This window comes from Cydia amplana, chromosome 2 (assembly GCF_948474715.1).
Source record: "Cydia amplana chromosome 2, ilCydAmpl1.1, whole genome shotgun sequence".
Classification (NCBI taxonomy): Eukaryota; Metazoa; Arthropoda; class Insecta; order Lepidoptera; family Tortricidae; genus Cydia; species Cydia amplana.
The window spans coordinates 1,337,685-1,884,442 of record NC_086070.1 but is presented as its reverse complement, the minus strand read 5'-3'; the positions used below and the strand labels follow the sequence as shown (position 1 = coordinate 1,884,442).

At 38.8% G+C, this 546,758-nt stretch overlaps 23 protein-coding genes and 7 non-coding genes across 34 annotated transcripts; 11 read left to right on the top strand and 19 right to left on the bottom strand.

Moving 5' to 3' along the window:
* Positions 1-15,836: 15,836 nt before the first annotated feature.
* Positions 15,837-25,571, bottom strand: LOC134661970 (chorion peroxidase). 2 transcript variants are annotated; one of them, XM_063518213.1, is made up of 15 exons: positions 25,337-25,571; positions 24,795-24,968; positions 23,540-23,712; positions 22,226-22,364; positions 21,225-21,371; positions 20,696-20,869; positions 19,892-20,088; positions 19,410-19,596; positions 18,844-19,041; positions 18,323-18,467; positions 17,750-17,909; positions 17,080-17,238; positions 16,712-16,916; positions 16,167-16,281; positions 15,837-15,946 (listed from the first exon to the last, which is right to left on the bottom strand). In XM_063518213.1, the coding sequence occupies exons 1-15, from the start codon at positions 25,449-25,451 to the stop codon at positions 15,877-15,879; spliced, it is 2,358 nt and encodes a 785-aa protein (XP_063374283.1). In that variant the 5' UTR covers positions 25,452-25,571; the 3' UTR covers positions 15,837-15,876. The 2 variants fall into 2 exon arrangements, with proteins under 2 accessions (XP_063374283.1, XP_063374278.1); XM_063518208.1 differs by lacking the exons at positions 24,795-24,968; positions 25,337-25,571 and adding an exon at positions 24,309-24,380.
* A 1,043-nt stretch (positions 25,572-26,614) lies between these two features.
* Positions 26,615-32,360, bottom strand: LOC134662094 (synaptic vesicle glycoprotein 2B-like). Of its 2 annotated transcripts, XM_063518365.1 has the most exons (11): positions 32,237-32,360; positions 31,356-31,517; positions 30,698-30,860; positions 30,160-30,281; positions 29,582-29,826; positions 29,140-29,294; positions 28,607-28,751; positions 28,268-28,402; positions 27,832-27,977; positions 27,413-27,540; positions 26,615-26,791 (listed from the first exon to the last, which is right to left on the bottom strand). In XM_063518365.1, exons 1-11 carry the CDS (start codon positions 32,286-32,288, stop codon positions 26,712-26,714), a joined length of 1,533 nt encoding a protein of 510 aa, XP_063374435.1. In that variant the 5' UTR covers positions 32,289-32,360; the 3' UTR covers positions 26,615-26,711. The 2 variants fall into 2 exon arrangements, with proteins under 2 accessions (XP_063374435.1, XP_063374436.1); XM_063518366.1 differs by lacking the exons at positions 31,356-31,517; positions 32,237-32,360 and adding an exon at positions 31,232-31,340.
* Positions 32,361-37,007: 4,647 nt separating this feature from the next.
* On the bottom strand, positions 37,008-68,873 carry LOC134656832 (uncharacterized). Its single transcript, XM_063512362.1, has 10 exons — positions 68,721-68,873; positions 67,918-68,079; positions 67,074-67,233; positions 66,510-66,631; positions 65,851-66,092; positions 65,427-65,572; positions 65,134-65,272; positions 38,591-38,868; positions 38,030-38,157; positions 37,008-37,100 (listed from the first exon to the last, which is right to left on the bottom strand). The coding sequence occupies exons 1-10, from the start codon at positions 68,788-68,790 to the stop codon at positions 37,048-37,050; spliced, it is 1,500 nt and encodes a 499-aa protein (XP_063368432.1). The 5' UTR covers positions 68,791-68,873; the 3' UTR covers positions 37,008-37,047.
* Positions 62,038-62,145, bottom strand: LOC134662245 (U6 spliceosomal RNA). Its single transcript, XR_010098047.1, has one exon. It is a non-coding gene; the product is annotated as a U6 spliceosomal RNA (small nuclear RNA).
* Positions 68,874-70,107: 1,234 nt separating the features above from the next.
* Positions 70,108-80,509, bottom strand: LOC134655815 (synaptic vesicle 2-related protein-like). The gene is made up of 12 exons (XM_063511297.1): positions 80,449-80,509; positions 79,223-79,384; positions 78,183-78,345; positions 77,625-77,746; positions 76,927-77,172; positions 76,576-76,596; positions 75,814-75,928; positions 75,141-75,261; positions 72,086-72,181; positions 71,539-71,729; positions 70,910-71,037; positions 70,108-70,284 (listed from the first exon to the last, which is right to left on the bottom strand). The coding sequence occupies exons 1-12, from the start codon at positions 80,507-80,509 to the stop codon at positions 70,172-70,174; spliced, it is 1,539 nt and encodes a 512-aa protein (XP_063367367.1). The 3' UTR covers positions 70,108-70,171.
* Positions 80,510-89,045: 8,536 nt separating this feature from the next.
* LOC134662010 (synaptic vesicle glycoprotein 2C-like) lies at positions 89,046-103,143 on the bottom strand. The gene is made up of 11 exons (XM_063518250.1): positions 103,075-103,143; positions 98,753-98,825; positions 96,073-96,234; positions 94,044-94,206; positions 92,704-92,825; positions 92,077-92,321; positions 91,713-91,867; positions 91,115-91,256; positions 90,430-90,716; positions 89,456-89,583; positions 89,046-89,132 (listed from the first exon to the last, which is right to left on the bottom strand). Exons 2-11 carry the CDS (start codon positions 98,823-98,825, stop codon positions 89,056-89,058), a joined length of 1,554 nt encoding a protein of 517 aa, XP_063374320.1. The 5' UTR covers positions 103,075-103,143; the 3' UTR covers positions 89,046-89,055.
* A 17,494-nt stretch (positions 103,144-120,637) lies between these two features.
* Positions 120,638-137,928, top strand: LOC134662009 (uncharacterized). Its single transcript, XM_063518249.1, has 12 exons — positions 120,638-120,685; positions 121,195-121,295; positions 123,513-123,674; positions 124,128-124,290; positions 126,101-126,222; positions 126,522-126,751; positions 127,177-127,346; positions 127,560-127,668; positions 128,029-128,216; positions 129,034-129,132; positions 137,234-137,361; positions 137,808-137,928. Exons 1-12 carry the CDS (start codon positions 120,669-120,671, stop codon positions 137,885-137,887), a joined length of 1,569 nt encoding a protein of 522 aa, XP_063374319.1. The 5' UTR covers positions 120,638-120,668; the 3' UTR covers positions 137,888-137,928.
* Positions 137,929-144,853: 6,925 nt separating this feature from the next.
* Positions 144,854-157,592, top strand: LOC134662007 (uncharacterized). Its single transcript, XM_063518246.1, has 10 exons — positions 144,854-144,961; positions 149,583-149,744; positions 152,696-152,858; positions 153,309-153,430; positions 153,825-154,069; positions 154,580-154,743; positions 155,230-155,356; positions 155,671-155,954; positions 156,683-156,810; positions 157,415-157,592. Exons 1-10 carry the CDS (start codon positions 144,874-144,876, stop codon positions 157,516-157,518), a joined length of 1,587 nt encoding a protein of 528 aa, XP_063374316.1. The 5' UTR covers positions 144,854-144,873; the 3' UTR covers positions 157,519-157,592.
* A 5,874-nt stretch (positions 157,593-163,466) lies between these two features.
* On the top strand, positions 163,467-168,177 carry LOC134655805 (putative transporter svop-1). The gene is made up of 10 exons (XM_063511284.1): positions 163,467-163,544; positions 163,699-163,860; positions 164,578-164,740; positions 165,014-165,135; positions 165,510-165,748; positions 165,918-166,066; positions 166,400-166,517; positions 166,970-167,259; positions 167,663-167,790; positions 168,080-168,177. The coding sequence occupies exons 1-10, from the start codon at positions 163,478-163,480 to the stop codon at positions 168,175-168,177; spliced, it is 1,536 nt and encodes a 511-aa protein (XP_063367354.1). The 5' UTR covers positions 163,467-163,477.
* Positions 168,178-169,355: 1,178 nt separating this feature from the next.
* On the top strand, positions 169,356-196,769 carry LOC134662023 (uncharacterized). Its single transcript, XM_063518277.1, has 7 exons — positions 169,356-169,457; positions 169,643-169,816; positions 183,827-184,029; positions 184,866-185,016; positions 185,728-185,996; positions 190,523-190,735; positions 196,692-196,769. Exons 1-7 carry the CDS (start codon positions 169,406-169,408, stop codon positions 196,743-196,745), a joined length of 1,116 nt encoding a protein of 371 aa, XP_063374347.1. The 5' UTR covers positions 169,356-169,405; the 3' UTR covers positions 196,746-196,769.
* A 4,174-nt stretch (positions 196,770-200,943) lies between these two features.
* LOC134662244 (U2 spliceosomal RNA) lies at positions 200,944-201,136 on the bottom strand. The gene has a single exon (XR_010098046.1). It is a non-coding gene; the product is annotated as a U2 spliceosomal RNA (small nuclear RNA).
* Positions 201,137-204,800: 3,664 nt separating this feature from the next.
* LOC134662016 (FK506-binding protein 59) lies at positions 204,801-216,348 on the bottom strand. 2 transcript variants are annotated; one of them, XM_063518257.1, is made up of 10 exons: positions 216,067-216,348; positions 214,693-214,835; positions 214,009-214,129; positions 212,492-212,674; positions 210,907-210,953; positions 210,559-210,724; positions 209,174-209,346; positions 207,837-207,935; positions 206,540-206,650; positions 204,801-204,985 (listed from the first exon to the last, which is right to left on the bottom strand). In XM_063518257.1, the coding sequence occupies exons 1-10, from the start codon at positions 216,266-216,268 to the stop codon at positions 204,809-204,811; spliced, it is 1,422 nt and encodes a 473-aa protein (XP_063374327.1). In that variant the 5' UTR covers positions 216,269-216,348; the 3' UTR covers positions 204,801-204,808. The 2 variants fall into 2 exon arrangements, with proteins under 2 accessions (XP_063374327.1, XP_063374328.1); XM_063518258.1 differs by having other exon boundaries at positions 204,859-204,985; positions 206,533-206,650.
* Positions 216,349-219,182: 2,834 nt separating this feature from the next.
* LOC134662093 (uncharacterized) lies at positions 219,183-219,944 on the bottom strand. Its single transcript, XM_063518364.1, has one exon. It carries the CDS (start codon positions 219,824-219,826, stop codon positions 219,260-219,262), a length of 567 nt encoding a protein of 188 aa, XP_063374434.1. The 5' UTR covers positions 219,827-219,944; the 3' UTR covers positions 219,183-219,259.
* A 3,015-nt stretch (positions 219,945-222,959) lies between these two features.
* On the top strand, positions 222,960-223,152 carry LOC134662243 (U2 spliceosomal RNA). The gene has a single exon (XR_010098045.1). It is a non-coding gene; the product is annotated as a U2 spliceosomal RNA (small nuclear RNA).
* A 27,208-nt stretch (positions 223,153-250,360) lies between these two features.
* Positions 250,361-263,615, top strand: LOC134655801 (uncharacterized). The gene is made up of 11 exons (XM_063511270.1): positions 250,361-250,470; positions 251,441-251,569; positions 252,540-252,668; positions 253,640-253,768; positions 254,739-254,867; positions 256,310-256,427; positions 257,471-257,575; positions 258,454-258,542; positions 260,387-260,509; positions 262,397-262,475; positions 262,944-263,615. The coding sequence occupies exons 1-11, from the start codon at positions 250,361-250,363 to the stop codon at positions 263,007-263,009; spliced, it is 1,206 nt and encodes a 401-aa protein (XP_063367340.1). The 3' UTR covers positions 263,010-263,615.
* On the bottom strand, positions 256,580-256,772 carry LOC134662240 (U2 spliceosomal RNA). Its single transcript, XR_010098042.1, has one exon. It is a non-coding gene; the product is annotated as a U2 spliceosomal RNA (small nuclear RNA).
* A 1,436-nt stretch (positions 263,616-265,051) lies between the features above and the next one.
* On the top strand, positions 265,052-265,244 carry LOC134662242 (U2 spliceosomal RNA). The gene has a single exon (XR_010098044.1). It is a non-coding gene; the product is annotated as a U2 spliceosomal RNA (small nuclear RNA).
* An 8,893-nt stretch (positions 265,245-274,137) lies between these two features.
* Positions 274,138-287,737, bottom strand: LOC134655792 (zinc finger protein ZFP2-like). Its single transcript, XM_063511257.1, has 8 exons — positions 287,576-287,737; positions 286,936-287,324; positions 286,737-286,832; positions 285,012-285,494; positions 284,068-284,277; positions 282,921-283,155; positions 280,157-280,658; positions 274,138-274,379 (listed from the first exon to the last, which is right to left on the bottom strand). Exons 2-8 carry the CDS (start codon positions 287,196-287,198, stop codon positions 274,138-274,140), a joined length of 2,031 nt encoding a protein of 676 aa, XP_063367327.1. The 5' UTR covers positions 287,199-287,324; positions 287,576-287,737.
* Positions 287,738-292,527: 4,790 nt separating this feature from the next.
* LOC134662246 (U6 spliceosomal RNA) lies at positions 292,528-292,631 on the bottom strand. The gene has a single exon (XR_010098048.1). It is a non-coding gene; the product is annotated as a U6 spliceosomal RNA (small nuclear RNA).
* Positions 292,632-293,556: 925 nt separating this feature from the next.
* LOC134656816 (mitochondrial protein C2orf69 homolog) lies at positions 293,557-320,577 on the top strand. 2 transcript variants are annotated; one of them, XM_063512343.1, is made up of 11 exons: positions 293,557-293,701; positions 295,918-296,024; positions 296,792-296,887; positions 299,870-299,997; positions 300,100-300,204; positions 303,851-303,947; positions 305,242-305,312; positions 306,952-307,107; positions 308,780-308,886; positions 310,336-310,448; positions 320,437-320,577. In XM_063512343.1, the coding sequence occupies exons 2-11, from the start codon at positions 295,998-296,000 to the stop codon at positions 320,575-320,577; spliced, it is 1,041 nt and encodes a 346-aa protein (XP_063368413.1). In that variant the 5' UTR covers positions 293,557-293,701; positions 295,918-295,997. The 2 variants fall into 2 exon arrangements, with proteins under 2 accessions (XP_063368413.1, XP_063368422.1); XM_063512352.1 differs by lacking the exon at positions 295,918-296,024.
* LOC134662091 (TWiK family of potassium channels protein 7) lies at positions 293,760-295,239 on the top strand. Its single transcript, XM_063518363.1, has one exon. It carries the CDS (start codon positions 294,038-294,040, stop codon positions 295,103-295,105), a length of 1,068 nt encoding a protein of 355 aa, XP_063374433.1. The 5' UTR covers positions 293,760-294,037; the 3' UTR covers positions 295,106-295,239.
* Positions 320,578-323,730: 3,153 nt separating the features above from the next.
* LOC134662241 (U2 spliceosomal RNA) lies at positions 323,731-323,923 on the bottom strand. The gene has a single exon (XR_010098043.1). It is a non-coding gene; the product is annotated as a U2 spliceosomal RNA (small nuclear RNA).
* A 2,532-nt stretch (positions 323,924-326,455) lies between these two features.
* Positions 326,456-379,581, bottom strand: LOC134655781 (adenomatous polyposis coli protein-like). Its single transcript, XM_063511246.1, has 13 exons — positions 379,248-379,581; positions 353,337-353,609; positions 345,142-346,521; positions 342,786-344,727; positions 342,199-342,370; positions 341,114-341,211; positions 339,971-340,716; positions 337,230-337,347; positions 336,177-336,379; positions 334,109-334,174; positions 333,430-333,509; positions 332,315-332,433; positions 326,456-330,688 (listed from the first exon to the last, which is right to left on the bottom strand). Exons 2-13 carry the CDS (start codon positions 353,580-353,582, stop codon positions 326,640-326,642), a joined length of 9,219 nt encoding a protein of 3,072 aa, XP_063367316.1. The 5' UTR covers positions 353,583-353,609; positions 379,248-379,581; the 3' UTR covers positions 326,456-326,639.
* Positions 379,582-409,327: 29,746 nt separating this feature from the next.
* Positions 409,328-417,298, top strand: LOC134656806 (FAST kinase domain-containing protein 4). Its single transcript, XM_063512334.1, has 11 exons — positions 409,328-409,441; positions 409,646-409,814; positions 410,160-410,347; positions 411,099-411,326; positions 412,062-412,234; positions 412,385-412,610; positions 412,955-413,105; positions 414,207-414,434; positions 415,850-415,916; positions 416,041-416,146; positions 417,100-417,298. The coding sequence occupies exons 2-11, from the start codon at positions 409,646-409,648 to the stop codon at positions 417,217-417,219; spliced, it is 1,656 nt and encodes a 551-aa protein (XP_063368404.1). The 5' UTR covers positions 409,328-409,441; the 3' UTR covers positions 417,220-417,298.
* Positions 417,299-420,934: 3,636 nt separating this feature from the next.
* Positions 420,935-428,920, bottom strand: LOC134655143 (putative carbonic anhydrase 3). Its single transcript, XM_063510600.1, has 8 exons — positions 428,840-428,920; positions 426,718-426,873; positions 426,164-426,343; positions 425,649-425,775; positions 425,028-425,130; positions 424,458-424,582; positions 421,673-421,796; positions 420,935-421,105 (listed from the first exon to the last, which is right to left on the bottom strand). Exons 1-8 carry the CDS (start codon positions 428,871-428,873, stop codon positions 420,935-420,937), a joined length of 1,020 nt encoding a protein of 339 aa, XP_063366670.1. The 5' UTR covers positions 428,874-428,920.
* Positions 428,921-433,649: 4,729 nt separating this feature from the next.
* LOC134662090 (putative carbonic anhydrase 5) lies at positions 433,650-444,562 on the bottom strand. Its single transcript, XM_063518362.1, has 8 exons — positions 444,510-444,562; positions 439,786-439,818; positions 437,918-438,085; positions 437,390-437,513; positions 436,832-436,934; positions 436,439-436,554; positions 435,718-435,841; positions 433,650-433,925 (listed from the first exon to the last, which is right to left on the bottom strand). The coding sequence occupies exons 1-8, from the start codon at positions 444,541-444,543 to the stop codon at positions 433,665-433,667; spliced, it is 963 nt and encodes a 320-aa protein (XP_063374432.1). The 5' UTR covers positions 444,544-444,562; the 3' UTR covers positions 433,650-433,664.
* A 10,930-nt stretch (positions 444,563-455,492) lies between these two features.
* Positions 455,493-461,378, bottom strand: LOC134655771 (synaptic vesicle glycoprotein 2C-like). The gene is made up of 10 exons (XM_063511235.1): positions 461,236-461,378; positions 460,110-460,271; positions 459,782-459,944; positions 459,393-459,514; positions 459,091-459,323; positions 458,673-458,824; positions 458,192-458,312; positions 457,431-457,705; positions 455,973-456,100; positions 455,493-455,545 (listed from the first exon to the last, which is right to left on the bottom strand). The coding sequence occupies exons 1-10, from the start codon at positions 461,369-461,371 to the stop codon at positions 455,493-455,495; spliced, it is 1,545 nt and encodes a 514-aa protein (XP_063367305.1). The 5' UTR covers positions 461,372-461,378.
* A 928-nt stretch (positions 461,379-462,306) lies between these two features.
* Positions 462,307-467,942, bottom strand: LOC134662014 (arabinose-proton symporter-like). The gene is made up of 10 exons (XM_063518256.1): positions 467,835-467,942; positions 466,979-467,140; positions 466,602-466,764; positions 466,208-466,329; positions 465,182-465,414; positions 464,438-464,592; positions 463,943-464,069; positions 463,252-463,532; positions 462,727-462,854; positions 462,307-462,371 (listed from the first exon to the last, which is right to left on the bottom strand). Exons 1-10 carry the CDS (start codon positions 467,935-467,937, stop codon positions 462,319-462,321), a joined length of 1,527 nt encoding a protein of 508 aa, XP_063374326.1. The 5' UTR covers positions 467,938-467,942; the 3' UTR covers positions 462,307-462,318.
* A 2,380-nt stretch (positions 467,943-470,322) lies between these two features.
* On the bottom strand, positions 470,323-507,036 carry LOC134662008 (synaptic vesicle glycoprotein 2B-like). Its single transcript, XM_063518247.1, has 12 exons — positions 506,756-507,036; positions 492,383-492,436; positions 475,240-475,401; positions 474,840-474,984; positions 473,942-474,081; positions 473,197-473,441; positions 472,497-472,699; positions 472,289-472,409; positions 471,993-472,128; positions 471,678-471,837; positions 471,155-471,282; positions 470,323-470,419 (listed from the first exon to the last, which is right to left on the bottom strand). Exons 1-12 carry the CDS (start codon positions 506,769-506,771, stop codon positions 470,358-470,360), a joined length of 1,572 nt encoding a protein of 523 aa, XP_063374317.1. The 5' UTR covers positions 506,772-507,036; the 3' UTR covers positions 470,323-470,357.
* Positions 507,037-521,799: 14,763 nt separating this feature from the next.
* LOC134662070 (synaptic vesicle glycoprotein 2B) lies at positions 521,800-546,266 on the top strand. The gene is made up of 10 exons (XM_063518345.1): positions 521,800-522,002; positions 528,428-528,634; positions 530,592-530,754; positions 531,773-531,951; positions 532,417-532,601; positions 533,144-533,295; positions 533,680-533,898; positions 538,128-538,313; positions 538,916-539,043; positions 546,169-546,266. Exons 1-10 carry the CDS (start codon positions 521,891-521,893, stop codon positions 546,222-546,224), a joined length of 1,587 nt encoding a protein of 528 aa, XP_063374415.1. The 5' UTR covers positions 521,800-521,890; the 3' UTR covers positions 546,225-546,266.
* Positions 546,267-546,758: the final 492 nt, after the last annotated feature.

The following is a 546,758-nucleotide window of genomic DNA, read 5'->3' as shown; positions in this document are numbered from 1 at the left end:
GAGGTGTTCAAAATGATCTTGACGCGAAAGGGAATAAGAACATGTCAAGTCAAGGTAATTGTGAACACCTCGCCCGTTTAGCAACGTCTGCTGGTGACTGTACTACATACCTACAGACATAGACTAGGAATCCTCTAGACGGAGTTTAGAGCAATTATTTTATGAAACCGATGCTGCCAAAATACGGGGGTGCGGGGGGACGAGGTGAGCGAATCCCGTGCCCGTGCGTACGGGATTCTGACACTTTGACTCGAAAATGGAGTAAAACTACCGTATATAGTGGCAGAGGGGGTAGCGTTACTATATATGCTCAGTCTAGAGGATGTCTTGTCTGTGCCTACAGACTACAGATAATACCTATTTTACAATGGCATGCGTTCCCTGCATTTCTGTCTATGACCGTATCCCAAAATTTTCCATTAGCCAGTATATCATAGCTCGCCGGCGCTTCGAAAAGAAAAAAGCAACCTTCTTAGAACTCGGTTAGCGCCATAAAAGTTATTTGCTTATATACCTGAGGACCTACTGCGAACCAGGAACAAGGTTTTACCTCTTTGTCGCACTTACGTACGAATTCACAAGTGCAACAGAGAGGCAAAACGTGGGACTTCTGACACTGGCGCCTGCGCAACGTCTTTATTGTCTATGCACTATGTCTATGCCTTTATGGGCTAATTTTGATTGGCAAGGACAGCTACAAAGGCGGCTAACATACGGTAAAATAGAGGCAACACTTTTGTCGCTAATCGGTGAAAAGAACCTTTTGTAACTTTTTTGTTTGCGTCCAGGAATCGCGCCCATTCCGTTTTTAGGGTTCCGTAGCCAAATGGAAAAAAACGGAACCCTTATGGATTCGTCATGTCTATCTGTCTGTCTGTCTGTCTGTCTGTCCGTCCGTCCGTATGTCACAGCCACTTTTTTCCGAAACTATAAGAACCTATTGAAACTTGGTAAGTAGATGTATTCTGTGAACTGCATTAAGATTTTCACACAAAAATAGAAAAAAAAACAATAAATTTTGGGGGTTCCCCATACTTAGAACTGAAACTCAAAAACATTTTTTTCATCAAACCCATACGTGTGGGGTATCTACGTATGGATAGGTCTTCAAAAATGATATTGAGGTTTCTAATATCATTTTTTTCTAAACTGAATAGTTTGCGCGAGAGACACGTCCAAAGTGGTAAAATGTGTCCCCCCCCCCCTGTAACTTCTAAAATAAGAGAATGATAAAACTAAAAAAAAATATATGATGTACATTACCATGCAAACTTTCACCGAAAATTGGTTTGAACGTGATCTAGTAAGTAGTTTTTTTTTAATACGTCATAAATCCCCTAAATACGGAACCCTTCATGGGCGAGTCCGACTCGCACTTGGCCACTTTTTTATACATGTTTCTGTAATATTTATTGCCGAACGTTACAATTGAAATTCCCACGGGAATAGGGTATGGAGAATCATTGATTAATTTGTGTCAATCGTTTTTTTTGTTCCAATATTAGGCTTCAATCTTCAATTTGGATTGAATGAAGGCAGTACCTAGTCATCTATAAAAGAACCAAACTTTGATTTTCTTTAAAAGTTTTGATCAAAAATACATTTTTGATACACAAGCTGTCCTCACCGATTGGTCCTTAAATAATTGAAATTAGCCCCGGCTTGCCTATGGATATGTTTGACGCGCCGCCACTGATAGGTATTTTATTTTATAAATAGGTTAAGTACGGCTACCATCAGTTTGTCACTGACATAAACGCCATCGAGAACGTAATTTACTTTCTATGCATCTCGCTCGTACCCGCATATTAGGGCAAGCGAGATATATAGAAAGTAAATTACGTTCTCGAAAGCGTTTATGTCAGTTTTGACACTGTCAATGACTCATGGTACGGGCTAAGGTTTGGCATTTTAGGTTCGGTCACCATCATCAGCGTAACCTTTTTTTTCACCAACATTTTTAACAACAAGTTATCAAAATTTCTAATATTTACGTGGTTTATTTATTTAGAAAAAAATACAAGAACGGCGAACCCTAAAATGTATTTTTAGATTCAAATTGTGGTCAATTCGCGGAAATTTTTAACTAATTTTGACAGTCTATTTCGGATACTAGTAATTCGCAAAACAACGTTTTTTGCGTGTAGGTACTTTACATATACAAAAGTTTTATTTCACAAGCAGTTAGGGACATGAACCTACACAACATAAAAAAATTACACAAAGAGTAGGTATTGTACATGTTTTTTGTACTCCCGTACTTACTTGCTTGTTAAATTTACAATTTTATTTCAAAGTAAGTGCTTGGTCGTAGAAAAAGTATATTGTATGCAACGTTGTTTAACCGAGTCAAAAAATACTCGTAGCGTCTTTATTAACAATTTTCGGCTTCGCCTCAAATTGTTACTCACGCCACTCGCCTTTTTTGACCTCTCTTAAACAATGGTTGCATAAACTACTATTATAGATTAGATTAGATTAGATTTATTTATTTCACAATATATGATTACAGTACAAATTACATTCATGTCAATTTATAAGAATCTATATTGTGATCGTCAGAAATACATTTAAATAATAGAAAGATGCTTAATCCAATTAAATTCATAATATGAGAAAAAAAAAATCACCTGAGAAGGATCGTCAAATAATAACAATAATTAAACGAAAACAATGTCAAAAATAGGAACGCGATTATAAATTATACAGTTATGTCAAAAAATTCACTTATTGAATATAATGGGTTGTCCAGTAAAAAGTTTCTCAATCGACGCTTGAATGTTGTATCGGACGTTTCCACCCTTATTTCTGCAGGTAATCGCTCATAATAAGTATAGTATTATTTATTAAGCCAGTTAAATCGTTCGTCAAGACAAGTTCGTCGATGAAGTTATTTTCCACGTCTTTCTTTTTCGCGGTAATGATGGACATTATAATGTGTTCCTACCTATAAAATGGCGTAGGGCATTGCCCTTATCCGGTCCCGGCTATTTATAGAATAGCTTTCATCTAATCGAGGTAACTATTTAAAGGCTTATTTTCTACCTTACATGGAATTCTAAGAACTTTCAAAGCATACACTAAATATTTTTGTATAAATAAAACAGGGCCCGTAGACAACATCCCAATCGCTAACGCTCCCTAGCGGCAGGCGGCCTAGCCAAGGTGACAATCGCTATCGCTTCGCCATCGAATCGCTTGGTGTCTCTCTATCACTCTTTCATATTAGTGCGACAGTGACAGTTGCGTTTCAATCGCTACGGAGCGTAAGCGATTGGCATGTTGGCTACGCGGCCTGTTCCATTTACTGATAGAATCTATCTGATAACTCCTAAACCGTTTTGAGGACAAAACCTAAAGGTTTTGGCGGAAAGAAGCGGCGGATGTCTCTGGATATGACAAACTGCAGGGTACACTTTAAAACTTTTACGTTTTTGTAGGTTTTTCTACTCTACGAGTAAACAGCGGGTCTCTATTGTTTCCCAAATAGTTTTAAGTCATAATAATGTATTGTTTACCCGCATTTTCGTTAGAGCGGTTTCGTACTACGTCCGATCCGAATTCGATCCGAATCCGTGAAAATATGGCCCGAAGTAGCCGTAGAACTATTTCTATGGTAATTTACGCACTAGATCCGTCTGATTTCTTTCCGAAATTGGATGACGGAGATCGGATCTAGTGCGTAAATTACCATAGAAATAGTTCTACGCCTACTACGGACCATATTTTCACGGGTTCGGATCGGACGTAGTGCGAAACCGCTCTTAGTCATAATTTATTTGGTTCACAAACGCGTCACTTTTCAGGATTGCCATAAAACAAACCTATAGGATGACCTGACGAAAATCCTGAAAAGTTAACGGTTTCAGTTTTATGATAATATGGGAATTAAGCAAGACATTATGACTTAAAACTTTATGGGAAACAAAGGGCGTAAACAGCACAACCGATGTGAACCCACGATTTTTGACCACCACATACATGAATGAATGAATGATTTATTAAGTACCTATTTGAGGTAGAGGTTAAACGACATCTGAACTGACATCCATCGCGAGTATCGCGACTGTGCAATTAAGCATCGTGAGCAAAACCTAGCTAACTGTTGACGTGTTCCTGTTAGAACTTCTAAAGACTTGCTAATCCAGGACGAAACGGGTCTGGCTAAGATTACCGTTATTCAGCTCTGCGCTTAATGTGTAGAAATTACGAATGAATAGGTAGGTACTACTAAGGATTTGAGCTGGCAATTTGGAATTTAAGATTAAGAGAGAGATGGGCTGATGTTCCGATATAAAGGTCATACACATCAGTTAGGTTCGTCTCTCCTGAGAACATACTTACAGATGTAGTGTACCTTATTAATCGTTTTCCATCGTATTTTCTCGGAAACTTCGTATTTGTCATGCTACTTCAGTCAACCTCAATACTTTGTGTAGGTACCGAGACTGACTGAAATAGCAAGACGTATTACGAACGTACCTAGTTCGTTTCGTACGTTTCCGTAAAAATACGATGGAAAATAATTACCTAAATGCACTATATCTGTACACAAAATATTATTAAGGTAAATTTTCTGATTCAACTGAACTTATAGGTTCACTTCTTTTATTATACAGGTTGTAACAAAAATTGTGGGGGATCCATTCGGTATCGTGTTCTGATTAGGAAAAAGTAGAAGATTTTTTTTTTCAACGCGCTAGGATTTACGTAACGACAATAGTACATTATTGTCGAGGTTCGGAAGTAGCTACTTGCAGGCTGAGGATTCGTTTTAAACGGACGACCTTGGGAGTCCGTTTAATTGAATCCGAAGCCAGCAAGTAGCCTTCCAGCCGAGTCATATATAGTGCTTTTCTCAAAAATGGTGCAAGAAATAGAAATATTTTACAGAAGCAACGTTCTAATTTTCACAGATAAAAGTAAAACCATTAAAAAGATTTGCTTGCCTTAAAAAAAAAAGAAGTGTATTTTTCTGCTGAAAATACGCCAACATATGTGAGACACCTAAATAGTCGCGGTACCAACATTATAATAATAAGTGCTGATCATCTGTTTGGCTGTTTAATGGACCTATGCCTTCATTTGATATGGCCATTTAAAGTTTTAAAAAGTTTGGAACTCGTTAAATAATGGAATTTGTATGCAACATTGCAGTCCCGAAATCGAGACTGCAATGTTTTTAACTTTTTAATTTTTTGAATGACCATAAAACTACGCACTTCGCGACCTATTTTTTAACCGGCAACGTAGACTTTGCCGTCCATTTTTGAGAAAAGAAGCTTCCCTGATTCTACCACCAGAGGCTACGTAGTACATACCAACAAACAACTTTAAACTATATTCCCACAAACCAGACCGCAGGCATTCTATCCTAATAGGTCCATACATACGTACGTACATAGATACATACATACATAGCAAACGGGCAAAGAACCCGTCTCGTAAATCATACGCGGCCGAGCCTTGACTTTGAACCTGGACTGGCGCGCTCGAAAGTGAGAACTGGCTAATAACTAATAGACATAGAGATTTTTCTATCACGAACGAGGCAACGCTAGTGACTTCCTTTCGATATTTAGTTCATCGATACATATCTTATAAGTGTCATATACAAAGACCACATTTAAAAATAATTGAACAAGAATAACAAAACTCAAATTATTAATACGTTAGGTACATAATGTAACTCCGTATAAGATGAATACAGTCTAAGGAAAAAACGTGCCTCGGAAATTAAGAAAAAGTCATTTTCGATGGCATACACACCTTTAGCATATGTTCGGCTAGATGGCGTTGACGACACCGTTACATATTTAACAAATTTAACACATAGGTATCAGTGAAACAACATCGGTCGGGTCGAAATGATATAAAAATAATAATCCATATACATATAATTATACATTTTTTTGATAGTTTTATACATTTTCATTTTGAGTTTTAATCGTGCGTCGATATAGATGGGAGTAAATTTACTGTTATTACACAATTTACTATGGCGGGACCTTTATATACTATCTATTCTCTTTGGTATTAGTACCGTACATATAATACGTATTGTCACTTTGACAAAGAACACGTGGGTAGGTATACCATTAGAGCCCGTACCATGAGTCATTGACAGTGTCAAAACTGACATAAACGCTTTCGAGAACGTAATTTACTTTCTATACATCTCGCTTGCACTAATATGCTAATACGAGCGAGATGCATAGAATGTAAATTACGTTCTCGATGACGTTTATGTCAGTGCCATACTGGTGGTAGTGGCACAGGTATGTAAATAGTTTTGTAATAGTCGATCTGAACACTCGTCCACAACAGTACCCAGTTGGAAGCATTCGCGGAACGAAAGTCGTGAACAAACCAATTGGCGGACTGTACCTATATTTGTGCAGCCCGAAAATGATCGTATATTACTCGCCGTGTGTACATTGTGTACAGTTGGACGTATATGGACATTATGTACGGTTTAGATGGCCTATTGATTCATGAGTCCGCTCGTGATGTCTAATACCCATCGATAACTTCTATGAAATTTTGCTTCGAATGCTTACACTTTTGACTGAAACTGACAACTTTTGACAAAATTTACGATCTAATTTGGTTTTTAATATTTATGAGTGAGTTATGGGAGATATGTTATAAAATTCAGTCCAAAATCTATGGTCCAAAATAAAGGAAATCTTAAAGATCTTAAAACTGCATGCAAATTACTAACCTGCAAGATTAAGAAGCATTTATGTGGTAGAGTGAGAAAGTAATATAGTCAAGTATTACTGTCACAGTCTAGCAGATAGCTGTCTCCTTCTCTTTTAATACTGTATCTACTTAAGAAGTACCAGTACCACTCTTACGGAAGTAAAGGACGCCTTCTGTTATAAAATAGCAAACATTCGTTAATATGACTTGAACGTCAACAGTTTGGGGTCATCCATTAATTACATCACACGTTTAGGGGGAGGGAGGGGGTCAAGAAAATGTGACATATTGTGACATGGGGGAGGGGGGAGACACAAACTTTGTGACGTCACTTTAACTTAATCAGTAACCGAAATTTAAATTATTTTATTCGCTGTACATTTAAATAACAAGATTTTAAAACGATAATCGTTTTTATTCGTTTAATTTTCTTTCCTAAGCAGTTTTGGGTTATAAAATTACTAATAGTTATATCGTCAAAAATATTTTGATAAAATATTAATAATACTTAGGTACTTACTTAATTCGATTTGGCGATTTCGTAGAAAAAATGTGACGTCACACTAGGGGGGAGGGGTTTGCCAAATGTGACCAAGTGGGACAAGGAGGGGGGGAGGGATCAAAAAACCTAGAAATTCGTGTGACGTAATTAACGGATGACCCCTTTATGCCTACTTGCACCATTGCACTAACCCGGGGTTAACCGGTTAAACCTGGAGTTACCATGGTTACCAGTACAATTTGACACTAGGTTACTAATCCAGTGGGATGGTCCAAGTGGGCCTAAGTATTCAATTATTGCAGCGTACTCAACCCGGCGTCCCCGGCCCGCTAGGTGATCCTAGTATATATATGTACATGTCACCGTAAAATTGTAAACACTCGTCAGATTATAATCTCGCTAGTTACATTATAAACTGACGGTAGGGACATTATAATCTAACCTAACCTTACCTACGTTAGATTATAAACTAACGGGTTCACAATCTTACGGTGACATACATAAAGGATGACTCACGTTAGACCGGGCCGTGTCCGGGCCCGAGCTTCCGGAGCTTCGTTTTCTGTGGAAAGCATCACGCGATCACCGGTCATCTGTCATAGAAAAGTAAGCGCCGGAAGCTCCGGCCCAGACACAGCCCGGTCTAACGCGAGTCATCCTCTCACTCATCATTGACCATGCCATCCGAACGTCGCCTTTAATAATTTTTTTCTACTCCAGCACTTAAATGTGTCAATTAAATGACTGACAGTGATATCTAAAGCAATGTCATTTGAATGATTTGTCTATAGGCTCATAAGATGACTGCTAGCAGTCATCTTATGAGTATAATACAACTGCTTTATTTTTTTTAAAGATACAACTTCCGATCATCTTGATTAAAAGAGGTATGTTATCATTTACAATAATAACTCTTTTTTTTTTAATAATAACTCAAATTTTTTTAAATAATAACTCTTTTTTTTTAATAATAACTCTTTTTTTTTTGCTGCATTTGTCATAGAAAAAGTAATGTATGCAACAGCTCATAATTGGTTCTTAAAATTCTCGGGTCTTTTTTTACAAAACTCGACTACGTCTCGTTTTGTAACTTCGACCCTTGAATTTTAAGAACCCTTATTATATCACTGTTGCATAAACTACTATTTTCTTGCGGCCTATAGCAGAACTATTATAATATAATCTGTGCCTATAGCGAAGGTCTCCGTAAGTGGTTATATTCTCTTTAGTCCCCGTTCTGACTCTAAATAGGTATCGACTTATATTCTTATTTCCTGTAGACTATGTTTAATAATAAAACACCTTTAACCAGCAAATGTGATTTACAGTACATATGGTGCTACTTTCCCGAACTAGTGCGGAAAACAGCACTTTCCGTGCGTATGTCGAAAGTTTAAAGTGCCATATGTACTGTAAAACGTTGTACGATACACGTAGAAACATTGTACGATACACGCGTAAATAACTATTAAAAGACATCAAAATTATCATCATTACATTTTAATTATGATGATAATTACATACATTACAATTATGTGACACACATGTTAAATACATTTTAATTATGTGACATCTTAAACTCGTCACTTTCACTGCCACAATTGACACGCTACAGTTTTTACGATTTGATTAATTGAAATGTTTTGTGTCATTAGGTCGCTTTCACACTATGATTGAGACAGAGGCTGATTCTGATTTAACAATTTGTTACAACGTTGATATTGTTTTGATACGACCTTGCCGATCGCTCAATCTAATTACGATCGATGTGCACTGGAAGTCGTGTCATTGGACAACTCGCTCGTGATTAGTAGGGCCATTTTAACGCTCCGTAGCGAACGAAACGCAACTCTCTCTCTGTCGCACTAATATGGAAGAGTGATAGAGACAGATAACTTCGCTACGGAGCGTGAACGATTGGCATCTTGTCTACGCACGCAGATAGGTACGATCAAGGAATTTAAATTCATTAGGTACGTTTTCGTACTTTGTCACAGTTACAATGGTATGAGGTCCCTAGCGACTTTCACATTGATTGTCACTGTGACAAGGTATGTACAAAATGGTACTGAAATTACATTTTTTGATAGTACTTAACTTTTTTAGATTTGGAAATCACGAGCACTTTCGACTCTTACTAGGAGAAAAATAGTGTGAAGTTTTGGCAGCAAAAATCAAAAATACCAAAAAAAAGTGTACTTAGTGCAGGTAAAACTTTAAACAAAATTATACATTGGTGCATTGTGTGTGTGTGTGTGTAAGATATACTGTGAAGCGCCTCAAGGTTATAAGTCATATCAAGATCACAACCATAACAAATTTTTAAATCGGAATCGGCCCCCAATCCTTCAGCAAAAAGACATAATTTTTACTCGACCGGTTCGAGGAATCACAAACATAATATCTGCATGTAAGAGACGTGTACATTGTCACTGTTGCATGATGAACGGGTTTCTGGGAGATGGGAAGTGGGCTAGGGTTGGCACTGGCCTGAAATTAGCTTCATTTCTATTATAAACTAAAATAGATCATATATACGGAAAAAAAGGTGACCAATCCTTTTCCAACTGGGAATTGGGATCGAATTAACGTCATATTTGACATCTATTTTAACATCAGTTTATATTTTATATACCTAGCTGTTTTTCTACTTGAAATTAAATGAAAATAAATATTTTTATGAAATAAACTGTTTCACTTCGGTCATGAAAAATTGCAGAAGTACGCTGAAAAAATAAGATCGATCCCGTTATTTCGCTCAATTATTGACCGAGCGAGCACAAAGCACAAATGCCATACACACGTTCTGCCCTCCTAAGGTAAAAGGCCGTATTTTCAAAGAACACTATATGAAAATACGGCCTTTTACCTTAGGAGGGCAGCGTTTCAGCTGGACAAAAACGTTTTCGACTGGCTGTCTGGCTATTCTCCTATACAGGTCGCATTTGACGCAACTGATTTTCGTGAAATTTTGTGAATAGATTCGATTTTTTTGGCCGATTAAGTTTTAGTTTTTTTTTATGGAGCCATGGGCGTTCGCGAGATTTATAGCTCGCAGAGCCAATAGTAAAAATTATTTATTGCTTAAAACAGTACACACTTTTAACGAATGAATCTAAGTAATATTAAGAAACTTTTTATATTAATATTATATCTACAGCAAACTCTTTTTTTATCAGAAAATGTTTTCACTTTGCAAATTAATCACGAACCGCGACTGTGACAACCCTAAGCACATTTCTCGTGTTGCTGTTTTTTATTTGTTTTATACTTACGGTATTTTAATGAATATCAGTTATCTGTAATTGTTGCCATGCCGTGCTTAGTTGTCTTAAAAACCGGCCAAGTGCGAGTCGGACTCGCGCACGGAGGGTTCCGCACCATCAAGAAAAAATAGAGCAAAACAAGCAAAAAAAACAAGCAAAAAAACGGTCACCCATCCAAGTACTGACCCCGCCCGACGTTGCTTAACTTCGGTCAAAAATCACGTTTGTTGTATGGGAGCCCCACTTAAATCTTTATTTTATTCTGTTTTTAGTATTTGTTGTTATAGCGGCAACAGAAATACATCATCTGTGAAAATTTCAACTGTCTAGCTATCACGGTTCGTGAGATACAGCCTGGTGACAGACGGACGGACGGACGGACAGTGGAGTCTTAGTAATAGGGTCCCGTTTTTACCCTTTGGGTACGGAACCCTAAACATGACCAGGGGGCAGTATACTGGAACCCCGTATTTATTACCAAAGACTTTTTTATTATATAGGGGGCAATAGAGTGGACGAATGGGGTTGGCAACTGTCAAAGGTTTGTATACTTAGATGAGTTAGATGGCGTCAGTATATAGGCTTTCCGTCTCTAGTTTTGTTCTATAAGATTTGGCTTAAAAGGCTAGTATCCAGGCCCAGACCACAAAATTGTAAAATAAAAAAAGCGGCCAAGTGCGAGTCGGACTCGCCCATGAAGGGTTCCGTATTTAGGCGATTTATGACGTATAAAAAAAAACTACTTACTAGATCTCGTTCAAACCAATTTTCGGTGGAAGTTTACATGGTAATGTACATCATATATTTTTTTTAGTTTTATCATTCTCTTATTTTAGAAGTTACAGGGGGGGGACACATTTTACTACTTTGGAAGTGTCTCTCGCGCAAACTATTCAGTTTAGAAAAAAATGATATTAGAAACCTCAATATCATTTTTGAAGACCTATCCATAGATACCCCACACGTATGGGTTTGATGAAAAAATAATTTTTGAATTTCAGTTCAAAGTATGGGGAACCCCAAAAATTTATTGTTTTTTTTCTATTTTTGTGTGAAAATCTTAATGCGGTTCACAGAATACATCTACTTACCAAGTTTCAACAGTATAGTTCTTATAGTTTCGGAGAAAAGTGGCTGTGACATACGGACGGACAGACAGACGGACAGACAGACAGACAGACATGACGAATCTATAAGGGTTCCGTTTTTTGCCATTTGGCTACGGAACCCTAAAAACGACAGAAAAACCTATGCTGGCGCCATCTGTAAAATACTTCGACCGGCCAACCCCATTGCCTGATGGTAAGCAATCACCGTCTCCCATGGACACCTGCAACACCAGAGGGTTAACAAGTGCTTTGCCGGTTTTTAAGCTCCGCTCTGTTCTTGAATTTCTGTAATTTCAATTGTAGCTAAACTAAGTCCTAAGCGATGTCCATATGGGACATAGTCTAGGAATAGTCTATGACAGGGATGTTGCGGATGCCGATTTTTTGTCATCCGCGAACGCGGATGCGGATGCGGATTTTTAAAGGCTCACTCACATCCTCGGATGCGGATGTCAAGTTAGATACATAAAAAACGTCAAATAGGTAATGTCCATTTTAGTAATTTTTATTTCAAAAAACCGGCCAAGTGCGAGTCGGACTCGCGTTCCAAGGGTTCCGTACATTAAGTCCCACTCACGCTTGACTGCTCATTTCTAACGCTACGGCTTACGTAGGCGGACAACGCGCGAACGCGGCGCGGCACGGCGCGGCGAGGATGAAACAAACCGTTGATACGTATAGGTATGTCCTACTCGTACATGAGCGATTTAGACGCGAAGCGGCGCGGCGATCGCGCGTTGTTCGCCTACGTACGTAAGACGTAGCGTAATAGATTTTTTTGGCTTATGACTAAATTACCTAGCAGTCTAGCACTTACGCCGATGCTAAGACGTTCCTGTACCGACCTGCTCCACATCCGCATCCGCATTAAACTCCGCATCGATTTTATGCGGATGCGGATGCAGATGCGGATGTTGAAAATAATGCGGAGTTCCGCGGTTGCGGATGCGGATGCGGATATTCGCAACATCCCTGGTCTATGATATGGGACATCACGCTGTCACCTCGTGGTTTAAAGTGAGCTCCGGCTAATTGCTGCAGACAAACATGTCACCTCGCTGATGTGCACGTGGCTAATTGTAATAACGATATAATTAATTACTTTATCTTTTAACACGAAAGCAGAGGCAAGTTTTAAGACAGGTAGGGTACAGCGAAATGTCATCTCGCTAGAATCTAGAGAAGCCTAAATGGGGCAGAGCCTCTACCCTCAAGCAGGCGTGTCTCACTCCGCGATTTCGTCGCTTTGCTACAGGTAGCTAAAAGTACATCCGTTCGGCCCCAATTTTGGGGAAAGCCATAAGCCGCGCGTGGCGCTGTCGCCACCTAGCGGCCATATCTGTGCTGATCGTAACAGACGCGTTTTGTTAGAGAGTGAGTCTTCTGTACTTAGTAGGTACTATTATTTATTCTGTGCCTAAAGTAGACTACAGCCGCTCAACTACTTTACTACTTGTCTGCCTGCCTGTCTTAGGCCGACTTGCACCATTCCACTGACCTGGGGTTAACCGGTTAAACCTGGAGTTACCATGGTTACCGGTACAATTTGACACTGGGTTAACGGTTTAACCGCTTAACCCCGGGTTATTGGGATGGTACAAGTGGGCCTTACTCTATTGGAATGGATGCGCCGTGTTGGTTAAGAGTATGTGGGGACAACATAGTGAATCTTTGTGTTTGCAGGGTTGGCAACGACGGGAGTTGCAAACACCCATCTAGGCTACGTGAGCCGCACGCTTATTTGCCACCGTCGTGGTATAATAAACTATATTGATTTTTTCATAAAAAAACAACACAGCTAGAATCTATCCAAGCTAATTTTGAAACGATTTGGCTAGCGACGCGGATTGTATTTGTTTTCTCATGATTATATTATACTAATGATGTCCATCTAAAAATTATTGCCATTTATTAACTCACATTTATTTTTTTTATTTTTTTTTATTTAGTAATTAAAACTTAAATCTATCATTACAGGTTTTACCTAATGCGATAGATAAGCGACACACCAATAATCAAGAGTTATTGACAATATAAATAAAACTTTAAAATTAAAACTTAACTTAATATAAACATAGTGGCCTTAGTGAAGTCATTCAGGGAGCACGTAAATATGTCTAACCCCAACGCAACTTTATTGACAGTACGAATAGCCCTCGTTAGGGGAGCTTCCTTTAACAGTTTTGTGCGAGCAACGGGTACGGCCAGCAAAGGCGGCCGGCGGCGGCGCCACACGTGCCGGTCAGGCACGTACAGCGCGCCTATCGGGAGCGCTTATAGACGGTCTATCGCGAAATTTAATTTATTAGGTACCTTTATTTACCGACGTTTCGACACATATTTCACCTGGTCGTCGCGGCTAAATGATGTCCCAGCAAAATGTCAAAACAGAGATTTGTGCAAAAAATAAATAATAATAAAATAAATTTCGCGATAGACCCGTCTCTAAATGTGAGTTGATATGTGTTCAAAACAGGGATGTTGCCAACATCCGCATCCGCATCCGCAACCGCGGAACTTCCGCATTCTTTTCAACATCCGCATCCGCATTAAATCGATGCAGAGCTTATGCGGATGCGGATGTCAAACAAGTCGGTACAGGAACGTCTTAGCGGCGACGTAAGTGCTAGGTAATTTCGTCATTACCTATAATGAAATCGTCTAGATCCAGAAAAGTCGGCCAAGTTACAGTTTATTAAATATAACGCACCTATATTCTTGCTCAAATACTAAACGCTTCGTTTTTTTTTAAATAAAAAAAATACTAAAAATGTCATATTTGACGTTTTCTAAGTACCTAATCTTGACATCCGCATCCGCATCCGCATCCGCGGATGTGAGCCTTTAAATATCCGCATCCACATCCGCGTCCGCGGATGTCAAAAAATCTGCATCCGCAACATCCTCAAAACGGGAAAGTTTTAAATATTTTATTGGCATTTTTCTAAGAAGAGAAAAATATACAACCATGATGTGTACGTAAATTGATTGCTTTAATATTATCTTTATAAAATCAACAGTGTGGAGCTCCATTGCATTTACAAAATACCTATTCCATATAATACATTATTTACTAAACTGATTGATTAAATATACGTAGGTTTACAAATTAATAATCATATTTATAACTAGTATTGATGAAGTTTTAGTAGAAATTATAGAAAACTATATTATTTATACACAGCAATTTTCCAAATTCTAGTTTATTATAAATCAAATAACCTAACTTTATAATTACATTGTTAAATATGTATAATCTTAATTTACGAAAAATACACAGTTTATTTAGTATACCGCTTTTACACTATTTAAAAAAATCTTTACATTACATTAATACATTATTCTATACAACGATTGAAATTTATTTTTTACAAATTATACTCAATTCACTTAAAGACAAAACACATTTGTAATATTAATTTTCACCACTGCTCATGTACACCTATTATTTCGACTTTTTATGGGCTCAGTAGGCAGTGTAGGCACAAGCCACCTTTGCATGTAAAATGTATTCAGTATCATGCATCATGCACCTGTGACATAATCAGATTAATTAAAATATAATAGCACCTTAAAATCACATGTTTCCACAATTAATTTCTTCCTACATTCAAATCCACCAAACTCCCAATTCATGTATTTTTTCCGGAAAAAATCATTGAATCGGGTTCATCAACGTTCTAAAGAGAAAGACAGATAATAGACGAAGGACACTTGCTGGAGCCAAAGAATAATTAGTTATTGACACAATTCTAATATCGCTTTGTATATAAAACCCCACTGTCGGGCACCAGTGGGATTCTAGATTGGAAAGGAAAAAAGAACACAAAGCGATAGAAGCTTTGTGTCAGAACAAATCAACATAATAGATAAATCAATGTAATCAACAAACCTACAACATTTAACTATGTTTTAAAAGGTTGCATGCAAAATTTGTTAATTGTAATCGCTTTTAAAACACTGTTAAAGAGTTGTAAAGGAAAAAGAAGATGGTGAAACAGTCGAGGTTTGAGTCTAGCAAGTGCGAAAGGAAATAAAGAAGATTAAAGAAAGAGTGTAAGAGGATATTGAAAAACTCTCCGAAGAAACCAATCATGCCACGCCAAGAACATAGGAAGAAATTGATGCGTACTTTAATGATACAATTAATTTTATAGAAGTTCTATGAGTACATTTTACATCTAATAAATTCAGCACTGGAGACGCTCAACGTTTCAAACTGACATTTGTTTTAAAAATACTAATAGACATTGACATGAAACATTTGATGTTCCAGATCGCAAGAGCTTATTAACTAAATATCTCTAAATCTGCTGAGGTCCACTGTTGGAATGAGTGGGCTGTCGCAAGGCACCGGCTCGTTTCTGAAAATGTAATTTTAAAAAGGCTAGTGATAAACTTTGAGTCTGGCATTTTCAAGAACTATCTAAAGTTTAAAGGTTGTAGCGATAACCTGAAAGGTTTTTGAAAGGGCTGTAATAACAAAATAATTCAATGGACATTTTTACGACAATGGCATACTCCACAAATTAAATATTAAAAACTACCTAACCTGCAAAACAAACTTGAATTGGATTTACTTACCCAGGTAAATCTGCCCTTAAGAAAGCACTAGGAGGTTGTGAAAAGAGCTCAATTCCGTCTTTGTTGTCACAAATTATTCTGGACAGGGTAACCTTCTTTATTTCAGCTAATTGACCTGGAAATAACAGAGATTGTTTAAAAAACATAATATTAACCAATATTTACACTTTCTTGGACAACCCCATGCTGTAGTTTTTGTTCCTGACCGAGATAACAATATCATATCCGTATAATGTTTTACTTCTGTTAACGTGTTATAGCAGTCTTCGTTATGGGCTAAAGTATCGCTTCACTAATGAACATACAGAACTTTTCTGGATCGTCTCAATTTTTTTGGCACGACATTACTGGAAATAACTACACCACACCGAGGATATCAAACCCTAATACCATTATTTAGTTACCATCTGACAAATGGATCTAATGATTAGAGTACAAAAATATCCTGCTATCTTCTTCTTCATACAATTTCTTTTGGTGATTTAAAGTCTTTTGTATTTATGTACCTACACCTATTTGGGTTCAAAGTTTCCATGGCTACTTACCAGGAGTAAAAGCTCCAGGGTTCACGTCAGGCCCATGCTCGTAGAAGTAGCGGTCTCCTCTCTTCATCCTGGAGAACTGGTCAGCGATGATGTTGGCGAAGGTCGCTCCGACGATACCGCCGTCAACTGGCTCTTCTAGTAGACCACCGATCCAGAGGTCGATGTCGTCGGGGTTGGAGTAGACCGAGGACAGACGGTTTGCGGCCTGAATAGATAAATAAATATGTCGATGCAGTAAATATGCAGAGGACTTTTATTTTTACATAAAGTCACCCTCTAACGCTTTAGTTATGTGACCGCTAAGTATTTATTACTGCTCGGTCTTTCTTGAAAGAAGTACCTTAATTTTATAAGTTAAAAAAACTCACGCTAGGAGGAAACTGGTTGAAGTCACCATACGGCTTTAATCCAATGAGCTCGCGATAATTGTTGTATGATCTGACGCCGTAGTCACGTGCGCGCTGTATGTTGATGGCCGCCAGGTCTAAGCCGAAGGGGTTGCCTCCGTGGAACAGGTAACGGGTTAACTAGGAAGAAAAATATACCAGATATAATCAAAGAAACAGAATAAAAAACAGTCAAATTAAATAAGGTATACATTATAAAGCATACAAAAATGTCCACACGTTTATACAACTTAAAAAGCCGGCAAGTGCGAGTCAGACTCGCATTACGCAAAAACCGGCAAAAACAAAATCATGTTTGTTGTATGGGAGCCCCACTTAAATATTTATTTTATTTTGTTTTTAGTATTTGTTGTTAAGCGGCAATAGAAATACATCATCTGTGAAAATTTCAACTGTCTAGCTATCACGGTTCATAAGTTACAGCCTGGTGACAGACAAACAGACAGACGGACGGACAGCGGAGTTTTTGTAACAGGGTCCCGTTTTTACCCTTTGGGTACAGAACCCTAAAAAATAACACATGATAAAGGTGAAAAAAAAAATAGTTTCATAGTTCACTGAGCTGAGTGACGTTGATCAATCTGCCAATAGTGGTGCAACTGGCCCTAATAGAAACTCAATGAATACGTACAGATTCAGTGACAAAAGGATCGACGGATTGCATGGGTTGCCACGAGAGTCCTGTCAGTGCGCGGTCGAGAAAGGGTCGCAGGCGCAGGCGAGATGGCTGGAACATCACTTCTGGGAGCGAGATTGTCTCGTACACGGTGCCTTTCGCCGGGCTGGGGATTCTGTAAAACATTAATTCCATAATCAGGCCGATCATTCTCAAAAAATATATCTGCCATCTACTTAATTGCAGCGTCCAATACAAAAGGTATGAAAAGAGTCGGAGCAATTAGACGCAAACGCAGACAAAATCTCAGATAATGACCCAGGTGTGCACTGATGCGTATTTACCACAACTCACGAAGAGTGTATACTTTCTTTCCTTATTCATTACTAATATGCACTAAAGCCAAATGTTGTTACTTGTTATTAACGGACAAGTGATACTTTTTTCAAGTTCCTGTATCTAAGACCTCAGATGTACACTGGCCACTATCTATCAGAATAGACGACGATGTCGAGAGAGGCCTAGCCAAACGCTTAGAATAAACGGGACCCTGAAACGGGATTCAAATGCAATCACGTATACACTTACACCAGTTTCCCATCAACGACAGAGTGTCCGAATCTCATGGCCGCGGTAGAAAATTCCGTGGTAAGCGCTGGATTGATATGAGAGTCATACGACGTGGAATAGCCGCCAGCTGGGGACAGCCCGAACGCCTGGACTAAACGTGGACCTGAAATGGGAATAAATAACGGTTTCATTCAATGGTCAAATAACAGAAGATGATGTTTAATGACTTAAACATCATCTTCTGTTATTTGACCATTGAATGAAAAGAAACTCAAAACCCAAACCCAATGAATGAAAAGAATTGAATGAAAAGAAACCCAAAACCCAAACCCAATTTTCTTTTTGGGAACTCTCGTACAGACAAAAATACAATGATAAGTATATCCAGCCGTCGAATACGTCCCACTGTGAAACTGCGATACATACGATCTCACAAAATGGATTTACAGCCAATATAGAAAATATTGCAAATCGAGCAAAAAAAGAAGAAGAAGAAGTAGTAGATATTCAGGAGATGTTGAACAAAAATGCAAACCTACCTAACAGTAGCGGCAGCCATTCATTATAAATAATATGCTGGAACTCCGCCTGCAAGATGCGCCTGGCTTCCAAGAAGACTGTATCCTCGTCCCAGTCGGGATTGAACCTGGACAGGGCCTGGGCCACGCGGTTGTGCTCTCTGGTGAAGATGGTGTGGAGAAGGGTGAGGGAGATCACTTGGTTGCCGTGGTTGTCGCCTGGAACAAATAAGTTAATGTTGTCTTTTGTTTTTGCTTTCGCCGATCATGTTACACTGACTTAAATAGATTTGTCAATGGTTCTTAGATAGGTTACCGGGGTACCCACAACTCTGGAATTTTTTAACTCTTTTTTTCATGTAAGTATCAACCCTTCGAGAGCAATAAAATAGAGACAGATAATGGGTCATCCAATTTCGGTTTGAAAACGACATGAAATGAAAAACTGCTGTTTCGGATAGAAAATACCTAATTATTTTAGCTGCTGACGTGCTGATGTCTTTCATACAGGACGTGTAAGTAAATCGGGATTCTGTTCAAATACTTGTAAGTAAGGACCTACCATAACTAATCATATAGTATTTCACCTGATTCAAAACATGCCGCTCCTTGGTTGGTAGTCACGCACTCCCCTCTCCTAGTCAAAGGGGGTAGAGCCCTCCCGTAGTCGTTGAACGTGTTGAGGAAACCACCGGCCGCTCGGAGCTGCCCGGGTTTGGAACGAGAGTTTCCGTACAGCTGGGATAGGTCAGCGTAGTGGGTGGCACCGTTCATCTAGAAAAAAAAATGCTGCAATCGTTCAGTGGTTCCTTTGAGACACCCGGGTGTCCAAGTGAAGTATGATGGAGTTCATCTCCAAACCCTTAAAGTGGTAAGCAATCATCGTCGACCATGAACCGGCAACATCAGAAGATGCGTTGCCAAACATCGAGAACTCTTGAAATCCCATGTCATGGCGCAAAGGATCAATTAAGAGCTGAGGAACAACTCTATTGTTGGTCTTCAGGAAAAGGAACTTCTCCCTAAACCTAGCTGATGATCTAAATATTTGACTAATGTCGAAGGATACCTGTTTAGCATAGCCTACAGAGCAGTCGCTAGCCGGAGCCAGCTGGGCTCTGACGAAGTTGAGGCACGTCTGACGGAAGGTCCCGTAGAATGGATCATCAGGTGGGGTGTCGATAGGTGCGCAGCCCCAGTGCTGCTGGTCTTCAGGAAGTGGGACCTCGCCGTCGCCAGCGCAACAGGAGATCGCGCTTCCGTTTCCTGTGGATAGTGCAACTTTGAATAAAAGATTTAAAGGAACTAACTGGATGAATGAGGGTTGTAATTGTTGCTAGGGTGGTTCGCGTCGAGAAGCAAACTCTGACTAACTATTCGAGTACTAGGAAGAGAAAAACCCGTAGCCATCCAAGGGCCACTTGCACCATTCACAAACCCGGGTTTAACCGATTAAACCTGGAGTTACTACGGTTACCAGTACAATTTGACACTGGGTTAACGGTTTAACCGGTTAACCCCGGTTTAGTGGGATGGTGCAAGTGGCGCTAACTCTTATACTCTTATCTTAGCATTTATCACGGTTTCTCCATAGCTTTTGTCAGATCCTCAGCAGCTGCTTTGAGTTCTAGGGTCTTTTTCGAAATTTCTCCTCTATTTCGCACGTTTTTCAACATCCTCTCTTATAAGGCCATTGGCAAGTTGTATGCCATCCCTCGCAAGTCCAGGGGCCTTACCATGATGTCCTTATTGCGATTCAGTTTAGGTCGTAAACATAATCGCAATAAGGACAGCATGGTAAGGCCCTTGGTCCTGGTCATTCCCTTCTAATGAGCCCAGATGGAGACGGTAATAAAATATTATTATACATTACCGATAGTAAACACGACGCCGGCACTAACATCATGTGATATGAACTGCCCGAACTGCATGAACATGAGGTTGTGGGTGTTGCTTGGGCGGTTGGCGTCGATAAGCAAACTCTGGCTGACTACTCGAGCGCTGGGGAGGGGAAGACCCGTGGTAGAGGCTCGCATCGCCCAGATTCCTGTGGAAAATATGTGACGTCATTGATCTGCTGTTACCATTGCCAGTTTATGAAATAATTAATATCAACGCCAATAGGGTTAGGCTTTAATTAGTAAAAGAAAAGATTTTATTAGTTAAATCAGAAAATTTAATGAATTGGAACCCCTCTAATGTTGCTAGATTTTATGTAATTTACAATTTTCGTTTTAAATCTTGCTGCTATTAATCCGATCATGCTTTTTTTGGTGATAGTTTAGCAGTTTAGAGAAAATCCTCTATTATATCCTCACGTTGTTAAAAACAATTGTGGAAATCATAAAAAAACACTGATTGTCTTAATTTTTTTTTCAATTTCAGAAACTTTTAGTAGGTACCATCACTGTAGTCCGGTGGAAGAAGTCTCTCGTATTCAGTGTGAACGGCGCCTCTAGTGGGGAACTCTGGGTTGTTGCACTCCCCCTCGATACTGCGGTAGCGGCTGGGTGGGTTCGGGCATGATGGGGGCGGTGGACAAAATGGACCTGGAAACACAAGTACACGAAAGCATAACCAAACCAAAGTCTGATTTAAAATAATTTTACGGTTTAGACTCACGTATTTTTAGTCACGTATGTTTAGTCAGTTTTAATGTATGTATGTCTCACGACAGTTAAATTCGATGATTTAGGTTTGAGGTGAAATATGGCTCGGTGATACATCGTTACCCCCATGGGTGACTAATCGGTGCAAACTTTAGTCGGTCTTGAGTCTATACGCGTTCTTGTGGCTTTGAGAACGAAAATTTTTGGGTCCCAACCAGTATACGAGTAGGTACATATATATACCTATACCTATTTAAACCAGGTTGTTTAATCTGCCTCACGGTATCTCTGTCGCGTTATTTTAGCCAAATATGTACAAACTGATAATGTAATCACAATAAGTCTTTATTTACATAAGGTATTATACTACCTTTGTATTTATTCGATCTTTCAAATGACAGGGTAAATATGACTATTTAAACTAATTAAATCATTGTATAAACAAAGTCATTATTGCACGGTTATTGTGACACTTTAATTTAAATATAACCTAAGTAAAAACTGAACTAAGTTTTAATTAAAATAACGTAGGTGTCTATGTACTTAATGAATATGAATGAGGGCAGAATTAATTAGGACAAAAACAAAGTACTGAAAAAAATAGGAAAAATGACTGTTTTATAATAATAAAGGAATGAATAATGGCATTTTTTGTTGTAACTGTGGTGCATTGTTTAAAATTATAGTTTTTATTCTGGGGGAAGAGTCCGCTTACGACTCCTCAGAGCTCATGTATCATCAATGATACACTTGTTTTCTGGTCAAATGCATACTTTTAAAAAATCAAGGCTTACCATCAGTATTCCCAGTGAGCCCCAGCGCCAGGTCGTCATCAGAGAAGGCCTGCCGCGACTTCAACTCTTGGGCTGCAAACAGGTTCAGCAGCGCACCCAGACCCAGCTTTTCTGCTCGATCGTCATATGTCATCACAGACTGGAAAGTAACGTTTAATCATTAATAATAATATATAAATAAAGCTTTGCTCGGAAAATATATAAAAACTCAAAAAAAGCGACCAAGTGCGAGTCGGACTCGCCCATGAGGGGTTCCGTATTTAGGGGATTTATGACGTATAAAAAAAACTACTTACTAGATCTCGTTCAAACCAATTTTCGGTGGAAGTTTGCATGGTAATGTACATCATATATATTTTTTTAGTTTTATCATTCTCTTATTTTACATGTTACAGGGGGGACACACACATTTTACCACTTTGGAAGTGTCTCTCGCGCAAAGTATTCAGTTTAGAAAAAAAAAATTAGAAACCTCAATATTTCTATCATTTTTGAAGACCTATCCATAGATACCCCACACGTATGGGTTTGATGAAAAAAAAATTTTTGAGTTTTAGTTCTAAGTATGGGGAACCCCCAAAATTTTTTTTTTCTATTTTTGTGTGAAAATCGTAATGCGGTCCACAGAATACATCTACTTACCAAGTTTCAACAGTATAGTTCTTATAGTTTCGGAAAAAAGTGGCTGTGACATACGGACGGACAGACAGACGGACAGACAGACAGACATGACGAATCCATAAGGGTTCCGTTTTTTTCCATTTGGCTACGGAACCCTAAAAATGCGCGTTTTCCCAGAGACAAAACCTAGCTACATCGATTTTCACCCCCGAAAACCCCCATATATTAAATTTCATCGAAATCGTTAGAGCCGTCCCCGAGATCCCCGAAATATATATACATATAAATATATAAATAAATAAATATACAATAATTGCTCGTTTAAAGGTATTAGATAGATAAGTAAGAGTCCTCGGCTACATAATTCAACCAATAAAAGTTTTTTCTTGAAAGTAGCACAAGTGGCTTTCAAAGGGAAAACAATGTTCCAACTGCTTTCAAGTGAATCACTTTGCAAGAAGAGACGGAAATTCTAAAGTCATTAACTTAGCAGTTTTATTTTATAACTTACTAACTACCGTAAAATGGTGTGAGTAGGGTTCGCGGGGAGAGTTGGGTTATGAATGGGGACACCTTGGGGGCACCTTTGTATGAAAACCCAACCTTGCCTATCCTAGCCGGGCTATATACATCGTTACAGATCCTCTGGTCTACGCAGTTGCCCCTTTGTGCCGGAACATAAAAAAAGCTCACCAAGTGATGCGCGAAGCTTGGCGCAGTGCTATTAACCAGCACGTGCCTCTCTTTCAACAGCCTCATAGCCTTGCTGAGCCATTCTGCAAGCTTCTGCCGTGAAGCCGCGTGAGCTGTCTTCACATCTTCAGCTGGTACTGAAGTAGCCGCACGGGCTTTTAGATCAGCTTCGGCTGAAATCAAAATGGGCGTTTATTTGTAAGTACGAGGTCTGCTGCAAAGTTGTCCTTACTCCCGTTCACAATTAAATTTTTATCTCTTTTGAGGATTTATTTTACGTTACCAAGTGCCTATTATCTTACGTCGTCAACTATAGTTTGTGAAAGGACTGTCTCATTTCAAACAGAGAGAATCATACTATCTTACACTAGTACTAGCACCCAAAAGAAAAGGATGAGTATAGTTTTTTTGTTCTTATTTACTGACAAATTGGTTTAATCAACTATAGTATTCTGACATCCCTCAGTATTTCTATGATACTAGTATAAAAACTGGCATGAACGCGTTAAAAAAAGAGTGACGGCATGATTATTGATCACTATATACTCGTACAGTTTCCTCTATTTTTAAAGCTTTCAGATTGTTCCATACCAGCATGTAGGCTCCCAGTGAAGCAGCAAACTCCAAGTAGATCCCTCTGGCCCACTAGATGGCACAGCGGGTTGCCGGCTCCAGGTCTTCTGTGGGCTGGGCATCTTAGCCACGCAGCGACCGTGGGGGGACAGACGTCGCAGGGACGTTCGTGGGTCTAGTCGTGCCCTACACATACCAGCATGTAGGCTCCCAGTGAAACAGCAGACTCCAAGTAGATCCCTCTGGCCCGCTAGATGGCACATCTGTGGGCTGGGCACTGGATCTTAGGCACGCACCGTCCGTGGCGGGGACAGATATCTCAGGGACGTTCGTGGGTCTAGTCGTGCCCTACACATACCAGCATGTAGGCTCCCAGTGAAACAGCAGACTCCAAGTAGATCCCTCTGGCCCGCTAGATGGCACATCTGTGGGCTGGGCACTGGATCTTAGGCACGCACCGTCCGTGGCGGGGACAGATATCTCAGGGACGTTCGTGGGTCTAGTCGTGCCCTACACATACCAGCATGTAGGCTCCCAGTGAAACAGCAGACTCCAAGTAGATCCCTCTGGCCCGCTAGATGGCACATCTGTGGGCTGGGCACTGGATCTTAGGCACGCACCGTCCGTGGCGGGGACAGATATCTCAGGGACGTTCGTGGGTCTAGTCGTGCCCTACACATACCAGCATGTAGGCTACCAGTGAAACAGCAGACTCCAAGTAGATCCCTCTGGCCCGCTAGATGGCACAGCGGGTTGCTGGTTCCAGGTCTTCTGTGGGCTGGGCACTGGATCTTAGGCACGCACCGTCCGTGGCGGGGGCAGACATCGCAGGGACGTTCGTGGGTTTGGTCGTGCCCTGGATAAGTAAACATTTAAGCCACGTCACAGAATATAAAGTAAATAAGTATATATTTTGGATTATTTTGTTATAATAACAGTTTTGAATGTTTCACGGTTAGTTTCACTAGACTTATATCGACCGGGATATGAACCGTGATTACCTTTTGTATTGTTTTCGAGCTCCCGATATTTCGACGCAGTTACATGCATCTTGTTCACGGGTAACTGGAATCGGGTGTCGAAATATTGGGAGCTCGAAAACAATACAAAAGGTAATCACGGTTCATATCCCGGTCGATATCAATCTAGTATTTAGTTATAAATTGACTAAATCCTACAGTAAGCTCAAAAATTTGTAGAAACTTTAATAAATTATAACCTCACCTTTGTTACCATGTGGGACCAATGATGGTCTCCCATGTTCTTGACTCAATATCTCATTCGGACACACCACCACAATATAGAAATACACGTACAATACAAACTTGAACATATCCATACTGGCCACTAAAACTAACAATTTTATTATTCCAAATTCAAAAATACATTATGCGTTGCGCACCGTGTTGAGGCGATGGTGAAAATGAAAGAATAGTTTATACCGATATTTGAATTTAGAAATAAAAAACAAATGAGGGTAGATACTAATGTTACATGTCACTGATTGACTTGAGAAGACGCTTCTTGAGGATACCAAAGTGAGATTAAATTACTGAGTGTTAAGGTTTGTTTTTGAATAAGCCTTGACTCTCTAACTTGATAAAATAAGATGCGTTCTCAATTGTCGAGTTAATTTATTTCTGACCATCGATTAATAGTCGATTGACTACATAATATGTAGGTATTGATTAAGTTTAGGATTAGGAATGTAAGGAAAATCAACATTTAACTGTTATATATTACATAATCTATTGGGAAATCATCGAAGGTATGTTCAAAACTTCAAAACTGTGTCTAGTAGGTAGTAGGTATGTTAAGTATGACTTTATTACTACCTTTACGTAACATATTATAGTTTGTCAAAGGACTGTCTCATTTCAAACATAGACAGAGAGAATCGTACTATCTTTGTCTTACACTAGTACTACAAAACCCAAACCCAAAAGAAAAGGATGAGTATAGTTTTTTTTTTGCTCTTATTTACTGACAAATTAGTTTGACGAACTATAGATATTTACTGCCAAAAAAAAACTGAGAGAATAGGAACAATTTGTGCCAGAAATAAAAAATGCAATTATGTGAAAGCAAATAATTATAAATTTATTAACGCTAGAAAACTTCTAGGCCCAACGGTCCGTTTTTACATCATAAATTTAACTTTTCACAATCGAAATCAGAAAGAATGAACACCAGACTTAAATAAAAACACAGTCATAATTATCACAGGTTACTAATTTCAATGTTACGGAACAATTTTGCTGACAACATAATAATTAACAATGACAAATAAAGTTACAAAATCTGTCTCTCAAAAGCAACTAAGTCTGATAAGAATAAGGTAAACATACTTGTGTATGACAGCCTAATTCCAATGGTTGACACGCAAAATTTTTCGCCTCTCTAATATTACTTGGAATTAAGATTGAAGGTGTCAACCACGTGTCAACCATTGGAACAGTGTCCAGCACCAGCACTAGGACGTTTGCTTTATCTGATACCCCTAGAGAACGGTCACTCAAAGGTCACATTTCAAACTATTTGGCAATTAATACATGCACTCTTTCAACATGGATAGTTTATATTTATAATGACAGTCCTTTCAAGTTTCAGGGGCCTTATTTTCTTTTGGCTTGTGTTTGGGCTCATCGCCTGGCAAAAGAAATCCCAATATACCGCCCGCTGAAAAAATAAAATATTAAATTAGATATTTTTACTTAATCGAAAGTATTTGATATGTTTGTCGAGAACATGGCATCCGTGATAGAAATTATATTACGTTACATGTAGGTAGTCATTATTACAACAATGTATTATTTTATTTTTTGTAAGTAAGTACACCCTTGACGATCTTTTTGTGAATGTCTGCTATTTTTAAGGAAAAATAACATGTAATTTTTAAATGATTCCGATGTTTGTAACTTTGTACCACTCAACAATGTACCTAAATAATTATAATTTTTATTAATATCATATTTAATAGCACTAGTCCTAGTTTTAAGTTTTAACTGCCATACCCGTTCCGGGTCCATGAGATACGTTTTATGTTTTAACATCTTGTAATTAACCATGGTGCAATAAAGAAATAAAGAAATAATTTTCAATCAGAAATAAATATTACCTATCTAGGTGTCTATCTTATAGTAACTCTTGACTGATGAGAAATAATCTAGGTACTTATTTAGATACTTAAATAATTTTGTTTTCATTACCACCCCTTACAATAAGTTTGCCTTTGTATTTAAGTATTAAATACATTATTTGAACGTATGTATGTGTACGTATTTATTTATAAATATTTACCGATAGTCAATCCCCCGAACATATAGAAGGAGAGTTCGCAATCGCTGATCAGCAACTGCTTCAGTATGTTGATGCCGAAGAACGCGCAGGTTCGCCCCACCATCAGAGTCAAACACACGGCCATTGCTCTGGATTACATATCACAAATAAATTCAAACCAGTTTTAATTCCTACAACGATTTCCCGATTTCTCAACTATATGCCATCTTACTAAGACTAGGCATCTTTGACTATGCGCTTGCACCTCCTATACAAATTCCTTACGGAATTACGATATAGCGATGAAATAAATTAATAAAAAATAATCAAATAGGTAAGTAAAATAATGATGTAAAAATGTTGATAATTTAACCTACCAAAAACAGAAAAAAGAACTATCGTCTTTATCATGGAATAAATTTTCATATAAATAAACAAACTTGAGATATGTCGGAAAGATGTTGACGCTGAACGTAGTGAGGACTGCGAAGTTGAGGCAATTGGCGATGAAAGCCATGAAGATGACGGCCGTAACGGCCCAGGAGCTGCTGAAGTTAATGCATACGCCTGCTGTTCCGGTTATTATCTGAAAATTAAACAAGTACTTTCATAAGTGATTTCTATGAATTAAATATATAAAGAAATAAACAAAGAAATAATAAACAAGTTGTAATATCAATGTGATAAATTAAAAAGGACAGTCTTGTTCAGTTATGCATACACCGTTTATATGGACACGATTATTAAGATATTAATAAAGCTCAATTTATTAAGGACATAATCCATACAATCAAATGATGTATTAAACTGGAGATTTAGTATTTAATTAATTTAGTATTTAATTAAAATGAAGTTGTTAATTATAATGATACTTACTTGGACAGCAATAAGCAGCCGCTTTCTTCCGACGACATTGATCAGACCACTCATGACGAAATTCATCATCCCGAGAACACATCCATTGATGAGCACGATCATCATAGCAAAGTCATTTAGGGAACAGTCCTTCACCTGCAAATTACGTTAACTTTATTCAAAGTATTAAATAATAAGTAAAATCTAATAAATCTTAATAAACCACAGAAATTGTTGATATAATCTAGATTGGGAACATTTCATATTTTGTCTAGTAAACTTTAAAGGAAGACAGTGACTGTTCAAAATAATAAATAGAAACAAAATGAAATAAAGTCAAACATAAACAACATAACATACCTCTTCGATTACTCCTGAGATTTCATTTTGAGAAGCGTGCGCTGATCGCAGCATCTGGCAGATGGTGAGATCAGTCTCCCCTTTTTCAATTGATTTCATGAAGCCGTCAGCAATAAAGGGCAACCACACAATGTAAGGGTGTATGCTGCAAAGTTAAAAACAAATTTAGGATTGCTGATAATGACAAATAGAGAAATATAATAAGAAGAATTAGCTCAAATCAAAAAAATTAAGATGATATAAGAGTTAAAAGTACAAGTGAAAAGTGTACTGGTTGATAAGAACTCAAAACCAAACAATAAGAAATTAACCCATTAGCGAATAGAATTCGAATCAAACGCTATGGCGCAGAGTTATGACTCAGGTATACCCAAGCGGTACACTCAATGGATGCTCAATGCTAAAGCGGGTAAGGTAACAATTTGATATATAATTTAAAGTGAAAAAAAGGAAAGGGAAGTTAAAATGATTGGGTTGGTTGAAAAAGTCAAGAAACTAGAAAAGTTAAGTTCAAAACGAATAAAAGATCTTACCAGAAATAAATCAATGCAAACATGATCGAGAGCAGAATCGTATTTCGCACCAATGGTGGCTTTACTAAAGGCAATGTCTGTGCTTTCACTGATGACCATAGTGACTTGTATTGTGACTGAGAAGAAGCATCCTCGTTTAAAATGATTGATTTCACCTAAAAACGGAAATACATATTAAAAACATTGTACGCAAATACCATGATCTAACAAACAAATGAGTTTTTCAGAACTTATGTACTCGTACGATGTATCATTTGATATTTACCAGTCGCTTTTCGACTTTTGTGAAGAAACCAGGGCAATCCCTCCCCTCTGGGTAGGAAGGTCAGATGGTATGGTAGTCGCTTTCGTAAAAACTAGTACCTACGGAAATTCTTGGGATAACTTTCCGAGGGGACCCATGCTCCCATGAGCCATGGCAATAAATCACCTGATATCTCACCTGAAAATCTTCCGGGTCTTTCCCAGTATTTACGACATACATGCCCTTGATGACATTCAAAGCTTCTTCCGCTAAGCCCATAGTGAGGAGGTACTTGGGGCTCTCATCAACACGGGCTATGACTACTGCAGCTATTGCGCATGGCAAGCTGTAGATGATGTTCAGGAGTCTCCAGGAGTTGAAGTAGATACCAAGGTATGGGACGTAGTAGGAGAATGTGAGTGGAAGAACCGGGATGGTCAACACTGGAAAAAAGCGAAATTCTGCTGGTATTCAATGCCCAATCATGTAAATAAGGCTAATAACAGTTTGGTATAGATCAATTTTATCAAAACAAGATTGATATTTTCTACATACAACATGCAATGGTGATATATGACAACATTTTTTTTAATATCATCATTGCCTAACCTAATTCCAACAGTCATTTTCTACCAAACAGCTAATTCTATTCTATCGTTCTGTTATCAATGTTTCATTCATTCATTGTTCAATGTTCATTCAGAATTTTGAATTTTAGTAATGTATAGTAACGTAATGTATGTATGTTTGCGTTATTTGTCTAAAATTCAGCTCACCTGCCATGACTCCAGTGGAAAGGAGATAGATACTGCTCTCCATTAAGATCACCATATTACGTTTGGAGCGTGGAGTAGTCTCTCCCAGTAGCGTATAGGCGAGCGCAAATGTTCCTGAGACTCTAAAAACTCATAAAGGCCTTGAAATAGATAGGTAATGGAAAAGTTGGTACACTATAGGTATGAATTAAGAAATCACTATTTCTGTGAGGAGGCTTGTGTTAAAGGTTGAAAAACTTCCTACGAAAATTCCTTTCCTTTCCTTTATTCTTAGAGATTTCAGCAGGTAATCTCTGACATTGGCGGATTATAATGAACATATACAGAATCACACTCACAAATTTCTTTTTATAATTAGTGTCTTAGATTTTCTTCATTGTCATGTGACAATGAAGAAAAAGCCATTAGGACAAAAAAAACCACCCAATATATTCATCAAAAGTATGTACTTTTGATGAATATATTGGGTGGTTTTTTTTGTCCTAATGGAGTCTCACTTACCATATTCTGCACAAAAAAAACAGATTAAGCAACTCACGAAGTGCACGACAGGAACTTAAGAACGCAGAAGACAATCCAGTGAGGCGAGAGACCAGCAAGCGCGCCAGTTACGAACCCGAGCACAAGTGATAGCTGAAGAATCTTGCGGCGCCCGCGCATGTCAGCTAAGTACCCCCAAACGTGCGACGTGGCTAGGATCCCTGGAAAGGATTGTTAGAATGAAGTTGCATTCTCGTTTCTTAAAACCATTTTAAAAGCTAAATAAACACAAAAGCAACGTTCCCAATGATCTTCGTTACGGATTCTGGTAGTGCGGTGTTTCAAAAGTTTTCTGCGATTTTAACAAGATGTTTGTTCGCAATTGTTTAACATTTAAGTATCTGTTTTTACCGGCTATCATTGAAGAACGTTTCTACCCGTCGTCTATTGAGTTTTTAAAGCTGATAACAGTGATAATACAGGGGTATCTGTGTCGAAATTTGTTCTTTGCGAGCGCTAGCTGGTACCAAGCAACTGACAGACAAGTCAATGCTGACAAGTCCATACTCGTTGTCAGTGTAATGAATGTTACCTATAACGGGCACAACAGCCATGAAACCCTGATGCAGAGTAGTGGTCTCCACTTCACAAGCACTAGCTGGTACCAAGTAGCTGACGGACAGGCTCTCGATGGACATGGTGATCATGCACATTACCTATAACTGGCACAGCAGCCATGAGCCCCTGATGCAGAGTAGTGGTCTCCAGTTCACAAGCACTAGCTGGTACCAAGTAGCTGACCGATAGGCTCTCGAATGCCATAGCTATGAGCATGAGGCCGCATACTACGCCCATGAGCAAGTTGTATTTGCCGAAGCCTGAAAAGAAATAAAACGGGGGAGATTAAATTACTTAAGTAAAGATTGATTTAATTTTTATGTTTAAATATTCAGGCAGGTATTTTTTTACATGTGCTGATATCTAGTTTTTTTAAAGTTTCGGAAAATTAAGTAGATAGGTATATGAAACTACAATTTTTTTACCTCGCTACCGGATGGGAGGGCATGTACGTATTACACCATAGTGTCATAACTATACTTACCTACCCGATTCTGTACGGATATGATGGTCGTTCTTGTCTACGTGACAGCGTGATAAAACGGTGTCCGTCACTTTCTTTCCCACGGTGTTAAACAGTGACAGTTATTTTATCACGTGGATAAAGATGGATAAAGCTATCCATAATAGGCTGGCTGGTAATTCAATCGTTTTTTACCTTTTCGACGCCTTGTCAAACACAAAACCTGTCACGCTGACGCCACGTCACCGAAGTGTCAAAACTGAAATTGAACTTTATGCATATGCACATAGGTCTATGTTCCTCTGTGATATGTGACCGATTAATCGGTTGAAGCGTTGAACCTACGGTGCGGATATAACGGTCATTGGCGTCCAAAAGGTTAATGACCCTGGTGATATACCTATATGTACTTAGGTAATCTACATTCACAACCGACTTTAAGGTGGATCGCTTTCCCATACAAAATACAATCATTATGTTTTTGACTGAGTTTATAATTTAAACGTAGGTACCTACCTGTCATATCCAGGGCATCTTCAAAAGGAACTTTATGTAACTTTCTACTCATATTTAAAAATCAATTGTTCCTAAAATTCAAAATTCACAATACGTCCAACGCTTTTGGCTGTCCAAATTAAACTAGCCAAAAGTCACATAAGTTTTGTTATTCTCCATTTTTAATCACTACATATTACGACATAATGTTATCATTTAACTATTGTGTGCGAAATGTATTTGTCTCATGTCTTTCGCAAAACATGTACGGTCGAGTTCACAAACATCTTTATCATTTATCATTTAATCATTGCAATCATGTAAACTTAGTATAATGTAGTAGGTACCTATAAGGTCATAACTGTATTGTTTTTGCATGCTGCATAAAAGGTCATAAGAATCTAGTCATAGTTATAGGTACCTAATACTCAAAATTTCTAGGCCTATTCGTACAGGATGTGCTGTTCAAAAATTGTTTTATTACAACTTTATCGTAACTACCGCATTCTAGAAATATATAAAACATTGATTGATTGATCTTTACAAGCCAACGTTCCAAATATATATTTACACTACTTACACCACTTTATCATCAGTGGCTTAATAGAGGCGTGTGAATATAATATTTTTGACGTTTTCTTGAAAAGATGTTTGTGAACTCAATTGTACCATCCACATCCTCACTGTAAGTAAACTGATAAATAGTGAGCCTAACTTGAAACACAAAATGACGGAGATATGGAGTAACAAACATTAAAAAAAAAACATACAACCGAATTGATAACCTCCTCCTTTTGAGATTTGGAAGTTGGTTAAAAAGATACACTTATGGTCGAAAATGTAGCTGTGTGTGTATGTGTGTGTGCGCGTGTGTGTGTGTGTGTGTGTGTGTGTGTATGTGTGTGCGTGCGTGCGTGCGTGCGTGCGTGCGTGCGTGCATGCGTGCGTGCGTGCGTACGTGCGTGCGTGCGTGCGTGCGTGTGTGTCTGTGTGTTAAGGTTGAATGAAACTTTTCGTCGGTAAGTATGAATTACAATCATACAGACTGTTTGAACAATGCCAACAATGGGAAGCTAGAAAAAAACAGAAATGGAAAGATAAGTAGCTAAATTCTTCTTTCAAGGATTCAGTATGTGTTCCTTTTTGTTCGTCGATTCAATTCTTGTCCTTATTATCTCCATTGGAAAGAGGTGAAATATTTCAGATGATTGATAAAAACTATAAGTAGGTACTTCGTTTTTTTTAGGATTAGAAATTAGAAATAAGCTCGTTGTTTCAAATCGGGCCCTTTATGCGATAAAATTTTAAATTAAATTATAAGTATTGACCGCTAAGAGAGGTTTTGGAGATGTAACTGACAGACAGACAAACAGCATTTTTTAAATTTTATAATATTGTTCGAGTAGGGATTCGAATGACATAAACTTCCACATAATATTATCAAGTTATCTGTATGTGCATGAGTATAAATCATTTGAGATAACATAAATAATTATTTACTATAGGTATACAAATCTCGTCATTATACTTTATTTAAAGTAACTCACCATGACTCGACCATAGTTTCCGAGAACCTTAACGCTTTTATTTTATTTTTTTTCAAACAATTATCGCAAAATACCGACCGGTATAGACGTAACTACAAATAATTAAAGTTAGATACCTATAAAATTATTAAGGCGACTGGTAACCACAGCGACCTTGGCCATCGCTTCGCCATCGACGCTTGGAACATGAAGTTGTCGCTCGTATACACGACATTTGTCTATTTTTGTTCATAACGGCGTGACTACTTCATAAATTACGTCATGTATTTTTGACGATTTTTGACCCCCCCCCCCCCCCCTAAAATCATCTAAAATCATGCTTTTTTTTCCTTACGAATAATAAATCATTTATTTACAATCATTTATTTTCTACATTTTTAGATTTCATTTACACACTTTTCACTCCCTCCTTACAACAAGCTGACATACATACAGTTCACACTCCTCTTTCTTTCCTTTGCTTATGCTTAGTCCGTGTACCAAACTCTCATGGCGGAAATTACTCATACTCATACTCATATATTTTATTGCATTTCATGTGTACAGAGGATCTTAGGGCTAAGTACAGTTTCAACATGAACCCTGCGAGGGTATAGCAACATAACAGACTAACTAAAAACTAAACTAAACATCTAGATCTCACTTAAAAAATCTTGGATACAATAATATGCTTTGCTAATTAGATATCGCTTTAATTGCACTTTAAATCTATTTATGTTTGTTTCCACCTGTATTGACTTTGGAATTTTATTATATATATTGACTGACATGGCAAATGGACCAGAGTGGATCATTTTCATGTTTGAGTTAGGGCGGGCTAATCTTGTATTGGGTCGTAAGTTAGATGGACGAGAGTACTGCGGGAAAAGGGAAATGTTGTTTTTAACGAAAGTGCTTACTTCTAAAATGTACAACGACGGTAGAGTTAAGATATTATGTTGAATGAAGTACTCCTTACAGCTTGTCATAATACCTATGTTTGCAATAATTCGAAGGCACCGTTTTTGAAGTAAAAATAATTTTGATGCATCGCAACTATTTCCCCATAAGACTATGCCATACTGTAGCCATGCGTGTGCATATGCGTAATAGGCACACAGGGCTGTCTTTTCGTCGGTACATATTTTTAATTCGTATAAGGCATAAGTAAATCGGCTCAACTTCATAGATATCGTATTTATGTGCTCTTTCCAATTAATTGTAGAATCAATGTGTATGCCTAGCAGTGGGAAAGTTTCGACGCGTTCTAATGTAGTGTTTTGAAATGAGAAATCTATATCTATGCTACGTTTCTGATAGGGTCTAAATTGCATGAGTTTTGTTTTACTAAAGTTAAGCTTTAAGTTATGATCATTTAACCAGGTGACAATATTAACAAGGGTTGAATCTAGGGTTGTATTTAAATGTAATTGATTTTGGCAAGGTATTATTAAAGATATATCGTCAGCAAAAAGGGTGCAGAATTTATCTATAGCTTTGGGCAGGTCATTTATATATATTAAAAATAAAATACAGCCGAGAACGCTGCCTTGAGGTATAGATCGAGTAATATTAGTTTTATCTGATTTAAGTGTTTGTATGTTACCCGTTATATAGTTATGGTATTCTACTTCTACACATTGTGTCCGACCTGTAAGATATGAAATGAACCAATTGTGAGCTGAACCTCTAATACCTATTCCAAATAACTTTTCTAATAAAATATCATGCAAAACACAGTCATAAGCTTTGCTCATGTCTAGCAGCAAACCAATAGCATATTTTTTATCGTTTATTATGTTTAATACTTCATTTATATATTTAAAAACTGTTGACGTTGTTGATCGGCCTTTTCGGAAACCATTTTGTGAATCGTTAAATATTTTAAACTTCTCACAAAAAGAATATAAACGGTTCGACATTGCAGTCTCAAAAATTTTTGAAAATGTAGGTAGAAGGGCTATGGGACGGTAATTACTACAATCATTTTGGTTGCCTTTTTTGTAAATTGGTTTAATAACGGACATCTTAAGTAGATCTGGGAATATTCCTTCAGTAAATGACTGGTTAATAAGCAGCGTTAATGGAGGCGTTAGCTCCTCGGCACATTTTCTTATTAGATATGGTGGTAACTCGTCCTGGCCATAGCTTCTTTTATTTTTTAAACCTATAATTAATTTAAAAACTTCTTGTGGGGTGACGGCGCTAAGAAACATTGAGTTTTGTGACGGTGAGATAACAGGTCGCCCCCGCGGAGGCTCAGAATTTGAGCTCGTTTGGCCTACGGAAGTGAAAAAATTATTAAATGAGTTTGCCACTGTTATGGGATTTTCCGTTACTTTACCGTCAATATTTAACTTAATATTATTTATGTTCTTTTGTGAGAGTTTATTTGTTTGTTCTTTAACTATATTCCACATTGTTTTAACTATATTATCTGTTTTTTTTATACGTTTAATATTTTGAAGTTTTTTTGACACTATAACTGTTTTTTTTAATAATTTCTCGTACTGCTTGTAATGTTCATTTAGTACATGGTTATCAACTTGGGATGCTAGTGCTTTTAGAAGTCGTTTATGTCTACAGGATATTTTTATGCCTGTTGTTAACCATGTCTTTTTGGTAGTTATTTTTATTTTTACATTCGATTTTGGTATACACAAGTTCAATATATTTATTAATACTCTATTTAAAGCATTATAGTTTTCATTTATATTGTTATTTTTATTTATTATACTACAAAGGTCTATTTTATTTAATTCTGACTTGAAACGTTGGATATTTTCGTCACTGAATTGCCTCTTTGACATAATCCAGGTATTTCGTGTGTTTATTTTTTTGGTTGGAATATTGATAAGCACTCCTCTGTGGTCCGAAAAGCCATACTCATTTACATTTACAATAAAGTTTTTACAAGGGAAATTTGTGAAAACCAGATCTATACAGGTAGCGCTATTTTTGGTTATGCGAGTAGGTGTTTTAACATGTTGTTTGTAATTATAACTAGTCATTAAGTTAAGTAATTTCCTTGTGCATATTGTTTTATCTAGTACATTAACGTTGAAATCTCCCCCAATTATGACGTCTCTGTTATTATACTTTTTTTGTATGTATTTCAAAAGGAGCTCCATCGACTCGAAAAAACTATCAGGCATTCGTTTTCTGTCTGGCCAATATACATTCACTACAATCTTATTTAGTTCCGGAGTTTCCATAGCACACACTTCGATCACTAAGATGGACTTTAATACAATAAAACAAGAGCGTCATCAAATGTACAACAATGTTTATTTGATTAATTGTTTCTCATCCGTTAATTGTTTTGTCTGAAGGTAGAAGCAAGGTTACAGCAACGCCACCTGTAAAGAAAACACATGTTAACCCTTTGAACGCCATCGTGTGTGGTGCGTCATTGTGAACCTTGTCGGAAAGCACGAAGGTTGATATTAGGCTGTATCCGCGTGGGTAGGTAATGATATATAAATTATAATGTAACTTTTATACCTTACAAGTATTTTGCAAAAGGGACGGGGCATCGGGCATCAAACAAATCCAAGTTGAATGTAATTAAGAGTAATAGTTATTTGTACAACAAGAGATCAAAGTTTGATATTTCTTCGAGTGCTTATTTTGAGTCCCGTGCAAGCGAAAGATTCTATAATAGATTCGCGAGCGTAGCGAGTGAATCTAATTTAGAATCTTGAGCGTAGTAAGGGACTCAAAAGCGCACGAGATGTAAATAACTTTGATCTCGTGTAGTACACAATATTTTTCACCTCAGCAGTGAGAACATATTAGAGAACCCGAAAAATGTATTCCTTCTTCATCACTTACCTCTATTCACTCATGTTTTCTTAAGATATACCAACAATTAAATTTTCACCTCAGCAGCTCGAACAAGGGTACTTTGCTACTTAAAAACAGTGAGCAAAATCGCATTTTGCTCACTGAGTGAGCAAAATCGCATTTTGCTCATTTTGACTCGCTCAGTGCGCAAAATGCTATTTTGCTCACTGTTTTTAAGTAGCAAAGTACCCTTGTTCGAGCTGCTGAGGTGAAAAGTACTTTTCTTTCAAGTACCTAAAGAGTATTAAATCAAATCAAAATGTCAAAATAGACAAGTAGGTACCTAACCTATGTAGAAATCAAGTTCTATAGGGGTCAAAAGTTCAAACCCCGATTTGTCATGTTTTTACTATTAAGGCGCGGTGAGTTCTGGTTTTTCTCTCACTCTCACTGAGCGTGAGCATGAGCGAGAGATATCAGTGTTTTCCCTAGGACAACTCACTGAACACTAAAGCAGCGCAGCAGTAGAAAGTCATCTCGCAGTTAGTGGCCATGGCGTGTCCCATGATGTTGATGCCGGACAGAGAGCCCAGCCGAGCTGTCATCAGAGCGAGGCTTGTCACGAGGGCCCTGGACAAGATTGGTTTGGTTGAGGAAGTTGAGGTACTTTCAGATGAAGGAACGGAAGTCCAGTCACTCTTTATTGGCTGTTATAAATAGGCTTCTAACTATGTGATTCGAGTTTCGCGCGAGATAAAGTTGCCACTAAATGATGTGCAGTAGGCCTAGCACAGGAGGGGCGCGACAGTATTAAAGAGGGACGGGCAGTCTATCTTGCGGGCGAGATACGTCGGGCCAATCATGTCCTAGCCCGGCTGATGTGACGTGCAGTCAGCTTTTCGGCCGGATGGCAGAAAACACATTTTATGACACTTTTTTATCGTGTCAATTAGAAGAACTCAAATATTACAGAAGGAGAAGGCAATTATTAAGAGATTGTGTTATAATGCCACCTTGTAGATGCAAAGAATATATATTTTGAAGCGAGAGTCGATTAACTCACCTATATGAGGTCGGATACAGATCCACAAAATACGACGCCACAACCCCAATACCCATAGCCGTTCCCTGAACAAGAGCGAACATGATCAAACTGACAATAGGCTCCTTTACAACATTGATCAAGACCATGCAGATGCCAGGGATTAAGTAGATAGTGAGTAAAACGCTACGGCGCCACTTTGCGAGCTTGGAGACAGAGAGGGTCAATCCGGTGTAGAAGAAGCCGGTGATGATGCCGGTGTAGAGGGTGCCGGGGGTGATGGTGTCGTTGCAGGACCACTGAAAGAATTAAAAAAGAAAATACATTAATTTTACGTAACAATTAACATACATAAAAAGGAGCCAAGGATCTCGAGCATAATGCCGCGGCAATCCGTGGCGCTGGTTTTCAGGGGAACTGGAAGATAGATAGATCAATAGAAACAAAAGAGAAAAAATCCAGACATCTGACATTCTTTAAGTAAAACCTTTTAAATATGTAGGTGGGGTTTGTGGGTGTCCAATTACTATGTGGCCACTACATAGTAGTTGGCCACTCCTTAATAATAAGAGTTCTTTTGGCTTATTTCAGAAATTTCACAAGAATATTCCTATTTTTTATTGTTTAGTTTGTATTTTTATGTCCCAATAAAAAAATATTTATTTTTTAAACAATGTATAATGTATTTATATAATTACACAAACGGGTTTACCGCGATATAATTTCATTGTTTTTACCTTTAATTTCGACGTTTCAGCTGAGTTATACCAGCTTGAGTGTTGAGTATTGTGTTAAGTTGAGTCTTTCCGTGACCACAGCTGTGGGCTTAGCACGGTAGCAGTTATCACGCAATATGGTATAAAATATGTGAATAAAACGTTAGTTACCGACGATTTTATCATGCATACTATGGTAGCAGACGATATATGGAGTTATCCACATTTGACAGCGGTAGATGACAGAAGACAATTTGCATAACATGGGGGTTGGATAATTTGACATATTATCCCATTTTGACAGTTCAACTTAGTTAATTTTATCTAAGTGCTTCTTAGGTGACGATAAGCCTTGTCGTGAAAGCAAAACTAGTGAATAAACCTATTACAAATACAAATTACAGGTAAATATCCGTTTTTCTATGATTATATTGAGAGTTATTAGTTACAATGTTCCGCTTTATATAATATAGTCAATATTTTATTTGCAGGGAAGTCAAATTTTATTATTCCTACTCGCGGCTGCTGTTGAAGAAACAAAGCGTCGAAAAATCTCGTGCATAGCTTTAAGAAACGCTTGCAACCCGTTTGATATGCCAGACGAAGAGTTTCGGCATATTTACAGAGTGTAAGGAGTGTGCAGTGCATTTATGTGCCGAACTTAACGCAGAGTCTCAAAACGGTGATGGATTACCAAAACACCTTAAAGGTAAAGCTTAATAAAATTGTAGTGTTTCTTTAAAGTTAATATGTATTCCATGTAAGACAGGCGTCTCAATGACAATGCTACTAAACTCTTAAATACTATCTCATATTATAATTGTAAAAATTAGTATGTTAAGATATTCTGTTGCACAATCTTATACTTATGCTACTAACTTACTAACAGAGGTTACTTATTTAAGCCACTTTTTACCTCAACATTCATATCCTAACCTAAAGGGGAAAGTCTACTTACCTAGGTACTTGAAAATATTACATCTATGTTCTTATTTGTTTTAGGTTTTAACAGTATTAGTTGTAATACTGGTAGCTGATGGCAACTACCAACGCGGGACTAGTCAAGATGATGGCTTGTCCATTGGCCAGACTACTGTAAGTCAATACCTTTCTCGAGCAACTTGCACACAGAAGGTAAGTTCTTTTGAGCACTGAATTAAGTACTTACTAGACATAAAAATCTGTGACGTTCCACTAGGCGTGTCTTAGTAACTTTTTTAAATAAGTATGAGTGTGGCTGTATTGTGCAATGAGATAGGTAACTATTGTTTGATAGTTATGTTAAGTAGTTACTGGGTCTAGGATACATACTGTTATTCTTCATATTCAATTATTCATTATGTGAAAAAAACTGACAATCACAATATAAATTCCTGAAAATCTACCATGTGTAATTTTAAGTGAAATTGTATATTGTGAGATAAATAAATCATATCATATCATATCATAATCTGGGAATGCATTTAAGGTTTAACTAAGGCATCCAGTTCTAGTTCTAATGTGCTGCATTGTTGACAAACATACTTAGTCATATTTTTATTCAAAAAAAATAATACAGGCCTATTGCTTGATGACTAGCGGAATGCGCAGCAAGCAGCAACCTCGAGTCTAGGACAAAACTTAACTTTCATATTTTTGGTGTGCATCAGTAAGCGTTCATATTGCTCTTCACGAGACTCCAATGGATAATACATATATATAAAAACTAGCGGATAATATATATAAAAACCAATGGATATTATTCCCCGAAATGGTCGTTCCCGTCGATTAGTTACTAGTAGCTATATTTTGGGTGCAAATAGCCTGCACTCATGTGAAAATATTTCATTCATAGCTGCCACATGAACCTGCTGTTACTTATTTCCTTATTTTTCTTCCAGAAAACTTCTCGTGGATACAGGGGGAAATTAAGGAAGGCGCTCCCCGAGGACTTCCTAAGCATCATGCACAAAACCGGCTGTTGTTAAGAGCCCATCAACCTGCACACTAGCGCCACTGCTAAGTAATCGTGATTATTTCAATTTAACGAAATATATTTAAAAAAGGGGGCCGCTACGCATTGTATCTTGTATTAAAGTACCTTTTGAATACTCGTACATCAAACTAGTTTCTATGTTGCTGGATTCATCAATCTATGCGTCCAAGTTAAAACGGCCGTTTTTGTTTTGAGTTTATAGATTGACGAATTCAGCAACATAGAAACTAGTTTGATATATTCACAAGGTACTTTAATACAAGATACAGTACGTAGCGGCCCCCTTTTTTTAAATATCTTTCGTTAAATTGAAATAATCATGATTATTTAGCAGTGGCGCTAGTGTGCACGTTGATGGGCTCTTGAGAATGTGCGCGTGCGAGCCAGCTTAATAAATACTTATTTCGCCTATAACCAACTATGTTTTACTATCACACAAATACCTACCTAATCTATTTACCTATTTTTCTATGGTCAATCTTCATACAAAACAGCATTCCCCGCATGTAGGTGTCGCTTATTCTTATTTTTCATTTTAGCGTACAAAATCTGTCACTGTTACTACTTATAGCTTCTAAACGTATTTAATCCGACTTTCATATATATACACTATAGTATAATTAAAGCATTTTAAGCACGTTCTTATTTAAAGACGCATCTAGTTAGTCTGTGGCGGTCAAAAGGTTAAATAAGAATATTCCTAAATGCTCTATTATGCTATAAGTCTACCTACTTTAGTAACTGTAAGGTTTGTAGGTTCTTTTCACGGTGAAAAAATAGCCAAAATTATGGAAACTACTTATATTTTTAAGAGGGCGGTACATCCACAAAATACTAGCGTTAAGGGACGTGCGGAGAGTGCAACAGCTTATATCGACTGGTTTAATTTTGCTCTAGTGAGGTAAACTATCAGGGCCGCTCCCGCGCACTCCGCCTTCCCCGTGCGTCCCCTAGCTTTGACAAACGTAAAACTGGTATTTAAAAACTTAAATCTAATTGCGTCGCGCACATGCCCCACCCCAGTGCTGCCCTAGCAGCACTCTTCTCCTATAGGTATTCGAGCGACGCGTGCGGCGGAACGGGTTAAGACACCCGTCTTCGTCCTTATTCGAACCATTCTGGTTCGTCCGTCTCGTCCAGGTAAAGTCTGTTCGATAATGCCTCGTGGCCAGATGTTACGAGGCCCATCAGGGTCGACAATAAGGACTAGGTCTCCCACTTGCAAGGGCCTCTGCTCCTTATTCCATTTTGGTCGCGGCAACAAATCGGGTAACACTTCTCTGACCCAACGTTTCCAATATAGATCGGCAAGCCTCTGTGCAATTCGCCATTGTTTTCTAAGGAAAAACTCAGAGTTATCGAAAACGCCCATTTGAGGTAAGTTTGACGATGAGCCCAAAAGAAAATGGTTTGGTGTCAAGGTCACTTCACTTCCGGCTTCTACAGAGACGTGTGTAAGAGGTCGACTATTAACCATATTTTCCACCTCAGCGAGTAACGTGTTATATGTCTCTTCCCTGGGTGCACGTTCTTTCAGGACGATTTTCAGCGAGCTCTTTACGCTTTTTATAAGGCGCTCCCATGCCCCACCCCAGTGTGGGCTAGCGGCGGGAATGAACGTCCATTTGGTCCCATTATTTATGGCAACGTTGCGAATCTCGTCATTATTTTTCAGTTCCTGAAGTGCCCTTTTCAGCTCGACGTCGGCGCCACGAAGATTCGTACCGTTGTCAGAAAATATTTGTTGAGGCCATCCCCTCCTCGCGGCCATACGGCGGAGGGCCATAATTAAGGCATCAGTCGTCAAGAAAGCAACGGTTTCCAAATGAATAGCCCTAACGGTCAGGCATGTGAAAATCACCCCGTATCTCTTCTCTCGTCTTCTCCCAATGGCCACTTCTTGTGGACCGAACAGGTCTATTCCGCAGAAGGTGAACGGTCGCTGGTGATGAGCCATCCGTGCTTCAGGTAAGTTACCCATTCTGGGGATCTCAGGTCGGCTTTTCTTTATTCTGCAGACCATACATTTAGATGCAATATTTTTAACCGTCGGGCGAAGTTTAATAACCCAATATTTTTGTTTAAGGTTATTCACCACAGTCTCTTGATTCTGATGAGCGGCGCTAACATGGTAAGACTTTACAATCAATCTAGTTATGTAATCTTTTCCATCTAGGATTATTGGTCTTTTTGTTTCAGGTGACACATCGGCAGCAGCATCAATTCGGCCCCCGACGCGCAGGACTCCGTGCTCATCAAGGTAAGGAGATAAGGTAAGTAGCTTACTACTTTTTTCTATGTATTTTCCTTGTTTCAGGATTTTAATTTCGTCGCTAAACGATTGGGCCTGTGATTGTCTAATCAGCAGGCGCTCGGCTTCCTCCATTGCTCCGTAATTATTATTATCGGTAAGTTTTCGACATATTTTTATAAACTTCAAAACAGCGTGAGTACTTCGAAGCAGGCGCAACCAAGATGAAAATCGCGTAGGCTCAGGTACAGGTAAGTCCTTATACTCATTATTTACCATTTGTACAATGTTAACACACTCTAATTCATTGTCATTTATTGCAGGTTGTAAACAATCCGTCGGCCAAGTGCGCTCATTGTCGTATAAGTAAACCGGTCCGTGTAGCCATTGATTTTGCAGAATAGATACATCATACGCCTCTCTTGTGCCTACGTCCGCTACATTAAGGTGCGTAGGGACGTACCTCCACTCGTCACTGCAGGTAAGTTCGTCTATTTCGCCTAAGCGATTAGCTATGTACGGCTTATAGGTGCGACAATTGTTTCTGATCCAGTGTAAAGTCGTAGACGAGTCACTCCAGAATATTTTGCGATTAGGTTTTATTTTATGCTCCTTTATTATAGTTTCAGCCAGTCTAGCAGCTAGGACAGCAGAATTCAGTTCAAGTCGCGGGATTGACGTTGTTTTATTTGGCGAAATTCGGCATTTACTTGCCACAAATGCCATGTACACATGAGCGTTGCTTTCCCAGCGCCAGTACGCGACGGCACACATAGCTTTGCCAGACGCATCGCAAAACAAGTGCAATTGTAAATTCGTATAGCATGCACCGGGCGATGGTGCTAAGTTCAGTAGCGGTTGCACCGGCGCGGGCGCGCCATCCTTGTCTCGCTCACTAGCTGTGCCGGCCGCCGCCGCGATCGAGTCTGTCTCCTTCACTCCCGTAGCTCCCATATGCGCTGCGTTATGGTAAAATCTCGGTAGCCGTATGTTACGTAATGACTGTAAACAACTTATCCAATTGCACCATTTTTCATATATTTTGTTAGGTATTTCCGTATCCCAATCTATGTTTTCTTGCCAACATAATTGTAGAATCATTTTTCCATTAACAGTAAACGGCGATAAAAATCCATAGACGTCAAATATGGACATCACAACTCGTAAAATGTCCCGTTTTGTCGGTCTTTGTGTTCCGTTGATAATATTTTCAGGAATCTTCTTAAATGAAACGTCAAAACCCAGTACATCTTCATGTGGAAACCAAATTAAGCCGAGAGTTCGTTCGCTTTCATATTGTTCTCCGGTTTTAAACTTTACAGCCGCTTCGCCGAGAGTTGATTTTGGCATGGACTCGAGAACTTGTTTACTATTAGACGTCCAGTTACGTAATTCGAAGCCACCTTGCTGATGAATGGATTTTATATCTCTTATCAACTCAATAGCGGTTTTCTCATCTGGTAGGCTGTCTATATAATCGTCCACGTAGTGTTGGTTGTATATAGCTTCGCAGGCAGGTAACATCGTCGGCTCGAAACGCTGAGCGTTCTTGTTTTTTATATATTGGGCTACGAACGGGCTACAGTTAGCACCGAATATTAGCGAAGTCATGACATAGGTTTTCACTGGTCCCTTGGGGTCGCTTCGGTATAAAAACCGTAGTGCATTTTGGTCCTCTTCTCTGATTTTGACGCGTAAGAACATATCTTTTATGTCGGCAGTTACACCAATCCTTTGCTCTCGGAACCGCAACATTATTCCAAACAGTGACCTCAGTAGGTCGGGACCCTTAAGTAGGTAATGGTTTAGCGACAATCCTTTCGTTTCAGCGGCGCAGTCAAAAACAAGCCGGAGGCGCTTTTTATTTTTATTATCCACTCCAAAATGTGGTAGGTACCATGTCTTGCTAGTTACTGTGGTATCCTTTAACTCTTGTGCGTAGTCATTGTCAAACAGGTGTTGGACGCGCTCGTTGTATCTCTCTCTATAGCCATCACATTTTTCCATCTTGCGTTCCACTCCCTTAAGGCGCGACATCGCGTGAGGGAAAGAGTCAGGTAACTCACACTGTTCATTCTTCCAGGGGAGTCCAACGTGCCACCGCCCATCAACAAGTTTAGAAGTTTTGTCCAGTTTTTCTACGGCGCATACGTCGTTATAGTTCTCACGGGGTTTACTAGTTACGCCCAGTGAGTCATACGTGAAAGAACGACGTACTTCTTCATGTAGGTCTTGCAGCAGTCGTTTGTTCTCAGTCGCGTCTTCGGTGACGTTATTATTGGAGATAAACAGAGTTGAGTGCTGCACAGCTGACGACGTACGAGCGGGAGCTCTTCCGTGTATGCACCAACCAAGAGGTGTGCGAGTGGCGCAGGGCTCGTCAGGACTACCAACAACGATTTCCAATGGTAACTGCAGGTGGTAGTTGTCTTGGCCTATCAGTATTTCTGGTTTTAAGTTTTCATCACAGAAATTATTTTTGAGTCCTTGTAAATGAGTAAATTCATCACAGTTCACTAAGTTCATGTTATTATAGTTCGGTAGGTCAAGGTCATTAACACTTTGCGCGGTAAGCGTAAACTTTTGTCCATTTTTGTTAGATATAGTTATATCCACGAGATAAGATTCGCACACTAGCTCCGAGTCCTTCCACGCGCCACGCACACGCATGCACTCGCGACGGCCGCGCGCCCCCACCCGTTTGGCAAGGTTTGCGCTTATCATACTGACTGAGCTGCAGTCGTCAAGCAAACAGCTGGTTCTGATCACACCGCAGGGTCCATGGATAGTTATAGGCACTGCTTTTATTAAGCCCTTTGGAGTAGAAGAGGAGTTCACGTGCGACACTATTTCCGTTTTAGGCTCCGCTTCAATCTCGGTTACTTGCACTGTACTATTATTGACCTCATTTTGTTTCTCATTAGGTACAAAATGCAATAACCGATGATGCGCTAATCCACAGTTGTTTACATCGCAGGCGGCTGCGGGACAAGTATTTCGGTCGTGATGCGATAACAAACACTTGTAACATAAACCGCGGCGTTTAACGTATTGCCAGCGATCTTTGCGTAAAGATTTTTTAAACTTTTTACACTGCGGCAAGTCATGTGTAGCTATTTTACAGTAACGGCACATATTATTAAGTTCATTATGTCCACTTTGCACTAATACAGTCTGATGCGCGTTAAAGTCATTCTTATCGTGATATTTATTACGTTTAAAATTGTCCGGACGTGTGTTTAGTAATGTAGCACTGCATGTAGACACTTTGAGCGCTTCTTCGTGAAGAAAATTAGCTAATAAGTCGAATCTAGAAGTAGTTCCTTCGGTGATGCGTTGATAACTATAGTCGGCCCATTTTGATAACAATATGGTAGGCAGCTTTGACAACACAATAGTGACAAGACTCATTCCTTGTAGGTATTCTTCACGTTTTAGGGCACGTACGGCAGCGACGTAATTTCTTATTTTATTCGAAAACACGATGATTTCTTTGTGGTAATCAGGGGCCATTGTGCCTAATCGTTTGATCTCGTAGACGATTCGGGATAATATGACGTCAGGGTTCCCGAATTGTAACTCTAAGGTTGACATCAGTATTTCTGGAGATGTGGTACTGATAAGTAGGGCATTCACTGCGTCCTTGGCGGATCCACGAAGGCATTTCCTTAGGCGCCATAGGTTCTCGCTATCGCTAAATTTGCAGACTCGGGTAGACTCGTCGAATGCAGATTTAAATTGAAGCCACTCCATAGGGTCTCCAGAAAATATTGGTAACTCTTTAGGTGTGCTGATGCGGCTTAGCAAATTAGAATTGTTGTTTTGGTTGCAAACAGAAGTGGACACCATATCCTTAAGTACACAGGCTAACTGTTGAATTGGACCTTCGGTGCCGGAATCCATGACGGCCGGCGGGTGCAGCAAGCCTGAAGATTGACCTTGATTAGCGGCGTGCTGCGATTCCAACTCTAAATTACTGCGTTCTACCCACTTAGCAACTTCACTTCGATTATCGGTTTCCGACGGGGGACTGTATTCTTCTTCTAATTCGGCAAGTTCCGCTTCTAAGCGTTTATCGATAAGCTGCATTTCTATTCGTGCTTTCTTCTCGGCCGCTTCCAGTTCTAACTTCTTTTTACGAGCCTCGATAGTAGATGAAGACGATTTCCGGGACAAAGACTTATGGGAGCCGGGCATTTCGGACTTTGTACTTCGGGCTTTTACCACTATTGTTTTGTCAGGTTGCACTGTTTGTGATTTCTTCTCGACTGACTCCAATTCTAGCTTTCTGCGAGCCTCCATAGAAGTTGTAAAAGATTTCTCAGACACAGGTTTATGGGAGCAGCCGGGCATCACTTCAACTTTAAACATCTCGGATTTCACACTTCGTACTTCCAATAATTTGTCCGGTTGTACTTGAGCTTCATCATTTTTAGCTGCACTCGTACTCGGCTCACTTTGAACGGCTTCATAAGCTTCTTTTCTCTCCTGTTCTCTTCTTACAGTTCCACGAGTTTTGACCATTATTTTAGACGGCGGCGTGAAGAACATCAAGATCCGGCTCGAAGACCACTTTGTAAGGTTTGTAGGTTCTTTTCACGGTGAAAAAATAGCCAAAATTATGGAAACTACTTATATTTTTAAGAGGGCGGTACATCCACAAAATACTAGCGTTAAGGGACGTGCGGAGAGTGCAACAGCTTATATCGACTGGTTTAATTTTGCTCTAGTGAGGTAAACTATCAGGGCCGCTCCCGCGCACTCCGCCTTCCCCGTGCGTCCCCTAGCTTTGACAAACGTAAAACTGGTATTTAAAAACTTAAATCTAATTGCGTCGCGCACAGTAACTATAACTACGGTCAGACAGAGTTTAATACTCTAATAATTAATGTTAAATTTTAAAAAACTTTGTTAAATCCATTAACAACAATGTCAATATTCTCGCGGCGTTGGCACTGTTGTCAGTCTTCTATGTTTACTAGGTAAGTTAAGAGCCCGTCAACGTGCACACTAGCGCCACTGCTAAATAATCGTGATAATTTAAATTTAACGAAAGATTTTTTTAACGGGGGCCGCTACGTATTGTATCTACATAGTATTAAAGTAACTTTTGAATACATCAAACTAGTTTTATGTTGCTGGATTCGCCGATCTATGAACTTAAAACAAAAACGGCCGTTTTAACTTTGGACGCATAGATTGAAGAATCCAGCAACATAAAAACTAGTTTGATGTATTCAAGAGGTACTTAAATGTGACGGAATCTATGAAAAGGGACCTTATTGTCGATGGCGCTTACGTCATTATTAAAGATGCTCCGATATAAATATAATGCCGCGCGATGTAAGCGCCATCGACAATAAGGTCCCTTTTCATAGATAATGCTCCAAATACAAAATACAGTACGTAGCGGCCCCCTTTTTTTAATACCTGACGTTAAATTTAAATAATCACGATTATTTAGCAGTGGCGCTAGTGTGCACATTGATGGGCTCTTAACAATATCGGCTCTGTGCTGCTGGAGAGAATATTATAAATGGGTAAATAACACAACTATTGCCAAAAAGATAAACCAAGTTTATTTTCACATTAAATTATGGTATACAAACAAATCATTAATTGTCGTCCCCGGTGCGAAAGTGCCCATGATGCTAGCAACTTTTCAACGCTGGATTACTATGGGCAGCTTTTGCACCAGGAACGGCTCGGAGCGAGGGCCGTAATGTATAGGTATACATAGTAATGACCTGAAAAGGGAAAAAGTGTTTTGGTCTCAGACACACTCAGAGTACTCAGACAACGATATAACCGGAGAGTTAGCCACGGAAATAGGTACTTATGCAATTTATAGAGCAACGTAATCCCTCTAGTTAGTGTGCCATACTATCATTATTAATTAATCCGGTCGCCTGGCAGCAGTTCAGCGGTGGGTGTGAGAGTGGTTGGGCAACAACGGAGTTGTAAAATCAATTGAAGGTGTGCAATTTATAGAGCTCTGTGTTTGGTGTGATATTATAGCTAATTATGTATTTAATTCAAATATAACAATGCCAGGCGTTTTTGCTTTACGTATATAATCCACTCGTACTTTTCGCAATCGTACTTTTTGTACTCTGTCACAGAATAAATAATAGTACTACTCTGTTCGATTACGCCTAGGTATGTGTTAAGAAAAAGTAGAAGACATATATAACTATGCGTGAAGCAGTTGTGAGTCAGGTGCAATTTGCTCATGGTCTTCCTGCAGGCGCTCAAGTGGTTTGTGTACTTTCATCACCTGACACTACTATTCCCCCAAATAAAACGCCTGGCATTGTTATATTTGAATTAAATATATAATTAGCTATGATATCATTTTACAACCCCTTTGTTGCCCATCCACTCACACACCCACCGCTGAACTGCTGCCATGCTGGATTAATTAATAATGATAGTATGGCCCACTAACTAGAGGGATTTCGTTGCTCTATAAATTGCATAAGTACCTATTTCCGTGGCTAGCTCTTAGACTAATATATATAATATACAAATACTTAAATACATAGAAAACATCCATGACTCGGGAACAAATATCTGTGCTCATCACACAAATTAATGCCCTTACCGGGATTCGAACCAGGACCGCGGCTTCACAGGCAGGGTGACTACCCATTAGACCAGACCGGTCGTCAAAACATATATATGTACTTACATAAGAGAATTTGGGACGTTAGCCGCGTACCCTGCCTCGTTTCCAGCCTTGGCCACCGGTGGACTTGATCACTTTATCTTTAGTGTATGACATCTATTTCAATTTATAAGAACTGAAACAAACTACTAATGATGTCGCGGGGTAAACTATAAAAATACTAACGCGTTGGCCACATTGCGCGACTGGCTCCGGCTAAGGCAGGGAAGGCTAGATGGGAACGAAAGGTCCGATCGCTGTGTCTCGCTACAACCTATGGTTGTCGCCTTAGCCGAAGCCAGTCGAGCAATGTCATGGCCAAGCCGTAAGGCTAAAGGCTTCGTCACACAGGCGCGTTTTCCGGGCGGGGCGTTAGCGGGGCGCGCCGCTTTTACATATAAAACGCTCACGCCCCGCCCGGGAAACGCGCCTGTGTGACGGAAACTTAAGCGTATGCTGAGACGCAGGCGACGTAGGTCACGCAGCGCAGCACAGAGCGATTTTTGTAAAGTATAGAACGTCCTTTAGGTACGCACACTCCAGAGTAAGGACGTTCCATACTTTACAAAATCTGCTCTGTGCTGCGCTGCATGAACTGCGTCGCCTGCGTCTCATAATACGCTTAGCCTAGTGGCATTATTCATAAAAGTGTTACTGCCCTGAATTAGCTATGAATCGTTTGTCTTTATTTGTCATTTTGACTTAGATAAAGATAAGATAAAAGATAGTTTATTCAAGTAGGCATAATTACAATGCGCTTATGAACGTCAAATAAAGCTAGTAGTGGAGTCAATATAAAGTTAAAGTTACATTAATTGCACAGTCAAATGTTTCTACACGGGTGAATTATATATCATATTGACTACCCGGCTGCGAATTAACAACTTGATATCTGTTCCCGTTTTTGAGAAATAACATTTTTTTTATTTTATATTTTATACTACCTAAACAGTAATTTCACACTAGAGATTTTTTGAAGAATGGGCTATGAAGCTTACACGACTACACGGTCAGAATTTCTCCCGACAATAATATTAATTATAGATTTAATGAAAAAAACAATAACTTTGTAAGTTTTTCATGACCGAGAATATCCCACACTGAGAGAAAAGTTTACTATTGTGGTTAATAGTATTTGTTTCGATCATGTTTAATTTATCTGCCTGAGGAACTGCTATATTCGCAGAATAGCAGCATGATATTGGAAACAAACAGCTAATAATGTTCTACACAATTAATGGACATTTCTAGTTTTTTGACAGTAACTGTACAAGTTATTGAAGAATAACATACTTATTTTTCTCGCAATTATTAAATCAATTTCCAGCATAAAAAGTCAATGAAGTATGCTGTATTTCCAGGCTTCCACAGAGGCCAAGTCAAACTTTGTTTAAGATGTCAAAAAGATATCATTTTGTTATCATTCGCCCAACCGTCTCGCTCGCACCAATACATATTTCATCTAGTACGAGTGAAATACACGCGCGAATTATATAAAATGACATCTTTTATAACAAAGTTCGAATTAGCATCAAGGTATATTAGGAAAATATACCTTATGACTTATGTCATTGCGTTAAGGTTTAATAATTCAATGCATAAAGTGTCTGTGTTTATGTGAAAAATGATAGGTGTCAATTTTTATATCTATTCACAAAACGTTTAGAATACAGGATGCACAGTCAGATATAAATAGACCCTTGAAGTCTTACAACTATCTATGATACTGGATCTCAAGCTTATTTGGTTAGTAAGTACCGTCCACCAAGTTATACTTCGAATAGCCACCCGGACAAATTCCAAAGCTAATTTCGAATTTTAAAATTTGACAATTCACGAGAAGAGTAACGTAACGTCAAAGGATATGTTTGTCCCTTTTCAACGATCCTGTCATCCGATGCTTGAGTAGAGTGAAACTAAAAGAAGCAAATGTCAGCAATTCGTAACGCTTAGTTTTTGTTAGCGTTAGCGCATCGCGACATGAGAACTAGTATGAGCCTGGCCCTCAATTACGTATAATTGCAAGGAAACGTGGGATCAAGTTATCTTAGTCAATTTAGAGCAGTTGGAATTCAACTCATTGTGAAATTTTTGAACGTTTTCAAATAGTTTGTTGGATTAAGTAGTAAAAGTGTTACAGTGTGTTATATATTTGTGATCTACTCACAAGGCCCTTTCATTTGGTACCCCACATGGTATGTTTAAAAGAAAAATGGTAAAAACTTTGCGTCATAGCAACTACCCTCACCACTTTCGCGCTTGTCATCTCATATATTTGTGTTCAGGATATTATACTGAATGCACTGATACCAAATATACTCATATCCGAGACGACATGAGCGTAAATTTTTCTAGAAGACTTTTCGAGAAAAGGCCAGGCTACAATATCTTTACAGGTTGATTGATACTGAGTGTATTAACACCATGTTCACCCATATCCAAGACGATATGAACGAAAAGTAACCTAAAGCCACCCTACCAACATTTTCGTAACAATGAGAGATTATTTCTTGGAAATAATGTTGTAATATAAACTCCTTGTAGAGCACCTACCTGCGAAGAGATCGTGCTGTCAAAGTTGTTAATGATTTAATATAATATTGTTAATTAACTAAAGTTTTATTAATGCATCATTTCATTTTATACACCGCGGGATTTAATAACCCGAAAGATTTAAACCACGTATTTTTGACGACAGTACGAGTAAATAATGTTATATCAACATGGGTCCAATTATATATTTTAATTAAACTACTATTTCAGTACAAATTAAATCATATTAATTTACCGCTTCTTTGTGAACAAACCTTTATTCAGAGAGTGAGCGAGTTTAATTAATCTCAAGTAGAGAAACAGAGAGCGAGCATGACATTTCATGAATCACTCCGATATCATACGATGCACGGCGAATGCAGTGACATGTGTTCCATGACAAGAATTGTCAAGTTATGTCTAGGATCATGTTTACGTTGAAATTATTTCAATTGATTGGCACCTCAAAATACCACAAATTGTATCAAAACTTTATTAATTACTACAACAGTAGGTACAGTGCAGTTATTATTGTTGAAACTTTGCGATAAAATCTTTTCCTTTGAGTGAGGTAACCAAAGCCATTAACCATGATTATATCCGAAAGAAATCATGCCTCTTATTGTTTTAACTCATACTACAGCTGGAAAGGGATGATTACTTGAATGACCTTTTATTAAAATATCGATCATGCTTATCAGTACGTATTTTAAATTCTCGATGTGTTGATTTATACCGAGTAAAGTAAAATAAACAACTATGTTAAACAATTACGCTTTTTTATTAATTTAATGAATTAGGTTTTCGAACTGTGTACCACCGTTTTCAGCACAAAGATTTAATTTTAAATGGATTTCATTATTTAGGTTTACAAAAGTGTTCTTTATTTCTTCGGAAGCCGTTCGAATTTTTATTAATAATTCTTCTCCAGAGTTCACTGGTATTGAGTATTCCTTCCTTATCTTTCAGAGTTCCCCATAGAAAAAACCAATGGCGTTAAGTCGGGTGACCGGGCGGGCCAGGTTAGAACGTTGCTTCCACGGCCAATCCACCTCTCAGGGTATTGTTCGTCTAGCCAATTTACGAACTTCTAGGCTGAAGTGGGTCCGTCGTGCCGGAAGCACATAGTTCTTCGGGTTTCCAAATCCGTACACAAAGTGAATATCCGCTAAATGAATTTTATTTATTACAGTCAATCAAATTTAAAGATGTTATCTTGCGCATATCTTGTGTGACATATGAAATATGTCATTTTATTGACATCAATTTCGTCATTTTCGTCAAACTATCAGCCAGTTATCGTAAAGGTAAATAGTTTGTACTCTCGTGATTGAGAACAGAACAAAATTTCGGTAGTGAAACCTTTTTGTAGGATATCAAACTTAATTAAGTGAAACTGGCTAATAACCATGTAGTTAGTGCGTCTGCGTGTAAAATTAGTTGGTGGCTACGTCACGCATAAGGGTGTGTTAGAATTGAGATTTTTTTACTTGTGATTTGTTTTAAATAATTAATATCTCTTAAATTAAGGGTTTTTGGACTATGTGTTATATAACTTTATATACTCTAATTAGGCTCTAAAATCGTTGGTTTAAATCTTTCGGGTTATTAAATCCCGCGGTGTATATAACCCTATTACCCTTTGAATGACCTTTTTCACGTTTTCTACAGCAATGCAGTCGACTGCAGCAATTTTGAAGCGCGACATTGCTACCGACTGCATTACTGTGGTAAATGTCAAAATCGAAGTTCCTGTCTGGATTTTGGCGTCCATTAAAAATAAATAATCAAAGGAGGTCATCGATCAAATGGGCCGGAGGACAAGCCATCGTTAACTGGTAGAGAATGCCTTATGGCATTAAGTCCGCCTCTTGTACTATAAGGTTTTTATTTTGTGCAATAAAGATTAACCACTTTATTCATAAACTTTACGGGCCTGATTTAGTTCAATTATGTTTATCCCTTACTTACAAATACATAAGTTAAAGTGACAGATAAGGACAAACGATTATTACTATTATTAGCTAATTGAGGTTTGTAGCGCGTTTATGAATAACGGGGGTTAAAGAAATAAAATAAATACAGATGTTGACAGTAATTATATACGCATTTTATTACGGAAAAAGATTTAATATTGGGTGTAAATGAAACGGGAATTGGAAATATAAAATAAAATGATATTATATTATTCATTTCCGTAAGTCAAACCATCATCTTTATTAGCATTGACATAACGCTCAACTTCGCACAAACCGTATGGTTTTTCACTAAGGAGTGATATATTCTCTTTACGCTAAACTTTATGGTGGGTAGACAAGTCTGTATACTTGTTTGGAACTAACTGCCACAGTCTGTCATAGCCATGTCATAGCCTCATAGCTGACATATGTGACGTATAGGAGATACCGCAATGCATGCATGCATTGCGCGTTTTATAGGAGCTTGGCCTGAGGTGTGTTAAGTAAGCGCGCAACGCATACCGATGAAACTGGGTAAGATAGTCATGGGAAAATTAACGGTCGACCGGATCGCGAACTCTCGGCTGTTGAAGCGGAACAATCGTCTGCCGCGAACATTGAAGTGAGACGGAGATATGGAAGTCGATAAAACGTTCTCTACAGTGAATCAGTATCCGCCATTTAGGGTAATTTAAATAGCTTGGATGATTTAATAATGGTTTTATTCCATACAATATTACATATACGTGGGAGATTTTTTGTTGTTACACTAACATGAGAAAGAGATTTGAGAAAGTGAAAAACAAACCCACTGTCCATTTTCTCGAAGCAACGAAAACATTTTCAAAACAAAAATGGTTAATAGTAATTAAATGGATTAATTTACGTGAGAGATTTTTTTGTAGGATATAGTAAATATACAGAGCTTAATTAACATGTAATTGTTATGTACACATAGTTGTTATTTTTATATAAAAAAATATTTTTAATAAAGAAAATTATTGGGAGCTGGTTTTGGTGTCAAGCTGGGAGAAAATATAAATACATAATGAGTATATGTTTGAGAACTGCATATTAAAAAATCTCGAGTGTCGGATTCATGTTTTGATATATTTTTTCTATTTTAATAATAGTTTGGATTTATTAAAACCATGTGACATATTTTGTGGAGATTTTTTTAAAAATATAGTATTTGCAACATAGGTTATCACATCTCAAAAAATCTCTAGTGTGAGAATTCATGTAGAGCTCTCATACATTATGAACTGTGCTGACCCGCCTATAGGTAGACCGGCTCCCTTATGTATTTGAAAGAAAGGGATAAAAAATTATTTAACTAAATCAGGTCCGTAAAGTTTTATGAATAAGGTGGTAAGTACATATCTTGTCAAATAAAAATGATATTTTTGATCAAAGTTTTTATTGCCGACTATAAAGGCCCCTGTACACAATGGGCCATCGCCGGCCAAACCAAGGGACGCAGCCATGCGGTAGAATGAGATAGCAATATCACTTGCTCCCTCTAACGCATAAATGCGTCCCCCAGAATGGCGCATTGTGTACTGGGGCCTTAACAGGCAATTAATACCTACTCATAAAAACAATTTCTAAGAAACCCAAACACAAATTAGGTTGCTTTATATATATCAAAGAGTTTCTTTGACCACATCCTGCGTCCATCATCAGATATTCGGTGGTACCATAATATTGCGTTATCAGTTATCACCCAACTTAAATAATGTATATTAAGTTTTAGCTCAATCGAATAAAGAGACGTGGGGTCTAATTTATCTTGTAATATGTACTTGATACATACATTGCAACTTAAAGGTTTGTTAGAAAAAACCTTTTAAATACCACTGTAATAGTTTCACCTACATATGCTTAACAAATAAACACTTTTACTATTGACTTCGAAATGCATGGACGTGCCTGCTGAGAAGTGTGTTCCAGGCAGAAAGTCAGAACTTTTTTTGCCGCACTCTCTCGTTCTATAGCTAAATATTATGACTATCCCTTTTCTAAATAAGTCATTAAATAATTGAGGCTGCAGATTTTAGTTAATTTCTATCGTGTCCTCGATAACTTGAGTGTCCTCCAATATGTTATGACTGAAACAGAAACAAATAGATTAGATGAGGTCATGATTCTATAGTGGCGCAGGCTAGTACAGAGGTTCATTTGCAAATTATAAGAAATTAATGTCATTTTTAGAAAGCTGTCGTTTTTAAGTCAGGGGGATTTTATAGTTTCATTGGTCCGATTTCGTTTCGACTGAAAATAAATTAAATTTTGTTCCAGTAACTATTAATCCGTTATTTAAAGCATTTTTGTTATTATTATTTTATTAAAGAGTACCTATTATGTATTAAAGTGTAGTCTATGCCACCTGCGGCATAAAAACATACCAATGAACATCTTATTCAACAATATTTGTCTCAGTAGTTAAGCTTTTATGCTAGGGTAATACACGACACAAACATACCCACACACATACATACATACCTACATACATAGGCTGCTAAAATCATAATTCTTCCCATTGTCACGTATACAATCAAACCACTTAGGGTATTGCAAATGAAAACATTTAAAATAAGAGTACCTACTTAAATCTTTCAATTAAACTGCTGGCAATACACACTAGGCTATGCCTGCGCAGTTTAGCATGTACACTGTACAGTTCAACTGCACAGGTAAAGCCGGTTTGGAAACTGCAGTCGAATGCCTTTTTACCTGTGCAGTTAGACTAGGGTTGCCAACCGTACTATATTATATAGTATTGTACTATATTTTGGCTCTCTGTACTATATACTTTTGGAAAAATATATAGTACGCTATAATACTATATGACAGCGTTTTACACAAAAATAAAACGCTAATTAAATAACTTACCATATTCGGAACCTAAAGTAATATATTGAGAGTGGCAACACTGTAGTTAGTCGTATTGTCCTTTTCTAGCATATACGTCCATCTCTCTCTCACACCCCCACCACTTCAGGCAGTTGCGTTTGACACTTTTGACAGTTACAAACAACCGCAAATTTCGTCATTGTCTCAAAATTATACATATTTACCCCAGGCAGGATTAAAACTTTAGGTTCCGAATATGGTAAGTTATTTAATTAGCGTTTTATTTTTGTGTAAAACGCTGTCATTAAACAACTGTACCGATATTCGGAACCTAAAGTAATATATTGAGACGTGTTTGTTATCGCCTGGTGGTGGGAAGACGCCAAGCCAATGTGATTATACTGATTATACATGTACTTACATATTATGTATATATGATATTATTATATTATGAGTGATTAATTAATTAATTAATTATGTAGTACACCCTTTATTTTAACACCTGTGAGGAGAGAGGTATTTAGTAAAGCATACAATTTTATATACCATTATATTATGATACTAACTTTACATTTTATATACGTACTTAATGTAGGTACTTATAAATTTTCAACGAAAATAAGTGAGTCACCACAAGGGTGCTATAGTACTTAATTATATGTATGTGAAACTATGAAAAAGAAGATAAGATAAGTCAGTCTACTCTTCAGGGAGCATACAACATCTGTAATATGGAGTGATGTAATTCAAATATGAAAAGATAAAAATCATAAAGTACTCGAGTAGTTTTTATTTATAACTCCCAATTATTGACAAATTTGATAATAATTATCTAGTAAGGTAAGCAGTTGCAGGATATAACAAGGACAAGACCTTTCTTATTTCCAGAATCCCTCTGGATTAAGTAGACGAATATTTTAAATATTCTTTATATCACTATCACTACCCACAAAGTTAATATTGGGTAGGTACTTAATAAAATGTCATAGGGAATACTTTTAATGATTTTACTGTATTCTTTTAATGACTGTGAGCCAGTGTGAGCTATATACTTGGTTATATCTATAAAATGCATTTAATCGTTTGTACGCTTTACTAACGCGAACGCGAGCTAATGGACCTAAACAAACCTTACTTAAGATTGTGAAGGTTATTTTGAGAGCTTAAGCCATATCATAATACTCATGTGGGCACTAGTTACGACGCTTTTTGGTGCTCTTAGCGTTCAAATGGTAAATGTAGAATTGCCACAGAGTTTTATCAATTATATTTGTATAGGTGCAGCTCATTCTGCTTATATTCATGTTTAGCTATCATCAAGTGACCTTAATTGTACTCATTAATGTCTATATATGCAGTATGAGTAGTTTACCTTATCTGGTGCCTACTAGTAGACATAAACTTGATTGTTTCTGAACGCTAAAGTGGCTTAATTTATGTAAACCATTCATAGACATAGCTTAATTCTGAATATTCAGTTTTCTCTTTCCAGATTAAGAATAAGGTACTTAATTCGAAATCTTAGCTCATCGCATATGTGTTTTTAACCAAAATGCAAATTTGTGTGTTTATTTTGTGATTTTACATTATTTGCAATAACTGTGCGGAACCATGGGATCCCCGACCTTTTGCCGGGCACCCGTGGGCCCAAAGCCAACAGCGCAGAGGCCGTTTAAGAGGAACCTATTTCATCCAATGCTAGAGTCGACACTTTGTCGAATCTGTTTGATATTTATGTATATTTATCCTCCTTATGACCTAAGGGTAGGTAATTGTAACTTTTTGATATCAAATATACGCAGGTTTGTCAATTATTTTGTATTCTGAAATGCATATAATATTACTGGATTTGGGCCAGTGTGCTTTTGTATACTATATCTCTGGCCTACTATATAGGCTAGTCTATTAACATCCCGCCCCCTGGAAGGCAGTATACGGACTTCTTAGATATATTCACGGTAGCGCTAAGAGTGTGGACCTGGTTTTCCGACACATGACTGCATGAGATTATTTTTCAGGTCTCGAGCAAGAAGGGTGCCTAGATAGGTTGAGGTCCTCAACTTGTGGATTTGGTAGGAGCAAGACACAGACGGGGTGTAAATTAGTTAATCCACCATGTTTCAAGAGATTCATGTGCATTGATGCCTTCAGGTTACACTGTAGAGACAGACTAACACTTTGGCAGAGTTTTGCTAACATATAATAAATGATTGCATTTGTTTGGGTGTACAATTACATTTTCCACACCAAAAACATAATTATTTATATATTTCAATGTATTTTTGAAGGGTTTGCGTTTCAAAATAGCTGCGCCTTTTCGCAAGGCGTGCTCCTGTCTCCCTATTTTATTGTGCAAAGCGAACAGTATCACAATGCTATAATTTTGTATAAATTGAGAACTAGAGGGTCATGCCCTAGACGTGACCGCCCAAAAACTGTGCTAGAACCGTTCGTGCAAACCATTCAGTCACTATTTTTAAAAACCTTTTTGTAGTGGGTACATTCCACGGTCTTAAATTTATTAAACGTGTAGTATCAAACTATGACAAGTCATGATAAGTGAAATAAGTGATAACAGTATCTGGTCCGTGCATAGAAGCACTTGCCCTTGAGGTTAGGGCATGGATAGTTTATTATAAACTTAATCCGTGCATAGGAGCACTTACGATACAGGTGGTTTAAAACTTCCAGGGTCACAATACAGACACAAGGGTGTAAAACACATAATTCATAAACGCCCGTTAGGCCAGTTTTGTATATTTTATTTCAAACATGCTTGTGCAGCACCGCCAGCACATGATAATTTTCCTAATATACCATGCCAGTCAGGGATATAATAATTATGTAAAAAAAGGTAGGTAACCTTGGTCATGTCGTGTACATAGGTAGGTACTCGTAAACATGTTAACTGAAAGACAAGTGCTCTCCAGCCAAATATAATTTATGCAACTGTGAGCTGCTCTTACATTGGGATCATATGTATTTATTTCTAGTCTGCCATAGCAGGCCTAGACTTCAAAGGTTTTTAGATATTTATAGGGCCGTTAAACGGACCCTTTGTACACCTTGAGTAGGCTGTTTGTTTCACACCATGGGTAATATATATTGTAAACATAGCTTATTTCAGAATGAAATCGTAAGCTCTGTCGTGTCGTGAGCTTACCGAGCCTGATTTAATTAGAGTCCACAGATTATCTGGACCTAGGAGGATTGACCACTCCTTATTCTAATTATCAATATTCTGCCTGGGCTTATAGTCGAAATTAGGTGACTAGATCTCTTAGTATTATCAATGCCGCCCAAGTTATGAGGCTTAGCGTCTCCAGACCACAATTTTGTATTAGGGTGCAAAGATTTTTTTTTTTTTCATCTTTAAAATAAAAATGAGTCGAGATAGGCCTGGAATCTTAGGTTTATATTTTACCTATTATAATTTTAGAAATGTTATGTAAATGGAAAGCAGTTTTCACTTTTACCACAGTTAATTAGCCCAATTTTGGGTCTAGCCAATAGGGTGTTCGGGACCCTTGAAATAGATTGGTAAACAAAAATGAAAACTCTAATAACGAAGCCTTGCCTATTTCGACTGATTTTTACCCAAAACATTATTTTAAACCCTTTTTACTTTCTCTAAAAAGAGATATTTACAACTTAATCTTTGTAATATTTTTGTGATTGTGGTCTACTCGCACGCCTGTGTTATGATCATATCATTTATATTTCTGTGAGTATGTCTGACATACCTTGCGCAGGCTTACATAGGTTATAATATCATCATCAATAACTTGACGTCAGTTTGTGAACGAATCAAAGATTCTTTTGGCACACCTTACGCAGGTGGAAACATGGCAGCCTTGCGCAGGCTTAGATAGGTACATAATATATTGGTTTCATCACAAATAACTTGACGTTAGTTTGTGAACGAATAAAAGATTCTCTTAGGCGCACCTTAGCAGGTGGAACCATAACAGACGTAAGTTTAAGAATAAGTATCATTCAAATCAAATACCCTGAGTTTATGGGTAATATTCCCTAAGTTGCGGGTTCCTTGCTCGACAAGGTGAAAGGCTTTACGCAGGCTTTAACAGGCACTTTTAGAAAGTGTCATTCACGGTGACGCTCAGATTTGCCAAAACTAAACTTAAAGTTAACTAATATAATTTGACAATATGAACCAAACCATGCGTCTTCGTCAATGAATCAATCTAAAGATTCCCGTATCGTTAATGCCCTTCCATGTCACAGGCTTCCGATTTTATTTGAAACGTTTACAAGTGTACTATTTATGTAGGTAGGTAGGTAGGCTTAAGAATTGACCATCTTGTATGTAGTTACGTATAGAATTAATAATCAAGTTATTCAAATTCAAAATAACACAAGCACATATAGCACCTACATGCAAGAGTTCTTTTCCTTAACCTTTTAAGCTGTAAGTACCTGCTAAGTTATATATTGGAGTAGGTACCTACCTACATAAATCAAAGATCTAGTTGGAGAGATATAAGCTGGTAGATACAGAGTGAAATACTTCACGAATTCGCATGTCATTCTTGCGCAGAGCCATGCTAATCTCTCCTCTGTATCGTTCCAATTTTAGTATATGTACTGCCGAAGCAAGTACTGCGATGTAGGTTTGTTCGTTACCTTGTGTCCCTTAGAGCGGAAGCTCGCTTCGCGGGGCTTCGTCGACTCCTAATCGGGTACACGTTATTTATCAGCAAGTTTATTACCAAAAACTTAATTTTGCAATATTATATTAACCCGGAACGGGATAAAAAGATAAATTGCTGATAGATACTTGGACAGATAAAAAACCTACACGTCTATAAGCTTCTACCTTAAACCTTAATACGTAGGTTCTACGTAACACGTATTAACTATCCGATCCATTCGTATTCGAAAACACAAATCACTTGAAGGGTATACCTCCACACATCACCATTTAAGTATTATATAATTTCAACCGTTATTATACACACACAAAGATTTAAACTAACAAGACTCGGAAGAGACTTAATAAAGTTAAATTAAAATGGTGACACGTGCACGCTTTACCATCTCTATGTGTTTTCTACCATGTGTTTTAGTATTTTCATTGGCATAGCCACGGTGCGCGCAGGCAGCCTTTGAAAACACTTTCACATCACTATTCCGGATCATTTTTATTTGCTAGATAGTTTAACGGACAACTAAATTTAAATATTTATTTCGAACGGCAAAAGCCGTTAGAAACTGTTTTTCAATATAGTCAGCTAAACTGGGGTACAAATTCAAAAACTCACCAGCAGTTTAGCTTCACGACCTTCCAGATGGAAAAACAGCAAGCCAATGACGAAATTTGCGGTTGTTTGTAACTGTCAAAAGTGTCAAACGCAACTGCCTGAAGTGGTGGGGGTGTGAGAGAGAGATGGACGTATATGCTAGAAAAGGACAATACGACTAACTACAGTGTTGCCACTCTCAATATATTACTTTAGGTTCCGAATATCGGTACAGTTGTTTAATTTCCGATTAAACGTATGTTACACTTATGTTTAGTATTTTATCTAAAAGTACCATATTTTTTTGAAATGTACTATATTTTTGATGCCCTATTCTGGAAAATACTATATTCTACCAAAAAATAGTTGGCAACCCTAAGTTAGACTGTACATAAAAATTAAATATTAATAATATTTTATCCTTATGTCTTAGATTCATGGCACAAAGTGTGGTGGTGTTTTTCTTTCTTGAATTCTTACATACAAAACCAGCTTCTACAATATTCAGACAGGGTAAAAAAAAACAATTTTGAAAGTGAGGTCTACGGGTTCCAAAGTTTTTAATTGTTGTTACAATCATTATGACCTTTTTCTGCAGTGTGAAAAAAATGTCAATTGGTAGTTTAGTAGTGTATCTTTCAATGTTGTTAACTCTAGTTTACCAAAAACAAGTATAACAAACTAGAACTTTCTAGTTAGGTAATTAATCTACAGTTGGATCAACTTTTACAACATCCATTGTTGCCATGACAACTTCATGCAATTATAGTAGTCATAGAACAGTTTTTAACAAACTTTTGTCACTTAGTAGAACATAGTCATAGTAGAAGATCAGTGTCAATAGTTTTAAATGGCACAATAAGCTCTTCATGATTTTAGTTTAAGAAAGGTGTACTTACATCTCCAATCCTTGATTCTTCTGGATCCATTTTAGACAAGCCAGTTCTCCCGGTAATTGGTTGAGTTACCGCTCACTGCTAGCGGAGCCTGGGTTGCTGCCACATTGATTTTTCTAACTTTGCAGCTCAATTAACGACAAGTCTGACAATAAAAATAGAATTTATAGATAATTGACACATTTAACAGCTAAATTGTATTCAGTGATGACTTGATGACCCTACCTGCAACGGTAGTTAGAAACTGGATTTGGGCTAATATCAACAAGATAAACAACAAACATTAACACATTAACTGCCAGCGACTCACTAGGGGAGTTCACTGTTCGTAGGCGCTTTTTGCTACATACGGTTTTTCCCGTGTTATCGGCTACACTCGTAGCGCGTAGCTCGCGCTGGCACTGAATGTTTTAAGTAATGCTAAGTTATGGATGTTTCTTGTGTCCATACTACAAACTTTGCTTAGTTTGAGATGAGGTTGATCTGTATTAATTATTAGCATAGTACTTACCGACTTCCATGCCTGCTGCCACTGATGCCACTGATCTGTACGGATCGTGCTCTCATAGAACTTGTATGCAGCACTGCACTTATCTCTGGCTTCCGAGAGGCTCATGGTCCTCCCTGTACTCCCTGTAGGCGAACAGGGGATGCTGAGTTATATATTTTGCTAGCATTTTCTTCTGCGTCAAAGCATCGACTGAAAAACATATTCATGACAAAATCAGTTATGATCAAACGAATTATAACTTTTTCTGTAAATAAATTATTGGTTTTTAGAGAAACTTACATTATGCGTGGCATTTTCTTTAGATTTCACAGCAAATCAGTATTTTTCTTCAACTTGGTTTGTATTCTGATATTTTCACTGATCACGCGCGTACGCGATGCTTGTCAATGTCAAATTATTGTCAATTGACTCAATTGTCAAACACGATTATCCGTGCATGTTATAATGTAGGTCAATTTGTATAAAGCTGTCACTCATTTAAACACTTTTCAATTTGGAAGTGTAGTAATAAAATTGACTATTCATGTTCAAACTATGTCCGACACACGTCCGAAATATGAATAAGGGCAGCCATTGAATAGATTTTTCATAAGCTCTACGCATAGACAGTCGTGGTCACTATCGTATGATAGTCGATAACTTTATTCAATATCGACGTGGTAGGCTTATCGTAGCTCGGGGCCATGCTCAGCGATATGACAAATTTACCAATAACGTTAGAAGACAACGTATCATACCACGTGCAATATGATACGCCCGTGCTAAGCCCGCTGGTGCAACTCAGCTGAAACGTCGGAATTAAAGGTAAAAACAATGAAATTATATCGCGGTAGACCCGTTTGTGTAATTAAATATGTGTACAAAACGCGAGAGTTTAAAGTGTTATAATGTATAATGTAACACTAAATGAAAACATCTTTCTTACATACAACTATACTCACATCGCCAGTGTCGCTAGGATCAGTAGTCAGGTTACTGACGAACCGATCGCAGAAGCTTTTCTCCTCCACCACACCATATGAGAGGGATGTGAAGAAAGAGTTGACGATAGTGGGGTACCACATCACGAATATGTTGTTACTGAAACATGGAAAAGAGGAACATTAAAAATGTGCTGCAGCTGTAGAATTGACTGAAACGAATGTCTACCTTAGGTATAAGGTACCTAATGATACTGATGATTGCAATTTGAACGGGATTTGAAGATTTATCTTTTTAGATCAGTATCACTTACATGGCACAGCAGAGCATCATCAAATAGAAGAGTTGTATTGTCCTCCACAAGAGAGGCGGCTTGAAGATTGGGACCGTCTGCTGTACGATCAACTGCCAAAATGGCTCTTTGTTTTGCGTTTCCATAGTTTTAGAAATACTTCTCACCTGAAATCAAAAGAAATTCTCAATTACTTATAATATTAAGTCGGTAGGATTGTTAAGGTTTCAGTACGTTGTCTCAAATGTGGTCCTTATTACCTCTCTAGAGAACAATACTTGGTTTATAAGTAATTTAGATATTCTTCAGACATATTTTTTTCTTCCGTTAATTTCATATCCCATCATTATTTTTAATAGGCTAGAAAGGCATACCCATCCTGAGAGTTAATGAATCAAAAGCTTAGGTAGAATTTAAAGCCACCAAACCAGTACGTTTAAATTACCTGATACTCATCTTTCCTCCCTCCGTTGACCTCAAAGATTTTCCTCAGCACCTCCAACGCAGTATCATTGTACCCTCTGTTGGCCAGGAACTTGGGGCTCTCGTGCAGGGACCACATCATGACCGCGCCGGCTCCAAGGGGAATGGCCAGGATGAGAGTCAAGAGTCTCCAGGGGCGGTAGGTGATTCCCAGCCATGGGATGGGGGTGTTGAAGGTTAGGGGTAGTATGACGAGGGCTAGCACTGAAAAAAGAACACAAAATAGCACCTTCTTTATCCTCGCCTCTTTCCGTTGCACAGCATCAATTTCATTAATCTAGAGATTCTATAAGTATACTGCGCCGATAAGTACCTATCGTCACTAGACAAGCCTAACTTCCTCATGTCCCTATGGTATTTTGCAGTTTGCATTTTGTTATTGGTTCCATCGATTAACTGGTCGATATTATTATCTTATCTTAAAATAGTATCTTATCTAGTTTTCATTATCTAGATGCATTGTTAACTTAAAAAGATAACCTCTTGCCGCCCAGACATCTAAAATTGCCAAGACAAATGCAATGTTAATTTCTCTAAATAAAGATTCAATTTAGAATGGAACGGGAGACCATTTTATAGGCCTCTGAGCGGCTAGAGGATAGGGCAGGTGAATAGTCTTACTGAACGTGACAGCTTCGGAGAAAAGGTTGATGCTGTTCATGATGAACATGTATTGGCTTCTGTGCTTGTTTCCCGTGCACTCGCCTAAGTACGTCATAGTTAGGCTGTACGATGCCGTTGAACTGAAACATGTTTGCCAGATTTAGTTGTTTACAGTAATATGTGCGTTTTCAATTATTTAAGGTCGAAATGCTCCTGCTGTGAGTCAAAAACATATACTTACAAGATAATTATATACATATACACAGCTGCAAAAGTTACCCACTTTATGAATGCAATTAACTTATATTAAAGAGATCCGGGTGTGCGTTCAAATTTAAGACATCCGGCTCAAAGGACCGCAATGTGTAGTTATATAGTTTGTCAAAAGACTGTCATTTCAAACATATACAGAGAGAATTTAATCATACTATCTTTGTCTTACACTAGTACTAGCACCCAAAAGAAAAGGATGAGTATAGTTTTCCTGGTTCTAACTGACTGACAAATTGGTTTGACCAACTATCTATACCTATCTATTTTTTTAATCTATCTAAAAAGGTTAGTCTAATTAAGAATACCTACAAACTGCAGCCGACCAGCTTCACGACCAGCAGCGTCTGCCAGTTCGGGGACAGGCTCCCGACGGCGGCCATGATGAAGCCGACAGAGCAGGACAGCAGCAGCGCCCGTCTCCGTCCGCAGATGTCGGCGTAGTAGCCCCATGGGAATGCGAAGAGGAGACCTGAAAGCACGTCATGTCGGCTGTACACACACTCGTCGAGCGCCTCTCGCCAAGAGTCTCGGCACCGCTCCTATCCAATCGGAGAAGCGCGAGAGATGTATACACTCGTTCTCAGCCTGTCTCGGGGTCTCCTGACGAGTGTGTACAACCCGCTACACGTAGAGATGTCAACAGACGCACCCAGCTTCTGCCCAACATCGACCTATGTGCATTCCGACATAAGTGTTAATGTCAGCATTAGAACGACGCTTTCAGCATTTATTGCTAATTTACTGAATTTGTGGAGGTATAACTGTTATAAGTGTTATCGGTGACAGCTTGAAGAGTTCAAGACATCTGCTTTGCACCCCTTAATAAGCGGACTTATGCTACATAGGACTCCTGTAAGGATAGATGTATCACATCTATCACATCTTATTACAACTTTAGTCAGGCGTGGCTCACTCCGCGATTTCGTCGCGTCGATACAAGTACATGAGGCCCTCACCAATTTTGGTGTATAGTAGTTGCCGCACACCGCTACGGAACGGACGCCTGCTCGCGCTTGCGCCACCTAGCGGTCATATCTGTCGTAATAGACACGTTTTGTTAGAGAGTGTATCTTCTGTACTATAATCATAATAATCATCATATATTCTATTATTTATTCTGTGCTTTAGTAAAGTTGCTTTACAGTTTACTCACCAGCGAATGGTATAGAACCAAGCAGGCCAATATGACCGATGCCTAACTGGAGGTCGCACGAGGCCGTGGCCAGGATCAGGCCGAAGGCAAACATGTCCAGGGCCACGGCATTGCTGGTGACACTGCACGCGACCAGGACCAGGTGATTGTATCGGCCATGGCCTGAAAAGGTAAATACCCCTTATCATGACTAACCATATCCGGACAGGACAGGTGAATAGGCAGCTGTCATACTAGCATTTACTATGGGGCCAACCAAAGTCGTAAAAAATCTGCTATTGTTTTGAGCTTGAAATTAGGCACTAATTAAGTTTTTCTTTAGCAAGCTAACTAACTCACTCCATAACTCACCGTCGACCTTCCACGGCCTCCTTGGAATAAATGTCCTAGGTCCTTATGGCCATTAGGTACCTACTATTTTTGTCCATCTGTTTATCCATGATATGTCAATTTTCCTTTAGCGTTATAATCAACTGTTTTACAGTAGGTACAATTTCAATTTTGAATTGATAGTGAATGATCCGTACTTATTTATATGTATGACAACTTTTGAGGTACCTAACACACAAAACAATTGTTACGTACGTGGCCAGAACTAGAAACGTTTGGCAGCTATTTTCAGACGTCTATTTTAGAAATAATGCTACACCTAATCAGCTAATGTTACATATGTGTCACAGTGTTTAATAAAAACATGGCGGGCAAAGCTAAGGCTAACATCCGACCAGCTGTTTATGTTAAGTACGCAAATATTAAAAACAAGAATTAAATATGTAATTTTAAGAAACAAACTAAGCGCTTACCAGCTAGTTCCACTGCCTCATCATAAGTATATTCTACTTCTTTCGCCTCCACACATTTCTCTTGCAACATTTTACACCGAAATCACCACAGAACATGTAACTAGAATGCTATTTACATTCGTATCTCTACCAGTCATGTTATCTTCAAAACTAATTCTATATTTTCTTAGTTTCACTGAGCAAATTAGTTCAAAATGATATCAGGTCATAATACCGTATGTTCACCTCAATTCATGTATTGTCTTTAAATGAATGTCTGTCAAATAATACAGATTTGCTATTGCAAGTAGATGATATATTTGCAGGTTACTATGTAGTTTAAAATCGATTTAAAATTATATTTTAGAATCTAAACAGGTTAATCTGTACGTTAATATAATCAAACGTATACCTATCCACAGTGTTCAATTCAGCTACAGAGCTCACAGAACGAAATAACAGTATGCTCATCAATTATAAGCAATTTGTTTTTGTTTGATTGATCTAAATGTCGTAAAATGTAAGAAGTTAACTATAGGTAACAAATACTTAACGAAATAGAAAAAAAAATATGTTAACGTAGCATGATGATTCGTAGGGCTATTTTTATTGCCTGACTATAGTCTAATTTATTAAGTCAGTACCTATACTCTCGCTCTCGCTACTCTCGCCGGCGGTTAGCGAGCATTTTAGGACTGATATTGCTTACATATCGACCGGTCAGCGTCGATGCTCAGCGTGACAAGTTGTCAATATCAATAACCTCTGGGGTTACGGTACTGACTTATTAAATAACATACTATATCTTAATACGTATTTAGGACATTATCACACAAATTGAATAAATCCCACAGTAAGCTCAATAAGGTTTGTGTTTTGGGTAAATCATAAATAATTATCTTGGTAGTTCCTACTCCGTAACTGGTAATTAGACACTAAATGGGAACAAATATTTATACCTACTTTGTTACGTTACAGAAAAAAACTGAAAAGAATCGCAGATCTTTATTCATAGCTTTTTCTTTTAATTAACACAGCTGTTAAAAAGTAAGAAAATTCATGTAAATACTAAGTTATGTTGCATAAAAATATTCATATTACAAGTAGAATTTTATTGTTATTTTGCTACGTCTAACTCCGAAATAAATAAAACATGATAAGAACTTCCTTAACAATTCGATTTGATGATGATATCACTGAAGAACTACTAATTAAGGTCGTCAACATATACAGAGAGAATTTAATCATACTATCTTTGTCTTACACTAGTACTAGCACCCAAAAAAAAAGGATGAGTATAGTTACACACACACATCGGGGCACATTGCTTATTGAAACTGACCCAGTTCAACTGATTGCCAATTTGCAACTGGGGTAAGGTTGTGGTGGTGACTGTTCCTCAGAGAATCCTTTGTCTAACTATGACCGTCATTGGACTGACATGATGACGAGTAAGATCATAAAGCTGTACGTTAAAAAGATGTCCTCTGCTCGTGTTGCTCTTCCAAAATTTCCGGATCGGGCTGTTTCGGCGGCGCGAGCAGCCGGCGGTCGTCTGGTAATAGGGCCAATATCAACGCTGAAGCTGCAGACAAAATAATCAACATTATAAAAAATATATATCAAATTCTAAGGAAATAATAGAAGGCAAAATAGAGGACAAAAGAAGTAGAGGAAGAAGCAAGCTAGCCTTGATGGATAATATTAAAAGCTGGACTCGTATTAATTAATGATGCTGCCAACCTGAGCAGAATGGCACAGGATAGGAATAAGTTCCCAGAGTTGGTCGCCGACGTCCGATGAGGACAAGGCACAACAAGAAGAAGAGATGAAAAAAATACCAAATTGTAGCAGAATGTTGTAAAGATGTAGAAACCGACAAATACATCGGTATTCGGTAATCAAGTACGTCGAAATATGAGATCACTGATTAACAAAAGTGTAACATACTTAAAGAAGATTTTTCAAATACATTTAAGAGTTTATACATATATATGTATTTGTAAAACACTAAAGCGAAAGTGAACTGGGGAGTGAAGTGAACTGAATCGCTAAAGGACGGAGCTATGCGACTTATATAGCTCCGTCCTTTAGCGATTCAGTTTAAGTCCTAAACAGAATCGCAATAAGACATCATGGTAAGACCCCTGGAGATATGAGCCTAGACTGAAAAGCAGATGGAGTAGCAAAGTAAATGATATAGGACTTACAGGCGAACAGAGCTGAGAAGAGGTAGAAGCCCAGCTCGCAAGAACTAACCAGGAGGTAGTTGATGATCTGGATGAAGACGACGCTCATCAGTCGTGCGCCAATCATTGAAATGGCCATAGCCATGGTCCTGAAAACAACACATTAGTTATATTACCCACTTATACTAAATCCCCACAAGATGACCTGATCGCAGAGATGTAATGGTTGACTTGCCTTTTTGGGCTTATAGGTATTTAATGGCAAAACCTGTAGTGCTAGAATGGTGGAAAATGCGTCTTTCTAGGATCTGTCCTATTTTTAAACCAACACCTACAGTGTGTAATATATACACACTTGCTATACATAATAAACCGCTTTGAATCGATTATTTGCGAATGACCTAGAGCTAGTTGGAATTAAAATAGTCCAGTTTCTTTATTAGGTACTTACTGGGTGTTAGTAGCGCCCGCAGTAGCGTGTGTGGGTGGTAGGGAAAATAATTATATGCTAATGTTTTCCCCGTGTCGATTTGAAAAACCTGCGCCTATTTTTACATTAGGTTGCCGACCAAATCTTAGGCGCCATTTGTAAGCCGTGGAAAAACTCCACGAAATGGCTGTTCATGATGATCCATCAAAGAGACACAAACCTCAGTCTTGTGGGGAACAGTGTAACAGCGATGGCGGTGTAAAAGCCCATCGAGACGGCGCCCAGAGAAAAGACTACGAACAGCACAGCCGTGCCCACGGCGTTGGACACCAAGTTGACCAGCACGCCGGATAAGCCGCACAGGGTGGCGACCACCATGGCGGTGTTGCGGCGGCCTGCTTTGTCCACTATCTGTGGATCATGAGTTATGTATCAATTCATTCTTGGTACGCTGCCAGACTGCACCCAGTTAAATTATGACTAGGTACATGCGGATTGGGGATTTCCGGTTTCATTTCAAAATGGCGAAGTTCATTTACCTAAGCCTCTCTCTCACCTATGCCCCAACATAACTACAATGGGGCTTGGAAACAAATTTCCTTGAGAATCTGTTGTTTACGGTGGCCTCGGTGTACCTCTTACATCTCTTTAAAGTGCCAAAACCATAACTCATGTATTTAAGTGTGGGCGTCACCTTCGCGTACGCGATTTCTAGTAGACTATTGATCCGTAATAATGGGTAAAGATATATCTAGTAATACACAAACCAGGCTGAGTATGGTATTGAAGACAGACTGCAGCGAACACATGGCGAGGAGCAGCAGCATAGCGGTACTGTTGATGGAACAGGGTGCTGCATCAGGCTGGAAGATAAATACAGTCTGGATTAAAGGATGACTCACGCTAGACCGGGCCGGGGCCGGGCCGGAGCTTCCGGCGCTTCGTCTTCTATGGAAAACACCGCGTGATCACCGATCAGCCGACATAGAAAATGACATGTTGGACGCCTGGGCTGGGCCTGGTCTAGCGTGAGACATCCTTAACTTGACGGAATAGAAAACCAATGATGTATTGAAACTTGTCGGTGAATTTTACAGGAAGGAAAATACATATTTTATTGATTAATCTATGACTAACTTATTGATAACAGATTTATCGATGTTTCATTATCTCAAACACTCGTTTTTGCCACGTAAAGTTATTTCGGTCTGTGACACGGGTCGACAATTTATTTTAGTATTTGTACTTATTAATGTAATGGACCCTATAATGGACGTGGAACCGGTAATGGGACATAAAACCACAAATCCTCTAAAATAAGTATCTAAAAGTAGTTTATGAACACTGGCAATATTTTACCATAAATAAGAGTCATAGAGCTGTTTAAGTTTGAATTTTTATTAATTTCGGTTACTTTTTAAGAAATTGGCGTCAACCCAAAAGTTGTCGTGTCACCGAAAAATATAACTAGTAAGAATTCTTAACAACTTCGCTAAGAGAGGTAAGTTCATATATTAAATTGTAATTAATTATAACTTGGTGTAAACTAGAATGTGTTTTGTTAATTGCATTTACCATGAAATAAGGTATACAACACACTATTTTGTGTCTCTAGAGATGTATAAAAAATAATGGTATTTTGCCCAATCCCATTATAGGAGCTCTAAAACTGCATACCTCCTATGATGGGATGACTTACAATTTACATAATGATGCTTGCCATGGCGTAATTTCATGTTTAAATAATACAGAAGTAGGTATAATGTAGTTACGAACTATGTCAGGAAGTCTTCTCGGACTTCGGATATAGTATTTTATGCAACCGTTGTTTAAGAGGGGTCAAAAAAGGCGAGTGGCGTGAAGCCGAAAATTGTTAATAAAGACGCCACGAGTATTTTTTGACTCAGTTAAACAACGTTGCATACAATACTTTTTCTACGACCAAGCACTTACTTTGAAATGCAATGAAATAATAATAAGAATAGATGATGATGATTGTTTAATGTCCTAATGTGATAGGTTGTTCAGTGCGTGGGATTCTTAAGGGGAACGAAAATTTTATTATTTTTGCGCCACGACGCACGGTTTAGGAGATACAGCCTTATAAATATATATATATTTTTTTTGTTTTTTTAATATTAATTAGGGGTTTCTTACAGAGGAATGAACATTTTATTATTTTTGCGCTACGACGCACGGTTTAGGAGATGTAACCCATAAACATTTTTCTTTCTTTTTTTTTTTTTTTTGTTTTGTTTTTCGTGTTTTTTTAAATATTACTTTGGGGTTTCAAAGGGAAACGAAAATTTGATTATTTTTGCGCTACGACGCACGGTTTAGGAGATACAGTATTATAAAGTTTTGTTTTGTTTTTTTTATTTTTTTTTATAATATTAATTAGGGGTTTCTTACAGAGGACTGAACATTTTATTATTTTTGCGCTACGACGCACGGTTTAGGAGATACAGCATTATAAAGTTTTTTTTTGTTTTTTATTTATTTCTCTTTTGTGTTTTTTTTAAATATTAATTAGGAGTTTCTTACAGAGGAATGAACATTTTATTATTTTTGCGCTACGACGCACGGTTTAGGAGATACAGCATTATAATTTTTTTTTGTTTTTTTTTTTATTATTTCTCTTTTGTGTTTTTTTATATTAATTAGGGGCTTCTTACAGAGGAATGAACATTTTAATATTTTTGCGCTACTACGCACGGTTTAGGAGATACAACCCATAAACATTTTTCTTTCTTTTTTATATATTTTTTTTTGTTTTTCGTGTTTTTTAAATATTACTTACGGGATTCTAAGGGGAACGAAAATTTGATTATTTTTGCGCTACGACGCACGGTTTAGGAGATACAGCCCTATAAAGATGAAAACTGATGATGATGATGATGATGTGACCAAAACATGTCTATGGTTCACTCATCTGGCAGAAATGACAATTAAAGTTAGGTTGGCAACAAGGTATTCCATACAATATTTTTTAAGTGGTGATTACACGAAGTATCGTAAAAGTGCCAAAAAGATACTGCGTGTATGCACAAATACTTTTTTGGGGAATAGACTAAAGACTTGTCTTGACAACTATAAGAGAGGGGTTTAAAGGTGTGTGCACGACCCTTTAAATGACAAATAAAAGTACGGGAGTAGAAAAAATTAATATCGTTTTTACAAAATTTTATTTAACATGCCTGTTAGTTAGTGTGGTTCAAATCTTGGAAGTTGAATTTGAGCCACTTTCGGATTTCCGATTGAGTTGAAATTTTGGATACGTAAGCAAATCGGATGACAATGCAATATTATGATAACATGGACCTGATCTCATGATGGAGACAGGAGGTGGCCATGGGAACTCTGTAATAAACGCAACCTTATTGTGTTTGGGTTTGTTAGAATTGTCTTGATGAGTATTAGTTGGCTGTGAAAAGAAAAATACATTCTTACATAAAAGCTTATACCAAATATGACTAATAACTAGTTTTTTGCCAAAAATTTATTCCCTGTTCCAATATCTTATACTGATAGGGTATGTCCATTATAGGGGGCCCATTACTGGATCCACGTCCATTACCGGGGTACCATTACTGGAGCTTTGGTGTCCATGACTGGAGAAAAAAGGCATAGTTTTAATTTGTAAATTATGTGGAAACTAATTGCAGTATCTTTGATATAACACGCCTGAAACATAAAAGATGGATAGGATTTTCATCTTTAAACACGCTAAGCGGTAGAACTTTTGCCGGTATCAGGGAAATATCACAAATACTCCAAATTTCCTCTTAAATGTCCCATGACTGGTGCTGTTACTATACTTACATGAACGTCAACTTCAGTAGCGATGATCTGGCAGAGCGTGAGGTCTGAGCCCTCGCCTGTCTCCAGCAGCTTCATCAGCTGATTGGCGATGCTCGGTGCCCACACCAAGAAGGCTACTATACTGGTTAACAAACAATGTTGGTTAATTTGCTGCATATAAACATACAATACCTACAATACAAATACCTACTCTTTATTACACACTCAAAAAAAAAACAATATAAAAGAAAACAGAAACACAAGCAGAGGTAAACAACAGGCGGTCCTATTGCTAAAAAGCGATCTCTTCCAGACAACCTTTGGGTCGCGGAAATTAATAATTTCTTTAAGTATTTCTTCTTTATTCTTTGTTTCTTTAAAATATATATTTTTTTCAATTGTTTGTCGATAAACGCTTATTAATTTGGCTACTGCTACAGATTGTGCCCAGGCGTTGATTTAGTTTATGCATTACGACACCTTTAATAGTGTTGCACAAATGATAAGCATTACAACTCTTAGGGCCGCGGTCTGGACGCCAAAGGCAATGGGATGACCGGTGGTTTAAAATTCTAATATCAAGTTCAATTTATAAATGCCCACTCGTCGCTCCGCTGCCTACTGACATGCAAACCGTGGCCCAAATGTTTCGAACCATAAAATGCAGATTCTCATGTGCCGCCATGGAACTTACATTTGGAACAATATGAAAAGACTGGCCATAATCAACGTGCTCTTCAAATATGGTTTCTTGAACAGCGGCACTATTTGCTCCTTCACATTTGACTTCTTCTCTGTAGCATCTGTCTCTTGAAGCAGCTCTTTTACCTTCAAGTAAGTACCGTAAAATGGGGTGAGTAGGGTTCGCGGGGAGAGTTGGGTTATGAATGGGGAGAGAAGGGATGAAAGGGGGTTGAGATGGATTTTTAAGGCTACTACACAAAAATAATGTATTCCAATTAAAAATGGAGCTATAGTAATACTCATAATAAAAAAAAATCGATCCAACAACCTTCCAAAATCACCTTTGTATGAAAACCCAACTCACCCCAAATACCAGGGACTACGGGGTGAGGAGGGATTTCCTGTTTATCATCAAAGTTATAAAATGGAACTACACAAAATAAAATAAAAACCAAAATAACCACGTCCGGAACATTTATTATTCAGTCAGTCACAGTTTGCATATGTAAAAATAAAATGTTATCCAGGTTTGAATGTCAGTTTTGCCCCTACTCACCCCATTTTACGGTAAATAAACTTTAACGAGAAAAGAACCGACTACACGAAACAGTATTCAGGTCTTCATCAGCAGTTCCATTTCACCAAAATCACTTTTGGAGAGAAAATGAACTATCTAGTTATTGTAAAAAGTATCCAAATAACTAAAAGTATAAAGTATAACTATAATATTCGAGTAAGTATTTTAATTTCTCCTAGATCATCAAATCTTGACCTGCACGGATTATATGGTTGTCTCTTTCAAACACGTGGTGTTAAAAAGTGACACTTATTTTATCACGTGGATAAAGTCATCCAGAATTTGTTTGCTGATGACGACAACTGTAATGTTTACCCAAACTATCCAGCCCATCCAAACAAGATATAATATCGATTAAAATATGAATATCCCACAAAATAAGGATTTTTGAAATCTATTTCGATTCGATGTATGTAGTTTCGATTTTACGTCAGTAAAAAATATGGTAAAAGCAAAATGAAATTGAAGAATCATAGAAAACAACCGTGTTAAGATAAAAAATATTATATATTTTTGGATTTGTTTAGTTATAACAATGCAACAAACATACTTGTAATTCTGCCTCACTGCCATTATTCAACCTGTGGATAGTCCTCAAGATCTTCAGTGCCTCGTCCTCATTTCCACTAGCCAGTTCGTACTTGGGGCTCTCCTGCATGAAAACCCAGAACACCGCGCAGATAACACACGGCAGTGAGTACACCACCTGCAGCGTACGCCAGGAGTTCCAGTAGATACCAAGCGCCTCCAGGTGGTAAGAGAACGTCAACGAGATGATGGGTATAGATATTACTAAAATATTTGGAAGTCATTTGTAATAACAACTTGGTGAACTGTGTACTTATTTTCATTTAGAAAGTGATTACTACAGTAGGGCTCATTTAGACGGTGCGAGAATTCATTACATTGCGTTATTTGATCGGTCGGCTGAATTGTTGTAACCTCAATGGTCCGAAATGTAACTAAAATCGCATGCGAGTTCGCGCGCCGTCTAAATGAGCCCTTAAGACAAAATTCTAAATATGTTAAATTTAATTCTACAATAAAAAATCTTATCTCAAGGGGTAACTTGACTTAGGTAAGGCGATATTTGTAACAATACGTCGATTCGTTAGCAGTACTTGGCACGTGCTAACGCGCGAGCTAGCGGGTTTGCGATAATAGAGACAATGGCCTTTGTTTGAAAGATTATGGTTCGAAGCGAAAAGTTCACCTCAGAAGAGCCATACTATAATTGTTTGTACCTGATTTAATGCCTTGTGCGAGTAGAAAGATGCTGGAAACCAGAACCATGGCGACGTTACGTTTCTGTAGTGGTACGCTCTCGCTGAGCAGAGCCATTGACAGCACGTATATGCCTGAACCCCTGCAAACACAACCAAGATTTCTGTAATGTGTATTTTTTTATGGCAACTGCTTGGTTTTTCTACACGACAAATGGAGCTCGCAATATGGACAGAAGAAAAAAAGTTTAACCAGTCAAATACTATGTGTCTGCAGACATCTGTCTAGGTCTACCCACATCTGTGCTTGATTCTCGCCATACATTAATAGATTTGTCCACCAGATCTGTACATTTATCCCTCGTTTTTTAATTAGTTGTGTGGTATCTTCATTAGTAAATCATTAGTTTCAACTTTCAATGTGCTTTCCACTTTTATATCTTACGTAACTACAGCTACTGCTAATTTTTGACGTGATGTAGTCAAGAACAAGAAGAAATATGTTCTACAAAACAGCAGAGGTAAAAAGATCTTAAGGAACTGCCCTTAGCAATAACCAACATTGATTCAACAACTTACAATGTGACGGTGCACAACTGGACGATCATCAGCATGAGCCAGTTGACAGAGATGCTGGCCAGCGCGTTGGAGACAGCGCCCAGCGCCAGCGATACCAGCAGCATGCTGCGGCGGCCGCGTGTGTCACCCAAGTAGCCCCATAGTAGGGAGCCTATCACTGCCCCTGTCGAAAAGTCGCAGTCTCAGTAAGTATACACCAACAATATATAGTCTACACCCATCAACAGCGCATCTTCTACGACCATGATCAAAATTCTCCAACGCAAGATTTAAACACGAAATCATCTGCCATAGTCTCCAAATAACTTTATAGTCTCCAGGACCTCACTAGCAGAGAAAGCCATAATCAATGCCTAAAAAACTTCAACGGCACATAGGTAAGTAGGTACATCTCATTTATTCCACCCATTCTCCAGAACATCTCCACATTCATCACCATCATCATCATAATACAAGCTTTCATGAGCTTACCGTGGGGCTTAGTCAATTTGTGTAATAATGTCCTATAAATTCCTATAATGTCCTATAATACAACATCGTATCAGTATCAAAATCGTACAGACTTTATGAATCCAGCCGCCGATAAACTTCGCGAGGACTGAACCCAAATTTTAAAAAGCATAAACAAATAGTTACTGAAGGTATAAATATGCCAGGAAACAGGGTTGCTTGAAATTTACGTGGCCACATTTTGTTGAGTAAAAGTTGGATGGAGGTGACCTAATATAATTAAATCCCTTCCCTATACTTCGTTTTTTTTAGCATTAGAAATAAGGTAAACAATCTTGATGTGTCTTTTAATTGAAAAACTCATTTTAAAAATAAGTTACGGTAAATATGTAACAATTATGAATCTAATACGATCTTTTATAGTCTTCTGCTTTGATAAGTAATAGTTATTGATTTTTAAAAAGTGTTTTTCAATTAAAAGACATGTCAAAATCGCTTACCTTCTTTCAAGTTCTTTCTAATGCTAAAAAAACGAACTATAGTATCCCTACATGTCAACAGAGGGTAAAGAGAAGGTCACTCAGGCTTACCTGCGACAGGCACCCCTACCACCAGCCCCTGCTGCGCGCTGGTGGTTTCCAGCTCACACGCGCTCGCTGGCACGATGATGCTGCTTCCGTACAATAACGTCACGAAGGCGATGGTGGACGCTCCCGCTACCGCTATTACCAGGTAACTGTACAAACCATAACCTGGAAAACAAAGGAAAAAATTAAAATTTAAAAAACCCCCCGACTATAGATGAACATGGCTAAGAACACTCGGAATAAAATTATCTATGACACAAAAAAAAAACTAAACGAAAATCGGTTCATCCGTTTGGGAGTTACGATACCACAGACAGACACGTTAAGTTAAACTTATAACACCCCTCTCTTTGCGTCGGGGGTTAAAAAATATTATATAAGATGGTAAGAAATTCGGTAACAGTAAAGAAGCGAGGAACCTAAAAGGCATGAGCCTAAAGGACGCTTTTATATATATAAGATGTAATTCAATACATTACGAGTATAATATTGTGAACGATACTCTGCTACTGTCAACGGTAAAATAAGAGCAGCAGAGCTAAATACAATCTCAATACATCTGATTCCCGTGCTTTATCGTAACAATAAATCGTGTCGTTACCATGGTCCGTGGTCAACCACGGTAAAGTATTATAATAATATGTATGGTCGCTTCACCTGTAATACCATGGATTGCGATTAAATGATTATGATTATGATTATGATAATCTTGAATGAAAAAAGCCGACTGCACACAACTTTATGGGTCCCCACTTTCACATTAAGTACCCGATTATTTTGTACACACATTAAGCTTGAGATATTACTAATATAAAATATCCTATGATCTATACCTATTACCTAGAACCTATAACGGTATACGTATTACCTATAACGTTGGAAGAATTATCTCGATTTTCTCCAGGGTGTTAAAAATATTATTTTAAATAGATATCTGACTGATAATATGCTACGGGTGGCCAGAGGGCCGGTTACTTCCTTGCCCAACGAATCGGCATCGCCATTCAGCGCGGCAACGCCACTAGCCTTCTGGGCACCCTACCATCCGGCGCCGAGCTAACTCCCATTTTTTTATTTGTAAATACGTGTATATAGGTAGATATTTTTAATTAATTTAGGAGGTATTATTTCTATTTTTACGTTTTTATGTTTATCAATAAAGAATTAACCTATTTTATTAAAAAAAAAATTTTGTATCGGCCATATTCGTAGAAAAACAGTAAACTTACCCGTTTTTGCGAGCGCTTCTTCAAAAGGTACTTTTCCATCTTTTGGTTTGATAGAATACATCTTTCAGATCAGATCAGACAAATATTTGGTAGTAAATACTGGTTGACTATATATTATATATTATACAAATGCACCATCGCGCGATATTGTCGGGGTGTAGCTGTAGAAATGGAAGTACCTAACTTAACCGTAACCCACTATTATTCATTTCTTTTTCATATTTTTTTATTCATGAAATGGTAATAAGTCGAACTATCAATACAGAAGTCTAACAAATATCATTAAATTTCATAGTCGCCTACGTTTAAGATAACAATAGATTGCCATTTTAAAAATATTTAAAAGATTAGGTATGATTAGATAACACTATTATTCTGTTATTCGCATCGATTAGAGATAATAAGTAATAATGTGTCATAGGATCAACAATGTCAACATTCCAAAGTTCATCGTTTTTACCAGGGATGTTGCGAATATCCGCATCCGCATCCGCAACCGCGGAACTTCCGCATTATTTCCGGCGTAAGTGCTAGACTACTAGGTAATTTAGTCATTAACCAAAAAAAACTATTAGAAATGAGCAGTCAAGCGTGAGTGGGACTTAATGTACGGAACCCTTGGAACGCGAGTCCGACTCGCACTTGGCCGGTTTTTTGTAAATAAAATTACTAAAATGTAATATTTGACGTTTTTTATGCATCAGGTACCATCCGCATCCGAATCCGCGGATGGCATCATCTTCCTCGCGTTGTCCCGGCATTTTGCCACGGCTCATGGGAGCCTGGGGTCCGCTTGGCAACTAATCCCAGTAATTGGCGTGGGCACTAGTTTTTACGAAAGCGACTGCCATCTGACCTTCCAACCCAGAGGGTAAACTAGGCCCGTATTGGGATTAGTCCGGTTTCCTCACGATGTTTTCCTTCACCGAAAAGCGACTGGTAAATATCAAATGATATTTCGTACATAAGTTCCGAAAAACTCATTGGTACGAGCCGGGGTTCGAACCCGCGACCTCCGGATTGCAAGTCGCACGCTCTTACCGCTAGGCCACCAGCGCTTTTTTTTTTTTAGAGTAGAGTAGAGTCATAAAAAGTTAAAAACCCTCTGCCCTTAGGGCATTAGTTTTCTATTGGCTCTCGTTAATAATTTTGACCCCGTTTTGACCACAAACTATTCAGGCAATAACATTGTGCAATAAGGCGTATTGCACAATGTAATATTAGTACATTATTGTCGAGGGTCGGAACTTCGGAAGTAGCTACTTGCTGGCTGAGGATTCGTTTAGGCTGGCAAAATTGTTCATTGTCGCGCGTCATCTGTGATCTCTGTACAATGTACATCGGCTAGGGCGCGGACACGTGTTGGTTTTTATTTTAAGTCGTATTTAAATAATACGCATTTAAAAAAAAAACACTGCACGGTGTCTCTGCTACTATCGATATATTGGAAACTCGCCAAAACAATTACCTTACATGGTAGATTTTCCGTTTTCAGTAGTATTTATAATATGATAGCTGTTCACAAAAGGGCTCAGTGGATATAGGTAATGAAGGTTATCTCATGAAATTTATTGATCTCATAAAATTCATGAATATTAAAATATTATGAATATCGTTTTTTGCGTATAAATTAAAGGTACTGTAAGGGTAAAAACACCAGAGCACCATTTTAAACAATATTTATTAGGGAATCACAATAATAATCAGAGTTTTGGACTTAGGTAAGACGCGACGCCGATCATGCGCAAAAACCGATCTCTAGATGACAGACGTCAAAGTGTTGCCCCACTCCCGGCTCTCGCAGTGATGTCAAGACCGCTGTTTGACGATGCCGCCTTTTAGCTCGGCCATCGCCTGACCCGACCAGCGCCCCGCAGGTCACTGTCATCAGTGCAGCCACTGAAGTCTGCCACAGCCAACGCAGTCGCAGCAAGCTGGGTCTTCACCAGGTGGATGTAGCCTCCACCAGTTCAATATTCTGCGAATTGAACAAGCACCTTTTACGCTCAGCCGATATACAAGCCTTGGTCCTTTTGAGTAATTCGACTCGATTCCGTTCGGTTCCGTTGAAACGGTCTATTTCGTTATTGTCAACTTACACCAAGATATTCAGTTCTATTTCAGTCGAATTGGAGTAAGGGCTTAAGCCGACTGAACCAAATGTAAGAAAGCATGACCAGGCTAGGTACCAAATAATCCGTGGTATGAGAGGTGTTAGGATATGCAAGTCTGCTCAGCACTTGCTTGAAATACACAAAAGGCTTAATTCACGTGCATATGACACCAAGAGGATATAACTACCAATTAATTAATTATGCAAAATAATAAAATATTGCGATGAGCGTGACATCTAGCGGCAGGTAGATAAACCACCCCCTTTTTTTTTTAACACCATCTAACATAAATTATTTTCTTGTGAATAACGTCATATAACTTTGAAGGATTTATTAGATTTTGATAAATTTCTAGCATGTATACCCATGCAGCTAACCCAAACCTTCCATTGAGCGGTGCGTTCATACTGACCGCTTAACGTAACAATGACTATTTGTGTCGTTTTAAAAGCAAAGACTTGGAACAAACTCACAATTGGCTTCTCCGTTGTAGGATGTAAGACTCCCTCGCATGCACGCACAAAAATGCGTACATCTCGTGAGAGCATGTGCGGAGCTGCCTAGGCTAGGACACCACTGCCCTTGTAGGCGCAACGACCGTAGAAGTCAGCCCTTCACGATAAGGTTTTCACGGAGCCCGGTGCACGCACTCGCTCCAACTGGGTATTTCGAACAGGCACTCCCTCCAACTCTACTGGATCCGGTACTTCGCCAGCGATCCCTAGAAGGTATAAGTGCAAGCAACCCTTTCAAGGTAACCTTGAGATCATCAGTGTTAAGGTCATTAAAATATCCTTTTGTAAACAAGGTCTCAAGCCAACCTCTCAAGGTCAACAACAAATAGTACGATACGATATAGATAAAACATTTATCGGTAGTAGAAATAATGGTCCTCTTAAGGATAATATCATATCGCATGCAATGGTCCGCCTCTTAAAGCCTGCACTGCAGATACCAGGAACAAACTAGCCTGTTAAAGATAGTCTTGTATCACATGCAATGGTCCGCCTCTTAAGGCCTGCACTGCAGATATACCAGTAACAAAATTAGCCTATTAAGGATAATCTAAGCTCACATGCAACGGTCCGCCTTTTAAGGCCTGCATTGCAGCAAATACCAGTAACAACCATCCTCTTAAGGATAGTCTTATATCACATGCAATGGTCCACCTCTTAAGGCCTACACTGCAAATACCAGTAACAACCATCCTCTTAAGGAAAGTCTTATATCACATGCAATGGTCCGCCTCTTAAGGCCCACACTGCAAACACCAGTAACAACGATCCTCTTAAGGAAAGTCTTATATGACATGCAATGGTCCGCCTCTTAAAGCCTACACTGCAAATACCAGTAACAACCATCCTCTTAAGGATAGTCTTATATCACATGCAATGGTCCGCTTCTTAAAGCCTACACTGCAAATATCAGCAACAACCACCCTCTCAAGGATAGTGACAAGCAACAGGCCGCTCCTTAAAGCCTCTGTTGCGATTACCGGCGCCAGGAAGTAGCCTATTAAGGATAGCATCCCTTGCCAAGACTAAAGTAACAGCCCTTCTTAAAGAGCACATAATAATTAAAGCTCTATAGCAGACATTGAAGAGAGTAAGTAATATAAATAAAATAATCACTCAGTTCTCAATCCGAGTGTCTAATAAAATTAATCAAGCACAATGTGTTTATTTTAGTCGGCAAACCCGTTAACAAAACACATAAGTATGACAACAGTAACCCAGTTCTAAATCTGGGATAAAACAAAATCACAACTCGATTCCAAACTCGAGAGTAAGTAATATAAATAAAATAATCACTCAGTTCTCAATCCGAGTGTCTAATAAAATTAATCAAGCACAGTGTGTTTATTTTAGTCGGCAAACCTGTTAACAAAACACATAAGTATGACAACAGTAACCCAGTTCTAACTCTGGGATAAAACAAAATCACAACTCGATTCCGAACTCGAGAGTAAGTAATATAAATAAAATAATCACTCAGTTCTCAATCCGAGTGTCTCATAAAATTATATCTCAGTTCCTAATCTGAGAATATACTCGTAGTCAGTTCTTAATCTGAAAACGGTACCTGAAATAACAGCATTTGCCCTTAACATGGGAAATATAAAATAATAAGCAGTTGCTACTATGCAACCAATTGTAAATGATCATGTGCAACTTGGCTTGCCTCTTCCGTGCCCCTAAATAAAGGCAACACTCTTACTATACCAACATTGAACTACAGTAGAGCCTGAACAGAAGTTCATGTTATCGAGGTTCCTCTCTTACCCAGGTTCGCCTTATCGAGGTTTCACAAATTGTATTTTTCAACCATCATGAAGTGTATATTGATAATGACCAATCAGTCAAATCATGGCACATATGCTTAAACCATAAAGCTTCCAATCCCAAGACACACATTGTTGATTTTCTCCAGCTGTGCATGTGCATTTTATGTGTAGATAACTCAACACATCATCATCCAGGTTAACTTATACCTGCACAAAACTAAATAATTTTGTTAAATGCCATGCAAGCACACATTGTAAGATAAATGAGTTCATAACATAATAAACCACAATTTATGCATTTTTCAAAACAATGAAATAGGTACATACTTAGTGAACCCACAAAATTTGTGAAACATATTATTATTTATAACTTCTGATTTATGAAACCCAGAAGTAATAAAAGTGTACTGTTTATTAATGCAAACGGTACCATAACACACTACAAGTTCAGACGAAAACCGTCAATAACTTCAAACAGTAGCTCGTGACATGATATTCTTCGGTCAATGTTCATTAGCAGTGAATGGTTAAAATAGTTATTTGGAAAGCTTTAACCAAGCTATTTACCTTCGTTTAATATTCACCCATAAAACACTTATCGGACTGGAACGTTTAGAGTCCAGTCGCACTTGTATGTAAAAGACATGTATCATGTAGACCGTCAATATCCATATTGACTCCTGAAAGTATTTACCTCGCTTACCATTAGCAACAACCTGCTTTACCAGTGTCATACTCAGCTCAGTAAATATCTTGTTCAATATGTCCATCTCTTTGACAAGATTTTAACCTTGGAAATTCATCAAACTTCATCAGTAATAAAGTTTTGTTATAATGAAATGCATCTGAAACATACTGTTAGAACACAAATGATTATCATTGTCAATAACTCAAACACTTGACAATGTCATGCCAATAAAACTTTCATTAGTTTGGTAAGTCTGTTTAAATATATGTCTTTGGTTCATTTTATAATATGACATTTTGTGAAAAATATTTGCAATGCAAACTTTAACCAACATCCCAATGAACAAAACAACAACCACAACATACTATAAGCTGTATGCAATTAATTTGTATAAACATTCATAAGATTTTTCATACATAGAACCAATCAATAATATGTACAGACAGAAATTTTCTCAACATCTCAAATGATTTACTGCCTTATTTATCAGTATGTCTGCAGCTTAATGTTAATTGCAAAGATGCAGGAGGTTATATGTGATATGAACTGTCTTTTAAAATATTCAGTCCGAGGAGGCTCCGGAAACATGGAGCAACTACATTTGTCACAGACAATACTAACCAGCTACAAATAAATGTCACCTTTCGCTTATTCATAAAGCGCACTTTACTAACCACACACAGTCAATGTAACACATACTGACCGTTAGTATACATGTAGAACATGAACAAACATTTTATTTCTAAATAAATACCTCATTTTCCATGACATCGGAGTATAGCCACTTATCAACATATTTTCTCCATATATGAATTATGAGCACTAGGACATAATATACCTGGCATCCATAACCAATTAACAAATATTACCCATGTCCATTTGGGTTCATTATAGAGGCCTGACCCGATAGTCAAGAATCATTGCTGTTAAATTTCTGGAAATTACACAAACCAAAAACACACCAACAAAGCATTATTTCAGTTGCAATAAGCATGTGTAATATCACACACACACACATATGAAACAACAAGTAATTTCTCCTTATCGTTGTTGTAACCAATATTCCAGTGTTTTTGAAACCATGAAATCTATTTTAATTTGTCTTAAAGGATAAAGTATTAAATAGCACTCATTGTTAATCATGAAAGCATATTACCACCATACATATAGCATCAATCAAGGCTACATTACCAAACTTGTTTTATATGCTTTTTACTTGAATGTAAATTTCACCACGACACAGACTTTAGAAAATGTTCATAGCATTTTGTTAATATGTCATGTAGACATACTTAATCACATTATGTTATGTATCTGAAAGCACATAGATTACAAAAATAACACAACATATAAGTGAGGCAGTGAATATTTACCACTATGGCCCCGGAGCACTGTTAGGTGTTGGATCGACAGACTTCTTACCTGAGTTAACTTTTACCTGAGTTACTCTATAATCCCAAGGATTTATTTCATTCATACCAATATCAAAATTCAATTGTACCTAATGGTATCTGTCAGCTTATGTCTTGTGATCTTCTGCTGTGAATATTGTAATACATACATGCCAGCAGCTTTATTACACTGTCAATATGTTTTATTTTTGACAGTCATGATCATTGATGTACATAAACTGAAATAGGTATCTGAAATCAAACACAAAACACACAAAACACACGGCAAAGGTACGATACGCCAGCCAATAGCCGGCACAGGTTAGTTTTTAGGTTATTCTTGTAGGTATGATTTTGACACCAATCTTGGACTTTGTATATTTAAAAGTCCCTAACTGATGAGTGGTGTTGGTGCATTTACTCATTACAATCAGATTAACGATCAGAACAATGAAACAAGGAAGGACTACGCGCGGTAAATTTCGTAATGTCAATTTCGACAAATTATATCGTAGTAGGCGGGAATCCACTATCGCACTTCTGAAGCTGTAAGGGTAAAAACACCAGAGCACCATTTTAAACAATATTTATTAGGGAATCACAATAATAATCAGAGTTTTGGACTTAGGTAAGACGCGACGCCGATCATGCGCAAAAACCGATCTCTAGATGACAGACGTCAAAGTGTTGCCCCACTCCCGGCTCTCGCAGTGATGTCAAGACCGCTGTTTGACGATGCCGCCTTTTAGTACCTAGGTAATAAGAACACATATGATTAAAAATCTATTTATTCAGTTCAAGTACTTAAACAAATACTACAAGCTAGGATTAACTTAAAATAAGGAGATTGGATCTTTGCTTATAACTCAGTTATCTCAAAGAATAAGTTTAATTTTACAATCTTTATGAACGAAATTGATCTACTTTAGGCTATTAAAGTAAAAATTTAACCAAAGCCCCTTTTGTATGTAGTAGTGAAGTTTTGAATAGCAATTTCACATTTAACAAAAATATATAAGTAAGGTGTGAAGACTCATTATTAACATCGCTAAGAAGTTGGATTATATTATAATATGTATATCCACTTATATGCTTAATATTTTTCAGGAAGATTAAATAGGAGTAGGTAGTATAGATGTTAGCTACACACAAATGGGGATTTAAAGTATTTGGCTATACAAAAATATGTATGTAGTCTAATTGCCACGACTTCATACATATACAATTTCATAAATACCTACATAGTTGCGGTAATTGCTAACCGCAGACACGTTTTATAAGAATAGTCTACTAAAATAATATTAATTAATGCATACTTTTGGTCAACTTATTAAACTATCAGTTTAAGTTCAGGTACACATATTTACAATCAGTACACAGTTAAATGGGAGGCCTGCTCCTCAGGGTTACATCATAAACTATTTCAGTCATATTACACTAAAATAAATAAAATACGTTTACCTGCGTCTCAAAAAAGTACAAAGATAAACAAGTAATAACCTTCTCCCGAAGATATAATTTTAAAATGTAGATATATCTTAGAGGTAGACGTTATAATTTTATACAGGCTGATTACAAGAATGATTTTTAAACCGAAACCGAGATAAACTAGTAAATATTTGGTCATGTTTTTTTGAAGAATAATTATAAGAGATGAGCGTCTGAAAAATATTCTCTATGCTACGTCCATTGAATCGCCCTGTATAATTTCAAAATCAAATAAACTATAATGTAAATGTAATCTTGTAGATTGAAAATATGCATTTGTCTATTGGAACAATATTAAACACGGACGGTAACCGCGCAAGGAATTTATCAGTGATTACAATATAGGATATTCAAAGTAATGCATCTGACTAAGGAACGCATTGACTCAACCATAAAATATTCTCTCTCTTACATCCTTATCTTAACCTATGAGTAAGAAAGTTACACAATTTCAGTACTTTAAAAGTTTAAAAGCATCTTTAAAAGCATTTTTTCGACAAGTATGATCATTTTTTCAAACCCCCATCCTCACAGTATCGACGCTTTCTTCCACATTTGCTAAAAGAAGCTAAAAGTGTAATATTATCTCAAAGCACTTTTCTTCATACATAAAGCTGTCATTGCCTTCATCACTGCTTCTCTCTACAATTTGGTTTGTTCAACATCACGTCCTTTTACGGCTTTGTCCTTTGGTAGAAGCCACGCAAATACAATTGCACCTGTGGAACAAAAAAAATACACATGAAACAACATTAAACATGTTTCGATGTGTTTTATCTATCTATAGAGGACTGAGAAAGAATATCAGCGTACATTTTGACGAAACAAACAATGGAACCTAAATAATGGTACTTAGGAACTAGTCAAAAGGCAGGACGAAGCACACTCAGTGATTCCAATCCTCATAAATTGTTACCCTTTTCAACAGTCACTAAGTGAGGCTGCCTGCAATGTCCGGTGCACAAAGATGGCGAGACAGTTTTGTCAGTTACCTATCTATACAGCTAGCCAGAAGAACCACATAATCGGAAATTTAACTTACTTAGTAATAAAACGGCCCAGACATAGAAAGTAGCCTCGCAGCTAATTTGAAGCAGCGCTCCAATGGCGTTCACTCCTAAGAACGCGCTGGACCGCCCCAGCATCACCGACAGGCATGACGCCATACCCCTGCAACAACACACACAGTTGTTAATTTTTTCTTCCTTTCAATTCAAGATTTTGTTTTAATAATAAATCAAAAGGACAGTTAAATTCATGCACTTAAAATGGCTACGTATGGTACTCGAACTCGTATCATGGTAAAAGCCTACGTATTATCATTTCTCTGCTGTAGAAAATAGTTATTTGTACAACAAGAGATCAAAGTTTGATATTTCTTCGAGTGCTTATTTTGAGTCCCGTGCAAGCGAAAGATTCTATAATAGATTCACGAGCGTAGCGAGTGAATCTAATTTAGAATCTTGAGCGTAGTAAGGGACTCAAAAGCGCACGAGATGTAAATAACTTTGATCTCGTGTAGTTCACAAAACTTTTCACCTCAGCAGTGAGAACATATTAGAGAACCCGAAAAATGTATTCCTTCTTCATCACTTACCTCTATTCACTCATGTTTTCTTAAGATATACCAACAATTAAATTTTCACCTCAGCATCTCGAACAAGGGTACTTTGCTACTTAAAAACAGTGAGCAAAATCGCATTTTGCTCACCGAGTGAGCAAAATCGCATTTTGCTCATTTAGTCTCACTCAGTGAGCAAAATCGCATGAAAAATATTATGTCTAATGTTTATGAATGAGTGTTTTATCAGCTACATAATGTACTGAGACAATTTTTAAGCCTCATAATTAACTTTAGCTATTCTTACTTTTGGCAGTCCTGCTAAATGCTAATGCTGATGTCGTAAGGTTTTCCTATCATAGTTATTTGATTCTAAGTCTAGGAAGAGCAACAGGTTGACAGGAGTTGGTAACTAAGAGATCTCTTGACTTGTTGTTGAAGATGCAAATGCTCACCTCACTGAAGTCGGATACAGCTCCACAAAATAAACACTCAAAATCCCCATCGAGAGCGCACACATGAGGAACATGAAGAAGAACACCCCTCCAGCAATAGGCACGCGCACTACGTTCAGCAGCACTGCAGCTGAAGCCGACATGGCCAGGATCCCCATCATGGCCACCCGCTTCCTCGCCTCGCAGGTGAGGGAGAGAAGGAGGTTGGCAGAGGCAGCAAAGGCGCCGTACGTCATGGCTGAGAGCAGGGTTGTCTCTTGGATGGTGTCGTTGCAGACTGCAATTGACTGAAGAATTTTTTTGGTTAGAATTTGTCATTGGTCATCTTTTGATACCGTAATACCAGCCAACATTAGTCCACAAGTTTAGTACCTAAGTAATACCAGTGTTCTTTTTGGTTTTTCCTGAGACCTCTCTAATTTAATCACGGAAATCGAGATGCTGTAATACAGGGGTCACCAATTAGTTTCCTCAGGGGTCTGGTTTTTAAAATAATATGGACCATCGCAACCGTTTCTAATTGAGTTTATTAAATAAGTGAAAAAATAATATAGGTCGGCGGGCCAGATCTGGACCGCGGTCCGCCATTTGGTGACCCCTGCTGTACTACATATAATGTTAGGGGGAAAAGCTCTAACTCACTTCCATTTAAATCATAATATTAGGGGAGTAGTCAGGTAGTTACCGTGGAATTATCAGCAACGAGGAGACTGTTGCTGCCATGTCGGATGATGGTGCAGAGGTTCATCCCAGATCCACCACCATTCTCCATTACTGAGAACAAATTGTTCATGATGTACGGCAGCCACAGCACGAAGCCGCTACCACTGAAATCAAACGGTATACTGAGTTGAGGATATGTAAGGAACATAAGCGAAATTCAGAAATGGAATACCTTTAAAAGACCAGCTTATAAAACGTTTTCAAAACAACATGTATTTTTTTAATAGCCTATTTATACTTGGTCAACCAGATCTTGACAGTAGAAAAAGGCGGCATATTTGAAAAATGTAGGCGCGAAGGGATATCGTCCCATAGAAAATTTGAATTTCGCGCCTTTTTTTACTGACAAGATATGGTTGACCAGCTATACCAAACCACCTAGCCGTGATGAGTGGCGGAAGAAAGGGGAGGCCTTTGCCCAGCAGCAGTGGGATACAAGATAAGCTGTTTAAAAAAAGCCTATTTACTTCTTTCGAATTAGAACGACTAATTACTTCTTTCTATGACTGTACACATTTAGGATGCAGGAAAAATAAAGGATCACCGCAATAGACACTCACGTCATGTAAATAACGATGATCAAGTAGAATAGTTTAAGTGTGTTCTTCAGAAGGGGCGGACGGAAGAGCTGGACGGTCTGGTGCCACAGAGCCTTGAAGAAGGTCTCCTGACTCAGTGACGATGCGTCTTCTTCGTCTTCCACTAGTTTCTTCACCTGCAAAGACGTATAATTAAAGAATTAAAATTTGTAAATGGGTCACCGAAAGTTTTCGTCTACGTTCCCTCAAAATGTATTTTTCTTTTCTCTCTAAGATTGGTACAATAGTTTTAGGCCGTCTTCAGCAATGTGCTTCTTGGGAGGAGCGGGCTCTATGCCACGAGCTATTTACCCGGAAGTTAACTACACAGTTAAAAAAATCTTACCGGAAAATCGTCAGCACTCTTCCCAGTATTGCAAGCATAAATTTTCTTTAGCACCTCCAAAGCTTCTTCATACCGGGAACTGGTCACCAGAAACTTGGGGCTCTCATGGAACAGCTGCAGCAAGATGGCCGTGGCCAAACAAGGGAGGGACAGGGCAAAGGCCAGGAGACGCCAGGGGCGGTAGCTGATGCCAAGGAACTCGATGGGGTAAGAGAAGGAGAGGGGGAGGATGGGGTAAGCGAATACTGTGGACAAAATGTAAAGGTTGGTTAATCTCCGCTAGCTAAATGGTGTGGCAAATATTAACTTTAAGGTCGCATGCTGATAATCTCTTTTTATATTTTATGTTTTAAACAGTTTCGTTTGTTTCTGAGGTACCTACGCATGCTGTTTTGTACTTGCGTTGAATTTAGTTATGTTATTTTATTACATTACAATTTTAATCCGCTGTCGATCTCCGAAATAACATATATTGAATTTTTAAGAATTAAAGGCAGGAACATCGAACCAAAAGTTTATCCATGTTAAGGATTTCCATGTTAAAATTGACTTTAACAATTAAATTTAATCCCATGTTAGGTTCCGACTGTCAATCTGTATTAGCATGTTATAGTAAGATAGTAATACCTGCAGCAACAGCTTGAGAACACATCAGGGCGCATGTGCAAAGCAGCATGGCGCGGCCCCGCGCACGCGCGCTGCAGCTCTCTCCTAACAACGTGTATGCGCTTGAGTTGCTTGCTGACGTACTGTAACAATAAAACAGTTATTCAGAAACCTTAAGTTTTTTGTTACCTAATGTATAAACTAGTGGCTCTATGAGCTGACGTTGCGAATCGCTCCACCATTTTTTAGAAAATAATCGAAGAACGTAATCGACAAAAACCTGTAAATATAGTTTCTACCCATTATTACAATAATTGAAATAAATTAATTTTCTGCTATAGATAAAGTTATCGAAATGGCTCACGAAATTGCGCGAGAATTGGATGAGAAATTGCGACCGGTAGCATTTTTACCGAAGCTGAAATGATAACACCAAGACAAATAGGTACGAATATTATGTCAACGATAAACAGCTTCTGACAACAAAGTGTTTTTTGCAAAACAATTAGGATATTGCTTGCTTATCATGCAGTGGAAATAAAACTTTATAGTGATGCTATCGCCTTCCCCGCGAAAATTGGTAACAAATAAAGTGTATTGTCTCTAAGATAAGATAGTGGGGAAATTTCTTGTAAACATAGAGTGACGATATTTAACCACCTTTGACGTCATAATTGTCTATTTATAGGGACAGTACAGCATGCGAATTTTATTTTCTATTTGCATACTTCTTAAAAAGTGGTGTGACTTCTGTTGACAAACGAATTATGCAGATGACAAAATAGTACTTTCGTATAATTATTACTAGTAATTCATTGTACCTATACCTATATTATATTTTAATACAGTATTTTAATATGACTATAGTAGGGAGTTAAGTAGTACACGTTACTCTAAATAAGCCACAAGATTTAGAATACGTCAGAGTGTGTGCCTTTAAATGCAAGTTTAATTTTATATCACTTTAAATAAAATTGTGAACATTAATTACATTTTCATAAATAGTAATAAATATCTTCGGTTGCCTTTAATTTCTGCTACCCTTATAAAGACAATTTTAAGCATGTTTTCAATTGAAAATTCTATCGAGAAAATAATGAGCCTTCGTGTTTTTGACAAGCAAAGTAGTTCAAAGACTGAAGTTATACATAGGTACTAGAAAATAATGCATGAAATCCTTGTAAAAGTCTGTAAATATCGTCTCAAAATAGCGCATTTTACTATACACCGCGCCTTGACCTTTCTTATAAAAACGTTGGCTCAAACTGCGGGTCTGCTGTATAGAGCAGAACAAATATAAAACCAAATAACAAAGCATAAAATTCGGTTATCATGCACAGACTACGAGTTAAAATACTTACAAAGTGGCAGACAGTAGTTTCAGCACCATCATAGTTTTCCAGTCTGGCGACAGACTGCTCAGGGCGGCGAAGACGAAGCCTATGGACATTGACAGCGACAGCGTCAGCCGCCGGCCCTTTGTGTCCGCTATGTAACCCCACAAGTGCGCTCCGGCCACCACGCCTGAAATAAGGACATTGGTTTTTTAAGTGAAAGCTTCCTTAGCGGCGCTGTGCACTTTTTGTGATGGGGAAAAAATGTTAAACTCGCGACAGGTCACGTGACCGACAGATTCGACAGATTGAAAATTCGTAACACGGACACGTGACCTGATCGAAAAACTGTTATAATGTCATTGAGTTTTCACTTCTGCCGGCACTCCCGGAGTGCAACCCGTTGTTTTTTTAAACATGACGGTTGATGCTAGCATTGGTTGGTGAAATATCTGTACGGGTCAGCGAGCGTAAGGCCCAAGATACCTACACTTGTAAGTTTTACCATAGAGAAAAAAATACAAAGAGTGCTCACTCTAATTTTAGTTATTATAAGATAGATATATGTATCACAATTTCTTTTTCTTGAACTCCCCATCGGCACACAAACCTCCTCAAGGTTTTGCCCACGATGGGTCCTGTAATATTAACATGCATGTAACTTGTATTATTCAATAAATAAAAAATAAAAATTAAAAAACTCCATACATCAGTTTTAGTACCAAAAAGACTATTAGCGTCTAGCATCGAGTAGCGGAGCTATCAGTACTGCTACTTAACAATAGATGTAGCACCGACCGGAAAGTCTTATGCTGTTGAGATAAGACTTTCCGGTCGGTGCTACATCTATTGTCATTATTGTCAAGTAATAGTACTGATAGTTCCGCTACTCGATGCTAGATGTAGACACTGAAATTAATAGTACTGATGTATGGAGTGAGCACTCTTGTCTTATTATATTTCTCTATGGTTTTACTTACTTAAAGTAGGGGCACAGCTATACTACAGAATGAGAGATGAATATCGTTATATCATTTTATTTATTTTATTTATTTATTTATTTATTTATTTACTCAGTGAGCCGGTGTCGGCAGGGAGCCGGTTTAATTCCTTGGCATCAAATAATTCAGACAGGTATGTTGAAGTTGAAGCGTATTTTAAGCAAATCCTTAGAGAAATTTTGAGAGCGCGATTTATGAAATGAAATGAAATGAAAATATTTATTTTAAGAGATTTACGGACCACAACACAATAAACGTGTACCGGTACACAGTGTAGGCTGAACGCCATCTAGCATGCAATACACAAACTAAATAAAATTAATGAATCTGGGATCAGTATCCAATATCAACCAGTATATCAACCAATTTATCAACTAGCAAAAAGATGCATAGTAACAAAACAATAAATAAAACATTTAAAACTGAAGATTAGCGACTTAATTAGGTATACTCATACTTATTACCACGTTAGCCTTTTTTGCCATCTTCTAGTAATAAACAATGTACTAAATATACCTAATACCTTTTAATTACGAATTTACGTTTTACAAAAACGCGATGATTATAGAATCATCGATGATTGAGTAATAAATTAACACAATTATTTTTAGTTGAAGAATCCAACGTCAATCGCGTCTTAATCACTTAGCGCCAACGATAAAGTCTATAACCCTATAATAACCAAGTAAATGAGAAAAGTAATTAAACGTTACTATTATAATCTTAATGGAGATATTGTGCTAGGAGATAACTGCCTAGTAATTTCCATAGTATTACCAAAAGGGTTAAAAGGGTACACTTGACTGATAATATATGCTGTTCTCGATCCTTGGCATTCACCGTGCCATACATTTAAGCCAAAATCTGAAAGGAGTGGAAATTTTTAACATTATACATATAGTCGAGCTACTCTACTTATATGCTTCATGACGTAACTGCTAATTCCTTTCCCATATAAGAATTTACGTGTGATGAAATGAATCAAGAAACAATTTAGATGCTTTATAGGTGGTTTGTTAAGAAGGGACATTGTTATGTCAGATGCTGTCTCTTACCTGCTAAAGGCGTGGCGGTGAGCAGCGCCCTCTTCTGCATATCTAGGTCCAGGTCACAAACGGCAGCTGCCACCACGAAGCTGGTACCGAACAAGTCCATCCCCATCGCCTGCAGCGTCCAGCTGCATATCAGCAGCAGACCGAAGTTGTACTTGCCGAAACCTGGAGATATTATTATTAGTATATTTTTTTTTATTATGTATAATTACAGTAAGAGCCGCAACGCAATAACTGGGCATGTCATAAAGAAAACTATAATGTCGCAGTGTCCAACGCGACGCAACGCAAAGCACCAGTAGGGGAGGTCTAAACCAATTGAAGAATAGGTACGGCTGGTTGCGTCAAATACAATTGACGGACTGATCAACAATTCAACACTACACAGCAAAGTACTTATGAAACTTCCCATACAATTAACCTTTTAACCGCCATAGAATACGTCATCGAGCGTGCTCGTGTCGCCGGGGGTACGAAGTTACACGAAGTTTTGTCTTATTTATCAGACAGCGGCGAAATGAGCCCGATTTTGTATGTCTTATATATCAGTCTACGCCAGTTAAAAGGTTAAAAGCGAACTTTTAATGGTGACTGACGGTTTGGTGCAACCGACTCTAAGCGCCACTTGCACCACCCAATAACCCGGGGTTAACCGGTTAAACCTAACCCAGTGTCAAATTGTACTGGTAACCTGATGGTTATTAGTATTGGTTAACCGGTAAACCCCGGGTTAGTGAATGGTGCTAGTAACTACTCACTAGGTATATCACTACTGCGGTGGTGGAACGCCATCAAGGAAAGCCAGGAAGTTCATGACAGAGCTAATTCTACAAATTATCCGATAATAGAACCAAACGGCACTGCGTCACCAGTATACAATTGTAACATACTTATTATTAATAGTTGATATAGTTATTTACTACCTATTGTATTCATATTAAAGTGTACCATTTCATACATAAACCTACACCAATAACTGGCCATGATCAAGCGTAAATTGGTCATCAATTGATTAATTTGGAATGTTACAATTGGTTAGCAGTTGCTCGATCATTTGATGCACTCTCGGCCAACAGCCCTGTGTTAACATTCACTCATTAATATTACACGCCATTATACTGTAGGTAATATTATTATGAAATGTAATATTGTTTCAGAAGATTTTCTTCTTAAAGGATGACTCACGCTAGACCGGGCCGTGGCCGGGCCGGATCTTCCGGAGCTTCGTTTTTTATGGAAAGCATTACGTCATCACCGGGGCCCGGGAGTGGCACGATGCGGGCCCGGGCCGGTCACGCTATGTGCAAAGCCCTGACGTCCCGGAACCTCCTGACATCCCGGTGACTCATTTTTCTCTAGCGTAAGTCATCCTTAATCCACCGCATACTTACTAACTTTAAACAACCAAGTTTAAAGGAATGAAATAATTAGACTTGTCACACTTACTTTAAGTGGACCTGTATGAATTCGATACGTGCAATTAAGTACTGATCTAATGTAGTAAATACTGATATGTGGCATGTTTAAATGTAAACAGACGCACTCGCGAATTTTCATAGGCCGCTGCCTCGCGTTGCAACGACCATTTAGAACAAGTGTCAGATAGATAGCACTGTTTTAACTATGTTAAAACAGTCCAAGGAAGCCGTCTGTAGTTTATGTTACTATGGGCTACTAAAGGATGACTCACGTTAGACCGGGCCGTGCCCGGACCGGAACTTCCGGCGCTTCGTTTTCTATAGAAAGCGTCACGTGATCACCTGTCATCTGTCATAGAAAAGTACCTAAGCGCCGGACGCTCCGGCCCCACACGGCGCAGTCGACCCGGTCTAACGTAACGTGAGTTATCCTTTATTCGTTTATAATTCTATTCGTTTATATATATAAATATCCATATTGGCACGTTCTGCGCTTATTTTATCTTGATTAAGCTAAATAAACAAAAGAAATTGTTGCATTATCTATGAAAAGGGACCTTATTGTCGATGGCGCTTACGCCTCACAGCGTCGCGCGGCATTGTATTTATATCGGAGCATCGTTAATTAATGGCGTTAAGCGCCATCGAAAATAAGGTCCCTTTTCATAGATAACGTCACAATTGACTAATCGTTACATTTGAAACGAGAAGACAGACGTATTTTACAAAAAATAGTATTTATCCCAATAAAAACATTTTCACGTAAAATGTTGCCAAGACGAGACCACATGGCTCGCACTGTCAAAAAGTTATCAGATCTCAAGTTGGTGATCTGTGAGTGGGAGGACTCCTTTTTTTGGGCCCCCCGAAACACCGATAAACAAATATGATCTTAGTCAAAATATGTGGCTTGCCCATTTCGTAAATACAAGAAACTATATATAGTATAACAGTATCAATTTTTCACCATACGCCCATGTGCCAGTATACATATAACTAAACTAAGTTCGTTAAGTGACATACAGGGTTATATATTATTTGGACTGTTAGCCATATTGTGCGAGGTGATTAGGTAGGCCATACTGAACAACTTTTTCTATTGGACCAACTCCGAAATCACAAAAAATTTTTTGGCCGTTTCATACATTCTGGTCGAGTGGATGTCGACGTTTTCTATGGGAAGGCCAAATTTTTTTTTGGGATTTCGGGGGCGATATGGCTAATGGTCCAAATATAACCCTGTATTATTGGTGGATTGGACTGACCTGTATAGCTAAGTGCCTCTTCGACCGATGTCGCCAGCCCAGGGCTTTTCTGGTTGTTGTTTTTCTTGTCCATCTGCAATAATCGTTTCCAGGGGTGTTACATAATTGATAAGTTGATAACTATTTAATTTGTCACTGATCGAAATGAAAAACAAAACATTAGGGCTCATTTAGACGATGCGAGTTTCATTACATTGCGGGTTTTGATCGGTCGGTTGAATAAGACGTAACCAACAGTCCGCAATGTAACTAAAATCGCATGCGAGTTCGCGCGCCGTGTAAATCAGGTGTTAGTGACACACTGTTGTTGTTATTATGACGACATTGTTGTATTTATGTGTACGAGTTTAGAAAAAGGTCCCACTTTGTTGATTCTAGTTACCGAATTACGAGCAGTTTAATAAAAACTGGCATTTAAGTTATGGAAATGTGGCTAAAAAAAACAAATGCGATGTACCTAATGCTAAAATAACCTTTGTCTCAAAGTGTAATATTATTTACTAAAACAGTTGAATTACTTAGATAGGTACCTACTGAAGACGCACAACCTAAACTGTCTACAGAACCTTTAAATTTGAAAACATAATTATATTTTTCGACCGGGCTTAACAGTTAAAGAAGCGGGCGAAGGATAATAGGTATAAATAAATAATAAAAACTTATACAAAAAAAAGAAAACCGACTTCAAAAAGGATAAAATAAAATATTATCCGTTTTTCAGTATATGCGTTACCAACTGATATGTTTGAAGTCGGTGCCAAGCCAAATTTGAAGCATACCATGATTTTAGGGCGATTCGATAAGAATGTGGGTCTATGAATGTACGTTGGATTGCCTCTTACACGACAGCAATGATCATACTTTACTGTAGATACCTAAGAACACACTGTCTATCCACCTTGGCGCAGTCCGTACCATGTTTGTAGGTACTAGTATAAAACCAATGCGATTGCCGACATGTTTTTAAAGAGCAATTTTTACTAATTCTTATCTAATCGCCCTAAAATCATGGTATGCTTCAAATTTGGCTTTGCACCGACTTCAAACATATCAGTTGGTAACGCATATACTGAAAAACGGATAATATTTTATTTTATCCTTTTTGAAGTCGGTTTTCTCTTTTTGTAAACGTTTTTATTTTTCCATTTTTAGTTTTAAGGCACTGTTAAAAGCTTATCAGTGACGGGTGACGCATGAATAAAAAGCGTAATAATGCGTATCACTAAATTCGAAATATTTCCTGTCACTACACAAACACAAAATCCATCCTCCGACCCGCCACTGACCCAATCCCTCAACCCCCCGATCACTCAACCTCACAGCACATCAACCCCAGATCACGGAACGCCTCGACCCTGAATCCTGAACCACCAACCCTTCAACCGCCATTTCTCGACTCCTCAGTAGCCTTACCATAAGTCTAACACTGACATTCGCTAGCGGGGTAAGTAATAGAACGTATACAAACCTATAATATATTGCTCAGAATATATACATTCAATTAGTATAATTTTGAATGACATAACGTGCAATAAGTATAACGTGTGATACGTATAACAATGAATTCTATAATTGTATAATGTATAACGAACTTTACATATAATATCGTTTATGATAAGTATAAAAAGGTATAACGTTGAAATAATATAATATACAAAACAAATACACCGCAATAAACCTAACCTTTTATTTTTCTGGGGGTAACAGTTCTAACCTAACCTAATCTACTTTTTTGGTAGCAGTTTCTTTCTCTGAGGGGTCACAGTTCTAACCTAACCTAACCTACTTTTCTGGTAGCAGTTTTTTTCTGTGGGGGGTCACAGTTCTAACCTAACCTAACCTATTTTTATGGTAGCAGTTTCTTTTTCTGTGGGGTAACAATTCTAACCTAACCTAACCTACTTTTCTGGTAGCAGTTTCTTTCTCTTAGGGGTCACAGTTCTAACCTAACCTACTTTTCTGGTAGCAGTTTCTTTCTCTGAGGGGTCACAGTTCTAACCTAACCTAACCTACTTTTCTGGTAGCAGTTTCTTTTTCTGGGGAGTCACAGTTCTAACCTAACCTAACCTACTTTTCTGACAGTAATTACTTTCGATGCCCTGTGAAATACTGAGCTATCCAAATAATTTTACTGATGTTTTGTTCAGATATTTATATGAGATGTTATTCATTATTTTTTTTTTATATGCATAATGAATGTTATATTAAATGTAATTAGTTTATTTGTATGTTATACCAAACAGCGGTATGTATATTGTATGTTATATTATTTTTATGTTATACTTATTGAAAATATAGATTTAGTGCATTATACATAAGATTAGTATACGTTTTGAACGTTTGTAAACTGAAATTATACCAAAAGTGCGTATTCATTATGATATGCGTGTGCTTAACTTACTTTCTATGCGCCTCGCTCGTATTGGCATTCTATTAGTTAGACGTTAGCGAATATGTAGTGTCAAACTCGTGGTGAGGCTACAGTTGTACTTCATCAAATTGGTGATTTTCGGGAGGAAATGCTTGATTTGCTTAAGACAATACCCAAATCCCCATACATGTGCCTTTAAAAATTGAGGAGTTCCCTCAGTTCTTCATTGATCCCATCATCAGAACAGCACCAGATTAATGTGGGACGCCCTTGGAGGCAGTTGCCTTCATACAATTGCTCAAATCGGACCACGGGTCTCGGAGTAATCGCTGAACGTCCTACATTTTAAGAAGTCGTCCTGATTATCATCAAAACAATCATCATCATCAGGTTTCTAGGTCACTTCGTCGAATTTGTGGTTTTCGAGAGAAAATGCTCGAGTTGCTTAAGAAAACACCCAAATCACCATACATGTGCATTTAAAAATTGAGGGGTTCCCTCAATTCCTCATGATCATGGATTAATGTGGGACCACCTTGGAAGTACCTTCTTTTGAACAAAAAAAGAATTACTTAAATCGGCCCACGGGTCTCGGAGCTCGGAGTAATCGGTGAACATACATAAAAAAAGAACATAGCCACAACCGAATACAGAACCTATTCCTTCTATGAAATTGAAGTAGGTTAAAAATAAAAAAGCCTTTTATTTCTTACATCAATTTTAAAAATGAAGTACAGGATAGTATACAAACATGCAAACAACAGACCTGCGGCACCCTGCGGACAGAGTAGCGCCACAATGGTTGCGTTTCACCTTTTTGGTACGGAACCCTAAAAACCAATCTGAAATCAGCGTGGGAAAACTACGTCCTATTATCAAAACGTAGAAGATAAGCCGTTACTAAGAGCTGATAACACTTAAATTAGATCATTGGGTTTGTTTTACTTTAGTGTCATCCGTCTACGTGTGCATTTACCTGGATTGACGCTTGGAGAGCCTATTCACCTCCAAATCTTGTTAGTAATTTCCTATGATTTTGGAGACCTTTTACATCTCCAAATTAAATGTATAATTTACGATAGAGACTTATACATCTCTTTTTTTTCATTGATTTGAGTGCCAGTTTTATTGGTTATTTTATAATATCACCATTTATCTCTCTTATATTGTAGTAGGTATTAGTTATTTATTATAAGATTATTTTCATTAATGGTATAAGTACCTAATGTTTCCCGAGGTAGCTATTGGCTGTTGTATTATGTATTTATAAATGCTGCCATATATAATTGTAATATAACTGTAAATATTGTATTAACTTGTAAAAGATTCAATAAATCGCCGAAATTGTAATCCAACTTTTTTTAAATTTCTTTAGTGTTATAACAAAAGAAAACTATTTTAATGTGTGGAAATTTTCTTTTTCCTAGCTAATACAGTTCCGGAAATTCAGTTCACTGATAGACTGACAGAACGACAAAAGATGCTTAATAATAAATAGGTTTCGACCCACCCCAACCACCCTAAAACAAAATTACTATCCTGTTTTCGAAAATTAAGGATTAGCATTTGGTACCCTATTTTTGGTCATAGAGCGTTTTGATATAGGTACCTATGCAGATTTCACCTACTTAAAATAGCAAAGCTGTGGATTGTAAATGCTCCTAGATCCTTAGCGAGGTACCCCAAGGCGAAATTCGTAGTATTAAAAAAAAAAAGATTTAACTAGACACTGTAGTAGAAGGTCTTAGTATTGTATAGCCTCAAGGATTTAGGAGAATCTACAATAAGGTAGATCTAGGCTGTATGGAAATTTCCATACAAAGTGACCCGTTTTTGTTGTTCTTAAGTGTATATTGTTTTTTTTACTAAGGTCAAATATGATCTCAGATCCGTATATCAAAAATCCTTTATATCCCAAAAAATCCCAATTTAATACTCTGTTCAGACTTACATTTAAAAAAAGAATGTGTCGTTATGTTATACTTGTCCTTCTTCTAGTGAGAGCTACAGCCACTGGGTGCCTTATCAATGAGGTGGCGAGATGATGTTCGCTTATATATATACAAGCAGTGCGCACTGCGTGTGCGCACCGGTTCGTGCCACTGCGCGCCCAACTCGTTAGCTTTGGGTTTTACCAGTGGACGGATTTAATTTTAAAGGTCCAGGTAAAAGAGAAGTTGAATTAAACTATTCAGTTACTTAACTAAATATAATTTACTCACATGTATGTGTTAGAAAAATATGGTAAACTAGCGACCCGACCCGGCTTCGCACGGGTTAACAAATTATACATAAACCTTCCTCTTGAATCACTCTATCTATTTAAATAAACCGCATCAAAATCCGTTGCGTAGTTTTAAAGATTTAATTAAGCATACATAGGGACATACAGACAGCGGGAAGCGACTTTGTTTTATACTATGTAGTGATTAATTACTGTGTAACGAAATAAAACGACAGCTTATATGATAAGCCAAATTGATGCGAATCTGTGCAAAAAAACCTTATTAATGTATCTCAATCTCTGAGTAACTTTGAGCTCAACCCAAAAATGCATGTCAATGTGGCTAATTCCGCCATAGGGACTATTCCATCCACGAGTGTATAATGATTTCTTTGATTTTGAATCGTAAGAAAAAACCTACTTACATATTTTTGATTACTGAAACTAAAAGCAATCGCTGCTTTGTCGATGAATATATCAATTTTGTTCGTAGTTCGAGAAAAACGCTAATGGACGGAATAGTGACCTACCCTATGACGGAACTAGCTACATTGACCTTACAGAATTATTATTTCACTAGTTTACAGACCGCTGGATTTCACTAAAGTGCAAACATACATATTTACTATATTTAAAGAGTAGAGTGTGGTTATCGAGACACATTGGCGGAAGCACCGTCGCAAGTATGTAAGTGTGAAAGTGATGGGCATAGTGACAGGCGATAAAAATGGAACCATGCTGCGCCCGCTGGCGGTCTAGCATGAGTTGCGTTCTCGCGCGCTTGAAGTCGCGCTAGATGTATGGAGTCGCGCGCGAGAACGCAACTCATGCTAACAGGTCTGAGGGCCCGATTCGGATTTTGTAATAGATATCTATTAGATATCTTTTAGACATCGCCAAGATACGATAACGATATATGTTTAAGATCTAACCTGAGGTCAAATTTGGAATTTCCGCGATTCTGGAGATACTCTTGAACGATTTCCACAAGATATTACTTAGAGATCTAATTCACATCTAATAGGTAGATATCTAACACGATCTATCGTAAAAGTGACATTGGTTGCCCGAATTGCGCTGCAAAAGAGAACTAGATGAAATCTAAACTATCGTATCTAGAATGGATCTAGTACGTGTCGTTTCTTGTAAATATCTTGAAGTTCGAATACGGCAGTGAGAGTGTATTAAATTGGATCCAAGAGGATAGTAATAATTACGATCGTCACGGCTGGTAAGCGAAAATCGTAACGTTATTTGTCTCGCCGTTAGTTTAATATCTTTATTTGCCAACAAGTTCTAGAAATAAACTATCAAGCCTTGTACACATTTCATGTAAGACTCAGTCAACATGGCCGCTTGAAAATATGTACATAAGTAGGACAATCGACGAAATTAGTACATAAGTCGCACGTACTAACTTAAATAGGGTATTTGACTACTATAGTCATACCTATTAGTTTCTTTTTTCGAACTGTCAAAACGATTTAGCTACTATAATATATGGAATTTATATGAAACATTAGCATGTGACGTCACAACAAATTACCTACTCTTTATAGTTTTATACGGGTTCTAAAATAGAAATTGTGGCTAAAAATAACTGCTGTCTACGTTTTTCTATTAATCTTCTGGTGCTCTATTTCATGCATGGTGTTAAATAATTTATTTAATATACAGTCAAATACCCTACAATGAAGAATGAGGTCCGATACCGATACTAGCTCTGTGGCAAGGGGAGTGCGCTCAAAACGAGGTGACAAAACTTAAATCGCAAGCTTTTTTTGGGTATTTTTTTTTATTGTATCACTTGTGTGAGTCAATCGGTCCTCGCTAGAAATACGGGCGGCCGGTTGCTCTTTGTCGGATAGAGGATATATGTGATGTGTCTAGTAGTAGGTGCATATTGCTGGCTTTTTTTGGGTAAGCGCGAAACCTGTATCCTTGTAGGGTTAAAACGGACGGATAATCGTTAGTTCTCTCATCCATCATATTTGTTAGAAAGGGGAAATAAACTTAGTTTTATGAATAAGGAGGTAAAATCTGAAGACCACTCATACATTATTGTTTTCCCAAAATAATAATCGTTGGTTATCTCACTCGTACCCAGTAAGTATACCCAGCACTGTAAATAAAATGTATCACCTCTATCGGAGCGGTTTGTAAAAACCTACACGCGCGTTTAATGCAAACAAATGTATTTATACTTTGTAAATGGCGATTAAATTGTACAATTGTGTATTAATAATAACAATTATTATGTCACATCGGACTTACTAGCGTTAACTTACAAGCATCTGTCATAAACAGTTACCCCCTTATACATAAACGCGCTACAAACCTCAATTAGCTAATAATCGTTTGTCCTTATCTGTCATTTTGACATATTTGTTTGTAAGAAAGGGATAAAACATAATTTAACTAAATCAGGCCCGTAAAGTTTTATGAATATCGGGGTTAGAATAGAATTTCCTGAAATGCTCTGGTATAAACCTATAGGTAGGTATATTCCTAGTATACTCTATAGACTCATTCAGATTCGAATATTCCGCTATGCCCTCTGTAGTCAGATAAGTCGGAGCGATTGACTGCCGTATTCGAACTTCAAGATATTCACAAGAGACGACACGTACTAGATCCATTCTAGATACGTTATGGTTTAGATTTCAACTAGTTCTCTTTTGCAGTGCAATTCGGGCAACCAATGTCACTTTTACGATAGATCGTGTTAGATATCTATTAGATGTGAATTAGATCTCTAAGTAATATCTTGTCTTGTGGAAATCGTTCAAGAGTATCTCCAGAATCGCGGAAATGTCAAAGACAGGTTAGATCTTAAACATATCGTTATCGTATCTTGGCGATGTCTAAAAGATATCTAATAGATGTCTATTACAAAATCCGAATCGGGTCCTGAGGTACTCGCAAATATCTGAACATGTCTTTAGGCGGTTATCACACTGCTACTACCTAAATAAATAGAAACAAATAGAAAGGAGATAGAAACCAGATGTTCAATGAAATTGCGCTATCAAATATCGATTTTGTTAAACTTACCTTTACCTACTGTCTAATACTCGTACACATGTAGTGCATTAATTATTTTCCATCGTTATTTCACGGAAACGTACGAACGTGTCTTGCTATTTCAGTCAGTCTCGGTAGAAAAGGTACTGAGGTTGACCGAAGTAGCATGACAAATACTAACGTTTCCGAGAAAATACGATGGAAAACAATACCTGTACCATTAGCATACATCGGAGTTTTCGGTGCGAGAATGATTTCGTGTATTTGAGCGTTTTCCAAAAAAAGTGTACATGTCATTCATGTCTTCAAAATATTGACTTCTTGGGCTCATTTTACTCAGAATCATTTGTACATTCACGCCTCATACATGAAAAAATGTGTCCCAAAATTTTGTATGAAAAAAATTTTTTCCAGTGCGTCACGTTCATACAAATAAAAAAAAATCATATAAGAATGTGACGATCAGGAAAGGAAATTTTTGGACACATTTTTTTATGTATGAGGCGTGAATGTACAAATGATTCTGAGTAAAATAAGCCCAAGAAGTCAATATTTTGAAGACATGAATGAAATGTGCACTTTTTTTGGAAAACGCTCATTTATAACTTTGTTTATTATAAAATAATTACCAAACTATAAATTAAACGTAGGTAGTAAGGTCCAAATGTGCTTAGAAATGTTAAATTAGTATCGTTTTTTACAGTTTTTACCTGTTATTTGGCTAGTGTAAAACATTCCGGCACCGAAAACTCCGATGTATGACCATTAGGTACCTGTTTTTTTTTTCTGTTCTGTGGTTTAGCAGCATACTTATATCGCAGCTGTCTTTTTGTGTCCGTATAGTTTCATCTTGACAAAACGCAGTCTTAAGTTCTTAACCATTATTGGACATTATGTCTTATGCAATAGGGTTTACAAATCGTACGTTATCGATGCACGATGGTACTGTCTGGAAGATTCTTAATTATCAGATATCAAAGCAATATAAAACATTAGTGCACAAGGCAGCTTTGTCAATGAGAACTGATTTATTGTATTTACATGGTCTAGAGAGAAAATAAGGAGTGCTATTGATTGGATCAAAGTCTCGTGTAACCTATACTTAACCTATAACGGAAACGTTTGATTCTCAAAAGCTGGCGCGGATTTTTGACAGAGCGTTAGCGAACGGCGAAGGTCTCCGTTTCGGATTGGGCAAAAATGCTTTCATATATCCGGATGTTCTCTCCTCCCTCCACAGGTCGCAATTATCGACAGATTTTCGTTAAATTTTGTGAGTTGACTCAGAGACTTTCAGTTGACTCTGCAGTTTTGAGAAAAAAGCGCTCTGACACGAACCAATCGTCAAATATTACCCAACAATAATATGTGTCATATGTACAAGAGTTACTCGGAGGGCCGAAGTTCCATTGATGAGGTTTTAGGCCCTCAGGAGCCTGAAATTCGTGCTCGACATTACATACTTTAAAAGCTATAAAATAACATAATTTACATAATCATCTAATGATTGTGTGTCTGAGAAACTGATATTGGACATTAGGTACCATACATTTTTTTTTTTGACCATATTAAACAAATATTTTTATTTGGCGCGCGTGGGGCCCCCTAGCCGAGGCGGGGCCCATAGGCAGTTGCCTACTCTGCCTTAGGGTGAATCCAGCCCTGCACCCCACATCTAGCGTCTTTCGAGCGTCGGCGTCGGTCAGCGCTAAATGACGTCGCTGCGCAGTTGCGTCGACGTTGCGTCGAGCAGGGCCATAGAGTTGTAGACTCCGACGAGACGCCGACGCTCGAAAGACGCTAGATGTGGGATGGCCCTAAGTGTGTAAAGGACAACTCACGGCCGTGTCCGGGCCGGAGCTTCCGGAGCTTCGTTTTCTATGGAAAGCATCACGTAATCACCTGTCATAGAAAAGTAAGCGCCGGAAACTCCGGCCCGGACACGGCCCGGTCTAATGTGAGTCATCCTTAAGGGCGTAAGTTTCGCCAATCTACCATTTCAACTGAAAACTATACAAACACAACATTCATACATTCGTTGTATAACTATACAAACATATTACCTACCCAAAAAATTCCATAGCTTTCTAGATAAGGAACAAGTACCTACGTATATTACGAGTATTTGCCACCTACCACCTACGTCGGTTCTAGACTGCCTGCAGGGGGCCTGATAGCAGCTGGTAAGCTCTGCAAATTTATACGCGAAGATAATGTACTTACTTATATCACAAGATAAGGCGATCAAATGGTCTTACGTAGCCGGTTTGTTCAACTGGCACGAGAAAATAAGGACAAATTAAAATGCGATTGTTTTTTTGTTATTCTGTATTGACTAATAATCAGAAGTCGGCGGGTGAGAGAGCTATTTTCCTTATAATACGAGTATGACGTAAGACTTGTCAAATTTTAAGGAAAATAGCTCAACCCTCCCTCCAGCCAAGATATAGTTGGTCTAATAAAAAAATTCTTAAGATTTTTCACAGCTGATGTTATGACCTTATGAGAATACAAGATATTTCAAAACGCATACATTCTACGACTTTTCTCTTTCCGCACAGACTCTAGTTATTACGTTCACAAACATCTTTACAAGCCAATATGATATGATTAATATTACTTACTATTTATCCTCTTAACTTAGTGCTAGGTCAAAGGGGACGTACCCGGAAGCATCTAATGGATATTACGACGATTAAAAAATAATATATGTGGCAATTAGCTTTATAATTGTATTCACTTTGAAGTTTTTTGAAGTGAAAACTTCTTTAGCGGCGCTGGGCACTTTTTGAAGTGGAGAAAAAATGATAATCTCGAGACCGCGTAAGGCGATCACGTGACCGTAAGGGGCGTAAGGCGATCACGTGACCGTAAGCCCCGTAAGGTGGCCTCATAATTTAAATGTCATTTAAATCAATAAAGAAAAACTCAATCGGAAGGCCGTGCTAATCGAAGGTTATTTGACATTTATGTTGCGTACTCCTTTTCAAGACTTTTTACCTATGTTCAAATAATTTGACGTTGTCATGGCAGTATGTAAATAAACATGTCAATGAAAAAGTGTGATCTTATTTGAGAATTATAATAATATATAATAAATAAATAGAATACCTCCGCTAAACGTAGGTATGTATCGTGTTACCGGGCGTCGGTAACATAGTGAGGTGAGTTTTCACTTCTATCGGCACTCCCGGAGTGCAACCGTTGTTGCTTATTTTATCGGTGGCAAATAAGCATACGGCCCGCCTGATGGTAAGCAGTCACCGTAGCCTATGGACGCCTGCAACTCCAGAGGTGTGACATGCGCGTGACATGCATTTTTAGGGTTCCATACCTCAAAAGGAAAAAACGGAACCCTTACAAGATCACTCGTGCGTCTGTATGTCTGTCCAACCATTCCCCCATCCCACTTTATCTTCGAAACTACTGAATCTAAAATTTTGAAAAAAATACACATAGTTCTTTACCTATAGATGACTGGAAAACCTATTAGAAATGTACAGTCAAGCGTGAGTTGGACTTCATGTACGGAAGCCTTGGAACGCGAGTCCGACTCGCACTTGGTCGATTTTTTTAATAACCCTACTGCAGATCCTCGGGACAACCTCGGAAGGGAGCTCATTCCACAGCCCGAGCGTCCGCGGGAGGAAATTCCTCTGAAACCGCACAGTACGCGACCAATCAAAATATAAACCTGTTTGAAATATTTACCTGCAACTTGGGAAGTTTTCGAGCAGCATTTTAATTTCCTCTACATTTAGGGACTGGATATTCCAAAGAAATAATATAATGACAATAAAGGTCTACCGGACGCCCCAATGGTGGAGGATCTGCGTGAGCTTCGAGACAACAGTTGGTCGCATTTTTAACAAGCTTTTATTAGGTCGACCTGTATGTAACTATATAACTATGTAATGGAATCTAAGGTAACTAATTTAACCATCTTCCAAGGATCGTAGCGCCATGAAAATTGGCAGCTGTATGTAGTTCTGATGACAATACAATAATATGGTACTATCGAACTGATCGGATGATGGAGACAGGAGGTGGCCATAGGAACTCCGTGATGAAACAACGCAACCTAATTGTGTTAGGGGTTTTTAGAATTGTCTCGATAAGTATTAGTTGTCTGTCGTAAGAAAAGTACAGTCAGCGATAAAAGCTTGTACCAAAAATTAAATTTTTGCCAAAAACTTTTATCACCTGTCATGCTATCCGTCACTTCATATTTGTTACATATTTGTTAGAACGTGACAGCCATGGTGGCAAATGATAAAGAGCCCGCCATCTTAGCCCTACAAGACCGAGAAAAGTGGCGCTGTTTTGTGTCGTTTTGGGTCGCTGAGCCAACGGAGTAGCAGCCATATTCGAACTTTAAGATACGTCAAATATTAGATATAGAAACGATATGGATTGGATATGTCAGTGTCAAACAAGTGTCAAAAGTGACGTTTTTGTTTTGGTATGTCTAATAGATCTAGTTCAAAATCCGAATCGGGCCCTTAAATTGTAAGTATAAGTAAACTCTCGGACTGCAGCAAGTGCCACATGTCAAAAAAAAAGCGGCCAAGTGTGAGTCGGACTCGCCCATGAAGGGTTCCGTAATTTTTGACGTATTAAAAAAACGACTTACTAGATCTCATTCAAACCAATTTTCGGTGGAAATTTGCATGGTAATGTACATCATGTATTTTTTTTAGTTTTATCATTCTCTTATTTTAGAAGTTACAGGGGGAAGTGTCTCTCGCGCAAACTATTCAGTTTAGAAAAAAATGATATTAGAGACCTCAATATCATTTTTGAAGACCTATCCATAGATACCCCACACGTATGGATTTGATGAAAATTTTTTTTTGAGTTTCAGTTCTAAGTATGGGGAACCCCCAAAATTTATTGTTTCTTTTTCTATTTTTGTGTGAAAATCTTAATGCGGTTCACAGAATACATCTACTTACCAAGTTTCAACAGTATAGTTCTTATAGTTTCGGAAAAAAGTGGCTGTGACTTATGGACGGACAGACAGACATGACGAATCCATAAGGGTTCCGTTTTTTGCCATTTGGCTACGGAACCCTAATTACGGCAGCGACATCGACAATATTTGAGGAAGTATTGCAGTCGGTAAGTAAGTTAGTAACATCGCGCTGCAATACTGCTGCAGTCGACTGCATAACTGCAGGAAACGTGAAAAGGGTAATTTCATCGAGAAATTTATTTTAAAATTGACGCTTCCTGCAGTATTGAAGCCACAGACAAGACATCCTCTAGACTAAGCATAGTAACGCTACCCCCTCTGCCACTATATACGGTAGTTTTACTCCATCTTCGAGTCAAAGTGTCAAAATCCCGTGCCGTGATTGGTCCGTGTCTTTGAACGGACCAATCACGGCACGGGATTCGCTCACCTCGTCTCCCGTACCCCCGTATTTTTGGCAGCATCGGTTTCATGAAATAATTGCTCTAAACTCCGTCTAGAGGATTCCTAGTCTATGATTGAAGCCGATCATTAGCGGAATGTCGATATTAGTATAGTTCGTAAACCTTATTCCAAAAGGTATAAGGTTCACCGATGGACAGTTAAGAGTGTTGCTGTTTGATAGCTACTATATTTTATAACCCATCTGAACATTATATAAACAAGGCACGTGGTTTTTACAAATTTATTATTTGAGGCAAAACTTTTATTTACATTATGATCCCTGACAACATGAAAAATATATTATTGTTTGCTCTTAGAATATTCGTCGTGCTATTCGGCGTTGATAAGTTATCATTAGTTACTAAATGCTCCACCAGAAACGCAGCAAATATCTTTTTCCTTTTTGGCGTCTGTAGCTCAAAAGGAAAAAAACGGAACCCTTATAGGAGCACTCGTGCGTCTGTTTGTCTGTCCGTCACAGCCTATTTTCTCCGAAAACTACTGGACCAATTAAGATGAAACTTGGTACACATACCTACTTAAAATGTAAGTTTGTGACCCAAAGGCGGACATGTAACGTAAACAAATGATTTTTAAACATGGATGCTACTTTTGGGGGGCCACTTTTACCTATAGATGACAGGAAAACCATTAGAAATGTGCAGTCATGCGTGAGTCGGACTTAATTACTTAGTTTTTGATTTTGTAAAAAATTGTGTAATGTAGCCTTGAAACGCGAGTTTTTTTATGTGTACGGTCAATGAATATGATTTTTATATCACTTAGTATCCTTTTTTACGGTAGATACCAAACTTCGTAAGAACTATTATATAATCTGCGACCAAACCAAAGTAATCATTATGGTATGTTTTGGAGTCCAAGGTCTGCTTTTGGACCCTATTTTTCTCCCCTTCGCTTCTCGGCTCCTTATTTTGTAAGACGATTGGCTCTCATGTTATCCGTCGTACGTAACTTCCAACCAGTATGCATACATGTACGTATGTACTCGTATAAAAGAAACATTGCAATTATCTCCACACTAGGCGCTGCTTGTAAGTATCGTCGGTAAAATAATGAAGATAGAATTACCGCGGCGCGCTCTTTCTTTCTTCCATGGAATTACCTGAGGCGAAAAATAGGAAATTACAGTCAACTCGTGTCTATTTAATTTAAAACACTCGCCTTTGGTTGTGTCTTAATTTATCGCCACTCGTTGCGAATTACCTATTCGCACATGTATCGTACACCGCTTTACAAACATATTGTTTCTATTACCTACACAAAAAATAATAGAAAGATATAAACCTATTAAAACTTAAGTCAATTTTACTCTAATTTATTTCCTTTGATTTATAATATTTATAGATTCCAGATTCATTTAATTGTGTTAAAAATTCTTTATCTACATCTATTCTGTACTAAACAGCTTCTGGTAAAAAAAAGCTCGCAGAAATCTAAATTTCTTGATCGTAAATAGATGCCAAACTGTTCCCATATCATTACCATCTTATTGTACCATATTTTTAGCAAATAAAGAATATTTATTTATTTTATTTATTTATTTGTATAAAAAAAAAACAAATGGCCAACAATACACTCCTTTTTTTGGGCAGTCGTGTAAAAAGAACACTAGTTTAGTAAAAGAAAGTACATGGGGCCAAGAATACATTCGTACATCGACAACCGGGGTGACAAATGCTATTTCCATACATTATTTATAGTTTGTCAAAGGAGTGTCTCATTTCAAACATAGACAGAGAGAATCATACTATCTTTGTCTTACACTAGTACTAGCACCCAAAAGAAAAGGATGAGTACCTATAGTTTTTATGGTCTTACTTACTGACAAATTTGGTTGACCAACAATAAGTTTTGATTGGCGTTTCCTATTCCTATTGTCATCTTAGCTTAACTCCGCTGAAATTTTCCACAATACAGTCGAAGCGGCTAAAAAATTTCAGCCCGGCCCGTGCACTATCTATTACCTTGAAAGGATAACAAACGTCTAATTTCACAAGCTGCTTATAAACTAGTGTTAACTTATCTATGTATACTCTAGTTAAATAAATAGGTAGTTTTACGAACATTTTTCTTGTCTTTGTTAAGGTAACATTCCATTTCCAACCGCAGCTGCACTACTGCCCCGACACTACTGCAGCGGCCTGAACGCGTCGGTCTTATTCTCAAACACACACAGACACACACATACACAGACATTTTAAAGACACAGGCTATTTATTTCAGTTTTGTAACGCTAATCCGATTTAGATGACAGTTGGCGCCTTACCATGATGATTGATGTCCTTATTGCGATTCGCAATAAGGACATCATAGTAAGGCCCTTGGTATAGCCTGACCAGGAATATATGATAATCGTCAAGAGGGCGCTGTTATTCTCATGTATAGGGTGACAATTCAGTGTAGTATGAAAAAATTAGTTCCAGTGAAATTCCGCAACATGGCGCACCCTCAATAGATCCTGGTTCACCTATACATAGAGATAGTTTGAGATAACATCAATCATCATCATGCGACGCAGACAAAGCTAATTATCCAATAAACCTCCAAGACACGCCATTTCCATATTTCGTTAGTTTTATTTGTTTTTATGTACCTACCACAAAACTTGTATTTTATTTACTTACTTAATCACAGCCTTTGTCGGTAACTAATTATTCACTGTGCCTCATTTTTATCGCCTATTCGGAATTTAAATCAATCAAACTGAGTAGATGCACATAAAACTAATATAACCGGTCAGCTTACTTAACTAACATATATTTTAACCAAACCTTCTACAAACTAACAAAATATTTTAACCGAGTAACACGTGAAAATAGCTGTGATATTAAGGACGAGTGTACTTAATCTTTTAACTTGTTGATTCAGAACTATTTCTTTCAGTAAACAATTATATCGCTTTAATTCTATTTGTGTTCAAGGGAAAATAAATGTTATTACATTGGCGTTTTAGTGAAAGTTAATTATATACCATATTTGAAAAGTTGAGGTGGTAAGTTTTAATTAAAGTTGGCGCAAATTAAAGAAGCGACGATGGATAACGTCGATTTACGAGTAAGTTTCTTAAATAATTTACACAGATGGTAACTACTTGAAAGCTAGTTTATTATATACTTAATTTATTATTCTGTGGAGTTAATAAATAATATTCTTTTTTTAAATGTGCGCCCTCCTACAGCGCTTTTTGTAGTGCGGATAACGTCTATGGAATTACTTTAGCCATAGAGAAAAAAATACATAGATTGCTCACTCCATACATCAGGTTTAGTACCAAAAAGACTATTAGCATCTAGCATCGAATAGCGGAACTATCAGTACTGCTACTTGACAATAGATGTAGCACCGACCGGAAAGTCTTATGCTGTTGAGATAAGACTTTCCGGTCGGTGCTCCATCTATTGTCAAGTAGCAGTACTGATAGTTCCGCTACTCGATGCTAGTTGTAGACACTGAAATTAATAGTCTAACTGATGTATGGAGTGAGCACTCTTGTCTTATTATATTTCTCTATGCTTTAGCGTACTATTTAGTAGATACTCTTAGTGCATCAAATGTAATATATTGGAGATAGCTTGTGTCCTGGGCAATAAGGATGAGATCTTAGGTTTTATTTTACGCAGACAAGATCGTGAGAAGATCAAGAAGCTAGTATTTAATGGAATACTGTGTTTAACTAGCACGATTTATTAAATTATATAACGGGTGTTAATCGCGTATCTAAGTTTTAAGATTTACCTCCGACGTTTCGAGGACGGCGTTGTCCCCGTGGTCTCGGAGAGGACTGGCTAAAGTTGACATCGACATCTTCGCGAGTTTTTCTAACTACCCGCACTTGGATACGCGAAAAAACTTAGATACGCTATTAAGTCCCGTTGTACAATTTAATAATGTGTAAAAGTCGTGAAAGTTTAAATTAATGTGTAGCACGATTTAGTCAATATTCAGATCTTAGCACACTATTACAACTCAACAGCCACTCTACGTATTGAAATTAAAGCCTTATGCCTTATATCCTACAGTACAATTTTCAAAATTCATTTAACTGTACTGTACGTCGGGGTGGTCTACTTGTCGTACCTACACTCGTCGCACACTACGCTGAACCTAAAGTGAGTTGAGTTGGTGCTGGTGGTTGCCATGGTGTGGAATGACACGCTAGAACCTAAATGGTCGCGCACTGTATGGTTTAAGAGGAATTTCCTCCCGTGGACGCTCCAGCTGCGGAATGGTCTTCCTGCCGAATAGGTTTTTCCAAGGGTCTACAGCAGGGGTCACCAAATGGTGGACCGCGGTCCGGATCTAGACCGTCGACCTACATTATTTTTTTAAACAAATAGAAACGGAGCGCTATGGTCATGTTATTTTAAAAACCGGTCCCCTGAAGAAACTAATTGGTGACCCCTTGGCTACAGTATGGGGTTCTTCAAAAAGGACTGTAGGTACAGGTTTTTAAAGGGTCGGCAACGCGCATGTAACACATCTGGAGTTGCAGGCGTCCATAGGCTACGGCGACTGCTTAATATGTGTGTGTAAAAAAAGTGTGCGAAGACCTTTCAACTGGCAACAGAGCGGGTCTCTTCAAACCCAGGGACAACACTTAACTACAAGGATCAGAAGTCAAACTAAAGTTAGACCGCGAATATTTAACGTCTATCTCATATATTTATACTACCTATGTATTTAACTGGATTCTGTTTGACGTAAATAATGTATTTTCTTTCTTTCTTTCTATTTATATGCGTAGAACACTGTTCTATAGATCCTGCATACCGATTATTTATCACTAGTTAGTGACAGTTAACTACTTAGTGCGTGTGGTCATGTCTTGGAATGGGTGAGCGTCATTATGATTACAATATTATTGGACAAATAGTCATAACTAGGTACATACTACATAGTTTACATACATATTAATAGTTCTTACTCAGAAGCCCCATTTGGAGGACGGTTTAAGAAACTTGCATGCAATTTTCGTTTGCGGTGTTTGGTCAATCAACTGAATTCATTGTACTCTGTAGTTAGCAATGTATAGAACACAGATATAGGAAGGAAGGAGATCGGGCATGCCCGGCGATTTGTATTGAATACGCCTGTCGCAAGTTCTCGAACACACACAAAGCACCAGTAATTATAAAGACATCGCACGCACTCACCTAAAGTACGCACACTTGTAGATGGACGCTCCTATTGCACAATACACGCGCATCATTTCAATGTCTGTGTACATGCGAACGACCAGCGAGTCGTGTCATAACGCACGCACACAACGATAATTACGGGAACTGAGCCGGGACACCGTGATATCGATATTTGATCGACTGTCGGAAAAGACTGTGTGTCGATAACTTCATGAACACTATTCAAATATAAATATTCGGAATCATTGTTCTTAATTGCCTATTTATGGAATAAATTTCCTTGTTAAAACAAGACATTTGATTTAAGTAGATATTAGTAGTTTATCAAAAAATAAGGAATGTACAGTTACATAAACTTTACGTAACTGTAAATTATTATGCTTAAATTGCTTAATAATGTACAGTTGCATATATTACTTTATCTACACACATATTAAAAAATGTCATATGATGTGTTCAGAAAAAAGCCATTCGAAATTTGATTGCAATAATAACATCGAATTTTTGATTATTAATTTGTTATAGAGCAATAAAAAACAATAATTTTCTTATCTGTGTTTCTTAAATGCACGTATATTACGTTTAATATTTATAGTCAATTACTGCCCAGTAAAATGAACCCGAGACCTCGTGCACAGTAGGCAGACACTGTAGCAATCTGTGGCATCACTCAAGGAGAGGCTTAAAAAATTGTGGCTTTCCGATACATAAGTAATTCGGTTTTCCTCGATTAGTACTTCTTTAGTTTCCTTTACTTTTCTGGTTCGAGCTCATATCTATTTATTTATGATATATATTGAGTATTTATTTATTTTATTTAGGTTATATTTATATATACTTATACGCTTTATTTTATTTATTTAAGTATTTCTATTTATGTTTATATATATTATTTGTAGCAATGTGTATTCAAAACTTGCATTTCATTAATTTTAGTGATTGTACACTATTGTTTTTGTTTGTCATTCATCGTTACTTTTGTTTATTCGTTTCCTCAAAGGTTAACTGGAAGAGACCCCATACAGGGATAAGTTCGCCTTTGTTGTATTTAATTTACTCTGTAACTATGTTTCTCGTTTTTATTTCCATGTGCAATAAAGTATATACATACATACATACATACATACCATTAGGTAACCAATTACACAAAATTTATACTAAATAATATTATAATAATATATTATATTAAAGACAGTAACCTTGTAAAAGTAATCTTGAAATTTTTAAATTATTTTTAGCGTCAACTAACCCTGGGCTGGTTTTATCGATACGTGTTATAGGTACCGCACAGCACTATCCAAGCGGAGCACATCGCTGCTGCACTATGAGAAAATTTCTCATTGAGTGAATCGTTTTGTACCCAGTTCATTGCGGCGTAAACACTGTACTTTGCAATCATGTTACTTGTACAGCAGCAATGTATAATGAAACATATTAAATGACAAGCAAGTGTAAGCTTACATGGATACAAGTCGGAATATTACGTTGAATTCGTGGTTTTATTTGAAATAAGTAGTGAAACCTGTGAAAAGTGATCCCATTGGTCTGGAAATTAATCAAATCACTGCGATGTTTACAAGTAATTATTGCACAACTCGGCATTTTGGTAAAAAACAGAAGTTTTTCGGTGAACAGCGCGCGTGCATACTCGGTAACAACGGACGGCGAACTGGCGGCACTGTATGCTCAATGAGCTAACAACTGCGACACGGCCGCCGGCGGCTTGTCCGCTCTCTAGTATTATATGCTCTGAGGTATAGAATATAGCATGCAAGTTCTAGTGCCGTCTAAATGATGTTTGTTTGTCTGTCCTTTCCACGGCTAAATAATTGAAATTATAAAGAAATTGGACATGTAGAATGTGGAATGGTCAAAGGACTCAAGTCTTAATCAACACTATACAATTTTAAGGGTAACCTGGTCATCATCCTGGATGACTCAGGCTAGACCGGACTGGGGCCGGACCGGAGGTTCCAGAGCTTCCATTTTCTATGGAAGGCATACTGTGGTCACCGCTTAGCCGTAATAGAAAATGACATGTCGAACGCCCCGGCCCGGGCACGGCCCGGTCTAGCGCGAGTCATCCTAAAACCGATACATTTTATACGTGTTTTAAGACAGGGCATGCTCAACGTGACATGACCTACTTATTTAAACAATAAATACCTTATCTTGATTTCTAGAACCCGATTACGCGTGATTAAGTCCATTTTTTTTAATCCCTACGCCTAATAGGCTTCAGGGTATATTACAGGTAAGGTTAGTATGAAAACGCGCTTGCTTGAAAACAAACGGTTTTATGAGTAGTGGCTATGTGCGAAATGTGTGGTGAGGGAAATATATGTGCTGAAAGTTGTGGCAATTGGTAATGTAAATTTTCTTGATCTCAAATATTCATAAATTACATGGTTATCAGTGTTATCACACTAGTGCAGGTCGGTACGCCGCTCTGGTGTTAAAGCAAGACAGTATTAGACACGTATAGTGAAGTCTCGCTCGCACACCGCGGTGGCTTGCGGATCCGCATCCAATGTCGAGACATATACAAACGGGCGTTTCGTCCTCATTTTAAAACTACATGTTGGATTGTAATGAAACTTTGCACATACAAATAATACAATGACATGAGGTATATCTATTTACCTATGCCTATAATTAATTTATATAGCTCCAGCTTAATAAGCTTATATAGAGCAAAAACAAGTTTCGTATGAAAAACCATAGAGAAATACTTATGGAAAAACTTAAAGTCGCTAGAACCTTAAACTAAAAGTGGGTCAGCGCCTCAAACACAATTGCGTGTAATACTTACGAGTAGGTAATACCGAAACCAAATACCTAGCCATTTCTTAATTGTAGACGAGTTGTACATAAGGATCTAAGAAATCGCTCTTCGAAAATGACCGACTGTACAGCTCCGTATATAATATACATCAGCTACCACATAACATGTAGCGTTCAGCGCCATCTACTCCAGCTGTCCAACTAGGGGGCACGTTTTTCTCTTATACATTACAATTTTTCTAAAAACCATAACTTTTTACATAAACATATTATATAGGTACACTTACTTATACTTAGGGATTCAAGATGACGATAGGGAATATACTTTTTTACTGCTTTTATTTTGTTCCTTTGTCGTTAAAATCATGCTTTACATTAGTTCTAAATCGAAATAAAAACCCGCGAATGTTTATACATGCCAAGGAAATTATTTAACCAAACACCTAAAATGATTATCAAAACTATACACAGACAAGTTACTGCCAATGATCCGAATATTACGTAATTACACTACGTATGGAAAATAAATTAAGTAACCCTTATCTTAGCTAAAGCAAGTCGAAATAGTCACAAGTCAGTATTAAACACATTACACACTTTGGAATTAGTGTTTGTGAGATTTCCACTAAAAATGTACCACATTGTCGGTGGTTGATAAGGTTCATTTTAGATTGAAGCTTTACGGAAATAGCGCCATATTGACTACCGACAAGAAACCTTTTGGCATATTTAATATAATATTTATCAAACAAATCGTAAGCATCTCGTTACCCGGTTGAAGTCGGTTGTTTACTCCCGTCTGCAATAAATATAGAATTGCACTATCTAGTCTCTGACATAATTGTGTTTATTGCGAGTAGAGCATTAATTTTATTATAAATTATTTTGTAATGATAAATATAATGTTCGGAAGAAAAACAATAGCGTATTTGAGAATGGGATTCACAGAAAGGTATAAACTAATGATGCTATAAACATGTGTCGTGTGTTTTAAAATGTTTATCGTAACTATTTTGACACCATGATTTGAATACTTTAATAAACTTTTTCGTACCTACTCTTCAAGTCATTTGAACTACTAATTTGCAACCTAATATGCTTATAATAATTTAATTTTGTAGTAAACATTAATCATTTGCTAATGAATTATAAAACACTGAGTCAAACGTGCATTTAAGTATCGAATCGAAAACTACAGTTACATTTTATAAAGTTGAGTTATATGATACATTGCTTTATTCGTGTTTCAAATATAACTAATAGTGCTAATAATGTTTTACGTGAAACCAAGTGATCGTCTTAAAATATACTAATAATTACTTGCTGTCTTATCGTCATAAAACGTGACAAAATGTGCAGAATCTTAAAATCTACTCATGTTTTGATAAAAAATACTGCGCTAAATCTTACTTCCTTTCATTATTATATTTTATGATAGCTAATAGTGAATGTTGTTGTCAGTGAAATGAAGATGAAGAAATCGGTGCTTCTAAATAAATTGACACCTCCGAAAGAGAAAACCAGGATGGAAGTGAGTCTGGAAGATGCACTGGATTTAGCAGGTAAGTCTAGTAACTCCCTATAAACTTTAAACCGCTGCCGGTATAGGCTGTAAAGACAAAGATTTGCATAAACTACCGGTGGTTGGTTTTTTAATAAATACGTAGTGCCAATTTTAATTATAAAACTCCCGTAAGCCTAAAAAACTTCTTTTTGATAACAATTAAATCTTGTGATAACTCGTAAGTTTTGTCTTGAAACAGGCCAGGGGACCGATTTTTGAAATTCGACCGCTCGATTTCGTGTATTTCGGTCAGTAATATCTCCACTACTAGGCCTGTAAATTCTACTAATAGAATTGAAAACTAGTGGTCAATACCAATAGATTCCCAATTTCTATTACTCGTATTTCAAAAGTCTGCATTTCGCCGTTTTCCACAGATTTTCGAGTGACGAAATCGAGCGATCGAAATTCAAAAAGCGGCCAAGTGCGAGTCGGACTCGCCCATGAAGGGTTCCGTATTTAGGCGATTTAACACGTATTAAAAAAAAACTACTTGCTAGATCTCGTTCAAACCAATTTTCGGTGGAAGTTTACATGGTAATGTATATCATATATTTTTTTTAGTTTTATCATTCTCTTATTTTAGAAGTTAGGGGGGGGGGGGACACACATTTTACCACTTTGGAAGTGTCTCTCGCGCAAACTATTCAGTTTAGAAAAAAATGATATTAGGAACCTCAATATCATTTTTGAAGACCTATCCATAGATACCCCACACGTATGGGTTTGATGAAAAAAAAAATTTTGAGTTTCAGTTCGAAGTATGGGGAACCCCAAAAATTAATTGTTTTTTTTCTATTTTTGTGTGAAAATCTTAATGCGGTTCACAGAATACATCTACTTACCAAGTTTCAACAGTATAGTTCTTATAGTTTCGGAGAAAAGTGGCTGTGACATACGGACGGACAGACACACGGACAGACAGACGGACAGACAGACATGACGAATCTATAAGGGTTCCGTTTTTTGCCATTTGGCTACGGAACCCTAAAAATCGGCCCCCAGGCGTATTCATGATAATTTCCTCACAAACATCTAGTTACAAAAGCGGCCAAGTGCGAGTCGGACTCGCCCATGAAGGGTTCCGTATTTAGGGGATTTATGGCGTATTAAAAAAACTACTTACTAGATCTCGTTCAAACCAATTTTCGGTGGAAGTTTGCATGGTAATGTACATCATATATTTTTTTTAGTTTTATTATTCTCTTATTTTAGAAGTTACATGGGGGGAGGGACACACATTTTACCACTTTGGAAGTGTCTCTCGCGCAAACTATTCAGTTTAGAAAAAAATGATAATTATTACAAACCTCAATAATTATCATTTTTGAAGACCTATCCATTTTTTTGAGTTTCAGTTCTAAGTATGGGGAACCCTCAAAATTTATTGTTTTTTTTTTTTATATTTTTGTGTGAAAATCTTAATGCGGTTCACAGAATACATCTACTTACTAAGTTTCAACAGTATAGTTCTTATAGTTTCGGAAAAAAGTTGCTGTGACATACGGACGGACAGACAGACGGACAGACGGAACAGACGGACAGACAGACAGACATGACGAATCCATAAGGGTTCCGTTTTTGTCATTTGGCTACGGAACCCTAAAAAGTAGGTATTGTACGTGAAACTACAATAAATATTTCAAACTCTATTTTAGAAACCGTCCAAGAACAAAGGCTTTGCTATTAAAATTTGTCAGGCGCTAGAGTTAGACCAAGAATAAAACTGAAGCGATTTTGATAGCGCAGACTGTGCAAGTGTTGTTTTAAAGATCCAACTTCTATGAAATTATGACATATAAGTAACACTTGCACAGTCTATGCTATCTAAATCGCTGCTTTGTCTAACTCTATTTCTCTACCATATATTCCTTATTTTTCAAAGCGCTGGTGGCCTAGCGGTAAGAGCGTGCGACTTGCAATCCGGTGGTCGCGGGTTCGAACACCGGCTCGTACCAATGAGTTTTTCGGAACTTATGTACGAAATATAATTTGATATTTACCAGTCGCTTTTCGGTGAAGGAAAATATCGTGAGGAAACCGGACTAATCCCAATAAGGGCCTAGTTCACCCTCTGGGTTGGAAGGTCAGATGGCAGTCGCTTTCGTAAAAACTAGTGCCCACGCCAATTACTGGGATTAGTTGCCAAGCGGACCCCAGGCTCCCATGAGCCGTGGACAACGCGAGGAAGATGATGATATTCCTTATTTTTCAGGCGCTGGTAAATACCAAGTGTTCCACTGCGCCCTGATGCTTACAACTCTGTCGTCGGCCGTCATAGAGATGATCGGCAATGCGTTCATCCTGCCCGCGGCTGCCTGCGATCTCGAGCTGCCGGACACGCTCAAAGGAATTCTTATTTCCATGCCTAACATAGGTAAAAAGATAAAAGATAGTCTATTCAAGTAGGCATATACAGTGTGGAAAAATAAGTCGGGCCCTGGATCCCTCCACTACCTTAAATCTTTAAGTTGGCTCATTTTACTTAAAGGAGACATTCCTTTATTTTAAAAACTAATTATATCCAAATTGAAACTAATACAGTATGATACCTATGGTGCTTTACGCACCCAACGTCCCCTCCCCTCCCCTGACACAACCCCCCTTTTAGCATGAAATATATCCTTAGGTAAACTTCTTTATTAAAAGAAACTACCTACGGTAATACAAACACAAACCTTGATGATGAGTTTGAGTTCCTTCACTTGTTCAAATTGTCTTAATTATTATTGATGGGGTATTTAATACCTACAGTAGGCGATAAAAGCATAATTAGAGGTAAGTATCTATATCAATATTTTTTTGCTAATGAATATTTTTTGGCTTTCAGGTGTGATCCTAACCGCTCCATTCTGGGGCCGCGCAGCCGATAATTTCGGCCGGAAGCCTGTGCTGCTTGGTTCGGCAGCGGCCTCGGGCGCCATCGGCTTCGCCGCTGCCTTCATGCCAAACCTGATTACATTCGCGCTCTGCAAATTTGCTGCGTCACTGTTGTAAGTTGTAAACTTGACAACCCTAAAGAGACAAGAAATCTTGCTTTTTTGCATGCCCAAATCACTTGACCAATGCCGTTTTAAATTATATTTAAACTAACGACCCGTGCAAAGATGAGGCGGGTCGCTTGTTATACATAAACCTTCCTCTTGAATCACTCCATCTATTAAAAAGTTTTAAAAATCTAAGCATACATATAGGGACAGTCAGACAGCGGGAAGCGACTTTGTTTTATACTATGTAGTGATTGACTATATATTATGAAGTATACTAATTACTTTTTTTTTTCTTGCTGCATAATGCTCTATGCTATATGGTACGGTTACGCCCAGACTGCCAAGTGCCGCAAATACGCATTTCTGAAAACTAATTACGAATTTGCGGCACTTGCGGTCGAGACTTTTGGGCCTTGGTCGTCAGACATCAAGACATTAATAAAGGATATTTCCCGAAAACTTGTTGGGGTGTCTGGCGTAGGGTTTGCTCCCGGGAAATACCGGTACCGAAAGTACCGGGAATTCCCGGGATTTAGAGCCAAGCAACAAACCGGGATTTCAAAATTAAAATCCCGGTACTCCCGGGATTTTCGGGACTAAAATTTCCGGTACAATATTTGACTGCTTTCTGTTACTTAGCATGAAATATCATGTTTTATAAAGAAAATAAATATATTTTATCAATCTAAGGCTGATGGTAATACTTTTACGGCTGACCACTACATTAAAATAAATTTAAAGAAAAAGTCAATGGGTTTGACAATGCCGACAATATAAAATTGCGTAATTTGATACTTTAAGGCAGCGGTCGGCAACCTTTTACTAGCCAAGGGCCACATAGTAGTTAACGAAGTTGACGCGGGCCGCACTTTGTTAATATCTATGACTTTATCAGACATTGTCGTTTGTCAATATTACATGAGGCTCGCGGGCCGCAAGTGACAGGTTCACGGGCCGCGGGTTACCGACCGCTGCTTTAAGGGCATAAATGTTTGTACGATAAATAATTTTATACGAACAATTAGTTATTTCATATTTGTATACTAACTAGAAGCAAAAATAGAGACAATTTTGTAATTAATAAAATACTACTTTTATTTTAATTCAAATTCAATCACGGTACTTATAAGAAACTCACGTATGATGATGATATTTTAAATGAATTAATAATTCTGGCTGAATAATTTCTTGATTTGTCGTATTGATAGTTCTGTTATTATATGTTCGAAGGTCCACAGCCCATTTTGAACGCATGCGAAAATTATCATTTTTTTTATCCTTTTTACAAAACGTCTTACATATAAAAAAAAATGATGATATTACTGAGCCACAATTCAGTTTTTGCCAATCAACAAAGATAGTAAAAATATCATGTAGTTTAGGAAAAAAAAATTATATTAATGATTGTGTGACTTAAAGACACATATTATGGTACAAAAGAAGTGTGTACCTTCACTGTGCTAGTTTTTTATTGTTTTAAGAAAGATTCGTGGTCGTTTTACGCTTTTTTTTACTGAAAATTTATGTGAAAACTGATTTTTGAAGGCAGTCCCGAAAGTACCGAAAATACCGGGAAATCCCGGTTCCATTTTTGCCCGGTACCGAAAATCCCGGTTCTTTTAAACAGTACCGGTTCTGCAATCCCTAGTCTGGCGACCTACGAGCAGGGTCATATTTTGCCCAAAGACTAAGTTTAACCATACAGCGGGGAAATGCGTTCAGTGTCCTGGGGACTATGCCCCAGGTGACATTAGGTTTTGTATAAAATTAATGTAATACCTTTGTAAATATACTAATTACTATTTATTTCCAGTCTTGCCTGTCCATCATCTCTAGGCTGGGCGTACGCCAGTGAGCTCGTGCCTTGTCGCCGCAGAGACCTCGCCCTGCTCGTCATTAATGGCTTCCTCACCACGTCCTCGACACTTAGTCCATGTGAGTACCTAAGTGCCAGTTGCACCATCCGCACTTGACACTCTTGACAGACTGATCAACATCACCCGGCGCGCCGCGGCGGTTTACTATGAAACTTTCCATGACAAACAGTTTGGTGCAATCGACACTAAGCCATCGTCGTTTTACCAATTTACTGGAATAGGTATACACCTAGGGTTTTCTTTGTCAAACTAAGTACTATTAGTTAACTAGTAACTTTCATTAACAACAAAAAAACTGTGATGTCTTCAAAAATAGTCAAGTAATTTAACTTTTATATAAATTCCAAACAATTTCAGTGCTTGCCTGGGGCATCCTTCCCCTGAACCTGCCTGCCGCAGTCAACATCCGACCCTGGCGCCTTCTCACAGCCGCCTACGCGTTCCCCCTACTCCTCGTGGCTCTGTGGCTGACCCTGGCCAAGGAGAGCCCTAAGTTCCTGATGACCAAAGGCCGGCAGGAACAGGCCTTGGCTGTGCTCAGCCACGTCTACTCCGTGAATACTGGGGCGCCATCTGATATGTATCCGGTAAGAATGTACTTTCCCCTCATCATTCTATTTCTTTCTAATTACCTAAGTAAGATCGGGCTCCGCTTTTAGCAACCTAATTTAGCACAGGCAGATTTTTACATAAGCTACTACCATCTGATCATCCAAAGCAGAAGAGAAACTAGTCCTAGTACGAGTATTATGATCACGATGCTTTTCTTCACCGTAGAGGGATATCAAGTGATATTTCGTAAATACGCACGACTCCCACCAGCCTACGCATTCTAACTATTTCTGATGGCTCTGTGGCTCACCCTGGCACAGGAGAATCTCAAGTTGGTGATTCCTTCCAACCTAAAGAAGAAACTACCAAAATTAGGCCTATCAAATTTTCCACACAATGTAGTCTAGAACTCCTAATTCATACCTCTACTTGTTAACTGACGCATGACTTGTCATTTCAGGTAACATCCATCAAAAAGTGCGGTCACAGAAAGGACTCGTCATCAGAAGAAGGCTCCAGTTGTGAGCTGGCACCGACGCCAAATAATACGACAGTCTGGGCCTTGCTGCGGCCTCCTCATCTCAAGTGGCTGGCTCTGTCTGGGTTCCTCATGTTCGGCCTCTTCTCATTGTAAGATTTAAAATATTATTTGTGGATTCTTGGAATGTGTATTCGCTGTGCTGACATCTACGTACTAAAACTTATCCCCATCGTTAGTTCAACTAGCCCTTATGAGTTATATGATCTCAACATTGACAATATCTTCAGAGATTTAACGATCATCAGTTTATCTGTGCGTAGCCGTAGTGCAAACCAGCCTAAGACGACAAACATTTATTCCAGGTTAAACGGGCTGTTCTTGTTCGCCCCAGACACCATCAACAAAGTTATGCAAGGTGCTGCCGAAGAAGAAGGTACCCTGTGCCTGCTGATGAACCAGTCTGACAATCAGGTGACTACAACTTTCTCAGTACGTAAAACCATTTCTTTCTTGATAGGAAATTTCCTCACTGATTGATTTCTACTTAATTATTCTCTGTATGGATTTTTTTGTATTTTCTAACTTAGAATTTTCTTAGACATTCCTAACAATAGTTAATAATGTGTTGTGAGGTGTATATGTAACTCAATAAGCTAGAATATGTATAAAAAATAACGTAACAAAATGCTTTTACTGGTATTCAATCAAACCCTTTCATTTATGGCAGTCAGGAACCCTTCCACATTCCGGCCTCAGCCACTTGGTCACTTTTTTCTTCAGTTTATAACACTCGGGAATTTACAAGATGAAGATATTTTCTTTTACTTCCAGACATCATCCTTGACCTGCGTGGACAGCATATCTGAAAACACCTTCATCATAATGGCGGTGACCACCGCTGTCTACGGCGCTGCCGTGATGGCGGTGAGCCTGCTGCCAATATCCAAGAAGAATCTCTTGGTCGGCATGTTTTTGTGCGTGGGAGTTACGTGTATGTTGGCGGGACTGTTGAAGAATAGGTAAGACATTTTACCTATGAGGTACTTCGAGCCGTCTTCTAAATGAGAACTGCAGCAGCAACTGTTATAAATGCTTATTCCTCAATTAGCAGTGACTTGGAGGCGGTCTTTTATTTATAAGGCGTTTATTTTAAGTTTATTTATAGATAGTTTGTATTATTATTTTTATGCTTAAATTATTTACTTTCCTCAATTAATAATGTTGTAAGTTTCCTATTTATCTTAAAAGTACACTCATAAAAATCCAGAGCCGTTTGTGTATGCACTGTGCATATCTAGGTACTTAAGACAAAATTGTCACTATTTCTGATCAAACGACCTACTTCAAAACATTCTCAGCATAATTTGTAGCTTTTAAACCAGTTTTCACATCAGGGCGGCAGACGTGTTGACATCGGCCCCTCAGATCATTGCCCTTGCCATTGACTTTTAACTATATATGACGTCACATAATCTACCCATTCTAGTGACGCCATGTCACCTTATATACCTCTCCTACTCCCTAAATGCGTGTCGTTGTGATAGATCATAATATTGTGGCTCAACAAAATTTAGCTTGAATAAAAGGTCTCTATACTTATGTGTTGAAAGTCACTGGTAGCTTAGTAGGAGGAACGGGTCGATTTCCAATCTGGAGTTGCGGGTTCAAACCCCGGCTCGTACCAATTAATCATTAGAGTAACGTATGATATTATGAGCCCATTGGGTCCCACTACCGGACAAACGCCTCCCTCCTATTTTCCCATTTGTCACAAGACAGATATATCATAATTCCCAATTTTTCCAACGGTGATTCTAATGAACCATTATTCCACAGGACGGCAGCAGGGGTGTTGATGTCGGCTCTTCAGATCACTGCCCTTGGCATTGGTCCCCTGACGGCATATGCAGTGCAATTGTTCCCGACTAGTTTGAGGTAAAGGGCTATTTACTATTAAACCAGTTTCGACAGAAGACGGTGGCAGGAGTGTTCATGTCAGTCATGAGGTCACTGCCCTTAGCAATATAGCGTCCTCTGACGGCATATGAGCTCTAGATTATTGGCCTTGGCATTGGCCTGCGCAAGACCTGTGCAGTTCAACTCTTTCCAACCTGTTTGATGTGTACAGCCTTTCATAACGTACTAGCGACCCGCACCGGCTTCGCACGGGTTAACAAATTATACATAAACCTCTTCCTCTTGAATCACTCTATTAAAAATAAAACCGGCCAAGTGCGAGTCGGACTCGCGTTCCAAGGGTTCCGTACATTAAGTCCGACTCACGCTTGACTGTTTTTCCTGTCATCTACAGGTAAAGAGCTATTTTGTGTATTTTTTTCAAAATTTTAGACCCACTAGTTTCGGAGATAAGGAGGGGGGAATGGTCATTTTTTGCCTATTTTCTTGAATAACTGCTAAACTATTTATCCTAAAATTATAAAAAAATATATATTTGAGATTCTTACAATGAGCTCTTTCATTTGATATGTAACACGATATAGTTTCAAAAACTTTCTTTTTTAATTTTCTCATTTACCCCCCAAAAATGGTCTCCTTATTTAAAATTCATTTATTTCCGTTACACGTCCATCTTTGGGTCACAAACACATATGTGTGCCAAATTTCAACTTAATTGGTCCAGTAGTTTCGGAGAAAATAGGCTGTGACAGACGAACGGACAGACAGACGCACGAGTGATCCTATTAGGGTTCCGTTTTTTCCTTTTGAGGTACGGAACCCTAAAAACCTTTCCGTGTGCCCAAGGACCGTTGCAATTGAGAGCTCGCTCGAATTGTTTTGGTTTCAAGGGTTATTGCCTGGTTGTATCCTGGTGTACCTTGCTTACATTATTTATTTCCACGAGCTACCCCGTTTTGAGAGGAAATCATCATTTTGAAAACTTAAAGCATATAAGAGTCGCAATAACACTTATCTGATTTAGCTCTCTTAATGTGTTATTTATATTTTTCCTTTCTTTTTATTTTATTTCTTTCATTATATTTATTTTATAGCTACTCGTATAATACCTAAATTTTGCTTTTATCATCACATTACGTGTTGTAAATAATTTCTAGTTTAATTTTTTTTTTTGAATGCGTCAAATGTATATTTTTTTATTGTGGTTATTTATTTTTCTTGTTTCTATGTACTCGAAATTTTAGATGACATAGCATATGTTGCATGTGCTTCCGTATTGGGTGACGTGTGACGAGCACGCGTGACGCGGCCTTCACAAGTCTGGTGCATTCCATTAAGGCCGTGCATCGAAAAATAACAGGATCTTAGAAACGTGGCAGTGGCTAGCCCCGGAAACAAACAGTAGTGATTTTCGGATATATGTTTCTTGACTATATGATAAGTGATTTCGTAGTAGTCGAAACACGAATGCTTAAAATTTTCTCGATAGAAAATAAATCCAAACTTACGTGTTCATTTTTCGGTTTTAGTTTCGTGCAACTAGAAAACACATCCCTAACCAGCACAATCCACCTTACAGCAAAGGTTTTCATCTCGTCTTAACTTTCAAAGAACTAAATATTAACTTATTATCCTTTACCGATGGATTTATTATCGATTTTTGATTTCATGAATTCAACAGCAAACGCCCATTTTACGCAGTTCGGTTTCTCTTTCTGTCATGCGTCAAAGTCATAAATGCATCCTTTATGCCAGTAATGTTAGATGGCCGTCGTGCCTCAAAGAGGTAAGACCTATGTCACTTCGCGCAGCGCTCCGAATTACGTAAAATTTTAATATCCAATAAACGTTGAGTCGTAACTCCATTGAGTAGTAACGGAATCGGAGGTAAACCTATGATGGTGCCTTCTTACAGGCCTATATGTTACGCATGTGTGCGTGTTTGCTTAGCTACGTCATGCTACGTCGAAATCTATACTCTTTGTCAGTTACAACGGGTTAGGAAATTTCGACAGATATTGAAATGTATCGGTAGCTGTTTGGTATATAGCCATCAGAATCTAACCGTAACTTTTTGCTTTATTTTTGTTTGAAAATAAAATATCTATAAGAATATATTTTTTGCTTTTTTTCTATTGTAATGATAAAAATAAATCTAGTATGTTTCATGCTCAAATAATTTAAAATAATTGAATAAATATTATAAACTAATTGATATTATTCGTTTTAATTATTATATTATTAAGTTTGTTTGAATAAAATATTTTATTTCAATAATACGAAAAGTTATTATATTTAAGTACCACTAAAAAAAGTCCCTACTTACAAAAACTCACTTGCACGGGCCGGGGTTCGAACCCGTGACCTCCGGTTTGAAAGTCGCACGCCACTACAATTTCACATAAGTAATTTACAATGACATGATACCGTGGAAAAAGTGAATATTACAATGTACTGTGTTACTATCATTTTATAGTTTATTTTGGCTTGACAAGGAGGAATGAGAAAAACGTGCAGAGCGAGAGGATTAAATCTCTCTGTCCCTTTCTTAAAGTAGCCAATCCTAATTATGACATCTGTTTTGATATTAATTCTTTGAACATAATTTGTCGATGTTCTTTTTTATATCATCGAGAAAGATTTTTATTAAAAAAATGTGTTGAATTTATATGTTTTATTTATGTTTTTTTGGCATAAATTTCATTACTTTTGACAAATTTTGATTGTGATGACAAACGATTTGATGTGATGTGTGAAACGAACCATGTGATCAACGATTTATCTAATAAAACTTCATTTAGTCGAAAAAAATAGTTGTCTACTACCGGGTGGAAAAAAATTATGGGCCCTGGAGGGAAAGTGCCTTAAAACCTTAAGTTTGCTCATTTTACTTAAATGAAACATTATTGTTTTTTAAAGAAACAACTGCATTCAAAGATTTTTGAAGTGAAAACTTCTTTAGCGGCGCTAGGCACTTTTTGAGGTGGGGAAAAAATGATAAACTCGAGACAGTGTAAGGCGATCATGTGACCGTAAGGTTTAGATGGCATTTAAATCAATAAAGAAAAACTCAATGACATTACATGAAAAAGGTTATAATCTTGTACGGGCTGAAATACGAGGATCTCACAGTATTATAACTTTATATCACTCAAATATAATTCAATAAAGCTACATCTTGATGAAATCGCTAATAAAAGTGAACTCTAGTACTGGTGAATAAAACTCAAAATATCATGACCAAATATATTTAGATGCGAGGTCTGCAAGGTAACTTTACAATTTCTATTCGAATTTTAAACAATTAACGCTATAAATTTGAATTTCGAATTTTAAACAAGCTCACTGACCAGCAATTTCGGAACCAAAAGTTTTCAATAGAAAGGAGGATGGGTCATTTATACATAGTGCTGCAGACATTTTGGACTAGTCATTGAGTTTTCACTTCTGTCGGCACTCCCGGAATGCAACACGTTGTTTTTTTTTTTAAATTCGCTTAGTCGCGCCCGGGAATCGAACCTACTTTTTCCACACTGTATAAAAGAACACAAATGCTTTTCTTCTGGTAACTTAAATGTTCTATCTATCTTGGTGATATGTCAATGCAATCAAATAATCTGAAAAAATAATAATAACCCAATTTATGAATTCCGTTCCTTCAGAAAAATGCGAAATGTACGTACAATTTTTAGGGATATCGTACTTTTCCCAGAGACAAATTTAGTTGGCTAAGACACATTTTCACTGATTTGGGGTCTGTACTAAAAATCTAACATAATATGATAAGGACTTAATCGTTTTAAGCTCAAGAGTGAGTTTTCCTAAAGCTTTTTCTAAAAATTATGTCTTTATTAACGTTAGGAGTGCACTGCAGCATGTCAAATGTATGCCAAAATGTCAAGGGAGAGAACAATAAATTAAGTTTAAATTCCACTTCCACTCATCAGCAAAGTGATATAAGTATATCAGCAGTTTAAAGTTATTTTAGATTACAAAATTAGCGCATCAAAAAAATCAAAGTGCATAGAAAAAAAGTCTTCAGGAGACTTTTTTTCTCATAATCAGTCATAATAAAATTGATGTCTCTTGGGTCACCAGAAAAGTCACCAGGGAGAACGATGACCCAAATCACATTTAAAAGAAAATGTAAATTTTGTGTACTACCTACGAACATTTTTCAAAAAACTATGTTTTTATAACATATTAGACCCAGGATAGATCTAATACCTCTTTTCGTACCCCGGATAAAATGGTCGGCGACTAAAAAAGTAACTGAAACGTTACGTTATTAGGTTCACGATGCCGCGTTGTACCCTTGCCTTCGTTGCGATATGTTTGGTAAGTCAGGAGACTTAAAAAATGAGCCATGATTTTGGGACATATTAACAAATATTTTTTTGAATATATATTAATTTTAGCGGACTTTAATAATTTACCAGTTAAATTAGATGTAAATACCTTTTTAGTTAATCGTTAATATGATATATTAGTAGCAGTAAAACACTTTATTGTACAAAAAGACACATAAAACATGAAAAAACACACATCCTTCGTATATGGTAGAATATATTTTTCACACTTATAAGTAAAAACCAAAACCGATACGCGATTGGGATACGCTCTTTTTGTATGGGATAAAAAAAATTCTCCTGGGTCACCAAGAAAAATCGACATATTAAAATAATTCAGTTCGTTTTTAAGTTCTAGTCAGATTGACTTTTTGGTTATTTGAGATAAATTACAATAACGCTTAGATTTGAAAAACATGATTTTCTATTTTGTTGCGATCGACCCGGGTAATAAAAATACGGCGAAGTTGTACTTTTGTTTGTTGTCGTTGTAAAATGTATTAAAAAATAATGTAGGCTCCCCTGACAATTGAAATTCAAAATTATCCAGAAAAAGCGGCCAAGTGCGAGTCGGACTCGCCCATGAAGGGTTCCGTATTTAGGGGATTTATGACGTATTAAAAAAAAACTACTTACTAGATCTTGTTCAAACCAATTTTCGGTGGAAGTTTGCATGGTAATGTACATCATATATTTTTTTTAGTTTTATCATTCTCTTATTTTAGAAGTTACAGGGGGGGGGGGGACACACATTTTACCACTTTGGAAGTGTCTCTCGCGCAAACTATTCAGTTTAGAAAAAAAATATGTTAGAAACCTCAATATCATTTTTGAAGACCTATCCATAGATACCCCACACGTATGGGTTAGATGAAAAAAAATTTTTTGAGTTTCAGTTGTTCTAAGTATGGGGAACCCCAAAAAAAATTTTTTTTTTCTATTTTTGTGTGAAAATATAATGCGGTTCACAGAATACATCTACTTACCAAGTTTCAACAGTATAGTTCTTATAGTTTCGGAAAAAAGTGGCTGTGACATACGGACGGACAGACGGACAGACAGACAGACAGACATGACGAATCTATAAGGGTTCCGTATTTTGCCATTTGGCTACGGAACCCTAAAAATGAGTGTTTCAAAAAGGCACCCTGTATTCCTTACATAACTAAATAATCTCTTATTCAATAAAACATAATTACTAAACACTGTGATTTATTTCAAATAAATGCAAATCGATCGGATAAAAGATATTAATACCTACCTATACAACAATGAATACGAGTACAGTCAGCTGCAATAATATGTTACACACCGAAGGCCGTTTTGCGGTAGATCATGTTAGATCTTATTTGTAGAGCCATAAGAGCGTGTCACATATTTTTGCGGCCGTCGAAGAGTAACATATTATTGCAGGTGACTGTACCTATGAAAAATTCGAGGGTTAAAAAGTATTTCAACCAAAGCATTTATAATAATAACGACTATGGACGCCTGCAACCCCAGGGGTATTGTAACCCCATAACAATAAGGTTGAAATTTGCATTTAGTGACCGCAAAGTCAGGTGAGCGTAATCAAGTAAATCTGTTTTCATCATATTTTATCAAAAATAATCTCTTTTCTGTTCTTGTGCTATTTTCTTATTATCAATACTCTTAACTTATATGCTATATACGCTGCTGCTTCTATGCTGTTAACGTCTTCCAAAACAACAATAAATATGCAGGTTTATGAATTAATTATTTTATTGTTTGCTATTATGAACAAGTAACAACGCCATCTGTTTCAATTTTTTCCGAATTTAAGTTTCTGGCCGACCGCAGCGACCGCGTATAATGGTAGTTAACTTCTGTAACGTTAGATGGTGCTAAAAGGTCACACAAACTTCACGTGGGGCGCGAAGCGTTTCCATGTGTGCGTGTTAGCGGGGAGGGAAGAACTAGCGGGCGTGGTTTACGAAGCGCCAGACGCGGCTGCAGTAGGCCCTTAATCATATGTTTAAGTTGATTAGTAGTTAGTGTTGATATGTTTGTGTTACTTTGTATGTTTTGTTGTTGTTGTTTACCAATAGGTAATTTGTTGGAATATTTAAACGTGCTTATCTTACGTTGTGCCGTGTGTCGGAAGAGATAAAATTACAGAATAAATATCAAAATAATTATTAGCCTGCATTCAAATGTTGACAACATCAATGTTGTCTCTCAGTAAATATGTGCCCAGTTGAACTTACATGCAGTAACCTTAATTTTGCTAAATTCTCATAGACGTTTACTTGAGATGAGTGAGATATGGGTTTAGGTCTTTCAGGGAGGGTCGTGCACATTAATAATAAAGGATGAAAGCCTCACGCAAGAACGGTCCGGGCCCGGGCCGCGGCTTCCGACGCTTCGTTTTCTATGACGGGTAGTCGGTGATCGCGTAGCGTAATGCTTTCTATAGAAAACTGAAGTGTTAGGCGCCTCGGCCCGGGTCGACCGTTCTAGCGTGAGTTATATATCCCAGTGTCAAATTGTACTGATAACCATGGTAACTCTAGGTTTAACCGGTTTACCCCGGGTTAGTGAATGGTGCAAGAGGCCCTAAGCGTATCTGCTGGCTAACTGTCCAGTCGGACTTGCTGAAAAATACTTTTTCACCTCAGCAGCTCGAACAAGGGTACTTTGCTACTTAAAAACAGTGAGCAAAATCGCATTTTGCTCACTGAGTGAGACAAAATGACATTCAAGTGACCTTAACATTCAAATGTCATTTCAACATGCGGGGTCTAATACAAGTTCGAAATACTTGGATTTTATTATCTCTGTCCCTTTCACGTCGTTAGCAAAAAGAAAGAGACAAAAAAATTTTCAAACGACATTCAACGGTATATTGACGGTTTATAATAGACCCCCGAAAACCGTCAGAACGCATCGTTCCAAAACACATGCAAGTATGAATTCTTAATATGTAATTAATGAAAATAAAGTTTCAGATTTGATAAAAACTGATAAAAACACTATATTTTACGTAATTTATTGTACTATTAAAATAATGAACTCAAAAAATACACAGTATATCACGTAAAATAAATAATTATACTTTTAAGAATCTCTACAATAGTTTACAAATAGTAAGTATCCGTAATTCGGACCGTATCTTACAATGTTTTTTTTTTTACAAAAAAAAAGTTGCCGATTCAAATGTCAATCAATTGATGGTCGTTGTTTTCATATATTACCTATTTTACTGAAATTTACTACGTTTGTTTGTTTGTTTTTGTGTTTGATTGCGGTAATTATACTTAATTGTTAGTATATCTTAAGAAACATGACTAAATAGGTAAGTGATGAAGAAGGATTACATTTTTCGGGTTGTCTAAATGTTCTTACTGCTGAGGTGAAAAGTTTTATGAACTACACGAGATCAAAGTTATTTACATCTCGTGCGCTTTTGAGTCCCTTACTACGCTCAAGATTCTAAATTAGATTCACTCGCTACGCTCGTGAATCTACTATAGAATCTTTCGCTTGCACGGGACTCAAAATAAGCACTCGAAGAAATATCAAACTTTGATCTCTTGTTGTACAAATAACTATTTTATATTTACGATTGTCATATTATCATTTGTGATTGGACGTAATGTACGTGACAAAGATAAACTATACACGGTGGGCCCGAAGAACAAAAAGTCCGAGCTTCATCCATATGTAGATCCCGATACTGAATTGCAGTAAAACATTACGCAAACTCATAGTCAGAGTTTTTTCAATGTTCTGTAATGTTTTGACCTCAGGGGCACAGCGGTAGGGGCAGTCCTGATGTGCGGGCGGCTCGGCTCGGTGATCGGCGCCAGCGCGGCCGGTGCGCTACTTGCAGCAGCATGCGCAGCCACCTTCCACGGATTCACTGCCTTACTCTTCCGTAAGTTACATCCAATGACATGTTGGAGGCAATATTGAGGGGAATAGTAGGAAAGGTTGACCTGTACGGATATGATGACTTGTCTACGTGACAGCGTGATACAACGTCTCCTTCACTTTCTGCCCCGCGGTGTTAAAAAGTGACAGTTATTTCATCACGTGGATAAAGCCATCCATAATACGCCCGCTGGACTCATTGGGAATTGCAGTAGATATTGAACTATGTGTATTTTTCCACGGACACGAGCGTATAGTTTTTAAATAACTCATAATGTCTTCACTGTTTCTGCTGACGTGGGGCTTAATACTCAAAGCCCTATGTGAATAGCCAAGCTTACGTCATTTTAATGTGTTAGATATTTGTCCCGGTATATCCCGGTCGCAATAAGTCTCTACTCGTTGTTGTGATTTATACACACACCTGCATTTGTCACATCTCTTTTTCAGTGTGTGCAGCTCTAAGCCTCCTCCTACCAGGTGCGCAAAAATCTCCCCCCAGTGCCGCCCAGTCTGAAGCCGAAGGTTGACCGTCGCGACATCTAGAGTGGATGTTAAAAATACTTCACAGTAGTGCTTCTTTAAAAAGAACTTTTTTCAAAAACGAGTTCACTGACAACGACGCTTAATGCTAGACAATCGAAATATTAGAAAATACTTAGAGTCTATGCGGAAAGAGAAGAGACGTGAAATGTATGGGGCCCAATACATTCCACGATTCTTCTCTTTCCGAACAGACTCTAACATTTTGAACCTTTTGTGCATCAAAGAAAGGGACTTCATTCAGCTTAGAGATTGGGTATTTTTGAGGTCCTTGCCGTAAGTCTTCAGTAGAAAACTTTCTCTAGACATGTTGACCGATGAGATGTCGAAGATGTATCATAAGTTTTATTTAGACTGGTACCACAACCTATAATCCTCATTTCCCTTATAGTTGACATTTTAAAAGGCCTTCCGGACTCGGTCAGTTTCCAAGTCACTGTAGTTAGCCTAGAGCCCTAGATGGACTTTAAATATTAGGTATATAGGAATGACGATATAACGGTGGTTTAAAATGTAAAGTAATACCTACGCAATAATTCTATGTCATGACATTATTCTGGATATAATGATATAAATAGCGAACTCTCGCTATCTATATGAGTGCTTAGCAATAGATAATCAATTAATAATGCTACACTGCTCTCTAGTAATAAAATCATCAATATAAATAGTCTCACTTTATATCAAAACTAAAAACGAATAAAACAGTAGGTAAAAGGAACAATCGGGAAACCAAAATTAAGTAATTAATATAAAATTGGATTCTTATTTTTTCAATTGTAGATAAGAAAATGTTTTATCATAAGAATCTAGACACATATCATCAAACGAATAACATAAATACCTATAATTAGTTATTAAGTTTTAACTATAACCTAGGAAAGCAAAGGCTTCATACTTTTTGACTCTACTATATGTATCTCTAGTGTGTTGCCATGGTAACTAACCTATACGACTTGATAGTTCGTGGACTAACAATTAGTCTAATACCATTCCAGAAATGGGCCCCAGGATGGCCCCAGGTTGGGACCACACTCTACAAAGTATACCTAATTATAGAGTATAATTAGAGTAAACTAAATAAGTTGCCAAAACCTATGTTGATATAATATCATAATTATCATTATATATGTCACCGTAAAATTGTAAACACTCGTCATATTATAATCTCGCTAGTTACATTATAAACTGACGGTAGGAAGATTATAATCTAACCTAACCTAACCTACGTTAGATTATAAACTAACGGGTTCACAATCTTACGGTGTCATATATACCTTGCCCTGAGTATGTAGTCTCAGCCATCTCAGGAATAGTAAGTTAGTAGGGTACCTTAATTAAGATTAAGAACGTACAGGGGCCCGTTTCTCAAAAGCTTGTGAGTTGTAATACAAGCGAATGTCACTTTTTGACAGCTTTTGTTACAAAGGGACTTCCACTTTTATTACAAGTTACAAGCTTTTGAGAAACGGGCCCCAGGAGGCCAATGCGAACGTACACTTTGATATCTAATAGATGTCATTTTTTCATAATTTTACGCGGGCGCAAGATATTGATAGTAAAATGGTATCAATTAGATATCACAGGTAGGTAGGTACGTTAGAATCGGCTATCAGGTTATACCCACACTGTAAATTCAAATTGACAAACATTTTGTTTAAAGTAATTCTAGTTATTAAGACTGTTTTCTAGGTATAACTAATAGAAAATGAGATCGTCCGTTGTTATTAAGTGTTATCAAGTTTCTAGTCCTATAAATTAGAATAAGCAATAAATATAATTATGTGATAAAATTAATCATCTATTTTTGTGTTCCAAAAACACCTATTTAAATAAAATAAATAAATAAAAATAAAATGTTATTTATTAAGGTATCAACCCAATAATCCGAGAAACTGGAATTTTGTTAATTGTGGTTTAATATCAATTGATTTTTTATCAAATTTTAACTCAAACGGATGTCACCGTGGTACATTATTCCGTAAAATAATTTATATATTTCGTGTTTTTTAATAAATAATCTAAATAATACGTGTAATTACTTATTATGTGTCAAGACATCCCAAAGATTGTTCCACTACAATGTTGTGACAAAATAAAATCCTAATAGGGAGGCCCATTTCGTAAATCAGTGGAAAAGATGACATTATTATCTTCACTTCGTCTGCGTGGAACTTCGATCAACACGGAAGGGATGCGGCATTCGCACTATTTCCCCTCTGCCTAGGTAAGTACAAGATCAACTGATCTAGCGCGGGTAATACCTAAAACTAGTTGCGCTCGGATTTCTAGACCGAGTCCTGCAGTCGCGCGAGTGTTCACTCACTCAGCAGCAGAAAAAATTCCTAATAGCTCGGTTTTTTGTTGTAAAAAGAGGTCGGGGACATCAAATTTACAAAAAGAAGGTGTTACATTTCACATATTTTTTTTACATATCATACGTTTAATTACATTTAAACACAATTATTATATTTTAGTCTCGTGTAATTGTTGGATTTATCGATTTTGCTCGCCCAGTATAAATTGCGGATCGGTCGAGCGACAAATCCGACTTCTCATCTCTCAGAAAACAATAAAAATCTTTGACGAAAATGTGTTAGTGTGCGAGTTGTGACACTTGTGACTCGTCCGTACACAAAAACAGATCGAGGTGTGCAAGATTTGTCTGTGTAGGGTGTCATTTTCTATGTATTTGTGTCGTCATTACAGATTGGATTTTGTATGTAAGTCTGTGAGAAGTGCGACTGTGTGCACCTTTCCCCCCGCAAAAAATGGCAGAAAGATTTGTACGGTAAGATATCGCTTGGGCCCCTCCCTTCCGACGTGTCGGAACTCGGAAGCCGGTGTTGCTCGAAGGCATGGAATGATAAAAACTATCCAATTTCCCTCCACGGGTCAGTAACACAGATAGGTACAAAGTAAGCGTAAGTGCCGTAAACGTCTTTGTTAGAACCATCCATGTACACACGGCGTAACTGATAAAAATTACCTATTATGTAGTTAATTTACACACATGCGTAATTGAGAAAGTTACTTAATTTAAGCTCAGGGATGCACCCCTTTAAAATTAAAAGGCTAAAAAAACACTGTGTATATGGCATTACAAACCTAACCTAAGGATTTTTTGTTTCAAACCCAAGTCAAACTCAGGATTAACTTAGATACCTTACGTAATTAATAATTAATAATAAAACCACCAAATCCCGAATCCAACATATTTTATCCGCAAGATAGGCAGCGGTAGCGAAACTAAATATGATAAAATCTTTCATCAGATTCACGTCATCTTTATATTAGTTATCTCTATAAAACAACGTTAAGTCTACCACATAAACAAGTCTAGTGCCATGATCGCGCTGAATCTTTTTTACACCCATCTATACCGCGTTATCTCGGCATAAGAATTTGTGACCTTTCAGGCACTAGTCGCCTATAACTGCTGCGTTCTACGAGACGACATCAGTCCATTGGGAGCGCTCGAAAGTGCCGCGACAAAACGCGGGAATAGAATACAGTTTTTTAAGGTTTGATTATGCTTTTTGTTTTTTTATTTTACAGCGCGCGAAAAACGCATTTTCGAATAAAAGTTTGTGTTGTGCCTGTTTTTGCTTTAAGTGCTCTATAATCGTTGAAAGCCTTCATTCAGTGATCCATTTTGAAACGTGGTTCAAAATTATTTTGATTTTTAATTAGTAATTATTTGGCCAGTGTATCTTAAAAGTATTAATAAATATTAAACTAAAGGAATATATATAATTTTAAAATAGGTATAACAATAATCAATTTAATTAATCAGGTAAATCAATTATTTTTTTACTGCCAACCAAAAAAACCCTAAAGAACTTGTTATATTTAAATGTATGAATATTAAATAAAAAGAGTTCTAGATTGCTTTATTTAGTAAAAATAGTTCTTGCTTGCAAGTTGCATATTTTGTACGCTGTTTACGACCAATATTCATACATTTATAACAAGTTCTTTAGGGAAATTATTTATTAAATAAAAAGAGTTCTTGCTTGCATGTAACCAGTTACACTTTCACCTATTAATATTAACTCAAACCTTACAATGGAAATGCAGTATGATCAACATGCAACACAATTTCAAAAAATAAAAACATATTTCTTGCAGGATTTATTGTTATTTATTACCGCATTTAACACGATTTTCTGAATCAGGCTTAATATTTAAGATAACAAGAAGTAACTAAGTATTTTTATACATATGTACATTGTATGTTACGTCATATGATATAAATATATCTGTATCACATTAAAGTATAGATCTATAGTTGACCCGTTCCGCTGAATCATTAAGTACTTGGAAACTTTATTGAACAACAAAAGTTCGTAATATTAAATGTAGATAATTACTAATAATAGAGCACAGTTATCGTCGCAGTAAATATTCATGAATTATACAGTTCAGGCAGTTAAAATAGAACGAAATCGATTATCTTGAGAGTACAGTCGGCAGCAATAGTTACTAAGCGCGCGGGGTGTTCAAAATGATCTTGACGCGACTCTATTGTTAAGAGAATAAGAGCGCGTCGAGGTAATTTTGAACACCTCGCCCGCTTAGCAACTTCTGCTGCTGACTGGTACTTATATCTAATTTTCATAAAGCCCTCTACCGGCATGAACTTAAACTCTTGGTTGTACATCTTTTAATATTTTGTTGTTGTTAAGTTTGCTCATCGTTTGATAAAATTATTCAATAGATAATTAAATGTATTAATTTTTTTTCTCGGGTCATAATTGGATTAGCGCTCGACATACAATTTTCAAATTACAAGGAATAATAAAATACAAATGACAAACATGTGACAAACAAATGGGATCTTAAAACATTGTATGTATAGTCATTTTTTCAAAAATTATATGTTTTGTATGATCTCGTGGCTTTTCTAAGAACTTTCAGTGTATGTTGCCTATGTGCTCATACATAAAGATAAAGATAAGATAAGATAAAATATAGTTTATTCAAGTAGGCATATTACAATGCGCTTATGAACGTCAAATAAAGCTACACCGCGCGAATAAATCATGCAGCAAAGAAAGCGAGGTAAAACATAGCTTGATTAGAAGGTGCTAATATATTGGTTTATAATTTAGGTACTCTTTATTCCAGTGAGTAACGAAAACGATGCTGTAACGATATTTAAAGGGATTAATCTAAATTTAACGAAACAATCAAGAATGCTAAAAATGATCTCATCCGGGTAAAGAAACCCGATTTAGATGTAACAATTCGTTATGGCTTTAAACTGGTTTTGATACATTTGACAATCGTCTTGATAATTAGGGCGCATCTCACGTACGACTTTTACTTCATTTCATGTCACATGCACCAATCAATGTGCAGAACGATCTTCAACGTCTTATCAAAACCAGTACATAACCATAATAAATTGTTAGATCTGAATCCGACCCCAGGGGCCCAGCCCATTTCTCTAACGGAGTCTAACGATATTAGTCTAATATTATTAGTGTGTTGCCATGATAACCCATACGATTTGACAGTTCATGGACTAATAATATTAGTCTAATGCCGTTCGAGAAATGGGGCCCTGTTCGAGAAATGGGCCCCAGTTCTACAACTATTTTTGTCAACTTTTTCAGCTGCCATGCCAGTATTTCTTGAATGGTCCTTAAGAGGCGGAAACATTTACAAGACAACTAACTGTTCCTATTTTATCACGATGCATAAAGTTTCCGAAAAGTTGAAAAAGTTTTTGGATATTTTAGGACAATTTCACAGGAAACAAAAGAAGGAAAAATCTCGATACCCATACAAAAATATGAGAAGTGCCTTGCCGAAATTATTCCATATGGAAATTTAGCAATTTCACATCAGTAGTTCCGTCTAAAAATAGAATGGTTATTACTTATAAAACATCACGCAATAATTGTCGATTATTTATAGTCTCTTAGAGCTATGGCTGATTTGATACAATTGCAGCTAATGGGTTGTCTGGGTTGGTAACAATTGCTTCAATTAACTACACAATGTAAGCAATGTCAACGTTGACACATCTTAATCGGCATGACTGCAGAGTTTACAATTATGATTTCATTTCTCATGCTGTAAAAGAGGGTCATTGTTGTTCTAAAAGGGGTGCAGAAAGTGATACGTTTCTGCACTAGATCATTTAACTTTCCAAGTAGGTACGTTTTTTATTTTTTGGTAATTGTAAGCTGTTATATTTTTTGCAATAAAATATGATTAATTAAATTTAAATCACTCAATCATATGCATATTAATATTTTTAATTTAATAGTTATTAAATAATTCGTTCCCCAGCTAGTGACAAAGACTCTTGAATAATAAATAACTATAATTCCCTGCAACAGCGGGGATTATGTTTTGAGTAGCAACACTAGCAACTGATATCATCGAGTTGAATGATCAAATAATTTTCACTGTAGGTATAAAATTGTTTCATTAATAAATTGTAATCTTTCTTTGTTGCTGTGTTGTTTTAGTGACACAGCAAATTATGACGAATTAACGTTTTAACGCAATCTCACGTTTACTACGTTTATTTAAATATTTTTCTGTTAGTTTCTACAATATAACTTATGATATAAAAACAGGGCGGGGAACAAAATAACACAAATCATACATTTGTCATTTTTCGGAACTTTTTACCTAGGTACTTTACTAGGTAGGTACCATAAAATGTATAATTTATAAATATACTTTTTTAAATTATACAAAACGTTTATTTCTTTGATATAGATAAAAAAAGAAGAAAAGATAAAAATTAGAACTAAAATTACAACAAACAATTTATAGAAATAAACTGCTTTCTAATATTCGTGGTGAAAAGGTGCTCATCATTTCCACGCTGAAATACTATTGACAGCCTATGCAAAATGAACATCTTGAACTTAAATAAAAAACATCTTAGCATTAAAAATATTTAAATGACTAAAACGGTGTACATAACCTTTTCAGATAGTTCACAAAAATGGTGGCAAACGGGAGAATGGAGAAGAGGCCGTCTACGAAAAAGATACCTACGACCGCAACGCTGGACGAGGCCATGCTGGAGGCTGGTAAGTCATCATTAGGCGTATTTACCTCATTTTTGAAGTCGGTAAAACTAATCGCAAGAAATATACGAAAGAGAAAGTGACCAAGTTCTCCGTAGCGTTACTATATAGTGCCCATTTAATCTCTTTGCGACAATCGAGATCACGACCCCATAACCATCACAGGAAGTATGCTTCCAAGGAATGTTATCAAAATGTTGCCAACACATATTTATCATTTTTAAAACACTCCAAAAACAAAAAAACGTCATCGCTAGATTGCGCAATATTGCTGCACCGGCCGACGTCAAAGACTTGTAGTTTATTTGCACTTTACTCCATTGTAGGCATTGTAATAAGACGTGTACATATCTATGACGTCGACTTCACAAGCGACCCGTGAAGTTAGCCGTCACAATAATTGAGATAAGAACATTGGACCCCACGGAGGGCGATAACACTCTTTATTACTAGTTTGTATTGTCTGTAATAAAATAATAAGTTCTCGAAAGCTTTTACACCTTATAATAAGGACACTGATAAGTTATTATGAGTTGTCCACGTCTTCACAATTTCTAAAGATGGCATTAGCGTTAGCGTTAGCATTAGGAATGGCGTTCTAGAGTCCATAAGAAAGTAGATCAATTTGAGCAGCAGTGTCTGAAAGACCTAGATGCTAAGCGACATATCCGAAAGACCCGACCTAAGCCCTCTCCTACATAATATTCCCCACAACTCGACTGGGACAACTCCATTGCGCATCGTGTGCCCGCATCTTCAAGACTAAGTTTGGTTTTGCGAGCCACATTAGAGCGTTTCATAATCCGGACAAGAACTGTTAATGGAGTCGCCAGTGCCAAATACGACCAAAAAGGACTGACTATCGCTACATTCGCTACAGCGGTTGTAGTACAACGTCACGGCAGCCGAGAAATTGGAGATGTTACTGTCAATATCCTTGACAAATGCCTGCTGTTTCTGCCTTAGTGTCACGATTGAAACGTTCAATCCCCTGGAAGGAAGGAATACTGGAAGGATACCCACCGAACACACACGCTAGGTTTTCCCAAGCAAACACTGGGAAATTTAAAACTAAGCCCAGATAAATCTTACGTAGAACAAATATTTGACGACACACGATATAGTTTATGAGTTTAGTTGCACGGATAAATAAACTAGAAGCTGATGTAATGAAAGTACCTATTAAGAGTTATCACGTCGATATCTTCTTTATCGAGGCAAATTAATTGAATCGAGTGTCTATCGAGTTTCATATAATTTTAGGATATATAGGTATTACAAGACTAAGTGTAAGTAAGCTTAATTAGAATATAGAAATGATAATCCCACCAAAAACATTTTCATGTAAAATGTAGCAATGGTCTCGACGACCATAGCTCGCACTGTCAAAAAGTTATCAAATCTCATGTAGAGCCAAGCTTCTTACTCTGGTTCACAAAGTCTACACCTTAGGACCCGCCTTAGGTATGTGTCGTGGCGGTTTCGTTACTACAAGAACTATTATATAAGATAACAGAAAAGTAATGAACAGTGAATACATTTTTCACCTTACGCCCATGTGACGGTAGCGAAACGGCCAAGCCACATATTTTGACTAAGGTGTACCTAGAGCCGCGGTTTGGCTCCAAAAGGTTAGGTATTAAGTAGGAGTAGGTAACTGAATAATATATGTACCTACCTAAAATGTATTCCCACTGCAAATCGTACTGAAATACCGAACGACCCTCGAAAACGTCTCCGCTACATACAAAAACAAAGATTTTTACCCATGCTAAGTATAATTTAAATAACCACTAATACCTCTTCATTTACACAATCTCCTCAAAAATTGGTATCCCTAACCTGATGTTTTCAAAACACGTAAATGTATTTTTTAATGGTTAAGAAAATGTTGTGGGAGTGAAGTAATTGCTAATTGGGGAATATCGTTTCACAAGGAAGCCACAATTATTACATTTTACAATAAAAATACAAGACAAGATTGTCAAACTCAATTTTCCTTTGTTCCCCAGTTGTTTATCTTTAGATCAGAATGATCATAGCTTGCAATCCGGATTCCAATTTAAAGACCACAACTTATTATAGAATGACGCAATACATATATAATTAGTTTCTGCATACACAAGCCTTCCCGTAATAATAGCGTTGTTGTGCTTTATTGACTTATGCTATGCGTAATGATGCGTATGACAGTTTATGTGCAATAAAGTGATATAACATACATAAATACAGTTGGCAATTCGACGCAAAAGATAACGTTGTTATCTCATTATCATAATGTCCCTGCCTTCAAAGCCTAGTTTAATACTAGGCCAGTATTATATGTATGTAGTAGGTATTAAGCGCACATTTAGTTATTGCTGAATCATGCACAATGAGCGAAATTTTATTCAAATCGCTATTTGCAAAAAAATACACCCCCGCTAAACAAATTGTAAGGCAGTAAAGAAGGAAAGTTCCCCCTCAAAGCAAAGGCTTATCCCTTGTCAATAAAACTAACTTTATAGCTGCTTTAACCACTAAATAAGTTATATGATAAACTCACTAAGCTTACGTAAAGAAACTATTTACTCAATCATAAAGTTTTGCAAAACAGAACGCAATGGGAAATACCCCTCACAAACAAATGATAACGCAATTAGATCGCATGTCAACACCAATGTGTTTGTGTAGTTATGTATTCCACTTATCTGTGAGCTTCAAATAGAGATGATTATTGACGTTTTATTTCGAATAAACATAATAAAAAGGTCATGTGCTAAATCATGACTTGATAATATTCCATAGTTGATACTCACAAATAAGTGATACCTATAAAGAATCCGTAGTTTTATGTCAACACATAAAAACTATGATCAGAACCAATTCAAAACCAATATTTCCTAATGTCAACCGCATTCTAAAAGCCCAAGTCCCAGGCATAGCCTAGTTTGGGATCCACCTGTGTTCATGTGTCCATAAGATTAATTTCTATAATCAATAAATTATTCTTATTCTTAATTTTGTCGGCAATTGTATGGAAAAGACCTGATACTTTTCAAACTGCTGGATGGATTTTTATACAAACATAGCTAAGAACCATGGCAAGAATAATGCTTTCACGTAAAAAAATGCATCGTAATCGATCCATCCGTTGGACAGCTATGATGCCACAGACAGACATTGGTGTCAAACTTATAACACCCCTCTTTTTGCGTCGGGGAGTTAATAAAACTCACTCCTACGCATTAAAGTCAGTAGGAGAGAGAGCAGTGCCGGATTAACCAATAAGCAAAACAAGCACGTGCTTAGGGCACCACGTCTAGGGGGGCACCAAAAACGTAGGCAGAAAAACGCACAGGCTGCATTAGCAAATTAGCATTGCAGTCTTAGTGGAGTATGTACCTACAATATGAAACTTTTTGTACGTGTAGAAGTACCCATCTAATAACGAAAGGTCGTAGGAGTAAGAGAGTGAGAGCACGTAAGAATGTCTTCATCGTAGGCATTTGATTTGACCATACAAGCTCCTCAAGCTCATGGCCAAAAAATCTTGCCGTCGGGCTTGCGGCCAGCCGATTTTTTCGACATAGATTACCGATTATATAGCGAATTTTGCTCTCTTGCACGCCAGATTTGTCGGCCAGGCCAAGTTGCTGCATATATAGCCGCGATCCTATGACCTAATTGTCAAAGTGTTATAAGGGGCCCCGCCGAAGCCGAAAACTGTCCTATCAAGTCGCGCTTTCGAGTGATGCCAAAAAGAGCAAGCACTAGGAGAGTCGTGATTACATAGATTATAGATTCGTTTTCAAGCCACTCTTTTGCAGTTCGGCGTTATGTCTTATGCGAGGCCTTCCACCTTACGCCAAAGTCGATTTTCTGCCTCAATTACACTTGGGCTAGATCCAAATCCAAGCTTTTCTCTCTAGCAGCTGGGCTTTCTGCCTAGCTCACACTTCGCCATTGGGTGTACCTAAGTATGATAACGTGCCGCGGTCGGACGCTCGGGACGTCCAGCCTTATGCGGAGCTAGGGCTTCGGCCTTGTCCAGTAAAAATGTACAATTGTCTATCGAATTACATTTTTTCTATCGAAAAAATTTCGCGCTCGCTACGCTCGGATTTTCATTATCATTTTAAAGGTTACTAGCGACCCGCCCCGGATTCGCACGAGTTAACAAATATACATAAACCTTCCTCTTGTCTCCCTCCATCAAAATCCGTTGCGTAGTTTTAAAGATCTAAGCATACATAGGGACAGACAGACAGCGGGAAGCTATTTTGCTTTAATACTAATATGTAGTGCAGCCAACTTTGAGAGGGGTGACATTCGGATGGCGACTGCAGCAGCATTCCTGTTGCAAAGTTACTGCTGCAGCACTATCAATTTCCGTGATAAAATGATGTGACGGATTGAAAATGACCGTCACTCAATTTACCAAGAAAATTCAATGTAATCTCGATGATCCTAGGGAGAGGGGGCACCATAGTCTAAAAATGCTTAGGGCACCAAAATACCTTAATCCGGCACTGAGAGAGAGTCTGTAACATCAAGGAGTTCTGACCAAATCAGTTCTGAGCGTACATTACCTTGAGTTGAATTTATTTTATAGCTAAACACTAAAGAATCGTTTTCCCAACAGGTCTGGGCTTGTTCAACATCGCGCACATGCTCATGAGTGGCATCATCCTGATGGGGGTGATCATGCAGACCCTGAACCTTGGCTATGTGATCCCAGCCGCTCAGTGCGACCTCAACCTTAGCATGGGGATCAAAGGATGGCTCGCAGCCATCCCTTTCACTTGTAAGTAAAATTCTGTGTTAACTTTTCTAGTTAGTAAAAGTTTTAGACAAGCTACGTGAGGCCTGAGTGGACGCTCGAAGCGGAGCGTTCGGCGGGGCGTGCAGCGTGGCGTGCAGCGTGGCGTCGGGCTCACAAGTGATTTGAGCAGCATGCACTAAGGCCGCTCCTATACATTTGCATTTGTTTAACATGCACGCCGCACGCCCCGCCCCGCTGCACGCCCAACTCGAGCGTCCACTCAGGCCTTACACTAAGTCGTCTCAATTATCAGCAAAACCCATCTACTGCTAAACCATCTAAACCATTATTTATGTTTGAGTTATAATTCTCAATATGTAATAGCGTACTCTTAAGTTCACTAGTCCAGCGGATCGTACGGTCAACCACGATAAGCTAAACTCATGCTCCAATCGAGTTTCGCGGGTTGTTGATTGAATGTTGGCTGCTGTTTTATCATGAATTCATGATAGAGTTATCCTGGGGCCCTAGCCAAGAAGATAATTATATTTGATAGAAAACGCCAATTAAAAACTTAAATAATTATGGAAACAGACACGTGGTTTTTCGACTTTCAGGCCACCTGGCAATTCGAACAGTACGGTTCGCCTGTTAATTCATCTACTTATTTACATTTTTTACTTATTTTCTCGTAATGCATGTTAATTATAAGATGTAATTTTTTTTTGAAAAGATGTGTCCCGCCGAGTTTGTTGCCGGTCCCATATTGGGATACCCTCCTCCAATTGAGGGGGTATTTAAATCTTCTCGGGGCAGAGGTGTAGGGTTGGAGCCGGTCTACCTAGCTTTATTTGACGTTCATAAGCGCATTGTAATTATGCCTACTTGAATAAACTATTTTTTATCTTTATCTTTATCATAACCAGTGCAATATTGACTAATAAATGCTTGCTGTCGATTCTTCATGCTGATCTTGTTTGTCATACAGAGGGCAAGATTATAAGCAGAGGCAGGTATCGATTTTAGTCGCAAAAATGTAAAATTGATAGATTTAGTCGATGAAATTACTGTACACCTTTTGTTACGTAATAGAAATAACAAGTACTGGTATCTATTAGCACGTTTTCTCATCTTGCCGTTTAATAGATCAAATTTTTGAAGACAGACTCACTAAATTAGTAATGATTTTTTTTCTGATGGACGTTTAGGTTAGGTTAGGTTAGTAAAGCACTGATTTTGTAAATATCGTAAAGATGGACTGCTCAAAATGCTAATTTTGTATTACACATATCCTGTACTCCACAATAGACTACATTTTTGTTATTATGACTTTGAAGTAGTGTACCTAAATAAAATAAATAAATAAATTTTTTCCAGAAATTATTTCAAAACAAGTGACAATGTCTCTGAAAATCGAATTAATTTCAACGTAATTTTGATTCTTAAACAATCTACAACATTTCCTGAAACTGTTCTTATACATTCATTTTGTATAATTTACCACCATAATTTTTTGATAATTTTTTTAAAAACTGCCCCTTCTCGTTATATATTACCGGTGAGGCACACTCGCGATCTCATTATTAAAAGGCAAGATGAGAAGACATGCTAATAGAAACAAATACTTGTTATTTCGATATTACGTAACAAAGGGTGTACAATTTCAACGACTAAATCTATCAATTTTACATTTCTGCTCTAAAATCGTTACCGGCCTCTTAACATTTCTGCCACGACTTTTTATCTTGTCACGTGGTAAAGTTGACTATCATTGCTTATTTTCAGTCTCAAATGCCCTTAAGTCACTAATTACAAACTCCTGTCAGTAGCAGCCCATTCTATGTATTCATTATTATGAAAACTGACCTAATTTATCAAGTAAGGCGATACAAATTTCCAGAGAAACTATGTCTTCCGGCTGTAATCTTCCACGCTCATGTTTTTTGTAATTGCTAAGTTAAAGTTCATTGCTCAGTCGTCGATAATATTTTGTTAATGTGAACAACATGAGGTTATCGCGGCTTTATCGTTGAGCAACTGCACGAACTGTTGCGTTTTTAGTATCTAAGTACGGGGGGCGTGATAAGTGAATGCTAATTGGCGACTTCTGACTCAATAAAGATAAATATCGTCAACAATTTCTACATTAAGACTAGTGGACTTATAGAAATTCTCGGGTCTTGACATAGAATTACCCAGAATTACCACGTATTCTTCAAAAAGTTATACACGGTGTTTTATAAGTACCCCACTGAAAACCTAAAATAAAAACAGATTGTTCAGAATCGACAGGAGAATCGATTGCACTATATTTTAATGGGGGTAATTTTTTATTATTTTTTAATTATTTCCACATGCCCAGTCTATAAATTCGTAATCAACAATATCAGTAACTACCATTTGACACGTTGTTTGTCAATTGGCAACGCCCCAATAGCCATATAGAATTAGAATTCATAAGATCTTCTAACAGGAAATACGCGGAAAAAATAGCGGCTTGTTTTGTGGCCAGTTATCTCAGATTGCAATAAGTTAAGGAAAATATGTTGAACCGATTTTATTTATAGATATGTTTATAAGTACCTATACTCGTGATCTAAAATCGTGAATGTGTAAATTAGTGTGTTGTGACTGACAAAAAAGTTATTTAAACAAACAAGGGACAGAAATAATTTACAAATGAGGAAACAATTTAGGGAAAATTGCAATATTTAACGAATAGAAAAGTATCGCATAGGTATGTACCTATAGTCCTGACTAGTAAGGAATCATTAACAAGCGAATTTAAAAAAGGAAATGAATAAATCCTATTTTGGTTAAATAGGCCTCGCAAGCAATTGTAAATCCCACAACTGTGTTAAATCTTATAACATCATTGTACCTTATCCTTTATCCTAAAAAATATATAAATACCTCCATTCATACGCTCTTAAATACTCTCCTTCACCAGTCGGGTAAAAATTTCTTCTAAATATCGTTACATTTATTTCCAGCTATGATCCTGACATCTCACATGTGGGGCTACTTGGCGGACACGCGCGGCCGCCGGCCGGTGATGATAGTCTCCATGCTGGTTTCCGTGCTCCTCAGCATACTGGCCAGCTTCGCACCCAACCTGCCAGTGTTCGCTGTTCTCACGTTCTTCTCGGCTGTGTTGTAAGTATATGATCATCTAATCTAAAACAAGGAATTTATATGTACTCCCTCAATACACAAATCTCAATTCAATAAATGTTTACACAGTTCAAGCACAGGTTCAAATTCAAACACTTGAAGAGAAAGGGGCTAACTCGGGCTAAGTACAGGAGCATTTTTCAGATCGGATTGCAGTACATGTCATTTTAATATGATTATACACAGAACAATTTGTCAATTTCATCGACTAAATCTTACATTTTTGCGACTAAAATCGATACCGGCCTCTTAATTGGGACTGTTTTGACTTCCTTGTCTGTGTTGCAAGCTTTTGTTGGTAGTAGTAGTAAATCAAGTCATGTTATGTGAAGTCTATAACCAATTAACAGGACAGATGATCGCTGGTTCAAAAAATAAAATTTGTAGTTACCTTTTAAATTGCAATGTTCTATTATTCTTATCGATTTGTAGCATGTCGGGCCCTTCAGCAGTCGTCTACACATACCTGGGCGAGTTCAACAACCTCCAGCACAGGGACAAGATGGTGGCCTTCGGAGCCTCGTTCGTGGGGATCGGGACCGTGTTATTGCCTGGTACATTTACCTCGGATATCATAATTCCCTTTATTGCAGTAAAATATATCGAGTTAGAATGATTTATGTGGTGCAACAAACTAGAGTGGGTAAAAACATAATAAAACCCATACATTACAAAACGTATAAATAAAAATTTGTTATTGGTTGAGATCGAGTTCCTGAAGAAATAAAAAGGTCCACTTACTTTGGCCTAGTGCGCGTCAGATAGTAATTACTATGTAGTGGCCTTGTAGTGGCCAATAACTATAGCAGTCACCCTAGTAGTGATCAGGGTTAAATGGAGAACGCTTGTGTTTTTGTGTCTTATAACATATTTGTAAAGTGTGTTTCTTTAAACTTCATAATTCTGTATATTTCACATAAATAAATCTATACTAATTCTATTTTCCAGGTGTCTCCTGGCTCGTCCTCCCACAGGACTTCGCCTGGCCAATCTCCTGGCTGGGCATCGACTACCGCCACTGGCGCCTTCTCGTGATCGCTGCAGCTCTACCCTACACCCTGGGCGCTCTGCTTCTGTTCTTGGCTCCCGAGAGCCCCAAGTTCCTTAACGCGCAAGGCAGATATGATGAGTGCTTGGCTACTGTGAAGAAAATCTATGCAGTCAATAAGTGGACTGACCCGGAGACGTTCCCGGTGAGTAATAGCTGCGCAATTTCAAACTCAAAAGCTTTAAGTTGCAGTTTGCGTCCTTCGTATGTTTGGACTGATCTCTGATGTAAAGCGTTCATCCTCACATCCTAGCACTGTAACAGTCAAGCACAGTGTGGTTTCAGAATTAGATAATCGAGCTTGCCCTTAGGTGTTAGAATACGCACAACATTTATTGATTTATTTATATGAGCTTAGAGTGTCCCACTGATGGGCAAAGGCCTCCCTCCTCCCTTTCCACGTATCCCGGTCTTGACCCGTCTCCCACCAGCTCCTGTCAAAGGCATCGAGGTCATCTCGCCAACGCCGTCGAGGTTGGCCGCGACCTCGAGTAAGATTTTGTGGGGCCCAATTGGTGGTTGATTTAGCCCACAAGTCATCTGGCATACGGTAAACGTGCCCTGTCCAGTCCCACTTCAGCTTGGCGGCTGTTTCAGCCACGTCAGCTATTCGGGTTTCGGAGTGTTTATTGATATTAATACTTTATGTTTTCAGATCAAGTCATTGGTAGTGGATCCGAGTGCAGTGACAGCTAGCAGCGGCAAGGGCATCGCGGCAGTTTTGAGTTCCATGTGGGACCAGACAGCGCCCCTGTTCAAAGGGAAACTCCTCAAATGGACCTGCCTCACTTGCTTCGTGCAATACGGGATATTCTCAGCGTAAGTGTAGAAACTATGTACTTATAAGTATGCTGAACCAGTTTGTCACATTGTTCTTATTTTCATAATAAGATAATTTTTCATAGCGCCGCAATAATATTGGAGCTGCGTTAATAATAGCGTAAGCGCCAACCGCCAAAAGGTACCTTTTCTCGTGGGTCGTCACATTTTTCCATTCCATTCAGTTTATCGTGTTTTACTGAGCTGAGCTCATTACTGTTTTCTTCATTTCATTATATTCTAATCATAATTTGCAACCTAACTAATAGTAAAACATCTAGTCTAGGTACTAGTTAGAAGTAAATAAAAATGACTACCATATTGACCTTTCAATCCAGAAGAGAGAATTCCAACGCAGATTGCATTATTTGCATTGCATGACTCACTGAGGTTAGTCCGGATTGCTCACTATTTTTTTACCTACATCATCTACATCCAAAAACCGGCAAACAAATTGAAAATGAAAATGAAAATTATTACTTCCAGGTGTAACGGATTCTACGTATGGTTCCCGACCATCCTCAACTCGCTGGCCAACCACAACGGCGTCGGAAACGCCAGGATCTGCGAGATTCTAGATGCAAGTCAGCAGGCTGCCGTGAATGCTACTGATGTACGTTTATTTTTTAGAACGCCTTAACCGATATATGCCCTTTAGGTCTTTTTCGATGAAAAAAACATGCTTGTAGGTAAAAAAAAAAGGAAAAATAGCCTGTCAGCAGGAGTTCCTATTTTTTTAACCAGATAAGTTCCTGGAATCACTAGTAAGATCAATGGAAAAGTACATCCTTACAATCAAGAAAAAAAATCCACAGCTTTAGGAATCCTCGGAAAATCATGAAGCATACAAAATCGATCCTTTAAACTTACTAACTAAAGGCCATTATGATTCTCCACTGTACCCTCTGACTTTTCCTTTTTATCCAGACGGTCTGCGACGACACCATGAACACCGAGACCTTCGAGCGTTCCATCTACATCGGCCTCGTGTTCTGCTCCATGTACATCGTGGTCGGCTTCCTCGTGGACTTCGTGGGCAAGAAGCTGATCCTCCTCACGATCCTGGGTGCTTCTGGCTTGTGCGGCATCAGCGCTCACCTGGCCTCGAACCAGCAGACGGCGGTGGTTCTCTTCGCGGTGTTCCAGATGAGTGGAGCGTGTATTGGCATGATGAACGCTGTGGCTGTGGAATTGTTCCCGACTAAATACAGGTTTGTGTTCTCCCGGAATTATATAGCCCCCTGGTAATTGTAGTGCTCAAGTTTATGCTTTTGTTATATTTTCTTGCTCTTGATCTCATACAGCCTTTGACTTTGTGGTACGTTTGGTTCAGACCAGGCAGTCTATGATTATTTTTTTGACTCTTCTCTAATAAATATGTACAGAAAAAACCTTAAACACAAACAACACCTATGCTTAGTCGGTTTTTTGTTGTGTGCTAAATTGCTAATATTATCCTGAGCAAAGCCCAGAAGAGGGACACTAAGAGTGCCATATGCCATCATCACTGAACCTTTTGTATAACCGCATTTATTATGATCCTTGTATTTTTTGGACCGTATATCTTTTATTTCATAGGCTGAATTCGGATTCCATTCCAGGCTGGATTCGGAAAGGGGATTGCTGGTCGGCCAGCAAGCCCCTTTTATACGCCGCATTAAAGAAGCGGAAAAGCTGATTGTCTGAGCTTGGCTCGTGCCAAAAGGTGCCATGTCTACTCCTCTTAACCTTTTCGACGCCGTGTCAAACACAAAAGCTGTCACGCTGACGCCACGTCACCGAAGTGTCAAAAGTGAAATTGAACTTTATGCATATGCACGTAGGTCTATGTTGCTTTGTGGTCTGTGACCGATTAATCGGTTTTTGGCGTTGAACCTACGGTGCGGATATATCGGTCATTGGCGTCCAAAAGGTTAAAATTATTATTTTTTAATTACAGGGCTATGGCCGTGTGCCTGTCCATGATGATGGGCCGTCTCGGTTCTGTGGTGAGCTCCAACCTCATCGGCGTATTCATGAGGGTCAACTGCGGCATCAGCTTCTATCTCTTCGGAGGACTGTTGCTCAGTAAGTACCATGATGCTTTTTTAATCCAGAAATACCGGTCTTATAACCTGATCGATAGAGTTCAGTGGAAAATATAAAGCGAGGTTGAGAAGCGTCTTGAAAAAGTCAAAAACATAACTTAAAATTACACTCTTTCTCTCTCAATGGTCTGTAACAGCAGTATTACTTCGCCAAAATGGTGATTTCTGAAATCAAGTCCTAATTACAAAAAATAAACACCACAAGTGTGCTTAAAATAGATATTTTAATTGTTACCTCGAACCAACTGTGTAACAACATGTTTTATACTCTTTCAAACAAACAAAAAAACAATATTCCAATTCGATCCAGCTGCTTTCGGGAAATCAGGGCTCTAACCGCGAAAATCGAGATTCACAAATTGCGGACATTTTTCTCTGTCACTCTATAATTACGCCTTCCTTGGCGTAAAATAGATCTTGGAGAAAGATCCCCGCAATTTGCGAAATTCGGTTTTCGCTCCTCAGGGAACAATAATTAGAACGTTTTCCTTCGAATTGTGAAGTCTAATAGTTTTTGCCCAAAGTTGTCACACCGGTCGCACGGTATACCTTTACTCACTAACATTTTAATTTCTCTCTTTCAGCGTGCTGCGCAGTCTGTCTCACTCTTCCAGGCAAGAAGAAACGAGTAAAACACACAACGAAGAGCGTAGAACCGGCTCAAAATGAAACCCATGAACCAGTATGAAGCGGTTCGTAACTTAACTACGAAGCACTTTCGTCCGATCGTCTATTTGCCTCTCTATCGCTCGCATGAATAAGCGACAGGGAAGCAAATAACGAAATTATGATTTTCGATGTTCGCGGTGGATCTAACCTGGATTTTAGGAGGCTGTTGTATATAGGCGTTGGTATAGAGATCGAGCAAAAGTTGACTTGGCATCTTTTGATAGCACGATGAAAGGAATTTCTGTGGGAAAATGTTGAAATGTAGCAAACACCCTAATAGTATGACAACTGAGTACCTAAGTGTCTATTTTTACAGAATTTAGTGACGGTAGGTACACTATATTTTTAACTTCAATTAAATTTCTTATCACTATATGCTTAGATCTTTAAAAATACGCAACGGATTTTGATGCGGTATTTTTAATAGATAGAGTGATTCAAGAGGAAGGTTTATGTATAATTTGTTAACCCGTGCGAAGCCGGGGCGGGTGTATTATATACTTATAACGTAGATAACGCAATGTTCGGTGTATGCCACCTATACATTTTTAAACCCGGAAAAGTGACTTGCGAAGTAAGTTATGTATAATGACTGAAGAGATGTCAGTTGGCAAAGACGACTTTAGAAACTAGTGATATTGAAAAGCCCAACTTACTCAACTAACTAACACATTAGGGTTATGCATCCTGAAATAATTACATAAGTAATTAGTAAAAAATCCAGGTCACTAATATCATTATTATCATAAATAAAAAATAACCATGGGGTCATTTGACGCCACGCATATGAGGGGGCCATTATTGAGGGTTGACGCACGCGTCGACCCTTGCTCCGTTATCGATTACGCTGACCCTAAAATCTTGAAGATGCAAGTAAAAAGTTTGTAAAATAGCTAAAACCTTAATACGCTTAAAAGTGAAAATAGTACTTAAACTTGGGCTACCTATTAAAAAGTTTAACGATACACACATTTTTTGGGCAGTCGTGGTAAAAAAGGTAATAGAAAAATATAACTTAAAACGTTTTAAGATACCCATTTAAAAATGGTGCCTGCCTGTGAAATTAGCACCTACTTGTATACACTTTACAATTTATGAAAATTTTTTCATATTTTTATTATGCCACAGATATTATGATATATGAATATATCAGTTTTTTTTTTCGATTATTTAAATTTTATAAACCAGGTGCAGCGTAAGTCACTAAGCAACTTTGTTGATAAATAAATAAGACAGTTTATGGATCATTTTCAACGCCTTGGCCGCTTAGCTATTTTCGCTGCTTACTGGTCCATAAATGCATTTATTTTATTAAAACTGTATTTATGTAACAAATTATTAAACCAATAAATTGTAAGTGCCCACCAATTACTAGTAGGTAGCGTATAGTAAATTGAATTAGAAATAAATACACTTAGAATTATATACTCGTACTTATAAGTAGATATTTTAGTAGGAAAACAATTAAAAGGGTACTTTTTATGTCAGGGCATATGGCAAGTTTGTATCTGACACCTAGTGTATTAAAAAAACTACTTTGTGCCATTTACTTAACGTTCAATTTCTATTGTTAGACTGCCAATAAATATTATTATGATATTTTTACACCTGGCAATTAATGTTCTGTGATGTATTTGTACTTAGAAATGTAAGTACTTAATATATTAGTGTAATTAGTGTAATCGTAATTACTATAGCTAGGTATGTTCTAATTCTAATTTATAGTAATAAGCATTATACACGCACTTGTTATTTGTTCACATCAAGCATTGTAATAGTTAATTATAACATATTTAAGTAGGCACAAATGTTAATAAAGAATTTCAACTATTAGATATGATTTTTATTTACTTTTATAATAGAATAAAAATACTTGCCTCAAAACTACTTTCGGCGAACATTTCAATGGGGGGGGGGGGGGGGGTCAAATCCCTTGCTCTTATTTTCCTCTATCGTATATAATCGCCTTCGCTTAATCCATTCTGAACCAAACAGAATAAGTCAGTACTGAACGTGAAACTGCATAAATGTATCGTCATTCAAAGTTATTAATCTAATAAAACTAGCTTTAAAAAAACCGGTTTCAAAATGGATAAAAGGTCCCTTTTATAAAGGCTAGCACTAGAAACTGATATGTTGATTTAAACTAACACTATTTTCACTCATAATTTTAAAACTAAGAAAAAACGGTTAAATAGTTAGGTCATTCAGGCACTACACACTCGGTGCAAATTTTTTTTAACCGTCGTGCTTTGAAAACCTCGTACCGCTCAAGATTCCATTTTTTGAACAAATTTCAATTTTGGAATATTTCGCTTGCTCGGCTATCAATATTAGCACGAAAGGTTAAACAACAACTTTTCGCCCTTGTAAAACACAAAATTTTTCACCTAACCAACCTGTAAAAAATATTAACTAAGATATCAAAAAAAAAGCGGCCAAGTGCGAGTCGGACTCGCCCATGAAGGGTTCCGTATTTAGGCGATTTATGACGTATTAAAAAAAAACTACTTACTAGATCTCGTTCAAACCAATTTTCGGTGGAAGTTTACATGGTAATGTACATCGTATATTTTTTTTAGTTTTATCATTCTCTTATTTTAGAAGTTACAGGGGGGGGGACACACATTTTACCACTTTGGAAGTGTCTCTCGCGCAAACTATTCAGTTTAGAAAAAAATGATATTAGAAACCTCAATATCATTTTTGAAGACCTATCCATAGATACCCCACACGTATGGGTTTGATGAAAAAAAAATTTTTGAGTTTCAGTTCGAAGTATGGGGAACCCCAAAAAATTATTGTTTTTTTTTTTATTTTTGTGTGAAAATCTTAATGCGGTTCACAGAATACATCTACTTACCAAGTTTCAACAGTATAGTTCTTATAGTTTCGGAGAAAAGTGGCTGTGACATACGGACGGACAGACAGACAGACATGACGAATCTATAAGGGTTCCGTTTTTTGCCATTTGGCTACGGAACCCTAAAAATCAAAATCAAATGAACGTCATTAATTAAATACTTATCATTCAAAATCATCATTTAAAACTCAATTCTACCAGCTAACACAAGGAAACAACTCAAAATTGGCATCTGATTACTTCGCCCCATATGTGGATAAAATGCCACTTTCTCATCAGTAGCCTTTACCAGGTGGTGTGTCACCGGTGGAAAAACACAATGTTGAAACAATTCATGACGCACCACGTGTTTCACCGCGTGCCTTTAACGAAACAAAACAAAACACCGTTGAATGAAGGAGCCCATTCAAGACACTTGTTGCTCTGCGCACTGAGAATGCGCACTCGCGACAACCTGAAAACCAAACAATCTGAAACCCAGGAAACTCCAGACCGCCCTACAGAACGGAAGTCGAAGGTCTACATCCGGGAAAACCTGGAGGAGGGCAGGAAATTTTCAGATATTGTGGGCGGTGGTACCAGGAGCACATGTCGTTGAAGAGATAGCGTAGCTAAGCTTTGCACGCATGCGTTGGCGTATTGATTTTCACACCCCTAGGGGTTAGAAATGGAGATACGAATCACGTGGGCGATAGGGTATTTTTTTTAACTATTTTATTAAATGTCGTTATGTTTTAATATTATTGCTTTAATTTCGTGGTATTCTACTTTTAAAGAAAATTAAATAGTATAATTATAGTTTTCTTAGCGCCACTTGCACCATTCCACTAACCTGGAGTTAACCGGTTAAACCTGGAGTTACCATGGTTACCAGTACGATTTGACGACGATTTGGTTAACGGTTTAACCGCTTAACCCCAGGTTAGTGGGATGGTGCAAGTGGCCCTTAGAAGCGTATAAGATGTCTTATGCAAGTTATGCATTAGAACTGCCGTATCATAAGAACAGATTTTCTTTCGCGACTCCTCGTAAAAGAATGCGGCAAGCCTCTCGAGTATCATATGGCCCTGGTACCCCAGATGTCGTGGAAACTTGTCTGAACAGATCTCAAACTGTTTTCCATTTGGAAATCTTAATGGTAGAAGGTTCAAGAACGTTAATTCAAGGAAATATCAAAAGAAAATGTTGCTTTTCTCATTTCTTTCATGTTTCTTCATAGACCCTTTTTTGCTGTAGTGTGTTCTAAGGAAATGTAAAAGGTCCTTGATATTTCAAGAGGGTCTTTTCCCGCCAAAATAAATGGTTCTAATCGAATCTTCAAGTGTCTATTATTTGGGGTTTTGAAAGCAAAGGAGTTGTGACGGATCCGCCATTTTAGTCAGAATTACCAGGGTACGAGGAACAAGTAGGAGGCTATCGATTTTCCGAGGGCGTGGAAATGAGACGGCTATAGTTCGTCGCTGCCGCCCTGAGCAACCCCTAAATAAAGTTACGAGTTTTGGATTAGTTTTGTTGACTAAAGAAAAAGTTCGTATTTAATGTTACAAGTTTTCCTGTAATGTATTTCGGCTTTTACCTAAGCAGATAAAATCTGAAAGTATATGAAACAAAAGCTAAAAATAAAATTAAAATAATACTTATGCTCTAACTTATTCAACTCCACGGCAGGGCAGTTGCACATTAGACGGTTTCAGTAGGTACATGCTGCATGCTGCTTGCATGCTTAAAAATATATGGTTAAGTTGATATTTAATGATAGCTATGGTAGAATTCGTAGTTTAAATGAAAGAGTTATCTAACTAAATTAATCAGAACTCCTATCAATTCCTACTTCACATTTTCCCTACTCCAACTTCCAGTACCTAGTACTTCGATCTCAAGTATCTGATTAGTTACCACTTGAGATAACAACAAGTGACTTGTGTAGGTATATTTGTTTCCTGGCGACATAGAGTAGAGCTCCAGAGAGACCTGAGACATCTCTAACTAGCCAAAACAGCTACTCTTTATAAAACGTCAAAGGGATTCGTTATGGGTCAATGTCGGGAAGAACGTCTACAACTCTACATTCTACAAGTTCTTTAAAGTGTCATTCTATGGAACTTGCTAACTATGTAAACAAACCGCCATCTTAAAATTGTCTCTAAATGTCAATTTACTAGTGACTTTTGTTTACATAGTTAACAAGTTCCATAGAATGACACTTTAGTCACTTGCGTTTGTACAAATACTCCACTTGCAGAAGTGACACCAATTTCGGGTCATTCTACAGCTATCTCATTCCCCTGGCTATACCTATTCGTAAATTCCCAGGAGATTCCACTCAGCAGTTACGGTTGTAGATGGAACTTGGCACGGGTTGCACGATCACCAAAAATGAGATAGAGTCGTAGAATGTATTGGATCCCATACATTTCACGACTCTTCTCTTTCCGCACAGACACTCTACCACTCTCGCACTCTACCAATAAAGCAGCATCTCCTGAGAATTTGTGAATATGTATGTCCAGGGGAATGAGATTTTTTTAGAATGACTCTTTTACATTCTACATTCTATTCTATTTTATCTTTATCAGGGAGAGTGAATAGGAATAATGGAGTATTTAGCTGAAGTCACGCTTGTATGTTTGTTAGTACCTACGTAGATAATTCGACACCTAGTTCAGTAAACACCTTTTCAGTGGTTACAGTGCATTGAATTCAATGCGGTATATAAAGAAAGTATGGTGTTGTTTTCTTAACAGTTGTAATGTGTTCATTAGATTAATATTTAGTTTTAAATTACGACTAAGTAATTAATCAATTACTACATTAATTATTAAGCCCATTCGGCTGTAAAGTGTGCAAAAAATAGACATACCTACTACCGTCAAACTTTTGGACAAAAACTTTCCAATTTTCTTTATCAATATTTTATATTATGTTAAAATGTTATATTAGCTGAAGTGTTAATGAATTTCGGCAGTATCTAATAAAAGAATTCGAAAAAAATGTAATGGTAGAGAACGAAAAAGATTTAAATGTTTATGGCGGACATGTACACAACTAAAAGTTAAAATATATACATGAAAGAAAAGAAAAGAAAGTGTATTAAATACGTGTAGTTTTGTTCAATATGGATAACAATAACACGAGAGTTTCCAGTCGAAAATGTAGTTTCGATGCGGCTTTAGAGTTAACCGGTAAGTTTAATTACTTATTTAACTAAAATAGTTTCTGTAGATGTCGAAGATACGAAAAGTTTCCAAAAAGTTAATAAAGTAGGAACCTTGGAAATTTATAAGCATAAAATTTCCGCTCTTTCCAACATTAACCTTAACCGACTTAATGTTGCAGGCTTCGGGAAATACAACATAGCAATGCTCAGCTCGTGTTGCCTCCTAATCCTAGCCATGTACCTGGACATATTCGGCTTCTCGGTGATACTGCCAGCGGCGGCGTGTGACCTGGCGCTCTCTACCAGTCAGCAGGGTTTGCTGTCTGCCGTGCCTCTCATAGGTCGGTTCTTATCATAAACAAACACAAGTCCCATTACTTATTATTATCTTTGTCTTTTGTATTGTTGTATGTTTTAATTTTGTTGTTTTGACCGGATGGTCTCATCCGAAGATCAGCGCTGGAAGTCGCCAGTAACGTGCTGAGGTGAGACCAATTTTTTGCTGTGGGCTACCGTTTACGAGTTATTTACGAACGCAACGACAACGCTACGACGAGGGTCGGCAACGCTTAAGTGGCTCCTGTGATGCTGCTTATGTCCATGGGCGATGATGACCGCTTCCCATCAGGCGGCTCGTCTGCTCGTTTGCTGACTATTACATAAAAAAAAACCAACCTTAGAACAAATTATACGTGACTTTCCCACTTTAATATATTTTAAAATATTGATCCTAGCGAAAAAGTGTACTGAATGTTTTTTGTAGAAAATTTTATGTAGATTGCTTATGTCATAGAACATTTTTTGCTACGGGGCACCGTTTAAGATTTATTTACGAAAAACTATAAAAAGGGACCTTTAAACCCCTAAAACAACACCCTAAGCCAACAACACAGATTTATTTTTAAACTTAGGTCTGGTATCTTTCCGCCCGTATGGTTAGCTTCCGCGGATCGAGCTACTCCCTTCGCCCCTGGCGCTGGTGATCGGCGCTAACGATCGATGGTGGAGGTCCCGGGAAACGAGTCACATCCAGTGTTCTTACGTGCCATACTTCTCAGGTGTAATGGTGTCTTCATACGCATGGGGCTTATGCGCGGACACTCGCGGCCGCCGCTGGACCCTGCTACTGGCGATGCCCATTGGAGCAGTTCTCAATCTGGCTGCAAGCATGGCTCCTGGTTACCGGAGTCTGGCGATACTGAAGTTCCTCTCTGCTGGATTGTAAGTAATTAAGTATTTCTCAAGAACTTTACAAGTGATGGCTCTGTTTTATGCATTGGATGTTATCAACTGGCTATACCCATAGGAGCAGTTCTTAACCTGGTTGTAAGTATGTGGCTGGTTACCAGCGCCTAGTGGTGTTGAAGTTCTTGTGGTAGTAGCTGCTCCAGTATGAAGCATGACTTCTGATAACTCTGAAGAAGGTTCTATTAGCCATGAAGAACATCAAATAATGTAATTATTACCTGTTTTGTGACGAAATAATTGTTTCAGTACATCTTCAGCGAATGCAGCAGCCTTTGTTCTGGTTGGTGAGACCACACCCGCGAGACATCGAAGTCGCTTTATGTTCCTCATGGCCAGTGCCACCATGCTGGTGCAGTTCATCATTTGTGGTGAGCGCTGATCCCATTACAGCACGCCGTCGACGAAAGACATAGTTTTTGTGGATAGGTTCACGCACTTACCACATTTTGAGAACATTTGAGGTTTATGATCCTTAAGTGTTTACTCAGTACTTCGACTAAATAGAATTGTAATTACTCATTCTCATTCGTATTCATGGTATTATATCCTGTTGCTTTCTCGAGGGTCCGATGGGGCCTATAGCGACGTTCACTCCCACTCAACTCAGACTTGACTAATTATATCTGCCCCTGAGTGAATACTGCCGGGCACTGTTCATATCCTGGTTTCATGATTTACCTTTTTACCTCTCAACATTATTAACAACCTCATTCTTAAAAATATTCTTGCTTTTCCCCAACAGTATTTGCGATCCCAGTCTTCAGCCTGACCTTCCGCTACCCCATCTCCTGGCTCTCCCTGGACTACCGGCCCTGGCGGCTGCTGATGCAGATCATCAGCGTCCCCGGCATCATCGGCTGCCTGGGCATGCTGGTGCTGCTGGAGAGCCCCAAGTTCCTGCTCAGCAAGGACCGGGAGCAGGAGGCGGTAGAGGTGCTGAGGAGCATGCATGCGTGGAATGAGACTGGGAAGAAGTTTGCTGTAAGGGTGATAACTACTATAAGCGGTTTGAATTAGAATCCGCACACCGCTCCAGTATGCAAGTGGGACGTCGCGTCGTTATATCCATGTTACCTACATATCTATAATGCTGGATCACTCCGAAGCATCTGATCCATATCATTGTGATAACCATAACCTTTGTCTCCAGATGGACGTGGTGTACATGGAAGAGTCCATCCAAACGGAAGCTTCATCATTTTTCCGTCGAATGTGGCAGCAGACGGCGCCACTGTTCAAGCCGCCACTGCTCAGGAACAACTTGAAACTGTACTACATTCTACTGTGCGCGTATATGACGTACGAATTTTAAGTTTATTTACCATCTACCAGAAAAAGTTAGTTTAATTTGATTAAGTAACTAAATTAAAAAAAAAACCGGCCAAGTTGAGTCAGACTCGCGTTCCAAGGGTATATTAAGTCCGATTCATGCTTGACTGCACATTTCTAATAGGTTTTTCTGTCATCTATAAGTAAAGAATTTTGTATTTTTCCAAAATTTTAGACCCAGTCGTTTCGGAGATAAAGGGGGAGGAATGGTCGGACAGACAGACAGACAGACGCACGAGTGATCCTATAAGGGTTCCGTTTTTTCGTTTTGAGATTCCTTACTGGATATCGAAATATTTTCAGGTCCACGGGCTACACGATGTGGGTGCCAACAATGACGAACGCGTACTTCAACGGTGACGACAGCTCTGGGCAGGCCTTCTGCACTGTGGCGAGTAAGGCCGCTTCGTCTTCTGCCTCCGTATGTAAACTAACGCCTAGATGGGGGGCTAGTCAAGACGGCAATCGTTGATAGAAAACGGCAATCGAAACTAAAATGAAGTAGGTATATACTTATGGAAACAGTCACTAGATGGCCGGTACATTTTTCGTTTGGCTTCTGTCGATTTACCTACGATTGTCACCTTGGCTAGACCCCCAGGGTTCACGAACGTGTTCTCGAACAGAGTTCTCGAAAACTGAACGAACTTTTAATATGTTGTGGCCTTGGTGCAAGTTTCCTTAGGCAAGTTTCCTATATTCCTGGGAAACAGGATTCTAACTCGCGGGATCCAGGCGCCCATCTCAAACTAGGTACCTTGGCTTTAGCCTGGCGTTCCTCTTGTTACGAAAAGTTAGAATTGCACCCAAACTGTGTACCCTATTTGCAAATCTACAAGCAAAGCCGATCATTTACTGATTTTTTTTTTTCAGGAATCAACAGACTGCGATAATGTAATTCAATCTCTCACTCTCTACGCCGTGATGTGTTACTCCGGAGCATCAGGAACTCTCAATGTCCTGCTCTCGTTCGTGGTTGGTCCGCTTGGAAAGAAAAGGACGACTCTATTAGTTTTTGTCATCTCTGCAGTAGCAGGAGTCACCCTGCTGTTTGTGAAAATTCCACTTTTGAGCATTGCCTTGTTCTATATATTTTTGTATGTGGCACTGATATTGGGCAATGTTAATACTTACTTGGTGGAGTTGAATCCCACATACTTAAGGTTTGTACCTATATTTAACTAAACCATAACATAACATGTAACGAATTTAAAGTCAAGATTGAATTATGTTTTGACTGTTTTGAATAAATCTAATTTGCCGCTGTCATTAATGGCATTCTTTGTAAACGCGTAATACACTTTGAGATTTGAAAGAAATAATTATATTTTGCTTTAATCGATTACATCCAGTATAAAAAATAAAATTGTCACATTTTATGTATTTATAATCTAGTATATTTTTTTTATTAAAAATAATATTTTATAGAATTTTGAATTGAAATTTATACTCATAGTAGTAACAACCGCTATAAACGCTTACAGACAAGGGTGACCAGCGCTCCAAATTGAAACCCGCCAATTATTTTGCAATACATTGATTAAATTCTTGTAACTTTGTTTTCAGGGGTATGGCAACTTGTTTATCGGTGGTTGTAGCGCGAGGGTTCGGCTTCTTCAGTGTGCAGCTCATCGCCCAGCTACTAGCAGACTACTGTACTCCTATGATAAGTGGTTACGTAGTGCTGGTTGCAAGTAAATATACGAATGCTTTCTCTCTTTTGACGTACTTATATGATGTATAAAGTATAAAATTAAAGGTTTTACCTCAGAATGAGAGACAATAAGCTGGAAACTCGCATAAGTACACCTGCATTATTATATACGTCGACTTTTCAGGAAACCTGTAGAACGCCACAATGAAGGCCAAATTTTCAGCTAAACATATCTGATTTCGAGGTTGATACTCTTTTTCTTAACTTAGATGAATGGGCAAGTAGTATCTTATTGCGTTTCTATTAATGCAATTTTTTAATTGTTCCAGGTGGTCTAGTCGTTGCATTTTTCCTCCCTGCAGATGTGAAAAAGAAAGATCACAAAATAATGGAAAGTCCGATAGAGGAAGAGAAAACCAAATTGTAGTGTACGGGTCGTACATCTGAGTTGATATGATTCTTGATGGTTGATTGCAATCTTGATGGAAACACTGATTTCGGTATATGTATTTATTGATAACCAAGGTATATAAGTAAGTACTAGCTAGGAGCACGTATAAACGTAAACTAATTCATAAATCGATGTATGGCGTAATCGCAAATACAGCAATTATTATAAAGTCATTGTATTTAATGCTGACGCGAGAAATGTGCGATGCTTGCATTGTACATATTCCTTGCATTATACAAGATTATGAAAATAGATATATATATATTTATTTTCATAATCTTAACAATTAAGATGTAATTAAGTAGTGCTAAGACATGTCTAAATATATTATTAAAATGAAAGTTATTATTATTTTTATTTCACATTCCTTTTCTTTTAAGAAACATCGATAAATATCAATTTAATTAAACTACATATTAAATTCTGTCTAGTTATGTTAAAGCTACGCTCATTATCTTCTAGCCTTTCTTTGGAAAAACAGTTTTGGTCTTTAAATCTTTCGAATTGTAAATTACATGTTAGAGTCAGAACACGCTACGCTAAGTCTGTATACTAAGTAGGTACTGCGTCAAGTACTCGTATACAGTAGTGGAGCTTATATGCATTATGGATAATATGTATGCATTCCTACTGCGAAGTCTTTGCAAAGTTAGCGTGATCAGAGTCTAAGATATACAGTGTGTAAGTCAAATACGGGCAATAAATTAAACCAGATATAGAATTTACCCGTCTTATCATTAATTAAGATGTTTTTTTAAGTTACACTTAATTATGACCCCGTGATTAATTTTTTCCACATGTACCGAGCAGCAATGTACTGTAAACATTAAGAAACAAGATGATAATGACATTACGAGATACGAGCTTTTCATAGTAACTGCCAACAAGCGTTGACAGTTACTTTAAAAAGCTCGTATCCCGTAACGTGTGTGGTGTATTACATTGCGGGCCGAATTATTTTGTATGGTTATAATTTTCAATGCATTTCTAAGTAAAATCTATCTCAATATCTTTTTAGGTCCTATGCTAACCACTGTTTAAATATTCGCCCGTATTGGATTTACACACTGTATAGTTTGTCATGGGAATTTTGTAGAGGTTCTAACTTAGTCTAAGCCCCTAATTATTGGTAAAAACTTTATTACCTTGCAACACTACCGCTCACTTGTCAAACTGTCATTCACTTCGTGCAACCGCTAGCGAAATGTCTGAATTTGCCGGTGATAATTCAAAACCACGAGTTCTTGTGTTAGGAGGTAAATAAACCCCTTTAAACTTATCCAATAACTTGAGAAAATATCTACGTATCCAACCGTCCCATAATGTAATCAACTGGTTCTATAGTTTTGTTCTTTTTTTTCAATTTCCGTAACGGTCTTGCAGTGTATTAGTCATCAATGACCTAAGAGTTTTTTGGTTTAATCGTGCTGGAATTCGGCAGGCTGCGGCTTCATCGGTCGGAATCTGGTGGATTATTTGATATCGAATGATTTGGTGAGCGGTCTGCGCGCTGTGGACAAGACGCCGCCTCAGCTGGCGTTTTTAAATCCGTCTCATACGAAAATTTTTGAGGACCCCCGCGTCGAATACAAAAGTGCCAACTTAATTAACCCAAGTAAGTAATTATTTAACTTAATGATCTGTTTTAGCCTGTTAATTAGATTAAGACGGAAGACTTGCAAAGTGAAGTGTACATGTAAGCAAATAACTTAATAATGAATAATTTTCTGGAAGAGTGAGCAGAGAATTTGTTCTACATTCGGTATTTCGTAAAATTATTAATGTTTGTTGGTAATCTTACCGTAATGTAGTTGTTATGCCTTTTAATATGTTCATTATGAATTCTATAACTTTTAATTCCATAGTCAAATAAAAATCTAATTATAATATAAGCATTTAGCTTCATGTGTTTTCCGTCCGTCTTTGTTCAATCAGGCGATAGTTTAAAGCAGCCTTTAACTGACGGCTGAGAGATTTCCATGCAAGTTTTGTGTGGCTTAAGTAGTTTTTGTAGACGGATGACTGACAAGTAACTTTTTTTATGAATATTTGACAAAACTACTTCGTTACAGCCTTAATTCCCAATCCCATCCCCAATCAATCAATATGCAGCAAATTAAAGATAGGGACAATTCCACACTCCTCGAAGCGTAGGCCTCCCCTAATGACCCATGCATGGTGAGATTATAATCATTGACCGAGCATTAGGTAAGGTCTATGTTTCAGCTTGGGCTAAAATCCTTTGGTACATCCGGATGTTCTCCTCTACAGGTTGCAATTCTCAATGGAATTTTGTGAAATTTTGTGAGCAGGTTTAATAATAAAATAGTTTTTTGTCTATTTAGTTTTAATCTATGCTTGCGAGGTCTACAACTCTCAAAGCCACTAGTATTTTTTATTAATTAGAACTGCAAGTTATTATATTATATTATCTGCTATTTCTATAAATAATTTAATTCTTCATGTGTATATTTTGTTGATCTTAATATGTATTCACCTTTATATTCAATTGTAATAAAAACATGTAATATTTATTGAGAAATAAATAAATCTAAATCTATTCATGCAACCTATACTTAAAAATAATGTAGTGGTGTAAGTAATGTTACACTACTACATTATTACTTGATCTCACTACAGGGGTGACATAGTCACTGTGTGACAAAACCCCTTTAAAAATTAAGATAAAAAAAAATCTATTCATATGAATCCGTAAGTCAGCGTCTGGCTGGCCGTCACACATTTCCTGTTCAGTTAATGCTGTTGACTCCGCTCAGATAACTTATCACTGACTCGCACTATACTGTTATTATGTTTAATAAGTGTCTCATCCGATGCAACATATGCAAGGATACATTATCTGCAGTTACATTGTTTTTACCATGCATAAGCATATTATTTAACATAATAAACCATATATAACTGTTTGTGGTACTAGAAATGGTCAAAATATTAAACATTTACATATAGCTGCCTGTGCATTCATATATAATCACTACATAGTATAAAACAAAGTCGCTTCCCGCTGTCTGTCTGTATGTATGCTTAGATCTTTAAAACTACGCGACGGATTTTGATGCGGTTTTTAATAGATAGAGTCACAGATCATATAATACTAGTACAGATACCCAATCCCATACTAAAAACGCGCACCGTCCTAAGTAGCAAATACTTGTAGGCAATTTTTTAGTTCACAGTAACAAACTAGATGGCGCACGGAGCCCCACGGAGCTAATAAAACTCTTACGACAAACATGCGTTGAAATGGCGTCAAAACACCTCTCGCGCGACATCTGTTGTAGCTTTCACGCACTAAACCTACACATCACATTCATTTTTAAGGTCAATCATTACTAGAGGGCGTTTCAGCCATCGGCGACAAAATTGAAATTTATTTATTTTTATTATTTTTTTTGAAATAATTTACGATTATGAAATCAATTTGACTTTTTAATTTTTTGTTATATTTTTTGTATTGTAAATATTCTTGTCGTATTCTTATCGCTTACCTTGCTTCGGCAAATCGGCACGACAAGCGTTCGGGTAAACCAGCATAACTGTGACTTTGAGATACACAATAATAATGCATAATCAAAGAGGACTCTTATGCTGGTTTGAAGGTATCTACTACTAGCACGTACCTATGCTTCACATTAGGGCAGAAAGAACACGGCATTGCGGTATGATCTGTTTTAATAAAATAATTCTTGGAGCTAAGCGTTGCATTGCCGCGTGCCGTCCACATGGCCTTGAGAGGCCCAAAGCCCAAGGTCGCGCCGACGAAACAATCTATTTTTAACGTCCGTTAAATAAAATCGAAAGTATTAACTTGAAAAAATATGCGCATATTAAAATCTAAATTTATATGTGACGTTATCTATGAAAATGGATCTTATTGTCGATGGCGCTTACGCCATTATTGACGATGTTCAGATATAAATAAAAGGCCACGCGACGCCGTGCGGCGTAAGCGCCATCGACAATAAGGTCCCTTTTCATAGATAATGCCCCATATTAGTACCTAGAGATATAGATATAATACTACGCGGTATTTTCTTAGATTTATTATGAAATAAAAAACCGGCCAAGTGCGAGTCGGACTCGCGCACGGAGGGTTCCGCACCATAAACAAATATCGAGTCGAGCCAAAACAAGCAAAAAAACGGTCACCCATCCAAGTACTGACCCCGCCCGACGTTGCTTAACTTCGGTCAAAAATCACGTTTGTTGTATGGGAGCCCCACTTAAATCTTTATTTTATTCTATTTTTAGTATTTGTTGTTAAGTTGTTATAGCGGCAACAGAAATACATCATCTGTTAAAATTTCAACTGTCTAGCTATCACGGTTCGTGAGATACAGCCTGGTGACACGGTGACAGACGGACGGACGGACGGACGGACGGACAGCGGAGTCTTAGTAATAGGGTCCCGTTTTTACCCTTTGGGTACGGAACCCTAAAAAGACCATGTATATAGGAAAGGAAGGAGTAGGTATTTTGTAAGGATCACAGATCATATGTGACGTTATCCATGAAAAGGGACCTTATTGTCGATGGCGCCTACATCGTTATCAACGATGCTCCGGTTTCCGGTATAAATACAATGCCGCGCCACGCCGTGCGTCGTAAGCGCCATCGACAATAAGGTCCCTTTTCATAGATAATGCCCCATAAAATACTAGTACATACATAATTACATAGTACATGCAGATACCCAATCCGCCAATCCCATACTAAAAAAGCGCACCGCCCTAAGTAGCATATGTGACGTTATCTATGAAAAGGGACCTTATTGTCGATGGCGCTTACGCCGTTATTAACGATGCTCTGATATAAATACAATGCCGCGCGACGCTGTGCGGCGTAAGCGCCATCGACAATAAGGTCCCTTTTCATAGATAATGCCCCATATATGTACGTTGCTTTGCGTGTTTTACATTCTATTTCGTAATATTGCAATAAAAAATGTGTGTAACGTTTTTTTTTTGCCATGCTTTTAAATTAATAAATAAACTAATTGTATTTCCGATTTATTCATTTTTTTATTTAGCTACTAAAAGTTTTGTAGCTTATTCGCTACGGCTATCATGAGTTGGCATTTGACGTTTAGGTACGCTAGCGACTGCATGAAGTCGATCGCAGTCTATCTCGCTCGCACTCGCATTGATGTATTGGTGCGATCGAATTCACGCAGTCGAGTCGGTGGCGTAAAAGTCAAATGTCAATTAATGGTAGCCGTACTTGTCCTATCATGTACAGTCAGCAGCAATAGTTGCTAAGCGGGCGAGGTGTTCAAAATAATCTTGACGCGACTTTATTGTTAAGTGAATAAGAGCGCGTCAAGGTAATTATGAACGCCTCGCCCGCTTAGCAACTTCTGCTGCTGACTGTACCTAAGAAAACATATATACAAAACGGATTAGTTATTAAAAATGTTACTCGAGCGCGCCAGCTATTGATAGTGTCAGTCGCGCACCAAGTCTCGGAAATAAAAAAGAGGAGGGAAAATAATAAGGGTATGCCGGTTTCCATGGTCAGGGTGTTTAACCCGTAAGTAGCAGGTCCACAACGTTACAAAAAAAGTGACCTTGAATTACCTACTCGATCGATTTTTTTATATTGAAAATAAAGTGTAATTTATTTATATAATGAGACAGATATTTGTTCTTGAGTAATGGATATTTTCTATGTATTTAAGTATTAATTGTATATTACACATTTGTATCGTTAGTCAATTTGTGTAAGAATGTCCCTATAATATTTATTTATTTATTAAACATTTATTTCATGTTAAAAATGTACATTCTCGTACAAACGGCAGTAACACGATTTATTTTGTAGTATTTTAAAATACAAAAAGGAAATATTTGCACTAAAAACAAATATTTACAGCCGGGCTAGCCCATGATAGGCACGACAGTATCTCGCGGCGAGATATATTGCCCGTCCCTCTTTTATTAACATGGTTAGAACTGTTAGAAGTTTCAAACCGTGCATGCTGTCCCTGTCGCTCCTATTAGAAAGAAGAAGAAGAAGATGTACCTAGTTGTATGGTAGTTTTTGTAAGCACACAGACGCACCTTACAATTAGTACTTAATCCGAGTGTGCGTGTGCACGTCGCTGTGCGGCCTTGAGACGCTGGAGCGATTGAGAACATAAGTACTCGTATTAAATTAAAAATAAATACAAACCTATAGATATAACACACCGTATTGTCAATTCAAGTTTGCAAACGCGCACTGTGTTCAGTTTAGAAACGAAACATCGACTTTTGACCAGTCATGGCGGTCATGACCTTGCATTGGAAATACGAACACCTAGGTAGCATTTTTTTCAAGGGTAACTCGCATGTCACACCGTGGCCAGTCCATGACCAAATCATGACCACCCCCATACTTCCCGTCGTAGTCATGAGTGCAGTCATTGTCGGAGTTTGTCCGTCAACAAAAATTCGACTAGGCAGGCCCCGCGACCCGCGAACACCGAATATTGCAAATTTTGGGCTCTTTTACTAACATTAAGTTGTAATTCGAGTGACAGAGATAGTTGCATGAGTCATACCAAGCATATTTTATTAGTGTTATTTTAAACATCAAACTTCTATTAGATTATGTAATTAAAAGAACACTTGCATAGTCTGTGTTATCAAAATCGCTGTCAATTTAGTTTGTTCTACCTCATGAAGTTTGCAAACTTCGATTTTCGCGGTTTAAGCCGATCGTCGTTTACAACAAGGAAATTAATAAACTGTAGACCTCGCGAGCATAGCTTAAAACTGAATAAAAAATATATGGGTACGCCGTTTAGAATTATTTAGGAAAACTAAATTAACAAAAAGTTTAATAAAAGATTGGAAAAATGAAACGAATACGTTTAACCCGTGCTTTGCACAAATAATAATACAATAATATAAGTGTAAAAATTTACAAAAAGTTAGCAGCGCACTTTACTGGGGTTCGAACTTGGAACCTCCATGCATCAAAGCAACTGTTTGCAAACTGCGCCATGATAGCACTTAGCCAATTTGACGAAATTTGGCTACTTATTTTCGAGTAAAAACCTACATACATATCTAAATACCGCCTATACCATTACAACATTTCTACATTTTTGCCAAGCACTGTAAATATATCTCAAAAAGAAAAGAAATGCTCTTATAATATTGATACGACTACATATTTGTTTCCGCAATTTTGAAATAATCACATTGAAAAAAAAAACTATTTTATCCTAGAATCTGGTCACAAAATTTGATGAGAATCGGTTGAGAATTAAACCGAGGAGAACGTTCTCCTCAAACGAAATTTGGCCCGAGTTAAAACGGAGACCTTCGCAAACGCGTCGGTCAATAAAGGAGTAAAATGTGCGTTTGACTTGGACATCAAGCGAAATAAAAACTTGCATTGTATTTAAAAACAAAGCATTCATTTCTTTTGAAAAACATCGGCTTACGAGTTTTTTAAATTTATATTTTAACGTCAGGCCTACTTTAAAAAAAATAGGTACTCATTTAGAGTAGGCATGTTTATCGACCGATCTATTTTTTTTACATTATGTACTAAATTTCGTAATTCATAAGTTTCATAACTCAAACACAGATCATATAAACTCAAATGTAATTATTCTAAATCAAACTCCACATATTAGAACCGTGGTGGCTCCATCTAGTGACAATATTCAATATTACTTCGACAGCTCCACATAACTGTCCTGCGCTGTTGTTCATAACGTAGTCAGTCGCGATATAATTGTGATTTCAAATTTTGAAAATGAATGCATTGAATTCGTGTTGTTATTAATGTTTGTATTTCATTTATAATGTTTTTAATTTATGACACTTTAAATGTCTCTTAATACATCTTAATCTGTAAGATAAAAATTTCGTTATCGCCGATTGTGACATATAGCGCCATCTATGATATCGATTTAAAAAGAATTATACGGCCTTCGGAATGGGAGGGCATGATAGAGTGATTCAAGAGGAAGGTTTATGTATAATTTGTTAACCCGTGCGAAGCCAAGGCGGGTCGCTAGTATAATCTAAAGTGAAACCCACCCTCAAAAATATTATGGTTTCCACAGAAACAGATCGGAGTGCCTGAGTTGCTCAAAAATATCTGAACACGCATTCTAACGCCTTGACAATAGAGGCGTGTTCAGATATTTGTGAGCAGTTTTACATCCTGTATATTAAAGAGTTTAAGATAATTGATCCATAATTTGCTTTTCAGTACATGTGTTCGTTTGTCTGTCATTTTCATTTGTCTACTCTCATCTCAATTGCTCAAAGGTTGACTGGAAGAGATCCCTTATAGGGATAAGTTCGCCTTTGTACATTGTATACTTTCTTTTAATTGTATCTTAACCTGTCTTATGTACAATAAAGTGTTTACATACATTACATATAGGTACATACATACAAGTTTTTTTTTTTGCTCATAAGTGTAGGAGCCGTTAGCCCTTACACTTGCTTGATGTGGTTGGCTGCTTTGGTGGCGGAGGTAGTAATAACACACGGAAGATTGGATGGTTACTGAACGATTTATTGATGGAAATCAGGGTTTATATAGTGGCTAGCTAAGTGCATGGCATTTAGGTAACCTTTAACAATATTTCTAATAATTATAATTTTCTTAGGTGAATCATGCTCTTGACATTTATTGTGCTATTAATTAAATTATTTTCTATTTTCTAAATGTCACGTGACGTATATGCCTACGTGAGCTTACGCTATGGTTGATTGCAACGTAGACGGCAGATGTACAGTAATAAGACTGTACAATAAGTATTATCAAAAATGTAAAATTTTATAAAACATAAATAGAAATTAACAACAGCAAGAACATGGCGCTAGTAATAACATAAGACTATTCTTATGTTATTACTCTTTGGCCTGAATAAATGTAGGTTTCTAGTAATTGGGTGAATCAACTTTTAGAACACTGACTTCGTGTCCCTAGACTCACTAGCAAAGAAAAATCGATTTTTTAATAAACATGTTGATTTTTATACTTTTTTGTTTACGCGGGCATTATTAGATACGTAAATAATTAATTAACACAATAAATTAACAACTTGATCAGATAAAATTTACATTTTGTAGGGTAACGCAGTAGAAAAAGGCAAAAATGGTGTGTCCCTGATTTTTGTATGGGAGATAACTTTTTTCCTGCATTACCGTACAAAATGTCACTTATCTGATCAAGTTGTTAATTTTAACGTGTTCTTAAATACTCATGGATCTAATTATGCCCGTGTAAACAAAAAAGTAAAAATATCAACATGGTTTTTGATATATAAATTTTTCTTTGGTAGGGAGTCTAGGGACACAAAATGAAGTGTTCTAAAAGTTGATTCACCCAATTAATAAAGTACGAGTAAACACGTTCATCATTAGCTAATGCTTATTATTAATAATTATTTCCTTATTCTCGGTCTGTCCAAGGATAACTATAATTTATTATTGTCACTGAGGCCACTTTCCTTCCTTTATATAAATTCTTTACACTTTTATATCACTCATGACAACACAAAATTACATATAAATAAACACTATATGATTATAATTTGAATCGGGAAAATACACCTTACTTGAATGCACATAGGTTGCTATTTCCTTGCACTTTACACAACATCAACATACATCCTTATTACTGTGTACCTTTGAATCTGGTTAATTTATAAGCAAGTTAAATGAGTTGTTTATAGCACAGTCAGAGACAATTAGGTAGTCAAGACTGTTGTTGGCTATAGATTTGCAAGGTGCCTATTTTTTATTGAGCTTAAATATCATATTTTATAAATTAAATTTTGTTAAACAAGAATATATCAATCATGTCTGAATTAAATAAATTGATTGATTGGTATAATACTTACAGGAATGTTGTCTGACCCTAAATCATTAAAGGTTCCGTCACTCAGGCGCGTTTTCCGGACGGGGCGTGAGCGAGGCGCGCCGCTTTTACATATAAAACGCTCACGCTCCGCCCGGAAAACGCGCCTGTGTGACGGAACCTTAAAATTTTGCAAAGTCAATCAATTGTAGGAAAAAAGTTAGTATAAACCAATACAGTAATAAATTTACTATGTACCACCCCTACCAGGTAGGGCCTCCCTACAACTTTTTAAATTTGTTTACATCCACTGGCGTTGAATGTGCCATTTATTATAATTATTTTAATGAATTCACTAGTTCTCAAATTGTTACGTGGAGGACAATGCATCAAACATAGCCGCGCGGCGACATCGACATAAAACAATGATCATAAATGCTACCATATACTGGTTGAAAGTCTTTAAATTTATGTATCTCTGACCCAGTTAAGATTTCGGACAGGGTGACTAACAGTGTCATGCTGAATTGCTAGTTCTATCCTTGTGTTTATAATATTCATACATCTCATGCATTATCAGACATGAAAGGAGATAGCGTTTAGATAATATTTACCTACCTCGTAATAATATGAGTGTGTAATCTATATTCAGAAAACCTTATGTTCTACACTTCTACAGCACACAGCTTCTGATAGCACAGAATACATAATACACAAAATAAATAATAGTACTAAGTACTAAGTACAGAAGACTCTCTCTCTAACAAAACGCGTCTGTTACGATCAGCACAGATATGGCCGCTAGGTGGCGACAGCGCCACGCGCGGCTTATGGCTTTCCTTAAAATTGGGGCCGAACGGATGTACTTTTAGCTACCTGTAGCAAAGCGACGAAATCGCGGAGTGAGACACGCCTGCTGATAGTAAGGTTAACAGAGATTAGGATACTGTGTAGGTTGACAGAAAACCGCAGACAAATACCTAACACTAGAAGACCCTACTCAAAGTGTTGTGTTCCTGCCGGTGAGTAAGGTTGCCAGAGCTCAACGAGGGTGCGGAGTGTTAGAGTCGGCAACGCGCATGTAACACCACTGGAGACTGCTTCCCATCAGGCGGGCCGCATGCTTGTTTGCCACCGACGCAAATGACGCAATACAGGGTGTCCCAAGAAGTAGTGATATACTGAAGCTGGGAGGTAGAGGACCTAGAGGGCTATCTGAATCACCCCCATGTATGTTCCGCGATTTTTCGTATTTTCGGAGTTATGATTTTTTTTTTTAATTTTTCACCTATCGCCGAGTACGATGAGATTTTTATTTACGGTGACGTGAATTATTGCGGTAGATGCTTGATTTTTTTTGTGTGCTATGCTGATAGATAGGCCAATTTAGTATGGTAACATTTACTATCGTTAGATCTTTGAATGGAATTTAAAAAAAATTTAATGCCAAGAAAGATAAAATTACCCAGTATGTTCACAACTTCAAGGGTGCTTAAAAAAATAAAATCACATAAAAAAAAATTACCGTTTGGCTTTTAAAAACTTGCTCTATCTATCAGGTACCCTGAAAATTTCATTTTATTATTCATAAGGCTTCAATCAAAAAATTTAAATCTAAATGTGGTAAGTGCAAAATTTTAATTTACATGATGATTAATGCAAACAAAGTAAAACCAATTACAAGGTGTTTAATTACAAGAAATTTTCAAAATGGCCCCCCTGTTGCTCAATGCAAGTGCGACATCGCCGGAAAAAATTGTCTTTTAAACGTCTGAATGCAATTCTATTATTTTTAATGGTTTCTTCTGCTACTCTCAATTTCCGGGTTAACTCGTCCAAATTGCGGCATTCTCTCGAGTAGACGAGGTCTTTGTAGTATCCCCATACAAAAAAATCAATAGGGTTTAGGTCGGGGGACCGTGGAGGCCAGGCTATAAGGCAGGCGTCACCCCGGCCGCAACGACCAATCCATCTTTCAGGGTATCTTTGATTTAAATAGTTTCTCACGTCCAAGGCAAAATGGCATGGTGCACCATCACACTGCAGTACTATGCTTCTGCGTGTCTCAAAGTCCACATCTTCTAACAGCGGGGGTAGATCGACGCGTAGAAAATTTAAAAAGTGATTGCCGCCCAAGCGGTCTGGCAGCTGAAAGGGCCCGATTAGCTGACCGTTAAGTATGCCAGTCCAAAGGTTAACACTAAAGTGTTCTTGGAATGTCGATTCCCTTTTTGAATTCGGATTTTCAATTGCCCATGAGTGAAAATTGTGTATATTAAAAATCCCATTTCGTCTTAAGTGGGATTCATCCGTCCACAAGATTTGGTTAAAAAAAAATTCGTTTTCAGCTTGTCTCCTCAGCATTTCCTGACAGAATTCAATTCGCCGATTGTAATCTTCCGGTTTCAACTGTTGCACTTTTCTAATGTGAAACGGATGATATCCTACGCTCTGTAGTGTACGGTGTACCTGAGATTTAGAAATTCCGGTACGACGTTCCATAACTCTCACACTGGTCGACGGGTCTCTTTCTACTTCTTCAACAACTGCATCTACTACATCAGGATCCGGCATAGTGACCATACGGCCTGATCTGGTACCCGGTATGTGACCTTCCAAATACGCATTATGTACTCTTAAGATCATGCGATAGTCAGGAAACGTTTCAGGTTGAGGCCCGCCTCTTCGTTCCACATGTTCCCGGTACAGCCTTGAAGCTTCCGCCGCATTCCCCCTAGCATAACCGTAATAGTAATGCATTTCTGCGTAGTCACGTGAAGTAAACATGATCACTTACACGCAAACTCAAGTCCAGTTAAATAATGCCAAGTCGTCGATTCCAGGTAATAACACTAATCCAAATCGTAATGCAAGTCAAAGTCCATATGAATAGCCAAAATGATTAGGGAAACGAACAATTAGCAGAATTAAAACACAATTTTTAAATTATTGAAAAATAACAACGATGACCAAACAACGTGAAAATTTTCTCATGCGTCAACCGTCTTTTGTTTTTTGTTCTTTTTCTATTGATGGCCAGTGCGTGATTTAGAACGAAATTAGAGAGGTTTTGCTTTGCTTGCATTAATCATCATGTAAATTAAAATTTTGCACTTACCACATTTAGATTTAATTTTTTTGATTGAAGCCTTATGAATAATAAAATGAAATTTACAGTACATATGGGGCTACTTTTCCGCACTAGTGCGTAAAATAGCACTTTTCGTGCGTATGTCGAAACTTTAAAGTGCCATATGTACTGTAAAACGTTGTTCGATACACGTGCGAATAGGTAATTCGCAACTCGTGTCGATTTAAAACACTCCCTTCGGTCGTGTTTTAATTTATCGCCACTCGTTTCGAATTTCCTCTTTTTCGCACTTGAATCGAAAATAACTATTTCAGGGTAGCTACCTGATAGATAGAGCAAGTTTTTAAAAGCCAAACGGTATTTTTTTTTAATGTGATTTTATTTTTTTAAGCGCTCTTGAAGTTGTGAACATACTGGGTAATTTTATCTTTCTTGGCATTAATTTTTTTTTTAATTCCATTCAAAGATCTAACGATAGTAAATGTTACCATACTAAATTGGCCTATCTATCAGCTTAGCACACAAAAAAAATCAAGTATCTACCGCAATAATTCACGTCACCGTAAATAAAAATCTCATCGTACTCGGCGATAGGTGAAAAATTAAAAAAAAATCATAACTCCGAAAATACGAAAAATCGCGGAACATACATGGGGGTGATTCAGATAGCCCTCTAGGTCCTCTACCTCCCAGCTTCAGTATATCACTACTTCTTGGGACACCCTGTATAAAAAAAATCGTTGCATTCAACTCTCAAACCCCACCTTGTGGACATATTAAACGGAACATACACTCCAAACATTGGGAAGGATTAGCACACAATGACTGCATATATAATAACAGCTATTGTTTGGTCCTGGATGCCAAAACTATAAGGTTCTCACGTGACAGCAGACACATACACAAGAACAATGCGCACTGGTCACTTTGTAAATGAATCTTCATACATCGTGACCCGTTTTTAGTGTTCTCTAGTGTAGGTGCAGTCATGCACTTAACTACTTCTCAATTGATGACTCAGTGACTTGGCAGTTGATACGAGTATCTCAGTTTGTTGAAAGATAAATCACTGAATCCAATATAATTTAATTTTGTGTTAATCAGAAACTTGTATTAACGATACTACAATGTTTTCAAACGCGCCAAAGAAATGGACATACATACATACGCTCGAAAAATATTACCCTCCTTCTGCAGGGCTTCTGCAGACGGATAATAATAAATAGTGTAATCATTTATACTTAAAACAGCGCGAGCCACAACTCATTCCATGTGGCAACGGAGAGAAAATCTCGGGTACATTTGGAGGAGGCATATATGTATCTAGAAACGGGTAAACTACGAGTATACGAAGGCTGTTTGATAAGTACCCGTTTTCCAAATGTATTAATATCACGGGCCGAAAATATGTATACAATCGTTTTAAGCCATTTATCAGAGGTGGGATTTTTTTAAAAAAAACAGCATTATTTTGTTTTTTTCTCATTTGACAGTGATTCAGTGAAAGCGTGAACTTAAAATTGTGAAAATGGGGAAAGAGCAGTATCGGTCTGTAATTAGATTCTTGTTTTTGGAAGGAAAAACATGTGATGAAATAAAAGTAAGAATGCAAGCGGTTTACCATGAATGTGCTCCTTCTATGACAACCGCCAGATACTGGTTTAACGAATTTAAGCGGGGGAGAACAACCGTCTTTGATGAGGATCGCCCAGGCCGCCCAATTGAGGTGACTACAGACGATATGGTTAAGAAAATTGAAAATATCGTTTTAGCCGACCGCCGAATTGAACTTCGAGAAATCGTTGATGCTGTAAATGTTCCAATCGAGCGGGTACAAAACATATTAGAAGAAAAATTGGGTATGAAGACAGTATCGGCGAGGTGGGTGCCGCGTTTACTCACGGAGGAGCAAAAACGGAACCGACTGACTACTTCGGAGCAGTGTTTGGCCGTGTTCAAACGTAACCCGAAGGAGTTTCTGCGTCGTTTTGTGACCGTAGACGAAACGTGGGTCACCACTACACCCCGGAAATGAAAGGGCAGTCGAAGCAGTGGATTTTACCGGGTGAACCTACGCGAAAGTTAGCAAAAATCGTCCCATCGGCTGGATAGGTCATGGCGACCGTTTTTTGGGATTCGCAGGGTATTATACATATTGAGTTCTTAGAAAAGGGGAAAACGATAACAGGACAGTACTATGCCAATTTATTGGATGAATTTGACGCTGTGTTGAAGGACAAAGCACTGTTTCATCACGACAACGCACCAGCTCATTCGTCTAGAGTTGTGATGGCTAAATTAACACAATTACGCTACGCCCTATTGCTTCACCCCCCGTATTCTCCAGATTTGACCCCATGCGATTTATTTTTGTTTCCCAACCTGAAAAAATGGCTCGGTGGTAAGCCATTTGGATCAAATGACGAAGTCATTGCCGCCACAGAGGCCTATTTTAATGACTTTCCGAAATCATACTTTTTGGATGGTTTATTGAAGCTTGAATATAGGTGGAACAAGTGTATAGAGTTAAAAGGAGACTATGAAGAAAAATAAATGCATATAAACAAAAACAACTGATTATTTTTTTCATAAACGGGTACTTATCAAACAGCCCTCGTATATACTTACATATGTAGAATACGACAATAGGTAGATAGAATAATTTTAATATTTTAGCTAATTTTTAACTCTTGTCTTCAGCATCATGCGCCGCAGCGTTAGACCCCGGCGATGCTCCCTGGGCCATAGTCTTCAACTGTGCAGGAGAAACCCGCATGGGCCAAACCGAGGCGGTCTACGCCGAGGGCATATGCACGCTCAGCAGCAACGTGGCCAAGCAGTGCGACCAGCTGGGCGTCAGGCTGGTCGAGATATCCAGTGGCACCATGTGTAGCACTGAGAAGGTTTGTGAATTGTGTATAGAAAAAATAATAATGGTCCAAGTAAACTACCCTGTGGAACACCAGAAATGATTTACAGGAATAATAATGGTCCAAGTATATTGCCCCGTAGGATCCCGTTAGTGACGTATAGGAGGAATAATGTCCTAGTAATGGCCCTGTGGAACCTCAGTAACGCGCTCTTAATTATAGTGTTGAACTGCACTGGGGAAACCCGCATGGGTCAAACCGAAGCCGTCTACGCCGAGGTTAAGTCTAGGTTTTAAATCACATACTGTACTCTTATTATCTTATTAACAAGCTTTTATTAGGTCGACCTGTATGTAACTAAGGAATGTAGGAATCTAAGGTAACTAATTTAACCATCTTCCAAGGATCGTAGCGTCATGAAAATTGGCAGCTGTATGTAGGTAGTTCTGATGACAATACAATAATATGGTACTGTCGAACTGATCTGATGATGGAGACAGGAGGTGTCCATAGGAACTCTGTGATGAAACAACGCAACCTAATTGTGTTAGGGGTTTTTAGAATTGCCTCGATGAGTATTAGTTGTCTGTCGTAAGAAAAGTACAGTCAGCGGTAAAAGCTTGTACCAAAAATGAAATTTTTGCCAAAAACTTATTTATTTAGTTATAAATTCAGTTTTTGCAGACTTTACGTACTTGCCAAATACTTTTAAGGTGAAATGGGGGTAAGAGAACATTGAGGCAAGAGTAACGCTTGTGGGAACCTCACATTGTTTCCCTTGCCCCAAGCAAAATAGACTTCGTTTCTCTTACGAAACCTGACCTTATTACTTTTAGTTTTATCAAAAGCGTTTGACTTGTTGGTAACAGCCGCACAAAGAAGACGGTCCGGTGGACCCTTGGACGACGGAAGGCCGCATGAAGAACAGGGTGGAACAAGAGTTAAAGAGCATGGATACGCTCAACTATACCATCATTCGGCCTGCTATAGTATATGGAATTGGAGACAGGAGGAGTTTGAGTAAGTGACATATTTTTACCTTTAGGTTTCCATGTTTTTAATTGAATTAGTATTTAAGACTACCATATTTTGTGTGCGTTAGTCTTTGAGGCATTTTCCTTAAATGGGCGTTTAAATACTCAGAAAATAAATTATTTATCAAATAAGTAACACAGCTTTACAGTATAAAACTAAGGCACTGTGAAACTACAAAATAAAAGAAAATATCAGTTGACAAAGAAAAACAATAGGTACACAAAGTAAATAAACTAAACATTCGGTTTGAGCGACGACGTGACAGCGTGGCTTCGTAGCTATTATAGCTAAATTGATTTAATTATGGTCTATTAGACCCTTTTTGGTGCATACTAAATGACATAATTATCCATTATGGTTCCGCTTGTTGCAACCTATTCCCGAGGATTGACACAGGCACAAAAGCAACTGCATTCTGATCTTCCAACTCAAAAAAGTTAGGTCTTGTTTGGATTATTCCGGTTTCCTTACCATTTTTTATTTCACATTTGTTGCCTTATATTGTTGTATCAAGCGACAAACTCGACCATATTTAAAGTATGTATTTATGTATAAAAGTATATACATCGTTGCCTAGTACCCATACTACAAATGTTGCTTAATTTGAGGCCAAGTCCATCTGTGTAAAATTTTCCCCATATATTTATTTATTTTACTTATATATTCTGATTAATACAACAACTACACCATTTCCAGCCCCTCGCCTCCTCCTAGGTGCCATCTACAAACACCTAAACGAAACCATGAAACTCCTCTGGACAGCCGATCTCAAGATGAACACCGTTCATGTATCCGACGTCTGCCGAGCCATGTGGGCTTTAGGCAATAAACCAGAGGCGAATAAGCAAGTGTATAATATCGTGGATGAGGCTAATAGTACGCAGGGAAGCTTGGCGGAGCTGGTGTCGGATATATTCAAGATTAATCATGATTATTATGGGACTGCTATCTCAACTTTAGCTAAGGTAAGATTTTGTTAGTTAGAAAATGCCGTCCAAGTATCAGACGTCTGCCGAGCCATGTGGGCTTTAGGCAATAAACCAGAGGCGAATAAGCAAGTGTATAATATCGTGGATGAGGCTAATAGTACGCAGGGAAGCTTGGCGGAGCTGGTGTCGGATATATTCAAGATTAATCACGATTATTATGGGACTGCTATCTCAACTTTAGCTAAGGTAAGATTTTGTTAGTTAGAAAATGCCGTCCAAGTATCAGACGTCTGCCGAGCCATGTGGGCTTTAGGCAATAAACCAGAGGCGAATAAGCAAGTGTATAATATCGTGGATGAGGCTAATAGTACGCAGGGAAGCTTGGCGGAGCTGGTGTCGGATATATTCAAGATTAATCATGATTACTATGGGACTGCTATCTCAACTTTAGCTAAGGTAAGATTTTGTTAGTTAGAAAATGCCGTCCAAGTATCAGACGTCTGCCGAGCCATGTGGGCTTTAGGCAATAAACCAGAGGCGAATAAGCAAGTGTATAATATCGTGGATGAAGCTAATAGTACGCAGGGAAGCTTGGCGGAGCTGGTGTCTGATATATTCAAGATTAATCACGATTATTATGGGACTGCTATCTCAACTTTAGCTAAGGTAAGATTTTGTTAGTTAGAAAATGCCGTCCAAGTATCAGACGTCTGCCGAGCCATGTGGGCTTTAGGAAATAAACCAGAGGCGAATAAACAAGTGTATAATATCGTGGACGAAGCTAATAGTACGCAGGGAAGCTTGGCGGAGCTGGTGTCGGATATATTCAAGATTAATCATGATTACTATGGGACTGCTATCTCAACTTTAGCTAAGGTAAGATTTTGTTACTTAGAAAATGCCGTCCAAGTATCAGACGTCTGCCGAGCCATGTGGGCTTTAGGCAATAAACCAGAGGCGAATAAGCAAGTGTATAACATCGTGGATGAGGCTAATAGTACGCAGGGAAGCTTGGCGGAGCTGGTGTCGGATATATTCAAGATTAATCACGATTATTATGGGACTGCTATCTCAACTTTAGCTAAGGTAAGAAATATTTTTTTAGTTCACACGGTCTACGAGTCTGGCATCGGCTGAGCCCACAGCTTTAGTCAATAAGCCAGAGTATAATAAGCAAGGTAAGATTGTGTTAGGCAGAAAATGCGTTCCAAGTATCAGACGTCTGCTGACTTGCTGAGCCATGTGGGCTAGGCAATAAGAATAAGCAACTGTATAATATGTTATGTATGCGTTACCATGTGCGTGTGTGGGCGGATGTGAAGTGTTAGCCTAGACAGTTCGTACCCAACCTCGGTCGTCCCCGCTCGCATTTGTCGGGACGAGTTGTAATTCAAATAAATAAAAACGTGTAACCAAGAAAGCAAGTTTTTTTGAACATTCAACGTGTAACAAAGAACTATAAGTGGCGCAGGCTTAAAGTAACTAGTGCTTTTCTACTTCAAAAGCCTAGTCACCGGGCCTCCGTAGCCTTAAATGAAACAAAGAAAAATGCTGATATTTATGTAAGTCCAGCCAATTCCTTACTTAGACGTCCTCCTTTATTATATTTATTTACTTGTGTTATCTACTGATGTACTTACTGACAACGATCGCCGTTGACTTATATTCCGATAAACTTGTTAATCTGTCTTTAGTATTAGGTTAACCTTGAGTTGAACTATATGTATAGTTCTGATTTAATTGTAAGATGATAATTCCGTAAATTTATTTAAAATAGCTTTAGATATTATTCCTGCTTATGACGGAAACCCAGACCAATTACATCGGTTTATTCTTACTAGTGAAGTGATCTTAAATCATCGAATTTAAACTGTTGTTATGTAAGACATACTAACATTGGTTTGCTGCAAATAATTTAATGTTGAATCCAAAAAAAACGAAATGTTTGAAATTCTCTTTGGTTAATGGTTCTAATCAAAATTTAGTTTCTAACATCAAACTTAATGGTCAGTCTGTTGACTTTGTAGAATCAACGATGTTTTTAGGAATAACACTTGACTCAAAACTGCAGTGGGGAGCCCATGTAACTACACTAGCCAGTAGGTTGAGTTCAGCTGCTTTTGCAGTCAGAAAAATGAGACAGATAACTAATGTAGAGACGGCACGATTGGTTTACTTCGCCTACTTTAATAGCCTAATGTCATACGGTATTGTACTGTGGGGTTCTGCTGCCGATATAGAAACAATATTTGTACTGCAAAAACGAGCAATAAGAGCAATATATAACTTAAGGGCGCGGGAGTCACTGAGAGATTTTTTTAAGAAAATTGACATTTTAACGCTGCCCTCCCTATATATCTTTGAGGTAATAATGTATGTCAGAAGAAATTTGTACAATTTTCCAACAAACGTTGATAAACCAAAGGTTACCAGAAATTCGGGTAAGCTTAAAGTTTCTTCCTATAGACTTGTAAAAACAAAAAAGACCTTCTTGGGAAATTGTACAAAGTTCTACAACAAAATACCTTTAGAAATTTGTGAGCTCACGGATGCAAAATTTAAAACCGTTGTAAAACGAGCACTCATTGCTAGGGCATATTATAAAGTTACGGACTACATCACAGATCGAGATGTATGGAAAATGTACTTAAGTGACAAATCAAGTAAGGGTTAAATAATTGGCTTTTTTAATGGCTATGTACTTAATGTATGTTTTAGATTAATTGAAATATTTAATTTGTTAAATAATTGAAATTGATTTTATTTATAATTCTTTATTTTGTAAGTACAATGTATACCAATAACGTTATGTGTTCCTAATGGCTATGTATTTAATGTATGTTGTGATTTTTTGTAATGTTTAATTTGAATTCTGTACAACTGTACTTTTTTGACATTCATAAGTGCATTATATTAATGCCTAAATTGAAAAATAAAGAATTGAATTGAACAATGAATAATTTTTCGCGCTTTTTTAAAACAACTTTTTTATTTATTAACATGTCGCGCGAGTGACTTAAAACCGTAAAATTATTCAATGATCTTAAATCAATACTACCAAGTAGCAGATCCCGACAATTTTCAAAATAAGGTTGTTTTGCAAAATATATTAGCTAAGTTGAAAGGAAAAGCTGAAAATGTCGTTACTATAGCTGGTCAACCAAATCTTGTCAGTAAAAAAAGGCGCGAAATTCAAATTTTCTATGGGACGATATCCCTTCGCGCCTACATTTTTCAAATTTGCCGCCTTTTTCTACTGTCAAGATCTGGTTGACCAAGTATATAAATGGTGTCACATGGCATGAGATAAAACAGGTTTTATTTAATAAATTCGCTGACCAACGGGACGAAAACTATCTTAATAGGGACTTATAATACAATACAAATCCTCTTTATTGCACAACCTCATAATAAATGTACATGGAAACACAATAATACATGAAGACAGAGGTAAACAACAATAATAATAATCAAGCAAGGTATAATTTGCGTCAAGGAATTTTATAACCGCTGCATGCAATTGTTTTATTATATATATGTCCAATTATTAATTACGCTAATCTGCTAAATCGCTGCACAAACAAAATAAAACCGTTAGCACTTGCAAGCGTCTACTAGTCAAATCAGTTTCTTTTTTCGAAATGTCAAAACGATTTTGTGACTATGGAATTTATATGAAACACTAGCATGTGACGTCACAATCAAATTACCTACTCTTTATAGTTTTATACGGGTTTTAAAATAGGAATTGTGTCTAAAAATAACTGCTAACTATGTTTCTCTATTAGTCTTTTGGACGCCAATGACCGATATATCCGCACCGTAGGTTCAACGCCAAAGACCGATTAATCGGTCACAGACCACAGAGCAACATAGACCTACGTGCATATGCATAAAGTTCAATTACAGTTTTGACACTTCGGTGACGTGGCGTCAGCGTGACAGCTTTTGTGTTTGACACGGCGTCGAAAAGGTTAATCTTCTGGTGCTTTATTTCATGCATGGTGTAAAATAATTTATTTTAAATACCTATGCAATTTTTCATCAATGTTTTCTTATGACGTTATCACGCATAAAATCGTCCGTAAACCGACTTTACAGACAACCATTTTTTTTTTCCTAGCCAATTTTGACGTGTGAGCGGGGGGCGGCTAGATGTTAAAGCGGAAAGTCCTAAGTGTCTCATCAAGCTTTCCAAAAAAACATGAACTTCACCATAGAGAAAAAAATACATAGATTGCTCACTCCAGACATCAGTTTTGGTACCAAAAAGACTATTATTTTCATAGTTGAAATCTAGCATCGAGTAGCGGAATTATTAGTACTGCTATTTTACTTGACTATAGATGTAGCACCGACCGGAAAGTCTTGTTATTGAGCATTAGACTTTCCGGTCGGTGCTACATCTATTGTCAAGTAGCAGTACTGATAATTCCGCTACTCGATGCTAGACGTCGACTATGAAAATAATAGTCTTTTTGGTACCAAAACTAATGTGAGTGATCACTCTTGTCTTACTATATTTCCTATGACTTCACTGAACTCGATTTTTTTAATTTCAGAGCGACATAGCCTCCGTAGCCGAACAAGCGAACGACAAGCACCTCAGCGCGTGGGCCGACATCTGTCGCCAGCACTGTCTCGCTCACACACCTCTAGAGCCCGGTGCTGGGGCCGAACTGCTGTTGAACAAGCATTTGTGCTTAGATGGGAGCAAATACAGGGCTATGCAGGCGCCAGAGGTCCCTAAGCCTACTGCTGAGAAGTTATCTCAGGTAATATATGACTACATAAGTATCTAAATAAAATGATGATACATCTGTCGCCAACTCTCGCTCACACACGTCTAGAGCCGAACAAGCATTTATGTCTCTATGGGAGCAAATATGCAGGCGCTATAGGTCCCGAAGCCTACTGCTGAGAAGTTACCTACCTCAGGTAATACTGGCCTAGTCTTCTTTAGTCTTTGTGACTAGTGAAAAACTAAACTTCACCCAGAAAATCACTACGATTTCCGGCGACTTTAAAATGGTAAGATCATTTCTTTATTATGTTTATTTTTTGTATTACTAGTATCACTGGTTTATTTCACTGACAGCGCTTCGAAACTGAAAATAATAAAAAGTAATAGACCCGATCCGCTCGTGTGAAAGTAAGGGCTCATTTAGACGATGCGAAAACTCGCATGCGATTTTCTTTACATTGCGGGTTTTGATCGGTCTGTTGAATTGAACGTAACTAAATGTAACTAAAATCGCATGCGAGTTCGCGCGCCATCTAAATCAGCCCTAACTCACTGATTCAAGTGTTGGGTTCTGTGATTTTTTGTTTATCTTGTATACTTTTTTGTGAGGGCATAGTACAAACCGTTGAAAAGTTAGGATCTATTCTGATATTCCAACTTGTCGAACCGCGCGTTAGGAGTGCGACGAGTTGTGCACGGGTCTCCGCCACTTGTGCCTGTCGCGCTGCGTTCACGCGACGGACACGCTGCGTGTGCCGAGACCGACGCCTAAGCGGTTACTACAGGTTAGCGGGCACCGGCCACGGGGCTTGCTGGTCTTACCAAAGTTCATTGCTTGTATAAAGGGGCCCACTGATTATAGTTTGTAGCTTTCTAATAGAGCCCGAAGGCTAATCCTATTGTCTATTGTTAAGTAAAACCGCTCGTGCCACAACCACCTGCATAAAAAATCGGTACTTCGGTTACTGAGTGCCGGCGAGTCGAACGCTACAGAACCAGTCTAAAATGTGTCATCGAGACGCGTAACAAAGGCGCGTTATCGGAGAGCGCACCTACACTGGTTTTTTGAGCGTTGGACTAGCCCGCGCTCAGGTGCCAAATAGAATAATTAGGACCCTTTTTTGCAGGTAAGTAGCACGTGCGGTTTTACTGAACAATAGACAATAGGATAAGCCTTCGGGCTCTACTAGAAAGCTACAAACTATACCAGTCCGCCGGACAATATCGGCCTGTCAGTTGTTCGGAACTGTCAACTTTTTGTTCTAACTGACAGGCCGATATCGTCCGGCGGACTGTTAATCAGTGGGCCCCTTAACATGTGTGAAGTCTGAACAAAAGTAGGAGGCACGATTTTGACAGCTAAAGATGGCATACGGCCCCATGTTTTTTGATAAGATCGACCGGGATAAATGCAACCATGGGGTAATTGCGTCTATTCGTTATTTCTATTATTAAATAACTCAAATAGACCTTAGTTACCGAATTATCAAACATTAACTTTTAACAACTGTCTCTTCCAAACCGATTTCTTTAATTTCCTAAGATCACCTGTCTTCCTTAATGATAAGTGTCAATTTTGATTAGCAAAAAAACAGTAATCATCCATGTTCTATACTAATCCCCGACGAACCCGTCCGTATGGAGCCATATACATAATAGCTGTCAAAAATTACGAAATACGACTTCAACTTTACACATGTAATACATTCAATGAATATTTGCTTTGGGAGTACTGTTGGTGTCTGACGTAACGCTGCTTTCAAATATTACGTTTAACTAGTAAATAATATGTGACGTTATCTATGAAAAGGGACCTTATTGTCGATGGCGGTTACGCCATTATTAACGATGCTCGGATATAAATACAATGCCGCGCGATGCTGTGCGGCGTAAGCGCCATCGACAATAAGGTCCCTTTTCATAGATAATGCCCCATATTTAACTTCCAAGACTAATAAAAATAAATTCAAAACAAGTTAAATAACATCTGAAGTCATTTAATCGTAATCACTAATCATTTTGCTAAAACATAGATGGCGCCACTAGTACCTATGCTTAAACATGACATTCAATGTCGGTGTCGGTTAACGTACAGTTTAAATCTGCAAAACTACAAATCCTCGTACAGAAATCTAAGCTTCGATATAAACCTGGTTCATTAACACATTCACTGCCAGACAAAAACGGCGCACTACCCCAGAAACCGGTCGTCTATAGCTGCGTATAAAACAACCCGCCCAGCGGGTTGTCCGGCATCTGAGCAAAGTTCACGAGCGCCCACCAGGTGGGTTCCTGGCAGTGAATGTGTTAATTCAGTTTTATTTTTCTTAATTCGGGCATGCCCTTCTGAAGACTACTTCAGAAAAACGCGCACAGATCAACACAATGAAATCGTTTAAGTTTCAGTTCCGGGTTTAGAATTAGAACTAGAAAGAAAATAGTCCAATTTCTAGTTTCAAAACCCTTACAAATTTGCAAATTGGGTTTATTTATTTAATCTTTATTGCACAAAAGAAAAACCTTAGGGCTGATATAGACGGCGCGCGAACTCGTATGCGATTTTAGTTACATAGCGGACTGTCCGTCTAAATGAGCCCTTATAATAATAATAATAAATAAATAATAAATATTATGGGACAATCTTACACAAATCGACCTAGTCCCACGGTAAGCTCATAAGGCTCGTAAGGTGTTGTGGGTACTAGACGACGATATATATAATATATAGATACATATAAGTACTTAAATACATAGAAAACATCCATAACTAAGGAACAAATATTTGTGATGAACACACAAATAAATGCCCTTACTGGGATTCGAACCCGGGACCTCCAGCTTCGTAGGCAGGGTCACTACCAACTAGGCTACGGAGGCCGTTATAGTACAAAAGGCGGACTTACCTGTATTATTATCATTATTTATTGTCAAAAAAACCGTTTACTTCAACTTACATAAGAATATGAACTAGCAGCGTTATGTAGGGCCCACAGACTCCGCTGACAAATCGCCTCTCTCACTGCTGAATGCCTCCCACGCCCGCTCGGCTCCGGGACACCTACAGAATTCTGACTTATAATCAAACAGTTATTGAAATTGAAATTGAAATCGTTTATTTCAGGCATATAACCCATAGTGTTAGTACAAAATATACAATTTAACTACCTATATCTATGTTAGTGTACAATATGTAAAAGAATAAATACCTAAAACTACTTAATACTATTTATTTTGATGACTATTTATTTATATTGATCTTAGCCTCAATGTTGCATGGCCACTTTATGAATGAATTCACACATAATGTGTCCATGCTATTTTGCAGCTCGATGTACAAGGGTTGTAAAGTTTAAGAAAATATCGTCACCACTAAATTAGATGATATGGCACGGTGCATTTTTTGGTGGTTACCAAACTTCCACTTACATTTTAGTATAACCTCGTGCCGCCCAATGTACATTAGGATGTACACTCAGTTTCGATGGAAGTCAACCTTAATTAAAAACAAACTAGATAGCATTTCATTTGTCTCGTAAAAATTTCGAACAAATGAAATTGAACCTAATTGAAAACACAACAAGCTTCTAACTTCCTTGGCTATCATTTTGTATGATGGGCGGCACGACGCTAAGACAAGCTGAGGTTAACCACATATTGACCATATTGTACGGAGCAGTACAACGCCATACATATAAAGCAGTTATTAACTTACGAAGTATTAGATTTCTTAGACACCAATAATCCAACATCAATAACTATTTGATTATAACTTTGCTCTGACCTATTCTAACGGCGCACCAATCTTACAGACTTTCCAAAAACGAAACTACTCCCCGCAAGATGGCGCTACTGGTCTTTACGATGTTATTAAAAATGTTGGAATTAACTGGAAAATATCCTTTTACAAATACATATTGACATTTTTATAACTTGAGTTATCTCACACATCATATACAATTATAATTTATTAACAAAATAATCAACAATTTTCTTAGCATCGTAGTACAACCAGTGGATCACAGATGGCACTAGTAATACTAATTTTCTTGGCAGGCTCTTCGACTGGCATGCTTCGTTAACAAGCGAATATACTTTACAGTACATATGGGGCTACTTTTCCGCACTAGTGCGTAAAATAGCACTTTTCGTGCGTATGTCGAAACTTTAAAGTGCCATATGTACTGTAAAACGTTGTTCGATACATGTGCGAATAGGTAATTCGCAACTCGTGTCGATTTAAAACACTCCCTTCGGTCGTGTTTTAATTTATCGCCACTCGTTTCGAATTTCCTCTTTTTCGCACTTGTATCGAAAATAACTATTGTATACAATTACCCAACTTTTTCAAAATAAGTTATTTTATAGCTGAGAGAGATAGAGATGATGGCAGATTTTTAGGTATAGAAGTATTAAAGATTAATTTATTTCTTAAAAATCTGTATGGTTTACTACTTATGTCGGATTTGTTTGTTTACTTTTGGTTTACTTTACATTTAACTATAGAAGAAACCGAATAATGCTTTTTATTTAAACAAACATACAAAACTGTCCATTAGCACAGAATAAATAATAGTATACTGGGTACAGAAGGTTCACTCTCTAACAAAACGCGTCTATTACGACAGATATGACCGCTAGGTGGCGTAAGCGCGAGCAGACGTCCGTTCCCTAGCGGTGCGCGGCAACTACTATGGCTAGACACCAAAATTGGTGTGGACCGCATGTACTTGTAGCGACGCGACGAAATCGCGGATTGAGCCACGCCTGCCATTCGTTTAAAAATTAAACTGTTAAGCTTTGGATTCCTCCGAAAACGGTGCCGTCATATTACGGCCGCTATATAGCGTTGACTGACGTCACTAGAACGTTGCCTATGTAAACAAGATGGCGCGGTTTCCTAGACGGCGTTACGTTACGTTGATTGTCAACGTAACGTAAGATGACGGCCGTCATGACGGTGTCGATAGTTTCGTGAACGTTTTATTAGATAGCGGTGACGCCATTTTGAATAAATGACACGAGATTTGAATAAATGATTCCGTACTACGATTATTTTCCTCTTCTGATGATATTTCATCCTCCAAGTAAATTATAGATGATCATGAAAAGCAAATCTTGTCAGTAGGAAAAGACGCGAAATTCAAATTTTCTATGGGACGTTATCCCATCGCGCCTACATTTTTCAAATTTGCCGCTTTGACCTTGGTGGATGAGGGTGTGTTATGACGCCGTGGTACTTTCCACATGTCGCCACCGTAAAGACTGCCGTCTTTTGCTGCCGCTATATGACGGCCGTCATATGACGGCACCGTTTTCGGAGGAATCCAAAGCTTTATGTATATGTTTCTGGTATAAACTACAAAGTATGTCGCATCACACATGCTAGTAAGATTCACTGCTAACTCTTCGCCTGCCGACTGTGTATGAAAAATGCATATTGTAAAACTTGAATGTTGAATACTCACCACAAATAGTTGGTCGATACCTTGTCACGTCAGTGAAACTACTCTCCACTATATGCTATTATGAGTATAACCAATTGTGGCCTTCCAACAGAGAATGGTCCCTATGCTTCATGTGTGTTAGGTTATTTGATTTAATAAACAACTTGAGCGTACAGTCAGCAGCAGAAGTTGCTAAGCGAGCGAGGTGTTCAAAATTACCTTGACGCGATCTTACTCTCTTAACAATAAAGTCGCGTCAAGATCATCTTGAACACCTCGCCCGCTTAGCAACTATTGTTGCTGACTGTACCGTTTATTTTCTAGAAATAAGTGAAATTTGAAGACGCGACAAGCAACGCCGCTACTTGTGCTATACCTTAGGCCCGTTTCACAAAAGCTTGTAACTTGTAATACAAGTGGAAGTCCCTTTCTAACAAAAGCTGTCAAAAAGTGACTTCCGCTTGTATTACAAGTTACAAGCTATTGAGAAACGGGCCCCTTGTCTTATTTAAAGTGACTAAAACTTTATTTTATCCATTCCAGGTGCTAGAAGACTACGCTTCCATGAATCTCTTCCCGAAGGAACTTCTGCTATGACCGCACTGACTTCATAAACACGAACACGAACTGAACCGACAATGATCAAAACAGCACGGCTACCACGAGTTGGCATTTGAGATTTACGTTAGCGATTGCGTGGACTCGATAGCACTCCCTCTCTCTACCAATATATCAGTGAGAAAATGGACTGCGATCGAGTTTACAGTCGCTAACGTAATCGTCAAGTGTCAACTCGTTGTACAGCTACTGGAATCCGTCTGATGAATCCTTTGTTATAATATTACTTGTAGATTTTGAATCATAGCCTAGAACATGAGTTACTAGCGCCACCTAGTGGCGAGTAGAGAAGACTAACAGCGAAGGTAAACAGTTGAGGTAAATATATTCTTACGCATTTAATTGGTAATTAAGATAAAGCATTCCATTCTGTCTGACACCCCTAAAGTTGAAAAGGCATATGATTATCTCGTTTTTAAACGACCATTATACAAACATTCAGTTTTAAGGTCAACCACCAGTATACTAGCGTCATCTAGTGTCGAATAGGAGGAAACAACTAGCGTTACTGATATTTCATTATCATGTCAAAACATTATCACAAAAGTTTAGGTGTACGTTCAAAGACTATAATTTATGTACCATTTCGTACCTTGTCACAATGACAATAATATGAGATCACACGGTACGGTCGAAAGTATTAATTTATGACCCATATCGTAGGTACCTTGTCACAGTGACAATCAATATGAAAGTCGCTAGGAACCTCATACTATGATGACGTGTCTTCCTATTTCAATCAGTCTCGGTACAAAAATAACTAAGGTCGACTGAAATAGCATGTCATACGAATACTTGAACTTTCGAATCTATTTCAGACATAGACTAGGAATCCTCTAGACTGAGCATAGTAACGCTACCCCCTCTGCCACTTATACGGTAGTTTTACTCCATCTTCGAGTCAATCCCGTGCCGTGATTGGTCCGTGTCTTTGAACGGACCAATCACGGCACGGGATCCGCTCACCTCGTCCCCCCGCACCCCCGTATTTTTGGCAGCATCGGTTTCATGAAATAATTGCTCTAAACTCAGTCTAGAGGATTCTTAGTCTATGATTTTAGACTAGCAATAATCAACGAGAATTAGTCCTTAAGCTCACCATAAAAGTTGGATTGATGAAGGATCCATAGATTTAGTAATATTTGTAGGTGCTGTGATAGATTGAAGTGAGATTGATCGTTGATCCTAACGCTTTCTTGGTATAGTATCGTATATTGCACTTATGAGCAGTAGAGGAACTAGTAGGTACCCTAAAATTAACTATAATATTCAATTTTTCCTGAGGATTTTGGAAGTGCTGAGTTCTAGAGTTCTATGTGGCTAAGTGTAAGGCCTGAGTGGACGCTCGAAGCGGAGCGTTCGGCGGGGCGTGCAGCGTGGCGTCGGGCTCACGCGTGATTTGATTTGAGCAGCGTGAAATAAAGCTTTGGATTCCTCCGAAAACGGTGCCGTCATATTACGGCCGCTATATAGCGTAGACTGACGTCACTAGAACGTTGTCTATGTAAACAAGATGGCGCGGTTTCCTAGACGGCGTTACGTTACGTTGATTGTCAACGTAACGTAAGATGACGGCCGTCATGACGGTTTCGATAGTTTCGTGAACGTTTTATTAGATAGCGGTGACGCCATTTTGAATAAATGACACGAGATTTGAATAAATGATTCCGTACTACGATTATTTTCCTCTTCTGATGATATTTCATCCTCCAAGTAAATTATAGATGATCAAGCAAATCTTGTCAGTAGGAAAAGGCGCGAAATTCAAATTTTCTATGGGACGTTATCCCATCGCGGCTACATTTTTCAAATTTGCCGCTTTGACCTTGGTGGCTGACGGTGTGTTATGACGCCGTGGTACTTTCCACATGTCGCCACCGTAAAGGCGGCCGTCTTTTGCGGCCGCTATATGACGGCCGTCATATGACGGCACCGTTTTCGGAGGAATCCAAAGCTTAAGGCCGCTCCTATACGCTCGCATTTGTTTAACATGCACGCCGCACGCCCCGCCCCGCTGCACGTCCAACCCGAGCGTCCACTCAGGCCTTACACTAAGAGTTAGATGAAATACTCTTGTTAATTTACGTATATTTTATATATGTATATATACTTTTTGGTGATTTTTTTCCAGTCGTGTATTTATTATTTAATCAAGTAAAATGTGAAATAAGGAGGTGCGTGGGAGTGTGATTCCACTCCTTTTTCTTTTTTAAATTACAATTTGTTTATTTTTCCTGGTCTAAGTACCTATATTAAACGAGTTTTCTTATATCTGAGTGTCTGACCTTATGAGTTGGTTGGTTTATATGATGTAAAATTGGATAGTACTTTAATACCATAAGCAAAATACTTGCAAAATCCAAATATTTCTCAGGAGAATTCTACACTGTTATGGAATTTCTAAGACAATAATATACTAACTAATAAGAAAAAGACTGCGACGACCAAAAAGCGATGTAATATGCTTTTATTGACTAAGATATCGAAATTACGTCTGTCTTCAGTCCATCCAAAAGTGTATGAAATGTAAGACATTTGAAACTCTTTGTATGAGATTAAATTCGAGAAAAAATTTGGAGTTAAGCTTTTTTGGCGAAATTATAAAATTAGGAATAGGTACTTAGTATTAGAAATTGTAATCGTAATACGTAACTATTGATAACGAATACTTTTTGAAATTGTAGTTTTAACCTTTTGATCGTCAATGTGTCATTCTCAACCAAAAGGATACTTATTGTCGGTTGTCAGTAAGACGCTATTTCCGTGGTACGTTTAGGTTGAAAACGTTACATATTTCTATAGTTAACTTGATTTTCTAGTAAAGTAGTATGATCTCGTAGTATGGAGTTTTGCTAGATTTTACATGGCTCAAAAGGTTTTAACTTGTTCTTATGAGAGAAAATCAGTTGTGTACTTTTTGTATCGTAATACATCACAATTGCATGTTACCTAGAGTAGATTATATATTATGTATAATCATGTGCTATACTGCTGTGACAAATAGTATTGAAAATACTCTTATTATTAGTGATGTACCGACTATTGATTTGGCCGACTAGCCGACTAATCGGCGCTCGGATGGCCGATTAGTCGGCCAGATCATTAGTTTGGTCTAAGTTCGGTTAAAATGCACTAAAAAACTATCGTTTTATCCTTTCGTCGCGGTATTATTTATCATATAAGTAGTAACGCTAACTTGTATTACAATTGTTCCGTTAAAGTCTGCACAGTTAGCTTAGGCGAACTCCAGGATTAATCAAACTTAAAAGCGGATTCCGAAAGATTTTTCAAGGGCCTTTTTTATCCTGGACATTTTATTTTCTAAGAATGAACGTCAACTAGGATCGGCACCGTGTTTGCTGATGAAAAAGGTTACCGGTCCCTTGGGCCCGTTTCTCAAAAGCTTGTAACTTGTAATACAAGCGGATGTCACTTTTTGACAGCTTTTGCTTGAAAGGGACTTCCACTTGTATTACAAGTTACAAGCTTTTGCGTAGTAACCTATTATTTTCGGTGCAGTGGTCCGCATTTTATAGCTGTTTTAGATGTAGCGCTTCCATTTTATATTATATTAGGGCCAAATATTAAAAACGATCTTAGAATTTTATTTCGAATAACTTAAATTTACGGTTATATTTTATGCTCATGTTAGTTACGTAGAAAGGCTCTGTATTCGGTTTTGTATTTGTGAGACCACTTATACATAGGTATATGGATATGTATGATGAAATTACGTATTGTTTTAAAAGTATAATGTTATAATCGCTAGTGAAACTTGTGTTGCGATTGGCGTTGATATTGCGAAATAAATATTTTTATTTGCATATTTTGTTCTTTTTTTTATAATCCCCCCGTAACTTACATAGGAAAATAAATAGTTGAGAGTTAAAATTATGTAGTGTTAAGTACTACATACTTACTATCCATAGGTCATTATGTCATTAATGTATAATTCAACTAAAACATGTAGTGTTAGGACGAGTCTATGTATCATGTTTCCTTTGAGGATGGTATACCACCACCTGTCCAATTTCTTTGCCCAATGTTTGCGTCTCACTCTCTCATTAAGCAAAATGTGAGACGCAATACACATGATGGACAGATATTGGCGTCATAATATGACACATTACCTCCCTCTTTATACATGAAGCTCTTAGACTATTGCGAATTTTATAGTATTATGTGGGCCAATCCCGGCGGCACTGCAATGCCGGGCCGACCCGTGACGGGAGTGGAGCGAGCCCCGAACATCCCGTCGGTTTACAAAAATCAGTTTAATATACTGGTCCCTCAGTGAGGGAACTTTCAGATATTAAGCTGAAAAGAACAGATACTACACTTTGATCTTAGCCAAAAGGCCGAGAAGCGATACCTGCTATTTACAAGACGAGAGACGCCATTGATTCAGGAAAAATCTTAACACCGCGATGTAGCTTTACTATGGCGACGGTACAGCGACATCTAGCGGTGAATTCGGAAACTCAACACCGCACAAAGATTTTTTCAACACCCATTACGAACTCTAGTAAGTATGAAATGAAAGTAGAAATGTGATCTATTCGTAGTCTCAACGAACTACGAGAATTAAAATATTCTTATGTGTATAGCGGAAGGGTATATTCCACATGTCCACATGTTTCTTTGTCCAATGTGTATTTTGTCTCACATTTTTCTTAATGAGAGAGTGAGACACAATGACATTGGACAGGTGGAATACCAGCCTTAGGAACGTCCAACGTCAACAACACTGCCTTGATATAGAAATATAAGAGATATAATTTAAAACTTAAATTTTCGCCCCTGGGGGGCACTAAATGTAATGACTTTATATCAAGCCAATGTAGCGATAATGTTATAGTATTTTATGCAACCGTTGTTTAAGAGAGGTCAAAAAAGGCGAGTGGCATGAGTAACAATTTGAGGCGAAGCCGAAAATTGTTAATAAAGACGCCACGAGTATTTTTTGACTCAGTTAAACAACGTTGTATACAATACTTTTTCTACGACCAAGCACTTACTTTGAAATAAAATTGTAAATTTAACAAATATTTTTAATTCAAGAAGTAGCAAAAATGGAGGGTACGGGCGGGAAAAGAATGAATTAATGTACGATATTAAAAAAAAACATGTCTATGGTTCACTTATTTGTCAAAGATGACATTTAAAATAAGGTTGGCAACACTGTATTTCATTCAATATTTTTTAAGTGGTCATTACACGAAGTATCGTAAAATCGCCAAAAAGATACTGCGTGCACAAATTCTTTTTTGGGGAATAGACTAAAGCCTTGTCTTGACAACTATAAGGTATGGTTTTAAAGGTGTGTGCACGACCCTTTAAATGACAAATAAAAGTACGGGAGTAGAAAAAATACATTACTAAATACAGAAACACAGTTAACTTATTGAACACTTTATTAACGTAAATTCGATCCACGAAAATATACAATTAGCAATGTACAATACAACTAAACCTGATGACAGGTTTACAGGGGCCTCCGTCCGTTGGCTACGCAACAAAATGATACAACATTACATAATTCTGAAAGCATTTCAGCGATCGATGGTATTTATTGTAAAAATCGGCAATGTAACGAAACTCGCATGCGCGATCTCGCGCCGTCTAGCTGAGCCTTTACCACAGAATAAGTAATTGTACTGCAGAAAGGACACTTCCTACAAAACCGAACTTGACAGCGATTCAGGGTCGAATCATATCTCTTTCTAACTTATGGCTCCATCCCTTTCGGCTATCTAGGGTTGTCAAAATTCAAGCCATTATCTTATCTGTGGTCGTGCACGCAAAGGGACGTCAAGTTGTGTCAACCCTAATTGCTTGGAGCAATGCTGAGCCATAGAGAAATAAAGACAAGAGTGCTCACTCCATACATCAGTTAGACTATTAATTTTTAGTGTCTACATCTAGCATCGAGTAGCGGAACTATCAGTACTGCTACTTGACAATAGATGTAGCACCCACCGGAAAGTCTTATCTCAACAGCATAAGACTTTCCGGTCGGTGCTACATCTATTGTCAAGTAGCAGTACTGATAGTTCCGCTACTCGATGCTAATAGTCTTTTTGGTACTAAAACTGATGTATGGAGTGAGCACTCTATGTATTTTTTTCTCTATGGCTGAGCCGAGCGGGGCCGAGTTTGCTCGAAGTCAGGAGTGTCTCCCCACTGCCTTTACACACACGCGTGAGCCTATACCAGGCGTGGCTCACTCCGCGATTTCGTCGCTTTGCTACAGGTAGCTAAAAGTACATCCGTTCCACACCAATTTTGGTGGCTAGCCATAAGCCGCGCGTGACGCTGTCGCCACCTAGCGACCATATCTGTGCTGATCGTAACAGACGCGTTTTGTTAAAGAATGAGTCTTCTGTACCTAGTACTATTATTTATTCTGTGCCTATGGCTATACCCAATTCGTTACATAGCCTAATCTATCAGGTTACGTAGCCAATGGATGAGACCTAGTTTAAACACCAAAAACCCTAGCGAGTGGAACACACCAACACTCAGGAATGATCCAAACTACTGAAGACACCTATTTTATTATAGTACACAAATAACCTTTTGGTGCAGAGATCAAAAAGCGAGATTGAGAAATAACAAACACATTTTTACAGATGATTAGGCATTTCACACACTGCCTGCTATTTGGATTTAGTGAAGTATCTGTTATTTCTGTACCCATGCTCGTGGTAAACGGTGGTGCTATACTTATAAAGAACCTTATATAAACACGCACATTGCTTCCGTACCCCCTATCAGCTAGTTTAGAAAAGTGAGTCTTATCGACATACATATAAAGTTGCTTTTAAAACCAGATAATACGAGGTTAAGGGAAACTGCGAGGAATATTATTGGTGATTCGAGATATACAGCCATATTCGAACTTTAAGATATGTTAAATATTAGATATAGAAACGAGATGGGTCTGATATGTTAGTGCCAAAAGTGACGTTTCTTTAAATAAAAACGTCACTTTGGACGCTGACATATTCGATCCATATCGTTTCTATATCTAATATTTGACGTATGTTAAAGTTCGAATATGGCTGCCAGTCTCGGTGCTCTTATAGCACAAGATTTAAAAGATAGATTCACCAATCGGTTATATTATTATAGCCATATCACCATATTTGACTTAAAATATTAAACGGGCGGGTCACACATAGTTTTTTTTAAGTAGAGGAAAGCTCTATGGCTCTATTCAATCTGAATTAGAAGTGCTCGGTAGAGTAAGAAATCTGTCTTTTATGTCTTACGTTATTATTGGACGGTCAGACTCTCGTTTCAATGATCTCTGGAGCCGCATAAGGCTTTTCAGACGCGTAAATTAAATATGTAGGACAGTCAGCCGCAGAGAAAAGGTACCACCCCCGCATACAAATTTCTACGTAGCGGGGGTACCTTTTTCTACAGCCGACTGTCCCAAAGCGTTCAGGAACAAAATGAAAGTATAGCGACCCTCGTGTGACCCTTAAGCTTTGGATTCCTCCGAAAACGGTGCCGTCATATGACGGCCGTCATATAGCGGCCGCAAAAGACGGCCGTCTTTACGGTGGCGACATGTGGAAAGTACCACGGCGTCATAACACACCGTCAGCCACCAAGCTCAAAGCGGCAAATTTGAAAAATGTAGGCGCGATGGGATAACGTCCCATAGAAAATTTGAATTTCGCGCCTTTTCCTACTGACAAGATTTGCTTCATCATCTATAATTTACTTGGAGGATTAAATATCATCAGAAGAGGAAAATAATCGTAGTACGGAATCATTTATTCAAATCTCGTGTCATTTATTCAAAATGGCGTCACCGCTATCTAATAAAACGTTCACGAAACTATCGACACCGTCATGACGGCCGTCATCTTACGTTACGTTGACAATCAACGTAACGTAACGCCGTCTAGGTAACCGCGCCATCGTGTTTACATAGACAACGTTCTAGTGACGTCAGTCAACGCTATCTAGCGGCCGTAATATGACGGCGCCGTTTTCGGAGGAATCCAAAGCTTTATGCCACGTGGAGTCTACATGTTCTGGAACTGTCCGTCCTTGTCTAGCATGAGTATGTTGGGGTTCTCTCGCTCGAAGTGTGTGGGCGCGCGCGCGCGCAGCCCCGCCGCCCACTCCCCCTCCCCCGCGCCCCACTCGCCCACCGCGTCCCCGATCACGTCCACCTCCGCTTTAGCTCTTATCTTCTCCAGCTGAAACGCACACAAAAAAACAATTTTCACCTCAGCAGCTCGAACAAGGGTACTTTGCTACTTAAAAACAGTGAGCAAAATCGCATTTTGCTCACTGAGTGAGACAAAATGAGCAAAATCGCATTTTGCTCACTGTTTTTAAGTAGCAAAGTACCCTTGTTCGAGCTGCTGAGGTGAAAACTAAATTGTTGGTATCTTAAGAAAACATGAGTGAATAGGTAAGTGATGAAGATGGAATACATTTTTCGGGTTCTCTAATATGTTCTCACTGCTGAGGTGAAAAGTGTTGTGAACCACACGAGATCAAAGTTATTTACATCTCGTGCGCTTTTGAGTCCCTTACTACGCTCAAGATTCTAAATTAGATTCACTCGCTACGCTCGTGAATCTAGTATAGAATCTTTCGCTTGCACGGGACTCAAAATAAGCACTCGAAGAAATATCAAACTTTGATCTCTTGTTGTACAAATAACTATTTCAAAATCTGTCCAGTAGTGACGGAGATATGAAGTAACAAACATTCTAAAAAAAAACATACAACCGAATTGATAACCTCCTCCTTTTGAGATTTGGAAGTCGGTTTAAAATACAGAGAAACGTGACAAATCACACTAAAATAATAACGAAACTAGAGTTTAAGCTACTTTAAGAACTTAGACGTCCCCATTTTCAAGTTTCAAGATTGATTGAAAATTTGTCATTACCGAAGCCTTGTACAAAGTTAACTTTGTCCGACTCTGATAATTAAAAACATCATGAAAGTAGGGTCCTACTAGCGCCACCTAGCGACGAGCGGCGGAACTGTAGTAGTACAATCTTATAACAACAGATGTCGCTAGTGGTACCTGTACCTGAATCTTATCCTAAACCCCATAACTGGTACCTAAAACTAAATTTAAGCACAGATCCAGATCATAATTTACAAACGTCGCTTTTTTTATTTTCAGGGAACATTTCTTAAACTATTAGTACATTTCTTAACCCAATGTCAATAATCGTGATGATAATAAATTACAATTAATTTACACAAAAAAAACGTGCCTCCGAAAACAAGAAAAAAATATGGTCAAAAGATGGCGCCATACCTTTGGCCTATACTCGTGTAGATGGCGACACCGTTTGATATTTAACAATTTTACGACATATCAGTGAAATAACAAGGATCAAAGTCAAATCATAGAGAAATATAGTAAGTATGCTCAACAACATAAGACTTTCCGGTAGGTGCTACAACTATTGTCAAGTAGCAGTACTGATAGTTCCGCTACTCGATGCTAGATGTAGACACTGAAATTAATAGTCTTTTTGGTACCAAAACTGATGTATGGAGTGAGCAATCTATTTTTTTCTCTATGGTCAAATGGCGTTCTAAAAGTTTTAATCCTGTGTCGAAAGATGGCAGTAAATTTACGGTTACTGAAAAATTTACTTTGACAATCGCCTCTATACTAAATTATCTTTGGTGATAGTGAAATGATACGTGAAGTGTAATAGATGGCGGATGATTATTGTAACTATAACTATTGTAAGTCAGTAAGAGCGCGGACCTGTTACCTCCGTGTCGTGCTTGGCGAACTTGTCGAACATGTTGGCGTACAGTGTCTTCTCTTTCTGTTTCTGCTTCTGTATCGCCTGCTTGCACACCACTATCTGGTTGGCGGCGGCCTGCAATCAAAAATAATATACATATAGTACATTACTGCAGACGCCGGGAAAGAAGGGCTTGCCGGGTGAGTAGGTATAGCCGGATAGTGATACGAAGCCGGCAAGACCTTTTCATGGCTAGGCATGTATAGTGCTTTTCTCAAACATGCAATGAAATAAAAAAATACACCACTAAAAAAAACAAATTTATAATCTTTATAATAAAAATCCAACTTCACAACAAAAGTTTTTTTAATTTTCCTTCCAATCTCGCCATAATTGTATTTTTTACGGAAGTCGTTCGTATTTCGCGTGTGTAGTGTTCGAATAGACCTTATTAGGGCCATTATACACAATCTGATAATAAGAATCTCAATTTCTATAAACAAAATAAATGCAGAGAATTTTAAATATTGTCTATGGTCTCTGGTGACTTACGTATAGACAAAATTTTAAATTTATTCATCAACACATTGAATCATACAGATTCGTATTCTTAATATCAGAACGTTCGTGTATAACAGGCGTTAACACGGATATTTTGGTCCGATAACCATTCATTCAATAAAAAAAATATATATAATTCTGCTGTTTAGCCTGTTCATGGACACAGACCCCATGTTTACATTAGAATTTTAAAAAAAATTACTTCCCGGCCTAGGCCTTCAATTTCGTATGAAATTCCTTTACAGTTCTCTGGAGTTGCTCCGCCCTAAACGTGATACTTCGAAGCCTGATATAACGCCCGGAGCGACGACATTTCATTGCATGTTTGAGAAAAATAAATTTTTGGCAAAAATTAAATTTTTGATACAAGCTTTTATTGCCGACTGTACTTTTCTTTCCACAGGCAACTAATACTCATCGAGCCAATTCTAAAAGCCCCAAACACAGATTGCGTTGTTTTATCACAGAGTTCCTATGGCCACCTCCTGTCTCCATCATCAGATCAGCTCGATGGCACCATAATATTGCATTGTCACCCGACTTAATATGCATGCAAATTTTGCTTCATTGGAGACCGGGAAGTGGGTCAAATTTAACTTGCAAGATTTGACCCGTACAAACATAGTTACATACTGCTGCAGAGATAACTGACCCCCCCCCCCATCACCCCTACATAGAAATTTATTTGCGGGGAGGGTCAACTGTCTCTGCAGCTGGCTGACTGTTGGAAACGCTTCAAAAAGCGAAGTCTGTAACATACCTTGTTCTGCGGCTCGGCTTCTACAACTTTCTGGAAGTCTTGGAGCGCCTGCTCGGCCTCGCCCAGCCCCAGCAGCGCCTGCCCCCTCCGGAACAGACCCTACACACATCCAAACTAATTATTAGCCTCCTAAGGCCCAGCCATACAAACGAAAAATCCAAAATTTGCCACTGAAATTTGAACCTAAACTGTAGGAAATAAGAGTTGATTTTGCGTTGTTTGAAAATTGAACTAAACAAAGCAAAAGCGACTCTGTTCCAACTGAACATGGTTTAAATTACATCGAACTGAAAAGGTACTATAGGTAGCACCTTGAACCTTATAGGTTAGTAGGTATAAAAATATGACTTTCGAAGACTTGAAAAACTCGAGACATTAATGGACCCTCATTAACAATCCCCTTCTTACCGCCCTTAAGGCACAATGTACTATTGTCCTACAATGGGGCAAAGTTATTGTTAAACCCGTCATGCTAATACCCGAGCAAGCGAAAGATTCCAAAATGTCGATAGGTTCACAAAGTGTAGAATTTGGAATGAGTTGCGTTCTGAGGTATTTCCTTTGCACTACGACATGGGATTCTTCAAAAAGCGGGTATTTAGGGTCCTCAAGGGTCGGCAACGCTTAAGTAGCTCCTGTGATGTTGCTTATATCCATGGGCAACGATGACCGCTTCCCATCAGGCAGCTCGTCTGCTCGTTTACTGACTATCACATAAAAAAGCGGCCAAGTGCGAGTCGGACTCGCCCATGAAGGGTTCCGTATTTAGGCGATTTATGACGTATTAAAAAAAAACTACTTACTAGATCTCGTTCAAACCAATTTTCGGTGGAAGTTTACACGGTAATGTACATCATATATTTTTTTTATTTTTATCATTCTGTTATTTTAGAAGTTACAGGCGGGGGGGGACACATTTTACCACTTTGGAAGTGTCTCTCGCGCAAACTATTCAGTTTAGAAAAAAATGATATTAGAAACCTCAATATCATTTTTGAAGACCTATCCATAGATACCCCACACGTATAGGTTTGATGAAAAAAAAAATTTTGAGTTTCAGTTGTAAGTATAGGGAACCCCAAAAATTTATTGTTTTTTTTCTATTTTTGTGTGAAAATCTTAATGCGGTTCACAGAATACATCTACTTACCAAGTTTCAACAGTATAGTTCTTATAGTTTCGGAGAAAAGTGACTGTGACATACACGGACAGACAGACAGACAGACAGACATGATGAATCTATAAGGGTTCCGTTTTTTGCCATTTGGCTACGGAACCCTAAAAAAGGTTCAAGTTGGAAAATAATCTTGAGGGTTGTGAAGGTACTATTTACTCACCTTGACGTTGCTTGTGTCGAAGGTCAGCGCCTTGGTGGCGTGGTCTCTGCTCTCGAAGTGGTGCGGCGGAGACACCTTCAGGTACACCAGCGCTAGGTTCAGGTGGGAGGAGAGCAGGAGATCTTTGGCTAGCTCCTTGTCTTTGTCTTCCACGCTGTTGTCTTCGGGGACGTCTGAAAGTGTAATACAGACTTTGAAATATGATGGCTTTTTGGTGGGTGACTCGGCCTGATATCTTGGTTGCATGTTACATTTAAGTTTTAATATTCGGAAGATTGCGGGTCACTTCTGGATGAGATTGGCTCAGGACCGGGATAAGTGGCGTACTCGAAGAGAGGCCTATGCTCAGCAGTGGGCGATAAAAGGCTGATATGATGATGATGATATTACTTTTAGACTATCAGGCATAAAGTGAAGACAAAAAATCTACACAGAACGGACTACCTTGTGAGGGTGGGCCAAGCGGGTGTGTAAATGTGTAATACATCAGTGTGTGTATTTGCCTCGGCGTAGACACGCAGAAATTAGTGTCATATACTAAGAAAAAGTGACCCAGACCTCCAGTGCCCCAGGCTGGAAACGAACCAGCGTCCTCTGCTATCGCGGCAGGTGCCTGTTGCCACCGGGTTTTCAAGCACACGCACTTCTGACTGAAGACTTATGGCGCCCCCTGGCCACCACTATTTCTATTTAAATTAAATTATTTTCTGAAAATAATTTAATTTGTTGTAATACGTGTAGACACGCAGGCTAAGGTGCTTGGCGCGACAATATTCTGGCAGTGCTCATACATGACTAAACATACATGTACATCTTAATAGCCAGCTGGTGCTTGCCCGCCTTGAAGTAGTTGGTTCCCTTCTCCTTGTATAGTTAGTTTTTTTAGCATTAGAAAAAGACTGCGCTATCTTGACGCGTCTTTTAATTGAAAAACGCTCTTTAAAAATCGGTAACTATTATTTTTGAAAGCAAAAGAATTTAAAGAATGTAAATAATCGTATATGATTCATAATTGTTACATAGAGTCTTTGCTATTGGGCCCCATACATTCCATGACTCTTCTCTTTCCGCACAGAGTCTATTTGCCGTGACTTATTTTTCAAAAGTGTTTTTCAGTAAATAGACACGTCAAGATTGTTTAATTTCAGCGTGCCGCCGACACGCTGCTCGAGGCCTAACTTCGGCAACGCCGTCACTGCGAGGAATCATAAGTTAGTCATAACTCATAATCATAACTGCGAGGAATCGCTAGTTGATTTGTGAGTCTTATAATTATATACTACATGGACGAATGAACGTTTCACGTTTTATTCGAGCCTCTCCATCTGGATCAGGATTCCTTGGCTTTCTCAAAGTTGATCAACTTTATCTATAACTATACTCACCATCTAGTAACGAGACCACCCTCTTGTACATCTTGATAGCCAGCTGGTGCTTGCCCGCCTTGAAGTAGTTGGTTCCCTTCTCCTTGTAGATCTTGGCTTGCTCGAGCTTCTCCGCTCCGTCCATGGACCATGACTCCTTGGCTTTCTCGAAGTTGATCAACTTTATCTATAACTATACTCACCATCTAGTAACGAGATCACCCTCTTGTACATCTTGATAGCCAGCTGGTGCTTGCCCGCCTTGAAGTAGTTGGTTCCCTTCTCCTTGTAGATCTTGGCTTGCTCGAGCTTCTCCGCTCCGTCCATGGACCATGACTCCTTGGATTTCTCGAAGTTGGTCAGCTTTACGACGTATTCTACGGCAGTGTTGGCTGGCACGCCTAGTTCAGTGTTGCCTGGAAACAAAACTTTGGTGGTCAGAAATCAACAATATTTGGTCTGTATGGTGAGCCGGGACCTCTCTCCCTTCAGAAACTTCCCCAGCGCCCCTGGATGCCTTCACCCTGGCTGTACTAGTCTTCTAATCTATACATACCTCTGAAGGTATCCTCTGAAGGTCGCCTTCAAGTCTGAACTTTTTTTTTTATACCACATAGGTGGCCAAACAAGCATACGGGCCGCCTGATGGTAAGCAGTCACCGTAGCCTATGGACGCCTGCAACTCCAGAGGTGTTACATGCGCGTTGCCGACCTTTTTTTAAAAACCTGTACACTCCTTTTTTGAAAACCTCGGAAGGGAGCTCATTCCACAGCCGGAGCGTCCGCGGGAGGAAATTCCTCTTAAACCGCACAGTACGCGACCATTTAGGTTCTAGGGTGTGTGGATGAACACCCTGCCGATGGCGAGCGGTGCGGTTAGGTTAGGTAGAAAGCTGCCGTTGGCATCATGTCAAACAATTCTTCAGAGCACAGCCCATTGTACAAGCGGTAGAACACACATAAGGAGGCAAGGTCTCTCCTCAGACTTAAAGGTTCAATACCGCTTGTGAGTTTGGGATCATCGACGATTCGTACAGCGCGCCTACTTGAAAACATATTAAACTTGAAGGCATATTTAGGCTGTATGGTGAGCCTGGACTTCTCTCCAGGAACATCCCCAACGCCCCTGGATGCCCACATCCTGGCTGTCCTAGAGTCTTCTCTATACATACCTTCAGACTTGAAGGCGTATTTAGGCTGTATACTGAGCTGGGACTTCTCTCCAGGAACATCCCCAACGCCCCTGGATGCCCTTATCCTGGCTGACCTAATCTTCTAATCTATACATACCCTCAGACTTGAAGGCGTATTTAGGCTGTATACTGAGCTGGGACTTCTCTCCAGGAACATCCCCAACGCCCCTGGATGCCCTTATCCTGGCTGACCTAGTCTTCTAATCTATACATACCCTTGAAGGCTTGAAGACTTGAAGGCGTATTTAGGCTGTATGGTGAGCCTGGATCTATCTCCCTTCAGGAACTTACCCAACGCCCCTAAATGCCTTCACCCTGGCTGTCCTAGTCTTCTTTTATACATACCAGGGATGTTGCGGATGCAGATTTTTTGACATCCGCGGATGCGGATATTTAAAGGCTCACATCCGCGGATGCGGATGTCAAGATTAGGTACTTAGAAAACGTCAAAGATTACATTTTTAGTATTTTTTATTTAAAAAAAACGAAACGTTTAGTATTTGAGCAAGAATATGGGTGCGTTACATTTTATAAACAGTAACTTGGCCGACTTTTCTGGATCTCGACGATTTCGTTATAGGTAATGACGAAATTACCTAGCACTTACGCCGCCGCTAAGACGTTCCTGTACCGACTTGTCCGACATCCGCATCCGCATAAGCTCCGCATCTATTTAATGCGGATGCAGATGTGGATGTTAAAAATAATGCGGAAGTTCCGCGGTTGCGGATGCGGATGTTCGCAACATCCCTGATACATACCTTCAGACTTGAAGGCGTATTTAGGCTGTATGGTGATCCTGGATTTCTCTCCCTTCAGGAACTTCTCCAGCGCCCTCTCGACGCCCTCGCAGACGTTGCTGTCAGCGCCCTCTCCCAGCGGGAACGTGAGTGTGCGTGTGTCGAACACTTTGCCGTCGGGAAGTAGCTTGCCTTCGAGCTCAACTGGAATGGTAATGTTTGTTAAACATCTTGAGTCAAACGAATAAGATATAATTATTTTTGAAAAGATGTGTCCCGCCGAGTTTGTTGCCGGTCCCATAATGGGATACCCTCCTCCAATTGAGGGGGGATTTAAATCTTCTCGGGGCAGAGGTGTAGGGTTGGAGCCGGTCTACCTAGCTTTATTTGACGTTCATAAGCGCATTGTAATTATGCCTACTTGAATAAACTATCTTTTATCTTATCTTTATCTTTATCTTAATGCGGTACAAAGGAGGTATTCATATAAACCTATTATGCGGTAGGAATAATAGGATGTTGTCAAGCACTAACTACTAACATTTTATATTTGGGGTGTTCCATGCCTAAAGGGTCCTTATGCTGAATGCTCCATGTGCGTGTATTTTATCAAAAATATGTCAAGTTGAGAATCTGAATACATCTAAAATGCAACATGTAATAAAATAATCGTAGAGACGTTTTATGCTTCTGAATTACATTCTAAAGTAACGTAATACGTGGGAGTAGATATCATGTTTCCGTCACATGACACTGAAACATTGTTAGAAGTTACAATGAAATGGGAGCATTGTCCTAAGAAAGAGAAAGTGTGATTTTAAACATAAATTGTATTAAATTAAAATTTGCAATACAAATACACCCCGGACCGGACCGGCATGGCCTAGTGGGTTGTGTTTGTGACCCTGCCTGTGAAATAAAATTTAGCAACTCTTTAACTAAACTCTTTAACGATCACGTCGATGACAAACTGTTCAGTGCTGCAATATGGTCGACTTTGGTGATAAAATGACTGATTATGGTTTCATTATCAATGAGAACTATACATATCGATAGAACCACTGAAACCGCATGATGTGCGTGTTCGGAACATTGAGAACCAAGTTTTTACCCTTAATTTTCAAATAGGCATTATTTCATCGATCTTATGAGCATATGGAGCATTGTAACATTTTGGGACTTTTTAATTTAAATTTTATTAAAATAAATAAATGCCCTTACCGGGATTCGAACCCAGGACCGCGGCTTCAGTCGTCAAATACAAATAGCATTTTTACTTTTAAGGTTAAGTTACCTGCATAGACTAGGAATCCTCTAAACGAAGTTTAGAGCAATTATTTCATGAAACCGATGCTGCCAAAAATACTGGGGTTCGGGGGACGAGGTGAGCGAGTCCCGTGTCGTGATTGGTCCGTTCAAAGACACGGACGTCACACAAAGACACTTCGACTCGAAAATGGAGTAAAACTACTGTATATTTGTGGCAGAGGAGGTAGCGCTACTATGCTCAGTCTGGAGGATGTCTTGTCTGTGGTTACCTGTGACCAGGGCTCCGTCATTAGGGTTGTCGAAGCCTTCGCCCTGCTCGATGATGTGGCGCAGAATGCCCTTGTTCTTGTTGGGGCTCAGGTCCTCCACTTTCCAATCGATCATTTCAATCTGAAATGTGTCGAATTATAGTTTGTCAAAGGACTGTCTCATTTCAAACATAGACAGAGAGAATCATACTATCTTTGTCTTACACGCCCCAGGATTGTAGAAACTTTGAGAAACACGGTAAAACAGGGTTTTATTTACCCGAGAACCCCTAATCAATTTCTCAGATAAATTCGAACCACAGGGAGTAAAATATTTAACAAAGTCTGCCGGGCTAGCACATGATTGGCGCGACAGTATCTCGCGGCGATATAAGACTACCGTCCCTCTTTTATTAACATAGTTAGAAAAAGACGGGTAGTCTATCTCGCCACGAGATACTGTCGCGCCAATCATGTGCTAGGGGTGCTGGTTATAGATACTTGTCACCTATGAAACCGCTTTATGATCCCGGAATCCCTGGGGGTTTATGTACAGTCGCCATCATATATATCGGAGCGGCCAAGGTGCTCACAAAATATCTGAATACGCCTCTATTGTCACGGCGTTAGAGTGCGTGTTCAGATTTTGTGAACACCTTTGCCACTCCGATATATCCACTTTTAGAACGCCTGCCATAAATTCACCTCAAATTGTAGAGTAGCATTAGGTGGGATCTTGGGCGGGCTGCCGGAGGCTCCGTAGGCATACTCCGGAGCGCAGGTCAGCACACACACCTCCCCCTTTTTCATTGTGGCCACGCCTATGTCCCATGCCTTTATAACCTGGCCTGTTGACCAAAAATAATGCAAATGTAACATTTAAAATAAATAAGTTTTTGGCAAAAATTTCAGTATTGCTGACTGTACTTTTCTTTCTACCAACTTTCAACAATAAGCATCGAGACAGTTCTAAAAACCCCAAACACAATTCGGTTGCGTTGTTTTATCAGTTACATTAGAACTATATAATTTATTGACCTTTTTTAACCTTTTTTGACAGTTTTTGGTACAAAAATAAAATAAAACTATAGTATAGTATGAATTATCTCAGATGATTTTTTCGGGCTGGAGCACTAATCTGTTAAACAAAAGCCTTTGTTTCTTTTAAGAGCGGTCTTCAGCACGTGCCAAAGTAACCATGTCGTTTAAAAAGCAACTATCGTGATAGTATTAAGGTTCAAATTTATGTGACAGCTCATTCTGAGAACATTCAGGGTGGTCTTTTCTTTGGAGATAAGAAAACGTGGGTTTGGTGTGGGCTCCAAATGGGTTGTTTCATGAATTTGAACCATATAAATAGAATGATAAATTTGCTTTTTAAACGGGTTTGTTTTTGTTCCCGTGTAGGGTCTATTAGCAGTAAACAGGTGTAAGCACTGCATAAAGGAAACAATACTTTTTGTTTAATAGACTAGGGCCCGAGCCCGAAAAAATCATCTCGGATAATTCATACTATACTTTATTACCTGTTTCTATTATAATTACGTTTAGCTTGACAAAGAAATAATAATAATATTATTATAAGTAATACTTGCTTTGATTCAATCCATGTTGCAATATCTCCGAATGCAAAATAATCTACATTATCTACATAACATCCTATTCATGTATTGTCTACCGTATTGCCTTTGACTATAATACCCCAGCTACAAAATAAATGGGTTTTGAGATGTAAATGTTGACTTGCTGACCCAATGTTCCATATTCAATCCATTTTCAGGGTCATTAGCATAAAAATATCAGTGCACACTTCAATGGAGAATAAATTACACATAATAAATTCATGACAATCATGACAATAATCAAAATCATTTGGGAACTATGATTTTATAACATTTGAGTGATATGCCTGGCTTTAAATGTAAAATAGTTATTAAAGCTAGTCAAAATCAATTTTGAAATTAATAGATACTGAACTGTGAGGTAAAAGCGTTATTCTTGCGTTTTAATTCGAATGTTGACTTGATAACGCCAGTTATTTCACGTGGTGGTGAACTTGATCAAAGAGTGATATTTTACCTTTCCCCAGCTGGAACTCGAAGGGATCGTTCCTGTCCTTGCTGGAATCGAACTTGGTGCCGTCTAGAAGCGTCCCGGTGTAGTGGACAGTGACCTGACAACCCGCGTTGGGTGTATCAGTGCCTTGGCCCTCCTGAATTATCCTCTTCAGAACACCGCGGTCGCCCGCCTTGCTGATGTCTACTCCTTCGTCTACAGTCATGATTGGTGTATATTTAATTATTTATATAGAAGTTAAAGCAAAGAACGCTCTTAGCGCCGAATCACAACCGGAATACAAGCAAAGCAATGCGCGCAGCACGCCGGTCGAATCTATATGAATTATGAACTGAACTGTCAAAAGTAGACAGAATTTTCTAGACGTCATTGATTATGGCTATCTCTTTCTAAGCGCAGATATCGCGTGTAAGAGAGAGAGAAAGAAAATTCGTCTGTAATACGTTCCGTTTTAGGCAGAGCTGCATGGAATTCAAATGCAAAGAATAAAAAAAAAATATTCACGAACATATTTTACATTAATTAGAATCTATTATACAGTGTGGACAGCCAAATTGAAAGTTGTGTAGGTAAAGCTTTGGATTCCTCCGAAAACGGTGCCGTCATATTACGGCCGCTATATAGCGTTGACTGACGTCACTAAAGTCAGACCAAGAAAAGTCTGCAGCGGATTTGATAGCCCACGCAGTGCAAGTGTTATTTACACGTCATAATTTCATAGTAGTTTGACGTTTAAAATAACACTGGCACTGCGAGGGCTGTCAAATCCGCTGCAGACTTTTCTTGGTCTGACTCTAGAACGTTGTCTATGTAAACAAGATGGCGCGGTTTCCTAGACGGCGTTACGTTACGTTGATTGTCAACGTAACGTAAGATGACGGCCGTCATGACCTTGTCGATAGTTTCGTGAACGTTTTATTAGATAGCGGTGACGCCATTTTGAATAAATGACACGAGATTTGAATAAATGATTCCGTACTACGATTATTTTCCTCTTCTGATGATATTTCATCCTCCAAGTAGGAAATTATAGATGATCAAGCAAATCTTGTCAGTAGGAAAAGGCGCGAAATTCAAATTTTCTATGGGACGTTATCCCATCGCGCCTACATTTTTCAAATTTGCCGCTTTGACCTTGGTGGATAACGGTGTGTTATGACGCCGTGGTACTTTCCACATGTCGCCACCGTAAAGACGGCCGTCTTTTGCTGCCGCTATATGATGGCCGTCATATGACGGCACCGTTTTCGGAGGAATCCAAAGCTTAATCAAGACAAAAGTTTTTGGGGTTTTTGCTCTCTTCAGGCCTCTTGCTTGTACCCTCATTTTATCACATAAGTACTGGGTGTATGCATTGGTCATCATTACAACTACTTACATAGGATAGGAGTAAAACAATTGAAAAATTCAAAATTGTGTATTAACTAAATATTACACTTCAGTCTTTTAATATCTTACTGTTGAAAAAATATTGAAACAAAAAGTAAAAATCCCAAAAAATTAATTAAAATGTAAACTTTTGGAAAAGAGATCAAATCCACTTCAATTTACTAAGGAACTCAATTATTATGCAACAAAATATGATAGTTACAGTAAAAAGTAAAACTCTCTAGGTACTTATAATTATGAACAAGATTAAGCACAAATTTTACTGTAAGGATGTAGTAAGTATTTTTTATCTATGATTGATGATAATAGATCAAGATAGTACATCAATTCAGAGTTCTTTCATTTTAAGATATTTTACAAACAATGAAACAAAGGTACAAATTCTTTTAAATGACCATCTTTAGAAAAATGTCTGCATTTACTTTTGTCATTACTCCATAAAAAAAGTATAAGAAACAGGACAAAGCCACAGACATATTCTGAGAACAGCAAAATAAATGGGTGAATTAATTTTTAAGATACATACTTATTTTCTTTAACAATACCAAAACTTTCCAGACAATTTTTGGTTCATATCAGGGATGTTGCGGATGCAGATTTTTTGACATCCGCGGATGCGGATGCGGATGCGGATTTTTAAAGGCTCACATCCGCGGATGCGGATGCGGATGCGGATGTCAAGATTAGGTACTTAGAAAACGTCAAATATTAAATTTTTAGTATTTTTTTATTAAAAATAACCAAACGTTTAGTATTTGAGCAAGAATATAGGTGCGTTATATTTAATAAACAGTAACTTCGCCGGCTTTTCTGGATCTAGACGATTTCGTTATAGGTAATGACGAAATTACCTAGCACTTACGCTGCCGCTAAGACGTTCCTGTACCGACTTGTTCGACATCCGCATCCGCATAAGCTCCGCATCGATTTTATGCGGATGCGGATGCGGATGTTGAAAATAATGCGGATGTTCCGCGGTTGCGGATGCGGATGCGGATGTTCGCAACATCCCTGGTTCATATACATGTGGACTTTTAAATTAATCTATCTCAGATATTAAACACATGATATCTGATCCTACATTCTAAATAAAAACATTTACACCCAAGAAAATGTAAATTTTACATACAAAAAGTGCAAACAATGTTGTCTGCTGCATAAGTGCATAAAATAAAAACTTTTACAAATGGTATTTTTTGTAAAATTAATGTAAGATTGTAAAAGTGTTGGCTTGCTTGTCTGAAGTAACAAACACACAGGCAACATTCTAAACAATTTACATATTAGTATTTATTATACTTGATATCTAGTGAACATGGAGTATCTTAAATGATAATTCATCCAAATACAAATACAATTTATTGACAATATTGACATAGCATGACCATGTATAGTTTACATTATGTATAATGGGCAGACGACAGATGCAATATACGTCAAAATCATGTTGTCTTATTTAAACCAAATTTAATTACATTCGTTTGACATGATTTTGACGTATATTGCATCCGTCGTCCGCCCATTAATTATGTACTAATACTTAACTTGCATTATTCTTTTAATGCTACAATAACTTTCCTGTGCATGCAACACTAAACTCAAAATACACCAATCCTCAAATACTACCAATATTTAAAAAAATATTGTCATAACGAATGAAACACAATAAACTAAAAGAATCTCAAAAAGTATCTATGAAAATCAAATACCTAACCTAACTGTCATATTATTGGAATAGCTGACATATAGAGGCTTCAGTTGTACAAAGCTAAAAACGAAATATACACAAACATAAGTAGTTAAGTAATCAACATTGATTAAGGCATTTGCTGCCATAATATCTGTAATGTCTTTTATTGGCTTGACTAAGTAATTTGACATCGTTTTCCCGTAACCACTCATCTGAGCCATCACAGCAGTCGCAAATTCCGTCGTTCACTTTACTGGAAGGGACAGTATTAGGAGCAACCCTCTTATTACTGCTCTGGCTATCACAGTAAAATGTCCCATTTACGCAGGCATTAGTACTAGGTTCATCACTGGAGTCTTCACAGTCACAGTAGTCATCATTCACTTGCTCAAATGGAATATACTCATCTGATTTCAAACATTTAAACTCCCCTTTCGCATCGGGCCTATACTGCGGCATTGTGTAGTAAAGCACGCCTTTTATGACTCCATGGTCATTTATGTATTTATCAGATTCTGCCCGCACGTGCACTACGTTTTCTATGTCCGCGACGTGAACTGGAATCACTCTGTCACCACTACCAGCCGAAGTAATGGATAGAAAGAAATATAGTTGGTAAAGAATAAAACTAATTACCATACAAATTGTTAAGGTAATTATGTTCTTTTTCTTCCTTAAACCCATGATTACGTACACTTTATGGTTTTATTATTGGCGAAGGAACCAGTAACATGTTCTTGCTAAGCAAATATGTGGATTTTATTGTAAATTTTTAGTGTAATTAAAATAATAAATATCCCGGCTTTACTTGCTATGCCAGTGTCAAATCAAGTGTCAAACAAATCAGAAAAAATAAAAAATCAAAACGTGATAAGATAATGCGTTTCGTTCACTTCACTCCACGTAAATAATGATGCCGATGACGGTATTTACGATTATAATATATGATGATGATAACGTTCGTTTTTTAACAATAAGCTACTTTGAAAATTTAATATAGTAAATTATTTTTAAAGTATTTAAATTTCCAGATTTCATATTGTTTTGTATTGTTTGAAAATTTTTGTACCATGTACCATTGCCTTGCCTTGCCAATAAAAAAAAACATTGAGGTGTTTTTATATGTGCTTAAATATATCTGAGACTCACAAAAAGGCGAAATTCTGTTTAATTTTGTTAAATACAGAGTCTGTTCAGAAAGAGAAGAGTCGTGGAATATATGGGGCTCAATACATTTCACGACTCTTCCCTTTCCGCATAAACTCTATCTATCACGATAGAATCTTCAATCTTTCTTATTGTTGTTTGGAACTGAAGCAATACATGCTTGCAGTTATGTATATTTTTAAGAACGCCTTAGCATTGACATTTCATGACATTTGTTTGAGCTGAGCTGAGCTGAATTATTCCATAAATTAAATCCTAAATGATTACAGTGAAAGGAGATCAAAATTTTAACAATTTCATGATATAGTGCGAAAGCCAAAATGAGTTTCCTCACAGTGGACCGCCAGAACCCGTCCACGAGCGCGGAAAAAGAGTCTGAAGAAAGTGAGAAGAATGAAGATCTCGAGGTAATTTTATGTTTCTCAATGTAAGTTGATTACAGCATCTGAGGTATCTAATGGTTGTTTCAAAATACAGTTTCCCTAATGCTATTTCCTTTAAATACTCGTAAATGAAAACATTTGGTTACGTTAATTACATTTTACGTTTCATAGATAGCTTATCTGTGTTGTTAGTCGTATATCTAGATATACTGGGACAACCAAATCTTGTCAGTAAATAGGAACAAAAAAAAACTATACTCATCCTTTTCTTTTGGGTGCTAGTACTAGTGTTAGACAAAGATAGTATGATTCTCTTTGTCTATGTTTGAAATCAAACAGACCTTTGACACACTATATGTAATCCGTTTCTTATTATCATTCTCTGAAAATATTAAGGATATAGATAGATTATATCAACAATAGCAACATATTTCCTCTCTATAAAAATGGTCTTTAATTTAGTTGATTAAAAACTTAATATATTTTAATTTAACAATACTGCCCATTTCTGCTTGGATGATTTTACACAAAGATGCAATGCATATAGTTGCCATCACCTATAGCAGTGGTGGGCAAACTTTCTTCATAGGGGGCCAGAAAGTATAGGAAATTTAAGTGGAGGGACAAAATTGTAGCCAAAATTTATTTTGTTTTGCGATTTATTTTTGAATCGTGGGCCAATGCCATATATTAATTATTTCATAGGACCGGCGGCGGGCCGGATAAAATCCATTCGCGGGCCGGAGCTGTCCCGCGGGCCATACTTTGCCTACCACTGACCTATAGCATAAAAACTTGACAGAAACAAATGCAATGTTTCAAAAATAATAATGGAAATTACTGATTGCTACAAATTAAGTATCCAGATTCTACACCCCATTTCCCAACGCCAAACAAAACTTTGGAATAGACCCAAAACCATATCAAAAATATATTTTTTTAAACTTGATTATATAAAAACCCATTTTTCCAGGTGGACAATTCTTCCAGCGTGCTGCTCAAGATTGCGACCCTGTATGCCGAGCAGCTGATGAGCGACCTGGTGCTGGAGGTTGGAGGAGTAGCTTACCCAGCACACCGGCTCATACTCTGCGCCAGCAGTGAGGTGTTCCAGGTATGTAGCCAATGGGGTTGGCCGGTCGAAGTGTTTAGCAGATGGCGCCATCATAGCTTGCCCTGTCAATCCATAGAATTGTGTCAAATTTTTGTTTTATTAATGCTCTGGATGCCCTGTAAGTCAAATCTCATAGAAAAAGGGGCAAGCTATGATGGCGCCATCTATGCAACCCTTTAACTGTTGCCAACCGTATTTGTCCAGCTCCTGATAGCGACCCTGTATGCTAAGCAGCTGATGAGCAACCTGATGCTGGTTGGTGGGCGCACCAGTGACCTGCGAATTGGATGCAGTGTGCAATGTGCCATAGCACAGAATAAATAATAGTACTAGGTACAGAAGGTTCACTCTAACAAAACGCGTCTATTACGACAGATAAGACCGCTAGGTGGCGCAAGCGCGAGCAGGCGTCTGTTCCGTAGCGGTGCGCGGCGGCAACTACTATGGCTAGACACCAAAATTGGTGTCGGCCGCATGTACTTGTAGTCGAAAACGTAATTTTATTGCATGGTCAATGCACCAGCATCCAAACCAACATATTTTACAAAAATATATTTACAAAACTTCTTGGCTTGTAAAGATGTATTGAACTTGATTGTACCTACACATTTACACCTGATATATAAATAAGCAAATAATTAAAACATAGATTGTACTCCTTAAACAATAAAATGTTTGTTCAAAAACTTTTAAAAATGCTGAAGTCTTTAGGGTTTCTCTTTTTCATACAAATGTAGTGTCTGTCATGAAGTGTCAAATCCTTGTTCCTCTCAGACTTGTCTGCAGCTGACTTCATTGTTAATGGTTCCAGGTGATGCTGATGAACCGCGAGTGGAGCGAGTGGCGTGAGAGTCGCATAGTGCTTCAGGAGACACCTCAGGCCTCGGCCGTCTTTCCACACTTTCTTAAGTAAGTTTTTCTGAATAATTATATTTCTAGAAATATACATGGACATATTTATTAGTAGTTATTATTATTGAGCAGCTGCGGCGTTTACTATAATGGGGTGAAGATATCGCGAGTACTACGCTGCGCATAAGTTGTTTTCAAATTCCCCGATAGATGTCGCTGTACCGGCGCCATAGTAAAGCTACATCGCGGTGTTAAGATTTTTCCTGAATCAATGCGGTCTCTTGGTTTGTAAATAGCAGGTATCGCTTCTCGGCCTTTTGGCTAAGATCAAAGTGTAGTATCTGTTCTTTTCAGCTTAATATCTGAAAGTTCCCTCACTGAGGGACCAGTATATTAAACTGATTTTTGTAAACCGACGGGATGTTCGGGGCTCGCTCCACTCCCGTCACGGGTCGGCCCGGCATTGCAGTGCCGCCGGGATTGGCCCACATAATACTATTAAAATGCTGATTATGAGGTATAATACAGGGTGCTTCCTGTAACAGGAGCAATAAATTAAACTAAAGGCTGTATTCCTCAAATTGACCAACATTTGTTCAGCTACTTTTAAAAATTATGAATTCTTTAGACTTCCTCTTTTTCATACAAAATAAATATTGCCTTCAATGTATGCTGACATCAGTGTGTTTGACGTTGCTTGTCACGCTTTAAACATAACAAAATTTGCAATACATTGCGTCTTAGAATAAACTTTAAAGTGTAATAAAAATCAAAACATGAGTTATTTTCAAAGGTTGCTGAACAAATGTTGGTCAGTTTGAGGAGTACAGCCTACAGTTTAATTTATTGCTCCTGTTACAGGAAGCTCCCTGTATAATGTATGTACTTAATTGATGATTATTATTTTAGAATTTAGAGATTTACTTATAGAAGACCCCTTTGCGGAGAAAATTAGCATTTGAATTTGAGTAACTTCCCCACAAATGTTGTGAACGTAATTGCTGTGTATGTTTCTCTAAATGTAATATGTTGTTGCAGGTATTTCTACACAGGCCAGATCCGTATTTCACATACCACTGTGCTCCCCGTACTGTCTCTCGCTGACAAATACAATGTCAAGGTACGCTCTTACTTTAACATACTTACCAGCGAAATAGGGTATTTGACTACTAGTCAAATCAGTTTCTCTTTCAAAACGATGCTAGTATGTAATTTATATGAAAGACTAGCATATGACGTCACAATCAAATTACCTACTCTTTATAGTTTTATATGAGTTTTAAAATATAAACGTTTCTATATTAATCTTCTGGTGCTTTATTTCATGCAAGGTGTAAAATAATTTATTTTACATAAATACGCCTTTCTCCCGGAGGGGTAGGCAGAGACCACGGATTTCCACTTGTTACGATCCTGACATACCTCTTTCGCTTCCGTTACTTTCATAACATTCCTCATACACGCTCGCCGGTATAGGGTGCTCTTGGGTTGGTCTCGGACTGTCTAGAACACAAAATGACTAGTGTAATATTTTGCCTATATCCCTTTTAGTCTACATCGCAAACGGTCTAGAACACAAAATGACTAATTATTTAGACCTTTATTTACCTACATTTCGTCGGTTTATCTTTACGTTAGCGATGTCGACGACTATTTCTGTGCGGTTTGGCCCTCGGCCATTTGAAGATACCTAACGAACCTAACCTACCTATATGTGGTCATTTTGTGTTCTAGACCGTTTGCGATGTAGACTAAAAGAGATATAGGCAAAATAATATTACACTAGTCATTTTGTGTTCTAGACAGTCCGAGATCAAAGCGTGCTCTTGACCTGGCCTTTCTTCAGGAATTAATTTATTTTAAATACAGTCAAGCGGAGTTTAAAAAGACAATGCTTTTAGGATCTGGTGTCACTCTGCCTTCGCTACATGGGGTCGCACGTGGCGCAGGCGGCCAAGCGCGGCCGGCTGGTGGGCTGGATGCAGTACACCATGGCCTGCGGACACGCGCCGGTCGCCAAGGTAACCACATCCACTGGCCAAGGATTGTCTGACGGATTAAGATCACGAAAAAATCACGACAGATCACGTTGGGGGAGGGGGGGCTTGTATAAGGAGACCTCACGTCTATTTTTCTACAGTGAACGAAACTAAGAAAATACCTACCACATGAGTAGGTAGATACTTTTTCTCGGTTTCGTTAAACATACCTAAATCTTCACTCCGCACTTCAGAATAGCGTCTATTTAACGAAAATACAAAAATAAACAAGATTAACTATACACCATAGGTTCCCAAACTTATAAAAGCGGATTTAACGTATTTTTAATCCACGGAATAACCATATGAATGTCTACCGATACTTATTTATTACGCGGTTTGATGCCAGGGGCACGTTCGAATTGGCCTGAAAGACTTACAACGAAGACATAATTTAATAACTTTTTCAACTTGTAAAGACTGATATTTAGGCCAATTAAATTAGAATTTTACATAATACGAATAGATGTATCCTAAGCATACGGTTTATTTGTGTTTCCTACTAAAAAAGCATTTCGTGGAATTAATTCCCAGCAAGCTGGATCCCATTTTAAAACATTCATTTGGTCCTAAATGCGTGTAATCCGAGTTTGCTCAATCCCAGGAGGTGTGCATACAATTCTAGCTCATTTTCAGTTTTTTGCTTGTAGCTCAAAAAGAGTGGTGCTACTATTTTCCAAATATCGTTTTTTCCTAGTTGCGATTTCTGCCATTCGCAAATTTTACCACTTTTTAATTTTTCGCCAGTATCTGTTCCACAAAATCTTGCTGGTAGTGACATTGTAGGTAATTGATGATTCCTTCTACATCGAGTGGTTTGGAAATCCAATGAAAAATTGAACTTCCAAGGCTCACTAAATTTATGCACACCTCCTGGAATTGAGCAAATTCTGATTACCTACATGCATTTATTTTAGGACCAAATGAAGGTATGTATTACCTAAAACGATTTCCAGCTTGCTGAGAATTAATTCCTCAAAATGCTGTTTTAGGTAGGAAACACAAATAAACCGTATACTCAGGTATAAATTTCTTTGTATTATCTAATATTTTAGTTTTTTTTTTCTCTTGCGGAAGCGCCCCCCTGGGCAGCATGAACGCCCCCCAATCGCTTCTGAGGCCTCTACCGCCCCCCTGAAACTCTTCAGCTCCCACTGGGGGGCGGTATTGCCCACTTTGGGAAACTATGCTATACACAATACTATTTATCTTAAAATTAGGTCGAATGGAATCGAGAAAAAAAATACACGTGAGGTTATGTGGGGGAGGGGGTAGCCATAAAAAAGTAGCCGAAAACACCTCGCCTGATTTGTGCACAACCCCTTTCTACTTTTACTCTTTTTTTGTTGGTAGGCGTGTCAAAACTTCGTGAAATGGAACGTGGAGTGGGTGTGGTCGGAGCAGGAGCTGGCTGAGCTCGAGGGCGAGGCGCTGCTGCACCTGCTGCAGCAGTCGGACCTCGTGCTGCACAACGAGATGACGCTCTATCGGTGAGTCACGTTTGTTGGTAGGCGTGTCGGAACTTCGTGAAATGGAACGTGGAGTGGGTGTGGTCGGAGCAGGAGCTCGCGGAGCTCGAGGGCGAGGCGCTGCTGCACCTGCTGCAGCAGTCCGACCTCGTGCTGCACAACGAGATGACGCTCTATCGGTGAGTCACGTTTGTTGGTAGGCGTGTCGGAACTTCGTTAAATGGAACGTGCAGTGGGTGTGGTCGGAGCAGGAGCTGGCGGAGCTCGAGGGCGAGGCGCTGCTGCACCTGCTGCAGCAGTCGGACCTCGTGCTGCACAACGAGATGACGCTCTATCGGTGAGTCACGTTTGTTGGTAGGCGTGTCGGAACTTCGTGAAATGGAACGTGGAGTGGGTGTGGTCGGAGCAGGAGCTCGCGGAGCTCGAGGGCGAGGCGCTGCTGCACCTGCTGCAGCAGTCCGACCTCGTGCTGCACAACGAGATGACGCTCTATCGGTGAGTCACGTTTGTTGGTAGGCGTGTCGGAACTTCGTGAAATGGAACGTGGAGTGGGTGTGGTCGGAGCGGGAGCTGGCCGAGCTCGAGGGCGAGGCGCTGCTGCACCTGCTGCAGCAGTCGGACCTCGTGCTGCACAACGAGATGACGCTCTATCGGTGAGTCACGTTTGTTGGTAGGCGTGTCGGAACTTCGTGAAATGGAACGTGCAGTGGGTGTGGTCGGAGCAGGAGCTGGCCGAGCTCGAGGGCGAGGCGCTGCTGCACCTGCTGCAGCAGTCGGACCTCGTGCTGCACAACGAGATGACGCTCTATCGGTGAGTCACGTTTGTTGGTAGGCGTGTCGGAACTTCGTGAAATGGAACGTGGAGTGGGTGTGGTCGGAGCGGGAGCTGGCCGAGCTCGAGGGCGAGGCGCTGCTGCACCTGCTGCAGCAGTCGGACCTCGTGCTGCACAACGAGATGACGCTCTATCGGTGAGTCACGTTTGTTGGTAGGCGTGTCGGAACTTCGTGAAATGGAACGTGGAGTGGGTGTGGTCGGAGCAGGAGCTCGCGGAGCTCGAGGGCGAGGCGCTGCTGCACCTGCTGCAGCAGTCCGACCTCGTGCTGCACAACGAGATGACGCTCTATCGGTGAGTCACGTTTGTTGGTAGGCGTGTCGGAACTTCGTGAAATGGAACGTGGAGTGGGTGTGGTCGGAGCGGGAGCTGGCCGAGCTCGAGGGCGAGGCGCTGCTGCACCTGCTGCAGCAGTCGGACCTCGTGCTGCACAACGAGATGACGCTCTATCGGTGAGTCACGTTTGTTGGTAGGCGTGTCGGAACTTCGTGAAATGGAACGTGGAGTGGGTGTGGTCGGAGCGGGAGCTGGCGGAGCTCGAGGGCGAGGCGCTGCTGCACCTGCTGCAGCAGTCGGACCTCGTGCTGCACAACGAGATGACGCTCTATCGGTGAGTCACGTTTGTTGGTAGGCGTGTCGGAACTTCGTGAAATGGAACGTGGAGTGGGTGTGGTCGGAGCAGGAGCTGGCGGAGCTCGAGGGCGAGGCGCTGCTGCACCTGCTGCAGCAGTCGGACCTCGTGCTGCACAACGAGATGACGCTCTATCGGTGAGTCACGTTTGTTGGTAGGCGTGTCGGAACTTCGTGAAATGGAACGTGGAGTGGGTGTGGTCGGAGCAGGAGCTGGCGGAGCTCGAGGGCGAGGCGCTGCTGCACCTGCTGCAGCAGTCGGACCTCGTGCTGCACAACGAGATGACGCTCTATCGGTGAGTCACGTTTGTTGGTAGGCGTGTCGGAACTTCGTGAAATGGAACATGGAGTGGGTGTGGTCGGAGCAGGAGCTGGCCGAGCTCGAGGGCGAGGCGCTGCTGCACCTGCTGCAGCAGTCGGACCTCGTGCTGCACAACGAGATGACGCTCTATCGGTGAGTCACGTTTGTTGGTAGGCGTGTCGGAACTTCGTGAAATGGAACGTGGAGTGGGTGTGGTCGGAGCAGGAGCTGGCCGAGCTCGAGGGCGAGGCGCTGCTGCACCTGCTGCAGCAGTCGGACCTCGTGCTGCACAACGAGATGACGCTCTATCGGTGAGTCACGTTTGTTGGTAGGCGTGTCGGAACTTCGTGAAATGGAACGTGGAGTGGGTGTGGTCGGAGCGGGAGCTGGCGGAGCTCGAGGGCGAGGCGCTGCTGCACCTGCTGCAGCAGTCGGACCTCGTGCTGCACAACGAGATGACGCTCTATCGGTGAGTCACGTTTGTTGGTAGGCGTGTCGGAACTTCGTGAAATGGAACGTGGAGTGGGTGTGGTCGGAGCAGGAGCTCGCGGAGCTCGAGGGCGAGGCGCTGCTGCACAACGAGACCTCGGACCTCGGAGTCGGACCTCGTGCTGCACAACGAGATGACGCTCTATCGGTGAGTCACGTTCTTATGGAGAATCTGCGATCTGATGCAATACTTTTTGTTAGTTTGCATTTATGGCTTTGAAATAATATATAATCTGACGACCAACAACCTTGGGGAGTGGATGTCCATGGCGGCTTGCAAAAAGGAAATACTGGATGAAGGGTCTATGAGAGCTGCGAGTAGTTCTTAACTACTTCTTTTACCTACGTAAACATCAGTAAAATAACTTGTATTGATGCTTTTTGTCATCTTAGAGCTTTGATTAGACTTATTTTTGAATAGTATTATTAAATTTGTTTTGATCTGATGTTGATGTTACAAATGAACATAAAATCGACAATAAATCTGAAACTAAGTACTATCATAGAGAAATAAAGACAAGAGTGCTCACTCCATACATCAGTTCAGACTATTAATTTCAGTGTCTACATCTAGCATGTAGTAGCGGAACTATCAGTACTGCTACTTGACAATAGATGTAGCACCGACCGACCGGAAAGTCTTATCTCAACAGCATAAGACTTTCCGGTCGGTGCTACATCTATTGTCAAGTAGCAGTACTGATAGTTCCGCTACTCGATGCTAGATGCTAATAGTCTTTATGTTACTAAAACTGATGTATGGAGTGAGCACTCTATGTATTTTTTTCTCTATGGTACTATCAGGGACATTACCGGTGAACCACCTTAAGGGCACAAATCGTTTAAACGCGACGCAGACGGTCAGGCGATATCATAAAAGTGATTACCAATAGCATGACCAATATATGTTTATATATATGTATATTTTATATATATATATTTTATATTTATTATATATAACGTAGGTATTCTTTATATTTGAAATATTGTTACTTCTAATTTTTATCTTATATTATTTATTTTCGCCCTCTTTTATAATTTTATTGACTTTCCTCTAGTCTATTGTACTCAGTGCTATATTTGTCTACCGTTCTTCATCAATTCTCATTTACTCAAAGGTTAACTGGAAGAAATCCCTTAAAGGGATAAGTTCGCCTTTGTACTGCCTATCCTGTGCCATAAATTTGTGTTTTGTACAATAAAGAGTTTATACATACATACATATGTCTTTTGTATATCGGGAGCTCGCAAAAACTATAATATGTTTCAGGTTCGTAGTGCGATGGCTGGAGTGTCAGCGGGAACGTCTCAACACTAGCGACCTCTCGGAGGCGGAGAAAAAGGCTCACTGGCAGTCGCTCGTGCCGGCCGTGTTCTCACACGTCAGGTAAGATAAGATAAGATAGCTCTTTATTGTACAACCGTGTTACAGAAGTTATGTAATACATTTTTTTTTTTTTTTATAAATATTATAGGACATTATTACACAAATTGACTAAGCCCCACGGTAAGCTCAAGAAAGCTTGTGTTATGGGTACTCAGACAACGATATATATAATATACAAATACTTAAATACATAGAAAACAACCATGACTCAGGAACAAATATCTGTGCTCATCACACAAATAAATGCCCTTACTGGGATTCGAACCCAGGACCGCGGCTTCACAGGCAGGGTCACTACCCACTAGGCCAGACCGGTCGGTCAAAAAATACATGTGAGTTTCAACTTTCAACGGTAACCCATTTCGGCGGGTATACGATGGACACCTAAAACTAACTTAAAACTAAGAAACACATAACTATTATACACATAATAGCATATCTATCTGTACAGAGTCATGAAGAATATAATTCAAAGAAATCCTTTAGAGAATATAATTCATTCTTAAACTACGCATAAATTCTATGTCATCTAACATTTTTAATTCATCTGGAAGCTGATTAAAGACGCGAATGGCTGTAATATAAGTCCAAGCACCGGTTTTCGGAGTCCAAAGGTATGGTGCAATCTTTTCGAAAGAATAAGGGTCACAGTCAAATGGCGTGTTAACAGTTTTAATCTGCTGTCGAAAGCAAACAAACTCTGCTCAACAAGGAAAAAAATATGATCATGTTTTCAGATTCCCCATGATGTGTCCGAACCAGTTGGCGAAATTACTTCTATGTCCGCTGACCCAAGAGCACAAGGACTTCTTTATGGAGCGTATGGCGATCGCCATGAGCTACCAGTCAGGTAACTTTGACTAATTCAAGTTCACCGCTCGCTTTTTAGATGTCACAGAACAGTTGTGAATATAACGATATCTTGAAAATATTCGCTAAAGGCGGGCTAGTTTCGGTAGCTTAGTAGTCAGAGCGGGTTACTGGTACCCATGAATCTAGTACACCTGGATCAGGCATGAGGGGTGGGGGGAAATGACTGAACGGGATGGCGTAGCAGTGAAAAGGCTATTATTGTTTGTCCTTGTCACAGTCTCTCATTTTTTTCTTCCCCACTATAATTTAGTCTGGATTATGGTAGGCAACAAATAAGTTTTTGGCAAAAATTTCATTTTTGGTACAAGCTTTTATCGCTGACTGTACTTTTCTTACGACAGACAACTAATACTCATTGAGACAATTCTAAAAACCCCTAACACAATTAGGTTGCGTTGTTTCATCACAGAGTTCCTATGGCCACCTCCTGTCTCCATCATCAGATCAGCTCGATGGTACCATAATATTGCATTGTCACCCGACTTACATGTGTATGCAAAATTTCAGCTCAATCGGAAACTGGGAAGTGGATCAAATTTAACTTGCAAGATTCCATTACATAGTTACATACAGGTCGACCTAATAAAAGCGTGTTAATAAATTCGGCCAATCATAGTGTCGCATTGCGTATGTTTTGTCCATCACGGACGCACGCGTATACCACATCTATAGGATCCTACCATCTATGCTGTGTATACCAGTGCTACCTAATAGCGGGTTCGACTTCAGTTCAAGGCACTTATTTTTCCGATTCATCTTTGTTTCACACATGTTTATTGTATTTCCAGGTCAATACGAGCGCGTGGCAGAAATCCAGCAAACGGAGGCGGGCCGCATGTTGTTCACGCCGCGGCTGTATACGGAAGACACGTGGGGTTCGGTTCTCGGCGTGGACAACTTCCACTCGCTGCCCTGCTACCACACCAGGACCTTCATCTTCTCCAGGTTAGCACAGAATAGATATATATATATATATATATATAGTCCTCCTCATCGTTTTCGATGACGGCGACCCTAAATAAACATCATGGACGTTGTCTAGCGTGAGCCCTTATGTGGCTGGCCAGGCCGAACTTGGTCTTAATAGTAGTTTATGCAACAGTGATATAATAAGGGTTCTTAAAATTCAAGGGTCGAAGTTACAAAACGAGACGTAGTCGAGTTTTGTAAAAAAAGACCCGAGAATTTTAAGAACCAATTATGAGCTGTTGCATACATTACTTTTTCTATGACAGCTGCAGCAAAAAAATAGAGTTATTATTAAAAAAAAAGAGTTATTATTTAAAAAAAATTGAGTTATTATTTAAAAAAAAAAGATTTATTATTGTAAATGAAAACATACCTCTTTCAATCAAGATGATCGGAACTTGTATCTTTAAAAAAAATAAAGCAGTTGTATTATACTCATAAGATGACTGCTAGCAGTCATCTTATGAGCCTATAGACAAATCATTCAAATGACATTGCTTTAGATATCACTGTCAGTCATTTAATTGACACATTTAAGTGCTGGAGTAGAAAAATACTCTATTGCACGTGTGACAATAAAGTTGGCCAGCTGCGTTGGGCGTATACACGTAGGAAGGCTTAGGTCTCTCTTTCCGTGACTGGCGTTTTGTGTCTAGGCTTGTGAGGCGGTTATCCTCAAACATTTTGACACCGTTATGGATGGTAGAACGCCAAGATGACCTTCCAGCAAGCTCCTCCCAACGCTCAGGGTCGATGGCGCAAGCGCTCAGATGCCGTTTGAGGACGTCCTTGTAGCGCAGGTGCTGACCACCGTGCTTCCGCTTACCCACTGCCAACTCAGAGTAGAGGATAGCCTTAGGCAAGCGGTGGTCATCCATTCGAAGGACGTGCCCACACACAGAATAGAACGGAAGATGTGACTCGCTATAGGGTATTTGACTACTAGTCAAACGGAGGCGGGCCGCATGTTGTTCACGCCGCGGCTGTATACGGAAGACACGTGGGGTTCGGTTCTCGGCGTGGACAACTTCCACTCGCTGCCCTGCTACCACACCAGGACCTTCATCTTCTCCAGGTTAGCACAGAATAGATATATATATATATATATATATATAGTCCTCCTCATCGTTTTCGATGACGGCGACCCTAAATAAACATCATGGACGTTGTCTAGCGTGAGCCCTTATGTGGCTGGCCAGGCCGAACTTGGTCTTAATAGTAGTTTATGCAACAGTGATATAATAAGGGTTCTTAAAATTCAAGGGTCGAAGTTACAAAACGAGACGTAGTCGAGTTTTGTAAAAAAAGACCCGAGAATTTTAAGAACCAATTATGAGCTGTTGCATACATTACTTTTTCTATGACAGCTGCAGCAAAAAAATAGAGTTATTATTAAAAAAAAAGAGTTATTATTTAAAAAAAATTGAGTTATTATTTAAAAAAAAAAGATTTATTATTGTAAATGAAAACATACCTCTTTCAATCAAGATGATCGGAACTTGTATCTTTAAAAAAAATAAAGCAGTTGTATTATACTCATAAGATGACTGCTAGCAGTCATCTTATGAGCCTATAGACAAATCATTCAAATGACATTGCTTTAGATATCACTGTCAGTCATTTAATTGACACATTTAAGTGCTGGAGTAGAAAAATACTCTATTGCACGTGTGACAATAAAGTTGGCCAGCTGCGTTGGGCGTATACACGTAGGAAGGCTTAGGTCTCTCTTTCCGTGACTGGCGTTTTGTGTCTAGGCTTGTGAGGCGGTTATCCTCAAACATTTTGACACCGTTATGGATGGTAGAACGCCAAGATGACCTTCCAGCAAGCTCCTCCCAACGCTCAGGGTCGATGGCGCAAGCGCTCAGATGCCGTTTGAGGACGTCCTTGTAGCGCAGGTGCTGACCACCGTGCTTCCGCTTACCCACTGCCAACTCAGAGTAGAGGATAGCCTTAGGCAAGCGGTGGTCATCCATTCGAAGGACGTGCCCACACACAGAATAGAACGGAAGATGTGACTCGCTATAGGGTATTTGACTACTAGTCAAACGGAGGCGGGCCGCATGTTGTTCACGCCGCGGCTGTATACGGAAGACACGTGGGGTTCGGTTCTCGGCGTGGACAACTTCCACTCGCTGCCCTGCTACCACACCAGGACCTTCATCTTCTCCAGGTTAGCACAGAATAGATATATATATATATATATATATAGTCCTCCTCATCGTTTTCGATGACGGCGACCCTAAATAAACATCATGGACGTTGTCTAGCGTGAGCCCTTATGTGGCTGGCCAGGCCGAACTTGGTCTTAATAGTAGTTTATGCAACAGTGATATAATAAGGGTTCTTAAAATTCAAGGGTCGAAGTTACAAAACGAGACGTAGTCGAGTTTTGTAAAAAAAGACCCGAGAATTTTAAGAACCAATTATGAGCTGTTGCATACATTACTTTTTCTATGACAGCTGCAGCAAAAAAATAGAGTTATTATTAAAAAAAAAGAGTTATTATTTAAAAAAAATTGAGTTATTATTTAAAAAAAAAAGATTTATTATTGTAAATGAAAACATACCTCTTTCAATCAAGATGATCGGAACTTGTATCTTTAAAAAAAATAAAGCAGTTGTATTATACTCATAAGATGACTGCTAGCAGTCATCTTATGAGCCTATAGACAAATCATTCAAATGACATTGCTTTAGATATCACTGTCAGTCATTTAATTGACACATTTAAGTGCTGGAGTAGAAAAATACTCTATTGCACGTGTGACAATAAAGTTGGCCAGCTGCGTTGGGCGTATACACGTAGGAAGGCTTAGGTCTCTCTTTCCGTGACTGGCGTTTTGTGTCTAGGCTTGTGAGGCGGTTATCCTCAAACATTTTGACACCGTTATGGATGGTAGAACGCCAAGATGACCTTCCAGCAAGCTCCTCCCAACGCTCAGGGTCGATGGCGCAAGCGCTCAGATGCCGTTTGAGGACGTCCTTGTAGCGCAGGTGCTGACCACCGTGCTTCCGCTTACCCACTGCCAACTCAGAGTAGAGGATAGCCTTAGGCAAGCGGTGGTCATCCATTCGAAGGACGTGCCCACACACAGAATAGAACGGAAGATGTGACTCGCTATAGGGTATTTGACTACTAGTCAAACGGAGGCGGGCCGCATGTTGTTCACGCCGCGGCTGTATACGGAAGACACGTGGGGTTCGGTTCTCGGCGTGGACAACTTCCACTCGCTGCCCTGCTACCACACCAGGACCTTCATCTTCTCCAGGTTAGCACAGAATAGATATATATATATATATATATATAGTCCTCCTCATCGTTTTCGATGACGGCGACCCTAAATAAACATCATGGACGTTGTCTAGCGTGAGCCCTTATGTGGCTGGCCAGGCCGAACTTGGTCTTAATAGTAGTTTATGCAACAGTGATATAATAAGGGTTCTTAAAATTCAAGGGTCGAAGTTACAAAACGAGACGTAGTCGAGTTTTGTAAAAAAAGACCCGAGAATTTTAAGAACCAATTATGAGCTGTTGCATACATTACTTTTTCTATGACAGCTGCAGCAAAAAAATAGAGTTATTATTAAAAAAAAAGAGTTATTATTTAAAAAAAATTGAGTTATTATTTAAAAAAAAAAGATTTATTATTGTAAATGAAAACATACCTCTTTCAATCAAGATGATCGGAACTTGTATCTTTAAAAAAAATAAAGCAGTTGTATTATACTCATAAGATGACTGCTAGCAGTCATCTTATGAGCCTATAGACAAATCATTCAAATGACATTGCTTTAGATATCACTGTCAGTCATTTAATTGACACATTTAAGTGCTGGAGTAGAAAAATACTCTATTGCACGTGTGACAATAAAGTTGGCCAGCTGCGTTGGGCGTATACACGTAGGAAGGCTTAGGTCTCTCTTTCCGTGACTGGCGTTTTGTGTCTAGGCTTGTGAGGCGGTTATCCTCAAACATTTTGACACCGTTATGGATGGTAGAACGCCAAGATGACCTTCCAGCAAGCTCCTCCCAACGCTCAGGGTCGATGGCGCAAGCGCTCAGATGCCGTTTGAGGACGTCCTTGTAGCGCAGGTGCTGACCACCGTGCTTCCGCTTACCCACTGCCAACTCAGAGTAGAGGATAGCCTTAGGCAAGCGGTGGTCATCCATTCGAAGGACGTGCCCACACACAGAATAGAACGGAAGATGTGACTCGCTATAGGGTATTTGACTACTAGTCAAACGGAGGCGGGCCGCATGTTGTTCACGCCGCGGCTGTATACGGAAGACACGTGGGGTTCGGTTCTCGGCGTGGACAACTTCCACTCGCTGCCCTGCTACCACACCAGGACCTTCATCTTCTCCAGGTTAGCACAGAATAGATATATATATATATATATATATATAGTCCTCCTCATCGTTTTCGATGACGGCGACCCTAAATAAACATCATGGACGTTGTCTAGCGTGAGCCCTTATGTGGCTGGCCAGGCCGAACTTGGTCTTAATAGTAGTTTATGCAACAGTGATATAATAAGGGTTCTTAAAATTCAAGGGTCGAAGTTACAAAACGAGACGTAGTCGAGTTTTGTAAAAAAAGACCCGAGAATTTTAAGAACCAATTATGAGCTGTTGCATACATTACTTTTTCTATGACAGCTGCAGCAAAAAAATAGAGTTATTATTAAAAAAAAAGAGTTATTATTTAAAAAAAATTGAGTTATTATTTAAAAAAAAAAGATTTATTATTGTAAATGAAAACATACCTCTTTCAATCAAGATGATCGGAACTTGTATCTTTAAAAAAAATAAAGCAGTTGTATTATACTCATAAGATGACTGCTAGCAGTCATCTTATGAGCCTATAGACAAATCATTCAAATGACATTGCTTTAGATATCACTGTCAGTCATTTAATTGACACATTTAAGTGCTGGAGTAGAAAAATACTCTATTGCACGTGTGACAATAAAGTTGGCCAGCTGCGTTGGGCGTATACACGTAGGAAGGCTTAGGTCTCTCTTTCCGTGACTGGCGTTTTGTGTCTAGGCTTGTGAGGCGGTTATCCTCAAACATTTTGACACCGTTATGGATGGTAGAACGCCAAGATGACCTTCCAGCAAGCTCCTCCCAACGCTCAGGGTCGATGGCGCAAGCGCTCAGATGCCGTTTGAGGACGTCCTTGTAGCGCAGGTGCTGACCACCGTGCTTCCGCTTACCCACTGCCAACTCAGAGTAGAGGATAGCCTTAGGCAAGCGGTGGTCATCCATTCGAAGGACGTGCCCACACACAGAATAGAACGGAAGATGTGACTCGCTATAGGGTATTTGACTACTAGTCAAACGGAGGCGGGCCGCATGTTGTTCACGCCGCGGCTGTATACGGAAGACACGTGGGGTTCGGTTCTCGGCGTGGACAACTTCCACTCGCTGCCCTGCTACCACACCAGGACCTTCATCTTCTCCAGGTTAGCACAGAATAGATATATATATATATATATATATAGTCCTCCTCATCGTTTTCGATGACGGCGACCCTAAATAAACATCATGGACGTTGTCTAGCGTGAGCCCTTATGTGGCTGGCCAGGCCGAACTTGGTCTTAATAGTAGTTTATGCAACAGTGATATAATAAGGGTTCTTAAAATTCAAGGGTCGAAGTTACAAAACGAGACGTAGTCGAGTTTTGTAAAAAAAGACCCGAGAATTTTAAGAACCAATTATGAGCTGTTGCATACATTACTTTTTCTATGACAGCTGCAGCAAAAAAATAGAGTTATTATTAAAAAAAAAGAGTTATTATTTAAAAAAAATTGAGTTATTATTTAAAAAAAAAAGATTTATTATTGTAAATGAAAACATACCTCTTTCAATCAAGATGATCGGAACTTGTATCTTTAAAAAAAATAAAGCAGTTGTATTATACTCATAAGATGACTGCTAGCAGTCATCTTATGAGCCTATAGACAAATCATTCAAATGACATTGCTTTAGATATCACTGTCAGTCATTTAATTGACACATTTAAGTGCTGGAGTAGAAAAATACTCTATTGCACGTGTGACAATAAAGTTGGCCAGCTGCGTTGGGCGTATACACGTAGGAAGGCTTAGGTCTCTCTTTCCGTGACTGGCGTTTTGTGTCTAGGCTTGTGAGGCGGTTATCCTCAAACATTTTGACACCGTTATGGATGGTAGAACGCCAAGATGACCTTCCAGCAAGCTCCTCCCAACGCTCAGGGTCGATGGCGCAAGCGCTCAGATGCCGTTTGAGGACGTCCTTGTAGCGCAGGTGCTGACCACCGTGCTTCCGCTTACCCACTGCCAACTCAGAGTAGAGGATAGCCTTAGGCAAGCGGTGGTCATCCATTCGAAGGACGTGCCCACACACAGAATAGAACGGAAGATGTGACTCGCTATAGGGTATTTGACTACTAGTCAAACGGAGGCGGGCCGCATGTTGTTCACGCCGCGGCTGTATACGGAAGACACGTGGGGTTCGGTTCTCGGCGTGGACAACTTCCACTCGCTGCCCTGCTACCACACCAGGACCTTCATCTTCTCCAGGTTAGCACAGAATAGATATATATATATATATATATATAGTCCTCCTCATCGTTTTCGATGACGGCGACCCTAAATAAACATCATGGACGTTGTCTAGCGTGAGCCCTTATGTGGCTGGCCAGGCCGAACTTGGTCTTAATAGTAGTTTATGCAACAGTGATATAATAAGGGTTCTTAAAATTCAAGGGTCGAAGTTACAAAACGAGACGTAGTCGAGTTTTGTAAAAAAAGACCCGAGAATTTTAAGAACCAATTATGAGCTGTTGCATACATTACTTTTTCTATGACAGCTGCAGCAAAAAAATAGAGTTATTATTAAAAAAAAAGAGTTATTATTTAAAAAAAATTGAGTTATTATTTAAAAAAAAAAGATTTATTATTGTAAATGAAAACATACCTCTTTCAATCAAGATGATCGGAACTTGTATCTTTAAAAAAAATAAAGCAGTTGTATTATACTCATAAGATGACTGCTAGCAGTCATCTTATGAGCCTATAGACAAATCATTCAAATGACATTGCTTTAGATATCACTGTCAGTCATTTAATTGACACATTTAAGTGCTGGAGTAGAAAAATACTCTATTGCACGTGTGACAATAAAGTTGGCCAGCTGCGTTGGGCGTATACACGTAGGAAGGCTTAGGTCTCTCTTTCCGTGACTGGCGTTTTGTGTCTAGGCTTGTGAGGCGGTTATCCTCAAACATTTTGACACCGTTATGGATGGTAGAACGCCAAGATGACCTTCCAGCAAGCTCCTCCCAACGCTCAGGGTCGATGGCGCAAGCGCTCAGATGCCGTTTGAGGACGTCCTTGTAGCGCAGGTGCTGACCACCGTGCTTCCGCTTACCCACTGCCAACTCAGAGTAGAGGATAGCCTTAGGCAAGCGGTGGTCATCCATTCGAAGGACGTGCCCACACACAGAATAGAACGGAAGATGTGACTCGCTATAGGGTATTTGACTACTAGTCAAACGGAGGCGGGCCGCATGTTGTTCACGCCGCGGCTGTATACGGAAGACACGTGGGGTTCGGTTCTCGGCGTGGACAACTTCCACTCGCTGCCCTGCTACCACACCAGGACCTTCATCTTCTCCAGGTTAGCACAGAATAGATATATATATATATATATATATAGTCCTCCTCATCGTTTTCGATGACGGCGACCCTAAATAAACATCATGGACGTTGTCTAGCGTGAGCCCTTATGTGGCTGGCCAGGCCGAACTTGGTCTTAATAGTAGTTTATGCAACAGTGATATAATAAGGGTTCTTAAAATTCAAGGGTCGAAGTTACAAAACGAGACGTAGTCGAGTTTTGTAAAAAAAGACCCGAGAATTTTAAGAACCAATTATGAGCTGTTGCATACATTACTTTTTCTATGACAGCTGCAGCAAAAAAATAGAGTTATTATTAAAAAAAAAGAGTTATTATTTAAAAAAAATTGAGTTATTATTTAAAAAAAAAAGATTTATTATTGTAAATGAAAACATACCTCTTTCAATCAAGATGATCGGAACTTGTATCTTTAAAAAAAATAAAGCAGTTGTATTATACTCATAAGATGACTGCTAGCAGTCATCTTATGAGCCTATAGACAAATCATTCAAATGACATTGCTTTAGATATCACTGTCAGTCATTTAATTGACACATTTAAGTGCTGGAGTAGAAAAATACTCTATTGCACGTGTGACAATAAAGTTGGCCAGCTGCGTTGGGCGTATACACGTAGGAAGGCTTAGGTCTCTCTTTCCGTGACTGGCGTTTTGTGTCTAGGCTTGTGAGGCGGTTATCCTCAAACATTTTGACACCGTTATGGATGGTAGAACGCCAAGATGACCTTCCAGCAAGCTCCTCCCAACGCTCAGGGTCGATGGCGCAAGCGCTCAGATGCCGTTTGAGGACGTCCTTGTAGCGCAGGTGCTGACCACCGTGCTTCCGCTTACCCACTGCCAACTCAGAGTAGAGGATAGCCTTAGGCAAGCGGTGGTCATCCATTCGAAGGACGTGCCCACACACAGAATAGAACGGAAGATGTGACTCGCTATAGGGTATTTGACTACTAGTCAAACGGAGGCGGGCCGCATGTTGTTCACGCCGCGGCTGTATACGGAAGACACGTGGGGTTCGGTTCTCGGCGTGGACAACTTCCACTCGCTGCCCTGCTACCACACCAGGACCTTCATCTTCTCCAGGTTAGCACAGAATAGATATATATATATATATATATATAGTCCTCCTCATCGTTTTCGATGACGGCGACCCTAAATAAACATCATGGACGTTGTCTAGCGTGAGCCCTTATGTGGCTGGCCAGGCCGAACTTGGTCTTAATAGTAGTTTATGCAACAGTGATATAATAAGGGTTCTTAAAATTCAAGGGTCGAAGTTACAAAACGAGACGTAGTCGAGTTTTGTAAAAAAAGACCCGAGAATTTTAAGAACCAATTATGAGCTGTTGCATACATTACTTTTTCTATGACAGCTGCAGCAAAAAAATAGAGTTATTATTAAAAAAAAAGAGTTATTATTTAAAAAAAATTGAGTTATTATTTAAAAAAAAAAGAGTTATTATTGTAAATGAAAACATACCTCTTTCAATCAAGATGATCGGAACTTGTATCTTTAAAAAAAATAAAGCAGTTGTATTATACTCATAAGATGACTGCTAGCAGTCATCTTATGAGCCTATAGACAAATCATTCAAATGACATTGCTTTAGATATCACTGTCAGTCATTTAATTGACACATTTAAGTGCTGGAGTAGAAAAATACTCTATTGCACGTGTGACAATAAAGTTGGCCAGCTGCGTTGGGCGTATACACGTAGGAAGGCTTAGGTCTCTCTTTCCGTGACTGGCGTTTTGTGTCTAGGCTTGTGAGGCGGTTATCCTCAAACATTTTGACACCGTTATGGATGGTAGAACGCCAAGATGACCTTCCAGCAAGCTCCTCCCAACGCTCAGGGTCGATGGCGCAAGCGCTCAGATGCCGTTTGAGGACGTCCTTGTAGCGCAGGTGCTGACCACCGTGCTTCCGCTTACCCACTGCCAACTCAGAGTAGAGGATAGCCTTAGGCAAGCGGTGGTCATCCATTCGAAGGACGTGCCCACACACAGAATAGAACGGAAGATGTGACTCGCTATAGGGTATTTGACTACTAGTCAAACGGAGGCGGGCCGCATGTTGTTCACGCCGCGGCTGTATACGGAAGACACGTGGGGTTCGGTTCTCGGCGTGGACAACTTCCACTCGCTGCCCTGCTACCACACCAGGACCTTCATCTTCTCCAGGTTAGCACAGAATAGATATATATATATATATATATATAGTCCTCCTCATCGTTTTCGATGACGGCGACCCTAAATAAACATCATGGACGTTGTCTAGCGTGAGCCCTTATGTGGCTGGCCAGGCCGAACTTGGTCTTAATAGTAGTTTATGCAACAGTGATATAATAAGGGTTCTTAAAATTCAAGGGTCGAAGTTACAAAACGAGACGTAGTCGAGTTTTGTAAAAAAAGACCCGAGAATTTTAAGAACCAATTATGAGCTGTTGCATACATTACTTTTTCTATGACAGCTGCAGCAAAAAAATAGAGTTATTATTAAAAAAAAAGAGTTATTATTTAAAAAAAATTGAGTTATTATTTAAAAAAAAAAGATTTATTATTGTAAATGAAAACATACCTCTTTCAATCAAGATGATCGGAACTTGTATCTTTAAAAAAAATAAAGCAGTTGTATTATACTCATAAGATGACTGCTAGCAGTCATCTTATGAGCCTATAGACAAATCATTCAAATGACATTGCTTTAGATATCACTGTCAGTCATTTAATTGACACATTTAAGTGCTGGAGTAGAAAAATACTCTATTGCACGTGTGACAATAAAGTTGGCCAGCTGCGTTGGGCGTATACACGTAGGAAGGCTTAGGTCTCTCTTTCCGTGACTGGCGTTTTGTGTCTAGGCTTGTGAGGCGGTTATCCTCAAACATTTTGACACCGTTATGGATGGTAGAACGCCAAGATGACCTTCCAGCAAGCTCCTCCCAACGCTCAGGGTCGATGGCGCAAGCGCTCAGATGCCGTTTGAGGACGTCCTTGTAGCGCAGGTGCTGACCACCGTGCTTCCGCTTACCCACTGCCAACTCAGAGTAGAGGATAGCCTTAGGCAAGCGGTGGTCATCCATTCGAAGGACGTGCCCACACACAGAATAGAACGGAAGATGTGACTCGCTATAGGGTATTTGACTACTAGTCAAACGGAGGCGGGCCGCATGTTGTTCACGCCGCGGCTGTATACGGAAGACACGTGGGGTTCGGTTCTCGGCGTGGACAACTTCCACTCGCTGCCCTGCTACCACACCAGGACCTTCATCTTCTCCAGGTTAGCACAGAATAGATATATATATATATATATATGTTCAATTATGCCGTTCATATTACAATGTATTTTTCGCATTCACTGTGGCAACACCTTGTCACAGTTAAAATTCAAATATTTAAAAAATAAACTGTTGCTCTGTCATACAGTTGACAGAGCCAGTGTATCAAAAACCTACCACCAGTTCACATCCCCTTTCGTTGCTCTCGTCTATTTTCGCACCTTTTATTTAAAGCACTACTATACTAAGTACCTTAGTACATTATTAAGATCAGTGTTGTGTACCGGAGGACGCCGAACTCATCCGTGGCGGGGAAAATCTGAGGTCTAAGTTGGCCGACTGCAGGTAACGATTTTACGCTTCCTCTAGCTTGCGACAGAAAGCCAGAATCACCACCAGCGGTCTCCAACGGTGACCAACGATTTGGTTCCCACTGTCTCCGGATCAAAGGTAACTTCGCTTACACCTATACACACTTTAGTTTCAATTTCCATATTATTTATCCCCGATTTATCCCAACTTTCTTGCTCCATCGGCCCTAAATTTCACTCTCTCTTTCGCCCCTTTTTCGCTAAATACAGTCCACCTTTGCTATCGAACATTTTGGCCTTCGATCCGCATATTTTGATAAAGCACCTATGGTTTGTCGTTTCTCGTTTTAGTATTCATAGTTGCTTATCGAATTTGTGTTGTCATCTTTTACATTTAAAATTTAGGGTAGACTTATAAAAGTTCGAGGGTAAGCAAGAAAGTTGGTCGTGTAGTGGTGCTTTAATAAAATCATTCGGTCACCTTGTTAATATCACTGGCAACATTTTTCATAATTGTCAAGTGTCAACTGTCAGCTGCCAGCCAGTCATTGAACTCATTGAAATTGTGGAAGGTGAATTGCAGTTTGTTTTGAACATTTTTTTGTGTAATTACTGCAATTGTTGTGGAGTTTTGTGTTTATTAATATGGCAGGCGGTGATAAATCTGTCGAGAAAGAGGATGCTGGTGTAGATACGGTGATGATTGCTCGTGACTATCAGGTAATGAGAATTGAGTATTTGCAAATGTTGTCGGATGCTGAATTAGCGTTGTGTGACGAGAGTGAGTTGTGTACAATTGCGAAGAACTTTCATGAAGCTCAAATAAAGCTTCTAAGTACTGCTCCGCGAAGCGAACACCGCGAGATTTGTTCCCATACCGCGATGTTCGACTCTAAGGTTAGGGCAGTGAGATCGCGTTTGCAAAATAGAAAGCAGGCTTTCGCTGGGGCTTCCGGAGTGTCGGGGACGCCGCAGCCGGTCTTGCCGAAGTTGCCGAAGTTGCAAATTAAAGCTTTCGATGGGAAAATTGACAACTGGGTAACATTTATACAATTATTCAACTCATTAGTACATAAGCGAACAGACATTGCCCCGGTTGAAAAGTTACATTATTTGTTATCGAGCGTTCAAAATGAGGCATATGACCTTATTAAAAATTATCCTGTCACCGATGACAATTACAAGGTAGCATATGAGGCGCTGTACAAGCAATATAATAAAATTAGATTAATTGCTACAACTTATTATGACAAGCTTGTTCAGTGTGAACCTGTAAAGGCGTCCCGGGCTAGTGACCTACAGCGGGTTCATCGGGTTTTCACTGAGAATCTGTCTATCCTGAAAGGTTTCGAATTGCCGGACAAGAATTTCTTGCTTATTCAATTATTGTGGTCAAAGCTGGATAGGAGCACAAAGGAGCAGTTTGAGTTAGAGCACAACTCGGATGATATCCCGGAGTTTGGGAAATTGCAGGATTTCATTGAAAAAAGACATCGGGCACTAGATGCTGCAGGGTCAATGGGGTTTGTCGCTAGTACTCCTCAGCCTAGTAGTAGTAAGCCTTCTAGTAAGCCAAAAATGGCCTTGGTGGTCACCGCTCCAACGTGTGTAGTTTGTAAACAGGCTCATAGCCTCGTATCCTGTCCAACCTTTTTAGAATATGACCCCGCTGATCGGTTTAAATGCGTGAAAGAAAACAAGTTGTGTATTCTATGTTTGTCGGGATCTCATTCTGTCAAGTCCTGCAAGTCAAAACAGCGGTGTGAGCAGTGTCGTTTCTCCCACCATACGCTGTTGCATTTTAATAATGTAAATGTGCCTGTCTCCCCGGCAGTGGTTGTAAATAGTTCGAAACATCCACCTGACACATCAAATCCACTGGCAATGGTGGCAAGTAATGTTGCGGCCTCTTCTTTGTTTGCAACTGCCAAGGTTTTGGTGAAGAATGCCCAAGGCGATTTGGTAGCGGTAAGGGCTTTGCTTGACTGTGCCAGTGCTTGCAACTTTGTAAGCGAGGCATGTGCAAAGAAGCTTGGTCTCCGGGCAGAATATGGGAAGCATGCCGTGACTGGTATCGGTGAAGTGGTGTCTAGGCCTGGTGGCACATTGTCATGTACCGTCTCGTCCAGCCTTGGAAATTCTGATACTGCTATTTCGGTAGAGGCTTATTTGTTGCCAAAAATCTGTCCGGAAATGCCAACGGATCACGTTGATGTCTCATCATGGCGACATATCAGGGGCTTAGAGTTGGCTGACCCTCATTGGCACATTCCAGGACCTGTTGACTTGCTCCTGAACGTTAACATTCTCGCTTCTTCGTTGCGCCCTGGTTTAATCCATGGGGCCCCTGGCCAGGCGACTGCCCTCAACACCATTTTCGGGTGGATTCTGATGGGTGACGCTGGCGACTGTGCTACGGACATCTGTCGTTCTCGGTTCCGTGGTAACAGTTGCCAACTGGTCGTGGGCAAGTTATCGATTGACGACTCTATTAAGAGGTTCTGGGAGTTGGAAGATGTCAGCTCTCCGAACACCGTCATCTTGTCGAAGGAGGATCAGCTGTGCGAGGAATATTTTCTCGCTAACTTTCGTCGCACAGAAGAAGGTAGATTTGTCGTTCCTCTACCTTTCGCTGACCATTCCAATAAACCCACCTTCTCGGGCTCTCGAGCCATCGCTCTTAAGAGATTTTCGTCGCTGGAGCGGAAGTTATTGAGTAACTCCGACTTCTACAAAAACTATGTAGCCTTTATGAAGGACTACGAAAGCTGTCGCCACCTCGAGGAGTGTGACCCTCCGAGGGTGGATGTGGGGAAGTTCTTCTACATTCCCCACCACGGAGTATTGAGGCCTTCGTCAACCAGTACTCCTCTCCGGGTCGTGTTTGACGCCAGTGCCAAGGACAACCGAGGCATCTCGCTAAATGACGCGCTACTACCAGGGCAGAAGCTGCAAAACAACATCTTCCACTTACTCCTTCGTTTTCGGTGGCATAATGTTGTTTTCACGGCCGACGTCAAGCAAATGTATAGGCAAATTTTAGTGTCCCCGGAAGATGCTGAATATCAGCGTATCCTATGGCGTCCGTCTGTCAATGAGCCTGTCCGGGACTATCGGCTGCTGACCGTTACTTACGGAGTTTCGTCCGCTCCTTACCAAGCTCTCCGCACCATTGCTCAATTGGCGAGGGAATCGGGGGAAGAATACCCTTCTGGTTCAGCAGTTTTAGACCGCGACATCTATGTCGACGATGTGGTGTCTGGAGCTCATTCTGTCGAAGAAGCACGGAAGCTTCGTTCGGAGTTGTCGACGATATTAGCTTCTGGTGGCTTCCATTTGCGGAAGTGGACGTCGAACCACCAGGAGTTCTTCGACGGTGTCCCCTCCTCAGACTTGTATTCTGAAGACTTTCGGGAGTTCAACTCCATTGGGGACATCTCTCTAAAAATTCTTGGCCTCTCGTGGTTACCTCAGGCGGACGACTTCACCTTTCGAGTGGCTGTCGAAGATCGTCGGTGCACTAAACGTACCATCCTCTCGGAAATTGCTCGAATTTTTGACCCTCTGGGCCTGCTCTCACCTGTGACGTTCTTCGCGAAGTACCTCATGCAGTTGCTCTGGGTCTCAGGTGTCTCATGGGATGACGACGCGCCAGAGAACATTGTATCCGAATGGCGTGAGTTCAAAGCGCAGCTGCCCTCGTTGAAGTCCGTCTCTGTTCCGCGTCGTATGGTCAAAGATTTCGTTTCGCTCGAAGTCCACGGGTTCTGCGATGCCTCAGAGCGAGGGTTTTGCGCGGTGGTTTACGTTCGAACGTCAGGCGAGGACGGAACGCAGTATGTCCAGTTGGTCTGTGGTAAATCGAGGGTGGCACCCCTGCGTAAGTTGTCTATACCACGTCTGGAGTTGCTGGCCGCGGTACTGCTTGCCGACCTGGTGGAGTCGGTCGCAACAGCTCTGGAGCCTCTCCACAAAATCGATAAGGTACAGGCGTGGTCCGATTCTAGCGTTGCGCTTACTTGGATAAAGTCTTGCCCTTCCAAGTGGAAAACTTTCGTGGCTAACCGCGTGAGCCACATCCAGGAGATTATTCCTCCCGATTGTTGGCGACACGTGAGGACTGGCGACAACCCAGCCGACTGCGGGTCGCGGGGGCTCTTGCCGGATGACCTGGTCCACCATAGTAACTGGTGGAAGGGTCCATCTTGGCTCGTGCTGGACAAACCTGACTGGCCTAAGTCAACGTTGTCAGTCGACGTGGATGTCCTACACGAAGAGCGCAAGGTGACTGTCCTCACTGTCTCAGTACAGGAAACGTGGACAGACAACCTAATGAACAAGTTCTCGGCACTGAGGACACTCCAACGTGTCCTCGCATATTGTTTTCGTTTCGCGCACAACGTAAGAAACCAAAAGACGTCCAACAACCTGTTGGACGGTCCTTTAACACCCCTGGAGATTAAACAGGCGCTTATGTTCCTCGTGCGTTCTGTTCAACAACACCACTTTGCCTCGGAGATCGAGAAAGTTAAAAACAATCTGTCGAACTCTCTCCCGAAGGCATTTAAGAAGTTGTCTCTATTCCTCGATGACGCGGGTCTCTTGAGGGTGGGCGGACGCCTGTCGCGAGCTTCTCTCGAATTCGATGTTAAACATCCCCTGTTGTTACCCCGCGACGATCGTCTTACCTCCCTCTTGATCGACGAGTACCATAAGCGTTTCATGCACCCAGGCGTGCAAACGCTTCATAATTTGCTAGCGCAGCATTTCTGGATACTGTCCCCAAAACGAGCTATCCACTCAGTCACGTCGAAATGCATGAAATGCTTCCGTGTTCGACCACTCGGTGCTCCTGCGCCGTTCATGGGCGACTTGCCGTCTTATCGGGTAGCCCAGCTCAAAGCGTTCCTGAGTGCTGCTGTCGACTTCGGAGGACCTTTTGACATAGCTCTGGGTCGCGGGCGAGGCAACAAGACCTACAAGGCTTACATTTGCGTCTTCGTGTGCACTTCGACTAAGGCTGTACACACGGAGCTCGTCACTGAGCTGTCCTCAGACGCATTTCTCGCCGCGCTTCGCCGCTTCGTCGCGCGTCGTGGTCGGTGTAATCGGTTGGTTTCCGACCAGGGCAAGAATTTTGTCGGCGCGAGCAATGTTCTGCAACGTCTCGTAGGAAATGCTGCTACGAATAGCGAGATTAAATTCGAATTTAATCCGCCAGGCAGCCCTCACTTCTCAGGTCTGGCTGAGGCCGGAATCAAGGCTGTCAAAACACATTTGGCTCGAGTCATCGGTAGCCAGAGGTTGACGTACGAGGAGTTTCTGACAGTCTCGACTCAGGTTGAAGCTCTCCTTAATTCAAGACCTCTTACTCCTCTCAGTACCGATCCTAATGACTTATCGGCCCTCACTCCGGGCCATTTTCTCACAACGGAGCCCTTATCTGTCGTGCCCGAGGAAGATCTCTCGGATGTTCGGGTAGGGCCACTTCAACGGTGGAAGTTGCTGCAGAAAATGCACCAAGACTTTTGGAACAAGTGGTCAAAAGAATACATGCATACTCTGCAGCAGCGAATGAAGTGGCACGACCGGCAAACCGACGTCCAAATCGGTGCTCTCGTGCTCGTGGTTAACGAGCAGACAGGCCCCATGAAGTGGCCTCTGGGTCGCATCGTCGACACTCATCCCGGGTCCGACGGGATTTGTCGTGTGGTGACCGTGCGCACGGCTACGGGATTGTACAAACGGCCCGTGGTCAAGCTGTGCCCTTTACCCGTCTAATCGCTCGTTGAGCGCTACTATCGTGTCGTCTATTCTGTGTATAGTATTAGTATTATCGTTCTAACTTTACTTGTATCGTCTTTCTTTTTGTCTAGTCAAAATACTAGTGTATTTTGGTGGGCGGAAATGTTCAATTATGCCGTTCATATTACAATGTATTTTTCGCATTCACTGTGGCAACACCTTGTCACAGTTAAAATTCAAATATTTAAAAAATAAACTGTTGCTCTGTCATACAGTTGACAGAGCCAGTGTATCAAAAACCTACCACCAGTTCACATCCCCTTTCGTTGCTCTCGTCTATTTTCGCACCTTTTATTTAAAGCACTACTATACTAAGTACCTTAGTACATTATTAAGATCAGTGTTGTGTACCGGAGGACGCCGAACTCATCCGTGGCGGGGAAAATCTGAGGTCTAAGTTGGCCGACTGCAGGTAACGATTTTACGCTTCCTCTAGCTTGCGACAGAAAGCCAGAATCACCACCAGCGGTCTCCAACGGTGACCAACGATTTGGTTCCCACTGTCTCCGGATCAAAGGTAACTTCGCTTACACCTATACACACTTTAGTTTCAATTTCCATATTATTTATCCCCGATTTATCCCAACTTTCTTGCTCCATCGGCCCTAAATTTCACTCTCTCTTTCGCCCCTTTTTCGCTAAATACAGTCCACCTTTGCTATCGAACAATATATATAGTCCTCCTCATCGTTTTCGATGACGGCGACCCTAAATAAACATCATGGACGTTGTCTAGCGTGAGCCCTTATGTGGCTGGCCAGGCCGAACTTGGTCTTAATAGTAGTTTATGCAACAGTGATATAATAAGGGTTCTTAAAATTCAAGGGTCGAAGTTACAAAACGAGACGTAGTCGAGTTTTGTAAAAAAAGACCCGAGAATTTTAAGAACCAATTATGAGCTGTTGCATACATTACTTTTTCTATGACAGCTGCAGCAAAAAAATAGAGTTATTATTAAAAAAAAAGAGTTATTATTTAAAAAAAATTGAGTTATTATTTAAAAAAAAAAGATTTATTATTGTAAATGAAAACATACCTCTTTCAATCAAGATGATCGGAACTTGTATCTTTAAAAAAAATAAAGCAGTTGTATTATACTCATAAGATGACTGCTAGCAGTCATCTTATGAGCCTATAGACAAATCATTCAAATGACATTGCTTTAGATATCACTGTCAGTCATTTAATTGACACATTTAAGTGCTGGAGTAGAAAAATACTCTATTGCACGTGTGACAATAAAGTTGGCCAGCTGCGTTGGGCGTATACACGTAGGAAGGCTTAGGTCTCTCTTTCCGTGACTGGCGTTTTGTGTCTAGGCTTGTGAGGCGGTTATCCTCAAACATTTTGACACCGTTATGGATGGTAGAACGCCAAGATGACCTTCCAGCAAGCTCCTCCCAACGCTCAGGGTCGATGGCGCAAGCGCTCAGATGCCGTTTGAGGACGTCCTTGTAGCGCAGGTGCTGACCACCGTGCTTCCGCTTACCCACTGCCAACTCAGAGTAGAGGATAGCCTTAGGCAAGCGGTGGTCATCCATTCGAAGGACGTGCCCACACACAGAATAGAACGGAAGATGTGACTCGCTATAGGGTATTTGACTACTAGTCAAACGGAGGCGGGCCGCATGTTGTTCACGCCGCGGCTGTATACGGAAGACACGTGGGGTTCGGTTCTCGGCGTGGACAACTTCCACTCGCTGCCCTGCTACCACACCAGGACCTTCATCTTCTCCAGGTTAGCACAGAATAGATATATATATATATATATATATAGTCCTCCTCATCGTTTTCGATGACGGCGACCCTAAATAAACATCATGGACGTTGTCTAGCGTGAGCCCTTATGTGGCTGGCCAGGCCGAACTTGGTCTTAATAGTAGTTTATGCAACAGTGATATAATAAGGGTTCTTAAAATTCAAGGGTCGAAGTTACAAAACGAGACGTAGTCGAGTTTTGTAAAAAAAGACCCGAGAATTTTAAGAACCAATTATGAGCTGTTGCATACATTACTTTTTCTATGACAGCTGCAGCAAAAAAATAGAGTTATTATTAAAAAAAAAGAGTTATTATTTAAAAAAAATTGAGTTATTATTTAAAAAAAAAAGATTTATTATTGTAAATGAAAACATACCTCTTTCAATCAAGATGATCGGAACTTGTATCTTTAAAAAAAATAAAGCAGTTGTATTATACTCATAAGATGACTGCTAGCAGTCATCTTATGAGCCTATAGACAAATCATTCAAATGACATTGCTTTAGATATCACTGTCAGTCATTTAATTGACACATTTAAGTGCTGGAGTAGAAAAATACTCTATTGCACGTGTGACAATAAAGTTGGCCAGCTGCGTTGGGCGTATACACGTAGGAAGGCTTAGGTCTCTCTTTCCGTGACTGGCGTTTTGTGTCTAGGCTTGTGAGGCGGTTATCCTCAAACATTTTGACACCGTTATGGATGGTAGAACGCCAAGATGACCTTCCAGCAAGCTCCTCCCAACGCTCAGGGTCGATGGCGCAAGCGCTCAGATGCCGTTTGAGGACGTCCTTGTAGCGCAGGTGCTGACCACCGTGCTTCCGCTTACCCACTGCCAACTCAGAGTAGAGGATAGCCTTAGGCAAGCGGTGGTCATCCATTCGAAGGACGTGCCCACACACAGAATAGAACGGAAGATGTGACTCGCTATAGGGTATTTGACTACTAGTCAAACGGAGGCGGGCCGCATGTTGTTCACGCCGCGGCTGTATACGGAAGACACGTGGGGTTCGGTTCTCGGCGTGGACAACTTCCACTCGCTGCCCTGCTACCACACCAGGACCTTCATCTTCTCCAGGTTAGCACAGAATAGATATATATATATATATATATATAGTCCTCCTCATCGTTTTCGATGACGGCGACCCTAAATAAACATCATGGACGTTGTCTAGCGTGAGCCCTTATGTGGCTGGCCAGGCCGAACTTGGTCTTAATAGTAGTTTATGCAACAGTGATATAATAAGGGTTCTTAAAATTCAAGGGTCGAAGTTACAAAACGAGACGTAGTCGAGTTTTGTAAAAAAAGACCCGAGAATTTTAAGAACCAATTATGAGCTGTTGCATACATTACTTTTTCTATGACAGCTGCAGCAAAAAAATAGAGTTATTATTAAAAAAAAAGAGTTATTATTTAAAAAAAATTGAGTTATTATTTAAAAAAAAAAGAGTTATTATTGTAAATGAAAACATACCTCTTTCAATCAAGATGATCGGAACTTGTATCTTTAAAAAAAATAAAGCAGTTGTATTATACTCATAAGATGACTGCTAGCAGTCATCTTATGAGCCTATAGACAAATCATTCAAATGACATTGCTTTAGATATCACTGTCAGTCATTTAATTGACACATTTAAGTGCTGGAGTAGAAAAATACTCTATTGCACGTGTGACAATAAAGTTGGCCAGCTGCGTTGAGCGTATACACGTAGGAAGGCTTAGGTCTCTCTTTCCGTGACTGGCGTTTTGTGTCTAGGCTTGTGAGGCGGTTATCCTCAAACATTTTGACACCGTTATGGATGGTAGAACGCCAAGATGACCTTCCAGCAAGCTCCTCCCAACGCTCAGGGTCGATGGCGCAAGCGCTCAGATGCCGTTTGAGGACGTCCTTGTAGCGCAGGTGCTGACCACCGTGCTTCCGCTTACCCACTGCCAACTCAGTGTAGAGGATAGCCTTAGGCAAGCGGTGGTCATCCATTCGAAGGACGTGCCCACACACAGAATAGAACGGAAGATGTGACTCGCTATAAGGTATTTGACTACTAGTCAAACGGAGGCGGGCCGCATGTTGTTCACGCCGCGGCTGTATACGGAAGACACGTGGGGTTCGGTTCTCGGCGTGGACAACTTCCACTCGCTGCCCTGCTACCACACCAGGACCTTCATCTTCTCCAGGTTAGCACAGAATAGATATATATATATATATATATATAGTCCTCCTCATCGTTTTCGATGACGGCGACCCTAAATAAACATCATGGGCGTTGTCTAGCGTGAGCCCTTATGTGGCTGGCCAGGCCGAACTTGGTCTTAATAGTAGTTTATGCAACAGTGATATAATAAGGGTTCTTAAAATTCAAGGGTCGAAGTTACAAAACGAGACGTAGTCGAGTTTTGTAAAAAAAGACCCGAGAATTTTAAGAACCAATTATGAGCTGTTGCATACATTACTTTTTCTATGACAGCTGCAGCAAAAAAAAAGAGTTATTATTAAAAAAAAAGAGTTATTATTTAAAAAAAATTGAGTTATTATTTAAAAAAAAAAAGAGTTATTATTGTAAATGAAAACATACCTCTTTCAATCAAGATGATCGGAACTTGTATCTTTAAAAAAAATAAAGCAGTTGTATTATACTCATAAGATGACTGCTAGCAGTCATCTTATGAGCCTATAGACAAATCATTCAAATGACATTGCTTTAGATATCACTGTCAGTCATTTAATTGACACATTTAAGTGCTGGAGTAGAAAAATACTCTATTGCACGTGTGACAATAAAGTTGGCCAGCTGCGTTGGGCGTATACACGTAGGAAGGCTTAGGTCTCTCTTTCCGTGACTGGCGTTTTGTGTCTAGGCTTGTGAGGCGGTTATCCTCAAACATTTTGACACCGTTATGGATGGTAGAACGCCAAGATGACCTTCCAGCAAGCTCCTCCCAACGCTCAGGGTCGATGGCGCAAGCGCTCAGATGCCGTTTGAGGACGTCCTTGTAGCGCAGGTGCTGACCACCGTGCTTCCGCTTACCCACTGCCAACTCAGAGTAGAGGATAGCCTTAGGCAAGCGGTGGTCATCCATTCGAAGGACGTGCCCACACACAGAATAGAACGGAAGATGTGACTCGCTATAGGGTATTTGACTACTAGTCAAACGGAGGCGGGCCGCATGTTGTTCACGCCGCGGCTGTATACGGAAGACACGTGGGGTTCGGTTCTCGGCGTGGACAACTTCCACTCGCTGCCCTGCTACCACACCAGGACCTTCATCTTCTCCAGGTTAGCACAGAATAGATATATATATATATATATATATAGTCCTCCTCATCGTTTTCGATGACGGCGACCCTAAATAAACATCATGGACGTTGTCTAGCGTGAGCCCTTATGTGGCTGGCCAGGCCGAACTTGGTCTTAATAGTAGTTTATGCAACAGTGATATAATAAGGGTTCTTAAAATTCAAGGGTCGAAGTTACAAAACGAGACGTAGTCGAGTTTTGTAAAAAAAGACCCGAGAATTTTAAGAACCAATTATGAGCTGTTGCATACATTACTTTTTCTATGACAGCTGCAGCAAAAAAATAGAGTTATTATTAAAAAAAAAGAGTTATTATTTAAAAAAAATTGAGTTATTATTTAAAAAAAAAAGAGTTATTATTGTAAATGAAAACATACCTCTTTCAATCAAGATGATCGGAACTTGTATCTTTAAAAAAAATAAAGCAGTTGTATTATACTCATAAGATGACTGCTAGCAGTCATCTTATGAGCCTATAGACAAATCATTCAAATGACATTGCTTTAGATATCACTGTCAGTCATTTAATTGACACATTTAAGTGCTGGAGTAGAAAAATACTCTATTGCACGTGTGACAATAAAGTTGGCCAGCTGCGTTGAGCGTATACACGTAGGAAGGCTTAGGTCTCTCTTTCCGTGACTGGCGTTTTGTGTCTAGGCTTGTGAGGCGGTTATCCTCAAACATTTTGACACCGTTATGGATGGTAGAACGCCAAGATGACCTTCCAGCAAGCTCCTCCCAACGCTCAGGGTCGATGGCGCAAGCGCTCAGATGCCGTTTGAGGACGTCCTTGTAGCGCAGGTGCTGACCACCGTGCTTCCGCTTACCCACTGCCAACTCAGTGTAGAGGATAGCCTTAGGCAAGCGGTGGTCATCCATTCGAAGGACGTGCCCACACACAGAATAGAACGGAAGATGTGACTCGCTATAAGGTATTTGACTACTAGTCAAACGGAGGCGGGCCGCATGTTGTTCACGCCGCGGCTGTATACGGAAGACACGTGGGGTTCGGTTCTCGGCGTGGACAACTTCCACTCGCTGCCCTGCTACCACACCAGGACCTTCATCTTCTCCAGGTTAGCACAGAATAGAACGGAAGATGTGACTCGCTATAAGGTATTTGACTCTAGTCAAATCAGTTCCTTTTTTCCAACTGTCGGTGTCGAAACGATTTTTCTACTATGGAATTTATATGAAACACTAGCATGTGACGTCACAATCAAATTATCTACTCTTTATAGTTTTATACGGGTTTAAAAATAGCCAGTCCTGTCTGATTTTAAATGCCTCAATGTATTTCCCAACTGAGGCGAAATTAACTCAAAATCGAGGTACCTTATAATATACACCCCTCACTCCATCCATAGTGGCAACTAAATGAAACAAAATAGTGTTTTTTTCTACTCCAGCACTTAAATGTGTCAATTAAATGACTGACAGTGATATCTAAAGCAATGTCATTTGAATGCTTTGTCTATAGGCTCATAAGATGACTGCTAGCAGTCATCTTATGAGTATAATACAACTGCTTTATTTTTTTTAAAGATACAAGTTCCGATCATCTTGATTGAAAGAGGTATGTTTTCATTTACAATAATAACTCTTTTTTTTTTAAATAATAACTCATTTTTTTTTAAATAATAACTCAATTTTTTTAATAATAACTCTTGCTGCAGCTGTCATAGAAAAAGTAATGTATGCAACAGCTCATAATTGGTTCTTAAAATTCTCGGGTCTTTTTTTACAAAACTCGACTACGTCTCGTTTTGTAACTTCGACCCTTGAATTTTAAGAACCCTTATTATATCACTGTTGCATAAACTACTATTTTAGGTCTCTATTGTTTCCCAAAAAGTTTTAAGTCATAATGTATTGTTTGCCCACATTTTCGTTAGTCATAATTCATTTGGTTCAGAAACGCGTCACTTTTCAGGATTGCCATAAAACAAACCTAACCTATCTATAGGATAACCTTACGAAAATCCTGAAAAGTTAACCGTTTCAGTTTAATGACTAATGATAAGATGACAAACGATACATTATGACTTAAAATTTTATGGGAAACAAAGGGACCCCGTTATAATAGTACCTTTTCTATTTGCCCTCGTAAAGTAACGACTGGTGAAATATGTAGCTGACGAATACTTATAAATTAAGGGTGGTATTTCACTTGTCCAATGTGCATTGCGTCTTACTCCCGCACTAAGCAAAATGTGAGATGCAAATACACAATGGACAGATGGAATACCACCCCACTGACAATCCAACCTCTAGACTGAGCTTAGGTCAATTCTTTAATGAAACCGATGCTGCCATAAATACGGGGGTGCGGGACGAGGTGAGCGAATCCCGTGCCGTGATTGATCCGTTCAAAGACACGGACCAATCACGGCACGGGATGGACTCGAAGATGGAGTAACGCTACCGTATGTGTGGCAGAGGGGGTAGCGCGACTATGCTATGTCTAGAGGTTGGATTGTCTGTGTACCACCCTAACTGGTGAATGTATAATTTTCAGTAAGTCAAGCATGGGTGCGTCGTCGAGCGACCGGCTCACGGAGTGGACGGTGGACCTGTACCCGAAGGGCGTCTGGTTCAAGAAGAGCATGCTCATCGTGTGGTCCGGGACGTTTGATGTAAGTACATTGATTTAGAATATAATGCATTGGATTCATTATTAACATTTCAATCACCCACTGTGTCCGATGCCGCGTCACTTGGTCACTGTAAATAAGGATATTTAGATTCCCAAGTGCTCCTAATAGTTTCAAAATGCGTTTTGATTGTATTATGGTGGGCCAATCCCGGCGGCACTGCAATGCCGGGCCGACCCGTGACGGGAGTGGAGCGAGCCCCGAACATCCCGTCGGTTTACAAAAATCAGTTTAATATACTGGTCCCTCAGTGAGGGAACTTTCAGATATTAAGCTGAAAAGAACAGATACTACACTTTGATCTTAGCCAAAAGGCCGAGAAGCGATACCTGCTCTGAACAAACCGAGAGACGCCATTGATTCAGGAAAAATCTTAACACCGCAATGTAGCTTTACTGTGGCGCCGGTACAGCGACATCTAGCGGGGAATTGGGCAAACTCCTACACCCACCGGTTGAAGACCACATAAAACGGCAACGCCGTAGGTCTCGAGCAGGGATGTTGCGGATGCCGATTTTTTGACATCCGCGGATGCGGATGCGGATGCGGATTTTTAAAGGCTCACATCCGCGGATGCGGATGCGGATGTCAAGATAGATACATAAAAAACGTTAAATATTACATTTTAGTAATTTTTATTTCAAAAAACCGGCCAAGTGCGAGTCGGACTCGCGTTCCAAAGGTTCCGTATATTAAGTCCCACTCACGCTTGACTGCTCATTTCTAATAGGTTTTTTTGGCTAATGACTAAATTACCTAGCAGTCTAGCACTTACACCGATGCTAAGACGTTCCTGTACCGACCTGTTCCACATCCGCATTCGCATTAAATCCGCATTATGCAGATGCGGATGTTGAAAATAATGCGGAAGTTCCGCGGTTGCGGATACGGATGCGTATATTCGCAACATCCCTGGTCTCGAGAGTAGAACTGCTGCACTGCCACTTAAATATGGACCATAACTACCGCATACAACGTGCATATTCCATTGACGCGCCTATTTAACGCTGAGTGATTTGTCCCAGGTGCCCGAAGTGGTGCTCCGCACAGTGCGCGTGTCCATCACGTGCCAGAACCCGCCAGACGCGCCCGACTACGATGACCAGCAAGAACCCGACGTGCGGGTCAAGGTGAGTACAATTAGTATATGGGAGATGGCCAAAGTATTCCAAAATACCCGTACCAGTGTTGGCCGAACATTAATTGCAATTGACCATTAACCAGTGCAAATTGAACCGTAAACCGTAACGGACGGTTACAGTTTACGATTCAATTTGTAATGGTTATTGGGCAAGAGTTTCTTTTTAATCCCTAGAACTGTGTCAAAATCTTTTTTTTTATTTAATTTTATGGCCCAGCCGTTTCAGCCAAATCTCATAGAACAAAACTAGAGATAAGTAAACCTGGCGCCATCTATGCAACCCAATGACAGTTGCCAACATGCCAACCTCATGATAGCTAGACAGATGAAATGTTCACAGATGATGTACTTCTGTTGCCGCTATAACAACAAATATTTAACTTGGGCTCCCATACAACAAACGTGATTTGCCGTTTTCTGCGTAATGGTACGGAACCCTTCGTGCCCGAGTCCTACTCGCACTTGACCGGTTTTTAGGGTTCCGTACCCAAAGGGTAAAAACGGGACCCTATTACTAAGACTCCGCTGTCCGTCCGTCCGTCCGTCCGTCCGTCTGTCACCAGGCTGTATCTCACGAACCGTGATAGCTAGACAGTTGAAATTTTCACAAATGATGTATTTCTGTTGCCGCTATAACAACAAATACTAAAAACAGAATAAAATAAAGATTTAAGTGGGGCTTCCATACAACAAACGTGATTTTTGACCGAAGTTAAGCAACGTCGGGCGGGGTCAGTACTTGGATGGGTGACCGTTTTTTTACTTGTTTTGCTCTATTTTTTGTTGATGGTGCGGAACCCTCCGTGCGTGAGTCCGACTCGCACTTGACCGATTTTTATCTTTACGCGTAATTTCTTTCCTTGACAGATCGGGCTCCTAGTTTGGGGCGTACAGAAGGGTGTGGAGCATATCGCTTCTGTGGTTGAGAGGGTACACAGGTTCTCTGCTCAAAATAGGTGAGTATTAAAGGCTATTCCCAAATTGTGGGGTTCTTTCTCTTTTACTTCAATGAAGGCGTGATTAGAGTAACAGAGAAAAATGCCCGCAATTTGCGAACTTCGATTTTCGCGGTTATAGTCCAGAGCACGCCGGCTGCGTGTTCGTAGACTTGCGCTAAAATGTTTGAGCCGCGCGGTGTGCCGTCTCTCATAAGGATAAGTATATTACAACGTGCACGTCATACGCACCCGGTGTGCACAGGCCAAGTTTCAACAAATTATAAGCACGAAAAATATGCGAATCCGTTTAATAAACTTCGCTGCCGTGATTAGATAAATCATAATATTTATTTTTATTGATGTGTGAAAGAACCTTTGATTTCAGTCACAGAATAACGCTTCAATTTTGAAATAAAACTATGGAAACGGATTATATCGCGTATTATGAATATATCTATACTATATATCTTGACGTTTCGAACCCTTCGCAGCATTCGTGGTCAATCCGATATTCCGATGTTTGACGACTGGTCTGGCCTAATAGTGGGTAGTGACCCTGCCTGTTAAGCCGCGGTCCTGGGTTCAAATCCTGGTAAGGCCATTTATTTGTATGATTAACACAGATATTTGTTCCTGAGTCTTGGTTGTTTTCTATGTATTTATGTATTTGTATAAGTATTATACAGGATGGATTTTCTTTTCGGGTCAGTGAGAGCAGCTACCAGATCCCGTGCTGCTACGAGAAAACGGTCTTAGAAGACCTTCCCTCGACTTCAAATTAATGAAGATTGGCTTTTACAGATTTTGGAAAAAACATACAGGGTGCGAGAAAAAGGTCATTTTTGACAAACTTTTTTTTTGATACCAATCGATCCCATTCCTATTGAGGATCAAAAGCTTGTATGGAATTAAAAAAAAAATTCCGGCTAGAAAAGCCACAAATCGAGGAAAACTTTTCCCATACAATTTGTATGAAAATGAAAACTTTTATTTTTCACATGCTATTTTTGTATGCCAATCGATTCCATTCCTATCCAGTATCAATAGTTTCCTAGGGGTCAACTTACGGTAATGTACTAAAAAGCCACAAATTAATAAAAACTGTCTCCATACATTTACTATGGAGAAAATGTGAAATTTTATTCACAATTTTCTACCTCGCCCATTAGTCCTACAGCAATGTCTTCATACAGTATTATGGTTCTTAAATGTAAGAGGACTGATTGGCCAGATAGAAAACTGTGAATTAAATTTCACGTTTTCTCCATAGTAAATGTATGGAAAAAGTTTTCTTTAATTTGTGGCTTTTTAGTACATTACCGTAAGTTGACCCCTAGGAAACTATCGATACTGGATAGGAATGGAATCGATTGGCATACAAAAATAGCATGAGAAAAATAAAAGTTTTCATTTTCATACAAATTGTATGGGAAAAGTTTTCCTCGTATTGTGGCTTTTCTAGCCGGATTTTTTTTTTTTGCTTCCATACAATCTTTTGATCCTTAATAGGAATGGGATCGTATGGCATCAAAAAAAAGTTTGTCAAAAATGACCTTTTTCTTGCACCCTGTATGTTTCTTCCAAAATCTGTAAAAGCCAATCTTCATTAATTTGAAATCGAAGGAAGGTCTTCTAAGACCGTTTTGTCGTAGCAGCACGGGATCTGGTAGCTGCCCTCACTGACCTAAAAAGAAAATCCACCCTGTATATAACGTTGTCTGAGTACCCACAACACAAGCCTTCTTGAGCTTACTGTGGGACTTAGTCAATCTGTGTAAGAATGTCCTATAATATTTATTTATCTATTTATGAGTAACTATAACGGTAACCGAAGCCAATATGTATTGATGTTGAATTTACAGGGTGCTAAACATAGATGGCGCGCTGGACTTCGACTCGCTGAACACGCCGCTGTACTCCCCCGCGTGCCGCCCCGCCTGCAGCCAGCCCGCGCAGGCCTCCGCCTCCTCGCAGCCGCACAAGGAGTATGTACATCGGCCCCTTTTTAATTATAGTGCGTCAAGCAAATCTTGTCAGTAGCAATGTACTGCAAATTAAAGTAGGGTAACACCATGTAACACTCAAAGAGCAGAATTGCGCTAAGAAAAGCAGCAATGTACATCGAATCAAAACGTGTTTATTTTTCCGCACTTCATATGTCAGTTCGAGTGAATTATCATAACCTCAAATTTTAGTAATGTTTACCGTCAACGAGCATGATTGTACATTGTAGGCACCTTAGCTTTTGAGGTCATGCATAATCTTAGTATTTAATGGTGACAGCAGAGATTTCTCTTGAAATAGAAACGATTCAGAATGTAAACAATAAGATGATGGCTGTCATTCACGATCCACATTCCACAGATAACACACAGATGACACGCGATTTTGGAATTATTCGAACACAGTGTTGCTAACCCGCGATTTTTCAAATTTGCCGCCTTTTACTACTGACAAGATTTGGTTGATCCAGTATAACATTCCACAACATTTTTTTTTTTAGAAAACAAACAGCCTTTTACAAACAAGTCTTACAAAAATGACTAAAAATAGGCCTAAAGTTTCATACGTTACTAAGTTGACTATTACAATGAAAAGTAAATAGGTTACTTAATTAGCAAGCCCGCGCAGGCCTCCGCCTCCTCGCAGCCCCACAAGGAGTAAGTGCATCGGCCCCTTTTTAGGGTTCCGTACCCAAAGGGTAAAAACGGGACCCTATTATAGTACGGCCCTTCTGAGGTGAACTTTCCGCTTCAAACCTTAATCTTTCAAACAAAGGCCATTGTCTCTATTATCGCAAAACCGCTAGCTCCAGACTTAGCACGTGCCAGTACAACATTCATATTGAAAAACAACCGGTATCGTCATAGTATTAAGGTTCAAATTTAATGTCACTGATATTCTAGATATTACGTTTTGGTAGTGTAGGACGATTATACTAAGACTCCGCTGTCCGTCCGTCCGTCCGTCCGTCTGTCACCAGGCTGTATCTCACGAACCGTGATAGCTAGACAGTTGAAATTTTCACAGATGATGTATTTCTGTTGCCGCTATAACAACAAATACTAAAAACAGAATAAAATAAAGATTTAAGTGGGGCTCCCATACAACAAACGTGACTTTTGACCGAAGTTAAGCAACGTCGGGCGGGGTCAGTACTTGGATGGGTGACCGTTTTTTTGCTTGTTTTGCTCTATTTTTTGTTGATGGTGCGGAACCCTCCGTGCGCGAGTCCGACTCGCACTTGGCCGGTTTTTAATTAACATTCCACAACATTTAACACATTCAGGCCGGACGACCCGATAGTCGGGATCGTGGTACTAAAATGTCAATCAATAGAACTTGCTAACTATGTAAACAAATGTTACTAGTAAATTGACATTTAGTGTCTATTTTAGTATGGCGGTTTGTTTACATAGTTAGCAAGTTCTATTGAATGACATTTTACAGCTTTATATAACGAAACTGTTGTGGCCTGGCGCGGGTGTCTTGTTTGGCTGGGTGGCAATGAATGTGTTAACAAATGCTGTGATTCAGCAGAAAGCATGGGGACTTTTAAGCCGGATGCAATTCAGGGTGTACGAACTAATGTATTCTGTAAGGTTTAATATTGATGCAATAACGACAAAAACTTTGTGCTTACTTAAAGTTGTAACTAAAAAATAAGTCATATTTATGTCAAAAGTGGGGAACGTCCATACGAAAATATGAGAAATTTCCGAAACTTTCCAATGCGGAGATATCGCATTTTTTCTGAAACTTTCCGACGGCACACTACTAGATGTCGCTAGTGATCCCAAGCAAACCGAAATAAATAAGAAATTATGAACGTTTATCAAATTGTTATAATTTTACAACTTTATATTTTTCAGGAGTTGTCCGAAATGCAGCGAAAGGTGCGACAATCCGGAGCCAAAGCATCTATTGGGTCCCAACAGGGACCAACTTAGAGTAAGCTAACTTTGACAGTTATCTTTAGAATAACACTATAACTGACTTTTCATTCGCATCTGTAATCCCGATTTTTTTTAAGTAAGGTGTTTAATATATTTATATAATCTATCTATTACTAGCGACCCGCCCCGGCTTCGCACGGGTTAACAAATTATACATAAACCTTCCTGTTAAATCACTGTATCTATTTAAAAAAACCGCATCAAAATCCGTTACGTAGTTTTAGAGATCTAAGCATACATACAGACAGACAGACAGCGGGAAGCGACTTTGTTTTATACAATGTAGTGATATATATCGTCTATAAGCATTGTTATAAAATAAGTACTCAAGGTTCTCAAGGGTCGGCAATGCTTAAGTGGCTCTTCCGATGTTGGTTGTGTCCATGAGCGACGATGGCCGCTTACCATGAGGCAGCCGTCTGCTCGTTGCTGACTGTCACATAAAGAAGGTTTTTTTTTTCAGATCCAAGTAGTAATCGTGCCGCTAACGGACTACTGCCACGTCGGCATTCCCGACACGGTCACATGACCTACCGTCCTCATCAGACCGAGCCGGCCTCGCACCAGACCGAGGCAATACCGCTTCAGCTTCAACAGGGCTTGCACTATGGACTTCGAGAACATTTCCTGGCTGTTTGGAAACCGACCGTAGTGGCAACAAACCTACTTATATACCTTTATCAAATAAATTGATTGTGTAAGATTATACTCCCACGTGGCACTCCTGACACGGCCACATGACCTGCCGTCCTCATCAGACCGAGTCGGCCTCGCACCAGACCGAGGCAATACCGCTTCAGCTTCAACAGGGCTTGCACTATCGACTTCGACAACGTGTCCTGGCTGTTTGGAAACCGACAGTAGTGGCAACAAACCTACTTATATACCTTTATCAAATATATTGATTGTGTAAGATTATACTCCGACGTGGCACTCCTGACACGGCCACATGACCTGCCGTCCTCATCAGACCGAGCCGGCCTCGCACCAGACCGAGGCAATACCGCTTCAGCTTCAACAGGGCTTGCACTATGGACTTCGACAACATTTCCTGGCTGTTTGGAAACCGACAGTAGTGGCAACAAACCTACTTATTTACCTTTGTCTAAGATATTGATTGTATAAGATTATACTCCCACGTGGCACTCCTGACACGGCCACATGACCTGCCGTCATCAGACCGAGCCGGCCTCGCACCAGACCGAGGCAATACCACTTCAGCTAACTATAGACTGCGACAATATAACCTGGAAGTTTGGAAACCGACCATAATCAACTTTTGGAAACAAATCTAATTATTTTTATCAACAATTTGGTTTGTGTTATTTAAGTAGTCACACTAAATATAAATTATAAACTGAAATAGATGTAATATATTAATATACAGCACATACTGCTCGGCCTTAGAGTTGGTCAAAGACGCCTAGTCTTTCTATGATGGTGTATAATCGGGAAATTGGGACAAGTTATACAAAAATCACATCTGCACACGCTCTTACTCCTAATGTCCGCTTTTGAAATCCGTGCAAGTTCCAGAGTCATTTCTGCAGTTTTGAATTAGGAACCTTATTATATTCCATTATAGTTCAATATTCAATCTGATATCGTCCTTGTAAAAGGACATCGGGACTTAGCTCGCTTGCGTGCAAACTTGTACATACAATTTACGAATGTCAGTGGACCAGACAACAGTAAAGTTGTGCTCAGATAATTTTGAACACTTCGGCTGCTAATTGTACTAATACTAGTGATTAGTGATAATACGGGTGATTATACAATCACGGTTATAAAATAGTATGAACATGGTATGTTTTTGCTGAGGTCGGACTATCTATTGTAATATTATTTGTATATATTCATTGTAATGCTTAAGTTAAGTGACTGACTTCACGTAATGTTTAGTTTATGTGAAAATTGTTGATTTATTGTGTAATGTATAATGTTTAATGGATGTGATTATTCAGATTATATTAAATAATTATGAAACATTTGTTTTAATTTAATAAACCTAATATCTGGGAGACCGAGCTTTGCTCGGAAAACATATAAAAACTCCAATATGCGCGTTTTCCCAGAGATAAAACCTAGCTAGATCGATTTTTCACCCCCGAAAACCATATAGCAAATTTCATCGAAATCGTTAGAGCCGTTCCCGAGATCCCTGAAATATATATACATATAAATATATAAATAAGCAAGAATTGCTCGTTTAAAGGTATTAGATAGATTAGATTAGACTAGATTTGTAACGGCTCCATAGCCTATGTGTTCTCTTAGTAAAGTTTTTAGAGCTATATAAACATTCACTTCCAAGAATACGCTAGGTGTGTTCAATTTGTATTGGAAATGGGGCGTCTGAAACTGAAACGTTAATTATTATAAAAATTAATGATCACGATCCACCTTGAAATATAGGGAGCTCTGCGCCAAGCACCCACGTCGTTATAGTATGGGGTTTTAGTTACCCAATATCCCGCTAGATGTCGCTGTACCGGCGCCATAGTAAAGCTACATCGCGGTGTTAAGATTTTTCCTGAATCAATGGCGTCTCTCGGTTTGCAAATAGCAGGTATCGCTTCTCGGCCTTTTGGCTAAGATCAAAGTGTAGTATCTGTTCTTTTCAGCTTAATATCTGAAAGTTCCCTCACTGAGGGACCAGTATATTAAACTGATTTTTGTAAACCGACGGGATGTTCGGGGCTCGCTCCACTCCCGTCACGGGTCGGCCCGGCATTGCAGTGCCGCCGGGATTGGCCCACATAATACTATTAAAAGTTTCATCTATTAATCATATTGATAAAATTATGACTATTCATTTTTAGGCGGACCCCACCTTCATGAACTGAATCATCGAAATCTCTACGGCCGGCCAGAGAATAGACAACTAATCTAATGTCATTGGGCAACCCTTTACCGCATACTTTTGTCCATATACGGCAGTTAATATTAAATTTTATTGATAGCCATTAATTGAAAACAAATATTTTTTGTGACATGCATAAGTGGTTAGGTGATTCCGGTGCCTAATTTTAGGCTTTTTGGGATACGTCCCAGTGTTGGCCGAAACGTTAATACAATTGACTATTTTTGACCTAACCATTATAAATTGAACCCTAAAATTCGTCCGTTACGGTTTACGGTTCAATTTGTACTGGTTAATGGTCAATTGCAATTAACGTTCGGCCAACACTGGTACGTCCCGTGTAGGGAATGCAATCTCGATCTCGCACGTATTTGCGAGATTCAATCTCGTTGATAGGGAATCTCGATTTAAGTAATCTTGGTCGAGATCTCGATTAAAATTTTCGAGATCTCGAACGAGATTGAAAGATTGATCTCTGTGAATTACTTTGTTTTGAGTAATCTTTTTACCTTAGATTCATGTTGTTCAGGCAGTACTATTGTGTGTAGCCAGCTTTAGCCGACGATAATAGCACTGTGCGGAATACCTATATGCAGAATAATGAGTGAGCTTTTTCTGATGTTGGCCTTTTTGCAACAAACAGGTGCCGCTTGACCGACAATACCTTGAGCACCCTGTGGTTTTTACGAAATCATTTTCAAAATGCATAGTGAAATAAAATGCTGAAGTCAAACACGTTACAATTATGTATAATTATAAATAATAATTACCACTTTTCTTACTAACATGGTTACGTGCTACTTAGAGCTAAATAAGACTTATCTTGTTTTAATAAAAGTAGTTTTTTTGTTAAATGTTGATTAAATTTGTTGTTTTTATTTTCAATACATAACATGGTGATGGTGTACCCTAAATAAGTACCTAGTGTTTACAGAATTCTTAAGAGTTTTTTGACCAGATTAGGGCATTTTTAATTACTTTGTATAATCTAGATCTCGAAAGTCTGACGGTCGAGATCTCGAAACACCCTATGTCGATTCAGATTTTTCGTGCGAGATCTCGAATCACCAATCTTGGTGCGAGATTGCATTCCCTAGTCCCGTGCCTATGGTTGTCCGTATTTATTTATTAAGCTACAGAAAGGATTAAAAAATAAAACCACCACGTGTGATCTAGTCAGATTGTTTATTATGTTTAAGGATCAATATAATTTCCATTCAGATGAAGTGGCTCCTACTTTAGAACAAAACAACATGCACACATTTTTTAATTCTCAATTATCTGACAGTACTATATGTAAAACCTATGTCCCTTAAAATTTATGAATCGGTATTACAAACATACAAAATAGATTAAGTTGTAATATATTGAATGTGTAAAATGTAATATAATAACAAAAGCTATATAACCTACTGAAGTAGAGGCATGCAGAGGTAGTTCGGTATGTAGTATGTATATTATATCCACTATTATAATAAAATACAGAACTATAGTCATAAAAACTTCGTAAACGTTAAAAATCCAGCACTGTACTATATAATAAGATTTATAAGAACAGCGATTTTATTTCTATTTACAAATAGCATTTCACGCACAAAATATATCGGTCCTCTACACCGAGCAAGCCGTCTCCCTCACACACCTTAGCCATGGGTTCCATTGTAAGAAAGATACATGTTTTTTTTTTCAACAGCTTATGAAAGTCATCAGTAGTACAGTAGTTTGACACTTGAAAGGTCATTAGGGTCAACAATGGTCGTGCCAGCAATACTGACAACCATACATATAGCTGTCAAAGCTACTGATCTGTTTTCGAGTTTCATGTGTCATCTAACCTCCTAAGGCCCAAGGTCCTACCTATTCTGTTCGGTGTAATTTTAACCGTGTTAAATTGGAACAGTCGCTTTTGCTTTGTTTCGTTCAATTTTCAAACAACGCAAAATCAACTTTATTTCCTACAATTTAGGTTCAAATTTCAGTGGCAAATTTTTGATGTTTCGTTTGTATGGCTGGGGTCTTAGGAGGCTAACTAATGTAAAATACATGGACACAGAATACGTTCTTGAGTTAAGAGCGGGGCCTCCAGTTTTTTTACTACGTTGGTGGTTAATAACCGTATGATCCGCCTGTTGGTAAGCGGTCTCGGATACGCCCATGTACGCTTGAAACAGGACGCTATTCTTAGGGTATAAGATTATTAAATCTACAAACTCAAATTTCCAGTTCTTTACTTACAATGGACCCCATTCGTATACATAGACATGGTATTTAACACTGCAATAAATGCTTATGGTACGAGCCCTTGGGGGCTGTAGAACATGTATATTATGTACAGACCAGGGATGTTGCGGATGCAGATTTTTTGACATCCGCGGATGCGGATGCGGATGCGGATTTTTAAAGGCTCACATCCGCGGATGCGGATGCGGATGCGGATGTCAGGATTAGGTACTTAGAAAACGTCAAATATTACATTTTTAGTATTTTTTTATTTAAAAAAACCAAACGTTTAGTATTTGAGCAAGAATATAGGTGCGTTATATTTAATAAACAGTAACTTCGCCGACTTTTCTGGATCTAGACGATTTCGTTATAGGTAATGACGAAATTACCTAGCACTTACGCCGCCGCTAAGACGTTCCTGTACCGACTTGTTCGACATCCGCATCCGCATAAGCTCCGCATCGATTTTATGCGGATGCGGATGCGGATGTTGAAAATAATGCGGATGTTCCGCGGTTGCGGATGCGGATGCGGATGTTCGCAACATCCCTGGTACAGACTTCCGTTAGCGTATCTAGGGGTGTTGACAAGATATACTGGTTTGATCGAACACAGTAATGTTTTAACCTAAGCAAGGGAGCTATTCAATTTAAAGTTTATAGAAACGACAATCGTAAAATATAGAATTTGAAAGGAACAGTTGCGGACCCCGGACCAGATTAGAACGGAACCCTTATAGGATCACTCGTGCGTCTGTCTGTATGTCTGTCCGACCATTCCCCCGTTTGACGTGCCCCTCCGGTGCAATAACCGGCAGACTGTTTTGTATAGAAAATGACAGACAAGGCGTCTCCAGTTACTAAATGCTAGACTATACGATCACGTTCCAAAATATATAAATTAGACACCAAAATATATAAATTACAAACCAAAATATAGTCAGATTCAGAAATTTCTTCCACCCCCAGTTACGCCTCAAATTTTCACACTCAATACCAAATACAACATCAGATAACATAAATGCTAGTTTAACTTATGCAACTTTCGAAGCCCTTACAGAAACTTTGATCAAAGAGATTTAGCTTACTACGAAATAGACCGGGCTAATGGTACATAGATGTCTTCATTCACAAGCTAAAAGCATTCATCCCTGTCGCACAACGCAACTTAGACAAGGAGAAATGCTGTTAACACGAACAAAGTTAGTTATATCTACATTCCATTCTAATTTTTTATTGATTAAAAACTTAATAATGAATTATCTGTATTATATTATATCCTATCATGACTTATATGTAATCCAAAATGTTTCGCTTAAATTAACACAGATTAAAATAGCTGACCCGGTCTACATCCAGTTCAGAATCAAGCCAGATGAAAAAGCAATAATAAAACAAAACAAAAATTGTAAAAACCACGAAATACTTTTAAGCTAAAAAAATTAAAAAAAACCCAAAAATGTAAAAAATTGGTAGAAAACTCTTTCCATAATTCAATATTTTTGGAAATTAAGAATTCATAAAATCACGTCGTTCTAATGAACACGAAAATAATTCCTTGTATAACCATGGATTGGGCTAGTACCTAAGCACTAAGATATGGCGACCAAATATTGATCAACGCCAAATATAGGATTAGTTAGTGCAATTCAAGCACTATTTCCATGGTTGTACAATACGTAAAATAATTTACATCCAAGAAGTGTCCGCCTTGACTCTGAACGTGGCTCGAAATCCTCTTACTATTAATTTTAAAGACAGATTTGGAAACTATTTTGTACACAGATCGGGTATTGGGGTAGTATTATGCAACCGCCTGATTTGCTGGGTGCCTATCTCTTACTTATCATATCGATTTATCATTAACACGTCCATAAAATAGAACCACAATACCCTGTGCTCATTTCTATCCTAACAACTATAAGCTAGGGACAAAAAGGTCGCAAAGATCACAACGGGTGCTTATTCTTATAATGATTCCTCATGCTAGGCCGTATAAAACATTACGGCTCGATCACACTATAGCTACAGACCGCGTCTGATATAAACTTCAGTAGTCGAATTATGTCAAATATCACAATTGTCACCTTTGCAACGAAAATTACATCAAAATGGAATATGTTTCGATTATTACATGGATATAGAAGTTTGAATAAGTACATATATTGTGTATGAAAGCCTCTGCAGAGGTACGCGGCTGATGCCGCTCGATTCAGGCAAGTTAATGCTTTATTTGCAGCGCATTAGAGTTCAATCTCTGGCCACGTGGCTGTGCGATTGCGCTCGCGTGCGCTATTGGTTTGACTGCCTCAAGCATGGAGTGCTGAGAGCATTTCGTGGTACGGCGGCCGCTTGGGCGCCGCGCGTATCCAAAAGGGGAACCAATTTAGCACATGTCACCACATCCCCCGTCCGTCTGTCCTTAAACGTCCGGCTCGAGGGGGACGCGGTCGTTTTTTTATAATTTCGAAAGCATGGGGGTTATTCCCACTAGTTACCACCAAGTTGTTACCAGTGGTAACTACTGGGATTTTTTTTCCCACCTTTTACCACTGGTAACTACTGGGAAAAATTATTCCCAGTAGTTACCACTCGTTACTCGGTTTGGTGGTAACTACTGGGAATTTTTATTCCCAGTAGTTACCACCAAAATTTTGTTAGAGTTAAATACTAATAAAAACAGTATAAAATAGTATAGTATAAATATAGTGATTTTGAATTACCGAATAAAATCACTTAAAAATAATCTAAATGGATTATTTAATTTATCGTTGCATATATTATAGTTTTTGTACTAGTACCGGTTAAACTGTTTCAATATTTTTTAGTCACTTTTAAGGCAGTTTACTAAAACACTAATCGACTTAATAATGATTTATTAAATCACTCTATATTTATTTTTTATTTTTTTATACTGTTTTTATTAGTATTTAACTCTAACAAAATTTTGGTGGTAACTACTGGGAATAAAAAATCCCACTAGTTACCACCAAACCGAGTTGGTGGTAACTACTGGGAATTATTTTTCCCAGTAGTTACCAGTGGTAAAAGGTGGGAAAAAAATTCCCAGTAGTTACCACTGGTAACAACTTGGTGGTAACTAGTGGGAATAACCCAAGCATGGCGTCTAGCCGCGCATGCCGCTCGCCGTGTCCGGCCCTGTCGCATTACTGCCTTCTACTCTCTACCCCCTGTAGATGACTGGGACGCCATTTGCAATTTTGTCACTGTTCAGTTTCTTGTCGAAGCCTATGATTTTCAATAGCTGTAACGATTATTTCACATATCTGACTCTTTTTCGGATATATCCCTGACTCCCTATAAGTCGAATTCAAGTTCAACGAACTTATAATACCTAACAGTCTTTGGATACGTTTATCACTAAGACTCCTCCCCAACTTGTAAATAATTCTCTCCAAAATATATTTCGGAGCATATTTTTTTTTCTTTTTTATACTTTATATCAACATTTTCAATTCAGAATCTTGTTTCAATAAGTAAATTTGTCGAGATTTTATCTTTGTGGATTTACACCGATGATGTCAATTTTGTCGTTTTCTTTATTTTCGAATGTGTAAATTTTAATTTTTGCACAGACAGGGGGCACGGGCATGATTGGTCTACAGAAAGTTGGATTCACAAGACATCCAGGACAATGACCAAATAATTAAATTTTAAGGAAAATTGTTGTCTATGTTCCTGTCATAGACTTTATTTTCCTTTGCCCGCGCCCGCCGCCCTCGCCCTGCTTATATTTCGTACCGAATGTTTTCTTAATTCTTTATCGTTTCCGAATCGCCGCCGTCTCCGGCCCACCCGAGGTCCCATCGCGGGACCCCAAACGATTAACAAAATACGAAATTTATCACCTGCCTAACTAACACGGGCAAGACAATCGAATTGTCAAATTGATAGTACAATAAACTTTGTACTAGTTCACTTATCTATAAATTCGACACGCCGATCCGACGGTAACACCTCGTGTCGTCGCGTAAACTTTACAAACATCATTTATTTCTTGATAAATAACATTTATCTTTGTACTCACTCGTTACAGTCATACTCTAAGCTTAAGACTAAATATAGATAAAAATATCACAGCACTATCGATTCACTTACGCTAGGCCCGGGCGCTTGGCGCTGGGCTCTCCACGGTAGGTATAATGTAACGGGAATCGAAACGAAACAGAGGGCCTACCGCGAACCACGTCGACGTGTTGCCTCTCTGTCGCGCTTGTAAATTCGTACGTAAGTGTGACAGGGAGGCACCACGTCTAACGTGGTTCGCGGTAGGCCCTCAGAACGCCACCACCACACCGGGCCGCGCCGCTGACAACTCCACATTCTTATATAGTGACGCGATTTATAATTGGACTAGCTTTTGCCCGCAGCTTCGCACGCGCAGGAGTTTTTTTAAATTTGTTTTTTTTTTTTATGAATTTTGAAAGATCCTTTCTTAGTGGACCCCTAGACCTTATAAGGAACCTACTTGCCAAATTTGGACTTTCTAGTCCCAGCGGTTTGGGCTGTGCGTTGATTTAAGTCAGTCAGTCAGGTCTTTCACGTTTATATATATTGATTTTTAATCTTTTAACTAACTGTGAGTGGTCAAAGGTTAGTGATCGGACTAAAAACGTAAACAATCGTAGTTAAATATTAGACGTAAGTATGCGGGCATCATAAAAGGTGTATTGTAATGAATCCGTAAACAAGAAAAAGAAGTTTGCTATGGTTACTGTGTACCTATCTTTAATTTTTCAGTTTTTATTTCATATTCCAAATTCACTCGAAACATTTGAACAGTAATATTAAATAAAGTATCTATTCATAAGAATATTTTGGCGACGGACAAATCAGCCACTGATATTATAAAACTGCTTTTGAACACGACGATAATAAAAGCCAACAATGTATTCTCCGATGACCAAATAACTTATTTAGATAGCTTAATGTAATTTAATTACTAAATGAATGACGACATATTTATAATTGTAATCTTTTGTCGTATGTAAAGTGTGCTAAACAGAAACTGTTAAATGACGTGTAACGATATGTGTAACAATAAACGATTGATTGATGTATAGGATAACTTTAAATTCCGTCAGCGGCCGGTGGTGGCGTAAAATCAAGCATAATAGTAAAAAAGTGCCGCAAAAATAACCGAATATTTACAAAGCTTTTGTTCACCAATGTTAGCCTAAGACTTTGGAGCGCGAACAAAACACACAGTTTTGTTCGGCTAGCGAGGTTTTCCGCACGCTTTCTTAGTTAATGTACTTATAGAAGTAGGCTATAATATAAAATAGAGACTGCCACAAAAAGTTTACGCTTAAAATAGAATAGAAGCGTGCTCACGCTTGGTATGTACGACGAAATGGCACAAATGTACTAAACAATACATATTGTATTTATCCGTGATTTCGCTTTTTTTCCATTTTATTATAGACATACAAAAGAAAAACTTAACTTAAATGAGGTAGCATTATTATGAATATGATTTTAACCTCTAGCCGCCCCGGGGCCCATAAAAAGATACGTTTCATTGAAATTTTAATCTTTAATTCGACGAAATAAAATTGCATTTGTCTTGGCAAGTTTTTATTCGTGGGCGGCTAAGGGATAAAAGTTTAATCTAGCGTTTGGTGGGACAAAGTTTATAAACGTATATATCAACAGTTACATTAAAATATTCTTATGGGTTACTGAGGTATATAGTCGTTTCCGGTTGAGGTAGCTGATTGGTCGAATGGGCCGCGGCCATAGCGAGTGCAATTCGACCATTACTAACATGTAATAATTCTATTATCGGATATAACTATGTAGTTATGAAAAGCTTTAAAACCGTATAGAAGCCCATATACTTATATACATTTAATAATCATAATAAAGAGAAAAAAAAACAAAAAAGAATCGAAGCGGTGTACGGTTAAAAACCCATATTATAAACGGTTCCAAAAGTCAGGAAAATATGTCAACTATTGTTTGTTTCCTTGAATTTGGCATTTCTACTGTTTTTTTGCGCGTTCCATATTATTGTGTGTTAAAAAAAATCAGCAAACATTTCTATACTGGATCAACCAAATCTTGTCAGTAGTAAAAGGCGGCAAATTTGAAAAATCGCGGGTTAGCAACACTGTGTTCGAATAATTCCAAAATCGCGTGTCATCTGTGTGTTATCTGTGGAATGTGGATCGTGAATGACAGCCATCATCTTATTGTTTACATTCTGAATCGTTTCTATTTCAAGAGAAATTTCTGCTGTCACCATTAAATACCAAGATTATGCATGACCTCAAGCAAAGCTAAGGTGCCTACAATGTACAATCATGCTCGTTGACGGTAAACATTACTAAAATTTGAGGATATGATAATTCATTCGAACTATGATTCGAACTGACGTATGAAGGGCAGAAAAATAAACACGTATTGGTTCGATGTACATTGCTGCTTTTCTTAGCGCAATTCTGCTCTTTGAGTGTTACATGGTGTTACCCTACTTTAATTTGCAGTAAATTGCTACTGACAAGATTTGCTTGACGCACTATATATACGCTTCTATACGTTTTACCGTTTTAATATATGTCTGTGTTGGCCCGCCCCTGGTACTTGGTCACAATGAAGGGCTCCCACTTGTCTCGGGGCCCGTAGGGGTCGATGTGGGGCAGCAGGGGGTCGATGTGGGGCAGCAGGGGGTCGATGTGGGGCAGCATGTGGTCGTCGAGGTGGAGCAGGTCGGCGCCCTCGGTCACAGTGAAGTCGGGGCCGTACTCGCGGGGCATAGCGGGGGCGGGGGCAGGGGCGGGGGGCATTGCGCCTGGGTACAAATAGGTATTCTTTAATCACTACATAGTATTATCCACTTGACCGTCCGGCCCGCGAGACTGTTTTCCTCTCAACCGTCCGGGTTTTTTTAGCGTCGCACGCCCCGCGCTGCGCATCCACAACTATCTACAAAACCCTAGCGTACACTGCCATCTATATTTTTTTAGAGCTAACTATTTAGTTAGGCTACGTTGTTGCATCAAGAGAATTAGTAAATAATGCCGAAATATTCCGTTAGATGGCTCTGAAATCAATTCTTTCTTCCACCCCTTTGGATAGTAAGGTTCCCGCGGACGGTTAAGAGCATATTTTTTTCGGATACTATGCTATCGTCGGACGGTCAAGTGGATAAAACAACGTCGCTTACCGCTGTCTGTCTGTCCCTATGTATGCTTAGATCTTTAAAACTACGCAACGGATTTTGATGCGATTTTTTTAATAGATTTAGTGATTCAAGAGGAAGGTTTATATATAGTTTGCAACCCGTGCGAAGCCCGGGCGGGGCGCTAGTAATCAATAAATTTATCGGTATAATTAGCGACGGAATAAATATAGACTAAACTCTCAAAAAGAAGTGGATAAACGACATCTCCTCCGTCGCAGGAAAAGACTGGCTCCAAAAAGCCCAAGACAGGGATGAGTGGAGAAAAAAAACCGGCCAAGTGCGAGTCGGACTCGCGCACGGAGGGTTCCGCACCATCAACAAAAAAATAGAGCAAAACAAGCAAAAAAACAAGCAAAAAAACGGTCACCCATCCAAGTACTGACCCCGCCCGACGTTGCTTAACTTCGGTCAAAAATCACGTTTGTTGTATGGGAGCCCCACTTAAATCTTTATTTTATTCTGTTTTTAGTATTTGTTGTTATAGCGGCAACAGAAATACATCTGTGAAAATTTCAACTGTCTAGCTATCACGGTTCGTGAGATACAGCCTGGTGACAGACGGACGGACGGACGGACAGCGGAGTCTTAGTAATCCCTATTACTAAGACTCCGCTGTCCGTCCGTCCGTCCGTCTGTCACCAGGCTCCGTACCCAAAGGGTAAAAACGGGACCCTTCCCGTTTTTACCCTTTGGGTACGGAACCCTAAAAAGTGAGGAGGCTTCACCCAGCAGATGGGATCTGCAGTCAGCCCCAAAACAAAGTTAAAAAAATAAAATAAAATAACAATCCTGACTGTAGAACAAATGAAGCTTAAATAAATAAATATAAACTCTCAATACATTTTAGACTGGAAAACGGTAACATATAGACAGGTGGAAATCGGCCTGTTTCGAGAAAAGTCGTCGACATCTCTTCTAAATACCTAAAACTGGTATGGATGTGTTCCTCGTGATCTCTAGAATACGAAATGACCGGTTTTAGTTTATGGAGTGGGGGACGGGTCGAAAAAAAGGGGGGCAAAGATGGCGGCCGACCATTATTGATATTTGTTCACATCTTGAGTCCTATGGGACCGATCGGTTCGTGTGAGGTGTCGTTTGAAAGAGTATTAAACGTGCTATTATTGTTTCATAATAACCGTAGTCATAACTGTAGTCGTTTACAAAATATTTTAAAATATTTGATTTTATACCGTGCATGGATGGCATAAGTACTGATTAAATATGCGCCTAACTCAATAAATTACAACAATACCGCAATTATTTTATTACAAAATATACGAGACATTTCATTAGCTTACCAAAAACATAAGTTTTATTGGCGTATGATATTATATAACCAATTAATAACGAATTTTGTTCAGCATGGGTCACTACGCACCGTCACGTAAATGGCGGGCGACCGACGTAAACTTTTCATTATTTCTCGGGTTCTATTTTATTGATCAATTGCTGATAGGTACCATTTGAAAGGTTATTAAACGTACAATAAATGGTTTCTAATAGCCGTAGTCATAACTTTAGTAATTTACAAAATATTTTAAAATATTTGATTTTTTTACCGTGCATGGATGGCATAAGTACTGATAAAATATGCGTCTAACTCAATAAATTATAACTTTACTCCAATAATATTCTTACAAAATGTACGTGAAATTTCATTAGCTTTCCAAAAATATAAGTTTTATTGGTGTATGATATTATATAACCAAGTAATTACGAATTTTGTTCAACATGGGTCACTAAGCGCCGTCACGTAAATGGCAGGAGATCGGTGTCAACTTTTCATTATTTCTCGGGTTTTATTTTATTGATCAGTTCGTGATAGATACCATTTGAAAGAATATTAAACGTACTATAATTGGTTTTCAATAACTGTAGTCATAACTTTAGTCATTTTCAAAATAATTGAAAACATGATTTTTTACCGTGCATGCACATAAGTACTGCTAAAACATGGTTCTAACTTAATAAATTATAACTTTATCGCAATTAATGTATTTACAAAATATACGAGACATTTCATTATCTTTCCAAAAACATAAGATTTATTGGTGTAAGATATTATATAACCAAGTAATAATGAATTTTGTTCAGCATGGGTCACTGCGCACCGTCATATAAATCCCAACAAACAATTAGGCGACACTTAGCACCTATTTTCTTACCTAAAGACAGCCTGGCTCTAGAATAGCTACATCTATAGTCTTAGTTTACAGTTTACAGGCTCTGGTGAGATAAAAGTGTTTAAAAGGTTCATCTAAAGATTTAAGATCTACAGTAGCTGTTTTGGGCGCTATATTGCATGTTAAGCTGCTAGTATTATAGCTTATAGCTCAAAGTGAATTGAACAACCTTAACATCTATATGAGTAATAATCTGCAATTTGCACTTAAGGTTCTAAACGCGTGATAAAGCCTTCTACTTATAGCTTTTTATATCGCAATCGCTACTTAACTCTCTTGTATGACTTACAGTCGAACAGAGAAGTTATGAGTCGCTATTATAGATCTAAGATCATGTAGTTACAGACGAGCGTTATTTAAATACCGTAGTACATCTTATAACTGTCAATAGAGTCATACTTACAAGCTAAAACTACAATGCCAAACGCCAATGAATCAATAGGTAAGCAAAAACTATAAATTAGACCGTAAAATAAAATAGTAAATAAATATAATATAGATAGTTTACTCAATATTGACCTTATCTTACTATTACTATACTTAAAACCGGACTTCACGGATAGTTATTATGTGGACATACGCTGCTACTCAAATAGTAGTCACTTATTTTGCATCCTGGAGCGTGCGGCGACAAATATCTCTTTAACGCCACAAGCCTCAGATCTCACTAAAAAGGTGATTTTAAATTATTAACTACGGAGTGGGTTTGAAAACGTTTTACGTGTAGACGCGTGAGTCAAATAACAACACAGATATTAAGTACTTCATATGCAGTGGTTTTGCAATCATGAAAGCTACGAACTTAACGATGTTATGAACCTAGAACTGGGCTTTTGTCAAAAGAGTCAAACTATACTTAAGTTTCCTGTGATAAAAAAACAAAACAAACAAACCATCATTTATATCGATATTTTATCATTTTGGATACCTACATTATAAAATTTACTGTCAAACAATAATAGAATGCTGCTGGTCTACCAGGCGCTCGCCGCGCCGTGTGTTTGCTTGCTTGGCGAAATTGGTCCTGGCATACCTACATATATGTTTATAGTTGTACGGTAACTAAACAATATTTTTGGAAAGTTAATAAATAGTTTGCTCATTTTACTCTAAAAATTTCACGCTATATTTACTACATTATCTCTTTCTCAAATTATTTCAGTCACTAAGCAAACCTCTAAGGTAAAAATTAAACATTTTCTTTAATATTTTTAAAATGGTTATTTTGGGCCTCAGATTTCAAACAATCGAGTATTCACAGAAAATTTAATATGCTTGCAAATGGTATCCACCATGTATCAGAAAAATAGAACCTGAAATATAATGAAAACTCAACGATGGCCGGGCTCCATTTACGTGACGGTGCACAGTACCCATGCTGAACAAAATTCATGATTACTTAGTTATACAACATTATAAAGCAATAAAACTTATATTTTTGGATAGCTCATAAAATTTCCCGTATATTTTGAAAATATTTATTGCGGTAATGTTATAATCTATTGAGTTAGAAGCATGTTTTACCAGTACTTATGTCCATGCACGGTAAAAATCATATATTTTCAATTATTTTGTAAATGACTACAGTTATGACTACGGTTATTAGAAACCAATTATTGTACATTTAACATTCTTTCTAATGGTATCCATCACCAATTGATCAGTAAAATAGAACCCGAGAAACAATGAACAGTTGTGGTCGGTCGCCCGCCATTTACGTGACGGTGCGTAGTGACCCATGCTGAAAAAATTCATCATTACATGGTTATATAATACCATACACCAATAAACCTTATGTTTTTAGAAAGCTAATGAAATTTCTCGTATATTTTGTAATAACATTAATTGCGCTAAAGTTATAATTTATTGAGTTAGACGCATGTTTTGTCAGTACTTATGCCATCCATGCACGGTAAAAAATCATATATTTTAAAATATTTTCTAAACGACTACAGTTATGACTACAGTTATTATGAAGCAATAATAGCACGTTTAATACTCTTTCAAACGACACCTGAAACGAACCGATCGGTCCCATAGGACTCAAGATGTGAACAAATATCAATGCTGGTCGGCCGCCCACATTCCCCCCCTTTTTATCGACACGTCCCCCACTCCATAAACTAAAACCGGTCAATTCGTATTCTAGAGACCACGAGGAACACATCCATACCAGTTTTAGGTATTTAGAAGAGATGTCTACGAAAATCGTGAAGGAGACGACTTGTGTTTAATTTAACGCCAGACTAATATGACTGACACGTATCCCTGAAGGTGTGTCCCTAAATGTGCCTCACCCGCAGCTTTGAATATTACCCGATACACAAATTCTCACTATTAAAACAAATTGTGATCGGTCAGTTCAAATTTTGATTGGCTAAAATAAAATTCTAAGTGCCTTATCGGTGTGCGCGGAGTAAATCCTCCTCGGCATAGAGAAAAAAATACATAGATTGCTCACTCCATACATCAGTTTTAGTACCAAAAAGACTATAGCATCTAGCATCGAGTAGCGGAACTATCAGTACTGCTACTTGACAATAGATGTAGCAGTACTGATAGTTCCGCTACTCGATGCTAGATGTAGACACTGAAATTAATAGTCTAACTGATGTATGGAGTGAGCACTCGTCTTACTATATTTCTCTGTCCTCGGTAATGTGCGCTGCGCTCCGGCAGTTAGCGCAGACACAAAACAGATACAGTACAGAAATCAATCTACATACAAAGTGCGCTCGAGCAACGCACACATAGACACGATATCTCGGACCGGTTGGGACCAGTCCGAGCGCGAGTGTCAACCGCTTGAGACACGCGCCTGTGAACTTTTTTGTGCAATAATGGAGAAACAAAAAAGATGTTATTATAACTGTTCAATGGACGGTTGTTTAAATTCAACAATAAACGGTGAATTGTCGTTTTTTAAACTACCAGTGGTTTCAGAGAGGTAAGTAGGTGTCTGCTTGTATTTCGATGGTTTGTTTTAACGTTAAACAGAACAGGTAGGTAGGTAAGCACCCCGCCCCGGCCACTACTAGATACGAGTGCCACTACCACGATAGTTTTTTGTGCATAAATCATAGTTGACAACCCTAGAGCGACCGCCGAGCGTAGGTATGAAAAGTGAAGTACATACATGTGATTGACTTCTGTACTGTATCTGTTTTGTGCCTAAAGGGGGTTAGTTGTGTGAGTTACCTGCGACGAAGGTGGCGAACTCGGCCACAGTCCCCGGCGCGATGGACGGGTTGATGCTGTCCAGGTCCACCGCCTCAGTCCCCGGCTCCAGGAACAGGTAGCTCTCCTTCATCCCGCTCCCACCCATCAGCCCGTCCCCTTCCAACTCCCGCATGTCTATGTTCACACTCAAAGATTCCATATCCATCAAATCGTTCTGAACACTGTTCTGTTTAGCGACATTTTCTTTCTCAACGTTGAATACGGGTTTCTTCACAGTTTTGGGGTCGATCTTGTGTATTTTGCTCAGGTGCTTGTACCAGTTGGAGTAGTTGTTGAAGTCTTTGGTGCAGACAGTGCACCGGTATGGGCGGATGTTGGTGTGCATGTTTTGGTGCTGCTTGAGCTTGTATATGGAGGTGAAGCCCTTGGCGCAGAACGAGCACTTGTAATTCTTGACGTTAGCGTGCGTTTTGGAGTGCTGGATGAGACGGTTCTTGGCGTTGTAGAGTTTGCCGCACACCTTGATTGGGATAAAACGTTTATTTGGTTGCAAACACACACAATTTATAAATACATTAACGAACCGAAGAAAAAATTAAAATACATAATTTAACTATTAGAAAATAGCATTGTAACAAAAACAAAAGGATTCCGACTCAGCTATATGTCTTTCGAGCAAAGCACTGATATTCTGCCGGAACACATATCAAGTAACAAGTTACAGTTAAAGTGGTGGTAAAAGTTATGTAAAAAGCCTGGATGAAGTGGTGTACATACTGTACATAGTATAAAACAAAGTCGCTTCCCGCTGTCTGTCTGTCCCTATGTATGCTACGCAACGGATTTTGATGCGGTTTTTTTTAATAGATAAGAGTGACTAAAGAGGAAGATGTATAATTTGTTAACCCGTGCGAAGCCGGGGCGGGTCGCTAGTTTCTAAATAAAATAATAACATAAAATAAAAACCAAATGCACAGGTTAGGTTCAGTTCAGTATGTCCTAGAAATCCTCCATCATACCGATTAGGTTCTGAAATCCGTGTGGTATACTTAAGGCTGGCGTCCACTAGATAGATAGATATATAGATAAAATCTTTATTCAACCACAATTCACATGTTTTGTGACACAATAAATAAATAACAAGAGGCAAAAAGAAAGTTGACAAGAGACAAAAAGAAGAAAGCAACATACAATTTGACACTAATAGCAGTAATAGCAATTTACATATTTATTTTACCTAAGTAGAGGGTCATGTGTTGTGGTAAAGAATAGGCGCTGACTCAGCATAGGTACTGCGGAGACCGCAGCGCTGATCTAGCGTCAGAACCTTAAATAAACCTACAGTAATGAACGACCAGTGCAGCGCCAGTCGATGTATGTATGAAATACGTATATATTTATATATATGTATTTGTAGATACTATAAATATTTGAAGAAATAGAATTTACTTACATAATATATGTCGCGTAACGGTGTGGGTACAAACAAAGTATGACGCATAAGTTAGTACTTACTTGTTAATAATTTAATATTATAAGATTTACTAGACTCGCCGAGTCGAGTCGAAACGCGTAGCCGCAGAAATTCGCCTGACGAGCAATACTTAATTCGTCAATTCTTAATTCGTTTTCATGTATAAATTTTTGTATTCTGTTTTCTTAATTACTTCTTCTGTGTATCTTTTTTTTTTTTTTTTTTTTTTTTTTAAGTCTAATCTGCAATCGGCTGTTCTAGCCATAATCAGATGGTTTGTTTATCTGTGTATCTTTTGCAAATGTTTTATTTATTTATTTATTTAAACTTTATTGCACAAAATATATACAACAATGTACAAATGGCGGACTTAATGCCAAATGGCATTCTTTACCAGTCAACCATAGGGCCAAACAGAGATACCTTCAATTGGTGCAGAGAGAGAGAAAATATATTGAGTGAGTTAAAAAAGCAAACTATACTTATAAATTACATAAATAAATAAAATATATATAAACTACCACATATTTATAAAATACATACTATAAATATAATAATGATGGATATTATTCGAACTCTTGCTTTAGCAAATGCTTACGTAACATCCGCTTGAAAGAAAACAATATGTATGTGTATATATGTGTGTGTGTATGTATGTGTTTTAATATGTATCTTTTTGTGTTATCTGTCGTGGCATCACCGAATGGGCCCTACGGAAGATCAGCGCTGGCTTTATAGCTAGCATTATGCTGAGTTGGGTCCATTTCGTGATGCACACTTGTTCTCTTCTGTTCTTGCTGTTGTTGTCTGTACATGTTCGTACATGTTTTGTGAACGTCACGAATAAAAATCTTTTATCTTTTTTATCTTATCAATGGACGCCGTTGCATAGAAAATATAGGAGGCGAATTATTGCGATTCGATTCGATTCGCCTTTATGCTGATGGATAAGTTTAGATTTTTCTAGGTAAATTTAGTTTTATTATAATTTAAGATAGTTTCACAAGATTTGTTTTTTTAATTTAATTTATTGCAAAAATGTAAGAGTAATTTCTGTTAGCATTTCCTCTTCCCTGGCTTTAAGTTTCAATTGTATAAACTCTCTTGAGTCTGGGTTACCTACGAGACAGGCTGAGCCTAGTGTAGGAACCAGAGCAACCTGACACAATATATTTTTTAGCTGAGGTACCTACACTTTGTCAATTGTACATAATTAGGATAATCTTTGCACCCCTGTAAATGCTTTTGTGTATTACCTACAATAAATAAACTAAAAAAAAAAAAAAAAAAAAAAAATGTGAAGCGTACCTTGCACATGTGGATGACGGTCTCGAAGTGCTGCGGCACGTGCTTCATGAGCAGGTACTTCTCGCCGTACTTGCGCGCGCACACGGGGCACGAGAAGGTCTTCTTCCGGTGCACGTCCAGATGGCGCTCCGCCGTGGCGCGCGACGAAAACTGCAGCCCGCACAGCCGACACCAGAGGTCGCTGGGGAGGCTGTGCCGCTTCTGGTGCAGGACCAGCTCTTTCGGCGTTTCGAAGCTGTGAGCATACGTTATCTGTCATTGCACTGTGTTATAGTTTGTAGCTTTCTAGTAGACCCCGAAGGCTTATCCTATTGTCTATTGTTCAGTAAAATCGCACAGTATTGTTCAGTATTTAGATATTTAGTTTAAACTTGAGAATGAGTAGCTAAATTTCGTCAGCTTTAGTAAGAACTATAATGGCGTATTTTGCAAACGTTAGCTTTTTTTGTTTGCATCGGGAGGTCCCTGGTTCCATCCCCAATAATTGTATACTGCTACATAACTTTTTGTATTTTTTTTTATACTTAAATTTCGTATAGTTGTTTTTTATTTTATTTTATTATTTTGAAAAAAAAAATGAAAATTTTTGTATTTTTTATTTACCAAGCGCGGGTTAAGCGTATTCGTTTAATTTTTGTTTGTAGCTTTATGTAGTTTTTAATTTTTTGTTTATATTACATGTACTATACCTATATTTTAATAAATATTTTTGCCATACATTTATTCAGTTTTAAGCTCTGCTCGCGAGGTCTACAGCTCACAGAGCCACTAGTGATAGTAGTGGTGACTCACATCTCCCCGCCTAAAAATACCTAGTCTCTGCTGCCTACTATTCGTTGAATGAATTCTTCATTCAGGAATGGCACATGAGGGCTGCACGTAATATTAATTTATAATAAATAATGTACCTAGTGTAATATTGATAATTAAATGTAAATATAGTAATGTAATTTAAATATAGAATAGTAATTTAGTAATTATTTATGACGTGTAAAATTGTATTTTATTAATAAATATTTGAATTGAATTGAATTTGAACTATACCTATATTTTAATAAATATTTTTGCCATACATTTATTCAGTTTTAAGCTCTGCTCGCGAGGTCTACAGCTCACAGAGCCACTAGTGATAGTAGCGGTGACTCACATCTCCCCGCAGCCAGGCTGGCTGCACATGATGACGCAGATGTCGTGCTCTAGTCTCTGGTGCTCCCGGAAGCGGAACTCGCTGGCGAACTGCTGCGGGCAGTGCTGGCAGCTGAGCGGCTTGCTGCTGCCGTCGCCGCGCGCGTGAAACGCCTCCGTGTGCGTCACCAGGCGCGCCAGCCGGCTGAATGACTTCTCGCAGGACTCGCATCTGATTTAAAAAAAAAAAAAAAAAAAAAAAAAAAAGCGGCCAAGTGCGAGTCGGACTCGCGCACGGACGGTTCCGCACCATCAACAAAAAATAGAGCAAAACAAGCAAAACACGGTCCATCCAAGTACTGACCCCGCCCGACGTTGCTTAACTTCGGTCAAAAATCACGTTTGTTGTATGGGAGCCCCGCTTGAATCTTTATTTTATTCTGTTTTTAGTATTTGTTGTTATAGCGGCAACAGAAATACATCATCTGTGAAAATTTCAACTGTCTAGCTATCACGGTTCGTGAGATACAGTCTGGTGACAGACGGACGGACGGACAGCGGAGTCTTAGTAATAGGGTCCCGTTTTTACCCTTTGGGTACGGAACCCTAAAAAAACGACGTCGGACGGGAGATTTCTGAGCTTAACGCCCTTGAGTCCTACGGATCTTAAATTGTCAGCCAAAAAATTGAGGTCTTATTAGTTCGTTTTTTTTAGAATTAGAAGGTAAACAATCTTGGCGTGTTTTTTATTAAAATATATTGAAAAACGCTTTAAAAAATTAGTTTATATTACTTATGTATGATAGAAAAAAATGTAAAAGATCCTATATAAGTAACTTATTAAATGATGACATTTTAAAAATGTGTGCACTTTATAATCATTTTAAATTTTTCCTTCTGTCTAATCCTATCTGGAATGTAGTATAGACTAGCCTGCCACACATTAGTGCAGGCTTCTAAACTTACTTGTATCTATTTTTGCTGATGTGCTCATAGCAATGTTGTCCGAACTGTGTATACTTCTCGAAGTCCTTGCCGCAGATGTTACACCCATACACCACGCTCATCTCCGGGTGCTCCTGACTGAAGTGCAGGTCTATCTCTGATCGGTTCTTATGGATTTCACTGCAGACGGAACAGAGAATGCCACCGAGCAAATCAATTGAACTGTCTTCTGGTTTGTCATTGTCATGTTCGGAATCTGAATCGCTGTCATTTGAATTAAGTACGTTGCCAAAATGTATAGCGAGGTGATCGACGCCTGCCGCTTTGCTGTCAATCTTCTCGCTGCAGATGGGGCAAGAGTAGAGAGAGACGGAGTGCTTGTCGATGTGCTGCTCGCACGCATCAATGCAGTCAACTTTCTCGTTGCAAGTATGGCAGTTGAACGGAGGTTTGTCATTCATGTGGATTATTTTATGCAGCTGCATTTCTTTTTTAGTTGGGAATCTGGAGAAAGAAAAAATCCTAAGGAATTGTATCTTACAACTAATTTGCGCGTAAATATTAACGTGGAAATTATATTATGCAAATCATTAGTGTTTTAGTAATTCAAAAATGGCATAGCACAAAATGCACAAAAAAAAAATATATAATTGAAATTTTCGCATGGCAGCACATATGTACAAATAGGTAATGTAGCAATAAGTAGTTTTATCATCACCCCTTTATTTTTTTTGTGTTGACGTAATAATACTAATTAGCCAACAAATTAAAAAACAATTAAGGCAGGAATTATAAGAATGCAAATCATTTAGAAACACAGTCATTACAGTCAACATCCCTATTCACTAAGAACAGCACCTTTTATGGAGCCAGCCAGTTCTCACTATCTCTCACTATATTTCAAATCAGAAATAAATATTCCCAATATAGTAAAGGTAGAAATATGCTAGAAGTCAGGCTAATAGCCCATAAACGAGCAGAGGACATAAGATCTATCACAAAGGTAGAAGACATACTTAAGAAAGTAAGGCAGCTAAAATGGCGATGGACAGGACATATGACAAGCGAAAGCAGAATAAAATGTACAAGAATTATAACAGCATGGTTTCTACAAGATGGAAAAGGAAGCAAGGTGGCCAATTTATAAGACGGGGAGACAACATTAGTAAAATTGGAGGAACAGAATGGCCCAAAAAAGCTAACGACTGAGAGGAATGGAAGAAGCTGGAAGAGGCCTTTGTGTCACAGGACACTAAATCAAAAACGGTGCATGAAAAAATTGATAAATAATGATGTATAATTTTAATTTTTAACAAGCAGAAACATCTGCGATCGATGCTATTAAGCAATGATGCTGTTATTATTACGGTAGATGTCACTCGGGTCCCCTTGACCCATATGGTGGAAAGATTTACTGGCTATGGATGAGGTCTTGGTGGCTCAGATGGCAGAGTGCTGGAGTATCAATCCATCAAGTCCCAATCAATCCAGAGTTCAAGTCTCACCCAAAACAGTAATTTTTCCACTTTTAAATATACTCTAAACTTTATGATGTATAGTTTAGTTTCCAGCAATAAAGGCTATAATAATAATTTCGGAGTCTTCTGTCACAAGTATTTACAATACTTACTAGGAGATTCCATGCATAACTAATTGTGAATTGTGAAATGTTGTAATCCAAAATAAACAATTTTTCATTTTTTTCATTTTCAATTTTTCATAATAATAATAAAAAGGCAGACTTACTCTCTCTTGCAGCATGAGCATTCAAATTTGTGTAGAGATGCGATGTGGTCCTTTAGGGCTCCTGATTTAGAAAACAGCTTGTTGCAATGCTCGCATCTGCAAAATTACAAGTTAATAATGACATGATTCAGAGATCTCCCAACTGTGACGAGAGGGTAGAGTCTGACAGTTTAAAATACAAATGCTGTGGAATACTAACTTGAATCTTTCCTTGATGACATGTGAGGTATAGCAGTGTCCGCGGAAACTCGGGTAGCCCGCAATATCTTTAAGACAAACCACACATGTATAGACGATTTCGTCTCCACCAAGATTATGCTGGAAATAGTGCAAGTCGTAATCTTTTTTATTTTTAAATGTTAAGCGGCAAATGCTACAGAGGATGCCGCCGACTAAATCGATCGTGGTCAGTTTGGTGGTCAGTTTGAGGGCCAGCGGGCCGGGCTCGGTCTCGGGCGCCATGCTGACGTCTGCTCTCTATGTGTGGTCCATCTGTATCTGTATGTGTTAAATGGGTGTCGGCGGCGCTATTGGAAACATCTTCACAACCTTTCTGAGCAGCTACATGATCCTTGCGTTGTTTAATATCTGCAAACACAAAAAAGTCAAAAAACATTTTAACCGCTCGACCTTGAAACAATCCAAATGCCGCGAATCAAATAATTTAAAAACCAAAATGCAGTTACATCCATTTAGATTTTCATTCACCATAGATTTGATTTTACATATACACAAGCCGCCGGGGCCGCCGCCGATGCCAAGCGATAGAGATAAGAGTGCTCGCTTCAGCCATTATAATAACCATATGCCTATTTTACGAAATATGAAAGATTACTCACAAAACCAGACAGGAACTTATAAATGAACATCGGACAAGAGTCCCACAGAAAGCTTTACATGATAACAGCCGAAATAAAAGTTAAACTCTATAAAAATGTAACACCGGATAGCACACAACGCCAAGAAAACGTGTGGATTTTGACAGTTGTGATTGTTACGAGAGTTGTAAAAATCGATAAAAAGGAAACTATTGCTATCAAAGGATATCTACAAGGATAAGCTTTTAAAACGATGCTTCGAATAGTTTACCTTTTTTTTTTTATTATTTGTGCTGTAAACTGTAAACAAAACGCAATTCGCTTCATAAATAGAGCATCAACTTTCTTGATTGCGTTTAGTTTTTAGTCTGAGCTCGCATCAACAAATTGACAGCGTTTTACACAAAAATAAAACGCTAATTAAATAACTTACCATATTCGGAACCTAAAGTAATATATTGAGAGTGGCAACACTGTAGTTAGTCGTATTGTCCTTTTCTAGCATATACGTCCATCTCTCTCCCACACCCCCACCACTTCAGGCAGTTGCGTTTGACAATTTTGACAGAAATAAACGCAAATTACCTCATTGTCTCAAAATTATACATATTTACACCAGGCAGGATTAAAACTTTAGGTTCCGAATATGGTAAGTTATTTAATTAGCGTTTTATTTTTGTGTAAAACGCTGTCATTAAACAACTGTACCGATATTCGGAACCTAAAGTAATATATTGAGACGTGTTTGTTATCGCCTGGTGGTGGGAAGACGCCAAGCCAATGTGATTATACATGTACTTACATATTATGTATATGTAATATTATTATATTAGGAGTGTTTAATTAATTAATTAATTATGTAGTACACCCTTTATTTTAATACATGTGAGGAGAGAGGTATTTAGTAAAGCATACAATTTTATATACCATTATATTATGATACTAACTTTCCATTTTATATACGTATTTAATGTAGGTACTTATAAATTTTCAACGAAAATAAGTGAGTCACCACAAGGGTGCTATAGTACTTAATTATATGTATGTGAGACTATGTAAAAGAAGATAAGTCAGTCTACTCTTCAGGGAGCATACAACATCTGTGATATGGAGTGATGTAATTAAAATATGAAAAGATAAAAATCATAAAGTACTCGAGTAGTTTTTATTTATAACTCCCAATTATTGACAAATTTGATAATAATTATCTAGTAAGGTAAGCAGTTGCAGGATATAACAAGGACAAGACCTTTCTTATTTCCAGAATCCCTCAGGATTAAGTAGACGAATATTTTAAATATTCGTTATATCACTATCACTACCCACAAAGTTAATATTGGGTAGGTACTTAATAAAATGTCATAGGGAATACTTTTAATGATTTTACTGAATTCTTTTAATGACTGTGAGCCAGTGTGAGCTATTTATTTGGTTATAGCTATAAAATGCATTTAATCGTTTGTACGCTTTACTAACGCGAACGCGAGCTAATGGACCTAAACAAACCTTACTTAAAATTGTGAAGGTTACTTTGAGAGCTTAAGCCATATCATAATACTCATGTGGGCACTAGTTACGACGCTTTTTGGTGCTCTTGGCGTTCAAATGGTAAATGTAGAATTGCCACAGAGCTTTATCAATGATATTTGTATAGGTGCAGCTCATTCTGCTTATATTCATGTTTAGCTATCATCAAGTGACCTTAATTGTACTCATTATTGTCTATATATGCAGTATGAGTAGTTTACCTTACCTGGTGCCTACTAGTAGACATAAACTTGATTGTTTCTGAACGCTAAAGTGGCTTAATTTATGTAAACCATTCATAGACATAGCTTAATTCTGAATATTCAGTCTTCTCTTTCCAGATTAAGAATAAGGTACTTAATTCGAAACCTTAGCTCATCGCATATGTGTTTTTAACCAAAATGAAAATTTGTGTTTATTTTGTGATTTTACATTATTTGCAATAACTGTGCGGAACCATGGGGTCCCCGACCTTTTGCCGGGCACCCGTGGGCCCAAAGCCAACAGCGCAGATGCCGTTTAAGAGGAACCTATTTTATCCAATGCTAGGGTCAACACTTTGTCGAATATATTTGATATTTATGTATATTTATCCTCCTTATGACCTAAGGGTAGGTAATTGTAACTTTTTGATATCAAATATACGCAGAATAGTCAATTATTTTGTATTCTGAAGTGCATATAATATTACTGGATTTGGGCCAGTGTGCTTTTGTATACTATATCTCTGGCCTACTATATAGGCTAGTCTATTAACATCCCGCCTCCTGGAAGGCAGTATACAGACTTCTTAGATATATTCACGGTAGTGCTAAGAGTGTGGACCTGGTTTTCCCACACTTGACTGCATGAGATTATTTTTTCAGGTCTCGAGCAAGAAGGGTGCCTAGATAGGTTGAGGTCCTCAACTTGTGGATTTGGTAGGAGCAAGACACAGACGGGGTGTAAATTAGTTAATCCACCATGTTTCAAGAGATTCATGTGCATTCATGCCTTCAGGTTACACTGTAGAGACAGACTAACACTTTGGCAGAGTTTTGCTAACATATAATAAATGATTGCATTTGTTTGGGTGTACAATTACATGTTCCACACCAAAAACATAATTATTTATATATTTCAATCTATTTTTGAAAGGTTTGCGTTTCAAAATAGCTTCGCCTTTTCGCAAGGCGTGCTCCTGTTCCCCTATTTTATTGTGCAAAGCGAACAGTATCACAATGCTATAATTTTGTATAAATTGAGAACTAGAGGGTCATGCCCTAGACGTGACCGCCCAGAAACTGTGCTAGAACCGTTCGTGCAAACCATTCAGTCACTATTTTTAAAAACCTTTTGTAGTGGGTACATTCCACGGTCTTAAATTTATTAAACGTGTAGTATCAAACTATGACAAGTCATGATAAGTGAAATAAGTGATAACAGTATCTGGTCCGTGCATAGAAGCACTTGCCCTTGAGGTTAGGGCATGGGTAGTTTATTATAAACTTAATCCGTGCATAGGAGCACTTACGATACAGGTGGTTTAAAACTTCCAGGGTCACAATACAGACACAAGGGTGTAAAATACATAATTCATAAACGCCCGTTAGGCCAGTTTTGTATATTTTATTTCAAACATGCTTGTGCAGCACCGCCAGCACATGATAATTTTCCTAATATACCATGGCAGTCAGGGATATAATAATTATGTAAAAAGGTAGGTAACCTTGGTCATGTCGTGTACATAGGTAGGTACTCGTAAACATGTTAACTGAAAGACAAGTGCTCTCCAGCCAAATGTAATTTATGCAACTGTGAGCTGCTCTTACATTGGGATCATATGTATTTATTTCTAGTCTGTCATATTGTAGCAGGCCTAGACTTCAAAGGTTTGTAGATGTTTATAGGGCCGTTAAACGGACCCTTTGTACACCTTGAGCAGGCTGTTTGTTTCACACCATGGGTAATATATATTGTAAACATAGCTTATTTCAGAATGGAATCGTAAGCTCTGTCGTGTCGTGAGCTTACCGAGCCTGATTTAATTAGAGTCCACAGATTGTATGGACCTTGGAGGATTGACCACTCCTTATTCTAATTATCAATATTCTGCCTGGGCTTATAGTCGAAATTAGGTGACTAAATCTCTTAGTATTATCTATGCCACCCAAGTTATGAGGCTTAGCGTCTCTAAACCACAATTTTATATTAGGGTGCAAAGATTTTTTTTCATCTTTAAAATAAAAATGAGTCGAGATAGGCCTGGAATCTTAGGTTTTTATTTTACCTATTATAATTTTAGAAATGTTATGTAAATGGAAAGCAGTTTTCACTTTTACCACAGTTAATTAGCCCAATTTCGGGTTTAGCCAATAGGGTGTTCGGGACCCTTGAAATAGATTGGTAAACAAAAATGAAAACTCTAATAACGAAGCCTTGCCTATTTCGACTGATTTTTACCCAAAACATTATTTTAATCTTTGTAATATTTTTGTGATTGTGGTCTACTCGCACGCCTGTATTATGACCATATCATTTATATTTCTGTGAATATGTCTGACGTGCCTTGCGCAGGCTTACATAGGTTATAATATCATCATCAATAACTTGACGTCAGTTTGTGAACGAATCAAAGATTCTTTTGGCACACCTTACGCAGGTGTAAACATGGCAGCCTTGCGCAGGTTTAGATAGGTACATAATATATTGGTTTCCTCACAAATAACTTGACGTTAGTTTGTGAACGAATCAAAGATTCTTTTGGCACACCTTACGCAGGTGTAAACATGGCAGCCTTGCGCAGGTTTAGATAGGTACATAATATATTGGTTTCATCACAAATAACTTGACGTTAGTTTGTGAACGAATAAAAGATTCTCTTAGGCGCACCTTAGCAGGTGGAACCATAACAAACGTAAGTTTAAGAATAAGTATCATTCAAATCAAATACCCTGAGTTTATGGGTAATATTCCCTAAGTTGCGGGTTCCTTGCTCGACAAGGTGAAAGGCTTTACGCAGGCTTTAACAGGCACTTTTAGAAAGTGTCATTCACGGTGACGTGCAGATTTGCCAAAACTAAACTTTAACTCTACAGTTAACTAATATAATTTGACAATATGAACCAAACCATGCGTCTTCGTCAATGAATCAATCTAAAGATTCCCGTATCGTTAATGCCCTTCCATGTCACAGGCTTCCGATTTTATTTGAAACGTTTAATTTAAGTGTACTATTTATGTAGGTAGGTAAGTAGGCTTAAGAATTGACCCTCTTGTATGTAGTTACGTATAGAATTAATAATCAAGTTATTCAAATTCAAAATAACACAAGCACATATAGCACCTACATGCAAGAGTTCTTTTCCTTAACCTTTAAAGCTGTAAGTACCTGCTAAGTTATATATTTAAGTAGGTACCTACCTACATAAATCAAAGATCTAGTTGGAGAGATATAAGTTGATAGATACAGAGTGAAATACTTCACGAATTCGCATGTCATTCTTGCGCAGAGCCATGCTAATCTCTCTCTATGTCTAGTCAGATTTAAGTTTATGTACTGCCGAAGTACTCACTTTCCACAAAAATAAATGCAATGTTTGCGATGTAGGTTTGTTCGTTACCTTGTGTCCCTTAGAGCGGAAATATCGTCGACTCCTATTCGGGTACACGTTATTTATCAGCAAGTTTATTACCAAAAAATTAATTTTGCAATATTATATTAACCCGGAACGGGATAAAAAGATAAATTGCTGATAGATACTTGGACAGATAAAAACCCTACACGTCTATAAGCTTCTACCTTAATACGTAGGTTCTACGTAACACGTATTAACTATCCGATCCATTCGTATTCGAAAACACAAATCACTTGAAAGGGTATACCTCCACACATCACCATTTAAGTATTATATAATTTCAACCGTTATTATACACACACAAAGATTTAAACTAACAAGACTCGGAAGAGACTTAATAAAATTAAATTATAATGGTGACACGTGCACGCTTTACCAGCTCGATGTGTTTTCTACCATGTGATTTTAGTATTTTCATTGGCATAGCCACGGTGCGCGCAGGCAGCCTTTGAAAACACTTGCACATCACTATTCCGGATCATTTTTATTTGCTAGATAGTTTAACGGACAACTAAATTTAAATATTTATTTCGAACGGCAAAAGCCGTTAGAAACTGTTTTTCAATATAGTCAGCTAAACTGGGGTACAAATTCCAAAACTCACCAGCAGTTTAGCTTCACGACCTTCCAGATGGAAAAACAGCAAGCCAATGAGGTAATTTGCGTTTATTTCTGTCAAAATTGTCAAACGCAACTGCCTGAAGTGGTGGGGGTGTGGGAGAGAGATGGACGTATATGCTAGAAAAGGACAATACGACTAACTACAGTGTTGCCACTCTCAATATATTACTTTAGGTTCCGAATATCGGTACAGTTGTTTAATGACATATCATATGATCTTTTTCTCTTCATTATAAATCAAAATAAAATTCTGTCTTATTCGTTTATCATATAGTTAAATTGTAACTGCAGCTGCTGTTATTATTCTTTTTCGAGTAATTGGTTTTTCACTGTATTAATACATACAATCAAGACAGAAAAGCACGGTTTACAAGCGGTAGCGGTAAGTGGGCTTATTTTTTTAGTTTGTACACACATCAGTTTGTTTTAATGCATAAGGAAAATTCAATAAATAGGGATCACAATAATCGGTAGAACCAGTGATTACGTCCCTCAATTATCCCTTTACTTCATTGTTTCGAATCTTTGCGTTCTATATTACGGCAAATGAAGTTTCATACTCAAATCAAAACAAACTGTTTTATAATAACATTAGTCTGGCGGCTTGCCAATTATTCTCCCGAAATAGTGGGCGTGCGAGGGCAGGCGCTCACGTACTACTACTCGCGCCAGTGCCGCTGGATTACTCCAGTTTCGTAATTTATATGAGATCGCAATCATGGAGCGGCAGAACACGGCGTACTCGAGTTTTCATGGCTCCATGCGCAGCAGAGACTCGTCGTCCACCACCGGCAGCGACGCCAGGGAGAAAATAAAGGATTGCTTAAGGAAATTCATAGCATTCATGTTTACACAAGTGGGAGTTGGCGCGCTAGTGGTGTGCTACGCGATGCTCGGCGCCGCCAGCTTCATACACATCGAGAGGAACAGCCCCGACCGGCAGCTCGAGGACGTGCGCCAGTGGCGGCTCAACACGACGCAGCAGCTCTGGACAATAGTACAGAAAAACAACATATTTGATGAAACCGCCTTCAAAACTGGAGCAGATGAAATCCTAAGAGTATACCAGAATAATATATCACAAGCCATACATAAAGGCTACAGTGGACACTCGCCTGAAGATATCTGGTCGTTCCCAGCCGCCCTAATGTACAGTTTATCTGTCTTCACTATGATTGGATATGGCAATATTGTACCAAAAACAGTTTGGGGCAAAATTCTAACTATTGCATATGCCTTTTTCGGCATACCAATTTATATTTTATACTTCTGCAACATGGGTAAGGTGTTGGCGAAAACCTTTAAATGGTTGTATATAACGGCTCACGAGTGCAGCAGACGTGAGGACCAGATGTTTGAAGATGGGGAGCCAATAAAGAGGAAGATCACAGTTCCGTCCACTGCTTGCCTATGGGTTATATCATTTTACATCCTGTCCGGCACTATTATGTTCGGAGCTTGGGAGAAATGGAACTATCTAGATTCCACATACTTCTGTGTTATAAGCTTGTGTAAAATTGGTTTTGGAGACTTTGTTCCTGGAGCTAACATAGCCGATTCAGCCGGAGGCTCTCATGTGAAACTCGTCATAAACTTTGTTTATGTGCTGCTGGGTATGGGCCTAGTGGCCATGTGCTACAACCTAATGTGTGAAGATGTGAGGTTCAAGGTCCGGGAGCTCCGAGAGGATCTCAAGAACTGTTTGGACGACATCACTCTGAAGATAACAGTTTGCATGAATGATACTAAATATTATCACCAGAAAGCTAATAGACAAGTGAAGTGACAACAAGAAAGTTTCTAGTCCAATGTTCCAAAATGAATGATTGAGAAATAAATGAATGAATGAACTGAACTTTTGTACTTTCAATCTGACTTCTGGAATTGAGTTTTGGAGTATACAAGCTAAATAATTTGCCAAGAATTATTTTAGACATATGCCATTTGTTGGTTATTTTTTAAACTTGTATTTTGTACTTTCTTTATTTTAGTAATAATTAAATAAAAAAATATTGATTTTCATATTGTGTTTTTTTGTGTGTATTGACTCAAGTCTATTATTAAATCACTGATGGGCCTTACCAAAGTTACGAGTATAATATAATAGAGTTATAACAGTTTGTCTTAAAGTAAACTTAACTGAATAACTCAATAAAGAAAATCCCTAAATTGTTTTTGGTTTTTGCAAGTGTACGAGCATACCAAATTGGTTAAATTTTACTGAGTCTTGAATTGTAGAGAAAATGTAATAGTAAAACTGTTTAGAAATTCAACGTAAAATATTCACTTTCATGTTCCGTACCCAAAGGGTAAAAACGGGACCCTATTACTATAAGACTCCACTGTTCATCTGTCTGTCACCACTAGGCTGTATCTCATGAACCGTGATAGCTATAGGCATTTGAAATTTTCAGAGATGATATATTTCTGTTGCCGCTATAATAAATACTAAAATAAATATTTAAGTGGGGCTCCCAAACGTGATTTTTTTGCCGTTTTTTGTGTAGGTAATGGTACGGAACCCTTCGCGCGCTTGTAAGACTCGCACACTGTGGGCCTAACGGCCTATATGACAGGAATGTTCTGTTTGCTGTCCAGGTTGAGATCCCCAGCATCCGTCCCGCACTGAGGCTCGCAGCGACGCGTCGCCACCCCGTAGACATGGCTCCGTGAAGCGGATGGTGGTGCGACTCAGTCGCGTCAAGGTTCGACTCTAAAATATTCTACAAGGCCTCCAGGGCTATAACCGCGAAAATCGAAGTTCGTCAATTGCGGACAGTTTTCTCTGTCACTCTAATTACGTGTAAGAGAACAAAAGAAAGATGGCAGCACTTTCTTTGGCTATACATGTTTATGTTTCCGAGTCAGGCCACGAGATGGCGGACCCTCGAACGCGCACGGTCCCTATACCATCCAAACATATTCCCGCCAATAACCGTCTTCTTTTACCTTATTTAATGAAGGAAATTATGGAGATTAATTGCACTAATCCGCGAAAAATTAAATGTTGGTCAAAACAAATCAATCACTATCACTACATAGTATAACAGATACCAGTGTGAGAACAGTTGCGCTCAGTTTGTAATTTTTTGCAATCGTTATATTCATTATGCTGTTTACTTATTAGATGTGTTTTTAAGTGCCTATTGTATATTTCATTATTTAAGTACTGCGGAATGGAGTATCGAGAGTGAGACAAACCACTCTGGTTTAACGATGCTTTTGGATCTGAATATTATGTAATTGTGATTTATCTCTAATAAATAATATATAAAAAAAAAACAAAGTCGCTTCCCGCTGTCTGTCTGTCCCTATGTATGCTTAGATATTTAAAACTACGCAACGGATTTTGATGCGGTTATTTTTAATAGATAGAGTGATTCAAGAGGAAGGTTTATGTATAATGTGTTAACCCGTGCGAAGCTAGTTTATTAATAAAATCTGGTTGATGATGTATTTGACTGTGTTACAGGGGTTAGAGGGGCGCCGCAATGACGTGCTGTTCACGCCGTGCGCGCGCCGCGTGCCAGCGCCGCCCGCTCTCGTGTTCTGGGGCGGCGACGTGCAGGTACCGTGTCTACCTATTAGATATATATAATAGGGATGTTGATATGAATCGCGAACATATAACATGTTATGTTTTTACCATAGCAGGGAATATTAGAACGCGGAAAATCATATTTTGCAAGTGTAAATATGCGTAATAAATTAATTAAAAATAATCAAAAGTATTTAAAATAATGCCCAGTATCACGTGACTGCAAACGCCAATCGGAGCGCGTGACGTAATCACAGTGGAATCACGAAAGACAAGTTATAAAACCTGCCTAAGTGTCTACAGATTATCGTACCGAAACGCGATCTTGGTGCGGTGCGGCGCACGAATCGATAGTGTGTAAGGTGGTGCGTTAAGGACGCAGCTATAAGTTAGAGCGAGAAAGAAGGTCGCTGTCCGATGCGGGCTTTAAAAACAATTTGTCAGTTGCCATATAAAGAATTTAAAAAAATGACTGACAGCAGTTTGTTTAAAACGCCGTTACGTCATCAAGGTCACGTGACAGTTGGAGCGTTTAGGCGCGAAATTTAAACACGAAACTTATTATAATTTTTTTTTTATTCAAAATTAATGAATATATTTTTTTAATATTTTTTTCTGTAATTATTACGTGTCTATCTACAAAATGAAACCAGTTCCAAAAAATTGTCAACATCCCTATTCCGATCTTCGCTTCTTCTCAGTCGGATACTCTTGTCAGAGCAGTCGTGGTCATTGGGGTCGTTGTACGGCTTTTTTCGTTATTTCCCTCCATGCTTCTCTATTTCTGCATTCCGCACGCACAGATTTAAAGGTGATCCGGTGAGATTTTTAACTTGGTCGGTCCATCGCATTGAGGGCCGCAATCTGGGTCTTGTGCCGCCCACTCTGCCCTGAACACTGACAATCCAACTTCTAGACTGAGCTTAGGCCAATTCTTTCATGAAACCGATGCTGCCAAAAATACGGGGGTGCGGGGGGACGAGGTGAGCGAATCCCGTGCCGTGATTGGTCCGTTCAAAGACACGGACCAATCACGGCACGGGATTGACTCGAAGATGGAGTAACGCTACCGTATGTGTGGCAGAGGGGGTAGCGCGACTATGCTATGTCTAGAGGTTGGATTGTCTGTGGCCCTGAACAACAAGCCTTTCCATGGCGTTGTCTTCCCTGCGCGTAACATGACCGAAGTAGCTAATAATTCCGATACTCGACGCTAGATGTCGACTGCGAAAATAATAGTCGTTTAGGTATCAAAACTGATGTATGGAGTGAGCACTCTATTATTACTATATTTCTCTATGGTCGGGGCCAAACGTGAGCGAAATCATGATGTGTGAGTTGTGACACAACATTGAAATAAATATAGAGACACAGCAATGAAATAAACAACTGGAAATAGTAGTTTGTGTTACAAGCGATCAAATGATAATATTTCCGTCAAGGCCGTACATTGAATCCTGAGCGTAATGAGGGATTCAAGTGTTAACGCCCAAGACGAAATAATTTTGATACCGTGTGACACATACTGCTTTTCACATCAACTATGAGGAAAATAAAAAAATCTTAGTGTTGACACAATCTGATGCTTAAACAGATTATTTAAGCTAAAAAAATAATGTTCAATAAAATTTAAAAATAGTGTGCTTGAACAGAAAACTGTTACTTTGATCCCTCCTAGCAGGGAGGAAAAGTGCCACTTTGATCCCTCCTAGCAGGGAAGAATAAGCTCTTTTCCGAATAGGAGGTGTGAAAAGTAATATAATAATAGAGCACAATGAATCTCTAAAATATATATAAAATAAGAGAATAACGATAAATCAAAAATATCTCAACACGGACTCTTAACGATATTTGTGATACTGTTCAGATATTTGTGAGCACCTTGACCGCTCCGATATATCTGAGGGCGACTGTACCGGATATTTCATACTACACTTTCACTGCACTTTGTTGTTGAGGAATCTGCCAAAGGCCAAATGTAGTTGGTGCAACATGCCTTAAAAATCTATAGTTTACCCAATGTAGCAACAGATGGCGCCACCGGCGAGATAGAACGCGCTATCGTTTGTTCAACGTAAATTGTACTTAACCCACGCTATTGCTCGGGTTCATTGACAATGCAATATTATTGTATGACGATTTTTGTACTGGATTGGCATGTTAATTGCATGGGTAAATCCAAATTGAGAAAATAAGCTTATTAAAAAATACTATATTAAGCATGTGCCTGCTCGTTCACTACAGAGAGCGCTCCGCTCTCGTTCAATCGGTCGAACGGACTAGTTCGCTCTTTAGTTCCTTTATTTCAGTTCGGTCGTTGAACTTGTTGAGAGCCGGGAATGAATAGGAATCGGTTTTACACTTGATTTTGTCCCAATCTTTGGTAGGTAACTAAATATAATTCAATTTGTACGATATGATTAGGTCGATATTAAACATTAAAACACGTTAATACAATAAAAAAAAAATATAGAGAAAAATATTTGATTTTCCTTCAAACTTTTCGGGATTTGGCGTGTCACGTGATTCTTTCATCTCGTTCGCACTTGTGCCAATGACATTGTGAACCGTTTCGTTCCGTCCGTTTTCCGTTTCACTCAGTCAAGCGCTCTCCAATCCCACTGAACTAAAGGACCTAAAGAGCGCGCAAAAAGATTTAGTTCCTTTCGGTCTTTCACGGGATTTCATTCTCAACAGTTCTTAGTTCGCGACCGACACAAGCCTAAAATAAACTTATTTAAAAATACTAAATACTATATTGGTTATAACTTGGATTTATACGGTCATTAGAATCATTAGTGTCGTCTAGCACTCACTACACAAGCCCTATTAAGTATTCCACATGTCCAATTTCTTTGTTAAATGTCATTGCGTCTCACTCTCTTATTAAGCAAAATGTGAAACGCAATACACACTGGACAAAGAAATTGGATAGGTATTCACCACCCCCCAGTATATTGGTGTAAGATTGTCTCATTATTAACCGAAAATATGACTTACATAATCTTGCAGGACTATCCGGAGATCATGCAGGCGCACCGCGACAATAGGAACTATATCAAGTGGAACCTCGAAAACACGGCTCGCATCCTCAGTCAAAACTTCCCCACCTACCACATTGTAGTCGTTCGGCCCTCCAGGTAAGCCGACGTGAGACCTGACCTAGGGGTCCCGTTGTTGTTAATTTACTCATTCCTACAGGTTCTAATAAAAAAATTTAATAGCACGATGATTTTTTTCAGGATAGAATACAAGAGTTTCAGTTGCTATGACAACTTCGTGCCGAGCAACAACGCCGGCGTGCCCGAGCACACGCCCACGCACAGCGCGCTGCTGCACCTGCAGAGGTACTCTACTTGCAGGCTCCCCTACTACAGCTCCGCCTACTCCACCTGCGAGTAGAGCAACCACCCCGGCGTGCCCGAGCACACGCCCACGCACAGCGCGCTTAGCAAGAGATCTTAGGTCCACCACCTTGCATTTTGGAGACAAAGCAAACCGCTTGGAACAGGTGTTCCTGGGGGTGATCTGAGCTGGTTTCGCCCGGTTGCCGAGAGGTCCCCCCCAGCAGGTCGGCAGGGGAGGGGGGCGAAAAGTGCCTCCGGCGCGCCTCACTCTTAATTTTATATCTGCATACATCTAGCAACTATATCAAGTTTGGTGTCTTTTTCGTGTAATTCGAGAATAAGGAATTCATTTCTGTGACTAAATTTTCACTCATCCATACAAAAAATACGAGAAATTCAAAATTCAGAAAAAATCTTTACACTTTTTTTTTCGAAAATCCTCTACAGAATTAAAAGTATGAGGATTTGCTCTAGAAATACCTGTGAATAGCCCAGTTATTCTACTATATATAATAGTAAACTTGTCAAACATTTTTCGTTTATAACCCTGTTGAAAAAAATGTTTTGTGTCGCGCGGCGTACCTGCATTGTAAGAGCGGTAAGCAGCTTTTAGGATTTTTAAGTATGTTTAGATGATTTGTGATAAGTTTGTTATGCTTCTGGTTGTAGATAACATTAATAAATTACTTCTGGACTTGATATATATACACATACAATTTAATTTTTTTTTAAGAAGCAGAAATGTTTACGAACGATGCTATTATGCTCAGAATAAATTAAAAATTGGAAAAAATACTAAAAAATACGCCGTGAGTTCAAGTCTCACCAAAGACAGTAATTTTTCCACTTTTAAATTCATATAAATAAAGATGTTGGGAACACTTTCGCCAGTAGAGTTATTATAATTGTGATAAAATTAACATATTTAGTTAGGATATGTCTGACATAGGTCCGTGCAAATGTGCAGTCAAGCGGGAGTCGGACTTAATGGACGGAACCCTTGGAACGCGAGTCCGACTCGCACTTGGCCTGTTTTTTAATGCAGTTGCACCTCCCTGTGCATTTTGTTTTGCAGCGGGAACGAATAAGCTCTAAACAAGCAGCAGCCGCCGCAGGTAGGCTTGTCCATATGGGCTCTCAAATACTCTCAATATTTAACCATTTTGTTTGGACGAGCCCCAGTCAGCAGGGCATGGTAGCTGTTACTGATGGGCTATCATCTGTCCCCAAAAATAGCATCTTTGGTAAACTGCACGGAGAATATGTTTACGTAGCGCATCTTCCGTTGGAGACAGATTTTCTTACTGGAGATTTCTTTTTGTAAAAAGTACTTAACGGCACTCATTTACACTTATACCTGATCTGAAATCAGTAACAAAATGCATAGTGTTAAAATAATGTCTAGAGACCAATTCACACCTCGTAATTCAAATCTGTTCAGACTAATATTGTAAGACTCTTACTTACCATTATTGGCAACGCCTGCTCAATATTGCCTTGTTTGCTGTATTTAAATACCTCAGTTACAGCAGGATATGCGTTCCAAGCTTGAAATACGCTTTTTTCCCCTTTCCATGCAAAAAAAAACAGTGTCATAACCTGAAAAGGCGAGGAAGAATGGCATGACTTCTGTCCTTTTTGGTCCTTTAAAATAAATTACATATATATCTATGGAGGAACTACATAAGTTACCCAAAGAAGCTGCAATAGCATGGTACGGGAGGAACTGGTGATTCTTTCCTGTACCAATATGTACCCATAACTCCTGGAGCTCCGGCAATTGTGATATACATGTAATGCAACTGCGAGAACAACGACATCAGTATCCACTGTGCGTAACAAATTTTTTGTGTGACCTTGGGCTACAGCATCAGCGACATGGACCATCATGCGCATGTCTGCTTCCTTATGGCTACATGGATCTCGTTTTTGTTTATCTCTGCTACTGTTGATTACATGTTTATCACAATTGCCGGAGCTCCAGGAGTTATGGGTACATATTGGCACAGGAAAGAATCGCCAGTTCCTCTTGTACCATGCTATTGCAGCTTCTTTAGGTAGGTAACTTTTGTAGTTCCTCCAATAATTGTAAATAAAATAAATATGTTACCGCAGTACGAGACAGGTCATCTGGGAAACTTTCTTTAAATATAATATGATTTTATTTGTAACTCATAGATAGGTATCTATAATATATTATAATAATATAATACCCTTAAACGAGCAATTTGTGTTTATTTATATATGTATATGTATATTTAATTATATATATATTTCGGGGATCTCGGAAACGGCTCTAACGATTTCGATGAAATTGGCTATATGGGGGTTTTCGGGGGCGATAAATCGATCTAGCTAGGTCTTATCTCTGTGAAAACGCGCATTTTTGAGTTTTTTTGTTTTCCGAGCAAAGCTCGGTCTCCTAGATATTATAATTAATTTTACAGGACCAGAAAGGACAGAAGTTTTGCCATTCTTCCACGCCTTTTCAGGTTGCGACACTGTTTCTTTTTTGTGTGGAAAGGGAAAAAAATTGTATTTCAAGCTTGGAGCGCATATCCTGCTGTAACGGAGGGATTTAAATACGGCAAACAAGGAAATATTGAGCAGGCGTTGCCAATATTGTCTCTGTTTAGCCCAATGGTTGACTGGTAGAGAATGCCTCAAGACGTTAAGTCCGCCATTTGTACTTTTTTGTGTAAATTTGTGCAATAAAGTTTAAAAAAATCTCCAAGGTAACTAAAAATATGTAAAAATTTTATCACATTTATAATAACTCTACGGGCGAAAGTTTTCCCAACATCTTTATTTATATATTTAATTTATCACGTCCAAAAGTAATTTATTAATTTAATCTACAACCAGAACAATAACAACTTATCAGAAATCATCTAAACATGCTTAAAAATCTTAAAGCTGCATACCGCTCTTACAATGCAGGTACGCCGCGCGACACAAAACATTTATTTTAACGAGAGTTATAAAAGAAAAATGTCTGACAAGTTTATTATTCTATATAGAAGGATAACTGGGCTATTCACAGGTATTTTTTTTCTAGAGCAAATCCTCATACGTTTAATTCTGTAGAGGATTTACGAAAAAAAAAGTGTAAAGATTTTTTTAGAATTTTTAATTTCTCGTATTTTTTGTATGGGTGAGTGAAAATTTAGTCACAGAAATGAATTCCTTATCCTCGAATTACACGAAAAAGACACCAAACTTGATATAGTTGCTAGATGTATGCAGATATAAAATTTAGAGTGAGGTGCGCCGGAGGCACTTTCCCCCCCCCCCTCCCCTGCCCACCTGCTAGGGGGGACCTCTCGGCAACCGGGCGAAATCCGCTCAGATCACCCCCAGGAACACCTGTTCCAAGCGGTTTGCTTTGTCTCCAAAATGCAAGGTCCCCTTAGAAAACGGGATCTTAGATCTGGTACTAGCTGCTGCACCTGCAGAGGTACTCTACTTGCAGGCTCCCCTACTACAGCTCCGCCTACTCCACCTGCGAGTAGAGCAACCACCCCGGCGTGCCCGAGCACACGCCCACGGAGGTACTCTACTTGCAGGCTCCACTATTACAGCTGCGGGTACTTAATAAAATACAAATATATTTAGAAAGTTTAAATTAGTGTATTTATTTATGCAGGTTACTGCAAGAAGTGAGTAGTCAAGTGAAGAAGATCCCCGAACAGGAGCTGCTGGCGGGCCTGGAGACCGCGTCCGAGGACACTGAAGATTTCCACGTAAGATGACGCACGAATACATGAACGGCCTCATAGCCTAGTCGGCAGTATAGGGATAGGGACCGCCCGCGTTTTATTTATTTATTTGTTAATTGTTACACTAAAAAAGCGGCCAAGTGCGAGTCGGACTCGCCCATGAAGGGTTCCGTATTTAGGCGATTTATGACGTATAAAAGAAAAACTACTTACTAGATCTCGTTCAAACCAATTTTCGGTGGAAGTTTACATGGTAATGTACATCATATATTTTTTTTAGTTTTATCATTCTCTTATTTTAGAAGTTACAGGGGGGGGGGGGGACACACATTTTACCACTTTGGAAGTGTCTCTCGCGCAAACTATTCAGTTTAGAAAAAAATGATATTAGAAACCTCAATATCATTTTTGAAGACCTATCCATAGATACCCCACACGTATGGGTTTGATGAAAAAAAAAAATTTGAGTTTCAGTTCGAAGTATGGGGAACCCCAAAAATTTATTGTTTTTTTTCTATTTTTGTGTGAAAATCTTAATGCGGTTCACAGAATACATCTACTTACCAAGTTTCAACAGTATAGTTCTTATAGTTTCGGAGAAAAGTGGCTGTGACATACGGACGGACAGACGGACAGACAGACAGACATGACGAATCTATAAGGGTTCCGTTTTTTGCCATTTGGCTACGGAACCCTAAAAAACGAGGGATAAAGTTTAGCTATTTAAATATTTTAAATGTAGACCATAATAATTTTAGGTATATATATTCTGTCAAGCTGGATATGTCAGTATTAATGTAAAGCAAACTAAAGTATGGTATCCCTAGGAAACGAACTAAAAGCAGCAAGGTACATCGATGAAATGTAAACAAAACTGTTCCACAGATAGGATTTAATGACACCCGCGATTTTTCAAATTTGCCGCCTTTTTACAAGCTTTTATTTAAATTGCAATGCACCTATGTAAGTATGTATGTAACTATGTTTGTACGGGTCAAATCTTCCAAGTTAAATTTGACCCACTTCCCGACTTCCAATGAAGCTGAAAATTTGCATACATATGTAAGTCAGGTGACCATGCAATTATAGTACCATCAAACTGATCTGATAATGGAGACAGGAGGTGGCCATAGGAACTCTGTGATTAAACAACGCAACCTAGTTGTGTTTGGGGTTTATAGAATTGTCTCGATGAATGTTAGTTGCCTGTGTAAAGAAAAGTACAGTCAGCGATAAAAGCTTGTACCAAAAATGAAATTTTTGCCAAAAACTTATTCTACTGACAAGATTTGCTTGACCAAGTATAACACTGTTACAGACTACTTCGCCACAGGAAGGTAGCTCGAACGGCGCCGCGAGTCCAGCGCCGGCGCCGGGGACACTCGAGCCGTGAGTAGGTTTAGTTCCAATGGATGTCGTCTGCGGTTTATAAATTAACAGTTTTTTCTCAAAAATGGACGGCAAAGTCGACGTTGCCGGTTAAAAAATAGGTCGCGAAGTGCGTAGTTTATGGTCAAACAAAAAATTAAAAAGTTAAAAACATTGCAGTCTCGATTTCGGGACTGCAATGTTGCATACAAATCCCATTATTTAACGAGTTCCAAACTTTTTAAAACTTTAAATGGCCATATCAAATGAAGGCATAGGTCCATTAAACAGCCAAACAGATATTATTAGAATGTTGGTACCGCGACTATTTAGGTGTCTCAAATAGGTTGGCGTATTTTCAGCAGAAAAATACACTTTGTTTTTTTTTTTAAAGGCGGCAAAGCAAATCTTTTTAATGTTTTTATTTTTTCTTTTCTGTGTAAATTAGAACGCTGCTTCTGTAAAAAATTTCTATTTCTTGCACCATTTTTCCCCCCAACTCCCAAGGTCGTCCGTTTAAAACGAATCCTCAGCCAGCAAGTAGCTACTTCCGAGCCTCGACAATAATGTACTATTAATCGCCAACAACCCTAAGTTGTCAGAGATGACGCTCGCAATAGGGTATTATACTGTAGGTATTTAAAATAAATTATTTTACACCACGCATGCATGCATAAGCACCAGATAATTATTAGAAAAACACAGATAGGAGGTTTTTTTATACACAAGTTCTATTTAATAAATCGGATAGAAATATAAAAAGTAGGTGAGTTGACCGTGCCGTCAAGATGTAATGTTTCATATAAATTCCATATTAGCAAATCGTTTTGACAGTTCTAACAAAGTAACTGATTTGACTAGTAGGAAAATACCCTATTGTCAAAGGTTTGTATAGATGGCGCCAGCATAGCTTTTACCTGCTTCTAATTTTTCAGGACTATTTTGATGACTCGATGGGTAAACTGACAGGTGTCATTTCAATACAATTTTGCGAGAATTGGCCTTTTTAGGTTACAAATTATATGGAGATATGACGACATTGAGTTTGATACTATAGCATCCAGCCAGGCAAGTTCCAAAAAAGGAACGAGAGTTTGACACTAGGTATTCCATAGGATTCCTAGGTATTCAATAGGATTTACAGGTAAAGCTAACGCTGACGCCATCTGTAAAAAACTACGCGCCAATCTTAAGGTACTATTCCACCTATCCAATTTCTTTGTCCAATGTGTATTGCGTCTGTCTATATAAATAGTCTTTAAATGGTATCATGGATTATAGTTCGTTTTTTTAGCATTAGAAATAAGGTAAACAATCTTGATGTGTCTTTTAATTGAAAAACACATTTTAAAAATAAGTTACGGCAAATATGTAACAATTATGAATCTAATACGATCATTTATATTCTTCTGCTTTCATAAGTAATAGTTTTTGATTTTTAAAAAGCGTTTTTCAATTAAAAGACATGTCAAGATCGCTTACCTTCTTGCAAGTTCTTTCTAATGCTAAAAAAACGAACTATAGTCTATAGTCTAGGCAATTTTAAAAATTCAAACATTATAGGTGGCTTTTTAAATTCTCTGTCTATTTTTGCTTTTTCTAGTTGTTTTTGCGATTTTTTTCCATCACTGCAATATTTTTAATGACTGTTTGTTGTCAGGCCGACGGGCCGTCTGTGGTGGCGACCGAGCTTAGCGCTGCAGGACTCGGAGCTGGCGCTGGTGGGGTTCAGCAAGGGCTGCGTGGTGCTCAACCAGCTGCTGTACGAGTTCCACTACACGCACACACTCACGCCGGCAGACACGCACGCCACAAGGTACAAATCATCATCATCTTCCTCGCGTTGTCCCGGCCACAGTGTCATGGGAGCCTGGGGTCCGCTTGACAACTAATCCCAGTAATTGGCGTGGGCACTAGTTTTTACGAAAGCGACTGTCATCTGACCTTCCAACCCCGAGGGTAAACTAGGCCCTTATTGGGATTAGTCCGGTTTCCTCACGATGTTTTCCTTCACCGAAAAGCGACTGGTAAATATCAAATGATATTTCGTACATAAGTTCCGAAAAACTCATTGGTACGAGCCGGGGTTCGAACCCGCGACCTCCGGATTGCAAGTCGCACGCTCATACCGCTAGGCCACCAGCGCCACAAGGTACAAATATCATTAATTATCGGGAGAAGATGCGATTTCATTTCGTATTTACGAGTATGCCGCCCAGAATGAGAAGCTGAAAATAACGATGATTGATGCTGACATATTACATACTAGCTTTTGCCCACGACTTCGTCTGTGGAGTTAGTAATTTGGGTAACTTATTTTTACCCAATCTGCTTTTTAACGATTCCGCATACAAACCCTTTTCACCCCCTTAAAGGGAGATTTTTACCCTACCCTTCCTCGGGACTCAAAGGGTTATTCCCACTAGTTACCACCAAGTTCTTACCAGTGGTAACTACTGGGAATTTTTTTCCCACCTTTTACCACTGGTAACTACTGGGAAAAATAATTCCCAGTAGTTACCACCAACTCGGTTTGGTGGTAACTAGTGGGAATTTTTATTCCCAGTAGTTACCACCAAAGTTTTGTTAGAGTTAAATACTAATAAAAACAGTATAAAAAATAAAAAATAAATATAGAGTGATAATAAATCATTATTAAGTCGATTAGTGTTTTAGTAAACTGCCTTAAAAGTGACGAAAAAATATTGAAACAGTTTAACCGGTACTAGTACAAAAACTATAATATATGCAAAGATAAATTAAATAATCCATTTAGATTATTTTTAAGTGATTTTATTCGGTAATTCAAAATCACTCTATATTTATATTATACTATTTTATACTGTTTTTATTAGTATTGAACTCTAACAAAATTTTGGTGGTAACTACTGGGAATAAAAATTCCCAGTAGTTACCACCAAACCGAGTTGGTGGTAACTACTGGGAATAATTTTCCCAGTAGTTACCAGTGGTAAAAGGTGGGAAAAAAAAATCCCAGTAGTTACCACTGGTAACAACTTGGTGGTAACTAGTGGGAATAACCCGACTCAAACTATCTCCATACCAAATTTCAACTAAATCGGTTCAGCGGTTTAAGCGTGAAGAGGTAACAGACAGACAGACAGACATACACACTTTCGCATTTATAATATTAGTATGGATTTAGATGTAACTAAAAACCGGCCAAGTGCAAGTTGGACTCGCCCACCGAGGGTTCCGTACAAATTTATAGTTTTCGCATTTTTCCCTATAAATTTTGATTCCCTTGAAAGTGTCGAACCATTCAGCCAAGTAATTAAAAATTAAAATACTTTTTTGGTGAAATATCGTATTATAGTTTGTCAAAGTTGTTTCTCTTTTCAAACATAAACAAAGAGAAAAATACTATCTTTGTCCACTAGTACTAGCACCCAAAAGAAAAGGATGAGTACAGTTTTCCTGTTTGTTACTGACTGACAAATAGGTTTGACCGACTATATGTGTTGCAGGTTCATTGCGCGCATCTCGGCGATGTACTGGCTGGACGGCGGGCACGCTGGCAGCCGCAACACGTGGCTCGCCTCCCGCTGTCTACTAGAAACCCTCGTCAGGCTCAGTTAGTATTTTATATGTGTATAGTTTGTAGCTTTCTAGTAGAGCCCGAAGGCTTATCCTATTCTCTATTGTTCAGTAAAACCGCACGTGCTAGTTACCTGCAAAAAAGGGTCCTAATTATTCTATTTGGCACCTGAGCGCGGGCTAGTCCAACGCTCAAAAAACCAGTGTAGGTGCGCTCTCCGATAACGCGCCTTTGTTACGCATCTCGATGACACATTTTAGACTGGTTCTGTAGCGTTCGACTCGCCGGCACTCAGTAACCGAAGTACCGATTTTTTATGCAGGTGGTTGTGGCACGTGGCACGAGCGGTTTTACTTAACAATAGACAATAGGATTAGCCTTCGGGCTCTATTAGAAAGCTACAAACTATACACTGAATGGATGTCCATTTTAGGGTGGTAATTGCACCTGTCCAATGTCATTGCGTCTCACTCTCTCATCAAGCAAATTGTGACGCCATACACATTAAACGATAAGATATTAAAATATGGCGGCTAAACTCACGTATTTGAAGTCGAACTCACTCAGTCGAGGCTACTAGGAATGATTTTTGGTCGTCCAGTATATCAATCAATCAATATACAGAGTGACATTTAAGTCGTGACGTGAGTAATATGTGTTTCTAACTCCATAAACAACGGGCATTTTAATGCCCCTACTCTTACTAAAATCAGACAAGATTTTTTTTATTTTTTTGTTTATTTTTTGTCATATATTTTACTTTTTTAAAGAATTAATAATAATAATTCCTCACTCTGCCGTCCTGACCCCTGGCGGCACAGCGGCACTCTAGGTTAGGTGTGTATTTATATAAGGTTTTATATATTTTTGTAAGTGTTTTTATACTGTACTTTTATACTCACATTGTAAAACCCTAACCTAAGACCCAAGTGAAGTAATAGTATTTTATGCAACCGTTGTTTTGAGAGAGGTCCAAAAAGTCGAATGGCGTGAGTATCAATTTGAGGCGAAGCCGAAAATAGTTAATAAAGACGCCACGAGTATTTTTTTGACTCAGTTAAACAACGTTACTTTTTTCTACGACCAAGCACTTACTTTGAAATAAAATTGTAAATCTAACAAATATTTTTCATTCAAGAAGTAGCAAAGAATGGAGGGTACGGGCGGGAAAAGAATGCATGAAATAAAAAAAAAACATGTCTTTATGGCTCACGCATCTGTCAGAGATGACAATTAAAATTAGGTTGGCAACAATGTATTTCATACAATATTTTTTAAGTGGTGATTACAGGAAGTATCCTAAAAGTGCCAAAAAGATACTGCGTGTATTGTATGCACAAATACTTTTTTGGGGAATAGACTAAAGACTTGTCTTGACAACTATAAGGTAGGGTTTTAAAGGTGTGTGCACGACCCTTTAAATGACAAATAAAAGTATGGGAGTAGAAAAAGGTAATACAAGTATAGTGTGTATTGTTTGTACAGATGTGGAGATATTTGTGCACGTGAGCCCGTACCAGGTGTGCGACGAGGCGCGGCCGTGGATCGGCAAGGAAGAGCGCGCCTTCACCGCCATGCTCCGGAAGCTAGGCGCCAACGTAACTATCACTCTCTTTACTCATTTACTGTCGTAGGCTAAGTTTTTTAGGGTTCCGTACCCAAAGGGTAAAAACGGGACCCTATTACTAAGACTCCGCTGTCCGTCCGTCCGTCTGTCACCAGGCTGTATCTCACGAACCGTGATAGATAGACAGTTGAAATTTTCACAGATGATGTATTTCTGTTGCCGCTATAACAACAAATACTAAAAACAGAATAAAATAAAGATTTAAGTGGGGCTCCCATACAACAAACGTGATTTTTGACCGAAGTTAAGCAACGTCGGGCGGGGTCAGTACTTGGATGGGTGACCGTTTTTTTGCTTGTTTTGCTCTATTTTTTGTTGATGGTGCGGAACCCTCCGTGCGCGAGTCCGACTCGCACTTGGCCGGTTTTTTTTTCAATCACTACACCTTATTAAGAGCCCATCAACGTGCCCACTGCTAAATAATTGTGATTATTTAAATTTAACGATAGATATTTAAAAAACTCACATACATATATACATACAAACATGAACGCTGAAAACAATACACTCTTTTTGTTTTGGGCAGTCGTGTAAAAAGGGGGCCACTATGTACTGTATTTTTTATTTAAGTGCCCTTTATAATAGTTATAAGCATTGTAATAGTTTTTAGGTTGCTGGCTTCGTCAATCTATGCGTCCAAAGTTAAAACGGCCGTTTTTGTTTTGAGTTCATAGATTGACGAATCCAGCAACATAAAAACTAGTTTGATGTACCTATTCAAAGGTATTGCATCATACCTTTGGCCTACTGTCGGGTAGATGGCGTTAATTTCAATATGTAACAAATTAACACATACGTATCAGTGAAAGAATAAGGGTCAAAGTCAAATGGCGTTCTAACAGTTTTAATTTTTTGTCAAAAGATGGCACTGAATTTACTGTGGCTACATTATTTACTTTGACAATCCACCTCTATTTCAAATTCTCCTTGATTGGGAGCATTCGACATACAGAGGGGCTACCGCAAAAACCGAAATTCGCAAATTGCGGGGATCTTTCTCTTTTACTCCAATGAAGGCGTAATTATAGTGACAGAGAAAAATGCCCGCAATTTGCGAACTTCGATTTTCGCGGTTATAGCTCAGATCTACTTTGTTGGGAACGTGCTTACTTGTTACTCAATGATGTGGGTAGTATAATTAGTGTCCGACCGAAACATGTTTTTTTGTCGAAACCGAAACCGAAGGTTCGGCTTTGGCTCTAGTTTCGGCCGAAACCGAAACTATGCAGATTTATTAAAATCGTTGAATAAATGAAATTAAACCGCTTTTATACATATATTAAGACTGCGTCGACCGTCCAGTGGCGCCATCATTAGGGGAATTGTGTTTTCTAATAAACCAATTAATTTCTGTATACATAAATGTTGTTGTCCTACTTGCTCCCCAACTTTTGCTCTTTGTCACATAGTTTAGTGTCATAGTACGAAGTACTATTTCGTATGTTTCGGCCCGGCCGAAAGGTTCGGCCGTTTATTGGCCGAAACTGGCCGAAACCGAATTTTCGGTCGGACACTAAGTAAGTAGTAGTAGTGTATGTATTTTATTTTATTTTTATTACTTGTTTTATTTTCGCGCCACCCGTTAACTTGAATCTGTTTCGCCGTCTCACTATCTGAAGGTTGTCTGGAAGAGATCGCTATTTAGCGATAAGGCCGCCTGTTGTTACCTACATTTTTGTACCTGTTCATACTTTTGTACTATTTCTTTTGTAGTGTGCAATAAAGCATTTTATTATTATTATTAATATCTGGGCGACCGCATACAAAAAAATCAAAAATGCGCGTTTTCCCAGGGATAAAACCTAGTGTTTAGGAATATATTATTTCTTCTAGCAACATTGTACTTCAAATTTACATTCTTTCATTTTACCGGATATCCGTCATTCGAAACTACATTCAGTCATTTTAGATTTAAAAAAAAAAAACACTTCGACAATGGCGGTAATATGGCCGACACCGCGTCCACTTAGTGTTAATTTCGATTAAAGTAAAATATCAGTCCTTGTGCATTTTCTGCCTTCTGCATCCTATTTCTTTTATAACTAGACAGTGACAGACTTAATTTGTGAGAAAGAAGACAAGAAGATCATAGAAGTTCAGCGGGCCCGCTCTCCGCGGGATTGCCAAGTAATTTTCTCTCACTGACCAGGTACTGTTTTCTAAATCCCTTTTAATCTTCGCGCCCATTTCATTCTATCCTTATTCTGTTCCTAACATAAAATTTGGTCCATTCGAGCAGGATATTTAAAAATCTATTTAGTAGAACCGGACATATTCATTCGAAATAATTTCATTTCATACGGTCGGCCATTAATTGTCAAGTCAAATTTGTCCAACTAAAGTTAACTGTCTGCAAGATTGCATTTGTCGTAATTAATTTACTGTCTGTACTCGGTACATTTATGCCTGCAAGTTTGCATTTGTCGTACTTTTAAACACTTAAAAGTAATTGTCTGTCCTCGGTTCGTGGATATTTTATCAAAAGTGACTGCATGTGTTGCATTATTCTTACGAAAGTAATTAGTTTTCTTGTCTACGTGTAACGTATTATATGTATATCATACTTTGTCTTAAACGTTAAAAGAAATACGTCATTATACGTTTAATTGTCTGCTTTGCATTTTAGAGTCGTACGTTTTAAAAAAATTGAAGGTGGAATCACATTTCTTTTTCGTTAGTGGTGGTAGCAAGATAAGGCTAGTGTTCACGTTCACAATCAGTTTGAGCGTTTTTAAAAGTCATTCCCATTCCGTTCAGTTCGAGTACAGTGCAAACATACCTTATTTTTAGTCTATGCTCGTGAACGACTTGAACGAAGTGAAGTGTCATTCGATTCCTGTCCTGTCAGTGTCACGTTAATTTTTGAGGTTAGAATTAAACTTATTCGAGTTGTTTATTGCTTTAGTTTGCATAACAAAGCCCGCAGCTTTGTTACTTTGTGGTTTGTTATAGTGTTTTGAAGGAGTACGTGGTGTTGTGAAAAATGAGTGCAGAAATACGTTACAAATTGGCCAAACTTCAAATAGATTTGTTATACAGTGCCGCGGAATCTGCTGGAGAAGATAATACAAAACTTCTTGAATTCAAAACGAGATGCAGCGATCTCATTCAAACAAAAAACGAGTTTAAAGACGCTTATGTGTCGGTGGAAGCGGCGAAGCGTGCAGGTTTCGATCCTGACAAGCACCTCGAAGAGTTTTTGGCTTATGACGCGAAATTGAACAGTGTAAGTGTTATTTATACACAATTATTTCCGGCGAATACGTCGACGTCTGCGAACGTAGGTAACTCACAGTTTTGCACACCTGATATACCTCTGCCGCGTATTTCGCTTCCATCATTTACAGGCGATGTCACGAAATGGTCAAATTTCATAAATATATTCAAAAGTATAATTGACGAGAGTGCTACCATCAAACCTGTGAGAAAATTACATTATCTGATATCATGTTTATCAGGTGAACCTCTTGATTTAGTCAAGCACTTGCCGCTTACTGATCAAAACTATGGTGTTGCTTTGACATTATTGGAGAACCGATTTTCCAATATACGACTTATTGCCGATACGCATTTAGAAGCTATTATGTCGCTTCCTGCCATTGTGAATTTAAGGTCTGACTTGAGATCTTTCTTGAACACTTTCAATGAACACTTAGCCGCTCTTCGAGCCTTGAAATTTAAAACTGATGAGTGGTCCTTTATACTACTCCATGTCCTATTGAAAAAATTGCCTATGGAGATGCGCAGTAAATTTGAATTAAGTTTGTCTGGATCGGATATTCCTAAATATTCTGAACTTATTGCTTTCTTGGAATATCAATGTAAGGCATTAGAAATGTCTATTGCTTTGAAGGCAACAGTTAGCGGGTCACCTAAACAACCTGTTGTCAAGACACCGCCTCATCGCAATACTAAACTGGTAATGCATGTCCAAGAGGGCAATAAGGAAATAAATTGTCGATATTGTAATTTGGATCATTACATGTATATGTGCAATAAATTTAAGGCTTTGAATATTGATCAGCGTAGAGATTTTCTGAAATCTAAAAATTTGTGTTTTAATTGTTTTGGTACACACAAATATCATGAGTGTAGTTCATTACATAAATGTAAGTTGTGTAGGGCTAAACACCACACTTTGATCTGTCCGTCTTCAACACTACCTGATAGCACTCCACCTGTGGTGAAGTCAGCTGTTGTCGTGGCTGAAATGGTTGAGCCTTCATATCCAGAAGGTGAACAAGAACCTAATAGCATTACCAGTGTTAATAATGCTACAATGAAGTCTTTCATGGTAAAGGATACTAAGCCTAAGTTGCCAAATGTACTGTTAGCTACGGCCATGGGCCTTGCTGGGAATGGCGATGGACATTTCCAACCTGTTCGCTTGTTTATTGATCCAGGCGCTGAATGTTCGATAATCTCTGAGGAGTGTGTTCAAAGACTCCAACTCAAACATAACCATCAACCTGTGTCTATCTATGGTGTAGGGCCGAGTGTGCCTCATCGGTCTCATGGAATGACCAATGTGTTTTTAAAGTCCATGACTTCTGACAAGCCATTGCTTACTGTTTCGGCTGTCATTTTAAAGTATGCTACTGGCGACTTGCCCAGTGTCTCTCTGTCTGCGGACATAAAGTCAAATTATCAAGGCCTGCAATTGGCTGATAATGATTTTTTCCTGTCTAGGCCAATAGACATTTTATTAGGCAGTGATGTCTACAATGACATTTTCTGTGGTGAGAAGGTGTGGCCTTCCACTGACTTACCGGCGGCTTACCGAACCATTTTTGGTTGGGTAATAATCGGTAAATCCTTACCGACTACCAATTCGGTTCCTCATCTGTCATCTCATCATGTGGCGTTAGATGATTGTCTGACTAGATTCTGGGAGATTGAACAAATTCCCGAATCTGTACTTCCTGATCCCGATGATCAAATTATTGAGGATCATTTTTTAAATAATGTATCGCGGGATAATGAAAATCGTTTTATTGTCCGTTTACCCTTCAAGGGAAATCAAAGTGAGTTGGGTGATAGTCGTGAATTGGCCGCTCGGAGACTTTTAAGTCTTGAGAGGAGATTTAAAAGAGATCCTAAACTCAAGGCAGACTATAGTGAGGTGTTTCAAGAATATCTGGACGAGAATCATATGGAGCCTGTCTTTGACCCTCCGGGTAGTGGTAAATATTACCTTAGCCATCATGCTGTGATAAAAGAGTCTTCATCAACTACAAAATGTAGGCCAGTCTTTGATGCGTCTATGCCCTCTTCTACGGGCGTGTCTTTGAACAACGTTCTGCATGTTGGTCCCAAACTTCAGCGTAACATAGTAGACGTACTTACACGTTTTCGTCTTCAGCCTGTCGCATTCACTTGTGACATCAAGGGTATGTACAGACAAGTACTTGTGCACCCGGACGATCGTGACTATCAAAGAGTTCTCTGGCGTCAACACCCTGATGACCCCATTAAAGAATTTCGTTTGAGGACGGTCACGTTCGGAGTCTCCTCAAGTCCGTTTCTCGCTATGAGGTGTATCTTGAGATTGGCAGAGGAGGCCAAGACCTCACACCCTGTCGCTAGTCAAATTTTGTCTGATCAAATTTTTGTTGATGACATAGTGACAGGAGCTCCTGATCCTGACACAGCTCGAAAGGTTCGAGCTGAACTGATCGACCTCCTAAGTCAAGGGTGTTTCGAATTGCGAAAGTGGTCGAGCAATAGTGATGAATTTCTATCTGATTTGCCTGACGACGTCCGTGAAGGACCATTGTCATTTGATCCTCAAAATGAAGGGTCTGTCAAGGTACTCGGTGTAAAGTGGAACCCTACATCTGATGTGTTCATGTATCATAGTAGAATTTCTAACACAGGAATGACTAAACGTGCCGTGCTTGCTAACATAGCTTGCATATATGACCCTTGTGGCTGGTTGATGCCAATTGTATTCATGGCCAAGGCTTTCATGCAACGGTTGTGGCTTTTAGGGATTGGCTGGGATGACCCCTTACCTGATGATGAACAGGCTCAGTGGCTTTCTTTTATAGGGGAGTTCTCTAGCTTATCAAACATTAAATTACGCAGATTTGTCTTGCCTACTGATGGCAATAAATTTTCTCTTCACGCATTTTCAGATGCGTCCCTTAAAGGTTACGCTGCAGTGGTCTACCTTCGTGTCGAGAGGATCAACGGTGAAGTGGAGGTCCACCTGCTCTTATCGAAGAGTAAAGTTTCGCCGTTACAGACAAAAATGACAATTCCGAGGCTGGAGCTGTGTGGAGCCCTGCTAGCGTCTAAACTTACCAAACATTCTTCAGAACTGATTAATGTTGCCCACGACATTGTAATCTGGTGTGACTCGAGCATTACATTGTCATGGATTCGCACACCCGTTTATCAGCTCAAAATGTTTGAGGGAAACCGAGTTTCTCAAATATTAGCGAACTCGTCTCCTTCTCTCTGGAGACATGTACCATCTTCAATGAATCCTGCAGATGCTGCCTCCCGAGGTTTGATGCCCTCGGAGCTTGGCTCACATCCTCTTTGGTGGGGTCCACCTTGGCTTAAGCAAGCGCCAGATACCTGGCCATCCGAAGATACCGTTGCGCGAAAAACGGTTTCTCCGGATCCTGAGAGGGAGGTAGTATCTACTGCCCACGTGAGCAAGGTCTCTTGTGAGGTAGATGTGACTGAATTCATGTTAAAATATAGTTCCCTTCACAAGCTCGTGAAGGTCCACGGATACTGTCTTCGATTTGTTCATAATTTGAAGAACCCTACTTTAAAACGAGTGGGTCCATTGACTTGCGTCGAATGGCGTAACGCCCTATACTCGTTAATAAAAATTGTCCAGGGTTCAGTTTTCGCCACTGAAATAAAATTAGTGCAACGTGGGTTACCTCACCGAACTAACTTTCGAAAACTGACTCCTTTCCTTGACTCAGAGGGTTTCCTGCGAGTGTTAGGAAGACTGAAGTATACAAACTTGTCCTCACAACGGAAACACCCAGTCATCCTTCCGAAATCACATCATTTAACAACTTTGTTGATAAACTATTATCACGAATTGTACTTGCATGTGGGAGTGCCCGTGCTACTGTCATTATTGCGTAAGCAATTCTGGATTTTATCGGCTCGGACTGTCATTAAACGACTAATACGTAAATGTCACAAATGCTTTAAGGCTAATCCTAAACCTGCCGATTATTTAATGGCTGATTTACCTCCATCAAGAGTCACGCCTTGTAGACCATTCTCAAAAGTTCAAAAAACCGAGTTTCTCAAATATTAGCGAACTCGTCTCCTTCTCTCTGGAGACATGTACCATCTTCAATGAATCCTGCAGATGCTGCCTCCCGAGGTTTGATGCCCTCGGAGCTTGGCTCACATCCTCTTTGGTGGGGTCCACCTTGGCTTAAGCAAGCGCCAAATACCTGGCCATCCGAAGATACCGTTGCGCGAAAAACGGTTTCTCCGGATCCTGAGAGGGAGGTAGTATCTACTGCCCACGTGAGCAAGGTCTCTTGTGAGGTAGATGTGACTGAATTCATGTTAAAATATAGTTCCCTTCACAAGCTCGTGAAGGTCCACGGATACTGTCTTCGATTTGTTCATAATTTGAAGAACCCTACTTTAAAACGAGTGGGTCCATTGACTTGCGTCGAATGGCGTAACGCCCTATACTCGTTAATAAAAATTGTCCAGGGTTCAGTTTTCGCCACTGAAATAAAATTAGTGCAACGTGGGTTACCTCACCGAACTAACTTTCGAAAACTGACTCCTTTCCTTGACTCAGAGGGTTTCCTGCGAGTGTTAGGAAGACTGAAGTATACAAACTTGTCCTCACAACGGAAACACCCAGTCATCCTTCCGAAATCACATCATTTAACAACTTTGTTGATAAACTATTATCACGAATTGTACTTGCATGTGGGAGTGCCCGTGCTACTGTCATTATTGCGTAAGCAATTCTGGATTTTATCGGCTCGGACTGTCATTAAACGACTAATACGTAAATGTCACAAATGCTTTAAGGCTAATCCTAAACCTGCCGATTATTTAATGGCTGATTTACCTCCATCAAGAGTCACGCCTTGTAGACCATTCTCAAAAGTTGGAGTAGACTATGCAGGTCCTTTCTTAATAAAAACGTCTAAGTTAAAACGTGCTCCAGTCACGAAAGCTTATTTGTGTATATTTGTCTGCATGGTCACGAAGGCGTGCCATTTGGAATTAGTATCGGATCTCTCTACAGATTGTTTCTTGGCCTGTCTTACTCGGTTTATTAGTAGACGAGGATGGTGCTCTGATGTCTTCTCTGATTGTGGCACCAATTTCGTTGGAGCAAACAATCATCTAAAAGAACTTTATTCCTTTCTGAAGCGGTGCACCGTGGATTCTGACGTGCAAAACTACTTTCTCAAACATCAACTTACGTGGCATTTCAATCCCCCTTCTGCTCCGAGTATGGGAGGACTTTGGGAATCGACCGTAAGATCGTCTAAATTACTATTAAGACGTATTCTGGGTGAAACTGTTCTTACCTTCGAGGAATTAAGCAGTGTATTTTGTAAACTGGAGTCGATTTTGAATTCTAGACCTTTATGTCCGATTTCTGACGACGTTGATGAGATTGACGTATTAACACCAGCCCATTTTCTCATAGGAGATAACATGGTTTCATTACCGGAATATGACTTACATACTGAAAAACTGAATAGATTATCTCGGTGGCAACTTCTTCAAAATTTAACTCAACAGTTCTGGCGTCGGTTCAATGTAGAATATTTGCATCATTTGCAAGGTCGTAATAAGTGGTTCAAACCATCTGAAAACTTAAAGGTGAATGACATCGTACTTATTGTGAACGAGAACACGACTCCTTACTGTTGGAAGTTAGCTCGCATAGTCTCTTTGTCGCCAGGACGAGATGGCATAGCACGCGTAGCTACTTTAAAGACTAGTACTGGCAATAATTTAGTTCGCCCTGTATCTAAACTTTGCCCTCTTCCTTACCAGCACTGATTGAAACATAGTAAAATAAATTTCATATCTAGTTTTAAGGAATAACGTACTTCTCTTTTAAGTTCTAGCAGATAATTTGTACTCATGTTTTAAGAAATCTTAGAGATTTCTTCCCGGGCAGTATGTTTAGGAATATATTATTTCTTCTAGCAACATTGTACTTCAAATTTACATTCTTTCATTTTACCGGATATCCGTCATTCGAAACTACATTCAGTCATTTTAGATTAAAAAAAAAAAACACTTCGACAATGGCGGTAATATGGCCGACACCGCGTCCACTTAGTGTTAATTTCGATTAAAGTAAAATATCAGTCCTTGTGCATTTTCTGCCTTCTGCATCCTATTTCTTTTATAACTAGACAGTGACAGACTTAATTTGTGAGAAAGAAGACAAGAAGATCATAGAAGTTCAGCGGGCCCGCTCTCCGCGGGATTGCCAAGTAATTTTCTCTCACTGACCAGGTACTGTTTTCTAAATCCCTTTTAATCTTCGCGCCCATTTCATTCTATCCTTATTCTGTTCCTAACACCTAGCTAGATCGATTTTTCGCACCCCAAAACCCCCATATAGCAAATTTCATTAAAATCGTTAGAGCCGTTTCCGAGATCCCCGAAATATATATACATATAAATAAATAAATAAATAAACAAGAATTGCTCGTTTAAAGGTATAAATATCTGGGTAACTGAGCTTCGCTCGGAAAACATACAAAAAATCCAAAATGCGCGTTTTCCCAGAGATAAAACCTAGCTAGATCGATTTTTCGCACCCCAAAACCCCCATATAGCAAATTTCATTAAAATCGTTAGAGCCGTTTCCGAGATCCCCGAAATATATATACATATAAATAAATAAATAAATAAACAAGAATTGCTCGTTTAAAGGTATAAATATTATTATTATAATAAAACGCACTTGTTTCGTTCAGATCCACCGCTACCTGCACTCGGCCGCGGCGCCGGTGACGCTGCTGACGCACTTCAACGTGCTCAGCCACTTCCGCGGCCTCCAGGACTCCGGGGCTCCCGGCGCGCCACCCGAGTCCGACACCGACGAGACCACCAAATAAAACCTACGTGCTTACATATCTTGTTGGGTTATTCCCACTAAGTTACCACCAAGTTGTTACCAGTGGTAACTACTGGGAATTTTTATTCCCAGTAGTTACCACCAAAATTTTGTTAGAGGTAAATTAAAACAGTATAAAATAGTATAGTATAAATATAGTGTATTTGAATTACCGAATAAAATCACTTAAAAATAATCTAAATGGATTATTAAATTTATCCTTGCATATATTATAGTTTTTGTACTAGTACCGGTTAAACTGTTTCAATATTTTTTCGTCACTTTTAAGGCAGTTTGCTAAAACACTAATCGACTTAATAATGATTTATTAAATCACTCTATATTTTTTTTATTTTTTTTTATACTGTTTTTATTAGTATTTAACTCTAACAAAATTTTGGTGGTAACTACTGGGAATAAAAATTCCCACTAGTTACCACCAAGCCGAGTTGGTGGTAACTACTGGGAATTATTTTTCCCAGTAGTTACCAGTGGTAAAAGGTGGGAAAAAAATTCCCAGTAGTTACCACTGGTAAGAACTTGGTGGTAACTAGTGGGAATAACCCATCTTGTTTGTTTGCCGACGCGTGTAACTCGACTATCCGCTAGGTGCACGATTGGTGCTGCCCTCATTTTGTAGAATATCTTCGTTAAATCTTATGATATAAAATTAATTTAAACGGCTGCCGCTAGCATTAATGTTCGACATTCCATAAAACCCATAAGAGTACGTGTGTACTGTGTTTGTGACAATCAGCGCACGCATGCTTGACACCGGCGTGGTAATAATTTTTTTTTGTGGAATAAGTACGCGATTTTCGTTGCTCTTTCCCGTTTCTGACCCTGTACCTAAAGAAGAATGAAAAAAAATGACGGTCCTTTTTTTTTAAATTAGTACACAGTTTGGTCGAAATTGTGACCAGCGACTGCTTTTGTTAGAAGATTGGTGACGTGGCCGGAAGGACCATTTGCAGCAAACCAATAACGCTATTAGGTACAGAATGTAATGACGGTCCTGCTTAGTACAAAATGTTTATCTCTATCTGAATTGCTGTTATTTTATTTTAATATTATAAAATATAAGGAATGCTTGTATTTGAAATGACTAAAACCGCCTAAAAGGAACATCTATTAGATTAACATTTGTATAACATTTAATTTTACGATACATTCCTACTTGTACAAAAGCAGATTAATTAAATTATTTTTATATAACTATTGTTATTGAAGCGTCGGTAGGTAATGACGTTTATTATAACGGCGCACGCGCCGACCGCGATAAGTTTGTGACAGGTTCGATAAAAATAATATATAACTATCTCAATATTACCGATTCCCATTCGATCTTCAATATAAATAATATACTTATAACACTAAGATTTAACGAAACTTGTCAAGTTATGAATTAAGATCAGTTAACTCATCTATGTATGTACCTAATAATTAATGTTTTTAGTTATTATTATTAGCAAAGTAATTGATAATTTCGTTAAAATTATTTGCAGTGCTTTAATGTCCACGACGCATCCGTCGCTTTTCATCTGCACGGTAAAGATCGGTTTTCCTAGGATAGCGGTGCCGTCATATAGCGGCCGTCTCCATACTAAATAATACGGCTAAATATGGATGTCGTAGTACAAATACTACTGGAGACGGCCGCTATATGACGGCACCGCTTTCGGAGGAAACCAAAGCTTAAGCGTTAATAATCCTGTAGTTCGTTTTTTTAGCTTTAGAATTTAAACAATGTTGACGTGTCTTTTTATTGTAAAACACTTGAAAAATAAGTCACGGCAAATATGTAACAATTATGAAGCATATACGATTATTTACATTCTTTTGCTTTCATAAGTAATATAGGTAGTTACTGATCTGATTTTTAAAATGCGTTTTTCAATTAAAACTTTTAAAAGACACTTTATGATCACGCAGTCTTGCTAAAAAAGAAACGAAATATATAGAGAAGGTTTTGCGACACGTTGTAAATATGATTTATGTATTAATTGATCTCACCAAGTACTAAATCAAATGTATTTTCATTGTGAATAAAAGTAATATTTTCATTCATAGAAGTTTTTTTTCTAGACCAGCACATCAATTTGCCATTTAAATGACTGCCAGTGATATCTAAATCAACTAGAACTGAACTTTTAGGCAAAGATCACATACCTCTAAATCCAGTTAGTACTTTGATTGTATCTATCATTTTTCAGGTTTTTGCTGCTGTCTTCGAAAAAATAATGTGTGCAACGAATGGTACAAATAAAGTCTTAAATTCTCGGGCCTGTGTTTACTGAACTTGCCCCTTGAACCCTTAATGTACCTACATGTTGCCCAAATACATACTGCATATTATTTATTTGTCAGTGGGCTTGTCGGTCGCGAACTAAGAACTGTTAAGAATGAAATCCCGTGAAGGACCGAAAGGAACTAAATCTTTTTGTGCGCTCTTAATCGGTCTTTAGGTCCTTGTTCAGTGGGATTGGAGAGCGCTTGACTGAGTGAAACAGAAAACGGTCGGAACGAAACGGTTCACAATGTCGCTGGCACAAGTGCGAACGAGATGAAAGAATCACGTGGCACGCCAAATCCCGAAAAGTTTGTAGGAAAATCATATATTTTAATTTTTTTATTGTGCTAACGTGTTTTAATGTTTATCGACCTAATCATATCGTCAAAATTGAATTATATAAATCAAGTATAAAACCGATTCCTATTCATTCCCGGCTCTCAATAAGTTCAACGACCGAACTGAGCTAAAGGAACTAAAAGAGCGAACTAGTTCGACCGATTGACCGAGAGCGGAGCGCTCTCTGTAGTGAACGAGCAGGCACAAGCCTATTTGTCAATCAATCAAACTTTTGTTGATAAAATAGAAATATTTTACATGTCAGTTTATCAGTTACAATCTGCGTGCACATGTGTATCGTGAATATGAATGTGTCTCAAATAAATTCAAATTTTATATAGTCCGATTTATGTTTTATCCTGTAAAGATCGGTTTTCCTAGGATAGCGGTGCCGTCATATAGGCCCGGCCATAGCGGCCGTCTCCATACTAAATAATACGGCTAAACATGAGATGTAGTATTTGTATGGAGACGGCCGCTATCAGAGGAAACCAAAGCTTAACCTTAACCTAGCTTTTCAATAGTATTATGTGGGCCAATCCCGGCGGCACTGCAATGCCGGGCCGACCCGTGACGGGAGTGGAGCGAGCCCCGAACATCCCGTCGGTTTACAAAAATCAGTTTAATATACTGGTCCCTCAGTGAGGGAACTTTCAGATATTAAGCTGAAAAGAACAGATACTACACTTTGATCTTAGCCAAAAGGCCGAGAAGCGATACTTGCTATTTACAATCCGAGAGACGCCATTGATTCAGGAAAAATCTTAACACCGCGATGTAGCTTTACTATGGCGCCGGTACAGCGACATCTAGCGGGATATTGGGTAACGAAACATGGAAATGTTCAATGTGTTTTGAGTCTTCTTCTCATTTGGAACTTTAAATTTAAATTTAACTACCCGAGAGGTCTGTGGAATGAATATGCCTAAATTATGTCAACTAGGACATTTTTCGTTTATTAGCTCATCAGCAATAGCTGCCTTGCTGATATTTATTTATATCAGGAACTTTTAACAATGTAAAAGGTACAAATTAATTACACAGCTATATGTATAGTCTGTTTTTTTTACTATGAAGTACTGCCCATAGGAAATAGTATGTAACGCTCATTTGTTTCTTGCATATAAAATATATGCCATAGTACTTTATACACTCGTGGACAAATTCAGAGGAACGCAAAAAAGTTTAATTACGTACTAATTTTGAAATTACTTTAGGTGTTGTAACCCAATAATTAAATCTTTTAATTTTTTTGCGTTTCTCAAAATTTTTCCACGAATATAGTTAATAAAACCTACAATAGTACCTTTAAATCGTTAAATAACTCAAAATTGAACTTCAAACCATCGTCTTAACCATAGTCTTAGCCCATTTTGGGGACCCACCATTTTTCTTATGTAGAAAATCGAATCAATTAAACGCCGTAACCCAGGTTTACCCAAGTAGGTATACAACGGAAGGTAATAGTATAAGGGTTAGGTAAATTTTTATAGACACGACGGGTTCAAAAAGTAAAATATATGTAATAAAACAAACAAAATGTGGTAAATATAATTTATTACCATCAAAATATGCACCTTATGACTATATAATTATTTACCTAAACTGGCGTAACAGAATAATGGCTACAGCAGCGGATAACCGAGTACATTATGCTATTCCTTAAATACGCGTAACGTTAGAAAATCAGTACTACGTCACGGGGAAGCTTATTTGTCCTATCTAGCCGTGGGTTCGTCAGAAAAATACTACAAAATGTAGGTACAGTCATCAGATATATCGGAGCGGCCAAAGCGCTCACCAATAATTTGGACACGTCTCTATTGTCAAGGCGTGTTCAGATATTTTTGAGCACCTCGGCCGCTCCGTAGGTACGTAAGCAATTTTAAAACAGCACTAGTAACTTTTGAAACGAGAATAATTGACTGGTCCAATAGTCAGAAATGGTCAAAGTAACAGTCAAGTTATGATCGTTATTGATAGCATTTATGCTCCGGACTTGAAACTATTTAGATGTTATGTAAGCAAGTACCTACCTGTAATTTTTGTTAGAATTTTTGAATATGACGTTTACCTGCCGTACTGTTTTATATCGACTTCAATAAACCATTTACCAATATCGATATAAATACGACAAGTAGACATTGTTAAGCTAATTTAAATATTGGTGAAGATTTACTTCTTCATATGCATCGACGAGAGAAGTACAAAGGTACTAATAATTGGAAGGGAAAAAACAACCTATAACCAGCCCATTGAGTAACCTCGAGGCTTAGCTTATAAATAACATTTAATCTGACTAGACGTAAAAAATTGAGGCAAATACCATATTTGTCCCCATTTTTACAGCGAAACTACGTGAAATTCCAATTTATGTTACTTAAGTTATGATATTATGAAAAATATACAAATTGTGTTATGGTAACCTTAACTAGTTGTAATGTGAAATATTTACATCGAAATGAATGGAGCTAATGCTTACCGTTCTACGATAGTTAGTGAGAAAACTCATGTTTCTCAACCGAAAATCGGAAGGCAACTCAATATGGGACCGATAGGAACAGAAACTATACTTAATTATTGAATAAGACTTAGTTTAAATTACTTACACTGTAAAGATTAAGTAAAAAGCGCTAAACGTGATAGAAAATCTGTCATAAAACATTAGGTTAGATTTCATACCTACCTACGCAACACGATTTTGTTTATCCGTATAGGTTCATTTCACATGGTTTTTTGTCATCCGCTAACTTTACAAAAGGTTATCTTAAACTAAAACTGCAGTCAGAAAGGGGTTGTCAATATCCCAAAGTAAATAAATGCAACAAATATACATAGACAAAATAAAATATAGAATGACAACTGAGGTTTTTAAACTTGCAATCAAATTAACATTCTATAAAAGGGTTATACATACATCTTTTTTTTTCATTGCATGGTCGAGAGACGAAGCTCTTCTTGACAAAAATGTCTTTGTTGTAGAATACATTATTTTCATCTTGAACAAACATGCCCGACCTAAAGAAACACATTTTTATTATATCATCACTTTATTAATCAACTTAAAATCCATTCGATTTGTGACGTCTGTGTCCAGAAACATTGATCGATTTATCTTGCTTAAACAAGCATAATTGTCCTAAACGACAATTTGAATAAGTATGCAAACATTCCTTAAATATTCAATTTCTCATCCAATCCACTCATGAAACACATTGTATCAGTGACCTAGTAACAACAAGTTATAACTGTTTTTGGCTTACCACTGGCTGGCCTATCGCATGTGTCTTAATTTAAAACACCAATTTACGGCCTAAAAATTCGTTGAAACAACTATGACACCTCTCATCGATAAATTTTTCATACATCTTCGATCCGCACTTGATTCTACGAGTCATAAACATAATTCACTGAGTATTTTAATACTTGACACATTACGTGACTGGTCCGTTGGCCGGCTTCCTCGTAAACACCCGAGTAATTACCGGTTTCTTCACGGAAGGCGCGGTGACCTTCGACGGCGTAGACTTTGGCCTCAAACTGGGAATTTGCGACACTTTGATACCTATCGCGGTTTTCTGTTTAGGCGCAGTAGATACTTGCGCTTGCTTCGGCTGACCCTCGAAGGTGGAACTGCGGATTAGTTTCGGCTGTTCCGTTTTGTCGCTCTCGATCCAAACCCGCTTATCGGGTTTGGAGATCACTTTCTTAGTCTGCTCGACCTTTTTCCAGAGACTGGCTATTTTGCTTTCTACGTCTTTAGAGTTGATTTTGGAAGACTGTGCGCTGTTGACGCTGGAAGTGCTGCCTTGTCTGGAGCCCCTGGAAGCTAGAGTTACAGTTTTCGCGCTGTCGTTGCTCTGTAGGCTGTGGTTGGAGGCGGAGTTCCTCATGGCGGATTTGGGTTTGGGCGCGGGTTTCTCGCTGCTTCCGCCTTTCTTTAGGGGAGGTTTCGAGTACCGGTTAAGCTGCGGCAATCTAGACGGAGACGTGTTAACAGCGGGTTTAGGGGCGGTTTTCGCGTATCTAGATACGATCGGTTTCTTCTCTGCTACGGGAACTGGTAAATTTTTAGCGGGGACTGAGCTTTCTTTAGTGAAGGTGCCCTGTCGTTCTAGAGGCAAAGGTTTGCCGGCTACTAGCGGAATGGCGACGGCTTTTTGAGCTATCTTGGATGGGGATTTGTTAAGAGTCTTTTTAGGTGAAGTATTGGCGCTGGGCGGTTTGGAAGTCGTTGGAGTTTTGCTCGGAGCTTTGGCACTAGGTTTGGGAGGTACTATGGCCTTCACTGGGGCCTTGGCTGGAGTGGTGGTTGGTTTCTTAGCGGGCGGTACGCTTCGTCTGTAAGGGGAGACGTACGCCGCTTTCTTCCTGCCCCTGACCGCTTTAGGCTCCTTCTCGTGTGAGTCGTTGGAGTCTAGACTTTCATCTCGTCTCTCCGGTTTGGTGATCTTCGGTTTAGGTCTCGGAGCTTCTTCTTCAGAATCGTTGTCGGAATGTGTGTCTCCCTCGTAACTTGCAAAGTCGCTGCTGCTCGGGTTTTGGACTTTATCGCTTTGCAGCGCCCTCCGATATGACGCGGTCATTTCTATGTTCTTCAAGTTGTTGACGACGCAGATGTCCACCGCGGCCGGGCTCTCTATGACGGGGAGGTAGTTCCTGAAGCTCTTAGTGTACGTTTGCATTTGGGTCGAGTTCAGTTCGAAATCGTCTTCGTTGTGTCCGCTGTCAGTTTCCCTGAAGACATCTTGTCTGTCGTCTATAATCTGTTGATGGTTTAGTTCATTAGAAGAAAGACTGTCGTAGCCTGTAGTCGTTTCCACGTTTTCGAAGCTGGCGTCTTTGGTGACGAACGTTGGGGAAGGAGGGATGTCCTCGCTGAGAGTCCTAGTCCTGAATCTCTCGGCGTCCTCGACGCGTTTCTGTTTCACAGTCTTCTTGGCGGCTAGCCGCTGCTTTAGGCTCTCGATTTGCGGATCGACTGCCTTCGTCTCCTGTATGATGCTCTGTATGTTGACGGTCTGCGTTTGATACCTAGCTCTGTCCTCTAACCGTCGTTGTTTAGCGCTCATCTTCCTCTTTGATTTCGCATCTGAATTAGCCGTGACGTAGTCGTCCGACCTGTCGCTCTCTGATTTGGTCCACGTCATAAATTCTTCAGACGCCACTGTCAGAACATCCGACTCAGATGGTGGGTCTATTATAGTGTAAGTTTGATATCTATCTTTAGCGACATTTCGTTTCTCTTTAGGGGTCAAATATTTGGAGTCTCTCGTTTTCTTTGGAGTGGATTCGACGCTGCTCATGTCCGATGGGAGAGGCGTGCAGTTTTCAGAGCCGGATGGAATATCCGTGACCACATTTAAGGTGCTAGAAATTTCATCGTGCAGCTGATGCGCTGTAGTAGGCTCTATTTCTACCGTGGACTCTGCCATTTCATCAAACAGCGACGGAGGATTGACTTTGTCCAAGTCTAGGAGGTTAAAGTTGTGACAGAGAGGGAAATCCTGAATAGGCTGTTTGAAGTCAAATACTATGGGAGTCTTTTCTCTATCTGCTATCTCAGACACTATGCTGCTCACAGACACCATGCTACTCTCCATGTCCAAATTCTCCATTTCCGAAGGAGGTTTGACATTGTCCAGAAAACTGACAGGATTGCTATCCAAGTGTTCAGAGGATCCTTGGTGCATGGAGTTGCTGAGCGCTCTCTTAACCATCATGGCGACGGGGAGGGATTTCTTGCGGGATTTTTGGGATTTCTTCGACGTATCATCCCATTGGCCTGAGGCGCTCAAGGAGAGGAGACTGCCTAAATGTGACGGCGGTTTGACATTGTCTAGGTCTAAAGAAGTTAGCGACGTCACACTGTTTTCCATGCCGTACGTAGAGCTTTTCAGTTGCGCTGCCAACCTGGCCGCCTCTTTCTCTATAGCGGACGCCATGAGGGAGTCAAACTTCTGTTCGCCGTCGTCAACTAGGGAAGTATAGCTGGGTTCGGGGATGTTATCGAGCATGACGTCACCGAGTTGATTGTCTTCAGTGATCTGCAGGTTCGAGTCCAGCTTGTTGGTGAGATCGGGGCGGGGGGACATCACCGACTCACTTTTCTCCAGCAAATCCGGGAGCGCCAAGGCCGCATCCGCGATTTCACTTCTGATGGAGGAGACCATGTGAACGGAGCCGCTCATAGTCGGGAACGTGACGTCATCAGGGCACGTGCTGTCGTTCCACGTGTCATGCTTCGACTCCTCGAAGACCCTCTCTGGGTATTTAATATCGGAGTACTCGAGCCTCCTCGTCAACGTCGCCGCCTCGCAGTTCCTCGGCTCGTCGCTCCAGGACCCGTCGAGGACGTCCGCGTACGACTCGTTGGACCGGTCGAGTTCGTCGCGGACCTCGGAGTCCAGCGTCGTATTCGCGGACTGCGGCGCGAGGCACTCGTTGGAGCGATTCAGGCCGTTACTCGTGAGGGTTGAAGCGGGAGGTTCCCGGGAGTCGAGCGAGGGAGCGAGAGAGGGGACGGGATCATCAGAGCCAGGCCTGCGTGTCGGGGTGGTCTCGGCGCCGCCGGCGGCGGGGGCGGGGGCGGCCGCCGGCGGCGCGGGGACGTTTTTTGAATGTTGCCCCGCCCCCGCCCCCGCCCCGCGCGCGATGACCGCCTCCAGCAGCGCGCGGTCGCGAGCCTCCTCCCCCACCATTCTATCCAACGCCCCCTGGCTCCTGTTGTCCTTGCGGCGCCGGCGCTCGGTCCGGTCGTCGCGGCGCTCGGTCCGGTCGTCGCGGCGCTCGGTCCGGTCGTCGCGGCGCTCGGTCCGGTCGTCGCGGCGCTCGGCCCGGTCGTCGCGGCGCTCGGCCCGGTCGTCGCTCCGCCCGCGGAGCTTTTCGCTCCTCGGCTGGGCTTTCGACATGCCCATCCGGACGCAGCGCTCGAACACCTCCTTGTCTGTAGATCCGAACGAGTCGTTGCTGAGGGAGCTCAGGGAGTTGCTCCTCTCCGGTTGTCTCCGGGGCTCGTCGATCCTCGCGGGCAGGCTCGGGGGCCCGTCGTCGTAGTACCTCGAGTGACCTCGGAACCTGTGGGCCGAGGACTCCCCGTGGTACGAGTACGGGGACCTCGTCGGGGCGAGCTCCCGGTCGAGCCTCCGCCCGCGGGGGCCGTTCTTGATATTGTACACGCCCGAGGCGAGGTTCCTCTCGAACTCCTCGTCCTTGACTTTGGGTCGGTGTTGCGAGATTTTGTCGCTCCGGTCGAGGGATCTGTGGTGTCGAGCGGGTCTCGCGTGGTCCGCGGGTCTCTCTACAGAGTGGGCCTTGTGTCGGGCGTGGCCGAGGCCGGCCTGCACGGTCTCCTCGAAGATCTCGCGGTCTGTGGAGCCGAACGAGTCGAGGCTGAGGGAGCTGGAGGAGTCATGCGCGGCGGGGAAGTGCTTTTCAAGGTTCCGCGCCGATTTTATTGGCAGCCGGCTCTCGCGTCTGCGTTCTAGAAGTAGGAAAAGACGTTTATAAATACTATGGAATGTATTTTTAGGGTTCCGTAGCCAAATGGCAAAAAACGGAACCCTTATAGATTCGTTATGTCTGTCTGTCCGTCCGTATGTCACAGCCACTTTTTTCCGAAACTATAAGAACTATACTGTTGAAACTTGGTAAGTAGATGTATTCTGTGAACCGCATTAAGACTTTCACATAAAAATAGAAAAAAAAATTTTTTTTGGGGTTCCCCATACTTAGATTAGAACTGAAACTCAAAACATTTTTTTCATCAAACCCATACGTGTGGGGTATCTATGGATAGGTTTTTTTCTTAACTGAATAGTTTGCGCGAGAGACACTTCCAAAGTGGTAAAATGTGTTTTTTTTTAATACGTCATAAATCCCCTAAATACGGAACCCTTTATGGGCGAGTCCGACTCGCAGTTGGCCGCTTTTTTTAAAAATATTGTGATTTCAGTATGTAGGGAATTATCTCTTATTCGTATGTATGTCGGAGCGAGACACCGGAAGGACGTATCGCAGCGTTACAGTTCATAGCTTTAAACGCCTGTATAAAGTCGATTAGCAATGTTTGGTTACGTTTTACTTGGTTGTAACGGAATAATAAACTTGCGTAGAGAAAACGCCACCATCTATTGGCGTATTGTTGAACTAAGATGACAGGTAGAAGGCTTTGGAACGTCAAGAGGTGTATCTTGAGTGAACGTAGGCACGAGTTGGCATTTTTGTCGTTATGTTGGTAGACTGGTCAGGCATGTTTGCCAACTTGAATTGGAGGCGGGAGCAGTTGGCTCCGCCGCTGGGACTTTCTTCTTTCTTCTTGATCGGACCGCGCTAGAGATCGGACGTTAGCCAAGCTCGTGCCTAATTCGCTACGTTCCTGAAGGCTTACACCTGAAGGATTATTCTGAAAGCTTATAGATTCTCACGTTCTTTAACCGTTTAGCTAAGTGTTTAATTCCAAGTGTTATTTATAATTCTTATGTGCCATTAGAAGCTTACTTTTGTAAAATAAAGAAACTATGTGTTGTTTTGAAAAAATGTGTCCCGCCGAGTTTGTTGCCGGGTTAAATCTTCTCGGGTCAGAGGTGTAGGGTTGGAGCCGGTGTAGTTTGACTTAAATAAAGATTTGAATGTGATCATGTGATCTTTTTCTTTTAAATCAAATTCTTTTGGATGCAAATAGTGATTGGTCGTTTTGATTATTTAGTACTGAAATATAGTAGGCACTAGTATGGTTAACGAGTCCGAATGTTTATTTCGTGCGTTGGTAGCGTACCAGCGAATTCAACCACCCTGCAATTGATGAAATTATGCTCGAAACGACTAGTATTGTTTACGTATCTACCTGATTGCTGCGCCCATCAGGGTTTCATGTGTCATTTGTGTACCTACCTATACTCTTAAGTACTTGGAAAACCTGTAATGTACATGTGAATTGCAATAAATAAATACAATACAATACAATACCTACTATTTTGGCTGTGAAGTAATACACAGAGGTACCACGCCCACCACCACCCCTCACAATAGCCTAGCATCCCCTTTTCCCTCTTCGACATATATATTTCGTTAAAAAATTATAAAAGGAGGGTCCCGTGTGTAGGTGTACCTGGTCGTGCACTCGGCTCGTGGTCGGGGCGCGCGGCGCGCGGCGGGCGCGGCGGCGCGGCGCGGCGCGAGTCCTTGGGCGGCAGCGGCGGCGCCGGCGCGGACGTCACAGGACTGGGGCTGGGAATTTACATACGGTCAATATTCTATTCTACAGAACATTTTTGGACCGTTAGCCGTATTGTGCGAGGTGATTAGGTAGGCCTCCTGAACAACTTTTTCTATGGGACCGACTCCGAAATCACAAAAATTTTTTTGGCCGCTTTGGTCCAGTGGATGTCGACGTTTTCTATGGGAAGGCAAATTTTTTTTTTTGGGATTTCGGGGTTGGTCTCATAGAAAAATTTGTTCAGTGTGACCTACCTAATCATCTCGCACAATATGGCTCGGTCCAAAAATGACCCTGTATACACGATTCAAACTATATTAGCTGAACTAAAAATTTCCGAAATAAAATACAACCGTCTTTAATACAAATCTAAGTAATCTACGGCACTTAAAAGTTTACTAACACATTTAAAGGCGTATAAATAACCATGATCAGGGGTCGGACAAAAAGTGCGGATGACGTCAAACCACTTATAGGATGATTTCAAATAGTATTTTTGATTTTTATAAACAATTATCACTTATCACTTATCAACCTCTTTATTAAACGATATCGCCACTTGAAATGAGTAAGTACGTTTTTGACTGACACATTGTCAATCAGATGAACAATAAATTGACTTCGTTATTGTTTAGCTATTGTATCTTCACGATTATATTTAGCTAAAATTTATATTTACTAATGTATAAGAAAACGCTCTAAAATGTCATCTTTACTCGAATATTGTGGCAAGTTTCGTGAAATTTATTTTATTCACTACATCACCCTACCACCTGTATTATTAATTCCATGGATTTATTTACGATTATTTTGTTACTTCATTAATACTACTTTGTTACTACATGTCACACGGAAGTTTAAATACAAACTCAAACATCATCCTGTGTGCAAGATTACGTCATTTTTACGTCATCCGCACTCTTTGTCCGACCCCTGACCATGATATTCGAACAGAAACATTTGTTTATCACGACACCAAAACTCCTACTTCAAAATGGCAAACTCACCTCACTCGTACATTCCTTTCGTGTTCGTGTGACATCTTCACGGTTTCGGTGGATGTCCGGAGATACGGGGGCAGTGATCTCTGTACGACACGAAATATGCTAATTTTATTATTTATTATTAACCCCTCGTGTCCCTCGTATAGACAACGTCAAAAACTCTGTCCCAGGTTTTTTTATAATCGTACATTTAATAATAAATCACTTTCGCAAGAGTTTCGAATCTCCTTGATCCTGGAGATATCCTTGGAAATTAAAACATAATTTCGTTGACCAGAAAAATAAAATTTTCAAAAATTATTTAAGTGTATGTTTTAATGAAAATAAAGCCTAGTTTATCCTCTGGGTTAGAAGGTCAGATGGCAGGCGCTTTCGTAAAAACTAGTGCCCACACCAATTCCTGGGTTTAGTTGCCAAGCGCAGCCCAGGCTCCCATGAGGCGTGAACAACGCGAGGAAGAAGATGATGTATCACTACATAGTATAAAACAAAGTCACTTCCCGCTGTCTGTCTGTCTATATGCTTAGATCTTTAAAACTACGCAACGGATTTTGATGCGGTTTTTTTAATAGATAGAGTGATTCAAGAGGGAGGTTTATGTATAATTTGTTAACCCGTGCGAAGCCGGGGCGGGTCGCTAGTTAATTAAAATAAAAGCTTCTAATGATGGACAAATACTCACATAAACGTTATCCCGGTCTGAGTAGTTAACTTGAGACAAGTCCGATGACGGCTTGTTTTTCACCACCTGCAAAAAAACATATTTATAAATAAATAAATATTATAGGACATTATTACACAAATTGACTAAGCCCCACGGTAAGCTCAAGAAAGCTTGTGTTGTGGGTACTCAGACAACGATATATACAATATACAAATACTTAAATACATAGAAAACAACCATGACTCAGGAACAAATATTTGTGCTCATCGCACAAATAAATGCCCTTACTGGGATTCGAACCCAGGACCGCGGCTTCACAGGCAGGGTCACTACCCACTAGGCCAGACCGGTCGTCAAATATTCTATTAAAAAATTAGGTAACATGAATTTATAATTGACAATTCAACTCGATATTGACTTGAACTGAAAAACTATACTTTGTTAGTGTTCTTTTAGAGTTATTCATGAGAAAAACGTTCGACACTTCAGATAAATTCCAGTAAATGACCAACTTTGCGAAAGTCACAATCGAAATTTCGTTGTCTCTACTCTATAGCTCGAATACGCAAGAGCGATAGAGAGGGCCCCCAACCTCTGGGGTATGGCAACTTGGCAACTATACCATACTATTAGTAACTACATATAATATACGTTAGCGATCTTCTTCTCTATTCAGACGTGATTGGGGTCCTTGGTGCGGATGGCCGGCGTGTCCTATATAAAGGACACTGGGCAGACGTGGTACATACGTTAGCGATCCCCTTCTGTATGCAGTCCTCCAGCAGGTCCGCGTCGCTCAGGTTGCTGCTGTCCGAGGTGTCGGGAGCGTTCCGCGGCGGCGCCGAGTCGATGGACAGCACGGACAGGTTGGAGTTGCTGCCCGCCTTGGACAGGATGGCCGTGTCCAATATGAAGGACACTGGGCAGACGTGGTACATACGTTAGCGATCCCCTTCTGTATGCAGTCCTCCAGCAGGTCCGCGTCGCTCAGGTTGCTGCTGTCCGAGGTGTCGGGAGCGTTCCGCGGCGGCGCCGAGTCGATGGACAGCACGGACAGGTTGGAGTTGCTGCCCGCCTTGGACAGGATGGCCGTGTCCAATATGAAGGACACTGGGCAGACGTGGTACATACGTTAGCGATCCCCTTCTGTATGCAGTCCTCCAGCAGGTCCGCGTCGCTCAGGTTGCTGCTGTCCGAGGTGTCGGGAGCGTTCCGCGGCGGCGCCGAGTCGATGGACAGCACGGACAGGTTGGAGTTGCTGCCCGCCTTGGACAGGATGGCCGTGTCCAATATGAAGGACACTGGGCAGACGTGGTACATACGTTAGCGATCCCCTTCTGTATGCAGTCCTCCAGCAGGTCCGCGTCGCTCAGGTTGCTGCTGTCCGAGGTGTCGGGAGCGTTCCGCGGCGGCGCCGAGTCGATGGACAGCACGGACAGGTTGGAGTTGCTGCCCGCCTTGGACAGGATGGCCGTGTCCAATATGAAGGACACTGGGCAGACGTGGTACATACGTTAGCGATCCCCTTCTGTATGCAGTCCTCCAGCAGGTCCGCGTCGCTCAGGTTGCTGCTGTCCGAGGTGTCGGGAGCGTTCCGCGGCGGCGCCGAGTCGATGGACAGCACGGACAGGTTGGAGTTGCTGCCCGCCTTGGACAGGATGGCCGTGTCCAATATGAAGGACACTGGGCAGACGTGGTACATACGTTAGCGATCCCCTTCTGTATGCAGTCCTCCAGCAGGTCCGCGTCGCTCAGGTTGCTGCTGTCCGAGGTGTCGGGAGCGTTCCGCGGCGGCGCCGAGTCGATGGACAGCACGGACAGGTTGGAGTTGCTGCCCGCCTTGGACAGGATGGCCGTGTCCAATATGAAGGACACTGGGCAGACGTGGTACATACGTTAGCGATCCCCTTCTGTATGCAGTCCTCCAGCAGGTCCGCGTCGCTCAGGTTGCTGCTGTCCGAGGTGTCGGGAGCGTTCCGCGGCGGCGCCGAGTCGATGGACAGCACGGACAGGTTGGAGTTGCTGCCCGCCTTGGACAGGATGGCCGTGTCCAATATGAAGGACACTGGGCAGACGTGGTACATACGTTAGCGATCCCCTTCTGTATGCAGTCCTCCAGCAGGTCCGCGTCGCTCAGGTTGCTGCTGTCCGAGGTGTCGGGAGCGTTCCGCGGCGGCGCCGAGTCGATGGACAGCACGGACAGGTTGGAGTTGCTGCCCGCCTTGGACAGGATGGCCGGCGTGTCCTCTGTGAAGTACACCTGGCACGTGTCGCCGGGGGTTTGGGTTCCTGAAACAATTTTTAATATATTGGTCCTGGCCACAGACTTTTCATAATTCAAATTTCAAACAATTTAAATGGTTGGTTTTTTAAAGAGTTTACAACCTCGTGTTGCACTATTATTATTTTATTTGATACATTAGCAGCTCTTGGAGCTGATGTGTGTAAGTATATCGAAGCACTTGTATTTTATTTTTATTTTGCACTTTTTAAAGTTCTAAAGTGTGTATCCAGTCTATTTTGGAAAGTGTAGTGTAAGTGTACTAACAACAGTTTCTGGTAGAGAGTTCCACACATTTACCACACGATTCGGCTAGAAGTGTTTTCTAGGGTTACTAGCACACGGAGGTTTAACAAGTTTTTAAATGTGTCCTCTTAACCTTACATTCTGGCTTGATGTGTATAATATTAGGAACATTGTAGTGTCCAGACAAGATTTTGTATGTCTCAATAAGATCGCCTCGCTTCCTTCTGTCCTCCAATGTTGTAAGACCTAATTCCTGAAGCCGTTCTTCATATGGCTTGTCTTTCAATGAAGTAACATCTTAGTTGCTCTTCGTTGAACCAAGTTGAACTATCTAATCTAATACCTTTAAACGATCAATTCTTGTTTATTTATATATATATATATATATATATATATATACTTCGGGGACGGCTCTAACGATTTCGATGAAATTTACTATATGGGGGTTTTCGGGGGCGAAAAATCGATCTAGCTAGGTCTTATCTCTGGAAAAACACTAATTTTTGAGATTTTATGTTTTCCGAGCAAAGATCGGTCTCCCAGATATTATTTATTACAATAAGAGCGAACATTGAGTCCGACTTTGCCACTAACTTGACATAAAGCACTAACCTCGTAGTGGTGCACTGATCGTCCTGACAGGGAGGGCTCGGGGTGCTGGCGAGCGCTCGCTGCCGTCATTCTTGCAGCCGTTGTCTTCGATGGACAGCTTCAAGCTTAGCTCTGATGGCTGTAAATCATTTGTAGTTGTGATTACTTGCTTATTTAATCTTATAAAAACCTTCTAGGTACTAATAAATAATGTAGTAATAGTATTTTATGCAACCGTTGTTTAAGAGGGGTCAAAAAAGGCGAGTGGCGTGAGTAACAATTTGAGGCGAAGCCGAAAATTGTTAATAAAGACGCCACGAGTATTTTTTGACTCAGTTAAACAACGTTGCATACAATACTTTTTCTACGACCAAGAACTTACTTTGAAATGCAATGAAATAATAATAAAAATGGATGATGATGATTGTTTAATTTCCTAATATGATAGGTTGTTCAGTGCGTGGGATTCTTAAGGGGAACGAAAATTTTATTATTTTTGCGCTACGATGCACGGTTTAGGAGATACAGCCCTATAAATATTTTTTTTTGTTTATTTTTTTATTTTTTTTTATTTTTTATTTATTTTTTATTTTTTATTTTTTTTTATATATTAATTAGGGGTTTCTTACAGAGGAATGAACATTTTATTATTTTTGCGCTACGACGCACGGTTTAGGAGATAAAACCCATATACAACCCATAAACTTTTTTTTTTTTGTTTTTCGTGGTTTTTAAATATTACTTAGGGGCTTCAAAGGGGAACGAAAATTTGATTATTTTTGCGCTACGACGCACGGTTTAGGAGATACAGCATTATAAAGTTTTTTTTGTTTTTCTTTTTATTTCTTTTTTGTTTTTTTTTTAATATTAATTAGGGGTTTCTTACAGAGGAATGAACATTTTATTATTTTTGCGCTACGACGCACGGTTTAGGAGATACAACCCATAAACATTTTTCTTTCTTTTTTTTAATTTTTTTTTAGTTTATTGTGTTTTTTAAATATTACTTACGGGTTTCAAAGGGGAACGAAAATTTGATTATTATTGCGCTACAACGCACGGTTTAGGAGATACAGCATTATAAAGTTTTTTTTTTGTTTTTTTTTTTATTTCTCTCTTGTCTTTTTTTTAAATATTAATTAGGGGCTTCTTACAGAGGAATGAACATTTTAATATTTTTGCGCTACGACGCACGGTTTAGGAGATACAACCCATAAACATTTTTCTTTCTTTTTTTTAATTTTTTTTTAGTTTTTTGTGTTTTTTAAATATTACTTACGTGTTTCAAAGGGGAACGAAAATTTGATTATTTTTGCGCTACGACGCACGGTTTAGGAGATACAGCATTATAAAGTTTTTTTTTTTATTTCTTTTTGGTTATTTTTTTTTAATATTAATTAGGGGTTTCTTACAGAGGAATGAACATTTTATTATTTTTGCGCTACGATGCACGGTTTAGGGGATACAACCCATAAACATTTTTCTTTCTTTTTTTTTTAATTTTTTTTTAGTTTTTTGTGTTTTTTAAATATTACTTACGGGATTCAAAGGGGAACGAAAATTTGATTATTTTTGCGCTACGACGCACGGTTTAGGAGATACAGCCCTATAAAGATGAAAACTGATGATGATGATTAACCAAAACATGTCTATGGTTGACTCATCTGTCAGAAATGACAATTAAAATTAGGTTGGCAACAATGTATTCCATACAATATTTTTTAAGTGGTGATTACACGAAGTATCGTAAAAGTGCCAAAAAGATACTGCGTGTATGCACAAATACTTTTTTGGGGAATAGACTAAAGACTTGTCTTGACAACTATAAGAGAGGGTTTTAAAGGTGTGTGCACGACCCTTTAAATGACAAATAAAAGTACGGGAGTAGAAATTTTTTTTAAATTAAACGAATAATTGCAGGATCCTTCAATTATTCCATCCTTTGCCATCGTGTTTTTTCGGAAACGTTCGTATTTGTTATGTTACTTCAGTCAACCTCAGTAGTTTTTGTACTGAGACTGACTGAAATAGCATACCACGTTCGTGCTTTTCCGTGAAAATACGGTTTAAAGGATTTTTCACTGCATCTGTATTCACTTATTTAGATAATTCTCTTTCAGGTAAGCAAGATGGAAATAAATATTCTAGTTCAGGCAATTCGTAATAATTAGTCACAATTTAAAAAAAAACTTTGTTTTTCATCATCAGAATCATTACTCATCAGGTACAGTCAGCATAACGATTAGCTTAACACCCCTGGATACAAATTTAATATGTAACATACACGTGTGATATGAATAATTACGCTTTGTGTCTCTCTATCACTCTTCCATATTAGTGCGACAGTAACGGTTCGACCGCTACAAGCGTAAGCGATTGGCATCTTGGCTACGCGGCCTGTATTGTATAGATTTAAGTATTAAATACTCGAACAGGTTTCCCAACACTGACCTCGACCTCCTCCTCGATGGTGAGGCTGCTCAAACTGCTCAGAGGGTCTACCGCGAACCACGTTCGACGTGTTACCTCCCTGTCACACTTACGTACGAATTTACAAGTGCGACAGAGAGGAAACACGTCGAACGTGGTTCGCGGTAGGCCCTCAGGTTCGGCGGCGAGCACTGCGCCGGAGTGTTCTCCACCATGAACTGCGAGGTGCGCTCCTCGAACACGGACACTTCGCGACAGTCGCGCGGGTCCAGCTCCGGTTCGCACACTGGGGACAGGTTACGCTCACAGACAACAGGTTTCCCAACACTGACCTTGACCTCCTCCTCGATGGTGAGGCTGCTCAAGCTGCTCAGGTTCGGCGGCGAGCACTGCGCCGGAGTGTTCTCCACCATGAACTGCGAGGTGCGCTCCTCGAACACGGACACTTCGCGACAGTCGCGCGGGTCCAGCTCCGGTTCGCACACTGGGGACAGGTTACGCTCAAACACAACAGGTTTCCCAACACTGACCTTGACCTCCTCCTCGATGGTGAGGCTGCTCAAGCTGCTCAGGTTCGGCGGCGAGCACTGCGCCGGAGTGTTCTCCACCATGAACTGCGACGTGCGCTCCTCGAACACGGACACTTCGCGACAGTCGCGCGGGTCCAGCTCCGGTTCGCACACTGGGGACAGGTTACGCTCAAACACAACAGGTTTCCCAACACTGACCTTGACCTCCTCCTCGATGGTGAGGCTGCTCAAGCTGCTCAGGTTCGGCGGCGAGCACTGCGCCGGAGTGTTCTCCACCATGAACTGCGAGGTGCGCTCCTCGAACACGGACACTTCGCGACAGTCGCGCGGGTCCAGCTCCGGTTCGCACACTGGGGACAGGTTACGCTCAAACACAACAGGTTTCCCAACACTGACCTTGACCTCCTCCTCGATGGTGAGGCTGCTCAAGCTGCTCAGGTTCGGCGGCGAGCACTGCGCCGGAGTGTTCTCCACCATGAACTGCGACGTGCGCTCCTCGAACACGGACACTTCGCGACGATCGCGCAGGTCCAGCTCCGGTTCACACACTGGGGACAGTTTACTTTAGATGAAATTGATTTTTGAAAATACTATTCTATATTTTGAGGTACAGTAAGCTGCAGAGATAACTGACCCCCCACGCATAGAAATTTGTATGCAGGAGGGTCAGTTACGTCTACAGCTTCCTGGAGATTCCATTCATTTATTCGAAATTAAACTTTCGTGAGACATATTTTAAACTGTTTAGACGACAACGGCATCACTCACTTGAATTTGCATGAAGTGCAGCCGCCGCGAACACTCGAGCCTGAGGAAGGACCCCCGATGGGCTCGAAACATGTCGCCATTAAAATTCAAGTGAATGAAATGAATGAATGTTTTTTGGAAATGTTTAATTTGCCCTTTCAAAAGGACACTGATATGGAAGGACAGTAGTGTTGTTACCTGGCGGGGGCGTAGCGACGTCTGCGCAGCGCGGCGAGGCGGGCGCGCCGGGCGAGTCCGGGATCTCGCTCGGAGAGATGCAGCCCGATGTCAGCCGGCTACAGACAAACATACAATAGTTACTTACGATACAAGTGCGGAAAAGAGGAAATTCGAAACGAGTGGCGATAAATTAAAACACGACCAAAGGGAGTGTTTTAAATCGACGCGAGTTGCGAATTACCTATTCGCACGTGTATCGTACGTTTTGTAGTACATATGATGGCCCTTTAAACTTTCGACATAGGGACGAAAAGTAGCACCATATGTACTGTAAATTAATTATCAGTTTTATTCTATGTTGGGCGTAGTACCTTAGTATGAGATCTCACCAATGAAGCGCGGCTTCAGGTGCCGTAAGTTTATAGAGCGGAGTTTTTGAACAATCAATTGTCAAAAATGTTATTAGCAATGTAGAGCAATCGATTCGAATCCTGATTTTTGACTTTCGCTTTATAGAAAAATCTCACGAACATAGGTAAAAATTTGTAAAAAATTATACCTAAAAGTTAAATTGCTTCTAAAAACGCGCAATTTTATTTTTGAGGGAACACATCGATTACTTTTTTTTGTTAAAACTTTGCTTAAATTCAAAACGGATGTTGGGAAACGGATGTGCTGCGATTTTAACAAGCTTTTATTAGGTCGACCTGTATGTAACTATGTAATGGAATCTAAGGTAACTAATCTAACCATCTTCCAAGGATCGTAGCGTCATGAAAATTGGCAGCCGTAAGTACGAGTATGTAGTTCTGATGACAATACAATAATATGGTACTGTCGAACTGATCTGATGATGGAGACAGGAGGTGGCCATAGGAACTCTGTGATGAAACAACGCAACCTAATTAGGTTAGTGTTAGGGGTTTTTAGAATTGTCTCGATTAGTATTAGTTGTCTGTCGTAAGAAAAGTACAGTCAACGATAAAAGCTTGTACCTTGTATTAAATTTTTGCCAAAAACTTTTTAAATTTTAAGACAGAACAGCCGTCAGTCCACAACGTTAAAAAGTAACGTAAGAACTGACATGATATGACATGACGAACCTGACTTCAGACAGCACCGAACCCTGGTCCTGCTGCTCGTCGGCCTCAGGCAACGAGCCCAGAGAGGACGAGCGAGAGAACATGAGCGGGGTGTCTTCTACGAAGCGGCCTGGCGTGGAAGGCTGGGAGCTCACTGCTACTGGGTCCGTTGCGAATGTCACCGCCTTTGAACCTGGATAATTGCAATCAGTTGAGGTCAATAAACAGACAGGGTCAGAAATAATCATTTGAAATCTCTAGTTATGCGCTTGTCTTCGTCATAATAGATATAATGACATACTTAGATTGCTTGTGCTAACATTAATCTAAAATGCTACTCAAAGTGAAAAAGAAAAAAGTTTTCGTTAGGCTGACAAAGTCAACCGAGACAATTTTCTCATTGATCTCTTCGGCATTCGTTTTTTCTTTTCACTCTAATATCGTATGCATAATACTGTGCCGTTATCGTGCAACTATATACTTTTTGTGACCCAATGAACTTTGTAACCAATAAACTAATTTCTTTTCTACTCATTCTAAACTATTTTATATCTTGTCTTTGGTCTGGTAATTTACTTCTATTCTCTAAAAATAGACTGAACCCTCACCTTCTTTATCCTTCGAAGAGCTGGCGCTTTGGTCCTGAACGCTCGGCTCCACATTAATAGTAGCCATCGCATTCTTCTTCGCCAAACTGTCTTCTTCTGTGGGCTCTCCTAAACTGCTCAATGAACTAACTCGAGAAAAGTAGCCAGGAGTACCCTCGTCGCAATAGTTCACTGGTTTCTCTGGACTTATCATCCCTGAGCTGAACTTCGTGTCGAACACACTTCGCTTCTCAGGGATAGGTTCAGGGTTTTGGGGAGTAACTATCGCTCTGTCGTTGTCGTGTCTCGGAGGATCTTCTATGGAGCAAGTATCCTTTTCGTCCGAATGCGTCATGACTTCAGGGTTTTCTTTCACGCTCGGTGTTGATTTTGGTTTCCCGTCTTTGCCTATGACTCTAAGGTCAGACATGGAGGTGGCGGTGGAGAAAATGATCGGGGTTTCGTACGGAGTGCCCTCAGTGGCGAAGTGTTTGATAGTGTCCTCGTGGGCGGCCGGCTCGGAGATGTCTGAACCGTTTTCTGATTGGTGCTCAGCGTAGCGGAGGGAATAATCCGTTGGCTGATCTAAATCGGTCTCTTGGTAATCTCCGAAGGTGCTCGGACTATCTTTCTTGTATTTTTTGGTAGCTTTGGGTTTGCCTTCGGCTAAAGACGGTTCCGGCTCGTTGGTTTTGGTTTCCGAATATTTTCTGCTGAAATCTATAGGCTGGTCGCAAGAGTCTTGGTCGACGTCGTAACCAGACTCTGTGTAATTAGTTCTCATGTCGGTCGTTCGCGGTGGTGGTATCGGAGGTTGCGTTGGATATCGCAGGAAACCGTCTTTGGCTAAAGGTTTGGAGACCATTTTAAACGCTTCGCCGCCTGATTCACTCTTCATCAAGTCTTTGTTTCTGGGTGTCGGTACGGGGACTTTGCCAGTGCGCATGACCCTTTCGAATACTGTGTCGGAATGAGCGCTCGTGACTGAATCCTTGCTGTCTGAACGGTTGACGTTGCTAGAGCTTCCCGTGGTAGATCGAGTGACTAAAGCACCTTTTAATAAAGTGTTACTGCAGCTAAGGTAGCTGGCGAGATGCGCGCTGTGGCTGAGTGATATTTGTGAGGTCAGAGCTCCCATTAAAGGCGAGCTCGAGGACATTCTGTTGAGGTTCATGGCGATCTGCCGCTCGGTGGCCGTGAAGAGACTCTTCTCGTCCCTATTGCTTGTGGTAGGGGAGGTCGCCGGTTCGATGTTGTCACAAGTTTCGGCTAAGTTCTGGTCTAACTCCTGTTCGAGAGCTTTCTGTTTCCTAGCTCCGAGTGTAGGCAGAGCAGGCAGGTTCATAGTTCTAGCTGTGCTGTCTAGCGAGATGATGTGTGTCTTTCCCGGTTTGGAGTTGAGAAGGTTCTTAAGGGCCGCGCCTGAGCCCATGGCTATCATCTTGTGCTTGGAATGGATGAGGCTGCGGAGCATGGGCACGGCTCCGTGGTCCCATAGGAACTGTTGGTCCTGCGGGCAGCGCGCAGAGAGGTTCCACAGCGTGCCACAGGAGTTGCTCACGACGGTGAGACTGGGTGACTTCAAGTGCTGCAGTAAGACACTCAAGCAATTTCTCTCGCGGAGAATTTGCCTGTAATCTTCTCGGACGGCGATGTGGCTGGAGACGTTCCGCATTATGCCGCCGGCGTTCTCTACGATGGCGAGGGTTTTGGTCGGGGAGTCGTAGCTGAGCATATCGACGAGGAACCCTAAAGCGCCGTCAACGGAGCACAGGGCGACCTTGTTCATGGAGCAGTGGGCGGTGAGGTTCCAAAGGGCAGAGAGTACGGACTTGAGGGTGGCCTCCTTTTGGCACGTCATGGCCGCTTTGGTGAGGCCCTTCACGGCTCCGACTTCTCGCAGGACCTGCTTGCTGCTGGTGTCCGCTCTCCATGATAAGTTACGTAATACAGCAGCGGTTACCTGATGGAGAACGAAATGAAGTGTTAATATGACTTATTTATGTGAAATTAGCATTTGACATGTTACATTTTACTTGAAATGTTTGACATCAAGTAAGCGAGACATTGGGAAAATCACAAAGTGATATAAATTTTGAGAAGTTCTAATGGGTCATGATACTCATGCATGACATAGAAAATGGTACCTATTCAATATCAATAACGTAACTAATGTAACTATAAATCTTTTAATGAATAACATGACTGTGACAAAATCAGCACCATTGCATTATTTATGCAAAAAATTGATCTCCACTTTCTCAGTTGGTCCTTCTTGTTTCTCAAGCAGGAGTTAGGAGTTAACTAGTAAGTACTCAATTAAACCATTAACAGTTTATAAAAGCAGCTATGTATGTAAGTCTGCAAGTTAACATACCTGTCTCATGTCATCATTGGGCGATTCTAGTTGCTCCACCAACGCCAGCATGAAGTCTTTAAACGAGCACAACAACGACTTGTTGTTGCCGTCGCCAAACGTCAGGTTCGTCAGCGTCATGCCGGCGTACTTCCTCATCGTCAGGCACGTGTTATCGTCAGTTCTGCTCCCGTGCGCTGCTTGGTCTCCACTCACTAACGCCGCAAGAGCTTGTAGACCACCCAGTTGGCACACCACGTGCCTATGCTCCTCGTCAAAGGACAGCTTCATCAACGCAGCCACGCTTTGACTCGGATGTTTACTACCATCGTCTTCGATAACTTCCTTCCCCTCTTTCCGGTTTTCTACGACATCTTCTAAGATGTAGCAGTATTCTCTAACTTGCTCGAGTAGTCTCCAGACTCTCGCTTCTCGTCTGCCGGCTTTGTCGTCGGTTTGAGTGTGGATGATGTTTCGCAGCGCCTTTGCGGCGCGGTCTCTCGTCTCTCTGGGTACTTTGGAGTGGATCAGTTGCACTAGTAAGGGTATGCAGCCCGCTTGTCTCATTGCGATGCAGCTTTCCACTGATCTGCTCATTTCTAGTAGAGGTCCGCTCAGGTCGGCGTTGTTCTCTGGCGATAAGCTAAGAAGGGAGATGAGAGAGATGACGCAGTCCATTTTGTTGTCTAGATTGGAGGAGGGCCGGTGACCTTCGGCCGAGCCGTTGCTGGAGAAGCTCCGGACGCTCGCGGTGTCGTGGCCGGTCCAAATGTCTCGCTCGCCGGGCCATGTGCCCCTATACAGCTGTGAGGCTCTTTTGTCTCTTTCACTAGATCTCGCCGCATTTTCTAAGCCGTAATGTAGCGTACTCCGGTAACTAGTCCTATGCGGTCGTTCTTCTTGAGGTAAATATGAGGAATTCTTTGTAGTTTTTTTGGGGAGGGCGCCGGCTTTCTTTTGCGCTTGGTCGTCCTCGGCTTCGTCGTCGAGGAAGTTGGGGTTGGTGATGTCGCTGCGCTCGTCAAATTCATCGGGTGATGGCGAGTGGTCGAGGAAATGTGGTTTGGGGATGCGACATTCTATATTCGATTTGGAGGGGTTCTGGTAATCGTCGTCGAGGAAATGCCGGCGCGGGAGCGGGTCGGGATCCAGGGCTAGTGTGAGGTCCCGAGAGCGCGCTTTGTCCGTTTTGGGGGGTAGAGTCTGAGGGGGTTTGGGGTGTTTTGAGTCGATGGGGCGGCGCGCTTCGGGGGACAGAGGGGAAGGATCCTGCGAGCCGCGCGGGGGTTCACTGGAGGTGGACGGGGTGCAGTCATCGCTGGCGGATGGTACGGAGTCAGTTAACGGCGAATTTGAAGAGTCCATGCTGCTCCAGGGATCTACCATCACTTCGTTCTCCAACTGTAACAAAGTAAAATTGAACTGTTAAAAAGTGTTCTAGAACATGTTGCCCCACTTAGTCGCCTTTAATTGCAATTGTCTCAGTAAATGGGGGAGATACAAATAAAAGCCGGTTCCTCAGTGCCAAAAGTACACCTTATAAGGAGAAATGGGTGAAGGCGGCATGGCAACCGGCTTAAAGCTTAAACATGAAAGTCCCGGTCAAGGTTGACCGTACGCGCCCGTGTGTAGGCCAGTGCTATTTTTATTACATCATTAAAATGCCGACGTTTACACGCACTTTTAATTTTACAACTGAATTATGCGACTTCTGTTTAGGTGGGCTAACACAAATATTTACTCATTGGAACTTTCTTTCTACATTTAACCCGGAAAGAGTGAGCGTATTCATAAAATATGACGATTTTCAGAAAATACCTTTCGTAAAGTAAACAGAGACAGAGAATTTAATGAAAAACCTATTTTTGTATATAACCTTTTATTGACATTTATTGTCCAATTAATATGAATATTTCAAACAATATCTGTAAAACATATAATACAACTAATAACGGTAATAATAGGTATATAGTACAACTAATAACCAGTCTCATTTGTTTAGGCTGCAAGTTCATTTGCATAATGCATTACTAGCCAATTTTCTCTAATCAGAATTATAGTTTCGGTCAACAATGACTCCACTAAATATGTAACGGTGACAGAAACGTGTGTCAAATACATCAGCAGTAACTGTTGACTCAAATAACTAATAAGGACCGAAGGATAAAAAAAATACACCATTTCCTGTTCCATTCAACGTCACATGCGGCAACTCGCATGCACATTAGCATTAGGGGTGAAGACTGTTAGTTAAAGTATATTGATTACTAATATGTAAATCACTAGAAATTAAGGAAAAAAAGGTAGTCCGTGGTATTTTAAAAAATATTTATATGAATCTAAAATAACTAGGTACCAAGAGTAGTTTATAGGTAAGTACGTATAGTTTGACAAAGGACTGTCTCATTTCAAACATAGACAGAGAGAACCATAATATACTGTTACTAGTACACTGGTACTAGTACCCAAAAGAAAAGGACGAGTATAGTTTTTTGATCTAACTGTAATTAGATCACGATCACGATCTACGGCTCACGACGTCACAGGTCTGTGTATCATATAAGCTCCATAATAACCAGGGGTCGGACAAAAAGAGCCGATGACGTAAAAATGACGTAATCTTGCACACAGGATGATGTTTGAGTTTGTATTTAAACTTCCGTGTGACATGTAGTAACAAAGTAGTATTAATGAAGTAACAAAATAATCGTAAATAAATCCATGGAATTAATAATACAGGTGGTAGGGTGATGTAGTGAATAAAATAAATTTCTTCGTTGGTATATCTTGATTACAGCAAGAGCAGTATACGTGTTTGTCACGTACCTCCAAAAACGGAAAATTGCCACAATATTCGAGTACAGATGACATTTTAGAGCGTTTTCTTATACATTAGTAAATATACATTTTAGCTAAATATAATCGTGAAGATACAATAGCTAAACAATAACGAAGTCAATTTATTGTTCATCTGATTGACAATGTGTCAGTCAAAAACGTACTTACTCATTTCAAGTGGCGATATCGTTTAATAAAGAGGTTGATAAATGATAAGTGATAATTGTTTATGAAAATCAAAAATACTATTTGAAATCATCCTATAAGTGGATTGACGTCATCCGCACTTTTTGTCCGACCCCTGATAATAACATTAATAATTAAATCGTTTTGACAGTTTAAAAAGAACAGTCGATTGACTTTTCAGTCAAATACCGTTTTGTAACATATCACGCAGTGGAAAAGTTGAAAACATTTCAGCCCTAATTGCCAGTGTCCCACAGCTGTAAATTAATAATTCATTGTTTCTTTCTAGGGTTCCGTAGCCAAATGGCAAAAAACGGAACCCTTATAGATTCGTCATGTCTGTCTGTCTGTCTGTCTGTCCGTCTGTCCGTCTGTCTGTCCGTCCGTATGTCACAGCCACTTTTCTCCGAAACTATAAGAACTATACTGTTGAAACTTGGTAAGTAGATGTATTCTGTGAACCGCATTAAGATTTTCACACAAAAATAGAAAAAAAACAATAAATTTTTGGGGTTCCCCATACTTCGAACTGAAACTCAAAAATTTTTTTTCCATCAAACCCATACGTGTGGGGTATCTATGGATAGGTCTTCAAAAATGATATTGAGGTTCCTAATATCATTTTTTTCTAAACTGAATAGTTTGCGCGAGAGACACTTCCAAAGTGGTAAAATGTGTGTCCCCCCCCTGTAACTTCTAAAATAAGAGAATGATAAAACTAAAAAAAATATATGATGTACATTACCATGTAAACTTCCACCGAAAATTGGTTTGAACGAGATCTAGTAAGTAGTTTTTTTATACGTCATAAATCGCCTAAATACGGAACCCTTCATGGGCGAGTCCGACTCGCACTTGGCCGCTTTTTTTAAACGACATCAGTAATTCTGCACCATATGTGACATGACACATAAAACCGCAGTGACGTCACCAGTTGAACAAATGAGTTCCCACTGGAGATGGACAATAAATTAAAATGTAACGCGAGAGCTGCGCGACTGATGAATTTTCTGTTCAAGACTTTTTGTTGGCACTTGGCACAATGTTACAGCAGTAGGTATTTTAATTAATAATGAACCTTTCGAGTACGACTAAAAGGTAAACTTTTGGTGTTTATACGAACTTAAGCATAAATATAGAGAATAAAAATTTACATACCCGGGTTGAATATAATTTCCTCAATTTAATATTATTGAAAAAAACTACGTAGGTAATAAATGTTCATTATATCAGAGTAACCCTTTGGGCGCCATGTCAAATTAAGTGCGAAAGTACTGTCAAAAATATACGAATACAGTTTCGAACAATATAAAATATATTAGATTGAAACACCTAAATAGAAAAAATACAATACTTTTTCTTAAGACAAATTATTTTTAGCATCACTAAACCTTATTAAACAAACAACAAACCTTTGTATGTTTGTGTGTAGGTATGTTCGCGATAAACTCGAAAATTACTGAACGGATTTTCCTGCGGTTTTCACCTATCAATAGAGTGATTCTAGAGGAAGGTTTAGGTGTATAATTTGTTAAGATTTTGTGTAACCCTTGCGAAGCCGGGGCGGGTCGCTAGTTGTGAATATGTCAGTCAGCGGTAATAGGGTTAAAACGTTAACAAAGCTACATTCAGCGTACACACGCGGTTGACGCGGTGGCGTCATGTCTATAAACGACAGTCATCTAGCCGGGAATGCCATATTTAGGTCAGCGCTGTATTACCATTAATAATTTAACTTCCAGTTTGACCACACGTTGTTAGCTTAATTACTTTTTTGTTTAAATTTAATTTTGTCTAATAATTGTGCTGGAATGGAACAAAAAGTTTTGAAATGTTTGTAAAACTGTCCAAGGAGTAAGTTTGTGTACAGTCATCATACTAAGAAACTTACGTACGTAGACATGATTAAGATTATACTATCCGATCGGGTTTGGGCAGCCAATGATATCCCCGCGAATTGAATCAAACCTTTTCTTTCGCCAACCTACGCAACATTGATAACAACCTTTATTATTTTCGGTTCGTGAAATTTTCTCCACGCAATATAGTTTGACCTTCGTCCCAACAAGTGCCATGTTATCAATCTCCTCCAGTCGCTTAGGCGACGCGCTAGAATACTAAGCAATTTTCATTCTTGCTTCACTACATTCAATATATTTATGCAGATATAATCCTGTAATGCGTTTTTTTCTGTTTTAACAGTGATACAGGAATAAATAAGTTAGGCGTTAGGCCCATAGCCATCGACGAGATATTGCCATACTTTTGTACTTTTCGCGTTTTCGCTACACGTAAAAAAAGTGCACACGTTTTCAATTGCCTTGCGAATTCCAGCAAACTTACCTGATATCCAATATTAGGAAGGGAAAGAGTATAATCTGAAAACAGTATTTGTTCAGGTATTATGTTTGAGACCTTATGGAGCCACAGAACACATGGAACACAAGTAATCTCATGAACTCGACCGTAATCTTCAGTTTACCCTCTCTAGATTGTTTTAACCTCTGACGCGCATCTGTCTCCGCTCAAGATTGTTTTTCTTAAGCATCCCAATGTACGGGACAGCCGTATAATGAATACAATGAGTCAGTGACAATGCCGTAGAAGAGTGGACAATGGACGTTCCGGCCGACAATGGGTGGCGCCGGTTAATTGTAAACTGATTGATTCGAGGTCAAGCTTTTGTTTTATGCGGGTTCTTCGCTATTGTCATTAAGGTTAAGAGTTCACGTTGACCGACCTAGGGGCCTAACCAAGTGGTAACGTTTTCCATATATTAACTCAAATAATCATCACCTGTCATGGCGATACATTTTTACTTTGCGACTCGTGTTTGTCGAAAAACGATTGTTATCTTGGCTACGAGTGCTACGGCTCGTATTAAATTTATGTCAACTTATTATCTCTCAATCTTCTTCTTGTTCGTGTAAAGGGATCGAACTTCTTAAAACTAAATTTATGTTTGCCAATTTTTTGCCACTTCTAGCCCTCAGGAGGTGTAACCCTCAAGAGATCTTCCTCAGTGCACATCGTTGAGCACAGAGAACACAATAACATGTTAATAACAAATAATTCAATCGTTTAGAGTTAGGAAACAGGGAATAATTTTGAAGCAGGTCCTTGAAACCTATTGACTGGTTTAGTTGCCAACTTCGTTAATTAAGTTGTCGTAACCAGTTATCCACCCACGAAGAGCAAGCTATTGACTTGCTATGTCGATAATTTGTCATGTTACTTACCTACCTAAAGAAGATTTTTGTTTAAATCTGTCTGTTTCTGAATGATGCAGGTTATACCACTTACCGTCTTACCATAGAGAAATATAGTAGGATAAGAGTGCTCGGTCCATACATCAGTTTTGGTGTGTTATGTTGTTGAGCAATGAGCATTAGACTTTCCGGTCGGTGCTACATCTATTGTCAAGTAACAGTACTGATAATTCCGCTACTCGATGCTCGCTGCTCGATGTCGATGTCGACTATGAAAATAATAGTCTTTTTGGTACCAAAACTGATGTGTGGAGTGAGCAATCTATGTAATTTTTTCTCTATGGTCTTACTAAATACATCAGCAGCTTACGTCCTTCTTAAACAGGTATGAGCTCATGAATCCTTACCAGTCTGGTTTTCGTTCCGGTCACAGTACAGTCACAGCCCTTGTCAAGATTACTGATGATATTCGGGCCGGAATGGACAACCGTAGACTCACTGTACTATCGCTGTTAGATTTCAGCAATGCATTTAACACAGTTGATTTTGATGTTTTACTTGGCGTAATGCGTTCTCTTAACATTTCTCCTTCAGTCATTGATTGGTTTCATAGCTATCTTGAAGGCCGTCGGCAACGCGTGAAAGTAGATTCCTCTTGTTCTTCGTGGTGCAGCACGTTGGCCGGTGTACCGCAAGGCGGCGTGTTGTCTCCTCTCCTATTTTCAATATTTATTAATAAAATTACTAGTGATATTTCCTCTTCATACCACCTCTATGCCGACGACCTCCAAATTTACTCGCAGTGTGCAATTAGTGATCTCTCTCAAACTATTAGCTCCACGAACCGGGACTTGGAATCCATCTCCAGTTGGAGTAAACGCTATGGACTGAAAGTGAATCCGGTTAAAACGCAGGCCATAATTTTAGGTAGTCCTCAACTCACCTCTCGGATTGACTTGCACAGCTTACCAGCCATAGTGTTTGATGGCGTCCAGGTTCCTTATTCGAGTCAAGTAAAGAATCTCGGTATTCTAATAGATCGTACACTTTCGTGGATACCACAGATCAGTGAGACCAGTAGGAAATTGTTTGCTTCCTTGGGGTCACTTCGTAGAGTTCGTAACTTTTTGCCGCTTGCCACCAAAATTGCGCTTGCACAATCTCTTCTTCTTCCCATACTAGATTACGCCGATATTTGTTACCTGGATATTACGGAGGACCAGCTAAACAAACTAGAACGATTACAAAATGCTTGTATTAGATTCATATATGGCCTGCGCAAATTTGACCACGTCTCGGAATTTCGAACCAAGCTCAGGTGGTTGCCAATTCGTCTGCGTCGCAACTCTCACATTCTCACCCTTCTTTATAACATTCTCTTCAACCCCACTACCCCCCCTTACCTTAAAGAACGTTTTAAATATCTCTCTTCTGCGCGGTGTGCGGAGAAGCATCTCCTTGCTCCTCCTTCTTCTTCTTCTAAATTTTATAATACCTCCTTCACTTTTCGGGCTGTTCGATTGTGGAATGCTTTGCCGTCGGATATAAGATGCGCCAAATCCCTTTCCATATTTAAAAATCTTTTAAAATCCCATTACCTGTCACTGCCTTAATTTGCTTTTATTTATTTATGTATGTATATATATATATATATATGTATTTTATATATTTATTGTATTTACTTAAAATAATTCTTCAATATATCTTTTTATATTTATTCTTGATATGTGAGGCTATTCTATTAGTACTCTACGTAATCTCGTATCAGCACTACCCGTTCATTGTTGTAAGTTATTGGTTTCCTGCTACCCAAAGGTTGTCTGGAAGAGATCGCTTTTGAGCGATAAGACCGCCTGTTGTTACCTAATGTAATGTCTGTTCTTTCTCTGTATTCTTTTTCATCATGTGGTGCACAATAAAGAATATATTATTATTATTATTATTATTATTAAATAAGAGTGGAGAGAGCCTGCAAAAACTTACCAAATCAGTTTCATTGGTGTCATCCATCGGATTCCCGTTCTCCATGTCGACGCCCGAGTCGTTCGGGTCGCCCCTCCTCCGGAAGCTGCTCGAGTTGAAGTTGATCCTCATGTCCGTCGTGAAGTCGTCGAACAACTTGAACTGGTTCGCGTTGAACTCCGTGTCGACGACGTTGTCGAGCACATCGTCGGAGATGGTCGGCATGCGGTTGCTCGTGTACGATACTTTGTAGTAATCGCGGTTCATTTTGGCTTTTTTTAGTTCATTTGTTTTCTAGAAAAGGTTGGTAAGTTTATGGAGTTTGGGTATTGGCGTTGGATACCGATGTTACGTTTGTCATGTTTTTTAAAAGCTTAGTTCTATCAATTAGGCTAGACAACTATTGTGGGATTAGGTACTTCTTAAAATATTCCTACCTACAGTTTTTTAATGAAGTCCTATGATTTGATATGGCGTCATTCTTACTGCATGTCAGTGACTGCTTGTTTGGCTGGCCCGTATATGACCAAAGTTTATTTTTTCTAGCCTATCTGACTGTCTCGCTGCTGGGAAAAGGCCTCTCCCCTTGGTTTCCATAACTCGCGATTTGGACAGCTTCCTGAACAGCTGGCCAGAGGAAACACCAAATCGGGACAAAATTATACATTCGTTTATTCAATTCGACTTATCTCTCCCTGATGTTTCCACATTTACTGGTTCAGTTTCTAAAGAGATATCTACCATATACCTACAACATCATGTCCATTCAAATCTTACACAAGCTATCTTAGTGAGCCATTCCAGAAGCGGGGTAACGATCGCTTTACGATACATTTAGTGTTACGAGGTACGCTTGGATTCCGCGGCTGTGGTCCCCTGACCCGGTTTTGTGAGTTCCACTGCAAAACGCTTATTGTGGTTACTGAATTTGAGACACTATACAACAGTATGTACAATTGTACAGTCAACGGCGAGTGGGACGCTCAAAATAATCTGTACACGTGCTTACTCTCTTAAAAATAAAGTTGTGCTGCTTAGGTAATTATGAATATTTCGCCCGCTTAGAAACCTCTGGTGTTGTACTGGTGGTAAGGTTGCCAGCACGCCTGAGTCATAACGAGTAAGATCTGCATTTTATATCTTAAACGGATTTTTAGAAATTAGACACACCAGTTAATTTTAAATTTCGAAAGCCTCATAAAAGCACAGCCTGCCCACCATCCTGGCTCCCTGAGAAACTGATATGGCTACACTCACAATATCACAAAACTAATATTTTATAAAACGTAGTTACACACAATAATGAAAGCGAAATGAAGATAATATATCCCTCTAATGAAACTATCGTTCTCCTGCAGATTGAACTACTTTAAATAATGGTTGGTACTTAACTCCCGCAACGCAAAGTAGTTCAGTAGATTACGATTTGCGGGGGATATAATAAATGGTATGTATGTGTACTTGGCATACTTCGACTGTTGTCAGCCTCACTATTATTGCAAGTTATCCGTACCTATTTGCTGTTAACAATATTAAGTTGAAGTTATTTAGCTTACAATTCATGTTAAGGTTATAAGACTACAGAAAAGAACAGCTATGTTGGATAAGATATACCTAAATGAAGACAAATTTCATATACTCATATAATAAAAATAAAACTTTAGCAATTTCTTGATGTAAGTACGTACCTACATACATATACACAATTTCTCCTCTCCAATTTTGTAAAGACCTAAATCTTATCCATAATCTATTGTTAACTCAGGTCTGATTATTCAGGTCACCCCGTGACGTGACATTTTCAAAGCTTCTCTTAAGACAATATCCCTTCAAACCTTTTATCAACGAAGTGGGTCAGCTTCACCTAACAACTGTTAATGTCAGAAGGGCTCTCGCGGGGTGGGCAGCGTTAAATTTACTACCGGCATCGCTGGAAAGCTGCCAGGTGTAGTTATGAACTCACAATACAGTGCACAATCGATATCGCTCTTAATTAATAGATTAGATTGTATGAGTAGCATGTGCATAGATAATGATATCAGTGATCATGGTATCGTGGTCCGGACCGGAATTTATACATTGTATTATAAAGAGTAGGTACATAGGTAAGTATCTGCAAAAGAACACATTTAACTTGAAATTGGACTCTTCAAAACGAATCATGTGCGCATGCGCCAAATATCAAGCGGTCTATCAACTGAAGAGTTGCCTATACAATACTCATGAATACTCTGGCTTCATTAGGTTAGGTCAGCTCGATGATACCATTCTATTGTATCTGTATTATAAGTCTCTGTAAACTTGCAAAATTTCAAATCGATATGGCTATTAGAATTAAATTAAAATTGATTTGCAAGATTTAAGTAGGTTACAAGTGAGTTCAAAATATTAACATTTGAAATTAGAACATTCGTTTGTGAATAGTGTTGTTGACGTAGTAACTAATTAATGAGGTTTCCGTAAAACTACGCTTACGACAGTTACGTCTCATCACGTAACGGGCGCTCAAAATACCGACCCTGCAAACTATTTCATAATACGGCATCTGCTCAGTTCAGTTTCCACCACAAGATGGAAATGGGAGTCTAGACGGCAGAATATGTGGATTTAATTAATACGGTGAGCTAATTTATGTGAACATTGTTGACGTAGTAACTATTGAATGAGGTTTCCGTAAAACTACGCTTACGTCTACGTAACGGGCGCGCTCAAAATACCACCGCTGTAAACTGTTTCATAACAATCATAACAAGTCGGCATCTGCTCAGTTTCCACAACAATATGGAAATGGGAGTCTGGACGGCAGATGGATTTGATCAATATGCTGAGCTAATTTATGGTTGCATTTCATCATTTTGCATTTATTTTTTTATTTGCAGAAGATTCAAGAGGTATATCTTTAGGTACCTACTCAAGTCTCTAAAAGTCAGCGTATTTTGTAAACAGAAATTAAAAAAAAAAATACCTACATCTTCAGAAATTTATTATGACCCCAAGCATCATAATCTACATGAAAAAAATCACTTAAATGTTTTAGCCGTTCAGACACCCATGTTTATCATAATGACATTATCTAAATTAGTAAGAACTTACATCGGTTATTAAGTGTATGTAATTCGTTCATGTAAATTTCTAGCGTCCCTTCTTCCTCCTTTCTAGTTCGTTTATTTTAACCGGAAAATAGTAGAGGCATAAATATACGAGTGACTAGTCTTGTGTTAGAATAAATGAATTTATTTACATTGCGCTCAAGGCTTATTTTTACGAGTTTTCTTTAACTTTATGCCTACTGGTGCCAGATGTGCGACCATGGGGAGGCGACGGGATGTTACAAAGGATGTCATTAAACTGTTAAAAAATAAACTCCGCTTAAATATGTACGTAATAACGTAGGATTATGTAAAACCAATAGCAGAAGTAGGTAAGCGCATGAGATAAAACTATCAGCACACACGCTTATTCCTTAAACAATGAATTTGTGCTCAAATTATTTTAAAGTCATCGCCCGCTTAGCAAGTTCTGCTGTTGACTGTACCTACATATCTACAGATGTAGTGCATAATTGTTTTCCATCGTATTATCTCGGAAACGTTCGTAATTGTCATGCTAGTTCAGTCCATGCCAGTACTTTTTGTACCGAGACTGAATTAAATAGCAAGACACGTTCGTATAACGTTTCCGTGAAAATACGATGGAAAATAATTATGCACTACATCTGTATATTAGCGATGGAAGCTTAATAAATTGATAGCGTAGCATATTTGTAAGGTTATCAACGGTATGTAGAAGTTACATGTTAATGGGAATCGCATTCTGTACACCCGCCGCATTTACGATAAATGTTAAGTGATCAGTTTTCTGGTTGTTTATATTTTTTATCGTGTGATTCAAAATCTAACTTGACGGTAATTTGCAGGGTTTCATGATGAATCATTCGACAAAAAACATAAACGACTAAGATCGTGTTGTTAAGAGGGTCAATTAGAATGAGTCAGACACATTCGCTGAACATCATCAAGATTAGCTCATACATCCAAATGAATTACTTTATCTTGGTCGTCCACCCGTGTTGTGTAATATATTATGTATTGGGATTTATAACGGTTACATGGGTCTCCAGGAACAACAACAAGAGTCGCCTGTAATTTTAGCTGTGCTCTTAATGTTAACAGCTAATATTTTTGTACCTCGTAGCCGAAATGAGGCAATCCTTAGCTGAAAGATTGAGCTATTTTAGGAGATAGTCTAGTAATTGGGATTATTGACTTTGTGCGAGGTGCGTGGTGGCACAAAATAGAAAATAGTACTAGGTACAGAGACGAAACCGATGTCTGTCAGTGTCATTGGTGTTAGGTACTGTTCGCAGTAGCGAGCTGAGCGCACTCTAACAATTGGTGGTAGGAAACTAGATTACCTAAGCTAAAAAGTTAATAACCAGCGCTTGACGTCGAACAATATAATCTTTTCTGGGTCTTGTTTGCGGTTCATTTTGTGCGCTTTCGCGGTCACTTTTGTTGCTGACTGTACACGCCTTACTCCAAGCGGCTTGACCCAGATACGCTCCTTTGACAATATTTCGATGGCCCTTTGCAACCCTCGCCGCCAGCGGTTTTAAAATGCCTACGTGCTTCATTTTGACCTTTAAGAGATTTTTTTTTATGAAGTGTACTTAAACAATGTGGTTTAAATGAAACCACATAACACAGTTTCAATCTATATTGATTAGTTGTTTTATATTCTATAGCGAATGTTATGTATTGGCGTGATTTAGGCAACACATTTCACCGTAATTGTTGAAATATCTACAATGAAAATGACGCGGCCATACCTAAGTATTTGGGCAAATTATGGTAGTGAAGTGAGTTGTGGGCATGAAGAATTTAATTAACTTTAACACTATTAGACTCTTTTTTTTTTAAAACAATTAGATATTCTACCGTTGTTTAAAACTGCACGCAAATGTAACCCTTAACAGGGCCAGGGTCGTCTTTGTTTTATTGTACAAAATAACTTAGTATTTTTTAGGGCTTCATATGTGCCACCCAATGCTTATGCTAAAGCAATGGATCAATGGTAGAACAAATGGAAAACCAATACAAATACAACAAGAAGACCTCTCAAATAAATTATTGCCTACCCAGGCTGACACCACTGACTGACTGACTATAACCAGGCTGACAGTTCAAAAATTATAATCGAATGTCAGTCTTACTGATCGAAAATAGAACACATGTTTGAAGTGCCGTATGTGGGAAATATATATCCCTTAGCCAGGCAAAGGGTTAAGCAAAGAAACAGTAAACAATAGCAATGTTCCACTACCATACAAGACACCTCGCTAACACATACTTTGCCTTGCAAACTCTTATCAGTCGACCTTCACGTATAATTAGAAACGTACAACGTAAACGTAAACACGGTGCACGGTCAACGAACCGTGCAGTGCACGTAAGAGAAAACGCACGCGTCCTGGACAGGTGAGGTCGATATTGCCTGTGGTCGGCACGTTGCCGATCGATAGGACAGATGGTGTTAAATGCAGCATAGAGAAAGCACAAGTCAGTTATAATTGCATTGGTTTGAATTGTAAACTTTGATAAAAATATTGATGAGTAACGGAAAACTACAACTTCAATACATATTCTTCGATACGTTCTACATACTGATGTAAATGTGGCCAATCGATCTCATTAGAAATAATTGTAATATCTTTGGCTGAGGCAATTCAATTTTTTTTAATTTCAAGAAGTACGTAGTGACTTTTTCGTACATACAGATTTAAAAGGCTGTCTTTCATTAAGTTTCGCTGGAAGTTAAAGAACAACTATAACAGTTTAGGTTAAATCCGCTGCAATTTCCATAAATCCTAAACTAAACACTTCCGGAGGATAAAGCAGATAAGCAATAAAATCCCAACGTATAGCTTGTTCCGTGAAAAAAAGAACTGAGTATTATGGTGAAATTAGTTAGAGATACTTATTTTAAAAACACGTGGCTCCAAAATACTCTGTTCCCGGTAAATGATCCCCTGAATAGGTTCAGAAGAACAGATCCTGTATTATTTGCTCGTGTACTTATAATGAAACGATTATGATCTTTCACCACACATCATGTGTAGGGCACCCTCGATCTGGTCAATTCTGATCTTGATATTGTTGATATTAGTCAGTTCAAATCTGACAATGCTCAACCCCGACCAAAAATAAAACGTAACAATATCTCATCTCAAGAAACAAGTTTAGAGGGTTCCACTCAATCTTACCCGTTTTACTCCTATTTCGAGAACTTCCAGACAAACTTTAACAGTAACTTCTGACGAGATTAGAGTTGATTCAGAATGCCGTATAAACATAAGTACCGCAGGGACTGTAGGTCTTTTTATATTAGTCGCGTGACAAAACCGTGAACAGGAAATGGTGTTTAAAAATAGAGAACGTTCTAGTTACTATAAGGACGTAAGGGATAGCATTATCCATAGCATATGCCCTTTATTGAAAGAAGTAGAATGCATGAGTGATCGACGGGTGGAGGAAAATAAACGGAGTTTGTATGAACTGTTGTTTGGATGGGATAGCTTGTTTAACGATGATGGCATGTTAGAGGAAGATATACGTGCCTACGTGGTGTTTAGAGGAGTTAATGGTCATGTAATATTTGTGATAAAACGTCCAAATAAAGCTGTAGTAAAGTTCTTTTGACTGAGCTTATTAGTGGACTTTTGAACCTGGAAAACGGAAAATATATATCTTTAATAACAGTCTTCTGTCATCATTTCTGATAAGACCGGACAGAAATACATCAGGAAATTGTAATGGTTTAAACATACATCTGGACTTTTACTGACTGTATAAGTAACACCCAAAATGTTTGCCAGCAATTTTCAGAATGCATGGCACCGACATGCTCATTACATAAGATGATCAAACCATGCGCAGGCAAAGCTGATCGCTGCAGCAACAAACACGAAAGCGAAGCGAAGCTGGTGAAAGTGCCATGGAATCTGCCACCCGATTATTACCGCAATTGGAGTAAGACACAGACAATAACTGGAGTCTAGCGTAGATTGATGTGCGTGCAGTACTTACCGTTCACTGAGAGGAAAGGTTTACGGTAAGAGGTTTCTTAAGGAAAATTTGTGCCTCGAATTTGACAGGCGTAGTAGATTTTAGTGTACGGTGCTGTAACTCTGGGTGTCACAAGTTGACGTGATACCGTGAAACCCGGGGGCACCCTTCTACAATCAATAAATCTTAGTTGGTAGCGGAGAGTATAATTAATCTAGTTACTATGGTGTCACTGACAGGGTGCCCTTTATTGTTTCTCCAAATTAAATTGGGCCGATTTTGGTTTCGCAGACAACGATTCGCGAATGCTTTGCCAGACGTTATTCTGATAGGCACTCTGCGAAACAATGTAAGCGCATTTATAACCTAATCTGCTAAAGTTTACAGCGAATGACGAGTATTACACAGTCTGAATAGAAATCACGACACATTTTTCATACGGTTCATGTAATGTTAGCAACTCCCTTCACGTACGCATTTGTGCAAATATTGTACGTAGCTAATTTGTTTTTCTTTACTAAGAAATGAGGTGGAACACAAATATTCGCGAAAATGGGTCAATGGGGTGAAAAAAGTGCCGCCATAGGAGTTTGAGCGAATACGCGGTATACGATATAATCTATTGTGGTATACTTATTCGCTTTAATATCACATTGTGCGGGGATGATAAGACAGTTGCAGTGTAATGTAGAGGCTATTACTTATTCTGTGGTGGAGGCAGGAAATAGGCAATTTAGATCTGTCGCGTAAGATAAATGACAGCAGTGCAATAAAGTAACTGTTTTGGGAAGACTGCAATAAACGCAGAAGCGACTATTGTTCTCTTTCATTTTACAATTTTACAAGCTTTTGTTTCCTTTGTACTTTTGTAGTTTCAGAGCTACACTTGGTCAACCAGATCCTGACAGTAGAAAAAGGCGGCAAATTTGAAAAATGTAGGCGCGAAGGGATATCGTCCCATATACGAGGGTGAATCAAAAAGTCCTTAGAACTGGCTGTTTATAAAAAGTTTTTAAATGAAGTTTTTTTTTTATTTTGAACTGTCATTATAACGTAATATTTGACAGTTGGTTTCATTCGAATTGTTCCCGCCGTTACATGGTAAATCAATATTTTGCGAAATAAGTCGACTAAAACGTCCCATTATGGAAAAAAATGAGTTACGTGCCGTGATAAAGTACTTGTGTATGAAAACAATGACTACCAAGGAAATTTTTTTGGATATTCAGCAAACCGTAGGCACTAGTGCTGTACCCTATTCCACCGTCGCTTTCTGGGTTGCCGAGTTTAAAAGAGGCAGATCTAGCTGCGAAGACGACCCCCGCTCCGGCCGGCCATCTACCTCAGTTAACGCAAAAACCGTTGAAAAAATTGAGAAAATGGTTTTGGACGACCGGCGACTAACAATTAAATACATAGCAGAGACTCTAAAGATTTCATTTGGTAGCGTACATTCAATACTAACCGATGTTTTGGGTTTTAAAAAAGTGTCAGCAAGATGGGTTCCGCGAATGTTAACGCAGGCTAACAAAGACTTGCGTTTAGAAGTTTCGAAGCGGAATCTAAAGAAAATCTTACATGATCCGGACACTTTTTATCGTCGTTTCGTAACAATGGACGAAACATGGGTTCACCATTTTGACCCTGAAACAAAAAAGCAAAGCATGTCCTGGAAACGGCCATCCTCCCCTCCAATAAAGAAATTTAGAGTATTTCCGACAGCAGGTAAAGTTATGGCCTCAGTTTTCTGGGATGCAGAAGGAATCCTTTTTATTGATTATCTGCCTAAAGGAAAAACCATTACAGGTGCCTATTACACCGATTTGATACCAAAAGTGCGTCAAGCAATCAAAGAAAAACGTCGAGGAAAATTGAGTGCGGGAGTGCTTTTTCACCATGATAATGCTCCGGCTCATTGATCACAAATGGCTCTCACTGCAATCCGCCAAGCTGGTTTTGAGATCTTTGATCATCCGCCCTACTCGCCAGACTTAGCTCCTAGTGATTTCCACTTGTTTCCGAAACTAAAGGAGCACATTCGCGGAACTAAATTTGACGACAACAACGCGGTCATGGGTGCCGTAGAGGAGTTTTTTGAGGCTCAAGAAAAATCGTTTTTTTATGATGGATTAAAAAAACTTGAAAAACGGTATAATAAATGTATAGAACAAGAAGGAAATTATGTTGAAAAGTAAAAAAAATAAAAATGATATTCGTTTGTTTTTGACCCTATTTCTAAGGACTTTTTGATTCACCCTCGTAAAATTTGAATTTCGCGCCTTTTTTTACTGACAAGATTTGGTTGACCAGCTATATCTTTGTTTTTTAATCTTGTAATTTTAATTTAATATTGCTGAATTTTAGTAAGGATCAATTGGCGAAATGCCATGAAGGTGCAATGCAAGAGACGTAAATTTTGGATTGGATTAATGTCATTAATATGTCATTCTGATCGGTCCCCGCCGGGCACATATGAATGCATTCATGTGAATAATTTCCATCTGTGCCCGCCTCATTTATAAAGGCGCGGTCACGTGGGGCGGGGACAAATGGGAAATTGGGAATACACCATAAAATTATATAACACCAGTACGTGTATGGGTAACATAAAATGAACTTTCAATGTAAAACATGATGGGAACCGGTGAAAGTGGCAAGAACAATGAAGACATGGTGATTGATCAATCTGTGCAACAGTAACTGTAATGATAGCCTACTGGAGCTTAAAACCAATAAACACCAGACGCACAATGCGGCAAGCTGATTGTAAATTGTGCCATATACTTCCTTATATAACAACGAGCGTGTGCTTGCGTATGACTAAGTTTGAGAAGTGCTGCATACGCATTCGGTGTGATTCGGCTTTTAAAGCCAGGAGGTATGTCAGACCCACCTTTCAACAAGCAAATCTTTAAAAAATAAAACCTGGCTAACTTTTATAGTTAAAAAATTAACCCTATGCCTATTACCTATTACCATCTGGGCTGCCGTGAAGCTTCGATTTACATCATATTTATTAACTTAAAATTTAGTTTAACACTACGGCGGTAGACACAAATAGAAATAACCCACCCAACCACATGAACTGATTAAAATCAAAACGCCGCATTACTTTTTTAAAACTATAGCTTATATTTTCCCGCAAAAACTCCCCCCTTCCCTTAACAACCAGCAACAAGCACATGCACGTAACAAGTATTGTTAAGGCCCGGGCAGGACGTCCGACTTTATTGCACAGGTCAGTACTATCACTGCAATGCGGCAGCATTCTTGGCTGCAGAGCAGAACGGAACTCATCTGTATCTTTAGATTTCTGTCAATTTTCGGACACTGTGCGAGTTCATTTACTGAACCTTAAGTGTTATAGATTGCGAAAGGGAATGGTTGAGATGTAATACGGTTCTGAAGTCCAACATAGCCAGATATAAGACACCAACATTGCCAACAAGTTGCAAGTTGAAACAAATTGCGATACTGGTTTGGTTTAAAGGGTATAGCCGGGTAAGCATGGCCAAACTGCCCTTAGCGAAAAAAACAATTTCCTTTTACTGGATTAGTAACCTATGTATATGTAGTGCTTTCACCAAATATTAAGCCTCAAATGCTTCAAATTTAAAAAAAAAATGCAAAAAAAGAAATATCATTTTTATTTTATTACAGCCAAAGTACTAATCCGATTTCTTTGTAATTTGGGTATGTTGTATATACAATTAAGGTCGCTTTCTGAAAAAAATAATATTGAATTATCTCTTAAAATAATAGTAAAAAATTGAGATGAAAATTTTCAGAAAAATAAAAAAAATACATGCGATATAGCGACAGTTATCAAATTTACATATTTCATGTAGAATTTAATAATGTTTAACATATATTTTTTTCAAAAATTAAAATCGGGATTAACAGTGTTAAAAACTCGAATTTGTAACATCCCATAATACTCTCTTCATACAAAATAACTTGTACGTTATACTAGAAAGTTATATTCTCAACGCAATTTGAATTTAGAACGCGACTTATTTCGCTGAGCGTGGACCTTAAACTCCGTGGCTGTATGCGGCTAGGGCGAACGGCATTCAGAGATTTAAAAAGCGGCCAAGTGCGAGTCGGACTCGCCCATGAAGGGTTCCGTATTTAGGCGATTTATGACGTATAAAAAAAAACTACTTACTAGATCTAGTTCAAACCAATTTTCGGTGGAAGTTTACATGGTAATGTACATCATATATTTTTTTTAGTTTTATCATTCTCTTATTTTAGAAGTTACAGGGGGGGGGGGACACACATTTTACCACTTTGGAAGTGTCTCTCGCGCAAACTATTCAGTTTAGAAAAAAATGATATTAGAAACCTCAATATCATTTTTGAAGACCTATCCATAGATATCCCACACGTATGGGTTTGATGAAAAAAAAAATTTGAGTTTCAGTTCGAAGTATGGGGAACCCCAAAAATGTATTGTTTTTTTTTCTATTTTTGTGTGAAAATCTTAATGCGGTTCACAGAATACATCTACTTACCAAGTTTCAACAATATAGTTCTTGTTCTTATAGTTTCGGAGAAAAGTGGCTGTGACATACGGACGGACAGACAGTCAGACATACAGACATGACGAATCTATAAGGGTTCCGTTTTTTGCCATTTGGCTACGGAACCCTAAAAAAAGCGCGGGAACAGGAAAATAGGCACGAATTTTATACAGAGCGTTAACGATTGAAAAATGTCTGTTCCTTTGATGAATAAAATACGTCACATTCTAAATTCAAATTCGTAAAGACTGCTGCGTTCACAATATACTTCATTCGTTTATGACTACTTAGCTTTGCTTGTATGAAGAGAGAGTATTATGGGATGTTACAAATTCGAGTTTTTCACACTGTTAATCCCGATTTTAATTTTTGAAAAAAATATATGTTAAACATTATTAAATTCTACATAAAATATGTAAATTTGGTAACTGTCGCTATCTCGCACGTATTTTTTTTATTTTTCTGAAAATTTTCATCTCAATTTTTTACTATTATTTTAAGAGATAATTCAATATTATTTTTTTCAGAAAGCGACCTTAATTGTATATACAACATACCCAAATTACAAAGAAATCGGATTAGTACTTTGGCTGTAATAAAATAAAAATGATTTTTCGTTTTTTGCATTTTTTTTTTAAATCTGAAGCATTTCAGGCTTAATATTTGGTGAAAGCACTACATATACATAGGTTAATAATCCAGTAAAAGGAAATTGTTTTTTTAGCTAAGGGCAGTTTGGCCATGCTTACCCGGCTATACCCTTTCCCAACAAAAATTTCAGACGAAGAAAATACGCTGAAGAGACTTACTAGTAAGTAATATCTAGTTCTAAAATAATAAGGTGCTATAACATTATATGCATATTTCAGAATGTGAAATTCACTTAACTCATGGAGAAATGTTTTACGAAGTTTCTGTGTCGACTGTCTCAAGCTAGACGTTAGAAATCTTTGAAAGAAGCGTGGATGGAAGTATATTGGGTTTCAATTGTGTCGATTGAGATCGTCTGCCCGATAACACGTAGACTCCTGTGGCTTTTATGTGGCCATACAACCACATAAGGCAATTATAGTTTTGAAATGAACTGAAGAGACGTTCAACCCACGTATCAACATTAACTGATATGGGTTGAAGTTTTTGAGAATTTGGAACTTAGATTTAAAGATAGCATTATAGTTAATCAAGCACGAAACGTAGGTACCTCAAGTGCTTTTTGTAAAGCGGATGTTCTAGTTCTAGAGCTCATTGCAATGATTTAAACCCAGTCAACCAGGGGTCCAAACTCAAGGGGTCAATTTGAGTTTTTAAGTAGCGGGTAGTAGAATATGAAATTCGCTTCTAACCCAGATATTGGTCAAAACTCATAAGAGAAAAATGAATACTTGTTGCACGTCCTCAGTCGAAGTGATTACGTCTATAAAGTTGACTTTGTTTGCATATTAAAGTACTCACATTAGTTACGAAGACGGGATAGGAAGTCTAATACATAACAATGTTACGAGAGTTATAGGAACAATGCATAATTACAAGAAGCGACACAATGAATCGCGTGTAACGTGTGCGAACGTTTTTGGTTTGAGGTGACATCACTAATGTGTACCTAATTATAATTAGCTAATTTCTTTAAGAACCATCAAATTAATATACTTAATGTACCTATAATTGAACTACCCTTCCGCAGTAGATGTCATTAAAAGCTTTCAATCCTAATTTAAAAAAAAATATCTTTTTGTGGGGCTTTACAACATTTGAAGAGTATGTCAAATAAGTATTTTCAAAGGTTTAGACTGTGCGTAAATGTCTAGGAAACGGGTCTGTTTTTTTTATATACTAAAGAACAATGAAAACGGTTCACGCTTTATACAACGACTCGTTGTTTTTGAGTGTACGTAGAAGATAAAATCATGATTTTAAGTGTATCATAGTATAATTTCTCGATAAGAACTCATTACATGCATTATGAAATCGTTTGACATGACACTCGCTATCGGTTGCATCTAAATATATGCTGCAACCGGCAGATAAAAATTGAATACGAGATGTAATCTATAACACGGTTTGATTGAATCATCACGGCGAGTAATGTCTGACTCGGTCGACGTATATTAATGGTGTTAAGGGGCAAGAGCATGTTTAATTCAATATTGAGAAAAAGAAAGAAAAGAAAATAAGAATGAATTTCATTCCGTCACGTCTATTCTATGTGAGGTTTATTTAGTTTATTATTATACAATTGCCCTCAGGCTTTGCTCTCAGATACATATAAATATAAAACAATCCAATTGTGCTGAATATTTCTAATGGGGCATTCTCATATGTATTACGTTTGGATATTCCATATTGGATAGGTATTTGTAATATGACGTATGGTTTGTAAACTCATAATTTAACGTGAAAGTTTTATTAAACCTTTCAACTTAAGGTGTATTCGGGTATTTCCGAATGAACGAATAGTGGCGGATAATTCTGAAAGCTGACTCTTACTACAACGGAATATGAGTGATTTTACAATGATTTTCGGAATTACCCGAATAAACCTTATATTTTACCTAAATGATAAGATGAAGAATAAATACGTACATAAAATACGCATAGTCATAAAGCTTAACAAAAATATAGCCACTCTGTAAGTAAAACAATTAGACATGGCTCGATACGTTAGGATGCGGACTGTAGAGATATACTCTATTTGGAACATGATGCCCGGATGGCAGATACTTTGGGGCCTTTGGGCGCGGTATTTCATCAGCTACTATTGATGCTGGGGAAGAGGGGTTTAACTTACGTTCATTACCTGTACCCAATGTAATATGAAAAATGTTAAAAAAACATATAGAGTAATTAAAACTGTCTAGCGAACAAAAAGCGGCCAAGTGCGAGTCGGACTCGCCCATGAAGGGTTCCGTATTTAGGCGATTTAAGACGTATAAAAAAAAACTACTTACTAGATCTCGTTCAAACCAATTTTCGGTGGAAGTTTACATGGTAATGTACATCATATATTTTTTTTAGTTTTATCATTCTCTTATTTTAGAAGTTACAGGGGGGGGGGACACACATTTTACCACTTTGGAAGTGTCTCTCGCGCAAACTATTCAGTTTAGAAAAAAATGATATTAGAAACCTCAATATCATTTTTAAAGACCTATCCATAGATAACCCACACGTATGGGTTTGATGAAAAAAAAATTTTTGAGTTTCAGTTCGAAGTATGGGGAACCCCAAAAATTTATTGTTTTTTTTCTATTTTTGTGTGAAAATCTTAATGCGGTTCACAGAATACATCTACTTACCAAGTTTCAACAGTATAGTTCTTATAGTTTCGGAGAAAAGTGGCTGTGACATACGGACGGACAGACAGACGGACAGACAGACAGACAGACATGACGAATCTATAAGGGTTCCGTTTTTTGCCATTTGGCTACGGAACCCTAAAAAGCCCCCGTGCGGAACAAATTAGCTTGTCACTTGAATAATTATGATTTAATTTAAAGATAGTAATGACTGAAACGAAAGTGAGAGTGCCGTCTTCTCTGTGATAGCAAAGTACAGTCAGTGAATAATATATATATAGTGATAACCGATGGATCAATTATATAAACGCAAATCATCCTTATTCCTATGGTAACAAAGGTACTCGTAAATTATGTTGGTTCATTTCGGATGTCACTATTTATTTGATGCTGATTGCTAATTGTATTTTGTCCTTCCTCAGCATCTTAGCAAAATTTAACCTGTAAATTATACCTCCGAAATGTTTACTGAGCTTATGCTGTGTTATACAAAAATCAACAAATGTTTTGGCCATCAACAGACTCGGTAGACGGCAAGTGGCGCCAAAATGAAGAGGCAACTAAGGTGGGTGGATGTGGGCAGATAAGATTGACTGCTTAAGTAATAAATGTCATTGATAATTCCAATTACCTACACGTACCTTAGTTAGATTACATCTTGAAGACAAACCCAAAGAGTAAAGTAAGTAATGTAAGTATAATAGGTAGACATACCTTTGAATAAAGAACTAGCTGTTAACAAAAGCACGCAAGCGAAAATGACACAACCATGAACAAAAACAGCCTTGTAAATTTTCCTCTGCATATATTGCGAAGGTACCTACCCCTACTATTACGGCTTCCGAATCCTATACACTAAAATCAAAAAAGGCGTAACTGACCAGAGATCCCTGACAAGACAAGCCATTGCAAAGGATGTACTCACAGAAACACTTATTCTAACTCGTGTGGACGACGATAAGCCATGAAGAGCCTTCGTTCCGCTGGTGTTGGATTTTCCTGAGGAAGCACTTTGCAATTTCCTGGGGGGTCAAGTATGAAAGGAAGGAAGCGATGACCTGAATTCTGTGGCCTAGGTTGCCGGATATTAGTTGAAGATTGATTGAGAGATAAGCTAAAACAACGGTTGGTTATCAGAACTTTAGCACATTAGGAGAAGTGCATGAAAAACTGAGAACTTCCTTATATTCAGTTTAGTTTTGTAATGTTTTAGTGATGTAATTTGAGGCATGATCATACGTTTCCAAGTGTTTTTTCGATCTCTTGACAATCCTTTTTACTATCTAGTCCCTATTGAATTAGTTAGAAATAGAGGTTGTAGCTTCTGAACAGAGCTGTTCAGTTGGAAAGTAAATACGAGTCAAACTAAACTATGTTAGGGTACAATTGTAACTATAATTACATTTAAACAGGGGTTGTAAAGGTCACCCGTCCAAGGTTTCGAAGACATTTCAACGGCGAATTGCAAAAAGTCTCCGATCAATACATTTGTATGCAAAAGCAAATAAAACACATCACGCTATCGGTGAATCCGTATAAGGCCGCTGAAGGCAACATTGCATATAAACGAGTGTGTAGGTTGTGTTGCAGGATGTTTCTAAATTATTGGCGTTAGGCCGTAGGCGTAGGGAAGAGAATAATATTGCTGCTAGTAGAGAATTAAAGGGAAATAGGACAGAACATGGAATGTAAGAGGAGGCAACTGGATGCAACTGGTTGAGAACAAATTGAAAGCAAAAGCTTACGTACTTCTTGTTGACAATATAAAATTTTTGTATTTGTTTTTTTCTCTGGTATAAAATAATCAAAACCACCATGCCATGCAGGCATGGTGGTTTTGATCTGTTTTGTTGTATAAATGGAAATGGTTAACACTACATTTCATTTATAAGATTTAAAACGTCATATTATTGATTCTATGACGAATAGAAAATATAAAACAGTTAAATCTATTAATGCTATTATTATGTCATGGTTTTTATATGTTATGCATAGCCATTTATAAATTTCCACAACCGGTATATCACTCACTACGTTCTACGTTTAGTATCGTCAGTCTTAGATTTACGTAACAATTACAAAGTGGTAATAGTTATTCCACCGATTTAATCCACCGGCTGCAGTTCGCATAGCCATCGAAATCTGAATGAGCTATTAAGAACAATCCGTTACACCGAGACGATTACATCGATCAGTGAAAGTGAAATATTATGTCAGTTTGTATCAAAAAGAAATCTGCGAAAGAATTTCATCTGTTCAGCCATTGCGAATTCTAAATGAATGTCATTACCAATAGACGCCCCACTGTGTATAGAGAGTAGTGAAGTTTTAATTCTATTACCACTGGATTTAAATTTCATTGGTTATAGTAGTTTTGGTTGGCCAGGACTTAGGCCGAATTCCTTTGTTTTACTTACTTATAGCTATTGCTTTTGTCCTCAATCTTCCTATTCTTCACAGAAGACGTAAGGTAAATCATGTATTATATTTTACAGAGCATAGTATAACGCAAGTAAGCAACAACATTCTGTGACATTTAATTGCAAGTATTTACCAAAGGGTACCTACAAGAAATGTCTTGTAAGTACATGTAGGTATATGGGTAATCAAGTCTTTCCTTTCCAAACAAGGTAAGTAGGTGGGTTATGGACAACTTTTATTTCGCAACCCATTACTGGGTAGAATATAGTCAAGACTAGGTCGGCAATCCCGACGTAAAAAATTGCAACTTGAAACGGGTCAACGCATGAATGCACCAAGACCGGTCTGCCCACGGGCTGAGTCATCCAGTGTGATGTAAGATGTAACCAGAAGGTCGGCGTTGATCGTGTGAAGCAAGATCAGTTCTTGATTGTTAAGATAATTTATGTCAAATTAAATTACGATGTTTTTGAAATGAACAATCATTTTCAGGAACAAAGCCATGAAGAATGTGTTTCGAGCGAGCTACGCCCCAACAGAGGGTAGCATGATAAAAAAAGCAGAATATAATCATTTTCACAACCTTGAAAGTTCTGTAGGAAAAAATGCAAAGGCAGGGGTTGAAGTGCAAGGTTATTATTAGTTACATTGCAAACCATTTGGAATCGTAGGCATGCGAGTTATTAGAAGTTGAGCGCTTTGTTTTGACATCATAATTAGAATAAACATCCGAATGTGGTGCAGACACTCTAAAAGTTAATGCAGTCTAAAAATTTTCGTTGCTTCTAACACTTGCGTTTGTACACATACTCCACTTACCGAAAGTCAGTAGAGCAGAAGGAGAGAATCTTTTATTTTCTGTCTGATGTATCTGAGCGTAGGACGTATACAAATACGAGAGTTCTTGGCCTATGATGGTCTTCCCAACCAAACATTTCTGGGTCTTCCCCAGCACATTGACCCTAAGGGCTCATTTAGACGGTGCGAGAACTCGCATGCGAGTTTTATTACATTGCGTCATTTGATCGGTCGGCTGAATTGATGTAACCTCAATGGTCCGCAATGTAACTAAAATCGTATGCGAGTTCGCGCGTCGTCTAAATGAGCCCTAAGGATTTTCGGCAATGTAAAGCACATAATAAAAAGTAATCTGATGTTAAGCGTGTAGAAATAATAGCGATAAGCCTACGGCACTTTATTTTGGCATCAGAAGCGATATTAACGGTTGTTTTGTTTGGCCAAACGACGCGTGTTTGATTTACACGAGGACGGAATATGGATATCAAACAACGTTTATTTTTAGGTCAGCGAGAACTATTCGTGTCTATGTATTATCTATTATAGTTTTGTTGGGAATGGGAAACAATATAAGACGTAATATTTCTACAACATGATTGGTTGGCACATTGGCACTCTGCATCGCCTGCCTTCAGCAAGATGTTAATTTATTATCAATTTATCAGTTTTGAATCTCATGGTCACTTTCTACCGTTGACAGAGATTTATCTATATTATTCCACATTCGAATGACAGAGAGTTCGTTTTTAGCGGTAAGGCCTAAGGGCCTTGTTTCAGACTTTTTTTCTTCCACTTTGCGCGGTCTTCGTCATCTTTTGTGAGACCTTTGGCGAGCATGTAAACTCTCTGGCAAACTATTCTAATAATTGATTGCCCTCTGTAAACATTAATTAATGTAAGTATTTGTAAGCAATTTCCAATATTTCAATAAATGTTATGCGACGAAAGTTACAAATGTTTATGATTCAGTATTATGTCGCAGCCAATTATGTACAATTACTGTGTAAAATTAATTAGGTACTCTATTTTCTTACGCACTAACTTTCTACTGATTAATTCATATTATACCTACTCTCGTAACATCGTAAAAGGTTCAAATGTGGTACTTAAAATTAGATGCTATTCAATAAATTACCTCGGAAGAGTTTGATGAAATTGAATTAGTTAAGTAAGTACTTAAATGTTACGTGATGTGATTACGTTAGAAGTTATATTATGTACATGCAGCAATGTACTTAGTTGCATAAGACCTCCATTAGAAAAAAAAGCAACAACGGTTGCACTCCGGGAGTGCCGATCGAAGTGAAAACTCACCTCACTATGTTACCGACACCCGGTAACACGATACATACGTTTAGCGGAGGTATTCTATTTATTTATTATATATTATTATCATTCACAAATAAAATCACACTTTTTCATTGACATGTTTATTTACATACTGCCATGACAACGTCAAATTATTGGAACATAGGTAAAGAGTCTTGAAAAGGAGTCGGCAACATAAATGTCAAATAACATTGAGTTTTTCTTTATTGATTTAAATGCCATTTAAATTATGAGTGGCCACCTTACGGGGCTTACGGTCAAGTGATCGCCTTACGCCCCTTACGGTCACGTGATCGCCTTACGCTGTCTCGAGTTTATCATTTTTTCCCCACCTCAAAAAGTGCCCAGCGCCACTAAAGAAGTTTTCACTTCAAAAAATGTCTCTAAAAAAGTACAATATCAGCTGTAAGACTTGTAAGTATAGATTTTACAATTTAAGTCATATACTACTGCATACACATCAATCGTCAGTTGACAACTGTCATACAGTCAGCCACAAAAGTATCTACCATTCTCTAATAACTAAATAAATAGAGATATCCTCTATATGTAGAACAATTTCTTAGACTGTTACAGACACATTTGAACGCGAACTGAATCTCTATTTAGAAAAGTATTCCAGGGTGGCAGATACTTTTGCGCGTTGTTTCATCCGCTATTATTGATGCTGACTGTACCTGCCAACCCTAGTTTCAATCACAACACCCAAAACTAATATGGCAACAGGTCGTTAAGAACAGCCGTTAGAATAAAAGCCGGTCGTTAAAGACCAAATTATTGCGCAGTGACAGATGGCGGACAATGCACATGTAAGGCTGGCTGACTCACGCGCAAGTGACCGGTCAGCGGCGGCGCCGCGTCTGCGCTAACGGCCGTTGACCGCATCTATCTGTCTCTGGGTCGTCTCTCTACTAGGAGGACAATTCAAACTTATACCTGACATCAAACCGATATCTAACTGATGTCATTTTGCTCTCATTCAACTGTGCGTCTCGCTCGTGTTAATACAAGTACGGATAAGTCAGAGCGAATGATAACTAAAGGACATGATTTAGAAATCGTTTTGATGTCAAGTGCATGTTCGAATTCGCCTCTAACATTGTGGACTGTGTGCTCGATCGTGTGACCTTCGACATCTGTAACAACTATGCTATATCGATGATCAAGTGGCACTTATTGACTTTGCTCCAGTGTAACCCGCATTGGTGCTATGGGTCACAATATTAAAAAGATGTCAAATTGTATAACAATTTGGGTGCAGGAAAGTTCACATTTTTCACTTTTAGTACCGCTAGGTACTTAGCATAGACGTACATAGCCAATTAGGCGATGCGCTTGCACATTGGGTATGCCTGGAACCGCGAAGTAGTCACGTGTTTTTTTTTAGTTATTTCAGTTTTGCTTTGAGACCTGATAATAAGGGACGGAAAATTCAGTAACTTAAATCTTTCCTATTTAAAACTTTAAAAAGTGAGCGTTGATTAATGACCATGAGATCAGACGCTTAGTGATTGAAAGTATGTAGTTAAGAGAATGTTTGAAGTGGGTTATATGTGAGTATGAAAGTAATTTTGTAAAGGCAAAGTATCTGACTCATATTGTACCTAAGTGAAAACAAAAAAACTTTTACAACGTTGAATACGTTTAAACTACTTTAAACATAGCATCAAAAATACCTGGCTCTGTTAACCCTAATTGAAATAATCAATAAAAAGAAAAGCAAAAATAACGGAGATAATTACATCTCCGTTATTTTTGCTTTATTTTTGCTATACATAGAAAAATCAATCATCACTTTCGATTTAGTTATAACACTGATCAAATAACCAAGAAATATTGCGTCATACATCTAAATCATACATTACAAATTAGAACACTTAGAACTAGGGCAGATATAAAGTGTTGTAGAAAATACGACGGCAGTAAATTGTGTGAAGTTAAAAATACTTTCCCAGTATTATTAGTATGGCCTCCTTCCCGGCGATAAACAGTGGACCGGCATTGTGCTCTGACTCATGATCCGTACAGCGTGTTTAGTATTAGATAATTGTTATAGTGTGACATTAATAATGTAAGTCAAAAGTAATTAAAACTTCTACTTAAAGAAAATTAAATGGAATATCTGCAAGTAAGTATAACTGATCTCTTGCATCTCATCGAACTAAATACGACAGATAAGTCCGACAAGAAATTGTAGAAACTTAAGGGCGCCACTTCTTACGTAACTGTCACATTTTTGACGTAAAATGCTTAAACATGGCAACAATTTAGTACCTGCCTAATTATGGATTTTTTTATTTCCATTTTATTTCATTTCCCCTTTTTTATGTCGCACTATAGTTGTAAATAACTCGAGCACAATAAAAACGCGTTCCTCTGTTTAGAAACTTCGATACAAAATAATCAGTTTTCATTGCTCTTTAGTGTGATGTTAATATTAGGAATGCAATCCACAGAACTCAATCTGTTTTACCTAAGGAGTCAAATAAAACTAGTAAGCACCAGATGACAAAGAAACACAAACGGTGGGTGAGGAACAGTAAGAATCATTTGAAAACAAAGACACCAACTATGCGGTTTTCTGCAGATGAGCGGTGAACGACCTAGCACCACGGGCAATGAGTCCGCGAGCACTAATTAATTACCCACTCTCACTGTTACCCAACCCGCAGGTCAAGAACGTGATTTCAGACTAAAAACTAATATAACAGTGAAAGCACTTAATTCTAATGGATAAGAGAAAGGTATTTGTTTTAATAAAATTTTATAACATGAAAGTGGAGGTGCATTTCATTGAAATGTCGATATAAATGTTCTCATTCCTAACTAACACTACATTAACGCATGTAGGTATTGGAATGATTTATAGAAAGTCAAATTCGAACCATTATCAGTAGTGTCTGCCTACATTTGAAACAATATTGTAGATGAGAAGATAAGGCCATCCATAATCAATGCAGAGTATCTACAAGAGCCTGATAAAAGAGGATAATAATTTATCTAAATCTTTCGATGATTAATATACTACGTGAATTAGAAAGCACCAGTGTACAATAGGCATAATTGAATCAAAGAAGCAAATAAGAGCGCGTTTTGCTTAGCAGTGCGAGGTAGATACCGGTAAGTGCATTATTGACGCAAGCAAACTAGTGTTATGGACGATCTTGACACTAATATTACTTTTAAAACAAACGCAGATAAAATGGATATCTATCTGACCTACTGCCATTACAAACCACTTTAATTTAATCAATCATAATGTGCTCGGGAGTTGAAGTTATAACACATGATCCAATAAAAGGAGAGCGGGTTAATTAACTAACGCCTCCATTGACTGCAGTTTACAACTTCTCCTGCGCCGTGGGCTAAATATAGACCCCCATAAATGCACCATTCACGCTCCACCCGATACTGTAACGTAACGTGATGTTTGGAGTTTCAGTTCGATATACATATACATACCGTAGAACTAGTTAAGCTCATCTCTGCCTGCGGAAATGCCACCCATGGGTGTTTAACCATGAAAAAATAATAGATAGCATTCTGCGTTGATATTCACGGCGCTTACGACGTTTTGTTCGTGTGGTACAGGTTGCTATTGCGACAATTTCGTATTAGTAATAGTACCTAGTAGTAATAGTAAAATACTTTATTGAACAAAAAGAAACATAAAACATGAAAGAACACACACCATTAGTACAAAGGCGAACTTATCCCTTTCAGGGATCTCGTATTAAGTACCTACCTACTTGAAATTAATAATCTTCAAAGTAGCTCTGTTTGTGATATGGACATCGATTTGGCCAGAAATTATGACAGAAAACATAACCGAGAACTTAGTATCAAAATTGGAACTAACTTCGGGTCTTTAGGTGAACCATAATGTACTTATGTTAAGGACTACCTTATTTTCGTTAAACGGGCGTTTGGTATTTTTAGGCACCCTAAATCTAGACTTAGGATATGAAACGTGATTACCTTTTGTATTGTTTTCATTCAACGTGCCATGGAAAGATCCATACTTAATATAAAATTAATCCATAAAAAGAGGAGCAAAGACATAAGGCAAAAATAACTGGTGTAATCGACGCATTATCATTTGCGCAAAAATTAAAGTGGAAATGGTGTGGCCATACAGCACGAATGCATAAAGACAGGTGGGCAAAAATAACCACCCTATGGCGGGGCCCTTCGGGGACAAGGAATAGAGGGAAGACAGCCGGGCAAGACTGGTCACAGAAGGCAAATGACAGGCAAATCTGGCTGAATCTGGCTGAATAATAATACTTTCTTAAACTTTTTTTAAAACATTTTTAATTTTTTTATGTAATCTCTTCTTCCTCGCGTTATCCCGGCATTTTGCCACGGCTCATGGGAGCCTGGGGTCCGCTTGACAACTAATCCCAAGAATTGGCGTAGGCTCTAGTTTTTACGAAAGCGACTGCCATCTGACCTTCCAACCCAGAGGGGAAGAAACTAGGCCTTATTGGGATTAGTCCGGTTTCCTCACGATGTTTTCCTTCACCGAAAAGCAACTGGTAAATATCAAATGATATTTCGTACATAAGTTCCGAAAAACTCATTGGTACGAGCCGGGGTTTGAACCCGCGACCTCCGGATTGAAAGTCGCACGCTCTTACCGCTAGGCCACCAGCGCTTCCAATTTTTTTATGTAATATTGTAGAGAATTAATAAAGGCTATTTATTTTATTTATTGTTTTAATATCCCGGTCGATATAAGTCTAGTGAAACTAACCATGAATCATTCAAAACCCTAAATCTAGCCATTACCCTATTTAATACGAGGTTGCCTAAATAAAACGGTCCGCAAAGTGCATTCCCCCAACTTCCCCCATTACCGCGGACTCCGCGGCGGTGTTTTAAACTGTTTCGCTTGGAATGGTGAATCGTGTTTTTTAGTCTAACGCGAGTTGAAGCACCTTCCTGTAGATGTCTGCTTACAGTGAAATATTGTTAGTGTTTCGTGGATTTCTGCATTAGTTAAAAGTTTTGAAAGTATAAAGACTTAATTGTTTCAAATAACTACAATTTTTCAAGTTCATAGTATCCTACACCAGCATTATTATTATATCAGCAGAATGATGTCCACTACTAGACATAATACGTCTCATCCAAAGGTCTTCAAAACCGTGATCAAAATGACGTGACATGACGTGTGACGGCTAACCGTTTCTCACATTCCTTTTTGCATAATTTGAAGCAGTTTTAGACCCTGGATAGATTAGCTATTTATATATACATACTTTTGCAGCTATATGTACATTAGTAATATTAGTATGGGCAATAGTAGTAGTACTAGTTGTCTAAATACCACATTAAAAAAGTAGATTCAAATTTTCCAGTCACTACTATATACTACATTTTGGTGCCGATCTGAGACCATCATCAACGATTTCAAGAAGCAAGTTAGAGACCATCTTCAAGAATAGATCTCGTAGGTAGTAGAAAAGAAACTAGGGTACTGCCTAGTTAAGTGCGATCTCTTGTCCCCTTCGTTACGCGGAAACAGGACATTTCCGGGGAAATTTTTAGACTTCCTCCGCCTTACTTTCGTATATTGTATATGTTAGAATGTGTTATTGACTCTTTCTAATTAAAAAAGCGGCCAAGTGCGAGTCGGACTCGCCCATGAAGGGTTCCGTATTTAGGCGATTTATGACGTATAAAAAAAAAACTACTTACTAGATCTCGTTCAAACCAATTTTCGGTGGAAGTTTACATGGTAATGTACATCATATATTTTTTTTAGTTTTATCATTCTCTTATTTTAGAAGTTACGGGGGGGGGGGGGACACACATTTTACCACTTTGGAAGTGTCTCTCGCGCAAACTATTCAGTTTAGAAAAAAATGAAATTAAGAACCTCAATATCATTTTTGAAGACCTATCCATAGATACCCCACACGTATGGGTTTGATGAAAAAAAAATTTTTGAGTTTCAGTTCGAAGTATGGGGAACCCCAAAAATTTATTGTTTTTTTTCTATTTTTGTGTGAAAATCTTAATGCGGTTCACAGAATACATCTACTTACCAAGTTTCAACAGTATAGTTCTTATAGTTTCGGAGAAAAGTGGCTGTGACATACGGACGGACAGACAGACGGACAGACAGACATGACGAATCTATAAGGGTTCCGTTTTTTGCCATTTGGCTACGGAACCCTAAAAACGCACAATTAACGTTAGAAACTAAGCATAGGCGGGAGTATTAGCATAGATAATAACGCATTCACGCATAAAAAGTGCGTAATGCAATGCAAGCGTTACTGACGACAGTGCTATTTATCGTGCACAGTGATTGACGTGCATTGACTTTGAGACAATGTTAATAGCATAAATTATACCCTCTTACTTATTCTACTTCCAATTAGAAAATTAGGGTTTACTTTGGTGTAATGTAACATAACAAACGTAATCATAACGGTACGGAAAGCCACTACCATAAAACAAAAGGCATCCGAGCCTGAAATTATAAAGTACCAGCGGTTACTCCATGATGGTCTTCCACCCGTTCGTTCGTGCGAAACGATTTCTACGCATTCCTATAACTCGATTATTAATCGATCACTTTCATTTAGAAAAAAAAAACACTAATCGTATCACTAGTTTTGGGTTGTCACTGGCCGGTAGTCCGATTAACTGATACGATTTTTAAATTTCGAGTTTGAAACGGCGGCGGCACATGCGCTCGGGCCGCGCGTGCGAGATTGACTGGCGCGTGCGCCGTGCGTGGTGCAGCTCATTTGATAGGGATTCTGTTGCATATTTAATTTCATCTCGGGTGCGTTTACTTCGCGAATCGAGATTGATTGTGACCGCAAATTGGTATACTCGTATTGTTCCTTTGCGCCATAACCGCTGGGAAACCATATGATCGCAGAAACTGTGTGGCTTTATGTAACTGGAGGTAAAGAAATAAAATAGGTAGGAGGTAAGAAATCTTGGCGTGTCTTTTTATTGAAAACACTTTTGAAAACAAAGTCACGGCAAATATGTAAAATTATGAATCATATACGATTATTTACATTCTTTTGCTTTCATAAGTACCTAATAGTTACTGATTTTTAAAAAGCGATTTTCAATTAAAAGACCCGCAAGATTGCGTAGTCTTTTTCTAATGCAAGAAAAAACGAACATTGACCTGAACTTGAATACATATATGACACAAAGTAACATATTACATATATGGTTAACAGCAGGATGGTAGGCTCGTAACCATTCATACTAGATGCACAACGTGTAGCAGTAAAGGAAGTCATATTTTCCGCACAGGTTGCCAATGCAACAATAGCAACATTTATAAGACTGACTTTCTTGGGATGTCAATCACAAATGAATGGTTAAGGTGGCGTTATCATATTAACTAGTATACAGTTATTTTGCTACTTAACCGCACTATTGCGGTAATTAGCACTTTACGTGCCTATGTAGACAATTTAAAGGGCCATATGTATTGTAAAACGTTGTACGATACACGTGCGAATAGGTTATTCGCAACTCGTGTCGATTTAAAACACTCGCTTTTTCCAATTTCCTACTTTTCGCACTTGTATCGTAACGTACCTACTATTAGACCACACAGCTTCAAAGTTGCTCCAAATGCCATCACATCGGTAAAAATCGAGGGAACTCTTCAAATATTATAAGCACACTTATATAGTTCTTATTATTTTTAATATTGATCTGGGAATTTTCTATAGTTACTCGGTCGTGTCTTTACTTTGCTCTCGTAAGTAAGGCATCATTTGGTGAGGTGGAACCGGTATGAAGACCATCAAATGAAGGAGTGTTAGCTTGTTTGTGAAGTAGTTCATGTTTAGTAAAATATCTAAGCGTTACTGCATACCTACAAACATGCTGATGATTCACAAGAACGTAAAATGAACAAAAAATGTGTATACCTAGTACGGAGAACACAGACAATCCAACCTCTAGACATAGCATAGTCGCGCTACCCCCTCTGCCACACATACGGTAGCGTTACTCCATCTTCGAGTCAATCCCGTGCCGTGATTGGTCCGTGTCTTTGAACGGACCAATCACGGCACGGGATTCGCTCACCTCGTCCCCCCGCACCCCTGTATTTTTGGCAGCATCGGTTTCATGAAAGAATTGGCCTAAGCTCAGTCTAGAGGTTGGATTGTCAGTGACGGAGAATAACGACTGGTAAAATAACATGAATATCCCCACACATGACTAACCCCGGAATACGAGCACTTGTTTGTTTCGGGTTTCAAAAACATCCAGTTCGGGTCACTTTACTCGGTTTTAGAGGATATAAATGCGTGTGCAGTTTTGGAATATATCGTACGTTTAGCTACTTTTTATGTTGACTTAGAAACCAAATATATTCAAAGTGTAAATTTAATCTTAATTTTAGCAGATGCATGCCGAAATATCCAATAACTAAGAAGATTTAATATTGTTACAGACCTGATGAAAATAACGAATTATATTCATTTGGAAGATAAAAAGCTATTATTATGCATGTTCTATTAAGTAATTTTGAATGCAAAACCGTTATCACTGACAGCAATCCCAGATAAACATCAATTGCAAAAAATAGTGCGGTCAACCCGCTTACCAATACTGGAGGGCATTATCAGAGCATGGAGCCACGTAAGAAAGCGCATAACCGACACGTTTTACACATTAGCATGAGACCTATTCGAATTTTAAATATCTCAACTTGATTTGTTATATTAGACTCTGACCACGCCTGTTTGCAACGGCTAGACGTACCACTTGGAATGAGAGCTTAGCGTAGACTAACTACGAGTATATCGGTCTCCGTAGCCCAGGTGGTTGATCTGTTACCGAAGAGTTCAAATCACGATAAGGACTTTGTGTGTGATGAATTACGGATGTTTTCAATGTATTTAAGTATCTGTGTTTTATTGATAATGTGATTTTCTATCGGAGAAGGGTCTTTACGCACATGGAGCGAAAGGAAGGACCCTTTAGTCATGGAACGTCAGCGTCACAAATGTTCGACGTTTAGTACAATCCGGCCAACCACAACAAGAGCCTTATTGAGCTTACTGTGGGTTTAGGTATAATTGTAATTGTCTCATAAGTTGTTGGCGACTGGCTGGCGTGCGACCTCTTTTATATCTTTAATTTATTTTTTTTTAAATTCTGGTTCCATGTCAGTCTGTCTGCCTGTCACCGCAATAGTCGCAATACCAATATATCTTGTGCTGTATTTTGTCTAATTAAAATAAGTAATTTACAGTACCTACGTGTTTGCACCATCTCATTATACAGTTCACCCATTAGCTATCATAAGTCATAATATTTACTTATTTATTATTATTAAAGCCACGCATTCTTTACAATTGTCTCTCGAGCACACCAATAAAATCGCGCGCTCTGCGAGACATGTCAAGTTCGTACCTATCATGTCAATAACACAAGTTGAGATTCTTATGATTAGAATCGCGCCCCATTAGTCGTGCAATGCACTGATCGATGACTATACATGGCCTTTAATGATTGCGAATGCATAATGATGCGTTGGAGTCCATGGAACTCGGTTTTCTTTTCACACCACGTCGCGTTGGTTGTCATTTACGTTTAATGAATAATGGCTACTGATGTAACTAACTTGTGAGTTTGATAGTTATGTTAATACTCTAGAAATGTTACCCATGCGTAGCTTTAGGTCCTAGGTGACTGGATAGAACCACTACATAAACGAACTGAAAGAAAGAAAGAACTCATGCACTTTGGTGTAACGACTGAGGGATGGTTACCTTGACTTAGTTTTTCAAGGGTTTTAAACGATATACCTATAAACAAATCTAGTCGTACAACAATGGTAAAATTCTTATTACATTTGTAAATATACTAAAATATACAAATGCTTTGATGCATTTGGCTAGTATAGCAGCAGACTCATACACTGAAAGCCACTTTACGAAATTAGTTGCACGAATAAAGAGAATGCAGGAAACTGTTGACAAAATGGGTTGGGATCTTGGGATTCACTGTGCAATTTAAATAAGCCCAATTTATTTATCGTCGCTAAATGGATCTCGTAGCTGATATTCTTTCTGAATACGTGTATAAAAAAAATGTCTAGTATCACATATTTTGTAGTGCGAGTTTTGGTTTGGCAACACCACGATAAAACAAGGATAAACAGTATAAACACACATAGAGGATACTGATAAGTGATAACCTTCTTGTTTCGTGATAAAGGTCAAGTAGGGGAGACTAGAATAATCACGCACATGGGCGGACAATAGAGTATCTAACGTACGTATGTCTATTTTTAGAGTAAGTGAGTTGACGACGCCTGTTGCGGATTTTATCGCTGTAGTTTTTTGTGACGATGCCTGTAGCTGATTGTAAATTTGTGTTTACACCTGACGAAGCCTGCGTTGCGGATATAAAAGTATGGTCTCTGAATAAACAACTATCACGTAAATAACTAGACTAATTACCACTTACGATTCGGCTTTTATTTGAGTTTTCCTTACGTGTTCTCAATAACCCCATGACAAAGGCAAGAGTACAAAACACAATTCTCTTACAACTTAAAAAGTACTATGAGACATGCGTCCAAGTTTACAACATTTAGCCATTATGTACTAAAAATATCAAAATATTGTGGCTAGGCAATAAAAAATATTTTTGGGTTTAGGCCCAGTTCTAAAGTTTTCTATCTCTACAGACTTTCATTTTTACAGATTCCCAATTCTACATTTTGGACGTTGCAACAGAGTAGTAAGTATATTTATCAAATAAATAAGCGCTTATGCGTGGATACTTTCCGGTTTTCTTAGGCTCTTTATGAAGCAGAATAGGTAGGTGTAAAACGATAAAGTGCGGAACAAGACAGATGTGGTTGTATTGTACACGCTTGACTATTTCGCAATGGCGCGAGGATGGTATCGGATGTCGATAGATGCCACCGAGACACGCTCTGAATCCCGTGAGAGTTGGCAAATACATTAAGTATGGATGTGGGACTTGAGTGATCGATGCATCGACCCCATCTTCATCGCGATGGAAAGATGCGAAGGTGGGACAGTTTCTGAGGACTTGTCTGCGACATATGTACTGCCCGATGAGAATAAATCTTATATTAGAGTCCGGCCACGCTTAGTTGCGCCCCAAGTTTTACGTTGAGCATGGCGCGTTCGTTGTCACTTTGCAAAGTCGATGTAAACTTAGCGTGCTCGGAAAAAGCAAGTATAGCATATCTACCTATGCTGAGTACCTAACTCAGCATAAGTAGATACATATCCCTATATGTAGGTACATATCCCTGGTGTAGTCTTATTTTATTTACCAAAAAGTGCAGATACACTATTGAATGTCTAATGTAAAGTTTAGTGGATAGTTTGAAAATAATGTGATAGCAATTCTTTGCAGGCCTACGCAGTTCCATGAATCGCAGCTGACATAACTGAATACTTAATACGCCATTGTTAATCCGCTGGCATCTTCACAATCATGACACATCGCGTAGTTATTTATGGAGCCTTTCGAAGACAAGATAATTGCAAGATATGTTTATGACCTAAACATAATCGCAATAAGGACATCATGGTAAGGCCCCAGGTCACTGTAGTTCCGAGGATCTGTACGGATATGATGGTCGTTCTTGTCTACGTGACAGCGTGATAAAACGGTGTCCGTCACTTTCTTTCCCACGGTGTTAAACAGTGACAGTTATTTTATCACGTGGATAAAGATGGATAAAGCTATCCATAATAGGCTGGCTGTGTAGATAGGTAGTGAATAATTGATGCATTTCATTGCGAATCTTTGAGCGTCTTCATGACGCACAGTTCTGCTATTTATAGTGTCGAGTGGGTTTGATAAGATAAGATAAGATAAGATAATCATTTATTGCATAATTATAGGTATTACAGAAGGGTGGATTACATAATATGTATTTTAGTGGACTCACTATAATTTGCCTGTCAGGCGTACAATATTTGTTTACTTAAAATCTATATTAACTAATATCTATATTAACTATTTACAATGTTTTTAATTGCCATATTTTTCCTTTTTAGCCTAGTTTTACCTAAGAAGAAAAGATAAGGCAAGTGCTATCAACTATCGTATTACAAAGTGGTTGAGAAATCTATATCAAAAAAATCATTTATATTGTAAGGCATCTTCTTTTTCAATATGCATACTAAAGATTTTTTAAACGCCTTTGCATCCTGATCTTTAATTGAGTCAGGTAATTTATTAAATAATTTGGCAGCCATTACGTATAAGCTTTTATTATAATAGGCGGTTTTTACAGGGATTTTTGGGAGTATCTCATACTTATTTTGATGATTACGGGGCAAGTTTTTTTCAATTTTTCTAAAGAGATGGATATTTTCTTTGACAAATATGCACGCTTCCAATATAAACATAGAGGGGAGAGTTAGGATATCAAGTTTATTGAACAAAGGCTTGCAACTATCATCATATCTTGCTCTTGCAATAGATCGAACACATTTTTTTTGTAGAATAAATACGTCATTTTTATTACAAGAATTTCCCCAGTGCAGTAAACCATATCTCAAGATAGAAGATACTTGGCCATGATACGCACAGAGTGCAGTTTTTTGGGAAGACATAGTTGAGATTTTCCTAAGAGCATAAACATATTTACTTAGGTTTTTACAAAGATTATTTGTATGTGCTTTCCAGCTTCCATGACAGTCTAATGTCAATCCAAGAAATTTAATTTCTGTTACTTCTTGTAATGGAAGATTCTCATATTTTGCTGATGGTGATGACATGCTTCACATGCTAATGTGCTCTGCTGGGCAAATAATTAATACGATATTTTAATATTTCAATGGATGGTATTGATACGATGAATTGTGACTTCCATAACTTATGCTCACATGCATAAGGAACCTTTCCATCAGATAAGGACCCTTATGCACATGGAGCATAAGGACCCTTCTATTTAACATGGAATAATTAATTGTCAATGCATACTTGCCCAGCCCTAGTAGCACGGTCGCATTTTTATCATTTATCACCATGCCTGTCACGTTCTAACAAGTATGTAAGTGCGAAAGTGACGGGCTTAGTGATAGTGGATAAAAAATGGAACCGTGCTGAGCCCGCAGGTCACCCTTCCTCCACACAAAAAATTAATTTTTCTCTTTAAAAAAATCTTCTACTTCTCCCTTGACCCTTATTCGACAACATCCAAAAAAAATCCTAATCAGAATTATTATGACTATTGGGCCCCAAGGACGCATGAACGCGTAGTGAGTATGTGCCTCCTACTATTTTTGTGTCAAATTAAGGGATCTAAGTTGATCATCAGTATTATTTGTATCAGAAACTTACGAAGGAAATTGTAAAGGAAGCGAAGCAGGAAGGGATACAACGCAAGCGACTCAGCTCAAGTTTAACTAGCAATAAAACTAGGACATAAAAACGCCTAGTAATAAATATTTAAAGTCCAGGAGCTATGGAACGACATTAATTACTTACTCGGAGACCGCTCCCTGAAACGGGAGCGACGAACTATTGTAGCCTAATCAACAGACTGTTATTAAAAGGCTTTTTATTGCTTGCAGAATGTGACAAATTGTCACTGACAATATGTTCGCTTCTTTGTGCATTATTACGCTTTGTCCAAGATTTTAAATATACAACAATGTTATATGACAGCAGATGCATTATATGACTGTATTTTAAGGCATTTATCGTCTTCCTAGCGTTTATCCCGGAATTTTGCCGCGGCTCGCTGAGAGAGCCTGGGCCCGCTCCCGTTTAAGGTAGGTATTAAAACATTATAGTTATCATTATGATGTTAAGGAATTGTTGACTGGACTAACAGACTTAATCGCCAGTTCTAGAGTAAAATGCATAATGGAGTCGCGTTTGTAAACAATGGGGAAAGGAATCAAAGGATGTATTGTTTGTGCAAACCACCACTGTAGCAGCAGTAATGGAATGTGTAGACGAGGTGGCATGCTAAAAGCTGGCGTAGTCTCCAAACTTTAAGCCACACAGTTAATCTTCTTGCGAGCCAAAACTTGGCTTTTAGGCGATTATCACACTGAAGCGGGATGTCGCTATAATAAGCACAAAGCGTTGTCTCGCTCAAACATCGGCGCGACGTGCGAGTCACGTCCAGTGTGATAACAGCAATACGGTTGTTGTTGCTGTCATGCTCCTGGCTTTACGTCTATTCTACTTTCCTTTCAAACGTCCGTAGTTTGGCGTAAAGGGCAAGGGCTGAAGTTGGTAATCATAGAATGGAGTCATTAAATCAGTCAATAGTCGGATTTAAGTACATACCTATTCTATGACGAGTCAAAAATACAATGCTCGCTTTAGTTACAGCGAGGATACTGATGACACATTTTTACCGTTTATAAAATGTATTGACGTCAAAACAAGCTAGCAACTAAATATTAAAGCTATTAGCCAAAGAAAACCTACCAGAAAACATTAAGCAAGTAAAATGTTTGCATTTATATTAGAAACCTTGAACTTCACCCAGGCATACAATAGTATTAACTATTGTACAGTCGAAGTCAAAGATATGTTTACACTTTAGCACCTTACTACTTGGTAATAAAGCGAAAAATGTAAACATATCTTTGACGTCGACTGTACATAAAAATGGCATGTTGCTCAAGATGCGTAGCGCTGAAGTTTTAGCTAGAGTCTACACCAGTGTTGGCCGAAACGGTAATGCAATTGACCATTTTTTACCATTAACCATTATAAATTGAACCGTAAACTGTAACCGTCCGTTACAGTTTACGGTTCAATTTGTACTGGTTCATGGTCAATTGCAATTAACGTTCGGCCAACACTGGTCTACTCTACACGTATCACTACGGCAGGCAGTCGATTGGACAAAAAAGCCTGGCCTGGCTTGGTAAACGGAGCCCATGATCCGCCAAGTAAGCCCGCAACCGAATCGAATGGATTCGAAGTTCGAACCTAATCCACTGGGCATTTCAATAGTAAGCAAAACAAAACTAACTATAACCTGAAAAGCCTAATGCAACAAACGTCTGAAAAGTTTCCCTGCCCAACCCCCGTAATGAAATTGCAGCATGCAATTTATCAGGCTTGCTGTCTGGCAAACGAGGCGGAATTCAATTTGATAACAAGGAAAACGGAGAGAAATTATCTGACGTTATGGCGTTTATTAAGTTTTGATGCAATTTTAGTAGCTAGCGTAAATCATATATTGAATAGAAATGTTGTTCAAGTGATAGTTCGCTAAAAATATAGACGTTCAACAAAAGAATGTGAAAAATAAGTTTTGTAATATCAATATGCAATAAGTTAACAAAGCCAATCGACAGTGACGTGTGCATAGTGCGTAGAATGCCTTTAATGCTTGGTATGCTTGTATTGTTTATTGTGTCAGTCACAAGTACTTGATTGAAATGGAACAAGTATTTATTGGTAATGGCGCTTTTTTTTAAATAAAGCCCCATTTAGACAGTTCAATAATTGTTCATGTGCATGCTATATTCGATACATTGCTACTAAAGGTACCGAGTACAATGAATTCAGTAACCCTTTTTCCGTAAAGTCACACCAGAAAGCCAGTGGTTACTATTAGTTAATGGTTAACTGGCTGCTGCACTCTTAGCCTGTCGCCACAACAACTTCAGGCCGAATCAGCTGACATCCTGGCGGCAAGCCAAGGCCCACTGTTGGGCTTGCGCACTACGACCGTAAACAGAAGTGTATCGACATCGTTGGAAGAAACGATTTACATTGGAAATTATTTAAAGTAGAACCAACAACTGAAAGAACAAGGACCCCGTCGCATCGAATGATGATGCCTATCACAGTTCATGTGGGGTGTCACGTAAAATGTTTGTACAAATTTAGAAACGTAACTTGAACATATTCTTGTTTTTTTTTTAAATAAGCACAAGTAGCACAACCTAAAGAGACTCGAAGGAACTGTCATACTCGCCTAGGAAAAGTACCGTTATTCCGGAACTTCAAACCCCTCCTTTATCAGATCTTAGTCATAAATAAGTAAGCCCAAATATACGCATACTTGCTACAACTATCAATTCACCTTGAATCACTTCTTAAATTCGCAAACCATGTGTCCTTCCAACTATGTAGAACTGAATAGATAATCTTTGCCTGAATGTATTGCTAGAAAGTTAAAAGTCTTTCTTTGTTCAATATCTGTATTTACATCTAGACAATATGCCTGTGCATTGTGTAAGTGACATCACTCGGCAGTCATCTGTTATCGTAGATGACAGCATTACGTCACTATCATAATGGATGCCGACTGCCGTCCTATTGGGGTCTTCCTTTGCGTGCGGAAAGTGAAAGATTGACGACTAATTCGCATGATAGTGATTATTGCTCATTGCTGTTCTTTTGGTGTTTGTAATATGGGAATCTAGTAAACTATAGTTTTTGATGCTGATTAAGTATCTAATGGATCTACAAACATATGCTGTGTAAAACTGAAGGTTCTTTGTTTGTGTCGAATTGCTATCAAATTTACGTCAGGTTTTCCGTGTAGAAAATGTTCAAGAAAATGAGGATTTATCTCAAATGGGTCTTGAACATTTTTGTACACGATTTTTTGATGCCCTTGTTTGTATTTTACCAGTCTAAGTGCATTTACTTGCGTTTTATCGGTTCTTCAACAAATAGCTGTGGAGAAGCTTGTTTTCCTCACAAGGGACAAAAGCGGCCTCCTAGCTACAAGCGCACAAACGACGATACCCAACACAAAATGCCAACTCCACACGGTACCTCTATTATCTCAATATCCCTCTCGGTTAAAAACAGGATTTACTAACTAAGCACGAAACTAAGCTTGGCACTGGCGGAAAACGCACACAATTCATGAAAACTTATCACACACCAAAATTCACGAATCACTTTGTCGAAATTAACAACTTGTGTTAAAAACGCAAAATTAACTAAAGCAACTCCAGCCTTTTTCCTTCAGCAAAGAAGGAAGAGGTGGATTTTAGGTTGTTTTTTTTTAATGGAGACCGCGTCAGGCTCGCGCCCCGTCCACGCCGGCTCGACGACTGGAAGGATCGACCGCCAACCCTAGGGGGAGGCTGCGTATTTGCGCGGGGCGTTCAGACAATATTCAACTTATTTCATCCAACATACGGTGCAATTTGCAACGGGAAGATTCGATTAGCGAAACATTTGAAGCGCGCTTCGAGAACGACGCAAGCGATGAAATTGTTCATACCGTAATGACTCTTATTTACTTAGTTTTAAAGTAAAGTTTTCCAGTTATGATGTGGTCGAGGAAAAGCCAGGGCTGGAGCGGAGTCGCAGTGAACTTGAATGGGGGTATAAGCTATGGAGGGCGTTGTTTCGAGTCGTGTTCGGGGGCTTTCATTAAGCTTACTCTGTTAGCTTCGCAAATATAAGCATTAGCCTCACGGGACAAACATTACTGAGGACAGGTTGAAATATTTGAAAAGTCAGGGGTTGCGGGGCGGGGACTAATTTGTTGAAACCCGATACGACTTTAAGTCGCGGGAAAATCCGGGAATGATTCAGTGATTTTTTTATCCACATTGATAACATAATCGTTTATATTGATGGGTGACGGCGTATGGAAGCATACTGCCTGCCAGCTGCCTGATGATAGTGATAATGAGTGGACAACGTATCCTATCAACACTTGCAAGTCCAGCGAGTTGACAGGTTACGGGTCAAATGCAGGCCTGTTCCGTTACATCCAAGCTTTGGCTATTATGAATTATGTGGTTAATCTACCTATACTTTAAATTAAACCTAGCACTGGACGTGGGTGGGAGATTGTGCATTCAGGGTCCAAGGCGATCTGCTGACAGGTTAGCCTAGATTTGTTCACAAATCACCTACAAATACTTGAAAAATCACCGGCTAAGTAATAGGACGTGGGACGCTTTGAGTTATAGGCCGACGTGGAGTAGTATCTCATAAATAATTATTATAGGTAGGTACTATACAGAGCAATTACTACCGCTGCTGAAGAAAATTTGATGGGTGAAGAAAATTAATGCTTATACACAGAAAATACCTAGTATAAGGTCAATGTGGCTAATTCCGTCATGGGGACTATTCCGTTCCTAGCGTTTTTCTCAAACAAAAAAAGAAATTGATAATTTCATCGACAAAGCAGCGATTGCTGTTAGTTTCGGCAATCAAAAGCTAATGGTTTTTTCCTACATATTGAAAATCAAAGAAATATACGCTCGTGGACGGAATTAGCCACATTGACCTTAGGTTTATGTCACGGTTCAAAATCTTCATAAGAGGGGTTTACCGTATTTATATTTTCTTTGTCTTGTCTTTTATTATAGCTCCAATATTTATCAAGGGAAAAGAATCTAATTTCCTGAACGCTTCGGCCCTTACTCCTGGGGAGTACCCCCCTTAGCAACCTAAAGTGCCGATACTAAAAGCCATCGCATACCCACGGGGAAATTTGCGTGTTTCGAAAAAGACGCCGAATCGGATCAATCATCAATCAATTTGGAGCCCCAAACGTTGCCAAAATAAGTGTAATGTCATGGCTCTTACGGCGTACCATCATTTGGTTTCGTATCGATCACTGATCAAGGAATCGTCTTGTCTTCGTCACAGCTAAGTCACTAAGGGCCACCCCACATCTAGCGTCTTTCGAGCGTCGGCGTCTCGTCGGCGTCTACAACTCTATGGCCCTGCTCGACGCAACGTCGTCGCAACGTCGTCGCAACGTCGACGCAACTGCGCAGCGACGTCATTTTCCATAGCGCTGACCGACGCCGACGCTCGAAAGACGCTAGATGTGGGGTGGCCCTAAAATGCTTTATGTCTTTCCGGGTGTTCTCCTCCTTGCACCGTCCACCGGTCCCATTTCTCAACTGACTCTCATGTTATTTTGTGAGCACGATCCATAATTATAGTCTGTTTGGAAAGAGAAGAGTCGTGGAATGTATGGGACCCAATACATTCCACGACTCTTCTCTTTCCGCACAGACTCTACGAAATTTGATGGAGTTCGCGAGGTCACGAGTTCATTTATCATTAAAAAATAGTTATTTCCTCAAGTTCACTCTCTTACTGTACACTTGTACAGTCGTCATCAGATATATCTGAACACGCACTCTAACGCTTTGACAATAGAGGCGTGTTCAGATATTTGTGAGCTCCTTGGCTGCTCCGATATATCTGACGTACAGTATTTTTTATAATTTTTTCTACTTCCGTACTTTTATTTGTCATTTAAAGGGTCGTGCACACACCTTTAAAACCCTACTTTATAGTTGTCAAGACAAGTCTCTAGTCTATTCCCCAAAAAAGAATTTGTGCGTACACGCAGTATCTTTTTGGCGATTTTACGATACTTCGTGTAATGACCACTTAAAAAATATTGAATGAAATACAGTGTTGCCAACCTTATTTTAAATGTCATCTCTGACAAATAAGTGAACCATAGACATGTTTTTTTTTTAATTTCATTCATTCATTCTTTTCCCGCCAGTACCCTCCATTTTTGCTACTTCCTGAATTAAAAATATTTGTTAAATTTACAATTTTATTTCAAAGTAAGTGCTTGGTCGTAGAAAAAGTATTGTATGCAACGTTGTTTAACTGAGTCAAAAAATACTCGTGGCGTCTTTATTAACAATTTTCGGCTTCGCCTCAAATTGTTACCCACGCCACTCGCCTTTTTTGACCCCTCTTAAATAACGGTTGCATAATAGTACATTACTGCAGACGCCGGGAAAGAAGGGCTTGCCGGGTGAGTAGGTATAGGATAGTGATACGAAGTCGGCAAGACCTTTTCACGGCTAGGCATGTATAGTGCTTTTCTCAAACATATGCAATGAAATAAAAAAATTCACCACTCAAAAAAACAAATTATAAATATCAACCACATATAGCTACACGACAAAAGTTTTTTAATTTTCCTTCCAATCCTGTCATAATGACTTTTTTTTTACGGAAGTCGTCCGTATTTCGCGTGTGTAGTGTTCGAATAGACCCTATTAGGGCCAATATACACAACCTGATAACAAGAATCTCAATTTCAATAAATAAAATAAATGCAGAGGATTTTAAATATTGTCTCTGGTGACTTATGTATAGACAAGATTTTAAATTTATTCATCAACACATTGAATCATACAGATTCGTATTCTTAATATCAGTACGTTCGTGTATAACAGGCGTTAACACGGATATTTTGGTCCGATAACCATTCATTCACTAAAAATAAAAATAAAAAATATAATTCGGCTGTTTAGTCTGTTCATGGACACAGACCCCATGTTTACATTAGAATTAAAAAAAAATTACTTCCCGGCCTAGGCCTTCAATTTCGTATGAAATTCCTTTACAGTTCTCTGGAGTTGCTCCGCCCTAAACGTGATACTTCGAAGCCTGATATAACGCCCGGAGCGACGACATTTCATTGCATGTTTGAGAAAAATACTATACCAGCCTTCCTAAGTGTGACTTATAAAGTCGCCGAACTTCATACCAAAAACGTAATAAATTCATAGCACGATTCTTAAAAGGAAACGGCGGGCACTGCATACAAAACTAGTTAACAGGGGATTGTCTTCATTATGATGAATTGGTGATCAATATCTAAATTATTGTGAGTGTGAAGTCGGTCGATTTGTGTCGAACGTGAACAGATTTGTTACTTGCATATACCTGACATACCTATGCTATGTAGAACACGACTATGCTAAACATGTGATGTAATTAAAGATACATATTCATTTTTGCGATGAAATACAGAAGCCATCGAGATTTTCATGTTTGCTAGTGGGATGGGACCATAGTAAAATTTGTTCAGAATAATGTACATATTCATATTCACCTACCAGAGTATGGTAAAACTTTGAAGATACCCTGTAAGCATCGTTGTAAAATTATATTTTTGTCTGCTTTTTAGTTACGTTAAATTAAGGGGAATCCACAGATTATAATGGTTCAAACTGATTTGGAACGAAACAAAACTCTATGGTTTATGTTTTTTTTAGATATGACATGTTTCTTTTCCAGTTCCAGTCACTCTCACGAGTCTCACCAATGGTACAAATCACTTGAAAATCCCACGACCCTCCAGCAAAACCGTGAACATACACAGTCCCGCTGCGTCAATGGAAGCCGCATTACCGCTAAATGCACATGCACGTGTATCCAGCCACGTGCCGTATCGACCCGCTCTCCCCTACGGTGTTGCCAGTTTTTAGTTAACTTGGGGGAAAAGTTGCCAAGTGGCAGTTTTTTGTGCTAGACGGTTTAAAAAGTTGCTAAAAGCAACTTAAGGTGCGTGAGGCTACGTCGCACCATATTTTATTTTCAGTTATTACATAAAGTTGCAAATTCTTTGCTTTTACGGCGCGGTGGTAGGGAAAATATATGTTGCTACAAAATAAGTATGACTATTTCCTGCACTTTATTGCGCAATTAGCTAAGTGGTTTTTGAACAAATGCTGTAAAATATGAACATGGGAATTGGATGTTTTTATGTGAAAGAGTACCCCGTAGTTTCATAAAATGTGTATAGGTCTACCGCTGCAGACTATTAGTAGGTACAATACAATTACAATACAAATCCTCTTTATTGCACAACCTCAGAATAAATGAGGAATAGGTAAGGAGTTATTAAGATTGACTACGGTGGGATCAAAGGTTTATTATTATTACACTTTGCAGTGCACTTTGTTGGTAGTGGGGGGTTTGTACAACAATCACAAACCCCCAAAAAAGTCGACTCACAAGTAACGGCTGAGCAGGCTGCATGTGGTGGCCGCTTACCATCAGGCGTTATGCACGCTCCTTTGCAACAGTGGTGGTATAAACAAGCGTTGAGAATTAACAATTGTGATTACAACATTAGAGATTGTGACTGACACTACTCAAAAAAACTTGATAACTATGTACATCTTTTAATAACAATTTTGCTCAAGAATTTCAAAGTAGCGTCAATACACCATTAAGTTATCTAATGAACAAAACGCCATTCGATGCATGCGAGCGTGAGGAAATTGAATTTTTCTCGTTCCACGTTCTATCTGCTTAACGCCTGGCTGGGTCCACCCCCGCTCTCACGTAAAGGGCATATCTTAGACATTACACAACTTTATGCTTTATTCCTTTGCGATAAAATTAAAAATAGAATGGATGTCAGCATGTCTTGGCCTTGGCGTTTGGAGCAGCCCAAACGTCTGTGGCAATGTAATTTATTAGCTTTGATATATATTAAGGAATGTAAAACCGTTGTTAATTATATGAAAAAACCGCTTGATAACCGGTTATTAACCGAAATTTCATATAATTAAAAACCGGTTACCGGCGCTACCTACCGTGATTTAATCTAATACCTTTAAACGAACAATTCTTGTTTATTTATTTATTTATATATATATATATATATATATATATATATATATATATATATATATATATTTCAACAACACAACAACACAAGCCAAGCCTTCTTGAGCTTACTGTGGGGCTTAGTCAATTTGTGTAAATGTCCTATAATATTTCGGGGATCTCCGAAACGGCTCTAACGATTTCGATGAAATTTGGTATATAGGGGTTTTCGGGGGCGAAAAATCGATCTAGCTAGGTCTTATCTCTGGGAAAACGCGCATTTCCGAGTTATTATATGTTTTCTGAGCGAAGCTCGGTCACCCAGATATTGTTTTAATGTGTTAAATACTAAAACGGCAATACGATTGGCCACTCTCTCTCTAACGAATGTCTATTTAGTACAAAAGTATTTAGTAGTGTAGGATATGAAAACATTCTAATTAATGGCCTCTTTAATGATCTCTACTAAATTAGATCCAGTTATTTAGTGCAATTATATCTCAGAGTAGTCAAAGCAAAGTAATCAAAGTACATAATTTAATTCACGCCAAACAGAAACTTGGTAGGAGTTTTAGCATAGTTGATTAAATGAGTAGATCAGGATTTTGCGTACCGTTGTATATTATACGTAAGTTTATAGTTGCTCGCAATTTTATAGTTATTTTTCATACTTCATCTTCATCGCCTGTTAAAACCAAAGTTATTTCAACTGTACAAAAACAAATAATTGTTATATCAACTTTATAACACAAAATAATGTAGCCAACTATTTGAACCAGTCATTCTAACTTAATTTAATATTCATTATACAATGGCAGTAATCTTTTCTTTCTACCCAATTTATCGCTTTCAAGTTTCGCACACAATTCATTCAGGTATTTGTTTTTGACTTTAAAAGTGTCTTCATTTATGTGTTATTTTCATAAAATGTTGTAACACTTAAATGAACTACAACAAAATCATCAGTAAGTTTTAATGCACCTTATAGGGAGAGTAGCGATTATATCCCGAAACAATCGAATCTTACTGGAAGCAATATTTCCATTCGCAAAACTTACCATTTTATTCCTTCTCACTAGCTTCCTTTCCCGGAAGCATTTTTAACAAGTTCGCATATTTTCCTATTATAATTATATTTCAATAGCTTATTTTCCTGATACGTTTTCAAACCATTCGAATCAGTGATTCGTATAGTTTGGAAAACTTTTCTTATTATCTGTAATGTAAATCAATATTTTTCAATAAAATATGTTGGTTCTGGTCGCAGTTCACCTAACACACTCCTCTTCGCTTCGCTTGTCGTCGTACTTAACTAGGCTCTGTCAAATGATACTCTTTAATGATTGTAAACAAATTAAATATAGCGGGAAATTATGCGAATGGTTAGAAATCCTGTTAGGGAAATAATCTATTGAAAAATAAATATATAGGAAAATATGCGAATTGGAAAGGAACCTATTGAGAAATTAAAATGTGGTAAAATTTGCGAATGGCAGAAATCGCAACTAGGAAAAAACGATTTTCGGAAAATAATAGCACCACTCCTTATAGGTTACACCTCACTAAATGGTCTGTCCTCGGTTCGCTCTCATTTTGCGATGTAACAATAAGAATAGATTTATCTTTTCCAATAAACACCACATACTTTCATTGCAACATCATAATTAAATAAGTCAATGGAATCCGTAACATCATTCTCCCTTACAATCCTAAGTACATCCGAGAATCAAAACAGCATCCTTATCTTTTACACGGTATTAGAACAAGACAGTATAATGTCTCGGCGATTTGTAGTCTGCAAGGTGAGCTCAAGAGGATCTCCGCCATCTGGCTATTATTGCGAGTAGATTAGATTTTCTCCCCTAACTTATGTCTGGGTATTAATGTCAGAACTCTTAATTCAAATGCCAACTCACGGCCCAGCGACAGTCAATAGTACATATATGATTTCTCATTACGTTGCCATGTGGTAATCGTAACTTTATTATATTATTATAATTTACTAGCGACCCGTCCCGGTTTCGCACGGGTTAACAAATTATACATAAACCTACCTCTTGAATCACTCTATCTATTAAAAAAAAACGCATTATAATCCGTTGCGTAGTTTTAAAGATCTAAGCATACATAGGGACAGACAGCGGGAAGCGACTTTGTTTTATACTATGTAGTGAAATAATTATCGCATAAAATTTTGTACAGGTTGAGACCTGGAGTTACTAAATCTTGAAAGCAATGATTGCTCTGCTAGGTGGGATATCGTACGAGTACCAAGTAAGTATCTATAACACGGTAATCATATTATGTAGGCGAAAAACCAGTATATCGCTTCCTATTTTACTTCTACAACATTTTATCAACTATTCCATTATTATAAATAAGATTCGACCACATCAACGTTTTATTATCGACGAAATGATGTCGACTATTTGTCGACACCTTTGTTACCCTCGACACCGTTAGAATTACCTCCCTCGCTTCCAAGCTTGATAAATGGAGAACTGTTCGGACATAAATGAGGGGAGAATTGATGCGACTTAGCACCATTCTTTCGATGGTTTTTGGAAAATGAATACAAGGGAGGATTTACCGATAGCAAATAGCAACTAAGAATTTCGTACGTCTAAATCACAGTCTAAATGTATCATCTCGTCCCTACTGTCCTCACGGCTCACGGAGGGGTCTGTTCGGCAACCCAATCTCAAGATTGCGGGCACTAGCTTTTACTTATTATGTAAAACTCATTGGTACAAACCGGGGTTAGATTCCATGACCTCTGGGTTGAATCACGTACGCCTTGGCACTAGGATACCTTACGTCTGTCTAATTTAACGTCTAATTTACTTTTTAAAGTCTATCTCATCTATGTATTCTATGTGATTAACTGGTTTGGTTTGACGTAAATAAATGTATTTTCTTTCTTTCTTTTCTAATTTTGTTTTTGTGGAGCGTAATGGGTTATTCCCACTAGTTACCACCAAGTTGTTACCAGTGGTAACTACTGGGAATTTTTTTCCCACATTTTACCACTGGTAACTACTGGGAAAAATTATTCCCAGTAGTTACCACCAAAACTTTGTTAAAGTTAAATACTAATAAAAACAGTATAAATAGTATAGTATAAATATCGAGTGATTTAATAAATAATTGTTAGTCGATTAGTGTTTTAGTAAACTGCCTTAAAAGTGACCAAAAATATAGTTAAACAGTTTAACCGGTACCAGTACAAAAACTATAATATATGTAAGAATACATTTAATAATCCATTTAGATTATTTTTTAAGTGATTTTATTAGGTAATTCAAAATCACTCTGTATTTATACTCTTACTATTAATACTGTTTTTATTAGTATAAATTAACTCTAACAAAATTTTGGTGGTAACTACTGGGAATTTATTCCCAGTAGTTACCACTAAACCGAGTTGGTGGTAACTACTGGGAATAATTTTTTAACAGTGGTGAAAGGTGGGAAAAAAATTCCCAGTAGTTACCACTGGTAACAACTTGGTGGTAACTAGTGGGAATAACCCAGCGTATTTAACAGTATTGTCATCTAGAAAACCATAAAAAGAGAAATATATAAAAATTACTAGAATATCCCGAAGGAACTATGCAGTACCACAATCGATAGCTTGAAATTAACTGATAGTTTTAGTTTTAAATGCACCGATCGAAATATCTCCCCTTTCTACACTAGGATTACTAAATATGTAAGACAAGGACGGCGATTATTGATTCGTATGTGGTATAATTGACCGGCCCGTGACATATGGAGGGTTGGGAGTTATTTATTTTTCTAGAGTTATTTAGCTTTTGACGGGAGGGGAATTGGTAATGAAATGTTTGTGTATTTAGGACCTAATATAACGGGTTTGACTAGTTACGGCATGCAATTATGTTATTATTTGTAAGATCATTAAATGTACATCTCGTGTTTGTTTGCAACAAGTGTGAAGTAACGTACATATGTACTTAAAAAATTTCTATTTCTGAAAAACTCAATGATGGAGGTAATGACAGAATGACGGTTAGGACAACCGATTCTCAAGAGTTTAGCTTAGACTTACGTTTACGAATAATACTAAATCAATTAAATTAACATTTTATAAAGCGAAAACTCCTATTACTCGTAAAAGTCAACCCAGCGTCAGTCCCAAAAACGAAGTTTTTCACGCTCCCCTCAGGTAAATTGGAAAACTCAACGTGTTCATAAATCTCCCTCAAATGGAACATAATGTTAAAAATGTAAAGGTATTCTTATTTATGTATGACAACGATATTCACGCCACCAGGGACGAGATTGTTTAATATACACCCTTTGCGTTTTATTTCTACCATCGGAATCGGATTATGGTTTCCCCTGTAGCATACGTTTATATTTATTTGCATGCGGTAGGAAATATTTATAAAATAAGAAAACGTTAGAATATCCAAGATTCCTTGTTTATTTGATAATAATAGTAAAAAATAGTTACGGAAGTAGTAATGCTCAAAAATTGTGTTACGGTTCTACAAAATACGATGACAATCTTTTATCGACATACGACTACTGACCAAGGACCGGAAAACCCCTCTTTACGCTTAATCCTATCCATTCGGTAACCCAATCAATTCGGTTACCGTATCATTCGGTAACCCTATCATACTGTTACCTGATTGTAACGGTAAGCTTATTGAAACGGTAACCTTAACCTTTAACCGAGTTAATCTCAAAACCCCATCGCGTTAGGGTTTTTGTTAGGGGTTTTTAACCGGTTTTTATTCAGTTATGGTAACCTTTATTATCGGTTGCTTATTGGTTTGCTACATTCGTATTTAGTGATGTGCCGTCAGTCAAATACCTACTAAAAGAAAAAGTTAATTTATTAATAGAACTAATAGTTTATTTTGTTATTTTTGTATTTTTTTTAATTTTGCTTATTTTAATGTTTTTGTTTATTTTAATGTTTTTGTTTATTTTACTTATTTTGTCTATTTTTTTATTTTGTTTATTTTACTTATTTCATTTATTTTATTTGTCATTAATTTTGTTAATTTTATTTATATAATTTATTTTGATTATTTTGATTATTTTATTTATTTTGTTTATTTTTTTTCTTTTTTATTTTATGTATTTGATTTACTTTATTTACTTTATTTACTTTATTTACTTTATTTACTTTATTTACTTTATTTACTTTATTTACTTTATTTACTTTATTTACTTTATTTACTTTATTTACTTTATTTACTTTATTTACTTTATTTACTTTATTTACTTTATTTACTTTATTTACTTTATTTACTTTATTTACTTTATTTACTTTATTTACTTTATTTACTTTATTTACTTTATTTACTTTATTTACTTTATTTACTTTATTTACTTTATTTACTTTATTTACTTTATTTACTTTATTTACTTTATTTACTTTATTTACTTTATTTACTTTATTTACTTTATTTACTTTATTTACTTTATTTACTTTATTTACTTTATTTACTTTATTTACTTTATTTACTTTATTTACTTTATTTACTTTATTTACTTTATTTACTTTATTTACTGTATTTACTTTATTTACTTTATTTACTTTATTTACTTTATTTACTTTATTTACTTTATTTACTTTATTTACTTTATTTACTTTATTTACGTTATTTACTTTATTTATTTATTTATTTATTTATTTATTTTTTTTTTTACTTTATTTTTTTTATTTTTTTTGTTTATTTTATTTATCTTATTTATTTTATTAGGATAAAGTTCATTTATTTAACTTAAAAGGTAATAATAAAAAAACATTACAACTAACTATGAATAGTATGAATTAAAAATTTAAAACCTAAAAGTTAAATTAATTCAGAATAACATTCTAATTGAATAAAACGTTATTTAGTATAATCCTACATCTGGAATAAATATTCCGTTTTGTCTTTTTCATTTAAAATAAAAGTGTCATGATTTATTCACTTTCTATTTATTTTAAAATAACGAGTGCAAGAATTATTCTTATTCAAATCGATTGGAATAAGAATGACATTTCTGTTTTTATTCTTATTCTTATTCAAGTTATTTTTTGCCCAACTCTGCTCTAGATTACTCTCGTGTTGTTGAAGGTGACTATTGAACAAAATCTGCAAAATATCTTTCATGTATGAAGCCAATTATTTGCACTTCCTAGTACCTAATAACATGAAGATAATAAATATACCTACACAGGCGAAGCAACATGCGTATTTAAATCGAAACGCTGCGCTCCGCTGGCACGCGCTACAACGCAAGTGCACCGAATGTTTAAAGGTCGTGGTATTTTCTATTGTATTAGGATATTTAGGATTAAGCAGAATGCGGTGAGAGTCATAGTGACAACAATAAAGCCTTATTATTGTACTACACTACAGTATTGTTATCAGTACTCTGCCGTGTCATGACTAATTGATGTAATTGTAGATACATGAGTTAGTGGTAACAAGGTTAAATGGCATTTATTTGGTCATATTATACGTTATATTATATGTAGTACAATGTATATAGATAGTAAAATGAATTTCACCCCTCTTTTCAATGGTCGGATTGATTTGAATTTTTTGAAGCCTTCGAAACGGTGATGATAATTTTATAATGAAGCTACATAGAAAGTAAACTGCGAAATTATAATTATGATGGTTCAATGTATATTTCTTTGCGTATTAAGTATGTATTTTGTTTATTATTCCTACCAGCCTTGAGGTCTTACGTATGCTATCTCTTTCACACCTACGGAAAGTGAATGAGATAGTAAATTACTGCAGGTAAGAAAAGAGTCCTACGCTTATCACTATAATTAAATAGATTTGCAGAAAGTTGCAGGCGTGTTTGCACTTGAGACCGTCATTTATTACTCATTGACAATAACAATAGGATTAAGTCGTGGCGTGGTGAATTCTTTGTCAGCATTTGCTAAACACGTGCGGCAAGCGTTGTGTCAAACGATATACCTGTTAATTTCCGTCTAAATAATAAATGCAAATTTTAAATATCAGAAGAGCTTTTAAAAACACCATAAGTCTTGGTAGTAACTCGGATACTGAAACCACATACTCGTACTATAGTTCGTTTTTTTTAGCATTAGAAATAAGGTAAACAATCTTGATGTCTCTTTTAATTGAAAAGCACATTTTAAAAATAAGTTACGGTAAATATGTAACAATTATGAATCTAATACGATCTTTTATAGTCTTCTGCTTTCATAAGTAATAGTTATGGTTTTTAAAAAGTGTTTTTCAATTAAAAGACATGTCAAAATCGCTTACCTTCTTTCAAGTTCTTTCTAATGCTAAAAAAACGAATTATAAACATAATTCGAAAACAGAAAAAAATCATGAGTATTTTCCCCATTTGTTCCTGCCCAACGTGATCGCCGCGATACATGAGGCGGGGACATATGGGAATGATTTAACTGAAGCGCCTATTCCCATCTGTGCCCGGCGGGGAGAAATAGGAATACACCATATCAAGCCATTCCTTATCCTACCTTTAAAAACATCTTTTTTAGGGTTCCGTACCCAAAGGGTATAAACGGGACCCTATTACTAAGACTCCTCTATCCGTCTGTCTGTCACCAGGCTGTATCTCATGAACCGTGATAGCTAGGCAGTTGAAATTTTCACAAATAATTAATTTCTGTTGCTGCTATTACAACAAATACTAAAAACAGCATATAATAAATATCTAAGTGGGGCTCCCACACAACAAACGTGATTTATTTGCTGGTTTTTGCGTCATGGTGCGGAACCCTTCCTGCGCGAGTCAGACTCGCACTTGGCCGGTTTTTTATTTTTTACATTAATTTAGGCACAGTGAGCCATTGAAGAGTTTCGCTATCCACCATCCGTTCAGAGCAGCTGAATTGTACCTGATGATTTAGTTATCACATTAAAATAAATACGGGTATCGTCCAATACCAAGACTATGCGGCAGTAAATGAAATTTGTAAGATTTTATTGCATAAAATCAGGTATAAATTAGTCAAGAAACATAATAGTTTCTTGTCTAATTTACTTCTATCTATACGTAACGCCTATACGGCACCCATACTACATGTTTAATCCAGGAATATTATTTAGAATATAAAATCATGATTATATTTATTTGATTAAGAATGAGATTATTCTTATTCAATTTTTTCACATACGAATTATTTCCGATCAAAATTATTTGAATAATTTTGACGGGAATAAAATCAACATGATTTTATTCTTAGGAATTCTTATTTAAATAATGATTTTATTCTTAAATGGCCAACACTGCTTACTAAGTATGTATGTAATGTATGTATCTATTTAATTTAATCAAAACTATTTCACTTACCAATGTTATAGATACCCAATGAATATGTATAATGAATTCTGCCCTAGTAGCACGGTCGCATTTTTATCGTTTATCACCATGCCTGTCACGTTCTAACAAGTATGTAAGTGCGAAAGTGACGGGCATAGTGATAGTCGATAAAAATGGAACCGTGCTGAGCCCCCTGGTATTAATGAAAGATTTGTAGTATTAAAATAAGTTTATAACTGCTATAGATATATATTTTCTGATCGCTGCATTAAGCGGTACAAGGTAAATTACGACTTAGCTCATACAACTCACCGCATCTGAAAACATTTTAAACTAAAGTCTATTTTTTATTCGGTAGACTAAAATGACATTTCGTAGTATGAACATCATGTGTCATTTCATTTCATACTATGAAATGTCATTTTAGTCTACCGAATAAAAAAATAGACTTTAATTGCTTATTATAAAATAAGCTCATAATAACTAGTACATATGTCATTTGTTAACAATGGTAAAATATCTACCACAATCCGCTAGCGCATATATCTTTATCACAAAGTGTTTTTTTTTTAAATCACTTAAGATAAATTATACCTAACTAGGTACCAGTAAAATTACTAGTTAGGTGAAAATTTTTCTTTAAATCAGTCTTTAATCTGTAGGTACATATCAAGTGTGAACCCGAAAATAAAAATAATAATCTAAGTAGCATAAAATATATCTAAATAATAGCAGATATTACTAGGATAGGATGTTGTTTACTTGCAACCCCTTTTCTAAAAATTTCTAAACTAGAATTGACAAAAACAATAGGAACACACAGGTATAAAGATAAACAAAGGAATGGCCGCGCTGCGCCGCGGCTGTCGCTCTAAAAATAATACTGTAATCGCTCACTTGTTTTCAATTTTAGCTTAAGGACTCAAAGTGCAATATTGTTTGAATTGACAATAAGCGAAGTTACCGGCAAAAAAACTTGTTTGTGCTGGAGGCTTCATAGACCGCCCATGCCAACCACGGTTATTCAATAATAAGTTGAATTTAAGTCTGCGTAAAGTTTACAATCGTTTGAACTGGTTCAAAACCTTATTATGAGGTAACAGCATAGACGGGGTTTTTATTTCGGTTACCGGTAACAGGGGTTAACTCGATCTGATACGGTTACCGAATCAAAGTGTTACCTTATCAGACGGTTACCGTTATGGTAGGGGTTTTTATAACCACTTCTAAAATAACCCTATGAAAAACCCCGGTTAAGGTAACCGGTTCCGGTCCCTGCTACTGACAAGTATCTTATGTTACCTTACGCGAACTAATAGTCATTAAATTTGATCCATATATTATTTAGGTTTGCTGTCGTGTTTTGTAAGCGAGGGTTAAGCCCCCTGAAGATTTTAAGCATTCCACTCGAGTATTTCGTCTGTTGACTGTTTCTTTGCGGAACCACAGGATCGATATTCCTTCCTTCGGCTCCCTTGTGACCTCGACCTACGTTACGTTTTTAATCCTGCGTTGAATCGAAAATTCTATATAACGGCTTTAGGTATTTACATTAGAGCTTACTGGCGTTACTAATAAATGCTTATTAGATCTAGAAGAAACCGTCGATCTACTTATTTATTTTAAAAGGTTTAGGTTATGCTTAAAAGCATTAGCTTTTTCCTCGGTAGAAGATAAATAAGATCACCGCAAAAGTAATAGGAATAAGATTCAACTGCCTATATTTTAACGAAACTTAATTATTCATATGTGGTGGTCAATAATCGTGGGTTCAAACCTGGGCTGCACCTACTGTAATAGGGCAAAAAACATTTTCGAAAAAAATGCAGAGATGACTTAAATTCGGCCAGGATCCTTATCATACACCAAGCTTAATCATAAAAAAATTAAATAACACCTAAAAATTTATTGCTGAAAATATGGCCACTTACCTTTCCATGCCAGTCGCTCTGCGGGCCATCTGATGATCTCCACGACAGGTCGTGAAGCACGAGCGACACCTCCGTTATAGAACAGTCTAGAACAAATGGACATTTGAATTAGTGCGCATGTAACACATCTGGAGTTTCAAACGTTCCATAGGCTACGAATACTGCTTACCATCAGGCGGGTCGTATTCTTGTTGCCACCGACGCATACAAAACCACCACGACAAAACACCACAAAAGCAGCTAATACAAAAATACAAGCTGTGTGAGTGATTTTGTATGTAAAATCACTATTAGCTTGTGTTTTATTATGCAATAGGCCCCAGGTCAAAGGTTTTCATCTTATTTACTTCTTTCTTTCAGAACATAAGTGTCTGAGAAGAGGCAAGTTTAGGTAAGTCCCAAAACCTTATGTTCTCGTTCCTGGATAATATTCGCTAGGTGCACGACTGGTGCTGCCCTCATTTTGGCAGACTTTCTACATTAAATCTTATGGAGTAAAATTAGTTCAAGCGGCTGCCGCTAGTACTAATGGCGGACATTCCATAAGATTACCTGTGTTTGTGACGATCAGCGCCACTTCCCCCTCCACCGACTTCGCACCTTGCCAATAGGCTCACCTGTGGAGTCTCGCAGTGTCCGGGAGGGGGCAGGGAGCGGAGCGCACTCAGCGAGCCGCACCGACGCCATGGGCCCCCGCCTGCAAGAGATTCGTACACTTAAATCTATTTTTTTTCGAGTGCCTGGAAGTTTTCGTCAAAGTGCCAGGCATGACGGTTATCAACATCTACCTGCACGGCTTTTAAAAGCGCGGGAATAGGTTAAAATAATATGCACCGTTAAACGCAATGCGTTTGCCACACCCATTTGACATCTGATAATCTAATGCCACATTGTTTTACGCAGTAAACGCAGCGGTAAGCGCATTGGCATTTTCCCTACATTCAGATAATGCATGCGTTCAGCGCACTTAAAATCTAGCATATACGTCCCACTGCTGCGTGCCTCTCAAGCACGTGAGGAATTCAGCTATAGTCCCAACGCTGACCTGACGCGGGCCTGACTACACACATATTTTTGAATTTCCTCAAACCAATCAAACCATGTGTATAAGTTATAATATGCCGTCACGCATAAAATCTATTTCATACGTATAAATGTGTCGCTTCCTTGTCAACACTCCTAAATTAACCGCGCAGTCAAAAACGACAATTTGTCTAATTTTACCGTCATCCGGCCGAAATGAAAAACTACTTCAGTGAGCGACTATTTTTGTGCGAGCGACTGATATTAATTGTCCCTTTAAGCTTTCTGACACCGCTTGATAGAAAGAAACGGATGTTTGGTCACGTATTTATCACGTGATAAAATCGTGACTAAAGTCTGTGTGGGGTTTGGTCTTTACCATATTCCATCCCACCCACAGGAGTGTAGTGGTCATCATTGTCATCAAAAAAATACATTGGCACGCCGTCCATGCATAGATGACACGATAGCGATATTGCCGATAACCGAATAGCTGACGCTCTTATGATGTACATTAATTTGCTGATACGTTTTCGAGATTTGCCCGAACATTCATGTGTCTTTCCTTTCCTCATATAGTCAATATTAAGTGACGAAAATGAGTAATAAACTCATGAGTAGTACTGATTTTATTATGGCTAGGTATTTGATATTTGGTCGACTATGCTACCTACATTCGTACAAATGTCGAACACCAGCCGAATGTTCAAGGCATTTAAGTATCCATAAAATCTGATGCACATCTACATTAGAAATGAGCCCTACATAACTTGCAAAAAAACAAATTATTTAGCATCAGATTTTTTTCTTCAGTTATTACTGTTATTATAACAAGTTATATTTTATCTTTGTAACAGCAATTAATACATACTTTGTTAAACCAGCAACTGAATAATCTAGTTTGTTGGATACAATTAACTCATACAACCATTTCCACCATCACTTACTAGCACTGTGTATCGTATAATGTTATTGATAGCGCTTCATTCTACAGAGGTCACTTACTTTGGTTCTCTACTCGTCAATATAATCCGAATGCACAATACTTCTATCATGTGACACAGATTTTTAAATAAAGAACAATGAAATGCAGTGTGATGCACCAGGAAGCATAACACTGCTATGGGCATAATTAGATTACACTTGTGACCTGATTAGAGCAAGCTTGAGCAATGCCTTGTGTGGTGCAAACAGTGCATTTCAGCACAGGTGTGGAGCAAGGAAACGGGTGTTTTAAATGAATATTGTATTGCCAATTGGGGTAACTTGGGACTGGAAGGGTAATCCTGCCGAATTGTAACTGTGTTGGATAAGGATTCTGACAAAAAAATTCAATCACCTTTTTCCCACGTTTGAACACACAATTTTAAACCGCCATATATGTATATAAGGTTAAGAATGGTTATGGTGGTGGTGATTAGCTTCTTTGCTACCAAGAACCTGCCGGGCAGGTACATTTTGTATAGGAAATGAGAGGTAATGAAAGTGTTAAAAAAGTAATGATTATAATTTAAGCATATTGAATTATCATTTTTGCAACTACCTACAATACTTTATAGCAAATAGTCCGAGATAGACAGCCAAAAGCTGGTGCCATATTGCGATAACTGAATTAATAAACGCTTGCGATAACAGAATTAACTAGACTAGACATGGCCTGCTATCAAAATGTAAAAGTGTTATGAGGATATTAATTACCACTTATTACAATGCCTTATAGGAAAATAAGGTTCTAAATAAGGCATGTAATAAATCTATTGTTTATAAATCTTTGCAGGTGTGTATAGTCTGTCCATTTCGCCAAGATCAAGTACGCCATAGTAAATATATGACGAACTTGATCTTAGAAATCGGTCAGGTTATATTTGGGCTACTTATATACATTGAAACATGTTAGCAAAAAAAAGCAATAGGACATCAACTTTAAATTTAATGATTCAATGTTATAGATACGATAGAGCAAGCACGAGACATAACGAGACGAGATAAAGATCTGCATAAATGCGGTACTTGGTCGTTTATCAACATTGGCAGGTAGTTTTACTTTCTGATAGATAATACTTATAACGATACTACGCACAATATAACCCAAAGTTTTACATATTCAAAGAAATATGCTTGAAAAGAATGTAAAATCATAATAAGAGCTAAAAAACGGCTAAGAAACGGTTGAAAATTATTAATATCGTATGCCAAGGTTGACCGATATCAATCGTCGTAGTATGGGTCAGTGTGAATGATCCAATTAGCATTTCTAGTCAATAATAGCTTACGAATACATACCATTTTCACGAAAATCATCACCGGTCTTATTGTTTCCAATTAATTAGAATACAAAGTCACAAAAATATCAACAAATCCCACCCACAACCGCTTGCAAATTCAATGTGAAGTAGTGATGCGACTCGTTTTTATCTGTCATGACAAATCGATATTATTTCGAAACGCATCAATTTTTTTGGACTTTTGTATCTGTTGTCTAATGATTTTATCAAAATTATATTGATTTAGAAAATAAACATTAATTCACGTTAAGTGAATACATTTTCTTGGTGTAGGGTCTTTCTTTTTACAACTTTAATCAAGTAAAAAAATATTACACTAAATCGAAGATGTTCAACACTATCATGGCGTTTTGTTACTCCTTCTATTTCTTTTTCACAACTGTTTTTAATTTATACTTGGTCAACCAGATCTTGACAGTAGAAAAAGCCGGCAAATTTGAAAAATGTAGGCGCGAAGGGATATCGTCCCATAGAAAATTTGAATTTCGCGTCTTTTTTTACTGACAAGATTTGCTTGACCAGCTATATATATAATTTTGATTTATGTATTGCATTTTGTATATAAACATGATTTATTTTTAGAAAAAATAAAGAAATGAGTGTAAACATTTTTTTTGTTTTTATTTTTTATTTATTTTGCTGCTTAAAAAAATAAAAAAAAATTTAGTTAATTTTTTTTAAGCAGCAACATTTTAAGAAATGTCGTGACACTTCTGTCAAAAACACTCAAAAATAAGATTTTTCCAAATGCTCTAAAACCCTATGATCTCTGTTTACTATCTGTTGATAAACTAATTCGAACTAAAAGGTATACTTTAATACTTATCATGTCCTTAAAATTCAGTTATACGCGGAATAAAAATATTGATATCTAAGCCGTGATGTAAGACGGTATTATTTCCCTCTTTTTGCATCTTTTTTGCCTAAATTACGTTGTTTGGTGAAACAAGAGGGTTCCACCTGTTATATACTGCTATTTGTATAAGTGGTTGAAGTATAAATTCTGTTCTAGATGCTTAAATTCAGTGGGAGTGTAATTTGGAGGTTAGGAAGTCGAGCGACCCTGAGGCAGTATTCCAGTGCCGGAGCCACAGTCGTGAAGGCTGACAAGCTGGAAGTTGATGGAAGTTTATCTAATAAAAATGCCCAAAGCGCAGAACATGATAAGGACACCAAGTCAGGTAAAAATCTATAGTAATTTAGACATTTCAACCGCTACCTATTAGGCTAGCTATTAAGGGTTATCTAAATCTCATCAGGAATGCATCACAATTGACATGTCCCTAAGGCATTAGTCCAATATGAACTTAACATTAAGTTACAATACTATTTGAATGCATCATATTCTCAATTTTTTACAACTTTGGCCTAAATGCGGATACTTTAAGTCTAACATATTCTCAATAGTATCAACACATTTATCAATTATAATCATAGATACTGATAATGTTTCTCTACCATTTATTTAATTATCACACCTATTTGTATAAGGTATACTTCACTGACAACATTGTATCAATCCCTAGGTTTAGTAGCAGCGGCATTTGCCACACTAAATTCTCCAGAGACCTATGAACCGAAGCGGCCCAGCCCCAAGTCCGTGAAGCAGAGCCGCACGCAGCAGATGGACATGCAGATTGTTAAGGCTACTGACATTAACGGCTTGTTGGCTGTGGCTGAGAACCCTGTCGTATCAAGGAGGCATGCTTTGAAGGTAAACTTGTACTAGATTCCTTGTCCAACCGTGTCGTGGCGGCTTGGAACCATTTACCGGATAGTGTTGTGACTGCCCCCTCGGTCAATGTGTTTAAAAACAGACAATTGGCTTTTAAGCAATAAGTTAGACTGATGATTACTAGTGAAGTGATATGACTATACAAACTTTGAACTATATAACACTGGACACTGTGTGACATAGGCTCATCAGCTCAATAGCTGCTCGCCTATAATTATATAATAATAATAATAGATTTACTGACAAGTTTTTTTTATAACTCTACTTTAGAGTCCCTTTTTCAAACTGTTTTGAGGATGTTTCAGTAATAGTAATTGCTAAAGTGAAATTTTAGTTCATGGGTCAATTTTACTGTATCCTTTTAACTTTATTCTTCACATAAGGCATATTTGTTTAGAATTACAGTGTAAACTCTATATGTTATAGAGAGTTTTCGTTAAATAGAGAGAAATTAATATTAAAGTAAACCTAGGGAGTGAAACATTATATTGAGTGACGTTATATGGAGTTTGAACTGTATATCAAAAAGCTGCTTTAGAGAGATTTATTAAAGAGAAAAAGCCAGTCCTTAGAAAAGCTTTTAAAAGCATAGGTTTTATATAATAGAAATAGAAAGATAATTTTTAATATTTGACTGTTCTGAATTTCATAAAAGTTTACCGCTTTCTTGCTGAAAAATTGACAATCATATGTTTAGTTAAAATATTTAAAATTCCCTTTTCATTTGCAGATGGTATCAATCTTATCAGACTGGTCCAGCTCCAATAAAGTAAAGATCACAGACTTCGAGAAGGACCCTCGCTTCCTGAAACTGTGTCGGATCCTGGCACGCACCAGCACTACCCAAGCTATGAGCTCTCTCACCATGGCGGAGGATCTGAGTACTGTGCTTGGCATCACGGGGGATGATGAGGCAGCGAGACTGATTGCTAATCTCACACTGCCACAGATGGTTAAGGTTTGTTACTGACGATTTTGGAGATGAGTCTTCAGTTCTTCCACATTATAAATATAAAGAGAAGAATGAAGAAGAAGATATGACTTTCAAAGAGTGTTAAATAGGGAAAAACAAGCTGTCTATACCAGTCAAGCATTGACACTATATTTTACAAGTCCAAGAAAAATTTGAGTGATTGTGTAGGCATAATGTTAATGGGACCAGTAATATAAGAGGACGTTCTGTTTTCTTATGCGTTAATTATATAGGGTGCCCAGTAATTAATGAATAACCTTCTAACCACCGACAGGGCACCTTACGCTGGTTCAGGAAATGCACTTATAGGTTTGGTAAAAGTTTCATGGTTTTCGAGATAATCGAACTTTTCTGTTTTTTTTCAATAGCTTGAAGTTAAGTTAGCTAGCTATTAAAAAAGACAGAAAAGTTCGATTATCCCGAAAACCATGAAACTTTTACCAGACCTATAAGTTCATTTTCTGGAACAGCCTTAGGTGCCCTGTATACTTACTCTTGGCTCAGTGACCTGAAATGAGACTTGGCCTCCGAGACAAGACAAGTCCTGCGCTACTTCACGCCAATTAATATTGTAATAATAATATATTATAATGTGACCTCTTTACTATGGAACCTTTTTTACCTCTTCTAATTCATAAAGTAAAACCACTTTCCTCTACGTTCGAGATTTGAAATGTTTGATACTTTCTGATCCCCAAAAATATAGTACAATCTTGCCAGGTGATGCGAGCTCTCCATCAAAAAGGGCGCCGCAGCACGCCCCTGCTCCGAGCGCTATCATACAACATAACACGACAGGCCGACACCATAGACCTCAAGAAATCTGCTGACCTGTTGTTCTCTATGGCCACACTCAACTTTCCCGATCCATTATTATTGGATAGAATATGCAAGTGAGTAATTATGATCAAGAAAAGGTATGAGAGGGTTTGCTTGCGACTTAACACAATACAGTTTTTGTTATAGTAACACAGTTTTTGGAACACAATACAGTTGACAGCCCGTTAGACATTAAGAATTACAATTATTCTTTTTTCTTTCAGAGACGTAATCGAATGCCTACCGGCCAACAAAGACAAGCCAGCTGTGGTCAACTCCATCATAGTATCGCTCGGCCTTCTAAAATACCGCCACGAGCCAGCCCTCACAGCGATCACTGAGTGGATACAAACGCATATGCAAACATGTCGGGCGGGGGACATAGCGTCTGCTGTTGTAACGTTAGCTACGGTTGATTTTATCCCGCCAAATAGCGAAAACTTGTTCAAAGTAAGTATCCTGGTCACGGCACCAAATTGTAACTATGATTTAGTCGTTGTCACAGAGTGGATAGAAACACATGCAAGAGTGTCGCGCGGGGAATATGCATCCGCTGTTGTTATGTTAGCTACCGTGGATTTTGTTCCTATGAAAAGTTGTTCAAAGTATCCTGGTCAGAACACCAAACTGTAACTACCTTTTTTGTTGGAGGGTTAGGAATAGTCTCCTCCTTCTGCAGTCGGTATTTCTGCCTGTTTATCAGTGAGATTCGTTGTTGATACTTTATGAATCATAATGTAGCAATGATTATGTGAAACATAATATATTAAACTGATGTTATTCTACTTTTCCAGGCAGCAGAATCCCTTAAAGAAGAGGAGATGGCCAAGTCGTCCGCGTGGCTGGATTTCGTGTTCGCCCTGCTCACACTCGACAAGGCGCAGCCCCAGCAACTGGTGTCGACTATTCAGCCGGAATTTATTGACAAATTGCTGTCACTAGGCGGTAAGTGAGATTCTTTGGGTGAGATTTAGATTTGAGGCCTACCGGTCTGACATCTTATCGATACTTATCCGGTCGAGGCCAAATTATACAGTCATAACTGTCACTGTAAAAATGAAATTAATTTTGTATTAGACCTGTGACAGTTATGACCAAGGTCCGAAAGGATAATTATCAATGATAGTTATCATGATAGTTATCGTGATTATTATGCCTGATAATTATTGCTTTGATAATAACCTAAAATTTAAAACCTGATATCTATATAAAAAACGCCCCATTATTATTTTTTATTGTCAAAGAATTCAAAGAAAATAAATATAGCACCATTAGCACGATCACCATCCATACCTGGAATAATTATTGGATAATTAACGCGATAATTATCAAATACTAATAATTATCTGGATAATTTCGAACCCTGATTAAGACTAGCTAAATCTATCTGTTTACGTCCTCCACTCCACCTCCAACATTAATAGATTTTTAGGGTTCCGTACCCAAAGGGTAAAAACGGGACCCTATTACTAAGACTCCGCTGTCCGTCCGTCCGTCCGTCCGTCTGTCACCAGGCTGTATCTCACGAACCGTGATAGCTGGACAGTTGAAATTTTCACAGATGATGTATTTCTGTTGCCGCTATAACAACAAATACTAAAAACAGAATAAAATAAAGATTTAAGTGGGGCTCCCATACAACAAACGTGATTTTTGACCGAACTTAAGCAACGTCGGGCGGGGTCAGTACTTGGATGGGTGACCGTTTTTGCTTGTTTTGCTCTATTTTTTGTTGATGGTGCGGAACCCTCCGTGCGCGAGTCCGACTCGCACTTGGCCGTTTTTTTCTTATTTCAAGATAAAGATAAGATAAAGATAAAAGATAGTTTATTCAAGTAGGCATAATTACAATGCGCTTATGAACGTCAAATAAAGCTAGGTAGACCGGCTCCAACCCTACACCTCTGCCCCGAGAAGATTTAAATCCCCCCTCAATTGGAGGAGGGTATCCCATTATGGGACCGGCAACAAACTCGGCGGGACACATCTTTTCAAAAATAATTACATCTTATAATTAACATGCATTACGAGAAAATTGCATTTCAGAGATCCTCATCCCGTCCCGGCGCAAGCTGATGGCCATCGACGCCTACCTCCAGCTAACCGCCCCCGCCTCCCCGCGCCTCCCCTCGGACATCTCCGTCGGTGTACCCCTCGTGTACACTAAGGAGAAGACGCTGTACGTGCACTCCATCATGGACACCTTCAGGAGTCTGGTGTCCGCTGATGCGTTTATGAAGCGGGAGTGTAATAGCGGCATGGGATTTCTGTATGGTGAGTTCTAAATAGAGATGCAACGGATAGTTGTTTGGCCGGATACCGGATACCGGATATCCGGCCCGGACACTGGCCGAATATCCGGTATCCGGCCGCCGGATATTCGGCCGGCGGAACTATACCTATATTTTGAGTTTTGCAGGTGCGTGTCGTGCAGGTTTCGACCTGTTTCGTAGTGAACGTTCGTGCGGACACATTTCTAGGATCGTAACGAGTTTTATCATGTCATTACGTAGTAAGTTCGTTTATAGTTACAAGTGCGCGCGAGTATTTTTGTGTAAACAAATAAGTGTATTGTGTGACATTGGTTACGTATTCATTTCTATCTACTGTGTCGTTAGCATTATGATCGCTGTTTTTTAGATTCCATTTTTTACCCCAAAATGTGTTAATTTTACTATCCGGTATCCGGCCGGATAGTAGGTCACTATCCGGTATCCGGCCGGATACTAAAATAACGGCCGGATAGGCCGGATACCTGATAGTGACCGGATATCCGGTGCATCTCTAGTTCTAAACACACAGACACAATTTATCTAATTTTAATTTATTATTTTAGTGCTAGCATGGTTTATTAGGGCTCTTTAATTGTGATAGTAGAGTTTTGATTGTCTTCTGATGATATTTGTCGATGCCACGTTGAGTTTATATTTGAAGCGTAACAATTAAGTAATAAAACGAATTCTACGTTTTTCTGCCCTGTGAATGCATATTTTGTGTACCTACATCCTATAGTAGTTTATGCAACAGTGATATAATAAGGGTTACTCGACTACGTCTCGTTTTGTAACTTCGACCCTTGAATTTTAAGAACCAATTATGAGCTGTTGCATACATTACTTTTTCTATGACAACTGCAGCAAAAAAAAAAAAAAAAAAAAAAAAAAAAAAAAAAAAAAAAAAAAAGATTATTAAAAAAAAAGAGTTATTATTTAAAAAAAATTGAGTTATTATTTAAAAAAAAAAAGAGTTATTATTGTATATTATTATTGAAAACATACCTCTTTCAATCAAGATGATCGGAACTTGTATCTTTAAAAAAAATAAAGCAGTTGTATTATACTCATAAGATGACTGCTAGCAGTCATCTTATGAGCCTATAGACAAATCATTCAAATGACATTGCTTTAGATATCACTGTCAGTCATTTAATTGACACATTTAAGTGCTGGAGTAGAAAAACCGTATTAAATTTATTCAAGGAGCATCTTAAAAATCACATGTACATAGAGTTAGAACAAGAAAAATCTGCAACGATTTTGATAGCATACGCACGCAGTGCAAGTGTTATTTATACGTCATTATTTCATAGAAGTTTGACGTTTAAAATAACACTTGCACTGCGTGTGCTATCAAAATCGTTGCAGACTTTTCTTGGTCTAACTCTACCTATATTCTTTCTTTTATTTCAGATGCGGAGTTCGCGATAGATTCTAAATGTCACCCAGTACCGTTAGAAAAAGCAGCAAATGACAAGAGGTATTTGTGCCCCTGTAAACCTTTATAAGCATAATGTAAAATGTAACATTCAACTGGGCTGAAAAACTAAAATGCAACTGCTCTACTATATACATATATATACTTATGAATATTTCTTCTACAGCGTATTCAGGATAGCAGTGCTGGGCCTGGATTACCACGACCTCACTAGAAAGACAGCGGTTCCGCTCGGCATCTACCAGCTATACACCAGGATGCTACAACTTAAGGTACACAGCCATTTCATCCGTGACTCATGTAGACCCTTGTCGGGGTACCCGATAGGTTGCCCTGGTTGCTTTGGATAAAATGTGATGTTTATGATCAGTGATCGGGGATTTCTATGCCACACCGCGGGATATCAAGTCGAAATGGTAATATGGATACGCCACTTGGCCCGCGATAGGAACAAAACTGTTCGAAAAGTAAACGCTATTTCGGTGTTGGTAATTCGTTTATAAAATAAAGGACGGTAAAAAACAGTGTTGGTTATGATTTAAAGAAAAAAATATTATTCAAAAAATTATTAAGTTTTCAATTTTTCAATTTCAAATTTTCAATTATTAATATTAATAATATATGCAATGCATGGTTAATTGATTAACAGTAACATGCCAAAACACTCTCCTATATCGCACACGAATCCCGGAATCCCGCGGCATATCCATACTAGCATAATGATTGAGGTAATTCACCCCAAGTGGCATAGAAATCCCCGATCACTGTTTATGATTAACTTCAAAATTTTAAAGGAAGGAAGGTTCTGAATGGGGAAGGCAACGGTCAAAGTACCATTGCCAACGATGGTCCGTAGTAATTTTGTTTGGAGGGAAGTATTTTTTTCTAGAATGACTCGATGTTTCATTCCGAGCTGCTATACTTAACACATTCATTGCCACCCAGCCGAGCAAGACATCCGTATCAGGCCACAACAATTTCGTCATATAAAGCTGTAGTACCATGATCCCGCCTATCGGGTCGTCCGGCCTAGGAACAAAATCATAAAATACCCGATAGTCGGGTTTTCGGGACTCTCGGGAATGTTTTAAAATTCAAAGATAGTGGGTTAAAGGTGTCTTCTATTTATTTTTCTTATCGTATTAAATACCTACCGCGACCTGTCACGATAGTATGACATTAGCGCCATCTACAGGTAACTTTCACGATTCTATTTGGTTTCCAGGGTTTCAAAGTGCTACAGATCCCATACACGGAGTTCAACCCGCGCGAAAAACTGGTCACACGAGTGCAATACATCGAAAAGCGGTTAAAGGAGATTATTAGCGATAAGTCCGCCTCATAGAGCCGCGAACAATGTATATGTGTACAGAGTTAAGTATCTGTTTTGTTAGTAGAAGAATTTATATGGATGAAATGAATCATGTTTAAGGGCTGTGCACACCGGATGCGTATCGTAGACGTGCACGTGCGCATTGTAATATACAGATCCTTATAAGATACGGCACACCGCTTGCGTGACGTATGCACATGTCTACGCACACGCAGTTAAGAACCGTGCGAAAAGTGCCACCTTGTGGTTAAATCGGTATTAATAACTTGATATTGACTTCGCGCTGATAAAAAAAGGCCGTGCATTTCACGCACACTCCCGTGTGGGAGAAGAGGTCCTGCCATCTCGTGACTTAAATGCGAATTGATAAGATCAGTGAATAAGGGGCTCCTATCCTATCCTGACTTTAAATTTCCCTAAAAAGTGATCAACTAGGATTGTACTATGACAAAATATTTCACAACACAAGACAACCCATAAGTACCACTTAAAAAAACATGTCACATCCCATTTTTTGTATATCTAAGGGCTCATTAAGACGGCGCGCGAACTCGTATACGATTTTAATTACATTGCGGACCATTGAGGTTACATCAACTCAGTCGACCGATCAAATGACGCAATGTAATGAAACTCGCATGCGAGTTCTCGCACCGTCTAAATGAGCCCTAAATCTGGTACGCTCCAATGAGGCGGCGAACTTCTAATTTATTTAATAACAGTTTGAAACATAAAAAGCTCCGCTGTAGTGTATATTTACGGACATATATTTTAACTAACTGGGGTTATTGTTTATTAATTTATTGTTGACTAAATCAACTTTAAGTATATTTCTTCATTTCATGTTGTTGTTCTATTTATGTACTGGTTAAATTACTTTTTAGGATTATTATTTGATCGTAAAAATATACGTACAAAAAGTATAAATATGTGGTATTCACATAGGAAGAAAAATACATTGGAACTACTTTCAGTGAAATCCATATCGTCAGGTGACTACCAAAACTCACTTGCAAAAAAAATTAAACAAAAATTAACCTTATTTTGGTACTAGCATGGTTCACTTTCACTATGGCTCTTAACTTGAGCTTTGGTTGTCACCTAACGATATACTGTGGGTCACTTGGAAGTCTATAAAATCTGTAGGTACATCATTTTATACGGTAACTTCAGTTGAGTTTATTTTAATAACTTGACGCAAGTTATCATCAAACGCTGTGAATAAACGTATTTACAAATATCGTCCTTATTGTATTATCGTTAGAATCCAGATTTCATTAGCATTGTAATAACAATAACCCTCTTACCGTGTTTGCTTGTGATCACGGGACTGTATTTTACATTAAGTACACTTATAAAGGCTAAAATACACCTAAACTTGTTACAATACAGTTCAAATTCGCGATTTAAATTCACTGCCAACATGAGCTATGCGCTAGCGGGTCGCTGGCATTGAAGTGTTAAATGACGATCAGAGGGTGATCCATTCACATAGTTTTAGATAACTATTTGTTGACTAGTAAAATTTGACTATGTAAGAGTATGAATGAAAGGCCCTCGGGTTTACAATCGGAATTCAATTTTAAGTATTAAACTTTAAGATTGTTTTTTGCCGGCAAATTTATAGCATTTAAGAAGACTGTTCTATTAATATCGGTCTTCAGTCTGCAATGTGGCGTGTCTCTGGATACAGTTAGCAGCAGAAGTTGCTAAGCGGGCCAGGTGTTCAAAATAATCTTGACGCTACTTTCTTGTTAAGAGAATAAGAGCGTGTCAAGGTAATTTTGAACAACTCGCGCGCTTAGCAACTTCTGCTGATGACTGTACACGGTAAGTCGATCTCTGTTATCAGGTTCAGTCCTTTCATTAGTTCGAATTATGTCCATGACCTAAAAGTGCTTCTTGAAGTCAAAGTGATGATTTCTGAATAATTCCGAGCGGCTGTATGTTGAGTGCGGAGTTAACATTGCTACTGTGATGTTGGTAGCGCTGCTCAGATGTCAAGGATGATGTTCTTTAACATTTGAAGCATATGTTCCACTGACACCTGACCTTAACTGTCCTTCCGTGAACCTTACCAGGGTGGCGAAACTGATCCTTTCGGGCATTCTCGGCTCCGTTCGGCTCAGCATTGCTCCGAGCAATTATTCGGGTTGGCACAACTTGATGCCCCTTTGCGTTTACCACCACAGACAAGATAATGACTTGAATTTTGACAACCCTAAATAGACGAAAGGGATAGTACCATACATTAGAAAGGGGCAGGATAATTCGTTCCTGAATCGCTGTCAAACTTTCTTTTCTGTACGGTAGTAATTAATATTACTTATTCTGTGACCTTACGTCGTCTTTCTAACTAGGTTTACGAATTGTCACTCAACGTGTGGACGATGGTAAGCTAACAAAATGTTGAAGAACACTTGCTTTGACGTCTGTGAGCGTGGTTGTAATTTATGTATGTAACTTGAGGGAATATTTAATAAATGCGATTTTAATGTAAATTATATTTACTTTACTCCAGTTCCCCTATTACTCAAATCCACTCGAAAAAGAGAAACAACAACAAACACTGGAAGAAAATAAAAAAGATGCTCTTTCGGTATTTAATAATTTATTTTACAAAAAATTCACTTAAAAAATATATTTATATGCAAATTATTTCAAACTGCCTAGCGTGTCAAAGACCGTACGAAATGGAGAAGAAAGTGTCGGAAAGCGGAACCTGGGCTATAACCGCGAAAATCCAAAATTGCAAATTGCGGGCTCTTTTCTGTCACTCTAATTACGCCTTAATTAGAGTAAAAGAGAAAGATCCCCGTAATTTGCGAATTTCGGTTTTCCCGGTAGGCCCTCTGGGCTCTGAAGCAGCTACTCAGAATGCATTTGGGGTAAACGTTATCGTTAGTTGCTATTAGGCTGCGGTAACCGCTTACCAACAGCCTCAACAGGCCAGTTACACATCATTTATCTAATCACTGTTTTAACCAGGGATCGATACCGGTACTTTTTGTATAGGAACGAAAACGGTATTTTTTAGTTCTTTCAGTTCTTTGATATTTCATTTCTAATTGGGCAACCTAATAATACGAAGTGGTTACCTAAACACACAACTGAGTCCTACATTTCGAGTATAAATAATTCGAAAAATATGGTTATTTCGAAGTTTTTGCAAAAAACCGGTTCCGATCCCTGGTTTTAACTCATAAAACTGGATTTTCTACGGAAAACCTTTCACTTGTCTTTATTCACTTGAACTGAACTCTGTTGGCATTTGTCAGATGTTATGTATTTCTATCTTCTGGCTACCAACAATAGACAGACTTAAAAGAACTGCAACGTCATCATGCATTTAATAATACTGCGGTTTAACTGGTTCGTTTTTTATCATTCTGAAAAAAAAACATGTCTAAATAAATGTAAATATGAAATAACAGCACGGATAAACTTGATAGTAAAAAAAAGTTTGGTTGTGGACTTCATCAATAACAGAACTGAGATTTAACCTTTTCGACGCCGTGTCAAACACAAAAGCTGTCAGTGTCAAAACTGAAATTGAACTTTATGCATATGCACGTAGGTCTATGTTGCTCTGTGGTATGTGACCGATTAATCGGTCTTTGGCGTTGAACCTACGGTGCCGATATATCGGTCATTGGCGTCCAACAGGTTAAATGGAATGGATGTGAATGTCAATGTTACGACTTGCCGACCTAAAAGCTACAAACACTCACCTATTCATGTTTCTTAAGAAGCTAGCAACATAATTGAACATGTTGGCGAAAACGCCGAAGATCACTGGTCGTGGTAACCTCGTGCTCGGTCGGTACACCGTGATGTTGGACTCTTGTAGGTGACGGAAGTTGTACCGGGTCTTGGCCAGGTCTGAGAAGTCTTTGTACTGAAAAATAGGAAGGAGTTAGCTGGCTGTTGAAGACGGGAATATTGAAGGTAAGAGAAAAATGGTAGCAGGACAAGAAATTACCCATTTACTAAGTTCATGTACCTAAGGAGGAACAGAAAAAAAGAAAGGCAGAGGAAGACCGAGACGTGCGTTTTTGGACCAGGCCAAAGAGAAAATCAACGTATGACGTATCAGGAGCTCAAAACAGAGGCAGAGAGAAGAACAGAATGGCGGTTACTCCACCGACAAGAGCCAGGCTCTTAATATGTAATTATGATGATGATGAAGTTCATGTTATTTAAGCCCCTACCCGTGACATTTTGCCCGCTTTCCATCCTATAGTTACGCCTATGGTAATAAAAACTGGATAAGTGCAAGTCGGACTCGCCCACCGAGGGTTCCATACTTTTTAGTATTTGTTGTTATAGTGGCAACAGAAATACATCATCTATATAAATTTCAACTGTCTAGCTATAACTGTAGACGGACAGACAGTGGAGTCTTAGTAATTGTGTCCCGTTTTTTACCTTTCGTGTACGGAACCCTGATAAAAGCTATCGCTACCTGTCCGTAAGTCATGAACACGGGGTTGTCCAGTATGATCCACGTGACAGCTTCGTTGCACTCAGGTGACGTCAGAGATCCGGAGTACGTCACGTAAGACTGCTGGTTCGCCGTTAGAAGCTTTCTGAAAATATGTATGAAAATACAATTAATAGATTGAATTCTATTCACCTATAAATCCATTTTAGAATAAGGCGGCTAGTTATTGAAGGCTGGCCAGTTATTGAAACCTTATACTAAAATGAATTCTGTTTATAGGTGAATAGAATTCATTTGGTGGCCAATTACCTACTAACAGTGGCCCGTTACTGGCGAATTACCCTACTTACACACATTTATCATTATCACGCGCTCATCATGTGTTAGATATTATTGCCGGTAAATGAATATTATAGTTATCCCATCAAAAACATTACATGTAAAAAGGTGCAAGTCTCGCAACGCTTTTACTACAAAAAAGTTTTGAGACGTAATGTGAAACCAAGTCAGTTATTTTAATCAGTGCCAGGGGGTGTTAAAACCGTATCAATAAGATATCTTTAATTTGTAATACGTATAATGACTTGGCCATCGCACGGCTGCATAATGACAAAAGGATCATCGTCATCACCTATTAAAAATAATTCTAATTGAACATAACGCTAGCGCTAATTGCATATTTACGAGTACGGTACGAGTAAAGCATTATGTGCGATTGCCAAGTCATTATATGTGCCAAGTAATTAAAATAACCGACTTGGTTTCACATTACGTCTCAAAACTTTTTTGTAGTAAAAGCGGTGCGAGACTTGCACCTTTTTACATGTAATGTTTTTGATGGGATCTCATCTCTTTTTGTAGGCAGTCCTTCTTTTCGGGTACTCATACCCATACTATGTATACACATATCATAACTAAACATATCTTCATTCATACTTACATCGTACATCATAGTGTACCTTTACCTACTATTTGTAGGAACTGCAACAGTAACTTTGTAATATCATATATTTATATGGGATTACAAACTTACTTATGCAGTTCTTATATCTTTAAAACGTGACTGATATTGCAATACTTATTTTTAGGTTTTCCTTTTATGTGGCCATTAAACCCTAACTCTGTACCAAATTTCAGCTCTCTGAGTTTATGGGAAGTACTAATTATATTCTGATGATCATGAGTGAATGAATGAGTGTCATAAATGCGAAACTTTGCTTTCGCTTAACTTCGGAACTAAATGACCTACAGACTTGAAATTTTGGATTTTAAGTATGTGATTATAGCTTACTGGATGACGAAAATTTCTGCGTTCTGGTCTTATCCAGAGGTTCTCAAATAGGGGCCTGAAAATGCGGCGAAATGGTTCCAGTAAAGGATGGTACGGCAGTGTTTGCTTCGCGCTCGACTTGGCGGGGGCACTGCCGTGCCCCCAGATTAGCCATTATAGGGACATTATTACACAAATTGACTAAGCTCAAGAAGGCTTGTGTTGTGGGTACTAAGACAACGATATGTATTATGTAATATACAAATACTTAAGTAGATGGAAAACATCCATGACTCGGGAACAAATACCTTTGCTCATAACACAAATAAATGCCATTACCGGGATTTGAACCCAGGACCATGGGCTTCACAGGCAGGGTCATTATCCACTAGGCCAGACCGGTCGTCAAAGGCAGGCAGGTGACTGTAGTCTGGCTTATTTTGCACCGACTTTTCGACGACCAGAACAAAGTCAGTAGATGTCATTATAAACGTCATATTTTCATAGAAATTTGACTATCAAGATGATACGTTGGCATTGCAAATGCCATGCAGAGTTACTTTGGTCCGACTTTAGCTAAGTACGAGCCGGGGTTTCAACCCACGATTTCCGGTTTATTTGAATCGAATGTGCTGTAATTTCTTCCAGGAGAATTATCCTATTTGCTTAATCTTTGACGGGATACTTACATTTGTAGTAATTGGAAATCAATTTACTTACATAAAGTAGCAATCATTACATTAGCTTAAATGGCTGCTCTAGTTCGCACCGTAACTTGTGAACACCTAGGTATTTTTAACTTATTGAAAAACCTGGATAAATAAACCGACTGAGGTCATTTGTCACGCGAGGCTCGGTAAAAATATACGATATAAAATCTTAATCGCGGCTATTAACTTCGTTATGTTGTAACTATTCCCATTGATGATAATAGTCTGACTAAAGAGAAACTAGGTAGGTACTGTAGGTAATCGTATACGTACACGTAAATCCGTATCCCTGAGATACAAAAGCTGAAACTCCCTATTAAGCTATTTTTTTATCACCTGTCATGTCATGCGTCACACTTTCATATTTGTTAGAACGTGATAGGCATGGTGACAGATGATAAAAATGGGACAATGATACCGCTGCACGCTGCGCGGGCTCAGCACGGTTCCATTTTTATCGATTATCACTATGCCCGTCACTTTCGCACTTACATACTTGTTAGAACGTGACAGCCATGGTGATAAACGATAAAAATGCGACCGTGCTACTAGGGGGCGGGATACCGCGACAAAGACAACGCCCGTCTTTTTAAGTGACGGGTGCCTTATCACGTACTGTATAACTCCGTCCATTATAATGTACGCTTAAAAGCAGTGGCGAGGGCCCACATCGCCCATGCCTATAGCTACGCGATATGGGCTCTCGCCCACGGCCTCGCACATAAGGGGGCCTCGCGGAACCCAACCTTTTTTAGAATCTTGGGAATACACATTAAAAGAAAAGGGTCTCTAGAGTAGTTACTGTAATGTGTGTGTGCCAACGTACGACATGTTCATCACGATCCCGCTGAGCCGGTCCCCGTACTGGTTCAGCTGCGGCAGTTGTCGCACCACCTCCTCCATCACCTCGCTCGCTATGAAGGTTTCGTCGTTCTCTATCTCCGACTTTATCTGTTCATCAAACAGTTCATGTATTCACAAGTAAACTTTTTTCACAATAGACAAGGTACTGTCTAAATTCTTAAAAGTTAACTATTATAATTCTGGCCATCTGCTAAGAATCGTGTTGCGCTTCATAATTTGAACTGCCCTTACATAAGTAGAGGTGTATTATAATTTTGGTTGTAGGTAGGTTGTAGTGGAAATAACTAACGAGACAGAGGTTAGGGGTAGGCGTGGAAAATGAAGGCAGGGGGTGGTGTTTGACGGATCTGAGGTTGGGAGTTGTGGCTTTTAGCTGAATATTATTGACTGGTACTGTTAATATTTGCCTTGGCACCGACTTCACATATTTTTTGAAGGCGGTATTCTTTTCTATGAAGTTTTTATGTAACATACTGTTAGGTGTAGGGTTTAGGTAATAGGTACATTCGAATTTCAGGCAAATCCTACTCACTGTTCCAAATACAGCAATTATGGCAATACCATCTCGCTTCCGCAGAGCCTCACTTGTAGAAAGATCAGCGCGGATGTGGACAAAGTGGATCTCCATGGGATACCTGTGTTAGAAAGAATGTAATGATCACGGAGCAATATAATTTACCTAAAATAATCAAACTACTTAATCGTGTTGAAAGTGTCTTACATCATGATGGTCTAAATACGATCTAGGTATAGTTTAGAGCTGCAGCTCCTACGGTTATCAGTCGACATTACCAGTTTATTGGCACTTTCCTTTTAAGTTAACTTCCTATTGGAGCACACAGCGCAAAAGCTCAAGGGAGCCATCTTGTACTATGTCACCGGGGTGTTACTTTGTGGACTATTTCGGCTGCGACTTCTCTATCGTGGAACTCGTGGAAGTGAAGCTGCTCGAGTATGTAGATCTACCGCAGCGGGCCTCAAGTTACCATCGGGTGGATAGCTTCGTCAGAGCTGTGCTAGTGCTGTACTTGAACTAGTTGACAGTATGCTGTGATAGTCAGTAAAATGGAAGTGCTGTTAAAGCTAGTAGAAGGTACCGGAGCCCCTGACCACGGCCAAGCTTAGTTTTAGATGTGCTAGTTACTCGACTTACTTGTATCCGTTGACGGCGTGCTCAGACAACCAGTGGAAGTGCAGCTGCTCGAGTCTGTAGAGGTACCGCAGTGGGCCTCCGGTTAATGTCGGGTGCATGGCTTCGTCGCCTTCCATTGTGAACTGGACTGCAAGAAAGATTAACACCAAGATTAAGCGGGACAAATGTTGGAAAATCTAGAGCCGCGCCGAAGATCTAAATAAGTGGCAATTTCCTCTTTTGGTTCCTAAGGCCAGAAGGAATTCGCTATGGTTAAATAGTTCTTAGACAGAGAAAGAATTCTTCAGATTAGATTGCCAGGCCAACGGACGGAGTCAGCCGTGGCAAAATGCCGGGACTAGCCCAGAGACGCTAATAAGATGATGATTGATGATGTTGATTTGATTGATGATAATTGATTAAAATCAATTATTTTCTTTTGCTTCCATTTGCATGATATTTTTCTGTGAAGTATTTTGCCTAGATAATACGGGCTGGTAGCTAGAGTTACTACTAAAAATAGTTGAATTGCTTACTCGTCCGTCCGTTGTTGACTCCAGAAACCAGCACGCTCTGGTACCCATGCAGCCGTAGCGGCCCGTACTTGATGAACTCTTTGCCCGCGTCAGGCTTTACCAACTCTGTTCTGATGTTGATTGGGGATTGGCGTTTTCCTACTCCGTCCCGGCAGAGGCGGCCTGGCCAGTTCGTTGCATCTGAAGGAACAAAATAATTTGATATAGGTATATTGAGAAAATTGTGAGACCACTTTACGCGTTGGGCGTTGCTGAATCTTTGGAAGCTTACAAGCTATTCACTGTGTTGACAAGAAAAAGGACAAAATAAATAGAGGCCCCATGTGCATCCTCGGGAGCACTGGAAACCTTACTCACCATCCGGAACACAACACTACATAGGTACCTACAGAGTAAGTAGCAGTGTTATTATGGCTATGATGTATAGTCTTCTGTAAGGTACTTAACCAGTTGGTCTGCTCAAGATTCGAGCGAGATGAAATGTCGCTGTGCCCACTCTTTTGGCTTGACGAATTTTGTGGACATACCTGTTTTGTAGGTAGGTATCTACTTACTGTCGTACCGCCATTCATTCCGTACTCGCTCGGGCTCGATGGACAACTTGACAGCACGATGCGCGTGGGCATTACGGACGGTCGAGGAGGTGTAGAGCCTGTTCATGGGGATACTGTTGCGGGCGCCGCCGGAGCTCTTCGCTGTCACGGCGACTTCTGAAGATAATAAGCAAAGGTTTTTCCAATTATATGTAATTTATTCTGTTTCCGAATTCGCTCGAAGCGTTTTTGTTGAGCGCGGGGCAGCACTAAGTAAATAGAAAATAAAATACAGAAAACAACAGGTTCTTATCAATTGGACTAAGTAGAATAATATTTACGTGGGCATATATAATAGGCCTTTGCCATCTGTGTCAGATGTTTAAGCAGCATCCCGGTTACGACACTTGTGTTCGTGGCTGTAAAGCCCTATACGAGAGAGGATCCCTCGGCCACACACGCAGCAGGTGTAAGCTCCCCCAGGTGGACGGGGGTTGGAGGCCTGCTCGTGGTGCCTCATGCGTTTTTATTTTAATGAGGAAAACCAGGCATCGTCGTCACTGATATCCGGATAAAAGCAACACTGTGAATTCTACAATAATAATGTATCTGGATTCTAAAACGCCATCTAATATAATTACGTACATAATCAATTGAACATTATCATTCATCACTTCATAATATTAGTCGAAACCTTAAGCATGGGCCTCCTTCTATGGAGGTCTCTATACTCTCTATACAACATTACACTGATCCACTGAGCTTCAACCATTTCCAAGCCGCACTAATCTACAAGGTTTTCCCAAAAAATCCAAATATATTCCAATTAATCCAGCTTTGATGGTTAATTTGAAGACAAGTCACATTTCTCAAAAGTCCAATCTAATTTGAACCTTAAATCGGAATGCTAAAGTTGGAATTCTATTGGCGCGTATGTGGTTGATACTATGCATGCGGCGGTATCATGGACGCATTTTTATCACTTGTCATGTCATGCGACTCATGCGTCACTTTCGCACTTACATGCTTGTTAGAACGTGATGCACGATGACAGATGACAAAAAACCGACCATCTTAGCCCTACTGGAAAAGGGTTAAAACATTTTGACATTTTAACATCTTGATCACAACATGTAAACCAAAGAGTAAAGTAGTTAGGTATAGTTTGTAGCTTTCTAGTAGAGCCCGAAGGCTTATCCTATTGTCTATTGTTCAGTAAAACCGCATGTGCTACTTACTTGCAAAAAAGGGTCTTCATTATTCTATTTAGCATCTGAGCGCGAGCTAGTCCAACGCTCAAAAAACCAGTGTAGGTGCGCTCTCCGATAACGCGCCTTTGTTACGCATCTCGATGACACATTTTAGACTGGTTCTGTAGCGTTCGACTCGCCGGCACTCAGATCATCACGCAAAATTAATTATTTTACTTTTAAGAATTTCTACCATAGTTGACAAATAGTACGTATCCGCAATTCGGACCGTATCATACAAAGATTTTTTTTGTTGTCAAAGTTGGCGATTGAAGTGTCAGTTATTTGTAATATATATATATATATATAATAATGTTTGTTAATTCTATATTATTCTACTGGAATTTATTATTACGTTTTGTTTTTGTGTTCCATTGCGGTAATTAAACTTAATTGTTTGTATATCTCAAGAAAACATGAGTGCAGGTATTAAGTGATGAAGAAGGATTACATTTTTCAAGTTGTCTAATAGGTATGTTCTCACTGCGCTGAGGTGAAAAATGTTGTGTACTACACGAGATCAAAGTTATTTACATCTCGTGCGCTTTTGAGTCCCTTACTACGCTCAAGATTCTAAATTAGATTCACTCGCTACGCTCGTGAATCTATTATAGAATCTTTCGCTTGCACGGGACTCAAAATAAGCACTCGAAGAAATATCAAACTTTGATCACTTGTACAAATAACTATATCCATTAGTTCATTTTGAATCTTATTGCAATTTCCATAGGAGTTGTAATTCAATTACCTGGGTAAAGTGAACGAGCGATTTTTTATGCAGGTGGTTGTGGCACGTGGCACGAGCGGTTTTACTTAACAATAGACAATAGGATTAGCCATCGGGCTCTATTAGAAAGCTACAAACTATAAGTATATATTAGATGTAAACTTACTTATAGCTAAACTGAAGATATACAGCCACAACATTGCTAAACGTCGTATTATTTTATTTCAATTAAAACTTGAATTTCTCAACTGAGATTGATCTCTCTCACTACAATCCTGCTGCTGCCACAGTGATGCGTGAACTGATTTTCAATAGCCATTGAGTAAATAACTGATGCCCATTGTTTGTATACAGATCAATTCAATTATAAACATCCAGTGTGATTCGATATTATGTCCTGTGATGAATACGCAGATTTAACGTAATTTGGATGGAGTTGAAGAGCTAGCAAGTGTTTATAAACACTTGCACATAATCTGCAGTTTAGATTCAGCCAGCAGTTTTTGAAAAATCGTAGCGCTTTTTAGGGTTCCGTACCTCAAAAGCAAAAAACGGAACCCTTATAGGATCACTCGTGCGTCTGTCTGTCCGACCATTTCCCCTCCCCCGAAACTACTGAACTAAAATTTTGAAAAAAAAAACACAAAATAGTTATTTTCATGTAGATGACAGGAAAATCTATTAGAAATGTGCCGTCAAGCGTGAGTCGTAATAGCGATCCGTCTACCCGTTTGCCTCCTAAGTATGTCATAAAAGAAACTCAAAGGCTATTGTTTTAATTTATTATAAATGATTTTTTTATTGTTTCAGCGCCTGTGCAGTTAGTTTTATAAGGTAATCGCATTTGTCCGGCTACAGTGACGCACGACCGGCTTCCGGGCTGCCGGTTACCTGTACCCCTAGTATCAATTTCATTCGATAGCGTGACGTGACGAACGCGTTTGCGTTAAGTGTCATTTTGTATAGGACCAGCGACCCACCCCGGCATCGCACGGGTTAACAAATTATACATAAGTAAACCTTCCTCTTGAATCACTCTATCTATAAAAAAAAATTGCATCAAATCCGTTGCGTAGTTTTAAAGATCTAAGCATACATCGGAAGCGACTTTGTTTTATACTATGTAGTGATTCTGAGTTTCCAAAACGTCCCGCTTAGCGCACTGTTCAAAAACCCATACAAAAATAGACACGCAAAAGCGAACGCTCGTCACGATACTCAACCTTAAGGGTTCCCAATTCACAACGGAACCCTGATAAAATAAATATGCTATAATCAGAAACGCCAGGCAGACCAATAAAATATCATCGAATTACTGGAAAAACACTGACTTAAAACTATTTACGTAACAATATGAGGAATTTTATAATATTCATCTTTAACAAATTAATGCGGGAAAAATTAACGCCGTGTGAACCTATCTTTAGCCTAATTATAGGTGTGGTAGGTTGACATGTAACTAGTGTGTATTGACCTTAAATCTGTTGCCTCGTTACAATCCGCTTTGCCCCGGCAACACGTCGTATCACCTCTCGATTGGATAATGCCGGTGCCGGTGCAATCTGTATCATTGTGATGCATATAGATCTTAGGCTTCCTGTAAGTAAGGTAGATTGGTTAGTTTAGTGTCCTAGGATCAGGGAAGTCACGAGAGTGTAGGTATGTTTCATAAAAATCGACCCAACAGTTTAAAGAGTAGGTATCAGCTCTTTTTCGAAATGATGTCAGTCGGTATTAAGATAGGTTTTTAATTTTTTTATTTAATAGTTATTATTCCAAGTATGTATGATGTCGGTCGCTTGATATATAAATACTTATTATGTTTTCGTGAATATCATTTTTATTCAAGCAAACGTGTTAGGTATCCTTAACATTACTATGACATAGATACCTATAGAGTATAGGCAGTTAACGAGATAATGACTGTATACAATCGGTGCAATCTAGATCATTGTGCTGTATATAGACTCTAGGTCACACTTCCTGCTGCTATCATACCTTAGGCCCCTTAGGGTCACATGTGACAGATAACTTGTGTTAGTACCGTTAGTACATGGTAGTGTCATATGTAGAATAGTAGATTGTTAACCAAGGGATGAAAGGCACTCATTTCTGCCGAGGTAGTTTGGCGCTCGAACGCCGTGAGAGCGCCTATAGTCCGAGGCTGAAATGATGCCTTTCACCCGAGTTAAACACTCTGCTTTTCATTTCGTATACGAAAAAAATAAAATGCATGTGTTTTTTTTAAACATGAGAATATTGAAATTTTTATATAGGTAGTAAATCATGAGGGTATTTTCAATTAACGATTTAGGCAAAAGTATCATTATTTATGGAATGGGGAGTTAAATATCAGAAAGGGAATTTTATAACAGATCTATTTAAACCCAAATTTCAATTGCTTATCGTCAAAAACTTCATACTTATAGTCGTACTTGGAACGTAAAATGCTCTAGTGCAGAAACGTATCATTTTCTGCACACCTTTTAGAACAACAATGACCCACTTTCAGAGCATGAGAAATGAAAAAGCACTTTATTTTCTTACTTTCTAGACAGAACAGCAACAAAGAAGTAGATCCATTCAGGTGCCGGTAGTGGCATTTATTTAAAAAAAGTCTATTGTCCCGTTTCTACAGGCCGGGTTTACTGTGAACAAATTCGACAATCGAAAATCGATACCCATGTAGACCACGACTCTTTTCTTTCCGCACAGACTCTATTTTATTACACAAGTTTACGTGTTTAATTTAAAAAGACAAAGATAAAGTCCGAAAAAAGGACAGCGAGCGGTTGGTATTCCGTACTTCAGAAAATATTGCCGGCCCGTTGAGTAGGCCGGCAATATTTCCGGGAATAGGAATGTAGGTACCTATGTGTAAATGTTATCGTAATAAGTATTTAGGTTTAATGTGTGACCGTTAACTATTGCAATTATGGTAAAATATTGTCAATTTACAATGCTTTACCTAAATAGTTTTAAATTTTATTGTGGTTTTAATGTTAAACCACATAAAATGATTAGTACTTACCTAGTTTCTAAGTTTTATGTTTTCTCAAAGGTTACTATAATATTTGTATATTAGTGTATTTCTTTTGCGTTTAGTATAGGTACTTGGTACTTGTAAGGAACTAGGTTAGTTCTCTCGTCATAGGGTAGTAAAAACCAAAAGAATGTTACTTAATATGTTCATATACTTATTTATTGACTGGTTTTCTTAATATGCTAGGACAAAACATATACTTATAAATAAAATATTGTACTAAACATGTTTGCCAATTTCAGCAAGCATCGATAGAACAAGATAAATGTTCAAACTTAAATAATCTTAAACATAATTTTCTTATTATGATTTGATTTCTGACATGAAATACCTTGTTACGTTATCTGTTGTCAAATTATTTTATGGCACTATTTGCCAATTATTCGTTTTCAATCATTCCTAAAAACTCAATTTTATCTACTTTATAGGTAATTCAAATCAAGCAAAATGTAGAATGCAACCTTATAAATAAACGAACCAAGTCACTAGCAATAGTTAACTTTTACCGCATCACAAATATTCTTACTTATTGAGCAATTCAAATTAAACTTTTAATGCCTGTATCAGTTCTAAAATGGGCCTTATGACTTCTAAGATCAAAGTGGTATGAGGTTTCTACTCGCTTTTTTGAATTGCTCAACCTGCAAACTGATTTAATATCCAGACAATCCAGCCTTCAATATAAATTAAATAATAAAAATAGTATATAGAGTCACAGCCAAGACGATAACTAATTTACAACTTAAATATGTGCTTAACATAAAATATTTTAACAACTCGGCATAAATAATATTTAGATTATTTTAATCTCCAGACATCAGCCGCAACATCGAGATATAGATTGCATCTAAATTATTGATTAGACATACAATAACAATGCAGCTTATATTTTAATCTTCTATAATGTAATGTCATGGTACATGTACCATGACATTACATTATAGAAGAAATCTAACCATGGTGCACACCGCGTGCAATTTAGATTTCAACACGGATATAATAAAAAATATATCTTATCTATCTGTAAAACCAAATTTAGGTTTTTTTTTAAACAAAGTGAGCACAAAACAATCTAGTAGGTAATATGTGGCGTGATATGTTACGATATTAACTCGTACCTTTAATCGCTTCGTTTTATAAATCGAACCTAAACTTCAAACTTGGCAATTTTTTTGCCAGTTACTACTACCGTAATAATATTTTAAGCAACTAATCCTTAATGGTCTTTATTATATGTTGTCATTACAATATGCCTAGTTTTAAACTAATGTACATATATACATATTACCATTGCATCTACTATTATAATGTTCATTCAGTTCCATTAGACTTCCTCTATGAACTTCCTATCTTCAATTGCCTATTGCGCCTACAAAACAGTGAGTTACAACTTAACCACTCATACCATGATTATTTTATGACCGTCATATATCATATATTTATATGTCATAAATTATTTTATTGATCTCTTATATGACGTCAGACTGATTTGGCATATTATTAATCTTTATTACTTTACGTATATATTTACAATACTTAGATTAATTATAATACTTTGTATTAGTTGAAGATTAGTAAAATGATATTTAATTTTTACTTATATGTTCGTTAAGTGTTTTATGACGTGTGACATTATTGTGCATGTATTATTTATGAGTAAACATTTGTGGATAATAATCTACATATATAATATACATATCTCTGTTCGTTAAAATTAAAACGCATTCAATATATTACACGTCATGTACATATAGCTACAGACCACAGATTTTCCACACACTACAAACAAACAGACACAGTCTACACATACTGATTGTACTCTGTAATCAACGTGAACACTATCTTCTTTATAATTATTACACGACCAGAATAACGACGACGACCATTCAAAAAGGAAAAAGCAAGCTAATTATTAAAATAACAATGGAAAAACGTCGGAGACATCAAATCAGCCAAGCTGACTGCACTCCTTAATGCTAAATCCTAAAAGTTTCCTCTTCATATTCGTCATTATACAGACGCCTTTGATGAGCGTGGCCGCCATGATGGACTTGGCGCACATAATGATGGAGAGAAGAAAACCAATGAAGGTTGGAGAGGCGATGGAAGCGCAGGAGGCCATGGAGCGGTAGACGACGCGGTTAGTGGGGTGCAGGCTGCGGTAGTTGAACGTGTTCCCGCCAATGTCGATCTTGCTGAACAGTTTGTACTGGAAAGAGAGGAAGAATTTAGATTTGATGCCGATAGTGTTGGTTTAAATAAAACTTTTGCAGATATTTGTACAATGAGGGCGTAAAGGTGACGTTCGCATGTCAATTGCGTCTGCATTACTGTTGCGGCATCGTTGTTGCCGCCGCCATCTCCTTGATAAAATGGGTGACGGAATGAATGCCATTGTCGCGGCAGTAATGCAGCGGCAAACGTCAATCATTTTATCAAGGAAATTGATAGAAACAGCGGCGGCAACAATAGTAATTCAGCTGCAGTTGACATCTGAACGTCACCTTTGACTTACATGATGATACAGTTTTTGAAAGCGAAAAAGGATAGAGGGCATTCTCATCTCCAAACCCTTTCTGGTTTGGAGATGAGAATGCGAAAAAGGAGAGAGAGGAGGAGTAGACAAAAGCTGATATTATACTTAATTGACAACAAATAGCTGATAGTTTGCTATAATGCCTACCTAAATACTGATTAGGTATTTTAATTACTCAGATACGCCAAGGGACGAAAAAACTGGTGTAATAGATAATAAAACAATGTCGTTTAATTTCGATATGTCTATAGTTATCAAGCTATGAAACTTATATCAATATGTTGTTGTCGGTTCCTATTTAGTTATCGTTACAATATTATATGTATATAGGACATATAGGTGCTTACGGGCATTTACATACCTAATACTAAGTATTAGTAAGCTTGGCCGAGCGTAAAGGTTGTAATATAATATAAATAAGTAATACTATACATTAATATTTATAATTGAAGTGATCAACGTGATAATAATGCAGGCGTATAATAATGCGTACGGAAATTAACAGAGCATGAATCAATAAAGATTACTCGAAGGAAACAATCAGAAGAAGTTACACCACATCGGAATATAATAATATGTTCTTATAGTTTATTGAGGATTCGATTTATTAGGATTTATGGGCAAGTTATTTTAGTTTTGGTAGTTACACTGAAATATTTTTTTGCATAACAGTAAGTAACTTAAGAATTGGGCCTATGTGTTACACATCGGCCAACAGGTTGATTTGAAACTACATAATTTGTTTAGGATGTAAGTAAAAAATTATTATATATTATTACCTACTTAAGTTCAGTAATTTTTTGAATCACTCAACGAGTTCAGCTGGATATTTTTTTAGTCTAATTTGGTGTTAGTGAAAGTTTATTTAAAGGTAGAAATAGTGATAATTTCTGACAAATTATTGTAAAACTCCTACTCATAAAGACCTATCAACTAATGGAAATTATACCACACTTGTAAACCGTGGAAATCCAGCGCGAGCTGGTATTGGTTATTAGATTGAAGGAAACAGATTAATTCATCAAGAACGAATTTGCTCGCCCACGGGATTATGACTTCTGTTGGCACATATTACGTATATGTAGTCTTTTGAATAGTTCACAATGCTGGGTTATTTTTTTATGGTCGAATTTTCAAGGAGTGTTCATGGCCATATTATTGCAAATTAAAAAATCTGGTGTTTAAATTTAAGAGTGTAATGTATTTTACGCATATAAACTATCCAATCTATCCATTGTCATAAACTTGGTTTAAAACTAAAAAACAAAACAGTTTTACAGTTGATTTGATAATATTGAAAAAAAACTAGTACATATTTCAGAATTTCAAAGTAGAGAAAATATTGCTAGCAATATTTACTTGGAATAACAATATGCTAATATTTTGACACAACTATACCTACTCTCCAGCTGTGAAAATATATATTATTTGAAGGAAGATACTACTTTAGAAATAATGGTCGTACCTGATTATCAGATATTATTAGCGGCTTGTCCATTACAATCCAGGTGACGGATTCCTGGCACTGGGGCGTGGTGAGCGAGCCGTGGTACGTGTAGAACGACTGCGGGTCCGGGCTCAGGAGGCGGCTACAAATTATTCTAATATTTATTTAGGGGTATGAAGTGGTTTGGCAATATTTCCGCGTGGAATAGTTTTCGGCAATATTTAAGAAAATAATTACGAAAAATACGAAAAAATATTTAATAATTTTTGGTAGTAAAAATAGAGGAAAGTTGGAAATAAATTAAGCATTGTGATTGTACTGATAAACTAAATTAATAGTTACTTAGTATTGATTTAGAAGTTTAATGTATATGACACCGTAAGACATAGGTATACCTATTTATCAAAACTAAAGTGTCATTCAATAGAACTAGAACTATGTAAACAAAAGTCACTAGTAAATTGACATTCAGTGTCAATACATAGTTAGCAAGTTCTATTGAATGACAGTTTACAGCAGCATTGACTGATAATTAAAAGTTTTTGGATGATTTCAATGTTTTTAAAAACAATGCCCTTTGCCGTCACTAATGGGTGAAACAATGGCGAAACGCAAGGCCGATCGGAGAGTAATCTGAGAAAGATAGGAAGTTTTAGACACGGCCTATTCATCTTGTACTTGAGAGGGATTTTCTAAACCTTGAGGTAAATAACACTGCGACAATAGGAAAGGTACTTACGACAAATCGATGATTTCAGCCATGGTTTGGTTGTTAGGATCCATACGGTAGGTCAGCTCAGGCAGAGAAGGGACGATTTGAGCAAGGGCATGTTCTGCCGCTGCCCCGCTTTTCAACTGAAATTATCTCATTTTATAATATTTTTACTCTGCAAATGAATAATCAATAAACTTCGTTCTAGATTCACCAAAATTATAAAATTATGCCAAGAATTAGTATTAGTGCCTACAGGAATGAAAGAGAATGTAATATGAAAATGACAGGTTGCTGTATAATATGACGTCTATTATTTGTTGCCTGATATCAGGGATTTTTGTGCCATTTCATTAGTTTTATAATTTAAATATTTTAAATGAAGTGCAATTTTTTTAAGTTTATAGGAGCCTCACTTACCACACAAAGCACTCCTATGACAGTAATTCCATCAGAGCGCGCCAGAGCCTCCTCTAATTTTAGGCCCGTCTTGACATGTACCATGTGGATCTCCAAGGGATACCTATGAAGAATCAGAAGTGTTAAACGGCCTTTCTATTTCATTTGGCGGAGGAATCCTAATTCGGGTTACAGTCAATACTATATTGGGCTTAAGGTTATCGGCGTAAGGGTCTGCCGGAATGTGAACGCTTGAATTTAATTGACAGCCAAGTTGTCTCAACATAAGACGTCTATGAGCCTAAATGGAGCCTAATCTGCCTAATGCTTTTGAGATCAAAAAGTTTATAGCGGTACCACGAGGTTTGCAAAAGTAACTCATTTCATTTATATTAATCAATGTTTCATATAAATGATTCCATCTGTATTCCCTGACAAATATTACCTCGGTGTCTATGATGAGTAAATAGACTATTACTGAACTAGTGAGCTTCATCTTAAAACTCTGCCTTCACTTTCCACCAGGTGTGAAAAGGGTCAATCGCCAGTATTTATACCTCAATACTAGGAATATCTTACTTGAAACCATCGATAGCGTGCTCAGATAGCCAATGAAGATGGAACTGGAGAAAGGTGTAGTTCCCTCTTAGGGGACCACCAGACAATACGGGGGCTGGTGTTCCGGGAACTGCAGACCATTTTACTACGGATAAAAAATATAGGCAATTGTTAAAATACAAATTGACGAAACCTCGCAGTAAGGTCATCCGTTTTGGTTATATTATTGTGGGTACATAGTTCCACAATATCTATTATTTTGATTTTTCTGAGAATACTAGGGAGATGATCGTCTTGACATCACAATTTTTAAGCCTTAAGCCACGAGGCGCGAAATATGAACAGTTTTTTAGAGAGACATTAGAAGAATGATACAGTTACGCTCCGTGGTTGTTCTATACATACGCTATGGAATGTCCAATTTAGCTAGAACCCTAAATGGCGTAACAATCCCGTGTGGTGACTGTACAGTATGTAGCGTTCGTAAGCTGTGGAATGCTCTTGCATATCCCGCTATCTGTAACATCTAGTCAATTAATATAAACTCACCGGTATGTCCATTGTTGACTGCCGTGGTCGTAACCTGCTGATAGCCCCGGAAGACCAAAGGGCCCCGGATGTGAACTGTGTGGCGGTCGACCACCGCGTCCCGAGTCGAGATGTCGATGGGGGACTGCAGGGTGCCAGAGCTGCACATTCCGGGCCATTGATGCTCGCCTGTCAAAACAAATTGTCTATTTAATTACATAAACGGGATGTGTAATTAAATATGTGTACAAAACGCGAGAGTTTAAAGTGTGAAATTGTCTGTAATATATAGTTGGGTATAAAAATATGTGCCTACACTACACCCAGCTGCAAAAGTGCATGTTACCTTTATGAATGAGTTCCATTCATAATGCGTCAATACTGCAGCTCGCTTCAGGATTTGCAATTTACTATTTTACTCTTAAGCATTTATTAATCTATTTCCATTTATTTTATCACTTATCACAATACAATTACATAATCGTTTTTTAGGGTTCCGTAGCCAAATGGCAAAAAACGGAACCCTTATAGATTCGTCATGTCTGTCTGTCTGTCTGTCCGTCTGTCCGTCTGTCTGTCCGTCCGTATGTCACAGCCACTTTTCTCCGAAACTATAAGAACTATACTGTTGAAACTTGGTAAGTAGATGTATTCTGTGAACCGCATTAAGATTTTCACACAAAAATAGAAAACAAACAATACATTTTTGGGGTTCCCCATACTTCGAACTGAAACTCAAAAATTTTTTTTTCATCAAACCCATACGTGTGGGGTATCTATGGAAAGGTCTTCAAAAATGATATTGAGGTTTCTAATATCATTTTTTTCTAAACTGGATAGTTTGCGCGAGAGACACTTCCAAAGTGGTAAAATGTGTGTCCCCCCCCCTGTAACTTCTAAAATAAGAGAATGATAAAACTAAAAAAAATATATGATGTACATTACCATGTAAACTTCCACCGAAAATTAGTTTGAACGAGATCTAGTAAGTAGTTTTTTTTTATACGTCATAAATCGCCTAAATACGGAACCCTTCATGGGCGAGTCCGACTCGCACTTGGCCGCTTTTTAATTTTTAACAAGCAGAAACGTCTGCGATCGATACTGACCCAAGACAGTAATTTTTCCACTTTTAATTTTTTTTATACATAATCGTTTTTTCATAAATTTTCCAAAATCGGCATGTTATGTTATGTTTTGTTTTTGGCATACTTACTAAAATTCACCATCAATAACATTAACTCTGGATAGTTTTAAAGGATGATATTATTTTTATCTTAATTTTATCTCCGTTGTACGTAATGAGATATTTATTTTACAAAGTTTAACATGTAGGGTAATTCGCCAGTAACTGGCCACTGTTAGTCATTGGCCACCAATTAGAATTCAATTTACCTATAAGTAAACAGAATTAATTTTAGTATAAGGTTTCAATAATTGGCCAGCATTCAATAACTAGCCGCCTTATACTGAAATGAATTCTGTTTATAGGTGCATTGAATTCATTTTTAGTTTAGGGCGGCCAGTTACTAAAAGTGGCCAGTTACTGGCGAATTACCCTATGTAAAAATTAAGCGTTATTCATTTCATACATTATTCAATCACAACGATGTACAAAGCACTGAACATTGGGCTGATAAATGTTGTGTTCTACTAATGCTTAGCTGAATGATTAAACCTGTGTGAGTGGGTCAAATTTTCCAATCAGCTGCTAATCTAGGCTATCCGTTTAGTTTTAAAGATACCTAGGTTTGTTGTTGATATATTCTGGGTTGATATTACATTATAGCGCTTTTGTGAAATTATTCATCTGGGAAATATTGCCGAAACAGTAACTGTACGAAAAACTAATAGTTATTTCTATACTTAATAATTACAACATTATTTACCTGTATAACTCCATTCAGCTTCATAACTTAAACCTGAAAGAAAACAGACAAGGTAATTATAAAGATTAAATCAAAATAAACTTTCCTATTTTGTACTATTATGAACACTTTACTGATATCGTCAGGTGACAATCAAAACTCACTAATTACAAATTAAACACTAAACAAAAATCAACCTTATTTTTATATTTATTTTAATTTTATTTAGTATTAGTTTTTAGTTTTAATTTAGTTTTATTTAGTTAAGTTAGTTAATTTTTTACCTGTAGGTAAATGATCTTGATAATTAATAAATAAATTGCAAATGCATTTATTTTAGTACTAATATGGTTCTATCTTCTGGTATTTAGTGAGTTTTGGTTGTCATCTGACGATATATTCGGCAAACTGGCATTAGCTGTGTTTTCTCTTTGGTTTTCTCCGAAATGTTTAAATAAATCTAAAATATCTATACTTTTGATGAAATATTCGATCCACTACTTGATGCTGACTGTACATAATTGAACAATTATGATGTCATTGGCCTCACACGTTAAATTGTGCGAGTCTATGATACAGATGGACAAGTTAATGTCTCAATCAAAACCAAAAAGGTGTATATCTTTGTGTAATGTATGTTGGTAAGACTTTATTCGACGGATGTACAATAGTGCTCGTGCTATTATGTCGTCGATACATCACCTCAAAGGGAGCCATATTGAGGCTGGACAACACATTGTCGCTCGAGTTGATAATGGGAACTTTTATGATTTGTTACTACGAGCAACTTGCTGGGTGGTCAATGGAGAGCTATTTATGCTTATATGTCACATTATTCATTAAATTACGTCACGGTAAAGGAGCGCCGTACTGAAATTATCAGAAATTGAGTTTTACATTTTTAATCCTCTTTATCCGACTTCATTTGTATTCGATGGAGAAAATAAGGAAACAGATTTTTGGTAATCAAATCTTGGATTATAATTTAATGCAGCCGTTATCTAAGTACGTTATGGTCATATATTTTATGCCTTATAATAATTATTATTTTATAAGCATTTCAACTTATAATTAATTATAGTGACTAAGTAAGATGTTATCAGTTGCATAGATTTATCAAGTTGAAGTAAAGATTGAGTATCGGGAAATGAGTTTTTGCCGGAAATGTTTTTTCAAATAAGTGAATTTCTAAAAATAAGCATATCACAGTCTGTGCGGAAAGAGAAGAGTTGTGAAATGTATGGGGCCCGATACATTCCACAACTCTTCTCTTTCCGAAGAGATTCTAATTATAAATAAAATAGGTTGATTTTGTTATTCATTATTACGAGTAAATACTATTGCGTAGTGCAGAAGCAGTAGCTGAGGATGGAACAATTAAGAAAATCTACACAATATAAGAATAATAAGAATAAGAAACCATTTATTGCCACACAAAAACAGATAGAAATAAAACTATTAAAACGGATTATATCGCGTATATTGAATTTATACTACAATCCGATATAATCCAGTTTAATAGTTTTATTTCATGAGTAACTATCGCGGTAACCGAAGACAATATTAAAAAACAGATAGGTTAGGTACAAAATATAATAAAATTTAAAAATTGACATGTGCGGTAAAAGGAACGAGCTCAGCATTCGCTGCTGGTATATAGATATAAACTTTACACTTAAGAGTACCTATCTTTGTTTTGTATTGAGTTAAAATATACTTTTTTGGCACATCTTAAACGTTGATTTCTCAACATTGGCCTTTCAATTTCAGTGTTCGTTAAACCGTATAATAGTTATTTGTACAACAAGTGATCAAAGTTTGATATTTCTTCGAGTGCTTATTTTGAGTCCCGTGCAAGCGAAAGATTCTATAATAGATTCACGAGCGTAGCGAGTGAATCTAATTTAGAATCTTGAGCGTAGTAAGGGACTCAAAAGCGCACGAGATGTAAATAACTTTAATCTCGTGTAGTACACAACATTTTTCACCTCAGCACAGTGAGAACATACCTATTCGTTAGTTTAGTATAGTTCGTTATTTTAATTGTACAATAAAATACCTAAAATATAGTATTTTATTAGTTTTTATGAAATCTTAAACTTTATTTTTATTTATTAATTATTAAGAATTCATACTCGTACGTGGTTTGGAACGATGCGGTCTGAAGTTTTTCGGGGGTCTATTATAAACCGTGAATATACTGTTGAATGTCGTTTTAACTTTTTTTGTCTGTTTCTTTTTGCTAACAGTGTGAAAGGGACAGAGATAATAGAACCCAAGTATTTCGAACTTTTATTAGACCCCGCATGTTGAAATGACATTTGACTATAAAGGTCACTTGAATGTCATTTTGTCTCACTCAGTGAGCAAAATCGCATTTTGCTCACTGTTTTTAAGAATCAAAGTACCCTTGTTCGAGCTGCTGAGGTGAAAAATAATATATATTCCTATTTGGAACAGATTTGACATTTTAAAGAGAAAGTAATATTTCCCGTTGTTCAAAATTCTTGGCAATATTTCCAAAAATTTAAGCGCTTTTAAATATTGCCGAAAGAAAACAAATTACTCACTTATTATGATTTTTAAATAGTCTGAAAATTTATAATCTTTACACTTAAAGGCTCTTTAATTTACAACACAGCACCATTAAACACAATAAGTTACAACGAGTTGAATACATATACTTACGAGTACAGTCGCCATCAGATATATCGGAGCGTCCAAGGCGCTCACATATATCTGAACACGCCTCTATTGTCAAGACGTTAAAGTGCTTGTTCAGATGTTTTTGAGCACCTTGGCCGCTCCAATATATCTGATGGCGACTGTACAACATACCGGTTATAATATATTTGTTTCATTGCTAGGTTTAATTATTTATTAATGTTGACTGCAGTAAAAAATTAATAATCACATAGGTACATAAAACTGGTCGTAAAATGCAGACACTTGGTGAAAGGAGAGGATCCATCCTTATACGGATCTCTTCCTGCTAACCTTTCAGAAGCTGCGAAGATGTTATCCGAGCAGTTAAGATATTTTATATGTATAGGTACCTATTTATAGTTTATTGGAAGAGTATTATAGATATGAGTAAGTAGAATAGTCTGTGGTCTGCTCGGCAACCTTATCCTAAAAAAAATAGTTTTTACGAAACACTGCTATTGGACTTTCCAACTCTGAGAGGAAATTCGGCTCTAGTATTAATAACATTTCGATTTATGTATATCAAAGTAGTGAACTTAACACCTACTTTTGTTAAACTTTATATATAGGGTACCTATAACAGTATCAAATAGTATGTAGGTATGCTTTACATACATAACATTTTAATGTTATGTGTTATTTATTTACAGAAAATAATAAAATTGAATCTAGGTTATAGTTTACCAACTGGTTGGTTGTCACCGTCGAGTTTTTGACCGCCTCAAGGTAAAACCGTACAAGTAAATAAAGAAAAATTCCTAAACAAGATGTCTTTGCCTCCTTAATATTTAACTTCCGATAACGTCTTGATTGCGCAAATTTACGATTTGTGTAAATTTAATTGCTTTTTAGCGATGTATGTAGATTGGTTTTAAAAATAAACACAATTTCATAATGGTTTACTTTTTGATATAGATATGATTTTTGTGGTGTGGGTAAGTTTACATAATATTTGTTAGTTACATTGCATTATGTCATTTATACCTAACACGTCAATGTGCCTAGAAGTTTTTGTAGTTAAAGGCAATGACTTTCTTTGTCTTTATGGTTAGGGCCATTAGGTTGAGTAGGGTGAAGACTGCTTGAGTTATAACAGAGTGATCATTTTATGTCTGACCTGTACATTGAAGAGTAAATATGTGGGTCTAAAGATGTGCAAGTTGCGGAAAGTTTCCAAAAAGTCAGATATTTTCTCAGAAATTCCTTGCAATTTTGGAAAGTTTCCGTCTGCACATCAGAAAACGCAAAAAAATGCTTAGTGTAAATCCGATTGTGCTACATTTTTTCGAGTATGACCTTTCAGAGTATGGTCAGACACAAATTAATTAACCTGTATGTTTTCAAAGATACGACTATAGACTTTTATTTGAAAGTTTATTTGTGATTTCTTTTTATACAATATACCTATATAATACATTTTGTATATTTTAAAATTACATGTATCTTTTATCGCGCTTAGCAACCATATTAAAATTATTTTAAACGGCTCACGTATTATTAAGTGGGATAAACGCTCGACATGTTTTGAATGAAAACCAAAATGATCTTCCCTAACTTTTAATTAAAGATTATTGACGTTTACATCCCATTTCTATCCAGGATCAGAAACTTCTCAAGACCAACCTAGCACTAGAAAATTTGCAAATGCAAGATATTTTTAATAATTATTAATTTAATTATTAATTATTAATTTGAAGGTTAGGGACGGTTTTCTAAGTCCATTTTGGCGTAGCAGCATGGGGTTTGGTAGCTGCCCCCTGATAAGGTAACTGTACCTACCTATGTACTTATATTAAATGGTTTAAGCTTGACGGTCTTATTTTGAAATTGTTATTATTTTTGACATCATTATATTAATGAAATATTTTAAATTGCTCTGTTTGTAACTGACTTAATAAAAGTGCTAGGCCTACTGGAATAATTTTAATACCTATCAATAGTTATTGTAAAAAATAAACATGTATAGCAATTCATTAATATTATGTCACCAAAATTACCTACTCAATAGCAACTGTATAATTTACAAAAATAAATCTTACCTATACAGCAAATAATAACAATGAACGCCTTCATTTTCCAAATGGAAATTAAGAAAGCTCTAAATTTTAATTTATAAGTTCACATGCACACACGCACACAGGCCCACGACAACTGAGCTGTGACAGGTTGTTGTCAACTTTTTATACATTTGCGTGTTTTTTTGTTTTTATTTTTTTATCGCGAACCGGCGCGCGCCGTGCGAGTCGCGCTCTGACGTGACGAGTACGTAGGCTCTAGGCTCGGCGCGGAACAGCGGCGGGCGGAGCGGACATTTTGATACACACACGGAAAGATTACAATGCAAAACAGATCGACAAAACGGACATTAGAACCGATGTAATACGGTTCAATCAAGTCATTCAGCGATAAACTTTGTTTTCTGACAGTAAAGAGTAACACCCCTATAATGAATGCCCGACCAATTGCATTATTTTTCACTAAACACGTCGAAAATAATAGACGAATTCGACATTCAACTTTGAACGCGCAATATGGTAAGAGTTTTACAGGTATCAGTAAAAGTTAAAATTATTCTAAATTTTCTCTGACACGTACACATGAGGGTGCTGGTGCTATTCCAATAACTATTTTAATATTATACGAGTACAGGCCTTCGGTACTTATGGGTGCAAATGCAAGTGGGAACCAGTTTCGGAAATATTGCCTGACTCGTTAATATTGCCGAGAATATACAGTAGGAATATACAATAAACTATCGGTAACGTCCAATTTTCTACCTATACAACAAAATACAAATACAAATACAAATAAAAAAGCACAATTTTTAACTAGCAAAACGCTCAACAAAAACATACCCTCACCTTATACATATACCTAGACAACCCTTCCCTTAGTTGAAAAAAAAAACAAGGAATAAAAAAATCTGATTCTAAACAGCTGATCTGTTTGTCGAACTTGTAGGTCTGTGTGTTCGTGCGCCATGCACAGGTCACCAATTTACTAATAAAAATCACACTCAGGAAGTTAGGGTACGACGACCGATTACAGACCCTGATTATTGTAAAGAAACAGAACAGAAAATACCTAAATTTCGAAGAATAAAAGTTTGATAATTGTTAGTTTTTTATGGTACCCAGTATCTACCCAGGACCCGGTACTTGATTAAATTTTGATGAAAGCTTGTCATTTCTAACACAATCAAAATAGTTATTTACGATACAAGGGCGGAAGAGAGGAAATTCGAAATGAGTGGCGATAAATTAAAACACGACCGAAGGGAGTGTTTTAAATCGACACGAGTTGCGAATTATCTATTCGCAGGTGTGTGTATTGTACGAATAACGTTTTACAGTACATATGGCCCTTTCAACTTTTGACATACACACGAAAAGTGCTATTTTACACACTAGTACGGGAAAATAGGGCCACATGTACTGTAATAGTCATTTTCGATACAAGTGCGTAAAAGAGGAAATTCGAAACGAGTGGGAATAAATTAAAACACGACCGAAGGGAGTGTTTTAAATCGACACGAGTTGCGAATTACCTATTCGCACGTATATCGAACAACGTTTTACAGTACATATGGCACTTTAAAGTTTCGACATACGCACGAAAAGTGCTATTTTACGCACTAGTGCGGAAACCCCATATGTACTGTAATAGTTATTTTCGATACAAGTGCGAAAAAGAGGAAATTCGAAACGAGTGGCGATAAATTAAAACACGACCGAAGGGAGTGTTTTAAATCGACACGAGTTGCGAATTACCTATTCGCACGTGTATCGAACAACGTTTTACAGTACATATGGCACTTTACAGTTTCGACATACGCACGAAAAGTGCTATTTTACGCACTAGTGCGGAAAAGTAGCCCCATATGTACTGTAAAACTCTTTCTAAGTTGTATAATAATACTTGAAAAACCCGGGGCTTTTAGTTCCTAAAAAACCTGGTAATTTGTAATTTTTTTTGTTGGGTCTCTGAAAGTTGAGACCTTATAAACTGCATGTGCAGCCTGACTGACCTGCAGTGGCGGAGGTCAGATCCGAACCTTAACTTATTCCGAACCTTATTCTAAAGTACTTACCTATTTAGTTTTCTTCCTAAAAAGAAGATTTAGTCGCTTGCCTATATTGTATAATTATGTGTGTGCAATTAAATATTGTATTGTCAATTTGGCAGGTATAATAGATTTTACCCTACCAGAAAGGACGTGATTCCTGCCGGTAACGAATATGTTTTTTTTAGAATGATTGTTGGGTTAACGGTCATCCTCCACTTGTTCCACAAAAATGACTTTACCCGACCTTATGTGACCCGATAATTAATTATGAAAGAAAAAAAAAATCCTCTCGTACTAGTAGTTAGATATTAGCAGTGTTGACGCGAAAAACATTTTACTGCAGGTTTATTCGCACTATTTTCGAGCAGCAGAATATGCTTTTTGAGCTACTGAGGCGAATAAGTGCTTTTCAACGTCAATCTCTTGCAAAGGGAATTTAAATGTTAAGATTTGTTATGGTTTTAAACGGGTTTTGACACGACCTTGACGATTGTCTTGGTGGTTGGCGCGCATTTCACGCAAGACTTACTAGTTATTTTCGATACAAGTGCGAAAAAGAGGAAATTCGAAACGAGTGGCGATAAATTAAAACACGACCGAAGGGAGTGTTTTAAATCGACATGAGTTGCGAATTACCTATTCGCACGTGTATCGAACAACGTTTTACAGTACATATGGCACTTTAAAGTTTCGACATACGCACGAAAAGTGCTATTTTACGCACTAGTGCGGAAAATTAGCCCCATATGTACTGTAAAATTCATTTTGCTTGCACCAATCAGCATGATCTTCAAGGTCGTATCAAAATAAGATCAAAACCGTAACAAGTTTTACGATTTGAATCGGGCTCCTAGGGACTTCTTTCGTATATGACATCTATTTTAAGTACCTATCGAATTTGAACCATCAGATAAAGTGAGATATACATAATTATAATTATAAGATTACGTAAAAACATCAAAATTTTTAATATAGTTGGCAAACCAAATTGTCAGTACTATACTCATCCTTTTCTTTTGGGTGCTATAGTACTAGTGTAAGACAAAGATAGTATGATTCTCACTGTCTACATATGTTTGAAATGAGACAATCCTTTGACAAACTATATTTTGAGTATCGAATTTGAACCATTCAGATATTTCAGATAAAGTGAGAAGGTCGTGTGTTTTGGAGATTACGTTAAAAAAGCGGCCAAGTGCGAGTCGGACTCGCCCATGAAGGGATTGAAGGGTTCCGTATTTAGGCGATTTATGACGTATTAAAAAAAAACTACTTGCTAGATCTCGTTCAAACCAATTTTCGGTGGAAGTTTACATGGTAATGTACATCATATATTTTTTTTTAGTTTTATCATTCTCTTATTTTAGAAGTTAGGGGGGGGGGGGGACGACACATTTTACCACTTTGGAAGTGTCTCTCGCGCAAACTATTCAGTTTAGAAAAAAATGATATTAGAAACCTCAATATCATTTTTGAAGACCTATCCATAGATACCCCACACGTATGGGTTTGATGAAAAAAAAAATTTTGAGTTTCAGTTCGAAGTATGGGGAACCCCAAAAATTTATTGGTTTTTTTTTCTATTTTTGTGTGAAAATCTTAATGCGGTTCACAGAATACATCTACTTACCAAGCTTCAACAGTATAGTTCTTATAGTTTCGGAGAGAAGTGGCTGTGACATACGGACGGACAGACAGACGGACAGACAGACAGACAGACAGACAGACAGACAGACATGACGAATCTATAAGGGTTCCGTTTTTTGCCATTTGGCTACGGAACCCTAAAAACATCAAAAAATTTAATACTTATACTGCTCTTCAAATATACAACATGCATAATTCATAATAGCAATAATGTTAATGATAATATAATGATGTGACTGATAACATTTTGATTATTCACGAAATTATCGTTTTGATTTATACCGCTCGGGTAAGATTCTGTGTAAGTACGTTAGTGTTAAATAGCGTTTTTGCCAGATACGAAATACTTAAGCTTTAATTAAATATGTTAATAAGTAAGTATCGGGAACAATATGGCTGCCACCCACAGACAAGACATCCTCTAGACTGAGCATAGTTAACGCTACCCCCTCTGCCACAAACATACGGTAGTTTTACTCCTTCGAGTCAAGTGTCAGAATCCCGTGCCGTGATTGGTCCGTGTCTTTGAACGGACCAATCACGGCACGGGATTCGCTCACCTCGTCCCCCGCACCCCAGTATTTTTGGCAGCATCGGTTTCATGAAATAATTGCTCTAAACTCCGTCTAGAGGATTCCTAGTCTATGCTGCCACCTAGGTACAGTCAAGGTAAATATCGACACGGACAAACTGCCAAAAACATGTACACTCTACCTAGCATAATATAGGTAATTTTGGCGTGTTGTTTCATCCGCAGCTCAAAATTTGGTTTATAATGTAGGCATAATTATATAATAGATCAAGCGTACCTATTAATTAAATCTAACCATGTCTACATACCAGTCTGCCTCGTGTGAATGATAGCAACACAACCAACTTCTCATTACCATTGGCGAATTCACAATTGCCATACTAACCTCAAGCGGTTAGCGCCGTGTATAACTGTAAACGTAATTTGGTCGCCCTAAGTGGATTTAAAAGGATAGAGGCTAGTGAAATGTGGAGTGTAATTGGTACTTAACCTCATGTATTACGCGTCTTCATGAAAAGGCACTAAGGCGTTCTAAAAGCAACCTTATTATAAAGCGTGTAAGTTGAAAATGGGAGGAAAGTTATGAAGTAACCGTTTAGATTCGCAGTACGGTTGATTAGGATGGTGTTAGGTGACAGGTAACATTGTAGCTGAAGAATGATCAGGCAGTTAGTTAGTTTTGCTGGGCATTTTCCGCAAATCGACATCCATTGTGCTTATTTTGCCTGAAACGAGGTAGCGCTACTCTAACCACCCCAGCTCCTCTAAGAAACCTAGCAAGATCTACAGGTTGCTAACTGCCTCCTTCAGTGTGCACGGATTCCTATCTGTTTACAGTCTAGGGTCTGTGTTTTGTTATTGTTTCCTCTTCTTCCATGCACGCTCTGCACATGGACAGCAGCTCGTATGATCTATTGATCAGGCAGTGTAACAGAATATAAGATCTAAACTATTCTAAACCACATATTTATAGAATGCATTATGCACAAGAGGCCAAGCTGAGCGGAAAAACATTTTAAGAAATACCTATTTTGGACAGTGTTTTATCAATTCATTAAATATCTTGCTTTCGCAACCGCCATCAGAAGGAGTGGAGAAAATATTGACATATTTAAAAAATACCTTGCAGGCTTGCACTAAAGTCTGAGGGTTAGTTATACGCGTGAACCAAGGCTGGCATCGTCACCACGAGTGCCTCTATAAAAATTAGGAATAAAATAATAACTGATCAGATATAAGATTTTTTATTGTTGCCTACTGTTGTTTAACTGACATCAGAATTTCAAAGGATGTGTGGTGTGGATGTGTTTTAAATCCATCATGATATTTTTTCATGTACTAGGTACTCTAAGAGTATTCAAAATATTATGAGCATTTCTAAAATTCATAGCCGGAAATAATATCTTAGGTATTAATCAGTTGATAACTTTCGGCAACCGCTAATTAAAGCTAAATGTTTTAAAAATAAATAGTCTAAAAATAGCTGTGATGTGTAGATAGGACTGCGATAGGAAAGATTAAGAATGAATTCAAAGGAAATGACTGTAAATATTGAGGTAGATAAGATTTATTAGGATTAATAGAAAAAGTAGATAGATCTATAGATATAATTGATTTATTGAAGGAATGGCGGCTGAGGTGATTATTATTATTAAAGTCGATGCTTAGCTAAGTAAGTACAAAATTTATTATAAATAAAAAACATAAAATTAAGTAGTTACCTAGTTATATTCAGCAGCGAATCTGTTTAATTTGCCACGGAATTCATCTGAGAGCATCGAATCCAATGCAGCATCCAAAGGGGCTTGGGGGTCCAGAAAACGCCAAACGAAATTTGAATAATTAATCAAATGTATGGTAATAGTCACGTGACTATTCGTAGCACCTGTCATCCCGATACAATTTTTCTTTTCGTTTGGCGTTCTGTTCTCACGGCCTTTCAGTCAAATTGGGACCCGACTCGGGCGTCCGTGGCATTTTGTTCATTTTGCCACCCTATTTTAGACAACTATTGAATGTAGAAAAATTTATTTACAGTACATATGGGGCTACTTTTCCGCACTAGTGTGTAAAATAGCACTTTTCGTGCGTATGTCGAAACTTTAAAGTGCCATATGTTCTGTAAAACGTTGTTCGATACACGTGCGAATAGGTAATTCACAACTCGTGTCGATTTAAAACACTCCCTTCGGTCGTGTTTTAATTTATCGCCACTCGTTTCGAATTTCCTCTTTTTCGCACTTGTATCGAAAATAACTATATCATAGTCGACGTAGCTCGGAAAGCGGCCAAGCTAAAGTCATAATCATAATCATAATCATTTAATCGCAATCCATGGTATTACAGGTGTTAACTGGGACTATCTAAGTGGGACTGGGCCGGTCATGAGCCAAATAAATTTAGTAGTGTTATAGCTAATTCTCAGTCAGCTGACAAAGTCAAGGACCCCGTGCCACATTTAAACTAGGTTGTAAGACAGCGGAAAAACGCCTGAGTATGAACATTATTCACCAGAATATTCAGGGTTTTTCCAGCAAAGAATTAGAAATAGGTTTATTTTTAGATAATAATAATGTTGAAGTTATGTGTATTACTGAACATTGGCTGAAACATGGACAGTTTTTATTTGATTTTGTTAACTTTAAATTAGTCAGTTTTTTTGCTAGAAAGTCTGCTGTTCATGGTGGTTCCCTGATAATTGTTAAAAATTGCATGAAATCTAAAGAGCGTAAAGATATTGTAAACTATTCCATAGAAAGAGTTATAGAAATTTCCTGTGTAGAACTAGAAAAATATATTATTGTTTGTGTTTATAGACCACCATCAGCTGACTTCAGCACATTTGAAACTACAATGGAAAGTGTGCTGAAGTTAGTATGTAAGGGCCAAAAACATGTTATAGTCTGTGGAGATTTTAATGTTAACTTGCTCGAGTCCTCTAGTAATACTCTTAAAATGCTGTGTTTGTTTAAATCATTCAATTTATTTAACTTGTTTCTTGAACCTACCCGGGTAGGGGTAACTAGTGCAACATGTCTGGATAATATATTTTGTAATTGTGAATGTATAGATAAGCAAATATTTAACTGTTTTCATTCTGATCATAGCGGTCAAAGGGCTGTTTTCTTAAGCGATATTCATGATACTCCACAAACAATAACATACAGACCCATTACTAGTAGTCGCTTGGAATCATTCAAAAATGAAATTCAAAAAAATCTCTGTATGTTACCATTTTCACATTATAACTGTAATAGCCTGTATGAAGATGTTTTTAGTGTAATTCTTTATCATTTTAATCAAAATTTCAAGGAGAAAACTATTAGTGGGTCAAAAACAAAAACTAGAACAAAGTTTAGTGAATGGGCTACTGCAGGCATTTATAAAAGTAGAAAAAGGCTTTATGAACTTTATGGTGAGAGAGAGCTGAACAAAAATTCTGATTTCCAGGACTATGTAAGGAACTACTCAAAAATCTTCAAGAGAGTGTGTGTAACAGCCAAGACAAACTATACAAGTTCTAAACTGAAAGTGTCGGACAACAAAGTGAAGACAACATGGAATATTATAAATAGGGAAGCTGGTAAATGTAAATCACGCGATTGTCAAGTCAACATTGTCTCGGATAAACAACTTACCATGTCAAACAACGATGTTGCCTCGGCATTCGAAGATTATTTTTCTAAAATAGCTATTAATACCACGAAATGTCTACATTCATCTTCGTCTCGAGCTCATTCCTTACTTTGCGCTAATGTTAAGAAATGTAATATTAACTTTGAGTTTAGTCAAGTAGATTCAGCAAATATTGTTAAAACATTCAAGTCACTCAATTTAAAGAAAACGGAAGATTTATGGGGAACATCAGTTCGAGTCATTAGTCATGTCATAGACGTAATAGCGCCTTACTTAGCCGTAATTTATAATATTTCAATTTCACAAGGCGTCTTTCCAGATCTTATGAAATATAGTAAAGTCATTCCTCTTTTTAAATCTGGTGACTCGAGTAATATGGCTAATTTCCGACCAATATCAATACTTCCTGTACTAAGTAAAGTTTTTGAAAAATTAATGTTAAATGATCTACTGGGTCACTTCAACAGACATACTTTACTTACAAGCAATCAGTTTGGTTTCACAAAGGGCCGTTCCACGACCGATGCTGCTTCGGTACTCATTAAACATATTTATAATATTTGGGAAAATTCTTGTGATGCAATTGGCATATTTTGTGATCTTTCTAAAGCATTTGATTGTGTGGATCATGGAACGCTCATTTTGAAATTAGAACACTATGGTCTGTCAGAAAATGCCCTAAACTTTATGTCTTCTTACCTTAGCAATAGAACACAAACAGTTGTTGTAAACAAAACCCAGTCTAGCGGAGCTGTAGTCCAATTAGGAGTGCCGCAAGGTTCTATTTTGGGTCCATTCCTGTTTTTGGTTTATATAAATGATTTGCCATGTATAGTAGAAAATCTTTGTGAAATAGTTCTTTTTGCTGATGACACATCATTACTTTTTAAGGTTGATCGGAAATCTACCGATTATAGTGTAATTAACAGCACACTCGTTAATGTACTTAACTGGTTTACTATGAACAATTTGCTTCTTAATGCTAAGAAAACCAAATGTATTAGATTTTCTTTGCCGAATGTTAAACCAGTCGATACTAAAATACTTTTGAATAATGAATGCTTAGAGATGGTAGATAAAGCTCTGTTTCTTGGTTTAACATTGGACAAAAATCTACAATGGAGTCCTCATATCGGAACACTAGCTAACAAATTAAGTTCGGCCGCTTACGCCGTGAGGAGAATTAGACAACTGACTAATGTTGAAACAGCTCGCCTTGTTTATTATAGTTATTTTCATAGTGTAATGTCATATGGTATTCTGGTTTGGGGCAAAGCAGCTGACATACAGACTATATTTGTCTTACAAAAGAGAGCCATTCGTTCTATATATAACTTAAGAGCGCGTGAATCATTAAGAGAACTTTTCAAAAAAATTAATATTTTAACTGTAGCTTCCCAATACATATATGATAGTATTATTTATGTTATTAAGAATCTAGACTCCTTCACTAAGAATTCTGATGTCCATAACTTTAACACTAGAAATAGAAATAAGCTTGCTATCAGAAAGTTTCGTGTCCGTAAAGTACAAAAGTCATTCGTTGGGCAATGCATTCATTTTTATAACAAGTTACCTGAGAATGCTTTAAGATTACCCTTTCCAGCTCTTAAGAATTACTTAAAAAAGTCATTGATGTTAAAAGCTTATTACAGAGTCGAGGACTACTTGACAGACAAACATGCATGGTCCAAACCAGAAACTAACTAATAAAAAGTAGTAGCAATTAAAAACATTGTATTATGTATAGAGTTATAGGTGACACAGCTCAGGTAAGCAGGAAAGCACATCAAATATTATATGTTGGTAATTAATAATAATCAATCAGATTTATATAATATGTTTTCCCATTTCTTTTAATAACTTTATTTTCTTTTCCTTTTGTAAGAATTTGATATGTTTTCTGAAAGAGCTACGATTTTGTATGATTCCATGTACATATGTATATTTTCTAAATCAAATTTCTATTACACCTTATGTGTATAATTGCATGAATTCTATAGTAATTTAAATTGTATTTTTTCCCTTATTTTCTCGTAATGCATGTTAATTATAAGATGTAATTATTTTTGAAAAGATGTGTCCCGCCGAGTTTGTTGCCGGTCCCATATTGGGATACCCTCCTCCAATTGAGGGGGAATTTAAATCTTCTCGGGGCAGAGGTGTAGGGTTGGAGCCGGTCTACCTAGCTTTATTTGACGTTCATAAGCGCATTGTAATTATGCCTACTTGAATAAACTATCTTTTATCTTTTATCTTATCTTATCATGTCTGCCGAATGCCGAGTGAGCTGTGGGTCAAGATCGCCGCAGAGTGGCAGCCCAGCTCAAACTGAGCAGTTGGCAAACCACGTCGGCGATGGCGAGACGAGCTAGACTCCTTTTTAAAGCAATGGACAGAGACTGCACAGGATCGGAAAGACTGGAAAAAGTGGGGGGAGGCCTTTGCCCAGTAATGGGACATTATAGGCTCCTAATAATAATAATAATTATCATTCAAGCTCACCTACTTTTTTCGGCAACTAAGTCGGGCTTCATAAATCAGTGTATGCAATATTTGAGAGATAGCTAGAGTCAGACCAAGAAAAGTCTGCAGCGGATTTGATAGCCCACGCAGTGCAAGTGTTATTTTAAACGTCAAACTTCTATGAAATTATGACGTATAAATAACACTTGCACTGCGTGGGCTATCAAATCCGCTGCAGACTTTTATTGGTCTGACTCTACCTACAATTAACAAATAAGAAGCTTTCAGCTTAAAGCTAATAATAAAAAAACTGTTAGAATTGTCAAAAGAGGTTTGGCGCCAGAGTACTGGCCGTATTTTGTTTATCCTGTAATTTCATACTCATACAACTCATACAACCAAATCTTGTCAGTAAAAAAAGGCGCGAAATTCAAATTTTCTATGAGACGATATCCCTTCGCGTCTACTGTCAAGATCTGGTTGACCAAGTATAGTTTTTAAATTGTGTTTTAAAAATATTGTGTTTTAATAATAATAAATTAGATCTAATTTATTATTTACCATCTTTATTATTTACAATATCAATGGGACTACTCTCTGCGTTACAAGTTAACGATGTTATGTGTGTGATAATATCAAAAACCTATATACTTATATATATATGGTAAAATATATCTAAGTCTTCTTTTTGCCATCGGCAGGCAGGAACAACGAAGCTATAAGGCCACCTGTAACAAAAAATATTCACTTCAACAATATGTTGCGATAAGAATAAATGCAGGCGCTTACTGTACCAAACTATTGTTCTAAGCTCTTCTGTGTTTCCGATAAGTTTCTGGGGCCTCTCTAGTTTGTATTAATTTATTACGTTTTCCCGCTTAAGTGTACACTCAGTTTGCACAGATTTTGTACTTACTTCACCCATCTTATTGAATATATTATACTTGTACAGCGTGGAAACACTGCAATTAGTTATGATCTTTATCGTAACCAGTGTGCTCCACTGGAAACATAAGTACCAGCGTCTGCTACTTCTACTGATGCCTCGTCGTGGTGGCCGAGGATGTTGATGGCGACTAGAGAGCTGCTCGCTCTACGACCACCCCGAGACACACCATTATGCCACCATTGTCCACCCTGTAATATATTGCTTACTGAAGGTGTATGCGGTGAAAGCGTAGAAGCACTGATGGCAACTCGTCGTGATGTAAGAGCTGAGGAGGTTGATGGTGACCAGGACGCTGCCCCGCGCCACAACCACTCCGAGACACGCCGCCATGCCACTGAAAACATAGTTACTAATCAGATATCGATTTTCATCACGGTCGGACGGAAAATTAAGAAATTCGGCATTCATATGAGAAGCTTCTGGCGTCCACAGAAATCGATTTTTACACGATCAGACAAAATAAAATAAATAATTTAAAATGGCGTCCATTGTCAGTAAATTTTTACAATTTTCAGTTTTTGAAGACGCAAAACGTCAGGCGAAGCCTAAGTTCGGAGCGAGCTTCGTGCGCTCTTGCACACGGGATGCCTGCTGCACTCATACTACTCATATCATAGTATAAGTTAGCAAGCTTGACTAACTGCTGCATACTCCTATTGATCCTAACAGTAGGTATTTCTATTGAGTTACTAATGTGTTGCAGAAAGTTTTTTGACATATATTTGTATTGCATAATGTTACTTGGCAGAAATGTCGTTTGGCAGAATTACCTTTCGCATAGTATCATTTAGCATACAATCACTTCGCAGAGTTTTATAATCCAGAACCATATTTTGGCATACTTACTGTTGATGATCATAATAGTATTTTAAACGAATATTGATTTCGCAGATAAATGTATTGCATACTATTTTTGTGGCATAAAACTATCAAGTTTAATTAAAGGTGATGTTACAAATGGTTTTAATTGACTTACCAATGTGCTGCAGTACCTAGTATGCTCTAACATAATCTGTTTTTATGGCAGTTGATGTTACTTTTCTGGTAGCCGTTCGTTTTTGTAGGAGGTCGCAGCTCTAACCTAACCTAACCTATTTTTCTGACAGCCATTCGTTTTTGTAGGAGGTCGCAATTCTAACATAACCTAACCTTGTTTTCACACGTTTGGCACACGTCCAATTTTGTTGGGGTCGCAGTTCTTACTTAACTTAACCCACTTTTCTGCTAGCAGAGAAAAACATTATGCCATAATAAGAGTATGCTGCAGGATGGTTATGGTACATAAAATTATGCTAAACGAAAATCGGCAACAGTAATCTTCTGCTTAATGATATGCTGCAAAATGTATTGTATGCGTAGTAAATAGTAATGCCAAGTAATAGTTATGCAAAATTATTATTCGACTAAAAGTGTTTCTGCGATACATGTTATGCGAAATGTATTTCTGACAAACAATATTATGCCAGATGAGGGGAACCCATTTCTATTATATACATATAAAAAAACAGGTAAGGGCCACTTGCAACATTCACTAACCCGGGGTTAACCAGTTAAACCTGGAGTTACCATGGTTACCAGTATAATTGACACTGGTTTAACGGTGTAACCGGTTAACTTCGGGTTAGTGGGATGGTGCAAGTGGCGCTAAGTAAACAAACCCTCACCGATAAGACGTCGGATACAGCTCCACAAAGTACGAGAACACAATACCAATCCCCAGCCCCGTAGCCGTTATCCCGAGAAACAGGACGAAGCCAGCCACCCTGTTGGTGACGAGGATAATCCCAGTCCCAGACGCGACTGCCGCCGCCAGTATGACCATTAGCATGAGCTTCATGCGAGCGAGACGGGACATTAGCGCGTTCACTAGAGCGAAGGAGACGGAGTGGCCAATGCCGAATATGGTGGTGAGGTATTCCAGTTTTGAAGAGCAAGCGGTCTGGGGACAAAAGTGATTGAGTATAAAAAAACTGGCCTGACTAAAGCATAGAGAAAAAAATACATAGAGTGTTCACTCCATACATCAGTTTTAGTACCAAAAAGACTATTAGCATCTAGTATCGAGTAGCGGAACTATCAGTACTGCTACTTGACAATAGATGTAGCACCGACCGGAAAGTCTTATGCTGTTGAGATAAGACTTTCCGGTCGGTGCGACATCTATTGTCAAGTAGCAGTACTGATAGTTCCGCTACTCGATGCTAGATGTAGCCACTGAAATTAATAGTCTGAACTGATGTATGGAGTGAGCACTCTTGTCTTACTTATTTCTCTATGACTAAAGTAACTAACTTTGTAGTAGTAAATTAGACTAACTGTCTACTATGAATTGGGTTTTATTCCCCCAAATCAGGGGACATATGCTTATAAATTTCTTGTGTTGATATTTTTAGACCAGTCCAGGGATTCATTCATGTTGACTTACTGGCTGAACTCCAGGAGTGTTCTGCGAGCTGAGGATAATGTCACAAACGCCACCTGCGCCTGCGTCGTCCGCCAGAACCGCGTTCGCTATGAACGGCAGCCACATTTGCAAGCTGTTGTTACTGTTGGTTCAAATATTTTACTTTGAAGGTTATTATAATCTAGACAATGGTAAATATGAAGAGCGATCTCTCAGATTCTGTCACACACTTATGTTTTGGTTGAATTAATATTTACTTTTAGGAGAAAGAAATAAAGTCTGACCATGATCATTGTCAAGAGGGCGCTGTTATTCTCATGTATAGGGTGACAGAGGTCAGTATTGTAGGAAAAACAAAGTTCCAGTAAAATCAGAAAAATGGTGCGTGATCATATATTCCTGGTCAGGCTTTACACATAGACTGCTTCACCAACAAGAACGTTAATAATTATAATATTTATGATGATGATGATGAGATAGGCAATGCAGAATAGGTACATACATGCTGTAGACCACCGCAGTAATGTAGTACAGCTGTAAGGTCCTCCACAGCAGAGGAGGTCGGAACAGAGGCGCTGTTTGTTGCCAAAGAGACCGCAGCAGCGGCTGACCTTGCGCCGGCGCACAGTTTTCATTTAGGATCAGCTTCTTCACCTTGAAGAAGTGAGCAGTATTCATTTGTCAAAATGTTATTGTTTGCACAGATAGCCCAAATTATATACTTAAACCTTCCTCAAGAATCACTCTATCGCGATGGATGAAAACCGTATTAAAATCCGTTCAGTAGGTTTTGAGTTACTGACACATAAACAGACGGACGCGGCGGAGGACTTTTGTTTTATAAGATGTAGTGATGATGACGACATAACTTAAGTCATATTGTACCGTGGCTATAATACCAATAGAAATCATTTACTCACAGGATAATGATCCTTCCCGCCGTTCCTCTCCCAAATCTTTCTGAGCAGTTCCACCGCCTGGTCTTCTTTACCAGCATTGGCCAGGAACTTGGGGCTCTCGTAGAAGCAGTGCAGCGCCAGCGAGCTGATGCCCATGGGCAGTGCCAGGGTCAGCACCAGTAGACGCCAGGGCACGAAGCTGATGAAGCCCAGGTCGATGGAGTACTCCATGTTTAGGAGGAAATAGCCTACCACTGGAATGTTATGAAGAGTTAGGCTTAGATGTAGGTATCAACATAGAATAAGAATTATTCTATGCTTACAATAGAAGTAGGCGGGCGCGAGCATAAGCATGCTTGTCATGACGAGCATGTAGCTCCCGCGCACACGCTGTGTGCTGGATTCCCCTATCAGTGCGTACGTTGTAGACTGTGCGCAACTGCAACTGAAATGTAACAAGCATTCTCGTTTAGAGTACTGTCAAAAACTCAAAAGCAATACTAAGGTTCGATTATTTTTTTTACCTAACAAAGGCTAACGAGATTACGTCTTAGGTAGGTACAGTTTAACACGCCTTAGGGTAAGTTGATAGAGAGATTAGTTGGTATATCAGGCATGTGAGGGCATGTGAGTCTTGCCTGAGGTGAGGAATATTGTCCACTGCTTGAATATGATTGCACGTTGATTAATATGTTCTTTAACCAGTACATACCAACTGGTGCTCATAAACTTGAGCACAGCAAGCATAATCCAATTCGGAGACAGAGAGCTGATGACCGTGGCCATGAAGCTACAGCTCATAGCTAGGAGGAGGCATTTTTTGCGGCCCTGCGTGTCGCTGAAGTAGCCCCAAGGATATGACATTATTATTGGACCTGGAACCATTATCATCATCATCATCAGCTGCGCTGTTTACAGCATCAAATTGTACGCCTATCAACATTCTTTAGAAGGTGACGATAGAACGCAGTGTTCAACATTAACCGAAAATTAATAATTGAATAAGGTTAAAAGGAAACTTGAAAGTAAGTAAATCTTACCAAGAAAAGGCATAGACATGAGAGTGTTCCTCTGGCTCGGCGTGAGTTGAAGATCACACTGGCTGCCAGCCAGAACTACGGAGAAGCCGAACATGTCGCAGGCCATGGACAGGATCGTTAGGCTCAGCACCGCCAGCAGACCGTATGTGTAGCTGCCATTGCCTGAATTTAGAATATTTCTAGCTATACTTGGTCAAGCAGATCTTGTCAGTAGAAAAAGGCGGCAAATTTGAAAATTGTAGGCGCGAAGGGATATCGTCCCATAGAAAATTTGAATTTCGCGCCTTTTTTTATTGACATGATTTGCTTGACCAGCTAAAATATAAATAAGCTTAAAAGCCCAGCCAAATATCATATTTAGAGGTTTATTTATTTCCAGGTTTTAGGCAGGCGGCGGGCGGAGATCTTCTCTGTCTTCCTGTATTATAAAATCAATGCTATTGGTTGATATCCGCACGTCTCCTCTCATCTTCGCTCTTTTCTGCCTCAGTGAAAATTTTGATTTGGATATCGAGCATCTCGGTCAAAGATATATTCTATCATGCTGGTTAGTTATCTGGCTTATAAACTGGGTTAGTTGTACCTATCGATACAGCGAAATTAGCAACTTCTTTTCCTTTGTTTAGAGGTTAGTGCAGAACTGGCTACTTAATACAGTGAACGCATGCTTATATGCTTTCACTGACTTAATAAAATAATGTCACTTAATGTCAATGTCGTGACAATTGTAAGTTGGCAAAAGCAAGCGCGAGCGCGAAAATGACAAGTCTGTGGCAAAAGCGGACATTCCGTTTTTTCTTGCTAATAATTTGTAAGTACTGATACATTAATACAATAATAATGTGTTGTGTTGTGGATTGTAATATAAACAAATCGTGTTGGGATTCAGAGTGTATTGCGTCGAAGTTCGGTGTTGTGGACATTTCGCAATAATCTAAACCGTTCTTGGGTCCCACAGAGACAGTGGTCACGATCTCATGGATTAAAGGTAAGTGTGTAGAAAACCTATAAATACCGCCATGCTTTTCTGTTCAAAGCCGTTTCTGTCCGATGGCCGCGAGTTCGCTAAGGTCTTTTTGCACTTCGCCTTTTGAACGGACCTAGATTACTTAAACATGTACCTTACCTGCCAAAGTGATAGCCTCTTCATAAGTATAAGCTTTGTCTTCTTTCTTCCCAGTCACACTCCACACTCCACAACCCGCATTCTTGTCTATATTATAGTCTGTCACATCCGCAGTAAACGCTTCATTTGTCGTCATTGCGATTAATATTTATTTTAACTCTTTTATTTTAGTTTTAAATATAGGTAGTTCTTCGTGTCAACTCGTAATATCGGTTTGTGTCGTGACTAACGTAATAACACACTGTGGTAATTATTTAAAAGGTAATAATATAATAAATATCTTTATCGGTATTGTTCATTGTCTGCATAATTTCTAATGTTAATTACTTGCAATAGAAAATTATTTTACATTATTTATATTTTCAATGAACTTCAAGGAGGAGGAGATTCTTAATTCGTATGTTTACCGTGTTTACCGTAAAATCGTGCACTTTTGCACTGGACAACCGAAGTGGTTAGTTTAGTAAAGTGGAACTGCCGATGAAGATCTGCTGCCGATGAAGATCTGAACTGTGAAGTCGTTATATTTTGTTAATGTTATAAATAAGTATTTATTAGAAACGAGATCGTAAAACGTGACAAAACATCAGTTGTACATTTTATTAATTGCATGTGCACTCTTTCCAATCTATTATACACAAATGCTTATGAGTTCGGAATGTTCGGATGACACGAATATGGCGTTTTTATTGTTATCTTTTATTACTGTTTTAATTACTTTTCTACTTATTTTCATCTTTTAATTTATTTACTACTCAGCCTTCTTTAGTAGGTACCTACTATATTAAGCGGTTATAGCGGTACCTATAGCGGTTTTTTTCTGCTCTATACAGAATAACCGAGGTTTGAAGCCACGATTTTTGACCACCATGAAAGGTTAAACTACAAGATTACTAAGATTGAAGAAAAAGTCAAAGTTATTGTTTAAGTACATATATTTATTGAGTATCATTATATCTATATGTATAATTCCGGTGTATGGCTTCACCAAGAGCCAGCTGCGCCAAACACAATTCACAGACTGATCAACGTCACTCAGCTAAGAACTATGAATATTTCCAATAAAATTGTGCGAAACCTATCCTAAGTCTTCTTCTTTGCGTCGGAAGGCAGGAAGCACGAAACGATTAGACCGCCTGTAACAAGATTTAGATTGATTAAGGTTCCTATTTAAAAGTAAGTTGGATTAAAAGTTAAAATGCAAATAGCAATGAGAGGTGTGTTATTTTTAGCATCAGCTCATAATCTTGGAGAAGATATTGCTATTTGCCACGTTCTTATTATACCTAAGTACACCCGCCGTTATTGGCAACTCGTGTTTTGATTGATCGTAGTTTGAAAAAAACGAGGGTAGTTCCTTGCTTCCCCTGCCGCCGCTGTCACTCGCGAAGAGTAATCGACCACAGAGAAGCTCGCAGTTTGCGTCGGTCAGCCAACGCGACTGGGTTGCGATAGCCTTACGGTAGTTTTATTGATAATAATCATGCTTACTAAAGATGTAGGCTGTGTATGCATAGAAGCATTGGTGGCAGCTCGTCATGATGTTAGAGCCAAGGATATTGATGGCCGCCAGCGCGCTTCCTCGCGCCATGATCACGGCCAGACATGCTGCCATTCCCCTAGAAATGTGGAATAGAATATAAATTTAAAGTCTGGCTGCTTTGTCCTGAATGTTCACTAAAGATGTTATTCAAACCTACCTACCTAAAATCACACCTAGCCGTCCAAGTTTTTTTTTTTAAATTTTGTAAGATATAAAACCCTTATTTGTTCAAACGCCGTAGGTATCTAGAGTACCTAAGGTACTTTTAGTTGTGTAAAGAAATTTACTGCTTTGCTATGGCTTGTCAATGTCGGGTCAAATTTCTAGAATCCCACTTCAGGGGAAATGTGTGTGATTCCACACATTTTACCGAGCACTTGTCTTAATAAGTTGTCGATTCCATACTCAAACAAAAGTCTTATGTTATGGATTAACTTTATCCAAATCCTAGGGTAGGTAGTAAAAAATCTCACCGATACGATGTGGGATACAGCTCAATGAAGTAAGAGAAAACGACTCCAATCCCAAGCCCCGGCGTCATAATCCCAAGGAAGAAGAGGAAACTGATGGTGTTGTTCGTGGTCAGTATGACGACCACACCGGACGCGGAGGCCACGGTCAGGATGGTGATCAGCATGAGCTTCATGTGGCCAGCGAAGCGGGACATGATGACGTTTATCAGCGTGAACGACAAAGAGTGGGTGATGCTGAACAAGGTTGTGAAGTAGTCGAGCTTCGAGAAGCAGACGGAAGCCTGGAACCAAATAATGAGGATTATTGACACTGTTGCACTGGCTCAGGACTCTGATTTCGAAAGTCAAGAGAAAATACAAGGCGAAATAAATTACGACCTACAGTTGATTCTCGCAGTGATCTTATAGCCCTGTATGTACATTCGTGCTTAAAGAGTGTATGAGGTTCTGTGAGGCGATGAATAAACGGTAATCTTCTGTAATCGATTAAATCTGTTAGTTTTTTGTATTTTTGTACCAGTGGTACCTACTTTGTTTTCTTTTTTGGGTATTCCTATACTTTTATTGAATTTCACAATGAATTAGTACTACTAACTGTAATGCTGTGTAATTTTTGGAACAAATAAATAAATATATTAAAAAAATCCCACATGACTTTCAAGATATTAAGATTAGGATATTATTTTCTAACCTGTTTGATATGAGATGCGTCTTGCGAGCGAAGGATCATGTTGCAGAGGCCGCCTTGGTCTGCGGAGCCATCATCTGTCAAAAAGACGTTTAACAGGAACGGGTACCACATCAGCAAACTGTTGTTCCTGTAAACAAGATGCTCATTGATAAGTCGAAAAACGACTACTGGACATGGGCCTTTCCCATCAAGGATGTCCATTATCTCTTGTCATGCACTGTCGTAATCAAACAAATCGTCGCGGTCTTGACTTGTGATTGCTCACAATGTGCCTTAACTATTATTTAAGTCTTTGTTAGATATATAGATAGTTCATATTAAGTTTCAGCTAGGTTTTTTACATGAAGAATCCAAAAACTCTAAAGAGGCCCACTGATTAACAGTCCGCCGGACGGTGTCGGCCTGTCAGTTGTTCGGAACTGTCAAATTTTTGTTCTAACTGACAGGCCGATACCGTCCGGCGGACTGTTAATCAGTGGGCCCCATAATACGTACACGGCATAGAGCATGCCGGTGATGTAGTAGAGCTGCAATGTCCGCCAGAGCAGCGGGGGACGGAAGAGGGGGGCAGTCTGCGCCCACAACGATTGAAGCAATGGGAGCTTCTGCGCAGGGGCCGTGGAGTCCTCGTGCAGGATTATCTTTTTTACCTGAAATAGACATACAATGCTTAGAGGCCAGAAACCATTTCGGAGCAACTTTACTGAGAAAGTATCTTCAAATAGATAAAACAGAAATGAGAGTCGTAGCCACTATGTGCTCTGATAATTTCAGATCTAACATATATAATAACATCTAACAACTAACTAATTCCTTGAGCAAAAGAGAGCGAATAGAACAGATAATTTGGCGCAGAATTCGTCGTGGCTCTTAAAGAAAGACTTAAAGAAGACTGCTTAAAATTGTACCTACCTATATAGTATATGCAGCCAGAACTTCAAAAGTTGCACCGTGGTTATCCCACAAAGTTAATAAAGGATCTTTTAACCCTAATGTTCCACAATCCATCCAGTGAATCCTCATATTCATGTTAAAGATTGGCAACGCTTTATATCCCACATACCACCCACTTGATAGAGCGTCAAAGTCAAACCCATTAAGGTTATTTCTACGTGATCACGTGGAACGTGTACCCTGAAAATACGACATTATGACATGCTGTATTGAGGATATTTTGAATTTACTTTTTTTTTGTATTTAGATGAAATAGCATTCGGTAGATTAGATCAGTAAACTTACAGGATACTCATCCTTCCCACCGTTTCTCCTCCATATCTTTTCTAGCAACTTCACCGCCTGGTCTTCTCTGCCAGCATTAGCGAGGAACTTGGGGCTCTCGTAAAAGTTGAGCAGTGCCAGCCAGCTCATCCCCATGGGCAGGGCCATCACCAGAACCAGCAGACGCCAGGGCATGAAGCTGATGAAGCCCAGGTCCAAAGAAAACTCCAGGTTTAGGATAAAATAGCCCGCCACTGGAAAAAATAGCCTTTCACGGATTTACCTACATTGAAGACGATAATATATACATAATCGGATATTAATCGGGTAATAGTTAACACGGAGGTACAGTCAGTCATCATCTGCCTGAATTCTTGCATAACAACTACGTGCAATTTACTGTACTTTTCCAGCTAAAAAGTATTTTACAGTCGAATACATATTACTCATATATTGGAAAATAATGACATTCCCCTGTTATTCATACACAGCAAAGCGGTTTTATGTTTGCGTTGTAAATTTTTAGCTTTTTCTATTTCCATTCAGATAATTATAATAATTATTTAATGTTACTCTACGATACCTATACGTACAGATAAAGCTTGCTATTTGCGATTCTTTGTATAAATATATAGTGATAAAGAATGTCAAGACCTACTACATTACACAAAGATGACTTTGCATGTTTTAATGTATGTATGAATTATGTTGGTATCCAATTAGTATACTCGTACCGCTCCGTGATGAGTTAATTTTTATTTTGTTTTTAACCTCAGCCACTCAAACGAATTTCGCTTCTTGAAACAGGTATACAAAATTGCATTTGTCAAAAAACTACGAAAGACAGGTTTGTGCTAGCTCTACCTACACATCATCATACCTACGGGTCAAAAAACCGAAACTTGGAAAAACACGAATCTCGATGATAAAATAATAATAACCATTCGCATGTAGTAAGTACCACACAGGCGGGTTCGCGTATTTGTCCTAATTTTAATGATTTCGAAAGGAACAATGTCAAAAAGGCAATTATGGGAAGCAACTCACCGAAGTAGCAAGTGGGTGTGAGCATAAGCACACTGGTCATGAAAAGCATGTAGGTGCCGCGCATGCGCTGTGAGCTCGACTCGCCCAGCAGCGCGTACGTCGCTGACTGCGCGCAACTGCAGCTGAAATGCAAAAAAAATCTTGTAACATTACGAGAAGAAGCAATCAATGCAAACCCATATAACTGCAAATCAAGACGTGGCATCGAAGTCTGTGGATATCAATGGCGATACTCTCACTTTATAGACTATGATTTTTAGTGCATACGCTCTGTATTCGTGATGACTGATGATACTTTATTGACTTCATCTGACAGTCACATTGATAGTTTCAACCACGAGATAACAAAATGCTCGTTAGAAGGAAGTTCTTTAAAAACAAACAGGTAACTTACCAACTAGTGCTCATAAACCGGAGTACAGCGAGGACTATCCAGTTTGGTGACAGTGCGCTGGCGACTGAGGCCAGAAAACCACAGCTCATAGCGAGAAGGAGACATTTTCGTCGGCCCCGCGTGTCACTGAAGAAACCCCACGGGTATGACATGACTACTGGGCCTGGAAACATTCAATAACACTTGTTAGCTCGTATATACTTGACATTGCAGATCATTACGGGAGGATTACCATCGCAGAGGGTGGCAGAATTATAGAGACTTCTCTTGGTAGCGAGCTCATTACTGAGGATCGTGATCACTTGGTTTTACAGTTTACATTCTTGAGCTACACTGAGTCGTATCAGTCGTATGCTCCTGGGTATTATTGGTCTTACCAAGAAACGGCATGGACATCAGTATGTTCCTCTGGCCAGGTGTGAGCTGGAAATCGCACTGGCTGCCAACCACCACCACGGAGAAGCCAAACATGTCGCAGCCCATCGCCAAGATTGAAAGGCTGACTGCCGCCAGCAGTCCATATGTGTAGCGGCCATTGCCTGACAAGAAGAAATATAAACGATTATGTCGCGAGAGACCCGATTTTCCCGTTGACCCTGAACGCTTTATAAGAATCCCAAACGTATATACGTGCCTAACTGACAGGCTGATGTCGTCCGGCGGACTGATAATCAGTGGGCCCCTTTAAGGAAACAAAACTTTGTTTCGCAACACAGACATTTTTGTGTGCACAGCTGCTTTCATAAAAAATACTGACGTAACGTCTGTGTCTGTTACGTCATTTTTCATTAGAAACATTGACTTTTAATAAGTTTCATTAATTCCCTGATGAGTGATTAGGGATTTAGCACTACAGGGACATTTAGTTGTTATTTATTAACTTTTAGGCCCACTTGCACCATTCCACTAACCCGGGGTTAACCAGTTAAACCTGGAGTTACCATGGTTACAAGTACAATTTGACACTGAGTAAACGGTTTAACCGCATAACCCTGGGTTAGTGGGATGGCGCAAGTGGGCCTAACACAATTAAACGGGGTATGGAAGCTATCCATCCCCACCCATTTTTCTTTCAATTAAATAAACCGTATGTTAATGATATTTAATTATATATACTATTCTTATTATCTTGAGGAACCCATAAGATTAATTAAGTCCCCATGATGCCCACATTGGTCTAGGAATTCAAGGTCATTCTGTGACTTAGGGATATATAAATAAAAAATGCCTCACCTGCCAAAGTGATTGCCTCTTCATAGCTATAAACTGTATCCTCCTTTTCAGTATTTTTGTAGGTTTTCACTTTGTTTTCAGTGAACACTTCATTTGTTGCCATTTGATTGATATTTAAGTAAGTAACACTGATTAAAAAAAAGTCTCAGTGTGTCACCACCGACGAGTTATGTTCGCGACTGCCTTTATTTCATACTGCGAATATTATTTAATAGCCATTTCGATTCTTATCGTTATTTTCGGTTTGCTTTGAGCTTAATTTCTAATTGTTTAGATACGTAGGTACCTTTGAAAATTATCTTTACTAGCACTAATAATATATATCAGACTGAGCGAGATGCATAGAAAGTAAGTAACGTTCACGCTAGAGTTTTATGTCAGTGTCAAACAGGTGGTAGACGCACTGTTCTTTCGTCACTCTTGTACACGTGGGTAGGTACGCCACTTACAGACGTTCAATAGAGCAGAAGGAGCGAATGAATTCTTTTATGACTGGTTATGAGCAAAGCACGTATTTAAATATGAGAGTTCTTGCCTTATGGTCTTCCCTTGGAGGATATAATCAAACGGAGACGCCATGTCTGTAATTTTCTGTACAAAACAGTCTGCCGATTTTTGCGGGGGAGGGGAACGTCAAATGTATGCGTAACGTAAAAATAGCCATGTCAGATAAACGTTAGTCCATACATTGTGTATGACCGTTGGCCGCCTATTTTCGACAGAGGGGAAAGCCTGTTAATGGCTACTCCGTTTAGTTGTATCCTCTAAGGGTCTTCCCAACCAAATGTTTTATATGCCAATGTATTCTCCACATTGATAAAAGTTTATACACACTAGTGTTACGCAGTGTAAGAAATATGGAATGATTTAATTCCAATGCTGTTATCTAATCAGCATGACTTGATGTCACTTTGGTGTCATTTGATGTCACGATGCATAATATAATAGGATTCAACTAGTTTTATTGTACAGTAGAGTCCGGTTATAACGACGCCCAAGGGACCGCTGATATTACGTCGTACTAACCGGACGTCGCACTAAACGAACTGCCAATTTTAATAATTTTTTTAATCAAAATAATGACATCATTTTGTATCTATTAATACTTATGCGACAATCAACGAAAAAAAAACATTTTAATTAAAATATTCATTTACGTTAGTATTACAACACTTTGTCTTAAATGCAGAGACTTGTGTGTTTAGAAGAAGCCACTTTTGTAGGCTCGCGTACTCACTCATCATCCGCAAATTACTCGAATCCCGTAAAATAAAAAGTCGTAATTTTTAGGGATCTAATCAAGGTGACAATCGTACATCGACAATCAAAAAATAAATAAGTTTTTTGTCAAACATTTCAATTTTACTCAAGCCTTTATCGCGGACTGTTTACTTTTGTTTCAACAAGCAACCTATACTCAATTGAGACAATTCTTACAAACTCAAACTCAATTAGGATGTGTTGTTTTATCAACCAGTTCCTATGGCCACCTCCAGCTCAAAGGTACCAAAATATTGCATTGTCACCCAACTTACATAATTATGTATGTGAAGTTTAAGCTCAATTGAATAATGCGAATTGAGTTTTATTTAGTTTGCAAGATTACGAAAAGTCACAGTTTTTCATCTTGCTGCGTATAGGCAAAGGAGGGAGAGGAGTTGGGTGCGCGTGATGGAGTAAGCTTCTTACCAACAATTTATTTGTAAAAATTACGTCGCTCGTCGTTGTAACCGGACTTGACGGACGGATTTTGTGTCAATTTCCGTCGTTAAAAGCGGTCGGTCGTTATAAGCGGGGTCGTAATAAACGGTTGTACTTTCATAGTAGCTCATACTAAAACCAAACAAGTGCTTATACTTACGTCGCTATAAGCGGTTGGTTGTTATATGCGAAGTCGTACTAATCGGACTCTACTGTACTTACCTATATCATAAATCATTATTTATATATATTAATTAATTTAATTTCATCATTTTAATTATTTATTTTATACAATTCATTTATACAATATTTATACACTGGCTATTTAAATTTATGAGCATTATACAACTACATAGAAAAGTGATTTATTGGAATTTGGAACTTATTGCAGTACAATCTGATGCATGAAAAACTTTTTTTTGCCGATTTTTTTAATGTTTTTCTAATTTTCCTTTATACTCTAATTGGAATAAAATAGAAGAAAATTTATCCAGGATGCCATAAAGTCCGTACATATCGTACTTACATGGAATTTTGGATTCCTTATGTTTTTAACGGCTTTGTTACGTGCAATGTGCAATTTGTTGCTCGGCGTTAATGATACTTCATTACTTCATTGACGTGGCGGCGAAAAGGTTAAACAACAGCTGGTACCTATTGCCCAATTGGCACAGCCAATTGCCTAACATAGGCTCAACAAGTCTATTTTAATTTATTATACTTATAAGCTTTCTAGAATCTAGATGCAACCGACGCCTTTACTTGGGGTTGGGAATAAAAGACCGTATTACTATAGTCATAGAGTTTATTAACAAATACAGGTTACTGCGGTGGCCGCTCCGGCCGTGTGCTCTTGGGAAGTATGATGCAGAGAAGTCCGCTTGCTGCAACAAACATTAATAATTAACCTTTCATATATGTGTGGTGGTTAAAAATCCTTGGTTGTGTTGTATAGAGCAGAAAGATCTTTATCACACACAACGAAGACGTTAATAACGGCCCTGTTTAGTATATAGGCGCCGCTGGCTCCCGGCATTGGAGCAGGTAAAGCGCGCTCTGAACTTCGTCCGAGTTTATAGTATGAGAGCGCCGCATAGGAGCGCGCGCATGGTCCATAATGAACTCGATTATTACATTCTACACTTTAAAGTAGCCTTACCACGGGCTTGTCACTGACATGACACTTACATATTCGCTAACGTCTGCATTAAGTAACTTTCTATACTTCTCGCTCGCACTAATATGCCAATACAAGCGAGATGCATAGAAAGTAAGGTACGCCATGTGAATTTATGTCAGTGTCATGTCAGTGACACGCTCGTGGTAGCCATACATCAGATGTGACTATTATTTAAAAGCTGTGGTTCTGAGTTACCAAATATTTAAAGATGGAAGAAAAGGCAAAACAATAGAGAATATTGGCATTGTATACTAAATTATGTTTTGAACTTGTGGACCATGGTTGTAGTACAGGACTATAGGTATAGGTGGATAGTTTTACGATACAAACCTCTGCATTCTACGATAACGTGGGGAGCTGTCTCATCGATCGACGTCTAATGTAGTTATTAAAAAATTGATCAGTGCATAAATGATTAAGTTATAGCTGATATACGTACATATAAGCAATCCCCCGAAGAGATATATAGGCACGACGCAATGCTGGTCCACTAGTGCGCCGAACACCACGTTACCGACTATGGCGCCGACTCGACCGCACATCACTGCCACTGCCATGGCCGTTGCTCTGAAATATACATTAAAATAAAATAGTCATAAGATAAACGTTTGGTGTTAGACAGGCTAATTGAGGTGTCTTTTCAAAAGGGCTTATTTCACCAGGTTCCCCAGCGAGGAGCGAACCAAGCTCATGCCGAGCACGGCCAGCCCTGAGCTCATTAAGAAGCAAGTTGTACCAAGCTGTATTAAAACGTCTAGATACTCACGCAACTTTGGTGGGGAAGATCTCGCAGATGACGCAGAACAGCACAGCCTCGGTGCAGCTGACGATGGACTCGAAGACGCAGGAGAGAACCAGGTTCCCCAGCGAGGAGCGCACCAAGCTCATGCCGAGCACGGCCAGCCCTGAGCTCATTAAAAAGCAAATTGTACCAAGCTGTATTAAGACGCGTAGATACTCACGCAACTTTGGTGGGGAAGATCTCGCAGATGACACAGAACAGCACAGCCTCGGTGCAGCTGACGATGGACTCGAAGACGCAGGAGAGGACCAGGTTCCCCAGCGAGGAGCGAACCAAGCTCATGCCGAGCACGGCTACCCCTGAGCTCATTAACATCAGCACTGGAAGATGAAAACAACATTCATATAGATACTTTTCTAATGTAATAACTGTTGTATGGTATACAACCACTATATAGGATACTTTCAGTCATATAGGATACTTTTGTAATGAATTCACAGTTCACAGAAATATTTTATTGATTGATATCCCTTACCGAGCATGACCTTCTTCCCGACCATGTTGATGAAGACGCCCACACCCAGCGCCACGGGCACGCAGCTCAACGCGACCACCAGCGTGTGCTGGTACACTTGGGATGCGACCGTCTGCTGACATTGACCGTCTTGTGCCTGCAAAGGAAACAATCGACATGAAAGTAATGTAATGGCTCTTGCGTACGGCGCGTGTAAAAGTTACTGTTATACATATGGATGAACCGAAAAGACCGGCTGAACCGCTAGAAGTGCCACATCATGTAGTCAGCTGGAAGAGCACGTTAAGTTATCTCACCTCAGTGTGCGAGATGTTGGCGGACACTTCGCAGACGCCGGCGGGCACGTCGGGGTTGCTCGCCGTAAACTGGCTGAACCGCTCGAAGAGGTCAGGGAACCACATCATGAGTGTGTAGTAACTGGAAGCAGAATATTTCATGTGAAATTTTCATTAAATTATCGAGAACTTTTTGGAATCTTTCTCATTTGTATAATTAATTATCAACCTGAACATGAGGCCGAAGTCCACGAAGCAGCATAGAATCAGCATGCCGATGAAGGGTTGGGTGGTGAGCATCTTCTTGCGGATCCAGAAGTTCTGCCAACGCTGCTTCCAGGTGAGAGCCGCCTTGGTCTCGTTTCCGTTGTTGTCTGCTGTCACTATCTCCTCCTCGTCGTCGCCTTCGCCGGCGCTTATCATGGATTCCACCTGGAATTACGATGTTTACAATTAAGGACTGCATCGTATCGAAAAGAAAATACACAACTTTAGAATTCTATCTATTATAAATATACGCAACATCGATAAATAAACTTTTGTTTGTGGATTATAAACCTTACAATAGATATATTACGTCAGAAACAATATGATATTGTTTAAAAGTGTCAAACGCGTTCCATACGCATTAATTTTGAGAAAAGGAAAATCATTTTGGACGAGTGGAGTAAAACACAAGTATACCAATCGGAAGGATTGCAATTGGAAGCCCTTAGAAAATAATTAAATAGGCTTTTAACTACTGTAAATCATTTTGAAGAAAGTTTAGTAGCAATCGTACAGTAACTGAGGGCCACTTGCACCATTCCATGCGGGGTTAACCGGTTAAACCTGAAGTTATCAGCACTATTTGACACTGGGTTAACGGTTTAATAGGTTGACCCCGGATTAGTGGGATGGTGAAAGTGGCGCTAAGTGTGAATACTTACTGGGAAATCTTTAGGACTCATTTTAGTATTGACCACGAAGATCTTCTGCAGCACCTGCAGCGCCCGCTCTGGCTGGTTCACATGCAGCAGGAACCTTGGACTCTCCGGAAAGGGCAGCAGCAGCAACACCACCAGCAGACTTGGGATTCCGCAGGCTGCCACGAAGACGCGCCATTGGTTGAACTTGAAGGCTTCTGTGTCCGCCCAGACGAAATCTGGGTTTTGGATGATTAGCCAGGCTATGCCTGGAATATAAAGCAGAAAATTCGTATTATGTCAAAGTGGTTAGATGGAAGTGCGAATAACGCGGTGGACTTAATATTGACGTGGAAAAGGGCGAAAAGGGACAAACCGAAAAATCAAGGTGGTTTAGATTCTAGCACTAGCTCCCACTTTCCGTATTTTTCGTCATCACTAAACCAGTAAGCTAACTTTGGTTTTGTCATCACGTTCTCGAAGATTGCTCGAAATGTTTTGCTTCATAACGAGGAATCTACGACTTAAAATACGTGAGTGGCCCGATTTAACGTTTTCGACGCCGTGTCAAACACAAAAGCTGTCACGCTGACGCCACGTCACCGAAGTGTCAAAACTGAAATTGAACTTTATGCATATATGCACGTAGGTCTATGTTGCTCTGTGATATGTGACCGATTAATCGGTCTTTGGCGTTGAACCTACGGTGCGGATATTGGCGTCCAAAAGGTTAATATATTTAAGATAATTAATATTTAAAGAAACTCACAAGGCAGCAGTATACATCCAAGCGTCCAGAACACCTCAAGCCGGCACAGCATGACGTCCCGATGCCGCAGCGACAGGAAGTCCCCGAAGTAGGGGAAGATGAGGCCCGTGGCGCCGATGATCCCGAACCCGGAGAAGAACCTGCGGACGGCCACGTCTACAAACAATAGGTAAACAGGCTGCTGGGGAACGTGGACTGAACAGAGCCAGGACGTTTTGCAGTCCTCTGATTTTGAGATCTATGTCATGGAAATAAGACTGGGCTTGAACCAGACTATCGCAAATTCAGAAAACTTGACCTCCGAAACACGACACCCTTCGACCAGAAGTTCGAGCGTGGTACGCGCACCACAAAAGAGTTGAAGTGTACCTGCGATCGAAGCTGGAACACCGTAAGCGTGTAGCCGGTCTTCTGGTGAAGGTACATTACTTCACCTCTTCAGCAGCCATAAGCGCGTTTATACCTACATATCACGAATAGTTCCACAACGGAAGGGCAATACGCAACAACTTTGGAAAAATGTAGACTTAGTAATTTGTATCAATACCGTAAGTTCGTTTAGATCATGCAGGCCACGAAGGCGGGGTAGTTCTGCACCTTGCTGGACATGAAGGCTGCCAGTGACCAGTAGGGCTCCGATGCTGGCCTTGCCTGTTTGTTCTAAGTACAAGCCTCAATAGATACCTGCAGGCCAGGAAGGCGGGGTAGCTCTGCACCATGCTGGACATGAAGGCTGTCAGTGACCAGTGTTTGTCCTAGGTACAAGCCTCAATAGATATCTGCAGGCCAGGAAGGCGGGGTAGCTCTGCACCACGCTGGACATGAAGGCTGCCAGTGACCAATAGGGCTCCGATGATGGCCTTGCCTGTTTGTTCTAAGTACAAGCCTCAATAGATACCTGCAGGCCAGGAAGGCGGGGTAGCTCTGCACCACGCTGGACACGAAGGCAGCAAGCGCGTCCAGCAGCAGGGCTCCGATGATAGCCTTTTTACGGCCCCGGGCGTCCGCCAGGTTACCCCAGAAGTAGGAGCCCACACACATGCCTGAAACAGCGGTTAACCATTATTATTAGCTTGCCTAAGAAACGAATAACAATATTACTTATTAGCTGATATACTTACATTATGAAAATCGTCTTGTATGTGATGGTTGCGCTTTTATCGATTACCAAGTCATGCTCATGAGCTACTCTTGCATTATCGCATTACAAACTTTAATCCCACTAGTATGCCTATACCCTACAACCTAAATGGGTAACAATGCGTTAGGTATGTAATGTAGGGGTAGGGTGGTATTACCTATAAGTGGCGTGGCGGTGAGACTGCCCTTGTCAGCGGACTTGAGTTTGAAGTCGCACTCAGCCGCCGGCAGCACGAAGCTGAGCGTGGTGGTGCTGAGGGCGCACACGGCATACACCGCGCCGCACGACAGGAGCAGCATCCATTGGAAACAGCCGTAACCTGAAAGGAGAAATTTTGCAAGCAGGTAAAACTAAGAACTCTATTCTTTATTTTCTTATTCTTAGGGCTCATTTAGACGGTGCGAGAACTCGCATGCGAGTTTCATTACATTGCGTCATTTGATCGGTCTGCTGAATTGGTATAACCTCAATGGTCCGCAATGTAACTAAACTCGTAAAGTGTCATTCAATAGAACTTGGTAACAATGTAAACAAAAGTTACTAGTAAATTGACATTTAGTGTCAATTTTAGTATGGCGGTTTGTTTACATAGTTAGCAAGTTCTATTGAATGACATTTTATACGAGTTCGCGTGCCGTCTAAATGAGCCCTAATGCGCGCTTTCTACTGCGAGTGGAACGGACTCCGTTTGGAGTCGGCTTTAAACTCGCAATGATGAAATGCATTTAAGCGCATAAAATCTGTCTGTAGACTGTAGATCAGCAAATAGATCGTACCAACAAAAATTAGATGACACTTAGCACCTACTTTATAACTTTTAGACATTGAACGGGTCTAGAATAGCTACATAAGACAGGCTGGGTGACATAAAAGTTTTAAGAGGTGGTTTTTCAAAACATATTTTTTCGTCTGAGGAATTCGGAATTCATGATAAAAATGTCGGACCTTAGACCTTCAAATGTTGATGTTTATTAAGACCGGTTGTGATAGACCCCATTATTCGTTCCCCATTATCATTGGTACTGTGGTACATAGAGCAATATATTATATACCTATCAGTATAAATAGCTTAGCAGGATGTTTATAAAGTGTCAAAACGTTACTAAGAGAGCTCTTACAATTTGGACATCTTAAACTGTACTTTTGTAACATGTTTTACGGAAAAAGTGCATCTACTCGTAATATAAATATTTTACGTTATTTATGGTTAGTTTATTTTGGCGTCCATCGTAATTTGTCGCGAATCAAACCCATCGCAAACACGCGGCGACCTTGCCGCGCCCGCCATTCTATTAATTGGATGATCGTTTGTGACTTAATCCCATTTGGTTGTGCTGACTACGACTTTTCGAGCTCATTATCAGAAACCACCAAAATACCTTTTTCTTCTCTAAACTTACATCCTGAGTCGAAGTTTTGGCTATCACGCCAGTTCGAACGTACCTACACTGAAATCAGTTACGGATATGATGGTCGTTCTTGTCTGCATGACAGCGTGATAACACGGTATCCGTCACTTTCTATCCCGCGGCAGGCGTGTCTCACTCCGCGATTTCGTCGCTTTGCTACAGGTAGCTAAAAGTACATCCGTTCGGCCCCAACCCAATTTTGGGGAAAGCCATAAGCCGCGCGTGGCGCTGTCGCCACCTAGCGGCCATATCTGTGCTGATCGTAACAGACGCGTTTTGTTAGAGAGTGAGTCTTCTGTACTTAGTACTATTATTTATTCTGTGCCCGTGGTGTTAAAAAGTGACAGTTATTTTATCACGTGGATAGAACCATCCATAATACGCCGACTGAAGTTATCGTGCATTTCGCTGGTACTTAGTCCGCGTCCGTACCACTCCGTACCTACATGTAAAGGCGCGGGCAAGACGCAGGATAACTAAATAATATGATTCATAATATGTATATCATTCTGATGTCAGTATAAATTCAAATTGTGTATAAATGTCCTACAATACATTACTTAGATCGATTCTTTAGATTTGTTCTCAAAGAGGATACAAATCTCACAAAAGAAAGTTGGTAGGAATCGTATGTACCCCATTTAGGGTTAGCCAATTAAGACAAGACAAGACAAGACAAATTATTTATTTGTAAACATAGGTAACAGTGTTGGATAGGTACAAAAAGTATTTGAGAACGCTATGTTTCGCCGGTAGGCATACAAATTTGAAATTAGGTATACACATACCAATTAAATTACATTATTACAAGCAAATATACTTAACTAAAGAAATTAATCAATTATACAATAACTTAATCATAATTGCGTGTATTAAAAATTCATAATTATTTATTAAAATCTATTCATATTTTTATGTCAAAAAGTCATGCATATATACAACTTGGAGCTAACCGTTTATATATACAGGGTTAAACTGTAGGTACTGTATAAACGGTTAACTCCGAGTTAGTTGGCTAACCCTGGAACGCGCAAGTGGCCCTTAGCCTGTATCCAATAAACAAATCTACAAGATTATCATAGGCGTCGGATGCTAAATATTATATCAGCAAACAAACAAACAGAATCCCACGTGCCGCGACTTTGGACTTTGTCACCGGCGTCTATTTTTGCGCGTGACGCCAAGACAGACAAACGTTTATATATAAAATATTATATAAGCCGCAAGGTTACCGTAATGGATTTCCCGCCCTGTTGTTTCCTGCCGTGCACTCAAAATGAGTAGATTAATTGGTGTTTTATACCTTACTACATTGTTATTCATTGTAATTTAACTTCGGTAAATATCTGGGATCTGGGAGACCGAGCTTTGCTTGGAAAATATATAAATCTCAAAAATGCGCGTTTTTCCAGAGACCTAAATCTATTTTTCGCCACCGAAAACCCCCATATTATAGCGTATTTCATCGAAATCGTTAGAGCTGTTTCCGAGATCTCCGAAATATATAGTATATACATACCTATACAAGAACTGCTCGTTTAACGGTAAATATATACAGTAAACTTTACTTTCCTTACTTTTAATAAAATAATAATATTTTCACTGCAGGCGCAGCATGGTTCCATTTTTATCGCCTGTAACTGTGCCTGTCACTTTCGCACTTGCATACTTGTTAGAACGTGACATGGTGACACGTGACAAGTATGGTGACAGGTGATAAAAAAGGCACTCTTTGTACCTTATTAGTTGTTTCCTAAAGTTGGCTAATTGAATTGACTTTTAAATGTTGATTTTGAATAATGCTGTACAGTGAGTATTTTCCTCAAACAAGAACTTTGCCTCCTTAAAAGAAATAATTATTCTAAAATCCTGTCAATATCTATTTCGGGTTACCATTTTAGCTACGCTCGTAAGGATCTTTAATATCGGCGTTTCAAACGACTCATACTACTAATATTCCCTGTTTGTTTGTACCGACACATAATAAACCTGCTTTATGAACCCCTTAATGGCCACCATGCTGCATCGACATAGTTAATTGACCATTCGTAAACCTTATTTGCAAGTACATAAGGTCGACCGAAGGCCTGCGTTTTCTGCCATCATTGACACAGTTAGTTGACTATGGATAATCCTTATTTCTAGGAGATAAAGACTACCAGTGGGTAGTTAAATGTGTTTCATTACCGGTATTCAGACGTTGGGATACTTTGAGTAATAAAATAGTTTAGGAATAAACCAGCTGAACGCGTGGAATAGTACTGGGATGAAAACTCATTCCATGGGTAATTAAAAGCATTAAAAGCATTGGAGGTTTTCAGCCAGTCTCGGTACAAAAAGTACTGATGTTGACTGAAGTAGCATGACAAATACGAACGTTTCCGTGAAAATACGATGGAATACAAATATGCACTATGTATATACGAGGGGTATTCAAAATATTCTCGGTATGAGAATGAAAACAAACAAGTACGAAAAGTTTGATATTTTTATTTTTCAATATACTCCCCCCCTATGTTCATACACTTAAAAGATCGATCAATTATTTTTTTTAATCCCTCGTAAAAATATTTTTTATCTTTCGTGTAAAAATGCTCCTCCACTGCCGCCTTCAATGCTTCATCGTCAGAAAATTTATTTCCACGCAGATCCTTTTTAAGATTGGGGAGCAAAAAGAAGTCGCTGGGGGCTAAGTCCGGACTATACGGTGGGTGAGTAACAGTTTTAAACCCACGTTCAACAATAGCTGCCTTGGCAATATGAGCAGTATGGACGGGGGCGTTGTCATGCAGAAGCAGAATACCTTTGGTTAACTTTCCTCGCCTCTTTTCTTTAATTAAATCCTTTAATTGACGTAGAATGTTAGCGTAGTACTGTCCTGTGATATTTACACCTTTTTCTTTATAATCGATTAGTAATACTCCTTCACAATCCCAAAATATCGTGGCCATGACCTTGCCAGCTGAAGGGATGACCTTCAACTTCTTGGGATGAGCTGAACCCTTAATGTGCCACTGCATGGACTCTTGTTTACTCTCTGGGTCATAATGATGAACCCAGGTTTCATCTCCAGTAACTATTCTTTGCAGCACCTCATCAGGATTTTCACCGCACAGGTCAATAAAATCGGAACAACAAGCTACACGCATGTCTTTTTGAAGCCGAGTCAGCATTCGCGGAACCCATCTTGCACTTACTTTTGACATATTAAGATGGTCATGTATAATATCATGTACGGTACCAATAGAGAGATTGGTTACTTGTGCTATAGATTTTACCTTCACTCGACCATCTTCCAATATAAGTTTTTCCACTTTATCAATATTTTCTTGTGAAGTAGCTACTACAGGCCGGCCAGGTCTAGGGTCATCTTCAATACTCTCCCTTCCGCGTTTAAACTCGCTTGACCACTTTTGAATGGTAGATAAAGAAGGAGCAGACTCACGGTAAACACAATCCATTTCCTCTTTTATGGTTTTTTGATTTTTACCCTGTTTTGTCAAGAATTTTATCACGCATCGATGTTCTAATTTAGTTAACATTGTCAATTCGCACAGGATGTTCATGTTTGTTCAGCAATTGCAGAAAAACAAAAGACTATCTCGGTTCGAATTATACTTTTTTTTAATGTCAATGAATAAACCTTAGCGGCCAGTAACGAAAGAAATTTTAGAAGAGGTCGTAAGATATCAATACCGAGAATATTTTGAACGCCCCTCGTATCTGTACAGTGTAGTACCGTGCAACTTTTTCTGTCAAAAAGTCGATAACTTACATAAATTTTATTGAAATGAAATGACTGTTGTTAGGAAAAGACGAGAAAATAATAGACTAGTGGCTCTGTGAGCTGTAGACCTCGCGACAAACGTAAGAAAAATAAAAATAAATACTTCAATGAGTCATTATCACACCGAACTCCCAATACCTACTGGCGCTTAAATCCTTTAGACCAATTTCCACCATTTTTAACTTTAAAAAAAAACATGCTCACAACATTTCACGAGATTCGCTTAATAAATGCGTCCTGCAAATGAGAACGTACGGAATTACGGATATGCGAAGTATTTTTGCTCAAGCTGAAACGGGCACCCTCGCTCACGCTCGGTCAAATATACACTACACCCGGAGCGGTGGTCCAAAATTGACTACTAAACCAAATGCATCTGTGGTTTAGTAGTAAATTTTGGACCATAAAATCCTACGTTTATGTATTGTAACGAGGAAAATGTAAGAAACTGAAAAATTGGCTACAACATCAGGAACAACACGCCAGACAGCACATGAGACGAAACATTCCACAGTAAAATATAATTGGACGGCATTCTTTATAAAAAAAAACATGGCGCTTAGTCAAGAACGTATATCGTTACGGCTCGGCCACGACATTGCGCGACCGGCGGCGGCGGCGGCAACCATAGGTGGGAACGAAAGGTCCGATCGCTGTGTCTTGCTCAAACCTTATGGTTGCCGTCGCCGCCGGTCGCGCAATGTCGTGGCCGAGCTGTTAGAGCTAAGGCCCTGCCGTGAAAAATGAAGTTTATTTATAATGTTAATATCCAGAGAGGAAAATGAGGACAGGGTTTTATGGAGATTTTTCCTCTTAAATCAATCGACAGAAGCAATCATGAAAGTTTTCCGAGTGCCGGGTCAATGACCGCCGCCTACGCACATGCGACATTTCAGGCGGTTTCAAAAATATCAAATAAATAATGATACTCAGTGCACAATTGCAAACACTTTATAAATTAAATGGCTCTTTCATATTCTTTCCTATAAAAAATGGCATATGTAATAACGTATTCTAATTTCACCTAGATATCAAGTTATCAACACTGCTACAGGTACCACTACCACCAGTTTGACATTGACATAAACGGCATCGAGAACGTAATTTACTTTCTATGCATCTCGCTCGTACTCGCATATTAGGGCAAGCGAGATGTATAGAAAGTAAATTACGTTCTCGAAAGCGTTTATGTCAGTTTTGACACTGTCAATGACTCATGGTACGGGGTATAGGGTCATAAATATTAGTCGTAAGTTGTACGCTACATAGGTACGATTTACAAGTTGCGAAAAGTTTCAACAAGTTTAAAAAAAATTGAAATTTCTGGAAGGAATAATTTCATAGGAAATTAAGGAAACTTTTATTTTGGAAACGGAAAATATTGACTCTTTTATTGTATAAAAATATTAGAAATTTCCAAAATTAATCAATGTGTTAATTTCGCTATTTTGCGGAAACATGCCTACGGCAATGAGTTGGCTTTCATGTCAAACATACAAAAACTGAGATTCTTTACCTATAATATAAGTAACAGTATTTTTTCAAAAAAGGAAATCGTTTATGGTGTACAATACTAATTTAGTTAACGATACCTACATTAAAAATTCATTCAAACTATTAGAAACATTTCATTAATAGTCATTTCTTTAGCTAGTTTTTGTTAGGTTAGTGTGTTAGTGTGTCTGTATTAATTTATTGGCGGTGAAATAACATCGTTTTTAGAATATCATACTTCTATTTTCTTTTTAAAACACCATTCCCGAGTGATGAAAATATTACGACATTTATTTCTCTCAAAAAATGCAGTCGTGGGATGAAAGGAAAAACGGTTTTTACTAGCGAGGAGAGTGACATGCGAAAATTGGTTTATTTTTGTGGACATAGCACGGGGAAATGAACTTTATTGATATTTTTTGTATAAAATCTATACTGACTTTATGTTGATATATAACATACTTGTTGATATGTGTGGTGTAATTTGTATACCTACCTACATGTAATTTCCAACAATACTCGGACTACATAAATACATAATATTTACCGTACTCTACATTTAAGTTTTCTTGTACTAATCAAATAGCCAATCACCTGCACTTTTTTTTTAATAGTACCAAGGTACCTATTTAATTTTCAATATTTACACAGGTATTACATACATTTTAGACGAAACCTAATGTCTCCTGGGGACTACCGCATTTCCCTACACTTGACAAAAAAAAATATACCGCGTAATAATGTGCCATGCACAATTTTTTTACTTGATTTTACAGCTTTTTTAATATTAAAAACTCTTTGAGATTACTAATTTCAGAGTTAAAATTTTCACTTGAATTGACTACTACACATTCTAGACAATAAGTAATACATTTATAATAATGTATAATAACGCGAATTGTAAACAATTTTAAAGTTCATTACAACAACATTTAAGTCGACGCAAATTCGTAAAGAAAGCCAAGAATATCCACAATAACAATAAAACAGCAGACATTGAAAAACTACGTTAAATGAAAGAATAACAATTGGAACATAACATCGTTAAACGGATGATTGCCAGCAACTCTGCATGTTACGATGATGATAAAACGACTGCTGAGTGCAGTGGTTCCGCAGTTTATTTATGCTACTGTGAGCTGTACCCTGTGAACCTCCATGGCACCACCATTTTGAAAAGTGTCAATTTTAAACTTAAAAAGTTGTAAATAAAAAAACTGGATTGACAATAAATATCGATCATGTTTACAAATAACAAGAATCGGTTGAGAAATGCGGCCTGGAGGCCGATTCTAACTGAGATTTTGATATCTAAATGATGTCATTTGGTTAGCTCCTGCGTCTCGCTCCCACCAATACAATTATTACATTGAGGTATATACAAGAGACGACATCTCGAACAAAATGTTTCCGCACCTCAGAGAAGTGCATGCATGCATGCGAAGCCGAAAATTGTTAATAAAGACGCCACGAGTATTTTTTGACTCAGTTAAACAACGTTGCATACAATACTTTTTCTATGACCAAACATTTACTTTGAAAACTAAATAATAGTAAATCAACAGTTATTCCATTGCTTACCGGTGAAATGTTATTCCATCCCTTTTATTATATTTTCTTGTGCTATTGTTGCAACTTTTTAACACGCACGAAGGCATTTTTTAATTATTTTTTTTTTAATTTTCTGTACACGTGTAGCATCTCGTCAGTGGTCGGTGACGTACTAAAAGCAAAGAAGTGCATGCACTTCTCTGAGGTGCGGAAACATTTTGTTCGAAGTCGTCTCTCAATGTGTAAGGAGGAAGAAGTATGAGCGAATGCTAGCAAAATAGCAAAAATGTATTTCATGTAATTAAATAAAATTAAAATTAAATTGCATTTATTTAAGACCAACTAAGGATCAATCTTGTTTGACACATTTTAATCTTACAAGTAATGTATTATCAAAATGTCAGTTCGAATTAATTGTCCTCCTGTAGAAGAGAACAGCCGGACATACTTAAGGGGCTGTTTATAAATTAGGTCATCTATTTTTGACGATTTTTGACCGCCCTAAAATCATCCAAAAACCATGCTTCGAATGACCCCGTTTCCTCCTACGTCATGCTACCATCATCCGATGTCCAGACCCTCCCCCCCGAATTTGAAATGACGTAATTTATGAATAGCCCCTAAGTATTCACGCCCGCTCGGTCAAAATTACAACCACCATTTTTTATTAATTTGATTTAGTTAGACAATTTACATGTTTAGAATACGTTTATGTATTTGCTTCAACTTCTTGAAAAGAGATTTGATGAGTTACTTGCATTTTTAGAATTAGATCCAACCAGCCGTAGGTTGGGTCTGCTACGCGTAGCTACGTCGTAGCAGTGCTACGGGTCTACAGCCACTTAGAGGCCTTAGAGGGGTCCATATAAGAGGTCGATTCTATTTTAACCATTTGTTACGGTTTTGATACAACCTTGGTGATTAACGCGCATAGCTTTCGCTTGACTTTGCGTGCACCAATCAGCGTGAGTGGTTTTTAAAAGTTTGTATCGAAATAAGATCAAGAACCGTAATATTATTAATATTATTATGAAGGAATAGGTACTTAAGATTCACTGGCAAGCTCGATTCTCGATACAAACGTAGTTACGCTCTCATTTTAAAACGACTAAATAGTTAGATTGCTCCTGAAACTGTGTACTTACAATAGGATAAGGTATATATCTAGTTCTGTAATCAGTTTATGTAGCTTCAGATACCATAGTTTAAGTTTTTCATACGAAACTTGTTTTTGCTCTATTTCATTTGTATTTATAAACTGGAGCTATAGGAACTAATTACAGAACTAGATATACCTCATATCATTGTATGTCCTAAGTTTTATCTAATATATATTATAGTTTGAAAATAAGAATGAAACTCCGTTTGTATGGGAAGGTGAAATTTGGCCGAGCTTGAAGGTGACTCTTAAGCTTCCAAATTACGATGATGCGAAAATAAATGCGGCCAACATGGTTAAGTTTTCTATGGGCCTTTGTTGAAGCATAAATATGTGTAATTTCATACGGATCTCTAAAAAGCTCGCGTGGTTATTTTCGCCTGACAATGCGCAGTTGTTTGTAATTACCTCAAAATACGAGCGGGCGCTGCTTCGAGGTTTGCAGTTTTTGCGTTAAGGCGAGGTGTTCTCGGGCGGAGTAGTGGACATTACGAGTAGTGTTCGTTAAGGCGAGGTGTTCTCGGACCGAGTAGTGGACATTACGAGTAGTGTTCGTTAAGGCGAGGTATTCTCGGGCCGAGTAGTGGTCATTATGAGTAGTGTTCGTTAAGGCGAAGTATTCTCGGGCCTAGTAGTCATCATTACGAATAGTGTTCGTTAAGGCGAGGTATTCTCGGGCCATGTAGTGGACATTAAGAGTAGTGTTCGTTAGGGCGAGGTATTCTCGGGCCATGTAGTGGTCATTACGAGTAGTGTTCGTTAAGGCGAGGTATTCTCGGGCCGAGTAGTGGTCATTACGAGTAGTGTTCGTTAAGGCGAAGTATTCTCGGGCCGAGTAGTCGTCATTACGAATAGTGTTCGTTAAGGCGAGGTATTCTCGGGCCGAGTAGTGGTCATTACGACTAGTGTTCGTTAAGGCGAGGTATTCTCGGGCCATGTAGTGGACATTACGAGTAGTGTTCGTTAAGGCGAGGTATTCTCGGGCCATGTAGTGGTCATTACGAGTAGTGTTCATTAAGGCGAAGTATTCTCGGGCCGAATAGTCGTCATTACGAATAGTGTTCGTTAAGACTCGAATCCTTTGAGTTACTGCTTTAAGACTCAACTCGGTTTTTCAAATTCTTATAATTATGTCAAAACTCAAGTTCTTTTAAAGTTGTTAGAGACCAGTCTTTTGTAGAGCCTTAAGTCCTTTTCAAAGAGATCTCATTTTTTTTTAGCTAAAATTAAAAATCCAATATCTTCAATGAAATGATTCAATAAAAAAGTTGAACTAAGTACCTATTATTTTTTGCCAAACTAAATAAATAAAATTAAAAATTTTCAGTTTGTTGTGTAATAGTCTTCATTATTCAATGGTCTCTGCTTCAACCCTTGTTCTGAACGCTAGTATTTGTATGTATTTGTCGCGGGGTTTTTCATAATTGACGGGGATTCCCCTCTGGCGCCGCGCTGCCAGGCTTCAGTGCGTGATCAGTGTGATTACTGATTAGTTCATAGCATTTTGAAATACGGACGACTATTTAATTTTAACGGTTGATGAAGTAAAAGAGCTTTTTCTATTATACGTATAAGTATAAACTTTAAATAAATGTCATATACTAAGAAAAAGTGATCAAGGCCTCCAGTGCTCCAGGCTGGAATCGAACCAGCGTCCTCTGCTATCGCGGCAGGTGCCTGTGCCATTCGGCCACCGGGCCACAGCGGCATAGGTCGAAATTTTCCAAGTATATGCACTTCTTACTGAAGGCTTATGGCGCCCCCTGGCCACCTGTAAGGCTGTTCTATCTTAGGCTGGTTCGATTCCAGCCTGGGGCACTGGAGGCCTTGGTCACTTTTTCTTAGTATATCACATTTATTTAAAGTTTATAATTTATATAGTAGTGTGTCTACTTGAAATAAAAACAAATTAAAATATTTTCTGAAAATAATTTAATTTGTTCTAATACGTATAAGTATGTTTCGTCGCTGATTTTGCCTATATTACGTACAGTTATACAGTAGTTGTTTTTGCGTGGGCCGCTGCTTTTAGCTAACTAAGGGAGCGGTGTCGCGACGTCACGTGGACACATCCTAATCACCCAGATCGGGTTTCACGCGTCAATATTATTGATGGCTCGTCAATAATTTAGCGATTAGCTGACCAATTCGAACGTACACTGTCATCAGAAAGATATATTATTATTATATTAGGTATTTGAATCACGGTATTTAGTTGTCGTTTGTCTCGTCCACGTCAATACATACAGGTACGCAGTCATGCACGAAAGTTAGGTACAGTCGCCATCAGATATATCGGAGCGCCCAAGGTGCTCACAAATATCTGAGCACGCCTCTATTGTCAAGTCGTTAGAGTGCTTGTTCAGATATTGTAAACACCTTGGGCGCTCCGATACTTATATCTGATGGCGATTGAACTATTTAAGCCAAAAATTCAATGCAGAATAACAATATTTCTTCTTCTTGAATTATCATCTTACAATATATTATATATTCGTAAAGAAAAATTAAACATTCATAGTAGACTTAGTTCATGCCAGCGTTTACGTTTAGTTTGCCAGCAGACACGAAGAAAGAGTTTCTGCTTTAATTTTCTTTCTTTATTCCTTACAAAGTTATTTTTATCCGAGCAAAGTCATCTCATATATTTGTGTTCAGGGCATTACACTGAATGCATTGATAGAATATTCATCCATATCCGAGACGACATGAGCGAAAATCGACTTCCAGAAAACTTTGCGTTCGCTGGCCGGATGACTATAAAGTAAAATGAATGAAGTGAAATACTACGTAGACTAAACCAAAAATTTCGTCGAAAGCAAATACTACTAGTAAACAAAAGAAGGATACGATTCAACTGTTTGTCTCCTCTTTGATCTTAGTATTGCGTTTAGGGTTTGCACGACGAATCCGAAATGTATGGGATGATCCGCGGATCCGGATCCACATCCGGATAATTGCATACATTTCGGATCCGGATTGCAAACCCTAATTGCGTTATAACCGGTAATCGTCACTTTTGTTCCAAATTTCGGTGCTACGCCACAGAATAAATAATAGTACTAAGTACAGAAGACTCACTCTCTAACAAAATGCGTCCGTTACGATCAGCACAGATATGGCCGCTAGGTGGCGACAGCGCCACGCGCGGCTTATGGCTTTCCCCAAAATTGGGGCCGAACGGATGTACTTTTAGCTACCTGTAGCAAAGCGACGAAATCGCGGAGTGAAACACGCACGCCATTCACTGCCACCCCACTCCCTTTTCATGGACATTCGCCAGGTACCGCACATTTCATCATCCGCCATCCTCCCTGGTTCCCCCGGACCAGTGGCATGCGTAAACGCATTTCCCCAACGTAAAAAAAGGTACCTCACATATCTGGATGCTTGCACATGGGAGTTCAACTAACTATTACCCAGTGCCCTAAACGCACATATGAGTGCATACTAGATGATACTAGACAAAAGTAGAACATTACAAAGTTTTTATCTCACATATGCGTTGAAAGCTAACACTAGGAACTACCTAACACGTTTACTATAATAATATAACTTCGTCTACGACGTAACGCATGTATCTATCTACATGTGTGTCGATAACGGTGGTGACCGCTCGTTACCTTGTTTGCAAAGCTAGTAACGAAGCTCTAAAGGTCAGAGCCAAGGGCCTGCGAGGTTATAGACGTACAGGCAAACCGTCTGTTTGCGCCACATATAAATAACCCTTTTATTTAACCCTCTGCAACTGTGGTGACTTTTTTAGAGAGATTCTACTGATGTGGTGTCTATCAGACCTCATTTTCGATAATTCATTAAAAATAAACTAATGGCAAAATGGTAACTATTGTTTTATATAACGATCATTCCAGTTATAATTTAACAAATTGAACCGTAAAATAGGTTTAAAATAAAATACACAAGAAATATATAATACATTTTAATGAGATCACAGTTTCTTACAATTTGTACTTAGGCTAACAAAAAATTCAAAAAAACTTAACAATCAACAACTTCATAAATTTTCCTTCTTTTGAGCATTGTATTTATACCTAAAAAAACATAGAGAAAATCTAAAGACAGAATAAGGAACTAATCAGTCTTGAAGTTGGTACTTATTTTAAAGGATTTTCCTCGATCAGCCATGTAAAATATAATTATTTATGTGGTTAGGTCTCTCAGACACTATAGAAACATTAATATTTTTGTCACGTGACGTCTGATAGACACCATAATTACTATGAAAAAATACAGATTTTTTATGAGGTGAGGTCTGACAGACCCGGGACTTATTGCTGTGCTCACGTCTGTGGGACACCCGCAGCTCATATCTCCCGGTGCATGCACCACGTTGCCGCTCGGGCATACTGTCCGATGCCGCGAGTCGTTTTAGGAAGGTAATGAGCGAGGCAGAGCTATATCGCGCCGTACGCCGACATAACAAGAAAAAAAATATTTGGCGGTGTCTGATAGACCGCACATCAGTCGCAGAGGGTTAAGAATTATGAAGAGATACGAAACGCCTGCAAAAATATGTTTATCTAGAAGCGATGTTAGCATCAAGTTGCTCTTTGTTTTATAAAGGAATAATATCTATCATCCATACAAAGTTGGTCGGTAGATTTATATGATAACTAGCGACCCGCCTCGGCTTCGCACAGGTTAACAAATTACACATAAAGCTTCCTCTTCAATCACTCTTATCTATTAAAACAATCCGCATCAAAATTCGTTGCGTAGTCTTAAAGATCTAAGCATACATAGGGACAGACAGACAGCGGGAAGCGACTTTCTTTTATACTATGTAGTGAAGTGATACTCGTGAAGAGTCAAAAATGGGTGGACATATACAATATAAAAGTTACTGGTTCTCTAAGGCTGTCATTGTTCAACTTTTTTTTAAATAGAAGGCTTTTACCATGCATTTAGTAGTAGTAACTATTATAGTCACTTTAACTAATACCCGAATGGCACCATTTAAGTTGTTAAAGCCGCATCACTAATAGTTATTAAGGAAGATAACGACGGCTAATTGTCGTGAGCCGGCTATTATTAGGGGCCACGGCCAGGGTGTGTTCGGGGCCACGGAGTGTTAGTCGTAGACGGAGTGAGGGTGTGACGGCCACGGGGTATTTTCAGGCGGCCATGAGATCGCTGCAGGGTGCAGCTGCGGACCTGGAGGCCGATTCTGATTTAACAATTTATCAAGAAAATTAAAAGCGAAATCTCCCGTGACAACGCTTTTGTAAGGTCGGTTGTCACCGTTTGGTTGTGCATTGCTTAATATCTAAGTAACGAAACTGTGTAGGTATATATTTAAAAAAAACTGGCCAAGTGCGAGTCGGACTCGCGTTCCAAGGGTTCCGTACATTAAGTCCGACTCACGCTTGACTGCACATTTCTAATAGGTTTTCCTGTCATCTATCTGTTTTGTGTATTTTTTTCAAAATGTTAGTTGTGAAGATAAAGGGGGGGGGGGGGAATGGTCGGACAAACAGACAGATGCACGAGTAATCCTATAAGGGTTACGTTTTTTTCTTTTTTAGGTACGGAACCCTAAAAACTAGATAAATTATACATATAATTAATAAACTGAACTATATGGATATTGTAACTGGGCCTAGGCTTCTTGCTAAAACAAAAAGACTCATACAACGTGTTCAGAATGCCTGTGCTCGCTTCCGTTTTAATATTCCGTTGAGAGCTCACGTCACTCCGCTTCTTAATAGTCATAAGATCCTCAAAATGCAGCACCGGCGTAAACTCCATTTGGCCTGTTTGCTCTTCGGAGTTCTGAATTAACCCCTGCATATCTTTTTAACAAGTTATCTTGTATTAGGCTCCGCGACCGCCGTAAATGTGGGATTCAATTGTTGACGCCACGCCACGCTTCGGCAGCTTTCCGGGGCAGCTATAGCTATACTGCCTCAAAATGTTGGAATAACGTGCCGCCGCCAATGAGGAACCTGCAAAGTATTTATAGTTTTAAAACGAAGCTTAAACAGTACATGCTTAGCCACCTACTTAGCCAGGAAACCTGCTTACACGATACAAGCTGCCTGTAGTTTCTGCTTGTACTTACCACTTAGATTACGTTCCCTCTGCATTGCCATGGCACATTACTTTAGAAATCGCCATCACTTGTCTGTTTGTACGTAGTTAAATCTGTGAGATCGATAAAATATTGATGTTGCTCATGAAATCGACCTGTCTTCTTCATTTAGTTTTTAGTTTAGTCTGCATAATTGCCGCATGGCGCTAGCTGTCAGGCGCAATGTACGGCCAAGACGGGTTCGACCCAACATTGTAGGTACATAGTAATTTATTGTAATGTATTTTTATCTTTTTGCTGTCTTTGTCTTTTGTATGTTATATATTAATTTTGTTTTGTATTCATGTTACCTGTCGTGATTGTTTCACCGGATGGTCTCATCGGAAGATCAGCGCTGGAAGTCGCCAGCAACATGCTGAGATGAGACCATTTCGTGGCACTTTATCCTTTTATTCTCTGTTATATCTCTTGTCATCTCTTGTTATATCCCTGTTATATCTGTTACATCTGTTTCTATTTTGTGTTTGTGCTCACGAATAAAATTATTTCTATTCTATTCTATTCTATTCTATATGTGACCTCCATAAAATGTGGCTCCATAAAATTAAAAAATCATTCATGGGTAATTGTGTGAGATTTTATAACAAACTTCCAAACCATATTACTGAATTATCTATTAATAAATTTAAGAATTATGTAAAGCGTAAACTTATTTCTAAAGCGTATTATACCACACAAGACTACATGAATGATTTAACAACGTGGGATTAGTTGTTATTCGAAATGATTATTTTTTTAGGTATATTTGATTAATGATGAGGAAATTGATATTCCGATGTACATACTTCTTTTGTGTTTTTATTTATTTATTTGACATTTAGATTTTATTCTAGAAACATTCTAGACTAGTATTTTTTATACAATTTTTTTTTCATGTTTGACGATCCTTTTGTGAAATTCTTAATTTAATTTAATTTGTGGTTAATTTGATTTGTATAATATTCTTATGGAATAATAACATCAATAAATTGCTCTGATAATTAGCTTAAGATAATTTATAAGTATGTTACGATTCATAAGTGCTTGTTGCTAGGCCTACATGAATAAAGTATATTTTGACTTTGACTTTGACTTTGACCTAGATGACCTAGGAAGTCAGTTTCCGCATGGCAACATGCCGTTACTTTATTAGATAGGTAGTTTATGTCTACCTTGACCGTTGCCAGAGCTCTCCCTTTTTAGTATCGACCCTTTAAAGTCAATGATGGTCATTGCACAAACCTGTCCACGACCATATACGTTTTATTTAACGAAATATAAAGTTCCTGTTTCTCATAATATGTAATATCGCTTGTTACTGATAATTTTATTGCATCTGAAAACACGGCAAGAACATGTCTAGTCACTTTTTTCTCAAAGTGTAGAGCTCTTAATGAACTATTAGCTATATTTTTTGCTACCTCTGTATCTGTATAATATATGTAAAAGAACAAATTTTTAGTTAAAAAACACTTGGTCACGGAATTAACATACATTTTGACATTGTTCCATATTTTAAAATCGTGATTACTCAAAATGTTACTAAAGTGACCAGATATGTTCTTTCCGTGTACCCTTCATCTAAAGTGAATCATTGTAAGTAAACCTTTAACCGTAGTATGTAGATCTCACATTCAAAGTAAAATAGGCTTTTAGAAATGATTTATACTTGGTCAAGCAGATCTTGTCAGTAGAAAAAGGCGGCAAATTTAAAAAATGTAGGCGCAAAGGGATATCGTCCCATAGAAAATTTGAATTTCGCGCCTTTTTTACTGACAAGATTTGTTTGACCAGCTATAGTGTACTTACCGGCATGGTGCAGCGCGGTCTCGAAGGGCGCCCGGCGCACGCGCTCCTTGCTCTCTGCCAACAGACGGATTTAGATCAGCAATGTGCCAACTCGACGTGTAAAACATGCCCTAACGCACGGGACCACGGGAATCTTTACTGGCGGCGATTAGTAGGTAGATTATAAGATTTATAAGTTTTTACAACATACAACTAAGGTTTAAAACAAATTATTTTTAGTAAATATTTTGTTCAGCTTTTGCAGCTAACCACTGGACCTGTAGGCCACCCAGCCACGGCGGTACCAGTATCAAATTCACTAGTATATTATGCAGTCTCGGCCACCGGCGGACTTGATCACTATTCCTTAAACTTGTAAACCCACCAACATAGCGACAGCTGACCTTTACAGGGTTTCATTATACAAATCCCTTAACACTTTACAAGTTGCTCGGATTAACGAAATTTATTTCTGTCTCGGGGTCTATAAATCTTTGCGGCACTCTAAGAGTCTCCTTTATTATGACGTTAGATAAAAGTGAAAAGCCGTGCACTTGGCCGAGATGCGCGCGAGTGCAAATAGCACCGCGACCTGCGCACACTGTGGTGCGCAACGATTATTGGTTCAAGTATGTTGCTATTACCTACACACTGGGGCGGCGTTCGAACTTAGGGCCGGTACAGACACAGACGGACTGCGACACGACTGCAATTTTTATGGGAACTCCACGCCAACTGCAACGTCGACATGCAGTTCCCATACAAATTTCAGTCGGGTTGCAGTCCGTCTGTATCGGCCCTTGCTGCGGCCCTTATATTTCGTTTTTTTTTTGCATTAGAGAAAAGGTAAACAATCTTGAAGTGCCTTTTTATTGAAAAATACTTGAAAAATAAGTCTCGGCAAATATGTAACAATTATGGATCATATTATACGATTATTTACGATTATTTTCATTCAACATTAGGTACTCTTCTTCTTACTCTTTCGTGAGCCGTAATATTAGAAAGATTTTACCTGCCAATAAAATCCATATTGTGGTCCAGAAGTCCTCTCCGGTGTTATAGGCCCGGAGAGAACGAAGGGACCACAATAGAAAGATTTTACCCGCCAATAAAATCCATACTGTGGTCCAGAAGTCCTCTCCGGTGTTATAGGCCCGGAGAGAACGAAGACCACAATAGAAAGATTTTACCTGCCAATAAAATCCATATTGTGATCCAGAAGTCCTCTCCGGGCCTATAACACCGGAGAGGATGAAGGGACCACAATAATTTTAACTTCAGATATTTATGTGATGCACACTTATTGATTTCTTCTTTTCTTGCTGTTATTGTTGTCTGTACATGTCCGTACATACTATTGTGATCGTTACGAATAAAAATCTTTTATTATTCAACTTTTTTCTTACAAACAATGTAAGAAGAAAGTTGAGTAGTGATGTGTTTAGCAAAACTGTAGGTATGACCTCTCTCCATTAAAAACCTCTTAACAGCAGAAGACAGACACAACAATCGGCACTGTTAATGTTATGAAAACATCGATGCACTATTTCTCCTTCAGAACATCTAAACAGAGTTTGTGATGGAAATATAATTTTCACCACACCAACCGGTTTAGGCTCTCTCGATTGTTCAAAAACGGATAGCAAAGTTGCATTTTTTTCACTCGGAGGCAAAGTAATACCTAACTACCTTTGCCCCCTTGTAAAACAAACAACTATTACTTCGTTGACTGTATTCTTATTCTTACCAGTCATAATTCGTCTTTTTGCGGCTACTATAAGGTTCTAGGTTATGTCGGTTATGTCATGAGGAATGAGGATGGGTTATTTCGTATATTATGTAATATTACCTATAACCATGTACAACAAAGCAACAAAATAACCGTTACTAAAGCCTAGACATTAATGAATGACTAAAATACTACAAGATTTTCAACAGATTAGATATGCAACCAACAATCTTTGACAACGATTGTTTTGTTAATTCCTTTTGAACCTTACATAGTTGTATTTTATGTAAAGAACAAATTAGTTTTTTAATTGGCTGTTGTTTTGCTTAAACATCTACTTTAGACGTTACAGAGAATGTTATGTGGCTTCGCGAATTACGCTACCTTGTAAGATGACTTCATGCTGAAAAATGACAATAGTTTTAAAGTCATTTTGGGTCATGAAATGTAATTGTATTGATGGAACTAACTTTATGGGAACCAGGCACCAATCAAAACTTTAAACAATTAGGTATGGAAACAAAAAAGATCCTTTTTCGCATCTGTCATCCCGATGCATTGTTACTTTTCAGTTGGCATTTGTCGAAAAAGCACTGTCATCTATGATGATGATATAGTATTTTTTCTACTCCAGCACTTAAATGTGTCAATTAAATGACTGACAGTGATATCTAAAGCAATGTCATTTGAATGATTTGTCTATAGGCTCATAAGATGACTGCTAGCAGTCATTTTATGAGTATAATACAACTGCTTTATTTTTTTTAAAGATACAAGTTCCGATCATCTTGATTGAAAGAGGTATGTTTTAATTTACAATAATAACTCTTTTTTTTTTAAATAATAACTCAATTTTTTTTAAATAATAACTCTTTTTTTTTTAAATAATAACTCTTTTTTTTTAATAATAACTTTTTTTTTTTTTTTTTTTTTTTTTTTGCTGCAGCTGTCATAGAAAAAGTAATGTATGCAACAGCTCATAATTGGTTCTTAAAATTCTCGGGTCTTTTTTTACAAAACTCGACTACGTCTCGTTTTGTAACTTCGACCCTTGAATTTTAAGAACCCTTATTATATCACTGTTGCATAAACTACTATTATACAATCGTCATATAATGGAGAGCTTTTCAGTCGAGTACCATGTTTAGGCAACGAAGCTTGCTGAGTTGCCTAAGTAAAGGTACGAGATTGAAAAGCTTGATTATATCACTATTGTATACAATACTTTTTCTACGAGTCAACAAAAAAAATACTTAAAACTAGTAGAAGAATCATATATGTATGTAGGTAAAAAAACCAAAAGTATACAGCCAAGATGCGCGAGTGAATATTATAGTTGACTAAACGGTATCGAAATGAATATTATAGTTGACTAAACTGTATCGAAATAAATATTATAGTTGAGTTGGGGTCCCATAGTGAAAAAAGTATGCGATTTCACTTTGGTATATACGAAGTCTTAATTCAAGCATTGCAGTCGACGAGTAGAAAAAATACTTCTTTTAACAGCAATGATACGTCCATGATTTTATTAGTGACATGACTTCCTATTTCGAGCGCCATCTTGATAGTTAGCCTCGTGATTAATTCCTTTGTTTTTTGCTCATTAATATTGTTTAAAGTGTAATATAGCTTATTATACAGAAAACTATTGTGATGGTGTGCAGTGAATGGATAATTAATCTTAAAGCGCGTTTAACCATTATTTTGGAGTCAACGGCCGGTAGTCCACGTGCTTCTTGTAAAGGCCAGCTATCGCTTTACAAGAGCTAATAAAATCATCGTACAATTTTAGACGTATTATCTTGCTCCTAATACCTTGATACTGGCGAAATGGTCCCACTAAACGGAAGCCATAATAAAAAAAATGAAATGAATGAACTAGTAACTAGTAACATCATTGTCAACAGGCTGATTGTGGCGGTTAAAACTAATACTCGCTGTAATCTCAATGGGAGCGATAATCAACGATACAATTATTAATTGTGCTGGATTAGCCACAATTGCAAAGAGCGGTTTAATTGTTCGCACACATTCTGCTAGCGAAATGTCACCGCCGAAAATAACTCATTAATTTGTTGTATTTTTTTATGAGACAGCGCACAGTCACGGTAAAGATCTAAGGATGGCTGAGGCCTTGAGCTCCAGTTGAGATAAATAAAACCATTAGGTTTTTTAGAAACCAATTTTCTTTGGCTACTCGCTAAAGACGCATAATGAAAATAGTATACATATAAACTCCCTTTGCATATCTAATCTTTTGCACATAGTTGACATAGTTGTGCTATCTAGAGTATATCGCCTTTGTGGGCGACTTCCAGGGCGCATGCACAATTTGAGAACATCAGAGGGCCTAACCAAGATTCCAATCGTTTGCGCTGTAGCGAACGGAACGCTAATGTCTCTCTGTCGCACTTATACGGAAGAGTGATAGAAATAAATTACCGTTTTGTTTTCTACGGAGCGAACGATTACCATCTTGGCTAGGTACCCAGGTACCTAATGTGTCCCTGAAATTCGTCTCCTTCCAGTAGCTATCGCTTATCACGTGATAACGTGGTAACGATGAGCCTATCGACGTCACGGTGTTCGGACAGTGGCCCGAACCGGCTTTATCTATTTAATAACGTACGCTGTCGATGTAATATCAGCTGCATGTGTCAACGAGTACTACGATTAATGACAAAGTACTTTTAGTTTATATTTATCTGATCGGTGCAACTTTCATGCTTACTTATCTATCTAATTATTTATTTGTACAGAACACTTTTTACCGTAGATGTAATTTGTTGTGATGTGAATTTTATGTGAATCCAGGCAATAAAAAGGAAAACTTTCCTTGTCCCATATATGTTACCTAAAAACTTGTTTTTAGTCACTGAAATGTACCAAGGCCTTACGGAAAACGCGTTTTCACGGAAGCGATACGGAAAACTAGTTTTATTTAGGGAAAACGCGTTTTTATTTAAAACAGTTTTTTTCGGTACCTAACATAATTATATAAGTTTTTAAATTTATAATTTGAGTTTCCTGCATATCTCGCATCGTAAAAGTACATAAGCATTACAGAGCTTATCCAAGTGGCTTACATACTAGTTAGTTATCAAATCTAATATACAAGAATTGCTCGTTTAAAGGTATTTTCAAATACTATTAAAATACCTACATATAGAGTCATTAGAATTATTGTATTGTAACCTAGGCACTGTACCTACTCGGTTGATAATATTGTCTTGTAACGAACTCGTATCAGGATGATACTGATTAATCGGTTCGTTGATCTATTATCGATTGTGCATAGACTACGCAATACACATCGATTTGAAGATGCAAGTGAATTAAAACTCTACGTAAATATGAAAACTAAAGATTTGCAAGTTGCGAAAGGTTTTTAAAAGGTTGAAAAACACCAACATTTCGGAAATAATCAGGAAAGTTACACTGGAAACTTTCATTTCGGAAATTGAAAATTTCAATTCCTATAAAAAAAATCACAAGTATGGCAATTGCGAGTACTAATAGATTCCCCTGCCTTCATAATATTTAAATAAACATCCGAGTCGCTTCAAAAATTCCATCATTAGCACAATAAGGCCAAATAAATACATAAAAGCTGCTAATTCTTAAAACCATCCGTTTCCAGTTCATACAAGTCCAAGCAATCCTTATTTGCGGCAATGTTTTTCCTGCTCATTATCGAACGCCTACAAGACTGCAGCGATGGATACAAAAATAATGGCCTGTCAAAAGGTGCCCATCAGCGCCTCGAGTGCGCGCGGATGTTTTCTTCACATTGCGCGCTTCATTAGCGCAACTTATGTAGAGCTCGCATAAAAAGCGCAATGTATAGCATACATGCGTGCGCGCTCGTTTCGCAGAACTGGGAGTGCCATCATTCCCTTGTATGCATCGCCTTGGCATTGGCGTCGGTATGTTATGCAAGAATAGAACGAGACTGTGTCGGACCTTGCCCGTTTGTATAACGTGAGTTTACCGTTTTTTTAAGGAGCCCGATTCAGATTTGAGAATTTGTTACGGTTTTGATCTTATTTTGGTACGACCTTGAATATAGTTCACGCTAATTGGTGCATGCGAAATGAAGTGAAAGTCGTGCGTAGTGCCTGAGAATAGATGCAGGCTAATCACCAAGAAGATCGTCAAGTTCATATCAAAACCAGTTCAAAGCCATAAGTCCTCATAATCATAATAATTTTATTCGTTAAGCTAATTTTCATGTCAGTCTGGATACACCTCCTGGTCACTAGGCATAATTTGCAGAGATTACAATTACCTAGAACCATCATTATTGATTAGGTAAGTACAGTCAGCAGCAAAAGTTGCTAATCGGACCTGAGAGCCAATTTTTGAAATACGCCCGCTCGATTTCGTGTATTTCGTTCAGTAATATCTCCACTACTAGGCATGTAATTTCTACTAATAGAATTGAAAACGAGTGGTCAATACCGCTAGATACCGAATCGACTTACAAAAAATCATTAATAGACATTATAGCCGCTAATAATTTCACTCAGCATGTAGATTTCCCTACACGCATTACTCCTACGTCATCTACACTTTTGGATCACGCGTATCAAAACATCTGCCGCGACCGTGTGTCCGTGCACAGAGCGATAACGTTCCTCAGTGACCACTGCGCGCAAGTAACCGGTATTACTAGGACTTTGTCGCGCAAACACGAGCCGCTGCCTCGACGATCTTATACTCTCACGAATAAGGTCCATTTTGGACAACATCTCGAGTCTATAGACTGGACTGAAGTAATAACGAGATGCGACAATGATGAGAATAAATTAGCCGAACTAATATTAAACTCACTAATAAACAAGTTTAACATCTGTTTCCCAAAGAAAAGGAGTAAGTGTTATAAAATAGCTAACTCGTGGGTCGATACTGACATTTTAGCCACCAAGTGCCTCCTTTTCGATGTAATGAATCTAAAAAATAAATTTCCGGACTCTGATAGGTTGTCATGTTTTGCGGAAAACCTATCAATCGCTTATTGCACTAAACTAAAATCAAAACGCACAGAGTATTATGATGATCTGATTAGTAAAAATGAAAATAAAAGCAAGTCAATGTGGAACGTTATCAATAAGGAGCTAGCTAGAAAACCCAGTGAGCCTTTGGATTTCACCGAATTGATAAAACAATGTAACGGTCTCCCGGTGACGAGCAAGCAGGAGGTGGCGGACGCGCTGAACGCGGAGTTCGTGGGCGCGGCGGCGGCGTGCGGAGCGCCGCGCGCCGACGTGCACGCCGCGCTGGCTGCGCTCGCCGCTCGCACACCGCCTCTCGACCGCTCGATACGACTTGAATCGTTTACTGCGCATGAAGTAGCCAAAATAATGCAGGTTAAGATAGCGCCTAAGAATAGTCAGGATATATACGAATTATCACCGAGCATTCTTAAATTTGTTAGCCCGATAATTAGCTATCCGCTATCGCACCTCTTTAACATTTGTATTAAAAATGGGACATTCCCAGAATCACTTAAAAAAGTAAAAATATCACCTTTGTATAAGGGGAAAGGACAAAAAAGCGCTAGTAAGTCGTATCGTCCTATCTCTTTGGTACCCGCCCTCAGCAAAGTTATCGAAGTCGGTCTCAACCAGCGTATGTTGTCCTTCTGGCTGTCCCAAAACGCGATGTCGGACCGGCAGTACGCGTACCAAAGAGGTCGGAATTCAACGGACCTGGTCCGCGAGGTTGTGTGGGCGGTGATGAGGGCGCGCGAAGCCGGGCGGCAGGCGGCCGTGCTGTGCTGCGACCTCTCGCGCGCCTTTGACACCGCGGACCACGGTCTCGTCGAGGCCAAGCTTGATCACTACGGCTTCCGTGGACCCGCGCTCAGGATACTAGTGTCTTTCATGAGGAACAGAACTCTAACCGTAGTCGGTGATCGAGGAAGGGTACGGTCTGCAGAACAAAGTAGCGTAATGGGAGTTCCGCAGGGCTCCTGTTTATCTAATACCTTGTTTACAATACTACTCAACGATCTACCGGGGGCTCTCGATGAAGACGAAGTATTTATGTATGCTGACGATGTAACCGTAGTGATCACAGCACCGAACGAACGATTACTTAAAGTGGCTCTTAATCAGGGATGTTGCGGATGCCGATTTTTTGACATCCGCGGATGCGGATGCGGATGCGGATTTTTAAAGGCTCACATCCGCGGATGCGGATGCGGATGCGGATGTCAAGATTAGGTACTTAGAAAACGTCAAATATTACATTTTTAGTTTTTTTTTTATTTAAAAAAAACGAAACGTTTAATATTTGAACAAGAATATAGGTGCGTTATATAAACAGAATAGAATAGAATAGAGTGAATAGAGAGGAGTCTGTGAGGAAAGAGAAGAGTCGTGGTATGTATGGGGCCCAATACATTCCACGACTCTTCTCTTTCCGAACAGACTACTATCAGAGAGAAAAATACATAGATTTCTCACTCCATACATCAGTTTTAGTACCAAAAAGACTATTAGCATCTAGCATCGAGTAGCGGAACTCTCAGTAATGCTACTTGATAATAGATGTAGCAGTACTGATAGTTCCGCTACTCGATGCTAGATGTAGACACTGAAATTAATAGTCTAACTGATGTATGGAGTGGGCACTCTTGTCGCCGCCGCTAAGACGTTCCTGTACCGACTTGTTCGACATCCGCATCCGCATAAGCTCCGCATCGATTTTATGCGGATGCGGATGCGGATGCGGATGTTGAAAATAATGCGGAAGTTCCGCGGTTGCGGATGCGGATGCGGATGTTCGCAACATCCCTGCTCTTAATGACACCGTCAATCGATTATATATTTGGTTTGCGCAGAACGGCCTAGCACTTAATACGGAAAAGACCTGTTTTCTACGCATCAGTCTAAACGGCCACCAGATTGCTGACCTTGAGATCCACGCGGGCTGCACAAAAATTGAACAAGTTGTGACCACTAAACTCCTCGGCTTTGTGCTAGACAGCTCGTTGTCTTGGCGGGAACATATCGATAGCGTATGTGCACGTCTGGGTGGAGCATGCTACGCACTGCGACGACTTGCATCGACGGCTAGCAGAGATACAGTCAGATCCTGTTATTTCGCCACCGTCCATTCGATACTGTCGTACGGCGCTGAGCTGTGGGGCCGAGCATCGGATTTCGACCGTGCATTTCGAATGCAGAAGCGCGCAGTGCGAGGCATAGTAGGTATCCGCAGTGATGAATCAGTCCGCGATCACTTCAAAAACCTACGCATTTTAACCCTACCTAGCCTAGTTATTCTTCAAATCGCGACTTTTACCTACACAAACATAAATAAATTTAAACGAAAAGGCATAGTGACCTCACATAATTTACGAAGCAATGCACATCGAGACCGCCTAGTACCACCGATCCACAAGCTGACTAGGTCCGAACAGTCGGTTTACGTCACAGGCCCTGTGATATACAACCGCCTCCCTGATAGCATAAGAGATGCCCAGTCTCACCAATCCTTTAAAAGAAATTTAGAATCGTGGTTACTCACAAAAAACTTTTACACCTTTAATGAAGTAATGGCACTGCCAATGACTCTGTAAAACATGTTTTAATTTATTTATTTTGTTTCTATTTTGAATTGTTGACATTACTATGTTGTTTATATTTCAATTGAAATACTCTGTAATGTGGAATTTGTATGAATATTGTACAAAATTGTAACTGACGTGTACCTGTATTGTACCAATAAAGATTATCTTATCTTATCTTATCTTATCTTACCCAATTTCTATCGCTCGTATTACAAAAATCAAATTTCGCCGTTTTCATCGATTTTTGAGTGACGAAATCGAGCGATCGAAATTCTAAAATCGGCCCCCTGGTGTTCAAAATGGTCTTGACGCGACTTTATTGTTAAGAAAATAAGAGCATGTCAAGGTAATTTTGAACACCTTGCCCGGTTAGCAACTTCTGCTACTGACTGTATCACAAGTAAATATCGGGATAATGAGTAGGTACCTAGAGTTGGTATCTACAATAATTATTTCTATTTTTTGGTATCGAGTACTGTAAATTAAAATTAATTAGTCAGGTATGTTGGCCGTATTATAGTCACCGTCACATAGGTTACAATACTGAAAAGCTTAGGAATTGCTAACCCCGCTGTCAAACGCATTTCAGAAAAAGGTACGTATGTAGAAAATACAAGTATGTACAATAGGTAGGTACGTTTATCTTATTTGAGTCACAAAGTACTGAAAATACATATCTCGCCTGTATAGACTACGTCAATTCTTGGGATTAGTCGTCAAGCGGACCCCAGCCCTAGTAGCACGGTCGCATTTTTATCATTTATCACAATGCCTGTCACGTTCTAACAAGTATGTAAGTGCGAAAGTGACGGGCTTAGTGATAGTGGATAAAAAATGGAACCGTGCTGAGCCCGCAGGCTCCCATAAGTCGTGACGTGGCAAAATGCCGGGATAACGCGAGGAAGAAGAAAATAGGCGCCATGGTGCACTGGGTGTTGCGTAAAAATTAGCTTTTGTTTCTCTTAACTTTGCAATGTCTACAGGAAACGAGTTAACTATAGTAATAAAATGTTAATAACCCAATCCTAAAACACCATGTTACAGTTGAACGTTTTTTATCAGTTTTTATCACTAAATTGCATTGCAACCCTAGCCAAGGTTAGGGTGACCTTGGGCCCTCGGAAGCTTAATTGGCTACCGTGGCTATAGAAAGCAGTCATTTACGTCGTAGTTTCTCTAGGAATGTCTGGTTGATATCGCCTCACCCCGAATTGTCTACTGGCGATAGCGCGGTGAATCAACCCGTATTATGGCGGGTGTTATGTCAACAATAACATTACTTGTTTACAATGAATATTGACAATTTGCTCACATTTTTAACAAAAAACTAAATAACAAAAAACTTACTGCTTGGACTAGAATTTTGTTTTATGATATAGGAGGCAAATGAACAGACAAACTGCCGTATTCGAACTTCAAGATATTCACAAGAGACGACACGTAATAGATCCATTCTAGATACGTTATAGTTTAGATTTCAACTAGTTCTCTTTTGCAGCTCAATTCGCGCAACCAATGTCACTTTTACGTCAAAATATCGTATAAACGAACGATTTCCATTAGATATCTATTAGATGTGACTTGGATGAGTATCTCCAGAATCGCGTAAATGTCAAATTTGACAGGCTAGATCTTAAAAATATCGTTGTCGTGTCTTGGTGTTGTCTAATAGATGTCTAGTTCAAAATCCGAATCGGGCCCAAAATCGCCTATACAAGATGGATTTTTGTATATTTAACATTTAAAAAAAGTAATTTAAGTTTGCATGTATATTGCAGAGATACAACATGATTTTAAATCGCAGTTTAGAGCATTCTCTGCCAGCGCGAGCTACGCGCTACGAGCGTAGCCAATAACATGTTTTTTCTGTTTGTAGCGAATAACACCTACGAACGGAGCGGGTCGTGAATATGCTAGTTGATATGTAAAATATGCTCTTTTCTAAAGTCTGGCCAGCGGATCATCTCTTATATTTTATGCGACAAGAATTTGGCCTATAAGTACATTTATTTCAAGCTATCAATTAATTTTCTACTGCTTAGATTTCCATAATTTTTAAATTACCGTCTTTGCCAGTTTGCCTTATGAAACGTATTATGAAACAACTCGCCGGCTATATAAGAGTATGTATAGTCATATTTTTCAGATCATAGAACTGGATCATTTCATCAAATGTCATCTTAGGTTGATCGGATCACTTCATGATACTCGTATGATTAGGTAAGATTTGTTTCATGAACCGATCATTTCGTGAAACATTTTCCACACACGACAAATACATAAAGTATTCTTTATATTTTAATATTTTAAAATTCCTTGTAAGTGTATTGGCGTAAGCTGTAAACTTTTAAAGAAACATGTGAAATAAACAATATCCCATTTACGCTATAAGTGTTCCACAACAGACTGAACAGGCTGCAAAGTCAATTGAGTGTCGGATCTCAATAAAATGTATTAACGCGCCAATAACGCTTATCTATCGACTGTTACATATTTTTATTTATAACCCTTGACCCTACTTGCTTTTATGACTTTTGCCTACCTATAAGAAAATTAGTGAACCTAAATTGTCATTTTTGGAAATTATAATTAAAAATAACGTTTTGTATTATATTTTTTCTACTCCCGTACTTTTATTTGTCATTTAAAGGGTCGTGCATACACCTTTAAACCCCTATCTTATAGTTGTCAAGACAAGTCTTTAGTCTATTCCCCAAAAAAGTATTTGTGCATACACGCAGTATCTTTTTGGCACTTTTACGATACTTTGTGTAATCACCACTTAAAAAATATTGTAGGAAATACATTGTTGTCAACCTAATTTTAATTGTCATCTCTGACAGATGGGTGAACCATAGACATGTTTTTTTTATTTCATTCATTCTTTTCCCGCCCGTACCGGATTCTTTGCTACTTCTTGAATGAAAAATATTTGTTAAATTTACAATTTTATTTTAAAGTAAGTGCTTGGTCGTAGAAAAAGTATTGTATGCAACGTTGTTTAACTGAGTCGAAAAATACTCGTGGCGTCTTTATTAACAATTTTCGGCTTCGCCTCAAATTGTTACTCACGCCACTCGCCTTTTTTGACCTCTCTTAAACAACTGTTGCATAAAATACTATAAAAAAAACGTCTACTCGGTCTAATTCATTTGTATTACAATTTACCTATTGCATACTTCAAAGTTTTGCAAACTCGCCGTCTTTGAACCCACACCCTTCAACTTATCTTATCCATTCGCTTTGTTTTATTTTTCTTTTAATTAATGCAGGAGCATTAACCTCCTTTATTTATCGGTTGGTTATTTTAGAGCAAAAGTTTTGCGGTTAAAAGAATCATTGAGTCATCTGCTTGATGATTCGGTTGTTTTTCGGACTCTAATAATTAAATCGAAACCTTTATTTTCAACTTGTTAGAGACCTCAAGTCTCAGTCTCAAGTATTTTGTAGAAACTTGTCTCCTTTTTAGAATTAGCCTCCTGAGACCATGCGTACAATTTTTTGTACATATTCCAAAAAATATTTTGAACTTTCATTGAGTAACCAAAGGTTCCAAATACAAAAACAAAACAAATATTTCTGGGTCTCAGGAGGTTATGGTCGCAAATATTTACTTAAAAATTCAAAACGAATTGTCTTCACATAACATTCATGAGTCACAAATCACAAATCATCAAGGCTCGGAAAAACGCCCGTCATTTTGAAAACATTACCCTGTTCCGTACAACACAGACTTCTTTATACCAACGTTAACGATTAAATAGGTATGCCCCAATGTCATCCGTAGACCGTAAACGAACACTTTCGACTCGTAAATGGATCCTAAATTATAATTTGTTTTCAAAATGACGGGCGTTATTCCGAGCCTTGCAAATCATACAATAACGCCTAATTTACTGTTAATTTAGATAAAACCGAATAACATTATTCACAGTCTCGGGTCCTTTAGAGTTGCGTATAAAAAATAATCACCTAACGACCCGACTCGGGAGTTAAAAGACTTGAAGCTTTTTAAGCGCAGTCTCTTAATAACGAAAAATACCAACACTCAATACAAGCAGGGGCCCGTTTCTCAAAAGCATGTATAGGTGAACCAGGATCTATTGAGGGTGCGCCATGTTGCGGAATTTCACTGGAACTAATTTTTTCATACTACACTGAATTGTCACCCTATACATGAGAATAACAGCGCCCTCTTGACAATTATCATATATTACTGGTCAGGCTATAATACAAGCGGATGTCACTTTTTGACAGCTTTTGTTAGAAAGGGGCTTCCACTTGTATTACAAGTTACAAGCTTTTATGAAACGGGCCCCAGATTTGATGGTCTCATTACTCTGAGAAAGTTTTAAAACAGCTCTTGATTTACTTTTTATTTTTACCACTTCGGTGGTAAACAGCATACTCGTACTTACAGCCCGCCTACAGATGGGAAAAGTTTAAGTACCCTTACCTAAGGACAAATATATTAGGGTGTCACATGTTACATTGACGACCCTTTAAAACCTGGTTAATCCCGAAATTCACATAAATAATACAACGATATTTTGTTAATTAAAAAAATCTTCCTAGCGTTGTCCCGGCTTTTTTGCCACGGCTCATCCGCCTGTGGTCCGCTTAACAACTAATCCCGAGAATTGGCGTAGACACTAGTTTTTAAGAAAGTAATTCCCATCTGACCTTCCAACCCAGAGGGTAAAATACCCAGGCCCTGTTGGGATTAGTCCGGTTTCCTTCACCGAAAAGCGACTGATAAATATCAAATAATATTTCGTAGGTAGGTAAGTACAATAAGTTCCGAAAAACTCATTGGTACGAGCCGAGGTTTAAACCCGCGACCTCCGGATTGAAAGTAAAAAACATACGGATATTTTAATAAAATAAAAAACTTAAATTGAGATGCGTTTAAAAAAACCGCATTTTTAACTTTTGTAATATGTTAATATGTTAATATGTATGTCACGAAAGTTCTTGACAAAAGTTCTAAAAATAGTTACTGTGATTAAGTCCGCATTCCAAATACCAAAAACAAAATACATTTCATTTCCAAATACTGTAATAAAAAATTGGTACATACCTCCTTGCTCTTCCATTGCTCACTAAACACAAAAAATCACAACACTACGCAACTAAACTTAAAAGCTAGTATCACACCTGAATAAAATAAATTAAAAAACAAAAGTCACTTCACGTCTTTTCAACTTGATAACGTCTTTTAAAAGTTTGCTTATCCCATTTGTTTTTAATAATTATTTATCTATTTATCTGTGGTGCTTGAGTCGTATCTTGAACCTTGGCAGCATTGGTCAGACGTGTGAGGCGGGCGAGGAATCATTGGCAACTGAGTTGACCGCTGCCGATTCGATACTATCTGTTGGTGCGACTTTTTCTACATGCCTTCACTCACATACTGACCATACTTTTAGCTTGAATTAGGAAGAGACTGAGAGCATATAAAAAAACAGGGGGTTTTGTTAAAGCATTGAGCCACAACTCAGCTTAAATAATAAAATATTTTTTTTTTGACAATCTTGACACAGATTTACCAAACCCCACAAATAATATATGAGGTATACTTACTTAGGTACCTACAGAATAAAAACAATTCGAATTCGAACCCAAAAAATGTTTCTCAAAGAGAGAAGTTTACTTTTTCTAATACATATTATCAAAACCCCTAACCACGCGTGACTAAGCTGAAACGTAAATACCTACTGGAATTACTGCAGGCTTATTCTGATTGTAGGTAATGGGTATGATTTTGGTATGTTTTTTTTATGGATATGATGCATCAGTGTGGAAAAGCGACATTTTTTCATCCAGAAACTTCACTTTTGAGACTTTTGACACTGCCAGATCATATCCATAACAAATCTAGATCAATTTCGTAACCTGTTATTACAATCCGAATACGCCTCCTGATTTGTATACTTACTGAAGTATGGGTGAGCTTTGTGAACGCAGTGCCGTAGGCTGCCCAGCATCGTAGTTCCTTCGAACGATTACTTTTCAGTTGGCTCAGGGCCCTGGGCGGTTTTCGTTTCAGCTTCGGCAAAAATACGTTTAAATCTCTAGCTGTCTGTCTACAGATCTCATTTTTCTCTCAATTCTCGTGAAATTTTCTTGTTTCCATCCTACCTAAATGTTGCTTTCCATCGGAGAATGGTCTTTTCCATCAGAAATAGGTCCTGATGCAAATTTTCTGATGAAAAGTTCATAAGACCCATTCTCTGTGGAATGTCACAAATAACCGCACGACCCTATTAACATGCTGTACTGCCAGCCTATTATGGATAGCTTTATCCATCTTTATCCACGTGATAAAATAACTGTCACTGTTTAACACCGTGGGAAAGAAAGTGACGGACACCGTTTTATCACGCTGTCACGTAGACAAGAACGACCATCATATCCGTACAGGTATTTAGTGTAAAGATAGCCGCAAATGAGGTCACCACCTAATAATAACCTTTAATTCTACACTTTTATATTTATAGCAAGCAGTAATGGACTAGCGAGGTGGACTGATGATGTTTAACTAGTACAGTCACAGACGATAATATCAATGTAATGAGGTCGAGTCGGCTATTTTGTGCGCATCGTCGTGTAAGATATTATTGTATGTGAGTGTACCGTAATATAATAATAATTCAGTCAGCAAAACTATATATGTGGTTGTGAAATAAACTCCTTTTTGAGGTTTGCTCGAGGTATTATAGTATAATTTTAAACAAATACAGGACTTAATCGTGTAAAGTTCCGTTTTTTTATATTTGGTTTAAATCAACGGATTATTAGTATGTTACAGGTTCAGCGTTGCAGACGTCTACAGGCTGTGGTGACCGCTTTCCACCGACCGCGTACGCGTGCTACCGACGTATAAAACATTGTATTGGCATGCAACTGGCCAATGAAGGTTTTTCCACGAGACCTAACAAACTAAGAAAGCTCTATGTCGAAGGCTGGACTCAGTGCCGGCCCGAGCCCTTGATCAGGGCAGAGTGGAATCGGGTTTTGGCGCCCTTCGTTGATGTTTTAAAGCGTATTTTGGGCCCCCGTCACACTCGCGTCTTTTAAAACTCTTTTTTTTTCTCATTTGCCATTTTGGCGCCCCCCTTGCCATCCGGCGCCTAGAGCGGCCGCTCCACTCGCTCTACCCTAGATCCGGGCCTGGGCCTGGACTAGCCTTACAGTAAACAACACACTTACCTACTTATAATGGAATGAGACTTAAACCACAAATCCTGTAGTTTTTAAACACTGGTCCCATTTTACCATTAATACTACTTAGAGGGCTGCTTAAGTTCACCATTGATTCATTTCTGTCTGTTTAAAAAAAAGCGGCCAAGTGCGAGTCGGACTCGCCCATGAAGGGTTCCGTATTTAGGCGATTTATGACGTATAAAAAAAAACTACTTACTAGATCTCGTTCAAACCAATTTTCGGTGGAAGTTTACATGGTAATGTACATCATATATTTTTTTTAGTTTTATCATTCTCTTATTTTAGAAGTTACAGGGGGGGGGACACACATTTTACCACTTTGGAAGTGTCTCTCGCGCAAACTATTCAGTTTAGAAAAAAATGATATTAGAAACCTCAATATCATTTTTGAAGACCTATCCATAGATACCCCACACGTATGGGTTTGATGAAAAAAAAATTTTTGAGTTTCAGTTCGAAGTATGGGGAACCCCAAAAATTTATTGTTTTTTTTTCTATTTTTGTGTGAAAATCTTAATGCGGTTCACAGAATACATCTACTTACCAAGTTTCAACAGTATAGTTCTTATAGAGTCGGAGAAAAGTGGCTGTGACATACGGACGGACAGACGGACAGACGGACAGACGGACAGACGGACAGACAGACAGACATGACGAATCTATAAGGGTTCCGTTTTTTGCCATTTGGCTACGGAACCCTAAAAAGCCATGACTTGAGACACAAGACATTTTTTATTTGTTAATTTAATTCAGGTATCAGTGAAATATCAAAACCAATTTAATCCTAATTTTCTCTTAAGGGGATTTTCACTTAACTGTGTAGGTACCATTAACGGCCGGTTAGCAATCGTCACAAAACTGACGGTCAATGTCAAATCCCATACATTTTGTCAGGAATGTGACCGTTAGCGTTACTGAAACACGAATTAAGTCGCTCTTTAAAATAAAAGTTAAAATGAAATTGCCCTTAAATGTCTCATGATTGGTGCCGTACGTTACTCATCGCGGGTGGATGACAAATAGGGTCACGGTTCGCGTCACGGGGTGGATGGCAAATACAGCGTGTTTGCCGACGCCCTCCGCCCGTGGCCTTGCCTTGACGGTCCGGCTAATCTGCCTTTAGTATCCTCTAAATTGCGTATCGTAACGCAATATTGCCGCCAAACAATAAAAACTGTAGGTACACTAAGAATTTTAATATGAACCTTCATGAAACGACACATGTGGAATGTCACATGTGTGTTGCCGTATCTTTGGGAAAACATATATATCTAATTTTGTTTCTTTTTTGTATTTATTTTAAACAAAAAAAAATTACGACCATTATCAACGATTTTGGATATGAATGACTATATACTTCGTTTTTTTTAGCATTAGAAATAAGGTAAAAATTCTTGATGTGTCTTTTAATTGAAAAACACATTTTAAAAATAAGTTACGGTAAATATGTAACAATTATGAATCTAATACGGTCTTTTATAGTCTTCTGCTTTCATAAGTAATAGTTATTGATTTTTAAAAAGTGTTTTTTAATTAAAAGACATGTCAAAATCGCTTACCTTCTTTCAAGTTCTTTCTAATGCTAAAAAAACGAACTATAGTCTCCATATCTGCACAATGAACTCCTAGTACTTAATAAAAATACATGTAACCGACACCATTCCCAGCAAAGTAATGGAAAATACAGCCCAGCGTGACGCCTCGAGTCCATTAGCAGACAAAGGGTTAATAGGATTATTCTATAACCTAAGTGCCGTATTGACGTCATTATCTAAGACTCAGATAATTATACATAAAACATTTTCGTTACTTAGGTATTTAAATACTGTTAGACAACGCACAAATTAGACCATTAAAGAAATATATGAAGTATATAGAAATTTACATAGACACGTTTTAACCTAACACTTCGTAAGTTACGTCACGCGGTCACCGCGTGCTCACACCAATCAGCATTTGTACAGATTCTTATTAACACTAATATGGGCCTAGGGTTGTAACTGTACCTACTGTTTACGTGCAAGTTGCGGAAAATTCTCAAAATTTCCGAAAATTTCTGGAAACTAACTATAACGACTGTTTCATTTAACATTTATTTACGTCACGGCATGTAATGAGGGGTGAATGCCATATAGGCAAAAGAATGTTAGGGATGAATGTTGATGTAAGCTGTAAGCTCCGTAGCGCCCTTATAATAAATTTCCACTAGTGTTACCTTTGAGCCATCTTAGATATCGGTTCGTGAGGCCCATTATGCAAGTTTCCCCTTTCCTAGCCAGATTTTTAGGCTTGATTAGGCAGGTGTCCGATTTTTCATTTAACAGCCCAGTCGTAAATCCATAGTTTTCACCTAGTGAGAGTAGTGTGTGCGGATGGGGGCTACATCCTCTCGGCATACCCATTATATTGCCGAAAGGTCCCCTATGAGAAGGTATGTAAGAGGGATTTTTAAGGTAAAATAAATATAAATGTTTTTGGCAGCCCTGATTGGACTTTGATCACGGTCAAAGTCCACATCCAGATGTCCCAACTTATTTGTGAGCTATCCAACTCCTTACCACCGTGTCTTAAGGTCTATTTTAACTTGTTTCCTCTCACAAATAAGTTGGTTGAGATGTTCGATAGATGGACAACGCAGAATCCCATAAAATGGCCAAGGTTTCATTCACTCGCATCAATGAACAAACTGTGGACTTTGCTTTATTAAGATTTGTACCCACGATTCACTTGGGTAAAGCATTATGAACCTTAATGCAACGTGATAAGATGTTCTTAACAGTAAACAAGGTAGGAATGCTGGAGTATTTCATGTTTAGACGAATAATAAATAGGTAGGTTGGTCAGGAATAGAAAAAACATCACATCAAATTGACATAAATTTTTCTTAACCAACTTTTAATTTTGAAATCTTTGCGTGTACCTGTAGTGTATAACGAAAATTAGTTCTAGGATTCTGCAATTTTGATAGCACACGCAATGCAAGTGTTTTTTTAAACGTCAACCTTCTATTAAATGATGACGTATAAATAACATTCGCACTGCGTGTACCACCAAATCGTTGCAGACTCATCTTGGTATAACTCTAAAATATAACAGAACTACAAAATAGTCGTTGAAATCTCTAAAAAAGATTTAAGTTTTTAATTTCTTTCAGTACTGTATGTACCACTGTATATATCTTGTTTGTAAATAAATGATTATAAATTTGAGAAATAAAATTATATGAAATATACTTCCGAAGTCACAGGCGAAGGCTAATTAAGAGTCCTTAGTCCTACAAGCGAGCGTTTTTTGCAATCTGTTACCTTTTTCATTCAAGATTACGACGTAACTATTAGTATTCATTCAAAAACTGATAACGTACTTAAATAATCATTTCTTAAACTAGCAAGTAAGACCGTTCAAGTTGACATTTTCTCTTTTTAAACCTAAAATAAATGAGTTTTCTTGGGAGGCTTTTTCAAAATTTGCAGTGAGAACTGTCGTTTCGGTTCTCAATTTTGCAGTAAACAAGAATCATTTGATACAGAAATGATTACATATCTTTTACGAGCGGCTAAGACTATTGAAAATCAAAGATTCATTAAAAAAAATGGATATTTAACCTTCCGAACTTTCTTCATTTTTTGGGTGAAAACAGGGTTACATTATATTTTTTTATCGCAATTTGTACTATTATTTTGCCCTAAAAATAATATTATAACAAACTATAACTATACGTTAACCCATAAAAAAATAATCATAACTATAGGACCTACCTTGCCGTAAATTTATATTATTTTAAAACACGTATAAATCACGCTGCACCGACGCCGCGCGCTCATTCTCCGCCGAGGCGGCTTAGGGGACGGACCTGTGCTCGATCGTCAGGCGTTCGGTGACTATGGTGCGTTCGTAAACAGCCAGAGAGTTCCGAGAAGTGCTGTATACAGCGACTAGAAAATCTTGATACAAATAAGTACATTTTTTACACCATATTTAATTTCAACAACAGACTCTCGCTAGGTGATAGGTTTTCAGTGTTACTTGAATACTGGTTAGGTTTTGCATTATTATTATACCCGGACGACCTGGATAATGTCCAGGTTCTCATGATGGAGTCAGGAGTTGGTCACCGAACTCCTAATCTACTCATCATAACTCCATCGTGTTTGGGCTCAATAGATTTGCCTCGACGAGCACCTTCGTTCTAGATGAGGTCCAGGTTCTCATGATGGAGTCAGGAGTTGGTCACCAGAACTCCTAATCTACATATTATCACTCCATCGTGTTTGGGCTCATTAGATTTGCCCTGACGAGCACTATATATCTTGAGGAGGTCCAGGGTCTCATGATGGAGTCAGGAGTCGGTCACCAGAACTCCTAATCTACTCATCATAACTCCATCGTATTTAGGATTATTAGATTTGTCCTGACGAGCACCATCTATCTAGATGAGGTCCAGGGTCTCATGATGGAGTCAGGAGTTGGTCACCAGAACTCCTAATCTACTTATCATAACTCCATCGTGTTTGGGCGCATTCGATTTGCCTTGACGAGCACCATCTATCTAGATGAGGTCCAGGTTCTCATGATGGAGTCAGGAGTTGGTCACCAGAACTCCTTATCTACTCATCATAACTATATCGTGTTTGGGCTCAATAGCTTTGCCCTGACGAGTACCATCGATCTAGATGAGGTCCAGGGCACAGGGCTATATTATAGTTCTTACGAACAGATACTTATCTCTCAAAGAAAACTCAAATGCCTACCGTTTTAATACCTACACAAAAATACAATGGAATGACCTTCAACGCACCGCTCCCCGCACCGCGCGCACCGGCACAAAGCTAGGGTTGCCGACGCTTAGAAATTATTTTACAAATAAGTACCTACCTACTTACCTAAACTATAGATTGTATGAAAGATACCTACCTACTTACCTAAGGTACAAATATAAGTTTTATTAATTGTAAAATAACTATGAGCAAGATAAGTTGCAATAAGTAATTAATAATTATAATATTCCTTTTATCATTATTAATTACTTATAAATTTATTTTATTATTCTCTTTATTTATCTTTTGTCTTAAGTTAGGGTTTTTCCTTATTTTATTATTTATTATGATGAGTGACTGCGAAATATTTTAAAAGGTCATATCTCCCTACAGGAACCGTAGTGTTTACGCCGTTTTATAAACCGCGTAAACACTACGCGGTTTATAAAACGGCGTACTACGTAGCTTGCGAATATCGTAAAAAAAATTGGTATAAGTACTTATATTGAGAACGTCTAATAGTTACTTTTCCTATCAATCGGTAGAGCAAACACGGATTTTTTTATTAGTTTTTTTTGTTTCTGCATCCATCCACAATTCCACACTACAACATGTGTTATTTGTTCGTGAAGAAGACATTTATTTCGCATACATTTTGGCATATTCGAGCGCCGGCGACCAACTAGCTTGATTTTCTACCGTGAACGGGAAGAGATTCGTAGGTATAAATCCGTGCTCGCGCGGAGAGTTCCATAGGCCTGAGCGCCTACCGCGAACCACGTTCGACGTGTTGCCTCTCTGTCGCACTTGTAAATTCGTACGTAAGTGTGACAGGGAGGTAACACGTCGAACGTGGTTCGCGGTAGGCCCTCTGTCCAGGGTATCTTAATGGAGTGGAGCGAAGATGGCATAATATAAATAATCGGATTTCGGTATTGACCCCGACGAGGCCATCAAACAAAAAAAAAATTTGGAATGTAGTCAACGGTATCATGGTTTTAAATAAAAACAATGACTGGTTTTAACAGATAGGGCCAGTTGCATATCACAAATAAAGAAACATGTTTATTTGCAGTATGGACGGGCCCCGACTTTCCCCTAACAGACAGACAGACAGAAATAGTACAAAAAGACGACAATTTGTGGGCAGCAAAAATGTAAACAAAACTCATGGTTTGTCATGGTTTGTAAAAAAAAACAACGGGTTGCACTCCGGGAGTGCCGGCAGAAGTAAAAACTCAATGACTAGTGCAAAATGTCTGCAGCACTATGTATAATTGATGTTAATGCCATCTAGCGTTATTTCGTCGCATTACTTGAAACCCCTAAGCACATCACTGTTGGTACTCGAGTTATATTAATACCGGTTAGAGGGAAACTCACTAGATGGCATTTAAATCAATAAAGAAAAACTCAATAACATTGTAACAGTTTTTTGATCAGGTCACGTGTCCGTCTTACGGTCACGTGATCTGTCGCGAGTTTAACATTTTTTCCCCACCTCAAAAAGTGCACAGCGCCGCTAAAGAAGTTTGAAAATACAACACTACTACAATGACGAATATTAGTAGTAAGGTTTATTCGGGTAATTCCGAAAATCATTGTAAAATCACTCATATTCCGTTGTAGTAAGAGTCAGCTTTCGGAATTATCCGCCACTATTCGTTCATTCGGAAATACCCGAATACACCTTATTCATAAGAAGAGTGATTGTCACAATAATTCCATGCCAGAGGTAAATATTGTTATTATTTACTCGCCTCTGGTTATATATTATCCCAACACATACACTCTATTGACTACTACCATGCTTATAAAATAAAATAAAGAGTGCCAATATAACGCTAAAAATAATGTTACTTTGCAATTAAATTGAAAAGTATCAATATTATTCTCGCCTGCGTTGAAACGCGCTTAACTTTGCCGGCGCTCGCGTACCGAGCGCCAACGCCATCTATCGAGTGTTATTTCGTGAAATCGGTGAACGCTCTAAGGAATAAGGCCTCTTAATACATGATAAATAGTAATGCAACATTTCTAAGTTGACAAATCGAATAAAACAAAACAGCATTCTTCCCCGCGATCCACCGCCAGACAGCCAGCCAAAGTCCGACACGCTTGTTTACATGACTGTTTGGACGTCTGCCCACTTCAGTCTAATACGCAACTGTAGCGTGAGATACACTAAAAACCATAAAAAGACTGAAAAAATAATATTTTGCCTACAATTGCACCCTGTAAGAATATATATAGTCCTACTCATCGTTTTCGATGACGGCGACCCCAGTTAAATATTATAGACGTTGTCTAGCCGCTAGCACAGAATAAGTAATAGTATTATCATACAGAACGGACACGCACCGCCCCGCCCCGATTCGGATTACCTCGCCCGCGACAGGCCGCGACATGAATGTGTGCGTAAGTCGCTCTACTGAGAGCATGTCAGGATTCCGTCAGAAACTCAATGACGCGTGTACAGACGTGCCGCGCACACATATAAACGCAAATCATTTTTGATGTATGGCGTGTCCGCCCTGTGCCGCTAGACAACGTCCACTAGACTCTAGCGTGAGCCCTAATGTGGCTGGCCAGGCCGAACTTGGTCTTAAATAGGGTAAAGGCACCAGTAGTCAGCCTTATAACGACTTTTTTAAGTTTGAACGTTCGGAATTTCTACAGGATTAGTCGGATAATTAAACAAATGACATGGTTAGATCAATTGTTTGTCATAGTTTTAAAACAAAATATTTAAAAAAATAAAAATCCTCTTTATAATATATCTAATTAAGTTTAAACAAAAAGTGTCACTTTTCTCCAGTAGTCAGCCTCCAAAATCCAGTAAGCAGCCTCAGTGTACCCAGTACTCAGCCTATATACGAGGGCTGTTTGATAAGTACCCGTTTTCCAAATGTATTAATATCACGGGCCGAAAATATGTATACAATCGTTTTAAGCCATTTTTCAGAAGTGGGAAAATTTTAAAAAAAACAGCATTCTTTTGTTTTTTTCTCATTTGACAGCGATTCAGTGAAAGCGTGAACTTAAAATTGTGAAAATGGAGAAAGAGCAGTATCGGTCTGTAATTAGATTCTTGTTTTTGGAAGGAAAAACATGTGATGAAATAAAAGTAAGAATGCAAGCGGTTTACCATGAATGTGCTCCTTCTATGACAACCGTCAGATACTGGTTTAACGAGTTTAAGCGGGGGAGAACAACCGTCTTTGATGAGGATCGCCCAGGCCGCCCAATTGAGGTGACTACAGACGATATGGTTAAGAAAATTGAAAATATCGTTTTAGCCGACCGCCGAATTGAACTTCGAGAAATCGTTGATGCTGTAAATGTTCCAATCGAGCGGGTACAAAACATATTAGAAGAAAAATTGGGTATGAAGACAGTATCGGCGAGGTGGGTGCCGCGTTTACTCACGGAGGAGCAAAAACGGAACCGACTGACTACTTCGGAGCAGTGTTTGGCCGTGTTCAAACGTAACCCGAAGGAGTTTCTGCGTCGTTTCGTGACCGTAGACGAAACGTGGGTCACCACTACCCCCCGGAAATGAAAGGGCTGTCGAAGCAGTGGATTTTACCGGGTGAACCTGCGCGAAAGATAGCAAAAATCGTTCCATCGGCTGGAAAGGTCATGGCGACCGTTTTTTGGGATTCGCAGGGTATTATACATATTGAGTTCTTAGAAAAGGGGAAAACGATAACAGGGCAGTACTATGCCAATTTATTGGATGAATTTGACGCTGGGTTGAAGGACAAACGACCCCATTTAAAAAATAAAAAAGTACTGTCTCATCACGACAACGCACCAGCTCATTCGTCTAGAGTTGTGATGGCTAAATTAACACAATTACGCTACGCCCTATTGCCTTACCCCCCGTATTCTCCAGATTTGACCCCATGCGATTTATTTTTGTTTCCCAACCTGAAAAAATGGCTCGGTGGTAAGCGATTTGGATCAAATGACGAAGTCATTGCCGCCACAGAGGCCTATTTTAATGACTTTCCGAAATCATACTTTTTGGATGGTTTATTGAAGCTTGAATATAGGTGGAACAAGTGTATAGAGTTAAAAGGAGACTATGAAGAAAAATAAATGCATATAAACAAAAACAACTGATTATTTTTTTCATAAACGGGTACTTATCAAACAGCCCTCGTAAACTATTCATAATAATTAGATCAAAATCACTAATATTTATATCAAAATCAACGTTATTATAATATTTCTTTTTTCTTTATAATTTTTGTTATCGTTATTGTAGTTGTAGTTTTTAATTTTAGTTTATAATTTTTTGCATACTTATATCAAAATCAACGATGTTTCTATTTTTTATTTATAATTTTAGTTATTGTTATTATAGTTGTAGTTTTTAATTTTAGTTTATAATTTTTTTGCATATATGTACGTATTACTCACCTACTTGTTTACTTAATTAATATATAAAAAAAAATCTTATGGGTACATACAATTCTTATGACACGAAATTTGTTGGCCATAGGTACTTAATTAACTAACACTATTCTTGCAAACTAAGAATCGCAATATTTATTTTCTAATAATTAATCCGTCAAAAATTAACGAGGTAAATCAGGTAATATATAATTATGTTCCTAGTAGGTACTCGGTAAAAAATAATTAATTGAGTCTATGCAGATCTAATTATCATTAATAAACAAAGTCATATACCGACCAGGAAAAAGCAAAATGATAGTTATGTATAGTTAAAGTCAAAAATATGTATACACTTTTGAACCTTATTTCAATGAGATAGGGTTTAAAAATGTGGACATATTTTTGGCGGCGACGTACCAAATAAGGTCAATGGCTGAGTACTGGATCCGCGAAACCCAGTGCTCAGCCGCATTAAAACTTTATTTCAAATGCGGCTGACTACTGGGTTTTACTTTAAATTGACTAGGGCATGCCTAACTAAATTTGAAAATGTAAATTTAACGGTCCTAACGGTCGCATTGGCTCGAAAATAATAAAATAAACGAATAACCCAAAGGTCAGCCCTGGGGGGCTGGGCACTGGATTCTTTGGAAAAAAGTGTTATCCAGTGGCCAGCCCCCTCAATTTATAAGTGAAATATCGATATTTTCATTCAAATATAATGCAATTTAATAGATAAACTAATAAATAAACCAATCATTAACAAAAACAATAACTTTTAACATGAAAACATAGTTTTTCTTGCCTGTTAAGAGAACACCACGTGCAGTAAAAAATATGGCAGACATGACACTATTGCACTCGTCGACAAACAGCACCTGTATGAACGAGTATATTTCTTCCCCCCGTTCCCTCACCGCACCTGTCGTATTACGTATTAACCAATAAGGAATCAAAGCTCCTATTTGAGTACTCGCGATTTGTTTAAACGAATATACCAGATATTTATGACCAATAAACGACTCAAAAGGCTGACCACTGGTACCTGGCTGGCCACTGGTGCTGTTACCCTACTCTGTTGCACGCGTGACAATAAAGTTGGCCAGCTGAATTGATCGGACCTGTAAGGATATGACGGATTTAAGGGATCAGTAACGCGCTTATCAACTTCAGTTGCAAACTTCTATAGGATCAGGAACTGCCTAGTAACTGACTCTACGCTTGTTTGCCACAGCCATGAGCCACTCCCCTGCCACGCCTCCGCCACGCAACTGCGACGCAACACAAAGCAAATATCGTCGTAATGTGACTCCGCTGTCGTTTACTTTATTTAGTGATGTTTACATCTGACACAATCACTTGTAATTTGTTATAACTGTTTTTGTCAACAACGCCACTGGCTGTTGCATTTGGAAATGCCGTGACTAAAAAAACTACGGTTCTAGCTCCCATAAACATTTTATACCCACCCAATGAAATTATCAGGGGTCGGAAACCGGTATTGCTCCATACAAAAATACCGGTAAGAATTACGTTCTTTTTCGTTCTTTGGTTTATTATTTCATTTTTAATGGGTCAACCTAATAATACAAAGTTGCTATGATTCAGTCCTACGTAAAGAGCATAAAATTATTCAAAATATTGTGGGCTATTTTGGGGTTTAAAAAAATACCGGTTCCGAGCCCTGGAAATTATACCTAGGTACTTGAAAAATCATACAAATTTACACAATACACAAAGTTTGAAATATTCTCAGAAATTTCAAAAGAAGTATACCTACCTATATAAAGTTTCCATATAGGAAACGGAAAATATTGTTTCTAAATAAGTTTCCGAATATATTGTGGAAATTTGTGACACATCAGTATTTTACACACAATAAGTACGTGCTTGTAAAAAGTTAAAAACCTACATTAAACAAAATGCACTCGTTATCTAGAGAGCTACTTTATATCTGAGCAATTAACCATTTATATTTAATATTAAGGTACATTGGGATAACTTAGGAAGCGGGGTAATTTTGAAAAGGCAAATATCTATAATACCAGAAGCATTTCATACTTTAGCAGCACACGCTACTGCAACGCTTACCAATGCATCTTGATTACCTACTGTTGCTACAGTAGAAAATCCTTCAAGTTTAGTAGTTATGTATTTGCTTTTTTCCAAAATTGCCCCGCTTTTGAAGTTATTCCATTGTACATTAGTGTTATTAAAAACCTTAAATCTAAGTACCATTATTCATGAACCAATTTTACCAAATACTTACTCGGAGGTTTATTCACGTAACTGAAATCATTTCATTTAAATTTGTTTTACGGACCGACAGACAGGCAAAGTCAAACAAACGTCTTGGTAAACATAACGCATGTCATTTGAAATCAAGATCACATTAACACGATATTTGTGTCAATATTTATTCTTTGTATTAATAATTTCCCCTGTTGTGCACAGGCACAATCGAATGTTGAAAATGTTTGCGGAGCCATATATAGAAGGGTCGTAGTGAAGAGAGGAAAAGCAGGCAGTGACAATTTTATATCCCGGGTTGAATACTTTAAAACTAATTGATTTCCGAGATTAACGACGACGAATGTAAAATTATAAAAAAAAGCAACAACGGTTGCACTCCGGGAGTGCCGATAGAAGTGAAAACTCACCTCACTATGTTACCGACGCCCGGTAACACGATACATACGTTTAGCGGAGGTATTCTATTTATTTATTATATATTATTATCATTCTCAAATAAGATCACACTTTTTCATTGACATGTTTATTTAGGTACATACTGCCATGACAACGTCAAATTATTTGAACATAGGTAAAGAGTCTTGAAAAGGAGTCCGCAACATAAATGTCAAATAACATTGAGTTTTTATTGATTTAAATGCCATCTAAATTATGAGTGGCCATCTAAACCTTATGCCCCTTACGGTGACGTGATCGCCTTGCGCCCCTTACGGTCACGTGATCGCCTTACGCTGTCTCGAGTTTATCATTTTTTCCCCACCTCAAAAAGTGCCCAGCGCCGCTAAAGAAGTTTTCACTTCAAAAACAGAAATGAGCAACAACAAGAACATGGCGCTAGTGCAGGGTGGAGGTAGACAGCGGGTTTGGTAGGGCTGCACCGTCATTGAAAGCGAAGAAATGTTGGATGGATTAGAGTCTGTGCCGTGTCCCACGGATACTATTTATAGTATACATCTTCAGCATTAGACAGACTCAAACCAAACTGTCATTTAAAGGCACGTTGATTGATGCATTTTTTCGACAGACTCACTAATTGTCCATTGTAATTATAGTACTTTTTACACTAGGTACATAAAGTATATTCAAATCTGTTTAATTATATTAAGTAAGTAATAGTATACATATATTATTTATCGCTGTATTGTTTGATTTATATTACCTATTCAATTTTTTAAATGTTTTTGTTTCATGACTGCACAATTAGCACATTTTAATGTCATTTCTGTTCGGCCTGATGGCTGACTGGCAGAGAATGCCCTATAGGCATTAAGTCCACCATTTGTACCTACTTTATATTTACCTACTACCTACTTTATATATTGTGCAATAAATTTTAAACGTATAAAGACATTCGCTGTACTGGTTTTGTGTACTACTTTTCTCTCCTCACTACGGACGGAGGAATACTGGCAAACTTACTGTTCACACACAAAAATCCCTGTTCAAACATCGAAGATACAAGCGCGAGATATAATATACCGCGCGATCAGCTGTGATCTCATTGCCTCCAAGAATGCCTCAGGACAGTTCGGTGGGTTTGCTCTTTAGGACTAAATTCAGTTATTGCTGATAAGATGGTGGCAGGGAATGATGTGGAGGCTTCGGGGAGGAAGGAAGAGATTCCTCACGACCACCTGTTCATGGTGACGGGGTTGTCTTCGACGAATTTGGAGAAGCTGGCGCATGGTAAGTGTTTATTTATGTTTTGTATGTAGTTGGAGTCTTGCGATTTTTTTTCCAACTTATTTAGGATTTTTATCTAAGGATAGGATCTTTACCTTTGGTCTGGGTATGACAAGAAGCCTGACCGAATTATTAGTCATTTTGTATTTTATCCAAGAATGTTTTTTTTCTTATTCAGAACAACCGAGGTTTGAACCCACGATTTTTAACCTCCAAACAGATACCTATTATATTTGTCATCTAGTGCAGTGATGCAATTAATGTAGACTATTACGTTTCAAGTGTTTCAACTATCTGTAGCGAACAATATTGGTATTTGACTGTAAATATTGGTATATATTTATTTATGTCTGTGATAGTTCTATTTGATGTCTAAATAAGCAAGAAGATTCTTTAAAAAGTAACAGCATAGTAACAGTATAGTACGTAGTAACGTAACAGTAGAGTAACAGTAGAGGTAACTTGCAACCCACATAAACTGAACACATTTTAAATAACTCCACGCCGAATTACATATAGTATTTTCTAAAATTTAAACTATAAATCTTTTTTTTTAATATTTAGATAATATGATAATAATACGCCATGAAAATAAAATTATTCAAGCACAGTTCCTACCGCTACTTAGCAAAGATAGAAAACAGACACACTCAAAAGCAAGAAAAAGGAGTCACTTCGGCCTGCCATATTTTTCGGTGGTTCTTTTAAATAAAAAACCAATAGCAAATGCTAATAAAAAAATCATTTAAATCTACATCAATACAATACAACTCATATCAATATCTTCTCTCAAAACTCGGAAAGCGATGCACACCTTAACGCGTGTCTCAAGAACATTGATAACAAAAATACTCGGAATGTGAACGACCCGGGACCTGACACTGAAGTGCCCTCAAGGTCCAACGGGAATAGCAGCGGCCGTGGTTCGACGTTGTAACACCTGTTAACGATGACGTCGATGACATCAATGACGATGGTATATTTTAATACCGCCTGAAACTATAACTATCGATATGTGATGCAAGTTCTTACAGAATTCTCGGTTTTTGTTTGCAGCATCGCTTATTTTATGAAACAATCACTTAAGTAGTAATCGATATTAAACTTTCGTGAGATATATTTTAAACTGTTTAGACGACAACGGTTTCACTCACTTGAACAGTTACTCTCGTGCACGAGTTGCAGTCGCCGCGAGCACTCGAGCCTGAAGAAGGACCCCCGAAGGGCCCGAAACATGTCGCCAATAGCGACTAAAAATTCAAGTGAGTGAAACCGTTGACGTCTAAACAGTTTAAGTAATCACTTAGTACTTTTAAAAGCTAAAAATAAAAAATTTCTTTTGATCTAGAAAGTCGCGATAATTCTCTTGTTTTTACCTAACTTCCATTATTAAGCATACTGTGAAATCTGCGAATCGTGTATGAAAACCCTAAAATGAGAATTGGGCTCTCATGAGTAGGTACATTGATATATGAATCCAAGCCTGTTTACACAATGAGACTAGTCACCTTAGTATATTTATATTTTATACTACACTAGCGACCCGCCCCGGCTTCGCACGGGTTAACAAATTATACAAAAACCTTCCTCTTGAATCACTCTATCTATTAAAAAAACCGCATCAAAATCCGTTGCGTAGTTTTAAAGATCTAAGCATACAGACAGACAGACAGACAGCGGGAAGCGACTTTGTTTTATACTATGTAGTGATGATAGTGATACATAATAAAAATTGGTAACCGTGTAAACTAAAATAAACTCAACACATATCTAATAAATATGTTATTATATATACTTGTGCGCAGACTTATTATTTATTGACTTAATTAATTATATTAGAAATGCAGAATAGCATTGTTTGCAGTCGTTTCTGAGAAAAATACAATATTATTAATTTACTATTAGAAATTAAACTATCCGTCAGTAATATAGCATAGATTGGACCTGGGTATCCAACCCTTTCCCCTCCCTTTTTGGGGGGTAGGCACGGTAAGATGTCGTGGCTACCGGGCCAAATCAGCTTTGTTTTACCTCAGGAACAATCGTGCCCAGCGGCATCGCCTGAGACAAAAGTGCATGTTACTCACGAAATTTATTTTATTACCTCTATTTACCGACGTTTCGACACAGATTCCACTGGTGATGGTGGTGGTAATAAGCTTCTTCTCTTAAACATGTATTAGACCACGTCCGCATATCCCGCAAAAATATACGTGGAAAATCGTCAACAAGGCTAAGTAGGTACATTAAATAATTGACCCATAAAAGCGTACATCAAAACAAAATACGTCTCAGACTGATCTACTCTACATAACCGCCATAATCTTGCCGTCTTTTTCACCCAGTTAAATCATAAATATGAGTGATAAAGACCGACTGAGTGATGGTTGGAAGTTGTTTCAGTGGTTGACGCTCTGGCATATTGCCAGGCTATAACCTAAGCGTATGTTCTCATTGATAGATTTTCAACGGCGAGTAGAGGTGTTGGTTAAGCCCAGTATACCATGAGCTCTTGCCTTATAACAAACTAAGCGTAGTTCAATATAATTCTTATACTGGTTTAGCCGAATTATGAATTTGATCACGAATTCAAGCGATTGCAATGAAACTGAGCGAATGTCATTCTCGCACTTTATATTTGAATGGTTATTTAACGGTAAAGTATTTATAATTTATAACGCCGAAAGTGCCCATTTGGTGCAGGTGACGTCAAAGAGATTATTTAGAAGAGGATTTTGAATAATAATTACTCGCTTTATTTACTTTTTAGTAGAGTTTAAAACGAAATAGTTTTTTTTCGTCTAGACTTGTTAGGTCATCGTCATCATTATATCACCAGGTGTTACACTTCTGGGGGCTAGCGAAGAAGATGACAATCGTTAACAGAAAACGGCAATCGAAACTTGAATAATGTATGGAAATAGTCACGTGACTTTGGTAGCATTTGTCACCCCGATACATGTTTTGTTCTTTTGGCGTTTATCGATGTATGTATGATTGTCATCTTGACTATGCCCCCTGGGCCTGTGCTCATAATCATAAGAGTTATTAAGCTATAACCCCCACGACGCTACACTAATGCAGATTAAGGACTACCTACCTTTATACTCGTATTTAATCGGCGATATATCTACATATTTTGTCCAGTATCCTTACCACGAGTTTGACACTGAGATATGTATTCGCTAGCGACTGCGTAAACTAACTCAATGTATCTCCCTCGTACTGATATTGATGCAAGGGAGTGTTTAAGTTCACACTCATGGTGAGGGTACAGGAATACCTACTTATTATAGAGGGCAACGTCTGCGAGGACAAATTATAGCATTTATAACACAAAACGTGACATTGTATTATTTGTATTATTATCTGAAACAAACAAACGTACAGTCAAATTATGTGTTTGCACTGCATCATACTGCATCTTATACAAATATAATATTTTATAACGTTTCAAGGCAGGATTATATTATGTTGAATCAAAGGTAAATGGCACATCAGGGACGTATGTATTGAACCAACAGAGTTACATGTTACTAAGTAACTAAGGGTCACTTGCACCATTTATTAACCCAGGGTTAACCTGGAGCTACCATGGTTATTTACCAGTACAATTTGACACTGGGTTAACGGTTTAACCAGTTTACCCTGGGTTAGTGGAATGGTGCAAGTGGCGCTCATACTTATAAATTTTATTCAAAACTTTACGGGGCGTTTGTCGCATACAAAAAAGTAATAGAAAGAAAGAGAATACGCTGTCTGTCTGTCTGTCTGTATGTATGCTTAGATCTTTAAAACTACACAACGGATTTTGATGCGGTTTTTTTAATAGATAGAGTGACTCAAGAGGAAGGTTTATGTATTTGTTAACCCGTGCGAAGCCGGGTCCCTATATTACATATAAGTACAAATAAAGACATACAATTACAGGCATAAAAAAACATTGGACACTTAAAATAAGAATAATGCCGCGGCAATCCGTGGCGCTGGTATTCAGTGGGGACCTGACTTAAAACTATGAGACGACACATAGGTACGCCAACGATACACAAAAAACATTTTTATTGCTTATATCTACAATTCTACAAAAGTAATAAATCTGCATAAAAAAGAACAAAAAGTTATTTTTGAGATAAAATGTATTTCGTTAAAAAATCTGGCAATCGCCCTTATTGATTAAAAATCCTATTACTTTATTGTTACGCATATAAATGCAACAAAAAGGACATACTTATGAGTTATGAGTCAATTAGATAAAGAGTTCAACACCGTTCCGGGCAAGCAACGATTTTGCGCCGACCTCAGTTAGGGTATGCTGTTATCAGAGGTGGATTGACCCAAAGACCTAGACCCATTGATGGATAGTTTTCATTCATTAAAACAAAGGATCATGAGCAAGACTCGGAAAAACGCCCGTCATTTTGAAAATAAATCATAATTTAGGATCCATTTACGAGTCGAAAGTGTTCGTTTACGGTCTACGGATGTCATTGGCCCCAATGACATCCGTAGACCGTAAACGTATTTAATCGTTGACATTGGTATAAACATAAAGGAGTCTGTGTTGTACGGAACAGGGTAATGTTTTCAAAATGACGGGCGTTTTCCGAACCTTGAATATGAGTAGTGAAATCGCTCAGTTCTCTCGACTTTTGGAACGATGTATTCTGATTTTAATATTGTTACATAAATCCTGAATGATAACTAGGAGATCGATTCTAATTTAAGAATTTGTTATGTACCGTGACGATCGTCTTGTTGATTTGGCGCGCATCCCTCGCACGACTTTCACTTCGTTTCGCGTGCACCAACCAGCGTGAACTCCGATTGGTGTAAAAAATAAAAATCTGCCGATATAAAGTCCCAGTTCAAATATTAAACAATTAATAAATATATCAATTACAGCACTCACAGGATAATAGGAATTGAATGTAAAGCATCTTGAATGTTAGCTCTTTTATCAATATGTATTTCATTGTATGTCAAGTACAATTAGGGTTTGCACGACGGATCCGAAATGTATGGGAAGGTCCGCGGATCCGGATCCAGATCCGGATAATTTCATACATTAAGGATCCGGATTGCAAAGCCTAAGTACAATCAATGCCATGTTATGTGAAGAATTCTCAAAGATAACGTCTAACATGCCAAACAATCCAGCAAACTCAAAGTGCAAAACAGTTACACGATATATTGAGATGGTATCTGCAAAGTATAATTATAACATGTGTTGTGCCACAGTTCGCAAACAAAAGTTTCGAGTTAATGGCAACGTTGCTTTAATAAGTGAATTTCGTTGTCTATACTAATGTAAGTAGTATTTAAAACATTTCTACTGAGTGATCCAGTATAATTAAGTTACTGTGTCAAAAACTTTCGGGAAAACGTTCGGGCGCCATTTCCTTTCTTTTCTTGTGCATGACAAAATTGAACGATTTCGATAGGTGTGCATATATTTCAAAGAGATTTATCAATTTTATCATACAATTTTTACAAAGTAGAAGGTTTTATCCTGCCTATAAGGATAAAGTAAGAACATTTAGCTTAAAACATTTAGCTTTAGGCTTTAAAGTCTGAACCTATATTTTATGGTGTCCATAGGAACGCATAGGATACACATAACTTTATAGTAAAAAAGTTATTAACCGCCCTAGATTCTTAATACCGTGATAGAATACCAGGCTTTAAACAAGTTTTTTAGTTAACTTTTTAAATAGCATTGTAGTATCTTGGATTACGGATGACTCACACTCAGATGTTGACGACACGTGAATAATATTTTTGTTTTCGCGCACTTATTTGGCTGAATCTACCTACTCGTACGTGCACGTTTGTATTTATTTACAATACGGTTTTTAATTAATAGTCAGTTTCCCTAAGGAATACAGACATATTTAACATACATTAGCTTTTGGATGGTTCAGTGCTGGTGGATTTGGATGTCAAAGTCAAAGTCAAAGTCAAAAATATCTTTATTCATGTAGGCCTAGCAACAAGCACTTATGAATCGTAACATACTTATAAATTATCTTAAGCTAATTATCAGAGCAATTTATTGATGTTATTATTCCATAATAATATTGGATTATTATACAAATCAAATTTAACACAAATTTAACAGGATGGTACAGTTAGCAAAAATAATCTAGAACTACTCTAAAATTTGTAATTTTAAATGATTGACTTGTCTTTTTGCTCCTTTTAAGAAGCATTTCTTCAACTCACCTAATTATACTGTTTAGTCGACCACTTGAATTTTTAGTCGCTATTGGCGACATGTTTCGGGCCCGTCGGGTCCTCAGGCTCGAGTGCTCGCGGCGGCTGCACTTCGTGCACAGTTTAAAATATGTCTTACGAAAGTTTAATCTCGAAACACGTAATTGTTATGAAAATGTTAGTCCTATAAACGTATTTTTTGTATCTTTCAGTACCAGAACCGCCATCAGACTTCGAAACGGCCATCGCCGCCACGGGCTCCGGCCGGTTCAACGTGGCGCTGATGCTGTGCACCTTCCCCGCCTTCTGGAGCGCTATCTCCGTCACCAGCTCCACTAGCTACATCTTCACCAGGGCCAAATGTGATATGCAGCTTAGCTTGCTTGACATGGGCACTGTGAACGCCATCACTTATGGAGGTATGTATCATCACATCACTTACATCATCTACACCACCGTCGCCTTATGTGATGCTTCTGTCATTAGTTCCACCAGCTATATCTTCACCAAGACCAAATGTGATATGCAGCTCAGTTTGCTTGACATAGGCACTGTTAACGCCATCACTTATGGAGGTATGTACTATCACATCACGTACACTTAAGTTTCCTTATGTGTATGGAATTCGTCAGTGACTTTTCTCAGCATCTGTCTTCTTTATACATTTTTACTTTTCGTTTGGCGTTTGGCGGTGTACATAATACATACATACTTATAATCACGCCTATTTCCCGGAGGGGTCGCAGAGACCACGGATTTGGCGATGTACGGTTGTCAATTTGGCTAGGTCCTTAGGGCAACTCACGACCTACAGTTTGAAAGTCGCACTTACCTATCGCTCGGTTTTCAATGCTTGTGTACAAATATACCTTTCTAAGTAATGAAACTGACATGCCCGTGGCCTCAAGAGGCGCGCCTCAGGGTTCAATCATATCATAGGCCCTATTCTGTTTAACGTTAAAAGTTTAATCATAATTCAACAGTCTTTAATAATTCGCAATTTAGTAAGTAGTAAAATATAACAGGTGCGACTTAAGACTACTTTGTATAGTTTGTTTGATGCACTGTTTACGCCTAAATTTACAATCAAACCCAATATTGTCTCATTCCATCTACCGCATGAAAATACAATAATCAAGCAGGATGACATTTCAATTACAATATCTATAGTGGATAATGGTTCGCAACAATACGAAATATATCAGACGAGCAGAGACACGCGAGTCAGCGATAACGTTATTAATTGATACCTATTATACCGTGAACGCAATGTTGTGACTGATATAAGTACTTACATCAATAACCGAGAGGGGGTCGTGACCCTTGGCCTGTTTGTAAAAAAAACTTTTTGATTACTTACCTTTATCAAGTACAGAATAATAGTTTGAATTCTTGTCTAATATGGTTCTATAAAATCACGGTAGAGGAACATTATGAGGTTTCCGTAGGTATATTGTGTTCGTCTTACCTTTCTAAATCTTTTTTATCTTTGTCAGGTCAGTCCCATGACAATATTATCATGTAAGGATTGTAAGAAAACACCGGAAAGTTTGCAAGCCAGCGTGTACGAGTGACGTTCAAATCCTCCGGTAAACGGCCACGACGTGTTGGTAAACGTAGATTGTAGAACCGTGACGTTAGCTACCGATAAGTACCGAACCTGGCTTTAAGACCAACAACAAGGTAGGACTTAATCTTTGTGAAATAGCATCGGGGATTTGTTAAATTTTGCAATTCAAAATATAAACAATAAAATTCTCATGCAAGTTTCCACTTAGAAAGTTCCTGTTTATTTAGATTATAGGGATTATTACAACTGTTTCATTTAACATTTACGTCACTAATTGGCGTCTATTTAATAAGAAAGTTGGCCAATAAACGCGTTTTGTTACATCAACGTAAACTAACTTTATCTGAACATAAGTCATGATAACACGTGTTAATTTAAATTAAAAATAACAAAGGAACATTCCAAAAAAGGAGTACCTATCTACTTAAATGATGACTGCTTAGTAAATATTAATTGTTGGTAATATTATAGAACATAATTATCTTAATTAAATAATTACCTAGCCGACATAAATAAGCTAAAATAAGTGGCGTGGCCGTGTACATGTGTAACTACACGGCAACACTATGAACGGTAATTCGCAAAGTCATATAGAGTAAATAACGTTGAAATTATCGCGGGAAAGTTTGTTTTATGATTACTATTGCTCAAGAACATAAACTATTATCTACCTACTGGTATGTTAGGACGCCTCCCTTAGGCACATATGATGATATTTCCCTCATATGCGCCTAACGCCTAAGGGACCCCTAGCGACATCTACCGTAAGAGTGTTACTCTTCTTAAATATTTACCCGTTGTTCCAGGAATGATCTCATCTGCAATGATCTGGGGGTTCTTGTCGGACACACTGGGCCGGCGCCGCATCATGGTGTGGGGCTTCTTCTGCGCGGGGCTAGTCGAGGTGGCCGCCAGCATGAGCCAGAACTTCCCCATGCTGCTGGTCACGAGGTTCACCAGCGGGTTCCTGTAAGTTACTGTCTTGTCGGACACACGGGCCGCCGCATCATGGTGTGGGACTTCTTCTGCGCGGGGCTGGTCGAGGTGGCCGCCAGCATGAGCCAGAACTTCCCCATGCTGCTGGTCACGAGGTTCACCAGCGGGTTCCTGTAAGTTAATAAATAAAGATGACTCTTGTGACTGCTTATTTTTTAAATCATTTTAATGCAATTATTACCCAGGTACTGGCTGTTTTAAATTTATAAATTTTGATATGTATTTCTCATGTCATGAAGTAATTAATAATGGTATTGGCACCGTGCGCAGTCGGTGGAGGGGGAAGTGGCGCTGATCGTCACAAACACAGGTAATCTTATGGAATGTCCGAAATTAGTACTAGCGGCAGCCGCTTGAACTAATTTTACTCCATAAGATTTAACGTAGAAAGTCCGAGAAAATTAGGGCAGCACCAGTCGTGCACATAGCGAATAGACTCGTGAAAGAAGTCTTGAGGCCTAATTGCAGAAAAAAAAGGACTTTGGAATGCTTCTTATTCGATGCACACTGGATTGAAGTCATGATAATTTCCCATAATTTAACGGTAACTTTTTGTTGTGTTATGAAGGAGCTACACTTCGGTAATTTGAGAAGGCTAAATAGCCTTACTCTGGTGTCGCGGTTTGTCAGTGGATTTTTGTGAATAACTGTCATCACACTTGAAGGATGTCCTAGGAATGTGTATGTTTCCTTTCTTAGAATTTTCATTCATGGCATTTAATTCACTTTTTTTTCTGTTGAGTCTATTTTTCATTACCTTCAGGAAAAGAGACATAGAAGGACCACCTACTAATAGGTTTGATTTTTAAATTTCGGAAACGACCCTAAAGGTACCTCTATTCTCAAAATCTATAAAATGTTAAACTGTTTATACGACAACGGTTTCACTCACTTGAATTTTTACTCGCTATTGGCTATTGGCAGTTTAAAATATGTCTCACGAAAGTTTAATATCGATAATCGGTTAAATGTTCTTTTCTTGACTTCCCAGCTTCAACGGCCCGTTCGCAGTCCTGATCTCATACTTGGCAGAGATGCACCGCACGGAGCTGCGCGCGCGCGTCATCCTTCTCACCAGCCTCTTCTACACATGCGCTAACACCACCCTCCCCCTACTAGCCTGGGCGGTGCTTACACATGACTGGACTTTCCAGATCACTGAGAAATTCGGTAAGAACCATGCACTAGCCTTTTCTACACGTTCGCTAACACCACACTATCCTTTCTCGCCTAGGGAGTGCTCCACATAACTCAGTCAGTGGTGCAACTATAGGGTGGAAAGCGAGTATGACGCCACGCAGGCTCGTGTTAGTACCTGGCCGCGTAGCCAACGTGCCAATCGCTAACGCTCCGCAGCGATCGAAACGCAACTGTCACTGTCGCACTAATATGGAAGAGTGATAGAGAGACACAAAGCGTTTCGTTGTCGAAGCGATAGCGATTGTCACTTTGGCTAGGCCGCCAGTTACGCTACTGATCAACACTATCTTTCTACACATCGACCAACAACCTACCTGCTCGTATGTGCCAAACTCAAACATGACCGAATGTTCCCATTACTGTCAAGTTGGGTAAAAATGTATCACCAAAAAAAAATACATTTGGTTTCAAAAATATTTGAATTTCTGTCTTCAGTGATCCACTCCTGGAACCTGTTCCTCCTGGCGACAGCTCTGATGCCGCTCCTTACGGGTCTGGTCTTCCTCTGTCTGCCGGAGAGCCCCAAGTTCCTGATGTCGCGCGGCCGGAATGAGGAGGCCATGGAGGTGTTCAGGAAGATATACAGGCTCAATACGGGGAATCCGAAGGAGGATTATCCGGTAATCTATGTTATTATTCATAAGTTATAGCCAACATGGCAATTGTTTATCGACAAAATTAATTTAATAGAGAATGCAACGACGACCGGTCTGGCCTAGTGGGTAGTGACCCTGCCTGCTAAGCCGATGGTCCTGGGTTCGAAACCCGGTAAGGGCATTTATTTGTGTGGTGATGAACACTATAATATTTGTTCCGGAGTCATGGATGTTTTCTATGTATATAAGTATGTATTGATCTATATACGTCATTTATGAAAAGTTACGTGTTACTTATTTCTATAAATCTTTGTCGCGTAGCTTGGCCATCCGGAAAGCTAACTTATTACCCATTGACATGACAGGAATCTCAAAACATACTTAAAAAATGTTTTTTTTTTAATAATATATTTTCACTTGAAATACGAAAAAGAAAGACTTGGCTAAATTATATTGATTCCGCTTTTGCCGTTTTCGCTACAAAAACTTAAAAAGTAACGTTGTAGCCGGCAAAACGTTCCAATCCTTACATTGTTATTAAGTTTTTCTTCATCTCATACTTTCAGATCAAATGTCTAGTCGAAGAAAAAACAGAGAACCAGGCAAGTGGCGTGGCAGCACTCAGGGGCGGGTGGGCACAGCTGGCCCCCCTCTTCCGGATGCCTCACGTGAAGTGGCTAGCACTCATCTGTGCCATTCACGTGTTCACCATGTTTGGGTAAGTTCCAAATGCTTGACATTTGGTCAATGTGGTGAGGGTCAGCATTAATAATAGAAGAAAATAAATAAAAAAATAACAGATTAAAAATAAAACTAACGTACCTACATGCTCTACTTAGCTCTCTCAGTAGTAACTTCGACCTAAAACTTAGTAATCGGGCAATAGAGGTGCTCGGCCAACAAAGAAGACTGTTGCCTATTTATTTGTTGGATCGTTGACTGTATAATGACTAACCCCCTTATTCATAAACTTCTCCTAAGTTAATCAGCTGATGATCATCGTTTCTCCCTCTCTATGGCATAACGACAGATAGGGACAAACGACGATCATCAACTGATTAAGTTAGCAGCCGTTTATGAATAACGCCATAATTCTTTACAGGTCCAACACTCTCCGCCTCTGGTACCCCCAGCTCGCCGCCATGATCAACTCTGACTCTTCAAAGAGCCTCTGCTCAGCCATAGCTCCTTCCAACGTCACAGCTGTCGTTGAGGAGGGCTGCCAGCCCATAGAGGCGAACATGATGACGTATATGCAGAGTGTTATAGTGGGTGCGGGGTCTGCGCTGACTTATGGGATAGGAGGGATGTTGGTCAACCGGTAAGTATCTATACAAACGTCAGTGAATGACGTGTGACATAAAAACAAAGTGTTTTATAACCGACGACGACCGGTCTGGCCTAGCGGGTAGTGACCCTGCCTGTGAAGCCGCGGTCCTGGGTTCGAATCCCAGTAAGGGCATTATTTTATTTGTGTGATGAGCACAGATATTTGTCCCTGAGTCATGGTTGTTTTCTATGTATTTAAGTATTTGTATATTATACGAGGGGTATTCTAAATATTCTCGGTATGAGAATGAAAACAAACAAGTACGAAAAGTTTGATATTTTTATTTTTCAATATACTCCCCCCCTATGTTCATACACTTAAAAGATCGATCAATTATTTTTTTTAATCCCTCGTAAAAATATTTTTTATCTTTCGTGTAAAAATGCTCCTCCACTGCCGCCTTCAATGCTTCATCGTCAGAAAATTTATTTCCACGCAGATCCTTTTTAAGATTGGGGAGCAAAAAGAAGTCGCTGAGGGCTAAGTCCGGACTATACGGTGGGTGAGTAACAGTTTTAAACCCACATTCAACAATAGCTGCCTTGGCAATATGAGCAGTATGGACGGGGGCGTTGTCATGCAGAAGCAGAATACCTTTGGTTAACTTTCCTCGCCTCTTTTCTTTAATTACATCCTTTAATTGACGTAGAATGTTAGCGTAGTACTGTCCTGTGATATTTACACCTTTTTCTTTATAATCGATTAGTAATACTCCTTCACAATCCCAAAATATCGTGGCCATGACCTTGCCAGCTGAAGGGATGACCTTGAACTTCTTGGGATGAGCTGAACCCTTAATGTGCCACTGCATGGACTCTTGTTTACCCTCTGGGTCATAATGATGAACCCAGGTTTCATCTCCAGTAACTATTCTTTGCAGCACCTCATCAGGATTTTCACCGCACAGGTCAATAAAATCGGAACAACAAGCTACACGCATGTCTTTTTGAAGCCGAGTCAGCATTCGCGGAACCCATCTTGCACTTACTTTTGACATATTAAGATGGTCATGTATAATATCACGTACGGTACCAATAGAGAGATTGGTTACTTGTGCTATAGATTTTACCTTCACTCGACCATCTTCCAATATAAGTTTTTCCACTTTATCAATATTTTCTTGTGAAGTAGCTACTACAGGCCGGCCAGGTCTAGGGTCATCTTCAATACTCTCCCTTCCGCGTTTAAACTCGCTTGACCACTTTTGAATGGTAGATAAAGAAGGAGCAGACTCACGGTAAACACAATCCATTTCCTCTTTTATGGTTTTTTGATTTTTACCCTGTTTTGTCAAGAATTTTATCACGCATCGATGTTCTAATTTAGTTAACATTGTCAATTCGCACATGATGTTCATGTTTGTTCAGCAATTGCAGAAAAACAAAAGACCATCTCGGTTCGAATTATACTTTTTTTTAATGTCAATGAATAAACCTTAGCGGCCAGTAACGAAAGAAATTTTAGAAGAGGTCGTAAGATATCAATACCGAGAATATTTTGAACGCCCCTCGTATCTATCGTTGTCTGAGTACCCACAAACAAGCCTTCTTGAGCTTACTGTGGGGCTTAGTCAATTTGTGTAAAAATGTCCTATAATATTTATTTATTATTATTTATTTTAACCCTTGACAATAAACCATGATTAGTCGTTTTTTCGTGTGACGCATATTGGTCTTTTTTCTGTGGACAATAGAAAGTTAACGATTTAGGTACCTACATTTTACTGAGACTTTTATTATACTTGCAGTTTTTAAGAAAGATAAGGTTGTAACATGCCTATAAGGGACCGGAAAGAAAATTCCGTGTCCTTTTGTGTGCACAGGATTGTCGCATATTAACTCAACTTGGACTGTACGCCGGGTTCCGTACAAAACTCGCCGTCAAATATAGGTCAAATTACATCGCAGTGGAATTTTGCAAAAGCGGATTTCAGTGCGATGTATTTATTGATCTCTAAGGTCGATTGGAATCCTTTGTTTGGGTTACTCGAGCCAGAGGATGCACTTAATTATTTTTATGATGTAGTGGAGCGAATTATAGATGACTGTGTTGCTAAAAAGAAGCAGAAAATTGGCAACGACAGGTACGTCTATCCAAATTGGTACACTATCGATATAATTAGGTGTATACAACAGAAAGCCAAACTACACAAGGCTTATAATCGAGCGGATCGAGAGACGATTATGTGGCTTTTTCTATTTGTAGGGCCAAAGTTAAGAAATTAATAAATGAGGCGCACGGTCAGTACCAGACACGGATGCAAAGTGAGTTAATAAAAGATCCAAAGTCATTCTGGAACTACGTCCGATCCAAACGGGGTGCGGGAAGCCGTAAGACAGTTACGAAGAATGGAAGTCGTTTAAGGGATCCAGAATGTGCTAAGGAATTTGCTGACTACTTTCATTCAGTGTACGGGAAGTCACAGGCGAAGCTGGACGTGGACGGCGCAATACGGGAGGGTGGCGCGGGCTCGGCGCGCGTGTCGTTGCAGCGGCTGACGCTGCGTGAAGTGCGCGCTGCGCTCACTGCGCTCAAGCCAAAACGCTCGGCGGGACCGGACGGCATTCCTGCTTTCATTATCAAAGATTGCGGCAGAGCCCTTGAGGAACCGCTCTTACACATATTTAATTTGTGTCTGGAGAAGTCACATTTTCCAAAACGCTGGAAAGTCACTCGGGTGATTCCTATACCCAAAGGGGATTCCGGGTCGGAGGTAAGTGGATTTAGACCAGTGGCAATATTATCCACGCCGGCAAAAGTTTTCGAGTCGGCTGTGCAGCGCAGCATTCAGGAGCAGGTGTCGGCTCAGATGTCGGACGCGCAGCACGGATTCTGGAAGGCGCGGAGTACGACCAGCAACCTACTCGACGCCATGGCTTACGCAGTCCCTTATGTTGACGCTGGGGTGCAGGTAGACGCCGCGTACTTTGACTTCAAGAAAGCATTTGACATGGTGGATAATGATGTTTTGCTGGCAAAGATGGCGGCGGTTGGCTGCACACCCAAACTACTGCAGTTTTTCGCAGACTATATGAGGGACCGCCAACAGTATGTTGAGTATGCAGGGTACAAGTCTGAACCGTATTTTACCAGGACCGGAGTAAGTCAGGGAAGCAACTTGGGGCCGTTAGAATTTATAATCATGATTAACGATCTCCCGGAAGTAGTCAAGGAAGCTAGATGTCTACTATTCGCGGACGACCTCAAGTTGCTTCTGGCGGTCAAAGATGAGGATGACTGCAAGCGACTTCAGAGTGACATAGAAAGAGTGGTGGAGTGGAGCCGGAGAAACAAGTTAGATTTTAATGTAAATAAATGCATGACAATTACATTCACCCGGGCCAAAACACCACTCTCCTACAATTATTTGATATCGGGATCGCAATTGAAACGAGTGGAATCGGTAAGAGATCTAGGAGTAAGTTTGAATGCAGACATGAATTTCAGGGACCATATTGTAAGCACGTGCAAAAAGGCGTTCCGAATCCTGGGCTTTGTACTTCGGCGAGCAGTGGGCTTTACGAACGTGACGGCCATTTCGGCTTTGTACAATGCCCTAGTACGAAGCCAACTGGAATACAATGCCGCAATATGGGCTCCACATGAGTCGAAGTACAACGTCATGATAGAAAGGATACAAAATAAGTTTACAAGGTACATCTATTGGAAACTGTACGGAGTGTATCCTTTCTATCCGCTAATGTATCCCACACTGTTCGTAATAGGCATGGTGGGTTATAATAAACTAGAAACACGTAGGGATCTAGCACTCGCATGCTACTTAGTGCAGATCCTTCGCGGTAGCATTTACAACCCGGGGATCCTACAACTAATGTATTTATGTGTGCCCGAGGGGTACGTGGAGCGGAGGCGGCGACCGCGTCTGCTGGTGGAGCCTATCGGCAGAACAAACCTGCTTCGTAAGGCGCCTCTCAGTCGCACCATCCGTACACTAAATCTGGTGGCTGATCAAACTGACTTGTTTTCATGTAATATGTCCGAATTTGTAAGAATCTGTTCAAATGTTATATGTTGTTATTATAATTAATATAAGTTAATATAAATTACCTACATAGTAAGGCACTATTGTATTAGGGTTAACCTGTAAGGATAGTTGCTAAGTGACAATAAAAAAAAAAAAAAAAAAAAAAAAACTTATACCTACCAAATAAGTTTTAAGCTAGTATATTGGAGGTCGTAATAATATTTGTCATTTCCAGGTGCGGTAAGAAGCTAGTATCTGCGGCGTGCAGCATCACCGCCGCCGCGGTCGTGATCCTGATGCCGTTCCTCGGCAACAGCGCTGATGCTGTGGTGGCTCTGATGACCATAGCCTTGGCGCTTACGTCGCTCAGCGGGGCTGCGCTGTCCAGCATCACTGTAGACCTGTTCCCTACTTCACTAAGGTAATGTCCTGTTTCTACGGCACCACGCTTATCATCCTGATGTTCCTCGGAAAGTGCTGATGCTGTGGTGGCTCTGATGACCATAGCCTTGGCGCTTACGTCGCTCAGCGGGGCTGCGCTGTCTAGCATCACTGTAGACCTGTTCCCTACTTCTCTAAGGTAATGTCCTGTTTCTACGGCACCACGCTTATCATCCTGATGCTCCTCGGAAAGTGCTGATGCTGTGGTGGCTCTGATGACCATAGCCTTGGCGCTTACGTCGCTCAGCGGGGCTGCGCTGTCTAGCATCACTGTAGACCTGTTCCCTACTTCTCTAAGGTAATGTCCTGTTTCTACGGCACCACGCTTATCATCCTGATGCTCCTTGGCAAGTGCTGATGCTGTGGTGGCTCTGATGACCACAGCCTTGGCGCTTACGTCGCTCAGCTGGGCTGCGCTGTCCAGCATCACCGTGGACTTATTACAGTTATTATTACCTACTTCTCTCACATTAATTGTATACTCAGAAAGTGCTTCTTTATGCCCGCTTTTACCAAAAGGGTAAAAAGCGGAATCGGAGGCAAAAGAGTGAGTAAAATGATAAAAATGTGTTTCTGTTACAGAGTGATGGCAATGGCGACATTCCTGATGATGGGGCGAATGGGCACCATCACCGGGACGGTCGCCTTCCCCGCACTCATGGACTTCGGCTGCCTTCCACCTTTCATCACCATCTGCGCCGTCTTAGCTGGTAAATACTTCTTCTTATGCCTTCTAGAAGTTATGGTGGAAATGGGTATTAGCTGAAAGAACTGGCTTCGTATCGGTTCGTACTTCAGCAGTTCAACTTCACAATACTACAATAATATTTTCAATAATATAAAACGCATCAAAATACGTTATGATTATTCTTTTATGGTGAACTTCCCACTTCAGCAGCTACGTTTCATCAAATGTTGTATTCTGAGAGAAAATACACGAGATGGTAAGCGGTCAACGTAGCCTATGGACATGAGTGCGTGCCGTTGCGTCCTTTTATAAAGAATCCCATACTCTCGCAGCTAGTCCTCGAGACAACATCTATTATAAAAATACACAATCACTATAGGTTTTCCTATAATATTAGAAGAGTTTTCTCAACTTCTCCAGGATCCCGTCATCAGATCCTGATCTTGGACAAACTAATTAATTCTAATATTTCAACATTGCAACATTAGAATATAAAAATTTTACCTTCCAATAAAATTATTATTATGTTTCCTTCCACGTCTGAGATCTTCATTGAGAGCGTAACGCCTCCGGTGACCGATAGATGCCGCTAGCGTCTATGTAGTCGCTCCGCCGCCTCGCCGTGACGTAGTTCCGCTTCCCTTTCCTGCAAACAGACGCCCGCCCCCCGCCACTCGCCGCCGCTATGTCATTGTTGAGAAGTACCGTCGGTATAAAAGTAGCCTAGTAGCCTGCCAGGAAGGCATTACTCAGATCTCAGACGTGGAAGGAAACATAATAATAATTTTATTGGAAGGTAAAATTTTTATATTATGTGTTCCGTTCCACGTCTGAGATCTTCATTGAGACCTGTTTATTATCTCCTGGTGGCGAGTCAGCGGGCGCGCAAGCGTTAGGGCTACACCTACTGTCATATAACTCAGAGAAAGAATAAATATATACGCCTTATTGCAACCCATGAAATCACAATAACTCGTTATAATGATGCATTTACAGGAAATTGAGAATTCAAACTGTAATCCCAGGTTCGAATCTGACGTTAAACTGGTTTGAGAGATTTCTCATTCGAAATCGCATCCGATCCGCAGAATCTCGGCGATAGGATCGTCTAAAGAAAGAGTCATGTTCCCAATTAACTTAAGCCAAAATATCGCTAAGTAATTGGATAGTTTTCCAGCTAATTTAGTGATTAGGTACATCATGGATCGAAAGCAATCGTAGGCGAGGCCGGATTGGATGAGACTACTGTGTCTGAAGGAAATAAGCGCAGTGTCCCCTAACATTTTGTGTAATTCTCACAAGTTGACGTACCCAGACTACCTACTGGGTCTATACTTTATTCCGAAGCTTCTAAGAGAGTCCAGTCGGTGAGACACGTTATCTGGTTTAGAACCGAATTTCGGACACAAAATAATAGCGTCAAAGTTATCTGTGTAATTGCCTGGGCTACAGTGTAGTAGGGTAAGGTCATTGACCCTGCGGCCTGATGCTAACAGTAAAGGTGCAGCAGCTCTTCTATATAGGTACGTTGTAGGATTATTCAAGTTAGGGCAAGTAATTTGAATAAGATTTCTCGCGTCCCAAGCTGGTGGTTTGGGAGGCGCGGGTCTCGCTATTAATGATGATGGAAGAAGGCATAGTGTCCGATAGTGGTTCACATACAGCACTTGTTACAGGCTTCTGAACAAGTATAATACTGAAAGCTAACATGGAGAATAGAAATAGATGTCTGAGATAGCTTGCTACTTCACTGGGTATTAGAGGTACCTGGCAGTCGATCTCATTTTTGATGCACCATGAAGATCATTTCTACATTGTGGGCGTACAGCGACCTCGACAAGGGGACGATCTAGGGAGTGCTCCCCGGTACTGGTTTTCTAGACAACCAGTACCGGAACCGGAAATACCCGGTTATCGCCGGCTCGGTGTTGGAGCGTCCTATCTGACAGGAGCTACGCCTCGATTCTTAATGTCGTTGACTTGTAAGGGACGGTGGTCTGACGTTGTGTTCACTAGGACCGCCAGTAAATTGCAAGCTTACCACAGCTGCGAGAAAGCTCTCCTCATCACGCCGTCACAGTAAACAGACTAGCCTGGGAGGTGGAGATATCCATGCCAAGTTGTATCACCGGCAGCTGCCAAACGCGTCGTGGTAGCACTTCAAAGAGTCGGTTAAGACATACCGTGGTACAGTGCGAGGGCTCTCGAAAGCGGAGAGGCCGACCAACAGGTGCCTATCAGGCGAAGATAGTCTCGGCGGCTTCTGGGCGCAGCTGCCACTCGGGGGACGCAGTGACTTTTTGATAAACCGTCGCCTTTGGGGGTTATACCGACCTGGTAAGTAGCAAGGAACCAGCGCGAACTATAGACGATCTGCTGGCATCAGCAGTTTTTTCGACAACCGTAGTAACGGTTGTATGTTTGTAGTACACTCCTGTCGGCAGCGCTGCAGGTGCGGCCCGTTAACGATTACTCTCCACTTGAAGGGCCTCACTTCGTACATTGTCTACCATTATTAACGGACTACAGGTATAAGGTGAGGACTACGACGGTGCAATCTCCATAAACTAACGTTTGCGAATTTGAGACTGAACAGGAGGCATCGAGTATAGTTTCTGTTAGAAACTCGGCAGCAAGGCAGGTCTGTATGTTGAGAAAAAGAAAAACCTTCAGTCAAACTTGTATAGGAGCATGGTAGCATGCTTTTAAGGAAATCGCACTGATGAAATCAAGTCTAAAATCGATTTTGGCGCTTTGCTTAACAAAACTGTTTCGATAAAATCGAAGACAGACAGATGGAAACTGCTGTACGGATATGATGGTCGTTCTTGTCTACGTGACAGCGTGATAAAACGGTGTCCGTCACTTTCTTTCCCACGGTGTTAAACAGTGACAGTTATTTTATCACGTGGATAAAGATGGATAAAGCTATCCATAATAGGCTGGCTGGAGTCCTCCTGGCCCCTTTTTCTTGGCACCGGAAACACAAGCTCGTTCAGGCGCAGCGGGTTTATTTGTCCCATTTTGTTTATTAGGGGCTTGGCGAACGAGTTCGTCTTTGTAAGACGGAACTTAAGCTGGAGAGCGCGGGCAAGCAGAGAGATAATTATGTGAACACTGCAAACCTTTTCAATGCCTTCAACCTCGGTTTTGAGCGGAGCACACGGGACCTTGTCTGCCGTCGCCTTGGCGACGGAGGAATCCTTAACCGAAAGCAAGAGTTCAGCGGTCTGCTCGTGCTGTTGCACCATAGCTATAAGCGCCTGCGTACCTCAATGGGGCCATGTGGACAGGGAAAACTGGTACCGTGGTACACGTGGCGCCGGACGGCGGCGGCGTGGCGCCCGGCCGGCGTCGGCTTGGCGGGCTGCATCGACGCGGCCGCTGGCGATATCATTGGGAACGGCAACAGGTAAGTTTTCTTACGAACAGAACATGGGTGCCATTGCAAAGGACGACAGCGTCGTACTTGCAGCATCGACGTAATTGCCGGCGCTATCATGGCAACCGCCGCCGCTCGGAAGGTGCCGGTGCGTGAGGTGGGCGGCGCCATCATGGCGGCAGCCACCGCCAGCTCGGGAGGCGTCGGCGCGTGACGCGAGAGGCGCCATCGTGGCGGTAGCCATCGCCAGCTCGGGAGGCGCCGGCGCGTGACGCGAGAGGCGCCATCGTGGCGGCAGCCATCGCCAGCTCGGGAGGCGCCGGCGCGTGACGCGAGAGGCGCCATCGTGGCGGCAGCCCCGCCAGCTCGGGTGGCGCCGGCGCGTGACGTGAGGCGCCATCTTGGCGGCAGCCACCGACAGCTCGGGTGGCGCCATCGTGGCGGCAGCCACCAACAGCTCGGGAGGCGCCGGCGCGTGACGCGAGAAGCGCTATCGTGGCGGCAGCCACCGCCAGCTCAGGAGGCGCCGGCGCGTGACGCGAGAGGCGCCATCGTGGCGGCAGCCACCGACATCTCGGGAGGCGCCGGCGCGTGACGCGAGAAGCGCCATCGTGGCGGCAGAGGCGCCGGCGCGTGACGCGAGAGGCGCCATCGTGGCGGCAGCCACCAACAGCTCGGGAGGCGCCGGCGCGTGACGCGAGAACCGCCATCGTGGCGGCAGCCACCATCAGCTCGGGAGGCGCCGGCGCGTGACGCGAGAAGCGCCATCGTGGCGGCAGCCACCGCCAGCTCGGGTGGCGCCGGCGCGCGACGCGAGAGGCGCCATCTTGGCGGCAGCCACCGACAGCTTGGGAGGCGCCGGCGCGTGACGCGAGAGGCGCCATCGTGGCGGCAGCCACCGCCAGTTCGGGAGGCGCCGGCGTGCGACGCGAGAGGCGCCATCGTGGCGGCAGCCACCTACAGCTTGGGAGGTGCCGGCGCGTGACGCGAGAAGCGCCATCGTGGCGGCAGCCACCGCCAGCTCGGGAGGCGCGTGACGCGAGAGGCGCCATCGTGGCGGCAGCCACCGACAGCTTGGGAGGCGCCGGCGCGTGACGCGAGAAGCGCCATCGTGGCGGCAGCCACTGCCAGCTCGGGAGGCGCCGGCGCGTGACGCGAGAGGTGCCATCGTGGCGGCCAGCTCGGGAGTCGCCGGTGCGTGAGGCGAGAGGCGCCATCGTGGCGGTCAGCTCGAGAGGCGCCGGTGCGCGAGGCGGGCGGCACCCTTGTGGCGGCCCGCCACCGGCTCGCAGGTGCGTGAGGCGAGAGGCGCCATCGTGGCGGCCAGCTCGAGAGGCGCTGACGCGTGAGGCGGGTGCCGCCATCGTAGCGGCCCGCCACTGTTTCGCTGGTGCGTGAGGCGCCATGGTGGCGGCCAGCTCAAGAGGCGCCGATGCGTGAGGTGGGCGGCGCCAATCGTGGCTACAGCCACCGCCAGCTCGGGAGGCGCCGGTGCGTGACGCGCCATCGCGCCGATGCGCATGATGGACGTTGAGGCGTCGATGCGCGTGGCGGGCAGCGCCACCGTAGCGTCTTTCGCCGGCACTTCGGCGTGGCGGCTGGCGCCACCATGGTGGCGTAGTTGCACGCAACATCACGGCGACACTGTTGCCCGACGCCTTGATAGACGGCAACCGGCGCGGCGAACGGCCCCGCCGCTGTACTAGTAGTGTTTCCACAGAGTGGCTTCCACGTAACTTACCTTCCTTCCACTTTGAGCAGTCGAGATGCAGTAGCGTGCTCCTCGTGGTCTGGTCCGCCTTCACCTTGGCGCCAGAACGGGACCGAGAGGTTCGCGATCCACCCGCGCCGCGACCGCAGCAACAGGAGCGAGCGCGTGACGTCTCTCGGAGTCCCGCGGACCGGAAGGGCCTGCGCCGCGACACTTCGGGCGCCGGCCCGCAGCGTCGCGGCGTCTCGGAGTCACCTCGGACGACAAGAGAAAGTCGACGGCGCCGACGCGGCGAACGACACGAACTGTCGCGTCGGAAACTAACAACACGAGGTAATACTCCCGGGCTCCGAGCACGAGCACCGACCTCGGCCGACACCTGCGGTAATCGGACGAGAACCGGGGCTTTAGCGTCCAAGTAGGCATTCACAATGCGCTTCCGAACGCCAAATACAGCTAGAATATCATTAAACTGCCTTACCAGATGGTTTGAGACAATCCAAACCTATCCTATTGCAGCGCGGCCCCGGCACCCCACCGCGCCGGGCCGGCACCGCTCCCCGCGGCAGGCACGATGACGCACGTTCCTCTCCGATGCGGAGCGACTTACGTTACCACGTTGTAACAAACGACACTTGAAATCACTTGTTGACGCACTTCCTACTTCACTCTCGAAAATGCGAGTTAACGGTAACGATTTTAGCAGCATGGCATGTAAAAGATAATTTAGCAAGAAAAAAGTGGGTAGAATCGAAAAGCACCGTTGGAAGATCGATCCCGAGACCGCCAAAAGACTAGTAGTGGCGATCTCTGGCTATATCTCGCTATTTAATCGAACAAACTTTGGATCGGAAATTTTTTAAAGCGCCATGCTGCAAAAAAGTTCGCAAAAAAATTTGCGGACCATCGGTCAGGACGGTCGACGAAACAAAGACATAGCGGCGGCGAGTGGCGGGGGGCGGGCGTCTGTTTGCAGGAAAGGGAAGCGGAACTACGTCACGGCGAGGCGGCGGAGCGACTACATAGACGCTAGCGGCATCTATCGGTCACCGGAGGCGTTACGCTCTCAATGAAGATCTCAGACGTGGAACGGAACACATAATATAAGGGATTCCCCGTTTTACAATTTACAACGATTTTCATGAGCAGTGACATCTAGTAAATCCTCTTAACACTAAGTTATCACATTTTGTTCTTTACCTCACTATGATAGGGTACAATTTGTAGTTAACTCCGTTTGACTCATTTTTGCTCAACGCAAGCTACGCGCGTGCATACAATGGAACGAGCGAGTTCAAAGGATGCAGGATAGATGGCGCTATTCTTAATTCAAATATAAACTTTGGGGGAAGGATACAAATATGCTATTAATCATTTTTAGGGTTCCGTACCCAAAGGGTAAAAAACGAGACCCTATTACTAAGACTTCGCTGTCCGTCCGTTCGTCTGTCACCATGCTGCATCTCATGAACCGCGATAGCTAGACAGTTGAAATTTTCACAAATGATGTACCTATCTCTGTTGCCGCTATAACAAAAAATACTAAAAATAAAATAAAATATATATATTTAAGGGGGGCTCCCATACAACAAACACGACTTTTTTTTGCTCTATTTATTGTTGATGGTGCGGAACCCTACGTGCGCGAGTCCGACTCGCACTTGGCCGGTTTAATACTTTCTGTAGCCTGATAGCATTAACCCTTTTATACTAACTCGTAGTTGTTAGATCTAGTCATGTCATGCCACAGACAATCCAACCTCTAGACATAGCATAGTCGCGCTACCCCCTCTGCCACACATACGGTAGCGTTACTCCATCTTCGAGTCAATCCCGTGCTGTGATTGGTCCGTGTCTTTGAACGGACCAATCACGACACGGGATTCGCTCACCTCGTCCCCCCGCACCCCCGTATTTTTGGCAGCATCGGTTTCATGAAAGAATGAAAGAATTGGCCTAAGCTCAGTCTAGAGGTTGGATTGTCAGTGTGTCATGCCATGAATTCGTGGACTATTCGGACTATTAAAACTTAACCGTAACTCTGTTGTTTTCAGTCTGTGGCGTTGCTTGTTTCCTGCTACCGAATACAACGTTAAAGAAGTTGGAATAAAAATTACTTAGTAAGCTTTGTTTTTATATTACTGAAAAGACAGGTTCATTGGCTACCTTAGTTATTTCGTTGAAAATGTACCAATTTTATGCTATTTTTGAGGAAATTTAACTGGTTTAGTATCTGGGATATATTATAATAACAAAGCTTGGATACTTATGTGATTTTTATATGTATTTGTGTACTGCCAATGTACCTACTGCCTAAAATTTAGCCTAAAGTTTCGTGGTTTGTGACTTTTGTCGTTTATATATAGTACTCTGTGTACATACATACTCGTATTTAGTCTAAGAATGTGATAATGTGAAATGTTAAGTACCTATTAGTGTAAATATGTATGTATAGTATGTGTAAGAATATTCGTGTCATTCCTGTTTTATTATATTTCATTTTGTAAATATATTTATGTTGTATTTTTGTGTCAACCGTCCAGGCTAGGGATAAGAAATAATTAAAAGTCAAGTTTAAAAATAATCTGTTCTTTTATTTTATTCCATTTTGATCTCAGGCGCTCACAACTTAGGTCTTAATCAG

Bases quoted from the DNA above. Each gene is read 5' to 3' on its own strand.
- LOC134656806 (XM_063512334.1), top strand. From the start codon at position 409,646: ATGCTTAAATTCAGTGGGAGTGTAATTTGGAGGTTAGGAAGTCGAGCG. The intron at 414,435-415,849 runs GTGAGTTCTAAA...CTTTTATTTCAG, and splicing joins CGGCATGGGATTTCTGTATG to ATGCGGAGTTCGCGATAGAT. The intron at 416,147-417,099 runs GTACACAGCCAT...TTTGGTTTCCAG, and splicing joins CCAGGATGCTACAACTTAAG to GGTTTCAAAGTGCTACAGAT.
- LOC134662094 (XM_063518365.1), bottom strand. From the start codon at position 32,288: ATGAGTAGAAAGTTACATAAAGTTCCTTTTGAAGATGCCCTGGATATG. The intron at 28,403-28,606 runs GTATGTTATGTT...CGTAATTTGCAG, and splicing joins TCTCAGGAGTAATCGAAGAG to GTGAAGGACTGTTCCCTAAA. The intron at 27,541-27,831 runs GTTTGTTTATTT...TATGTAATCCAG, and splicing joins ATCTTTCCGACATATCTCAA to AGCAATGGCCGTGTGTTTGA.
- LOC134662008 (XM_063518247.1), bottom strand. The intron at 475,402-492,382 runs GTAAGTACACTA...TTCTCCTTTCAG, and splicing joins GACCGCGCTGCACCATGCCG to GTTACGGCTGTTTCCAATGG. The intron at 474,082-474,839 runs GTATCTATTGAG...GGCCGTCCGCAG, and splicing joins CCCGCCTTCCTGGCCTGCAG to GTTCTTCTCCGGGTTCGGGA.
- LOC134662007 (XM_063518246.1), top strand. From the start codon at position 144,874: ATGGTGGCAAACGGGAGAATGGAGAAGAGGCCGTCTACGAAAAAGATA. The intron at 154,070-154,579 runs GTGAGTAATAGC...TTATGTTTTCAG, and splicing joins CTGACCCGGAGACGTTCCCG to ATCAAGTCATTGGTAGTGGA. The intron at 155,955-156,682 runs GTTTGTGTTCTC...TTTTAATTACAG, and splicing joins TTGTTCCCGACTAAATACAG to GGCTATGGCCGTGTGCCTGT.
- LOC134662016 (XM_063518257.1), bottom strand. From the start codon at position 216,268: ATGACTGTAGACGAAGGAGTAGACATCAGCAAGGCGGGCGACCGCGGT. The intron at 214,836-216,066 runs GTAAAATATCAC...TTTGGTCAACAG, and splicing joins CGAGTTCCAGCTGGGGAAAG to GCCAGGTTATAAAGGCATGG. The intron at 206,651-207,836 runs GTATGTTACAGA...TTTTGATTGCAG, and splicing joins AAGCCGAGCCGCAGAACAAG to GCCGCCGCCAACCAGATAGT.
- LOC134661970 (XM_063518213.1), bottom strand. From the start codon at position 25,451: ATGGATATGTTCAAGTTTGTATTGTACGTGTATTTCTATATTGTGGTG. The intron at 17,239-17,749 runs GTACGTATTCAT...TTTTCTTCCTAG, and splicing joins ATCCTTTTGTCACTGAATCT to TTAACCCGTTACCTGTTCCA. The intron at 16,917-17,079 runs GTGAGTTTTTTT...TTATCTATTCAG, and splicing joins TCAACCAGTTTCCTCCTAGC to GCCGCAAACCGTCTGTCCTC.
- LOC134662014 (XM_063518256.1), bottom strand. From the start codon at position 467,937: ATGGCAACAAATGAAGTGTTCACTGAAAACAAAGTGAAAACCTACAAA. The intron at 465,415-466,207 runs GTGAGTTGCTTC...TATTTTTTCCAG, and splicing joins CACACCCACTTGCTACTTCG to TGGCGGGCTATTTTATCCTA. The intron at 464,070-464,437 runs GTACGTATTATG...TCTTGTTTACAG, and splicing joins ACCGGCATGCTCTATGCCGT to GAACAACAGTTTGCTGATGT.
- LOC134662091 (XM_063518363.1), top strand. From the start codon at position 294,038: ATGGAGCGGCAGAACACGGCGTACTCGAGTTTTCATGGCTCCATGCGC.
- LOC134656832 (XM_063512362.1), bottom strand. From the start codon at position 68,790: ATGTTGCAAGAGAAATGTGTGGAGGCGAAAGAAGTAGAATATACTTAT. The intron at 66,632-67,073 runs GTAGGTATTCTT...AACATGTTTCAG, and splicing joins AAGCTGGTCGGCTGCAGTTT to TTCAACGGCATCGTACAGCC. The intron at 38,869-65,133 runs GTGAGTATAGTT...TAATTCTTTCAG, and splicing joins ATCCTAGCGACACTGGCGAT to TGGTCCTGCAACGACACCAT.
- LOC134662070 (XM_063518345.1), top strand. From the start codon at position 521,891: ATGGTGGCAGGGAATGATGTGGAGGCTTCGGGGAGGAAGGAAGAGATT. The intron at 528,635-530,591 runs GTATGTATCATC...CCGTTGTTCCAG, and splicing joins GAACGCCATCACTTATGGAG to GAATGATCTCATCTGCAATG. The intron at 530,755-531,772 runs GTAAGTTACTGT...TTGACTTCCCAG, and splicing joins AGGTTCACCAGCGGGTTCCT to CTTCAACGGCCCGTTCGCAG.
- LOC134662023 (XM_063518277.1), top strand. From the start codon at position 169,406: ATGTCTGAATTTGCCGGTGATAATTCAAAACCACGAGTTCTTGTGTTA. The intron at 185,017-185,727 runs GTAAGTGACATA...CACCATTTCCAG, and splicing joins TGGAGACAGGAGGAGTTTGA to CCCCTCGCCTCCTCCTAGGT. The intron at 185,997-190,522 runs GTAAGATTTTGT...TTTTAATTTCAG, and splicing joins CTATCTCAACTTTAGCTAAG to AGCGACATAGCCTCCGTAGC.
- LOC134662093 (XM_063518364.1), bottom strand. From the start codon at position 219,826: ATGGGTTTAAGGAAGAAAAAGAACATAATTACCTTAACAATTTGTATG.
- LOC134655781 (XM_063511246.1), bottom strand. From the start codon at position 353,582: ATGAACCGCGATTACTACAAAGTATCGTACACGAGCAACCGCATGCCG. The intron at 342,371-342,785 runs GTGAGGGTTCAG...GCAATTATCCAG, and splicing joins CTCTTCGAAGGATAAAGAAG to GTTCAAAGGCGGTGACATTC. The intron at 336,380-337,229 runs GTTAGTGCTTTA...AAATTGTTTCAG, and splicing joins GATCAGTGCACCACTACGAG to GAACCCAAACCCCCGGCGAC.
- LOC134656816 (XM_063512343.1), top strand. From the start codon at position 295,998: ATGGTGGTGCGACTCAGTCGCGTCAAG. The intron at 300,205-303,850 runs GTACTCTACTTG...TTATTTATGCAG, and splicing joins GCGCTGCTGCACCTGCAGAG to GTTACTGCAAGAAGTGAGTA. The intron at 310,449-320,436 runs GTAACTATCACT...TGTTTCGTTCAG, and splicing joins TCCGGAAGCTAGGCGCCAAC to ATCCACCGCTACCTGCACTC.
- LOC134655801 (XM_063511270.1), top strand. From the start codon at position 250,361: ATGTTGTTCACGCCGCGGCTGTATACGGAAGACACGTGGGGTTCGGTT. The intron at 250,471-251,440 runs GTTAGCACAGAA...TTTGACTACTAG, and splicing joins AGGACCTTCATCTTCTCCAG to TCAAACGGAGGCGGGCCGCA. The intron at 252,669-253,639 runs GTTAGCACAGAA...TTTGACTACTAG, and splicing joins AGGACCTTCATCTTCTCCAG to TCAAACGGAGGCGGGCCGCA.
- LOC134655805 (XM_063511284.1), top strand. From the start codon at position 163,478: ATGGATAACAATAACACGAGAGTTTCCAGTCGAAAATGTAGTTTCGAT. The intron at 167,260-167,662 runs GTTTGTACCTAT...CTTTGTTTTCAG, and splicing joins TTGAATCCCACATACTTAAG to GGGTATGGCAACTTGTTTAT. The intron at 167,791-168,079 runs GTAAATATACGA...TAATTGTTCCAG, and splicing joins TTACGTAGTGCTGGTTGCAA to GTGGTCTAGTCGTTGCATTT.
- LOC134662090 (XM_063518362.1), bottom strand. From the start codon at position 444,543: ATGAAGGCGTTCATTGTTATTATTTGCTGTATAG. The intron at 436,555-436,831 runs GTAAGTGAGGCT...AGATAATTTCAG, and splicing joins TCATAGGAGTGCTTTGTGTG to TTGAAAAGCGGGGCAGCGGC. The intron at 433,926-435,717 runs GTACGACCATTA...CTCTCTTTCCAG, and splicing joins TAATAATATCTGATAATCAG to TACAAACTGTTCAGCAAGAT.
- LOC134655771 (XM_063511235.1), bottom strand. From the start codon at position 461,371: ATGACGACAAATGAAGCGTTTACTGCGGATGTGACAGACTATAATATA. The intron at 457,706-458,191 runs GTAAGTCAACAT...TTTTGTCCCCAG, and splicing joins ACACTCCTGGAGTTCAGCCA to ACCGCTTGCTCTTCAAAACT. The intron at 456,101-457,430 runs GTGAGGGTTTGT...CTATGTTTTCAG, and splicing joins CTGTATCCGACGTCTTATCG to TGGCATGGCGGCGTGTCTCG.
- LOC134655143 (XM_063510600.1), bottom strand. From the start codon at position 428,873: ATGTTGTGGCTGTATATCTTCAGTTTAGCTATAA. The intron at 426,344-426,717 runs GTAAGTAGATAC...TTGTTCCTTCAG, and splicing joins GAATGAATGGCGGTACGACA to ATGCAACGAACTGGCCAGGC. The intron at 425,776-426,163 runs GTAAGCAATTCA...TCTTTCTTGCAG, and splicing joins AGTCAACAACGGACGGACGA to TCCAGTTCACAATGGAAGGC.
- LOC134655815 (XM_063511297.1), bottom strand. From the start codon at position 80,509: ATGTATTCTATCAAACCAAAAGATGGAAAAGTACCTTTTGAAGAAGCG. The intron at 76,597-76,926 runs GTTTGTTGCATT...TGTTTGAAAGAG, and splicing joins TGAGGCAGAATTACAAGTAT to ACAACCATATAATCCGTGCA. The intron at 70,285-70,909 runs GTAAGTCCTATA...TTTTGTCTGCAG, and splicing joins CTTCTCAGCTCTGTTCGCCT to CTTCAGCGTTGATATTGGCC.
- LOC134662010 (XM_063518250.1), bottom strand. From the start codon at position 98,825: ATGGACAAGAAAAACAACAACCAGAAAAGCCCTGGGCTGGCGACATCG. The intron at 92,826-94,043 runs GTAAGTATTTTA...TTATTGTTACAG, and splicing joins AAACTACTGTCTGCCACTTT to TACGTCAGCAAGCAACTCAA. The intron at 90,717-91,114 runs GTAACTACCTGA...AAAATTCTTCAG, and splicing joins TCGTTGCTGATAATTCCACG to TCAATTGCAGTCTGCAACGA.
- LOC134655792 (XM_063511257.1), bottom strand. From the start codon at position 287,198: ATGGCGCCCGAGACCGAGCCCGGCCCGCTGGCCCTCAAACTGACCACC. The intron at 285,495-286,736 runs GTAAGTCTGCCT...TTCTTTCTCCAG, and splicing joins TGCTCATGCTGCAAGAGAGA to ATTCCCAACTAAAAAAGAAA. The intron at 280,659-282,920 runs GTACGCTTCACA...ATCCCAATCAAG, and splicing joins CCGTCATCCACATGTGCAAG to GTGTGCGGCAAACTCTACAA.
- LOC134662009 (XM_063518249.1), top strand. The intron at 123,675-124,127 runs GTAAAAAGATAA...TTTGGCTTTCAG, and splicing joins TATTTCCATGCCTAACATAG to GTGTGATCCTAACCGCTCCA. The intron at 124,291-126,100 runs GTAAGTTGTAAA...ATTTATTTCCAG, and splicing joins AAATTTGCTGCGTCACTGTT to TCTTGCCTGTCCATCATCTC.